Raw genomic sequence first — 576,716 nt, 5'->3', positions numbered from 1 at the left:
AGTGAACCTATTTCTTACCCAGTCACCCTCCCTCTTGGGGCAGATGCAATAAGATGTATTCCGTGGCATTTGATGATTTGTCATTAAAGTAATAGCTTGCAGCAAATTTGAGTATTATGTGCTTTTCATGCATACGCATTTCTTACCTGAAACAGTCTCAAATAAGAATTGATGAACTTATGTCAAACACATTAATTTTGTCATTTCCCTTATGAGACAGTATTTTTCAACTCTCACATTTATTATAAAGCTTAAAAGCCATACCATGGTATCTCTTCAACCTTACACCACCTCCATAGGTCACGTGAAGTCAGAGTGTTAGCACAAGTTCCTGTGCCTGACACACCGTGAGGCCAAACAAACCAGAATGTCTCATTTGGAGCAGAGAAAGGTTTCTTGCGGGGCCATGAAAGGGAATGGTGGCTCATGCCTTAAAAAACCCCAAGCTCTCCAAAGGGTTTCAGCAAAGCATTTTTAAAAGCCAGGTGAAGGGGCTTCCCTGGTGGCGCAGTGGTTGAGAGTCCGCCTGCCGATGCAGGGGACACGGGTTCATGCCCCGGTCCGGGAAGATCCCACATGCCGCGGAGTGGCTGGGCCCGTGAGCCATGGCTGCTGAGCCTGCGCGTCCGGAGCCTGTGCTCCGCAGCGGGAGAGGCCACAATAGTGAGAGGCCCGCGTACCGCAAAAAAAAAAAAAAAAAAAGCCAGGTGAGGGAAGGGGGTCTTAGGGTATGCGATCAGCTCATGCACAATTCTTTGATTGGCTGATGGCGAGGTAACAGGGTGGTGTCACAGGGGTTAACAATATCAGTCCTTAGGACCCAAGAGGCCTGGGGCTCTGTGCTCATGGTCATCAACTACTTAACATCTTTCATTTGGTGGGGGTGGGGGGGTTTCATATCTGTAAAACAACTCAGGAAATGAGCATCAAATACTGTTATCTAGGTCCTTCAGAGAGGAAATAAAGCAGAAGATATGGTGGAGGGCCTGTTCTGGGAAGGCCCCATAGGGTCCTGCTGCATTAGAAGAGAATATTTTCTACATATGCTAATGACATTTCATTATGTATCTATGCTGTGAGCTGTGTAAATTTTTGTGATGATAATGGTGAAAGTACAAAAACGTTATTTTTCTCTGTATAAAATAATTTTTATATGTTGAGAAACTAATTTATTTGAGTCCTTTCCCCACTTGTTTCTCTGTTAATAAGTACAGATAGTTTGTTACTCTTACGTAATATAGATCTGTTACACTTTTAAAGTTCTAAGACAGAAATTCTAATGCTATATTGTAGATGTTTTAAAATTTGTGTTTCTTCATAAATAATAGACAATTATTAAACATTGGAGAGAGATGACTATAAGAAAATTTTTTAAGATAAAGGATAATATTCTGTATTACAAATATTTGGACATTCTTAACAATTAATGTAGGTTCCCATACAGTCATAGGAAAATAAAATCTAGGTCCATTTCTTTTTGTATCCTTATCTTTATGCTGGGAAAATGTGTGTGGCATATAAAGTTTGCCAATTATTTTTAAAAGATGAATGAAGAAGATCTAGCAAACTTGAACATGGAATCAAAGAGATAGCTCAAATTAACACTTGACACAATGCCCAGGCCCTATGAGAGGCCCTGTGCAGAACATAACAGATGTATAAAACATGATCTCTGTTCACACTTCTAAAGTTCTATGATATAATATCCAAATATTTTAATTATTATTATTATTTTTTTTGGCCACACAGTACGGCATGTGGAATCTTAGTCCCCCATCCAGGGATTGAACCTATACCCTGTGCATTGGGAGCATGGAGTCTTAACCACTGGACTGCCAGGGAAGTCTCCCCAAATATTTTTAATTCATTTAGTAAACACTGAACAGTTAACATAGGCAAAAGATTATAATAACAACACAAATGGAAAGAAAACGAATCAGCTAATGTTTATTGAACACTTTGCACATTCCAGTCATTGTTCTAAACAATTAATTTGCCTTAAATTATTTACAGTGATCCTGAGGTAGTTGTGATTATTTACCCATCTTATGGATGAGTAAAAAAAAAGTAGTTTTTGCCCTCAATAAGTATGGAATCAAAGACAAGTTAAGTTCATAAATCCAAGGTATTGTTTTAACAAAATCTACCAATTATATTAGGTTAGTAATAAATACAATCTTATAAATTCCACAAGCAGCCTTGTCAGTTATTAAATAAATATTTATAATATTAAAAAGTTCTGTGTAGCTATCTAACATTTAAAACAATTCAGCTTATTTTTAGTGCACAAAATTTTATAAATTTAGCAACATTCCCAGGAGAAAATAAAATTAAACCCAGAAAAACGAAAGCCATTACCATATCTGTATAATTCATGGGATCAAAATTAATTTATCTCTGTGAGAACAGAAAAGAAATAAAATTAATATTATACAGAGTATAATTTATCCTAAGAATACTATGAAATATTTTCAGAAATAATGTTTAGATAGTGAGATGCCTTTTTTGTTTCTTACCGATAGTCAGAATAGAAGGCCCAAATAAGTTACTATTAAGGATGTTATTTTCTGTTAATGTTTAGTGTTACACCTTCTACAATCATAATTTAATTCATATATAAAACTGAATTGCAAAATTCTAAACATGGAGGAAAAATTTCTAATTTTCCTGTTAAAACTGAAAGAAAATGGAGAAAATATTTCTAGCATTACTGAGATTATAATAAAATAACATTAAAATGTTGAAAACACGTGGAAACAAATCTGTTCACACAATTTGCACAAACAGATTTCATTCACAATAAAATCAGTGTTAGCTATTATTTCTTAATTCATGTACCCATTCAAGGAATGGTTTAGGCCTTCCTGTATGTTAGATATAGTGCTGGCACTTTAAAAAGTGGAAATTTATGAATTCTATTTCTAATCATGTAAATAATTAGCTGAGACAATCAGAAAGTGCAGAATCAAGGAAATAACCTAAGACATAAAATCCTTTATTTGTTCATTATCTTTTCAGCATGGATTGTGGTTCCACTTCACAGAGATAAATGACAAAACGTAAAGTCACTTTCCTGCCACCGAAAAGCTTAAAAATCACAGTAAGAAGAAATTTTATCTAGCCTTGCATATAGCATCAAAGACCTAAGCCTATCTATGATTTTAAATATATGATCCTGCACTGGTAAATGTAATGAAATCATTACATTATGACTAAAGAATTTGAAAGAAAAAGTTTATCATTACTAGTTATAAAAGAAATAAAGCAATAACAACAGTTACCTTTTTTTTAAAGTCAAGCTTTTTTCCCTCTAACATTTTATTTATTTATTTATTTTATTTCTTGGCCACACTGCATGAAGGGACCTTAGTTCCCCAACCAGGAATCAAACCCACACCCCCTGCAGTGGAAGCACTAAGTCTTAACCACTGAACTGCCAGGGAAGTCCTTAATAGCAGTTATCTTTACCTGCCAACTGGTAGAGAATTGGGGATGCTTGAGCAACTGAAAATGTGCAGATACAGGCATCGTCATTAAAACTGCCACTGGAGGGCTTCCCTGGTGGCGCAGTGGTTGGGAGTCTGCCTGCCGATGCAGGGGACGCAGGTTCATGCCCTGGTCCGGGAGGATCCCACATGCCGCGGAGCGGCTGGGCCCGTGAGCCATGGCCGCTGAGCCTGCGCATCCGGAGCCTGTGCTCCGCAACGGGAGAGGCCACAACAGTGAGAGGCCTGCGTACGACAAAAAAAAAAAAAAAAAAAAAGAACAAGTTAAAAAAAAACTGCCACTGGACATATGATCTGCATTCCACTTCCAGGAATTGATCATGATGAAATAGATTAATAAGATTTCTTAAATAAAACAATGTTTATCATAAGACATTCACAATATCCACAGCCTGGAAGCAGTCAGTCACCTACTATAGGGAAACATTTAACTTAACTATCGCACTTTTCTAAGACAGAATCCATTAAAAAAATTTATTTACAGGGGAAAATATTAATGACACATTGCTGAGAGACAAAAGATGACCCCCAATGATATTTAGGTGCTATTGTGTAGAAAAATATATTAGTAAATAGGAAAGCTCTGAAAAGGCATATCTCAAAATGCCAGCAGTAGTTACCTTTTGTTGGATTATAATTGTTATTTTTACACTTTTATTTTTCTATGTTTTTCAAGTTTTCTGAAAACTTGATATTTAATATTTTCAATTTAATTTTTTTTAATGAGCAGAAAAATATAAAGTGAAAATCAAGCTGTCTTACACCACTCTAAGTTTACATGACAAAGACTGCTAGCAGTTCCCAGGGTCTGTTACATCTCTCTTTCTTAGTAGTAAAACCCTGTTTTTTTAGCTGGGCATTAAAACTCAGAATAAATATTTCATTTCCCAGTTTTCCTTGCAGCAAGTGGCCATGTGACTAAATTCTGGCTAATGAGATACAAATAGAAGTATTAGATGCAACTTCCAGGAAAATTCTGAGATCTTGTAAATCAATGTTAATAACCATTTAAGAAACCAGAAGAGATTTTGAATACAGGAGAAATTATTAAAAGAAAGTGGTTTAAAGTACAGAATTTTCTGTAACACAGATAGTTGGGGAATCTGAAAAGGTATTCATATTTGTTCATATAAAACAAAATTGCCAAATGTGCATTTCCTGTGCTGTTTCTTTTGTAAAATAAGGTCAGAGTCCTCCAATAGCATTTTGTTTATGACTAATATGAGATGATAGTACACTCCAACATTGTTATTTGATGGATACAATCTCAGGCCCATTTTGGGGGAATACAGAATCTGTACTGACAGTTCTTTCCCAACTCCTGACTGGACCACATAGGACAATGAGAGGAGTGCATGGAAATAATATGGATGCTTTCACTTGCAAATTACAGAGAAACTTACCCAAAGTGGTTTAATCAATAGAAACACATGTTATTCCATATAACAAAAGGTCTGGAAGTACCTGGTTCTGAGGTAGGTTATTTACCTCAACAACTCAACAGAGTCAGCACTCCAGCTCAAAATTCTGTGATCCTCTTGGCTTTTCCCTCATACTCTTGAGATTGTTGCAGAAGCTCCCAACATCAGGCACTCAGTGTACAAAGGCAGGAACGGAAACACTGCCCCAGAAACCCCACCAATACTTGCCTTTAAACTCCTCTGGCCAGGACACCCATGCTTAAAGGAATCATTGGCAAGTACGATGGAACTGTCTTGATTGGCTTAGGCAAAACTATACTCCTCCTTGGGGACTAGGGAGGGGCCTAAAAAGTATGTGGATGCCAAAAATCTTCTTTAAGTGTTATTGTATCAGCAATAAAATAAAGACAGGAAATCTAGCTGTGGGACTGGCAAGTACGCAGTCTTTCACACTGAATGCTGATAAAAAGAGCAGAGACAGGGTCACTAAAATTTCTCCCCAGTCCATGTAAATATTTTATATGTATAATTGCTAAAAAAAAAAAAGAAAAAGAAAAAGAAAAAATTTGTGGACTTCCTTCTAAGACAGAAAAATAGGAAAACACGCATGCGTGGACTAAATATATTACACAGTAGATGTAAATAAATTGTCATGTACTATATAAAATGTACTAGAGCATGATAGAAATTTAAAGATTGACAGTTATTCTATGAAAGTCTTGACTATTAACGGTACTCTTTCCATTTTAAGTAGAAGTTTTTGTAAATCCTTGCAATAAATTTGTACTTCCTCTGAATGTTGACGCTTCATTTCTTTTTCTGGAAAAGACAAATATCTCACACAAAATGTTCAGCTAAATGACATTTTTATGGGTGTTGTCCCTGCCAAGGTCTAAGTTTGTCTCTTCTAAGAGCAAGTAAAGAAGTAATGCAATGAGCTGTACTAGGCTGAACCTGCACTTTTCCAAGTGCTCAATTCCAGTAGAGACTTCAGTGCTTAGAACAGCTGCTCCAAGGGTTCTACAATAATAAGGACAAGGAGATCTACAAAAACAGTTAATGACCAATGTGTTATGAGATTTTTTCAACCAGTTATTAATGGACTGTTTTATGAAGATTCACTTAAAAGATTTTTTTAAGTCATAAACTCTATCTGAAAGATGTCTTAGAAATAATCGAATCAATCACCTCAATTTGCAAATGAATAAATTGAGGAGCACAAGTCTCAAAGATGTGTCAAGCCCACACTGTTTGCAAATGGAAGAGCTAACAAAAAAACCCCAAAACACTCCATTCTCCTGGTTACTAGTTCCGTCTTTTTTCCACTTTGGTCTGTTATCATTGTAGTAATTTTGTTTATTCACGTTAACAATGCCAACATTAAAGATCACAAAATGTAAACAGTGTTGCATTAAAATGAAGGATATCCTTTGTTTTCAGAGAGAAGCAACTATAAATAATGATCAGAAACAAGAAAATTTATATTTTAGATAGTAAGATTCCGCACCCAATTCCACTGGTGGGGGAAAATTCCCCCACCACCAAGCAATCCTCTGACACCAGCTGGGCATCCTACAATTCAACTCAATTTTGATACTACCTTCAAGTAGATAGAATGCTACCAGGACTTCCCTGGTGGTACAGTGTTTAAGCATCCACCTGCCAATGCAGGGGACATGGGTTCGAGTCCTGGTCCAGGAAGAGCCCACATGCTGCGGAGCGACTAAGCCCGTGCACTGCAGCTACTGAGCCTGCGCTCTAGAGCCTGTGAGCTACAACTACTGAGCCCACATGCCACAACTACTGAAGCCCGTGTGTCCTAGAGCCCATGCTTTGCAACAAGAGAAGCCACCGCAATGAGAAGCCAAAGCAACACAACAAGGGGTAGCCCCCACTGGCCACAACTAGAGAAAGCCAGCGTGCAGCAATGAAGACCCAACGCAGCCAAAAAAAAAAAAAAAGTAGATAGAATGTTACCTGGATCCCACAAGTTAAGGGCTTAGTCTCACAAGGTTGCCCTCCCCCACTTCTGCATGTTGTCACCTGTGCTTCTGATCCACTGGCAATAAATTGGAGCTTCCAATGACTCCCTCTTTGGGTTTGATTAATTTGCTAGAGTGACTCACAAAACTCAGGAAATATTTTCTTACTAGATGACCAGTTCATTTTAAGAAGATATAGCTCAGGAACAGCCAGATGGAAGAGATGCATAGGGCACAGTAATGGGAAAAGGGCACAGAGAATCCATGCCCTCTCTAGGCACACCACTCTCTCTGAATCTCCACATGTTCACCAACCCAGAAGCTCTCTGAACCTTGTCCTTTTGGGGTTTTATGGAGGCTTCATTACATAGGCATATTGATTAAATCCTCCCTATGGATATTAATGGTTACAGAGCAGTTTTAGCAGCAGCAAGCCTCATATCCTCCCAGAAAAGTTCAAAGGATGGAGGAAGGGAGAGGATTCTTGTGAGAAATTTGCAGAAGCCTTCCCTTCAGGCCCCATGGGCCAGCATGTGTCATATGCATGACCTGTAAAAGGCAAATATATGGGAGGTAGGCTCTGCCAATAAGGAAGGGGAAGGTAAGGAATAGCCTTAGAACAGGAAGAACTGTATCACTACCTATTGCTTCATAACATACAACTGCAACATTTAGTGGTTTAAAACCAGGTATTATTCATAAAGAATCTATGGGTCTCCTGACCTGTGCCAGGTTCAGCTGATCTTCGCTAGGTTCACTAATGCATTTGCAGGCCACTGGTAGGATAGCTTTTTAAAACTGGGAGTCCTGGATCAATGTACTTTGAAGAGTTTCTCCTTATTTTTCTTTTCCATTTTATCACTTGGTGCTAAAGCCGGATATTGACGTTGTGTTGCTCTGAGGTTTAGAATCCTGGTCCCTCATAGCACCAGTCCTGTGTGAAGTACGTGGGAGCCTATCTTTAGTTCCAGTGCCTGGCATTTAGTGGTAGGGTGGCTCTTTTTCTGGGTAGAACAAGCATGGATCTAGTTCACTGCTGAGTTGCTGATGCATGTCTGATAATGTTGGGTGTATGAAGAAGGGCTCTTCTAAGAGGTCTTGACATTGTTTGCTTAAAGAACTGAAACATGTGAATAAATTAAGGCTCAGAGTGGAGGCATACTATACTAATCAGAATGAACAGGTAGTACGTTCCCTATGAAATATATATTGTTAGAAAGAAAAACTAGCTCAATAAATGTACTGCATAATTTATTTATTTGTTATAGAATTTTTTACTCACTCTTCAGAACATTTTAGCTTCTATGTTTTAGAGCATAGTCATAATCACTTATTAGCATTACACCTTTATTCCTTAGTGGTCTCGGTCTTCAGTGGCCCTATTTGTATCAGATTGATGTAGTTTGGGTTAAGTTTTACTATTGGACGTGGAAATAATTTGGAGATAGAGGCATTGTCAAATTCCTGCACTGATGTTAACCTCCCTTCTTCAAAGATATGAGAAAGCTGAGACTAATTGAAAAAGTCAGAAAAAGACTAACTGAGTAGTCTAAGATTCAACAAACAAACTATGAGAGTATGAGATTAGACTCCAAAAACATCCTGTCTTTTGCAAACAATGCAAAAGAACAGCCTTTAGTGAACACATTTATCTTCATGGATATCCAATTCTACTTGTATTTACACTGTGGACACATACCTTAGTCTGGGGAGAAAAGAAAGGAAGAAGAGACTGTAGAGTTAATCTAACAGCCGAAGTAAGGAAAGTCTTAGAACTTCTATGATTTATTCATCAGGACTGAGGAAAAAGATGATCTACATTGGGAGAGGCAGCGTTTGGTGGGGGCAATGAAAGTGTTGTAGCCATAGGAAGGTGAGTCTTGGATACATGCTGTTCAGATTGGAAACTGTACTTTCTCAATGTAGTACCTGTCCTTAGTAACTACTTACCTACTTATGAATTTTAGTAAACAGAACCCAAGTAAAATATTTACATCCTTCATAGCCTCATATCACTATTATCATAATAAATTACCATTGAAAACACTCTCTTCAGAAGATACTCACTGTATTTTGAAGATAATAAGTATGTGAGAATCTGGATGAAAAGTTTTAGTTTTGAGGAAATCTTTTGACAAAAGAGAATTGATTCTTGATCATCGCTTCAGTGATGTGAAATAATCAGAGCTCTTGTATTTAGCCAAAAGGAAGAGAATTGTGCATCAAAATCATAGACTATAAGAACAGGAAGGGATCTTAAAAAATATCATGGCCCAACTCCCTTCTTTTAGTGGTAAGAAATTAGGCTCAGAGAGGAGTATAAAACACTCAGTGTCATACAGGAGCAGCTTCATGGATTGCAGTTTTTTCCTTTTTGTTTTCATTCATTAAAATATTAACCACTTTCTGTTGCCCAGTCTTGTCAGCTGACAGAGATGTAATTTTAAACAAATCCTGAGGAAAACATAAAGGAATCTTCACACATCTGTCCAGCCACACATCCCACCATTCCTCTACTTGATCAGCCTTACCAAATGTCTCCTCAGACACATCTGTTCTTTCAAACCTCTTTGTTTTTGCTCATGTTGCTGGTACTTTATAAAATAATTTATACTTTACAATAGCTAATACAAGTTCATGGTAGAAAATTCCAGAGATACAAAATGGCATATAGAATGAAAATTATGCCTTTCTTTTATCTGTGTCCCCATCACTCACTTCCCCTTCCCAGAAATAACCACTATATTTGTGCATTCCTATGAAGATATAAATATATAAATATTCCTATGGATATGTAAATATATATCCATGTGTAAATCTTTTGTCCCTACCAAATGTTAACAATGTTCTGCATGATATTCTGTATTTTATCTTTTTGAACTTAAATTTGTGTGCTTAATACTAAATTTGATACTAATTTTTTAGATTAATAAATTCTCTCTTTACCTGGGCTTTAGTATACTCAATTTATAACTCAACCTGGGTCCTCCCTTGAATTATATTCTATAATAAAATTACAAATATTTCACCTAGGCATTCAGAGCTTGTTTGCATGTAATCAGTAGCTTTATTTCATGGCACTCTCCATCTTACATTTTTTAAAACATCTTTATTGGAGTATAATTGCTTTACAATTAAAAACTCAATTTCCAGCAGCTTTAACACCTAGGGGGTTATTTTTCTTATAGAACAGAGATCCAGAAGTAGCAGTTACTCCCTTATTTTGGCAGCCGGTATATCTGGGAATCTCTTGCTTTTCCTCCTGATTGCAATATTATGGCTGCAGCTCCCACTAACATGTCCATGTATAGGGCAGGAAGAAGATAGCAAAGCTCACTGCATCTGTTTCCTGATAAAATCAGGAAAGTCAAAGAATATATACTTCTCAGCAGACATCCGTTCAAAACTGGCAGAAGTGTGTCATCTAGTCACAACTAGCCACAGGAAGGATGGAAAGTCAATATTTACTGGGTACCTTGTTGCCCCAGACATTAGTATGGTTCTGTTATTAAGGAAGAATTGAGGAATGAATAGTGGCTAGGTAAGTGACACTATCTGTAACTTATATGGCTAACAATGAACTCTAACGTGTCTGATTTTTGGCTCTAGGTATAGACAAATATAGGGGATACAGAAACTCAGAAAAAGTCAGGAGTGAGTCTATTTTTACCAAATGCTAAAGCTAACCAAAATAATCTCTCTCTGAAAAGGCCATATATTGTCATATATTTATAACTTCTGCTTCCACCTGGGAAACCACTTGCCACCTGAAAACCCAGCTGTATTCATGTACTTGGTTCTGGTTCACCATACAGTGAGGAAGATATTTTTAAAAATATATGATGTGTATAAATACTTCTAAAATGATGGGGGAAAGAAAAGAGAAAGTACATATAAAAGTTTTCTGGATTAAAGCCTCAAACTGTACCATATACTGATCTATTTAATCAAATTTTAACATTTCAATTTAATTTAATATTAATTTTTAATTAATTAGCTAATAATCTCTTTTCTGAGTTTGAGTGTTAATGGCAATGAAAAACACATTGGCTTCCTTTTTGATGTATTTTACCAGGAGTTTCTAATTAAGCAACTCTCTTATATGACTCATAAATAAAACATATACTTTCACACAGTCAAAAATGTCTGGAGGGACTTCTCTGGCTGTCCAGTGGTTAAGACTCTGTGCTTCCACTGTGGTCCAGGAACTAAGATCCCGTATGCCACATGGTGTGGCCAAAAAAAAAAAAAAAAAAAAAAAAAAAAAAAAAAAAAATCCAGAAGCTGCTTTTATATGATATATTTATGACAGATTTCAGTTGCTGTCATGACGCATGAATGATAATTATTATCATTTATTTGAAAGTTGACATTTTCTTTCTTCTTTTTGTGATGGGGTAGTTTAAGCTGAGATATTCAGCAACTGAGAATTTTGGTGTACTCTATATGAATGTTTAATATTTATATATTCTATTTATTTTCCTCAAAAGTGTTTCTTTCAACATAAAAAGTAATTTTGTGGATATATTTATTTAATACATGTTAAATAATTACATGTTAATATATAGTCAATTATAAGTATTTAAATGAATTTCCAAATAAACGTGTTTGTTGCTTAGGGAATTTTATCGAAAGCCTTGTATTTTTTTCTGTAAATAGTCCAGATAAACATTCATTATTGCCAACTTTTAGGGCTGGTTAATATAAAATAACAAGGGTAGAAATTTGTAACATTGATGTGAAAGAACATTGACAGGCATCAAATCATTTTTATGACATATAAGCATTGCATTTTAATTTCATTACTTAAGATAGTTTTTCGTTATTAGATTATGCTTGCTAAGGGGGAAAAATCGAACATTATTGTCAGAATGGCATAGATCATTTTCATCTAAATTAGTTGATTTCTGCAATATGTCCTGCCTGTAAAATGCACGAGGCATAATTCTTTTCTATCTTTGTTAACTAATTATTGCAAATAAGCTATAAATTCTCTTTCTTAAGAACAAGTAAACCCAGTCTTGACCCTACATCCCCTTAAGCTATGGCACCCCTCCATTTCTCTATTCCTGGCTACAGCAAACCCTATTGGAAGAGTGGTTTATACTTGTCCAATTTCCTTTCTTCCCTCTTTTTCTTAGAAACATTCTAATCAGGTCTTCATCCCCATTACTCTGTTGAAATCTTACTTGTAGGTCACACTGACTCTCATTTTACAAAATAAGTCAATTGTCAGTCTCCTGATCACTTGATCTTTCAAAAAGATTTGACGCTGTGCATCAATTCTTCTTTTTGAAACATTGATTCCATTGATTTCCAGGGAATCCATCTCTCCTGGATTTCCTCTTACCACACTGGCACATCTCTTCCAGTCTCTTGTGCTGTACCTTTTCTTCTTTCTGATCTCTAAATGTTGGGTTGCCCTAGAGTTTAGTCCGGGACCCCTTTTTCTTCTCTATTATAATGTCTTTCTAGGTAACCTCACCTAATCCCATGTTTTAATACCATATCACCTGTATCCTGGTAATGCCCAGATTTACACCGCTGGAGCTTTTCTTTTTTGATTTGAATATCCAAATTACCTACAAAGATATTTCCTTTTGAAATTAACATTTACAGTGAAGAACTCTTCATTTCCCTCCCAAACTTGGTTTCCAAGTGTTCCTATTTTAATAAATGGCACCATCATTCACTCAGTTACTCTGCCCATCTTTGATTCTTCCATTATTAGAACACACTCTTTGAACTCATCAGTAAATCCTGCAGCTTCTCTCTCAAAACACACCTCGGAACTCAGCCTTGCGGGCTTCCGGGAAGATGGCGGAAGAGTAAGACGTGGAGATCACTTTCCTCCCCACAGATACAACAGAAATACATCTACACGTGGAACAACTCCTACAGAACATCTACTGAACGCTGGCAGAAGACCTCAGACCTCCCAAAAGGCAAGAAACCCCCCATGTACCTGGGTAGGGCAAAAGAAAAAAGAATAAACAGAGACAAAAGGATAGGGACGGAACCTGCACCAGTGGGAGGGAGCTGTAAAGGAGGAAATGTTTCCACACACTAGGAAGCCACTTCACTGGCGGAGACTACGGGTGGCGGAGGGGAAAAGCTTCGGAGCCGCAGAGGAGAACACAGCAACAGGGTTGTGGGGGGCAAAGTGGAGAGATTCCCGCCCAGAGGATCGGTGCCGACCAGCACTCACCAGCCCGAGAGGTTTGTCTGCCCACCCGCCGGGGCGGGCGGGGTTGGGAGCTGAGCTCGGGCTTCGGTCGGAGCACAGGGAGAGGACTGGGGTTGGTGGCGCGAACACAGCCTGCAGGGGGTTAGTGCGCCATGGCTGGCCGGGAGGGAGTCCGGGGAAAAGTCTGCACCTGCCGAAGAGGCAAGAGACTTTTTCTTCCCTCTTAGTTTCCTGGTGCGTGAGGAGAGGGGATTAAGAACGCTGCTTAAAGGAGCTCCAGAGACGGGCGCGAGCTGCGGATAAAAGCGTGGAACCCAGAGACAGGCATGAGACGCTAAGGCTGCTGCTGCCGCCACCAAGAAGCCTGTGTGCAAGCACAGGTCACTATCCACACCCCCTTTCCGGGGAGCCTGTGCAGCCCGCCACTGCCAGGGTCCCGGGATCCAGGGACAACTTCCCCGGGAGAATGCACGGCGTGCCTCAGGCTGGTGCAACGTCACGCCGGAGTCTGCCACCACAGGCTCGCCCCGCATTCCGTGCCCCTCCCTCCCCCCGGCCTGAGTGAGCCAGAGCCCCCGAATCAGCGGCTCCTTTAACCCCATCCTGTCTGAGCGAAGAACAGACGCCCTCTGGCGACCTACGCGCAGAGGCGGGGCCAAATCCAAAGCTGAGCCGCTGGGAGCTGTGAGAACAAACAAGAGAAAGGGAAATCTCTCCCAGCAGCCTCAGAAGCAGCGGATTGAAGCTCTACAATCAATTTGATGTACCCTGCATCTGTGGAATACATGAATAGACAACGAATCATCCCAAATTAAGGAGGTGGACTTTGAGAGCAAGATTTATGATTTTTTCCCCTTTTCCTTTTTTTGTGAGTGTGTATGTGTATGCTTCTGTGTGAGATTTTGTCTGTAGAGCTTTGCTTCCACCATTTGCCCTAGGGCTATATCTGTCCGTTGTTTTTTTGTTTTTTTTTCTCTTAATAATTATTTTATTTTAATAACTTTATTATATTTTATCTTACTTTATTTTATTTTACTTTATCTTTTTTCCTTCGTTCCCTCCTTCCTTCCTTCCTTCCTTCCTTCCTCCCTCCCTCCCTACCTCCCTTCCTCCCTCCCTCCTTTCTTTCTTTCTTTCTTTCTTTCTACTTCTACTAATTCTTTCTTTCTACTTTTTCTCCCTTTTATTCTGAGCTGTGTGGATGAAAGGCTCTTGGTGCTCCACCCAGGCATTGGGGCTGTGTCTCTGAGGTGAGAGAGCCAACTTCAGGACACTGGTCCACAAGAGACCTCCCAGCTCCACATAATATCAAACGGTGAAAATCTCCCAGAGATCTCCATCTCAACACCAGCACCCAGCTTCACTCAACGACCAGCAAGCTACAGTGCTGAAAATCCTATGCCAAACAACTAGCAAGACAGGAACACACCCCATCCATTAGCAGAGAGGCTGCCTAAGATCATAATCAGTCCACAGACACCCCAAAACCCACAACCAGACGTGGACCTGCCCACCAGAAAGACAATATCCAGCCTCAACCACCAGAATACAGGCACTAGTCCCCTCCACCAGGAAGCCTACACAACCCACTGAACTAACCTTAGCCACTGGGGACAGACACCAAAAACAACAGGAACTACGAACCTGCAGCCTGCAAAAAGGAGACCCCAAACACAGTAAGATAAGCAAAATGAGAAGACAGAAAAACACACAGCAGATGAAGGAGCAAGATAAAAACCCACCAGACCTAACAAATGAAGAGGAAATAGGCAGTCTACCTGAAAAAGAATTCAGAATAACGATAGTAAAGATGATCCAAAATCTTGGAAACAGAATAGACAAAATGCAAGAAACATTTAACAAGGACCTAGAAGAACTAAAGATGAAACAAACAATGATCAACAACACAATAACTGAAATGAAAAATACTCTAGAAGGGATCAATAGCAGAATAACTGAGGCAGAAGAATGGATAAGTGACCTGCAAGATAAAATAGTGGAAATAACTACTGCAGAGCAGAATAAAGAAAAAAGAATGAAAAGAACTGAGGACAGTCTCAGAGACCTCTGGGGCAATATTAAATGCACCAACATTCGAATTATAGGGGTTTCAGAAGAAGAGAAAAAGAAAGGGACTGAGAAAATATTTGAAGAGATTCTAGTTGAAAACTTCCCTAATATGGGAAAGGAAACAGTAAATCAAGTCCAGGAAGCACAGAGAGTCCCATACAGGATAAATCCAAGGAGAAATATGCCAAGACACATAGTAATCAAAGGGTCAAAAATTAAACACAAAGAAAACATTAAAAGCAGCAAGGGAAAAACAACAAATAACACACAAGGGAATCCCCATAAGGTTAACAGCTGATGTTTCAGCAGAAACTCTGCAAGCCAGAAGGGACTGGCAGGACATATTTAAAGTGATGAAGGAGAAAAACCTGCAACCAAGATTACTCTACCCAGCAAGGATCTCATTCATATTTGATGGAGAAATTAAAACCTTTACAGACAAGCAAAAGCTGAGAGAGTTCAGCACCACCGAACCAGCTCTACAACAACTGCTAAAGGAACTTCTCTAGGCAAGAAACACAAGAGAAGAAAAAGACCTACAATAACGAACCCAAAACAATTAAGAAAATGGGAATAGGAACATACATATCAATAATTACCTTAAATGTAAATGGACTAAATGCTCCCACCAAAAGACACAGGTTAGCTGAATGGATAAAAAAACAAGACCCATATATTTGCTGTCTCCAAGAAACCCACTTTCAGACCTAGAGAAACATACAGACTGAAAGTAAGGGGATGGAAAAAGATATTTCATGCAAATGGAAACCAAAAGAAAGCTGGAGTAGCAATTCTCATATCACACAAAATAGACTTTAAGATAAAGATTATTAGAAGAGACAAAGAAGGACACTACATAATGATCAAGGGATCAATCCAAGTAGAAGATACAACAATTGTAAATATTTATGCACCCAACATAGGAGAACCTCAATACATAAGGCAAATACTAACAGCCATAAAAGAGGAAATCGACACTAACACATTCATAGTAGAGGACTTTAACCCCGCACTTTCACCAATGGACAGATCATCCAAATGAAAATAAATAAGGAAACACAATCTTTAAATGATACATTAAACAAGATGGACTTAATTTATATTTATAGGACATTCCATCCAAAAACAACAGAATACACATTTTTCTCAAGTGCTCATGGAACATTCTCCAGGATAGATCATACCTTGGGTCACAAATCAAGCCTTGGTAAATTTAAGAAACTTGAAATTGTATCAAGTATCTTTTCCAACCACAACGCTATGAGACTAGATGTCAACTACAGGAAAAGATCTGTAAAAAATACAAACACATGGAGGCTAAACAATACAGTACTTAATAATGAAGTGATCACTGAAGAAATCAAAGAGGAAATTAAAAAATAAGTAGAAACAAATGACAATAGAGACACGATGACCCAAAATCTATGGGATGCAGCAAAAGCACTTCTAAGAGGGAAGTTTATAGCAATACAATCCTACCATAAGAAACAGGAAACATCTCGAATAAACAACCTAACCTTCCATCTAAAGCAATTAGAGAAAGAAGAACAAAAAAACCCCAAAGTTAGCAGAAGGAAAGAATTCATAAAAATCACATCAGAAATAAATGAAAAAGAAATGAAGGAAACGATAGCAAAGATCAATAAAACTAAAAGCTGGTTCTTTGAGAAGATAAACAAAATTGATAAACCATTAGCCAGACTCATCAAGAAAAAAAGGGAGAAGACTCGAATCAATAGAATTAGAAATGAAAAAGGAGAAGTAACAACTGACACTGCAGAAATAAAAAAGATCATCAGAGATTGCTACAAGCAACTCTATGCCAATAAAATGGACAACATGGAAGAAATGGACAAATTCTTAGAAATGCACAACCTGCCAAGACTGAATCAGGAAGAAATAGAAAATCTGAACAGACCAATCGCAAGCACTGAAATTGAAACTGTGATTAAAAATCTTCCAACAAACAAAAGCCCAGGACCAGATGGCTGCACAATCGAATTCTATCAAACATTTAGAGAAGAGCTAACACCTATCCTTCTCAAACTCTTCCAAAATATAGCAGAGGGAGGAACACTCCTAAACTCATTCTACGAGGCCACCATCACCCTGATACGAAAACCAGGCAAGAAAGAAAACTACAGGCCAATATCACTGATGAATATAGATGCAAAAATCATCAACAAAATACTAGCAAACAGAATCTAACAGCACAATAAAAGGATCACACACCATGATCAAGTGGGGTTTATTCCAGGAATGCAAGGATTCTTCAATACACGCAAATCAATCAACATGATACACCATATTAACAAACTGAAGGAGAAAAACCATATGATCATCTCAATAGATGCAGAGAAAGCTTTCGACAAAATTCAACACCCATTTATGATAAAAACCCTGCAGAAAGTAGGCATAGAGGGAACTTACCTCAACATAATAAAGGCCATATATGACAAACACACAGCCAACATCATCCTCAATGGTGAAAAACTGAAAGCATTTCCACTAAGATCAGGAACAAGACAAGGTTGCCCACTCTCACCACTCTTATTCAACATAGTTTTAAAAGTTTTAGCCACAGCAATCAGAGAAGAAAATGAAATAAAAGGAATCCAAATCAGAAAAGTAGTAAAGCTCTCACTGTTTGCAGATGACATGATACTATACATAGAGAATCCTAAAGATGCTACCAGAAAACTACTAGAGCTAATCAATGAATTCGGTAAAGTAGCAGGATACAAAATTAATGCACAGAAATCTCTGGCATTCCTATATACTAATGATGAAAAATCTGAAAGTGAAATCAAGAAAACACTCCCATTTACCACTGCAACAAAACGAATAAAATATCTAGGAATAAACCTACCTAAGGAGACAAAAGACCTGTATGCAGAAAATTATGACACTGATGAAAGAAATTAAAGACGATACAAATAGATGGAGAGATATACCATGTTCTTGGATGGGAAGAATCAACATTGTGAAAATGACTCTACTACCCAAAGCAATCTACAGATTCAATGCAATCCCTATCAAACTACCACTGGCATTTTTCACAGAACTAGAACAAAAAATTTCACAATTTGTATGGAAACACAAAAGACCCCGAATAACCAAAGCAATCTTGAGAATGAAAAAGGGAGCTGGAGGAATCAGGCTCCCTGACTTCAGACTATACTACAAATCTACAGTAATCAAGACAGTATGGTACTGGCACAAAAACAGAAATATAGATCAATGTAACAGGATAGAAAGCCCAGAGATAAACCCACGCACATATCGTCACCTTATCTTTGATATAGGAGGCAGGAATGTACAGTGGAGAAAGGACAGCCTCTTCAATAATTGATTCTGGGGAAACTGGACAGGTACATGTAAAAGTATGAGAATAGATCATTCCCTAACACCATACACAAAAATAAGCTCTAAATGGACTAAAGACCTAAATGTAAGGACAGAAACTATCAAACTCTTAGAGGAAATCGTAGGCAGGACACTCTATGACATAAATCACAGCAAGATCCTTTTTGACCCACCTCCTAGAGAAATGAAAATAAAACCAAAAATAAACAAATGGGACCTAATGAAACTTCAAAGCTTTTGCACAGCAAAGGAAACCATAAACAAGACCAAAAGACAACCCTCAGAATGGGAGAAAATATTTTCAAATAAAGCAACTGACAAAGGATTAATCTCCAAAATTTATAAGCAGCTCATGCAGCTTAGTAACAAAAAAAAACAAACAACCCAATCCAAAAATGGGCAGAAGACCTAAATAGACATTTCTCCAAAGAAGGTATACAGACTGCCAACAAACACATGAAAGAATGCTCAACATCACTAATCATTAGAGAAATGCAAATCAAAACTACAATGAGATATCATCTCACACCAGTCAGAATGGTCATCATCAAAAAATCTAGAAAAAATAAATGCTGGAGAGGGTGTGAAGAAAAGGGAACCCTCTTGCACTGTTGGTGGGAATGTAAATTGATACAGCCACTGTGGAGAATAGTATAGAGGTTCCTTAAAAAACTACAAATAGAACTACCATATGACCCAACAATCCCACTACTGGGCATATACCCTGAGAAAACCATAAGTCAAAAAGAGTCATGTACCAAAATGTTCATTGCAGCTCTATTTACAATAGGCCGGAGATGGAAACAACCTAAGTGCCCATCTTCGGTTGAATGGATAAAGAAGATGTGGCACATATATACAATGGAATATTAGTCAGCCATAAAAAGAAACGAAGTTGAGCTATTTGTAATGAGGTGGATAGACCTAGAGTCTTTCATACAGAGTGAACTAAGTCAGAAAGAGAGAGACAAATACCGTATGCTAACACATATATATGGAATTTAAGAAAAAAAAATGTCATGAAGAACCTAGGGGTAAGACAGGAATAAAGACACAGACCTACTAGAGAATGGACTTTAGGATATGGGGAGGGGGAAGGGTAAGCTGTGACAAAGCGAGAGAGAGGCAATGGACATATATACACTACCAAACGTAAGGTAGATAGCTAGTGGGAAGCAGCCGCATAGCATAGGGAGATCAGCTCGGTGCTTTGTGATCACCTGGAGGGGTGGGATAGGGAGAGTGGGAGGGAGGGAGACACAAGAGGGAAGTGATATGGGAACATATGTATATATATAACTGATTCATTTTGTTGTAAAGCAGAAACTAACACACCATTGTAAAGCAACTATACTCCAATAAAGATGTTAAAAAAAAAAACCACACCTGGAATTTGATGATGTGGCAGCTCTTTCAACCACTATCATCTTTCTCCTAAAAAGTTGCAATAGCTTCCAAATTCTTCACTCTTGCCTCCTACAGTCTATTGTTCCCCCAACTGTCTAAGGAAATTTTCTGTATCATAAGATCTTGTGAGGTCATGGCGATTAATTCTCCAATTTTATACTATAATACTTAGTATAAAACCAGTCTGTTTTACACTTAGTGATGTCTTGTAAGTCCAAATGCTGTTCCTCCAGGTACTCGCATGGTTTCTTATTCACTCCCTTTAGCTTTTTGTTCAGACCTCTTCTCATCAGACAGACCTCTGATAATTGTAAATACAGCCTTTATTATTCTATCTCTTTACCCTGCTTGGAAGTTATTGTACTTCAAACTGATGAACATTACATCATACACATACTTGTTCATTTAGTGTTTCTCTTCCCTACTGGAATATACACTACATGAGGGCAGAAATTTTGCTTTATCTGTTCAGGCTTACTGAGTACCTAGACCAGCACTTGGCACATCCAGTCCATTTACTAGGCTTCCACATTATATAGGTTCATTAATAGTGCCAAAATCATTCCTGTAACCCACAGAATTATTTTTCTATTATTTTTCTCTTTGCAATTTTTTATTATGTTTGTCTACTACCCAGGATGATTCATCATCTCCATTTCTTTCAACAAAAGAAGGCATCATTGAAATTTTTGCCATTCTTCTCTATAACTAGCATGGAGAAAATGAGTCAATCTGAACAGATATTCTTTGTTCTGGAAGAGTCACAACTTTGATTATGTATTTCTGAAACAAGAGATATCCAAGAATGAAGAAAGGATAAAGCTGTGCTTTGAAGATGCTTCAATGGCTTCAGAGAAAACAATGTTATTACTGACTGCATCAGGCTTAGTTAACAAATTTAATAGTATTTTCCTTATATGAAAGTAAAAAAAACCCCATAAATTGTTAGAAATTAAATAATAAACCTGTATACAATTGTCAAAATAAAATATTTTAAAATTTGAAACAACAAATTGAATTTGCTTTTTGTATGTGACTTCTTCAAATTGGGTTTTATATTTGAGATTTCCATATGTAATCTTGATCAGGCCATTTAAAGACAATCTCATCCAACTCTTAGTCATCCCTGTAGACAGAACATACTGCTAACATAATAGTTAATAAAGTTTTTTTTTTTTTAGTTAATAAAGTTTTGAAAAGATATTTTGTAACTTACATATTGGTAATTGCTACTTTTAACAATTTGATTGGTATAAATCAAAACCATACAATTGGAATTATATCTAAAGAACCAAATAGACTTCTTGTTTTTCATGAATAATTATAATGTTAAAATTTCTTGTGACAAAGCAAATGGACTTCAAATCATACTGACTATTTTCATGTCAAATATAGTATACCAAAATAATCGTGGAACTCTGTTTTGCAGAATAGCACCTGCATGATGAGAATGGTCAGAGCTGTCACCCTGCAGTTAGCGTGAATGCTACTGAAAACTCACACAAACTATAAAATGCAGCATATACTTGAAGACAGAACTGTGCCCTCTGGGAGACTCCACCTGGCCTCCAGGCACATCACATTTCCATTGGTCCTACCATAGTTGTGCTTCTTGGACACCCAAGAAAGAAACTCCTCTAGCAGCTCATGGACTTCTGTCCATAAGAAACAGCTGACTAGAGATTGGTTTGAGATGGCAGAGTAGAAGGACGTGTGATCACTCCCTCTTATGAGAGCACTGGAACTAACTGCTGAACAACTAACTGCTGAACAATCATTGACAGGAAGACACTGGAACTCACCAAAAAAGATATCCCACATCCAAAGACAAAGGAACAGCCACAATGAGATGAGATGGTAGGATGGGTGCAGTCACAATAAAATCAAATCCCATAACTGCTGGGTGGCTGACTCACAAACTGGAGAACAACTATACCACAAAAGTCCACCTACTGGAATGAAGGTTCTAAGCCCCAAGTCAGGCTTCCCAACCTGGGAGTCTGGCAATGAGAGGAGGAATTCCCACAGAATCAGACTTTGAAGACTAGCAGGATTTGATTGCAGGACTTCAACAGGACTGGGGTAAACAGAGACTCCACTCTGTTAGGACACATACAAAGTAGTGTGAGCATCAGGACCCGGGGGAAGGAGAAGTGACCCCATAGGAGACTGAAACTGACCTACCTGCGAGTGTTGGAGGGTCTCCTTCAGAGGCAGTGTTGGCTGTGGGGACAAGGACACTGACAGCAGAAGTTCTGGGAAGTACTCCTTGGCATGAGCCCTCCCAGAGTCTGCCATTAGCTCCACCAAAGAGCCCGTAGCCTCCAGTGATGGGTTGCCTCAGACCAAACAACCAACAGGGAGGGAACTCAGCCCCACCTATTAGCAGACAAGGGGATTAAAGTTTGAGCTCTGCTCACCAGAGCAACACCCAGCTCTACCTACAAGTCCCTCCCATCAGGAAGCTTGCACAAGCCTCTTAGATAGCCTCATCCACCAGAGGGCAGACAGCAGAAGCAAGAAGAACTACAATCCTGCAGCCTGTGGAACGAAAACCACATTCACAGAAAGACAGACAAAATGAAAAGGCAGAGGACTATGTACTAGATGAAGGAACAAGATAAAACCCCAGAAAAACAACTAAACAAAGTGGAGATAGGCAACCTTCCAGAAAAAGAATTCAGAATAATGATAGTGAAGATGATCCAGGACCTCAGAAAAAGAATGGAGGCAAAGATCAAGAAGATGCAAGAAATGGTTAACAAAGACCTAGAAGAATTAAAGAACAAACAAACAGAGATGAACAATACAATAACTGAAATAAAAATACACTAGAAGAAATCAATAGCAGAATAACTGAGGCAGAAGAATGGATAAGTGACCTGGAAGACAGAATGGAGGAATTCATGGCTATGGGACAGAATAAAGTAAAAAGAATGAAAAGAAATGAAGGACAGCCTAAGAGACTACTGGGACAACATTAAACTCACCAACATTTACATTATAGGGGTCCCAGAAGGAGAAGAGAGAGAGAAAGGACCCAAGAAAATATTTGAAGAGATTATAGTCAAAAACTTCCCTAACATGGGAAAGGAAATAGCCACGCAAGTTCAGGAAGCACACAGAGTCCCAGGAAAGAGAAACCCAAGAAGAAACATGCCAAAGCACATAGTAATCAAATTGACAAAAAATAAAGACAAAAAAAAGTATTAAAAGCAACAAGGGGAAAATAACAAGCAACATACAAGGGAACTCCCATAAGGTGAACAGCTGATTTCTCAGCAGAAACTCTACAAACCAGAAGGGAGTGGCATGATATATTTAAAGTGATGAAATGGAAGAACCTACAATCAAGATGACTCTACCTGGCAAGGATCTCATTCAGATTGGACAGAGAAATCAAAAGCTTTACAGATAAGCAAAAACTAAGAGAATTCAGCACCACCAAACCATCTAAAGGAACAAATGCTAAAGGAACTTCTCTAAGTGGGAAACACAATAGAAGAAAAGGACGTGCAAAAAGAAACTCAAAACAATTAAGAAAATGATAATAGGAACATACATATTGATAATTACCTTAAATATGAATGGATTAAATGCTCCAACCAAAAGACACAGGCTTGCTGAATGGATACAAAAACAAAACCCACATACATGCTGTCTACAAGAGACCCACTTCAGACCTAGGGACAGACACATACAGACTGAAAGTGAGGGGATGGAAAAAGATATTCCATGCAAATGGAAATCAAGAAAGTTGGAGTAGCAGTACTCATATCAGATAAAATAGACTTTAAAATAATGTTACAAGAGACAAGGAAGGACACTACATAATGATCAAGGGTTGAATCCAAGAAGAAGATATGACAATTATAAATATATATGCACCCAATATTGGGACACCTCAATACACAAGGCAAATGCTAACAGCTATAAAAGAGAAAATTGACAGTAACACAGTAATAGTGGGGGACTTTAACACCTCACTTACACCAATGGACAGATCATCAAATTAATAAGGAAACAGAAGCTTTAAGTGACACAATAGAGCAGATAGATTTCATTGATATTTATATGACATTCCATCCGAAAACAGAAGATTACATTTTCTTCTCAAATGCACACAGAACATTACCCAGGATAGATCACATCTTGGGTCACAAATCAAGCCTCAGAAAATTTAAGAAAATCGAAATCATATCAAGCATCTTTTCTGATAGCAACATTATGAGATTGGAAATCAATTACAGGAAAAAAACTGTAAAAAACACAAATACATGGAGACTAAACACTGTACTACTAAATAACCAAGAGATCACTGAAGAAATCAAAGAAGAAATAAAAAAATACCTAGAGACAAATAACAACGAAAATGGACAACCCAAAACCTATGGGATGCAGCAAAAGCAGTTCTAAGAAGGAAGTTTATACCAATTCAATCACACCTGAAGAAACAAGAAAAATCTCAAATAAACAACCTAACCCTACACTTAAAACAGCTAGAGAAAGAAGAACAAAGAAAACCCAAAGTCATTAGAAGGAAAGAAATCATAAAGATAAGAGCAGAAATAAATGAAATAGAAATGAAGAAAACAATACCAAAGATCAATAAAACTAAAAGCTGGTTCTTTGAGAAGATAAACAAAATTGATAAACCCTTAGACAGACTCATCAAGAAAAAAAGTGAGAGGATGCAAATCAATAAAATTAGAAAAGAAAAAGGAGAAATTACAACTGACACTGCAGGAATACAAAGGATTATAAGAGACTACTACAAACAACTATATGCCAATAAAATAGACAACCACGAAGAAATGGACAAATTCTTGGAAAGGTACAATTTTCCAAGACTGAACCAGGAAGAATTAGAAAATCTAAACAAACCTAATACAAGTAATGAAATAGAAATGGTAATTTAATATCTTCCAACAAAGAAAAGTCAAGGACCAGATGGCTTCACAGGTGAATTCTATCAAACATTTAGAGAAGAGCTAACACTGATCCTTCTGAAACTCTTCCAAAAAATTGCAAAGAGAGAAACACTCCCAAATTCATTCTATGAAGCCACCATCACCCTAATACCCAAACCAGAAAAAGATATCTCACACACAAAAAATTACAGGCTAATATCACTGATGAACATAGATACAAAAATCCTGAACAAAATACTAGCAAACAGAATCCAACAGCACATTAAAAGGATCACACACCAGGATCAAGTGGGATTTATCCCAGTGATGCAAGGATTCTTCAATATACACAAATCAATCAATGTAATACACCACATTAACAAATTAAGGAATAAAAACTATATGATCACCTCAATAGATGCAGAAATGGATTTTGACAAAATTCAACACCAATTTATGATAAAAAGTCTCCAGAAAATAGGCATAGAGGGAACTTACCTCAATATAATAAAGGCCATATATGACAAACCAACAGCAAGCATCATACTCAATGGTGAAAAACTGAAAGTATTTCCAATAAGATCAGGAAAAAGAGAAGGATGTCGACTCTCACCACTCTTATTCAACATAGTTTTGGAAGTCCTAGCCACAGCAATCAGAGAAGAAAGAAAATTAAAGGAATAGAAATTGGAAAAGAAGAAGTAAAACTGTCACTGTTTGCCGATGACATGATGCTATACATGGAAAATCCTAAAGACGCCACCAGAAAACTACTAGAACTAATCAATGAATTTAGGAAGGTTGCAGGATACAAAATTAATGCACAGAAATCTCTGGCATTCCTATATACCAACAATGAAAAATCAGAAAGAGAAATTAAGGAAACACTCACGTTTACCATTGCAACAAAAAGAATAAAATACCTAGGAATAAACCTGCCTAAGGAGGTGAAAGACTTGTACTCAGAAAACTATAAAACACTTATGAAAGAAATCAAAGATGACATAAACAGATGGAGAAATATACCATGGTCTTGGATTGGAAGAATCAATATTGTGAAAATGACTATACTACCCAAAGCAATCTACAGGTTCAATGCAATCCCTATCAAATTACCAATAGCATTCTTCACAGAATTAGAACAAAAAATCTTACAATTCGTATGGAGACACAAAAGACCCTGAATAGCCAAAGCAATCTTGAGAAAGAAAAACTGAGTTGGAGGAATCAGGCTTCCTGACTTCAAACTACAGCACAAAGCTACAGTAATCAAGACAGTATAGTATTGGCACAAAAACAGAAATATAGATGAGTGGTACAGGGTAGAATGCCCCGAGATAACCCCATGCACATATAGGCATCTAATTTATGACAAAGGAGGCAAGAACATACAATGGAGAAAAGAGCCTCTTCAATAAGTGGTGCTGGGAAAACTGGATAGCTACATGTAAAATAATGAAATTAGAACACTACCCAACACCATATACAAAAATAAACTCCAAATGGATTAAGGACTTAAATGTAAGACCAGACATTATAAAACTGTTAGAGGAAAACTTAGGAAAAACACTCTTTGACATAAACCACACAGCAAGATCTTGTTTGACCCCACCTCCTTGATTAACAGAAATAAAAACAAAAATAAACAAATGGGACTTAAGTAAACTTAAAAGCTTTTGCACAGCAAAGGAAACCATAAAGAAGACAAAAGACAACCCTCCGGGGCTTCCCTGGTGGCGCAGTAGTTGAGAGTCTGCCTGCCGATGCAGGGGACGCGGGTTTGTGCCCCAGACCGGGAAAATCCCACATGCTGCAGAGCAGCTGGGCCCGTGAGCCATGGCCGCTGAGCCTGCGCGTCCGAGCCTGTGCTCTACAACGGGAAAGGCCACAACAATGAGAGGCCTGCGTACCAAAAAGAAGAAGAAGAAAAAAAAAGACAACCCTCCGAACGGGAGAAAATATTTGTAAATGAAACAATAGACAAAGGATTAATCTCCAAAATATACAAACAGCTCATGCAGCTAAATCTAAAAAAAAAAAAAAAACAATCCAGTTAAAAAATGGGTGGAAGACCTAAATAGACATTTCACCAAGGAAGACATACAGATGGCCAAGAGGCACATGAAAAGACGCTCAACATCACTAATTATTAGAGAAATGCAAATCAAAACTATAATGAGATATCACCTCACCCTGGTCAGAATGGTCATTATGAAAAAACCTGGAAACAATAAATGCTGGAAAGGGTGTGGTGAAAAGGGAACCCTCCTACACTGTCAGTGGGAATGTAAATTGATACAAACACTATGGAAAACAGTATGGAGCTTCCTTAAAAAACTAAAAGTAGAACTACCATATGACCCAGCAATCCCACTACTGGGCATATACCCTGAGAAAACCATAATTCAGAAAGAGACATGCACCACAATGTTCCTTGCAGCACTATTTACAACAGCCAGGACATGGAACCAACCTAAATGTCCACTGACAGATGAATGGATAAAAAAGATGTGGCACATATATACAATGGAATATTACTCAGCCATAAAATGAAATGAAATTGAGTTATTTGTAGTGAGGTGGATGGACCTAGAGTCTGTCATACAGAGTGAAGTAAGTCAAGAGAAAAATAAATACCTTATGCAAACGCATATATATGGAATGTAAAAAAAAAAATGGTACAATGCACCTAGTTTCAGGGCAGGAATAAAGACGTAGACATAGAGAATGGACTTGATGACATGGGGTGGGAGGGTGACGCTGGGGTGAAGTGAGAGTAGCATCGACATATATACACTACTGAATGTAAAATAGTTGGCTGGTGGGAAACAGCAGCATAGCGCAAGGAGATTGGCTCAGTGCTTTGTGATGACATACAGGGGTGGGATAGGGAGGATGGGAGGAAAGCTCAAGAGGGAGGGGATATGGGGATATGTGTATGCATATGGCTGATTTGCTTTGTTGTGCAACGGAAACTAACATGGTATTGTGAAGCAATTATAACTCCAATAAATATCTATTTACAAAATACAAAAAGAAATGGCTCCATGTTTTAAGAAAAATAAGAGCAATTAAGTTTCTTGGTAAAATTTGAAATATTCTTGTGTTCTAAATCAAGTCAGTGTGTATTGAAATACTAGAAATTAAATGTGAGTTGGAGGTAAAGAGGAAAAAGTTGACGGTATATTGTGTAGGCCAGTATGGTAACATCTCTCATAGTTAAAATGCACATATCTTTCAATCCAGCAATCCAGTTGTCAGCGTTGATGTTACCATTATACTTTTCCACATGTAAAATCACATGTACAAAATTCTTCCCTGCAGTATTTTTGTGAGGAAATCCAATGAGGGAAATGGTGCAGTCCTGGCTTGAATAAGGTAAACTGCTAACCAGAGACACAGAAAATGATTTTCCTGGGACAGCCTTTCAGATATACTTTATTGATTCCAATCTCAAGGTTTTTCAAAGACTCTGTAACCAACTGAAATTGTTTTCTCTAATGATCTATCCAGATGGTCCAAGGCAGAATACCCCAACTGGCCTCTGAGCACTGCCAGGTAGTCAGCAGCTTACCTAAGGATAGAAAAATACAGGTCACATATACACATTGTCAGCACATTTTTCTTCTTCCTTTTGCCTTTTTTTCTTTCCTCTTATATAATTCCTGTTGGCTTTTTTTTTCTTTCATTTTTAGATGAAATCAATCTATTGCTTGGTTTCCCCTGTATACGAGTAAAATAGCATGTTAGTGTTAAAATTACTGTATAGCTGATCTATTACTTGACACTGTAATACCAAAGGATTGGAAAGAAATTGTCTTTCAAAAGGGAACTGTTTGAATACACTATCAAATATCCATGTAATGTAATAGCATGTAGCTATAAATAAGAACAGGGTAATTCTATATGCATTAATCTGGGAAGTTTTCCAAGATATAAGCAATGTGCAGAATAGTACATGTAGTATACTATCATTTGAAGGGGTTAAGAGAACAAATAATTATATACTTTTAATATATGTGACATCTTTGGAAGGACAAACAAAAAACTATTAATGACAGTTGCTTTCTGGAAAGGGATACCAGGGGCTGAGAACAGTAGACTTATTTTTTACTGTATACTTTTTTGTAACTGATTAAGTGGGTTCTGCACTCAGATTCCGATGTGTGGAGGTTTTCCCACACCACCAATAAGCAATTCTGTGACACAAGTTGGGTGTCTACAATTCAACTCCATTCTGACAATATAAGGGCTCAGTTCCTCAAGATTGTGTTGTGTTCACACCCCAGTCCCCCACCCCAGTTCAGATGCCAATCACAAGCCCAGGTTATCACCTATGCTTCTGACCAATGGGGCTGCAGATTGAAGGTTCCCATGACCCCCTTCTTGGGTTGGTTTAATTTGCTAGAGTTTTCACAGAACTTGGATAAACATTTTACTCACTAGATTACTGGTTTATTATAAAAATATATAATTAAGGAACTGCTAGATGCAAGAGATACATAGGGAAAGATATGGGTAAGGGCACAGAGCTTCCATGCCCTCTCCAGGCATGCTACTCTCTCCAAATTTCCACGTGTTCACCAACCCTGAAGCACTCTGAACCCGTCCTTTTGAGGTTTTATGGAGGTTTCATTACATAAACATGATTGATTAAATTATCAGACATAGTCAATTGATTCAACCTCCAACCACTTTCCCTTCCCCAGAGGTTAGGGGGTAGGACTGAAAGTTCCAATTCTCCAATCACATAGTTGGGTCTCCTGGCAACCAGCCTCCATCCTTAAGTTACCTAAGGGCTTTCCAAAAGTGACCTCATTAACATAACACAAGACATCTATGTTGCTGTCATCACTTATTAGAAAATTCCAAGGGTTTTAGGAGCTCTGTGCCAGAAATGGGGATGAAGACCTATATATATATATATATATAAATGTATATATTATATATATAAATATATATATACTTACATATGTATGTATTTTTCTTATTATAAATCACAATAAAACACTTGTGAATTCAGTATTTTGTGAATCTATCAGCTGTTAGCTCTGGAATAGAATATTAAGTTTGTGTTTTGCTTGACAAACATTGATCTTCCCATATATTTATTGATATGCAAAATTAGAAAGTTGCTGGAAAAAGAGTGAAAAAAAGGTCACATGGGGCAAGCAACTTCCCAGAAGTAAAAACACAGAGAAATCTCTTTTGTTACCATTACCCCTGGACATGATATACTGAAGTAGCCCCTACTAAATATGGTGGGAGAAGGCAGAAAAGACTCACCAAACAGCAAGGGAAGTGGTCATTGGACTTGTGTGTGATTGGGCTTAATACCAGGCATTGGTTGTCATAAGACGTGACTGCATCCTGGTAAACATCATGGCCCAGGCTTGAAGTGCCCCTTGAATGAAACTGTGTCATGGGGTTTTGTAGGTATACATTAATTAAGGAGCAAGCAGGGTCAGACATATACTCAGGTCAATCAGCATCTCTTTCCCCTAATCTCTTCACTAGGCTCTGAAATGTCTAGGACCAATTCCCTCAAATCTATCACCACCCCTCACACCCCAAAATCTTTCACCTTCATGCTTATCTGAATATAAGGCATCACCACCCATCCATTGGCTCAGGCTATGATGAAACCCTGAAGTCGTTGTTGACTTTTCTCTATCCTTCATATCTCCTACTCAGTCCATTAGAAAAGTCTATTTTTCTACCATCCAACTGTATCTTAAATCCAACCACTTCTTATTACCTCCACTGCTACAACCCCAGACCAAGTCTCCATCAATCTCTACCAGGACAGGAAAGAAATCTTCCAACAAGCTATCCACCACACAGGAGCCTGAGGGAGCTTTTTAAAGTACATGTCAGATCATTTAGGTCCCAAACTAAAACCTTCCCATTGCACTTGGAATTAAATTCAGACTCCTTAAAACGGCTTCTAACTCTTTTTATATGCTAGAGCCTACGTACCTTTCTGGCTTCATTTCCTTACTCTCTGCTCCTTGTTCATCACCAAGCAATGTTGGCTTTTTTCCTCCTCAAAGCCTTCGCACTCAGTGTGCCCTCTGCTTGGACCATTCTTCCAACAGTCATCCTGGGGTTGTCTTCTCATCATTTCAGGTCACAACTCAAATATTGTTTCTTCAGAGATGCCTCCTCTATTCTTATTGCTAAAAAAAAATTGCTAAAAATCTTCTAGATCCCAGTCATGCTTTATCACATTAAATTATTTTAACTTCTTCACAGAATTTATCAGAGACTAAAATTATTTTGTTTTTTGTTCAGTGATTTCTGTTTGTCTCCTCCCAACTTGCATATAAGTTCCCGTGTCTGTCTATTACTGCCATATCCCAAAAGCTTCATAAAAGAGTCTGGCATATGGCAGCTTGTTCACCACTTGATGAACTAACAGTTTTGATATGGAACAATCAACATCTGGTAGCATTTGTGGAGATCACAATCACAAGCTTTAGAAGTGTAACTCTGAGCTCTAGATCTACTGAGAAACAAGTAGCTACAGAGTGACCACTCCCTCCACTCATCAGGGTCGAGGCACAGCTGCAGGGTCTGGATTCAGCATCCACACTTGGGCATATCTGAATTTCAGCCCTAGTTAAAAAAATAATTCTACTCAGGATTCATTCTTTAAACCAGAGGTCCCCAACTCCTGGGCTGCAGACTGGTATTTGTCAGTGGCCTGTTAGGAACTGGGCCGTACAGCAGGAGGTGACCAGTAAGTGAGCAAAGCTTCATCTGCTGCTCCCCATCGCTCGCATTACCACCTGAACCATCCCCATCTCCGCCCCCAGTCCGTGGAAAAATTGTCTTCTCCAAAACCAGTCCCTGGTGCCAAAAAGGTTGGGGACCACTGCTTAAGACTGAATGAGCCAGTGAGCCCTAGTCTGGCTCCCCTCTTTCCTTTTCTTTCTTCCTTTCTCTCTTTCCTTTCTTTCTTTTTCTTTCCTTTCTTCCCCTTCCTTCCTCTCTTTCTTCCTTTTTTTCTTTTTCATTGTTGTTGCTTAAAAGGAGTACACCAAGGGCTTCCCTGGTGGCGCAGTGGTTGAGAGTCCGCCTGCTGATCCAGGGTACGTGGGTTCGTGCCCTGTTCCGGGAGGATCCCACGTGCCGCGGAGCAGCTGGGCCCGCGGGCCATGGCCGCTGAGCCTGCGCGTCCGGAGCCTGTGCTCCGCAGCGGGAGGGGCCGCAGCGGTGAGAGGCCCACGTACCGAAAAAAAAAAAAAAAAAAAAAAAAAAGTAAAAAAATAAGAAGTACACCAAGAAAAAAGAAGAGAGTTTTCTTGATAGGGCTCAATCTATTTAACTGTAAATATTAGAATATACATAAGCTTTCCCAACATAATGCAATCACTTTTTAAGTGTACAGTTACATAATTTGGAGGATATTCACATGGTTGTGCAAACAATCTCCAGAACTCTTTGTATCTTGCAAAACTGAAATTCTGTACTCATTAAACTCCCATTCCATGTCTTATAGTCCTGGCAGTATGAATCTGTTCCTAGCTTTACTTATGAAATTTATCTGTAGCACTGATGTGATCTTACAAAGCGATCCATGACACTTTTCTCAACTTGTACATGCACTACAGCAAGAAGGCTAATCCTCAGAGTGTGAAACCTCCTGAGTAACTGTCTCAAAGCCTAAGTTCCATAACCCACTGGATGTTTTGACTTTTTTTTTTTGCGGTACGCGGGCTTCTCACTGCTGTGGCCTCTCCCGTTGCGGAGCACAGGCTCTGGACGCGCAGGCTCAGCGGCCATGGCTCACGGGCCCAGCCGCTCTGCGGCATGTGGGATCTTCCCAGACCGGGGCATGAACCCGTGTCCCCTGCATCGGCAGGCGGACTCTCAACCACTGCACCACCAGGGAAGCCCTGTTTTGACATTTAAATACTAGATACAGGCGTTTGACTAACTCCTTAAATATTCTGAATTATTTTTTCATTTCACAAATTTAATGAGGTCTACCATCACTAATAACAAGGCTATTGACTACAAGAATGTTGACTGTATTATTACTTATTATAGTCAACATTCTTAAGGAAACAAATTACTCAAAAATAGGTTAAATAAATTGTAGTTGCATCAAAGATTATTTGAAAGGTGTAATAACATGGAAATACGTTCATTATATACTGTTGAGTGGAAAAAATCTGGTTACCAAATATGTAGTTTGATCTCATTTTTAAAGAATAAAAATATGTATGTTTGAATATATGCATGTATGTGCATGTGCTGTATTTTATATAATATACACACATACCTTTACACACATATGTATACAGACATATAGCAGCATGGTAGAGCAATAGAGACACAGAGAAAATTAGAGGAGAAAAGAGAGGGAACTGTACCTCTACATTATTGACAGCTTAATTTCATGTATGGAGGAAAATGAACTAGAAAATAAAAACTGGAAGAAAACAAAATAATTATGATTGTCTTTGGGAAAAGACAATGTGGGTAATTTTTGCTATTTGCATTTTCTAGTTATTAATAATTATATACTTACATTACCTTTGTAATTTGTGTAGTGTTTTAAGTAAAAAAGTTTTATATCCAAATTTTCAGTGATTTTTAATAAGATATATCAACAAAATGATTATTTCACCTTTAGCCCACAAATATAACTCATGCCATATTTTCTATCATTATGAAATACATTTGGGCACAGTCAATAAATAATATCACCCAATAAAATAAATCTTGTATGGTTCACTTTAATTAAACATTACATGAAAATATGCTACTAAAAAGCAGACATTAAACACATCTCCTAAAATAATTCTTAAAACATCCTAAATCCAATACCAAGGATTTAGTTGACACAAGTTAACATTATACAACTATATGTAACACATGTTTCAAAATAACCAAATCACAGGAAATTTTAAAGTAAAAAGAATTCAGAGAAGTCTTCAGTTAAATGTTACATAGTATTCATTATTTCTGTCAGCCAATGTACCTAGGAAGCAGGATAATTGATAGTACCTTTGCTTTGTGTAGAATGGAGGCATATGGGTTTAAATACTTTTTAGTAGAGCACTATTGAAAGCAGAGTCAAAATTAAATCAGGAAAATGTGTTTTCTGTTTTAGTTTATTCTTGGGAGCTATTTTGACAAACATCAATTTCTCCTATTTTGTAAAATTCTTTTTCTCTACTGTATCTTAGCCCATGACTCAGGATTTTAAAAATGTCAGTATTCCCCCACATTTTCAGTGACAGTGTAGGTGCACAAACAGCTCTGATCTGGTGGACAGTTATGGAGAAGGCCGTGAAAGAGCAAGGGCACATCTGAGAGGATAAAAATCAATGACATTAATAATAATCACAGTTACAAGAGTTAGTGCAAAACTTTTATCAGATTATCAAAATTGTGGAATGGTGGACAGTCTACAGCTGGGAAACCTGATACCTGAGTTGTCACTCTAGATTTCTTAGTCATTTGTGTGAGCCTGAGCAAGTCAGAGGCTTTGGAAATCAGTTTCTTCAATTTAGAAATAAGTCTGGGCCAGGCTTATTAAAATTCCTTTCAGATTCACAGTTATATCACCCTAAGGTACATATACCTTTGGACACCTAACTACTATCAGGTACTGCTTTGGCAACATGAAAAATATCAGTTTCAATACTATATAAAACAATAAATGAACTACTAACCAAAATGTGGTACAATACAAACCACTGGAATATTGTTATCCCTGAACAGTTCTTATTTTCTTACATTAAGAAAATTTTAACCTCCTACTGATCTAAAATGCCATATTGTTTCTTTTTATTTATGTCACTAATTTTCTTGGTTATTATGAAACTTCATTTCTGAATAAAATTTTATTTTTTAGTATTATTATTTAAGTTTCTAGGGCAATTATTCTCAGTAATGTTTTAAAATATTCATTAAATTCCTATTTACTTTAAATGTCAGCATTCTTTAAGTGCTCAATACAGTTTACACAACTAGAAGTTTAATCTGAAAATCTATAGGCTTTTAGTGTCTTTCATTTGAATTAACATTCCCTCATAATAAAAACTTAATGAAAGTTAATGGTATTGATATCTGATAATTTTTTTTTTTTTTTTTTTTGCGGCACGCGGGCCTCTCACTGTCGCGGCCTCTCCCGTTGCAGAGCACAGGCTCCGGACGCACAGGCTCAGCGGCCACGGCCCACGGGCCCAGCCGCTCCGCGGCACGCGGGATCCTCCCGGACCGGGGCACGAACCCGTGTCCCCTGGATCGGCAGGCGGACTCTCAACCACTGCGCCACCAGGGAAGCCCGATATCTGATAATTTCTAAAGAAATATGGGGAAAGCATACACTTTAAATAGACAAATACATTCAGGAGAATATTACCTGGCTTGATTCTCCCCTTTGGATCTCAGAAAGTAAATAGCACTGTATTTTCATCCAGCTCTGAGAACTCAGCTTTATTTCTGCTATAGGCAAAGAGGTGATTTCATTCAACTAGACAATTCAATCAGCACAGCTTGCTGTAAACAGGAAATAATATATTATTTAGCGTAGCAAGATGAAAATCCCATTTGAGGGAAATGACTTGCTGGGTCTTTGCAAACACCTCAATTTCCCTTTTCATTGACCTCACAAGCAATGCTAAGGAATTAGTATTTAGATTTCTTTTTAGAAGGTCCCAAACGCAGGTCACCTCTATATTCTCTTTTGAGTGCTACAACCTAGACTGGTAAGGAAAGCAGAGATTTCTTCTTATATGCCAACCAAGTGAAATGTTAACTCATCATTATCAGCCTCATCCATGTTAACCTTCTCACAAACATGAGGTGGGGAAACAAACGGCTCAAGGTAGGAAGTAAGTGAAAACAATGAACATTTATTAAGTCTTTTCTTATGTGCCATATTCTTTATATTAATTAACTAACTTCAATTCTCACAACACAGAGGTGATAATAGTTAATCCACTATGCATGATAAATTAGAAGAAAATGTTCAGAATGCTTAAGTCAATATTTAATGTGAAATCTATGACACACACACTTAAGATCTCACATTCATAAAAGTAGCTGTACATTTTTCTATTTTTCCTTTTACTTCCCTGGAATTTGCAAATATCTTTTAAGCCCTGAATAGAATTCAATACAATAAATACTTAATCTTTTCTGTTTGGTACTGTGGGTGACACACAAATGAACTAAGGGAGGCCCTAAATCCCATACTGATACTGCTGGTAATTAGTTCAATTTCACGACAGATTCTCCTAGTTCCAGTAGTATAAAAAGGCTTCCAGTTTTATTTATGAAATTTTTAAATTTATCTGTAGCACTGATGTGATCTTACAAAGTGATCCACGACATCTTTCTTACCTTGCACATCCACTGCAGCAAGAAGGCTAATCCTCAGAATGTGAAACCTCCTGAGTAACTGTCTGAAAGCCTAAGTTCCATAACCCGCTGGGTGCTCTGACATTCTAATACTAGACACGGGCATTTGACTAACTCCATAAATACTATGAATTATTTTTTTCATTTTGAAGATCTAATGAGGTTAACTGTTTCTAATAACAAACAGCTATTTCTTAAAGGAAAGATAATCTCTGGGAAACAATATATGATTTTAGGATCTGAGAAGTAAAATGTGTTTTTAAGGTTGATATAATACAGAGGTCTTGACAGAATTTACAGTTCTCTGAGGTCACATGAGAGCATGAACATGAGCATCTGAATTCTAGAGGTAGAGAGACTTCATTAGCTCTAATCCCAGCTCAGTCACATGCTAAATGAGTGGCAAGTTCTTTGATTTCTCTGAGTCTCAGTATTTTTATCTGCAAAATGAAGCTAATAACACATACTCTGAATAGTTGTTGTAAAGATCAAAAATAATACTTGTAAAGATCTAGTAGAGAGGATACAACAGGTACTTCATAAATAGTAACTTTTTTCTCATCTATCATTGCATTGCATCATTGGCTGCAGTAGCATTTCAACTCTGAGAGCATATATTTGGTCTGTGATCAACTAGTTGACCAGTTCAAGTATGAGTCCGATTAATGAGGATATGCAGAGATCAAATAAATAGATTCTTTGGACATTTTCTACAAATTACCTTCCCATACAGCTGTCTTCTAAATATAAGGTAGATGACTCTGGATTAGCTAAGAGGACAAAAATTGCCATTATCATCTTTATGGCTTTAGTTTGGGAAATAAAAATAGTGATAATGACCTTGGACTCTTGTGGAATTTCCATAAGTAATGTATATAATTACCATGAAATGGACATCTTTTGATATCAATGAAATAGTAAAGTGAGATAGAATTTAGGAAGACACATTTCAGAGGTCTGCTCATTATAAAGTGCCTATGACTGTCACTTAAGCAAAAACAGATAAAGTATACTCATATTAAAACATATGGCAACATTCTTAAAGAAAATGCCTCAGTGATTGCATGATTCTACTGAACTACTGCCTCAGTTGACCAAAAGTCTAACTTGCACAGTGCAAATGCAACTACTTTGAGCTAAAGATTAGTTTAGAAGAAATAATATTTGCATACTCCCCAGTGACCATTCATTTTAAAACCCGAATCTAGAGGTGCAATCATTCGCAAAATCAATTATTTCATGATTATGGTACCTAAATGGTTTTCTTTTTATATTGGAGAATAAACATACTAATAACATGCACAGGTTAGGGAAAGTGATCATGGATCATCAGACTATACAAATGATCAGGACATGAAAAAGGGTTATGTATTTCAATGGTAAAAGCAATATGATTATTAGCTCTTCATTTGAAGCAGTTTATCTACAGTTCAAAAATGCTTTCAATGCTTTCACTGATTAAACTGTAAAGCATCTTTTTCATTGTCAGCAGAAGTGACCGGCATTTAATTATTAAAATAGACTCTTCTAACTATAAATAATTGAATTAATAGTTTTAAATTTAGTTTGGCTAAAATTGGTGAATTGATAAATAACTAAATAATGCAAGAATAAGAATTATCAAAACACTTTTGAGAACACAGTTCTGCTTGGAGGGCTCCATGGAGGAAGTGCCTCATTTTCAAGAAAGGGATGATGTTTCTTTTGTTTCCGTTCAATTCTTTCCTTCCTTTCTTTTTTTTCCTAAAGAGAAAATAGAAAACTATTTATATATAAATTTATATACAAATATGACCATTATTTTCAAATCACGTTTCTTGCTGAAGAACAAAATAATCATTATAAGGTATTTAAATGTCATTTGCTAGCTTAATTGGTTATAAAGTAATTAACAGCTAGGGAATATTGCTAATTTATGAGCATACTATCAATAGGTGTTAACGCACCACTTAATTTTTAAAATATTAAAAGTGATATTTAAAAATTATGTAAAATAGGAAAAAAAGACCTGTAATCCCATAATTCAAAGAGAATAATTATTAGAAGTTAGTGATGACTTTCTGAGAACAGAGTCTCAGAAATAAATTTACTGGGTGCAAAGGTTGAATATGTGATGGCAGCAGAGGATACTTCACAGTGTTTAAAAATATTTGAATATTGAGGTTCATGTTTCTTTGCTTGTTATTGAGCTTGAGTACGTTTTCATTTCTTTAGTGCTTTTGTGAAGTTTTTGCTCTGTTATTTGGCTCTTCTAACTGTATGGTTACTGGTGCTTGTAATTTTTAGCAATTTACATTTTCATATAATAAATATTATCCTTGCAGCATTTTATCTACATTATTTTTAGTCCTTAATTTTTTACCAAAAAATTAATAGTTCAACCACAGACAACTAAACTGTTTAAAGAGTAATATAGTCAAAATTTGTGTACCCACTACCTGCCTTTTGAAATAAAACATGACCAATACTTGTGCAGCCCTTGTACCCACTCCCTCACACCTGCTTTCTCTCCACCATCCAGAGATAACCATTACTGAATTTAGTGCTTATAGTTGCAGTGCATCCCTTAATACCTTTATCACACACACGTATTCATCCCCAAACAACAAATAATTTTGTTTTGCAGGTTTTTTGAGTTTTGCAGGTTTTTTGAGTTTATGCTAAAAGGTACCATGCTATATATTCTTTTGCATCTGTCTTTTATTTATGACCATATTTCTAAGATCCATCTATATGGAGCTGTAGCTCTAGTTCATTGATGCACAGAATTCCAGTATAACATATCACAGTTTACTAATCAATTTTGGTGTTGAAGACATGATGTTCTAATGTTTTTTCCACACAAAGACAATGCTGCTGTAAATATAACCCTGTTTGATTCCTTGTGCTTATAAGCCAAGATTTTCTCTCCAAGTATATGCCTAGGAGTGAAATTGCCAGTTTGTACGGTATGAATATGTTCGAATTTGCTGGACAATAATGATTTATTCTCCAAAGTTGTAGGAAATTACCCTCCAGCCGGCAAATATACTGATTTTTTATTATTAATATGCTGTATTCTATTGTTTGGCATTTTATATTTAATGTTTAAATCTTCTGAAGTTTGTATTGCAGTAAAGTAATTGTTCGAAGTGATTTTATGTCCAAATGTCACAAATAATCCCAATTGTTATTGCCTCACATCCATTAATTTGTGTTCCTTTATTATATAGTACATCCTTACAGGTAATAGGTTCTGAAGCTATTATTCTACTTGTACTATACTATAATTTGTGCTCATTCATTCAATGTTAAGCACTGAGATCTTACTCTGGGTCAAGCAGTATACAGGGAGCCATGCATGAAGTGATTATAAAATACAAACACACAGGTTACTGTTCCTGTCCCTTAGGGAACTTTCAAAATAAATGGTTAATAAACAAGTACATAAACAACAGATAATTCCAAATTGTGTGAAATTCTATGAAACATATAAATAAGCTGTTATGATTGATAAAAAATGAAAGGAAGTACTTACTTTCAAAGAAAAGTGGATTCAGGGAAAGTCACTTTGAGACGTGATGGGTAAGAGGAGCCACTGGTGATGTGCACTGAGGGGAGGGCACCCCACGCAGACAGAAGAGTGTGTGTGAGGACTCTGACAAGTGGGGAAAACTTGGGATGGGAGAGGAAGCCAGACAGCCAGTGTGAATAAAGCCTGGCGGGAGATGGGAGCGGGGTCCAGATGAGAATGACAAGGTATACGTGTAAGATCAGACGGGGCCTGGCAGGCCATGGTAACATTTAGAACACAGGTTTGAAAAAAAAAAAAAAAAAAAAAAGAGCTGTCAACAGGTGATTTGGAGAAGAAAGGCAGAATGCTGAGAGGTAAACCGGGGAACATGGCAGCAGAGGAGGAGACAGCTCAAGTGGAAGGGGAAATCGACTGTGCAGAATGCCCAGAGGTCTAGGAAACAGGGCAGAAAAGAATACATACCATAGTCTAGATGCTCTGGCAAAATCGTAACTCTCAAAGTTTAGTTTAGTTTGGTTTCAGAAAAGGGATAAGATGGGGGTTTACTGAGGATGAAAAGGATATGAAGAACTAAGGAAGTGTAAACAAACTTTCCAGAAGTTTAGCTATTAAAAAAGATGAGGATCATAGCTGGAGGGAAATGAAGAATTAAGAGAGTTTATTTTTATTAAGATTACTTATCCTGAGACTTGATGGGAATAATCCAGGAGGGTAGGAGAATGCAGATTCACAGGAGAGTGAAATGGTAAATTCATATTTCATTGCTTGATTGGTACAGTCCTGCTTCATATTATTTTGAAAATATTATCTTCCATCGTCTCACATTTTTATTATACCAGGTGAATTTTAGAACCATTTCGTTTCCCTGCTATACTCCCTTCCAAGAAATGACTGAGTATCTGAGGATTAATATGAAATCTAAACAATGATCTAGGAATACTTGAAATGTTAATAGCATTTGGCCTTTCATCCTGCAGCTTGGACTGTCTCTCCATTTCTTCAAGTTTCTGCTAAAACTATAAAGTTTAGTGGTTTCCTTGTATTCCAAAGAGCAGTGGTGTCACGGAACACTTGGACAACCCTGCCTCTGCAGGCTGAATGGCTTGGGAGGAGTGGTATTTTGGTAAGTTATTAGGTGTCTATGCTTCTTTCATCAGTACATAAATGGAATTGATAATATCACAAGAAGAATATGGTAATGTAAGGTTCCATTAACATGCAATTATTCACATACAACAGAAGGATTGAAGAGAGGTGTGAAATTTTCTTTTTGTCTTAACATTTTGCTCTTCGTAATGAGAATGTTTTCATCTTTGTTATTTCTAATAAACAGAGAACCTCCTTTCAGAATCCTAACTGAGAAAATAAAAGCTGTAATTGGACCACGGTCAATCATCTTATTACTTTAGAGAGAGGCAGGCCCTCTAGCTAGGTGAAAGAAAAGCAGTGACCATGCTGTGTCCTCAGAAACTGACTGAAAAAACCTCACTGTCCATTCCATTTAACATAGGGAGAGAGAGGAACTGGAAGCAACCTTGAGTTTGCTGGCAGGTGCTAAAAAGTTAGGGCAGAAAATAGGCAATTAATTATCAACCTTAATATCAATTTACATGAATCAATGTTATCTTGAGTAATAATTAAAAGAGGTTTCTTAAGTCCTCCTGTCTGTTGTTTGTTGGGGTCTGAATCTTTTGCTTATTTTCTTATTAAAGGTAACTATGAATTAATCTGGGAACCAGCTTGAAGAAGCATCTTACCTGATCTTTGGCTACAATTTTCACTTAAAACAGTGACCCATCAATTGCTCACTCCCCAAACTAGGTTGTACATCAAAATTTTGAGATGTTACTTTACATGAAAATTGAAGTAATTAGCTCTTCTGTATAGGGGTATTTTTCCATTCTCTCTGCAAACGAATTTCAATAAGAAATTGGTAAGATGGGGAACAGAGCTGTAACATGTTGTACATGGATTTTTTTTTTAGGTAGAGCTGTATTGTAGGGATATATTGTATACCAAAACAAGTTATTTTGTCTTAGGTCTTTGATGAGTTTTTATTTTCCAGAGGATTGATTAGAATGAGAAAGTGACTAACCACTGTAATGAAACATTGTGTACCTATGACTTAGTCACTAAGGAAATTTTATCTCAATTTCAAGACAATGTGAAAATAAAACTGAAAACTGAAACATTTACATTCAGTTACTACTCTAAAAGATACTAGCAGAATTAGCATACGTCTCCTTAATATAAGAAGATTTTTAATTTTTCTTAGAACAAAGCATTATTTAAGAGTTTAATCTAAGGAAATCATCATAGAACACTACTATCCTCATTCAAACGACTGAACCAATTTTGATCGCCTTATTACTGTTTATCTGCATGTATTTAGCATTATAGCAGTACTAAAGTCAACACATAAACAACAATAAATTCTGTTGGTATTTTTATTAGGATTGCATTAAATTTGTAAATTACTTCAGGGAAAACTGACATCTTTATAGCATCATTATAAGATTGTTTCTATACAAGGACAGTTTTGTTCTAATTTCTCAGGTATTCATTTGTGTCCTTCAGAAGTTTTCTCTATATTGGTATTGCACATTTCCTAAGTTTATTCCTAAGTGTTGCATCTTTTTATCCTATCTTTAAATAGCCTGCTTTGGGTCCTGTGTGTGTCTCTAGCTACTACTGATTCTAAAATTTTTGTGGAAAAAAACCCCCCAAGAATATTCAGAAATACATTGAATGAAGAGTTATGAAGGGAGATTAACCCAAACATATATGAAAATATATAAAGTCCTGACGATGAAACAGTGTTGTACTGGAGTATGTACAGTGAGATTGACCAATGGAACAGAAAGTTAAGAAATAAACAGACCTGAAAATATGGGAATGATCTAAGGTATCATATAATAAAGGCAGTACCTCAAATCAGTGGGTAAAAGTTGTGTTTTATGAAAGATGCATTTGGAAAAAATAAAGATGGAATCATATTTCCCATCATACACTAGGATAAATTCTAAGTGGAGCAAATGTTAAAATGTTAAATATAAAATCATAAAGTTATTAGAAGAAAAATGGGAGCTTTGACCCTAAGTTTTGGAGAAAGTCCTTTCAACTACACCTGAAAATCAGAAGCCATAAAAAAAGACTGACAGATTTGACACCTGAAAATAAAATAAAATTCTTCATGGAATAAAATGATATAAGACTTCCCTGGTGGCACAGTGGTTAAGAATCCACCTGCCAATGCAGAGGACACGGGTTTGAGCCCTGGTCCAGGAAGATTCCACATGCTGCAGAGCAACTAAGCCCATGTGCCACAACTACTGAGCCTGTTCTCTAGAACCCGTGAGCCAGAACTACTGAGCCCACGTGCCACAACTACTAAAGCCCATGCACCCTAGAGCCCATGCTTCACAACAAGAGAAGCCACTGCTATGAGAAGCCCACACATCACAATGAAGAGTAGCCCCTGCTTGCCGCAACTAGAGAAAGCCTGTGTGCACAGGCGAAGACCCAATACAGCCAAAAATAAATAATAAATAAATAAATTTACTAAAATAATGATATAAGCAAAGTTGAGAGACCAAAAATACAATGGGAAAAAATTTGTAACTCATATCAGAAATGGTAGGCTAATTTCCCTAGTAAATAAAAAAGCTTCTAGAAATCAGTAAGAAAAAGACCAACGAAAAAATGTTCAGTTTATGAATTGATACTTTACAGGAAAAATAATATAAATTATCCTCACACAAATGAAAGGATACTCAAGCTCAATCCTAACCAGAGAAATGCAAATAAAAAAATACTCTGGATGACATTTTTTTAACTTGCTGATAGACATGAATTCAAAAATCTTTGATAAGAAACCCTACTGGACCCTAAGGCCTGTGGAGAAATTTTGCACTTTTTGATTGCTGAACACGTGAATGTGTTAACTATTCACATAAAGTACTTATGCATCTGAAATGTATTACTTATTTACTTATTCAAAAATAAATGAATAAAATATATATTTATATTGATATTTTAAAATAGAAAACAGTATTTTGCTTGCCATCACTGAAAAGTAACTATAAACATAAGTACATTGAAACAAAGAATATAAAGTCCTGCTAGATATCATTTCTCCCAACGTTCATACTTGATTGCTTTCATTAAAAAACCACTTAAATAAGACCTTCTCCTCGAGGTCATCAGAAAGATCAAAAGAAAATAAAAAATGGAATAACTTTCTCATTAAATACAATTTTACTGTGTGTCAGGACCAAGTTCCACCTAAATTAACCTGGTATACCTTCAGTAATACACTTGTCAGTACACTTTTTTATAATTTTAGGTAGGAGAATCATTGCAAAGGATGAATGGGCATGACTGGTAAGTGACTAAATGTGGGGATGCAGGTAAGGAACATTATTATGACTAAAGTTTTAAGCCTGAGTGTTTTAAGGAATAGTAGAATCATTAATAGAAATGAGTAGATCAAATAAATTATGATATATGTAGGAGAGAATGAATTCAACAAGGTAGCTTCCAGGTAGAAATGGTCAGTAGGCATGGGACAAATAGAACTAGAATTAGGGACAGAAAAGTCAGAACAAGTACATTTAAAAGACACAGTGCATTAACAAATAACACCTACCAGCCATTTTTCATATTCATCAAGAGCTTGTTTCTCTTTAGCTTTTTTCTCAGCTCTTTTCAGTTCTTCTTTTCTTTTCTCATTTATTTTCTCTTTTTCCTTTTCCTTGAAAACAGCTTCCTTTTTTTCATTCCTATGTAGGATAGTCAAAACACTGGCAAGTTAAAGGAGAATATATAATAAAGATTCCCTAATGTGTCTTTGCAATAATGAGACTAAGTGCATTAGTAACATTCAAGTAAATGAATTTTAGAAAAGCCTAAAGTGTTACTAATTTAAGATCTATCAAAACATTTATTATTTTGGATTACCATTTTTCAATAGCAGTTACGTTATCTTTCCTTTTCTCAGCAACAGTTTCTTCCTCTTTCTGTTTCTTTGCTCTTTCATATTCTTTCTCTTTTTTACTTTTCTCTTTAAGATATTCCATCTTTTTCTCTTTCCATTTTTCTAAAGACTGAAAAAGTTCAGTTACTTTATTTAATGTGAATATAATAAAATAGTAAAACCACAGTTAATCATTAATTTTCAAATATTTTAAAAATAATTAAGATAGTCAAAACCATTGCATACTTGCAGTGCTTCTCTTTTTCTCACAGCATTTTCTTCTTCAGTTTTCTTCTTGGTTTTTTCCTCAAGCCTTTTTTTTGCAGCTACCTTCTTTGCTTCCTTTTCTTTCATGACTTTCCAGGCCTCAAATGATGCTAAGGCTTCTTCTCTCTTAGCAGCTCTTTTCTATTTTGGAAAAATAATAGACAGTAATATGTATACGTATAAATAGACAAATATAGATAGATATAGATATACATACATTCATTTTTTTAATTCCCTTCATATTCATCAAATTAGGTTTCAAAGCAATCTATTTAAAATAGATTTAGAGAAGTTAATTGATAAAGAATGTTATCTGAATTATTCACTGCATTTTAAAATGTCCTTTCTTAAACATTTATCAGATATTGATCTACTACCATGTATGGGAAGGAATTTTTTTTGGAAGTATACTGAACAAATGCTATGAAAATAAACTGTAAAAGGCTAATTGGTACTGCAAAGTGCTCATAATGCAATATTGCACTAAAAGAAAAATATCAGGAAAGTTACAGGCCAGAAAGGTAAAGTTATATACTTTACCTTTCTGGCCTGTAACTTTCCTGATATTTTAACTTTAACTTTACCTTTCTGGCCTGTCAGAGTAAGGTAAATTGGTCAAGTCACACAGTAAACTACAGATCTGTGCTTTAACCCTGAGTTTTGACTGACATCAGAGCATAAAATTCTTACTGCATAAACATATCCCAAGTGTTGAAAACATGTGCCAGATTAGAAAATATGTAGGTGAACATATAGCAAGTATGTTATTACTTTACTTACTTCAATCTAATCCCATAATATTCTATGTTTGCCTTATAAAATATTGCTTAGCATTAAATGATATAAAGCTTTATTATAGAGATAACATAATTTAGAAGTAAAAGTATGAGCTCCCTCACTGAGTTGTGAAGAGCAAATGAGGTGTCTGGCGCTGACTGTGGCAGATAATGCTGCAAAGGCAGTGCCAGTGTCCAGGCACGTCCCCTGCAGGGCTGCTCCACACAGTGCTGTGCGCTGGGGAAATATGTTTCTATCCATGGTAGTATTAAAAGCACAATGGGGGCTTCCCTGGTGGCGCAGTGGTTGAGAGTCCGCCTGCCGATGCAGGGGACGCGGGTTCGTGCCCCGGTCCAGGAAGATCCCACATGCCGCGGAGGGAGAGGCCACAACAGTGAGAGGCCCGCATACCGCAAAAAAAAAAAAAGCACAATGAAGGGTTGTTTTTATTTTCTTTTGTTTTTTTCAGGGATTTTACTTTAGAAGATAGGAGAGAACTGGACCATGTTGTAGGAAGGAGTTAGAGGCAGAAGGTGAAGTACAGGAGAGACTGAAATGAGAGCCCAGCTCCAGTCAGTGGGAAGGATAGGGGCAAATACTCAGGTAGAGGCTGGTCTTGAAGATACATACAAAACTCAAGATAGAAAAGGGGAAAACTGAAGGTTAATGTCTGATGACCCTTTATATTCCTGGCTAAGTTGTAATATCAAAGTCAATTTTTAATAATGAAATAGGTACATGGTCACAAGAAAAAATAAGTTCATAATCAGTAGTGCCAAAGCTATTGCTCACATATAAATAATAAAAATCTCTGTGTATCCATGTTTTCATGTAAAACAGTTATATTTATATCAAACTAAAAATGTATAAAGTACCAGAGAAATAAAATCAGAAATCAATTCTTTTATATACAATTTATTTCACCATTTAAAAATCAGTTGATTTAAAAATATTAAACATTCAGACTATTTTACTGACTTAAAAATCCAGAATATTTTTTACTTCTATATTCAGAATACCTGTTCATTTTGAATCCTTAAGTTTTCACTTTCGATTCTTTTAATTCTGTGCATTTCATGTAAATAAACATTTTTCTTTTCTAACCACTCCTGTGGGAACAAGAAAAAGGCTATATGATATTCAAAGTTTTGCAAATGAATTAGAATTCTTATTTCTGAAATATATGATTAAAACTTTAAAAAAGCAAAACATAAAACTTATAGATTTTATATGTACTAGTATCATTCTTTTTCTGATAATATTCTAATATGTAAAGATGAGCAAGAATTAAGAAAATCATGTGTATATATGATTTATATATGTGTAATATAATGTGTAATGTAATGACTACATATATTAACATTTTTCTCTGAAATTCACGTGGACAATTTTCCAAAGTGTACAATATTCTGTACAACAATTTTCCAAAGTGTACTATATTCTGTACAACTATATATACTAACATTTTTCTCGGAAATTCACATGGACAATTTTCCAAAGTGTACTATATTCTGTACAACAAATAAGACAAAAAAAAAAGACTTCTTTTTTGGAATTGTGAAAAAATTAGGACAGCTTTCTTCTATGTAAGTTTAACTCAAATACAGAAAGTCTTAGGAAAGAAAAAAAAAATTAAAACCCTTTTTGTTCATAACTATATAAACTTAAAGGAGAAAAAGTATAGAACATAGGTGTACCTCAACTACATTTTGCTTTTGCTGTATTTTTATCAATTGCCATGGCATATTCTCTTTCTTTAAAAACAACTAAGATCAGTTAAACAAAGCCTAGAAGGAGATAATTTAATATACATATAAAAAAAAAAAGCTTTGGATTGCTCAGGTATTATAAAGGAAATAAATTAAACATTAAATCATCATCTCTGACAGGGTCATTTTACTTCCTGATAAACAAACCTTATGTAAGTGATTAATTCTTCTAATTTTTTAAAATAATATTTTCCTTTTTACCTGATAAATAGCTGCCCTTATGTTATCTGCTCTGGCAGGTTTTGTACTCTGTTTCTGTGAGGGCTTTTGGTCCAAGACTCTCAAAGTCCCTAAATAGTGAGAAGTGGGAACTGTCAATGGAGTTCTCCTTAGAGAACCAGGTTTCCTTAAGAACTCAGAGGTCACTAATCTGAAAAGATCCAAATGAATCAAGATAAACTATTACAACTCCACTTGGTAGAGACAGATTCATTAGATTTTGCAAATACTATATTTGAAAACTACATTATAATTTAATAAATTATAATTACTTTGAAAATGATGTGTTCTTAGTATACAAAGACCCCTATTCAACCTAATTTAAATTTTATTACTTAAAGTTATATAGCTTCAATGCAATTTTTCTTTTAAGGTTTTGTAATTAAAACATTTTTAACAAACATGGACTCAAGTTACATGGGAAAAGACAATATTAATAAGTAGGTTTTAATAGTTTCTTATGTTATTTTGCTACATAAACCATCTTAAATATAAAGTTAGACTAGTAACCTCTATTTCAGGGTTGGTGGGAAAATCTGGCCCCCCATCTATTCTGGTATATAAAGTTTATTGCACCCTGGCTTTTTCATTTATTTGCATAATGCCAACAGTGTCTTCCCTGCTACAATAGCAGAACTGGGTAGTTACAACAGAGACCATATGGCCTACAAGACCTGACATATGTCCTAACTCACGAATTTACAGAAAATGTTTGCTGACCCCTGTTACATTTGACTAATGATAATTTAAAAGATTCAGAAGGTTTTGAATAGCATTTATGAATTCTTATCATTTTAATAAACCAACTTAGTCCATAGAACCTCTAAGTTTAAAGTACAATTTTTCATGTGTTGGACAAAGACATTTAATAGAGAAGGTGAATGCTGGACTTCAGCTTTATTACCACTGTATATCTTCTGTCTCAGGAAAAACAGGAGAAAGAAACTATATCCCAGGAGCAATGTAGAACATAGAGGATCCTTAATCAATTCCTTTTTATAAATGAATATATTCAACTAGGGGGATTTACCATGAAGTACCTACTTCATTCTTCTCATATGAAGAAAATTAAGTAACACCAAATGAAATTTACTGTACAGAAGTTAAACTAAAACTAGTTTTCTTGGAATGTAAACCCATAACTGATGGAAAATGATAACTTTATTACCTGCCAGATGCATTGGATGCTCTATTATTTGTTGACTTTTTATTCTTCATATTTCTATCTTGAATTATTTTCTATTAAATAGAAAAAGCCAAAGATGGATTACTCACTGTATCGATCAGTTAGACTTAGAGGCCAATCTTCCAGTAAATCGATGTTTTTTAAGCATCTACTATGTGTCAAGTATAGCTGGCACCAGGAACAAACAAGGATATTACATTTTAGGGAGGTTGACTGGCAATAAACACGTAAACTAATGTCACTCACGAAGGAGATAAACTAGGGTCCAGTGACAGTGACAGAGTGGAGTTGACGAGCCACAATAATGAATTTGGTCAGGGAAGGCCTCCCTGAAGGCTCGACATCAGAGCTCAGACAAATGATGAATAACAAAGGGCCACATGATGTTCTATGGAGAGCTTGATAATTTTGAGAAACCAAAAAAGGTGAAAGATGCTGAAGCACAGTGAATGGCAGGGAAAGCTGAGGAGTATAAGGTCCGGGAAGAATCGTATAAGATCTCCAGTGGTGAGGAGTCTGCTTTTTACTCCATGGGGAGAATCCAACAAAGAGACCTTAGAGGGGAATGATTAATCAGACTTCAGATCACTCAGTAGAGAGTAAGAATAAAGCCAAGGATTCATTCAAAAGAAATATGCTATAATCTTACTTGTTATATATAAATCACCTGTTCTAATTTAGAATTACCTCTGTTAAACATTTCTAAGACCTGTCTATAAATTCCAGAATACCCTTCTTCCTTTTAAGGAATAACTTTTCTACTTTACACGGACAGATGGGTGCTAACACTAAAGTGAGAGCAGATGTAAACACATCCCTAACTTGGCATTAGAGCTTTTTCCTAAGGAAACTGGTTAAGGACAATATACCTGGAATGTGGCTTAATGAACCTTCTCCATAAAATTTAATAAAAATTTAATACTCTGTTTATAAAAGTCCTTTTCAACCACAAGTTTTCAGCTGTTATCTTCCATAGTAATAAGTATACATAGCCACCAATTAACTGCAGAAGAAACTGCATAAAGAAAATTTAGGAGAAATAGGGCTTCCCTGGTGGCACAGTGGTTGAGAGCCCGCCTGCCGATGCAGGGAACACGGGTTCGTGTCCCGGTCCAGGAAGATCCCACATGCCATGGAGCGGCTAGGCCATGAGCCATGGCCACTGAGCCTGCGCGTCCGGAGCCTGTGCTCTGCAACGGGAGAGGCCACAACAGTGAGAGACCCGCATACCACACACACAAAAAAGAAAATTTAGGAGAAATAAAGACTAAAAATGCTCCCCATAAATTTTAACAGTATAGTACTCTGGTGCAACGTAGTGTAGGGACAAGTAATCCTACATATCACAAATCTGGTTCTCAAGGTAATAATAATAATATTCCTGATAATGATCCTGTCCATCCATTTAAATAAGTATGGATGCTAATAAACTTTTCTTAAAGATTTTCATTAAAATTTATAAAATATTTTAAAATGATATCCAAAGGAATATCCTTCACTAACTCAAAACCTTAGAAATTATTCCAGACAGCTGCATTTTTATAACATGAAGACCTACAGAAACATACCCACTTCTGGGTATGTATTTCTGAAACATTTAAAAATATATTATGATCATATACTTCTGTTAACTTTTAATGAAATGTTGGGTTTTATTATTTTCACTGCAAACCTTCCCTGAAGTTAAAATTCTATTGAATAAGAATCACTTGACAGTATAATACCATTATTTCCATGAATAATTCAGATGTACCTAACATGGAAGATAAAATATTTAAAAGTTCTATTTTGAATTTTAAGCTGTAGTATAGAAGGTACAATTTTATATAAATACCTTTGCAGACTCAGTGCATAAGATACTCTGAAGTTGAAAACAGTGGTGGATCATCAACTGTTAAGTTACCATTCATAATCAGTTCAGCTTTCTCCTTTTCTTCTTCAAGGTCATCAGTAGTCACTTGACTTTCCTTGGGTTTCTCAAGTGTAGTAACAAAGTCTATCAAAACTGAGTTCTCTTCATTTTCAACTGATTTCAAGGAATTATGGTTTTCAGTGCATTCTTCATTCTGATCTATTTTGTGACAGAGTAACAGAACTAAATCTCCCTTCTGAATTAATAAGGTGGATAACAGATTCATTTGCTTTCTGCTAAATGAAAACTGTCTATAATCTCTTTCTTGCCAAATAATAAATGGAGAAAACTATCATATTCAACTTGAATAAACTTTTTTCCCAAGTGAGCTACAAAAGAAAAAATGGCTACTAAATCTACTAAAGCATTTGACACACCTTAGAAAATGGAATAACAACCCTAAACCATAGACATGCCACAAGCCCTTGTTGGTGTATAAACCAAGTAAGTGAAATGGCAATATCTATTCTATTCAAAAGCCTGTGTTTCTTAGCTGGAGCAAGAGGCACAGATTTCTAAGATACTACAGTTACTAGCAATGCACTTATAATATTGTACAGGTGTAGAGAGGACCAAGAATCAATGCAGTTCTAGAAGAGGCCACCACACAGAGAATAAAGCCATCCTTTAGAGTTTTACTCCACTAAGATGCAGTGTTGCCTCTGATACCAAAAGGGCAGGAAAGGAAGGCCTAGTACTTACCCTCTCAGTGCTCAAGGGACAGGCTTAAGCTCTGGCATGGAGGATTCAGTTTTGCTTTTACAGAATTGCTTCTATTATTCTGATTCTACCACACCTTAGAATGTTCAACAGAAAATCAGTGCTTTCTGCGTTGATCACCAACTTTCAGTTCTACTAGGATCCACCTACTGGCCAACCTGTATCTTTACTGTCAAAGATTTAATTATGAGGCTTTCATTCCAGCCATTTCTGGGGAACTCATTTTATATCTAGGTAAGCTAGATATAATATCACTTTATAATTCCAGTTGTACATTCATATTTGGAGACTACTCATGATTCAAAGTATCATTAATGGATTCTTTAGAGCTGCTAATCATAGTACTCAGTGAAAAGAACAAGGACTTTGGAGCAAAAGATTCAAATTATGGCTCCATCACTGACCTCGGGTATGTTTCCCAATATCTTTGCACTTCAGTTTTTCTCATCCGTAATATGACAAAAGTTATACTACATAGTAAGCACTTAATAAATATAAGTTATACATCCCAGTCTTAAAAACAGCTATGCCTTTAGCTCTCATTAAGTTATATGTCATAAGACTAAGGAAAGAAACAATGTTAACTACTCATACTCACTTTAACTACTCATAGCACTTACTATGTGCTAACGATGGTTCTGTTCTACATGCTTTACATGTATTAAAACTAATTTAATTCTCACAACCACCCTACTCTTATTAAGCCCATTTTGAAGAGCAACATACAGGGCCAGAAAGGTTAGTTACTTTCTCATGTAGTTGTACCTAGATTCAAATCCAGCTCAGTCTCACTCTAAAAGTTCACCTAACCATTATGCTGACTATTGCAGCAACGCCTACATAATAATAGCTCACATTTAGTGAATACTCTACTTGTGCCAGGAATTGAGTTAGTGGCTAAAATGCATAGTATCACTTAATTTTCACAATAGCCTTATGAGATTGGTCTTATTATAACTTGGGGGATTGAGGCATTGACAGATGAAGTTCTGCATCTACAATCACATGGTTAATAAATTGTATTTTGGGGATTAAAACTCAGGCAAACACAAACATATATTGTTCCTATAACTGTGTAAAGTATTATTTCTTTTACAAATAGCATTCTAAGCAATACAGAGTTCATGAATAAAATAAGGTAGAATAATTTGATATAATCACCTGTGATGGAGGATTTTTCCCCAGATACTGGTGAAGAGGAATTTCCGAGACTTTCTTTAAGGGATGATGATGATAGACTTGTTAACCATGCAACCTGTTTAAAGAAAATGTATTTACTAGTAAGTTTAGTTCTCAAGATTTGTGGGGGGCAATAGGATTATTAAAACTACTTCATAACTCTGAAATCTGCATTATTAGTTTTCTGCTAAACACCAAAAGTAAGTCAAAGGAGGTTATAATATGCTTTACTTTCAAGCCTTTATATCTTTATCATCAATAGGTCACTAAGAGCTATTCCAGTTCTTTAACTGAAACCTCTATGTTTTCAAAACTCCTACTGCTCTAAAATCAAATCTCAGAAATATTTAAGGTAAATATTTGACATGTTTTTCTCTAAGTATATATTTTCCTATAAAGTATAAAGGAAATAGTAGGTAAAAACCCTTAGTTTCAAACAAATATTACTTGTTGACCAAATGAAAGCAATTTATAAAACCAAGTAGACAGTTACTTCCAAATATTTTAGATAAAAAACTACATAGATTTCATACACTTTAGTTTTCCTCAAAATTCCTATATCTGAATTAAAATAATTATTATATATGAAATGAAGTAATTATATTTGTGTATAAATTAAACATCTCTTTATAGAATAATACTCTAGTCTAAAGGTGATGATATTATAATGTAAGAAGTTTGATTTTGTTGCATAGATAATAAATTTTAATTTTCTTTCCCATAATATTTACAAAGAAAATTATATGTCAAAAGCAATAGAGAGAAACCATCTGGGCAGATGGCAGAAGGGCTCAAACACTGGAGTCTACCCTGAGAAGGGAAGATTTACCCAAGGAGACTTACAAGTTAGTAGCCTTTTTCCTGAGGAAATTCCCCCAACTGTGCAGCTTAGTAGAAGGCTGCAGCATTACTAAGCTGGCTTGAGGGGTCAGAAGATAGAGTTTAGGACTAGAAGATCAGGCAATAAATTTGGAGAAGAGCTGCAGAAGGCATGAACCCCAATATCTGCATATAAATCCACCTCAAACACTTGGATCATCTATGCATGGCATGGGAAAGACCTCAGAGGGTCCTGTAAAATCACAGTAGCTAGAAAGTGAAAAATCTAAGCAGAGATTTCAGTCAATGTCCATGGCAAGGGAGACAGAGCTGGGAATTTGTCTAGCCATAATATCTTTGTGCTAGAGCACATGTTCAGAGGAACATAACAGAATCCAGAATCTCTACAACATATCATTCATAATGTTCAGTAGTCAATCAAAATGTTAATAAGTAAAAAAAAAAATAGTGACACATACTCATGAAAACAAACACAACAAAAGCAGTCTATAGTAACCAAGCCAGAGATGACCCAGATGTTGCAATTAGCAAACAAGAACTTTAAAGTAGGGATTATAAATATGTTCAAGCACTTAGGAGGAGATATATACATAGTGGCTGAATAGATAGGGTACCTTATTATTAGATACAGAAAATACAAAAAATACCAATCGAAATTCTAGAGTTGAACACTACTAAAATTAAAAAAAAAAATCACTGATAGACTTAACAGCAGATCAGGAATGGTAGAAAAAGGCAGTGAACTTGAAGACAGAACAATACAACTTAATCTAAAAAAACAAAGGGAAAAAAGATTAAAGAAACATGAAAGAAATTTAGAGATCAGTGAGACATATCAAAAATTTCAATGCGCATGTAATTACAAACAAGAGGGAGGAAAATAAAACAGAAAAAAATTTTAACTTCCCATCTGCATGGAAAATATCAGTTTACAAATCCTGAAATCTTGACAAAACCCAAGCAGGATAAATATAAAGAAAACCACACCTAAGTACCTCATAGTCAAATTGTTGTAATTCAAAGAAAAAAGACTAAACCTTGAAAATAATTCTGAAAGCTGCCAGAAAAAAACAAAACATTGTATAATGAGGATAGCAAAATAAATTTTTGCTGATTTCGTAACAGAAATAATAGAGGCCAGGAACAATGGAAACCTATAAAGAGCTGGGGATAGGAGAAGGAAACTGTCAGCCAAGAAGTGTATATTCAACTAAGCCATCCTTCAAAAATGAAGATAAAGTGAATATGTTTTACATAAGAAAAGACTGAGAGAATCGATCACTGGCAAACCAAGAAATGCAAAAATAAGTTCTTAAGATTGAAGGGAAATAACACTAGAAGGTAATCTGGATCTATAGGAAGAAATGAAGATCCCTAGAAATGGTATATATATCTAAGAAAACTATAAATGTTTATTCTTTTCTTCTTTTAGTTCTTTAAAAGTCTAAGACAGGGCTTCCCTGGTGGTGCAGTGGTTGACAGTCTGCCTGCCGATGCAGGGGACACGGGTTCATGCCCCGGTCCGGGAAGATCCCACATGCCACGGAGCAGTTGGGCCTGTGAAACATGGCCACTTGAGCCTGCGCGTCCGGAGCCTGTGCTCCGCAACGGGAGAGGCCACAACAGTGAGAGGCCCGCGTACCACAAAAAAAAAAAAAAAAAAAAGTCTAAGAAAAAAAGTTTAAAAGGCTCTTTAAAGAAACGTTATAACTCTGTGTTGTGGAAATTATATCATATGTAGGTATAATATACATGACATCAACAGCATGATGGATGAGGGAGTATATGGAACTATACTGTTACAAGGTTTCTATTTTAAATGTGAAACAATACAGTGTCAACTGTATTGTGATCATTTATAGATGCATTTTGTAATCCATAAGACAACTACTAAAAATATAACGCAAATAGGTATAGTCAAAAGGCAACAGAGAAAACTAATGGAAAACTAAAACCTACGTGATTAACTCTGAATAAAAAGGCAAGAAAGAAGTTATAGAGGAACAACTTCAATTTTAAAAAAATAGATAAAATAAATAGAAAAAAAACAGCAACAAATTGGCCCTAAGTGTACTTACATTAAATGTATATGGACTGGATTTCCCTGGTGGCGCATTGGTTAAGAATCCACCTGCCAATGCAGGGGACACGGGTTCAAGCCCAGGTCTGGGAAGATCCCACATGCCATGGAGCAACTAAGCCCGTGAGCCACAACTACTGAGCCTGTGCTCTAGAGCCCGTGAGCCACAATTGCTGAGCCCGAGAGCCACAACTACTGAAGCCTGTGCACCTAGAGCCCGTGCTCCACGACAAGAGAAGCCATCATGATGAGAAGCCCGCACACCACAACAAAGGGTAGCCCCCTGCTTGCCATAACTACAGAAAGCCCGTGCAAGCAATGAAGACCCAATGCAGCCAAAAATAAAATAAATAAATTTATTAAAAAAAGTATATGGACTAAACACTCATAAATGGAATAATGGATTCATAAGTAGATCGCAATTAAAAAGCAGATTGTCAGACTTGATAAAAAAGTAATACCAAACTGCTATTACAAGAGTCATTTAAAGAAAAAGATTGTTTGAAAGGAAAATATGGAAAAAGTTATACCATGCAAATACTGAAATGTTGAAATGTCAGGCAAAACAAACTGCAAGATATGAAGCATTACCAGAGATACAAAAATTTCATAGGGCTAAATAGGGTCAAGAACTAATAATGATGAATGTGTATGTGTTTAATTACAGAGTCATGGAATGCTGACAGAACAAAAAGGAAGTACAGAGAAATTCACAAACATAATTGGAGATTTTAACACACTCTATTTAGTACATGGCAAATCAACTAGACAAAAATTCAGTAAGAAAGGAGAAGATCTGAATGACACTACCAACCATCTTGACCAAACTGAAATTACAGAACGTTATATCTAACACCTGCAGAACACACATTCTTTGTTAATACAAATGAAACCTTTCACACTTAGTCTGGGCCATAAAAAAAAAACCCAACAATTAAAAAAAATGTGAATTCATATAAAATATATTCTTTGATCATAATAAAATTAAATTATAAATTTATGCAAGAATATATCTAGAGAAGATCTAATATGTGGAAATAAAATCATTCACCATAAAATAACCATTTGGCCAAAAAAGAGATCACAAGGAAAATTAGAAAATGTATTTAAAGGAATGATAATGAAAATAAATGGCATCAAAAAAATTGTGCGCTGCTCTCTATTTACAATAGCCCGGAGATGGAAACAACCTAAGTGCCCATCATCGGATGAATGGATAAAGAAGATGTGGCACATATATACAATGGAATATTACTCAGCCATAAAAAGAAACGAAATTGAGCTATTTGTAATGAGGTGGATAGACCTAGAGTCTGTCATACAGAGTGAAGTAAGTCAGAAAGAAAAAGACAAATACCGTATGCTAACACATATATATGGAATTTAAGAAAAAAAAATGTCATGAAGAACCTAGGGGTAAGGCAGGAATAAAGACGCAGACCTCCTAGAGAACGGACTTGAGGTTATGGGGAGGGGGAAGGGTGAGCTGTGACAGGGCGAGAGAGAGTCATGGACATATACACACTAACAAACGTAGTAAGGTAGATAGCTAGTTGGAAGCAGCCGCATGGCACAGGGAGATTGGCTTGGTGCTTTGTGACAGCCTGGAGGGGTGGGATAGGGAGGGTGGGAGGGAGGGAGACGCAAGAGGGAAGAGATATGGGAACATATGTATATGTATAACTGATTCACTTTGTTATAAAGCAGACACTAACACACCATTGTAAAGCAATTACACCCCAATAAAGATGTTAAAAAAAAAAATTGAGTGCTGCTAATCAGTGCATTAGAGGAAAATTTATAGTTTTCAAAGGTTTTGATAGAAAGGATGAAAAGCTTAAAATGGATGGACACATTTTCTAACTTAAAGGTAAGCAAATTAAACCCAAAGAAAATAAAAGAAAGAAATAATAAAGAGTGAAAATCAATGAAATTGGAAACAAACAACAGAGAAAGCTAACAAAGCCAACACTGGTTCTTTTAACAGAGTTAAAGTTTTAACAGAACTGAGCAATGCCTATCAAAATTTAACAAGAGAGACAGAAAACACAAACTACATATTAGAAATGAAAGATGGAATGTCATGATAATTTTACTGTCATCAAAAGGATAAGGGAATATCACAACCAACTTTATAAATTCAACATCTCAGATAAAGTGGATAAATTTCTAAATAGACATAAATTACCAAACTGATGAGAAAATCTGGATACCAAATATTTATCCCCCCCCCAAAAAAAATCAAACTTAGTGTCAAAGACCTCTCCACAAAGAAAATTCTAGGCCCAGATAATTTCGCTGGTGAATTCTCTCAATTAAGGGGAAAATGATACTAAACTTTTGGTTTCATACCAAACAAACTTTTAGAAAATAAATGAGGAAGAGACATTCCCCAATTCATAGGATACTCACACCTGATAACAACATTATAAGGAAAAAATTATAGTCAACTTCCATAAATATTGATGTAGAAGTCTTAACAAAATATTAAAAAATCAAATCCCACACAAAAATAGTGTACTATGATGGACTAGATTTTATCCCAGGAATAATGAGTTAATTTAACATATAAACATAGATATGTATCATCATACACACGCACACACAAATGAAAGGTGGGAAGTGAGGTTGTATCGAGAAAGAAAATGTCACCCTTTCGATACCCAGCTGTGACATTTGCAGGAAGGTAAGGCAATAGGGAGAGAAGTGCAGTGTCATGTGAAAGCTTATACAAAGTTAAAGAGGCTTCAGCATAGTTGAATGTGGATGAAAATAGACTCTTCCGGAGCCAAAGATTATAGACGTAGGAGAGAGAAGGGTTGGACAAAAAATAAATGGGAAATCCCTGAAAATGTGGGCTTAAAGAAGATTCAGAGCATGGTCAGGAAAATTTTATAATGAGGAATAAGGAAAATTCAGGCTATTAAAAACAGAAGTATCTAAAATACCCAACAAAGATAATAGCTCTACAATATGGGTTATGTTATAGTCATTAAGGTGAACATAGTCTCAAGATCACCCAGCAACATGGAAACACGTCATGACCTAATGTTAAGAGATTAAACCAAAAAGCATGATACAAAACATTGTGAATGTTAAGATGACAAATATTATAAAAACAAGTATAGAAAAACAGCCCAAAAGTGGAGTAAGAATAATGAATATAGTTGTCATTAGGTGATGGGTTTATGGGTAGATATTTTTCAATTAAATTTTCTGTCATAATATATGTTACTTTAAAAAGTTTAGGAATACTTTTTTCTTTAATCAAGGGATATAGAATACATCACAAAGAGCAATTAAAGTTAGGTATCACTACCAGTTTGAATAGTGTTCCCTCAAAATTCATGTCTACCCCAAATCTCCGAATGTGATCTTATTTGAAAATAAGGTGTTTGCAGATGGAATTAGTTAAGATGAGAATCTACTGGAGTAGGGCAGACCCTAAATCAATGACTGGTGTCTTGTTTTAGACAAAAGTGAGGGAAGACACAGAGACCCAGGGAAGAAGACCATGGGTTGATGGAGGCAAGGACTGGAGTGACGCAGCTACAAGCCAAGGACCACCAAAGATTTCTGACAACCACCAGAAACTGGAAGAAGCAAAGAAGGATTCTTCCCTAGAGCCTTCAGAGGGAACATAGCCCTGTTCACACCCTGATATTGGATTTCTGACCTCCAGAACTGAGAGAACTTCTGTTGTTTGTGGCAATTTGTTACAGCAGCTACAGTGAACTAACACAATATCCACTTGACCAGATGATTTTATTAAACATAAAATAATTGTTTCGTTTTGATAACACCCTCTCTTCACCTGACTTTCAGAACAAATTAGGACATAGCACATTGAAGTCAGGCAGACTTATATCAAATTGCCAGCTTTTCTGGTAAAGCTAACCTGCAGGATAAGAGTGGAATCAGAGCCTACTGTGCTCATACTTCTGACCTGAATTGGAGAGATTCTTCTGTTTAGTTGTGATACAAAGGACTTCCTCTGTCTGCCTTTGTACCACCTCCCAGGGAGCAGATCTTTTCTCACATCAGTAACACAGAGGAGTCAGGAGAAGAAGAAAGAAGCTTAGCCAGTACTGTTTAGTTCCTTTTCTCTGATCTGCTCAAGCAGATTGTGGAGTAGGAATGTTCTTCCCATACTTATCCCTTCTGAAATGTGAGGTGGAACTTCTCTAACCATAGTGAAATGTAAAGACAGGCGGCCAAGTGTTCTTCCCTAATAACAATACACAGTAAACTCCTGATGAAGTCCTGAAGGATCACATCTACATCCCTTCTGGTATATCCCAAAAAATACAGGACTGTGCCGTGAACATTCAGTATACATTTGTTGAGTGATTAAAACCAAATGAATAAAATGACATTGGCCATAAATTATACAATTCAAAGATATGTAAATAAAAACTCTTGCAATTAAAGTGTTGCATAGATTCAAAAAGGCAAGTTTTTTTCACATTTTACTTTCTCTGAAATTGGATGCATCGTATGTTACAGTTTAGCAGTTTTCTTCTTTCTTAGCAGTACATAAAATAATGCTGTATTTTTGCTGTATCTTACAATTGAGTTTTAGATCCAATAAAATATATTTTTAAAAACTTAAAATTATTTCCTTATCAATTGCTGAAGGAATCATGTAACACATACACACATGCACGCTCACACACAAGTATTCTTTTTCTCATAATCAGATGCAAAAACCTGAATTAGAAACACAGTTTAGCAGTAGCGCTAACCTCAGGGTCAAGGTTTTCAGAGAATGCATTTTTCTCAGCTTCTGGTTGTCTGCCATTCAGCCTTGGGAGGAATGAAGGTGCATAATATGCCTCTAATTCTTCATGGAGGGCAGTGTCTTTGTCTTCTCCTAGCCTGTCTTTCTCCTCCCTGTGGCTGTGCTTTTTCAACATGCTCCTTGGCCGAGGTGAAGGCTTAAAGTGGTTGTCTGCTTCAAGGCTGCTGTTATTTTCTGCAGAAAAATACAATGTTTTAATGCATTAAATAAAATTTAATACACTAAAAAATACATTTTTAAAATGACTATGGCTTCTCCTACACCGCAGGTGTCACCACACTTCCCTCCTGTGCCCAAGCACCTTGGCTTTCTATCCTGGAGAGTCTAGAAGAAGCCCACACCCTTCTCTACACAGAACTCCAGAAAGTACAAGTAGGTGATAGTTCATAATCAAATAATTTTTTTTTAATGGCTGCCATCCTGGAAGTAACTAGTATACTTCACTTTTGTGAGTAAACTCATCAACTCTCATAGTATTAAAAAAAATTTTTTTTTAACAAACAAAACCAAACTGCTTCAGTTTCAGGCTTTATAAAATGAGGCAGTTCATCCATCAAAACCTTTATTGAGTATCTGCTGCCAGGCCCCATACACATCACTCACATTAATGGACCTCAGAATCAAGACACTGGCAATGGCCCTGTCCAAGGATTTTAGAGGTTGGGAAAGGAGCCGATTCTAAACAAACAAAATTATAAGACAAAGGTAAGTGCTGTTACAAGTATAAAGATGATGTCAGTACAGGGAGTAGAAGAGCCAAATATCCCTGGAAGGAGGAACAGACAACTGGATAACTTGTGAGCTGCTGTTCTCTGAGTCCATAAAACCTCTCCAGCAGTTATTAAAATTTCTCAGTTACTATTTCATCACTTCTAAGTTTAAAACAATAATCTAATGCTGGTATACTTCCAGCCCTCAAAACATGATAAGAAACATTTTCCATGAACTTTTCCCTAAATTTTACCTGTTATACATATCCATCTCTCCATTGTTCTACCAATGTATTCTTCTGATGAAACTTCAAAACTGAACTAATTAATACCTTTATCCTTTTTATCTATAAGTCGAGTTATAAATCCTGCTAGAAGATTCTACAACCATAGGTAATTGGAACCACTATAAATGTTTCATTACCAATTTTAGGTATGTCCTAAACTCTGGTCAAATGTCCAATCCAAAATCCAAGAGTCATCTTAGATTCCTCCCTCAAAATCCAAAGAATCACAATACCCTATCCATTCTACTTGCTAAATTTCTCTCTCATTTATCCCACTTTCTACATCCCCACTCTCAGTTCCTCATCCACTCTTGCCTAGATTACTGCCTCAGTGATATTTATAAAACACAAATCAGATCACATCACTCCTCTCCACAAAATTTTTCAATGGCTCCCCATCAGCCAGTCTTCCAGAATAAAAAGCTCATTGCCTCTGAACAATATAAAATGTTTCATGGTTTTGTCTCTGGCTACCTGTGCTGCCTCATCACTGACACACCCACTTAGTAATCTGTCCTGAAATGCTGGGCTCACTGTCCTTCTGCAGCTGTGCCACATGCCTCCTGCCACCAGAGCTTGCCACCCAAGCTCTCCCTCTGCCTAGGATGTCCACTTCCTGTTTCTCCTCCTGAAAAATGCTTGCCTGTCTTTGGAACCTCAGTTTAAGCAGAATATTGTATAATGCCTGGTTTTGAGTCATTTTTTTTATTGTGGTAATAACACTTAATAGGAGATCCACCCTCTTAACAAATTTTCAAGTGCATATTACAGTATTATTAACTAAAGGCACAATGCCAAAAGGCAGAGCTCTAAAACTTATTCATCTTGCATAACTGAAACTTTACATCTGTTGACTAGCAACTCCCATTTCTCTCTCCCTCCAGCCCCTCATAACCACCATTCTACCCACTCTCTGTATGGGGTTGCCTATTTCAGATATTTCATATTTGAATCTTGTTCTGACACTTATTAGCATTGTAAACGTACACGAATCAGATAACCGTCACACACTCCAGTTTTCCTATAGGTAGAATTAGCTAAGATTTGCTAAAGTTCTCATGGGACTTGAGTAAGATAATACATACAAAGCACACAACACAGTGCCTGACACATGGGAAGTGCTCAATGAATATCAATGATTGTATAGACATTTCCTGTTCTGGTTTGTCCAACACTCCTGTTTTCTTTTTGGGTAGCCTCTCCTCCTTTCTATCCATGTGATTCTGTGGGTTAATAAATATCTCCTCCATACCTCAGTGAGAATGATGGGCATGTGATGTAGCCCTCTCCTTCCTGTGCAGCTTATCACAGAAACTTCATTTCCCCTGACCACAGCAGGCAGTCAGGAGGTCAGGATTTTTCTACTTGGAGTTGGTGGATATGCCTTTAACGCCATGGAGCTGGAAGGATGTGATTTAGAGACCACTAGTGGCATTCTCTGCTGCCAAGTGAAGGGCTGTCTGAGACAAAGAAACCAAATGACAGAAAAATGGACCAAGGGATGGAATTAATGGGGCAGTGACAGTGCAGGAGGAGAGAATGAGAGGGTCAGGGAGGGAGGACAAAAGTAAAAAGAGAGAATCCTGATGATATAGAAATACTGATTCTCTACACTTAATCACATCTAAAGCAAGGACTTCTGACATCCATGCTCAACACAGCGATAAACTCTTTCCACTGATGTTTGAATTGGGTCATTTGCATCTGAGAGTCCTGACTACAGGTATTATTATTTGTCAGTTATAGCTATTGACACCAGCTCCTCTAGGAAGCCTTCCCTGATGCCCTCAGGTAAATTTAGATGCCCACTTTCCTGTGTTCTTACTATACCTTTTATACACCTTCCCACCAAATTGTAAAGTCTTTGCTATGGTCTGAATGTTTGTGTCTCCACCCAATTCTTATGTTGAAATCTTAACCCCAAAAGTGACGTATTAGGAGGTGAGGTCTTTGGAAGGTGATTAAGTCATGAGGGTAAAATCTTCATGAATGGGATTAATGCCCTTAAAATAATGCTCTACAAAGTTCCTTTGCCCTTTGCACCACATAAAGATACAATGAGAAGCCTGCAACCCGGAAGAGGGCCCTATCCAACCATGTGAGCCCTGTGATTTCAGACTTCCAGCCTCCAGAACTGTAAGAAATAGGTTTCTGTTGGTGATAATCTACCCAGTCTGTGGTATTCAGTTACAGCAGCCCGAACGGCCTAAGACAGTATTGGAGGATTGGTACTAAGTCTTTGTAATGCCACAGTGATAGCTACTATCACAGTGCTTGTAACAGTGAAACATATCGTACCCACAATAAATATGTGGGATAAATAAGATGATCTGCTTATGAACAAATGCTGAATAATAAAATGAATAGTAAAAGCATTTATAGAGTACTTAATTTATGCCAAGATTGCTCTAAGCACTTCAAATACATGAATTTAACTTAATTGCCTCAAACCCCTAGTGGTGGTTCAAATATTGTCTCCCTTTTACAGGTAAATAAAATGAGGAACAAAGAGCTCATGTGCCCATAGTCATAAACTCTAGTTTGTGGGATTAAAGCAGGAGCACCCAGACTCCAATGCTAATGTAGTCAAGGTTCTCCTGCTTTAAAGTTAAAATAAAAACAGCATAACCTGTAAAAATTACTTTCTACAATCACTACCAATGTGCCCACTACCTGATAAAAGTGAAAGAGTTTGATTATTGTACTAGTTACAGCAGACAAGCAAGAACAAAGGAAACTTTCAGGTTCTAATATTTTTAGAAAGCATTAAGTGATACTCAGCAATATCTCACCACATTAAAAATATTAAGTTCTAAACTCTATAAGAAAAAAAAGTCTAAAAATTTAGAGAAGAATAAAGCTAAGCTCATTAACCACTTTCCTTCTTTAATGAATGAATTATTCATTTAAACATTCAAATACTTAACGAATTCTACATGCCAGGCACTAACCAGCAGCCTCGTTTTTTCTTCAACTTGAATAACCTAGGAATAATGATTTTAATATATTTTATACCAAAATTCCACTTCCAGAAGCATCATCAAGTTTTCAGAAAGAAAAAAAAAATACATCTGTACATTATCAAAATGTTTTATTTTACAATCAAATGTAAATGATTACTTGTTTTGGTAATTTTTTTATCCTACATATACTGAATTGCAAATGGTTAATAATTGTTTAAAAATACAGTATTGCACATTTAGAATCCTGAGCTATCTTGTGGTCAAAATACAGTATTTCTCTAGTTATTTTAATTTGTCACAGGTTTTAAAAAAGATATTAAATGGGTGGATTATTGCTGATTATCTACCATAAAGTTCTAATTATGTACTTCTATCTATATCAGACTAATTTTTAGCTTCTATAACATGCTCACATTTTCTTATTAACCTAATGAAAAGCTTTTTAGAATCAGGACAAATAGGATAAACGTAATCCATAAAAATAGGTTTTTAAACTCAACTAAGACTAGGAAACACTGCATATTCTTTCTTGAAGATTCACCGTGCATATGTCTTTATTAACAGTTCCAAGAAGTTCATAAAGAAATTGGTTTAAAATTCCTATAACTCTGTGTTTTCCCCTCAATACCAATGAACAAACTGTGGAACATACTTTGGGAAATGGTGATGTAATGGATTATTCACTCTTTGATTACATTTCCCTTCTCTCCATTTTTGATTTTACTCAGTACACTGGGAAGGTACATTTTAGCAAGTTAATTGTGTTTCATTAGGCCTTGTGCTTACACTTTTGTAGAAGTTTATAGTTTGAGACAAACTTCAGTAGATTCTTAAAACAATTCTGTAGGAAAGGAGAGCAGGTTTCCTCCCCCTCCTCATGAAGACAGTGAGGCTTACCCTACGGCTGAGGTCACACATAATTAACTTGCAGTAGCTTTTCCCCTAGTATCCCTGCTTGCTTTATCTTCTCCTCATTTGAAAGTGGATGGAATTGTGGGGGTGGAAAAAGGAGTGTCTGAAATATAGCTTTGCCTAAGGTTACCAGTGCTATTATGTAAAGTATGAAATACTTACCAGTACCATATTTAATGATGATATGAAGGAAAGAGGTTTTTGTGAAGGTTAGCATCAACTACTATTTTTTCTATAGAACATAAAAAGACTGGAAGACTCCAAATCCTTAAACTTCTATGCCCTTGTTTCTGCGTGACAGCCCAGGGGATGTCACAGCAGTTGGTGCCTGCTTCACTCCATCTCTGCTGCACTATGCACAGAGCTCAGTAGAACTGTGAAGAAACTACTGTAATCACACCAGGAACATCCCCACAGAAAATTGAGTTTTAGTGGATTTTCCTGAGGAACAGAGAAACCAAATGGAGATTCTCTTTTCTTAAGGAAAATCTGGAGGCTTAAACAATGACAGCAACAACACCTGCCCCCACCACCCCCTTCAAATATACAAATGCCAAACAAATATTCTGGCAAATGGCTGTATGGAAATGATTATTGTTTTAAGGACTAGCCCCAATGCTGCTATAACCCTGATGTCTGGAGTGTGAAATGGATTAGAAAGGATTCCATTGTAGTTCCACTGCTAAAAACAAAATTGGAGCTCACAGGCCTAAGCACGGTTGGACCCAGGAGCTTTGGAGCCACAGCTGTGGATAACTGAAGGTACTTTGGCCAGCTATCAGGCACTAGCAGAGATATAAAACTGAACGTACAACTGGACATCAGAATTATGGTTTTTCTCTACAGTTCTATTATTTTTATTTATATCTGTAAAATTGAAAGGTTAAGTCTGATTTTTTTTTTCTTAAATATCTACTAGCCACCATATGCAGTGGTTAAGAATCCGCCTGCCAATGTGGGGGACACGGGTTCAATCCCTGGTCTGGGAAGATCCCACATGCCACGGAGCAACTAAGCCCATGCACCACAACTACTGAGCCTGTGCTCTAAAGCCCGTGAACCACAGCTACTGAACCCATGCAGCACAACTACTGAAGCCCGCACGCCTAGAGCCCATGCTCCACAACAAGAGAAGCCACTGCAATGAGAAGCCTGTGCACTGCAACGAAAAGTAGCCCCTGCTCTCCACAACTAGAGAAAGCCTGTGAGCGGCAACGAAGACCCAACGCAGCCAAATATAAATAATAAATAAATAAATAAATAATTTAAAAAATCTATTAGCTACCATATAAAAGTATTTTGTGATTATCTTAAAATAAATTTTCAAGAAATGCAATTACAGTAACCTAACAAATTACCTGAAGATGCGCTTTTGATTAGAAGAATTCTAGGTTTCGTTTCCATTTTAATTTTCTCTTTTTCAACTTCTTGTTGTTTATTTTGAGATTCAGATAAGGGATTTACAATCATGCCTTTACCACCATCAGGTGCCATCTCATCATTTTTGACAGAGACTACTTGCTCATCTTTCCTCACATCATTGATTGATTTCTTGGTTTTCAAAAAAGACAGTTTTGGAGAATTCTTTTCTTCATCATCTGATATATGAAAATCATTAATCTTTTTCTTAACTGAATTTTCATCTACTGAGGTGTCAGAAAAATCACCTAAGGAAACTGAAAAACAGAAGAGAAAAAATATTTTCAATAGTGTATTTTAAAGTTTTAAAGATTACATCAATCAAAAAGATTACCTTAAAGACTGGAAATGAATTTACAACTGTGAATAGATTTGCAGCCCTAAAAAACAGCGAACTTTGGCAGGTTTTATTGGCATTAGTAAAATAAAAATTTCAGTTTCATTAATTTATTCAAAACATACTTATCGAGTATGAATAGTTTGTCAAGCCAAGCACTGTGCTTGCTCTGAGAAACCTCCTTCAAAATTTCTTCAAAGTAATAATCAGCCAGGGACATTTAAATTAGATTTTGGACTGTAAAGCTTTTCTTTTGTTTATCAAAAACTTCATAAAACCAACAATATTTGTAAATGGAAGAATTTGCTAATAATGTTTTTTCATAAAAATTTTGGAAATGCAATTCCATCCATACCACAGTATTAGATTTTACTATGAGAAGAATAATAAAGAATGCTTAACCGAACTATAAAGCAATGATTTAACTATTGTTCTGATTACTTTTACAGAGAACATTGAGAGTTATTCACTGAAAGTATAAAACACTGAATTTCAAGTTTAGAATTTTGTATGTTTATCCTGAAATGTAAAATATTAATATTTTACATAATCAAAAGAAACCAAATTAACCATACAATACTGATATATTGGGTTTTTTAAACTGATTCCCTTTCATAGCCAAAAAACCCTTGATTTATAAAAAGCATTATAAAAGTGATCCTAACGTGCACAAAGTTTAGTTCTATGGGCCCTAGTTATTACCTCATAGGGTTGACCTTAAAGATGAAATTGTTATCTCCAATATGGTTTACCACAAACAAGCAAATCTGCTGTCAGTTAAATTTTATTTTCATACATACATTCAGAAAAAAACCAAGGACAACCATACAACTTCTTTAAAATTAAGAGTGGCTTTTTATTCATTAAAAAGTTGGAGATCTAAAACCTGTGAATTCATAGGTATTATTTTAACATAGTGATTTTTTTGCAGGGTTGGGCTAAACCTAACTAAAGAAGCAAAAATAAGAGAAGTGGTTTACTTTCCCATGTTCTCACATACCAATCTCATCACTGTCAAAGTCATCTGAGTATTCAGAACTTCTTTGTCTGGCTGAGCGAGCTGTAATTGCTTTTATTAGTTCATCCTGAAATGAGATAACTGAAATCAATTTCTACCCAAATGTGGAGGTCTCATATATTGAATTAATTCTTTAAACAAATAATGCTTGATTAATAACTGCCTTAAAACTTAGGTTTCATTCATTTAACAGATATTCACTGAAAGCCTACCTTATGCCATGCACCCAACCCTTAAGACTCAATGCAGAACATCACAGACAATTCCTTTCCTCATGGACCTTTGGGTTAAATTAAAGAAGACAGACAACACCAAGCAAATGAATCGAAGGACTCAACTTAGGGTTCATTATAAATTGGCATTATGGAAGAAACTGGTATTCTTTATGATCTTTTGTTTCAGCGTATTGCTGTTAACAGATGTAATCAATACTGCAAATTTAGAGGCTGAGTTCAAAATTGTAGTGACTGGACAGAGAAAGCCTAAATGTTATAATGTTACACCGGGGGGGGGGGGAAACATTTTTTATATGAAAATGGCAATTAGAAACTGCTATTCAACTTTTAAAAGCTAATTTAACTTTTAATATACTAAGAATCTAGTATTGAGTTTAGTTTGGTAGTCTTAAAGACACAAAGAAGAGTTGGTAATACTGGAGCCCAAATACAATCATCTGAAAAATTTCAAAAGAAACATAGATTTACTCCAGCTTTACATAGGACTGTTGTATTGAATAGAAGCACTTTCAAGTCCAATATTCCCAATACAGTGTTTACCTTTTAAAATTATTCAAAATAAAAATACTTTACCTGGAAAGTAGTTCTTTTGGTGACTTTTGGACTCTTTGTATATGCCAAAGTTGTGCTAAAAACTTCATCAGACATCATCTAATTTTATAAAATGGCTAACAAATGATAGGGATAATTCAACCTCTGATGGTGGCTGAAATATATAAAAAACAAATCAGACTTTTTTGCATGCTTGAAAATTTCCATTACTACACTTAGTACTCCCTCCCTGCCCCCAAAGCCAAACAAAAACCAGAAAAGCATCATATGAACATTGAGCTATATCTTCACTTTTAAGTAGCAGAGTAATAAACAGAGTTTTTGTAAAGAAAAAGCAAATTCTACTATCAAACTTGTTTTCAGAAAAATAAAATTCAAACTGAAGTTATCCAAAAATATTTCTACAATTATTTTATTATCCTAAATAAGTTTTACAATTATTGCACTCATTTAAATAATGAGTGCAATAGGTTGTTGCCAATTAAAATAGAAACTTTTTCACCTCTCTTCCATTCAAAAAGTATAATATAGCCTACAAAACAGCCATACTTATTTAAAAGGCTACCAAGAAGACGACTGTCAGCATAAAGTACAGCAACATTCCCCAACCTTTTTGGCACCAGGGACCAGTTTCGTGGAAGACAATTTTTCCACAGATGGTGGGTGGGGGGAATTGTTCGGGCGGTAATGCAAGCGATGGGGAGCGACGGGGGGCGGCAGATGAAGCTTCGCTCACTCGCCCGCCGTTCACCCACTGCTGTGCGGTCCGGTTCCTGGTTCCTAACAGGGGTCTGCAGCCTGGGGTTGGGGACCCCTGAAGTACAGAAGTCCCCTACATACCAATGAGTTCCATTCCGAGATTGTGTTTGTAAATCCAATTTGTTCGTAAGTCCAACAAATTTAGCCTAGGTACCCAACAGTAGTACAGTACAACAACTAGCATATAGGCGCCGGCATCAGGTGAACAGGCAAGAAGAGTTACTGACTGGAGGAGGGAGAGGAGGTGGGAGATGGCAGAGTTGAAGGATTGTCAGCAATAGGAGACGGAGGGCAAGCTGCAATTTCACTCATGCCTGACGTTGATGGCACATGTTCTGCTTCCTGGCTGCATTCAATTCTATCTACCCTCTTGCTTCTGGGCATCCTGGGCTTGAAATAAAGATACTGAACTACTGTGCCCTATACAGTACTGTAAAGTACACAAAAGTACAACCACTTGTAGAGGACGCACACACGTGACAGTGTACACCATACACGTGAACTAACGTACGTGATTGGACGTGAGAACGCAGGTTCGAATCTTTTAAAGTTCGCAACTTGAAGGTTCATAGGTAGGGGAATTAGTGTACATAACTAAGAACATCACCATTTTTTTAAAAAAGTTTACATACAGTGCTGGGAAAGAAAAAGATCGTAAATAGTGATATTTTTCCAGCCACTCTTCCCTCTCACAAGTGTTGAAATACTATTAGATAAAACAAAAAGGGCTTCCCTGGTAGCGCAGTGGTTGAGAGTCCGTCTGCCGATGCAGGGGACACGGGTTCGTGCCCCGGTCCGGAAAGATCCCACATGCCGCGGAGCAGCTGGGCCCGTGAGCCATGGCCGCTGAGCCTGCGCGTCCGGAGCCTGTGCTCCGCAACGGGAGAGGCCACAACAGTGAGAGGTCCGCGTACCGAGGGAAAAAAAAAAAAAAAAAAAGGAAGCTTCTGCGATGGACTGCATTAAAATCTCTGTTAAATGGTCCTGTGGACGTTTCCAGTGTTCCAGGCAGAGGCTGCTCACCCTCCCCGCCGCCCTCAGCAGCGCGGGGCGGGGGACTGCTCCGGCCCGGCCAGATGGCCCCCTGTCCCTGCCCGCTCTGCCCCGTGTCGCCGACCAAGCACCCGTCGGTGCACAGCCGAGCGCCGCCTCCGCCCCGATTCTCCACAACCCCCAAGTCCCGCGGTCTGTACTCACTCTGCATTTCTGCGGATGTCTCCCCGCGACCGGAGGAACCAGCTGTTGGCCCCTCTCCTGGGCCTGCGCCTAGGCTGCTCTCTGAGACCAACTCTGCAGCGAGGGAGGAGGCGGTACTAAGAACGCAGGTGGGAAGCGGTTGCTAGGAAACAGCGTCTCCGGGAGGAAGTGACATACCGCGCCGCAGGTCTCTCGGGTACCTAACACCGCCCTACAGCCCGCCGTGTCACTGGTGCGACCGCCCAGACGAAGGAAATGACATCAGCCCTGTGGGTCTGGGGAGAAGGGTGCTTTATAGGCCGCCTGTGCTTCAGTCATTACCTAGGAGACAGGACCTGTCCAGCTCCCACCTGCGAGCTGAGAGCTGGCGCTTGTCAGTGGAGTTAGGATCTTCAGCCGCACAAAGCACATCCATCGTTCGTTTTGCCACAGTTGTTACAGACATTAAGTTCTGTGAATCGCAGGAGTGTACTAACGGACTAGTGCACTGACAGATGGGACAGAATAGCAAGACAGAGACGTTTGCAGGCTCAGGAGTCAAACTGCGCGTTTGAATCCTGGTGCACCTCCCTCTGTCCGTGTGACATCGTGCAAGTTAACGTCTGTACACCCCAGTTTCCTCTTCTGTAAAATAAATAAATAAAGATAATAATATTAATAGCCACCTTAATAGCGTTGCTGTCAGTACTCAATGAAATCATGCAGATGGAATACTTGGAAGAGTGCCTGGGATTGCATTCTGTCAATGTTAGATACTCTCTTTGTGCAACTCAGCCACAAAGGGCCTGGATAGAAGTCATCCCTTGTCGACACAGCTGAAAACCCATTCCAAGTGTTTCTTTAATGTAAAGTTCTCCGCTTTGTATATGTACTCAGTGGATAATCTGGCTAAAATCAAACCAGTCCACAAAATGATCTAATAGGCAGAGGACTGTGTGCTGATAAGGTAACCAAAATCAACACCACTTAATTAGGATAGGTAATCCTTAAACAAATACTTTTCTTTAAAGACTTTAAAATAACAAGGATTTCTACTTTTTTTTAATTTAAAAGAAGCTCAATCCTAAATTGTCTGAATGCAGTTATTATTCACTGACAAGTAATTAAACTTGTTCCCAGTATTTTTCCCCTGACTCTGAAATTTATTTTCACTTGTTCAACAATTATTTATAAACAAATCACATTGAGATATAAGTTTAATAAATCAATGTGTTGAAAAACCAAATGTGCATAACAAGAAATACGAAATTTAGTGTAAAAAAACAGCCTATGCTTTTAACAATATGTGCAGTGCAATTTTTTAAATACTACGTTCAGTTTATGCGCAACTTGTCCTTGTTTGAAAAACTCAGTTTGATCAACATTTGCTTAACTTTGATGTTTTCAAACATTTTTGGATGTCTGCATCAAAGATTTTTCATTCACCACATACTGTTAACTTTCTGACCCATATAAGTTATTAATCAACAAATATGATTCCATCATAGTACCTGTGTCCACAAGGAAAGGACAATGTCCACATTTTCCTTATATGTGAAGTACTAATTTGCTTATGTTGAAATAGTTATATTCATTCAAAATGCTCTGTTCATTTTTTCATCCATTTGGCTAATATAGTTTTCACTTAGATACGGCTTAAGAAAATAAAATTCAAAAAGATATTAATAAAAAGAGCTTTAAGGAAAGAGTCTATCTTTTTTTACAGAACCCACTAGATTTTATTTTTAACTTAATTCAAAATAATTAATACAGGATATAAAAGCTATGCCATACGTAGCTATAGTAAATAAGACAGTTAACCTGAACTAGTTAATTTCTCACAAGCCCTAAGGCACAATGTCTTTCCACTATTATGTTAAGCAGCAGAATATTATGCATTTTATTAATATTTTCAGGTAGCTTCAGTATAATAATGTTAATAATAACATTATATAAACCTGAATTAATAGCATGATGTTTTCTGATGTATAGTTTGCAATAAATAACTGTTGAATGAATGAATGAAATCAAGAATAAACAAATAGCATTTAAAGCTGAAAAATAATTTTTGAAACATTCCTATAAAAGCTCATGGATACTCAAGAAAATGAAAACACTCCAACACACAAAATTTCAGTAGCTTATGTAATATTTTCTCTATGTTTCACTTTTCTAATATGTATTTGACCACAGAAGTATTTGCCTAGCAAACTTTTTTGAGTTTACTACTCTTTTCATTTCCAAACTTTGCCTTCATTCATTCATTCAATAAGTAAGTATACCCATAACATTTTGGGTCAGATTTGGTGAGTTCCAAGGGTAAAGCAGACTACGTCCCTGCCTGGGGATCCTGTAGACTAGAGAGAGCTGGAAGGCTGGGTAAACACATAATGACTGTACGCTGTGAGAATTTCTCTATAGGAATACAAAGTAAGAAGCTCTGAAGAGAGAAAAATTCTTCCTGGAGGTTCTAAAGAGTTTTCCCAGAGAAAGTGAATTCAAGTTGATTAATGAATTTAGGAGATAAGGAGGGATTTTAAGCAGAGGAAATGGTCTATGAATATGGAGGCTAACACTGTTCTATCTGAGGGGCAAGGAGGGGAGTGAGAAGCTCCACTTCCAGATCAAGAAGCAAATGAAAAGTGACTCTTCTTCAAAATTTCCCTGCCTTCACAAGAACAGGCAAATTGTTAAGTCTTCTGACGGGCAGTTAGAGAAAATTGATCTTGTACTCACAGGCAGCACTGGTTGAAAACATACAGCACGTGTCTAACATCTTGAGAAGTATGCTACAAAAGCAAATCCCTCTGGGTGTCAATTGATAAAGATTATATTTGCATTAAACATTGAATGCCTGTGTTGGCAGAGGATAGGAGAAAGAGTCCAGATTCAAGTGCACTTACCAATCAATACCAGGGCCGATTTGTGGGAGAAGAACAGCAAGAAGCTTATAGAAGGTGAATATCAGAATCTTGAAGAAAGACAAACATGACGAACTACACTGGCCATCTTTAGTCAAATATAGCAGTATGTGTTTTGGGGCTGTTAAGCAGACATACATGAATACAGCAGGAGAAGCATGATTCCTCATAATTCGAACTCAGAAGCTGTAATTCAAACAAGTACCTACAGGGCGATTTTTTTCCCCATGTTAGTTTACAACTGCATTCAGCTAAGAGGTGCAAAGGTGACTTGGAGAGAAAGCACTTCCACTGCCTAAACAGGCTTGTGTTCTGTGCAGTAATCCTATGTGTCTTCTGAAAGCGAGAGGAAAGGAATTTCAGGCATGATGTACTTTTTCTGTAAAAAAACAAAACAAAACAAATCATTCCCAAAGGAAGTAGGACTTCGTGAATTGTTCCTGAGCTCAGCAATATTCTTGCATCTCCAGCTAAATGAAGAGACAGACTTAGGTTAATTTCCTAGGGTGACTAGAAATGAATGCCTTTAAGACTGTTGCAAGGCTTGCATCCTACTGGGTAAAACATACGGAGTTTTGCAAGCTACTAGGAGGAACGGGAGAACATACCAAAGACTGGGAGACTGACCTTAGGCCAGTGACCAAGAGATGAAAGCATTGGGGAAGGACTGGTCTTTTCGAGACTTATATGGGCCACAGTTGAAATGCTTCTCCATAAGGTGTTTGACCAAGAATGGTTAAGACACAAGTTTTCACCCCTCCTAGCAGAAACAGATTCCTCTCCTATGTACAAGGCCTTTCTTCACACCCACGTGTACCAAGGCCAGGCACGGACGTTTCAGTGAAGAGTAATATTAGGAAGGATGGAATACCCAGTGCAGTTAGAGGTCTGGTGATCTTCAGCTGAGCACTGCCAAGGGTGGTATGAAATGGCAAGTGAAACCGTTTGTGAAAACAATTCGTAGGAAGAGGCTTTGGGTTACCGGGTTAGACCTGTCTCTCTTCCACGGAGAGTAGGGCTTACTTACTGTCTATAGCAGAGAAAGTCTAGGTGCAGAGACCTTTCCTTAGGTGGATGATCAAATGGAAGTCAAGTGCATGGGGAGCCCTGTTAAAGGGACAGCCAAGCAAGATAAGAGGAGTCACTTGAAAAATGCACTCGTCTTAGGGTAGCTGGTACAAGCAACCACTGTGTGAAATCTGTATCCTGCGAGCCATGGGTAGTCGGATGCATGATAGATACCTGAAATTTCAAACATTGTATTGATTCACCACGTGAAACTCTTCGGTCACACCGGAAACAGGCTACTATTCGTCTGACAGCCTGCACTACAACAGTTTCCTCAGCTTAGTTTATAGCTGCCTTCAGGTAAGAGATGCAAGCCTGAGTTGGCTAGAAAGCATTTCCACTATTAAAAGGCCCGTATTCCGACCAGTAAATATTTTTGTCCTCTCAAACTGAGACGAAAGGAATTTCATTAATGGTGTACTGTCTCTGTCAAAGAGTCACCACCAGAGGAAGCAGGGTGTGAAAATGGTTGCAGAGTTCTGAAATACTCTTCGTCTTCAGCCGAATGACGAGAAGGGCTCAGCTTAGTTTCCTAGTGTGACGAGAGGCAAATGCCTTTAAGTTTGTATGAAAGACTGATGTCCTACTGGTAAAACATATGTGAGTATATCTAGCCACAAAGAGGATGGCTGAGAAGACACTAACCTCTGTGGAGACGCACTTTCGCACTTGGATAACGAGAGAAGAGCTGTAGGTGTAAGACATGCATCTGCTGCTTCTATGGCCTAAACTGAACACCCTCCTCCCTGTGGTATTTAACTGAGAATGAGAGGCAAAAGTGTACAACCAGCCAAAGAGAAGTAGCTTCCTTTCTGAAGCAGAAAGCCTTTCTGCAATGCTATGTGAAGGGCCTTGTGTTCCAGGTGGGTGAGAAAAAGGTAATGTTACAGAAGGAAAAAATCGCAGTGTGCATGGAGACCAAGCAGTGCCCAGGGGAGTTTTACCAATGGCAGCTTTCATTGCGAAAGTTGACAGTTTAGTGGAAGTATTTGAAAGGCCGAATCCTTAGTGTTACTTGGTTAGACCTGTCTCTCTTACACAGAGAGAAGGGCTTGCTTACTGGGTACTGCAGGGAAAGACTAGGTGCAGATACCTCTCCTTAGGTGGATGATCAAAAGAAATTCAAGTGCATGGGGAGCCCTGTTAAAGGGACAACCGGGCAAATTAAGAAGAAGCACTTTAAAAATGCATTCATCTCAGCGTACACGATAGACTCGTCTAGAGTGAAGGCTGTGTGAAATGTGTATCCTACGAGCTGTTCTCCAAAGGCCACGGGTGAGTCTGATGCATGCTAGATCTCAGAAACTTCACACATTGTATTCATTCACCTTTTGAAACTCTTCGCTCACTTCCAAATAAGGCTACAACCCCTCTGGCAGGCCTACACAATGACGGTTTCCTCACGTTAGTTTGTACCTGTAAGAGGGGCAAGGGTGAGTTGGCTAGAAAGCGTTTCCACTGCCTTAAAAGATCTGTATTCCAACCAGAAAACATTTTTGTCTTTTCAAATTGAGAAGAAGGGAAATACGGGCACTGTGTGCTGTCTCTGTCAAAGAGTCATCCACAGAGGGAGCAGTGTGTGAGAATGGTTGTAGAGTTCTGCAATACTCTTCATTTCAGCTGAATGACAAAAAGCACTCAGCTTAGTTTCCGAGGGTAACTACAGGCAAATGCATTTTACTTTTTTTGAAAGGCTGGTGTCCTACTGGTAAAATACATGTGCGTTTTCAAGCCAAAATAAGGATGGTTGAGAAGACACCAACCTCTGTGGAGATGGACTATCGTGCTTGGATCACGCTAGGAAAGCTGCAAGCATAGGGCTTTGGTCGCTGCTGCTTCTAGGGCCTAACCTGAAGACGCTCCTCCCGGTGGTATTTAACTGAGAATGGTAGGGAAAAACCTTCAACCTGCCACAAAGAAGTACCTTCCTTTCTGAAGCAGAAACTCTTTCTTCAACGCTATATGAAGGGCCTTCTCTTCCAGATGGCTGAGAAAAAGATAATATTACAAAAGGAGAAATTCACACTGTTCGTGGAATCCTGGTGATGCTCAGAGGAGTTCTGCCGAGGGTAGATTTCATTGTGAACGTTGACCGTTTGGTGGAAGCATTTGCAAGGGCCAAGTTTAATGTTGCCTGGTTAGACCTGTCTCTCGTACACGGAGAGTAGGACTTGCTTACTGGATACTTCAGGGAAAGTCTAGGGGCAGAGCCATCGCCTTAGTTGGAGGATCAAGTGCAAGGGGAGCACTGTTAAAGGGACAACGAGGCAAGATAAGAAGCAGCACTCGTCCCAGTGTAAAAGGTAGAAGCGTCTAGAGTGAAGACTGTGAAATGAGTATCCTACGAACTGCACTCCGGAGGCCAAGGGTGGGTCTGATGCAAGCGAGATTTCAGGAATTTCACACATTGTATCGATTTGGCTTTTGAAACTCTTGGGTCACTTTGGAATAAGGCTACAATTCCAGCTTGCATACACTCTATTGCAGAGAAAGTCTAGGGAGCAGCACTCTGTCCTTTGGGGGATGAACATGTGGAAGTCAAGTACCTGGGGAGCTCTGTTAACTCGACAGTCCAAGCAAGATGTGAAGAGCCACTTGAAAACTGCACTCATCTCCGTGTACCCGGTAGAAGCAACCGCACTGTGAAATTTGTATCCTGCGAACTGCTCTCCTTAGGTCATGGGTGATTCGGAGGTGTGCTCGCTTTTAGAAATTTCACACACTGTATTGATTCGGCATGTAAGACTCCTCAGTCACAATAACACAGGCTACTATTCGCCCGGCAAGCCGGCACTACGACGGTCTCCTCTTGTTAGTTTATAGCTGCCTTCAGGTAGGAGGTGCAAGCCTGAGTTTGCTAGACAGTGTTTCCTCTATGTAAAAAGGCCCGTTTCTGGAGCAGTAAACATTGTTGTCCTGTCACGTGGAGACGAACAGGATTTCGCTCACGGTGTACTGTCTCTGTCATGGAGTCCCCACCAGAGGAAGCTGGGTGGGTGGGTGAAAAGTTGCAGAGCTCTGAAATACACTTCGCCTTCAGCCGAAAGACGAGAAGCGCTCAGTTTACTTTCCTAGGGTGAGTAGAGGCGAATTCCTTTAGTTTGCATGAAAGGCTGGTATCCAACTGGTAAAATATATGTGAGATTTCCTAGCCAGAAGGAGGATGGTTGAGAAGACAACGACCTCAGTGGAGAGGGACTTTGTGCTTGGCCTCAAGCAAGGAGAGCTTCAGGTATAGGGCTTTGGTCGCTGCTGGTTTTATAGCTTAAGCTGAACACCCTCCTCCCTGTGGAATTTAACTGAGAATGACAGGAAAAAGCATTCCAGCTGCCAAGGAGAAGGACTTTTCTTCCTGAGGCAGAAAGCCTGTTTGCAATGCCATGGGAGGGGCCTTGCTTCCTGGTGGGTGAGAAAAAGGTAATGTTACAGAAGGAGAAATTGCCACTCTCTGTGGAGCCCTGGCGTTGCTCAGAGTTTTGCTGAGGGCAGCTTTCATTGGGAACGGTGACCACTGGTGGAATCATTTGAAAGGCTGAGTCTTTAGTGTTACCTGGGGAGACCTGTCTCTCTTACACAGAGAGTAGGGCTTGCTTCCTGGGGACTGCAGGGAATTCTACGTGCCGAGCCCTCTCCTTAGGTGGATGATCTAATGGAAGTCAAGTGCGCCGGGCACCCTTAAGGGCACAACCAGGCATATTAACAAGAGGCACTTGAAACCTGCACTCACCTCAGTGAGCACGGTAGCATCGCTGACAGTGAAGGATGTGTAAAATGTGTATCCTACGAGCTGCTCTCCGAAGGCCATGGGGGAGTCTGATGCATGCTACATCTCAGAATCTTCACACATTAGGTTGAATCGGCTTTGGAAACTCTTCGGTCTCTTTGAATAAGGCTAAAATTCCACTGGCAATGCTACATTACAACGGTTTCCTCACGTTACTTTGCACCTAGGACAGATGGTGAAAGCAAAGCTATACAGACAAAATCTCACACAGAAGCATATACATACACACTCACAAAAAGAGGAAAAGGGAAAAAAATAATCTATCTTGCTCCCAAAGTCCACCTCCTCAATTTGGAATGATTCGTTGTCTATTCAGGTATTCCACAGATGCAGGGTACATCAAGTTGATTGTGGAGCTTTAATCTGCTGCTTCTGAGGCTGCTGCGAGAAATTTCCCTTTCTCTTCTTTATTCACACAGCCCCCAGGGCTCAGCTTTGGATTTGGCCCCGCCTCTGCGTGTAGATCGCCTGAGGGCATCTGTTCTTCACTCAGACTGGACGGGGTTAATGGAGCCGCTGATTCGGGGGATCTGGCTCACTCAAGCTGCAGGGACAGAGGGGTACGGATGCGGGGCGAGCCTGCGGCGACAGAGGCCGGCGTGACGTTGCACCAGCCGGAGACGCATCGTGCATTCTCCAGGGGAAATTGTCCCTGGATCACGGGACCCTGGCAGTGGCGGGCTGCAGAAGCTCCTGGGAGGGGAGGTGGGGATAGTGACCTGTGCTCGCACACGGGCTTCTTGGTGGCTGCAGCAGAAGCTTTAGCGTCTAATGCCCGTCTCTGGGGTCCGCGCTGATAGTCGCGGCTTGCGCCCGTCTCTGGAGCTCCTCTAAGCGGTGCTCTTAATCCCCTCTTGTAGCGCACCAGGAAACAAAGAGGCAAGGATAAGCCTCTTGTCTCTTCGGCTGCTGCAGACTTTTCCCGGACTCCCTCCTGGCTAGCCTTGGCGCACTAACCCCTTCAGGCTGTGTTCACGCCACCAACCCCAGTGCTCTCCCTGGGGTGTAAGCTCCGAAGCCCAAGCCTCAGCTACTAGCCCACGCCAGTCCTGGCGGGTGAGCAGACAAGCCTATCGGGCTGGCGAGTGCTGGTCGGCACCTATCCTCTGTGTGGGAATCTCTCCGTTTTGCCCTCCGCACCCCTGTTGCTGTGCTCTCCTCCAGGGCTCTGAAGCTTCCCCCCTCCACCACCTGCAGTCTCTGCCCTCGAAGGGGCTTCTAGCGTGTGGAAACCTTTCCTCCTTCACAGCTCCCTCCGACTGGTGCAGGTCCCATCCCTATTCTTTTGTCTCTGTTTTTTCTTTTTTCTTTTGCCCTACCCAGGTACCTGGGGGAGTTCCTTGCCTTTTGGGAGGTCTGAGGTCTTATGCCAGCGTTCAGTGGGTGTTCTATAGGAGCAGTTCAACGTGTAGATGTATCTCTGAGGTATCCGTGGGGAGGAAGGTGATCTCCGTGTCCTACTCTTACACGATCTTCTCCTGTCTCTAATTTCTAATTTCTGGAAGGAGCAGATATCTGCCATCAGCAGATGGCATACATACACTGTTAGTAATCTTCACAACCATTTGAGCTGGCTAAACTGAGTCAGCAAGGTCAGAATTATTGAATGAATGAATGAATGAGTAAAAAGATCACTAGCTTTAACGTATCTGGGAAAGTAATAGTCTAACCAAGTTTCAATCCACAAGCATATATTTACAATTCTGAAAACTTCCACATAATTACAAATGGGACAATAGTAGTCAATTACTATTTGGATAAAGAACAGATACAAGTTAGCACAACGTACTTTACAAACGTACAATTAGACGGAAGAAAATAAGGTCACTTCTATATAGTTATTTCTATGTTTGTTTATTTCATGTTGGTCTCCTAACCTGACTGTAAACTCCCAGAAGGCAGGGACCACATCAATTTTGCCTACCGCTGTATTGCCAGCTCCAAGCAGTTTTTTGCATTCATGGTACAAGTAACTGACTATTTCTTTATTTCTAGTATAGTCATCCCCAGACATTTACATACAGAGATACATATTACTTTCTTATAAATTACTTTATTCTTTATTTAGAGCTAGGGCATTCCATTGGTTTTTTTTTTATTAATTAAGTAGAAAAGTAGATTGTATTTATCTATGAATTCCATTTGTGGATAGCAAAAGAGGTAGTAAAAAGTATTTGCTATAAAAAGGGAAAATGGAGTACGACGGGGTTGAGAGCCAGGGCTCTATATGGTGAATTCAGATTTCTGGAAGAATACGGTATTAAGTTTCGCTCACCTGTTTTGAAGGAACTTTGACAGCAATGAAACGGGTCCCAGGCATCTGCTATTCAACTGGGAGATAGTCTTTCCACCTGTTAATATATTTTTTGTTAGGCAAATTTTATGTTAGGCTGTCTCCCTGCATAGGATGAATGTGCTTTGAAAATGGAAATCATATCCCTCTATGGTAGGTCCCTCTTCTTTCTGCTTTGCATTTTGCTGCTCCACTTATTCAACCCCACCTTGTAATGACCTCTACTTCCCTTGTTCCTGTTCTCCCGTCTTGAAAACAGATAAAAGGCAACAAAACAATGCAACGGTCTCAACAAATATCAGGGATATCTAAAACCAGAGATGGCCAGAACTTCTGTATCCCTGATAGAACCTAGCCCACTGTTGACTACTAAGGTATCATATCATTAATACATGCGTGTTGACTGAAATAGTTTAAACTCAATTCTTCCACTTCATAATTTACTTTTAGTCCTTATACAAAACCTGATAATAAAATTCCTTAATGCTAGGAATCACAGTGAAAAATAATATATGAACTGACTTCTGTAAGATGAGTTAGAACTAAGGTTAATTCAGTGTATCTGAAGCAGAGAAAGTGAGGGCAATAGTGGCACAAGATGGGGCTAGAGAAGCAGAGAGGGTTCTAGACCACGCAGAGTCTTAAAGGCCAACAGTTTGTTTTCTATTCTCAAAACAATGTTTTTGAGCGATGTCTATGAGCAATGTTCCAACTTGCTTTTAAGGTTTCTAGTGTGCAGGATGGATTGGAAGGAAACAAGATATATGGACACTAGTTAGGACCTAGTTGCAACAGACAGGCAAGTTCAGTTTTAGGATGTTGAGGAAGAGTTGACAGCTTCGGGAGAAATTCAGGAGATAAACTGAAGCGGGCTTAATGGGGTATGAGATGGAGGAAAGGAAGGTCTTAGGGAATTAAAGGGTTTACTACACACATGTGCAAAGCCTCACGATTAATCATCTGAACGTACAGAGGTAGATCTCTCAAATGACACCGGTTAGGAAGCAACAGTACGCCCTTTATCATTCCAAGAGACAACACAAATCAGCTATCTCGATGGAAAATTCGGCGCTACCGGTGCGTTTTTTCACTCAAACTTAGTTCCAGTAACTAGTACGCACATTTTCTGTGCCTAAACAACACAGCTTGAGGAACTGAAGGGGATTCCATGTTGGCAATTAAGGAGTGTCCCCAACAATGACAGTCCCATCTTAAAAAGCAGTCCCTCTGCATTTTACCCGAGGAGCAATGGCCAGAGCCTCCCTTGTAAAACGATGGGGAGAAATCAGAACATCACACACTGTCCCTTTCAGCTACTGTGAACTGAGCCGCGAGACGACCAATACCCCCTAGCACAGTGCGGACGGGCCAGCGCGCGGGGGCAACTGTGACAGGAGACAGCACAAGAGACGAAGCCCAGGCCCAGGGGCTCTGGGCTCCACCGGCAACGCCCAGGGGCCAAGGCGTATTACCTTTCCGGGATGTGCTTTCCGCCCTTCCTCCTGGCCGACGAACGTCCGGAAAAGCCGCGACGCTGACCACAGCGCCCGCGGGCATGATGCCACTGGCTCACGTCACCCCCAACATACCGCCCACCCAACGCCAGGAGTGACAAAGTCGCCAACCCGCCGCCCCCGGTGCCAGCACAAGGCCACGAACCACAGGCGCCTAGGCACAAGCCCACGCAGCTCGCGGACCACCTTCTACTGCGCATGCGCCACCGCCCGTCGAGATGACGTCATCGCGCAGGCGGATTAACGCGCTTGATTAGTAAAGAGGATTCTGATGCCTGCAATTTCCCTCCTTAGCCGGAGGCTGGTAGCACACGTCCATTAGTTCGTGTGTGTACCCTTCAGAATTCCAATCATACGGGACATGGAAAGTTGTCCCACTCTCCCAGTATCTTGTGTGGTTCTTTCAGATATTTCCCAAGTGCTTACATTCACACTTGTATCTTGTTTGTAAGTATTTGTACCTAACAGATATCCTGTGTTTTATAGAAGAGCAGGCATACTATATACTACATACTATATACATAGTCTACAATGTGTCTTGGATAGTGACGCTGTTATCTTTCTAAAATATAAACTTGGCTGGATTGCCCTGTTGCTTAAACATCTTCACTTAGCACAGAATAAAGCCCAAGTTTTTAGCATAGCACTGAGAACTCTTCATAAACAAATATCAGTCTGTCTCTCCAACTGAATTATAAGTTCAAACTATGACTTACAAGGACCTACATCATCCACCTCCCTCCTTTGCCCTGCCAGCCTAGCCTCCCTGATCTCATCCTCTACTGCCCTGCCCTCACTCACTTTCCCCTGTCCAGCCACACTGGCTTCCTTACTATTCCTCAAACATGCCAAGCACAATCGTGCCTCAGGGACTTTGCACATACTATTCCTTCTGCTTCAGAACACACCCTCCCACCCCATCTCCACTCTCCCAGAACACACCCTCCCACCCCATCTCCACTCTCCCACATATCCAATGGCTTGTTTCTCACTTCAAGGCTCTGCTCAATCGACATCTTAATAGAGGGGGCTTCCCTGATCACCTACCACATTCCCTCGCCTCTTCACCTTCTTTTGTTATTCTCCAAAGCATTTACCACCACTTGACACTCCATATATTGACTTATTTATTCATCTCTCTCCCCCACGAGAATGTAAAGTACGCAAGGGCAAGAACTTTGTTCTCTTGCTACTTCCTACAACAGTGCCTTCAACTTAGCAGGTATTATACAAATATTGGCTGAAAATGAATGTATGAATTCTTTGCCCTTTCACACTACCCTCTAGTCACACCAGAGGCTGCCCCTCCAGAGCACAAGTTCAACCTGTGCCTTTTGTACCTGTTCCCAATACCTGGGCTGTCCTTTCCTCATTCCGGCAAAATCCTCTTCCTCCAAGCCCAGCTCAAACGCTGTCTCCTCAGTCAGGCCCTTCCTCAATTTCTCCTCTATATTCCTGCTGCACTTGATTCTTTTATCATAATTAACCCACTTATAGCCACTACATGTTTATCTTCCTAGATAACTGTAAGTTGCTACTGAACAAAGACTTCTACTCACCTCTGTATCCCCGTGCCCTAACAACAAACCTATAAGGCTCTCGGTGTTCACTGAAACAATTTATTTTCTGAGTCTCTACCAATTCTAGGGAGTGGACAGTATAGTCTCCTCCTCATTATCAGTGAGCCTGGCATCTGTGGGAGGGGCTTATAGCAGAGGAAGTCACCAATGGATCATAACTAAGGTCCTGAGACTGCCATGGCAGAGAGCATGGTGAAGTTAGCCCACTGCATGCAGACGACCCTCAGAGGAGTCAGCATATGCAATGGGCTACACTTGGTATAACATGTGAACAATCAAGGTTTACAAACGTGTTCTCATGCACTTGTAAGGATCTTCTAGCCCACGCAGAGCAGACAGAACACACACAAAGGAGCCCGGAGGAAGTGAGTAGGCCGGCAGCTGCACCCTAACATCTTAAGAGGTAACATTTCTGTGACTACAGTTTACACAAATCAGATCATTTGCTTCCTTTCTAGACACCCTGGTGATCACAGGACAGGCCAAGCCTCTCAAGTTTTAAAGCTAAAGTACAGGGTAGATCTGTGAATAGGGCTTAAGATATTTAAGAGCTAGTACCTGCATTAAGCAACCAGGTTATAGAATGAAAATTTATCTTGAACTTCCAGTCTCTCCCTCTCTCTCTCACCTCCTATCCCCTATCTTCCCACCTCCATCTCTATTCCTTCTCCCCTACTCCCTGTTTTAGGTATATACGTGCATCATTTTATGTATACACGGAATATTTACTGTCTGTTAGATTTACTTAATAAAGTGCACACTCCTCAGGCTAAATTTAGAAAGAGGACAAAATGAACACTTTCTCATGGGGGTCAGTGGTGTTCCAAAGACAAAAGATTCCTCAGTCTTAAAACCTGGCAAACACCATGTTCCTTCTGATAGTTAGATGCTACAGAAAGGCAAGTGGATCCCTGAAATTCACACGCCATTAAGACCTACTATCAACAGAGTAGATCTTAAAGCGGAAACAAGAAAACACCAGCCTTTTAAGTTCTTCCTGTCTGAAGATGAGAATAAGAGGTGGTAGCGTTCTTCCTCACGTGCACCCAAAGTGTAAAAGCAGCAAAAATATCTTAAATACATATGATGAGGAAGCCACTCTTCTGGTCCACTCGGTTTTGTTTTGCCTCTAGGGATCTGTCTCACTCCGAACCTTTGCTTTTTGTTTTCTCTTTTATATACGCTAAGAACCTGAGAGTCTTAACCTTTTCTTCCACCTCTCAACCAATAAATAGGACAAAAGAACATTTTTATGTTATGTATTTTCCATTCAAATTTTTAAAAGAGAGATAACTAAGCTAGTTCAGTTCATATTTCTCACAAAAATCACTTTCCAAACTAAATTGTTTGTGACCATAAACAGGAAAAACACCGTACTCTATTAGCACCAGTTGACATTTCCACCTTCATGTTACCAAACACAACAGGCCTAATGTCAGAACTATTAAAAATGTTAAAAATCCCCAACCCCACTCAAAAGGCATACCAAAGTTCAGGTAAAGGAAAAGGAAAAAACAAACAAACATGAAAACAACTCACCATTATCTTTACTTTCTTTCAGAAACCCATTAACAGCGCACTGGAAGTTAAAACTAGTGTCGTCATCTGGCACCTGATGCCCAATTGTACAAATTTTTAAATAAGGAATGGTTTCTGCTAAGTCCTATAAGGCAAAACCATGAAAATATGTATTATTTCCTTTTTAGGGAAAGAATAAAAAATTAATTAGAGGCAGAATATAAACCAGGAGAGTACATTAAACTTAGTATGTCAGTCATTCTGATAAGAGCCATTTTTTCCAAAGCTGCTTTAACCAGTAATTATCACTAGATTTTCCTTAAAACTGCAGAATGGACAGTTACTAGGCATGCAAAAGGAAAAGCAAATCTATGTGAATGAATGCACATGTAACTCAAAATGATATAAACAGTTCTACCTACATTTATGTTCTATCTTACATTTCAAGGGCCATAAAGCGGCTGTGATTTAAGTAGAATAGAGTCAGAAGAACTTGGATTCGAATTAGGAAATAGAGCCAATTTCAGGCATTGTTGAGAACTGGTATTCTTGGGGTGGGAGAAAGTAGACTATCCATAGAAGACAGAAAAGGATAAGTGAAAATTCTCTAGTTCTGAATTTAAATGGAAAGTAGCAGTATGAACCTATGACATATTTTAAAAATATTAAAAACAAATATACATATTTCCTAGCTCTGACCACTGAAAAAGTCTAGAAACAACTGATGTCATGTCAAAAGGACTCAGGAGTCCCTGGGAAGCTCCAACTGGCCAAAGATAGGGCCTCAGTTAGAATGATAACTGTAATGGAGTCCACGGTGATATGAATAAATAAATTTTACAAAACTGGTCACCACTGGAGGATATTTGTGAATCAACTCATTATTTTGAAAACTGTTAAATAAAAGAAGAGAATCATGCCTCTACAACTGGGCAACCAAATAGCTGATGAGGCGAGTCTTCTCAGAGAAATATACGCAGCTAATAAGTGAAGAACAACAGAATTCACCATTTTCTGAAGCCTCAACTGAATTAATGGATGTTGGTATGAATCATCAGTGACTGCTAATATCACAGAAAGAGACAATTATCTATGTCTCCATGGAAGAACACATCATCACCTATGACACTGTCTTGCCAAAACAAAACATGCAAGCTACATTCTGATCAACTACCAATTTACAGGAAATAAAAGGATTGAAGAATACGTTACCAGCACATGGAATGTAATCATCAAAATACACATGGGACAAATTACCTGGTTTCTTTAAAAATAAAATTCAAGGAGGAAAAAAAAGTGAGAGAGACATGGAGGGAGAACCTAGAGATTAAACAAGACTTCAGAGACCGAACAATCAACGGCAAAGGGTGGATCTTCTTCGGATCTAATTCAAAATTCTTAAAAACAATTTTTTATGACATTTAGGAGACAACTGCAAATTTGAGCACTCACTGGGTATTTAATATTAAAAAATGATATTAAGGAATAAAAGTCCTATATTTTAAATACACATTCCAAAATTATATAGGTGTAATTACATGTTGTCTCGGAGCTGCTTCAAGATAATATGGAATGGGGTGAAACAGGTGGGGGTATAGATAAAACATGACAGCCATCAGTTGGTAAATAATAAAGCTGGATGAGTTCATGGGTATACAAGGAACACTCACAGTATTTTTATACTTTTGTACATGTTTAAAATTTGTGATAATCGTTTAAAGACAAGACGACACTGCAGAAAAGAGTCTGGCAGTTTCTCAAGGGTTAAACGTAGACCTACCGTACGATCCAACAACTCTGCTACTACCTACACTGCACATCTAAAAGAACTGAAAGCAGGGATTTGAGCAAATATTTGTACACCAACGATCACAGCAGCATGATTCACAATAGCTACAAGGTGGAAACAACCCAAGTGTCAATCACCCGATGAATAACAAAATATGGTATATACACACAGTGGGATTCATTAAGCCAAAAAAGGAATGGCATTTCCTTACATGCTATAACATGGATGAACCTTGAAAACACTAGGTTTAGTGAAATAAGCCGGACATAGAAGGATAAATATTGTAGATTCCACTTACACGAGGTACCTAGGATAGGCAAATTCACACGGACAGAAAATAGAATCGAGGTTTCTAAGGGCCGGTAGGAGGGATAATGGGATTGTTCCTGTTTGATGGTTACAGAGTTTATGTTGAGGATGATGAAAAGGTTTTGGTTATAGACAGTGGTGATAGTTATACAACACTGTGACTGTATTTAATGCCACTGAACTGCATATTTATAAATGGTTAAAATAAATATGATTTATGTATATTTTACCACAATGAAAAAAAGAGGAACAACTGAGTTGAAATTTCAACTCTTCCTTGTCCGAGAGTCAGTTTCATCGTCCGTAATTGTAGTTGTCTATCCTCTGAGCTTAGTGCAGAGTAAGCACTCAGTAGGAGGTATCAGTACTACTTCCACTTCAACAGCAAAGGATTGTTGTGAAGATTCACAAAGTCAATGGATATGAAAGAACTTTCTAAAGGGCAAACCGCTGTACAAATATTAACAAACATTAGGTGTTACTGTCTCCCAAGGCCATGGAACAGGTCAGAAGAAGGGTAATTCTTTTGCACTGGTATGTCCTACATGGGCCAAGAGAATATATGGGTTTCTGTACTATATCAGAAGGTATTAGGAAAAGAAAGCATAAAACTTAGAGAACAACTGTCTTTTACCCCGATGCTTAAACACGCTCAGGCAACTGCTTAACATAAGTGCCAAAGACATAACGGACATACCTTTCTTTCCTTTTAGGCTACTACTACTCTTACTAAAAATTTACTGCATTTTCAAAATACAGAACATGGAAGCTTATAGCACTTCTTAAGCATATCTAGAGCCTACTGCCAAATACTATAGTTCAATTCATATCTTTAATCTCATTTTGAAACAGCAATTACAAATGTGTATTTAAGGAAACCACTAGCTTCCCTTTTGGAACCCATGAAAGAAGGCCAGGATTCACCTTAGCATAAGATGATAACTACTGAACTACTATGAATTATCAGAGTATCAGAAAGAAGGTCATTTTCAATTACGGGTTCCATTTACCTCTGGCTTATAATAGCGGCGGGTATATGTTAAGTCAATAATCAGCCCAAGTTCTTCGTTGTGTTCTTGGAGTTTGTTAAAAAAGATCCAAGGGGGAGAAACATTCTTCTGGAGCAAGATTCTTGTCAAATCTCTGTCGGAAAGAATAAAATAGAAAGAACATGCGTTTAAAATCCTTTATTATATTATCCATTTATTCAAACCCTGTGATGCTAACATATGAGATTCAAAGTAAAGTCTCTTCCTCTGGAGTTTACAAGCGGTATTACGATCCTTTCTTACAGAGAGATTAGACGGCAGAAAATAAGCTCACTTCTATATAGTTATTTCTATCTTTGTTTATTTCACGTTGGTCTCCTAACCTGACTGTAAACTCCCAGAAGGCAGGGACCACATCCATTTTGCCTACCGCTGTACTGCCAGCTCCAAGCAGAGTGCCTGTAAATAGACACATAAATAAATACGTCTTGAATATCTACCTATATGAAGGATGGCTTTCACTGCTAAATATTCTTTTATGTATTTGGCTTACTTATGTACTCTGTTCGATTGAGCTCTTTAGTTATTCAGGTGCCAGCAACACACTTTTCGTTTTAAATTAGTAGACTAGTTTTAGAGCAGTTTGAGATTCACAGCAAAACGGAGCAAAAAGTACACAGTTTCCACTTATACCCTCTCTCCTTCATCCCACACAGCCTTCCCCATTATCAACATGCCATACCAGTGTGCTTCCTTTGTGAGAATTCATGAACCAACACTGACACATCATTATCAATCCAAATGCATAGTTTATTGCATTCATGGTACAAGTAACTGACTATTTCTTTATTTCTAGTATAGTCATCTCCAGACATTTACATACAGAGATACATATTACTTTCTTATAAATTACTTTATCTTTATTTAGAGTTAGGGCATTCCATTGGTTTTTTTTATTAATTAAGTAGAAAAGTAGATTGTATTTATCTATGAATTCCATTTGTGGATAGCAAAAGGGGTAGTAAAAAGTATTTGCTATAAAAAGGGAAAATGGAGTACGACGGGGTTGAGAGCCAGGGCTCTATATGGTGAATTCAGATTTCTGGAAGAAATACGGTATTAAGTTTCGCTCACCTTTTTTAAAGGAACTTTGACAGCAATGAAACGCGTCCCAGGCATCCGCTGTCCAACTGGGAGATACTCTTTCCAACTATTAATATATTTTTTGTTAGGCAAATTTTATGGTAGGCTGTCTCCCTGCATAGGATGAATGCGCCTTGAAAATGGAAATCATATCCCTCTATGGTAGGTCCCTCTTCTTTCTGCTTTGCATTTTGCTGCTCCACTTATTCAACCCCACCTTGTAATAAGCTATACTTCCCTTGTTCCTGTTTTCCCGTCTTGAAAACAGATAAAAGGCAACAAAACAACGCAACGGTCTCAACAAATCAGGGATATCTAAAACCAGAGATGGCCAGAACTTCTGTATCCCTGATAGAACCTAGCCCACTGTTGACTACTAAGGCATCATTAATACATGCATGTTGACTGAAATAGTTTGAACTCAATTCCTCCCTTTCACAGTTTAGTTTTAGTCCTCATACAAAACCTGATAATAAAATTCCTTAATGCTAGGAATCACAGTGAAAAATAATATATGAACTGACTTCTGTAAGATGAGTTAGAACTAAGGTTAATTCAGTGTATCTGAAGCACAGAAAGTGAGGGCAATAGTGGCACAAGATGGGGCTAGAGAAGCAGAGAGGGTTCTAGACCACGCAGAGTCTTAAAGGCCAACAGTTTGTTTTCTACTCTCAAAACAATGCTTTTGAGCGATGTCTATGAGCAATGTTCCAACCTGCTTTTAAGGTTTCTTGTGTGCAGAATGGATTGGAAGGAAACAAGAAATATGGACACTACTTAGGACCTAATTGCAACACACAGGCAAGTTCAGTATTAGGATGTTGAGGGAGAGGTGATAGATTCAGAAGAAATTCAGGAGATAAACTGAAGCGGGCTTAATGGGGTATGAGATGGAGCAAAGTCTCCATGAGCAAAGTCTCACAATTAATCATCTGAACGTACATGAGCACACATGAGCAAAGTCTCACAATTAATCATCTGAACGTACAGAGGTAGATCTCTCAAATGACACCGGTTAGGAAGCAACAGTACGCCCTTTATCATGGCAAGAGACAATGCAAATCAACTGTCTCGATGGAAAATTCGGCAGTACCCGTGCGTTTCTTCACTCAAACTTAGTTCCAGGTCCTCTTACTCACATTTTCTGTGCCAAAACAACACAGCTTGAGGAATTGAAGGGGATTCCATGTTCGTAATTAAGAAGTGTCCCCAACACTGACAGTCCCATCTTAAAAAGCAGTCCCTCTGCATTTTACCCGAGAAGCCATGGCCAGAGCCTCCCTTGTAAAACGATGGGGAGAAATCAGAACATCACACACTGTCCCTTTCAGCTACTGTGAACTAAACCGCGAGACGACCAATACCCCCTAGCACAGCGCGGACGGGGCAGCCCGCGGGGGCAACAGTCACAGGAGACAGCACAGGAGACGAAGCCCAGGCCCAGGGGCTCTGGGCTCCACCGGCAACGCCCAGGGGCCAAGGCGTTATTACCTTTCCGGGATGTGCTTTCCGCCCTTCCTCCTGGCCGACGAACGTCCGGAAAAGCCACGACGCTGACCCCAGCGCCCACGGGCATGATGCCACTGGCTCATGTGACCCCCAAGGTGCCGCCCACCCAACGCCAAGAGTGCCAAAGTCGCCAGCCCGGCTCCCCCGGTGCCACCACAAGGCCCCGAAACACAAGCGCCTAGGCACAAGCCCACGCAGCTCGCGCACCTCCTTCTCCTGCGCATGCGCCACCGCCCGCCCAGATGACGTCCACACGCCCAGACGCTTCATTGGTAAAGAGGAGTATGACGCCTGCAATCCCCTCCTTAGCCGGAAGATGGTAGCAGAGGTCCACTAGTTCGTGGTGTGTGCACCCTTCAGAACTCCAATCACATGGGACATGGAAAGCTGTCCCACTCTCCCAGTACCTTGTGTGGTTCTTTCAGATATTTCCCAAGTGCTTTACATTCACACTTGTTGTATCTTGTATGTAAGTATTTCTACGTAATGGAGATCCTGTATTTTATACAAGAGCTGCATACCAGACATAGTCTACAATCTGTCTTGGATCGTGAGTTTCCCAGTCAATTTTTGCGTACATCCATCCCATTCTCTTTAATAGCTGCGTCACATTACATAATTTACACGGCCAGTCCGATACTGATGGACTTTTAGTTGTTTTCAGTTTGGGGGTATTCTGTTTGTTTGTTTTTGTCCTCTGTTATAGATAGGCTGCAGTGTGAACCTCTTTATACATGTGTATAGCTATATATAAATTTCTAGACATAGAATTTCTGGAATGAAAGAAATGCAAACTTAAAATATTGAAAGGTTTTCAATCAATCTAATCTGCCTAATCAACCTTCAAAAATACTCTATCAACTTACACTCCACTCACAGTGAAACATTTATTGGGTTTCTATTATGTGCCTGGTATCATGCTGGAGGTTGACAGTATGGATTTACATTTTAGACAATACCAAAATATGCTTGAGAGAGATAAGAGTGGAGCTCAGGTATAACATTTCCTCACAGTATCAGGCATAGGGATCGGTACCTGTTAGAAAAACTATGAATCCTGCCACAAGTGGAACAGCAAAGAACAGCATGTCCTACAGTAGGTCTGAAGGTATAATAGCATACTAAATTCCATTGTTATTTATAATAACAAATGTTTTTTGTTAGTTTTACTTTTCAGTTTCTAGTTTCTGAAAGTATCTTACATACACTGTTAGTAATCTTCACAACCATCTGAGCTGGGTAAACTGAGTCAGGAAGGTCAGAATTATTGAATGAATGAATGAATGAATGAGTAAAAAGATCACTAGCTTTAACGTATCTGGGACAGTCAATAGTCTAACCAAGTTTCAATCCACAAACATTTATTTACAATTCTGAAAACTTCCACATACTTACAAATGGGACAACAGTAGTCAATTACTACTTGGATAAAGAAAAGATACAAGTTAGCACAACCTAGTTTACAAACTTACAATTAGGCACATTCAATTTGGTGCTAAGTCATAAAATATTCTTTTGCAATTTATGAAAAATATCCAATGGGCATGTAATGGCCAAAAAGTACAAATGATACAAATATCTATAGACATGACAACGTATAAATTGTGACATAAATCTATCGGAAACTAGAAAATCTATGTTGGTCTTATAGTTCCAGCTTGCTAAAAGATACAGGCTTTGGGTGGGAACACAAAAAAGTCCAGACCTGGCCATAACGGGGTTTCCAGAAAGTATGCGAACTAGCAAAGAGTAGGCCTCTGGATGGGAGTGGGTCCAACATGAGATGAAACAATGCCTTAATGGGTATGTAGTATGCTGGGACGGAAAATCTAGGAGCAAGGGATATTTGGAGAATCAGACAGCGAAGTATTTGACACTAACAAAATCTACCAGTATCCCATAGGGCCTCAGGTACCATGCAAGGGTTTGAGGGATTCCAGTATTTAATTAAATCAAAATGTGACAATGGGAGGAATTAAGGACAGCCTCGGGGTAGACGAACTGGGGATGTTACACCAAGACATGTCTCAGTCAACCTGATGGGTTCAAAATGCTGGGACAAGACAATACCCTAACTGTAAGAATAAAGGTTTCGGTCAGGGTAGGGCCTCATGTTCCTAACTGCTGAAATAGAGCTCTTTAGTTTCTTCCTCCTACATGGAAGATTCTTTTAGAGGTTAAGATGATGCTGAGCCTGCAAGCTAAAGTTAAATGGCTGGAACTAGGGAGAGAAAATAAGTTACATAGGCTCAGAACCAGGAAAAGCCTAACTAAGGGTTTGCCTAACTAAACAGAATTGAAAGTTGGAACTGCATAGTTTAATAGGTAAACATTTTACTGATACCAAAATGTGTCTTACCACACTCCCCCCAATCTCACACCGCCCACCCTAACCTGCAGTGGCTACGGGTCCCTTGATTTCCATGGAAATATAGAGAAAAGAGACACTGATCTGGCTTGCAGGTATTTAGTAAGTTGTTAGCCTCACATCACATACTAGTATCACGTAAGTAGGCCATCTGAAGTAGGAAGCTTAGGGGAAAAACCTTGAAAAACACTTAAAAGCTTAAGCCACATCTCTATACTAACAACACCTTTCACCGTTTCTTCTCAGATAAGCATCATCCCCATCAGTGAAAAAACTCGTATCTCATAATAGGAAAAACAGGCCTAAAAATTAAATGTGTGTCTTTGGAGGTCCCATCTATGGGACATCTTCCTGGTACTAGAAAAGTCCCCAGAAAGATCAATCTTTGCACCCCTCCCTGAAAGCTTACCACCAAGGAAAATGACTAGATCCATAGATTTCCTCCCTCAAACCAGCTTACCTCACGTATAAATCATTAGCAACTCGGCCCTTACTCACATTATCACAGTCACAAGAGTGGTTAGGGAGCAAAGCACTAACCACGGGAACTGAAACAGAGGCAACCCAGGCCAAGTTGGGCTGATGGCAGATGTCTGCTCCTTACTCAAAGGTACATAATGTGACTCACTGCAATGCCTTTTTCACAGACCCCCTTTAAAGTTTCTCCACAAAATCCAACAGGTCAAGTTCGTTCATGATGCTTCAAGATAAACAATCGTCAAGAGAAAAACATGCAGTATGTCTTACAATGTTGGAGTCCTTAAAAATATGACAAGGAAATAACCATGTAGACAAAACCAGAGCATTTCAAAAAATCTGTATTCTACAAACATACCAGTGAATGCTATTAATAAGGTAATATGACATAAAACAAAATGAGAACTATATGTAAGACTGTTCCCTTTAGTGTACAGAATTCATGGCAATTGCTGCACTATCGAGCTACTTATATCTATGACTGTCTGTTCTGGTAATACAAAATGAGGCCAAAGTGTGTCAACTTGTTTCCCACAGAAACCACAAAATCTACATGAATCTCTTTACTCCTGTGCCCTTTCACCTTATCTGCTCCCAGTTCTCCACGAAATGTCCTCTTCCTTCTCTAATTATTCTCCTCTTCATTTTGCTAGGCCTTGCACCCAAGCATGCAAGACAGAGAATCCTAGAGGTCCAAGATTCTAGAGTGGCTGTTTGCAAGGGGCAGGAGATTAAAGTTAACTGCCACACTGTATATACTTCTGTGCAAAGAAAAAGGGACAGTATTCAGAATGTCTCTCACGTATAAAAGAGCTGGATGGCAGGATACCTGTGTGGCCCAAGGAACCAGAGGTAGCAAATTATGGGGAAAACGATTGCAACCAAAGGCTGGAAGAGGAAAGGTTTGCAACCAGCTCTGTCTCCTAGCTCTCTGGTATCTGCGTCCAACGGGCAGAGTCTATTTTGTGAAGCATCAAGCACTGAAAAGAAGACTCCTGCTGCTGCAAGTTGACAGGAAGTAACATCCATGAGGGTAAGAATGGCAAGATCAAGGCTTGTCCTAGAAACAATGCCCATAATAGAAAAAAAAAAAAAAGTAAGCAGAAGAGAAATGTAAGTCGCAAGTCCAACCCCTGGCCCAGCCTGGCCCAGCCCAAGGAAGGTAGGAGTCAAGGAGACGAAACTAAGAGAAGAGCCTTGGACCACAACACTCTCCACAAGGTACACTCAACAAACTTCACCCTACGCTTTAACCAAGTTACAAAAAGAGCTTCTTAATCCCTCCTTTGGCTCCTTAAAAGCTGCTATAAGTTCACTAATTAGACAGATACGATTTCAGAACAACTGTAATAGTTCAAACTAGATGGCTCTTGCCTTCCTAAGGATATTAATTACATAAGATATATATAGCTCTAAGTATACGATACATAAAATATAATACTGTGTAGGATACAGGTAACTGTTAGTAAATTATATTAATGAACGTCTGTAAGAAATGTTGCAATGATTTCCCTAATGTAAGAGCCTGGGGGAGGTAAATCTGTCTTCTAGGATTTCCTCCCCAGAGCTCAGAAATTTAGGTGTTGTTTTAGCTCTCCTACACTCTCTCCACCCAACCCCGCCCTCCTGTTGGGGATCGGACCTCCCTATTGGCTATCTCATACCTTGAAACTGCCTGCTTTGTGACATCATTCTCCTATATCATATAAGTGATCAGTGAGCGGGAACCAGTGACCTTTGTACTGGACACATGCGCCGTTCAGCTGCAGCCACTCAGACATCCTCTGCTGTTGCCTCCTCATCCTTTGTATCTGCAGTTGATGTTTTCTCTTCTTCTCTGACCATGTCAGGTAAGAAAAGAAACTTTTTAAAGTTTTTCGTTAGATTTATTTTGCCCCTAAATTTACTAGTAGATTCAAAATAGCATGGAATAATGAGGGAACGTATTGAACTAGAAGTCTGGAGACCTAATTTCAGTTTTGACTTTGGCATTTACTATCTGTGTGACTCTGGACAAATCATTGACTGTCTCACAAAGCCTGATTTTTTCCTTACCTGCTACGTTAGGATACTACATTGGTTGATCACTCTGATCCCTGTCTTTTCTAATATTGAGCCTTAAAGGGTACCCATGTAGAAAATGAAATCGGAGACTTCTCAAGAGTGTTTCAACAGAAACACAGAAAAGCCAGGTGGCATAGAAAACTAGCAATATATAGTAAGATGTTTCATCTCTAATGGTCTCCCTCCACTAGTATTTCGACTAGTTGAAAAGAGAAAATAGGGAGAGAGGATGGAGAGTACTGGGCTATATAGGGAGGCACAGAGTGAAACGTAAGGAAGTTTAGGATTGTTTTCATCAGCACAGGCCAACAGGAACCAAGACATAGGAAAAAATATAAGAACGAAGAGGGGAAGCATAGAGGAGCTCTCAAGAAAAACGTAGTTTGCAATGGAATGTTGATGGGAACCAAAGATTTTAAATTAAAGCACAAACAGCATAGAGTGAATTCTGCTCAGAGCAGGGCAAAACAAAGTTCATTGTAGCAAATCCTTATTTTAACAGACTAAGAGGAAAGTAAGGACAGAAGAGGGTATCACCAGGAAAGGCAGCTTACCAGAAAAGTCATACTCAGTGTTTTTTTTTGCTTTTATTGCCTCTCTGAATACAGTTGGCACTTGACAGTCTTGAATGTAAACATTTTAGAAATATGTCCTAGAAATCATGCTTCCTATATACAAGAAACCAAAGTGCTTATCTAGGGGTCTGCTTTTCAATGTTTTATTCTTCCTAATTTTTAAACTATGTAGACGTTTTACCAATTAAACACTTTAAATGATATCTTCGAGTTTGAATCAGAAGGACTATTTCCTTTGTGTGATATGTAGCTTCTAAGGCAAGGTTGCTTTTCATCTTTACAGTTCTTTCCTTCCTAACACAGAGAGCACATTGATCAACAGCCATCGTTCGTTTTTAGATCTTAGCTACCTAAGAAGAAAAAGAAACAGTCAAGCCCCACATCTGTAATTCCACATTGAGGGAATTCGCTGGCGGTCCAGTGGTTAGGACTCGGTGCTTTCACTGCCAGGGCCACGCGGCGCGACAAAAAAAAAAAAAAAAAAAAAAAAAAAATCCACATTTATCTAGAACAATATTGCGGAGTCCTTTCGATATTCTTACATTTGAAAATCTTTTTTAACTGGATTCTAGTGATGATGGTTTTTTTAGGTTTGGGGATGTCATCTTCTTGGATGTTGAAGATGATTATAATCTAAGTTCTAGGATAAATACAAAAACCTTCTTGATACTTTTTAAGCTTCCTTTCTGCTTATTATATATTTCTATTCTTTGAAACATATATTTCTACCAGGCTGAATACCTGTTACTTGCTGGGTAAAAATATGAATGAGCACAATAATGAAATTCTTTTACACTTATTATTTTGCTGTCTGCTTTGTACCAGTTTTCATTGAAATACTTGTCTGCATATATTGTGGCTACCTATACATTCACATTGATTGAATTTTGTTGCTCTTTAGGCATTTTTACTGATATATCTTCTCTGTCTGTATGTATTGGCTAGGAATTCATTCAAAATCACCTTCTATCGTGTTTTTGGGTTAACAGTATTCACTAAAATACAGTGGGCAAAATTCACTTTCATAACATTGCATGTATGGTACAGAATGTCATTTGTTAGTAAACTCATTATGCTCTGATACTTGCCACATACCCCAGTTTTCATAACTATGTATTTATTTTTCGTTATGTAATATGTTTTTCATGAATTTTCTTTGTCTTTCTAGAACTTATTGTATCTTCCTCCATATAAATCATACACAATATACCAGTTTATTCATGGATTAATTATTACTGCTATTATTATTGGTGGTGGTGTTATCACCACTTTACAGATGAGTAATCTGAAGTAATCAGATAACATTTTTCTTTCCAAAAGCACTTAAGAAATTCACTTTCGGGTAATCATTTTGAGGTAGGATGAGAAACCAGGCTTGAAGAGGGTAAAAATGACTCTTTAAATTTACCAGTTGGACTGAGCTATATGTGAACTCTAGGTAATAGCGTGGGAACTGCACAAGCAAAGTGAGACACTGAAGATCACAATGGTAATAGCTGTACTGTTTTCTAACGGACAAAAAAAACTGCCTATAGTGTAAGTTCTATTTCTCCTGCTTTCTGGCAGTATCGTGCTCAGAGTAGCGTCCTGGCAAGGAAGTCAGGATACTTAGGTTCTGAAACCTGGTAAGGATGCTAACATAATGAGAGAACTTGAACAAGTCAACCCGACCTCTCTGAGCCTCAGTTTCCTTCCTCATGAAATGAGACTGTGAAAATAGAAGTTCTCTAAGGACCTCCTAGTTCTAAAATGCTTCCAGTCTAGGAAACAGCATAGAAGTCAATACTAGTGCAGGCTGAAGGGAAAGATAGGGCAGGGAGAAGGTTGCTTCCAGCCTAGAGAACAATGTCTGAGCCATACCACTTGGGTCTTCTGCCCATCTGTGCCCAACATGGCAGCACAGGCAGTTAATACAGAAGAGTGTAAAACTGCTCAGTCCTTACAACCATCATAACGGTCTGATTTTTGGTTTCTCAGTAAGTATTGACATTAGAGGTGTCCTGATAGCAAGAACCTTAAGATAATGCTGTTCCTCAAACATAGTGAGAATTTATCAATCTCCCTGATGTTTTCATTACCCTCTTGTTCTTACAGAAAATTTCCAAAATCCATTTCTACTTGGAACTCTAAATTCTCCGCAGCACTCTCTTCCTGTGGTGAGCAATGCAACCTCCCTGACAGGAAGTGCCTGCAACTTCTCCAGAGTCTCTGCTCCTGCCGTCGGTTCGGCATCAGCTACCGGTAGGTACCTCCTTCCAGACACAGACACACGTGTAGTGCCTACCTTCACCAACAGTCTAGCATAACTACGTTATCTGGAGTTACTGACCAGAGCCAGATCTCCACTTCAGCTGCTTCCTATCCAGGTGTTCTTGACTGGGACATCACAGGAAGCACTGAAAAGAATTCTTCTTCACTTGGAGACTTTACTCTGGCCGTCACTGACCAGCACACAGCTGCTTCCTCCATGTTTATGGCAGCCCAGTATGATAAAACTGCAGACCCCAATAACATGGTCCCTCTATATCCAAAGGTCCCAACGTGATCAGAGCCAAAGACAACAGAGCCATTAAGGTGAATCAGGTGCGGGAAAAGCCAAGTGTCATAAAGGCTCCCTCTGATCAACCCAGAAAGAACAAACATAAAGCTTCTGAGCCTATCAATGCTGCTCCCAAGGCCAAAATCCAGCCAAAGAATCCAGAGTGCCTGATAGCGGGAGAAGTGGCTCTATGCAATGCTGCAGTCAGTGACAGGGCTCCTGTGAACACGGCCAAGGGTTCTAAAGGCAAACCTCAGAAAGCTGCATCCAGGAAGATCAGCAAAACGAAGAGCCACGGGCAGGAAAAGACCAAAAGGACCAGAGGAAGAAAGAAGGCTGAAGAGAATAAGCAGTCAGGGAGCAAAGTCAAGGCAGGAGAGAAGCCAACAATTCCCCAGACGAAGCGAAAGGAACACCAAACTGAGCCTATCCAAGAGAGCTTTAAAAAGCCTCGAACCGCCCTACACGTGCGCATGCTGGAGGCTGTGTGGGTTTTTCATGCACTGGGGGAGAAGAATGATAAGAGAACTGGGCTCTCCTCCTGTCGGGTCTTGGGAAATTCAAGCAACCCTAAAGACCCCCAGCCACCCCCAGCTATCCAGCCATGGCGGAATACCCCACGTGAGGGTAAGGGCCCTGAGAAAACTCAAGGCGAAGCCCAGAAACCAGACAGCAGTGCTGAAAAAGAGTGTCCCTCTCCATCCCAGTATGAGCTGCTGCCTCCTGGGAAGGTCAAGTTGATACCTCTGCCTTTTTCTGCCTGGGACAAGCCTCAAGCTCGACCTGCTCCTCGGAGGCCACAGTCTCCGGCCTCACATCGGCCTGCTGTTGCTGACCGTGCCCACGCTGCTCCTACTAACTCAGCTCAACCTGCTGCAGTCAGTTCTTCCCAGCCAGCTCCTGCCTCTTTGCCAGGTCCTGCCAAACCAGCTCAGCCAACTGTGACCAACCCAACCCAACTGGGTTGGACCGACCATACCCAGCCTAGTGTCCCTCCGTCTGCTGCTCCTAGGCCTGCACCCTACAAAACTTCATCATGCACTTCTCTCCAGCGGGAGCCTGTTCCCCCTGCTGCGACTAAGCACCAGTCCCCAGCCAAGCTCCAAACCCCATTTCTACTCCAAGACTTCAGCAAGAAACCAGTTCCATGGAGGGAACCCAATGTTCCTGAGCCAGTAACGTCAAAGCCCATCGAACTACAGCAGAGGCCCGAGCGGGAGGCCATGAAGAGGCGGGCCCAACAACAACGTGAGAATGCTGCCAAATACACCTCTTTGGGGAAAGTGCAATTTTTCATTGAGAGGCAAAAAGAAATGGAAATTGCTGACTACTACGGATATGTAAAGTAACAGCTGCTAGGATTGTTGGTGCCACCTTGGGGACCAGCTCTTCTTCCATATATAGATAAGACAGGCATAAATTTATTTATATTGGTATATTTTAAAACAATAAAACTGAATAAAAAAATGTAATAGAATTAATAGATGAGTAATAAACCTTTTGAATTCTGAGATGCTGCTAACTGCGGCGTGTTTTTTTGTTTTGTTTTGTTTTGTTTTTGATGGGGTTGGAATCAAAGTCTGCATGAGAAAGGAAGGATGGGAGAATGAAGGAAAGGGGTAAAAACTGAGGAAAGAGGAAGGAACTTGGCCCAGGGCTAGGAAGGCCAAAAGAGATTTATGGATTTATGAAAGGAAGCAGGAGTGAGGATGAAATGGCAGAAGTAAAAAGCAGGGTCAGAGGTCAGGGTTGAAAGAACCAAATTTGAGTAGAGCTGAAGATGACAGAAGGTGACTCTAGGTTTACTAGGAGAAATAGAAAAAGTCTCTTGGGGAGGTTGGCCTTAAGTCTCACAACCACCAGATAGGTATTTAAGAAAACAAGAGGTTCAGGACACATCTCTGAAAGGTTTGAGTTGCCTTATCCAGGCGTGATTATAGTGGGGGGATAGGGAAATCTACCAGAGAGGTGGCTAGGGCTCAGAGTTATCCTAGGGGCAGCTGACGACAGGGGCAGAGCCAAGGGAGCTGCTGCATCAGGAGGCCCACGAATAGGGCCTGGTATGTAAATCACCGTGTACTCAACACCTGAGCACCAGGGCAGCTAAGGCACTATTCAGTTAATCCTGGCAACGACAGGCAAGGCCAGTATTCCTGTGCCACTTCACTTAGAGAGGTGAATATAATCATCAAAATCTAGACGGGACAAATTACCTGGTTTCTTTAAAAATAAAATTCAAGGAGGATAAAAAAAAGTGAGAGACATGGAGGGAGAACCTAGAGATTAAATAAGACTTCAGAGACCTAACCATCAACGGCAAAGTGTGGACCTTATTTGGATCTAACTCAAAATTCTTAAAAACAATTTTTTATGACATTTAGGAGACAACTGCAAATTTGAGCACTCACTGGGTATTTACTATTAAAAAATGATATTAAGGAATAAAAGTCCTATATTTTAAAGATACGTACCAAAAATATATAGCTGGGGCTTCCCTGGTGGCGCAGTGGTTGAGAATCTGCCTGCCAATGCAGGGGACACGGGTTGGAGACCTGGTCTGGGAAGATCCCACATGCCGCGGAGCAACTAGGCCCGCGAGCCACAACTAGTGAGCCTGCGCGTCTAGAGCCTGTGCTCCACAACAAGAGAGGCCGCGATAGTGAGAGGCCCGCGCACCGCGATGAAGAGTGGCCCCAGCTTGCCGCCACTAGAGAAAGCCCTCGTACATAGACGATGATCCAACACAGAAAAAAAATTAATTAATTAAAAAAATATATATAGGTGTAATTACATGTTCTCTCGGAGCTGCTTCAAGATAATGTGGAATGGGGTGAAACAGGTGGGGGTATAGATAAAACATGACAGCCATCAGTTGGTAAATATTAAAGCTGGATGAGTTCATGGGTATACAAGGAACACTCACAGTATTTTTATACTTTTGTACATGTTTAAAATTTGTGATAATCGTTTAAAGACAAGACGACACTGCAGAAAACAGTTTGGCAGTTTCTCAAAGATTAAACGTAGAGCTACCGTATGATCCAACAACTCTGCTACTACCTACACTGCACATCTAAAAGAACTGAAAGCAGGGATTTGAGCAAATATTTGTACACCAACGATCACAGCAGCATGATTCACAATAGCTACAAGGTGGAAACAACCCAAGTGTCAATCACCCGATGAATAACAAAATATGGTATATACACACAGTGGGATTCATTAAGCCAAAAAAGGAATGGCATTTCATTACATGCTATAACACGGATGAACCTTGAAAACACTAGGTTTAGTGAAATAAGCCAGCCATAGAAGGATAAATATAGTAGATTCCACTTACACGTGGTACCTAGGATAGGCAAATTCATAGAGACAGAAAATAGAATAGAGGTTTCTAAGGGCCGGTGGGAGGGATAATGGGGTTGTTACTGTTTGATGGTTACAGAGTTTTTGTTGAGGATGATGGAAAGGTTTTGGTTATAGACAGTGGTGATAGTTACACAACACTGTGACTGTAGTTAGTGCCACTGAACTGCATATTTATAAATGGTTAAAATAAATATGATTTATGTATATTTTACTACAATGAAAAAAAGAGGAACAACTGAGTTGAAATTTCAATTCTTCCTTGTCCGAGAGTCAGTTTCATCGTCCGTAAAATTAGTAATTGTAGTTGTCTACCCTCTGAGCTTAGTGCAGAGTAAGCACTCAGTAGGAGGTATCAGTACTACTTCCACTTCAACAGCAAAGGATTGCTGTGAAGATTCACAAAGTCAATGGATATGAAAGAACTTTCTAAATGGCAAACCGCTGTACAAATATTAACAAACATTAGGTGTTACTGTCTCCCAAGGCCATGGAACAGGTCAGAAGAAGGGTAATTCTTTTGCACTGGTATGTCCTACATGGGCCAAGAGAATATATGGGTTTCTGTACTATATCAGAAGGTATTAGGAAAAGAAAGCATAAAACTTAGAGAACAACTGTCTTTTACCCCGATGCTTAAACATGCTCAGGCAACTGCTTAACATAAATGCCAAAGACATAACGGACATACCTTGCTTTCCTTTTAGGCTACTACTACTCTTACTAAAAATTTACTGCATTTTCAACATACAGAACATGGAAGCTTATAGCACTTCTTAAGCATATCTAGAGCCTACTGCCAAATATTACAGTTCAATTCATATCTTTAATCTCATTTTGAAACAGCAATTACAAATGTGTATTTAAGGAAACCACTAGCTTCCCTTTTGGAACCCATGAAAGAAGGCCAGGATTCACCTTAGCATAAGATGATAACTACTGAACTACTATGAATTATCAGAGTATCAGAAAGAAGGTCATTTTCAATTACGGGTTCCATTTACCTCTGGCTTATAATAGCGGCGAGTCAATGATCAGCCCAAGTTCTTCGTTGTGTTCTTGGAGTTTGTTAAAAAAGATCCAAGGGGGAGAAACATTCTTCTGGAGCAAGATTCTTGTCAAATCTCTGTCAGAAAGAATAAAATAGAAAGAACATGCATTTAAAATCCTTTATTATATTATCCATTTATTCAAACCCTGTGATGCTAACATATGAGATTCAAAGTAAAGTCTCTTTCTCTGGAGTTTACAAGTGGTATTACGATCCTTTCTTCCGGAGAGATTAGACGGCAGAAAATAAGCTCACTCCTATATAGTTATTTCTATCTTTGTTTATTTCACGTTGGTCTCCTAACCTGACTGTAAACTCCCAGAAAGCAGGGACCACATCAATTTTGCCTACTGCTGTATTGCCAGCTCCAAGCAGTTTTTTGCATTCATGGTACAAGTAACTGACTATTTCTTTATTTCTAGTATAGTCATCCTCAAACATTTACATACTGAGATACATATTACTTTCTTATAAATTACGTTATTCTTTATTTAGAGTTAGGGCATTCCATTGGTTTTTTTTAATTAATTAAGTAGAAAAGTAGGTTGTATTTATCTATGAATTCCATTTCTGGATAGCAAAAGAGGTAGTAGAAATTATTTGCTATAAAAAGGGAAAATGGAGTACGACGGGGTTGAGAGCCAGGGCTCTATACGGTGAATTCAGATTTCTCGAAGAATATGGTATTAACTTTTGCTTACCTTTTTTAAAGGAACTTTGACAGCAATGAAACGCGTCCCAGGCATCCGCTGTTCAACTGGGAGATAGTCTTCCCACCTGTTAATATATTTTTTGTTAGGCAAATTTTATGTTAGGCTGTCTCCCTGCATAGGATGAATGCGCCTTGAAAATGGAAATCATATCCCTCTATGGTAGGTCCCTCTTCTTTCTGCTTTGCATTTTGCTGCTCCACTTATTCAACCCCACCTAGTAATAACCTATACTTCCCTTGTTCCTGTTCTCCCATCTTGAAAACAGATAAAAGGCAACAAAACAATGCAACGGTCTCAACAAATCAGGGATATCTAAAACCAGAGATGGCCAGAACTTCTGTATCCCTGATAGAACCTAGCCCACTGTTGACTACTAAGGTATCATATCATTAATACATGCGTGTTCACTGAAATAGTTTACACTCAATTCTTCCACTTCATAATTTACTTTTAGTCCTCATACAAAACCTGAAAATAAAATTCCTTAATGCTAGGAATCACAGTGAAAAATAATATCTGAACTGACTTCTGTAAGATGAGTTAGAACTAAGGTTAATTCAGTGTATCTGAAGCACAGAAAGTGAGGGCAATAGTGGCACAAGATGGGGCTAGAGAAGCAGAGAGGATTCTAGACCACGCAGAGTCTTAAAGGCCAACAGTTTGTTTTCTACTCTCAAAACAATGCTTTTGAGCGATGTCTATGAGCAATGTTCCAACCTGCTTTTAAGGTTTCTTGTGTGCAGAATGGATTGGAAGGAAACAAGAAATATGGACACTACTTAGGACCTAATTGCAGCACACAGGCAAGTTCAGTATTAGGATGTTGAGGAAGAGGTGATAGATTCAGAAGAAATTCAGGAGATAAACTGAAGCGGGCTTAATGGGGTATGAGATGGAGGAAAGGAAGGTCTTAGGGAATTAAAGCGTTTACTGCACACATGAGCAAAGTCTCACAATTAATCATCTGAACGTACAGAGGTAGATCTCTCAAATGACACCGGTTAGGAAGCAACAGTACGCCCTTTATCATGGCAAGAGACAACGCAAATCAACTGTCTCGATGGAAAATTCGGCAGTACCCGTGCGTTTCTTCACTCAAACTTAGTTCCAGGTCCTCTTACATTTTCTGTGCCAAAACAACACAGCTTGAGGAATTGAAGGGGATTCCACTTTGGTAATTAAGAAGTGTCCCCAACACTGACAGTCCCATCTTAAAAAGCAGTCCCTCTGCATTTTACCCGAGGAGCAATGGCCAGAGCCTCCCTTTTAAAACGATGGGGAGAAATCAGAACATCACACACTGTCCCTTTCAGCTACTGTGAACCTAACCGCGAGACGACCAATACCCCCTAGCACAGCGCGGACGGGTCAGCCCGCGGGGGCAACAGTCACAGGAGACAGCACAGGAGACGAAGCCCAGGCCCAGGGGCTCTGGGCTCCACCGGCAACGCCCAGGGGCCAAGGCGTATTACCTTTCCGGGATGTGCTTTCCGCCCTTCCTCCTGGCCGACGAACGTCCGGAAAAGCCGCGACGCCGACCCCGGCGCCCACGGGCATGATGCCACTGGCTCATGTGACCCCCAAGGTGCCGCCCACCCAACGCCAAGAGTGCCAAAGTCGCCAGCCCGGCTCCCCCGGTGCCACCACAAGGCCCCGAAACACAAGCGCCTAGGCACAAGCCCACGCAGCTCGCGCACCTCCTTCTCCTGCGCATGCGCCACCGCCCGCCCAGATGACGTCCACACGCCCAAACGCTTCATTCATAAACAGGAGTATGACGCCTGCAATTCCCTCCTTAGCCGGAAGATGGTAGCAGAGGTCCACTAGTTCGTGGTGTGTGCACCCTTCAGAACTCCAATCACATGGGACATGGAAAGCTGTCCCACTCTCCCAGTATCTTGTGTGGTTCTTTCAGATATTTCCCAAGTGCTTTACATTCACACTTATTGTATCTTGTATGTAAGTATTTCTACGTAATGGAGATCCTGTATTTTATACAAGAGCTGCATACCAGACATAGTCTACAATCTGTCTTGGATCGTGAGTTTCCCAGTCAATTTTTGCGTACATCCATCCCATTCTCTTTAATAGCTGCGTCACATTACATAATTTACACGGCCAGTCCGATATTGATGGACTTTTAGTTGTTTTCAGTTTGGGGGTATTTTGTTTGTTTGTTTGTTTGTTTTTGTCCTCTGTTATAGATAGGCTGCAATGTGAGCCTCTTTATACATGTGTATAGCTATATGTAAATTTCTAGACATAGAATTTCTGGAATGAAAGAGATGCAAACTTAAAATATTGAAAGGTTTTCAATCAATCTAATCTGCCTAATCAACCTTCAAAAATATTCTATCAACTTATACTCCATTCACAGTGAAACATTTATTGGGTTTCTATTATGTGCCTGGTATCATGCTGGAGGTTGACAGTATGTATTTACCTTTTAGACAATTGCAAAAAATGCCTGAGAGAGGTAATAGTGGAGCTCAAGTAGAACATTTCCTCACAGTATCAGGCATAGGGATCTGTAACTGTTAGAAAAATTATGAATCCTGCCCCAAGTGGAACAGCAAAGGACAGCATGTACTACAGTAGGTCTGAGGGTATAATAGCATAGTAAATTCCATTGTTATTTATAATAACAAATGTTTTTTTTTAGTTTTACCTTTTAGTTTCTAATTTCTTTTGTTTTAACATCTTTATTGGAGTATAACTGCTGTACAACGGTGTGTTGGTTTCTGCTTTATAACAAAGTGAATCAGTTATACATATACATATGTTCCCATATCTCTTCCCTCTTGCGTCTCCCTCTCTCCCACCCTCCATATCACACCGTTCTAGGTAGTCACAAACCACTTAGCTGAACTGCCTGTGCTATGCGGCTACTTCCCAGTAGCTATCTGTTTTACGTTTGGTAGTTTATATATGTCCATGACACTCTCTCACTTTGTCACACCTTGTCCTTCCCCCTCTCCATATTCTCAAGTCTATGCTCTAGTAGGTATGTGTCTTTATTCCTGTCTTACCCCTAGGTTCTTCATGACCTTTTCTTTTTTTCTCTTAGATTCCATATATATGTTTTAGCATATGGTATTTGTCTTTCTCTTTCTGACTTACTTCACTCTGTATGACAGACTCTAGGTCTATCCACCTCATTACAAATAACTCACTTTCGTTTCTTTTTATGGCTGAGTAATATTCCATTGTATATATGTGCCACATCTTCCTTATCCATTCATCTGTTGATGGACACTTATGTTGCTTCCATGTCCTGGCTATTGTAAATAGAGCTTCAATGAACATTTTGGTACATGACTCTTTTTGAATTATGGGTTTCTCAGGGTATATGCCCAGTAGTGGGATTGCTGGGTCGTATGGTCTTTCTATTTGTAGTTTTTTAAGGAACCTCCATACTGTTCTCCATAGTGGCTGTATCAATTTACATTCCCACCAACAGTGCAAGAGGGTTCCCTTTTCTCCACAGCCTCTCCAGCATTTATTGTTTGTAGATATTTTGATGATGGCCATTCTGACCGGTGTGAGATGATATCTCATTGTAGTTTTGATTTGCATTTCTCTAATGATTAATGATGTTGAGCATTCTTTCATGTGTTTGTTGGCAATCTGTATATCTTCTTTGGAGAAATGTCTATTTAGCTCTTCTGCCCATTTTTGGATTGCGTTGTTTGTTTTTTTGCTATTGAGCTGCATGAGCTGCTTGTAAATTTTGCAGATGAATCCTTTGTCAGTTGCTTCATTTGCAAATATTTTCTCCCATTCTGAGGGTTGTCTTTTGGTCTTATTTATTGTTTCCTTTGCTCTGCAAAGCTTTGAAGTTTCATTAGGTCCCATTTGTTTATTTTTGTTTCCATTATTCTAGGAGGTGGGTCACAAAGGATCTTGCTGTGATTTATGTCATAGAGTGTTCTGCCTATGTTTTCCTCTGCGACTTTGATATTGTCTGGCCTTACATTTAGGTCTTTAATCCATTTTGAGTTTATTTTTGTGTATGGTGTTCGGGAGTGTTCTAATTTCATACTTTTACATGTACCTGTCCAGTTTTCCCAGCACCAATTATTGAAGAGGATGTCCTTTCTCCACTGTATATTCTTGCCTCCTTTATCAAAGGTAAGGTGACCATATGTGTGTGGCTTTATCTCTGGGCTTTCTATCCTGTTACATTGATCTATATTTCTGTTTTTGTGCCAGTACCATAGTGTCTTGATTACTGTGGCTTTGTAATATAGTCTGAAGTCAGGAAGCCTGATTCCTCAAGCCTCATTTTTCATTCTCAAGATTGCTTTGGCTATTTTGGGTCTTTTGTATTTCCATACAAATTGTGAAATTTTTTGTTCTAGTTCTGTGAAAAATGCCAGTGGTAGTTTGACAGGGATTGCATTGAATCTGTAGATTTCTTTGGGTAGTAGAGTCATTTTCACAATGTTGATTCTTCCAATCCATGAACATGGTATATCTCTCCATCTAACTGTATCATCTTTAATTTCTTTCATCAGTGTCTTATAATTTTCTGCATACAGGTCTTTTGTCTCCTTAGGTAGGTTTATTCCTAGATATTTTATTCTTTTTGTTGCAATGGTAAGTGGGAGTGTTTTCTTAATTTCACTTTCAAATTTCTCATCACTAGTGTATATGAATTCCAGAGATTTCTGTGCATTAATTTTGTATCCTACTACTTCACCAAATTCATTGATTAGCTTTAGTAGTTTTCTGGTAGCATCTTTAGGATTCTCTATGTATAGTATCATGTCATCTGCAAACAGTGACAGCTTTAATTCTTTTTTTCCGATTTGGATTCCTTTTATTTCTTTTCCTTCTCTGATTGCTGTGGCTAAAACTTCCAAAACTATGTTGAATAAGAGTGGTGAGAGTGAGCAACCTTGTCTTGTTCCTGATCTTAGTGGGAATGGTTTCACTTTTTCACCATTGAGGATGATGTTGCCTGTGGGTCTGTCATATATGGCCTTTATTATGTTGAGGAAAGTTCCTCTATGCCTACTTTCTGCAGGGTTTTTATCATAAATGGGTGTTGAACTTAGTCAAAAGCTTTCTCTGCATCTATTGAGATGATCATATGGTTTTTCTCCTTCAATTTGTTAATATGGTATATCATGTTGATTGATTTGCGTATATGGAAGAATCCTTGCATTCCTGGAATAAACCCCACTTGATCATGGTGTATGATCGTTTTAATGTGCTGTTGGATTCTGTTTGCTACTATTTTGTTGAGGATGTTTGCATCTATGTTCATCAGTGATATTGGCCTGTAGTTTTTTCTTTGTGACATCTTTGTCTGCTTTTGGTATCAGGGTGATGGTGGCCTCGTAGAATGAGTTTGGGAGTGTTCCTCCCTCTGCTATATTTTGGAAGAGTTTGAGAAGGATAGGTGTTAGCTCTTCTCTAAATGTTTGATAGAATTCGCCTGTGAAGCCATCTGGTCCTGGGCTTTTGTTTCTTGGAAGATTTTTTTTTTTGCAGTACGCAGGCCTCTCACTGCTGTGGCCTCTCTCGTTGCACAGCATAGGCTCCAGTGGCCATGGCTCACGGACACAGCCGCTCCACGGCATGCAGGATCCTCCCGGACAGGGACAAGAACCCTTGTCCCCTGCATCGGCAGGTGGACTCTCAACCACTGCGCCACCAGGGAATCCCTGTTGGAAGATTTTTAATCACACTTTCAATTTCAGCGTTTGTGATTGGTCTGTTCATATTTTCTATTTCTTCCTGGTTCAGTCTCGGCAGGTTGTGCATTTCTAAGAATTTGTCCATTTCTTCCACGTTGTCCATTTTATTGGCAAAGAGTTGCTTGTAGTAATCTCTCATGATCCTTTGTATTTCTGCAGTGTCAGTTGTTACTTCTCCTTTTTCATTTCTAATTCTATTGATTTGAGTCTTCTCCCTTTTTTTCTTGATGAGTCTGGCTAATGGTTTATCAATTTGGTTTATCGTCTCAAAGAACCAGCTTTTAGTTTTATTCATCTTTGCTATCATTTCCTTCATTTCTTTTCATTTATTTCTGATCTGATCTTTATGATTTCTTTCCTTCTGCTAACTTTGGGGTTTTTTGTTCTTCTTTCTCTAATTGCTTTAGGTGCAACGTTAGGCTGTTTATTTGAGATGCTTCCTGAACCTTCAGGTAGGATTGTACTGCTATAAACTTCCCTCTTAGAACTGCTTTTGCTGCATCCCATAGGTTTTGGGTCATTGTGTCTCCATTGTCATTTGTTTCTAGGTATTTTTTGATTTCCTCTTTGATTTCTTCAGTGATCACTTCGTTATTAAGTAGTGTATTGTTTAGCCTCCATGTGTTTGTATTTTTTACAGATCTTTTCCTGTAATTGATATCTAGTCTCATGGCATTGTGGTCGGAAAAGATACTTGATACAATTTCAATTTTCTTAAATTTACCAAGGCTAGATTTGTAACCCAAGATATGATCTATTCTGGAGAATGTTCCATCAGCACTTGAGAAAAATGTGTATTCTGTTGGTTTTGGATGGAATGTCCTATAAATTTCAATTAAGTCCATCTTGTTTAATGTATCATTTAACCCTTGTATTTCCTTATTTATTTCATTTTGGATGATCTGTCCATTGGTGAAAGTGGGGTGTTAAAGTCCCCTACTATGATTGTGTTACTGTTGATCTCCTCTTTTATGGCTGTTAGTATTTGCCTTATGTATTGAGGTGCTCCTATGTTGGGTGCATAAATATTTACAACTGTTATATCTTCTTCTTGGATCGATCCCTTGATCATTATGTAGTGTCCTTCTTTTCTCTTGTAATAGTTTTTATTTTAAAGTCTATTCTGTCTGATATGAGAATTGCTACACTAACTTTCTTCTGATTTCAATTTGCATGGAATATCTTTTTCTATCCCTTCACTTTCAGTCTGTATGTGTCGCTAGGTCTGAAATGGGTCTTTTGTAGGCAGGATATATACGGGTCTTGTTTTTGTATACATTCAGCCAGTCTGTGTCTTTTGGTGGGAGCATTTAATCCATTTAAGGTAATTATCGATATGTATGTTCCTATTCCCATTTTCTTAATTGTTTTGGGTTTGTTATTGTAGGTCTTTCCCTTCTCTTGTGTTTCTTGCCTAGAGAAGTTCCTTTAGCATTTGTTGTAAAGTAGGTTTAGTGGTGCTGAACTCTCTCAGCTTTTTTTTTTTTGTCGCTGCTTGCTTCTAGGGGCTCCGCTGAACCACCTCCCCCTGAGGTAGGTAACTGAGAATGAAAGGAAGAGCGCTCAACATGCCAAAGGGAAGTAGCTTCCTTTTTGAAGCAGAGAGCCTACCTGCAGTGCCAGGGGAAGGGCGTGAAAAATGGTGATGTTGCAGAAGGAAAAACTTGCACTTTGCGTGGAAGCCTGGCAGTGCTCAGGGGAGTGTTTACGAGGGCAGCTCTCAGGGCGAACGTTGACCGTTTACTGGAAGCGTTTGGAAGGCGGAGGCTTTAGTGTTACCTGTTTAGACCGGTTCCTCTTCCATGAGGAGTAGCGCTTGCTTCCTGGGTACTGCAGGCAGAGTCTAGTGGCAGAGCCCTTTCCTTAAGGTGGAGGATCAAGTGGAAGTCAAGTGCGTGGTGAGCCCTGTTAAAGCGACCGCCGTGCAAATTAAGAAGGGGCATGCCCTTGAAACATGCCCTCGTGTCAGCGCACATGGTGGATTCATCTAGAGTGAAGGCTGTGTGAAACATGTGTCGCCCTAGCTTCTCTCTGTAGACCATGGGTGAGTCCCATGTGTGCCAGACCTCAGAAATGTCACCCATTGTATCGATTCGGCTTTTCAAACTCCTTGGTCTCTTTTGGAATAAGGCTACAGTCCCTCTGGAAGGCCTACGCCGCAACAGTTTCCGCACGTTAATTTACAGCTGCCTTCAGGTAAGGGAGCCAACGGTGAGTTGCCTGGAAAGCGTTGCCACTGCCTAAACTGATCCGTATTCCGGCCAGAAACACTTTCGTCTTGTCAAACTGAGGCAAAAGGAATTCCGCCTATGTTGTACTCTCTGGCCAAGAGTACACACCAGAGGGCGCAGTGTGTTAGAATGGTTGCAGAGCTCTGCCTTAATCCTCTTCCTCTTCAGCCGAATGATGAGAAGCGCTCAGCTTAGTATCCTAGTGTGACTAGAGTCGATTGCCTTTAAGTTTGTTTGAGAGGCTGGTGTCCTACTGCTACAACATACATGCGTTTTCCCAGGCACAAGGAGGCTGGTTTAGAGGACATCGACCTCCGTGGAGATGGACATTCGCACTTGGATCACGCGAGGAGTGTTTTCAGCATAGGGCTTTGGTCGCTGCTGCTTCTAGGACCTGAAGTGAACACCCTCCGCCTCGTGGTATTGAACTGAGAAAAATGAGGAAATAGCCTTCAACCTGCCCAAAGGGAAGGAGCTTAGTTTTTGCAGCAGATAGCCTTTCTTCGATGACATGTGAAGGGCTTTCTGTACCTGCCAGCTGAGAAAAAGGTATTATTATTACAGAAGGAGAAATTCGCACTCTTCCTGGATCCCTGGGGTTGCTCAGAGTAGTTTTGCCAAGGGCAGCTTTAATTGCAAACGTGGACCGCTGAGTATAAGAGTATGGAAGCAAGAGACTTTAGTGTTACCTGCTGATACCCGTCTGTCCTACCCGACACTACGGCTTGCATACACTCTATTGCAGAGAAGGTCTATGGAGCAGCACTCTGTCCTTTGGGGGATGAACATGTGGAAGTCAAGTACGGGGGCGCTCTGTTAACTCGACAGTCCAAGCAAGATGTGAAGAGCCACTTGAAAACTGCACTCATCTCCGTGTACCCGGTAGAAGCAACCGCTCTGTGAAATTTGCATCCTGCGAGCTGCTCTCCTTAGGTCATGGGTGATTCGGAGGCGTGCTCGCTTTTAGAAATTTCACACACTGTATTGATTCGGCATGTGAGACTCCTCAGTCACAACAACACAGGCTACTATTCGCCCGGCAAGCCGGCACTACGACGGTCTCCTCTCATTAGTTTATAGCTGCCTTCAGGTAGGAGGTGCAAGCCTGAGTTTGCTAGACAGTGTTTCCTCTATGTAAAAAGGCCCGTTTCTGGAGCAGTAAACATTGTTGTCCTGTCACGTGGAGACGAACAGGATTTCGCTCACGGTGTACTGTCTCTGTCATGGAGTCCCCACCAGAGGAAGCTGGGTGGGTGGGTGAAAAGTTGCAGAGCTCTGAAATACACTTCGCCTTCAGCCGAAAGACGAGAAGCGCTCAGTTTACTTTCCTAGGGTGAGTAGAGGCGAATTCCTTTAGTTTGCATGAAAGGCTGGTATCCAACTGGTAAAATATATGTGAGATTTCCTAGCCAGAAGGAGGACGGTTGAGAAGACCACGGCCTCAGTGGAGAGGGACTTTGTGCTTGGCCTCAAGCAAGGAGAGCTTCAAGTATAGGGCTTTGGTAGCTGCTGGTTTTATAGCTTAAGCTGAACACCCTCCTCCCTGTGGAAGTTAACTGAGAAGGACAGGAAAAAGCATTCCAGCTGCCAAGGAGAAGGACTTTTCTTCCTGAGGCAGAAAGCCTGTTTGCAATGCCATGGGAGGGGCCTTGCTTCCTGGTGGGTGAGAAAAAGGTAATGTTACAGAAGGAGAAATTGCCACTCTCTGTGGAGCCCTGGCGTTGCTCAGAGTTTTGCTGAGGGCAGCTTTCATTGGGAACGGTGACCACTGGTGGAATCATTTGAAAGGCCGAGTCTTTAGTGTTACCTGGAGAGACCTGTCTCTCTTACACAGAGAGTAGGGCTTGCTTCCTGGGGACTGCAGGGAATTCTACGTGCCGAGCCCTCTCCTTAGGTGGATGATCTAATGGAAGTCAAGTGCGCCGGGCGCCCTTAAGGGCACAACCAAGCATATTAACAAGAGGCACTTGAAACCTGCACTCACCTCAGTGAGCACAGTTAGCATGGCCGACAGTGAAGGATGTGTAAAATGTGTATCCTACGAGCTGCTCTCTGAAGGCCATGGGGGAGTCTGACGCATGCTACGTCTCAGAATCTTCACACATTGGGTTGAATCGGCTTTGGAATCTCTTCATTCACTTTGAATAAGGCTACAGTTCCACTGGCAATGCTACATTACAACGGTTTCCTCACGTTACTTTATACCTGCCTTCAAGAAAGTGAGGCAAAGGTGAGTGGGCTAGTTTGGACCCATGGAATGGGTAGCACGCAGTATTGCTTTAAAGGGTCTGCATTTGCTCACCCATCCTCACCAATCCCCTCAGCCCCAAGTGTCCAGCTTTATGTCTCATCCAGCTGTGGGTGTAGATGTGGTCAATCCAGGGTGCATCACAGCCCCTGAATGAATGTTGTAAGAATTTCTCTCTCTTTCGCTCTGTTTGTGTTTTGTTTTTGAAATTTATTTTTATAATGGGGTTTAGCTGATTTTCACTTCTGTGTTTATGCTGCTCTACACACACTTGATTCACTTACAATGAGATATCAATCCATAGCCTTCAAGATTCTTTGTAGTCAGTTATATTCTTCTGCGGTGAAGAGGGGGTGTTGAGTCCAGTTAATTGAGCAGGGCGTACGTCTTGTCTATCAAGTATTTGGTTTATGGAACGGTATTCGTGCTAATTTCAAACTCTGGTTTTATGCATCACCCCACCTCACCTTTCCCCTTAAGCAGGCATAAGTGTGTTTTCTAAATGTGTGACTCTCTTCTGCTTTGTAATTTAGTTCATGTGTAGCCATGTTTACATTCCCTCTATAAGTGATATGATATGTTTCCTTTTCTGTGTGACTTATTTCACTTAGAATCATCGTACCAAAATCCACTCATTATGCTGCTACTAGCCTTATGACTGATTTCATGTGTGAGTGATATTCCATTGTACATATGTACCATAACCTCTTTATTCATTTTTCTCTTTCCTGGGATATTTAAGGTGTACCGAAGTCGGGGTTCTTGTAAACAGAGCAGCCCTAAACTTTAGGGTGGCTTTGTCTTGTTGATTTTTACTTTTCCCAGGATATACACCCATGAGTGGAAGGGCCTTATGCTCTAGCTGTGTTATTTAGATATTTTAGGAAATACCATACACTTCTCCAGAGTGGCTGTTGGCAATTTACATCCCGTGCATCAGCGTAACAAGACTCCCTGTTCTCTGTGGCCTGTCCTGCCTTTCTGGTTTTTACACTTTTTTTGGACGGCCCTTTTCACCAAGGGAAGTGAGACTTCTTTGTAGTGCGGATTTGTGTTGCCAGCTTGCTTGGTTGGCCAAAAAGGGCCTATGCTTTAGGATAAAACGCATACGCCCTTTTTGGCCAACTGCATCATTGTCGAAGTTCTGCCGCTTTTCATGTGCTTTAAAGGCGACTCCAGTCTACCTCTTGAAATCTGTTTTCTGCAATTCTGCCTTGCTTTCAAATCCTCTTTGTTGCCTTACCTCAATATATTTTTGGAAGATTGTTGTTCTTTATAACTCTGCAGGTTTGTGAATTGCAGTGCCCCTGAGCTCCATTTTTCATCTCTTTTTTGTGAGCTGGCCGCAAACCCGCAGGATTGCTTCAGGCCCTATTGTGGTTCCGGGGTTGGGGGTAGGCTGAGATTTTGGTTAATTCTTCTTCTTGATGGGAAATTAGAGTGACATGTTCCTGTCCAAACACCTACAGATAGTCTCTCATTGGTTACCCCTCTTCCCTTTCATCCTCCGCACAAATTGCAAACTGTGCGAAACAAGAGGTTAAAGGCTCTGACTCTCTAAGTGGGGAGATTGTTAGTAAAGCAGCTGGAATTCCGAACCCGAGCACCAGGAAATGAAAAATGAGGTGTGCTTTAGAAACCTTTCCCGATCACATGATGTCCCATCCTTTGGGTTTCCCATGCATGTTTTAGCTGTAGGAAGAGTCCCTTAAACCTGGAGAGTTGGGACCCATGGAATGGGTAGCATGCAGTATTGCTTCAAAAGGTCTGCATTTGCTCACCCAACCTCACCAATCCTCTCAGCCCCAGTGTCCGACCGTATGTCTCATCCAGCTGTGGGTGTAGATGTGGTCAATCCAGGTTGCCTCACAGCCCCTGAACGAATTTTGTAAGAATTTCTCTCTCTTTCACTGTCTTTGTGTTTTGTTTTTGAAATTTATTTTTATAATGGGATTCAGCTGACTTTCACTGCTGTGTTTATGCTGCTTTACACACACTTGATTCACTTACAGAGACATATCAATACATGTTTTATGCATCACCCCACCTCACCTTTCCCCTTAAGCAGGCATAAGTATGTTTTCTATATGTGTGACTCTGTTCTATTTTGTAATTCAGTTCATGTGTAGCTATGTTTACATGCCACAACTACTGAAGCCACAATTACTGAGCCTGCGTGCGGTAACTGCTGAAGCCCACGTGCCTAGAGCCCGTGTTCCGCAACAAGAGAAGCCACCACAAGGAGAAGCCCGCGCACTGCAACGAAGAGTAACCCCCGCTCGCCTCAACTAGAGAAAGCCCACATGCAGCAGTGAAGAACCCCCTCAAAAAAATAAATAAATAAAAATAATAAAAAGAGTATATATATGTATATGTATAACTGATTCACTTTGCTGTACACCTGAAACTAATACAATATTGTAAATTAATTATACTCCAATAAAAATTAATTTAAAAAAAGACATTTCAATTTCAATCTGGTGTCGCATTACCCAACCACAGTCTTTATAGGATCTACATTAATATTTTAAATACATCTCATAATTATCCTATGAATAGTAACAATGCATATGTTAAAAGTGCTTAATTGTTAAACAGACCAGAATTTTTGTTATCCTATCTATCCTATCCTAATTTATGTATCCTTTAATATACCAGGAACTTCAAAAAAATTGAAGTAGCTTGGGTCACTCTGCACCTTTGAGAGGCTCTGATTCTTGGAAATGGCATGCAGCTGCTAAGAAGAGAAGCAAGTAAACTAATTTCTGGGGCCTGCCATAATGGAAAAAGGTAACAAAGGACTTCCATGGTCTGAGAAGGGACCCTGGGACTCGTCAGTAAAAAAGTCCTTATGAAGGTCCCTGGTATTATTTAAACACTACATGACAAATGTACTTCTGCTTGAATTATCATAATATTAAAAAAAAATTTTTTCCTTGATATGTCCAGATAATCAGAACATCAATTCTGCCTTGACATTAGGACATAGAATATAGTCTTGATCTCAGATCAGCTGGGTGCTGAGAGGTATAACAAAAAGTACTAAGTCCCTCTTATAGGAGCCTACCTATAACTTGGTTCTTACATGTAAAAATACTGGCAATACAAAGCAGAGACTAACTGATAAGTACCACATGTCACCTGGTCAGCAAGAACTGAGGGCTGGAGTTCATGGAGAAGAGAGCCTCTGGTCAGAAAGAAAGCTGCAGATGAGGCAGAATCTAATCTAAGCTGGACCTTTTCACTTTTGAGTGTGTGTTTGTTCCCCTGGACCAGATATTCTTGTGCATTTTTGGAAAAAGCCAAAAGGAAGAATTGCAATGGAAAAGACTGAAGAGTCTAAAGAAGGAGGGGATAATTGAATAAGAATTGTCCAAGAGGCTGAAAATAGGTAGAAATATAAGCCTTTCTTTGAGGTTGAAGGAGGCGAGACTAGATATAAAGAAACATAGATGTTTAGGGTAGGAGAGTAGAGTGGATAAGGAAACCTCTATCAGGTAAGCAGGAAATGTCCCCTTGATGGAAAGATTCAGGGAAGAGTAGGCAATGTGAGAAGAAAGAAAATTCATGCAAGTTTCCAAGATAAATGCGTGAATGGATCAAGAAGAGGTGAATAAAGGACTACTTAGTCATAGGGTGGAGCTACCCAATGAGCTGCGTGAACTTTTCAGTTTGGATGGCTCTGCTCCATCAGCTCCTCCAGCATCACTCATCCCCCACTAGAACCTGGGCAGTGAGTGATTTGTAGATGGTGAGCAATGCCACTGATGCTGTGAGAGAAAGAGGCTGGCCTTCAAATTATTTTCCTTTGCCTTCACTACTTGGTTCTTATATTTTTAGGGTGGAGACATGGGCTTGCGAGAGGGCTTGCCTTCTCTGTGCCAGCCTGGCCATATCTAGGCTTTGCAGAACCTAGAGAGGGCTCAGTAAGTGTGATCATTTTTATCTGCACTTTTTATAAGAGATATTTTGTAAGTAGCTTATGGCTATGATCATCTCTTCCACCAGGTAAAATACAATTCGTCTTTCTCACTTCCATTATGTCAGTATGGTTTAAAAAGTAAAACTGTGCCCTAAATTCAGAACTGCTGACAAAGGAGTTACATTTAAATCTATTACTCAGGGAAAATACCTATTGGTTCCTCGTAGAGAGCGTATTATAGTGCTGAATTAAGATAGAAATCCCTAATATTCTCTCTGACTCTTAATCAAGATTCAATTAACAGGAAAAAAGTTGAAACGTAAAGCAACAGCACTATAGCGGACACGCATTGCCTTCCCCTCCAGACTTAATTGACACGTCGCATAATTTACCCTTATTTACCCTTTAAGATGGCCCTTAATAATTCACCTGCAGGAGAGCGCCCCTGGTGCTATGTTTATGCACTGCATGATCTAGATGCACAGAATTTTTTAGCAGAAGAGAAACAGATTTATCCGTTCTCTGTGACTCAGGCAACCTACTCTGAGTTGTCCGTTTACATCTCAGACTTTTGCGTCCTGACCTTTGCATCTGAGGCCTGACTACCAAAGTAGCCCCCACCAGTGGGCATTCCTTTCTGCAGTTAGAAGAATCTGCAATTATATGAAAAGACATATTTTCCTGTCAATTGACTCAAATGCATAAAAAATACAGTCACCCAGATGACTACAGATGCCAAGTCACAAATCTGATTACATTCTGAGTGAAGTGGAGCATTATTTAGGCATAAAATCCAAACAACCAAGACCAGTCCTATCTCTTCCATCAATAAGTAGAGAACCGTCGCTGGAAATTTCACCTGGAGCACTTGCTAGCATCCTCGAGCAAAGAGTGATGTGATTTATATGTTCAGTCCTAACTAATGCCACAATTACTTGAAATATGGTATGCTTCCACACAGCTATATGTTTATAACTAGTATTTTCCCTTAACAAAGATATATAGTTCATCCTACGTAACTCAGTTGAAAGTTAGGCTTAGAATAAATTCGTTCTACAAATGGAATTTTAAGTAAGAGTAAAAGCATTGTGAAACAAAAACGAAGCACAAGGAGATTCCTGTACCAATGGAATAAAATTTAATAAAGGCAAGTGTGCACAACACACAGGAAAAGAAAAGCAGACAGTACAAACACAGACCAGAATGGCTCGGCAAGGCCCGCACAGAGCCTACACAGACCTGCAGACGTGAACTGCTCAGATAACTCTGGGACCCACCTTATGCACACAGAGCGATGGCCCTTGAGTAGCAGAGAGCAAGGCAGAGTTGCTCAGATTCATTTCTCCCACTTCTGAGGAGGTAGAGGAAGGGAAACTGCTCTAAAATCCTCCTTTGAACTTTCCCTCAATCTAAAGTCCAAATTCTCAGCTTTAGAAACTTTAACTGTGACATTTTACATGACAACCCAGGACACATGCACATACACGTAGAGATGATGTCTTCTATTCTATTCTATGCTATTTCATTCTTTCTAAATTTTGATGAAGAGACCTGTTATGGGTTTAATTGTGTCCCCTTGACAACCCAATTTCATGTGTTGAAGTCCTAAACACTATACCTCAGAGGGTGACCATATTTGGAGATGGTGTCTTTACAGAGGTAACCAAGTTAAAATAAGGTCATTAGGGTGAGCTCTAACCCAATATGACTGGTGTCCTTATAAAAATGGGAAATTCGGACACAGAAACATGCACAGAGGGAAGATGATATGAAGAGACATAGGGAGAAGATGGGCCAAGGAGAAAGGCCTGGAACAGATTCTCCCCTCACAGCCCTCAGAAGGAACCAACCCTGCCAACACCTTGATTTGGGGCTTCTAGCCTGCAGAACTGTGAAACAATTTCTGCTGCTTAAGCAGCCCAGTCTATGGTGTTTTGTTATATGATAGCCAGCAAATTAATACAACACACTAAATTGATTTCATGACCCGTTAATGGGCCTTGAAGAGCAGTTTGGGAAAAATGAATTTGGTCCTACTGCCCTCTCCAGCATCTTCTGTCCATCTTGAACACTTGCAGTGACAGAGAACTCACTACCTCCCAAGGTGGGGCTTTTTATCTCTGATTGTCTCTGGCACAGCTAAAGTATAACTCCTGTAACTTTGCCCTACAGCTCAACTGCCGTCCTTTGGAATCATATAGAGAAGTCAAATTCCTCCTCAACGTGACAGTTTTTCAACCCAACACTTGTATTCTGGGGCTATTATATTTGTCCCAACTGTCTCCTATAAACTCTCTGTTTTCTTTCAAATTATTTTCTCTCAGTCCCTTGAATAGATATAGCCTTTTTGCTGACATGTCCTGCAAAGTGGGATTGTCTGCCCTTCCTCTGTAGATGACTAAACCCAGCTTGTGCTAAAGGCCCAGATCATCCTCACTTATACAAACCATTTTCTGATCCAAACAATGCAGAGCAATCTCTTCCTTCTCAAAACATGTAACACATTGTGCTAAATAGTAATTAAGACTGGCCCATAATTATTAGTGCTTAGGAAAACTTTTCATGTAATATAGAAAGCTTGATGAAGTGGCTGCTTCAAGTATCAGATCCTGGTTGACAAGCCTGAATCAGCATCTTGGCAACTACCTTCTAACCTCTTTCCTTTGTTCAAACCAGTTTTTCCAAGGGTCTCTTCTAGCCAGCCTCCTCTTGAGGTAAGCAGAAGTTCTGAATCAACAGGCTAGGAAAGAATCCAGAGATTCGGGGGAATTCCCTGGCGGTCCAGTGGTAAGGACTCGGAGCTTTCACTGTGGGCCTGGGTTCAATCCCTGGTCAGAGGAAATAAGATCCTGCAAGCCACGCAGCCACAACCAAACAAACAGGCAAAAATAACAAATAAATAAAGAATCCACAGATTCTTGTAAATCGGAAAGTAGGCTGCTGACAATTTTGTAGTTCCTCAAAAACTTCTCATCTCTTATCCCCTCTCTGTCTTTATTCCACATACTACCTCGTATGATCTCTGCCACTTTTGTGGTTGTAAACACCCGGAGACTCTGGTGATTCTCTCATAGACTTCTCTAGCTCAGATCTCTTATTTGAGCTGTAATTCACCTGTCCAATAACTGATCTCACAGATTCCTCAAACCCCATGGTCCAAAGCAGAACCCATCATCTTCCTTCTCTTTCCAATATTTCCCACCTCAAGGAATGCTCTCATCCATTCGCCCACGCTAGAAACATGGATATCACTATAACTCCTCCCCCACAGCCCATCAGGCATAACTATTGGGGATTCCACCTTCTTAACATTTCTCAGATTAACCCTTTTTCATTTGAAACTCTGGCCACTGCCTACATTCAACCTCTCAGCCTGTCACCAAGGTTACTGTATCAACCTCAGTTGGTCTCCCTGCTTCCACCTCCCTCTGTGCAATTCATTCTTCCCCTGCAGTTTGAGTGATATTTTCCAAATGTCAGTTAATTACATCATTTTTCTACCAGTCAGGGACCAGCCAGGAAACCAGCTACCCTGAAAAGCAGATGTAATTTCATACGGAAAACTGATTACACAGGTGACGAAATAGCTTAGAAATCAAAGAAATGATGGAGAGGCAATCCAGAGTAGTAACGGCAGAAGAAAGAGCCACTGCCACCAAAAGTAGGGAGGGACAAAGGGAAATAGTGTTTTACTGGACCCCAGAGTCTGGGGTCACCCAGCGGAAGTGGGAACTACATCCACCCTGTGCAAAGAGAGAAGAGGCCACGGGGCAGATAGAGTTGCAGCCGGAAATGCTGCCTGAAGTGGAAAGAGTCGGGGAGAAACACCCTAATTTCTGCCTTCCCACCACCATCCAGTTTCCTAACAGTACCGCCCTTTCACTAAACCCAGCCAGAAGCCAGCAGATACTGGGGTCTGGGAAATGCAGCCTGCAGAGACCAGACAGGGCAGTGCGAGGGAAGGGCCATGTGAGGATCTGGGGCACTCAGGACCAGCCCTGGATGACCTCCCTTCTAGAAACGTAACAGTTCCTCCCTAAATCCTCAGCACAAAGTGCAACTCCTTGCTGTGGAAGGCAAGGTCGTGTACTCTTGCTCTGGCTCCAGCTTATCTCTCTAAGGCTGCCTTTTACCAGGTGCCTACATGCCTGCCTGTTTTACCAACCCTGCCTTACCCTCACACTCAACTCAGTGCTCCCAGCTGTCTACCCGCAGCTTTCTGAATGTGCTAAACCCACTCACCACCAAGCCTTTACACATGCTACTCCCTAGAACAAGAACCCACTCCTTCCTTACCTTCTCAGGCCCAGCTCCTGTTCCAACGCCTGGAAGCCTCCCAGAGCCTCCCATCTCACACTCTCTCTGTCTGGCTGGTGCCCTTTCTTTGTTTCTGTGGCACCCTGGGCTCAGCTCGCACAGCATTGTCCTTTGGTTACTGAAAGTGTCAGCTTTCTGGGCTTCTTAATTAGAATGTAACCTCCTTAAAGGTAGAGAAAATACCTCCCTCTCTTCCTTCTCAATGCAAAGCATAGTGCCTAGTATATTTAGCAAATACTTGGTGAGTAAATAAATAAATTTGGTCTTAAGAGATGTTATACTTCACTTAGGATAGGAGGGCCAGTTCTACTCAAAAGTTATGATTTCATTTTTCAACCACAAGGTTTATTTTTAAAATTCACTCCAGGTATTTTTGATGCTGGGAAAGATTTCCTTTCTGGAGACCAGGGACTCCCTCCAGAAATTTTTGAAATATGACTTTAAAACGGAAAAATCACCTGAAAATAGGAGAGACGAAAGCTAAAATGTAAGCAGCATTTCAATGTCTTCCAAACTATTTAAGGGTATCTTTTTTCAACAAATAATACTTTATGTAACAAATAATAGTTTTGTTACAAAGTGTAGTAGAGCAGTAGTTCTCAAAGAAAACAATTTTTACTTGAAAGAACAGTTGATAAACAAACAGACGGGTATTTGGCAGGCATTTCCTCAAATATAAATAAGGTAAGCTGCTCACTACAAGGAAAATGTTGGATAGTACTTGTCGCCAATGATAAAATGTAAGGTTTCAAGCAAAACTTTTGAAAACTAGTATTTGCCACTAGGAGCTTGACCACTTCCCATTTAAAAACTTTTCTGATGACATTCATGGTCAGAAAAATGATTTCAGAACAAATTACCACAAACTTAGTGGCTTAAAACAACACAATTTTTTTATCTTACTATAGTCATGTTGGCTAGAAATTTGATACAATTCTCTCTAGGCTAAAGTCAATGTGTCAGCAGGGCTGTCTGAAGGCTCTAGGGGAAAATCAGTTTCCTTGCTTTTTCTAGCTTCTAGAGACTGCCCATTTTCCTTGGTTCTTGGCCTATTTCTCCATTTTCAACACCAGCAACATAGCATCTCTCTGACCTCTGCTTCTGTCATCACATCTTTTTCCTGTGACCCTCTCAGCTTCTCACTTTTAAAGACCCTTACGATTACATTGCATCCGCCTGGATTATCCCAGTTGATTCCCTATGTTAAGCTCCACCAATATGCAAACCTCATTTCTTCTGCCACCTTAATTCCCCTTTGCCATGTAACCTATCATATTCAGCTACTCTGGGGATTAGGATGTGGACATCTTTGTGGGACCATTAAACTGCCTGCAACAGGTGGTGATATTAACAAATGTGATTTTTAAAAATATCTTTTTAAGTGATTGTGTCAACATTTGGAAGATATGCATAATTTGGTGAACCTACATTTTCAAAATGACAAGTGTTTAATGTTCAAAATCATGCATGGGCAGAAGAGCCATTCAAAGTTTATGATGAATGGATTTAATGTTACATACTACAACAATTTCAGATTCCAGATTGCAACTAACCTTTTAGAAACTACTATTTGTTGAATTTTGAAGTACTATCAAGGAAGAATACACAATTATCTGAAAAAGCTATTAAAATACTCCTCCTTTCCAATCATGTATCCATGTAAACCCATACTTTCTTCATATAATTCAACCAAACAACAATGTATTGCAACAGATTGAATGCAGAAGCACATAAGAGAATCTAGCTGTCTTTTTTTTTTTTTCAATTTTCGGCAGCGTTGGGTCTTCATTGCTGCGTGCAGGCTTTCTCTAGTTGCAGCAAGTGGAGTCTCCTTCTCACTGCAGTGGCTTCTCTTGTTGTGGAGCATGGGCTCTAGGTGCACAGGCTTCAGCAGTTGTGGCACATGGGCTCAGTAGTTGTGGCTCGCAGGCTCAGTAATTGTGGCACACAGGCTTAGTTGCTCCACAGCATGGGGGATATTCCTGAACCAGGAATCGAACCCATGTCCCCTGCACTGGCTGGCGGATTCTTAACCACTGTGCCACCAGGGAAGTCCCCAGAATCTAGCTGTTTACAAAGCCAAACTTCAAAGCAGTTTACAAGGCAGCCAAAAATAAAAATAAATCAATGAAAGCAGTTTACAAAAATGTAGAAGAGTGACATTCTTCTCACTAATTTTTTAGTTTTTTTCATGAAAATATGCTATCCATGTTAACAGGTAATAGGTGTATTACTGTTACTTTTGAATGGATTAATAAGTTTAAATGTTTTTCAGTTTAATATCTTAGATGATTTATTTTGATAGACATAACTCACATAAACAAAAGCTTTTTGAGGTTCTCAAAATTTTTAAGAATGGAGAGGAGTTCTGAGAGGAAAATGTCTGAGGACTGATGCACTAGAGTAACAATTCTTCCAATGAGACAGATGTGATTTTAAATGTGATCTTTAAATGTGTACTGTTTATTGGAGAGTTTGCCCACCCCTCAGCCTGGGCATATATCTGGAAAAAACTGTAATTTGAAAAGATACATACACTCCAATGTTCATAGCAGCACTATTTACAAGACATGGAAGTGACGAAAGACATGGAAGTGACCAAAATGTCCATCAAAAAATGAATGAATAAAGAAGATGTGGTATATATATACACAATGGAATACTACTCAGCCATAAAAAAAGAATGAAATAATGCCATTTGCAGCAACTGGATGGACTTGGAAGACGTTATGTTAAGTGAAATAAGTCAGAAAAAGACAAGTACCATATTATATCACTTATATGTGGAATCTAAAATATGACACAAATGAACTTATCTATGGAACAGAAACAGACTCACAGACATAGAGAACAGATTTGTGGTTGCCAAGGTGGAAGAGAGATGGATTGGGAGTTTAGGGTTAGCAGATACAAACTATTATATATAAGATGGATAAACAACAAGGTCCTACTGTATTGCACAGGGAACTGTATTTAATATCCTGTGATAAACCGTAATGGAAAAAACATGAAAAAGAATATTTATATGTATAACTGAATCACTTTGCTGTACAGCAGAAATTGACACAACATTGTAAATCAACTATACTTCGATAAAATAAAAATTTTTTAAAGAAGTCCCACTTTTAAATGGTGATCATGTATGCAAGTGACACACTCATCAACCACAGCTTCATATATACTTTTTATTTAGTGCCTATCTTGTGCCAGGGAATCTGATAGGTACTTTATATTTCTCATCTGTTAAGTAGAAGATCAACCACAGAGAGCATTATTAAACACCAAAACAGGTCACCAAGGAAGAATTTGTGGAATTTCCTCTCATTCTGGAGGCCTCCAAATATAGACTAGTTTCCCATTCTTCTCTGATGGCCCAGTGTGCTTTTACGATGAGGGTGCTTAGTAATCTTAGTTGTTACTGTTTTTTTTGCAGATCTGTCAGAAAAAAATGTCCAGGGTAAACTAAACGATGACTCAAGTGCCCCTGCAACAATATGATTGAAAACTCTACGGCTGTCTCCACATCATAATAACATAATGGATCAGTACAGTGAAACTATCAAGATGTAGTACAGACAATATTTTAGCAGGATTTTTCATTTTCAATAGGTTTCTTAATATCAGATATGTAAACCCTAAGTGACTTTACCAAGACCCTATGGTATTTTAGTAATACATTTGCACAGATAAGGAGGTAGAACTCAATTCCTTGTCCTCCATAGCAAACACTGGGCTCCTTTCTTATTGTCTATGTCACCAAGTAGCTACACAGTCTTGGGACAGTTCCTTAACCTCTCACAGCCCCAGATTCCTCATCTACCTCTTGGGTATAGGGATGCCTATCCATGAAGGTTGTTTTTGAGGCTCAAGTCCAACAATAATGCATATGAAAGGGCTCTTGACAAACTAAGTTGTCTTATGCAAATGACAGAGCCAAGAAGGAATGTGATACAGTCACTTTATTTCTCCCTTCCATCTTCATCATCCCTACCAGGTTTCAGGTGGGTGGGAAGATTAATGGTTGGACATGTTAACTGTGAGATGCCTTTTTATATCCAAAAGATCAAGGAGGTAGTCAAATGTGAGAGTCTGAAATTCATTGGGAGAAATTTGGGTGGATATAAATTCGGGATCATCTGTATTTATATGGCATTTAAATCTAAGTTGAGAATGAATGATGTTATCAAGATAATGAGAATGGATAGAGAAGGATTTCAAGGAGTGAGACAGGAGACTTTAAAATCAAGAATCTGAGGAAGAACCAGCAAGAAAGACTGAGAAGTGGTAAACAGTGAAGAGTAAGGAAAACCTGCAGATTGTTGTGATCTGAAAGTGAAGTGAAAAGCTGTATCAGGGTGGTCAACCATGTCAAATGCTGCTGATAGGTAAAGTCAGATGTGGACTAAGAACTGACACTTGGATTTAGCAAAAGGAAAGTCAATTAGTAACCTTGACAAGACCACGGAGGTGGTAGGGGCAAAAAAAGCCCAGATGAACTGAATTCAAGAAATCATACGAGGAAAGGAGCTGGAGACACAGCAACTATTGACTTCTGAGGAGCTCTGCTGGAAAGGGAAACAGAAACATAGAGGAAGAAGGAGAATATGGGGTTGGGAAGTTTTGCTTTCTGAGGCTGTTTTGCTTTTCTTATGGAGATGTTTATAAGATGTTTATAGACACTCACTGTGATGCTATCTATTTACAGGCAAATATACAAAGAGCCAAGGCAGGACATGGGTGTGTTTTACTCTTGATTTCTCTTTTTGAGAGCATGATGAGCTACTGTACAATAAAAGGAAAAAGACCAAGTCTTACAAAGAAACTGATGCCCTGTCCCCAGTACACAGCCAAGAAGCAGATCTTAATTGGCGTCAGACTTTGCGCACAAATGAACCCAAATGGATTCAACTTTACTGAACTATGTATCGTTTATTTTGTTACTGAAATAAGTGTATCAGGCAACTGGAAATCCATGAATTGATTTAAATATTATGCAAAAGATGGAGCTATTACTATGGGCACATTTTTATGATTTGAAAATCACATTTCAGCATTTTCCTTATGTCAGGGGCTATGACAGGGCAGTGTTGATGAACACATTCAGACCCAATCATCGAGAAAAAGACTTGGAACTGCAAATTTCTCTTGTAAAAGATGTCTTCTTAGGTCCACACTAAGTTCAAAGTTATTAAATAATGGCAGTTGGGTTTGGGAGTTTTTTGGCCTACGATTTGTTTTTAACGTTTTACTATGAAAAATTTCATAATATGCAAAAGTAGAATAGATAATGACCCTCCCCACCATATACTCAGGACCCAGCTTCAAAATTACTAATGGCTAAGCTTATTTCATCTATATCCTAACTCACCTTTCTCTCCTCAAGCACTGGACTGTTTTGAAGCAAATCCCAGACACCATATTACATCTATAATTACTTCAGTGTGAGTGTCTAAAAGAGGAGAAGGACTCTTTAAAAAAAAACCCATATAACTATATTATCATTTTCACACCTAAAACTTAGTTTCTTAACTCCCATCAAATATTATTCAGCGTTCATATTTCCTCAAATGTACCATAAATGTCTTCTTACATGTAGATTGTTTGAATCAAGATCCCAACAAGGTCTACAAATGGACACATCATTTTTGAAAGGGACCAATAGACAGTTTTGCAAATTACCAGAAGCTCTTTAGTGTTACGGTATACAGTATAAAATCAGTATTGAATGAAATGGGAACAGTGTATTTTTAAATATAATTCTATAAGGTGTAAGGAATCTTTCCAAATACTGAAAGGCATTTTCTCAAGCAAAATTAAAACTAGAACTATGATTTGGGTCTGCCAATTACAAATACATTCACAATTGATATGAAGTTTTCCATTGAAAATACAAAATCTTATTTAAATAAATATATACTTCTGTTGGTTGATTTGGCTTTGTGCAGTGAACTATAGCCCATCTATTCTTCCAACCGTACTAACATAGCCAGTTTAAACATTCTTCAGCTCAGTCCAGTCCTCAGAAACTAGTATTCTCTTACCCTCCAAAAAGAACCAAAACAAAGCAAAAACAATAGTAGTAATTACATGTTAGACATTTTTACATATATAAATTATGACTGATTCTGGTGTTGGGGGAATTTGGCTGGAGTAAAATATGGACCATGTGACTACAACACATAAAATATTAAAAGTTAAGCAAATAACTACCTTGAACAAAATTACACTAACTTTCTGCTTTTAATGTCACCATCATAGAGTGTGAGAACCAAAAGGAACCTTGGAGCTCCAGCCCTCTTCCGTTAGAGGTGAGGCAACTGAGGCTGAATGACTCGCCTGGGGTCCAACAGCAGGAAAGTTAGGTCACTCGACTACCAGACCGATCCTTTGCCCTGCTGCTGTGTCACACTACGTCCCAAATTGCCAGATTATTTCTGATTCAGAGCTACTTCTTTTCTGTTAAAAGTCTGCCCTCACTCCTTGTTGGAGCAAGACTCGGGAGAACTGCTTTGAAATTGTCATTTGTGTTTATTTTCCTTTCCACAGTCATTTCAGAGAATGTTGGCAACTGTTTTAATGGTTTGATTTTGTTTCACTATTTAATGTGAACTTTATTTAACTATATAATCCCATTCATTATTTAGCTCTTACAATTTTTATGAGATCCTTCTGTCCAAGATGGAATAGGATCCTAGTGTAGTTTTCAAAGCTTGGTAAATATTTATTCTCTAAAAATTACATTAATGTTTATCTTTTAAAACAGTCAGCTGTCATATTTATAGTCTGCACAAAGGTACAGCATAATACTTATAATTTTCACTTCACAGCAAAGATTCATTACCAACAAAGTACAAAAAATATTTTGAAAAGGAACACCACATAACCTGTTATAATAGCTCCCCCTAGCGAACGTTCCCACGATTATTTTCTGAACACCCTTGAGGGCTATTTTAACACTTGTTACATAGTTTCTTAGAAATTTTCTTTCTATCATACGTAAAACAAAAGTTTTTTCAAATGATTTTTTCATTTCCACATACACTCAAAAGAATTAACCCTATTAGCAGATGGCTTTCAACTAGAAAAGAGTAGTGTTATTTTTTCATTCAACTTGAAACAGGAAAAATGAAAAAGAAGAATGCACAGAATATAATTGATGATAACAACTGTGATTTACTGATGATTCACTATGTGCTATGGATTTTGCTCATCACTTACATGAGTTATTTAATGCAGTCTTTGTATTACTTTATGCTGTGAATAGTATTACTACTCTCATTTTACAGATGAAGAAACTTAAGTCTTTGGCCAAAGAACATAGAGCCAGCACATGAGAGCTGAAATTGGAATTCAGGTAGACTAACATCATGGTCCATGGGCCAAGCAACTACTCTATTCTGCTGACACAGTCACAGAGTAATTTATGTGTCAAATGTGGTCTTTCTCACAATAGCAAACGTGTTCACCAGATTACTTCATTATTTATCCATTCTACTTTGCTTATATCACAGAAGGCTCAAAGTCTTCCTGCCCCAGGGTTGTAATTCCCCTCTAGATGTTATGCATCGGAGTCTACAACTGCCACCTAGATAAGAAGTAGTATTAATTAATTCCAGGGCTGGGGCAGAAAAGATACAAGATGATCCCAAAACAGCTTGTTATGTCAGAAAGTAAGGAAGTCCTCCAAATAAAAACAAAAAGGATAGGATAGGACAGGAGCATGTCACAAGGACCCAGGTGCTACCTTGAGACTTCTTGCCAAATCTGGGACAATTTGAGCACCAAAATGATTCATTTTAAACCATTGAAAAATTAAGAATTCATGAGTTCATACTAAGAGACAGGTAAATAGATAGGCAGGCAGATAGAAAAAGGAAGGGCTCTGGTTGACAGGGGAATGTGAGGGCAGACTGGTACATGTGGAGGGAGTGCAGGAGTTTAAAATGATCATTTTGCCATCATGGTAGTAAGATTAAATAGGCAAGAAACATCAATAGATTCCAAATCTAAGGAGAAATTTTGATGAGGAACATGATACTTGCATGATTTTAAAGTATCTTCTCACTTATCTTTATTAGTTGCAAGGAAGGAAAATTAAAATAGTAATTATACAATGGAAAAATAAGATAACGCCATGATCTGGTGATCAAATGTACAGCACTAATGGACGAAAGTTTCACATATTGAGGTACGGGGAAGTCATTCTGGCTTATACATGATTTAACTTGAACTTTATCCTAACTAAAACCTCCTGTTTGTAGCCTATCAAACATATATTGTACATCTGCTTTAATCATTAAAGAAAAGTGTGCACTGACCAGAAGTAAAGGATGCCCATGCTAAAAATAAAGATTAAATGCCTCCCTTCCCAGGATGCCAATGCTAGTACTCCTTCAATGATGACACTCCCTTCCCAGGTACCAAAGCCACACTAACTTGCTGTGTACATGTTGATCTGTTTTTATTTGTTTGTTTGTTTTTTGTTGTTTGAAACTTGAAGGAATGTATCCCTGAGCTGTTTAATGTTCTTTGTTCTGACAAGATGTAAAACAGAGCAGAAAACCATATTTCTCTGGAGCAGTTCCTCAGAGAGGCTGTTTCCCAGGCTATAGTCCTCGGTTTGGCTCAAATAATACTCTTTTCTATTCCTATTATAGATTGTTTATTGATTATTTTCATTGACATCGCAGTGGGGAACAGCTGGGCATCATGTGCCTCCAGATAGGAGACCCTCAGAACATATCAAGTGTGTAGGATTCCAGTCAGGAATGCATAACCTGAGTTCAACCACAGGGAAGAAAAAGACAAAATGATGAATGTTCTGCTCTTGTAAATGGGGAGAGTATATTCTTTCAAACAGTCAAAATCACAAAAGACAAAGAAAGGCTGTGGAAACAACTGGATTAAAGAGGCTTGAGAGACATGACAACTAAATGCAATACCTGTTTCTAGACTTCATTCTGTGGGGGGGCAGGGCACGAATGCTGTACAGCAGTGGTCCCCAACTTTTTGGGCACCAGGGACCCATTTCATGGAAGACAATTTTTCCACTGACCAGGGGATGGACTGCACTAATGCAACCAATAGGGAGCAGCAGATGAAGCTTTGCTCGCTGGGCTACTGCTGGTCTCCTGCTGTGCAGCCTGGTTTCTAACAGGCCCCAGGCCGCTACCGGTCTGCAGCCAGGGGGATGGGGACCCCTGCTCTAAAGGGCATGAAAGGGTCAATACCAAAAATGGAAAATGGAGTTATGCCCAGAGGAAGAGGAATGGGCAACAAGTTAGAAGAAAATATTATAAATACTTTGACCATCCAGGAGAGGGCAGACAGCAGAAGCAAGAAGAACTACAATCCTGCAGCTTGTGGAACAAAAACCACATTCACAGAAAGATAGACAAGATGAAATGGCAGAGGACTATGTGCCAGATGAAGGAACAAGATAAAGTCCCAGAAAAACAACTAAATGAAGTGGAGATAGGCAACCTTCCAGAAAAAGAATTCGGAATAATGATAGTGAAGATGATCCAGGACCTTGGAAAAAGGATGGAGGCAAAGATCGAGAAGATGCAGGAAATATTTAACAGACCTAGAAGAATTAAAGAACAAAAGAGATGAACAATACAATAACTGAAATGAAAACTACACTAGAAGGAATCAATAGCAGACTAACTGAGGCAGAAGAACGGATAAGTGACCTGGAAGACAGAATGGTGGAATTCACTGCTGCAGAAAAGAAGAAAAAAGAATGAAAAGAAATGAAGACAACCTAAGATACCTCTGGTACAACATTAAACGCAACAACATTTGCATTATAGGGGTCCCAGAAGGAGAAGAGAGAGAGAAAGGGCCAGAGAAAATATTTGCAGAGATTACAGTCAAAAACTTCCATAACATGGGAAAGGAAATAGCCACCCAAGTCCAGGAAGCTCAGTGAGTCCCACACAGGAAAAGCCCAAGGAGAAACACACCAAGGCACATAGTAATCAAATTGGCAAAAATTAAAGACAGAGAAAAATTATTGAAAGCAGTAAGGGAAAAATGAAAAATAACACACAAGGGAACTCCCATAAGGTTAACAGCTGATTTCTCAGCAGAAACTCTAGAAGCCAGAAGCGGGGTGGAATGATATACTTAAAGTGATGAAAGGGAAGAGCCTACAACCAAGATTAGCTGGCAAGGATCTCATTCAGATTCGATGGAGAAATCAAAAGCTTTACAGACAAGCAAAAGCTAAGAGAATTCAGCACCACCAAACCAGGTCTACAACAAATGCTAAAGGAACTTCTCTAAGTGGGAAACACAAGAGAAGAAAAGGACCTACAAAAACAAACCCAAAACACTTAAGAAAATGGTCATAGGAACATACATATCGATAATTACCTTAAACGTGAATGGATTAAATGCTCCAACCAAAAGACACAGGCTTGTTGAATGGATAAAAAAAACAAGACCCATCTATATGCTGTCTAAAGAGACCCACTTCAGACCTAGGGACACATACAGACTGAAAGTGAGGGGATGGAAAAAGATATTCCATGCAAATGGAAAACAAAAGAAAGCTGGAGTAGCTATACTCATATCAGATAAAATAGACTTTAAAATAAGGAATGTTACAAGAGATGAGGAAGGACACTACATAATGATCAAAGGATCAATCCAAGAAGAAGATATAACAATTATCAATATATATGCACCCAACATAGGAGCACCGCAATATATAAGGCAACTGCTAACAGCTGTAAAAGAATAAATCAACAGTAACACAATAATAGTGGAGGACTTTAACACCCCACTTACACCAATGGACAGATCATCCAAAATTAAAATAAATAAGGAAAAAGAAGCTTTAAATGACACAATAGACCAGATAGATTTAATTGATATTTATAGGACATTCCATCCAAAAACAGCGGTTTACACTTTCTTCTCAAGTGCGCACGGAACATTCTCCAGGATAGATCAAATCTTGGGTCACAAATCAAGCCTCAGTAAATTTAAGAAAATTGAAAACATATCAAGCATCTTTTCTGACCACAACTCTATGAGATTAGAAATGACTTCCCAGGAAAAAACGTAAAAAACACAAACACATGGAGGCTAAACACTACATTACTAAATAACCAAGAGATCAATTAAGAAATCAAAGGGAAATGAAAAATACCTAGAGACAAATGACAATGAAAACACAACAATCCAAAACCTATGGGATGCAGCAAAAGCAGTTCTAAGAGGGAAGTTTATAGCAATACAATCCTACCTCAAGAAACAATAAAAATCTCAAATAAACAATCTAAACTTACACCTAAAGGAACAAGAGAAAGAAGAACAAACAAAACCTAAAGTTAGCAGAAGGAAAGAAATCATAAAGATCAGACCAGAAATAAATGAAATAGAAACAAAGAAAACAATAACAAAAATCAATAAAGCTAAAAGCTGGTTTTTTGAGAAGATAAAGAAAATTGATAAACCATTAGCAAGACTCATCAAGAAAAAGAGGGAGAGGACTCAAATCAATAAAATTAGAAATGAAAAAGGAGAAGTTACAACGGACACTGCAGAAATACAAAGCATCTTAAGAGACTACTACCAGCAACTCTACGCCAATAAAATGGACAACCTGGAAGAAATGGACTAATTCTTAGAAAGGTATAATGTTCCAAGACTGAACCAGGAGGAAATAGAAAATATGAACAGATCAATCACAGGTAATGAAATTGAAACTGTGATTTAAAATCTTCCAACAAACAAAAGTCCAGGACCAGATGGCTTCACAGGTGAATTCTATCAAACATTTAGAGAAGAGCTAACATCCATCCTTCTCAAACTCTTCCAAAAAATTGCAGAGAAAGAAACACTCCCAAACTCATTCTATGAGGCCACCATCACCCTGATACCAAAACCAGACAAAGATACTACAAAAAAAGAAAATTACAGACTAATATCACTGATGAATATAGATGCAAAAATCCTCAACAAAATACTAGCAAACAGAATCCGACAACACATTAAAAGGATCATACACCATGATCAATTGGGATTTATCCCAGGGATGCAAGGATTCTTCAGTATACACAAATCAATCAATGTGATACACCATATTAACAAATTGAAGAATAAAAACCATATGATCATCTCAATAGATGCAGAAAAAGCTTTTGACAAAATTTAACACCCATTTATGATAAAACCTCTCCAGAAAGTGGGCATAGAGGGAACCTACCTCAACGTAACAAAGGCCATATACGACAAACCCACAGCAAACATCATTCTCAATGGTGAAAAACTGAAAGCATTTCCTCTAAGATCAGGAACAAGACAAGGATGTCCACTCTCACCACTATTATTCAACATAGTTTTGGAAGTCCTAGCCATGGCAATCAGAGAAGAAAAAGAAAAGGAATATAAATTGGAAAAGAAGAAGTAAAGCTGTCACTTTTTGCAGATGACATGATACTATACATAAAGAATCCTAAAGATGCCACAAGAAAGCTACTAGAGCTAATCAATGAATTTGGTAAAGTTGCAGGATACAAAATTAATGCACAGAAATCTCTCATTCCTATACACTAATGATGAAAAATCTGAAAGAGAAATTAAGAAACACTCCCATTTACCATTGCAACAAAAAGAATAAAATACCTAGGAATGGGGCTTCCCTGGTGGCACAGTGGTTGAGAGTCTGCCTGCTGATGCAGGGGAAACAGATTTGTGTCCCGGTCCGGGAAGATCCCACATGCCGCGGAGCGGCTGGGCCCGTGAGCCATGGCCGCTGAGCCTGCACGTCCGGAGCCTGTGCTCCACAACGGGAGAGGCCACAACAGTGAGAGGCCCACGTACTGCAAAAAAAATAAAAAATAAAAATAACCTAGGAATAAACCTTCCTAGGGAGACAAAAGACCTGTATGCAGAAAACTATAAGACACTGATGAAAGAAATTGAAGATGATACCAACAGATGGAGAGATATACCATGTTCTTGGATTGGAAGAGTCAATATTGTGAAGATGACTGTACTACCCAAAGCAATCTACAGATTCAATGCAATCCCTATCAAATTACCAATGGCACTTTTTATGGAACTAGAACAAAAAAATCTTAATATTTGTATGGAGACACAAAAGACCCCGAATAGCCAAAGCAGTCTTTATGGCAAGAAACAGAGCTGGAGGAATCCAACTCCCTGACTTCAGACTATACTACAAAGCTACAGTAATCAAGACAATATGGTACTGGCACAAAAACAGAAACATAGATCAATGGAACAAGATAGAAAGCCCAGAGGTAAACCCACGCACCTATGGTCAACTAATCTATGACAAAGGAGGCAAGGATATACAATGAAGAAAAGACAGTCTCTTCAACAAGTGGTGCTGGGAAAACTGGACAGCTACATGTAAAAGAATGAAATTAGAACACTCCCTAACACCATACACAAAAATAAAAAAATGGATTAGAGACATAAATGTAAGACCGGACACTATAAAACACTTAGAGGAAAACATAGGAAGAACTCTTAGACATAAATCACAGAAAGATCTTTTTTGATCCACCTCCTAGAGTAATGGAAATAAAAACAAAATAAACAAATGGGACCTAATGAAACTTCAAAGCTTTTGCACAGCAAAGGAAACCATAAACAAGACAAAAAGACAATCCTCAGAATGGGAGAAAATATTTGCAAATGAATTAACAGACAAAGGATTAATCTCCAAAATATATAAACAGCTCATGCAGCTCAATATTTAAAAAGACAAACAACCCAATCCAAAAATGGGCAGAAGACCTAAATAGACATTTCTCCAAAGAAGACATACAGATGGCCAAGAAGCACATGAAAAGCTGCTCAACATCACTAATTATTAGAGAAATGCAAATCAAAACTACAATGAGGTATCACCTCACACCAGTTACAATGGGCTTCATCAGAAAAATCTACAAAAAATAGATGCCAGAGAGGGTGTGGAGAAAAGGGAACCCTCTTGCACTGTTGGTGGGAATGTAAACTGATACAGCCACTATGGAGAACAGTATGGAGGTTCCTTAAGAAACTAAAAATAGAAGTACAATAGGATCCAGCAATCCCACTACTGGGTATATACCCAGAGAAAACCACGATTCAAAAAGACACATGCACCCCAATGTTCATTGAAGCACTATTTACAATAGCCAGGTCATGGAAGCAACCTAAATGCCCATCAACAGACGAATGGATAAAGAAAATGTGGTACATATATACAATGGAATATTACTCAGCCATAAAAAGGAATGAAATTGGGTCATTTGTTGAGATGTGGATAGATCTAGAGACTGTCATATAGAGTGAAGTAAGTCAGAAAGAGAAAAACAAATATCGTATATTAACGCATATATGTGGAACCTAGAAAAATGGTACAGATGAACTGGTTTGCAGGGCAGAAATTGAGACACAGATGTAAAGAATAAACATATGGACACCAAGTGGGGAAAGCCATGGGGGTGGGGAGGGATGGTGTGATGAATTGGGCTATTGGGATTGACATGTATACACTGATGTGTATAAAATTGATGACTAATAAGAACCTGCTGTATAAAAAAATTAATAAAATATTAAAAAAAAGAACTTTTCCCACTACTGGGCATATATCCTGAGAAAACCATAATTCAAAAAGAGTCATGTACCAAAATGTTCATTGCAGCTCTATTTACAATAGCCCAGAGATGGAAACAACCTAAGTGCCCATCATCAGATGAATGGATAAAGAAGATGTGGCACATATATACAATGGAATATTACTCAGCCATAAAAAGAAACGAAATTGAGCTATTTGTAATGAGGTGGATGGACCTAGAGTCTGTCATACAGAGTGAAGTAAGTCAGAAAGAGAAAGACAAATACCATATGCTAACACATATATATGGAATTTAAGAAAAAAAATGTCATGAAGAACCTAGGGGTAAGACAGGAATAAAGACACAGACCTACTAGAGAATGGACTTTAGGATATGGGGAGGGGGAAGGGTAAGCTGTGACAAAGTGAGAGAGTGGCATGGACATATATACACTACCAAACGTAAAATAGATAGCTAGTGGGAAGCAGCTGCATAGCACAGGGAGATCAGCTCTGTGCTTTGTGACCACCTAGAGGGGTGGGATAGGGAGGGTGGGAGGGAGGGAGACGCAAGAGGGAAGAGATATGGGAACATATGTATATGTATAACTGATTCACTTTGTTATAAAGCAGAAACTAACACACCATTGTAAAGCAATTATACTCCAATAAAGATGTGAAAATAATAATAATAATAAAATAAAAAAAACCTTTGACCAGAAAATGGTGTATGTTCACAGACGTATGTCAGATTGGAAGGAAATATCCTATACATGTACAGGACCAACTGTGATCTCTTGTGCCTAGTACTTACCAGTGAGCTCAAAGATAGGTGCCCTGATTTGAAGTAATGCTTGGAGAAGGCCTATTTTGGCAGGTGCTATTTTACATGAGAAAGTGAAACATGAATAATGAGTCAAATCCATTTCACCTTCCTTCACAAATCAAGGTTTTTTTAAACTTGTATGTCCTCCAAGCATCATGTAGCCTAAACAATAAGATGTTTTCCTGAGTTGTTGTCCAGGAAATTGAAGTCAGCTAAGTCTAGTTCAAGCTGACCTGGCTAAGACTGAGTAGGACCACTGATCCTACACTGGGCATGCACCAGTGTCCACTTGGTGACTTTTTGACGTCAGAGGGTTGAAAACTCCACCCTTAGATTGTGCTAAGCACCTCCATTTTGAACATGCTGAGGCCTGTAGCTTATCTACAGCTGTGCAAAACTACGATTACCACACCTTTTTCCAATCACCTTACACCATGCTTCCCATGCTCCCCACACCTCAGACCACCCTGCTTCTTTATTATTCATACCATAAATACCCCGAGCCCCTTGCCTAAGGGAGATAGATCTCACACTAGTTCTATCATCTCCTCTCATGGCTGCCTTGTAAATAAACCCTCTCTTTGCTGCAAATCTCAGTGTCTCAGAGTTTTGGTTTGTTGCGTGCCAGGTAAAACGAACCCGGTAACAAGGATTTACTCAACGGTCACGGCTGTGTTAGACACTGTCAGTTTCCAGATAGCATCTACTCTCCAGGAGCTGATTGTCTAGGCGGGAGAGAAAGACACAAAGATATACCCTAAAGTAATTTTTGACAGTGGTGTGTCCCAAGACAGAAATGGGATGAGGCCCTCTACTCTGCAGAGTTGTACAGTTAGGCCACATGGAGGTGAAGCTTCTGTATTGAGATGAGTATTGAAGGATGAATGAAGACTTCACCGCTCAGGAACAGAGGAGTATGATCAACTCAGCCTTCTGCACCCGAGATTCATAAAGGTAAGAATATATATATATTCTTGGGGTTGTCATGTGGGAAGCTGGTGGCAGATGTGAAGGGTATGACAAGCAGAGGGAAAAGTTCATTCTATGTAGCAGTTTGAAGCAGCAGGGCACCATGCTTCTCAAAGGAGTGTCTGGGAGTATACCAAGAGGTCTGAGAAGCCCCTGATAAAATGGCATATCTTCAAGGACACTTTAATACATTTTTATATTCAAACAAATATATGTAATAGGTTAGCAAGTACATAAGGAGTTTTTAAGATAAACCACAGAAATATTTAAAAATCTCACTACTTTAGGTACTTCAAAGTTGGTCTGCCACCATCCCTGGTAGATGGCATTTCTTTCCTTTGCCCTTACAGGCAAGTCCCTGATCATTAGCAAAGCCAGGGGAGATATGTCATTAGGTGGGCGTGGTTGGTACTTGGGTAATTTGTGCCCGTCTTTTTTTTAAATATCAACACAGCATTTTAATATTATGTTGCATATATTTCTATTGCATTTCTTCCATTTCTTTTATGCTTATAAGGCCTTTCATGCAGCTATCAGAGATGTAGCTGCTACCAACCCTCCCAAATCAGTCCCCAGCAAGATTTTTCCTGCCCAGTGTCATTCAAACCAATAGAACGAGACTGAGTTTGCTTCAGAAGCAAAGGAAAGCTTTACGCTTTGATCAGAGAATGGAGAGGTACGAGCTCTGGCTCTAGAGCACTGGCTCTCCCAGACAGGCTGTGGGCGGGGTTGCTTTATAGGATCTCATCTGCAGGGAGACGGCAGAGTTCTCATGGGGCTGGCCCAGCTGCACAGCTCACACTCCAGATCATGCAGTGCTGGGGACAGCATCTCTGCACACAACCTACTGCCACCATCTTGAACTGAGGGTAGCGCACAGTGAGCTTCTGCTTGGGACCCACCAAGAGCACCTGTTTCACACGAGGAACTCTCGTCTGAAGTGCTGGGTGCAAGCCTTCTGCATGTGGCCCCCTGTGAGCCAGGGAAACTAGACTAAGCACACACACAAAAAGGTCCGACTTTATTACCCAGATTCTATTCTTATTTCTTGGGAATTGTCAGTGGGCTTTGCCGATGACAAACTCCTCCTCTGTCCTTTGTCCTGCTCCTCATTCTTGAGAGGCGCCGAGGGGTACAGATTCTGTAACTGCTTCCTGCTGACTTGGGGCGTTGTCATAACCCTGGGCGAAGAAGCAGAGCAGCTCCCCAGTTGCCTGTAGATGTGCCTCAGCCCTGACTCTTTGCATCCCCGAGCAACCACTGTTTGGAGTTTTATAAACTCTAATCCTTTCGAGACAAAGGACATCAGACAATTTAGCATGCATGGCCCAAATATTAGCAAGAGAGCAATGGTCACATGTCAAATTTTTCCTAAAAATGAAGATATCTAGGTCTTTTGCCTGTAAGCACAAGTGTGCCCTGATGTTGAGGCTCATTGCCGGGCCCTGAGTATCCCTGGTCACACTTCTGTTGTTTTTCAGTAGAGAAGCTTCAGGCTAGAGAGAGGTTCATGCAAGTAGTCAGGGGTGTCCGTTGACCCAGGTTGTCTCTCCGGAGGTTGAAGCTCAGGAGCCCTCTTCATTCGAGTGTGTTGTCCCCACAGAGTGATCCCTGCAACTTCAGGGAGGAATGGGTGGTTAAGCTCACTGAGTTGCATTCCCCACCTGGTCTCTTGGCCAGAAGAGGTGAAGGGCCAGGTGCGAGAAGCTCCTGGTCACCGTATTTCCTGAGAGCTTTTATGGTTTCTCCAACTGGAGAGCACACTTGAGTTGTTCCATTTCAAGGGGATATGAGATCCTTCTTTCAGGCCTGGGGAATGGGTTTACATACAAAAGGTCAAATGCACCTAACTTTAACTTATCCCTTGGGGCTAATTGCATGCGGGAGCAAGGGAATCAGAAGCAGCTTAATCCAATTTTCTTGCGAGTTTCCTGACAAACTTTAAAGGCCTGGTTGGATTTCTCTACTTTTCCTGATGATTGGGGTCTCCAGGCTGAGTGCAAGATCCGTTTTAATTCTCAACAGTAAGCTACCTCTTTCCTTCCAAATAGCCCCTGTGCCTGTAGGCTGGCATATGCCTACCGGGATTAGGCTTCGTGCCTCTATGACTTGGGTCTGGGAGGTCACTGCATATCTCACTAGCCTTTTTCCTTCTCTCATTAAACTGTTCCCGTCCTTGAACCCTTCCTCGTCTGCATTTGAGACTTCCTAGGTAGGGGTGATTGGTCTAGATCGTGTCTATGGTTTCTATACAATCACACTCTGGGGGCCCCATTTCAGCAGGTAGCAGGGTGGACAGATTTAGCGTGTGACAGTTTTTTATTGTAGCCAGTGGGTTGTCTAAAAGCATAGCCTGAACTTTAATCAACCTTCTGGGGGATAGCCACTCTGTTTCCTTAGAACTTACTAAAGCCTGAACCTGGTGTGGAGTCCATATAGTGATTGGCTGACCAAACGTTAACTTTACAGCCTCCTTTAGCAGGGTTGTAGTAGATATTTCTGCCATAGGCAAGGAGGCCATCCCTTAGTAGTTTGATCTAATTGTTTAGAGAAACAAGCAACCACCTGAGTAAAGGGTCCCAGTTTTTGAGTTAATACCCCAAGGATGAGTCCCCTTCCTTCGTGAATATAAAAGTTAAAGGGTTTAGCTAAATCTAGGAGGTCCAGAGCAGGGGACTGAAATAATTGCTCTTTCAATTCTTGAAAGGCCCCTCCGCATTCTGAATTCCATTCAAAACAATCATCATCCTTTCCTTTCAACTTTTCATATAGAGGCCTTGTTATTAAACCATAGTTCAGGATCTAGACATAGCGAAACCCAGCCATCCCCAGGAAACTCCTAAGCTGGCTTCTAGTTTTAGGAGGGACAAGCCCCAAAATGACTTCTTTCCTTTCCTGGGGTAGGTTTCTCTGACCTTCTGTGAGAATGAAACCTAGGTAGGTCACCCTAGTTTGTGATATTTGAGCCTTTTTCTTGGACACCGTATATTCTTTATCAGCTAGGTGGTTCAGAGTGGTTACAGTGTTTTTTCAGAGGACTCCTTAGTAGGGCTGGTGATCAGAATGTTGTCTACATACTGGAGGAGGGTTTTCTCCTCCAGATGTAGATCTTTTAGATCCTTAGCTAAAGTTTCCCTGAAGATGGTGGGGGAATTTTTGAACTCTTAGGGCAGGACTGTCCAGCAGTATTGTTTTTTTTTGTTTGTTTGGGTCCTGCCACTCAAAAGCAAAATTTTTTGTGACTCTGGGGCTAATAGAATACAGAAGAAGACAGCTTTTAAATCTGATACAGAATACCAAGTCCTGGTAGATGGTAGAGTGGCCAGAAGAGTATAGGGATTAGGGACCGCTGGATGAATATCCTCAATGGCTTCATTGACTGCCCTCAGGTCCTGTACCATCCAGTATTCCCCATTGGGTTTCTTTACAGGAAGAATGGGGGGATACAGTAAGTCCCCTATATACGAACCTTCAAGTTGCGAACTTTCAAAGATGCGAACTTGCCCCTGTATGCCAGCTGCTGTACTGTACTACTGTACTTTTCAAGGTACTTTACTGTAAGATTAAAAATATTTCTTTACTTTTTTGTGTTTGTTTTTATGTATTATTTGTGTGAAAAGTATTATAAACCTATTACTGTACAGTACTATATAGCCAATTATTTTAGTTGTGTACGTAGGCTAAACTTCGTTGGACTTACGAACAAATTGGACTTACGAATGCACTCTCATATGGAACTCGTTCGTTCATAGGGGACTTACTGTATTCCAGGCTAACTGGCATAGTCTAACAAGGCCCTGGTCAGTTAGGTCCTGTATAATAGGGGCAATGCCCAACAGGGCCTCCTGATGAAGAGGGTAATGTTTTCTACTGGCCAAGTATGTCTGGGTTTTAGATGGACTATCACAGGACAGGTTCCTACAGCTCGTCCCACCCGTCCCTGGGCCCAGCCCTCAGGATTTACTCCAGGGAGATCAACTTGCTCTGTCCTGGGAGGTGTGTCCTCAGACATTAACATTATCATCTTTGGTCTTTGTCTAAGGGGACTCCAATCTCCAGTTTGTCTCCCATTAAGTAGATAGTAGCCCCCAATTTATGTAAGATATCTCTTCCTAGGGGTACAGGGCATTCAGGGACATGCAAGAAGGGGTGGGTGAGTGTGTGCTTGTCGAATTTACATTCTAGTGGCTCTGTAAGTGCCCAATCTTGGGCCTTCTCTGATACCCCCATAACTTTACAACTCTTATGACCAAGGTTTGCCTGATCTGGTGTTCAGAACCAAGTAAATGACGCTGGTGTTGACTAAAAATTCAATAGGCTTTCCCCCTATGTCCAATGTCATCTGAGACTCAGAGTTCAATTGAAGTGGCAGCTTAGGAGCTCCCTGGCCCCATTATTCTTCATCTATTTGGACCATCTGCCTTCAAGGATAGTGGCCAGGATCTGCCATTTCCACCCCTCTTGGGGGACAGCAAGGGCATTCTCTCTTCTAGTGTCCCTCGTGTTTATATATGGCGCACTGATTGGGTCCTAGTTTCCTTGGCTTACTATCCTATACTGTGTCACTTGACAAGTGCCCCACATAAACTGCCTGCACTCAAGCTCTGGTCTCAGGCTCTGCATCTGGCAGGAGCCAGTCTGAGACTCCTTTCAACACTCGATGTTACAGAGAAGAAGACTGAGACCTGCCTGATGTTTTCATTTATTTGTGAAGAGCTACTCTTTCTGAGTACTCATAGAATTTCTTCCTCATTGTTTAAAAATTCTATCAGAATACATTCAGGTATTCTTTTTTCTAATAATTTGCCCAGGGCTTCCCTGGTGGTGCAGTGGTTGAGAGTCTGCCTGCCGATGCAGGGGCCGCGGGTTCTTGCCCTGGTCCGGGAAGATCCCACGTGCCGCGGAGCGGCTGGGCGCGTGAGCAGTGGCCGCTGAGCCTGTGCGTCCAGAGCCTGTGCTCCGCCGCAGGAGAGGCCACAGCAGTGAGAGGCCCGCGTACCGCAAAAAAAAAAAAATAATAATAATAATTTGCCCAGTACATGGTACTTGCCCTTAATTTTCAGATTGAAATCTTTCTTTGGATCAAGAAGCTCATCTTCTATAATAACTATAAATGCAGTATAGCCTTTTTTCATCTTCTTTGATTACTGTTCTGCCATGATTCTGTCACCCCTTTCCGAAATTCTTCTTACGAACAAATTGGATCTCTTCCAGTTGTGCCACATGTAGCTTTCATAATTTTCATCATTTTGCCCTTTTCTTCTGAGTTCTGGACAACCTCTCAAGTTTGCCTTCTGCTTAACTAACTAGATTTTCAGAAGTTGTTAGCCCCACAACTAACTAGCCCTTTGGGGTGACTATACTGCTCAGGTACTCTGCTCACTCCCATAAGTGGATATAGATAACATGCCATACACTTTTGTACTTAGTGACTTGCTTTGCCCAAGTGGAATTCTCTTCAGTGCCCAGGTCTTTGCTTGGTGTAGTCAAGCACCCTGTGAGCCTCTGGTCCTACCGGAAGGGTTCAAATACTACTGTTAGAAAAGAGTGAGTGGCAGGGAGATCAGCTCAGTGCTTTGTGACCGCCTGGAGGGGTGAGATAGGGAGGGTGGGAGGGAGGGAGATGCAAGAGGGAAGAGATATGGGAACATATGTATATGTATAACTGATTCACTTTGTTATAAAGCAGAAACTAACACACCATTGTAAAGCAATTATACTCCAATAAAGATGTAAAAAAAAAAAAAGAAAGAAAAGAGTGAGTGGTAAGTCCAAGCTGAGCGCCTACCCCTCAAGTTCCCACGGGTGGCTCTCATTTCCAGGCCTGGGGGCTAATGGTACTTAACTCACAATATTGTGAACGTTATAAAAATAATGTACATAAAAATGCTTTCGGGGCTTCCCTGGTGGCGCAGTGGTTGGGAGTCCGCCTGCCGATGCAGGGGACGCGGGTTCGTGCCCCGGTCCGGGAGGATCCCACGTGCCGCGGAGCGGCTGGGCCCCGTGAGCCATGGCCGCTGGGCCTGCGCGTCTGGAGCCTGTGCTCCGCGGCGGGAGAGGCCACAGCAGTGAGAGGCCCGCGTACCGCAAAAAAAAAAAAAAAAAAAGCGTTGTAAACATGAAAATGCCCTTCAATCTAGAACCGTCCAGTGGTGAAACCATGAAGGCATTCCAGTTATGGAGCTTTATGTAAAAACATCGTCATCTCCCCTTATTGATTTGGGGAGTGGGCAGATTGATTAGCTGAGAGAACTGGGAGCATCAGCCCCTTTTCCACATATTTTTCTGAATGTCTTGCTCCTTTGTAAGGACTTGTCCTGAGGATACCTGCTGCTTTTAATCTACCCAGCACTCTTTTTCCCTTTTTACTAGTACTGGCACTCAAATGTCCCTTTCTAGATGCAGGTTCTCCTCATTATTAGTGGGCATGGTACATTACTAGTGGGGCTAATACCATAGCCATTCCAAGAGTAGGCATTTGACTCAACTGAAGCCAATAAATGTGAATCTCTTTTTGCTGGGGTTGGTGACCGGTAGAATGTTAGCCTGGAGCTATTCATGGCCAACTTTGCCACCAATGGAAGGAACCTATCAGAGAATGGGATCAAAGCAAAAAAGAGCAGAATTAAGACATATCAAGAGACAGATTTCTGTCTGAGCACCTGGATCCTGCAGCATCTGAGCATGGCCTACCCTGCACCTTTAATTCCTAAACCTCCCCTTTTTGGCTAAGCTTATTTGAGTTGATATTCTCTCATTTACAACAAAAGACCACTAAAAATAAAAGCTACATATAAATTTGGTCCTTCATTGAGATTACATTTGCAGTGTGCCATGTAAAGAAAAGAGGGACTGAAAGTTTAAGTTTCAAGCTCTTCCACTTATCAGTTGAGTTGACATTGTGCTACGGTCTGAATGTCCTTATTTCCCCCAAATTCATATGTTGAAACCTAACCCCCAAGGAGAGATATATTGCCTGTTATTCTGTCATGAAAATTGATGTCAGTTGACTATTCTCTTATTTTTTAATTTTTATTTTATATTGGAGTATAGTTGATTAACAATGTTGTGTTTTAGGTGTACACCAGTTATACATATACATATTCTTTTTCAAATTCTTTTCCATTTAGGTTTTTACAGAATATTGAGCAGAGTTCCCTGTGCTACACAGTAAATCCTTGTTGGTTATCTATTTTAAACATAGCAGTATGTACACATCAATCCCAACTTCCCAATCTATCCCTTCCCCCACCCTTCCCCCCTGGTAACCATAAGTTCATTCTCTAAGTCTGTGAGTCTGTTTCTGTTTTGTAAGTAAGTTCGTCTGTATCAATTTTTTTATATTCCACATATAAGTGATATCATGTGATATTTGTCTTTCTCTGACTGGCTTACTTCACTTAGTATGATAATTTCCAGGTCTATCCATGTTGCTGCAAATCGCATTATTTCATTCGTTTTATGGCTAATATTCCATTGTATATATGTACCACATCTTCTTTATCCATTCATCTGTTGATGGACATTTAGGTTGCTTACATGTTCTGGCTACTGTAAATAGTGCTGCAATGAACATTGGGTTGCATATGTCTTTTCAAATGATGGTTTTCTCTGGATATATTCCCAGGAGTGGGATTGCTGGATCATATGGCAGCTCTATTTTTAGTTTTTTAAGGAACCTCCATACTGTACTCCATCATGGCTGTGCCAATTTACATTCCCACCAACAGTGCAAGAGGGTTCCCTTCCTCCACACCCTCTTCAGCATTTATTGTTTGTAAACTTTTTTTGATGGCCACTCTGACTGCTGTGAGGTGGTATCTCATTGTAGTTTTGGTTTGCATTTCTCTAATAATTAGTGATATTGAGCATCTTTTCATGTGTTTGTTGGCCATCTGTATGTCTTCTTTGGAGAAATGTCTGTTTAGGTCTTCTGCCCATTTTTTGGTTGGGTTGTTTGTTTTTTTGATATTGAGCCCCATGAACTGTTTGTAAATTTTGGAGATTAATCCCTTGTCGGTCACATCATTTGCACATATTTTCTCCCATTTTGTGGGTTGTCTTTTTGTATAGTTTATTGTTTTGTTAGGTTTTTTTCTGTGAAAAAAATTTTTGAGTTTAATTAGGTCCCATTTGTTTATTTTTGTTTTTATTTCCATTACTGTAGGAGACAGATCGAAAAAGATATTGCAGGCTTTCCTTGGTGGTGAAATGGTTAAGAATCTGTTTATCAATGCAGAGGACATGGGTTCGATCCCTGGTCCAGGAAGATCCCACATGCCATGGAGCAACTAAGCCCAGGCAAAACTACTGAGCCTGTGCTCTAGAGCCTGTGTGCTGCAACTACTGAAGCTTGTGTGTCACAACTACTGAAGCCCGTGCACCTACAGCCCATGCTCCACAACAAGAGAAGCCATCACAATGAGAAGCTCGCGCACTGCAATGAAAAGTAGCCCCCGTTTGCTCGCCGCAGCTAGAGGAAGCCATTGTGCAGCAATGAAGACCCAATGCAGCCAAAAAATTAATTAATTAATTAACAAATAAATAAATTAATAAATAAAAAGTATTTTAAAAAATAAAATAAAATAAATTTTAAACAAAAGAAAAAGATATTGCTTCAATTTATGTCAAAGAGTGCTCTTCCTACATTTTCCTCTAAGAGTTTTACAGTATCCAGTTTTACATTAAGGTCTTAAATCAATTTTGAGTTTATTTTTGTGTATGGTGTTAAAGAATGTTCTAATTTCTTTTTTTTTTTTTTACATGTAGCTGTCCAGTTTTCCCAGCACCATTTATTGAGGAGACTGTCTTTTCTCCATTGTACTTGCCTCCTTTGTTGTAGATTAATTGACCATACGTGTATGGGTTTATTTCTGAGCTTTCTATCCTGTTCTATTGATCTATATTCGTTTTTATGCCAGTACCATACTGTTTTGTGCCAGTACCATACTGTTTTGTGCCAGTACCATACTGCTTTGTAGTATAGTCTGAAGCCAGGGAGCCTGATTCCTCCAGCTCTGTTTTTCTTTCTCAAGATTGCTTTGGCTATTTGGGGTCTTTTTTGTCTCCATACAAATTTTAAGATTTTTTGTTCTAGTTCTGTGAAAAATGCCATTGGTAATTTGATAGTGATTGCATTGAATCTGTAGATTGCCTTGGGTGGTATAGACATTTTGACCATATTAATTCTTCCAATCCAAGAACATGGTATATCTTTCCATCTGTTTGTGTCATCTTCAATTTCATTCATCAGTATCTTATAGTTTTTGGAGTACAGGTCTTTTGCCTCCTTAGGTAGGTTTATTACTAGATATTTTATTCTTTTTAATGTGATGGTAAATGAGATTGTTTCTTTAATTTCTCTTTCTGATCTTTCATCATTAGTGTATAGAAATGCAACAGATCTCTGTATTTATTTGCATCCTGCAACTTTACCATATTCATTGATGAGCTCTAGTATTTTTCTGGTAGCATCGTTATGATTTTCTATGTATAGTATCATGTCATCTGCAAACAGTGACAGTTTTACTTCTTCTTTTCCAGTTTATATTCCTTTTACTTCTCTGATTGCCATGGCTAGGACTTCCAAAACTATGTTGAATAATAGTGGTGAGAGTGGACATCCTTGTCTTGTTCCTGATCTTAGAGGAAATGCTTTCAGCTTTTCACCATTGAGTATGATGTTAGCTGTAGGTTTGTCATATATGGCCTTTATTATGTTGAGGTATGTTCCCTCTATGCCCACTTTCTGGAGAGTTCTTGTTATAAATGGGTTTTGAATTTTGTCAAAAGATTTTTCTGCATCTATTGAGAGGATGATATGGTTTTTATTCTTCAATTTGTTGATGTGGTATATCACACTTATTTGTGGAAATTGAAAACTCCTTGCATCCCTGGGATAAATCCCAATTGATCATGGTGTATGAGCCTTTTAATGTATTGTTGGGTTCAGTTTGCTAGTATTTTGTTGAGGAATTTTGCATCTACGTTCATCAGTGGTATTGGCCTGTAATTTTTGTTTTTGTGGTATCTTTGTCTGGTTTCGATATCAGGGTGATGTTGGTCTCACAAAATGAGTTTGGGAGTGTTCCTTCCTCTGCAATTTTTTGGAATAGTTTCAGAAGGACAGGTGTTAGCTCTTCTCTAAATGTCTGATAGAATTCGCCTGTGAAGCCAACTGGTCCTAGACTTTTGTTTGTTGGGAGTTTCTTTTTTTTTTTTTGCAGTACGCGGGTCTCTCACTGTTGTGGCCTCTCCCATTGTGGAGCACAGGCTCCGCACGCGCAGGCTTGGCAGCCATAGTGCACGGGCCCAGCCACTCCGCAGCATGTGGGATCTTCCCGGACCGGGGCATGAACCCGTGTCCCCTGCATTGGCAGGCGGCCTCTCAACCACTGCGCCACCAGGGAAGCCCTGTTGGGAGTTTCTTAATCACAGTTTCAATTTCGGTACTTGTGATTGGTCTGTTCATATTTTCTATTTCTTCCTGGTTCTGTGTTGGGAGGTTGTACCTTTCTAAGAATTTATCCATTTCTTCTAGGTTGTCCATTTTATTGGCATATAGTAATTCATAGTAGTCTCTTATGATCTTTTGTATTTCTGTTGTACTGATTGTTACTTCTCCTTTTTCATTTCTAATTTTATTGATTTGCCTTCTCGCTTTTTTTCTTGACAAGTATGGCTAAAAGTTTATCAATTTTGTTTATATTTTTGAAGAAACAGCTTTTAGTTTCATTGATCTTTTCTGTTGCTTTTTAAATCTCTATTTCATTTATTTCTGCTCTGATCATTATAATTTCTTTCCTTCTACTAACTTTGGATTTTGTTTGTTCTTCTTTATCTAGTTGCTGTAGGTGTAAAGTTAGGTTGTTTATTTGAGATTTTTCTTGTTTCCTGAGGTAATATTGTATTGCTATAAACTTCCCTCTTAGAACCACTTTTGCTGTGTCCTGTAGGTTTTGGATCATTGTGCTTTTGCTTTCATTTGTCTCTAGGTATCTTTTCTAAAATAAATTTATTTATTTATGGCAGTGTTGGGTCTTCACTGCTGCGTGTGGACTTTCTCTAGTTGTGGCGAGCGGGGACTACTCTTCATTGAGGTGCACGGGCTTCTCACTGCAGTGGCTTCTCTTGTTGAGGAGCACAGGCTCTAGGTGTGTGGGCTTCAGTAGTTGTGGCATGTGGGCTCAGTAGTTGTGGCTTTTAGGGCTCTAGAGCACAGGCTTAGTTGTTGTGGTGCACAGGCTTAGTTGCTCCATGGCATGTGAGATCTTCCCAGACCAGGGATCGAACCCGTGTCCCCTGCTTTGGCAGGCAGATTCTTAACCACTGTGCCACCTGGGAAGTCTCTCTAGGTTTTTTTTAATTTCCTCTTTGACTTCTTCAGTGATCAATTGTTTGTTTAGCAGCATATTGTTTGTATGTTTTTTTTCTTGTATTTGATTTCTAATCTCATAGCATTGTGGTCAGAAAAGATGCTTGATATGATTTCAATTTTCTTAAATTTACTGAAGCTCGCTTTGTGGTCCAGCATGTGATCCTGGAGAATGTTCCTTGTGTACTTTAGAAAAATGTGTATTCTGCTGCTTTTGGATGGAATACTCTATAAATATCAATTAAGTCCTTATGATCTAATGTGTCACTTAAAGCCTGTGTTTCCTTATTGATTGGATGATCTGTCCACTGATGAAATGGGGTGTTAAAGTCCCCCACTATTATTGTATTGCTGTTGATTTCCCTTTTTATGGCTGTTAGCATTTGCCTTATATATTGAGGTGCCCCTATGTTGGGTGTATATATATTTACAATTGTTATATATTCTTCTTGGATCAGTACTTTATGTAGTGTCCTTTGTCTCTTGTAACAGTCTTTATTTTAAAGTTTATTTTATCTGATATGAGTATTGCTACTCCAGCTTTCTTTTGATTTCCATTTGCATGGAATACATTTTTCTATCCCCTTACTTTCTTTCTTTTTTTTTTTGTGGTATACAGGTCTCTCACTATTGTGGCCTCTCCCGTTATGGAGCAACAGGCTCCGGACGGGCAGGCTCAGTGGCTATGGCTCACGGGTGCAGCTGCACCACCGCATGTGGGATCTTTCTGGACCAGGGCACAAACCCATGTCCCCTGCATCGGCAGGCAGACTCTCAACTACTGCGTCACCAGGAAAGCCCTATCCCCTCACTTTCAGTCTTGTGTGTGTCCCTAGGTCTGAAGTGGGTTTCTTGTAGACAACATATATATGTTTTTGTATCCATTCAGCCAGTCTATGTCTTTTGGTTGGAGCAGTTAATCCATTTATGTTTAAGTTAATTATCAATATGTATGTTCTTATTGCCATTTTGTTAATTATTTTGGATTTGTTTTTGTAGGTGTTTTTCTTCCCTTCCTCTTTTGTTCTCTTCTCTTGTGATTTGGTAACTAACTTTAGTGTTCTGTTTGGATTTCTTTTTTTGTGTGTGTATCTATTGTAGGTTTTCGGTTTGCGGTTACCATGAAGTTTTGATATAGCAGTCTATATATAAACAAGATTGTTTTAAGATGCTGGTCTTTTAATTTCAAATGCATTTCCCATATCCTACAATTGTGCTCTCCTCTTCTCACAATTTGCTGGTTTTGATATCATATTGATGATCAGATGATTTCCTACCTTTACTTTATGTTTGCTTTTACTGGTGAGCTCTTCCATTTGTAATTTTCTTGTTTATAGTTGTGACCTTTTCTTTTCCCCCTAGAGAAGCTTCTCTAGCATTTGTTGCAAAGCTGGTCTGGTGGTCCTGAATTCCCTTAGCTTTTTCTTGTTTGTAAAACTTTTGATTTCTCCGAATTTGAATGAGAGCCTTGCTTATGGGAGTTCCCTGTATGTTATTTGTTGCTTTTCCTTTGTTGCTTTTAATATTTTTTCTTTGTCTTTAATTTTTGTCAATTTGATTACTACATGTCTCGGCATGTTCCTCCTTGGGTTTATTCTTCCTGGGACTATCTGCTTCCTGGACTTGGGTGGCTGTTTCCTTTCCCATGTTAGGGAAGTTTTCAGCTATTATCTCTTCAAATATTTTCTCAGGTTCTTTCTCTCTTCTCCTTCTGGGACCCCTATAATGCAAATGTTGGTGCATTTAATCTTGTCCCCAGAGATCTCTTAAACTGTCCTAATTTCTTTTCATTCTTTTTTCTTCTGTTCTGTGCAGTGATTTCCACAATTCTGTCTTCCAGGTCACTTATCCATTCGTCTGCCTCATTTATTCTGCTATTGATTCCTCCTAGTATATTTTTCATTTCAGTTATTGTATTGTTCATCTCTGTTTCTTTGTTCTTTACTTCTTCTAGGTCTTTGTTAAAACATTTCTTGTATCTTCTCCACCTGTGCCTCTATTCTTTTTCTGAGATCTTCTTTACTATCATTACTCTGATTCTTTTTCAGGTAGATTGCCTATCTCCACTTCACTTAGTTGTTCTTCTGGGGTTTTATCTTGTTTCTTCATCTGGGACATATTCCTCTGCCTCATTTTTTCTAAATTCCTGTGATTGTGGTTTCCATTCCACAGGCTGCAGGATTGTAGTTCTTCTTGCTTCTGCAGTCTGCCCCCTGGTGGATTGGGCTATCTGAGAGGTTTGTGCAGGCTTCCTGGTGGGAGGGACTAGTACCTGCTCACTGGTGGGTGGAGCTGGGTCTTGTCCCTCTGGTGGACAAGGCCATGTCAGGAGGTGTTTATTGGGCAGCTGTTGACTCGGGAAGACTTTAAGCAGCCTGTCTGCTGGTGGGTGGGGCTGTTTCTTTGTTTTATACCAGCCTGAATGAACAAAGACACTCTGCATAAGTCACGTCTGAGCCTTATTCATTATCTTTAAAATAGAATAAGATCCTACTTACTTCACAGGTCTGTTTTATATATCAAATGTGAAATCTATATGCAAGTCCTCTGGGAGTTATAAAGCATTCTGGAAAAGTAAGTTATAATGTCCAATTGTGTTATTTTGGCTTATTCCAAGGAGAGATATATTGGCTATTCTTTTGTCATGATAATTGATGTCCATTTACTGTTCTTCAAAATAATTTTATTTTACCCTTTTAGCTAAAAAAATTTAGGTAATCTTTAATTCTTCTTCATTCCCCCCCTGATGTTTCTAACTAAAATATCAGGAAAGCTTTATCAAAAAGTGTCCTGAAAAAATGGTACAATATCTGGGGAGTGGCAGGGTAGTGGGTAGGGGTATAGATGCAAGAAAATTGGCTGTGACTTGATAATTATTAAAGCTGGATAACTACATGGATGTTCATTTATTCTATTTTCTCCACCTTCATATATGCTGGAAATTTTCCATATAAAAATGGAAAAGTTCCCTGTAACTCTAAGGTAACAAACACCTGTCTGAGAAGACTTGTTAATTGCAGCTCTTTAATTCTATAATATATATTCAAATGTCAGGTCTAGTTTTAATAGATAAAATCACATGACTCAACTTACAGAAATATAATGGTGATAGATAATCCAGAAAAATACCCTAGCTAGAGCTAACAAAGAGGAAAGCAGGGCTTAACAATGGTGATGATGATGATAAGAATTTATCACAAATATAAACAGCATCATCACCATTATCACTACAGCTAAAATCCCAACAACTTAGTAGACACTGCTCTTTGAATTGCTTTATGCTCTTTACAGTGTTTAATGTACCTATGTCCTTATTGGGAAAAAAAAAAAAAGAAACCTGTGGAAAATAAAAGGTGAAAAAAAGTGAAAGAACATTCTTAAAAACTATCAGGACTTCCCTGAAACCAAAAGATCATACCCCGCATTCCAAAAGGTCTACATTCGAACTCTGCCACGTGGATGACCATCTAGCCTGATTAGTAGGGTGCAAGTCACTATGTAAACTAAAGGTCATGTGAGGAAATGTGAAAGCTCTGGGATTTGGAGCTAAAAGTAATGGATTGAAATAGCTCAACTATTTACTGGCTCTTGTTTTTGGGCAATTCATCTAACCTCACTGAAACTTATTCATCTTTAAAATGGAAATGATAGTAATCTCCACCTATGGGGATGCCAAATATGGCATGTGGAGGTGAAAGAGCTTTGTAAACTGTAGCAGTCTGACTTTTTATTGACAGTTGTTGTTGCTATTATTATAAGAATATTTTCATGGTAAAATGTTTCAAAGTCATGTAATACTTATATTCAGAACGTTTTTCTTAAAACTTACACAAATTCCTCCTGTTAATATTAAAGTCCACTCTTCTTAGTGACAATAAATGTGTCCATTCAACATCACTCATAGAGCATCCTATCCAAAACCATAGATCCAGTCATGCTTATGCTGGAAGGGAACCTGCCAATCAGTCCAGCCTTCTCATTTCACACATGAGGAAACTAATGTCCATAGTGATGAATCATTGGTCGAGATGATACAGCTGGTAGGGTGAGAGCCTGAACTGAAATCTAAGTCTCTGGACTCAAGATCAAGGTCCACAACATTCTACTATCTTAAAAAGAAGAAAAAAATACTGGAATCAAGAGTAATCAAGACACCCTATCTCTGTTATTGTTTATCAGAGTGCAATAATCTTGTGCATTCCTTGGAATACAAGTTCTTCAAGATGTTAATATATGTTATAAATAAAAGGGTTCCAGAGTTAAATTTATAAAATATTAGACAATTTGATATTAAGCAGGATTGTTTACAGAGACTTCTCAAAGATTTGTACCAATATACTATTAGATTATAATCTGAGAGACAGCAGAATTTCCCCAAAATATCTGATCATAGAACCCTTATTTTAGTACACAGACTCCAGAGCCAGATAGCCTTTGTTCAAACTATGTCTCTGGTAACTGTGCCACCTTCGACAAATTACTTAATCATTTTGTGCCTTAGTTTCTGAATGTGAAAATTTGAAATAATAAAGGCAGCTATTTCATGGGTTTTTTGGAAGATTCAAAGAGTTAACAAATGTGAAATATTTGGAACAGTACTTGGCTCCTAGTAAACACTAGAAAAGTGTTTGCTATTGTTATATTATTGCTGTTGTTGTATTGCTAGTGGTATTCCAATGATTATTTTAGACAACTACACATTAACATCTGATCTAGGTCAGATGCAGCAACTTGAGAAACTGCTTTAGGTCAGTGGTTACCAAACATGATGGGTCTTCAGAGGACAGATTCCCAGCCTTCCCACCTGAGATTCCAATGCAATTGATTGTGATGGGGTCAAAGAATTTGCACTAATTTTATAAGCACCTCAGATGATTCTGATGCTCAATCAGGTTTGGGGTCCACTAATCATAACAATGCTTTCTTTACACTCCTCTCTTAAGGCCTGTATTTCAAAACTCTAGGAAATGTTTTCCCCTCAGCTTGTGTGAACTTTGGAGATTTAAGGGGAGACAAAAGAGACAGACTATAAACCCAGCATGTCTAGTGGATTTGTCTGTCATGCCACTGAGCCAACCTCTCTCTTAACAAGCCACTTAGGTGTTGTAGTGGTTTAAAGCAGCTAATGCAGAAATGTGGGTGAGGCCTTCCAAAAGAGTTAGCCTCTCATGGTACAGAGCAGCAAAGAGAAGGGGAAAAAATAGATAGATGCCTTTCACTGTTTGAGGATATGAGCAATTTCCCTGCAGTGCCTGTTATGACATTTTGCAATTCCAACAGCAACAAGTGATAGTGACTGTTTCCCCAGACCTTCACCCACAGAATGAACTGTCAAACCTTTGTATTTTTGCCTATCAATGTGAAATGTGGTATGTCAGTATAGTTTTAATTTGCATGTTCTCTTCATAGGTTTAGGGACCTTTGTATTTATTTTTCTGTAAAATATACAGCTTTTCATTACAGGTATGCCCCGCTTTCCAAAAGTTGGCTTTAGGCCTCTTCAGTTTATGGAAAGGCCTACATTAATACTTGTTTTCACTAACCGAAAGAAATCTGAAGAGGATTTTCCCTTTCACACACACACACAAAGGCAGAAAGCAAAACTAATGTTCAGCATTTGATTTGCAGCCAGTGATTATAGAGGCAGAGCACACCCCTAGCAGCGAGAGCAGCACCACCATGCTCTTTCCCTGGTAACGACACTCAGCATCAGCCGCCATAGCTTTGAACTGTGTCCGAGAGTATCTGTGCTTTATCTCAATTTATTTTATGCATCTGTTAGCAAGATGTGTCCTAAGGTAATTGCTTCTTTGCTTTACATTATTTTGGTTTACTTATAAAAGATTTCATTGAAAAAAAGTTTCATAGGAATGCTCTACTTTTGGATATCGGGGTGTATTTCCTTTGTCAAGAGTGTAAGCTGTTCCACCTAAGTTCATAAACCACTGAAAGAGTTACAGAAATAAAACAAAGGGCACCCATTTCCAGGATCAGGTGTCCTTATTGTTGCTAAAGAAGCCACAAGGCACCAAGGAGACCATGTAGCCATTCCTAACTGAAGTAGACCAGGCTGTTACCTGATTCACTCTGAGAACAACAACAAGCTTCTCCTCATCAGTTACACCAAAACATCGTGTTAAATCCCCTTGTGTGGAGAACTAGGAGATTTGGTCTCCACTTTTAGGGAGTCTATGTTATCTTTCTCCATGTGTCCACAAAGCAAAATGTCTAGATGCTTCAAGAAAATTGCTTTCACACCTTTATGCTATTCTAATATAAACCAAATATGGCTATTTAACATGTTGTAAAAATTAAATTGATTGTGGTCTTTAGATACTGAATTGATTAAAATTACTCTAATTCAAAAATATTATGTATCTGCTAACCATAATATAGTTATATAAGGTTTGAAAAGAATTACCCTTTTTTAAATTCTATTTTGTCATTATTTTGCTAATTACATTGCCCCCCAAAATTAGTACTTAGTGGTTAAATGTTATGGAGGAGTATATGTCACTTAAAGCGTAACTGGAATTGAACCCGCTATGGGAGAAGACACTGGCTTCAGGTAATATGAAATTACTCTATTGTCTTTGGAGCTTACTAACTAGAAGGTACTTGAAAGTTATTATACTGATTATAATACCATAAATAACTGTAAAATAATGGAGTTTTTCCCTGAGTAAAAGCATATTTTTTCTCTTTTATTCCTAATGCACGGGTAAGCAGAAAGGACACTTTCATCCAGCTACTCCATGTGGGCTCTCATCCAATAAAAGGGACACAGACACTAAATAATAATCATACAAAACACTAAATATATCATTTCCCATTAGCACAGCACACATCCTATTCCTGGTAGTGGAAATTAGGCCATGCTTATGTGAGAGCTCTATAATGAGAGCATAAAAATTAATACACAGCTCTAAGATGAGTTTCAAGTTTCCAAGAATCAATCTAATTCTCTTTTTAATATGATAACTGGTAGAAAAAGCTAGACTTTTGGTAAAAGAAGAAGAAAGAATAGTGTGATGTTAATTTTATGTGTCAACTTGGCTAGTCCATGGTACCCAGATATTCTAGATGTTTCTGTGAAGGTATTTTTTAGATTACATTAACATTTAAATCAGACTTTGATTAAAGCAGATTATTCTCCTGTAATGCAGGTGGGCCTCATCCAGTTAGTTGAAGGCCTTAATGAAAAAGACTGACCTTCCCCAAATAAGGAATTCTACCAGCAAACTACTTTGGGACTTGAACTACTGCATCAATTCTTCCCCAGGGCTCCAGCCTGCTGGCCAAGCCTGCAACTTTTGAACTTGCTAACTCCCACAATTACATGAGCCAACTCTTTAGTTAATCTCTCTCTCTTTTCCTCTCTCTGTATCTGCACATCTATATCTATCTTACTGGCTCTCTTTCTCTGGAGAACCCTGACTAATACAAATAGTAGGGGGTTGCAAGTAACATTTGGAAGTAGGAATGTGGGAGAGAGTAAAGAAGGAGCCTAAGAAGGAAGAGATGACTCACTAAGCAGCTTAAGTATCTGTAATGAGTTGGGCAACCACACAGACCAGCTGAGGCACCTCCTGGCTGTGACACATGCTTTATACTCAGAACAAACCACTCACTTACCATACAGCCAGCACACTTTAAGAGGGAGCTCAGGGTGACTCAGCCCTGTTTACAACAGAGGTTTGAACCCTCCCATATTGTTCCTGCTTTATTTCTTGCATGTATTCAATTTCAGGGGAGGAAAAATAATTTTCCCTCTACCCTTCTAGGTTCTTGGCTGAGACCTTTCTCTAGTAAAAAGATTAATAGAAGAAAAACTAATGACTATGTATGGCAGCTCCACAAAGGTATGAAATTCAAAGGAGTGACCAGGGCAGGAAGCTTTTACGCCTTTTAGACAAAGAAACAATACATTTGTGAAGAATTAACAAGACAAAGGAGTTTGAGCTGGGGTAGTAAAATGGTGAAGAGGTAACAAAATTTGTTATATAAGCCTTCTTGGCCCTGAATTTCCTATCTGTTTCACCCTCTTGGTACCTTTCATGTGGAAGATTTATTTCCTTCTTTTAGGGAGACCAAGAAGGCTCAGAGGGTCCTTCCTGCACTGGCTGTTTCTCAGCACTTTTTAATTCAAAATAATCAATATATCATAGTGACATGTTTTGGGGTGACATTCTGAACCCCTACACAAGTCAGATCTGGTTCCATCCCTGCCTGTCACTTCATCTCTCATCATCACCAACATCCTTACTACCTGATGATAGAATTGGTTTCTTCAGCTTCACCCTTGGCAATCTTCCATGGATGTGATGTGACATGTCTCCTCTAGCTTTATCCATTTGTGACATTTCTCCAAACAGGTCCCAATCTCTAGCCCCATCCCTAGGATGTTGACCATTTATTAAGGAGAGACTCATACCTGCTCACTTAATCTTAGCAGCAGAGTCTTTCTTCATTTTAGGCTGGTGAGGCCCTCTCAGTCCTGGGCTCTCATTTTTTTTTTTTTTAAATAATATGTGTAGAGGGACTTCCCTGGAGGTCCAGTGGTTAAGACTCCGTGTTTCCAATGCAGGGTGTGTGGGTTCAATCCCTGGTCAGGGAACAAAGATCCTCCCACATGCCATGCAGTGTGGCCAAAAGATAAAAATAAATAAATAAAAATATGTGTAGAGACTTTTATAAAGGAAATAAAGATATTACTTGTAGACAGCTAAACCAACAAGAGGATATTAATAAAATACAACTTACTAGATAGTTCACTAAAGTATTTATATGTGTATAAAACTAACAGTATAACAGAGATGACTATAGTTTATCCCCATTTTATGGATGATAATACTGAGGCTCAGAGTTTTCTCCAAGAGATTTGCTCACAGCTGGGTCTAATTCTGTACTGGGTATCATATTCCAGAGCTGAGATTCTTAACCACTACTGAAAACTGTTTCCTAAGACTCTATGGAAGGATAGGATACAAAAACAAACAACTCCAGTTGAGTTGAAGGGAATTTGACATTCCTATGAATCTTTATGAATGATTCATGGAAGATGTGTTTCATTGTTCAGAATGTATAAGATATTTATGAGTAACTGAGAAGACCAGAAAAGCAAAAGTGAGCACTTCCCTACAAGGAACTGTAATGGTTAAGTCTGATAAATGTGCTCAGAGTCATGTGATGGTTACATGATTCACATGATTTAGTGCAATTACTTCCCAAAGTAGGTTCTCAGGAACAGTAATCCTGAGAGATTCCCCTTTCCAACAGGATTCTCTGGCTAAATACAGTTCGAAAATGTTTAATATTCTTGGATATTCACCATGCACTTCAGCATGCAACTGATTTTAAGAAGTGATAAGGATAGATATGTCTCTGTTAGCCCAACATATCCCAAATTTATGTAATCATGGAACACTTTTATAACATTTGTTAACAACCTTTAGGATTCATGTCCTTGAAACACATTTTGGAAAATGTTATTTTATAATAATGAAGGAAACAAAAGTAACACTTATTGAGCACTGTTACTCATGTTATGTAATCCTCATAACAACCCCATGGCTGGTATTACTGGACTTTGGCCACTCATTTCTGTTTGAGATTTCATTAAACAATCCTAAAATTCTCAACTCAGGTAATACCTTCACCACTTGAGTGTTACACATAGCACTATAAATAGCTGTTTATGAAAATATTTAACTACAGTTCTGGTCATTGAATTATCAAAAGGTTTGGAGACTCAAGGCAATTCAAATAAATTTTACAATGTCTTCAAACAAAGCTAAAGAACAACAACAACAAGTGGAAGACTCAGCCTTGAGGCTGATGTTGATGACTTTTCTGGGTCATAACAAGTAGATATTTTTTCTTTATTTTATAGAGAACCTTTGGCTCTCTCATTCTAACAACCCCACATTAACATTTTCTCCCCTTGAAGCTTCTGCTCTCTCTTCTTTCCTTCAAAATCAAATTTCTGAAAAAAATAATCTCCACTCCCTGTCCTCATTTGTTATCTTTTCTTCTCAACTCACTGTAGCCTGGCTTCTGCTCTGAAACTCCAATAAATTCACCCTGACGAAAGTCACCCATAATCTCCTAAGGCAATTTTATAGACATTTTAAAACTTTTTAATGTGAGAAATTTCAAACATAAATAAAACAGACCAACTACTACAATATACTATTTGTCCCATGTACCCATCCCCCAGTTTCAACAATTATCAGTTCATGGTCAAGCATGCTTCATCTATACTACCGTTTCCTATCCTCTTATAGTATTTTGAAGCAAATCCCAGAAATTGTCATATCATCCTTTAACTATGTCAGTATCTATTTCTAAACTATTTTAAAAATACTTTCAGAAAGGCATAACCAAACATTAATGGCCCTTTTCTGTTTCTTCTCTCACTCAGCCTCACTGCATCATTTGATAATACTGACATTCGCTTTCTTCTTGAAACTTCCTCCTTTATTTTCCTTGTCAGTTCTTTCTCCTGATGTTGTTTAATTTCTCCTGATGTCCCTCCTCCCTTGCTAGCAACTCCTCCTCTGCCACTGTCACTTCTTTTTCTCTGCCCAACTTTTAACCCTCCCCCCCTCCCATACTTACTGTCCTGGGCTATCTTATCTTTTTTTAACTCTGTACTAGGACTTCTCAAACTTAACGTGCATACAAATCACCAGGGGCTCTGTTAAAATGCATATTCTAGTCCAATAGGTCCTGTGTAGAGACTGAGATCCTGCATTTCAACAAGCTTTCAGGTTACAGCTTTGATGCTGATTGTATTAGTTATCTATTGCTGTATATAAATTATTCCAAAATGTAGGAGCTTAACACAGCAAATGTATTATTTCACATAATTTCTTAAAGGTCAGGAAACCTGGGAGCTGGATTGTTCTGGCTCAGGATCTCTTGTGAGGCTGTAGACAAAATGCTGGCAAGGGCTGTAGTCATCTGAAGTTCAAGTGGGGGATCATCTGATTCAAGTATAGCTCACCCATGTGACTGTTGGAAGGAGTTCCTAATTATTGGGTTATTTCATTGTCCTCAGGACTTGGCAGTTGACTTCCCACAGAGCCAGTGATTCAGGAGAGCAAAAGAAAACCACAGTGTCCTTTATGACCCAGCCTCAGAAGTCGCACTGTCATTTATACGACATCCTGCTAGTTATACAAGTCAGCCTTTTTCAATGTGGGAGGAGACCACAAAAGGTCATGAATACCTGGAGGTGGGGACCATCTTGGATGCTGGCTTTCACACTGGTCCATGGGCCATGCTCAGAAGAGCAAGACTTTACACAATATCCTTGGAGGATTTTGTTGTTGTTACTCCCATAGCATCAGATTTCACTTATATATGAATAAGCCCTAAATGTTTTTATCACCCTCATTTTTATTCCTGAGTTCCATACCTATATATCTAACTGCCAAATGGAACATATACTGCCATCTGAGAAGTATCTCAAAACTCAGCATGCTACAAAATGAACTAATTTCTGCTGTCACATATGCTCCTCCTTCTAAGTTCTCATCCTCTCAGGATGGGATATAGTATCAGTACCTACACAGGTGTTCAAGGAAAGAATGTGAGAATCAATGACTCCTTCTGTGTCACTTTCATATATCTAATCTGTTCCCAAGTCCTGCATTTTTGCCTTCTAAATATCACCCTTCCTCACCAACCTTATTGTTCTTGCCTTAGAAACAGACCAATTGACCTTAAAACAACTTCCCTTAATCTAATTCAACAAATATTCAAATTCTTGACATAGTCACCTAAAATTTATTTGAAGCATTCCATATGTGATAGGCAAATATCAACCCCTTTTAAGTATTTTCCCATACTTTCTGTGGTCTTACTTTCTATTTCACCTACTATTTAACCTTAAGAATTTTTTAAAAATATGTTTGCCTAAGGACATTTCCAATGAATGACATTCTTCTACTATGATTTTATATCATATTAATGCATTTTATATGCAATATGATGTTAATCTCATTCTGAATATGAAACCAAGTCCCCCTAAAACTGAGTTACTCTGCAGAGTTTATGATTAACCTCTCTATCCAAAACATTATTCCCTTTCTTGTACGACACCTGTTCCCCTTAAGATTGAGATGCATCAAAGAAAAGGGGGGATTGAATCCACATACAAGCCCCTGTGTACCTGTCTTTTGAAGTAAAAGACTTTTGCTTTAGCCTCCCAGGCCTCTGAATCTCAGAAGTCTGCTGCAAGAGTTAATGATTAGGAAATGTGAAGATGGAAAAAGAAAGAATACTTGTTGGGCCAGGAAACTGGTGATAATTTAGACTATAAACCAGCCACATAGCAGAGTCACTAAACTCCCAGTTCCCTGAAATATATATATATATATATATATATATAACATATACATAAATATAATATATATAATATATATAAAGGTCTGACTCACATTCCTAAGTCATTTTTACAGGAACCAGACTACTACCAGATTAAAACTGCTGACCATAAACATGTAGACCACAGATAGTTTGAAACCAGAAGATTGGTGGTGCTTGGAACTTCACCTTGATGCCAACCAATCCAAGAATTGGTTGTGTGAGCATGAGCTGCTCACACACCCTGCAGCTCCCCTCCCTCACACTGCCAATCAGGAAATACTGGTATGATAAACAGTTCACAGTTGCTTGCTTCTTAGTTTTTGCTACGGATTAAGCTGTTTTAAGGGTTAAGAATTATAATATACATGTAATTAAAAGCTACTAGAAATAATAAGGGAAATATTTCAATGTTCAAGGAAAGCAGGATGTATGTTTTTAGAAGAATGGAAATGCATTTGTTGTGGGAAAAAAGGGTGATTTTATCCTAGAGTTGGTTGTTTCTTCATAGAAAAATAAGGAACAAACTAATATGGATATAGAAATTGATGGTAGGTTTGTGGAAAAGAAACCTTGAGAAAAGGGTTTTGTGCATGATGAAGACTGACTAAGATTAGATTGAATTTAAGTAAATTTTGTTATTAAAAGTAAACCGGGACTTCCCTGGCAGTCCAATGATTAAGACTCCACCCTTCCACTGCAGGGGGTGTGGGTTCGATCCCTGGTTGGGGAACTCAGATCCTACATGCCACAGGAGGCGCGGCCAAAAAAAAAAAGTAAACTCCTACAAGACTGGGGTTTGGTTTTCTCTCTCTCTGCTGGGAAAACAAAGTATTCTTGGAATGCCCCTTCTGATAACAGAATATGTGAGTTCCTTTACCTTTAAGTGATCTGTATTTGCTTTTGCCATTTTTTTCTGATTGTGCCTATTTGTGCTCACAAAATGGATTTATTTCATAAATTAGCACATGCTCAATGTGCATTCCTAATTATTTCAGCCTAATATTCTGAAAGTAAGAGTAAAAAATTATTATGGATATATCCAATGCAAGTTCACTGTACTCTACTTCATTTTTCATACTATGTAAATCGTAAAGTGATAATGCTAGATTTTAAAATATTTATCAATATAAACAACATCTTTTAACCTAGCTTTTAAACAAAGATCTTTAAAAAATAAAAGTAATAGAGCTCATTTTTTAAAATAAATTTATTTATTTATTTATTTATTTTTGGCTGCGTTGGGTCTTCATTGCTGCACATGGGCTTTTTCTAATTGCAGCAAGTGGGGACCTACTCTTTGTTGCAGTGCGTGGGCTTCTCATTGCAGTGGCTTCTCTTGTTGTGGAGCACGGGCTCTAGGGGCATGGGCTTCAGTAGTTGTGGCATGCAGGCTCAGCAGTTGCAGCTTGCAGGCTCCAGAGAGCAGGCTCAGTAGTTGTGGCACACAGGCTTAGGTGCTCCATGGCATGTGGGATCTTCCCAGACCAGGGCTCGAACCCGTGTCCCCTGCATTGGCAGGCAGATTCTTAACCCCTGTGCCACTAGGGAAGTCTACAGCTCATTTTTTAATTTGAAAAATACTTATAAGTTTTTAAAAATCAGCTGTAATTAGAGCCAGATTATGAACATTAGAAGCTCTAATGTTGAAAAAATTGCTTGTCAACTCTCAGCATAATTCTTTTTTAATCACAAAACTCAAAACTTACATATATGTTGGTATTGAATAGGTTATTTCTAGATTTTTCTGAAACTCTAATTTGAAGCTGAACTTTTCTCTCTCCTTCTCTGTCTCTCTGTTTTTGTTTATGTGTTCTCTTTTGCTGCTGTCTTAGTTGCAGTTTTCATTTACGTATTGCAAAATCTATCATTTTCCTGGCCCCACTCTTTCACTTAACAAATACATATTGAGCATGTGATATGAGCCAGGTGTTGTATTAGGTGTTAAGAATACAATGGTGAGCAGAAGAAAAACAGTACCTGTGCTCCTGAAGTTTATAGTCAGGCATGGGGGTTAGTTGTTTAAAAAAATGATCTGTAAATAGAGAATTTCATACTGTGATCAGTGCCTTGAAGAGGCAAGCTAGGGTGGAGTGAGAGTTGATCTCCCTAATTTAACTGGCCAGAAGTCTGTTCTCTCGTGAGGAGACATTTTTGAGCAGAGATCTTAATCCTATGAAGGAGTTAACCAGGCAAAGGGAGGAACTGAGAGCAGTGCAGCCAAAAGGAACCATATTTGGGAAAGCCCGAAGGCATGAAGGAGCTTGCTGTACTAAATGATAAGAAAGGAGGCTGGTGTGGTTGGAGAACAATGAGGAAGGAGAGCTGGAAAGGCAGGTGAGGCAGGATCATGCACAGCTTTTATGTCTCCAGAAGCATCTTGGTCTTTAACTTCAATTAACCATTGAGAAACCACTGAAAGAGTTTAAGTAAGGGAATGACAATATTTGTGTTTTTAAAATATGTATTGGGCTTCAGTGTCATACATGAGTTCGACAGGAGCAAGAAAGAAGCAGAGGGACTGTTGAAGCCAAAGTCGACCAGATGAAGTTAGCACAGGCTAGGATGGTAGCCCTGAAAGGAAGGTGTGGGACACTTGCTGCATTTTCAGGAGGTATAGTAACACTGGAGGGTGACTGACTGCATATGGAGGTAATGAGGAGGAGGGAGGTGTCAAAGCATAGAGTCATAGTGTGGTCAACTGGAGAACAGAATCTGGCAAAGAGTCTATGTATGTAAATATAGCAATTATTTGAGTGTCAAATATTTGTGAAGCATTTTCTCAAATTTTTTACAACTTTGAAATGTAGGTATCTTCTCTATTTCTTAAGAGAAGAAACTAAGGCTTAGGAATTTTTGTGCTATCTAGTATGGTAGCCACTAGCCACATGTGGCTATTTGTTTTTAAATTAAATAGGACTAAAAATCAAGTTCTTCATTCATACTAGTCCCACTGCAAGTGCTCAATAAGCATATGTGATTAGTAGCTACTCTATTTGACAGTGCCAAATTATAGAACATTTCCGTTATTGCAGAAGTGCCATTGGACAACCTAATCTAAGTTACCCTACCTGATCCCACTGCTGGTAAGTCATGGAGTGGTGTTTGAGAGCAGATTTGTTTGACTGCAAATCCTGCTCTTTCTACCAGCAGGAGAATGGACAACAAGAATCTGCTTGATTCTGAGCTAAATGTGTCCTAGACAAGGACTCACTGAGGATGGCCTGACCTGGCCAGAATCGACCCAAGAATGCAGATGGATGAGCCTTAAGGGGCCAAGCAGGTTGCTCTGGTTGAAATAGAAACTGATGTTGTAGGAGACAAGCAATGACTAATTCATTGACTTAGTCATCATATAGTTCATAGTCCACTTTTGAGTGTGAAAGGGAGCACTACTAATAATTACACCAGACAACAGGCAAAAAGCAGGATTGTGCTGAGCATACTGGGTCACCCTGCTAATCAAGCCCCATGTGTGGTATAAGTACACAAAATTCATTTTAAATTTACCTTAATGTTTTGCAGTTTTTATGTAATTATTCTTTTAGAATAAAGGCTGTAAGAAAATTGAAAACATATCAGTCCTTCATTGTTCAACAAACAATGTAACTTTATAAGTTAAAGGTATAACAAGTCTTTTTTATACCATTTTTATATCATATACCCCAAAAAAGTTCCTTCATAAAGTGACCAAGAAAATGTGCCCCTGATAAATGATGTTAAAATGAGAAGGAAACACAATTATGAACTTTACTCAGCAATACCACTTGCTGGCTGAGTGTTTTTGGATAACACACTCAACTTTTCAGTGCATCAGTTTCCTCATCTGTAAAATTAATTTCCTATTGCTGCATAACAAATTACCCTAAAACTTAGATGCAGTTTAACTGGGCAGACCTGAGGCTCAGGGTCTCTCATGAGGTTGCAGTCAAGGTGTTAGCTGCTGCAGTCATCTCAAGCTTGGCTGGGCTGGAGGATCTCCTTCAACCAGGAGCCTTCAGTTCTTCCCTCCCTGAGCCTCTCAGTACAGTTACTCCTGACATGGCAGCTGGCTTCCCCCAGAACAAATGATCCAAGAGAAAAACAGAGGGAGCCACCAAGATAGAAGCCACTGTGGCTTTTATAATCCAATCTTGGAAGTGATAAATACGACTTCTGCCATCTACCTTTGGTCACACAGACCAACTGGCACAATGTGGAAAGGAACCATATGTGTGTGAATACCAAGAGGCAAGGATGGGGGCCACCTTGGTGGATGGCTACCACAGGTGCAAATTGTTTTGTTTGGGCTTTTGTTTCACCTCAAAAGTATAACAAAAGCAGGGGAATTACCAAATAGTTGACAAGAGGATTCTAGGTAAAGATTTGCATTAAGAACAAAGAGTCCTGGGGACTTCCCTGGTGGCACAGTGGATAAGACTCCATGCTCCCAATGCAGGGGGCCTGGGTTTGATCCCTGGTCAGGGAACTAGATCCCACATGTATGCTGCAACTAAGAGTTTGCAACCGCAACTAAGGAGCAGGTGAGCCGCAGCTAAGGATCCCTGGAGCCACAAATAAGGAGCCCACGTGCTGCAACTAAGGAGCCCGCAAGCCACAACTAAGACCCGATGCAAACAAATAAATAAATAAATATTAAAAAAAGAAAAAGAGAAAAAGAACAAAGAGTCCTAATGAATTACATTGAGCTTTGAAATCCTAGAGAAAGAAGACATTACATGAGAACAAACTGCCCATGCCACTCAATTATGAATCATACTTTGAGGAACCATTTGGGGATGCAAGAATGAAAGAAGAGGTAAAGCAATATGTACTACTTGGACACATTCCATTTAGCTGAAAAGTTGACAAAACTCAATACTCCAGAAGAGATTTATTGAAGGCTGGACATGTCTCCTTTTGAGGTGCCTCCTTTTGTGTGAACACCACACAGAGAATCGCAAAACTGAACAGGATCCAGAAGATAATCTAGTGCTAGTCCAACCCCATGCCTACAGACCGAGTTTATGAGGCTATTTCAAGTTACATAACTGGTTTATAGCAGAGGCAGGAGGAGAACATCATCTCCTAATTCCCAGCCCAGAGTTTACACACCTCTTACCAACAGGGCAAACTTGACCCACTTACTTTCTGTTGCATCACTGTCTGTATCTATAAAATGGAGATAATATTAAAACCTATCTTGTTAAGGCTGTTCTGAGGATAAAAATAGTCAAGTCATATAAGTTAACATTTTAAAAAATGATACTTCTTATTATATTATCCACCATTGCAAATGCAAAAAAAGAGCAAACAAGGTCCTTCTTTAACAAGGAAGTATATGACTTGGCTTCTTTCTTTACTTTTTTTTAAAATTTTATAGTTGATTTAGAATGTTGTATTAGTTTCAGATGTACAGCAAAGCGATTCAGTTATACATATACATATGTTAATTCTTTTTCAGATTCTTTACCCATATAGGCTATTGCAGATTATTGAGTAGAGTTCCCTGTGCTATACAGTAGGTCCTTGTTGGTCATCTATTTTATATATAGTGGTGTGTGTATGTTAATCCCAAGCTCCTAATTTATTCCTCCCTGCCCAAGTTTCTCCTTTGGTAACCGTGCATTTGTTTTCGAAATCTGTGAGTTTGTTTCTGTTTTGTAAATAAGTTCATTTGTATTATTTTTTAAAATTAGATTCCACAAATGAGTGATATTATATGACATTTGTTTTTCTCTATCTGACTTCTTCCCTTAGTATGATAATCTCTAGGTCCATCCATGTTGCTGCAAATGGCATTATTTCATTCTTTTTTATGGCTGAGTGATATTCCATTGTATATGTGTACCACACCTTCTTTATCCATTCCTCTGTCAATGGACATTTAGGTTGCTTCCATGTCTTGGCTATTGTAGTAGAGCTGCAATGAATATTGGAGTTGCATGTATCTTTATGAACTATGGTTTTCTCCCAATATATGCCCAGTAGTGGGATTGCTGGGTAATATGGTAGTTCTATTTTTAGTTTTTTAAGGAACCTCCATACTGTTCTCCATAGTGGTTGTACCAATTTACATTCCCGCCAACAGTGTAGGAGGGTTCCCTTTTCTCCACACCCTCTCCAGCATTTATTTTTTGTGGCCTGGCTTATTTCTAAGCCTGGTATTTGCTCCTCTGTAGGGACAGCTGAGCAAGGACCTTACCTGGGTCAGTCACGTCGAGTGGAGGCTTAAGAAGAGGGTTAGGTCAAGCCAGAAAAGCAAGTTCAATGCAAGTCTCCAGTTGAAAGGAGACAAAGAGAATATCAGGGGGCATCCTGGGAGATGAAGAGAAGAGAAGCAGATTCAAGTGGGCAAATACAAGATCGATTTTTATTTGTCCCTGAGGTGGGGTATTACTCTCTGGGATGGTTGTTGCATGTTCCTCATTCATGCTTTTGTGGGAAAGCCAGGTTTTAAAATTTTTTTAATGTTTATTCTATTTGAATTCTTTTTATTTTTACATAAATAAATGTTATGTGGCAAGATATTGATTTTAATTTTGAGTCATGATTTGAAAAAGTGATTTCTGATTTTGCCTATATGACTTTCTGGAAACAGCAAAAGTACAAAGATGGTAAAAGTGATTGTCAGAGGTTAGTGGAGAGAGAGGCATGAATTGTCAGAGCACAGAGGATTTTTAGAACAGTGAAATTATTCTGTATGTTATAATTGTGGGTATGTGGTGTTATACATTTGTTCAAATTTGTAGAATGTACATCAAGAGTGAACCCTAATCTAAGCTATGAACTTTGGACGATAATGATCTGTCAATGTGGGTTCATTGATTGCAACCACTCTGATGTGGGATGTTGATTGTGGGGGAGGCTGGGGGAGGGGTGGACAAGGGGTATATGAAAACTCTCTGTACTTTCTGCTCAATTTTATTGTGCTTCAAAGATGCTCTAAAAAATTAGGTTTATTTTTAAGTGATTTTTCTCCTTTTAAGGTTTTATAAATTTTTTCAAAAATACAAAAGTAGAAAGAATAGAATGAACGCATCAAGCCAGCTTCAGTAATTACCAACACACAGCCAATCTTGTTTAATCTATACACCCATTCATTTCCCTCCACTCACTCCACTGGGTTATTTTGAAACAAATCCCAGACATCAAACCATCTCATCAAGCCAGGTTAATTACAAGGAGCTGAGAAAGACTTAACCAAACATAGCAGAGACTCACTGTAACATAAAATTTCAAAAGTCCTCACCATTTTCCTCATTATGCAATAATAGCTAAAAATGGAAATTTCAGAATAACTTCATATTCAGTCATGTAAGCTAATCATGTGAATTAGTTTGACATGAATTATTTTCTTATATTTTGCCTTTTTAAAAATTAAAGTATACAGTTGATTTACAATATTATATTATTTTCAAGTATACAGCATAGTGACTCAATATTTTTATAGATTATACTCCATTATAACTTATTACAAAACAATGGCTATAATTCCCTGTGCTATACAGTGTATTCTTGTTGTTTATCTATGTTAGATAGTAATTTGTATATGTTAATACCAAAGTCTGAATTTGTCCCTCCTTTCTTCCCTTTCTGCTTTGGTAACCACAAGTTTGTTTTCTGTATCTGTGAGTGTTCTTCTGTTTTGCATATACATTCATTTGTATTATTATTTATTATTATATTTTATTATTATTTTTTAGATTCCACATATAAGTGTTACCATACAGTATTTGACTTATTTCACTAAGCATAATATTCCTTAGGTCCATCGACATCACTGCAAACGGCAGAATTTTACTCTTTTTTTTTTTTTTTACAGCTGAGTACTATTCCATTATATATATATATATACACACCACATCTTCTTTATCCATTCACCTGTTGATGGGCACTTGGGTTGCTTCCATGTCTTGGCTATTACAAAGAGTGTCACTATGAACATTGGGGTGCATGTATCTTTTTGAATTAGTGTTTTTGTTTTCTTCCAGTATATATCCAGGAGTGGAATTGCTGAATCATATGGTAGTTCTACTCTTAGTTTGAAACCTCCATACTGTTTCCACAGTGGCTGTACCAATTAACATTCCCACCAACAGTGTACAAGGGTTCCCTTTTCTCCACACCATCACCAACATTTGTTATTTTGTAGGCTTTTTGACAATAGCCATTCTGACAGGTATGAGGTGATATCTCATTTTTTTGATTTGCATTTTTCTAATAATTAGTGATGTTGAACTGAGCATCATGTGCCTATTAGCCATCCATATGTCTTCTTCAGAAAAATGTCTATACAGGTCTTCTGCCCATTTTTTGATTGAGTTTGATTTTTTTGGTTTTGGTTGTTTTTTTTTATATTGAGTTGTATGAGTTATTTATAGATTTTGGAAATTAATCCCTTATTGGTCATATCATTTGCAAATATTTTCTCTCATCCAGTAGGTTTTTTTTTTTGTCAATCATTTCCTTCGCTGTGCAAAATATTTTAAGTTTAATTAAGTCCTTTTTGTTTATTTTTGCTTTATTTATTTCTTTTGCCTTAGGAGACAGATCCAAAAAAAAATATTGATACAACTTATGTCAAGGAGTGTTCTACCTATATTCTCTTCTAGGAGTTTTATGGTTTCAGGTCTTACATTTAGGTCTTTAAACCATTTTGAGTTTATTTTTGTATATGATGTGAGGGAGTGTTCTAATTTCATTCTTTTACATGTAGCTATCCAGTTTTCCCAGCAGTACTTGTTGAAGAAACTCTTTTCTCCATTGTATATTCTTGCCTTCTTTGTCATAGATTAATTGACCATAAGTGCGTGGGTTTACTTCTGGTCTCTCTATTATGTTTCATTTATCTACTTGACTGTTTTTCTGCCAGTGCTTTATTTACTTATTTTTTTATTTAACACCTTTACTGGAGTATAACTGCTTTACAATATTGTGTTAGTTTCTGCTGTATAACAAAGTGAATCAGCTATATATATACATATATCCCCATATCCCCTCCCTCTTGCATCTCCCTCCAACCCTCCCTATCCCACCTCACTAGGTGGCCACAAAGCACTGAGCTGATCTCCCTGTGCTATGCAGCTGCTTCCCACTAGCTATCTGTTTTACATTTGGTAGTGTATATATGTAATGCTACTCTCTCTCACTTCGTCCCAGCTTACCCTTCCCTCTCCCTATGTCCTCAAGTCCATTCTCTACGTCTGTGTCTTTATTCCCGTCCTGCCCGTAGGTTTATCAGAACCATTTTTTTCTTTTTCTTTTTTTTTTTTAGATTCCATATATATGTGTTAGCATATGGTATTTGTTTTTATTTGTTTTTCTCTTTCTGACTTACTTCACTCTGTATGACAGATTCTGGGTCCATCCACCTCACTACAAATAACTCAATTTCATTTCTTTTTATGGCTGAGTAATATTCCATTGTATATATGTGCCACATCTTCTTTATACATTCATCTAATGATGGACACCTAGGTTGGTTCCATGTCCTGGTTATTGTAAATAGTGCTTCAATGAACATTGTGGGACATGACTCTTTTTGAATTATGGGTTTCTCAGGGTATATGCCCAGTAGTGGAATTTCTGGGTCATATGGTAGTTCTATTTTTAGTTTTTTAAGGAATCTCCATACTGTTCTCCATAGTGGCTGTATCAATTTACATTCCCACCAACAGTGCAAGAGGGTTCCCTTTTCTCCACACCCTCTCCAGCATTTATTGTTTATAGATTTTTTAATGATGGCCATTCTGACCGGTGTGAGGTGATACATCATTGTAGTTTTGATTTGCATTTCTCTAATGATTAGTGATGTTGAGCATCCTTTCATGTGTTTGTTGCCAGTCTATATATCTTCTTTGGAGAAATGTGTATTTGGGTCTTCTGCCCATTTTTGGATTGGGTTGTTTATTTTTTTGATATTGAGCTGCATGAGCTGCTTGTATATTTTGGAGATTAGTCTTTGTCAGTTGTTTTGTTTGCAAGTCTTTTCTCCCATTCTGAGGGTTGTCTTTTCATCTTGTTTATGGTTTCCTTTGCTGTGCAAAAGCTTTTAAGTTTCATTAGGTATCATTTGTTTATTTTTTTTATTTCCATTTCTCTAGGAGGTGGGTCAAAAAAGGATCTTTCTGTGATTTATGTCAAAGAGTGTTCTTCCTATGTTTCCCTCTAAGAGTTTTATAGTGTTTGGCCTTACATTTAGGTCTTTAATCCATTTTGAGTTTATTTTTGTATATGATGTGAGGGAGTGTTCTAATTTCATTCTTTTACATGTAGCTATCCGGTTTTCCCAGCAGTACTTGTTGAAGAAACTCTTTTCTCCATTGTATATTCTTGCCTTCTTTGTCATAGATTAGCTGACCATAAGTGCATGGGTTTATTTCTGGGCTCTCTATTATGTTTCATTTATCTACTTGTCTGTTTTTGTTTCAGTACTTTAGATTTCTTTCTTTTATGTCTAAAATTTTTGGATAGTTCTTCCCTAAATCCACAGTATCTCCATCTTTCCCAACCTCCAAATTTAATTTTTTCTATACTCTCAAAACAAAATCTCTCTGTAAAAATTGGGAAATGTCATGACCATAGTAATGACAAAGTGAATAATTTACAAAAATTCTAAAAAAGAAAAAAACTCTATAAAATAGTGTCTTCTTATGACCCTTAAATATGTTTTAAGAAGTAAGTAAAACCCATGCTTTTATTATCATATTTTCTTTGGTACCAGGATGTCTCTTTATGGGCAGGGTTCTCATTTATCACTTAAGTAAGCTATTATGAGGCACAGCTTGGCCAAAAGTCCTAGAATGCTGAAGTCAGTGACCCGAGCTTCCTGAGGGACTAGTTAAGTAACTTCATATGATATGCCTAGAAACGCTAACAACAATATTACTTGATAAATCAGGGCAGGGCTGGAGATCCTCTTTTTGATAAGTATTACTGTAGGTCATATTGCAATAAGGATCTCCATTTAAATATGGTGTATTTAATACCATGTTTATCTCTACTATCTACCAAGACTCACTAAAGCTAGAGTAAGGAAATTTAAAAGATATGAAGCCAGAAGAATAAAGAAAAATGGAGATAAGAAAAAGAAAAGAAAGAGGAAATGAGAAAAAAGCAGGTAAAATGTCAACATTTTGGAAACTAGAAGGTAGACAGATGAATAATAACTGATGTATAAAGCTGAACTTGAATTGTTACCAGGAGAAAAGCCAATAAAAAGTAAGGTATTTCCTACTACAGTGCACCTCCTCCTCTTACTGCTGCCACTGAAAAGTTGTGGAAGCACCAGGCCCACCTGCAGGTGGATGTTAGGAGCAGGGCTAAAAACTGGAGGATTGACTGAAATTTGATATAAGGAACAAATATACTAATTATAAAGAGTTCAAGATACCCATGCACATCCTATGTAGCCAGGCTAGTTCCTCACTCTGGCAGAAGACAGTTGATTCGCTTGGGACCATGCAGTCCATGGAGCTAGAGACATTGTAACAGAGAAGAGCAAACCTGACTCCATATTGAATCTATTCCTTTAGCTCTAACCTTTGTGCTCTGTTGCCTATGCTTAGTCAGCTAGCTCTGCACCTCTGTAAAAGACTGTTGCCTGTAGCCTGAAATGTACATAAAAGCCCTTTCTCAAGGCTCTGCCTCCCATGCTTGACCCTTAAAAGTATAACACTTTAAAGCTAAAAAGTTGCAGAATAGAAAATTTGAGGTTTACAGGAACACGGTGACCAGACCTACCTGGGCAGCTGCAAGAATAAAGGATTATCACATCTGCTCTGTGCAACAACCAGCCACACCCCCTTACCTTTTAGTATAAAAGGAGGCTGAATTCTAACATGGATAAGATTGTTCTTTGGGACACTAGTCAACCATCTTTGCAGTCTACTCGCTTTTCAAATAAAGTTGCTCTTCCTTGCCCCAACATTTGTGTTTCAATTTATTGACCTGTCATGCAGCGAGCAGTATGAGCTGGGATTCAGTAACAACATTACATACAGCTGAAAGTGGTGGTACGGGACTGAATTGAAGGCAAGTATAGAAACCTACATTCTCAAAAGTGAGACTTCTAAATCTACACCTGTCCACCACTAACCTCCATACGGCTTCTAAAACATGAGTGATAAATCCATAGGCAGAAGACCGGAGAATTTCTCTCTGAAGAAACTGACTAAATCAAGAAAAAAAGAGAAAAATAATATTGATATTCAGGGGCCTCCACTTGATCATGAAGTGATGAAGACCACCAGTTGGCAAGGCCTATAATACACAGGAATTCCTAGCAGCTTTTTAGGGGTCCTGTTGCTGGCTGCAGAGCTCCAGACAATTGCTCTCTGATTGTCCCTGAGATTTCTTAAACTGCTCTCGTCTGTTTAAATCATCCAGAGGAAATTCTGGTGTGCACGACTGAGAATCATGAAAATTACCATACAATGAAAAATAGAATGCTACCCAGACATTAAAATTATGAAGTTCACTGATGTGTCCTCATATACAAAGAGTTCCAAGGTATATTGTTAAACAACAAAAAAGAAAAGATGCAGAACAATGTGCAGTATTCAAAATAAATAAATATAAGAAGGGCCCTTAGGGTCACTGAAATATATTAACTTGATAGAATGCTGAAATATCGCCATATATGGGTAGTCAGATCGTCATTGTGGAAAGAACAAAACCTTAATATAAAGCAGACCTATGTTCAAACCCTAGTTTTGGCAGTGAATGACCATTAGGTCTTTGACAAATCTCTATCCTTACCTTCTCTGAACCTCAGTTTAGAAACATGTAAAATAATGGCAATATCTGGTGCCATCATTGTAAAAATTTAAAAAGATTGTGGTAAAGCTCTGAGTATAGTGCCTGGCCACTTTCAGGCTCTTAATAAGTGGTACCCACTTACCTAGTGATGCTCCCCCCTAGCTTACCACGTGGATGGGAAACCCTAAACCCTGCTTTGGTTCACATCGTGGGGTGTCCGAGGGAAGTGGAGGAAGGCTGGAACAGACAACGGACTGGTTGTCTATCCTGCATTAAAGCAGAGTGTGGATCATTGGCAATTACACTTTGGGCTGAGGAATCTTAGCATTATGAGAAAAGAAACTTGGCTGGCATCCCTTTTCTCCCATTTCCCTCATCCCCAAGGTCTGGCTCTAGAAATGGACACCCTAACCAGTGGAGTGGGTAGGCATGTGTGACTGGGAGAATGAGGACTGAATAGCTAAGCCATCAAGGCTTGAGGTTGTGAGAGGCTAGGTGCCACTTAGGATGGCAATGTAGTGGATACACTGGGAAACCAGCAAGGAGTAGGCACCACCAAACCCCTCCCAGCCCCGTCACAGGTGTAGCACTGCCACATCAAGCCAACTGTTTGAGGCTCTACTTCACAGAGAGGTAGAATTAGGAGGAAAAATTCCTGTGAAATCCAGGCCTTAAAAGTTGTGCTTGGGAAAATGCTTTATACTATTAAGCGAAGGGGAAAAAAAAAAAAAGACTAAAATGCAGCGTGTGGAGATGCTTGTGTGTGTGTATGTGTGTATATGGCCATCCCTCAGTATCCCTGGGGGATGGATTCCAAGACCCTCTGTGGATACCAAAGTCCACAGAAGCTCAAATTCCTTCTATAGGATGATGTAGTATTTGCGTATAACCTATGCACATCCTCCTGTATACTTTAAATCATCTCTAGATTTCTTATAATATGTAGTATGATGTAAATGCTATATAAATAGTTGTCAGGCATGCAGCAAATTCAAGTTTTGCTTTTTGGAACTTTCTGGAATTTTAAAAAATATTTTCAATCGACGGTTGTTGGAATCTGTGTATATAAAACCTGCAGATAAGGAGAACTGACTGTGTGTGTGTGTTTGTGTCTGTAACTAAAGAAGACTAGAAGGGACTATACCAAAACGTCAGCAATAATTTACAGTTTAAAGGAAGATTTCAGAGAAATCCAAATCCTGGAAAAACAATATAACCATTTTAAAGGGTAAGAGTTAATAAACAAACCAACCCAAACCTCATATAATTCACTTCAGTTTTGGCCAGAAAAAAAAAAAATCAAAGTGATCATCCTATCAACATGAAATAAATAATCCTTAGGCTGTTAGTGTTCTTTTCATCTCCTTGCTCTAGAGGCATGCTGATTTGTGGGCTTTGGTTCTTTGTTTAGATAATGATCTTTAAGATTGTTTCTGGGTGTGGCCGAAGAAGCCAGCAGGGTAGTGAAAGCTGGAACTCCACAGCCCTGCAATTCTTATTTTAGTTTCTCCTTTGCACAGAAACCTGATACTCTGGGTTCAGTCTTTTCCTTTGAGTTGCAGGGCTCAAGTAGAAGAAAACAAAGAAATCTTTTCCTGATTAACATATTGAAATACACTTGGAGAAGTTAGGCTGTCATTATCTGCTTTTAACTTCCTCCTGGAAAGAGATACTGTTCGTGCTTAAGGATATTTCAGAGCAGCAAATAATTTTCAGTGTTATAAGCAGCATGTGGAAACAGGAATAACATCTTTAAGCGGTAACATCCTACTAGCTATAATTAAAATAACACTCCTTGAGCAAAATATAAAATAAAACGACACTCTTTTTGTGGGAGTTCCCTGGTGGTCCAGTGGTTAGGACTCAGTGCTTTCACTGCTGTGGTTCCGGGTTCAATCCCTGGTAGGGGAACTAAAATCCCACAAGTTATGCTGCATGTCCAAACAAAAACAAAAACAACCTCTTTTTTCCTTGCCCAGCTGAGCCAATGGTTTTCAATAACTGGAATGCCTGAATAAAACTGCTAATTAGAATGATAACAAGTCTTAAAAACTAATGTAAGTAGAAAGTATTTCTTGTTTTATAAATTTCACGTCAACCCTATGAGGTTTATAGTATCATTTGTTCAGTTTTACAGATGAGGAAACAGGCTTATGGAGATTAAATAGCTTGCCTAAAGCTATTCACATGTCAGGAAGTAAAAGAGCCAGAATGACAAATTAGGGCAGCCTGCCTGGGAAGCCCAGGCTCTTACCCAATGGATGACATGGCCTTGCTACAGCCAACCACCCAAAACGGCTTAAAGTGTCAGGTCACCTCTCCTTCCCAACTCTCAGTCTCCCAATCCCCTCCCTCCACTGTCTCCACTACTGCCTACTACACACTGACACTGATTTGCCAGGGCAAATCTAGAACTATTGAAAAGTTTGACTCTCCTGAGGTCAGAAGGACTGAGGTCAGAAAGAATGTGTACTTTAGAACAAGATTTTAAACAAGCCAGGAAGAACTTGCTCTTTAAAGTAATACCATAAATAAATCATTTCCAAGGCAATAGTTGTGTTTGTGTGTTTTTTTGTGTGTGTGCATGCATGCATATGCATGTTTATTTGGGCAAATTTGGATTTCTTTTTTTTTAAATTAATTATTTTTCTCTGTGTTGGGTCTTCTTTGCTGCCCGTGGGCTTTGTCTAGTTGCAGTAAGTGGGGGCTACTCTTTGTTGAAGTGCGCAGGCTCTAGAGCATAGGCTCAGTAGTTGTGGCACCTGGACTTAGCTGCTCTGTGGTATGGGGGATCTTCGTGGACCAGGGATCAAACCCATGTCCCCTGCATTGGCAGGTGGATTCTTAACCACTGCGCCACCAGGGAAGTCCCAAATTTGGATTTCTTTTTTTTTTTTTTTGTGCTGTACGCAGGCCTCTCACTGTTGTGGCCTCTCCCGTTGCGGAGCACAGGCTCCAGACGCGCAGGCTCAGCGGCCATGGCACATGGGCCCCGCTCTGTGGCATGTGGGATCCTCCTGGACCGGGGCACGAACCCGTGTCCCCTGTGGACTCTCAACCACTGCGCCACCAGGGAAAACCCAAATTTGGATTTCTTGATAATCAGTTCGGATGTGTAGGTAGAACACACTCCTACAAAATACATTTCAGAATTGAGCAGTCAGGAAACATAGAATGAAAACAAGATTAAAGAACCATATTGGATTTATTATGAAATAGAGGTCATTTTATTTAAAAAGAGTAAGTAGATACTGAGGAACCCAACTGCGTATATGGAGGGCCAACTATAAATTATGCTTGGATTTTGACTCTGTGGAGGGTGGGCGTCCCTAACTCCTGCGTTGTTCAAGGAGCAACTACATTTGCCTTTTATTAATCAGTGTTGGGGTTTGCACATATTTTATATATTAAAGGAAATAGCATCTGAGAGTATTTTCAGCTCCATCAGGGCAGACATCAATGCAGGTCTGTTTCACAGACAAAACTATAATTCAAAACATTCATTCACCCCTATGATGATGAGCATCTTTTCATGTGCCTATTGGCCATCTGTATGTCTTCTTTGGGGAAATGTCTATTTAGATCATCTGCCCATTTTTTGATTGGGTTGTTTGTTTTTTTTTTCTATTGAGTTGAATGAGCTGTATTTTGGAAATTAAGTCCTGTCCGTTGCATCATTTGCAAATATTTTCTCCCAGTCTGTAGGTTGTCTTTTCATTTTGTTTATGGTTTCCTTTGCTATACAGAAGCTTGTAAGTGTGATTAGGTCCCCTTTGTTTATTTTTGCTTTTATTTGTATTTCCTTGGGAGACTGACCTAATAAAACATTCGTTCAATTTATGTCAGAGAATGTTTTGCCTATGTTCTCTTCTAGGAGCTTTATGGTGTTATGTCTTATATTTAAGTCTTTAAGCCATTTTGAGTTTATTTTTGTGTATGGTGTGAGGGTGTGCTCTAACTTCATTGGTTTACATGTGGCTGTTCAACTTTTCCAACACCACTTGTTGAAGAGACTGTCTTTTCCCTTTTGTTGAAGATTAATTGTCCATAGGTGTGTGGGTTTAATTCTGGGCTCTCTATTCTGTTCCATTGATCCATATGTCTGTTTTTGTGCTGATATATGCTGTTTTGATTACTGTAGCTTTGTAGTATTATCTGAAGTCTGGGAGGGTTATTCCTCCTGCTTTCTTCCTTCTTTTTCCTAAGGATTGCTTTGGCAATTCTGAGTCTTTTATGGTTCCATATAAATTTTAGGATTATTTGTTCTAGTTCTGTGAAAAATGCCATGGGTAATTTGATAAGGATCACATTAAATCTGTAGATTGCTTTGGGTAGTATGGCCATTCTAACAATATTAATTCTTCCAATCCAAGAGCATGGGAATATATCTTTTTACATTAATGTTTTTATTTTCTTCAGATATATACCCAGGAGTGGAATTGCTGGATCTTATGGTAGTTCTATTTTTAGTTTTTTGAGGACACTCCATACTGTTTCCACAGTGCCTACACCAATTTATATTCCTACCAACAGTTACAAGGGTTCCCTCTTCTCCACATCCTTGTCAACATTTGTTATTTGAGGTCTTTTTGATGATAGCCATCTGACAGGTGTGAAGTGATATATCACTGTGGTTTTGATTTGCATTTCTGTGATAATTACTGATGTTGAGCACATTTTCATGTGTCTGCTGGCCATTTATATGTCTTCTTTGGAAAAATGTCTACTCAGGTCTTCTGCCCATTTTTTAATCAGGTTTTCTTTTATATATATTGAGCTGTATGAGCTGTTTATATATTTTGGATATGAATCCCTTATTGGTCATAACATTTGCAAATATTTTCTCCCATTCAGTAAGTTGTCTTTTCATTTTGTCAGTGGTTTCCATTGCTGTGCAAAAGCTTTTAAGTTTAATTAGGTCCCATTTGTTTATTTTTGCTTTTGTTTCTTTTGCCTTAGGAAACAGATCGAAAAAATATCGCTATGGTTTATGGCAAAGAGTGCTCTGCCAATGTTTTCTTCTAGGATTATGATTTCCAGTCTCACATTTAGATTTTTAATCCATCTTGAGTTTATTTTTATGTATAGTGTGAGAAAATGTTCTAACATTACATGTAGCTGTCCAGTTTTCCCAGCACCACTTATTGAAGAGACTGTCTTTTCTCCATTGTATATTCTTGCCTCCTTTGTCATAGATTAATTGACCATGAGTGTATGCGTGTATTTCTGGGCTCTCTATTATGTTCCATTAATCTATGTGCCTGTTTCTGTGCTAGTACCATACTGTTTTGATGACTGTAGTGTTGTAGTATAGTCTGAAGTCTGGGAGCATTACACCTCCGGCTCTGTTCTTTTTCTCAAGGTTGTTTTGGCTATTTGGGTTTTTTTTTTTTTTTTCAGTTTCCATAAAAAATTTTAAATTATTTGTTCTAGTTCTGTGAAAAATGCTATTGGTATTTTAATAGGGATTGCATTGACTGTAGATTGCCTTGGATAGTATGACCACTTTAACAATATTAATCAATATTAATTCTTCCAATCAATGAACATGGTATATTTTTCCATTTGCTTATGTCATCTTCAATTTCTTTCATCAGTGCCTTATAGTTTCTTAGGTACAGGTCTTTTACCTCCTTAGGAAAGTTTATTCCTAGGTATTTTATTCTATTTGATGCAGTTGTAAATGGGATAATTTTCTTAATTTCTCTTTCTGGTAGTTCATTGCAAATGTGTAGACATGCAACGGATTCCTCTTTATTAATTTTGTATCCTGCAACTTTACCGAATTCATTGATAAGCTCAAGTAGCTTTTATTAGCATCTTCAGAATTGTCTATGTAAAATATCAGGTCATCTGCAAACAGTGACAGTTTTACTTCTGCCTTTCCAATTTGGATTCCTTTTATTTATTTTTTTCTTTTCTGATGTCTATGGCTAGGACTTCCAATACTGTGTTGAATAAAAATGGCAAGGAAGGACATCTTGTCTTATTCCTGATCTTAGATGAAATGCTTTCAGCTTTTCACTGTTGAGTATGTTGTTAGCTGCAGCTTATCATATATGGCCTGTATTGTGTTGAGATATATTCTCTCTATACTCACTTTGTGGAGAATTTTTATCATATATGGATGTTGAATGTTGTCAGAAGCTTTTTCTGCATCTATTGAGATGATCATATGATTGTTATTCTTTAATTTGTTAATGTGATGTATCACATTGATTGATTTGTGGATATTTAATCATCCTTGAATCCCTGGGATAAATCCCACTTGATCATGGTGTATGATCCTTTTAATGTATGGTTGAATTCAGTTTGCTGATACTTTATTGAGGATTTTTGCATCTATGTTCATCACTGATATTGGCCTATGATTTTCTTTTTTGTGTGATACCTTTGTCTGATTTTAGTATCCCAGTGATGCTGGCCTTGTGAAATGAGTTTGGAAGTGTTCCTTCCTCTGCAATTTTTTGGAATAGTTTGGGAAGGATAAGTGTTAATTCTTCTCCAATTGTTTGGTAGAAATCACCTGTGACACCATCTGGTCCTGGACTTTGGTTCATCAGGAGTTTTTTAAAACTACTGATTCAATTTCATTACTGGTAACTGGGCTGTTCATATTTTATATTTCTTCCTGGTTCAGTCTTGGGAGTTTGTACACTTTTAGGAATTTGTCCATTTCTAAGTTGTCCACTTTATTGGCATAGAGTAGTTCATAGTAGTCTCTTATGATCTTTTGTATTTCTGTGGTATCGGTGTAACTTCTTTTTCATGTCTGATTTTATTGACTTGGATCCTCTCTCTTTTGTTTCTTGATGAGTCTGGCTAAAGGTTTATCAATTTTGTTTATCTTTTCAAAGAACCAGCTCTTAGTTTCATTGATCTTTTCTGTTGATTTTTTAGTCTCTATTTCATTTGTTTCTGCTCTGACCTTTATGATTTCTTTCCTTCTACTAACTTTGGGCTTTGTTCTCCTTTTTCTAGTTCCTTTAGGTGTAAAGTTAGGTTGTTTATTTGAGATTTTTCTTGTTTCCTGAAGTCAGCTTGTACTGCTCTAAACTTCCCTCTTAGAATTGCTTTTTCTGTGTCACGTAGCTTTTGCATCATTGTGTTTTCAGTTTCATTTGTCTCCAGGTATTTATTTACTTCCTTTTTGATTTTTTCAGTGATCCATTGGTTGTTTAGTGGCATATTGTTTAGCTTTCATGTGTTTGTATTTTCTGAACTTTTTCTTCTAATTGATTTCTGGTCTCATAGTGTTGTGGTTGGAAAAAATGCTTGATATGATTTCAAGTTTCTTAAATTTACTGAGGTTTGTTTTGTGGCATAGCATGTATAGCATGTGATCTATCCTGGTGAATGATCCATGTGCACTTGAGAAGAATGTATATTCTGCTGCTTTTGGATGGAATGTTCTATATATATATATCTATCTATTAATCCATTTGGCCTAATGTGTCATTTAAGACCAGTGTATTCTTATTGATTTTCTGTCTGGGTGATCTGTCCATTGATGTAAGTTGGGTTATTATTATTAACACACTACTATTATTGTGTTACTGTCAGTTTCTCCCTTTATGTCTGTTAATATTTGCTTTGTGTATTTAGGTGTTTCTATGTTGGGTGCATATGTATTTACAATTGTTATATCTTCTTCTTGGATTGATCCCTTGATTATATCATTATGTAATGTCACACTTTTTCTCTTGTAATGGTCTTAAAGTCTATTTTGTCTGATTCAAGTATTGCTACCCTGGCTTTCTTTTGATTTCCATTTGCATTGAATACCTTTTTCCATCCCTTCACTTTCAGTCTGTGTGTGTCTTTAGATTTAAAGTGAGTCTCTGATAAGCAGCATATATACAGGCCTTGTTTTTGTATCCATTCAGTCACTCTATGTCTTTTGGTTGGAACATTTAGTCTATTTACACTGAAAGTACCTATTGATACATATGTTCTTATTGCTATTTTGTTAATTGTTTGGGGGTTGTTTTTGTAGTTCGTTTTTGTTCCCTTTTTCTTCTGTTCTTGTATGATTTGATGACTATCTTTAGTGTTATGCCTGGATTCTTTTCTTGTTTTTGTGTGTGTATCTATTATTGATTTTTGGCTTGTGTTTACCATGAGATTTATACACAGATATAAAAAAATCACAGATATTTATATCTATCTGTCTATCTATCCATCTAGCTATCTATCTACATATGTATGATTTTTATAACAATCATATCTATATATAGCTCTGTGATTTTTTTAAGTTGATAAACTTTTAATTTCAAACGCATTTTATGAAAACTGTGTTTATACTCTCCTCTCCTCACAATTACTGTTTTTGACAATATATTTTACATCTAATTGTTTTGTGTATCCCTTATCTGCTTATCCTGGATATAGATGATTTTACTACTTTTGTCTGCTAACCTTCCTACTACCTTTGTATGTGGTTGATTTTCTAACTTTACTGTATATTTGCCTTTACTGATGAGCTTTTTCATTTGTAATTTTCATGTTTCTCATGGCCTTTACTTTTTGCTTAGAGAAATCCCTTTAACATTGCTCATAAACTCATTTGGTGGTGCCAAACTCTTTTAGATTTCATTTGTTTGTTGCTCTCTCCATGAAATCTGAACAACAGACTTGCTGTGTAGAATATTCTTTGTTGTAGGTTTTTCTCTTCCATCACTTTATGTATATTGTGACACTCCCTTCTGGACTTCAGAGTTTCTGCTGAAAAGTCAGCTAATAGCCTTGTGGGAATTCCTTTTTATACAACTTACTGCTTCTCCTTGTTGTTTTTAATAGTCTCTCTTCATCTTTAATTTTTGCCATTTTAGTTGCAATGTATCTTGGCATGTTCCTCTTTGGGTTGATCCTGTATGGGACTCTGTACTTTCTGAACTTGGAAATCTGTTTCCTTTCCCAGGTTTGGGAAGTTTTCAGCCCTTATGTCTAATATGTTCTCTGCCCCTTTCTCTCTTTCTTCTGGGACTCTTATAATGTGAATGTTAGTATGCTTGATGTTGTCGCAGAGTTCTCTTAAACTGTCCTCATTTGTTTTTATTCTTTTTTCGTTTTTCTGTTCACCTTCAGTGATTTCCACTGTCTTCCAGCTTGCGGATCCATTCCTCTGTATCATTTAATCTACTGTTGATTGCTTCTAGTGTATTTTTCATTTCAATTACTGTATTCTTCATCTCTGTTTGGTTCTTCTTTATATTTTCCAACTATTTGTTTAAAACTTCTAACTTCTTGCTCTGTGTATCCTCTGGAGTTCTTTGATCATCTTTACCCTGAACTCTTTCTTGGGTAGATTGTCTATCTCCACTTCACTTAGTTCCCTTCATTTGGAATATTCCTTTGTTGACTCATTTTGCCTAACTTACTGTTATTTTCTTTTCTATATATGCGGTAGGTTGGTTACATTGTCCTGCCTTGGAGAAGTGGCCTTTTGTAGGAGATGTCCTGTGCATCTCAGCAGTGCACTGCCCTCTGGTCATCAGAGTTATATGTTATAGGTGCCCCCTCTTTGGGCTGTGTGGATCCTTCTGTTGTGGTGGACTGACAATTGTGTTTGGTTTGGTAGGCTTGGTTGGCCCCTGGTCTGGTTGGTTGCCAGGGCATGCCTCATGTGGAGCCTTCCAGCTGCTGGCTGATGTGCCAATTTGGGGTCCAGGAGATCCCAGGGCTGGTGTCTGCCCACCAGAATGTAAAATCAGACCTGCGTCTAGTGCCAGCCCACTGGCAGAGCCAGGTCCTGGGGTCTGGTTGCAGGGCCCAGGGGTCCCAGAGCTGGTGTTGGACCACTGATGGGGGGTGTCAGCTCCTGATGCAGCTGGCTGTAGGGTCCAGGGTATCCTGAAACTTGTTTTGGCTTTCTTGTAGGTGGGGTCAGGGCCCAGCCAGTCCCGGGGCAGGTGTTGGCCTGCTGACTGGTGGGCTGGGTCTGTGGGCTGTGGAGCTGTTGTTGTCCTGGAGCTGGTGCCTGCCTGCTGGTGGGTTAGGCTGGTCCCAAGGCTAGGCATGCTTCATGGTGGTTGGGGCTTGGTATTTTGGGGTTGATACCTGCCCACTGGTGGATGGAGCTGGGTCATAGGGTTTCTGGCTGCAGGGCCCTAGGGGTCCGGAGTCTAGTGCCTGCACACTAGTGTGTGGGACCAGGTCCTGGACTCTCTGGTGGGCAGGGCTGTGCCCAGGGGAAGCTGTGGGCTGAGGGAGTTTTAAGGCAGGCTCTCTTCTGGTGGATGGGGCTGTGTGCCTGCCCAGTTAGTTGCTTGGCCTGAGGTGCCCCAGTACTGGTGCCTACAGGTGGTAGGCAGGGGAGTGGGGCTGGGTCCCAAGGTCAGTACGCTAAAGGGAGGATTCCAGAATGGTGCTTGCCAGCCCCAGTGTCCATGTGGTAGAACAAACTCCCAATAATGGCTTCTACCAGTGTCTGTGTCCCCAGGTTAAGCTCCAGTTGCCTCCTGCTGCTCTTAGAGACTCACCAAGATTAGCATGTAGGTCTGACCCAGGCTGTTATCAAATTACTGCTTCTGCCCTGGGTCCCAGAGCATGAGATTTTGTGCGTGCCCTTAAGAGTGGAGTTTCTATGTCCCACAGCCCTCTGGATCTTTCAAAAGTAAGCCCCGCTGGCCTTCAAAGCCAAGCGTTCTGAGGTTCATCTTCTTGGCGCAGGACCCTTGGGCTCGGTAACCTGATGTGGAGTTAGACCCATCACTCCTTAGAAGGAACCTCTGCAGTTGTAGTCATTCTCCTGTTTGTGGGTCACCCACCTGGCAGTATGGGACTTGACTATACCTCAACTCTGCCCATCCCACTTGTCTTGGGGTTCCTTCTTTTTTTTTTTTTTTTTTTTGCAGTACGCGGGCCTCTCACTGCTGTGGCCTCTCCCGTTGCGGAGCACAGGCTCCGGATGCGCAGGCTCAGCGGCCATGGCTCACGGGCCCAGCCACTCCGCGGCATGTGGGATCTTCCCGGACCGGGGCACGAACCCGTGTCCCCTGCATCGGCAGGCGGACTCTCAACCACTGCGCCACCAGGGAAGCCCTGGGGTTCCTTCTTTATATCTTTAGTTGTAGACAGTCTTTTCTGGCAGGTTCCAATCTTCTTCATTGATGATTGTTCTGTGAATAGTTGTAATTTTGCTGTGCCCATGAGAAGAGGTGCACTTAGGGTCTTTCTATGCTGCCATCTTGGCTGATCCTCTGCAATCACATTTCTTTCTGATTAGATTTTTAAAATAGTTTTATAGATAAGGAAAAGGGTCTGAAATTAGTATAGTATATAGAGAGTGAGAAAGTGGGTAACCCAGTAGACAATTAGGTTACCTCAAGACTTAAACCGGATGCTTAAAACTAAAAACGAAAGGCTCTGGAGGGACTTCAAATAGTTATTTACTTGATTTAAATAAATTCGAAAATGTCAGAAATGACCATAATTTTCAATTAGATAGATTTAGCCAGTGAATACTCAAATTCACTATGAAACCAGACAGCTGCAAGTCACCCAGATTCAAATTACAGCACAAATAAAATTTCATTCTATGTTAGCTGCATCTCCATGCTCCTTTGCCTGGGGAATGTGGGCGTCCTTGCACATAGCATCAGAGTACTCAGGAAATGTGGTTTATAAATATCTCCAGGTGAGTTCAAATGGAACAGCCTCTCAGATGCACCATTTTGCACCATTTCTCATTTTGTACCATGAATTACTGGGTTGTATTAATTTGAATTGCCAACTCCAAAAAAAATGACCTGGGGGCTTCCCTGGTGGCGCAGTGGTTGAGAGTCTGCCTGCCGATGCAGGGGACACGGGTTTGTGCCCCGGTCCGGGAAGATCCCACATGCCTCAGAGCGGCTAGGCCTGTGAGCCATGGCCGCTGAGCCTGCGCGTCCGGAGCCTGTGCTCCACAACGGGAGAGGCCACAACAGTGAGAGGCCCGCGTACAGCAAAAAAAAAAACAACCAAAAAAAAAAAAAAAAAAAAAAAAGACCTGAATTCATAGTCTGGTATAGTTGCCAGATAAAATACAGGATGCCTAGTTAAATTTCAATTTCAGATAAACAGTGAATATTTATTTTTAGTATAAGTATGTTCCAAATACTGCATGGGACATACTTATACTAAAAAAAAATTATTTTTTAACTGAAATTCAAATGGGCATCCTTTATTTTTATTTGCTAAATCTGGCCACCCTACCTTCTGCGCATAATAAAAACATAAAATTTCCCTTTAACCACTGCTCCCGTATCCATTCATGGGTGAGGGGAGGAGAGAATACTAGTTTAAGAGGTGATGGAAAATATTTACTATTTGTCCTGGCTTTGAGCAGAGAGAAAAGAAATAGAGAAGGAAAAAAGTAAAGAATACCTACATGACTGACAGTTTTGCCACATTAGGACAGTCAGCTATTTTCTAATATTAACTAAAATCTGCTCAAAGAAGACTATTGGGCCCTTCAGAAACTTCAACTTCCCTGCAATGGTTGAGAAGAACAAAAATGAGAAAAGGCAGCAGGAGACCATGGAATGGATAAGATGTTAGGATTTTCTGAGAGGCTGAGCCTGCAAGGTGGACACAGTGTAAGGAGACAGCTGACACAGGTTAAGACGTTGGCTTTCAAAGTTTCATCCCGTGGAATATATTGCAGAGTGAGAAAGGGCTTGATGTTTCTTAACTGCTGAAATGGAATAATGGCTTCCCCCCACCCCCTTAACTTTTTTTTATATAAACTCTGGAACAGACTGACAGAGTTCAAATCTCAGCTCCATTACTTAACCATGTAGTTTTGGGTGAGTTACATAACACTTCTCTATATTTTATTTGGGGATAGTAGACCTTCAGAGTGTGGAAAATTCAGTAAGTATATAAAAGACACGTAACAGAGCCTGGTATGCAATGAGGATTAAATAATTGCACAGAAACTCTGGATTCTCAAATGCATCCTGTAGAGTAGTGTGAAGGAACTTGGATTTTTAGGGTCCTAGTAGTCTTGATTTGACTACCAGCTCTATGACTTCAGACAAATTATGTAAGCTTCCTAAGTCAGTTTCCTCATTAGTGAGAAGAGGTATAATAACAGTACTTCAATCATATAGTTATTGAGAATTTCAACTGAAATAATGCATGCTATTATTAAAAGCTCATAAATGTTAGCTACTGTTTTTGTTGAATGTTTTTCTTGTTTGGCTTCCATATTGCTGTAACATTCTGATTCTCTTCTTACCTCTCCGTCCTTTCTTTGCTTGTTGTTGTCTTGGATTCTTTCTCTTTGCCCTGCCTCACTCAATCAACATTTTGCATGTATTCTCTGAGGGAGTCTTTCCAGTCTCTCTGCTCCAGCCCACACCTATATGCTGTCAATTCCTAAGTCTTTTATCTTCAATCTTTTTCCCTCCACTTATACCACACTCATATACAATTTCTACTACCCTAATGTTTTACTTCAGAGTATTACTATCATCTCAAAATGTGCATGTCCAAAATAAAATTCTCAGTTCCCACCCACCACTAATTTCCATTGGGATTAGGGAGGAAGTAGCAGCTTTTTCCAATTTCCCTGTTTTTGGTGAACATGACCATTCTCTTGTCGTCCCCAATGTCAAGACCTTGTAGTCATCCTTGACACATCCATTCCTATCATCCTTCATATCCAGTCAATCACCAAAGCACTAAGCAACCTCCCAAATACCAGGAAAAGAGAAGTAAAAATCCTTGAAAAACAAAAACAAAACTAACTTACAAAGACACATCTTATAGGAAAACAAAATTAGTTATTATTTAAAATTACCCTCCTGCTCCATACACACACTTCCAACCACCCTTCCCAGGAGGATGAATATTGGTTGGTAATTGAAATATCTTTTGCTTGTCATCTTCAGGATAAATGCTTTTGCATATTTGAAATAGTAGGAGTAGGAAGGACAACTGAGACAGCTGGGACAGAGCTAAGTTGTACTGTATGAAAAGGAGGAGAGATGAGGGGGTCAAGAAGGTGATGATGGGGAGGTAGAGACGCTGCAAGGGAAGGCTAAGGAGACCACTTCAGCAGCACGTAGCTGAAGATGAACTGCAGGAGAAAACAGAAGTAGTGCTGACAAACTCTTCCATTAAGCGTGGGACCTGGTTTGGTCCCGGCTGTACCACTGTGATGGTTAATTTTATGTGTCAGCTTGACTGGGATAAGGAATGCCCAGACAGCTGGTAAAACATTATTTCTTGGTGTGTTTGTGAGGGTGTTTCCAGAAGAGATTAGCATTTGAATCTGTAGACTGAGTAAAGGTTGCCCTCACCAATGTGGGTAGCATCATTCAATCCTTTGAAGGCCTAATAGAAAGAAGTAGTGGAGGACGAGTGAATTTGTTCTCTTGCTTGAGCTAGGGCATCCATCTTCTCCTACCCTTGGACATCCACACTCCTGGTTCTTGGGCCTTCAGACTCAGATGGGGATTTACACCATTGGCTTCCCTGGTTCTCAGGCCTTTGGGTTTGTACTGGAACTACATCACCCAGCTTCCCTAAGCTTCCAGCTTGCAGACAGCAAATAGACAGTAGGACTTCTCTATCAGACAAAATTCACTTACATTGCCATGAACAAGAACCATATGCATGGTTATCAGTTTTCCACAGATTAACTTTCATCCCTACAGAGTTGTAAAATAGCCTAATTAGATCAAAGGCAATTGCTATAGACTGAATGTTTGTGTCCCCCCCCACCACCCAACAAATTCAAATACTGAACCCCTACCTCCCATGTGATGGTATTAGGCAGTGGGGCCTTTGGGAGGTAATTAGGATGAGATGAGGGTGAAGTCTTTATGAATTGGATTAGTGACATTACAAGAGTCATGTGAGAGCTGGTTTTCTCTCTCTGCTCTCTATTATGTGAGAATACAAGAAGTCAGCAGTCTACAACATGAAAGAGGGCCCTCACAAGAACTCAACCATGCTGGCACCCTGATCTTGGATGTCCAGCCTCTAAAACTACAAGAAGTAAACTTCTGTTGTTTATAAGTCACCTGGTCTATGGTATTTTTGTCATGGCGGCCTGATCTAAGACAACAAAGGTGCATCCCTCTTTAGTATCAGATAATCCTCAGCAGGACTGCTAGGTAATGCCTAACGCCTACTGCAAGGACAGCCAGGGACCCTTTTGCTCATTACTGAAGCTTTGTCAATTTTTCCTGACATTGCTATATTAACAATTTTCTTGGTGTTTTGAAGCACTTATAAACCTCTTTTCTAGTATATGTCAATGATTGCATAGTTTTGAGTAATTTCTTTAATCTATATTTATGCAGAGTGATACTATTCATGCATTCTCTTGACTGGATTGCCAAATGACAAGGTTGTCTAAATTTGCTCCGCAAGTAAGCTAATTGAAAGTCTTGCCTTATAAAAAACTCAGTGTCCTTGCACTGGATTTTTAAATCAATAAAATGTTTTCATTGCACCACTAATTCCTCCTCAAACATACTGGAAATAACTTGGCAGAACCAGTTAGTAAGTCATTTTGGCATTTGTTCCCTGAACACAGCAGTACAGTATTTACCGTCTGAGTGGTATGTTGCTGAAGCCAGGTTTGTTGAGAAAAAAACACACACTGCAGTATTAGGTCCTTCTTAAGCATATTAGGTTAACAACCTCTTCTGGTCCACCCAAAGATACTCTAATCGATTTCCTGCTTTAGGCTCTTCCCAACTTCCTGGGGGGCACAGTGAAGGCCACAGCCCCTTCCCACTCCCATACATCAACCCATACCAGTTAAATGCAGAAAATGCATCAGATACTAAATGATCAAGGCACAAATTATTGTTGTTAAGAAGATGGATGAGATTGATTTATGTCCATGATAATTTAGGATATTAATATTAATTCGGGGAGCAAATCAATTAAATCTCTTAATATATGATAAATATATTTTTTCTAAATCAAACTGTGAGAAAAGAGGAGCAACAGACAATAGGCATTACTAGAAATACATCTAATTTTAAAAGCCTTTTGTAATATGCGGGAATAAAATAGATTCACTACTGAAATAATCTTTTTTTTTTTTTTTTTTGGGGGGTGGGGTACGCGGGCCTCTCACTGTTGTGGCCTCTCCCGTCGCAGAGCACAGGCTCTGGACGCGCAGGCTCAGCAGCCATGGCTCACAGGCCTAGCCGCTCTGAGGCATGTGGGATCTTCCCGGACCGGGGCACGAACCTGTGTCCTCTGCATCGGCAGGTGGACTCTCAACCCCTGCGCCACCAGGGAAGCCCTGAAATAATCTTTTATGCATGCTTGCTGACGATATTTTCCAAACCAAAAATCAGGCTTCATAAAGTCTAGCAAAATGTATCTTTTGTTTTTGTTTTTTGCTATGAGAATATAAAGACATGGGAAAGTTTTGTAGATTTTTTAAAACCATTGTCATACATGGTTATATATTTAATAAATACACTTACTGAAAAAAATACATATAATTGGGACGATCTGGAAAAATCCAAGATGTGTAATCTTCCTGACCAACAATAGTCAATCTTTAAAGTGCTGTATTTCATTGACTCAATTAAACCATCATCTAAAAATCTCACCATTATTTTATGTACTGCTAAGAAAAATAAAATGGCCAATTAAAATATAAAACAATGTTTTCTTATTACTTATTATTCTTATCAACTGTAAGACACACTATGATTTCAGAGAGGTTAAAATGTAAATTAAAAAGGGTGTCTTAGAAGAGATATGGTATTTGATATGGCTTCAACAGACATGAATCGTTTAGCTTTTATTTCTCTGATCAGTAAGGCTTTTTTCACAAAGAGATCTTATGGCTATTATTGCGTCTTATAAGGAAATGATTCCATTGTAAAAGTATAAGTATACAAGAGTTTGTAAAATAAAACATAAGTGGGAAAGGTGAGCTATGGCAACGGTGGCACCCAGTGGCTGGCGCCCTCACAGTGATGGTGCAAGCTGTGGTGGTCTGTGCCAGTGGGTCTAGCAATGTGTGCCCTAGTTGGCTGGTATGGGTATGGCTTTGACTATGGTCCTTGCTGCTGCTGGGCATCCTTTGTTTCTGCCAGTTTTCTATGCTGGGTCCTCCAGCTTTCCAAAGAGTTCTGTGAGCTTCTTATTAACCTTTCAATAAATTCTTTGCCTAAGTCAGCCAGACTTGCATCTAAGGACCTTGACTGATACTTCTGGATTTCAGCCATTTGTTGAACAGAGATAATTGATATAATTTGAAGCAAATCAGTGATTTACTCTTCTAAGGACAGTTACCAATCTCTTCCACTTCTCTAAATGACCATCTCCAAAAAAGATATAAATCCAGCTATATTCAACATTTAAAAAATAGTTGAATCATGCAGTATCAAAAGCACACATACACTCATTCTTTTAGAATATAACTTACAAAGTCCTAGAAGGAATAGGGACTTCCCTGGTGGTGCAGTGGTTAAGAAACCACCTGCCAATGCAGGGGACACGGGTTCAAGCCCTGGTCTGGGAAGATCCCACATGCCGCAGAGCAGCTAAGCCCAACTAAGTCCACAACTACTGAGCCTGTGCTCTAGAGCCCAGAAGCCACAACTACTGAGTCTGCATGCCTAGAGACTGTGCTCTGCAACAAGAGAAGCCACCGCAATGAGAAGCCCACACACCGCAACGAAGAGTAGCCCCCGCTCACCGCAACTAGAGAAAGCCCGCACGCAGCAAAAAAGACCCAATGCAGCCAAAAATAAATAAATAAATAAATAAGGAATATACTACCTATTTTACAAAGGAATTAAATCACCAAAATATAATTTGCTCAGATTTACTATGATTCAGTGGAGAAGCTAGAAATGGAAGGAATTCTGCAGTCATCATAAATATGCAAACTACATGGTAGTAAATTGATTCTAGTTCTTACTACTGCTGAAGGATAAAGCAAAAATTAATTAATTTGATAGGCTGATGATTTCTTTGCAATTATTTGCAAAGTTTCCCTACCTCATTTCATAATTTCTATGCACTTTACCAAAGCAATGTCAGCATGTCCCTTTTTCTTCAAAGTCTTCTGGGGTGTTGCAGCTTTAGTGAGTTTAGAAGCTGAATATTGCTCTCCTTGAGACATGCAGCTTTTAATAATATATTGATAAATGGTAATAATAGGTAACACCTGTATAGTGCTTCATTAGGCCCAAGCATTGTTCTAAGTACTTCACGTATATTAACCAATTCAATCTTCATAAGAATTCTGGGAGGAAAACAGTATCTCCCTTATCCTCATTTTTTTTTTTTTTTTTGCGGTACGCGGGCCTCCCACTGCCACGGCGCTCCGCGGCATGCGGGACCCTCCCGTACCGGGGCACGAACCCACATCCCTCCCCCGCATCGGCAGGCAGACCCGCAACCACTGCGCCACCAGGGAAGCCCACCTTTATCCTCATTTTATGCATGAGGACACTGAGGCACAGAGGGGTTAAGTTACCTGACTGGTGACACGGGCCAGTAGGTGGCAGAGCTGGGACTTGAATTCAGGCAGGTTTGCTGATGAATTCCTGTGCTTAATTGTTATAACAAGTTGTCTTCTCTTAGAATTTACTTGTTTTTGCTACTACTTACTTGCAGTACATAGTGAACCTGACAGAATTTAAAATACAAAAAACCTGGGTTTTAATTCCAAATTTCCTTGGCAAACCTGGGTAGTTTACAGGCTGAACCTCATATTTTTTTCCATGTAAAATAAGAATAGGGCTTCCCTGGTGGCGCAGTGGTTGAGAGTCCGCCTTCCGATGCAGGGGACACGGGTTCGTGCCCCGGTCCGGGAGGATCCCACATGTCGCGGAGCGGCTGGGCCCGTGAGCCATGGCCGCTGAGCCTGTGCGTCCGGAGCCTGTGCTCTGCAATGGGAGAGGCCACAGCAGTGAGAGGCCCACGTACCGCAAAAAAAAAAAAAAAAAAAAAAAAAAAAGAATAATAATATTTGTCTTGCCTACTTCATAGGTTGTTGACTAGAATAAATAAAATCATGTGAAAATGCTTTTTAAAGTGTTACATAAAGAGTTATTACTTAAACTTTGGGCACGTCAGTTAGGATGTACCTTCAGCTGTGTGTGATCAAATGTTCTATAAATTTAATTGGGTCACACCTAGAAGATGGCGGAGCTATGACTTGAAACCAGGGTCGCCCGTATATAAAACCGTGCTTCTTACTATATCACTGTACTTGCTCCTCTGATAGTCAGATGTAATTGATGGTACACTGTTGTTTTCCTGTGCAGTTTCATTGAAAATAAGAATGTAAACATAAATTGTCCTTCAATAATTTACCACAAAATGTTTCTCTGGTTGGCCTAAATCATAACTTTCTATCTCTGACTTACAGATGGAACTGGACGGAGGGCAACAGAGGAAGATAGGTCAAGCGACAAAAACTATAATGCGGGTGTCCAAGCAACCAGAAACGCTTGGCTGAGGAAGATTTCTTCTTTCCCTGGCAGGCTGGGGACATTCCAGTTGAGCGCCTTTGAGCCTCTGATGTGGAAAGCAGCTCAAATCCCCACACAAGAGGGGAATGTTTATCACTCTGGGAACATTTTGAGGGTACTCAGGGAAGAGGGTGATAAGGGGTCTCTCCATCTCATAAGCTTACTACTTCGGGCAAGGTCCCTCCATCTTTGGGCAAAAGCGGAGGTAAAAAAAAAAATCTAATAAAAATCATATAAATAGGACTTTCTCTTTCCTCTTTAGCAAATGCCTTGCTAAGAGTTACAAATCATTTCAATATCACTAAAGTAGAAAATCTATAAATCAACCAAGAAATGTTGGCCGAGTGTCTCCTGTGATTAGCCTATGCATGTGCTTTGAGTTTACATGGTGCCCTTTAGCAGATTAAATTCTTTTTTTTTTTTTTAATTATTTATTTATTTATGGCTGTGTTGGCTCTTCATTTCTGTGCGAGGCTTTCTCCAGTTGCGGCAAGTGGGGGCCACTTCTCATCGCGGTGCGCGGGCCTCTCACTATCGCGGCCTCTCTTGTTGCGGAGCACAGGCTCCAGACGCGCAGGCTCAGTAATTATGGCTCACGGGGCTAGTTGCTGCACGGTATGTGGGATCTTCCCAGACCAGGGCTCGAACCCGTGTCCCCTGCATTGGCAGGCAGATTCTCAACCACTGCGCCACCAGGGAAGCCCTAGCAGATTAAATTCTTATAAACCTAACAGGTGAGGCCTTAGAAACCATTACGTGCCAGATTTTGTGTCATCGAACATAAATGTAATAAACTTTGAGAACGTAAGCTCTCTGAATGAAGAAAAATGAAAGATAAAAATGAAAAAGAAAAGAAGACGTTAAAAAAGTTTGAGACTATAGGGCTCAGTAAGGCCAGTTCTGGTTGACTATATCATAATATACCTTAAGTAAACTGCACCAGTCATTACTGTAACCCCGTTTTAATACATCTTAAAATCAATCTTTCTCCTTTTCACATAAAGTGAAAACAAAGACACGTGAGTACCTTTCTAAGACTAATATAGACCTTTTTAGTTAAAAAAAATACAAATACTATATATCTTTCCCTGGTTATGCTATACCTCTGCCATTCATTCATTCCTTCGTTCATTTTTTCAACAAAAGTGTTGACTGTATGAGAGTGGGGACCAGCCCTGTGGCAAGGGATTGGGCTGTGAAGATGAATAAACAGTGGTTCCGTCTGTCTGGGTTCAGTGTAATCACTCAACGAGTGGCAATAACTATAATGAAGGCAGAAAGAAATGACCATTTCCACTGAAATACAGAGCTTAAAGAAGGGTGAGATAAAGTAGTAAACCACTCTAGTCTGGCAGTCTCTGCCCTGGTCCCACATTTCCTGGGTCAGGGAATACTATTTCGCGTGGCGTACATTCCTGTCCTCTGTTGTTCCCTCCTGCCACTTTTCTCATTACCACTTTTTCTCCTGCAGCAAAGGGCGGAGAAAGTCAATGGAGCTATTGGGTTTACTAGGGGAAGGGGAAGGAGGAAATCATTCAGGTGCAATGCTAGGTCCCCTTTTCTTGAGGCATGGGAGAAAGGAAGGTCTGGGTTCTGATAGAGAGAGGCTTTAGTTGCAGAATCGTGTGTAAGCTGGAAGGGACCACAGAGGCCATCCTCCTTACTATCCACTTCATAGTTGGGGACATTGAGGCTTAATGACTTATCCAAGGCCACACCCAGTTAGTGGCATTGGTGGAACTAGGACTCAGGTGGGAAACTCCACCACTGCCTTCAGCAGTCTCTTCAACCTTATGTTCCTGACCATCAGGCAGTGTTTCATCTCTGGTCCTCCAAAGAAATGAAGAACAATTGATTAAACTAGTCACCCCATAGTCTTCTGTTCCTTAAGGAAAACCGCACCATGACTGTGACTCAAAGGACTTATTTGCATATCTTTTGTCATTTTTGTTACTCTTCCCATAAGACTGACTGATTCTTCTCTCTATCCCTTTGATAATATGGTGACCTAATCTGAGCTCAGAGCTTTAAAGATTTGTTTGATGAAGTAAAATAATGTCTTTGTGCTCTGCTTTTCAATGCCTCCTACTTTGACTTTCTGTTTTTGCTTGTTATTCAATTTTCGGAACAACCTTACTTATTTTCAGGGTGTCAGTAATGACCTGAAGAAATTTCTATTGTTGATTTATTTCTATAAGGGTGCTTTCCTGAACGTTGTCCTGTTTGTATGATGGCCTGTCTCCTCCCCCCGCCTCCCATTTGTCAGCTTGTCAGTAATGACCAGGTGGTACATACATGTCAAGAAAACTAATCACCTTCTAACAGGATTTGGAACGGAATTAATGCGGATCTTGTGCCCTTCCTGTTCCAACTTTAGCAGCCCAAGGTCTATGACTGCTTAGAGATTAGCTGGTTGGCAACTGCATCCCCTGGCACCTCAGGGTCTTGGTTCTCTCTTCAGGCCCTAGGCAGTGAATTTTGAGAGATTCAATACTCGAGTTCCTTGGAGACAGAGTTTGGGTATGTGGTTGAAACTGGCCAACCCGGGACGCCCAGTGAGGCAAAGGCATCTCCTATTTTGCAAGCGATGCCACTGGGTCACAATGCCGCGAAGTCATCGAGTTCTTCCCGCCAGACAAGTTTCTGCTTCTGGTCGCCTCTGAACCTCCGACACTCCGCGGTGTATCAAGCTGCGGCGGCCGCGGAGCCGTTCGAAGGGGTAGTGCTGAGTGCTGTCAGTATTGACCAGGCGTCTTCGAGTAGTTCTTTCAGCCCAGTTGCTCCGTGACGAGTCCACAAGTTCTCACGCCTCACTTCTAAGCAAGCTGCTCATCCCTCCTCCACCTCCCTGCTCCTCACCTTTGTTCCAGCCCGCACATTTTCTCAGCGCCGCCACCTGTGTGCTCGCAGAGACCCGGGCGGAGCCTCGGTCCGGACCCATGACGTCACCCCTCCGCGATGGAGGCGGGGCTGTGGGAACCGCAGTGCAGCGCAGAGGGGCGGGGTGGGGCGGGGCTTGCGGCGCGTGACCTGGCTGCGGGAGGCAGCAACCCGGAGAAAGGTGTAGGGGGGCCGGGACCTGCCGACTCCTGAGTCTGGGGGCGGGGCGGGGAGTGGCAGGGCCCGGGCGGCCGGAGCCCGGTGAAGCGCTAAAACGGGTCACGCTTCCTCCTTCCCTCCCCGTCCTTTCTTCTCCTCCCACCTGGGCCTCTGCGTGGGGACGCGCACCTGGCAACCAGCGGCCGCGCTCCGCCGCGCCCCCACCTTCTCCGCTCGGGCCGGGCGCCCCGAGCCTGCCCCGCACTCCGAGCTCGCCCCCGGCTCCCGCTCCTCTTCTCTCTACCGGCCCCGCGCTCGCAGGGGGCGGCCTCGAGCGCTCGCTCGTTGATGCCGTTTTGGGGGTGACCCGGCGCGGCAGGAGGCGGCGGCGGCGCCTCCACGGTGGGGGCGTGTTAGTGGCCGTGGCTTTGCGGGACGTCGGGTGTGTAGCTGCGGGGTGGCAGGGCGGCCAGCCGGCGAGACCGCGCGTGCAGCTCGGGTTTCGGGACGCTGGAGGAGAGCGCCACGGCCGCGCGGGAGCGGGACATGTGGGAGCTCAGGCACCGGGGAGGCTGCCCCGGCCCTGTGGGAGCGGTGGCGCCGCCACCCCGCGAGGGAGAGGCGGCCGGCGGCGACCACGAAACCGAGAGCACCAGTGACAAAGTAAGTAGAGCCGCGAGAGGCGCACACCCGCGCCCCGGCTGGGTCCTGGCTGGGGCCGGGACACCTGGGAGGGAGGGTGGGGCCCCACTGAATGTCAGGTGAAGTTGCGGGCTGCGCCGCCCTCCCGGCCTGGCTTTGTTTCCTTCTCCCTCAAGTGGGACCCGGACTCCAGCGATGGTGCGTTTCCCAGTATGACCTCGACTGCTGCCAGGGTAGCTGGATGATTCAACTTGACTCTAATTTAGTTTCTGCCCATTCCAGTCCCCCTTCCCGGGATCTGGGGCCGACGCTAGAATCGGGATGGAACCTGCCACCCTGAGAGCTGCAGCTTTCTAGTAGCTGCCACTTCACACCTCTTCTCGGGAGAGGAACACAGTAAGAACTAAACTTAAGTCATGCACCTTCGCTTCTAACATGTCATTGGATCCTGACGCTGGAGGCTTGGCTTCTCGCGCTCCCCCATCAGCACTTTCGTTTCCTCTATCCTTTTTCAGTATAATAGATTTTGGACGTTTGAGAGGCTCCTACACGTGACCCAGTTGTGACCCTCCACGGCCGACAGTGCAGCAGTAGATTTCATTTTACCTGACACGTTAATTCATGAGGACTTTTAAAATTCCCATTTCTGTAGATTGCCTTTGTAAGCAGATGTAATGCCACTATTCTTTTTAAAGGTAGAAGAAAGTCAAAGTGCAGCTTATTTGGTAATAAGTTTAGGAAATTGGGCCAGGCAATAGATTGTTTTATGAAATCTTCTGTTTATAAAATTCCATTTTATCTTAGAAACTCAAAGCACTTAAGCTATTCCTAGAAGCATTCTTTTTTGGAAGCAGGTATTGCAGTTTGAATTACAGAAGTGAAGTAGATTGCTCAAGGTCAAGTCAGTGGCCTTTTGGAACTAGAAACTGTTTCCTGATTCCCTTTTTTCTGGTTTGCACTGTTGCTGAGACTCACTCACTCATCAGAACTCAGAAGTTCTGATTTGGGGGAGGTTCCACCTGGAACTTGCTGTTGATGAACTTGAGGTCACCCCTTATAAAGCTCTGGCAGGAACATATCCCACAATATCATGAAATAATAAATTTAACAGTGATTTTAGGCATGAAACTTTAGAATCAATGGGAAGACAGATCCTATTTTTCCCCCTACCCTTGATAGGCAGGTGGAATACAATGAGTCTGTGATAGAACATATGTATCAAGGAATTATACAAAGTGTAACAGTTTCTAGCTTCTGAAGGTTGATGTTACAAAGCTAAAAAGAGTGGGCAAAGAATAGTTTTTGTGAAAACTGCCTTGGAAACTAGAACAAAAATACAATTAATTAGGTTGGGGTTTGTTTTGTTTTAGCACTGATACAGTTTAGAATCAAGGAAATACCAGCTTCCCCATGTTCACTTCCTTAACTGGAACAAGCTTTTAATAAGAAAAAACATGTTCAAGGAAGCCATCCATAAAATAACTTTTGAATTAATTAGTTTCTTAACACCCTAATATATTTAAAATGGAAACTACTTCTCTGGTTTGATTTGACTCATTAGAACTGTTGTCTCTAGCTATCTGTGAGTGGGTTACCTCACTGCATATTTATTTATTTATTTATAGATGCCACACTATTGGTTTTCATTAATACATACCCAGCGGGATTTTTTTCCTGAGAGTAGGTGTTGCCATGTGTAACCTGTTCTGTTAAGATTTCTTAGACAAGGATGAGCATTTTCTAAACCATATCTAAAATATTGCATACTTTTAGAGTTTATTGCAAGGAACTTTTGACTTGGCAAGCTTTGTGTCACTGAACTCTATCCTCTGTATGTCCTTTCTTATCAGGGTGTATATTTGAATGCACCTGTATTTCCAGGTCAAGGACCATTATAAAATCAGTTTGCACATCGGAGGCTGGTTAATATTTGGTCCATTGAAATTCTTTTAAGTGCCTTCTCCATTCAAGTTGCAGTAAAGGCAAAACTCTTATGGAATTAATGAAAGAAGTGCAGGAAGTGTGTTATATTCTGCTGTTATGGTATACTCCTGTGCCATTTTGTAGTCTTTTCTTATAACGGCATTATTAACATGACCTTCTCATTGTTTAGGACCTGGAGACATACTGAGAGAAAGTTCTGTGGTCCAGAGAATTGCTTAGAGGATATTCTCACTAGTATTTAGAAATGAGGAAGGGGCAGAGAACATGGAATTTAGCAAAAGATCTTTTATATTTTTATAATACTCATTCATTTAATTTCCCTCTCAATTTCTTTCTTTATTTTTATTTATGGCTGCATTGGGTCTTCGTTGCTGTGCACAGGCTTTCTCTAGTTGCGGCAAGTGGGGGCTACTCTTCGTTGTGGTGCACGAGGTTCTCATTGCAGTGGCTTCTTTTGTTGCGGAGCACGGGCTCTAGGCGCGTGGGCTTCAGTAGTTGCAGCACACGGGCTCAGTAGTTGTGGTACACGGGCTTAGTTGCTCTGTGGCATGTGGGGTCTTCCCGGACCAGGGCTCGAACCCGTGTCCCCTGCATTGGCAGACGGATTCTTAACCACTGTGCCATCAGGGAAGTCCCAGCAAAAGATCTTAAGAGAAGCCACGTTTTAGGCCGAGGAATGTGAGATGTAAAATATTGGTAGTAATTGTAGGAAGTGCCGGTGGAAGGGAGTACAGGATAGCAGCTAGAGAGGACTTGGAGGATCAAGTGAAAATATCCTTTTTCAAAGAAGGGAAGATAGGTATTCATATAAAGAAGTCAGTGGACTTCTGGTGGTGCAGTGGTTAAGAATCTGCCTGCCGATGCAGGGGATACGGGTTCAAGCCCTGGTCCGGGAAGAACCCACATGCCCCAGAGCATCTAAGCCCGCGCGCCACAACTATTGAGCCTGCGCTCTACAGCCTGCAAGCCACAACTACTGAAGCCTGCGTGCTGCAACTACTGAAGCCCACGTGTCTAGAGCCTGTGCCCCACAACATAGGCAAGCCACCGCAATGAGAAGCTCGTGCACCTCAACTAGAGAAGGCCCGTGTGCAGCAAAGAAGACCCAACGCAGCCAAAGATAAAGAAAGAAAGAAAGAGAGAGAGGGAGGGAGGGAGAAAGAAAGAGAGGAAGGGAGGGAGAGAGGGAGGAAGAAAGGAGGAAGGAAGGAAGGAAGGAAGGAAGGAGGAAAGAAGTGGGAGTGCAGATGCTGATATGAGGGTGGGCAGTCCCTAGGAAAAAGAAAGTAGACATGGTGTGGAGAGTACAGGTGGTTGGAGTATTCAAGGAAAGGAAAGAAGGAATCGAGGTTAGATACAGAAACATTTTGAAAAGCAGAAGAGGAGAGATCAGTGTTTGATGCTTTAAATTTTCCCAGTGAAGTAGGGTCTGAGAAACACAGAGCTTCAAGAGATCTTAGAAACAATTTAGTTCAACCATACATATATACATATATATGTGTGTGAGTGTGTATATATATGTGTGTGTGTGTGTGTGTATTTTTAAATAATAAACTTGCCCTAGACTGTGTTTGTTATTGCCCGAAATGACCTTAAATGGGTAGCAGAGCTGGAACTAGAGCTCATCTCTGACTGGGACACCTTTGGAATGTCATTTTAGAGAGTGTGATGTAAGATGACCAAGAGGCAACTGGCAGAATTATCAAACTCAGTGAAGCTTCAGTTGAACTAAAATAACACAAATTTGTTATGTATTGAATTAGCATGGTTCTTAACTCAGTAGCAGTAGTAGTCATAATAGTTGATGCTTGTAGAGTGATTTAGAGAAAACAGTAATTTCACATCTTTCTTTTTTTGTTCCTCAGCTATATGGGTTAGGAATATTTCCCATTTAATAACTGAGAATAAGAAAGGCACTGGGAGTGATTGTGGTCGGGAATGCCAGGACAAGGATGCCAGAGAGGAGTGAGTGAGCCAGGGGGGCCAGGATTGAACAGAGTTAGGGTAGGCAAAAGTGGACGGAAGCTCAAAGAGGGCTGTTGAAGCCCTGTATGGATTGAGAGAGATTGAGCAATTGAAGTGAAGCTAAGACCTAACTGACTGGACCGGAAGTGGGAGAGAAGGGGGTGCACAGGGAATCCGTGGCCAGTACAGGGAGCACAGGTGGAATAGTGCACTGGTCAGACGAGGAGCCCATGTACTCATATGTGGGGATGCTACTCTGATACAGATTTGGGTTTGCGAAGTTGAGGGTGAAACAGTCTGGAGGTCAATTAACTTCTGTCCTTCCTCATTTGAGATGGGTGTAGTTTCTTTCAAAAATATTCTAATATTTAAAAAATAAATTTTTAATTTTGGAACTTGTATTTCCATAAATTCTTCACTTTGGTACACTTCACTGTGAGTTGTCTTGGTGTCACTTGAAGGTGTACTAAACATTTTCTATATTTTTTCCATCTAAATATAGGCCATTAATAAAATATGAATATGTAGATCTAGATGTCCAGAATAAAATGTAAGTTGGTATTCCCCAATTGTTCATCAATTGTTAGTCACTGTTATCACCCAAATAAGTTTCCATGTTGTCATTTGCAGCATATTCATTTTATTTAACAACAGTTTTTGAATGCTGGCTCCCCAGATATCACCAACCCACCAGCTGATAAGACAAAGTTGAGTTTATTGCTTCCTGTGGTGAGGAAAAACACCACCTCAATACTAAGCTTTGGCAGAGCTTGGAGGGGGAAAGGCAAGGTTGGATTTTATTGAGAATTGGAAGTTTGGTTTAAGGCAGGTCTTTCAATGCAGGGTCTTGATCAGGACTGGGTAAGGATCACAATGTAACAGTTTGGGATTGGTGGCAATTGCCAGGCAAGGATTTTGAGGCAAGGGATCAAAGAGTTTTAGGAGGAAACTTGTTCGTTGGTGCTTCCTATTAAAGGATTGATGTTTTTCAGAAGTTCTTGTGATGAACAGTTAGCTCCAGAGCAAGCATCTGGGAATAGTAAAGCTATGGTAATGAAGATGATTGGATTCTAAAGTCATGTTCATGGAGGCAGTAAGCTTTGTGGGGTGAAGGCATGTAGTTTCTTTCTCACATCTTTAAAATACATGGAAACAATGAAGAGACTGAGAGAAAATGCTGAAATGAGTAGTATAACCTACCATTCTTTCAAGTAAGACCTGTTTAGCTTCAAGATTTTTAAAAGGCCCCCTCCTTTTAGGCACAGAGCTCTGTGTCATTTGAGGGTTTCCTTTTGCTTGTTTGCAATTTTAATGCTGTACTAGGTACAGCATGGGATCAGTGTAAACCTCAAGGGACCTATAGTGGAGAAGCTGACGCTGATTGACTCACTTTTTATGGGACCAGGTGTAAATGGGGTGGAAATTGTGATTGATTTAGTACGTTATCCTTTGTTTCATTCTAAACTGCTGCTTACCTTCATTAGTTTAGAGACTTTGGAGCCATCATCTTGAATGGTCTGGAATCCCATGCCCTTGTTCTTCCTGCTTTCCATTCTCCAGTATTGAGAAGCACCTCAGTCCTCTTTCCTTGTCCGCTGGCTCCTGCGCACTCTTCAGGAGTCACCATAGCTACAAGTGACAAACACTAAAGTGACCATACTTACACTGTGCAGTTGGACATGTGCAACACTGATGAGTTCATCACTGCAGTAAAGATGATGAACAAACCCTGTCACCACTAAAAGTCTGCTCCTGCCCTTCTGTAATTCCCCTTCTACACCTTGATAACCACTGATCTGCTTTTTGGCACTATAGATGAGTATGTATTTTCTAGAATGTTATATAAGTGGAATTCTAAACATACGTGTACGCATATACGCATATGCATATGTATGTATACATATACGTACTATATGTACATTTTGTCTGGCTTCTTTTATTTGTTTATTTTTAATTTATTTTTTGGCTGCATTGGGTCTTCATTGCTGTGCGCAGGCTTTCTCTAGTTGCAGTGAGCAGGGGCTACTCTTCATTGCAGTGCGGGGGCTTCTCATTGCGGTGGCTTCTCTTGTTGCGGAGCACGAGCTCTAGGCGCATGGGCTTCAGTAGTTGTGGCTTGTGGGCTCAGTAGTGTGACTCGTGAGCTCTAGAGCACAGGCTCAGTAGTTGTGGTGCACGGGCTTTGCTGCTCCGTGGCATGTGGGATCTTCCCGGACCAGGGCTCGAACCTGTGTCCCCCGCGTTGGCAGGCGGATTCTTAACCACTGCCCCACCAGGTAAGTCCATGTCTGGCTTCTTTTTACTGAGCATAATTTTGAAATTCATCCATATTGTTGCATACTTCAATAGTTCATTTTTGTTGCCGAGTAGTATTCCACTGTATGGATGTAGCCCAATTCGTTTTTTTCAACATTTGAGTTGTTTCCAGTTTGGAGCTATTACAAATATAGCTGCCATGAACATTGTGTACAGTCTTTGTGTGGATATATACTTTCATTTATTTGGGGCAGATACCTAGGAATGAAATGACTATGTCATAGGGTGGATGTATTACTTAACTTTTTAAGAAACTGCCAAACTGCTTTCCAAAGTGGTTGTACCATTTCACACTTCCACCAGCAGTGTGTGAGAGGTCCAGTTTCAACACATCTTCTCTGAGACTTGGTATGTTCAGTTTTAAATTTTAGCTATGCTAGAAGATGTGTCATAGTATCTTACTGCGGTTTTGATTTGCATTTCCCTAGTAACTAAGATGTTGAACATTTCTTCATATGCTAATTTGCCATCTGTGTATTGCCTTTGGTGAGATGTCTGTTCAAATATTTCGCCCATGTATTTTAATTGAGTTGATTGTTTCCTTATTGAATTTTGAGAATTCTTTATGTGTTCTGGACACAAGACCTTTATTTGACATGTGATTTGCAAATATCTTTTCCCAGTCTATAGCTGTTTTTTCATTCTCTTAACACTGTCTTTTTTTTTTTTAATAATGATTTTGGAAATCTTCTAGGATTTACTATTTATTTATTTTTAAAATTTTATTTACTTATTTTTGGCTGTGTTGGGTCTTCATTGCTGCATGCGGGCTTTCTCTAGTTGCAGAGAGCGGGGGGCTACTCTTCGTTGCAGTGCACGGGCTTCTCATTGCGGTGGCTTCTCTTGTTGTGGAGCACGGGCTCTAGGCGTGCAGGCTTCAATAGTTGTGGCTCGCGGGCTCTAGAGCACAGGCTCAGTAGTTGTGGCACACGGGCCTAGTTGGTCTGCAGCATGTGGGATCTTCCCGGACCAGGGCTTGAACCCGTGTCCCCCGTGTTGGCAGGTGGATTCTTAACCACTGTGCCACCAGGGAAGCCCAACACTTTCTTTTGAAAAGCAGAAAATTTTAATTTTGAAGTACTTTTATTTATCAGTTTTTCTTATATAAATCATACTTGTTGTCATATTTAAGAAATCTTTGCCTAACCCTAGGTCCCAAAGATTTTATGGAATTTTTATATCTTCATGTAAATGTCTATGATTTGTTTTGCATTAATTTTTGTAAATGGTGTGAAGTACAGATCAAAGTTTTTTCTTCTTCCTTCCTTCCTTTCACATATGGATATTTAATTATTCCAGCATCATGTATTGAATTTACCTTTCAACTTTGTTGAAATCAGTTGGCCATAGAAATGTGGATTTATTTCTGGACTCTGTCTTCTGTTCCATTGACATTTTTTTTTCTTTTATGCCAGTACCGCAGTAACAACTTTATAATAACTTTTGAAAACAGGTAGTGTAAGTCCTTCAGTTTTAGTTCTTTTCCCCAGGTGGTTTTCGCTCTTCTAGGTCCTTTGCATTTTCATATAAATTTTAGAATCAGTCTGTACATTTCCACACACAAAAAAAGCCTAATGAGATGATTGCGGTTGCATTGAATTTGTAGATCACTTTGGAGGAAAATTGTCATTTTAATTTCCTTTCTGCATCCTGGCTACATTGCTTAGAGCTGTGTAAACTTGGGCACTTTACTTAACCTTTCTGAGCCTAAATTTTTTCAGTTACAAAAAGGATGTGATTACTTATCTGTAAGGTAATGTGAGGTATAAATAAATCAATATTTGTAAAGTACTTTTGCTCTTATTTTCTAAGTACATTTCACTGTAGGAATTAGATTTACAGGGTAATAAAGAAAATTTAATTTTTTCAACTTTCATCCACCATTTACCAGAAATACTTTCATCATCATTTTACATTTGGAAAAGAGTAGTCTTTCATAGTCAGAAGCCCTCATTTTATGTAAGTGCTACTGAGCTCCCAAGCAAGGTGACTTGGCCAAAATTACTCACCTAGCAAGAACAGTTGAGAACTATTTTAATCTTAAATGTTAGCATGAGCTGACAGACTCAGTTCATTCAACACATATTTACATAGTGCCTAATAAATGCCAGCCACTGCGCAAGGTCGTCTGCCAGCCTCTTGTGAGTCAAAAGTGAGGCCAATAGTATTTCTTCTCACAAAGCTTATGAACTACTGGGGAGGGTTGTGGCACATCACCATTATTGCCAAGTGGACTTTGAGGTGGTGTGCTGAAAGTCCAATGGCTTTATTTTTTAAGGAAACCAAGGGCTGAGTTTCTTTAGGGTTAAGTGTTTTGCCTTTTGTCATAGTGCTAGTTAGAGGTGGAATCAGTACTGTCAGCCCTCATATCCGTGGGTTGCAAATCCGTGGATTCAACCAACTGTGGATCAAGATATTTGAAAAAAAAAAAAAATCCTAGACGGTTCCAACAAGCAAAACTTGAATTTTCTGCATACTCACAACTGTTTACATTGTACTTACAACTATTTACATTGTATTGGGTTTTATAAGTAATCTAGAGATGATTTAAAGTGTATGAGAGGATTGTGTAGGTTATATTCTCTGATTTTTGTATCTGAGGGTGTCCAGGAACTATTCCCCACCCCCCTTCCCCTACTCCCACCAGGTACTGAGTGATCACTGTACTTGCAACTCCTGACTCCTAGTCTGGTGCTCTTTCTGCAACCTGGTCATGTGCCCTTATGGAGCCATTTCCATTAGTCACTGTCTCGACTACCACTCACACTAAGTCTGCAACGCTCTGGGTTACTGAAGGTGAAAAAAAAGAGAGCAAAGCAAAGAAAAAAATGTGATGTGTTCCATCATTCTAGATGTCAAAAACCTGCTGGCACATCCGACTAACAGCAGGTTCCCTGATGTTTTCAGGAGATGTCCTGTCTGGTGGTTTACTAGTCAACATCTCTCTTTGTTTAAGTTGCTGTGGGGCCAACTGACTCAGTGTCACAGTGGAAATGTGACATTTGTTTCATTTGTCATTTTTGGTATAATGTCACATTTAATTTTATAATTGTTTAGTAAGAAAGTTGTAGTTAGTAAACAAAAGTTTATTATTGCTTTATGAAAACTGATAATACAGCCTCAAGGCTAACATTTTATTTGTTAAGCCACTTAATGAGGAATTGGATTCGATAGTAATAATAGCTTACTATTTCATTGACTTAACTGAGTCCTTGGCATTATATTAAATGTTTCCATTTTATGGATAAAGGATCAGTTAGAAGGGGTGATGAAATTTGCCAAAACCTTGGTGCTAATAAAGCCTGAGTTTGGTTTGAGATTCCTAAACGTTTTGAATCCCTAGGCGCTTTCATTCCTAGTATCACTTCTGGCCCAAGATTCTGCTCAATGCTCCTTCTGCCTGTATTCACCTCCTGTGAATATTCTCTTCCCTCTGACCCAGTTCAGTCCCCTTCCCCCAATTCCCCCCTCAGTAAACCACTCTCCCAAAGCATTTGTGTGTGTAGCACTCTTTAATGAAGGTTGCTGCTAGGGGTGGGTATAGGAGACGGGAGGACATAGGAGTGGAGGCTGTTCCTTACAGCAGAATGAACAACTTCAAAACTGAGCATGAGGCAACTCTTTTCTTAAAATTCCTTAGCCACTCTATCCCTGGAGGTTCTACAGTGACCATCTGTGTGTAACGGCCCCAGCATACACACATAGTTCTTGTCCATGCACTCTTAGAAGTCAGTTTGGGTTTTAAATAACTTTATAAAAAATCACACCACCAGAGCAAATGCTTTTGATCATAGTTTACCTATAAGTAAAACAGCAATGATAGTGTCTGTTTGACGTGTTTCATTAGGATTGTCTCCTTTTTTGAAAAAACATATTTTTTTTTCTGTACCTTATATCCTTGTAGTTATTTACTTTATACACAGTAATTGGTACCTTTTATCCCCTACCCCTATCACGCCTGTCTCCCCTTCCCTCTCCCCCCTGGTAACCAGTAGTCTGTTCTCTATATCTGTGAGTCTGTTTCTGTTTTGTTAGCTTCGTGTTTTTTGTTTTGTTTTGTTTTTGTTTGTTTGTTTTAGAGTCCGCAGGTAATTGATAAGATGCACTGTTTGTCTTTCTCTGTTTGACTTATTTCACTAAGCATAATACACTCCAGGTCCACCCACGTTGTTACAAATGGCAAAATTTATTCTTTTTATGGTTGACTAGCATTCCATTGTATATATATATATACACCACATCTTCTTTATCCATTCATTGGTTGATGACACCTAGCTTGCTTCCATATGTTGGCTATTGTAAATAATGCTGCTTTGAACATTGGGGTGCATGTATCTTTTTTAATTAGTGTTTTTGATTTTTTCAGATATATACCCAGAAGTGGAATTGCTGGATCATATGGTAGTTCTATTTTTAGTTTTTTCAGAAACCTCTGTACTGTTTCCACAGTGCCTACACCGATTTACAATCCCACCAACAGTGCACAGAGTTCCTTTTTCTCCATATCCTTGACAACATTTGTTATTTGTGGTCTTTTTGACGATAGTCATTCTGACAGGTGTGAGATGATATATCATTGTGGTTTTGATTTGCATTTCTATGATAATTAGTAATGTTGAGCACCTTTTCATGTGCCTTTTGGCCATTCCTATCTCTTCTTTGGAAAAATATCTATACAGGTCTTCTGCCTATTTTTTGATTGAGTTGTTTAGATTTTTTGATATTGAGTTGTATGAGCTGTTTATATATTTTGGATATTAATCCCTTATCAGTCACAACATTTGCATATATTTTCTCTCATTCAGTAGGTTGTCTTTTTGTTTTGTTGATGGTTTTCACTGCTGTGCAAAAGTCTTTAAGTTTAATTAGGTCTCATTTATTTATTTTTGCTTTTATTTCCTTGCTTTAGGAAACTGATCCAAAAAAATACTGCTACAATTTATGTCAAAGAGTGTTCTGCCAGTGTTTTCTTATAGGATTTTTATGATTTCCAGTCTTACATTTAGGTCTTTAATCCATTTTGAGTTTATTTTTGTATATGGTATGAGAAAATGTTATAATTGCACTCTTTCACATGTAGCTGCCCAGTTTCCAGCACCAGTTATTGAAGAGACTGTTTTTTCTCCATTGTATATTCTTGCCTCCTTTGTCATAGATTAATTGACCATAAGTGCCTGGGTTTACTTCTAGGCTCTCTATTCTGTTCCATTGATCTATGTGTCTGTTCTTGTGCCAGTACTATACTGTTTTGATGACTGTGGCTTTGTAGTATAGTATGAAGTCAGGGAATGTGATGCTTCCAGCTCCATTCTTCTTTCTCAAGATTGTTTTGACTATTTGGGGTCTTTTGTGATTCCATACAAATTTTAAAATTATTTGTTCTACTTTTGTGAAAAATGCCATTGGTATTTTGTTAGGGATTGCATTGAATCTGTAGATTGCCTTGGGTAGTATGGTCATTTTAACAATATTAGTCTTCCAAATTCATGAACATGGTATATCTTTCCATCTGTTTGTGTCGTCTTCAATTTCTTTCACCAGTGTCTTATGGTTTCCTGAGTACAGGTCTTTTATTTCCTTAGGAAAGTTTATTCCTAGGTATTTTATTCTTTTTGATGTGATTGTAAATGGGATAGTTTCCTCAATTTCTCTTTCTGGTAGTTCACTGTTAGTGTACAGAAATGCAATAGGTTTTTGTATATTAATTTTGTATTCTCCAACTTTATCATCATTGATGAGCCCTAGTAGTTTTTTAGTGGCATCCTTAGGGTTTTCTGTGTATAATATGTCAACTGCAAACAGTAACAGTTTTACTTCTTCCTTTCCAGTTTGGATTCCTTTTATTTCTTTTTCTTGTTTGATTGCTATGGCTAGGACTTCCAATACTGTGTTGAATAAAAGTGGCAAGAGTGGGCATCCTCACCCTGTTCCTGATCTTAGAGGAAACGCTTTCAGCTTTTCACTGTTAGGTATGATGTTAGCTGTGGGCTTATCATATATGGCCTGTATTATGTTGAGGTATGCTCCCTGTATACTTACTTTGTTGACAGTTTTTGTCATAAATGGGTGTTTTACATAAAAATTTTTGTCAAAAACTTTTTCTGCATCTATTGAGACAATCATATGATTTTTATTATTCAGTCTATTAATTTGTTGTTGTATCATGTTGATTGATTTGTGGATATTGAAAAATCCTTGCATCTGAGACAGATCCCACTTGATCATGGTGTATGATCTTTTAAATATATTGTTGGATTCAGTTTGCTAATATTTTGTTTAGGATTTCTGCATCTATGTTTATCAGTGATATTGACCTGTAATTTTCATTTTTTGTGATATCTTTCTCTGGATTTGGTATCAGGGTGATGCTGGTACCATAGAATGAGTTTGGAAGCATTCCTTCCTCTGCAAATTTTTGGAATAGTTTGAGAAAAATAGATGGTAACTCTTCCCTAAATGTTTGGTTAGAATTCACTTGTGAAGCCATCTGGTCCTGGACATTTTTGTTGGAGTTTTTTTCAAATAAATTTATTTATTTATTTATTTATTTTTGGATGCATTGATTTCTTCAGTGAGCCATTGGTTGTTTAGTAGCATATTGTTTAGCCTTTTGTGTTTAGCCACGTGTTTGTGGTTTTTTGCATTTTTTTCTTGTAATTGAAATAGTGTTGTAGTCAGAAATGATGCTTGATATGATTTCAGTTTCCTTAAATTTATCAAGGCTTGTTTTGTGCCCTAACATGTGCAGCTTGTGATCTATCCTGGAGAATGTATTCTACGTGCACTTGAAAAGAATGTGTATTCTGCTGCTTTTGGATGGTATGTTCTATATATATCTATTAAATCCATTTGGCTTAATGTGTCATTTAAGGCCAGTGTTTCCTTATTGACTTTCTGTCTGAATGATCTGTCCATTAATATAAGTGGGGTGTTAAGGTCCCCTACTATTTTTGTGTTACTGTCAATTTCTCCCTTTATGTCTGTTAATATTTGCCTTATTTATTTAGGTGTTCCTATGTTGGGTGCATATGTATTTGCAATTGTTATATCTTCTTGAATTGATCACTTGATAATATCATTATGTAATATTCTTTGTCTCTTATAACAGTCTTTGTCTTAAAGTCTATTTTTGTCTGATATAATTATTACTTCCCTGGCTTTCTTTTGATTTCCATTTGCATGGAATACCTTTTTCCATCTCCTCACTTTTAGTCTTGTGTGTGTCTTTAGATCTGAAGTGAGTCTCTTATAGGCAGCATATATACAGGCCTTGTTTTTATATGCATTCTGTCACTTTGTGACTTTTGATTGGAGCATTTGGTCCATTTACATTGAAAGTAGTTATTGATATGTATGTTCTTGGTGCCATTTTTTAAATTGTTTTTGCAGTTCTTTTTTGTTCCTTTCTTCTTTTGTTGTCTCTTATGATTTGATGATTATCTTTAGTGTTATGTTTGGATTATTTCCTCTTTCTTTTGTGTGTGTCTATTTTTGATTTTTGGTTTCTAGTTATCATCAGGTTTATACATAGCAATCTGTATACATACATGATTGTCTTAAGTTGCGGATTTCTTAATTTCAAATACATTTTAACAACAGTGCATTTGTTCTCACCAACCCTTACAATGACTGTTTTCAACATTATATTTTACATCTTTTTGTTTTGTGTATTCCTTGACTCCTTATTACAGACATAGATGATTTTACTAGTTTTGTCTTTTAGCCTTCCTACTAGCTTTGTATGTAGTTGATTTACTACCTTTACTATATATTTGCCTTTACCAATGAGCTTTTTCCTTTGTAGTTTTCATGTTTCTAGTTGTGGCCTTTTCTTTTTCTCTTAGAGAAGTCCTTGTGACTTTTCTTGTAAAGATGATTTGGTGGTGTTGAACTCTTCTAGCTTTTGCTTGTCTGCAAAACTTTTCATCTCTTCATCAAATCTGAATGAAAGCCTTCCCAGGTAGAGTATTCCTGGTGCTAGGTTTTCCCCTTTCAACACTTTAAGTATATCGTGCCACTCCCTTCTGGCCTGCAGAGTTTGTGCTGAAAAGTCAGTTGATAAACTTATGGGAGTTCCTTTTTATATAACTTGTTGATTTTTACCTTGCTGCTTTTAATATTCTCTCTTTATCTTTAATTTTTGCCATTTTAATTATGATGTGTCTTGGTGTGTTCCTCTTTGGGTTGATCCTGTATGGGATGCCCTGTGCTTCCTGGACCTGTATGTTTGCTTCCTATTCCAGGTTAGGGAACTTTTCAGCTATTATGTCTGCCAATATGTTCTCTGCCCCTTTCTATTTCTCTTCTCCTTCTGGGACCTCTGTGATGCAAATATTAGTATGCCTGATGTTGAAGTGGAGCTCTCTTAAACTGTTCTCATTTCTTTTTGTTTGTTTTTCTTTTTTCTGTTCAGCTTCAGTGGTATCCACTATTCTGTCTTCCAGTTCACTGATCTGTTCCCTTGTATCATTTAATCTACTGTTGATTCCTTCTAGTGTATTTTTCATTACAGTTATTGTGTTCTTCATCTCTTTTTGGTTCTCCTTTATATCTTCTAACTCTTTGTTATGAACTTCTAACTTCTCACTCATCCATTCTTCTTCCAAGTTCTTTGATAGTCTTATGATCATTACCCTGAACTCTTTCTTGGGTAGATTGCCTATCTCCACTTCACTTAGCCTTCTTCCAGGGTTTTATCTTGTTTCTTCATTTGGAACATGTTCCTCTGTTGCCTCATTTTGCCTAATTTGCTGTTATTATTTCTATGTATCTGGTAGACTGGTTACATTTGACCTTGGAGAAGTGGCTCTTTGTAGGAGATGTCCTATCAGCACATTCCCCTCTGATCATCAGAGCTATATACTATAAGCATGCCCCCTATGTGGACTGCATGGCACCTTCTCTCATGGAGGGCTGTCTAATGGGGGTGGTCTGGTTGGCATGGCTGGCCCCTCGTCCAGTTGGTTGCTGGACCCTGCCATGTGCACAGGCTGCCAGCTGCTGTTTGGCAGGGCTGGGTCACAAGGTCACTGGGTGCAGAACCCCAGGGGGTCCCAGGGCTAGTGCTGGCTCACTGATGAGCAGAGCGAGATTCTGGGGTGGGAGGTTGTGGGGCCTAGGCATCAGAACTGGTGTCAGACTGCTATTGGGTGGGACTGGTTCCTGACATAGCTGGTGTGGAACCCAGGGTGTCCAGAAGCTTGTGTCAGCCCCCTGGTTAGTGGGGCCAGATCCAGGAGTGACTGGCTGAGGGGTGTCTCAGAGCTGGTGTTGTCCTGCTGGTGGGTGTGGCTGGCTTGTCCTGAGGCTAGAGGTGGCTCACTGGTGGGCAGGGCCTAAACCCATAGCATTTGGGGGCCAGTGCCTGCTCACTGGTGTGTGGAGCTGGGTTCCAGGGTCTCTGGCTGTAGGGCCATGGGGGTTCTGAGTCTAGTGCCTGGGCACCGGTGTATGGCGCCAGGTCCTGGGCCCTCTGGTGGACAGGGATGTGTCCAGGGGTGGCTGTGGGCTCAGAGGGGCTGCAAGTAACATGCTCAGCTACTTACTAGGCTTGACGTATCCCAGTACTGGTGCCTGTAGGCTGGTGGTTGGGGGTGGGGTGGGGTGGCAGACGGGGTCCCAAGGCTAGTAAGCTAGAAGGAGAATTCCAGATGGACATTTGCCAGCATCCAGCATCACTCGACAGCATCAGAATTCTAGATGGACACTTCTACATGGTAGAAGGAGCTCCCCAAGATGGCTGCCACCAGTGTCTGTTTCCCTGGGGCAAACTCCAGTTGTCTCCTGCCTGTACTTGAGACTTGCCAACATTAGCAGATGGATCTGATCCAGGCTCCCTTCAAATTACTGCCTCTGTCCTGGGTCCCAGAGTGTGAGAAGTTTTCTGTGCACTCTTTAAGAATGGAGTTTCTATTTCCCACAGCCTCTGGGTCTCCCAAAAGTAAGTCCATCGGCCTTCAAAGCCAAGTGTTCTGAGGGCTTGTTTTCCCCGTGTAAAATCCCCAGGCTGGGGAGCCTAATGTGTGGGGCTCAGACCCTTCACTCCTAGGGGAGAACCTCTGCAATTGTAATTATTCTTCTGTTTGTGGGTTGCCCACCTAGTGGTATGGCTCTTGACTATACCACAACACTGCCCCTCCTACCCATCTCCTGTGGTTCCTTCTTTGGATCTTTAGTTGTAGAAGATCTTTTCTGGTAGATTCTATCACTCTCATCAGTAGTTGTTCTGTTAATAGTTGTAAAGTTGGTGTGCCCATGAAAGGAGGTGAGCTCAAGGTTTTTGTACTCCACCGTCTTGGCCGTGATTGTCTCTTGAGGGTCTAATAAAATGATGGAAGTTTAAACACTTAAAAAAACTATATATGTGTGTGTGTGTATATATATATATATTCATACATATATATGTGTGTGTATATCTATATATCTACATATCTATACCTATCTATCGATTGATACAGAGCAGGGCCCTGTGGGGCTCTTGGGCACAAAGACTTTCTGAGTCCCCCATTTCTTTGATTACAGGAAATAGCCTTCATTCAGCCTCCATGACTTTCCCTGAGTTCCAGTGAGCAGATTCAAGCAGTTGTTAATTAGGGAAGGGAAGGGATGTGAGACAAGAGAGAAACAGTCAAGAGACACAATAGTGCAGGCTTGGGGCAAGGTCCTGGTTCCCCATCAACGGATACACACAACCATACCTTTGAGCTGTTTTGCAGATACTGAAATCCCCTCCAGGTGGGAAGTGCTAACAAGTAATGATGGTATGCTTCCCACAAGCATGTAGACCCCAGACCAGTTGGAACCTGAAGGTTGATGATGCTGACTCCTACTTAGCTCACTGCCAACCAACCAATCAGAAGAATGTCCACAAGCTGATCACACCCCATTACTGTAAAACTTCTCACTACCCTCTCCAAGTTGGGACACACGGTTTTGAGGGCATTAGCCTGCTGTGGCCCCCTTTGCCTGGCAAAGCAATAAAGCTATTCTTTTCTACTTCACCCAAAACTCTGTCTCCAAGATTTAACTCGGTGTCGGGGTACAGAGGCCGGATTTGGCTTCAATTTTGGTGTGCAGCGTGGGACTGACTTAGGGACAGTCCCAGGTCGGGGTGGGGGGTCCCTTGGCTTGATTGGATGCTCCGAGGTTTTCTCCATGCCAGCCTCTTTCAAGAGAGCAGAAGGTTGGAGAATTCCTTTAGAGGCCAGATCGCCTGGGACTCTTGCCTGGAAAGGCCAAGCCCCAGATTATCCTGTCCGCCATCCTGGCAGCTGGAACTCCAAGGCGGGAGTAGGGCAGAAGAGGGACCACCCTAGCAGCTGCCAAGGCCATCTCTGCCTTGAGGACATTCCTCTCTTCCTCCCCCCTCACTGCCCTGGACTTCCTACTCCAAGGAATTGTTTTGGGGAAGCAGAAAAGTAGCGTTTGGGATGTTACGACACCTCTGCCAGTGTTTTGGTAAGCCCCCTCAGCTTGCATGCTGAGGCCACTTGGTTTGGTCTGTTTGGCGAACCTCTGGTTCCCGTTTGGGGATTTTTCCATTAGGAAGATCCAAGGCCACCGGGTTAGTGGGAGTTGGAAGCCAGTTTGAGCCTTGGGCTGTTTGTTTCTTTTTGTGTGTGTGTGGCTTCTGTTTGGCGGCGAGGATTCTGGTTTTGCTTTCCATTTTGTGTGCGAGGCTGTTTAATTTGACTCAACATGGGAAGCGCTTCTTTTTGTATTCCATCTGATAGCCCCCCGGGAAAATGTTGGCAGATTGGTCGACCTATAACTATGAATCTATGACTAAAAAGAATAAGGTTCTATTGTAATTCTGTTTGGCCAAAGTATATTCTTAAAAGTGAGGAGAGGTGGCCTTTGCATGGTGGCCTAAATTATTATACTATTCTTCAGGTAGAATTGTTTTGTCACAGGAATGGAAAGGCTGGGAATTCTCTCCACTCCATCTGGGCTAGCCACTCTGGGCTCCCTGAGAGCCACCTCCGGGTTTGTTCTCTTTCAAGAACTGACCCAATCTATTTGCAAGCCTTTCTCTGGGAATGGAAGTGGAATTTTTAAACTATACCTCCTCTGATATTCTGTCTGTGTGGCCGTAGTTTATCTGTTGTTTGTGTTTTTGTGGATATTGTTTTGGGGTAAGCCACTCAGGCTTGCACAGGATGGGAAAATTCTACCCAATCATTGCAAGCCATTTTGAGTTCTCAGTCTGGGAGTGGAAATGGAATCTTTGGGCTACACCTTGTCTGATCTTTTGTTTGTGGGACCGTGTTTGTTGTTTGTATGTATGTGTGTCAGTACTTATATTGACTGGTCGAGATGTCTTTGCTAAATAACAGGGCTCACATGAGACAATACCAGGGAATCCTTCCCTGTAGTGTCAGGCTTTGCCTGTGGCAGAATGCTGGTTGGGATTTTCCCTTTGGGACAAGCCTTGTTATGGGTAACCAGAGTTCTGTTCCATCTTGTAACCGCCCCCCGCCCCCCAGGGTATTGTTACAAAACTTCGAGAGACCACTGTGCCCAGACCCTCAGGAATACTTATCTTATCTAGACTATCTATCTGTAGAAAAAAAAAAAAAAAGATGGGGGGCAGAGGGGGGAAGCCTTTTTAAAATCAAGCGGAAAAACTGAGATTCTGGTTGTCTTTATGTAAAAGTTAACTTGTAAATGAGCTCTATTTAATTCACTTAAAATTGAGCACTTACAAATTAAATCTAAATGTGTAGAAAATGGCCAAGATAAATTTTGGGACCACATGATCTGGGGATTATTCAGTACTAACTGATATTTGCTATTGAAGGTGGCTTAAGCTTGTTGGTTTGATTAATATAGACATTTCTTTAGAGTTATCAATGTTAAGTAATGCAAGTGAGATAAGAGCTTTTGGGTAAAACTCTTTAGGAATAATTGTTTTAGGAATGTGTACTTAAGAATAATCTTTTCAGCTGCTTGGTAGCTTAATAATTTAGAGTTAAGTTAAATGATGGAAGTTTATTGAATAGGTAGATCATTTCCAAATAAAATATTAAGATACTGAAACATTAATTAGTGAATGTTGGCTTCCCTTGGCAGAGAGGAGACTAAAGGTATTTAGGAATCTAAAGGTATTTGGTGCCACCCTGGGATATTCTCCATAAGAAAGCACATGTTTTGAGAATTGTGCACGGTCAGGATTTTCTAAGATTGGATTATTAAATCTAGTTAGGTAGATGGATTTTGTTGGGAGTGGGCTAGAGCAAGACCAGATTCAGATTCGGTTTCTCCCTTCAAAGTTTTCTTAGAATACTGCTTTTGACGACAACTCGTGAGTTTCTTTGCCTTTAAGTGATCTATATTTGCTTTTGAAGTCTCTTCACTTTGGTTAAATGAAATAAGTATTGTGTGACAGATTCTAAAAGTTCTTTCAACCTCCAACTAACGTTAAGATGCTTTAGAAGGCCGAGGCATCTCAGAGAGAAATATTTAATTAGTATGTTAAATTACATGGCATTCCTAAAAATCTAGTATGTCCTTGTGAAATGTTATCAGTCGTAATTCTAGTTATTTAAAAATGTTGCACGTTACAGCAATAACTAAGTTTCTTTTTGTCAATCCCATTGTGATCAAATGTTTAACCATGACTTTTTAAGTCTATGATTTGTAGACAGTTATTATTTTGTATTTAGATAAATCTCAGGTTGTACTGGGAAACTGGGTAAGAAATTAAAAAAAAAAATCCTAAGGGAAAGCTTGATGGTTTCATAAAAAGTTAACAAGAGGATTGGTTACTAAATGAACTGGTGAATATGGTTATAATTTTTATGGGTTTTGTCTGAAATGTTACTGGCTTTGATCTGTGTTTTCCAGATATAGGAAAAAAACTTCCCCTCAAGTTGGTTATGATTTGCAACAATTTGGTAAATTACACCTCTGTGAGTAAAATTGAGATATTTTTCTTTTCCCTCTGCCTGTTCCCTTCAAAAATTGGAGACTCTTGGGTTCTGAGCAGCCTTATCAGGCGAATGAGAAAAACTGTCTCCTGGCATGTGCAGAAATCTTGATATTTTGGGGACCTCTAAAAGAGAGAAATCAACCTAGGCAAAATCTGATGGCAGGCCTTTGATATGGCTTTCTTGGCCTTGAGAGGCCTTTTGGAAATTTAGTCTGAGACTTCTTCTGAGGAATTACACCAGAGTCAATGTGGAAGAACCTATGTGGTCAATGGACCAATCTTATTTTAGAAACAAATTAGTCTTGGCTATACTTGATGAACATGGGGGCAATTTTAGAAAAAAATTATGTTTCACTGAATATTAAATTCTAGTTTTGTTAATTAATGTCTGTGCTTACCAAGACTTACTTCCCAGATAGTTCCTTGTGGTTATGTTATATTGTTCCAAAATTTAATTAAATTGTCAGAAGAACACTCTAAGTTTGTTTCTGAAGCCTAACTTTGTAATCAGTCTTTGGATAAAGATCAGATGCTCCATGATCTAGGAGATTAACACCAGGAGATTAACACCAGGTTATGTTCATTCAAATTTAAAGGGTCACTTATGTTGGGGACAATTAAACCCATACTAGGGATAACCAGACTAGTAACACTAGGAAACTGGGCTGGGTGCCTTATGGATAATGCCAATATATAATTTCCCTTAAAGATGAGGATTGGTACAGAACAGACTAAGTCAGAAGACCTGGGATATACTGGGCTGCACCTAATGGAAGTTCTTAACTTATATTCTGAATTATGACCTTACTAATCTGCTAGCTATATTGTTTTTTATATTGCCTGTTTTGCAAAATTGTTGTTTCTTGCATTACCAAATGTGTGACTGAGCCTCTGATAAAATGATGATGTATAGTTCCATATGAGATCAATGATTGTAATAGTGTAACTAGATATGGGAAGAAGCAACAAGAGGGAATAGTTTCCTGGACCATAAGAGACTAGTAAGACAGGTGGCCCAGAGACTTTTGGTTACTAGTAAGGCCTAGTCCAGTAAGTAAGAGCACATTGAGTGGCCTATCAGCAAAATCTTTGCCAGACCTGGCAATGAGCATTCCTAGCACTGTGGGACAAAATGGTCATGAAATGCCCCCCAAACCATGGTCAAGTTTATGATCCTGAAGGGGCTCTGCCAACTGCAAATTGCCATCTGCCTCTGCAAGGATTAGGCCAATGGCCACTGTGGCCACTGACCTTCAACACCCCCTGAAAGGAATTCAGGGTGGAGATCAGGAATGAGTCACTCTGCTCTGAGAAAAACTGGCAGAACAGGGCTTTAGATAGTTAGATATTTTCAGAAGATTTTATGAGCCCAAATTCTTGCATCTTCTCATATCTAGAAAAGCACTGAAATCATTAACGGTGACATCTGCTTTGGCCATTAAGAAGAGAAATGCAATTGGAAGTCAAAATGGAGGAGCTGTTGGTTCAGACATATGGATGTGATTTCAGACATGTTCCTGTATTGCTGAGAGCTTGAATTTTCTGAGCTGTGTCAGACCTAGGGGATGGCACCAGCCAATCTCAAAACAGTGTCCACTGGTAACTGCAACCTTATGGTTTCAAGGTATCCCCTTGTAACTATTAAACTTTTTAGACAATAAAATTGCTTTAGATCAGATATTAACAACAAAAGAGGAGACATATTTAATGGCCAATGGCTCCTGTTATATATATCTGAATACCATATCAGAAGTTAAAACCTAGTTAGATAAAATTAGACAACTGGCTACCTGGCTACAAGTCTCCCTTAAAGAGCCAGGTCCAGACTGGGTTTCAGGCTTAAATTCCCAGGGGATTGAGACCTTAATCATACTAAACTCAGATCCAGGACTTGGAACTCAGTAATATTTCCAACTCGGTGTCCCAAATTGAGGCAGGACTATGCCCCATTTCAGCTGGAAGTAGTCAGAGCGGTTGTCACCCTATTCCCTAAAAGATTCAGGGAAAGTTAAAAAAGGGAGATTAAAACCAAGTCCCCTGAAACCAAGTTCCTCTGCTGAGTTTATGATTAATGTCTCTATCCAAAACAGTTATTCCCTTCCTTGTCCAACATCTGTTCTCGAGATTGAGGAATATCAAAGAAAAGGGGGGATTGATACTGAGCAGGGCCCTGTGGGGCTCTTGGGCACAAAGACTTTCTGTGTCCCCCCATTTCTCTGATTGCAGAAAATAGCCTTCATTCAGCCTCCATGACCTTCTCTGAGTTCCAATGGGCAGATTCAAGCAGTTGTTAATTAGGGAATGGAGGGGATGTGAGACAAGGGAGAAACAGTCAAGAGAAACAATAGTGCAGCCTTGGGGCAGGGTCCTGGTTCCCCATCAATGGATACACACAACAGTATCTTGAGCTGTTTTGCAGATACTGAAACCCCCTCCAGGTGGGAAGAGTTAACAATTAATGACGGTATGCTTCCCACAAGCACGTAGACCCCAGACCAGTTGGAACCTTAAGGTTGATGATGCTGACTTCTACTTACCACATCAACCAACCAATCAGAAGAATGTCCACAAGCTGATCACACCCCATTACTGTAAAACTTCTCACTACCCTCTCCAAGTTGGGACACATGGGTTTTGAGGGCATTAGCCCACTGTGGCCCCCTTTGCCTGGCAAAGCAATAAAGCTATTCTTTTCTACTTCACCCAGAACTGTCTGAGATTTAACTCAGGGTCGGGGTACAGAGGCTGGATTCGGCTTCTCTATCTATCTATCTATCTAAAATGCTATGCCAGTGTAAGACATTTCTCTTGTTGTTGATGCTTTGATTGTAATCAAATAAAAAAAGAGACTATGTACAGTTGATCAGAATCTATGTGGCATTAACACCATATTCTTTGTTAAGTAGAAAAACAATGAATGTTTGATTCTGTGGAAAATTTCTGATTTAGATAATATAAGAGTTTCTTTTTGTGTCTTTTGTTTAAATTAATCCTTTATATTGATAGACTTTAGCAAAGATAATCAAACTTTCCTAACTAGGATGTACAACAGTGCTTGGATATTCAAGGTAAGTTAATAGTTATTTTTTTGTTTTAAGTTATGTAAATGAGAGTTGGCACACTGAGCAATAAATAAATGCATTGGCAAGCATGTGCTTTTTCTTCCTTTTATTTTGCAAAGTGATTTTCTTTTTTCTTTAATTTCAGGAAACAGATATTGATGACAGATACGGAGATTTGGATTCCAGAACAGATTCTGATATTCCAGAAATTCCACCATCCTCAGATAGAACCCCTGAGATCCTCAAGAAAGCTCTATCTGGTTTGTCTTCAAGGTATGGTTGGTTGAAGATGAATCTAATGGGTACACAAAATAAACTGTGAGGTTATCCTGGACCATGTCCAATGTAATAAATTTCACTTTTGGTGAGTTTTAGAGCTATGAGAGGAGGCTTTACACTTTTTCACCATATATGAGCACAGTATTAGAGGCTTGATGTACATCCTTTCGTTCATCCTTAAAATCTTGTTAAGTGTGAGAAAACCAAGTCTGAGAGGTTAACTGGTGAAGGTTACAGAGCTAGCAAGTTGTGGACCTGGCATTTCTGCCCTTGTCTGACAGGTTTCTGAAGCCAGTGACCCATTTACCAAATCAGGTTGCCTTTTCTGGTATTGGAACATCTAAAAAAGAAAATTCTATATTCTCTGTTCCCTGTTTTTCAAATGCCAGATGGAAATAGGTATTTTTTTTCCTTTTAACAGAGTTTAAAATCATTGTCCAAAACTCTACAACCCTTTACCACTTTATATTTGTGCTATACTTTTAAATGTTTAATAACCACCCAATTTCAGCTAATTTTATATTGCCCTTCATTGTATTCTTTGTAATATGAATTATAAAATTTATAAAAGCAAAATAAATACAATATCCAGATTAACATATGAAACCTGAAATATTGGTACAGAACACTCTTTTTTCAAGTTTTTAATACTGTTACACACAGTAAGAGGTCCATTTTACACCATGCCCCAAGAGACACACAAATGTATATTTTAACTGCTGTAAAAATGTTATAAAGCAATTCTTGCCATTGCTATGTGTGATGCTCTCTGATTTCTTTTATTTTTGATAGCTGTTCTATGTTATTGAACAAAAATACGCTGGATTACTAAATTGATTTTACTACCCATGGGTCATAAATTGGAGTTTGAAAAATACTGATTTAGTCATATCTAGTGAATATAATGTGAGCTTTTCTGATTTTTAATTTCCTAGAGGATGATCATAGTAGAATAAATTGGTTCAAAACAAAGTTTTCATATTTTTTAGCCAATAGATATATAGTTTTTTGCTGTCCATTATTAAAAGCATGGTTATCATTTTAGTAGTTCTTGTTCCCAGTTGTTTTCATGACCTAGTTCACAGATGTACCTTTTTTTAAAAATCTCACCTGGTCTTTCTCAGATCTGGATTTTTTTTCATATTGATGTTATATAAGAATAATGCTGGATTCCTTTGTGTCACTCATAACAAGATTTTCCTTAATAATTTTTTTTTCCTGGCATAAAGCAACAATGGCAAGTAGTAGTAGCTGGTATTTATTGAGCATGTATATTTGCTAGGTGCTGCTCCAAGCACTTTATATGTGTTGACTAATTTATTCTCACAACAACCCTGTAACTGTATAAATGGAGAAACTGAAGCACAGAAATGTTTTGTATCAAGGGTCGTGTAGCTAGCAAGTGATAGAGCCACATTCTGAACCTAGGCATTGTGCTCTATTTATGAAAGAATTGGTTTTAACAGCAGATAATATATGACTAGTTTCAATCTTTTCGAGAAACTTCTCTGTAAAGATTAAATGTTTTAAAATCTACATTTTACACATTTTAGCCTCTTTTTAATACCCCAAATAGTCTGCCTTACAAAGATTTAGAAATTGTAGATGCATAGGATTAAAAATACTAATTATATAAGGAATGTACATGGTTTGTCGAAGAAAACCCTATAATCCTCCTACCAAGACATTAATATTTAAAATACTGTGATGTTTATCTTTGAAACTTTTTTGTTTTTTACATTGTGTGCATGTGTGTGCCTGTGTGTGTAATGTAAAAATAGCACTGTACTGTTTTCTGCCTTGTTATTTTCATTTTCATTCCATGGTATTAGGAACAACATCCTGAAATATGTGTAAATATTTTAATGACTGTATGATATATTTCTTTGTAGAGCTATAGTTCAACTTACTTAACTTAAACAGCAACTGCTAGACATTTAGCCAATTTCTAAATTTTCACAAAACCAACTCTGCTTTAAATATATTTCTTTATAGCTAACTTTTATTTAGAATCAATAATTATTTTCTTAGTATAAAACTTTAAAAGTGAAATTCCTTGGTCAAAATTTATGTTCATTTTTTAAGGCTCTAATATATAATGCCAGAAAGAGCATAAGCCATTGAAATTGGAAAGAGCGTGAAAGGTCTTCAGTCACTTGGCAGTTGTCCCAGTCTGTTTCTTGACCCGTGTATGGGTCTGTGGAAATGAATATTCATTAGCTAGTGAAGTCTGGCTGTCTCCTTTAGTAAAGAGCTTCTTCAGCAATGAGTCTAACTTAGTAGTTCTCTCTGGAAGGGGCAATGCCTTGGATTTTGTACCTTCCCCCAACCAGTGAACATTTGGCAGTGTCTGGAGACATTTTAGGTTGTCACAATAAGAGATGGTGCTGCTGGGGCTTCCCTGGTAGCGCAGTGGTTGAGAGTCCGCCTGCCGATGCAGGGGACACGGGTTCGTGCCCCAGTCCGGGAAGATCCCACATGCCGTGGAGCGGCTGGGCCCATGAGCCATGGCCGCTGAGCCTGTGCGTCCGGAGCCTGTGCTCCACAACGGGAGAGGCCACAGCAGTGAGAGGCCCGCATACTGCAAAAAAAAAAAAAAGAGATGGTGCTGCTGGCACTTAGTAGGTAGAGGCCAGGGAAGATCCTACAGTACACAGAACAACTCTTCACAACAAAGAATGATCTGGCTCAAATGTTACTAGTGAAGGTTGAGAAACCGTGGAAATACCCAGGCATAGTCTTGCTGGTGCTCTTGTACTCTATAATGCCATCTTCTTTGTCCCTGGGAACCTGCACACATCCCGTTAACTTCCTTCTAAGGCTGGTAGATAGACTTTCTCAAAACCCCTGCTCTTTGCTAGATGGCCCACCAAGTTCTTGTTTGTTCTTGAAGAGTGCTTCTGTGCCCTAACTCTTGGCTCAGGTGAACTGCCTTGCCAACCTAGGTCTTTCTCATTATGCTTGTACCACTAGGAAAATTTTTTTAAAAATTTTATTACTTTTGGGACTTCCCCAGCGGTCCAGTGGTTAAAACTCCGCATTTCCACTGCAAGGGGCATGGGTTCGATCCCTGGTCGAGGAACTAGGATCCCACATGCTGTGTGGCATGGCCAAAAAAAAAAAGCCAATAAATTTTTATTACTTTTTTTGTTTTTGCGGTACGCAGGCCTCTCACTGTTGTGGCCTCTCCTGTCGCGGAGCACAGGCTCCGGACGCGCAGGCTCAGCGGCCAGGGCTCACGGGCCCAGCCGCTCCGCGGCATGTGGGATCTTCCAGGACCAGGGCACAAACCCGTGTCCCCTGCATCGGCAGGCGGACTATCAACCACTGCGCCACCAGGGAAGCCCAAATTTTTATTACTTTTGAAATAAAAACCCCTTAAGAGTTGTAGTAACAGTAAGACATTGTGCATCACATAACTGATTTGAGCAATAAATGTGTAACCACTTTAGATAATCACTTTAAAGGATGCTGCTTAATTATATACTTTTTAGAAATTTCATTTCTAGCTCATATAGGTCCTGGAAACATGAGACTTGAATGGATTTCTCTACTGATTCTGAGTTCCTTTACCTAAAACAATCTGTGAGGTGATGACTTGGACTCAAAATTAAGGCTTACTCTAATGTGATCATGGTGGCATGGTAAAGGAAATCAAGAATTTTGAATTCGGAACCAGACTTTCCTCTGGATTTTAGTTACAATGGTACATATTCTTTTACATATCAGTGCTCTGTTTTGAACTCAGTGCTTCTCCCCTGAGAGATAACTTTGGGTTACTGTATCAATGGATATATATATTAAGTTTAAGTGTGTGCTTTTATGTGCTTAACTTTGTGTTAGGTATTCTTGGGAGATTTGGGGAGTCATTTAAATTAAAATAAGGCAATTAAGTCTTGTTGGGGAGGGGAATTTTTCTGCCTGGAGTAACATCTGTATAATAAAAGAGAGTAGGTCTTTGTTTAAATCTCTGGTTCTCAGAAGCTACCGTTCTCTGCTGGTCAGAGCCACCCCTTTAACATTAGAGGTACACTTGGCCCTTTCAACTCCCACCAGAGTCTGATTTCTGACACTTGGGTAGTGTCCTCTTCTCTAGAAGAGGTTCTCAGTAATTCTGAGTCTGAGAATCAGTTATGAAGGAGGGCTAAGTACATTTCTGAGGTTCGTGCAAGGAAGACAGGATTATTATCAGGAGACTGGCTTATGGTCTTTTATTTACCTCTGACTAGCTGTGCGACCTAGCCCAGTTTCCTAATCCATTCATTCATCCTCAAAGAGTTCGTTCTATTAAGTCAAATAGAACCTTTCAGCTGTAGCATTTTTGATTCTGCATTCATTTCAGTTCAGCCCCAAAGCTTACAGTCTCATGAAAAATGTATGAGTCTACATACTTATAACAGTAGAGGGAAATAAAGTTGGGTAAGTACAATTTGACCACCATGTGAAAAACCTTGGAAACTATATAAAAGAGTTTGGACTTACTGTTGGCATTTTAGGTCTTGTGTGGACATGATCAAAGGGATATTTGAGGAAGAGTAGTTAGGGGTATCTAGGCTATATAGGAGAGTGATTGAAAGCAGGGAGTGTAATCAGTATTCGATAAATGGATGAAATCAGCTAATATTTCTGTTACAGAGAGGAGAACGAGGGCTTGTGCTTAGAATACAGTGCATATATGCTACTATACGTTGGGTCAAAATCTCTTGTGATATAATTTAAATGTTAGCATTTGAATTAGTAGAAATCAGAAAATTATTTAAAAACTTTACTGTGAGTATAATGTAAAATGAGTGTAGAATGAATAAACTCAGAGGGCAGCAGTTTTAGATTCAGAAAGCATCATGCTTCTATAGGTGTTGTTAGAACGATCTGAGGTGTTTCATACAGTGGCTGCTGACATTTCTTATGACGTAGCCACATAAAGAGTGAAAATATTTGTAAGGTACACTGGGGGTGAAGTGTGAGGCTCCTGCAGTGATGGAGGGCAGGCAGATGGGCTCCCCAGGCTCTTACTGACAGCAGAGGGTCGAGGAGGTCAATTCTCAGTCTACCGGGGACCAGCCAGGTGTGCCTCAGGGAAGCTGTGCTCTAAGCACCAGCAGAGGCCCAAGGAGAAGAGAATACTTTTCTACGAAAGGCTCTGTCCTCGCAGGAAAGCAGGCAGCACACGCTGAGCAACAGAAAGAACTGACCTTCAGTCTGGCCTTGCCCTCAATGACGGACCTCCCCACACCTTCCTCATTTCCTTGAAATCATGGTGCTTTCCAGTTTCAGTTCCGCATTTTCCTTTCTTTACTTTTTCTCACTGCAAGGCCGTGCTCTCTGTTCTACACCACCTTAAAATCCGTACTCTTTTTATCCACCACACAGAAGGACAGACACCCTTTGGGAGGGCTGTGCACCTGGCCCCTCCTTCCCACCTGAGTGGCCCCGGGCGGACACGTGCGCACACCTGCGTTGGCCACCTCACCTCCCAGCCTCGCGATTCATCCTGTTCACATGGAGCAAAAACTAGTTCTTTTCTTCGGCTAACAGGATTTTTACATTTCCTTTAGCTCTCAGTGAGTGAGCGAATGCTATTGGTTTGTTTGGTTGGTTTGCGTTGTTGTTATTGTATAAGGTAAAGTATAGGGGATTCCTAAAATATAATTAAGGGAAACCTGTAAGTCTGGCAACTCATTACTGTAACAACACACAGAAATTTAAGAACACGTTAATGCTAACTCTACAAATATTTCCTTTTTAGGTGGAAAAACTGGTGGATTCGTGGAATCCTTACTCTAACTATGATTTCATTGTTTTTCCTGATCATCTATATGGGATCCTTTATGCTGATGCTTCTTGTAAGTGTTTGCCCAAGTGTCTCTTGCTTTGTTTTTCAGCACTGATATTGAAGTAAATTTGAGCATGTCATGAAAAAGAAGGTGGTTCAAGACTTGACAGCAACAAATTTAGTTCCTTTAAGCATCTTCTGGTTCATGAAATGACCTGGACTAATCTTTTCCATTTGCAAATTGGCCATTCAGTGTGTATCAAGTATACGTGATATTCAGTAGATACACAACTTTGTGTCAGACATTGCACCAAGCATTAGGTAGAACAGAAATACACGACTTCAACGTATATGACTGTTAGCTAGATCCCTGACTTCAGGGGACTCATTCTAATGGCAGAGACATGTAAGTAACCATATGAATAAATGGTGTAGTAAATGAGTGGAATAAACCCCATGATAGATCTTGTTGGAAGAGCACAGCAAAAAAATGACCTCATCCAGTGTGAGAGAGAGATGAGGGAAGACTTCCAGAGGAGGTGATGTGAAAGCTGAGTCATAAAGAAGCACTGGATGGGGGAGGGCATTCCAAGTTGGGGATATCAGGGGCAGGGGTGTAGTAAGGAGAGATTGTGGTCCGTTGGGGGGTTTGTGAGTTATACATGTGGAGAGTGTCTAGGGATGAGACTAGAGAGGCAAGCAAAAGCCATTCTGGGAGTTGGATTTTGTTGTATATGGGAAGCCCAACAAGTTATGAAGTCAGACACATTTTTTCAGCTTTTTAATTCATTCATTTAACACATGCTTCAGGATGCCTGCTACATGCCAGGCAGTTCTGGGGAATGATGCAGTCATGCTGAGAAAAATGCACCTGTGTCTGCCCTCATGGAGCTTACTGTCTACATATTAAAGAACTGATCAGATATGTAATCATAAACTGCAGTAAGCATTTGAAAACAAGAATTGGATGCTATGAGAGCAAAGGGGGGGAGCCAGGAGACTTTCCAGACTTTATCCAGTGCCCAGCATCTGCACTGCGGTCTTGAAAGTTGAGTAGGATTCACTGGGGTGAAGGGAGACCTTGGAGGAAGGATTTTGCTTTTTGCGGTACGCGGGCCTCTCACTGTTGTGGCCTCTCCCGTTGCGGAGCACTGGCTCCGGATGCGCAGGCTCAGCGGCCATGGCTCATGGGCCCAGCCACTCCGCGGCATGTGGGATCTTCCCGGACCGGGGCATGAACCCATGTCCCCTGCATTGGCAGGCGGACTCTCAACCACTGCGCCACCAGGGAAGCCCCTGGAGGAAGGATTTTCACAGCAAACGATTCCCTGTGTATAAAAGCCTTTATATCTAAAGAAGTATGAAACACTTGAAGCCCAAAGTGATAGAAGTAAGAAGGAGAAATACATTCATGACAAACATCACGCATTTCCTGGGTGCTGAACATGGTTTAGCAGTGAACAGCGAGGGCCTGCTCTCGGGGATATGTACAGTGTCCCTCCTTTTTATTATTTGTCTTCATCCATCGCAATTGTATTTATGATGTTTATGTTAAGGGAACATGAATGGATATACACACACTTGGTGCTCAATTGATACTACCTTTATGTGTTTTAAGGTATTATTTACATTCACAACCCTGACTAGGTCATTTATATTTTGAGAAGTACATTTTGTACCTAGCTTGCATTTGCCTTATAATATCAGCACTCAAAAATGACGAATTCAAGAGAGTTTTATTAAAAACTTACTTCTAGCAAATGATAGTTACTATTTTAAGATGGAACTCATACTCATATTCCTTAAAATAAAAGGAGTTTTTTTCCCTCCAACCTTCTATTTATAGTGCTTTAATTGTTGCAGTCACAGCTTGGAATCACACTTTCTAAGTGATGGAGTTGCTAAAGCGTATTTTGATTTAAAGGTAGATGTGAACATATAAAAGATATGAGGTTCCCCCACCCCTTCCTGGAACTCCTATAATAACTGTTTTAATTCACATTATTTAACTTATTTTTAAATAGTGCATTAGTTTTTTTCCCATTGTGAGAGTTATAAAAGTATATTGAAATTACTTTGGAAAAGAGATAATTTAAAAAAAAATCACCCCAACCCTATCATCAACCACCACAACTCAATTAATACTGCCATTTGATGTATTTCCTTTCATCTTTTTTTTCTTTTAAAAACCATGATTGTAATTATAGTGTGACTAAAATTTTGTATCCTTTTTAAACTAAATATTGAATGTTTTGTGTTGCTCCACGGTCTTTATAGCCATCAACTTTAATACCTTCATCTACTCAATGAAATGTAGTACATCATAAGTTATTTAGAGCAGCGTGTTATTTTTAGACATTCAGGTTATAGTCTGGTTTTTATTTATTGTGAATAACATTATCCTAAACATATTAGAATATAAAGCTTTTTCATATGCAGGATTATTTTCTTCAAATAGATTCCTAGAGTGAAAATAGGCACTTTTATTTGGATAACACATAGTTCCAGCTCAACATATCTAAATCTGAACTTCTGTTCTATCGCCAGCCATTCTGCATAACTCTATCTACTTTTCCAAGCCTTCCCTGGTGTTGTCCTGCGTTTCCCTCTCTCCCTTAGCTCCCCAGTTTCCTCAAGCACCAAATCCAGTCAGTTCTACCTCCTTGATGTCTCTCATTCCTTATACTCCACCCTCTTCTGGCACTTATCCATACTCATCTGGATGGTGGTATCTTGCCTGCCTTACTGTCTCTTCTCTTGCTGCTTCTCCAGTCAGTTCTTTCTACCTCTGTTATCCCCAGAAATTCACGTCTGATCACGTCCTTTCATGATCGGCACCAACTCCTTTGTGCAGCCTTTCATGCTGTTTCCTGTGGTGCTGTGACCAGACTCATCTCTCTCTACTTCTCACACCAGCTTTGTGTTCCAGCAGCTCTGGACTACTTGTAGTTCCCTTAACATCCTCCTCCTCTCCTATGTACATGACTCTGTACATCCTTCTCCTTCACCCCAACTGGGCCCATCCCCACCCTTACCACAGGTTTTTTGTCTGCCTGTGCTTATATCCATGTGGCTGTTTCCATGTAGCTGGTAAGCTATAAGTGACAACATATACATGGATGTGTGTGATATTAAAAATTCTTTTTTTCTTCTTTCAGTGAAACACCATATATAGTGCTAATGGTTGCTCTTGAACAAATGTATTCATAGAAGTAGCATCAGTTCATTTGATATTCTAAAAGCCCTTGGTTCTATAAATAACATGACTTTGCCATTTTATCTTAACATCTAGCATTGTCCCCATTCTCGGATTATTATTGTTAAAAAAATGACTTGATGTTATACACAAAGGCTATTTGAAGGACAGTATTTAAATTTCCTCTTGTGTTTATAATATAACACATTTATGAGTTTTTCTTAAAAGAACTATTTGTAATAGTTAGGCATAATATTTTCTTACTGTATGGCTGAGGGGACACAACTACTTCTTTTAAGTATGTCATTGGACATGTACTAGGTATAGTGGGAAAAAATAGCTTAAGAATATCCTGGGTAGTAGGATTGGGAAAGCTGGTTTGTGGCGATCTCAAAAAGAAATCCCAAAGTATATTCTTTGGCAGACTTTGGTTAGCTCTTTCTGTAAAGGACCAGATTGTTGTATTTTAGGCTTTAAGGAGCCACATATGTGTCTGTCATATAATCTTTGTTTTTTATTTTTAACTCTTTAAAAATATAAAATCCAGGGTCTTCCCTGGTGGCGCAGTGGTTGAGAGTCCGCCTGCCGATGCAGGGGACACGGGTTCGTGCCCCGGTCCGGGAAGATCCCACATGCCGCAGAGTGGCTGGGCCCATGAGCCATGGCCGTTGAGCCTGTGCGTCCGGAGCCTGTGCTCCGCAACGGAAGAGGTCACAACAGTGAGAGGCCCGCGTACCGCAAAAAAAAAAAAAAAAAAAAAAAAAAAATATATATATATATATATATATATATAAAATCCATTCTTAACTCCAGGGTTGTACAAAAACAAGCCCTTGGGTATATTCTCTAGAGGTTGAAAAAGTCTGCTATATTCACAAAGCTGTTAGTTTACGGTGATGAGTGTTCAGCTTGCCATTTGCTCTTTGAGTCTTGGAATTGTCTTAAGCCAAACACTGGATATGATGCTACAGTCTCAGAAATTACCTTTATCCAGATTGGTGGATTTAGCAGTTTGAAGGACAGCTACATAGACCATCAAAAAGGGATTCTTGAATATAAACCCATTTACTAGGCATGTGTATTGGACACTATTAAGAGAGAACCGCATGGACTCACTTGACTGGCCAGTGGGGCTGCAGATGTAGAAGGCTGCTTATAATTTGTCAAGGAAGCACTGCTTGGGTTGATCAGAGATGTGTGTAGCTGGCTATGGGAGAGTTGGCATGGAGGGAAGAATGAAAAGCTCATGCCCAAACCCCTGGGTGACTGGGTAAAGATATTTTAGCCATTTGTCCTGATAGTATCTTTATCCTTGGCAAGAATACCAGGTTGAATGGTTAAAAATATATACAAGCAAACTTTCACTTATGATCATTTTCCTAGGATAACTCAAGAAACAAATGGACAGAAAGACCATCCATCTTGAGATGGACAACCACAAGAAATGAAGCAGTAATTAGGGATAAAGCCTAGTCAGCTGTGATCCCAATCAGACTACACCCCTCAAACTCTAAACTACAATGCCACCTCCTACCCCGGGAAGGATCTCTCAAACTTTTTGAATAAAACATTGTTTTGCTTGCCTCTTTGGGATATCACTTGAATATTGAATTTTTGCTGCTGATATTTAGACTAACTAAAAGTGGGTAGGCTGAAGATTTTTAAAATACATGTGACAACAAGCTACTTATTAAATAACTAACCATAAATGTAAATATTGAGAAATGTATGTTAATGTTTTCTCTTGGTTTCAGGTTCTAGGCATCCAAGTGAAATGCTTCCATGAAATTATCACTATAGGTTACAGAGTCTATCGTTCTTATGACCTACCTTGGTTTAGAACACTAAGCTGGTAAGTGACTTAAAACTGTTTCAGATATGAAAATCTGATTCTTTTCTGAAGTTTGTAAGGAAGCATCCTGATCAATCAGTATCTACATGGTTGACCTTATAGATTGATTTTAAATAAATATAAAAAAGAATGAAATTGAATTTTGAAAGAAGGAAATTACCTTTAACTCTCCCATTTCAACACAACTATTTTCATATCTCATCTTTCACTCTTTGTAGAGATACCTGATTTAAATTGAATATAAACATTATTCTTGTGCCCTTTTTAAAAACCTCAGCATTATATTCGACACATTTTTATATCCTTTATAATTACAATTTTAACAGAAGGTTTCATTTTGTAAAATGTTATGAATATGTGTAATCTTTTGCCTTATTTCCCCTCAGTTGATATGAGACCACACACAAAATTTGATATTTCTACAAAGACTTGAAGATGAGATATGAAAATAGTTTGGGGTTTTTTTGTTTTGTTTTGTCTTTTTTTTTTTTTTTTTTTTTGAGTGATCAGTGGTTTATTCAGAACGGGAAAGCCCAAGCTGAATGTTTGTCTCCCTCCTCCCCTCCCATCCACCCCTGCAGGCTGGCCCACCTTCTCCAAAGCCCCCATAGGCCCCAGGATGCCGTTGGGGGGTGGGGGGCAGGGCAGTGAGAGGAGGGATGACCTCACCTTTGCTGCTTCTGGTTTGGTCTCCTCCAGGCCCTGGGCCCTGTGACATGCAACAAGGAGGGTAGTCAGAGGGATGAGGAAGACTCTGGGGTCAGTGCGTAAGGCACCCTGCTAAATATTTCAGGGCAGTTACCAGCCTCTGAAATATTGTATATGTACAGATGCATGTAAAATTAGTAAATAAAAATCACCAAATAATTTTAATATTTAAAGCTTTATATATTTTTAAAACTTTCTAGGTTTCTTAGTTATCAGGACCTTGACCATGAAACATGATAATATGATAGTTCATAATTAACCTAACAGGCCATGTCTTTGAATATAGTTGTTTGATTAGTATCAGCCAGAGGGGCCAGTGTCTTATTATAACAAACGTATCACTTTTTGGGTTTACAGTAGTCAAAAACAGTTTCTTGGTTTTGTTAACACTTAATTTTTCCTTCTGGAAAGTTTCTTCATGAGTGGCAGTGTGTACAGGGAGTGTTAGGTAGATTAAGTAGTCGGAGAGTAATTAAAAGCTAAACTGTGCAGGATTGATTTTAAGTGTAGGGGGAAGAAAAAGGTAGGTCAAGATGGGCTCCAGTGATTGTAGAGGCTTCTTGGAGAAGGTGAGAGAGAAACTGTTACTTGAAATAAAGACAGGCTTTGGCTAGAGAAGAGTGTTCTGGGTTGGGGAAGCAGCATCCATCAGGTTTCAGATGTGGGACAGAGGAGGCATGTGCCACAGATGGTGAGATCTTCCTGGCCCTCCTGAGCAGAAGGTGTATATTTATTAGGAAGTAGTGGCCAAAAAGTTGGATTGGTGGCTGGAGTAGGCTTTGACAGCCTTACAGAGGCGACACAGACAGTTTCCATTGTAGGAGAGAGAAAAATGGTAATACAGCTGATAAAAATTAAAATACTTCCCTTTGGGAACAGTGGGGTATAATTCCATTCATGAGAACCAGAGGGAAACCACCCCTTTCGTCTTCTACTGCCCTCCTGGCTGCCTAGGACTCTGCCCTTCTAAGGAGGATTCCGGGAGGAACCCTAAGGCAGTGTTTCTCAGCCTTTTTTTCTGGCTCACACATGCTCCCATCAGCAAAATCTCATGGGTTCAACTTCTCCCCGGGGACAAAGATATACCAGAACTGGGAGAAGGGATAGGCCATTTATCAAGTTTTTAAAGTTTTTCCAGAGATTTTTACCCGCTGCTAGCTCCGTTCCCCACAGCTACCCTTTTTGAGTCACTGCTCAACTAGAGTGCATCTGGAGCATTGAGAAGAGGGGGCAAGACCCCAGTATGTGCAGGGCAGGAGGGTGAGGTTAGAGGTCAAATTACCTCTACCTTCTTTTCCTGTTGATCTTCCCTAGGGCAGGTGGGAATTTGGCTTAGGATCTTTACAAAGCATTAGACCTGTGAGTAGCTGGGAGTGAATTTTCATTATAAACTTAATGCTGTGTGTGTGTGTGTCTGAGAGTGTATGAGAGTGAGTGTATGTCTAGTATTTTCTACAATGTTTCCTAATTATCTGTTTCTGGCATTTAGATATTGAGCTAAATAAAGGCATGAACTATTCAGTAAGTTTTTATTGACTGATAAGTTTGAAATTAAGTTTAAAACAGGAAAAAAAGCATTTTGGTGGAATATATCATGAACTGGTCTTCTCGACTTGGTTCTGAACTTTTTGTCATCATCAAACTGTAGAAAATAGTTTTGTTGAGTTTGAGGGGGAAAAAATTCAAATCTAAAGAAGCTAATTGTTTTAAAATTATAGGTACTTTCTACTGTGTGTAAACTACTTTTTCTATGGAGAGACTGTAGCTGATTATTTTGCTACATTTGTTCAAAGAGAAGAGCAACTTCAGTTCCTCATTCGCTACCACAGATTTATATCATTTGCCCTCTATCTGGCAGGTAAGTTAAGGAAAAGTCTTTATTGATATGTAGCCAATATATGTTACATGCTTATTTTTATTTAAATTTATAACATCCTTTATTTGTTACATTTTAATCCAGCTTCTCTTTGTAAAAAGTCTCATATATAAAGCTATTTCTTTCATCACAGTCTTAAGCAGTAGTCACTCCCTAATGGTGGTTTAAAAAAAAGTACTTGCTTAATAGTCACTCCATATATTTGAAAATTTTCTTCACAAATTATAGTAAAGGCACTTTTAAATATATGGGTTATTTACCAAGTATAATTTACAAAGAAACTTTCACATATGTATTGCTTTATTTGTTCCTAGGAAATAGAGTTTTCATATAGAATTATTCGGGGTACTTAGTTTTCCTGACATGGTTTATTATATGTTCATTTATATATATATATATATAAAATATACATATTTGTTTATAGTAGGCTATGCCACATGTTTTTATGATTTTAGATTAAGAATCAGATAGTTAGGATAACATTAGAATTAATAGATTTGTTTTCCATTAAAGTTTACCAATCATAAAAGAAATTTCTAAGAAATTGATTTAGATATGTACCGTTTAAAAATCAGATTGCCAGTATGAATCCTGGTTCCACCCTTTACTAGCTGAATAAACCTTGGGAAATTTAATTAATTTACCTGTGCCTCAGTTTCTTTGTCAAGCACTTAGAACAGTACCTGGTACTATTTAAGTATTTATCATTATCATTATTTCCACTTTTAAAGGAGGAAATGAAATTTATTTGTGAGTTTTCACTTTAGCTTTTAATAGTTACTGTTTTAGCTCTTAGGAGTTTCTCATAAATAAATTCTTCTCCAGTTAATACAATTCTGGAAACTGAATACAATATGGATGACTTCCATTTCTCATTAAACAAAAAATATACAGAATATGTGGGGAAGAATGTCCAGTCCTTTAAAAGTATGTCATTTATATTCAGTAATTATGATCTTTTTCATGGTGTTCAATTTTAATAAACATCCCTGCAGATCTTGGTCTCTATTTTATTTCTGATTCTAGGAAGCCAGAGAATGAAATACAATCTGAAATGATAATGGTAATTTTCAGAGAATCATTTTTGGGGCAGGGGAACCTACATTTTCCAAAGAAATTGCCTGTTTTACATTCAGGTTTTTCGTTAAGTCCAGTTTTCTCAGTCCATTACTTAATTTTTTAAAATTGATATGTCTAACATACATTCTTGGAAATAGATATTGAATGTAGGTATCTTCATTCTTGGAAATAGATATTGAAAAGTATTTTTGTTCTTTCAAGGGCAAAAGAAGTTATTCATTCTAAGGTAGCTATTTCATTTTAAATTCTAATCAGTTTAGAAGAATCATGATTATTAGAGAGATTAATTATGACTGCTAACAGCTAAAATTTTGGAGAATAATATGCTTGACTCTGATTTTACATTCATTAAACATCATCTGTGACATTTTTTTTCATGGTAGAAAGAAATTTTGCATAGTTTCTCTTATCAAACAAACACGTTTGATTCATTTTGTTAAATGTAAGGTAAATTCTGGGATGGATTCTTTACTATTACAGGAGAGAAGCATACTGTACCTTCTTAGTCTATATTTTTACAGGCAAGACTTCTTATTAGCAAGAAAAGTGTCTGTAATAACAATAACTTTATTTCATATATAATTCTTATAATTACTTAATAGTAAAATTGTGATTAATTAAAATATAAATCATTAACATATGTGCATTAGTTAAAAAATCTGATATGTCAAAAGAATCTGATAATGTTATTGTTAATGTAAACAATAACCCTGCACCCCAACACTTGCAGATTGTTTTCATTTTTCTAAGTAATATGCCTATTTCTTAATTTATTTAGACATTATCTATTGACTTCCTGTAATAACCTCTGTCTCTTCTCCATACTCAGTTTTTTATTGTCATTATTTATATTATTAAATAGGTACCTAAAATATCACTTTCTATAGAGCCAGATAGTATCTTTGATTACATTTCCATTCTTTTACGATTTTTCGCTTTTCCTGCCCTTAATAGCTGCTCTTTACCTTTTCTTTTCCACCTTCATAAATTTCTGTGTAGGAATCCTTAATTTTCCTTTTGAGTCTGTCCCACGTCTGTTGGTCATTTTTTCAGATGTTCACAGAAATCAGAGAGTTCATTAGTTCCCGTTTTTCCTGGTGACCTTTATCCCAGGGACGTCTGGGCTCCTGTTCCTGTTTGGACTGGCTGCTTGTAGGCCTGCTGTCAGCTGTCCCCTCATGATTTGGCTTTTCATGTGTCTTCCAATTTCTAGGATAACACCCTCATTCTGCTGCAGCATAGCCTCTAATAGTTTCCTATGAAATGTGCTTAGAAGGTAAATATTTTATGTTCATACATTTCTAATAATATCTTTGTTCTGCTCTCACAATTGACTGCTTTGGCTAGGGTTCCACTTACTAGTAGTAGACTTGTACTTAGTCCTCTAGTTTAGAAGCCCAAGCCTTAACCTTGCCTTCCAGTGAGCCTTTTCTGTTCAGTTTTCTCTAGAAAATACTTCTACTTGTCCCTGATTTCTCAGATCTGCTGAAAGTCATCCAGTCGGTTTTCCAGCTTCCAAACTTTGTAGCCATTTTTCTTCTTTTTTCCTTGACATTTCTTCAATTCTCTTTGCTCTGTAGGTTTTTGCCTTAATTTCTTTTAACATGATTTAGTGGGCTACCAGGACGGAAGAGAAAGAAATGTAATACATGAACAATCAACCATTTAAAAACAGAAATCCTTGATTAGTATTTTATTTTTCCCTTGGCTTAAAACAACAACTAATTTTTTTCTCCTGGTCCTGTGGATTGACTGGGCTTCACTGGGCAGTTCTAACTTAAGACCTCCCCTACAGTTGCAGTCAGATGGCGGTAGTGCTGGTCATGTGTGTCCTAAGTGGGCTAGACGTCCAAGGTGGCTCACTCTCACGGGCACGGTTAGTTCTGGCTGGTGACCCGTAGTGCTGGCTGGTGACCCGGGCACCCGAGTGTGGGCTCTCCATGGGGCTTGGCTCTCTCAGCACCCTGAGTTCTGAATAGGGAGGGCACCAAAAGCCAAGCATCTCAAGAGTCCTTACCTAGGATGTTTTGTTTTGTTTTGTTTTGTTTTTGCGGTACACGGGCCTCTCACTGTTGTGGCCTCTCCCATTGCGGAGCACAGGCTCCGGACGCGCAGGCTCAGCGGCCATGGCTTATGGGCCCAGCCACTCCACGGTATGTGGGATCTTCCCGGGCCGGGGCACGAATCCGTGTCCCCTGCATCAGCAGGCGGACTCTCAACCACTGCGCCACCAGGGAAGCCCCCTAGGATGGTTTTTTAAAACTAGTTTTTAAAAATGAAAACATAATACGTTCCCACAGTAAAAATTCGGGCTGAAAAGGAGTATTCCATGATATCTCCCTCCCCGCTCAGAGCCTTACTTACTCTTTCCAGGGGCTTCCTACCACTATTCAGACATTATCTGAGTATTCAAGCTTATATGTTTATATCCTCCTTCCCTCATTTTTGTACACAAATGAGAGCAGACCATCCTGTACCTGTTTTTTCCCACTTAATGTAGCTTATTTGTGGTTTTATATTGGCACATCTAAACTTATCTCACTTTTTCCGTATCTGCAGTTACATCTGATGTGCATACAGCAAAATTTGATGGGTAGCATGTCAGAAAATAAGGCAACTACTATTTCCTTGCTTTGCATTTGCTCTAACTTATACTTGAAAATAACTTCTCAATTGAGAGGGTAAAGACAATATAATTTATTTTCTTTCTTGTTTCTTTTTATAACATTGTATACATGATAGCCTCCCAACCAACCCTTTTCAGTCATTGTTTCTTCATTCCCTAAAATTTCTGACTCTACTTTTATAAAACAAAATCAGTATTTCTTCTTTTTTCTAACTGATTTCCACCATGGACATAGCTTACCACTTGCTCTTTTATAGAATCATGGAAGCTTATTGAAAATCATCAGTGTTGTTCCTTCAACAAACATTTGAGTGCCTTCCAAGTGCCAGTACTGTACATGGTGTTGAGGATACCAAGGGAAATAGGCTGGTAGCGTGCCTTCCAGGGTATTGCAACTGCTGAGACACATGTCCCCTAGTTCATTGCTGGAATGTGAACAAGGACCTCTAAGAGCATAAAGAAGGGGAAGGAGGGCCTTGCTTTGCGGGGGTGGGAAGGCCATAGAACACCTTGAAGAAGAGATGACAGGTGTCGTGAGAAGCAAAGAACAATCAGGTGTTTGCCAGGTGGACAGAAGGAAAGGGCATTCCAGGAGGAGGGAACAGCTGTACAGTCTTGAGAACGAGAGAGGGTGGCGTGTTCAGGACCAGTGAGAGGCAGTGCAGGTTGCAGAGGTAAGCAGGAGCCCCGTCTTGAGAAGCTTTGTGTATTCTGGGAAGAGTTTGGGCTTTATCCCAGGAAAACTACTGGAGGATTTTAAGCTAAGAGATGATATAACCAGATCTGTAATTAAATGAAGGATGAGTTGGATAACGTTAATAGAGTGACAAGATAGGAACCTGTTGCTCTAATTCATACTAAATATAATGTAGGCTTGGCCTGAGGTTTATATTTAATAGTAAGAGGGTTATAAATTTTAAAAAATTATGGGACTTCCCTGGCGGTCCAGTGGTTAAGACTCCGAGCTCCCACTGCAGGGCGCGGGTGTTCATTCCCTGGTTGGGGAACTAAGATCCCACATGCTGCGTGGCACAGCCAAAAAATTAAAAAAAAAAAAACCTAAAATACTGTGGGCTGATCTTAGAAACCAACTGCTATTTATGATAGTCTATGAAAAATTGCTTTTGTATCCCAAATTATTGGCTTGAAATGTACTTTTTGTTGAGATAATTATGTATTTCCATGTAGTTTTAAGAAATAATAGAGAGTCCTTTATGCACTTTGCCTAGTTTCCACTAATGGTAATATTTTGAAAAATTACAGTGTAAGATAACACCAGGATATTGACATTATTACAGTCTTACAGAAGTATTTTTAAAGCAAAACTTTTTTTTGTTTTAAAGTATAGTTGATTTACAATGTTGTGTTAGTTTCTGGTGTACATCAAAGTGATTCATATATAAATTCTTTTTCATGTTCTTTTCCATTTTGGTTTGTTATAGGGTATTGAATATAGTTCCCTGTGTTATACAGTTGGCCCTTGTTGTTTATCTATTTTATATATATTTTATAGATTGCATCTGCTAACCCCCAAATCCTAATTTATCCCTTCCCCACCCCTTTTCCTCTTTGGTAACTGTAAGTTTGTTTTTTATGTCTGTGAGTCTGTTTCTGTAAAACACAACTTTGTAGTAAGCTAGGAGCTACTGGGATAAGAGATGAAACTTCCAATATAAATTATTCATAGTATTCTATATCTGTTATCATTTTACACGTGTCCTAAATATGGTCCTATTAAATGACCATAAGCACTCACTTTATGTTTCTCTTGTTTTTTTAATTTCCAGTGCCTAGCACAGGGTCTGGCATTTAGGTTCCCAATACACATTTACTAGATGAATGATCAGAGGCTGAGAACATGCACATCCACACACAGTGCTTTTTAGAGAGATTTTTTTTCAGCATCAGTGTTTTGGTTGCTGGGTCTTGAGGCCTTACTGGTGATTCTTGAAATGATTAGCAACATTCATGAGCTTAGTCTAGCAAATGAAGGTAGACTTTAAAACAGGAGTAAGGAAATAGAAAGTGTGCTCTGTTGAGAGATTTGTACCTTTCTCTCAAATTATGCTGATAAAAATCTCTGGAATTCTTCTCGTTAAACAGCATTCCAAGGGTCCTGCCCAAATTTTAGTTCTGCAGTGGTCAAATGACTTTTATAGGTCTTAGCAGATTTAAAAACCAGAGACAACACAAGCTCTTTCATTGACGTTGAATTTTATTAAAATAAAATGTATGTATATCCAGGTCTGACCCACTCACCAAGGCCCACCACATTAAATGACGTGTTTAATATTATACCAGATGACTCACTGACTAGGACCTGGAAATCATCCTGACACTTAGATAATTTTGTTGTAAAATGAATTTGAGTGATAGCAAAAAGAAAATTATAGGAACAACGTTTTCTCTAGAGTCTGGATATATTTTAAAAAGATCTTGGGGCCTTGGATTTGGGGCTCTTTAGAAACCAGAGCAACTATGTGATTACATGTCTAGTAATGATGGGTGAATAAGCTTAAGATGTTGGACCCTTAATATCATCACCTTAAGATCTCTTTATCCAACCAGTGATAGGCATATTAAAGGCGTATTAAGTTTAGTGGTTTGGTTGTTTTGTTTTGTTTTGTTTTTGCTTGTATTTGTGCATGGCTAACTGTTTTGACTTCTTTTTAAAAACCCTTAAGGGTAAGTTATAACTTGAATATAATACTTTGAATTCAAGAAAAATCAATGGACTTATAAGATTAAATTATAGCTAAAATTAATGCATGATTAAGAATGTTTTTCCAAATATCCTGAATATGTTTTATCTCAAAGGATGGTGATGAAATCTTTGAAAGATGTCACAAACAACTGTTCATAAAGGACTGTATCTTCAAAACCACTTACAGTTTTTAAATTCAGATGATTAGAATCTATACACATATCAGTCTTGTTCTATACCTTAAACTCAACGTGCAGATTAAGAGAAAACTTTTCTCTATCTTAGCCAATATAATGGTTGGTTTGTGTGAATTTCTACAGTGCACGTTCAAACTTTTTTAAAACAACTCAGTTGTATTCTAGTGGCTGAATATGGGCACACATAATGCAGTGTGCTTCTGAATTTGTTGAACATGATGTTTGAAATGTTTTGGAGTTAGATTAGTTAGGGAAGTGTAATGAAAAATACAGCCATGTGAAAGTAAAGGATGAGTCAGTAAGCTCCAGTATTTAATCCTGGGTCCATCTTTGTTTTTTGAGTTAAGGACTGCATGTGTTTACTGAATTGGTTAATCACCAATAAGAAATTTTAAAAATAACTTGATTATTTCTTTATATTTTCCTGTCTCTTCAACTAGATTATGAGCTCCTTGAGTGGAATGACTATCTTATCCATTTTTTTGTATCTTGTGTCTAGTGCTCCATAAATATTTTTTGATTGTCCATTTTTTCGGAAATTTCCTCTATCCCATCTTTTGGACTTTTCAGTGTCTTTTTTTTTCCCTTCACTTCTCCTGACTGCTTTAGAAATCTCATTCTTTTTTGTTCTTTTTGAATATAATTGTCTGTAATCTGTTGGGTAACTGGCTCTCCCTAACCACCTGGGAACTCCTTGATACTGGGCAACAGGATATACACATCTTTGCATGGACAGCACAGTGCTGTTTATATAAATGGTGATCAGTAAGTGTAACTAAACATAATTATATATCAAGAACTGTATGTTAGGAAACTTTTTCAATGAATACTTTTGTTTACAATACTGTAACAAATCCTATGATTTTAATTGGAAATATAACCGTACAAATGTTCTTTGTTAATTGGGGAAAAAGTAAAACTATGGATCTAAATGTATAAAGTTATGCTTTCCATAGATTTATTGAAATATAGCATGTATGTATTTTTACACGGTTAAACATAAAATATACACATAGATGGTTGTGAATGAAAAAGTAAACTTATGTTTCTTTTTTGGATTCTTTTTCTTTGAAAATAATATTTAACCTTAGATATGCTAGGAAAACACTTTACATCCTCCTCTTCCACATTCAGAGAACTGTATTATTTTAATGTATCTAGGAGTCAGATAATTATATCCTTTATTAGAGCACCCTAAACAGCTGCATTGCTACTGGTTGATTTAACAGTGAAATTGGATCAGGTAAAAGTGAGTTGCCAAGACTGTCCTGGATAAAAATCATCATTAGGAAAGTACTGAATAAGTCTGCTGGTAATTTTATTTGAAGAAGTGCTTAAGGGTGAATGGTATTATATAATTTCAAGAAAGAGACCAACCAAACGTGTTGTACTAGTATTTGTGAAGAGGTAATTCATAGTTAATGATGTTGAGAGGTTCCCGAGGCTGTGCAGGGAGAGCCAGAGAGGTCCGTTTGGACAGAAGGGGAGGGTCCAGAGGCATCTGTCTTGCCTCTGCTTTGCTTTTACCCTATTAGCCTCTGAACCAAGTCCAATCTACCTTTAACCATGGACCAATGGCATAAAGCAGCATAGAAATTTCATTATTCCTTAAGCAAAAAAATAAATCTACCTGCTATTGGAGAGAAATTTAAAAGCAATGATTTTTAAAGAGGTCTTTTATGCTACTGGTGATTTCAGTGCCATGAATTCCATGTTTTAATCTCCCCCTGCCCCACCTTGCTTTCTTTCTTTTTCTCAAGAAAGTGACATATGGCTGTCAGTTTGCCTCTACTCAGAGAATGTTTCCATATTTCTTTTGCAGTTCAATCAGTTAGATTCTATAGGTGACAAATAGGAGGTGAGGTAGGATCTGGGAGCCAGTGTGCATTCTCTTCCTTTATCATTATCCTTTACACTGACATTACAAATCGGTCATCAAAAAATAGCTGCCGGCAGCTGCTGTTTGATTCTTTGCTCTGGTCAGAGTAGTATCAACCTTGCTTACTCCAGTGGGTAGAATTGCCTTGGTAAGTATAACTTAGATATACAAAGTCTAGTACTTTATTTCATATGGGATAGATTAGGTGACAGTTCGTTTTCTATCTTAGAAAACTCTCTAAAGATATTGCAGAATAGAATGCATGAGTAGCTGTTTAGCTGAAATTAAACTTGGCTTATGCATTTCCAGTATCTACTTCTGTAAAAAAATAATTATCTTTAAAACTTCACAGATATATTGGGCAAAAAGTGCTTCATATTGCCTCCCATTACTTAGTATATAACTATTAGATTTCATTTCATTAGGTAGAATTTTTATTTAGTAAAATTTTATGGTAATAAATTTGTAGGATATAAACAGAAACACAAATACTGTTTGTACATCATGAAATTATTAAGAGTATTATGTTTTACTGTAATTATTATAACATGGGTCTGAGAAATTTCAAATCACTCTTAACCTGAATCTTGCTGATGATAGTTTATGGAACCACAAGACTCTTGAGAGTCATTAGGATCTAAGGGTTTAACTCTTTTCTAGCGCTGTGATCCCCAGTAAATTAATGAAGTCCTTTGTGTATTTTTCTTCATCTGTAAATTGGAGATGATAATGGGTACTTACATCATAGGAAGGTTGGAAGGGTTAAATGAGTTAATGCTTCTCAAATGCTTATACAAGAGCCTGGAACATAGTAAGTGTTCAGTAGATGTCAGCTGCCATAATAATTATTATTAATTTTTATATTATATAGAGATTGAAACATTCTACACAGACATTTGATGGATTGACTAGCAAATAAATTTTAGTGAACTGAAATTCAGGATCTGTTTTTCCATGTCCACACATTAGCAAGGGACTAATTCACTTAATTAATGTAGAAGATGTTTATTGAATTTATGCCATGGACTATATTAGGCATTTTGAAGAATACAGGGTCATTTCCCTCTAGAAGCTTTTACTTAAAATGCTTAATAGAAGAGCAGGAGAGCGTATGAGTGAGTAGCTAAAGCATAGCTAGATGTGGTATAGAAATTTGGCTTATATGAGCTCAGTGAATCTTAAACTTTGTAACAAATTATACAATAAGCCATGTTTTTTGTTCTTGAACAGGTTTCTGCATGTTTGTGCTGAGCTTGGTGAAGAAACATTATCGTCTGCAGTTTTATATGGTGTGTATTAACCATTATTCTGTAGTCACTGTATGTAATAAAAACCTTTACCTTTATTTTTTTCTGTGGTGAGAAGATATAATCTAATCTTCTAGTTGCCTAAATGTGAGGGATATTTGAATTTTGGATTACTATTATATATAAAAAGTTGAAGTTGAAAATTTTTTGAGGATTTAAAAATTTTAACTGTTTCCAAAGTTTTCCTAAAAACTTCTTCTTTGAATATTTTCAAAGGCTATAAAATTAAATTCAAGTATTTGGGTTCCCTAAATTTGTAGAAATTTGAGGTGTTTCCACAGTCTCCTGGACAGTTAGTAAGTCTTGGAAACATCTACCATCTTTTTGTATGGAAAGTAGCTATGTTTACTTGCCCTTAGCCTGGGCATAAGGGGAACAGAGCTTACATTTTCTTGGCAGCTATAGTTAGTTATACAGTCACATGATTCTTCGTGGCCAAAGATACTTCATTCAGTGTATCATTGAACAGTGTTCAGTGTTTTATGAAGTTTATCATTGTACATGATGACCTTCTCTTATTTCCTTAAAAGGTAGCTAATTATAAGACTGTAAAACGCAAAATGTAGTATTTAGATCTGTGAATTCATGTATTAGTAAGGCTTGTTTTGGATTTGGGGTATATTTCCTATTTTTCATGCTGTGCTTTTTCCCATTAAGACATCCTGCTGAGCACCATAGCTGGGAAATTGTAGTATTTCTTACATTTCTAATTTCTGGGGGTCTTGAGAGGAAAGAGTAGAATTCTCAGTGAAAATCTAGAAACCATCAAGACAATTAGAAATACTAGAATCTGCTATGAAAATATAAATGGTTCCTACTGGAAAAAATCATTTATGCATTTGGAAGCAATCAGGGTAGAAGAGAATTGGATTGTATAAGCAGATGAAAATTAAAAAAAAAAGCCCAACCAATATAATATATTTTTTGCTGAAATGGAAAATAGGTTTATTTTGAATAAATCAAAATCCTAAGAATTTTGAAAAGTCATAACTTCCAATAAAAATTATGAGACTAGTACATAGAAATGTTAGCGCTTTTTGTTCACAATTTGCTTATACTAATGATGCTAAAAGTGGTTAAAGTGGCCATCTCTCAGGCTAGATGGAATTGATGAAACACAGAGGACTTTGAAATTTGAAATGGAGTACTGTCATTGCACAGAGCTGTGAAGATCAACTTTCAAGTATGAAAAGATTGAGTTTAAGGGCAATTGATCCCTGCTGGTTTGAATCATTTGAAGTTAGAAATAACTCTTTATTGGAAAATGGTACCATAGTGAACTCAGAGAAAAATCGTTTTTAGCACTTCTAATAACTAGAGAATGCAGCCAGAGTAGAGTTTTAGCTCCTATCTAAATGCCATAGCAACAGCATAAACTTCTCATTATCATTTTAATCTCATGATTCAAGATTATGTTTTTTTCAATATGTCTTTTTTAAACTTAGTAGTGTATCTCAATATTATTAGCATTCGATTTGTGTATAAATTAAGGTTACTTTGTTAAATGTGTTCATGGTTTTCAGATCTCAGTAGGCACTAAAATTAATATAATTTACTAACGGCATTTATTTTGTATGACCTTATCTTATGAAATGTGACCAACAGTCATGCTAGAAATTTGTGTTTCAGAATTGCTTCGTGGGCTGCACTGATCCGTTGTGTTCACTAATTGTTGTATTGTTGTGCTATTAACAGTTCGCATGGACTCATGTCACTTTACTGATAACAGTTACTCAGTCACATCTTGTCATCCAAAATCTGTTTGAAGGCATGATATGGTAAGGGGACAGTATTATGCTGCTTTATATTTAAGTCATAGCACTTTTAAAGCTCTTTTACATTCGACAATGTCTTACAGATTTCTACTAAAATGTACTATTTGTTGTTGCTCTATTCCATTAAAATAGCTTACTGAGTTTTGCTTACTGTTTGACAACTGAAGACAAATGCTTTGTTAACAACTGGAAAGCTTCCTTATTCAGGTTTCAAATAAAATGCAGGAAGTCCTCATAAAAGCACCAAACAATTAATTACATTTTCAGGTGTTACTACACCTTAGTATGACTTTTTTTAAAAAAACAAAGAATTGTGTTTAAAAAGAGTGTATTGTTTATGTGGGATGCAAAAAAAGAAAAAAGGGAAAGTTTGCTTTTCGGCAAACAATGTGAAAGTTGGGTAAGTTCTACTCTGCCTTTATAATAGGAGTTGGTGTCCAGATTTCGGGTATTTGGAGTTACTTGCTATATAAGCAGTGGGTTGCAGATTCAGAAAGCATTTTTATCAGTTAAAAATTAACTTAAATTATAACAATTATTATAAATTAAAAATAAGAGTGGAGAAAAACTTAAGATTTTAAGAAATCTGACTATATTTTCTCCACATTCTTTTAAAATACAGTAATTAAAATCTTCTATAATTGATGGGTTTATTCAAGATAAATTTGTTCCCTTGACAGGTTTGTGTTTTTTTAACCAAGATATGTATGTGTGTGTAAACAATTGGAATCATTTTAAGATTGTCTTCCATATACAAACTTTTAGTTGATGGGAGGCAGTTACTGAAATTAGTAGGTTCTGTACAGTTAGTAGGGTTTTAATGCAACTACAGGCTAAGATAGTATTAAAATAATTTTTCCTGAAGGAGTTTGTATTAAGAGCTTGGTGTAAGTTTATCAGATTATACTGTCTGAACAATTGACTCATTTCTCTTTTGAAAGGCTGTTTTTAAAAAATTATACCATTGTAACTTGTTCCTGTCAGCTGAAAAAAATGCACAACGTGAACGTTGTGAGTTAAGTTTTATTTGGAGCCAAATGAGGACTATAGCCTGGGAGAACAGCCTCTCAGATAGCTCTGAGGACCTGCTGCGAAGAGGTCGGAGGGGAGGTCAGTAATACTTGGTTTTAGTGAAGGGGGCACGTGCCAGCAAGCACACATTTTGGCAGAAGGTTGCTGCTGGTCATGGGGAGCAGATGCCTCCGTTAATGATTTTAGTGCTTTTCTAGATATGAGAAGATGTAAGAAATGGGGCTCATAAAATCTTCTCCTAAAAAATATCTAACTCTCTGAAGGACTGTTCTGCCAGTGTTTCCCAGAGCACACAAGTGCCTCATTCCTGATCTCAGTGCTGAACTCCTTTCAGGGTGTGTTGGAGGTCAGCGACTGCAGTGGCTAGTGACCTAATCCTTGTAGAGCCAGATGGCGAGTGACAGTTTTTAGTTGGCATTCCTCATAAAACTGAAATTTGAAAGTCCATAGCTATAGAAATTGATTGTTTAATTTTAAAGTTAAGTTGATTATTTAATATTTTCATTAGCAATATTCTTCTCGTATGTTTATAGATTTTGCTCTGCTTAATTGCTAACTGGGCAAATTTGGTTGGTATTTATTGTGTCTGTTAATTAATCTTTTAGTACGTGCTGTGTTCTGGGCTAGGCTGCAATGTAATCCAAAGGATTATTGCATTGGTTCATTATGAGTCATAAGCTGTAGAAATAGTTGCCACTTAATCATACGGACTTTTTTTTTTTTTAAGGTTCCTTGTTCCAATATCAAGTGTTATTTGCAATGACATAACTGCTTACCTTTTTGGATTTTTTTTTGGAAGAACTCCATTAATTAAGGTAATGGAAAAATACCACAAGCAAACCCTGACCATAACTTAAAAGATTAGCCACTGGAGAAATTCCCAGCCATTTGGTGCTGTTGCACATTTTTGATTTCTGAGGTGCTTTGATTTTCCTTAGTTGCCCTCAGCAGCCACAGTGCAGAGGCAGTGATCTGTATTTCCCAATGATTCCGTCTGGTTCTTCATCAGATACTCTCTTGGCTCCTTGGTCATTTCCCCTCTCTCGTGAAGGCTCATGTCATCTTTTTGCTGTTTTCTTTCCCTTGGCTGTTGTGCGGTTCTTTATTCTGCTTCCCAACAACCCTCTAAACAGGCCTGTCCTTGACTCTGCTTTCCTCTCAAGCCATCTCATTTGTCTCCTCCTTCACCAGATTGTTTGAAAGTGTATATTATACCATTGTCACATACTCATGTCCATTTGAAAGACTTTTATACCCAAATTTGTTTTAAGAAAAAATTTGAGGTCCTACAATAAAACACTGATGAATGATGCAAGTGATAAGGAAAAGTGAAGATAAGGGACAGGAAAGTACACATGAGGGGACCATGTAGTTTTGCCTTAGATTTGGTTCTGTTTATAGTCAGTGGAGGCAAAGAAGAAAATGAAGTAATTTATACAGTTCCCATCTTGGGAAAGAAAGAAAGAAACCAACTCCTCATGGAAAAACAGACCTTTTTCTAGAACTGATTTCTTTTAAAAATAAAAATAAAAAAGCTTTTCACGCTGGGGCTACATAGAGGATTCACTCAGTTCAGATATTGGGCAAAGTCTTTTATAACATTCTGACAAATGCATTAATTGGCTATTTTGATGTAATCACATGAAGGCATTTATGGAGGGACTGAGACAATTGTTGAGATAGAAAACCTGTTTTGTTCAGAGTGATGTAAGGATAGTTTATCATTCCTAGAGGAGTGCGTGGATGGCCTGTCCTTCAAAAACACCTTCCTTAAATTCTTCCCCACTTAGGAGTCCAGCACACAGCATTAAGCTGAGCTGTGGGGATACTGGCCAGTAAGCTATATACATTTTTAAAGTCTCTAAAGCTTATTTCAGCACAAGAGCAAGTGGTGAAGTAGTCAAGGATTTTATACCAGCTGAGAAGTTGTTGGCTTAGGAGCCCTCAGAGGCTGTAGAAGAATCTCACTGTCTGATTTTGAACATCAATTTCTAGTGAATTACCAGGCTGGATTAGTTGTATAATATACGCAGATGTAATTAAGCAAGTTAACCCCTAAATCAGTATGATATGGGGGGCTTCCCTGGTGGCGCAGTGGTTGAGAGTCCGCCTGCCGATGCAGGGGACACGGGTTCGTGCCCTGGTCCGGGAAGATCCCACATGCCGCGGAGTGGCTAGGTCCATGAGCCATGGCTGCTGAGCCTGTGCATCCAGAGCCTGTGCTCCGCAACGGGAGAGGCCACAACAGTGAGAGGCCCACGTACCACAAAAAGAAAAAAATTAAAATAAAAAAATATATATATATATGATATGGGTCAATTTAATTCGATGAGCTATCTTTAAAATAATCAGCAGGCACTTCTGAATTTGAGTCAACTCCTACTTCATGACAATAATATTGAATTATCCTAGGAGACATTGTATATCAGTCACTTCTCTATGGCGGAATTGTTGTCAGATTGGTCAAGAAAGCCTTGGTACTTTATAAACTTCAGGACAAGCGCTCATGTAGTTTAGCATATCACCCATTTCTATCTCAGAAACTTCCCTCCGATATTTATTTGGCTTCTGTTCCCATTGATCCATTGAAAGGAACATCACAGAGGCCGTCAGTGATCTCCTGACGATCATAGCCCTGTACTGAGTCCTTATCTTACAGAGCACCTCAGCCAGTTAGCACTGTCTACTCCTAAATCTTTTTCTCCTGCCCCTGCTTCACCAAGTTCTAGACTTTCCTCCAGATTTCTCTCCCTGAATGCTCCATGGACTAATAAACAATAGCCGGAATTTGAAACAAACAGTATTCTCAGAAGCCCAATATGTTTCTTCATGGAGAAAGACATATATAGTGACTAAAGGAGGGAGGATATGTGCATACTTGTGAGGCAAATACTGTACCTAGGGCTGTGGAGCTTTTTGCCATTTCAGAAAGAGGACTGTTGTAAGCTTGGCATTTGGGAATATATGAAAATCTGGGGTGCTGCAGAATCCATGTTTTGTTATACTCATTCTATTTTTGATCAGTAGTAGGTCAACACAGACCGTGTATACTTAGAATGAATGAATATGTCTCATCCTTATTACATTATTCTGGGGGTTTATATAAGCATGAACATTATGGGACAATTATTTCAGCATAGAGTTTATAGTCCTTTGAGTGAAAAAAGCAAATTGAGGCTATTTACAGAAACAAACATATTCACAGTATGTAGGATGTCTGAAGGCCTAATATGTGTTCGACTCTACTAGAGAGATTTGCACAAATAAATCACCATCATGGACTGAAGGAAAAAGGGTTGCAAAGCCTTTCCAATATGAAAAAAAGAAGGAGAGAGGTACAAGGTATTATGGGAATTTATTGAACATATGTATCTGTGTGTTTTGTGAGTGCAGTAACTCTTTCTAATTCTATTTGGCCTTTTTCAGTTGTCTCCTAAAAAGACTTGGGAAGGATTCATTGGCGGTTTCTTTTCCACAGTCATCTTTGGATTCATTGTGAGTTTCACTAGGATTTTTATTTTATTTATATTTTGAAAAGTGGTAGCAAGTTTATTAGTCTATTCTGAACCTAAAAGAATTAAATCAGAAAATGCTAATAATGTATTAACTGAAGCCCACTAGACGGAATCCACAGGCATACCTCAGAGATATTGCAGCTTCAGTTCCAGGCCACCACAATAAAGCGAGTATTGCTATAACGCAAGTCACGTGAATGTTTTGGTTTCCCAATGCATATAAAAGTTACAGTTACATTATACTGTAGTCTATTAAGTGTGTACTAGATTAAGTCTAAAAAAAACAGTGTATATGCCTTAATTTTAAATACTTTATGGCTAAAAAATGCTAAGTATCATCTGTGCCTTCGTTGAGTCATAATCTTTTTGCTGGCGGGGGGTCTTGCCCAGATGTTGATGCTGCTGACTGATCAGGGTGGTGGTTGCTGAAGGTGGGTGGCTGAGGCAGTCTCTTGAATAAGACAGCAAGGAGGTCTGCCACATCGATCGTCTCTTCTTTCATGAAGGATTTCTCTGTAGCATGCAAGGCTGTTTGATAGCACTTTACCCTGCTCAGTAGAACTTCTTTCAGAATTGGAGTCAACCCTCTCAAACTCTGCAACTGCTTTACCAACTACGTTTATGTAATATTCTAAATCCTTTGTTGTCATTTCAAGTCTTCACAGCATCTTCACCAGGAATAGAGTTCATCTCAAGAAACCACTTTGTTTACTCATTCATAAGTAATTCCTCATCCGTGAACGTTTTATAATGAGATTGCAGCAATTCATTCCCCTCTTCAGGCTCCACTTCTAATTCTTTTGCTATTTTACCACATCTGTAGTTACTTCCTCCACTGAAGTCTTGCAGTTGGAAGAATGGTGCCATTAGACTTGTTTGAGGCAGGGTTGCCATAGACCTTCAATTTGTGAAAAACACAGTACCTGTGAAGCACAATAAAGTGAGTGCAATAAAATGAGGTATGCCTGCATTCTATAGCCCAGTAACTCTCATCCTGGCCTCATAACAGAACCACCTGGGGAGCTTACACAACACCTATGTCCCAGCCCTCTTCCAGGTCAATTAACTCCCTCAGCTGATTCTCATATAAAGCTAGGCTTGAGACCTGCCGTTGTGTTTTGGTAGTTTCTAACAGCTGTTCTGCCTTGTGGGTGCACAGGTGCTGGGACGGGTGGTGGCTTTGAATAAAAGCAGAGAATGCAAATGATATTGAAGAGTTCTGTCTCTTTAACACGTGCCAGCTGCTTGGCCTAGTGGGTGCTTACTGCTGTGAGTCCAGTTTACAGAAAAAGCTTGTTAAAAATAATTGATGTTTACTTTTAGCTATGAATAATGGATATTGTTAATGTTTTAAAAATTAGTGTACAGTTATGGAATTTATGTTTTTATTCAAAGGTGTCTTGTGAGAAATCAAAAAAGGTACAGAAAAATGGCTGGATATAAGATAAATATACCAAAAAAAATTACTGTCAGGAAGTTTAATTTTTTAAGAGTCTTGTCCCTAACAGTTCTAGAATATATTCTATAGCCAAATATAGAGTGACTAATAACAACATGGAGCTTTGAGAGGGAGCAAATATACGAATAAATGGAAATGGGCCAGGCTGGAGGGGAAAACCACCATAATTCCTGTTTATCAGTGTAGTTCATTCTCAATGAAAATTGCGATAGAATTAAAAAAATTATTCCAGTGTTTATTTGTTAGAATATCAATGAGGTAATAACTGATGAACAGAATAATGAAAAGGGATCTGGTCCTGTCCAATGATTATACATTACGAAGAAGGGATTATTAAGTTAAATACTACTACAAGAATCTAGTATCATTAAAGACAATTTAGAAATACTACAAGAACAGCCATATCATTGGAAGAAAATAAAGAGCTATCCTATAAGAATGTAATGCATGATGAAATAAGGAGGAGGGAGCTTATATATTTTTTAATAAGTAATTTTGAGGAAACTGGTTGTTTGGAAGCAAAATCAACTTATATCCATTTCTAGTGTCATATTTGCACTTCTATCAACCATTTTTGAGCAGTATAATGGTGTGAATGTCTGTAAAAGAAAGAAAATGAACTATTGTATAGCAATTTAAATTTGTAATAAGATATTTTGTTTTTATGTATCTTCTTCCATGGCTGAGGACAGCTAGTTTTAAAAATTGCAGTGATGTGTCCAGGGAAAGAATAATTTAGTCAACATTGTCTGGATTGGTTAAGAACAATGGTGTTTTTCACCTGTGCTGTTTTCTTAGTAATTTTGAATCACTGTTTATTTTTTTAATTGATGAAATTAATATAACCTTTATGCAAGAAACTTTAGTCCTGTACTCTCCCATACCTTTATAATTGTTAGCTTCTGCTGACATTAAATGTGTTCTTAAAAAAAGTAAAACCTTGCTATAATTCTTGTCTAAATGTTCAAATCGGCTTCTTTTTCTAACTTTCCCCTTCCCTCTTTCCCTATACTGAGATTATAATCATACGGATTTCCAAAAAGTTTTGTTTTCTAATGGCTTTTTAAAGTTTTTTATTCCATCAGTTATGGTCAGTTAACTTTGAAAATACATGGCAGGATGTGAATGCGAGGAAAATTTGGCATTCTGTTTCTGGCCTTTCTGACACATAACATATATACGTTTAAAAAATTTTATATATATACACACACGCACACACACACACACACACACATACACATACATATATTTTCATGCAATGTTTTACAAACGCTTGCTTTGCTATTTAGGCCGCTTACGTGTTATCCAAATACCAGTACTTTGTCTGCCCAGTGGAATACCGAAGTGATGTAAACTCCTTCGTTACAGAATGTGAACCCTCAGAACTTTTCCAGCTTCAGAGTTATTCACTTCCTCCCTTTTTGAAGGCATTGTTGAGACGGGTAAGATAAACATGGTGGGGATCCTCCCTCCCAAAAATTAAGCTTCATTTATTGCAAGAGATGGATTTCTGCAGAATTTTTAACTCTGTAATACAGATCACTGTCTGCTTGACATCAATCATATATTCTATCCCCTTGTGATTTCCCTTTTTTGTATATAAAGTGAATATTACTGTCACAAACCAGTTGTCTGTTAGAAACTTACTTGCCTAATGGTTTGAATACTGGTGGTAATTTATCTTGAAAACATTTTTAAATGTCTCTTAGATTTCTACAAATCAAATGAGTTATAATGAGTTTCACATGTAACTGGTATAAATTGACTCAATTTAAAACTTAATTAAAATTCACCAGCTCAAAAATTACTTGATTTTTAGGGGACTTTTACTAGTACAGAAAGCTGCTGTTTCTAAAAATCACTTTCCCTTCCAAAAACACTGCTGCCATTTAAAGGTAACCTTGAAGGATGTTGACATGCTGTCCAGTAGATCCCTGCTGATCTATGCTACCAGGACTAGTGGGTGGTTGGTTAAAGTGGGGAATCAAATAATTGTGTGTGTGTACACATGAATGCATCTGAAACATTTATTATTTATTTATTTATTTGGCCGTGCTACACAGCTTGCGGGATCTTAGTTCCCTGACCAGGAATTGAACCCTGGGCTCTGGCAGTGAAAGCACCAAGTCCTAATCATTGGACCTCCAGGGAATTCCCTGAAATATTTAACTTTTAACTAAAGTTACTTTTTAAGAAGAAGGTTAACCAACAAATTATTTCTCTACTTGAGGGCTCAATACATTGATTCCAAGAATTTTTTCAGTGTCCAAGCCATCTATTATCTGCTGTAAAACTCTTTGATACTGCTAATCTTTGATTGGGGCAAGGCCGTTCCTTTGCGAACAGGTCCAAAGATTGGAGTTCTTAGTGATCTTTCTTAAACCACACCCATTATGCACTCTCTACAATTTGTAGTTTCAGTTTATTTAAAGTGGAATAAGAACTAAGAATTTACAAAATAATTTGGCTGCAGAATTCTTCTCAACTTTTCATAATTGTCTTGCTGATGTTAATTTTGGTAGAAAATAAAGCATTTTATTTTCAGGTGTTTCCACAGCATTTAACTTAATTTTAAGAGAAAGACCAACTTTCCCATCATTTGTCATATAAAATTAAAGTGAAATAAAATACAAGTACAAAATACATTATATAATTACAAAAACAAAGTGCTACTGGTAAAAAACAATGTCAGAAATTAACTGATTCTTGGTAAGCCTATGACCCAAGTGATGTAGAAGTTTCTAGACAAATTAGAAAAGTAGCCTATCAGATTTTAGCACACCAGGCGCTTTCAGTACGCTTACATAGGGAATAGGGAGTGCTGGCTGAATAAGCAGAGTGGTAACGAGAGCTTACACATTTATTTTTTCCTATGATCTTGAAAGTTTGTGAAATTAACAAAAATATGGCATGTGCTTTGACTTAGTGTTTATATATAATGGCTCTGAGTTTAGGTGGCATGCTCGAATACATTTTTCATGCAGTTAGCCCCAACCCCTCTCCTTTTTCTTCCCTCTTTAGGAAACAATAAGCTTGTATCCTTTCCAGATACACAGCATTGCTCTTTCCACATTTGCATCTTTGATTGGCCCATTCGGAGGATTCTTTGCCAGCGGATTCAAAAGAGCTTTCAAAATCAAGGTGTGTGTTTTAGATTCTTTGTTACAGTGTTACAGAATATAATTAGAGAATGTAATATAGTTGGAATTTGGTTCTCTTTTGGTCTCCCGCATTAAGCCCCTGGGCAAAAACTTTTCCACCCTATTTGTGTCAGCCTCACAGAGTATATATTCTTTCTTGTTAGGTTTTGGTCATGCCGTGTTAATACATTTTAAAGTGGTATATCACCCTTTTTTCTAGAAATGGCATGTGTCACTTGATGCTGGGACAGACACAGAATCTTGGTCCTTCAAGTGTTCATCCAAGAATCCAGCTATGAATTGTCTAAGTTTAGTGTCCTGTCACAGTCTCAAGTGAAGGGAAGTGCAAGAGTGCCTTTGGATATGTAACTCTCCATTCTGCTGGACCAGGGGTCAGCAAACTCTTTCTGTAAAGGGCCAAATCATACGCTAATAGCAGCAATATCGCAAACTACTCAGTTCTGAAGTCTTCCACCATAGTGTGAGAGCCCCATGGACAATACATCAATGAGTGAGTGTGGCTGGGTTCTAATAAAACTTTACTTACAAGAAACAGGAAGCGGGCTGGAATTGGTCTGTGGGACATAGTTGCTGATCCCTGTTCCAGATACTTAAAATTAGCCCTATGTTTTGTTTACCTTAAATTCTCGTAAAGTGAGATATATTTGGCCTATTATCTCAACTCTCCTCACATGGCTTCACTAAGTTAAGACTGAATGTGTGCCATTGGGAGTTAGAGAGTGTCTACTGAAGGTGGGGTGCTCAGGGCAAGCTTCTCTGAGGAGGTGGCGTTTAAGCAGGGATACCAGGAAAGGAAGAGAATGAGTCCTGCAGAGAAATTGAAGGAAGGGAGTTCCAGCAAGTGCAAAGGAGTAGAGGAGATCAGCTGCTGGAAGGGGAAGAGGAACACTGTGGCCATGGTAGGGAGTAGGTGGTCAGACTACAGAGAGTGGTGGCCAGATCCCAGAGGCCAGAGAAATAAATATGCGAACTCAGCGAGCACTTGCAATGGGGAAGATACTACCTTAGGTGGAATGCAATATGCAAAAGTGTACAAGATGTTGTCCCTGTTCTCATGATGCTCACCACCGACTAGGGGAGATAATACACATCCACAAAGAATCGTAGCAATAGCTATGCAAGACGAGAAGCCTGTAAAGGCTGCAAACAGCAAAGTGGGATGGAGTTACCACGGCTCTATTGTGCTTGGGTTAGTAGGGAAGAGAAGGAAGGAAATGTGTTGGCAAAAATTAACCAAAGAGTTTTTCAACAGTTGTTTTAAACAGAGAAATGTTATGTTTAGAATGGTCTTTAATGGTCTCCAATCCAAGGTTTCTTGGTGAATGGTGAGGTTTCTTTTCATGTCTGAAATGAAGGTAGAATCGCTGTTGCATTTTAGAGGTTTTTAGGCTGCTTGAGTAAACGAGGACAATTAGTCATTTACATTTCCTGGGCCCTGACACGTGTAGATGGATCTATACAGGGTCAATCTGCAGAGGCTTACTAACCATTCCCTTAATTTGGCCATTTAATGGACTAACATGTCCCAAATGAACTATCTATTTTGATTTCCTTTTTACCCCAACACATAAAAAAAAAATATTTATCACAGTAGTAAAATATTTATTTCAGAGTAAGAACCATTAGGATAAACATGAGCTAGAACCAGTTGTATATCTGTCAACAACACTAAAATAGCTCCCCAAATAGTTTCTGATTAAACAGAAGAGCCAGCTATAAGATTAGATTAGTAATAGCTGATAGCATTTTTGATTTAGAAAAAGTTTTATTAACTAAAAAAAGTTAGTGCTAGATTTAATTAATATTTAATTAGTGTTATTTGAAAGCTGTGTGTCAATTCAATAGTCATTCTAACATAGGCACATATTCCAACATGCAGTTTTAATCTGTTGGACATGTTCTAATAAGTTTGTATTTAGTGGGAAAATCCAATAGTAAAGTATTTTCCTTCAAGTCCATGATGTCAAGGAGACATTTACAGGTAGGAATTTTAGAGCAGGTGATTTTTTTGAAAAGTTACTAATATGTTTGTTTTTTTCTGAAGGATTTTGCAAACACCATTCCTGGACATGGAGGGATAATGGACAGATTTGATTGTCAGTATTTGATGGCAACTTTTGTGCATGTGTACATCACAAGTTTTATAAGGTACTTCTAGATTTTTAAAAAATGTTTTATTAGATGATTTCTTGGAGTTCTCATTTCGATAGGCATTAGTTTGAATTCGTTACTTTTTTTGTCATTGGTAATCTATAATAGCGAAGGGAACGGTGGCTCCTGGAACCGTGTCACACTGTAGCCTTGGGCAGTATGATTAAATTATAATTATTTCCCTTACATTTGAACAAGTTAAAAAAATAGTATATGTCATAGTCTAATAGGGCTGAGTTAAGATTCAGTTAGAGTGGGTGAATGGTACTAGATTTGGAACAGCAGGAGATTTAATTTCTCAACTGTGGACATTGTGGTGACAGTGAACCCTAAGAGTTACTTAAAAAGGAGGAGGACATAATGATTCATCCAGTCCACCAGTTATTGCTTGAGTGCCTGTTATGTGTTGGGGCATGTTCTGGGCATGGATATAGCAGAGAACAAAACAAACCAAGTTCCTGTCCTCAGGGCTTATTTTCTTCCTGGGGAGTTGGAGGGAGAAGGGGCAGAAGTGGAGAACAAACAAATGTAGCTTGTCTGGTGGTTATAAGAGCCATGGAGAAAAACAGAGCAGTCCGCAGGATTATGGGTGTGTATGTGGTGGGGGTGGGGGGTGGAGAGGCGGGGAGGGGTAGGTGGAGGGTGTTGCTGTTTTATATGGGGTGCTTTATTCTCATTACTTAACTTTAATGTTTTGGATCTGCCCTGAAATGCCAGTTTGAGGTGTGAAAGCTAACCACATCAACCACATGTTTACTTTATATGCCATGGCCTCTACTGGTGTCTGAGCCTAGAAAACCTGTATTTCCTTTAGAGTTATGTGGATTGAAACTCATATTTATAGGTCTCTAAATATGCATTTTAAATATATACCCATAGTAGTGTGAGCATTTTTGTATTAACTTTTATTTTCCTTGAGCCGTCTTGTTAGGAGTTTATCTATTTCATTAATCTTTTCAAAGAATCAAATTCTGACTTCACCTTTCTCTGTTGTGTATTTGTTTTCTATTTCATTGATGTCTACTCTCATCTTTCATTCCTTTATCTTTTTTAAAAACTGTATTGCCGTATAGCTGATTTACAATGCTGTGCTAGTTTCAGGTGTAGAGCAAAGTGATTCAGTTTTACAAATATTCATTCTTTTTCAGACTATTTACCCATATAGGTTATTATAGAATATTGAGTAGAGTTCCCTGTGCTATACAGTAGGTCCTTGTTGGTTATCTATTTTATATATAGTAGTGTGTGTATGTTAATCACAAGCTCCTAATTTATCGGCCCCCCCCGCCATGTTTCGCCTTTGGTAACCATAAGTTTGTTTTCGAAATCTGTGAGTCTGTTTCTGTTTTGTAAATAAGTTCATTTGTAAAAATTAGATTCCATATATGAGTGATATCATATGGTATTTGTCCTTGTCTGACTTACTTCACTTACTTTACTTAGTATGATAATCTCTAGGTCCATCCGTGTTGCTGCAAATGGCATTATTTTGTTCTTTTTTATGGCTGAGTAATATTCCATTGTATATATGTACATCTTCTTTATCTACTCCTCTGTCAATGAACATGTAGGTTACTTCCATGTCTTGGCTATTGTACCATAGTGCTGCAGTGAATATTGGGGTTGCATGTATCTTTTTGAATTATGGTTTTCTCTGAATATATGCCCAGGAGTTGGATTGCTGGATCATATGGTAGTTCTATTTTTAATTTTTTAAGGAACCTCTGTAGTGTTCTCCACAGTGGGTTTACCAATTTACATTCCCACCAACAGTGTAGGAGGGTTCCCTTTTCTCCACACCCTCTTTAGCATTTATTGTTTGTGGACTTCTTGATGATGGGCATTCTGACTGGTGTGAGGTGATACTTCATTGTAGTTTTTTAATTTTTTAATTTTATTTTTTTATACAGTAGGTTCTTATTAGTTATCCATTTTATACATATTAGTGTATACATGTCAATCCCAATCACTCCATTCATCGCACCACCACCACCACCACCCCACCAGTTTCCCCCCTTGGTGTCCATACGTTTGTTCTCTACATCTGTGTCTCTGTTTCTGCCCTGCAAACCGGTTCATCTGTACCATTTTTCTAGGTTCCACATATATGCATTAATATACGGTATTTGCTTTTCTCTTTCTGACTTACTTCACTCTGTATGACAGTCTCTAGATCCATCCACGTCTCTACAAATGACCCAGTTTTGTTCCTTTTTCTGGCTGTACCTCACTGTAGTTTTGATTTGCATTTCTCTGATAATTAATGATGTTGAGCATCTTTCCATGTGCTTCTTGGCCATCTGTATGTCTTCTTTGGAGAAATGTCTATTTAGATCTTCTGCCCATTTTTTGACTGGGTTGTGTTTTTTTGACATAGAGCTGCATGAGTTGTTTGTATATTTTGGAGATTAATCCCTTGTTAGTCTCTTCATTTGCAAATATTTTCTCCCATTCTGTGGGATGTCTTTTCGTTTTGTTTGTGGTTTCCTTTTTCTGTGGAAAAGCTTTTAAGTTTAATTAGGTCTCATTTGTTTATTTATTTTTGTTTTTATTTTCATTACTCTAGGAGGTGGATCCCAAAAGATACTGCTGCAATTTATGTCAAAGAGTGTTCTCCCTATGTTTTCCGCTCAGAGTTTTATAGTGTTCGGCCTTATATTTAGGTCTTTGATCCATTTTGAGTTTATTTTTGTGTATGTATAGTGTTAGAGAATGTTCTAATTTCATTCTTTTACATGTAGCTTTCCAGTTTTCCCAGCACCACTTATTGAAGAGACTGTCTTTTCTCCATTGTATATTCTTGCCTCCTTTGTCACAGATTAATTGACCATAGGTGTGTGGGTTTACTTCTGGGCTTTCTATCCTGTTCCATTGATCTATATTTCTGGTTTTGCATCCTTTATCTTTCTTTAGGTTCAATTTTCTGTTCCTTCTCAAGCTTCTTGAGATAAAGCTTAGATTACTGATTTTCAGCTTTCTTGTGTAATATATTTATCTAACATTATATATTTCCTCTTAACTACTGCTTTTTGAGTGCTCTTTTTAAGTACTTTCAAGTATTCTCATCCCACATGTTATATGTGTAGTTTCATTTTTCAGATACAAATATTTTCTGATTTCCAGTTCTATATCTTCTTTGACATGGGATTATTTAGAAGTATATTAGAAGTATATTGATTTGCTTCCAAAGAAATGGAGATTTTCTCATTCTCCTTCCTTTTTTGATTTTTGCTTTAATTCCACTGTGGTCAGAAAACATACTCTTTATTACTTCAGTATTAATATTTGTCATGACTTCCTTTGTGCCCAGGCACATTGTCTACTCAGATATACATTGTATGTACACATGAATCAAATATGCATTGTGCAGTTTCAGGATTAGTGTTGTAAGTCAACTGGGTGAAGTTTAGCTAAATCTTCTGTACTGAATTTTTTGGTTTGTTTTTCCATCTGCTTGTTCTGTATCAGTTACGAAGAGAGCTTTGTCAGAATCTCCCAGTTTTTGCTTTATATACGTTGAGGTTGTATTAGGTGTCCACACATTTAGAACTCGTGTCTCACTGTTGAATCACTCTTAGTATCATTCTATAATGCCCATCTTTATATACTACTTGTTTAAAGCTTATTTTGTTGAATATAAGTATAGCTACATCAGCCTTCTTCTTAATTGTGTTTGCATAATATTTCTTTGTCTATCCTTTTATTTTTTGTGTGCCTTTTTCCTTATATTTAAAGTGTGTTTCACTCTTTTCTTCTCACAAGGATTTTCTTTTTTTTATAACCCAGCTGACAATCTTTGTCTTTTTAATTGGAGTATTTAATCCATTTGCATATGATTTATTTACTGATATATTTGAGTATTAGTAATTAGTGGCTTTAAATCCTTAGAACTCTTTATCTGCAGAAGATGGCAGCTTTTAGAGCATTAACTCATACTTTTTTTTTTTTTTTTGATCTGCTGTTCTCTCAGTAGGGAAAAGTTGTGCTGAGCCATGTTGTCCTCCATTTGAAAGTACACATTTAGACGATTAGAAATACAGTGCTAGAGCCAGTGTGCAACTAGCTGGAAGCCCCTGCTGACAATTTTGCATTTAGCTGAAGTTGCTAGAATAGCATTCCTTTTCTCTGTGGGCCCTACTCTGGGTTTATGTTAGGAAGTTGCTGAATCTTTTGAAGAAACGTAAGGCAAGTTGTGTCCTGACTTGAGTAGACTGTAGCTGCGAGAGACATATGGCTTCAGTTTCTGGCAAATGAGTTGAGCCACGTGTACAAAGGTGACCCATGGGACAGCTAATCCGTGCTATTGTGCAATAAGTCATAAATTTAATTACCCATGTAGATGTCTTTCTCAGAATTCTGTGCCATTCTCCATCTTGCTTTTTCTCATTGGATTTCCCTAATCCCTCTCCACAAAAAGTAAGCCCACTCTGCTTTTCCTATTCAAGTGGATTGTAGAAATTGCAAAGAACAATACATCTACATCACAGTCTGAATTAGGTTCATTCTGAATTTAACAAAATAGCACTTTAGCAGTGTAAGTGCAGAAACACAAGTGATCTCCAGCTTATAAATGGGTTGAGTTCTAGTGTGCAAAGGTAGGAAATTGCAATCCCCTTACTGTCATGGTGTCTCTGGAGGGTGGGAATCCTGGTTGGGGTCTTTTCTGACCCAGAGTGCACCATCAGAAGGTGCAGAGAGAAGGGCTGGCATGGGGATGTTGGAGGAGCTTCCCCAGAAGGAGCCGCCCAGGGAGAGGCCCCTGCACAGGCTGGTATGATACCTGTTGGAGAGCAGTGTCACTGCCCAGTGGATACTTTACTTAACACTGCCTGGGCTTATTTCCTCCCCAGTGGGGATGCTGGGCAAGACGGGCAGGGCTCTCCACCTGCTAAAGGAGATCCGCTTTTATTTTGTTTCCTATATTGGGGTTTACCTAAGACCTTCTTTGAAAAAAGGCTGTTGTTCCCATTGTAGATCCCAGGTGGGGGCTTCAGGGCTGGGCTCGGGAAGTGTTCCCCGATGGTATTTCTTCAACAGGGTACCTTCCCTGTCTGACATTTCTTTGAAGCTAAAGACTTAAATTATGTCTTCATGTTCTCTTTTGGTTTATCCTCATCAGGAATGGTCCTTTTTTTTACAGAATGGTTTCCGTGTCTTGTCCAATCTCAGGATTTGCCTTTTCGCAGATTTTTGTGGAACTTAGATCTGCACTCCCTAAATTGCCTCGTGTTCCTGTCTTCTGTGTTTGCACATTCTTCCCACATCTAGACTGTATGCCTCTCAATGCAGATAGTTCTAGGGTTTTTTTTTTCTCCCTTTGACACTAACGTTGGGCATTAAAGTGGGCTCTGATCAAGAGCTGTTCCGATTCTGTAAAGATTGATCCTCTGCACTTAAATGCATGGTTTATTTTAAATTACAAGTATATGCTTCCTTTAGCTCTCTTAAAATAATAGTGTGAACTTTGTCTTTTCTGCTCTGTTATCAGGGGTCCAAATCCCAGCAAAGTGCTACAGCAGTTGTTGGTGCTTCAACCAGAACAGCAGTTAAATATATACAAAACGCTGAAGACTCATCTCATTGAGAAGGGAATCCTACAGCCCACCTTGAAGGTATAACTGGATCTGGAGAGGGAAGGACTGACAGTAAAGAATTCTACAGGAAAGCACCGATGACATTTTGTAATTGTACAGAAAAGTGTCGAAAATGCAATAGATTGAAGTTTTACAGACATGAATGTTTCTTCTCTGAAATTACTGTGAATATTTAACACTTACTTGATCTAAGTTATGAAATAAGTAGCAAATGCCAGGCAAAATATCCTGTACTTTTTCTAAGTGTATTTTCTGATGTTAACTTCCTTCCCATTACTTGCTAGGTTTCATCACTTAAAAGACTTGTGTTTTAAAGAGTCACAACACTATGAGTAAATTGAGGCTGTCTTGAGATTGCACCTGGCAAAGTGCCCTTTGCACAAATATTTACTTTTGTAGTCGGAGTGGCTCTTCATTTCAGCAAAATGTTTTATGTAAGGCACGATAGGAAGTTAGTTCTCCTCTACTTCCTCCTCTTTCAGTCTGAAGTATTTTCTGAAGGGCTGAGTTGGATCCAAAAAAGAAAGACTGTCCACTTTTCAAAGAAGTAAGTAATCATTTGCCAGCGAAAAACATTCCACTTTTAGGTGAGTTTGAAATTCAAGAGAGAGGCTGAAATTTCTACCATTATTGGTTTGCCAGAAAGAGCAGACATCAGACTCTACTTTGATCGAATTGTCTGGAAAAACATAACCTTCTCAAAAACTTTCAAGAGAAACACAGGAGAATTCTGCTATGAAGAACATATGTTCCCATCCTCCACCCATGATCACAACAGACAGTAGCTCAGGAGGCAGCACTGGATGATGACACATGCATAGCCCACCTCTTGGTTGAGTTCTCCACTTTTGTTTCCCTGTGAACTGGTTTCCATAAGTTCTGTAGCCACGAGCATCAGTACATAGGGTAGTGAGTAGGGGTGGTGAATGAGGCAGAGAAGGGGGTGCTCAGCTGAGCCAGAGTGACCCGTCCCTGGATGCGGCTCAGCACACCTGGGTCCTAGGCACCTACCTCTTGGTTCCCGTGAAGCCCACTGGACCCTCACCTGGGAAGAAGCGAGATCTGCCTGGAAACCCATTCCCAGACTAACTCCATGGTAGCAGCTAATTTTTATCACATTCTTCTTTCACATCATGTCAGAAAATCTGAGGCCATCAGCTGATTTTTTTTTTTTCTTTCAACAATGAAAATCAAGCAGAAGTGATTCCCACCAAGAACAAAAAGCACACGAATGCCAAACCTTTCCTTTGGGGGACTGGACACTGTAACCAGATGAGAATAAATTTCTTCTCAGTGGATGTAAATAAGCTATTGTTGCTGTGTGCTCTCTACAGCTGTATTTATTCTATTGTACAGTCAGCACTGAAACCTTCAAAAATTGCCTAGTGCTCCTTGGCTAAATGTTCAGAGGAAAAATAGATATATTTTAAAGAATGTTTTGCTATGAAAAGAGTAAATATTTTTGTTTAAATCAGAAACAAATTTTAATTCTTTTATATTTCTGTTCTATTACTCAAAAAAAAAAATTGCAGATATGCCTGGGTTCCACAGATGTCATCTATAACTAGCAGCCTCATCATGTGTACTACAGGATTATGGTGGATATAGTTAAAGTCAGTCCCAAGAGTCTCATTTCTTGGCGTGGCATGCACTCAGTCAATTCATCGCCACTGGATGTGTGCAGTCAGCATTATTTCACACTATTCCATAAAAATTTAGAATTGGCATTGGAGGTATTATTACAGAAGGAAGTGATTATTTTTAAAATCAGGCTACCTTTAAGTTAATTTTCAACATTGCTCATTTTTACTTGCTGCATTAAAAGCTCCAAATGTAGATCATAAAAGAATTTACTTACCAAAATTTAAAAAATAAAATTAAAATTTTGTAATAGGAACTTATGTTGAAAACATGGTGAATTGCACCGTAAGAACTTGGAGATATGCAGTTCCCTCTGCATTTTTCTTTAAAGTGATGAGTGAGGCACTGCAAAACAGAATTATGAGCACATTACTGAATGCGTATTATAAAATCAATATTATGGTAAACAAAATATGAAGCTAGAAATATTTGGGGTCACAGTAATAGCTATCCTCAAATACATTTAGAGTTGGATGTATATTATTCTATATGTAAAAAAGTAAATTCTTAATTTTAACAACACTCTAAAGGTTGACGTTTTTAGTGTACTTTTATAGCATGTATATTAAAATAGAATATATTTTATCAAGAATATACTTTAGGGCTTCCCTGGTGGCGCAGTGGTTGAGAGTCCGCCTGCCGATGCAGGGGACACGGGTTCGTGCCCCGGTCCGGGAAGATCCCACATGCCGCGGAGCGGCTGGGCCCGTGAGCCATGGCCGCTGAGCCTGCGCGTCTGGAGCCTGTGCTCCGCAACGGAAGAGGCCACAACAGTGAGAGGCCCGTGTACCGCAAAAAAAAAAAGAAAAAAAGGAAATAAAAAAATACTTTAGCTAAGATTGCCATAAAACCCTGACTTTGATCATTTTTATATTTGCACTCTGAAGAGGGTTTATATTCCAGTGTAGCAATGTGATGGCAGAAAAATGAAAGACTAGGAACTTCCTTTACAGTAATGGCTAATTGTTCCAAATTTGCTGTTTGGAGAGGTACTCTAATGGTACTAACTGCTTAGTACAAATGTTTCCTCAGTGCTTTTCCCCTTGTGGTGGGTATACATTTTACTGTCTGAGAATAAAAAGACCACACCCACACACACGCACACACCACCGTTTTATTCTCTTTTATAGTATCTCTTCATTTGTAATTTGGTTTGAACAAAGATGGTACCACCTTGTTCAGGGGAAAAGAAAAAGTGGAAACAGTGTATACTGTATATGGGTGGGAGATAGCTTTTGATATGTGTTAATCAGTTCGCTGAACCTTTTACTGAAACTGAGATAGGAAAATAAAACAAACAAATCACATTTTGACTCTGTTGTGCCATTTTCTCTTTGGAGAGGAAACATTCATTCAACTAGTGTTTACAAAATGACAAATACAGAAATACTGTATGCTGTGTATATTTCATCACCGATACCTACAGTGACATCTTCAGGGCTGGGAATAAATAAGTTCTGGTGATCACTGAACATGTGTGTTTGTCTAGAGGTGATGTCCTCTTAATTGAAAGAGCACCGAATTTCTAGGGTACTTTTTAGTTTATAATTACGTATTTATTTTTGTGAATCTTTGATCCAGTCACCACTAGAGCTTTAAGCTACTTGGACAGTGAGAGGCGTCTGTTTTGATGGCCACTGTGTTCTGGCTCAATGCCGGCAACTCCCTAGGCCCTCAAGCTTCTGAACAAATGAAAGGTTTGGGGTCTGAAGACCCAACTGTGTACATTCCCATTTGTGTCTCTTGGACAGCCCCTCCACACTCATCCCAGTTTTCAATTTTGTGTGGTTCTAAGACAGGCTTCATTATTCTTAGTTCCTAGGGTTGTTTTAAGGGTTAAGTGAAAACTCATATGAATGTGCCTTTGTGTTCAACATAGAGGAGTTGATCCTGAGTTCCTTCCTTCTTCCTATCTGCTCCTTTCCTGTTGTCCGTCTCCACTGGGAAGAGACAGTTTGATAGGACCGAACAGAAAGGTAAGCACGTCTCTGGTCACATCTGATTTAGGTAGTGTTAATGTAAGTGTTCCTTGAATGGACACCATCATTCTGACCTCCATGGAGGAGCTGTCTGTCCTGCAGAAAGTCCACAGCCAGATCTTGCCACTGGCTCCTGAAACTTAAGAGCTTACAATTCACTCCTTGGGCGGAGGGGGGCTCTATTTGGGAATCTGCATGTAGTGGCTGCAAATAAAAGCAGATCTAGACAATTTAACCAAAATCAAAAGCCTGTCCTACCTTAATTCCATTGTCTTCCTGCACAGAAGGGGAGAAGGTTTTAGAATCATCAGATAACAAGGAGAGTCATTTAGTAAGGGCCGATAAACGGAATGTTATCTGTTGATGGCAAATTGAGTTTCCAAAATGAGCTGAGAGAATACAGTCTGGTCCTCTAATGTGTACAACGGACATGGGCGGTAAAGCAGCCTTGTTTCCCAGAGAGAGAAAATCATTGAGGGACAGCCTGCCCAAAGATGTCCTCTTGGGGAGAGAATGAAATGTCAAACTGCTCTGTCAAACTTATAGGACGACAGGTTATGGATTTGGGGTTTAAGCTCTTAGACTCTCCTTTTCCACTGTGTGTCCAGCTTGAGTTTAATGGATCCAGGTGGTTTTCAAGAAGGTTCATTGTCAAACTTCAGACAGGACCTAGAAAAGTGATAAGTTTGGAGAACATTCTTGAGTAATAAGTATATTTTTGATCAGTTTTAATAAATCTCAAAACTTTGTGAAGGAACCAGAAGCTTCAGCTAGTACAGGTAAGATAGACACATTTGAATCATTAGCAATTCTGTTTTTTTTAATAGCTTTATTGAGATATAGTTTATGTACCATAACACTGTGCAACTATTACCACCTCTGATTTGAGAATATTTCCATCACTCCAAAAAATTCCCTGATGCCCATTTGCAGTTAATTGTCACTCCAACCCCCAGCTTTAGGCAACCACTGATTTGCTTTCTGTCTCTATAAATTTGCCTTTTCTGGACATTGCGTGTAAATAGAATCATACACTATGTAGTGTTCTGTGTCTGGCATATTTTTGCATGTATCAGTACTTTGTTCTTTTTTATTAATACCGTATTTTGATGACCCATTTTCCTGTTGATTATTTGGGTTATTTCCAATTTTTGGTTCTTATGAGAAATGCTGCTGTAAATACTTGTGGACAATGTCGTGTGGGCATGTCTGCATTTCTGTCAGATTTCTAGGGTGGAATTCCTGGGTCGTATAGTAAGTTTATGTTTAACTTTTAAAGAAATGGCCAAACTGTCCAAAGTGGCTATACAATCTTACATTCCTACTGCAGTGTACAAGGTTCCAGTTTCCTTACATCCTCACCAAAACTCAGCTTTGTCTTTTTAAAGATAGCCTTTCTAGCTGGTGTCCAAGGTGGTTTTAGTTTGCATTTCCCCAATGGCTATTGGTATTGAGCATCTTTTCATGTGCCACTTGTATACCTTCTTTGATAAAATGTTCATATCTTTGCACATTTTTACATTTGATGTTTTTTCTTAAGTTGTAAGACATTGTTATATATCCTGGATATAAATCCCTTATCAGATATATGACAACAAATATTTTCTCCAAGGCTGTGGCTTTTTTCTTTTTTCCTTCATTCTTAAGACAATTTAGAGCAGTTTAAGGTTCATGGGGAAACTGGGGGGAAGGTACAGAGATTGCCCATATACCCTCTGCTCTGCCCCACCTCCAGCCCTGCCTACCACATGCAGAGCCTCTCCCACTGTCAGTATCCCCAACCAGAATGGTACGTTTGTTACAACTGATAAACCTACAGTGACACATCAAAGTCACCCAAAGTGCATAGTTCACATTATGGCTCATTCTTGGTAGTGTACATTCTTTGGATTTGGAGAAATGTATGACATGTACCCATCACTATCGTTCCATACAGAGGATTTTCACTGCCCTAAAAATCCTCTGTGCTTCCCCTATTCATTCCTCCTACACACCCCCAACCCCTGATCTTTTTACCGTCTCCATTGTTTTGCCTTTTCCAGAATGTCATACAGTTAGAATCATACAGTATGCAGCCTTTTCAGATTGGCTTCTTTCACTTAGTAATATGCATTTAAGATTCTTCCATGTCTTTTCATGGCTTTAACTCATTTCTTTTTAGTGCTAAATGATATTCCATTGTCTGGATGTACCATAGTTATTTACCCATTCACCTACTGAAGGAATCTTGCTTGCTTCCAAGTTTTGGCAAAAATGAATAACGCTGCTGTCAACATCAGTGTGCAGGTTTTATTTATTTATTTATTTATTTTTGCGGTACGCGTGTTTCTCACTGTTTTGGCCTCTCCCGTTGCGGAGCACAGGCTCCGGACGCGCAGGCTCAGCGGCCATGGCTCACGGCCCAGCCGCTCCGCGGCATGTGGGATCTTCCCGGACCAGGGCACGAACCCGTGTCCCCTGCATCGGCAGGCAGACTCTTGACCACTGCGCCACCAGGGAAGACCAGTGTGCAGGTTTTTTGACGGACATAATTTTTCAACTCCTTTGGGTAAATACCAAGAATTGTGGGTTCAGTTTTGTCAGAAACCACCAAACTGTCTTCCAAAGTGGCTGTACCATTTTGCATTCTCACCATCAATGAATGAGAGTTCCTATTGTTCCACACCCTTGTCAGCATTTGGTTCTGTCAGTGTTCTGGATTTTGGTCATTTTATACATAATGTAATGTTTTAACTTGCATTTCCCTGATGACATATGGTGTGGAGCATCTTTTCATATGCTTATTTGCTATCCGTATATCTTCTTTGGTGAGGTGTCTGTTAATGTCTTCAGCCCATTTTAAAATCAGGTTATTTTCTTACTGTTGAGTTTTAAGTGTTCATGGTATATTTTAGATAACAGTCCTTCATCACATTTGTCTTTTGCAAATATTTTCTACTAATCTGTGGCTTGTCTTCTCCTTCTCTTGACAGTATGTTTTGCAGGACAAAAGTTTTTACTTTTAATGAAGTCTGCTTTACCAATTCTTTCTTTCATGGATTGTGCCTTTGATGTTGTAACCATGATGTACCAACAATTTTAATGTTGTAAATCACTGCCATACCCAAGGTTATCTAGGTTTTCTGTTAAATTCTAGTTTTGTAATTTTGCATTTTACATTTAGGTTTATGAACCATCTTGAGTTAATTTTTCTAAAAGGTGTAAGGTCTGTGACTAGATTCATTTTTTTGCATGTGGATGACCAGTTGTTCCAGTACCATTTGTTAAAAGACTATCTTTGCTCCATTGTGTAGGCTTTGTTCCTTTGTCAAAGATCTGTTGACTGTATTTATGTGCTTCCATTTCTGGGCTCTGTATTCTGTTCCATCGATCTATTTCTCTGTTCTTTCACCAATACCACACTGTCTTGATGATTGTAGCTTTATGGTAAGTCTTGAGGTCAGGTAGTGTCGGTCCTCTAAGTTAGTTTTCCTACAGTATTGTCCTGGTATTCTAGGTCTTTTGCCTCTCCATATGAACTTTTTTTTTAATTTATTTTTTATTTTATTTTTTTATTTTTTTTGCGGTACGCGGGCCTCTCACTGTTGTGGCCTCTCCCGTTGCAGAGCACAGGCTCCGGATGCGCAGGCTCAGCGGCCATGGCTCACGGGCCCAGCCGCTCCGCGGCATGTGGGATCTTCCCGGACCGGGGCACGAACCCGTATCCCCTGCATCGGCAGGCAGACTCTCAACCACTGCGCCACCAGGGAAGCCCTCCATATGAACTTTAGAATCAGTTCACTGATAGCCACAAAATAACTTGGGATTTTGATTGGGATTGCATTGAATCTACAGATCAAGTAGGGAAGAAGTGATATCTTGACAATATTGAGTTTTCCTATCCATGAACATGGAATATCTCTCTCCATTTATTTATTCTTTGATTTCATACACAGACACACCTCATTTTATTGCACTTTGCAGATTTTGTGTTTTTTTTTTTTTTTTACAGATTGAGGTTTAGTGACAGCCCTGCATTGAGCAAGGGTTGGAGCTATTGGAGCTATTTTTCCAACAGCATTTGTTCACTTGGAGTCTCTGTATCACAAATTGGTAATTCTCGTGATATTTTAAACTTTTTCATTATTATATTTGTTATAAATATCAAACTAATGGATGAGGAGTTGCTTCTTATGGATGAGAAGTGGTTCCTTGAGATAGAATCTACTCCCGGTGAAGATGTGAAGACACAAAGGATTTAGAATGTTACATAAAGCGATTCATAAAGCAGCAGCAGGGTGTGAGAGGACTGACTCTAATTTTGAAAGAAATTCTACTAAGGGTAAAGTGCTATCAAACAGCATTGCATGCTACAGAGAAATCGATTATGAAAGGAAAAGTCAATCAATGGGGCAAAATCATCATTATTTTAAGAAATTGCCTCAGCCACCCCAACCTCAGCAACCACCACCCTGATCAGTCAGCAGCATCAACACTGAGGCAAGATCCTCCAGCAGCAAAAAGATTGCAGCTCACTGAAGGCTCAGGTGATGGTTAGCATTTTTAGCAATAAACTAGTTTTCTTTTGGCTGCACAGCATGCAGGATCTTAGTTCCCCAAACAGGGATCAAACCCCCTGTGGTGGAAGTGCAGTCTTAAGCACTGGACTGCCAGAGAAGTCCCTATACCTAAGTATTTTATTTTGGGGGTTGCTAATGTAAATGGAATTGTATTTTTAATTTCAAATTTCACTTGTTCATTGCTGGTATATAGGAAAGTGATTGACTGTTTTATACTACCCTTATAATCTGCAAACTTCCTATAATTGCTTATTAGTTCTAGGAGTTTTTGATCAATTTTTTGGGGGGTTTTCTACATACGATCCTGTCATCTGCCAACAAAAACAGTCATGTTCCCTGCTGTATACTTATTTCTTTTTTGTGTCTTATTGCATTAGGTAGAACTTCCAGTATGATGTTGAGGAGCAGTGAAAGGAGACATCCTTGCTTTGTAGCTGATTTTAGTGATAAAGCTTTGAGTTTCTCACCATTGAGTACAATGTTAGCTGTAGTATTTTTAAAGACAGCCTTTATCAAGTTGAGGTGGTTCTCCTTCTATTCCTATTTTACTGAGAGTTTTTTTTTTTTATCATGAATGAGTTGGATTTTGTCAAATGCTTTTTTATTTTTGCATATGATATGATCATGTGATTTTTCTTTTTCAGCTAAATGATGTGATGGATTACATTAATTGATTTTCAAATGGTGAACCAGTCTTGAACACTTGAAATAAATCTCACTTGGTTATGGTACATAATTCTTTTTATACATTGTTGGATTTGATTTGCTAATATTTTGTTGAGGATTTTGCACCTATGTTCATGAGAGATTGGTCTGTAGTTTTCTTATAATGTCTTTGTCTGGTTTTGGTACTAGGGTAATGCTAGCCTCATAGAATGAGTTAGGAAGTATTCCCTCTGCTTCTGTCCTCTGAATAAGATTGTAGAGAATTGGTGTAATTTCTCCTTGTTTGGTAGAATTCACCAGTGAACCCACCTGGGCCTGTTGTTTTCTGTTTTAGAAGGTTATTATTTCTTTGATAGATATACGCCTATTCAGACAATTTCTTCTTGTGTGAGCTTTGGCAATTTGTGCCTTTCAAGGAATTGGTCCATTTCATCTAGGTTATCAAATTTGTGGGCATAGAGTTGTTCACAGTGTTGCTTTATTATCTTTTTAATTTCACAGGATCTGCAGTGATGGCCTCTATTTCTTTTCTAATATCAGTAATTGGTGTCTTCCCTCCTTCTTCCTCTCTTTCTCCTTTTTTTCTTTTAAGGTAGACTGGCTAGAGGCTTATTGATTTTTATTGGTATTTTCAAAGAGCCACATTTTGGTTTCACTGATTTTTTGGTATTGATTTCCTATTTTCAATTTCACTAATTTCTGATCTAATTCATATCATTTCTCTTCTTCTGCTTACTTTGGATTTAATTTGCTCTTCTTTTCCTGGTTTCCTAAGGTGAAACCTTAGGTTATTGATTTTGTCTTTTCTAATACATGCATTCAATGGTATAAATCTCCCTCTATGCACTACTTTCACTTACAAATTTTGGTAAGTTGCGTTTTCATTTAGCTCAAAATATTTTAAAATTTCTTTTGAGATTTCTTCTTTGGCTGATGTGTTATTTAGAAGTGTGGTGTTTAATCTCCATATATTTGGGGATTTCTAGTTTAATTCCTTTGTGGTCTGAGAGCGGACATTATATGATTTCATTCCTTTTAAATTAAGATGTATTTTATGGCCCAGAATGTGGTCTATTTTGGTGAATTGCATGGGAGCTTGAGAAGAATGTGTATTCTGCTGTTGTTGGGTGTATATGGGTGTCAATTTTATCCAGTTGATTGATGGTGCTGTTGAGTTCAACTATGTCTGTACTGAATTTCTGTCTGCTGCCTCTGTCCATTTCTGATAGTGAGGTGTTGAGGTCTCCAACTATGATAGTGTATCCATCTGTTTCTCCTTGAAGTTCTATCTCATCATTCCCAGGGTGCTAGTGCAGGCTGTTGCTGTCAGCTACTTTCTTAACAGATACCTTCTTGAGAGTATATTCAAAAGTGGCCTGTCTCTAAATCAAAGAAACATTTTAAAGAGGGCTTGTAGGTGACCGAGAAAGGAGTGAGGGTTGGTTGGTGCTGTTCCCTGAGAATAAAAACCAGTTGGACGCATTGCTGGAGTGAATGTAAAACAGTTTGATGGTTCTTCAACATGCTAAAGATTTACCATATGATCCAGCAATTCCAGTCTTTGGTATATACCCAAGAGAAATGAAAATGCCCATCCACACAAAAACCTGTACATGAATGTTTACAACAGCATTACCTACAATAGTAAGAAAGTAGAAGCAAACTAAATGTCCATCAAGTGGGAAATGGATAAATAAAATGTGGTATATCCACACAATGGACTAAAGTACTTGGCAATACAAAGGAAGGAAGTTCTGATACATGCTACAATATGAATGAATCTCCAAAATACTATGTTCACTGAAATGAGATAGTTCCTAAAGACCACATATTACACAATTCCATTACACAAAATGTCCAGAATAGGCAAATCTATAGACAGAGGGTAGATTAGTGGCGCCAGGGGGTGGGGAAAGAGAGAATGCGGAGTGACGGCAAAAGGTGTGAGGTTTCCTTTGGTGTGATGAAAATGTTCTGAAATTAGACGATGGTGATAGTTGCACAACTGTAAAGATACTAAACCCATTAAGTTGCATACTTTGATGAATTTTACAGTATGTTAATTATATCTCAATATAGTTGTTTAAAAATCTGACTAGAGAATCTGTAATGGTAGGATCTACAGAGGAAGGTGTTTCGGGTCTGGGGAGGGGTGGGAAAGGGATGCCAGTTGACTCTGCCACTGGGGACCCCACAGCTTGTTCAGTCTCCCATCCTTGCTATCTGATGGGCAGCGCTGAGGGATGGGTGGCTCAATACTGCAGGGTGGTCAGGGAAGGCTTCCCTTAGAAGGTGACCATTGAGACATGACTGAAACGGGTGAGGGGTTGGGGGAGCAGAGCACAGCTGGGTTAGGAGCCACAAGGCAGAGGTTACGGTGGGGCGGGGGGGGGGGGCGGGTGCGGGCGCAGGCGTGGCAAGTATTCGAGCAGACTAGCAGAGTGAAAGAGGGGAGGAGGTGAGGAGACCTGCAGGGTTTTAAGCAGGGACTGACAGGATCAGGTATCTTAGTGGGCTTGCCTGGCTGCTGAGTTGAGAATGGACCATAGCGGCAAAGGCAGAGGTAGAAAAATATTCACTTTGCTGTACAGCAGAAACTAACACAACATTGTCAATCAACTATACTCCAATAAAGACTAATAAAAAAAAGAAGCCCACAGCCAGCCCCAAACTAAGGATGAATTCACTCACACTTTATGTCAGCAAATGCAAAGTCTGGGTTGGAGTATCCACATTTAAAAGGAGGAAGATGCAAATTAATGCTATGACACCAACACAAAACAAAGGCAGGCAGGTAAGAAGGCAGGAAAGTATTCACACATGACCAAGAACCCAGTCTGGAGGGAAAACAACCCTAAAAGAAGAGAATTTTCTGGAAAGCCTTTGTATTATGTAACTTACTGAAAACATATATGAATTCAATAAAGGATCAAAGATGAGATGATATAAAAATACAATGATATGAAAATGAAGATCACAGAGCTAAGAAAACCAGTTGTGATGACAGTGTCCTTCTTACTGAATTAGACACGGTGAGAAATGTAATAGACTTGCTGAAAATTCAGTTACAGATACTATACCTACATGAAGGCAAGCCCCTGGTTTATAGGCTAGACAGTTCTTGAACAGGGTAGTTATGTCATTTTTATATTATCCTCAAGGCTCAGTGTAATATGTATCATCAAGGACATGTAAATTGCTACCTTAAGAGAAGGGAAAATAAATCTACGTGGGTGGATCCAAACTTGAGCCACAAGCATACTCGATAACATTGCTGGAGTATGTCTGTGTTCCTTCCTCTTAGCAGAATCAGCCCGCAGGGCCAGACTGTAATGATCCTTAAGTTTACAGCAGGCTCCTTAGGTTGACCTTTGCTCCCTGGTTTATTTCTGTCTAAATCAGTTTGCAAAGGAGTGTCTGGCTTTTATGAACAGAAAGTGTTTTTAGGATATAACTTTTGTTTGAAATGGACAGCAGTGCTTCAGAGCAAGATCAAGAAGGATTTGTTTTCCTTTAATGGTCCTCTGTTCTGGAATGCAGCTTGCAACTTTCCTTTGTCTTTGTTGAGCAGGAAGTGTAATACTGCAGTTGAAGGCCAAGGTTGAAGTTCCAACCCTTTATCTTCATGATAAAGCAGGGCAGGATGGTAGGGAAATGATATCCTAAGTACATTTTCATTGTAGTCCCCACTCCTACAAAAAAAAAAAAAAAAACACCTGGAAGCTGTTTCTAAAGATCATTGGCCTGAGAGTCGGAAGTTTAGGGGTAGAGCAGGGAGTTAAACTTAACAAGCAACAGGGCTTTGGGAATGTCAAAACATCTGAGTCCCTTTCCTCTTGTGCTAAATGAGGGTTTGGGCGGCATGATTTCCCAGGGCTCTTTCCAGGCTAACATTCTGCCTGCTGTGTACCTGACTGAAGACAAACTCCCCATCAGTGGATTTAAATATTTAGGCTTTAGGAAATGTTCTAGTGCACCACTTCATGTTCATATTTCTAAATTAATGCTACAATATATTGAGAACATCTGGTCAAGCACTACATGTCCTACATATATTACCTGATTTAATCTTTGTAACAACTGTCTGGAGGCAGGTATCATAATACAAAATTTACTTATGAGGAAGCTCAGATGTGGAGAAGTGGCCTAATATCACACAGTAAGTGGTAGAACGAGAACTTAAATCCCAGACTGACTCTTGGTCATCAATCTCCTGATCAGTGCACCATATTAGGTAGAACAGTATCCAATATCAAAGGATTACAGTTTTTTTTTTTACATTACCAAAAATTTGGAGTCTTGACTAGAAGAATGTTACTATAAAAAGACCTTCTTAGAAACTCCAGCACTTCAGAGATGCACTCTTGGTCCCTGTGTGCTTTGGGCTGGGGAGGCAGTATTCCAGCAGATGGCCATGGCCCCAGTGGCGAGCCCAGTGAGGCAGGGCCTGGTCTTGCACTTGGCAGGTTTCAACAGGAGCCCCGCTGAAAGCCCTGGGTCTATGATTAGGAACACTGTTCCCAGATGAGATTCAGACCTGCCGCTTTACAATTTAGGGATCATCTCACGTATCTTCTCCTTGGACCACTGCTTCTCAAAGTCTGGGAGTCCCAGACCCCTGGGAGTCCTGAAGACCCTTTCATGGGGTCTACAAGATGAAGACTATTTTCATAATAATATTGAAATGTTGTTTGCCTTTTTCACTGCATTGATATTTGTACAGAACTCAGGTGCAACAGCAACAGTGAGTAAAACTGCTGGAATCCAAGCATGAAATCAGGCAGTGGCACCAAACTACTACTAGTCATCATCAAGCACTCCCAGTAGAAAGAAGGCTCTGTTTCGCTTAAGCATGTCCTTGGAGAAGCAGTAAAATTACTACTTTTATTAAACCTTGAACCTTAAGTTATGTGACACAAAATGAGAGGTACCCACAAGGCGTCTGCATCCTTAAGTACAATGTTTGTCTCGAAGTACTTGTGCAATTGAGTTGCGGCTGGCCTGCTGCTTTTCTCACAGCACATCTTTTCGCCCTCAAAGAACAGCTGACAAACCACGGTTCTTTGACAGAAATATTCTTGAAATTAACAGAGTGAGACTATTGCTTCAAAGAAAACAGCAAACAGTGACTGGTGCCAATGAAAAAATGTTAGGTTTTAAGCAAAAATTCTAATTTTGAAAAACCTGTGATATCCACAACTGTTTGACTTAGAATTTTCTGAGACTGCTGGAGATATTCTGATATTATGTATGATGTGATTTTTTTGATGTATTACAGAATAAAACGTCTTGGAAGATGTACACACACTGTAGTAGTAGTAATGATGTAGTGCTAAATGGCCAATGGGTGCTATAAAATTACATATTGGTGGGGCTTCCCTGGTGGCGCAGTGGTTGAGAGTCCGCCTGCCGATGCAGGGGACGCGGGTTCGTGCCCCGGTCCGGGAAGATGCCACATGCCGCTGAGCGGCTGGGCCCGTGAGCCATGGCCGCTGAGCCTGCGCGTCCGGAGCCTGTGCTCCGCAACGGGAGAGGCCACAACAGTGAGAGGCCCGCGTACCGGAAAAAAAAAAAAAAAAAAAAAAAAAATTACATATTGGTAAAAGATAGATTCAATGTACCAGACAGACTAATGGAGTTTAAAGTAGTAGAGTATAAAAAGTTCACTGATGTAGTTTCAAATGCCACATAGTGATCAATCTTTAAGAAACTGAAAGCTATTCAGAAACAATGACCTGCATAAGGTATTAAAATATCCTTCTCCCCGCCCCCTTTAACCACATACCTGTGTGAGACTGGATTTTCCTCATATGCTTCAACCAAAACGAAGAATCACAAGAGACTGAATGTAGGAGCAGATATGAGAATCCACCTGTGTTCAATTAAGCCAGACATAAAAGAGATTTGCAAAATCGTAAAACCATTCCACTCTCTTCACTAATATTTTTTGTTTATTTGGAAAAGTTTTTTTCATATAAACACGTAATTGATGTTATTGCATAATAGTTTCATCATTGCTACTTCTAAATAAATTATTTTTAAGATCTCAGTTTTGATCTCTAATACAATGACTACTTATAGATGCAGCCCCTATAAACAAAAATGGTTGAAGGCCTCAAGTTTTTAAGGATCAAAAGGTCTTAAGACCAGAAAGTTGAAAAAGCATTACTTTAGTCTCATCCCATTCTCAGGGTCAGTGTTGACACAGGAAACCTGGTGCACCAAGAGGGATCACATGAGGGGCTTCGGAAGTCCACAAGCTGGGGAGAGCTGCAGGCTCCATCTCTGAATTACTGTGCCAGGGCTCTCCCAACACCATGCTATCTCTGAGTGTGGTAGCTTGGTTTGGTGCCATTTCTAGCAAAGTCAACAGGAACAATAAATAAATAAAAAGGAGCTTTGCAATGGGTGGGAGAAAATGAGAATATTGATAAGACAAAAAAGACTAAGCTAGTGCTAAGCCAATTCCTTTGGACTGCTTCTTCAACACTCCAAAAGGGCCAAAATGAGGGCTGAAGAGGAAATTTTATTAAAGATGAGAAGCAAATGGCAGAAAAGGGACTCACTGAAGATCATTTGCACATTTAAACCCTGAAAAGAATTTTTGCAAGCCCGTATTTGATAGCAACTCTTCTTGAGGTCATTAGAATTATGAGTAGTATTGCATTAAAACAATGAGAACTGCCCTTGGTTTTCTCTCTTACCACTGAGTTATTTTTGAAGAAATATCTACTGTCATAGAAGTTGTTAGCATTCTCTATCTTCTGCCTCTAAAGTGGAGTTGCACTGGGGTGGAATTTGTAATAAGCACAATATCCTCAAATGTGGAACTCTGCTGATCATACTTAAAATGAACTGGGAATTTTGTTAGTATCTTTAGAAAGAAGAAAAATCACTAAAGCACCCTAAATAAACTTAAAAATTGTTTTCTACATTCTCCTGTTCTGGGAAGTCAATTTTCAAACCAAATAAGTGAGTAACTATAAAAACGGATGTAAGTTGCTAACACTCTCAAAGACTGAAATGGCAAATTATCTAGCTAATGACAGTGGGGCACTGTGCTTCCAGAAAGGGGGGGCAGGACACCAGAGTATTCCTGATGTGAATATGGCAGGGGCGGGAAATAGACAGTTAGATGTATAATTTATTACTGCTTACTTTCCACAATATGATGGGTAGAGAATAGGCTCAGGGAAAAGGAGCCCAAACCATGCGATGCAGTCCTTTTCCACAGGTCCATTCAAGTCTGAGGGTCGTGTCTCCCAGAAGCCACTTGCCTCTCCCTGCGGCTGTGCACACAGCCCCAGGAGTCCAGCACAACTGGGAAGCTCAGGATACAGAAAGCCTGGTTTTTAAAGATGGATCGCACTAGAACTGGAACCAGACCCTAGCAGCCAACAACTCTGCAAGCAGAGACTTTAAGCAGGCACTTCTGAAAGATATATTCACAACTAGAAAAGAACTACACAAAGTTTTATTAGACCTCAGTTTTGTTTTGTTTGTTTTTCCTCCCCTGAAGAGCTGGCTTAAAAACTTTCCTTTTTCTTTTCTTTTTTTTTGGGAGGGGGGTGAGAAGGGGTGGTGGTAGATAGTAGGTATTTATTTGAAATGAAAAAAAAAAGTATCTGGACTATTGCATTTAATCATGTATTGTAATTGTGTTACTCTACCTTTTTGCATCAGAGACAGATATACAATGAACATTCAGTTATCACAGATTGCACACTAGATAGTAATTCTTCAGGCCTTTTACATAACCACCAAAGAACAGATATTGGATTCTGCAATATAGTACAAAAGTCCACAATCAATCCAGTCTTAGCCAGTATCTTCAATTTACTTCTGTTGCTGTACAAATAATTGGCCATTACTAGGGCTTACAAGTTAATAACAGGACAAAAAAATATACATTGCACTGACACAAAAAGTCAGCTGTGTTAATAGTCATGCAACAAGTAACCAAACTTGCTGAAATTAAAAATACTTTCTAAAAACAGTTTTAATGGCATAAATATTTTATACACAGTTCATTTACCAAAACAAAATGTATTTAAATGATACACAGGAAAAATAAGTTTCTACCAACTTTATACATAAGAAAGTGCAAAATAACTTATCTAGAGTGTTTTGCTATCATTCAGATGGATGGCTGCTAGGGGCAGCTATTCTTCTCTTCAAAAGCATGACATTACAGTTGCACAATACACACGAATGTTAGAGGACATGGATGGATGGATGGATGGACAAACTACAAAGATCAGGCAGAAGCCCTGTGAGGTACTCTCAGAGAAAGAATATGGACCACACAAAGGTGGATGTACATGCTGAGAATATATGTTGGTAAACAAATTTACATGGAACAAAGAAGGACATTCAGAGGAACGATTAGTTTACGTGAGTGTACTTGTATGTGTGAGTGATTTGTGATTTCTACATTAAAAGCAAAAAGAAAAGAAACCCACTGAACAAAACAGTTGCCCACAGCACCAGCTGCCAGAGGAAATACTATCATGAGGGTTTTGGTTTCCACCTTCTAGTTATGGAAGTTGTGTTGGAAAGTTTAAAAGTGTTCATCCCATATAACTTCATATCACATAGAGGAATAACCTTTAAATAGCTACATACAGACATTCATATATTCAAGTCTTTAAAGAACATCTCTGCCATTGGGTTTGGGGTAAACATGGTTTGTGGACACAAGGAGGACGCCTCTTTTAAAAAGTGTAGAATAACACTGCTACAACTCATCTCTAGGGCCGGACAGGGGCAAAGCCCATGATTATGTGAGAGCACAAGTCCTGCAACTGTTGAACATCCAGCATTATTTATTAGAATTGAAGAAAGAAGGTGAGGGGGGAAGAGGAAGGTGGGGAGGAGTGAGACACAGAAAGGAAAACAGAACACAACTTTTCTTCAAGTTAAAGTATTAATGCCAATAATCCTTTTATTAACAAGTATATTTGAACTTTTAGAAATGGAAGTGTTTTAATCAATTTTGATATGTAATCATAAATAGACTGTAGGCTAAAACCTAGGTAAATAAAGGTTTAAATTTAGTAAGCATAAGGCACTAAAGCAGCCTTTATATTTTCTCTTGGAGACCTAGTTATCAGGAAGAACAAATTTGTTCTTAAGCTGGTTTCAGCCCATTAGGTACAAGATTACTATTGTACCAATGCCTATTTTTGAATGCATGTGCATATATGTGCATTTTAGTGCATAAGTGTGCCTGTCACCAGGGCCTAAAGATGAAAAATCGGGAAAGCCAAAGCCGCTGTCCTTCATATGATAACTCCATGAGGTGTGAAGGCCTCTCCTTCCTTTCTTGGGCCATAAATGCTTCTACATTTTCCAAATCACAGGGCTTTTAGAATTGTTCATAATATTATCACTAAATATCTGAAAATGTTAAAATCTAGATTAATTGTTTCATTTGTTTTATATATATATATTTATATATGTACATAACACACATTTAAAAAAATCCCACCACCAAAGCTTTTTTTCTGTAAACTAATCTCTTAGCCCCCACCAGCTTTAGTCTCCCTGGATTTGTGTGTTCTGTATCCAACTAGAACAAATTAAATAACTAAATATTAAAATACTGTAATTATATTCATAGCAAAAACAAAAAAATAGACATTGATACAGTATAAATCTCACTGTTTTCAGGTAGATGGCATTAAATGGTAAAGGTTAATTATAAGCAGTTCTGACATGATTCGGTTTTACAACAAGGTTTATATGTTAATTCTGTACACTTCTTTTTTTAACCCTTTTTTGAAAATAAGCTATAGTAGAACATTAGTGTCACCAAAGACACATACCTCTTATGTTCTATGCAGGAGAAGTTAAAGTGGGTTACATGCAAATATGTTTCCATTAGCTGAGGCAGGGCTGTTTCCTGCACTGCGTCGATTGCCCGACCACCGCTATGTAGTGCTAAGAGGGGACGCTATGACCAAAGGGCAGTCCAAAGAGAAGTTTACAAGGGGCCTTATGACATTAGAACAACACTGAGGTGGTGCGTAGCCACGTGTGAGATGTAGCCACGTATGACATGCCCAAAGATTTCCAGGGTATCTCATGACCAGACTCTTATTCTCCCACACTGTTTCCTAAAGAAGGTCCACATGACACTGTTTTGGTTACTAGCTTAGGTTAAGTGGAGATACTGCGGGCAACTTGAAAGAAATGACATCAGGCACATGGGCTGGGTTTGAAAGGGGGGGGGGCGGAAAGACCACAGATAACGTCTTTGAGGATTAAAAAATAAAACATATTTATAATTAATTGGTAAGCAATGTCAGACAAACCATACGTATTTCATTGAGTTAGTGGTTTAGTTTGAAGTCTCATGTTACAGGCAGTTAAGTCCTTATTTAGAAAAAAGGCCTTTGTACCTATTTACAATATACACAGTTACTTGCAAAGAAGTCAGATTTACAACTATTTTCTAAAAGCCTTTTTTTTTTTTTTTTTTTTTGTAGTCGTTGGTTTTTCCAAATAAGGATGAGGAGCTCTACAAAAATGAGACGCAAGAAAAGGGCAGTTAATACATGAGGATTTTCTCTTGGAGACAGCTATTGTTAAGGGAGAATCGGATATTGAAATGTTGCTCCTAGGAACCACCTTGTATTCTTCTTGTGCTGTTCACCTGAATAGTGTCTGCCCCATGACTGTACTCTACACCCGTTTATTCAATGTTCCCTTTGAATCCCACACTTCAAACACGTGGTATGAAGAGATGTGTAAACGGAGACTGTTTTGATGCCTTCCGAGCTGCGAGTTGTGACAGGGGAATAGGGAAGGGGGTCTACAGACCATGGTCTCCAATCGGCTTGTTGAATCTTCAGCAATTTCGAGGCCCATCTTCTGAACCTCTCTCATGCTGTAAATTGTAATAACAGTTCTGACAAACACGTACCGGGGATGAGATTTTCAAGCGTTTGATTTCTGACTGAAATCGGCTGCACCTAAAGGAAAGGCAAAATGAGGTAGTTATGGGTCTTCTCCATGTTTGATCACTGGGCTCAGAAACACGAATTTAAAATCTGAATGGACAGCTTGCGGTATAACACCCAAGACTGTACGGGGCCAGAAGAATGCCCAGAGCCATACTGGTTTGGGTCATGTGGTTTGACCAAGGACCAAAATGAGTGCTGTATTATTTGTGTCATTCTATGAAAAAAAGTAACATTAAACCAAGGCAAGCCATTTATTTGACTGCAGAGAATTTAAAAAAAAAAAAAAAAGATTTTTCTACAGGATGAAGCCAAGGAAGTGAACATCTATGAGGCTACTCTTCCTGTGCAGGATGGAAATGCATTCTTCCTCATGCCCTATAAACTTGGGCAGTATGCCAATGTCTTTACTTGGAGCCTTTTTTCTCTTGGCAAGAGAGGACTTACCACCCATTTCAAAAGACACTTTGGTCACTATCAACTTCCTTTGGGCTTTTAAACACTTTGGTTCACTCCTCAGTCATTTCTTAAACAGGTAGTTTGGCTTTTCTGTCTGGCCCAAATTTTCTCATTTTCTGTTTATCTTGACAGAATTCCCTGAAGTGGACTATACTTAGCGATGTCAGAGTCCTTCATAGAAAGCACTCCTATTCCCAGCCTAAGGCAGGGTATGACCTTGGGTGTGGCACTTCATCACTTTGACCTTGGCTCTTCATAAGACTGAAACAGTTTTATTTCTTCCATTAGACCAGTAAAAGTAGCCAGAGAATACATGAAGTGCAAGCAGCCTAGGGGGTTTAAAGAACTGGACTTTGAGGAGACCCTCAAGAATGAAGGCTGGCAAGCTCCCTCAGCAACAGAAGGGCACAAAGATCACGGTAGAGCTACGCCCTCCTGGACAGCATTCCTTCTGTGCCTGCTCTGTCATAATCAATCACTTGTTTGGTTTGTTTTTCAAATAAAGCCTCCCTCCCACATTTGAGAGCAATAGCTAATTTAAAGAATTACCTACATTTAAACAGTACTTTACAAATTAAACTCTATAAAGAACAGATGTGTGCCAGCATGCAAATGGAGGTGCTGACTATCAGAAATTATTAGATTGGGGACTTCCCTGGTGGCACAGTGGTTAAGACTCTGTGCTCCCGAAGCAGGGGGCCCTGGTTCAATCCCTGGTCAAGGAACTAGATCCCATATGCATGCTGCAACTAGGAGCTTGCATGCCACAACTAAGGAGGTGGTGAGCTGCAACTAAGGAGCCCACGTGCTGCAACTAAGGAGCCTGCCTGCCACAATTAAGACCCGGTGCAATCAAATAACTAACTAACTAAATAAACATTAAAAAAAAAAAAGAAATTATCAGATCACTAGGCTTTACAGAGTGGGTGTCTCAAAGCACAGGACCACAAGACAGAATCCTCTGCCAGCCTCATAGAAATTCCTATAAGAAACGGCTGGCAGCAACATTCTGCTGCTTCATCTTGAATAAGACTTCCCAGGAGAAAAGGAAGACATTAGTCTGAAAAAAATTAATAATTATAATAACACTTCTTACTGAACACCTATATCACCAGATTTTGCACCTGGTGCTTTACAAAACTCATACACGATTTCATTTAATTCTCTCAACACCTCTATTGGGCAGGTGTAATTATCCACATTTTACAGATGAAGAAACTGAAGCTCAGAGAGGTTAGTAACGTGCCTGAGATGGCACAATGGACAGCAGCCCAGGGAGCATTTGTCAGTGTAAACCCAAGGCGACCCCCTTTCCAATAAGCCAATGCCCCTCAATAACTAACTCAGAAGCAATGATATAATTTGCGTTTTCTGTGAAAGCATCTCTCTAGTAAGGCAATATAAGCATTAGAGGGTACTGCCCATGGGATCTTTTCTGTTGTCTGCCATGGAAAGGACTGTACATGCATATGTGGGACCCCAGGGTATAACAGAGAAGGTATCCAAATCAATGGTGATGGGACAGCTGACTCTTCATACTGGGGAAATATAAGTGATCCCCACCGCATGTCATACTCTCAAATAAATTCCAAATGGATTTGGACCTAAAGACCTCAACATGAAAAACAAAACTTTGAGGACTTCCCTGGTGGCGCAGTGGTTAAGGATCTGCCTGCCAATGCGGGGGACATGGGTTCGAGCCCTGGTCCGGGAAGATCCCACATGCTGTAGGGCAACTAAGCCAGTGTGCGCCACAACTACTGAGCCTGTGCTCTAGCGCCCGAGAGCCACAACTACTGAGCAGCCCGAGTGCCACAACTACTGAACCCTGCGTGCCTCGAGCCGGTGCTCTGCAACAAAAGAAGCCACCGCAATTAGAAGCCCGCGAACCGCAACAAAGAGTAGCCCCAGCTTGCCACAACTACAGAAAGCCCGTGCATAGCAACGAAGACCCAATGCAGCCAAGAATAAATTTAAAAAATAATAATAAAAAAATAAAAATAAATACCAGGTGCTTTGCACATATTAGCCAAAAAAAAGAAAAAAGAAAAAACTTTGAAACTTTTAAAAGAAAATAAATAAGGCTATCTTTATGACCACAGGACAGGGAAAGATTTTTTAAGACCAAAAAACAGCAAAAGTCATAAAAAGCAATACATGCTACTACATCAAAATTAAAAACTTGTGTGACAGAAAAAACATACATAAAGTTAAAACACAAGCCACAGACTGGCAAAAGGTATCTGCAAGACATGTGAAAGACAAAGGATTAGAGCCCAGAATACATAAAACAACTCCTCAAGTAGGGGGAAAAAAATCGAAGAGCAAACGCAAAAGGAAACTGGGCCAAGTTACCCAAGAGGAAACTCAAACTGGCAATAAGCATATGAAAAGATGTTCAACCTCAGAAGCACTGCAAGTTAAAACAACAAAGCACTACTGGCTATCAGATTGGCAAAAGTGGAAAAGTTTGGCAATACCAGGTGTGAATAAGAACAGGGAGAATTTGCATATCCTGCTGGCGGTGGAGTAAACTAGCACTACTGTTCTGGAGAGTATTTTGAATAACTAGTTAAGCTCACGAGTATGTCTACCATCTTCAAGTCCGTTCTGTGGTATCTCCTCTAGGGAAACTCTGGCTTGTGTATTAAGAGGGCATTTATACGGGTGTGCATTGCAGCATTGTTTGTAGTACTGATAAAATGAAAGAAAATCCTTTAACAGTCCATCAAAAGGGAAGGAGATAAATACTGATATATTCATACAAAAAAATATGACAGCAGTTAAGATGAAATTATTAGAATAATAGTTATTTATGTGAATGAATTTCAAAAACAATGTTGAGTAAAAAAAAAAGTTACGGAGGGGTACAGACAGTATGCTACATTTATGTAAAACTGAAAACACAATAAACAATAATATAGTGTTATCTATGAACACAACGTATGCACTCAAAGTAAAAACACATGGAGAAGAGGGTGTGATGGGTGAGGGTGAAGAGAGGACCTAAAATGAATCTGTACTGTTTTATATGCAAATGTGATCAAATGTTAGCACCTTCCCAGCCTGAGTCACGGGTGGCCATGTGTTTGTGATGATTACCTCTGTATTTTCCAATGTGACAAATATTTCACAATGGCAGTAAAAAAGAACAAGGAGGAAGTGAAGGCTGGTTTAGACAGACACAGCGTATGGGCATAACGCATATCCTCAGAGCTTAACCCACAGACACTCAGGAAGCTTGTATCTCATCTTACTTCTGGCAGAAGAGCTGACCGCAGTTCCTGCAATGGTGCCGTCTTTCCGTGAGAGAAAACCGAACGGAGCACCCCGAACAGCTGTCCCCTCCTTCGTCCTTCACCCAGTGGTCAGCGGCGGAACGGCCCGGCTGGTCACTCACAGACCAGCTGAAAACCCGGCCTCGACTATCGCCCACGAGGATCCTACTGTGGTCCCTGCAGGAGACACGACGCAGAGTCACCGCATGGAAGGCCCCGGCCCCCGGCCCCGCCATGCGGCCGGAGAGCTTCCGGTGACGCCAGTTCCCAGGGGGCGTGTGCGCTGGGGAGGGGGTCGTGCGTGCAAAGGGACAAAAATGGGACTGAGCCCGAATGTACGCTTCCGTTTCAGCTCCCCTGGAATCGAACCGTGCCGTACCTTTGAAGAACACAGAAGGTGAAGTTTTCGTTTTTGTTTTATTTTTTTTTGAAGGCAAAGCTTTTTGGTTTTTGACATTCGGAAGTGAAATCCACACACCGGCAGGTTTCTTCTTCTGATTCGTCTGTTGGAGCCACACATGATGATGCAGATGAAACCTGTGCTCCCAGAGACTGCCTGAGTGTGTGCGCCCAGGCTGAGCAAATGGCCCCGTGGGGAAGAGTGGCCGGAAGAGCTTGGACACTTACTTGGAGACGCCCAGGGCAGTGATCTCGGCCGGGTGTGCGTTGTCCTTCCGGTCAAAGGCCGTGTGCATAGTCAGCTTACTCCTGAACACCAGCTGCCGTTCCCACCGGTACCCTGGGGTGGAAAAGTGCGACGTGTGACTGACAAAGTGAGGGGAGCCAGCGTTTGTTAGGTGCACCCTAACCCGCTGCCCTCAAACGTCAGGGTGCTGCAACACACAGCTCCGGCAGCCTCTCTGTTCTTGGCAGCTGCTGCCTCAGTTAGAGGCACAGAAGTCTGGCTTGACACTGACCATGGACCAGTTCAGGCCTTCACAAAGACACACACGGAGAAGGGGAAATCCTCAGTGCAAGAAGACACAATTTCTCCGGTTGAGGACCCTGCCCCAACTCTATCATAGGCAAAGTTACCCGTGAATACAATTTTATCTATTTATCTATAATCAACAGCTTGCCCATTTTCAAAGGCTTTCATAATCTGTGAATGAACTAAGTTTTGGTCTGAGGTGTTATTCTTTAAAAAATGCCCAACGTATTGCAAACACCATGGTAGGAGAGACTGCCCAAGGGCCTTTAAGTCTGCCTTACACAAGAAGAAACTTGAGGCCCTCTTTGTGGGGGGTCTTTGTCACAGGAATGGGGCAAGGGAGAGCTACAGCTCACTGCCTCCGTCCACCAACCCTCGCGCCACCCACAAGAGGTGAGAAACAGACACCAGGCTTCAAGTTACCGGGCTTCAATCTGCTGAAATTCCGCGCTTCAGCGGGATTGGGGTGGGGGTGATTAAGGGGAGCCTGCAGGTGAGGTCTGGTCTGGCCCTCTGAATAGTTCACAAATACGAAGCCGTCTTTCTCATCGAGGCTGAGCTGGTCGGACCAGCGCCTGGAGTCATCGGAGCCACTGTCATTACACCAGGTGGCTGTGGCTCGGCAGGAGGCCGCCCGGGGCCTGTGGCTGGTGCTGCTGGGCTGGCTGGGAGTGTCCCCGGGGTCCTGGATGACGCTCTGCTCATCTGCTTCGGAGTCGCTGCTGTCCTCTTCCTGGGCTTCTGGCCCTGGGTATTGCGGTGGGAGAATTAGAGAACACACACACATTAGAGTTAGACCCAGTGTTGTCCCGTTGGTATTTTTCCTCTACTAGTTAAGACACAAGAGACATACTATTTTAAGCTCAATATTACAGTAAGAGAAAATAAATTGCCAGAATTTCCAGCTAGGTACAGATATCAAAACGGTAGAATTCCGGAGTTCACAGAATGCTTCTGGCCAAAATCCTTAGCTTGGCATTCATTCTTTCACAATCTGGCCCAAACCTGCCTTTGTGGATTCTCACTACCTGCCTCACATTTCTACCACAGTTCAGCTGGATGGTGCCAACTCTGCTCTCCACGCAGCCTGGCTGCTCCTCTGTAGAGCTAATTTTGCACACTCGGGTTGGCCCTACCTAGACTCACCTTCCCAATCTCTGTGTGTTCCGATGTTACCTATCTTTGAAAGCACAGCTTAAATACTTCTTTCTCTAAAATCTTACCTGGTTCCTGCAACAGAAAGTAACTCTCTCTTCTGGACTCCTTTAACAGCTGTATGGCTCTCACATATTTAAAATTTTCACCCCAAACTATTACTTTCCGTCATTCTTTCTACAACACAGTGGTCAGTTGGAGAGAAGGGGTCCCAAGCACAGTGCCTTCCATACAGCAGTCAATATAAATGACAACATAGATGAACGAACTGTGGATGTAAGCTTTAATTTAGAGTTTTGTTCTTCCTCCTCTTTCCATTGTTACTGTGCATTTCTTCATCTCAATTCCCTTGCAGTAAAGTCTACTGCAGGGAAAATTTATGGGAAATAAATATATGTAACTGGAAAAAAGGAGAGCAAGAACAAGTGAGCAAGCACCAGCCCACTACAAATATTTTTTAGCAAGACAAATACTTAATTTGGCTTATGATCATGAAAGTCTTCAAACAGCAGTCTTTGAAGCAGCTTTGATTTCCAGAGAACCATTAGCTTATCTTCCCTTTCACCCAGGCCACTGTCCTCAAGTCCCACCACTTCGACACCGTCCCAAGTCATTCCTTCCTGTGGGCTGCTCTCCCCTCTGCCGCTTCTGCCAAACTTCGTCCACAGTGTGAAACATAAGGAAGACGAAGACATACAAATGTCTCTCCTCCCCAAATCCAACCCCTTCTTCTATCTCTCTTATTCATCTTTCGCTGTTATCTACTTAACACGCTTTGTTAAAAGGAAGGGAAGGGACCCACTTCTCACTGGACCACACAATCCAATGTCTGACACACAATAGCTATTAACCCCCAAATACTAACTGAATTGAACTGAATTTTTAGGTCCCCAAATGCCCAGATGACTTTCTCAGTGGAGCTACATTTGACTATGGAAATTTACATGCATTAAAGTAATACAAGCTTTAAAATGTTCTGTCCACCGGTTCTGGCAAAGAAAGTAAAGACTACTTTCAGCTTACAAGGGCAGGGGATTTGTGTCTCTCTGATAATGAGCCTTTTTCCTTAACAACTCCCTCACATCGTCAAATTCACGCTGAATTCCCAGTGTACAAAAATTAACCATGGAGAGACGATTTAGAGGTTGAACTTAAAAAAAAAAACCCTGTTCCTTTCTATGAAGTGTCTTACACCAACTGTTCTAAATTGATGAGGGGTAACTTCTCTGGAATTCAGTAACCCAAAGCACATCTTAGCCTGATTCTCTGGCATTGTTTCCAAACATTCTGCATAAATATAATCTATCTTTATATTTCACGGGAAAATTTTAAAGTGCTTCACAAATAACAGATGGCAGAATACAGATCACCAAGCTTCTGTCTGATGAATGTTCTTCTTGAGCAGGTCCAGGGCGTGGACCCTGGTCTGCCTCTGTGAATAGTTTACAAACACGATACTGCCCTGTCACTCATAGGGAGCTAGCTGTTCAAGTGAAGGGTGAGACAGATGTGGGACTGAGGTGTGGCCCTCTGACTCATCCAACACTGTGCCCTCTGGATCTGCTTTGTATTTTTCAGAACTGAAAGCCCAAGCCTCTGGTATTCCAGGAAGCTTGTAACTGTATTTATTATGGGATGTGGAAGCCGACCACAAAGACACTACCACAAGGGTTGCTGCCTGGTGAACCACACAGAACTTTGCATGCCTGCTCAGCTGGCTTACTAGGCAGTGATCCTGCTTCTGACAGCAACGCCCAGCCTCAGGCTCTTGCTTATCTTGGTTGATGTAAGTTTACGCATAATGACTTAAAAAAAAAGAAACATGAAAACTATTGAAAAACTTTTTAGAAAGTATTAAATACCTATTTGTGCTTCTGGACAGTCTTCCTGCATTTCTAGGACTTCAACAGTCTCAGGAGCTGGTGTTTCAGGAACTTGCAAAAATTCCATTCTCCAAAACTGAATTTAAGTAAGTATGGAAATGAAAAACAGTTGAACTGATTACAGAAACAATTTACCAGTTACTGGATGAAGATTGGTTCGAAGGGTTAAACAGATAACTTAATTCCTATTATTGTGTATAGTTAATTTCTCTGTATCTTGAAAAATGTGGCAGGGACTGCTTACAAATAAACAGTTCTCCCCAAACCGTGTTCCATGAGATATGAGTGGGTGTTTCATGGTCGACAGAAAAGGACTGGGGTCAAAGAGATTTCAAAAACATAGTTCAACTAAGTACACGTCTTTGGTTCTGACAAAGAACCTTGCATATACTAACATATACTCTAGATCTCCAAGAAGGCATACAGGAAGCAGGATCCCCAGACATATTTGGCTACGGAGCTCTTCACGATGCCCCACAGATGGGGTAACGTGGAATGCTGCTCTGCAGACTTTAGGGTGTGCCTGCTGTCTGAGGTGCAGGGTGTGGCGTGGGATTGGCCGATGGCCTCATCGTTGCTCAGCATGTGACTGTGATTACAAGGGCAGCAGCCAGCTGCTCTCTGCTTTTATAGAGTGCAATTAATGAAGAAAGACACAAAGAAAAATCTCCCGAGAGAAAAACCCAAATATTAGAACAGGCTACAAAGGTAAATACTCTGTGGATTTCATTTTCGGTAGAGGCCCAAGGCATGAAAACTAAGAAAAGGATAAAGTATCTAGGATTCAGGTGAAATCATACAGGATCCTAGACAGGGAATGAATGGATGACCTGAGGCCCCTGGAAGCATTTTCTAGCTCAGTGATCCTCTGTAGAGGAGACACAGTCCCCGTTTTCCCTAAGAAGCCGTTTGACAAGCTAAAAAGCCAATACTTATGTAAGTGACATTTTTAGCAATCCCGAGGTGACATGGAAATCGTGTTTAAGTGATCTGCTTGTGTCAAGCTGTCAAGTGGTTAGCGGCACTAATAGATCTACTTAATGGGAAGAAAAGAAGCTGAGTCACTGATGTTCTCTGCGTCTGATAACCCAATGGACAATGTTTCTTTGCATCTGAGTGAGAGTTTGCTGAGCAATACGACAACCTCCAGGTGTCCTTCAACTGTGGACAGCTTCAGAAGTTTCAGGTGAACCACGGCAGCAAATACTCTAATGCGTTTCCTCACGGCCGACTTACCCGGACCACACCGTCTGAGTGTCCTGTGACTATGACATTCTGTGTGTCCCACTCGTTCATCTCCGACACGCAGCAGCAGATGATCTGCTGGCTCCTGCCTGTGAATGTGTTCACACTCACGACAGGGTTCCCATTGATGCTCCACACATGGATGTACGTGCCAGCGCAGGACACAATGTCCCCCTGAGAAGGTGAAGAGAAACTTCACTCACTCCAGATTACATTCTAATTTCAGAAGCAAACTGAATCCTTGGCTTTGCTCTTTGGAACCCTCTCAGTCCTCTGACTAGTGACTGGGGAATTTCTGAGGTAGACAGGAATCCAGTGCTTGCTGACTTAAAAAACAGAGGCCTCTTTAAGAATCTAAGGTTGCATGGAGGCTGCGGCTGAGGTGCTCTCGCGTGGAGATGGGGCAGGAGCCCTTCCACGCTCCCAGCCTATGCCCCGACGCAGTGCTGAGCCCCGCTTCATTCCAAGTCAAAGCTACCTGTAATCTGAGGGTTGATGAACTGCTCTTTTTCCTCCCAGTATTTACAAAATCTATTTATACCTTCCACTGAGAGGTAGGAATCCACTTAGTTTTATCAAATGAGCCAAATCACCAAAACCATAGGGTAGAAGAGAAATCTGTCAGTCCATGTACAGCTGTAACTCTCTCCAATAAGTGCAAAGATGAAATCCTGGTAACACCGTAACACCCTATTAAAAAATTTGTTATTCACAATAAGAGTGGGGGAATGAGGAAAAAAAGAAGAAAACTAGTATATAGGTCATTTCTTGGCAAACTGAATAAACCCTAAGAACTCTCTCAGCTGATAGCTCAGGTTTTCATGAGTTCTAAAGATGGGAAAAAAACTAACCTTTTCCTTCAAATTCTACCAGGTTGGGGGGAATACAACCTGGTGAGAATACTATCCACTACTGTTAAAGGAAATAAGACACTTCCTGAAGCATCTACGCTGTGTCAGTTAGTGTGGTGGACCCTTTAGACATCCCAAAACTTATTCACCATCTCATGCGGCCTCCCTTACCCCTGAGACAGCCTGACTGGCCTGATGCTAGGTAGTGACTTCAGAAATGATTCGGTGAGTTTCAGTACATGTAGTAGGCACATGAGAACCTACAGAAATTGGCAGATGGTCATCAAAAGCAGAGGGAAGTTAGACACTGAACAGCAGTGCTAACACAAGAAAGAAGGTAAAGGGGAGGCAGGGGTGGCATGATAAGGCGGCCTGGGGCTTTTCCAAACCACTGTCTGTGCTGGTCTTGCTACTGTTTTCTCCCCCCGCCCCCACCCCACCCCCCTCCTCCCTCTGCCCTTAGTCTACCAAGGTGGCAAGAAGCAAACCAAAACCCAAACAAAAATAATACTTAGCAAAGCACTGCTGTGTCTACCTCTGTATCAGCCCTGAACCACCTCTGACAATCCGTGTCAGCAGCTGAATTTTAATCAATGGCCTCAGTCTCTGCAGGAGACAGGAGAGAGCCACTCCACGGTGCACTATGCAAGACCTTCTGCAATTACTCCAGGGTGCCTCCATTAGAGCAAACCCTGTGCTTATGAGGGCTGAGAGTAAGAAGAAGAATCAAGGGCAGCTGCAATGTAGCTTACGCCCAAAGTGCAGAATGAAGTAAAGTAGGCTTGACAATGGCTGAAAAAACATAACAAACAGAAATCTTTTCATGAGTTATGAAGAGATTACAAAAGCATCTTAAAAGGGAAAAATCAAACACATCCATAGTGTCCGCAGCAACTACTGCAATCCAATGGGTGTATGCTGGCTCAAATAACAACTAACGATAAATAAAATTGTCAGCATTTGAGTTAAGAACAACCCCAAAACAGAGTGCTTGAAATAGTACAATTAAGCATTTGACTCAGAGCAACACAGCGGGGATCAGAGTGGTTCCGTTGCACTGACATTTCCATAAACCTCTTACGTGCACTCGTAGGACCAACCCAAGGTGCTGTTCTAAAGACATTTTAAGCCTTTCAAATATACCAGAAGCAAATTTGACTCTTTTTCCCCACACGCTCCCACTCATTCCCAACTCTGATTACTCTTATTATTATGAGACATTCCAAGTGCCATTAACTAGAACTGAGTTAACTTCCCTTTTCCTTTGAATGACTACAAGGTATCTGACTAAAAGCATAGTACTTAGCATCTTCTGGTAGAAATTAAAGATGTAGCCTCCCTCAAAAGGAAAGCTGCCTGTGGGTGATGATACGACATGGCTAGAACTACTCTGCGTCATGTAGGATGATCCCAGGCAGGGCTAAGGGGAAGAGTTGGAATGGATATTTAGAGCTAAGAAGTGATGAGGCTGTGGGGGAGCTGGTTGATTTGCAAGACTGATCTGCCTATGTGATCATCTGTCCCTTGGACACAGAGACCTCAGTCTCTCAAAACCTATCATTAGCATCCCCTGTTTACCAATACGACTTGCAATGACTATCCTCCCCTCCCTGCTCAGTCTGCATGGGGGGTTTCTACACCAGTGCATTTATTTTCTTCTGATTCACTGTATTTTTGAAAAAAGATAATTTCTTTGATAACTTTGGAATCTGTTTAGAAAACAGTTTTACAAGAATTTTTCTCTTGTTTGGGTACCCAAATGTTATTCTTTTCACTTTATATAATAATTACTTTGAGTATACTTCATAAAACTTCAACAATTTTGACAAATCCCACAAATTCCTCACCTTAAAAAAAAGCGTATTCTAGAATGTTTAATTTTGTAATAAATCTTGCTCTTTAAAGTATGTTGCAGTGACTGGATTTGAAGACAAAATTGCTCTCTGGGGTACAAACTTTAATATCCATTCGCTTTTGCAAACAACATCTAAAACAAGTGGCTTTTATAAAATGCATGCCTATCAACTTAGAAAACAGAGTCATTTTTTATTTATGTAGGCCAGAGCTATTTGTCTTCCTACATATAAACCAAGTGGCCAATTTACTACTTACTGTTAATTCATTGATACAGAGAGCAGAAACGGGAGCCCGATGGCCTCGGAGCTGGGTTAGGAACGACAGTTTGTTCAGATCCCAAATGATGCAGGTTCGGTCACGGGACCCGCTGACGATGATGTGATAGGCTAATGATGCGGTGGCACAGGTGACAGTATCAGTGTGGCCAAGTAAGGCCTAAAAGGAGAACAGACAAAACCAGGCTGACCACAGTGGCAGTGCTCCTCACGGGACTCCAGGAGAGCCGGACGCGCTGGGAGCTGACAGGTGCACGTACTGGGAGGGGGTGCCTTGCATAGCAGTATCTGGAAGGTCTTCATTCTCTTCTTGCCACTGTCCCTGCCTCATCCCACCAGGGGGAAGGGAGAAGTCTGGAGGACTCTGGAGGCTCTAATCTCCATTTTTATATTACTTCTCTCCTGGACTCGGGCCAGTACCTTAGAAGGAAAGGAGAATGGCAACTGCAACCCAGCTGGGGTTTCTTCATACCTTTTACACATGGAGATGTATCGATTATGGCCCCCAAATTCAGAATTTAAACTCAGAATCTATTCTTTTGTGCCATCAACTCCTCTAAGTCCATTCTAAGGAACTACAATTGGATGGATTTTTAAAAATCCTAGTGCATGGGTGTAGTACGTGGTCCCAGAAAGATACAGGAAAATGCAGTCCTGATGTGTCTGCTGAGCGTCTGTTACTGAACTGGAGACACCTGGACATCTCCTGTGCCTGAGAGGGACCCCTTCTTCAAACTAGAATAAAAGCTTCTCTTTTGCTGGAATATGAAGAGAAACAGGATCCAGGGAAATGGCAACGTGGGAAAATAAACATTTTGAAGGAAAAGATTCAGATTACTGTTACGAATTCCTGAGTATTTACTATTTACTTAATGAGCTGGCTTAAAATTTTGGTGATGCAGACACCCTTACTGTATACTTAGCAAACGCCAGAAGGCTGTTTTAAGTAAGAAGTACTTTCTACTGAGGGGTTACAGGCACACTAGCTTTGAAGTCCATTTTCTAAACTGAAAACACTGGAAGCAGGAGCGTTTGGATCAGCAAACTGCACTGTCAGCCTTTTACCTGTTCACGTCGAGACCGTGTCTCTTATGGGCTTCCCTTTTTTTTTTTTTTAAATCTTTTTTGTCTTTTTTTGCGGTACGCGGGCCTCTCACTGTTGTGGCCTCTCCCGCTGCGGAGCACAGGCTCCAGATGCACAGGTCCACGTACCGCAAAAAAAAAAAAAGAAAGCTTGGGGCTTCCCTGGTGGCAGAGTGGTTGGGAATCCGCCTGTCAATGCAGGGCACACGGGTTTGGGCCCTGGCCTGGGAAGATCCCACATGCCGCAGAGCTGCTAAGCCCGTGTGCCACAACTACTGAGCCTGCGCTCTAGAGCCCACGTGCCACAACTACTGAGCCCACGTGCCACAACTACTGAGCCCACGTGTCACAACTACTGAGCCCTCGCACCACAACTACTGAGGCCCGCGCACCACAACTACTGAGGCCCGCGCACCTAGGGCCCGTGCTACACAACAAGAGAGGCCACCGCAGTGAAAGGCCCACACACCGCAACAAAGAGTAGCCCCCGCTCAATGCAACTAGAGAAAGCCTGAGTGCAGTGGCAAAGACCCAATGCAGCCATACATACATACATACATACGTACATACATACATAAGTAGAAACCTTTATGGTAAATTCACATATCAAATATTAAAAGATGATGGCTTAATTATAAAAGGATTCTTGCTTTGATTAAAAATTTATAATAGTACATAACAAGTGATCAAAAATATTTGTTAATAATATCATCAGTGTTTCTTCTGAATACATTCATGAGTTTGTCAGGTTCTTAAGCATTACGATAAATGAAGAAACAGAAAAACAAAAGAATCAAAGATTGAATGGTCTAGATGAATGAAAATCATCCAAAAGAAGTTATTATCAATCAATAGCAAATATAACTTGGTTTGCAAAAATTTAACCTACATATAACTTCTGAGAAACATTTATATTACTTAAATATATTAAAAAAATATCACCTAAAGACAACTTACTTCAGATTTTTAAAAAGGACAGCTTGGATCATTTTCAGAAATAGTATCTTCTGATTTCATTTCCTTTCTAAATTATTTATTTATTTATGCAGTATGCGGGCCTCTCACCATTGTGGCCTCTCCCGTTGTGGAGCACAGGCTCCAGACGCGCAGGCTCAGTGGCCATGGCTCACGGGCCCAGCCTCTCCGCGGCATGCGGGATCCTCCCGGACCGGGGCACGAACCCGCGTCCCCTGCATCGGCAGGCAGACTCAACTACTGCACCACTAGGGAAGCCCCATTTCCTTTTTTTAAGACCCACTTCTAGCAAAAGAACATACAGTGTTTGCTTTTGTCCATTTATGTCTAAATCACCTTGGAATTAACGACAGTTTTCAGTTTCTCTAGAGTGTGGGCAGCTGGGATGGACTGTTACCTGTTTGAGAGTGAGGGTCTTAGCCTTTTCTTTTGAGGCACCCATCTCCCACACACACACGACCGTGCTTGTTCCACCTGTGATGACCAGCTTGGGGTTGGGGCAGATTGCACAGAGAATCTGGGCCCACTCTGACAAACATTCATAAACTGTCACTACCTGTGAAATAGAACAGATGTGAGACACGCATGCCATTAAGCACTACAAACTCCTGAGACAGAACGAGCATACCAAGCAAAGGAGAACCTCTATGTAGGTCCCCCCCAGGCAAATAGCTGCGCATGTGCTGGGCTGGCTTCAGCTTAGCAACACTTTACTGAAACTCTACTCTGAACTCCTCCCTACAGCCTCCCAACTATAGTTGCTGTTAAAAACCATAATAAGAACTTTGCTCATAATGGGGGTCTCCAGTTTCTCCAGTCTGGGAAAATGACGTTCAGATTGTGTGATGCTCTGTGAGATGCAGGGGGTGATCTGGTGAAAGGATGCGTCTGCTGGAGCCAGGTAGAATGTAAAAGGAAAGCATGAGTGCTGCTGTTCATGAGAGCGTGACTAAATAGAACTGTTACTGACTTGCACAGACTATGCCCCTCGTGCGTTCAGGAGAGGACTGTCAAGGGCAAACAGAGGGCACCAAAGGATCACTACATGCTGCCTCTCCAAGAGATGCTTATGGGACTCAAAACAGTAGCTGCTGCTTCTTGGGGGAAGGGGGGCAGGTATTCTGCCAGCCATTTAAGAGTAATGAAATGATTAGAGGGCCGGATGGTGACTCAAAAGGAAGCTCTTCTGGTTGGCAGAAATATTAAATACCTGGTTGGCTAGGACCTCCTGGAAGAATTCTTTGAGTGGGGGGAAATTGCTAGCCCCTAGTACACAACCTTCCAAGAGAGGCTTTTCTGCAGGAAACATGACTTGTCCACTAGCTCCTTTATCCTGATCTGATGCAGTGAAGCTCTCCTTTCCTCTGGGCTGTGGAGAAACAGCTGAGAAGCCCTTGGCCTGAGCTCTCCCCATCCCCATTTAAGCAGGATATCCAGACCACGGAAGAGCAACATTAAATGAGCGAGCCAAGAAACAATGCAAACCTTGTCTGACTCATAGGTTCCTAGCCTGCAGCTGAGGTCTGCGTAGCCCCATGCAAAAGTTTTGTTCCAGGTTGGTGGGATGAGAACCTTATTCTGTTCTACTGCAAGAATGCCTTTGTCTGTGCAGACGATTTGTCCCACAGGCTCTTTGAGTTCTATAAAAAACAATCAACACATTAGAACAAGGACAGGGAAAACTAACTTCATTATCCCATAGGGGATGGTAAAGGGATCTCAAATATTCATACAAATGAAGCATCTTGACACCTACATTAATAAAAAATGACCTTAGAAGTAAGTAGGGCTTGCGTTTTGAGTCTTCTGCAGACCTGCTGGGCGGACATCGACCCTGACTGGTGTCTCCAGTCTGCCTGTTTCTGGACACTTGCTTGGGTTTGGTTCCCAGCCATCAGGCCCGCCTTCTTGATCTTCAGGACTGCCAGAGTGATGTGGGATGCTCCCCAGAATGCTGTACAGACCATCAATCAACCTAGGCCTTCAGGACCTCCCAGCCTGAAGCTTCTTGAAGGAAGGCTGTGACGTTCCCCAAGAAGCCCGACTCTGCCAGAGGACTCTGCCGACTGACCACACCAGTGTTCCACAACCATCTCTGGGCAGTGGCTGGAGCTGGCATGGGGCAGAGTCTCTGGAATGAGACAAATGGCAGAGAGCTTGTAGCCAATCCAATTAACCAGACTTTGATGCTCCAAGTTTTGGATTTAAGTGACAACTTCAAGACTCTGTAAACCAGTTTTTCATTCTAAGTGAAACGGAGAAGAACCCTGTGGTCCTTGCCCCCCATGTCCTCTGCCTGCCTTTTGTCTGTGGAAAAACTTTAGCCAAAGAATAAGTTTAATCAGAGAAGTGAGAAAATACAGAAGCAAAGGAAAACAGTCAAAGGAAACCAAATAATAATAGTCTAGTCATTAAGCATAGTCAAGGACCTTTAGTTCCTCCTCAAGGGCTCTAGATAATGTTCTGAGCCGTGTCCTGTGAGCTGTCTTGTAGATACTGAAACCCACACCCAGTGGAAGAAGTTAACTACACGATGACCAGACTGTAGCCATGACGTAAGCTGCCAAAATTCTGAGAACTGGCCCCAAGGAAACGGGAACAAACCAACCTTGGAACTGAACTGATTAACTGTACTTAAAACAATCAAGATGATGCTGGTCAGACCACTGCACAAGCAATTTCAAGATGACTGTCAGAGCTGACTGTGCTATTTCTGCATGTAGTCCCCTCCCTCCATCTACAAAAGCTCTTGCCCACTGGTTGTCAGTGCCGGGGTTGGGGGGTTGCCTTTGGACAGGAGTCCCCCCCGCGTCCCCACAGTTGCTGGCATCCAAAATAAAGTAAACTTCCCTTTCCACCAACCTTGCCTCTTTATTGGCTTTTGAGAGGCGAGCAGCTGGACCCCACTTTCGGTTACACAAGGGAAAAAAAATCTACTTGGAAAAGTAATTTAAGATAACTTAAGATAACATTAGATAAAAGACAGAGGCTTTTAGTTGGCATATTAAAAGCGTAGTCTTCTTACTGCTCTAAATTGGTGGAACGTGTGTAAATGAAGATGACAGAAGTTTTTCTACATGTAGAATATAAAGTTGAACTATAAGGTTTGGTATATTAGAGTTTTTACTATCCTACCAGAGAGGAGAAACTTGTTGGGTTCTTTTTGATGCAAAATCCAATAGGCCCAAAGAAGAAAACAGAAAAGGAAAAAGAGAATCTAACAAGTATTTGGTGATTTACCACTTATTACAAATTATGCTATGGTTGAGAAGCAAATTTATTATTCCTAAACTAGGATTATTAAATATTCCCACAGAATCATGAATCAAAAGCTTATTTCCTGCCATTTTACCTTTTACAGGTGTTAGAGAAGGCCTCAAGTTGTCTAGATGATGAAAAAAGATCTTGTCACTGGTAGATCCTGGTGGGACCAAGATCCCTGCATTGTCTCCGTTGAGTCGACTCCTGACTCGCTTCGGTGGATGAGGTTTTTTAAATAACTGGTATGAGAGATAATGACACATTTTATACCGAAGCTAACATTTATTAAGCCCTTTTATATGCCAAGTATTTTGTTGTTATTTCACTTAAGCTTCACAACAACCATTAGGTATCACATTATCACATTTGACACTGGAGGAAAGAAATTTAAAAAGGCTCAGAAGGTTGCCAGAGACCTCATGCCGCAGTCAGTGGGGACAGGACTCCTACACAAAACCTTGGGTTACCAGCATGCTCTATGCTACACTGAGCTCATAAGAATTTTTCAAAAGGAAATTAATCTCCTCAAATGATAGTAGGTTGACAACTATTTTCCAGTGATGTTTAAAAATTAACCAATTTCTTAGAACGCGATACCATTCTGTGCCACTGAGGGCAGGCAGCCATTCTCTCTAACCGGGTTACTTCTGGCTCCAACATGGGCTTTCTGTATGTGACATCATTTCTGTATCGTTTAGGTGCTACTAATTTGCTGACAGTGTGAGCATTGTTGTCTTCTTTTTACTTTGCAATGTTGTAAAGGAAAAAAAGAAAAGAAGATCTTTGGCATTTCTGTTCAGTATTTCTAAAGAACTGAAAAGTCTTAATATACATTTAAGATAACTGTTCTTAAAATACCATAGATCGGGCTTCCCTGGTGGCGCAGTGGTTGAGAGTCCGCCTGCCGATGCAGGGGACAGGGGTTCGTGCCCCGGTCTGGGAAGATCCCACACGCCGCGGAGCGGCTAGGCCCATGAGCCATGGCTGCTGGGCCTGCGTGCCTGGAGCCTGTGCTCTGCAATGGGAGAGGCCGCAGCAGTGAGAGGCCCGCGTACCGCAAAAAAAAAAAAAAGAAAAAAAAATACCATAGATCATCAAAATAGGCAGACTCTTTTTTGATGGACAACTGATATTTGAAGAAGTTATCTGTAAAACCTTAGATGAAATGAGATTTAAGATGACTACAACACCATCACACTCTGTGAATTTGACATTCTGGATTTCCAGGAGAAGTAATAGAAAAAAATGCTTTGTATAGAGAAAGATATACATTTTAGGCTCCCAAAACTTTAAACATATAACTCCCATTTTATCTACATACAGGGCTTAGGATCAGGGTTCTGCTATTTCTCATAAATGATAATAATGAGATAAGACTCTGAAGTTCTATAAAAAGACTCACATACTTTAAAGCATGTTCATGAAAGAACATTTACCGAAGAACTTTACAAGGACCTGAGGACAGAGCAGGCCAGGCTAGCGTATATAAGGATATATCAATATGGTGATCACAAAGCTTAGCTGTTTCTAGGATGGTTACACTTGGAAGTACTCTCTATTAGTTCCTGTAATGTCCTACAAATATGTTAGTATCCTAACTCTTCTATCTCCCAGACTATTTGTCTCTTAAACTCAAAAGTGGAACAAAAATCCTGCAACAGTGCATGTGTCTAGATTTTTTTGTTCAGAGTATTTGTTTCCCAGAAGGTATGAAACACGGTTCCCGCACTTGTAACCCTCAAAAAATGGCTAAGGTTCTTCTGCTATGATTAGAGTTTATCAACAAGCATTTCACTTTAAAAGTAAACATGGTTCCTGCATTGGGGAATCAGATTACACTGTAAGTGGTACAGTTACAGGGTGTCCCGCTGTCTATCATGGCTTTTCCACGAACAAAGACTTGCCATTGTTCTGTGTTTCCAACTGTCAACCCCGGAAACCTCAAAGTTGGTTAACCTAAGAAAAGGGATTCCAGGAGAGATGTCTGAAGCAGGAACAAAGAAGGGTAGCCAGGGCCAAAATGCAGAGGCCAGGGCACTAGGGAAAAGGTGGTGGTCTAAACGGGCGGCAGAGCTAGCCTTCTCCACTGTGCTGCAGTTTCTTCTGGTGCACCCTGCCCTCCTGGTGTGCCTGAGACAATGAGGATGGAGGAAGGGACGAACTCCCTTAACAGAGGTTCGCTCATTGCCCAAGGTGAGAGATCTACAGCATCTGGGTGCTGAGAGGGTCTGGGTCTTCCTCGCCAGGTTCCAGATAGTGGTTGGAGCAGCTGGTGCAGGGCCGGGCCTAGGCGTTACCATGGTGTGCACTCTCACACCCCAGCACCTGTCAGACCTACACCAATAATCAAATCCAAACCGCTCCTATCTGTCTGTTCCCTGAACCACTGTGAGAGCTTCCTGCTCCTCATCTGGCTCCCCTACAGCATGTGCATGTGTAAGATTGTGACCAGAGGGATCTCTAAAGTCTAAATATGACTTTATATGACAATGCTTAAAGTCAGCATTGGTTTTTTACTGGCCGTGGGATGAAACCCCATCTCTGTGTATCCTGTGGCCTCCAAGGCCACATCTGCTTCCCTGACCATGCTCTTCCCGTCTTCCTGCCAGGAATTGTGTGGGTAAGCACTAGCCTGTGAGGAAAACTGCTCTTTGACCAGCAAAGTTTCTGTTTATCTAGACTGTAAAAGGGAGGACAAAGTAATAATCTAGGGACCTACTGAAACTATTGGGTGATATTTATGGTTCTTAATTAAAAACTCTGTCTAAACTTAATTATTATATGGTCATCTACCATCTATAGAAATATTACAGAGCTTAAAAAAATGTAACAGAAAATATCAGTGATAAGGAAAAAACATCCATACCTGTTTAGGGATCTGACCAAAGTTATTAATGAACCCTATGGTGGCTGTCTCCTTTAGTGGGTCATTTATGTTGTAGATATCCACTTGACCCTCGTAAAAAAGATGATGGAAGACATTTACAGCTTCTACTGCAGCAGGACCTTGCTGTTTATAGCCGAAGATTAAGTCAATCCACTCATGCAGATGGGCACTCACATAGTCACATTCCAAAGCCTGTAATTTCAAAACACAGGTTCAGTCGCTGGCTGGCTTTTATTACTTCCTTAGAAAATAAAAGAATTCATCAGTGGTCTATAGGAACCAGAATAACTAAAATTCATACGAACAACATTAGTAACTTAAACACATGGGGGATACATTGCTCAAGGTCTTCTCTTTGTACTGTGGTCAGTGACCCAGTGAGATCTCAGTTCAACTGTAGAGCGTACTGCCATTACCTCACGGTGCACTCGGATGAATTCTCGTGGGTCCCCTTTTGCCCAGGGTGGAAGGATAACATCTCCAAGCTTGGTGCCATTTTGTTTACAACCTGTGTAATTGGATATATTAAAAAGAAAATAAAAGAATGAGAAAAATAGTAAAGTAACAGAGAAATAGTGGGTTAGTTTCATTACCAGGACTATAAAATTTTACCACAGAAAGGACCCTCAGAGATATCTACTCTGGTATTTCCCCAAGACGACTCCTCCGAGCACTCCCTCAGAGAAATTAACTGAGTGTCAGCAAAACTGAGGGGCTCCCGCTGTCAAATGACTTCAGGGAATGCTGAGCTATGCAAGCTTAAACATGTTTCTTTCCTGCAAGACTCCTTGGAGGCACTGCTCTTCTCTAGGAAGGACATTAGATACAACATTTCTGAAACTTAATTGAGGACAGGAATGAAACATTTTATGGGTCTACTGTTTTGAGTTTGGAAAAACTGCTCAAATCAATTTTTAAGCCCCTTAAGACCACTCATTTGTAAGACCATTAGCAATTTCTCAAAAACTGTTCATTTAGGCTTTTCCAGAATGCTTTAAGCTTGGTGAGTCAATAGCAGTTACCTAGTACTGAATTTCTTGTCTGGTCTGCCATTCACATGGAAGAGGTTATTGAAAGGATATCTAACTCCTCAGCCATTTTCAGTCTGAATGCTCTCTTGGCTTAAGGGAAAATAAAAGTACCACAGTCTCCTAGAAATATTTGCAATACATGTGTTCACTCATATTTCTGATTCTTAAATTCTTGAGAGAGCTCTGTAGAACCCACATGTATTTTGCTGTAAGGATTCTCATTAATAAAATAAAATAAAATCTGAAACAATATAACTTTTGGCTGTTATATCATTTAACAGAAAAAAAATTGGGGGAAGACTATGTGGCTACGGGGGGAGTTTTAATAATTTATAACAAAGTAATATTTATTCCACGTAAACTGTTATTTTAAGTCATAGCCAGATAATCTCTAAAATATTAAAGAAACCGTTTGCTATGAAATCTATTGACAACAAAACACATTAAATGGGACTGGCATCTGAGGAAATAGGTTTTTTCCTTCTTTTCGAAATAACATCAAAAAGTTAATTTTAGCTTACAGAGTTTTCCTAGGCACAAATCAGACGGTCACTGTAAAAAAATGACTCTATAAATAATGTTGACTCATTAGCTTAATGGCAGATGGTTAGATAAAAAGCTGAATTATAAATTTTCATAGGGAAGTATAATTGTTCACATTTTAGAACACAAAAGGCAGTTTCCAAGTAAGGGCCAGTAAAAATATTTCCTTTAGAAATAATCTTGTTTTCATCATTGCAATTTGATGGCTTCTTTACAATGTGATATAAGTGAGAGATACAAAAATCAGTTTATTGTTTAAAGGAATGTCTTGACTTAGTTGGAAAAATTACCATATAACTTAAAAAAAAATAAAACAATCAAGTTATTACAGCCCCTCCCCTCTCTCTCAGGCCCTTACCCCACCTTCCTTGAAATGCCCTCTAGGCCTACAAGAATAAGAAGCAAGTAATAATTTTTTTTGATAAAAAGAAGCAAGTAATAATCCCCAGGCTACCTGAGATATAATCTACTTTTCAAAATTTTGCTCATAATCCCTAAATACTGTGTGATATAAGTTTATTTTACCAGCACTATCTATAATTTAAAAATGTCATTTAAAGGGAACAGTCTGTAGAAAAGTCTTGGTCTGATTCTGCTACTCTGCAGTTCCCCTCCATGTATATCCAAGGGTACAAAGATAAGAAGACCAGACAAAAAAACCTAATTGCTCCAGAGCCAGGGGAAAAAACCTAAGTGCTTTCTTTTATATCATTTACCATCTTTTCTGGGTGGAGAGATCAACAGTGTTTTGTTTGATTTTCTTTATATTGAGGTAAAGTTCACATAACATAAAATCAACCTTTTTTTTTTTTTTCCTGTATGCGGGCCTCTCACTGTTGTGGCCTCTCCCGTTGTGGAGCACAGGCTCCGGATGCGCAAGCTCAGCGGCCACGGCTCACGGCCCCAGCCGCTCTGCGGCATGTGGGATCTTCCCCAGGGAAGCCCAAAATCAACCATTTTAAAGTGAACAATTCAGTGGCATTTCGTACGTTCACAATATTGTGCAACTACCATTTCTATCTAGTCCTAAAACATTTTCATCACATCAAAAAGAAATCTTAGGGCTTCCCTGGTGGCGCAGTGGTTGAGGGTCCGCCTGCCGATGCAGGGGACAGGGGTTTGTGCCCCAGTCCGGGAAGATCCCACATGCCGCGGAGCAGCTGGGCCCGTGAGCCATGGCCGCTGGGCCTGTGCGTCCGGAGCCTGTGCTCCGCAATGGGAGAGGCCGCAACAGTGAGAGGCCCGCGTACCACAAAAAAAAAAAAAAGAAATCTTAAAAGAATCAAACAGTTGTTCCCCATTCCTCCCCACCCCTGCTCCCATTCCCTGGTAACCACCAATCTGTGTTCTGTCTCTCTAGATTTACCTATTCTGGACATTCCATGTAAGTGGAAATCATACATTATGTGACCTTTTGTGTCTGGCTTCTTTTACTTGGTGCAATGTTTTTGAGGTTCATCCATGTTGTAGCATTTATCATTATTTCATACCATTTTATGGCTGAATAATATTCCATTATATGTATATTCCACAATTTGTTTATCCATTGATAGGTATGTGGGCTGTTTCTGCCATCTGGCTATTCTGAATAATGCTGCAATGAATGTGCATGTACAGGTCTTTGTTTAAGTCCCTGTTTTCAGTTCTTCTGGACAGTTCTTGGAGTGGATTTGCTTGGTCATATGGCAATTCAACATTTCCTACCAAACTGCTTCCCACAGTGCCAAACCATTTTACATTCTGACAAGAAACATACAAAGGTTCTACTTTCTCCATATCCTCACTAGCCCTTGTCATCTTCTGTTTGTGTGCTTTTTTTTCATCACAGCCACCCTAGTGAATGTGAAGTGGTACCTCACTGTGGTTTTGACATGCATTTCCTTAATGACTAATGATCTTTTCGTATGCTTATTGGCCATTTGTATAACTTCTTTTGAGAAATGGCTATTCAGGTCTTTTGCCCTTTTGCTTAACCTATTGCTGTTAAGTTGTAAGAGTTCTTTATATTCTGAATATTAGACCCTTATAAGATACATCATTTGCAAATATTTTCTCGCATTCTGTAGGTTTTCTTCATAATGCCCTTGGATGCAGAAGTTTTAAATTTTGATAAAGTCCAATTTATCTTTTTTTGTTGCTTTTGCTTATGCTGTTGATCCAAATCCAAGATCATGAGGATTTACCCCTATGTTTTCTTTTGAGTTTTATAGCTTTAGCTCTTACATGCAAATAGTGTTTTTTAACATGTGTGATTTCAAGGAGGGAAGATGAAGGTGAGCATGACAAACATACATGACCTTTCTTTTATTTACTTATTTAAAAATAGATGATTTGGTTGGGTTTGTAAGTAGTCTGGCTAGAACATTTCTGCGACATAGATTATTATAACGGACTGTTTCTGGAATATTGAGGGTATCTCTTTCTTTCTGCACCTCTCCGTTATCTGTCTCTTTGAAAGTGATGTCCTTAGGGAAGAAAGTAGCATTCTCCAAAGGTGAATTATAAGTGAACATAATAAAACACTAACGTGCATTCATATTCAAATGCTGTGCACACATTTGTTGTTTTTCCCTGTTCACCATCTACTCTATTTCTTTGAGGAACTGCCACTCCCTTCGACTCTAAGTGTTAGAACTTGATGTCTTTAGCTGCTCAAGGGTGAGCTCCAGGCCCAATCAGAGGTAATGAGACTCAGTTTCAGGCCTTTTGCTGGGGTTATTGAGAGTCTTACTGCCTTTCCTATTGCACCTAGACCTACAATTTCACAAGGTTCAAGCTGCTGATGAACAATTAAATAAATAAAAATTATATTACAAAGAAAAAACACTCAAATATATTGGATATGAATATTCCTTGAATTTTCCATTAATGAATTTTATGAGGTAGTATAGTAATGGTTTATATGTTGAACTCTTAAATACAGTATGATACAGAGCATGAAAAAAGTATGAAAACAGAACAATATCTGGCACTAATATTCTAAAGTGAAACAACGGAATTTTGATATGTCGTAAAAATAAATATTCAGAAACATAGATCAGCAAACTGTCTTCCAAGAAACTGTAGCCAAGGTCAAATCTACTTCCTGAAACTGCTGGACAATATAAAGAGAGAAGAGTACCGAGGAAATTTCTCTCCTTTTTATAAGTGTTGATTTGGTTCTGTTTTTCTAGAAAATAGTACCCTAACAGGATGAAGAAAGGGATTTACCTAAAGTTATTCTGAAATTCTAACTTTAAATTTTATTAGCATGTAAGCTGAGAATGCTTCAGGCAATACAAAAGATTTAAACAATACATGAAAAATATGGATATGCCACTCTTGGCTGTGAGTTTCAATCATATTAATTTTCAAACAAAATTTCACCTCACCTTTGTTTTCACTGAAATAAATAATGATATTCTGACCATTAGATGTAATTTGTTAATTCTTAATTTTTCTCCAAACTATAGGTTTGAAACAGCTTATTTGGGGGCATAAATCTATTTTCCTTTGTTATATTTACTCTCATACACCCAGTTGTAATTAGCAGCAGCTAAACTCACAAGGAAATAGAAACCAAGCAGGAACCTGCAAGGCCTTCCCAAGAACAATACTCCCTTGCCCCCCAACATGTCCCCTGCCTCTTGTTTGCAGAAAAGCTTTAGCCTCCTAGGCCTACCCCAAGTTCCAAAGAGTAAATTTAATCAGAGAAGTAAGAAAATGCAGAAACAAAGGAAAACACTCAAGCAAGACAAAATAATATTAGTTTAGCCATAGAGCAAAGTCAAGGATCTTTAGTTCCTCCTCAAGGGCTACAGACAATATCCTGAGCCATGTCCTTGAGCTGTTTTGCAGATACTAAAACCCCTACCAGGTGGACAAAGTTAACTACACCAGCACACAGACCCCAGACCAGTTGGAACCAGAAGGTTGATGACTGATATTCCCGAAACATCACCCTGTTACCCTCACTGTCAACCAATCGTAGACTTGTGCACAAGCTGAATGCATATCATGTGACCCTCTCCCTCACACTTTTTAAAAACCCTCCTCTGAAAGCCATCACTGGGAAGTTCAGGCCTTTTCAGCATGAGCTGCCCATTCTCCTTGCTTGGCCCTGCAATAAGTGCTGTCCTTTCCCTTCACCATGACCAACCCAGTGTCAGTAGATTGGCTTTGCTGCATGTTGGGTGAGTGGATCCAAGTTTGGTCTGGAAACAAAATCTTTTCTTGTCAGTGTGTACTACAGACAATCGTCAGAAAACTGACTTATTTCTGTTGGTCTTTTCCTGGCTAACGATCCTAAGATAGTGCCATAGTGCTACATACCTAGATCAAAGTTGTTGGAATTGAACAGGAATTCTGGTAAGTAAAAAAATTCTGGGATAAGTTCCTTTACATCTGCCATGTTGTGCTTTGATGCTGAATACCAGGCCTCGCGTACACTGTGAAACATCCGGTCAGCCAGGTCAAAATGGCCTCCCTGTGGGCAGAACGAGAAGGCACCTTTCTGTTAGAGAACCACTCCCACCTCACAGCTTCCAAGTTCAAGGGCTTGAAACCCAAGTAAATATGTTTGATGACAACTCAATTTCCCATCATCCTATGTTAAATACACAAAATTTTAAATAATCACAGAAAGAAAATTAATCTAATTCTTTTCGGGGTACTCCTTACCAAGGGTGCTCTTGCTCTGTATCAAAGTGAAATCCAAGTACAAAGACTTTAAAAAGTCATTAAAAAAAAAGATCAGTTTTTAGAGAGGGCAAGACTATAAGGAAATTGAGGAGTTCCTCCATTGTTTGATAATGCTCTCCTAAAAAAAAAAGATTCTAATGTAGCCATCTACAGTTGGAAATATTCAGTTTATATATGTATTTGACTAATTTTATAAATTAACATGACATTCAGGTTCTCACACCAATGAGAATTAAGTGGAGAACTCGGAAGGTGATCAAAAAGTTATAGATTGATAAAACAAATTTAAATAGAAAAGGGATTTCTTTTGCTTACACAGCCTCACAGATAACACCACTCCCTTCCTCAGTCCAACTCCCTATGCTGCGTTTGAGTGAATACAGTGTGTTTGTCTTTACAATGACGTTCACTGTGTAAAAATGCTGAAGTCCATACAATGGCCACCAAGGCCTACCACCATCTGGCCCCTGCTACCTCTCTGACCTCATCCCCTATTGCTTTCCCCTGCAGTCACTCTGCTCCAGACATACTGGCTTCCTTGCTGTTCCTCAAGCATCTCAGGGATATGCCTGACTCAGGGCCCCTCATAGGCCGTTCTCTCTGCCTGGAACATACTTTCTCCAGATATCTGCACCAGTAACTCCCTCACCTCCTTCAAGTTTCTGTTCAGATATCACCTTTTCAAGGAGACCTACTCTGACCATCATGTCCTCCTCCACCTCCCATTCCTGTACTTCCCATTCCGCTTCCCTGACCTACATTTTTCTGATAGCACTTATCACATTCTGAAACATTTTACAATATACTTATTTTGTTTGTCTGTCTCCCTCAACTAAAATATATAAATTCCATAAGGCAGGACTTTTGTCTTTATTCACTGATATCTCTAAGCACCTAGACCAGTGCCTGGAATACAGTAAGTATTCAACAAATATTTGCTGAATAAATGAAAGAGAATGTGGAGAAAGGCAATTATAATACAGAAGACAGCAAATGAGCTAGACAGTATTACTCTTTTTTAAATGTTTGTTGAATTCAACCAGTTAAGGCTGAATTCCATATACCTGGCTGGAAAGCATATGTTACTTGCTTATTTGACTAAAGGACCCTGGCACTTGTTTAGTGTAAACAAATTCTAGTTTATTTATCAATTTTGGTCCAGTGAAATTCCACTTTCACTATGTTTTGACTACTTTTGTGACTAAAAACTTCACAGGGCTTCTTGTCAGGCAAGGTAACAACATTAAAGAAAAAAGCAACAATCTTAAATAAAAGGCTTGAATAAAATGCAAAAATTCTAAACTTAAGAGTTTTACCTGTAGCCTTAGGAATATCTGTGTGAAGGGCTCCATCCTTACTAGGTACGAAGCCACAATCATTGCAGATGAATAGTGTGTCCCATAGTGGTAGGCTGGAGTTTCTCCTTGCCAAGAAAATTAAAGCATAATTGAAAATGAAAGAGTAATATGAAAAATAAAATTTGCATTCATCAATAGACTTGAAAATGCTAACGTATGTGATAACTGTGACACTAAGTGCAATTAGCACTGGCATTTGCAGCATGAAAACTTTATGATGACACTGCAACCTCTCACTTATATGTTTGGCAGTTATCCAGTTTAGTATAATTCTGTGCCTTTCCCCCAAACTGAGCACATCTAGCAATTCATGTTTTGAGGCTAACTGTAACAGGTAATCCTTAATAGCAAACCATCTTTGACTAAAGCAAGATAATGAGCAACTTTTTATTAGGTTCTAGCTTTGCAACAGTATAAATTTCTCTAAATTGTTGTCTTCGAATATTATGCAATTTTTATTACATAGTCTCCTTGCAGGAAAAAGAAAGGATTCCACACAGGGAATATAGTTAGGCTTAGTTTTTTTCTCTTTTGTTTGTTTTGCCTGTTTGAAGGGGATACATGATAAACATTAAACATAAAAAAACATAAGTAGGTAAACTGTAGTATTTTAGAAGGTAATCAACTATAATTTTTTAATGCAAAAGGTTTCTAAAAAGTGCCTCAATAAAATTAAAAGAACCTATAATGGAAAACAATCTGAAAAAACTGAATGACTGAATCACTTTGCTGTACACCTGAAACACTGTAAATCAACTATACTTCAATAAAAAAAATTAAAAGAGTCAATAAAGGAAAGTTTAGTTTCTGGCCTAAATACGATTAGAGATAATGGCATATTATGATGGGAAATTTCTACCCTAGACAAAGCAGACATACTTTGCTTTCTGCCAGTACCTGACAAGCTACCTAAAAAATGCCTTCTAAGCATGGCCATCAGTTGGCATGCAAAACCTCATTCTTCTACTCTGATAGTTGTGTATTAAGTGTGCATACGCAACATATATAGATATAATGATATATAAGCAATCTGGGGAAAGATGGAAGGGCATCAGACCGCTAAATAATGGCTTACTTTTGAAACTTGGGTACAAAGTCCCATGACAGGAAAAGTTACTTACCATTAGGATCTTCCCAGTCTTTATATCGCTTCTTATACTGAGCTAATCGTTCATCTGTCTGTGCTCCCATTGGCTTAGCCAGGTTTCTAAATGTCTTGGGATTAGTAAGATCTACCTCCTAAAATACAAAACGAAACCCAATTCCAAATTACTATACATCCTCTATTCTCATCAAGGTAGACACAGTGGCTATAGCAATGATGATCTGTAAATGTGCTAGTATCTATGGGGTCACACCAGCAGAACTGGACTCCAAGACAATGCCATGCACCTACTGGTTATCCATATTTTATGGACAGGCACATGGCAGTTTGTTAATTGGTTTGGCTTGAAGACAACTGTTTTGGAAATTAAGTGTTCACAGAGGAAGGCACTCAGGATCCAGGTTTGGAGATGAGGAATAAGAGGGAAAACTGTTCCCAGTCTTGGCAAGGGCACAGCAGGAGACTGTGGACACAAAAGCTCCAATTCATCTTTATCCTCTGTCACCCACATAACTGGAGGATCAAATCTCCTTTTTGTTCTCTTCCCCTCTCCCCCATTTCACTCCAACTTCACTTCTGAGCATTTTCTTCCTAGAGGTGAAAGGGAAGTGAAATAAACTAGAGCACTCAGTAATTTGTTCACCTCCAAAAGACAACATCATACCAGATCAAGTGACTCCAAATGAGATGGTTTCTTTCAGTCTACCAGAGATTATTTTAAAAGCTCATTTCTAGCTGACCTAATTCATGTATTTAAAAGGAAACCAAAATTTACCTCCTGAGGGTTTTAAAAGTAGAAATTTGAAGTACATACCCATGGGATACGTAATTTGTGTCATTTCTATAGGGCATCATGGCCCACCAATTTTGCCAACTTATATTTTAAAAGTCTTGAACAGGAGAAACTGATCCACATTACCAATATAAGTCAAGTTAGTATTTGTCCTCTGAAAATCTACATGTAAAATACCTCATTCATACTTTTTTTGGTTATTTCAACAAAGATTAAAAGTATTTACTAAGAACCGGGCATTGCTCTAGAGCAGCGGTCCCCAACCTTTTTGGCACCAGGGACCGTTTTCATGGAAGACAATTTTTCCAAGGCCCGGTGGGGGGGAGGATGGTTTTGGGATGATTCAAGCGCATTACATTTATTGTGCACTTTACTTCTATTATTATTACATCAGCTCCACCTCAGATCATCAGGCATCAGATCCTGGGGGCTGGGGACCCCTTCTCTAGAGGTTGGAACTTAAGAGCTACATAAGATAGTCTTTGTTTTTAAGGACCTCATAGTTGAGTACGGTCAGACAAAAATCATGACTACAACATGCTGTAAAAGAAAGCAGCATGATACAGCTACAAGGCAGTGTGGGAACAGAGGAAGAAGGAAGAGGACAGAAGGCTCCCCGGAGGTATACTGGAGTGTGTCCTGCAGGATGAAATACAGCTAGCCAGAGGAACCTGTCAGCGGGAGAGAAGATGGGCATGGGCATGGGGAGAAGTGCAGGCAGGGAGAGCAGCACAGGCAGAGCTGCTGAGAGAGAACGGGGTAGCCCAGGACAGCGGTTCTCGAAGCACAGGAGGGAGATCTACGTATCAGCTACTTTGTGAAGGGTGCTATACCGAGGTTTTAAAATTCTCTCCAAATTGTGATGATGATTTATGCAATAATTTAAAACTGAGGAATGACTCAATTAGATTTGTTCCTGCTGGCTGCAGTGTAGAGGACAGTGACATCCTCCAGTGGATACAAATTTATTAGCACTTTAGGAAATTCAATAGATATCATGAATCCAAGAAGTTCATCAAGTATCCAAACTTTGTACAAGTCTAAGCTAAAGCTCTTCTCATCTTCTTGGGAGTAAGTCCCCTTTGAGAACTTAAACTATAAAGCATATAAATCATTTCAGCCACTGCATTATCTTTTAATTACTTTCGAGAATGTGTTCCACTTTCACAAAATGATTTGAAATTTACCTCTGAGTCGTAATCTGCAAGGATCCAGGGGAAGACAGGATACTGCATGAGGTCATTATATGATCTGCCAGCCAAAGTGTTCAAGTGCATCAAATACTGAAAGTTGCTGATTTCACCTCTCTTGGGAAAGATAAATAGATTCATTTTAAAGCAATCAAATATTTCTGCTACATTCAATTTTAAAAATTTATATGCAAAATGAGGTAAAGGATAATTTCTTGCAGATTTCAGAATAAAGCATTTTTTTCCCTTAAAAACAAAAACAAAACTTTTTTTCTATGGTATATATTTTATAAATTATTAAAGTACTTTTAACTGTATGACTTATACTTTCTAGCTACAAATTACGAAGGAAGCTTACATTTTCATTGAACTTACCTCCCATCTCTGAGTCACAGACTTCTCTCCAACCAGAGTGCTAAGCAACCCAGATCTAAAAATGATAAATAATAAATTGTAGGCAACATAACTTTAAAAATATGTGTAATTACAAAGCTGAAAATTTTAAGTCAATGGTCCACGAATTTTTCAAACTATGGAGGACAACCTATTAGTGGGTCATGAAATCAGTTTAGGGGGTTGTGAACAGCATTTTGAATTATGAAATAACAGAATCAAATTGAAGAAAATAGAAAACATTGGAAGGCACTACATGCAGGAAGGAAAAATCTCTTCTGTGAATTTTATTGTACTATTTGTAACTAAGTTTGTGTGAGTTGGGATGCAATGTAGTATTTTTTTTTTTTTTTTTTGCGTTACGCGGGCCTCTCACTGTTGTGGCCCCTCCCATCGCAGAGCACAGGCTCCAGACGCACAGGCCCAGTGGCCATGGCCCACGGGCCCAGCCGCTCCGTGGCACGTGGGATCCTCCCGGACCGGGGCACGAACCCATGTCCCCTGCATTGGCAGGCGGATTCTCAACCACTGCACCACCAGGGAAGCCCACAATGTAGTATTTTTTACCGTGGGTTACAGAAAATGAGTTTGAAAAACATTGATCTAGTTCAACTTTCTAACCTTCACAATAATTTCTATATAAACTGATCTAAAGACATTAAATTGCAATAACTGATAAGAGTATACAATATTTTGTACATAGTAGGTGCACAGTACATTTCCTAAAAGAGGTGTTGAAAAAGTGAATGAAAATATAAATATTTTATGACAGGAAAGTCACTGCTGTTCAGAAAATTATAGAACATTTTCTATAGCAGATTTTCTAGAATGCTATAAAACCTTAAGGTTATAATATTGATAATTATTAATCTGAAGATTGTGAGTTGACCACTGAACAAGTAGGAAAGCACTTAACTATATATTTTATTGTCTGAAAGGAAATTAAGAGATTTGTAAACCTTAGTTCATAAACATATCTAGGTCAAAGGTACAGATACCACTTTTCACTTCCAGATAAATTCTTCCCTTCAGGCAAATTGAATGCACAGGGTACTCTACCTGGAAAAAGAGCTATGATCATTCCTCAACATTGTAGGAAAGGGAACAATTGAAAAGAAGATTAAAGCTGGGAATGAATTTCTGCTTCTTGTCTTTGAGTTTTCAATAGTTCTTCAAGAACTGCCAACTCAGCACAGACAGTAGTAAGAACAATGAAATAGCAAGCTGAAGATTATCTAGGCAAGCAAAAGTACTAGCAATTTGCTTACAACTAGAAAAAAGGCTTAGTATGCTTTAAGGGAGCCTTTCACTTCCTACATTTATCTTAACAGCAACACAAACGATTAGGAATAGAACAGGTTTCTAAGGTTAACAAAAGCATATAAGCAGCATTTGTAAATCTCAGCTAAAGAAAAATAAAAGCAGTAAGTTAAAGAGAAATACACAAATTAATATATTTAGACACATATAGATTGAAATAAAATTTTATTTACAAATTACAGAATCCCCAGAAGTTTTAAGTTATTTTCTTGCATGTTGTAATAATTAATTTGTAGCCCCAAAGCACTGCTTCTTTTTCTTTTGAATTTTATTTTTTTATACAGCAGGTTCTTATTAGTTATCTATTTTATACATATTAGAGTATATATGTCCATCCCAATCTCCCAATTCATCCCACCCACCCCGGCTCTGCCCTCTTGGTGTCCATACATTTGTTCTCTACATCTGTGTCTCTATTTCTGCTTTGCAAACTGGTTCATCTGTACCATTTTTCTAGATTCTACATATATGCGTTAATATACAATATTTGTTTTTCACTTTAGTTTGCTTCCATGTCTTAGCTATTGAAAACAGTGTGGCAATGAACACTGGGTGCATGTGTCTTTTTGAATTAAGGTTTCCTCTAGGTATATGCCCAGTAGTGGGACTGCTGGGTCATATGGTAGTTCTATTTTCAGGAACCTCCATAGTGGCTGTATCAATTTACATTCCCACCAACAGTGCAAGAGGGTTCCCTTTTCTCCACACCCTCTGCAGTTTTTCTTGTTTGTAGATTTTCTGATGATGCCCATTCTAACTGGTGTGAGGTGATACCTCACTGTAGTTTTCATCTGCATTTCTTTAATAATTAGTGATGTTGAGCAGCTTTTCATTTGTCTGTTAGCCATCTGTATGTCTTCTTTGGAGAAATGTCTATTTAGGTCTTCTGCCCAATTTTTTGATTAGGTTGTTTGTTTTTTTAATATTGAGCTGCATGAGCGGCTTATATATTTTGGAGATTAATCTTTTGTCTGCTGATTTGTTTGCAAATATTTTCTCCCATTCTAAGCGTTGTCTTTTCATCTTGTTTACAGTTTCTGTTACTGTACAAAAGCTTTTAAGTTTCACTAGGTCCCATTTGTTTATTTTTATTTCCATTACTCTAGGAGGTGGGTCAAAAAAGATCTTGCTGTGATTTATGTCAAAGAGTGTTGTTATTCCTATGCTTTCCTCTATGAGTTTAATAGTGTCTGGTCTTACATTTAGGTCTTTAATCCACTTTGAGTTTATTTTTGTGTATGGTGATAGGGACTGTTCTAATTTCATTCTTTTACATGTAGTCCAGTTTCCCCAGCACCACTTATTGAAGAGGCTGTCTTTTCTCCATTATATATTCTTGCCTCTTTTATCAAAGATAAGGTGACTGTATGTGCATGGTTTTATCTCTGGGCTTTCTATCCTGTTCCATTGATCTATATTTCTGTTTTTGTGCCAGTACCGTACTGTCTTGATTACTGTGGCTTTGTAGTATCCTCTGAGGTCAGGGAGCCTGATTCCTCCAGCTCCATTTTGCTTTCTCAAGATTGCTTTGGCTATTCAGGGCCTTTGTGTTTCCATACAAATTGTGAATTTTTTTGTTCTAGTTCTGTGAAAAATGCCATTGGTAGCTTGATAGGGATTGCATTGAATTTGCAGATTGCTTTGGGTAGTATAGTTATTTTCACAATGTTGATTCTTCCAATCCAAGAACATGGTGTATCTCTACATCTGTTGGTGTCATCTTTGATTTCTTTCATCAGTGTCTTACAGTTTTCTGAGTACAGGTCTTTTACCTCCTTAGGTAGGTTTATTCCTAGGTATTTTATTCTTTTTGTTGCAGTGGTGAATGGGATTGTTTCCTTAATTTCCCCTTCTGATCTTTTGTTGTTAAGTGTATAGGAATGCAAGAGATTTCTGTGTATTAATTTTGTATCCTGCAACTTTTACCAAATTCATTGATTAGCTCTAGCAATTTTCTGGTGGCATCTTTAGGATTCTCTATGTATAGTATCATGTCATCTGCAAACAGTGACAGTTTTACTTCTTCTTTTCCAATTTGTATTCCTCTAATTTCTTTTTCTTCTCTTATTGCCATGGCTAGGACTTCCAAAACAATGTTGAATAACAGTGGTGAGAGTGGACATCCTTGTCTTGTTCCTGATCTTAGAGGAAATGCTTTCAGTTTTTCACCATTGAGAATGATGTTTGCTGTGGGTTTGTCGTATATGGCCTTTGTTACGTTGAGGTAGGTTCCCTCTATGCCCACTTTCTGGAGAGGTTTTATCATAAATGAGTGTTGAATTTTGTCAAAAGCTTTTTCTATGTCTATTGAGATGATTATATGGTTTTTATTCTTCAATTTGTTAATACAGTGTATCAAATTGATTGATTTGCATATATTGAAGAATTCTCGCATCCCTGGGATAAATCCCACTTGATCATGGTGTATGATCCTTTTAATGTGCTGATGGATTCTGTTTGCTAGAATTCTGTTAAGGATTTTTGCATCTATATTCATCAGGGATATTGGTCTATAATTTTTTTTTTTTGTAGTATCTCTGTCTGGTTTTGGTATCAGGGTGATGGTGGCCTTGTAGAATGAGTTTGGGAGTGTTCCTTCCTCTGCAATTTTTTTTGAAGAGTTTAAGAAGGATGGGTGTTAGCTCTTCTCTAAATATTTGACAGAATTCACCTGTGAAGCCATCTGGTCCTGGACTTTTGTTTGTTGGAAGATTTTAAATCACAGTTTCAATTTCATTACTTGTGATTGGTCTGTTCATATTTTCTATTTCTTCCTGGTTCAGTCTCGGAAGGTTATACCTTTCTAAGAATTTGTCCATTTCTTCCAGGTTGTCCATTTTATTGGCATAGAGCTGCTTGCAGTAGTCTCTTATGATTCTTTGTATTTCTGCGGTGTCCATTGTAACTTTTCCTTTTTCATTTCTAAGTTTATTGATTTGAGTCCTCTCCCTCTTTTTCCTGATGAGTCTGGCTAAAGGTTTATCAATTTTGTTTATCTTCTCAAAGGACCAGCTTTTAGTTTTATTGATCTTTGCTACTGTTTTCTTTGTTTCTATTTCATTTATTTCTGCTCTGATCTTTATGATTTCTTTCCTTCTCCTAACTTTGGGTTTAATTTGTTCTTCTTTCTCTAGTTGCTTCAGGTGTAAGGTTAGATTGTTTATTTGAGATATTTCTTGTTTCTTTAGGTAGGACTGTATTGCTATAAACTTCTGTCTTAGAACTGCTTTTGCGGCATCCCATAGGTTTTGGATCATCGTGTTTTTGTTGTCAGTGGACTCCAGGTATTTTTTGATTTCCTCTTTGATTTCTTCAGTGATCTCTTGGTTATTTAGTAATGTATTGTTTAGCCTCCATGTGTCTGTGTTATGTTTTTTCCCTGTAATTTATTTCTAATCTCATAGCATTGTGGTCGGAAAAAATGCTTGATATGATTTCAATTTTCTTAAATTTACCAAGGCTTGATTTGTGACCCAAGATTTGATCTATCCTGGAGAATGTTCCATGTGCACTTGAGAAGAAAGTGTAATCTGCTGTTTTTGGATGGAATGTCCTATAAATATCAATTAAATCCATCTGGTCTCTTGTGTCTTTTAAAGCTTGTGTTTCCTTATTAATCTTCTGTCTGGATGATCTGTCCATTGGTGTAGTTGAGGTGTTAAAGTCCCCCACTATTATTGTGTTACTGTCAATTTCCTCTTTTATAGCTTTTAGCATTTGCCTTATGTATTGAGGTACTCCTATGCTGGGTGCATATATATTTATAATTGTTACATCTTCTTCATGGATTTATCCCTTGATCATTATGTAGTATCCTTCCTTGTCTCTTGTAACATTATTTTAAAGTGTATTTTATCTGATATGAGTATTGCTACTCCAGCTTTCTTTTGATTTCCATTTGCATGGAATATCTTTTTCCATTCCCTCACTTTCAGTCTGTATGTGTCCCTAGGTCTGAAGTGGGTCTCTTGTAGACAGCATATATATGGGTCTTGCTTTTGTATCCATTCAGCGAGCCTGTGTCTTTTGGTTAGAGCATTTAATCCATTCACATTTAAGGTTATTATCAATATGTATGTTCCTATTATCATTTTCTTAATTGTTTTGGGTTTGTTTGTAGGTCCTTTTCTTCTCTTGTTTTTCCCACTTAGAGAAGTCCCTTTAGCATTTGTTGTAGAGCTGGTTTGGTGGTGCTGAATTCTCTTAGCTTTGCTTGTCTGTAAAGCTTTTGATTTCTCCATTGAATCAGAATGAGTTCCTTGCTGGGTAGAGTAATCTTGGTTGTAGGTTCTTCCCTTTCATCACTTTAAATATATTGTGCCACTCCCTTGTGGCTTGTAGAGTTTCTGCTGAGAAATCAGCTGTTAACCTTATGGGAGTTCCCTTGTATGTTACTTGTCATTTTTCCCTTGTTGCTTTTAATAATTTTTGTCTTTAATTTTTGTCAATTTGATTACTATGTGTCTTGGTGTTCTCCTTGGGTTTATCCTGCCTGGGACTCTCTGTGCTTCCTAGATTTGCTATTTTCTTGCCCAAGTTCGGGAAGTTTTTGACTATAACCTCTTCAAATATTTTCTTGGTTCCTTTCTCTCTCTCTTCTTCTGGGACACCTATAATGCAAATGTTGATGCATTTAATGTTGTCCCAGAGGTCTCTTAGGCTGTCTTTATTTCTTTTCATTCTTTTCCCTTTATTCTGTTCCCCGGCAGTGAATTCCACCATTCTGTCTTCCAGGTCACTTACCCATTCTTCTGCCTCAGTTATTCTGCTATTGATTCCTTCTAGTATATTTTTCATTTCAGTTATTGTATTGTTCATCTCTGTTTGTCTGTTCTTTAATTCTTTTAGGTGTTTGTTCTTCAATTCTTCTAGGTCTTTGTTAAACATTTCTTGCGTCTTCTCGATCTTTGCTGCCATTCTTTTTCCGAGGTCCTGGATCATCTTCGCTATCATTATTCTGAATTCTTTTTCTGGAAGGTTGCCTAGGTCCACTTCATTTAGTTGTTTTTCTGGGGTTTTGTCTTGTTCCTTCATGTGGCACATAGTCCTTTGCCTTTTCATTTTGTCTATCTTTCTGTGAATGTGGCTTTCTTTCCACAGGCTGCAGGATTGTAGTTCTTCTTGCTTCTGCTGTCTACTGCTTCTTTTCTAATGGATTATAAAGGGCTACCAGTTCCTGAGTACCCGAAAATGAAGCTAGGTATACAGATTCTTGAAATGGCTTTATCATCCAAAAGACTTCCTAAGATTAAAAGCAGCTGAAAAGAGCACAAAGGAACCACTGATAGGTTTGAACACACAAAAACAGAAGTTTATTTTTAAATGTAAGAAAAAAAAATTAAGAGAAAATTTGGCAATTTGTAACAAATATGACAAGCAAAGGGATAATATGCTATTACCAAAAAATCTCATGCACATTGATAATAAGGATTCAGAGGAAATGTTAACTAGACTTACTGAGGTGGTCATTTCACAATATATACAAAATTGAATTATTATATTGTTCACCTAAAACTAATGTAATGTCAATTATATCTGGGAAAAAAAAAAAAACTACAAAAAAACCCAAACCGCCACCACCACCAATAAAGAACTCAGTGGAAAAAAATGGGCAAAAGTTACAGATAACTCATAAATGATAATTTTAAATGGCTAACAAATATATACAGAGCTCAAGATTTCTAATATGAAAAGAAATGCACATTTAAAAACAAAGCATCTTTAAACATCGGTAAAAGTGAAAAAGTAAATATAAAAAGCTGGTATCTATTGAGATAAGCTAACTTATCCACTATCGGTGGAATATAGATGTGTATAATTTTTATAGAAATCTAGTTGGTTTTGCATATTAAGAGTCTTAAAATTCATACTATTTTACTATGGGAATTTTATCCTAAAAAAATAATGAGGTATCACATTTCCATTATTATAACAGGGAAACCTGATAAAGATGAAATATCCAAGAACAAGCGAATGCTTTATACATATGATGAAGGGCTAGTAAATAAAGGCAAAGTTTCTAAAGAATTTTTTTAAAACCAGGAGGCAATATTTACATATAAGACTGAATAAAAGACGCAGAATAAAAATCTGTGTTTTTAGTATGGACTCAGTTGTGCACATAGGAATATATGCATGCTTAAAAGATTAAAGGGAATTGATCAAAATGTGATCAATTTGACACTGATCTGACATGAGCCATCATGCATACATTTTCTTTTTTTTTTTTCTAGTTTTCAGTAGTTAAAATTTTTTGCAAACCCCTGGGGGTTGGGGTGGGGTGGCAGAACACTCATTAAAAATATTAAATAGTACTGTCCAGATAGAAATGATCCAACTGCAGTATTAAACTATAATGTGCAAGAAGCAAGCAACCTACCCCTGCTCCACGCTTGTGTTTGGTCGTTGCCCAGACACAGACTCTGAACTGTCAGTTAGAGATGGCACTACAGCCAAAAACCTGGAAAATTTAAAAACAGTATAAAATTGGAAATGATGTTTCAGTCAGGATCTAATGGGAACTTACAAAAGCATGATTCATTTAGATCTTAATTGCTGCATTTACCCCACCACTACTCAGTAAATGGCAGGCAAAGGGAATATACAATAATTAGAACATTCTTTAACAAAAAAGGGTAGGATGATGGCTTCCAAAGCCAAATATAAAGATCCATAGCAAAATCTGTCATTTTGGATTTTTACATATGCTGCCACATTACTTGAAGAAAAGCCCTGACACACTGAATCACAGGAATTAACTCAACTTAATGATGTCCTAAAGAGTGATTAAAAGCTAAATATTCACATGACAGTCAGTAGTGCTAACAGCTAAACAAATGGTAGGACAGAGACATCTCTAACAAATGAAAATATATACATGATAAGAACCTTTATGTGACACTACTATAATTATTTTCAGAGTTGCTCATAATGTCAACATACATTTTTTAAGAGCAAAAAAGAATTGTGGGAAAATTCTTGGAATGAATGTGGACCTTGAACTTGGCATATACACAGACACTTCTCATATAAAGACAATCTCATCTCCTTGCCACAGGTTCTAGTTGGGAAGAGCAGATAATTTATTAACACCGAAAGCAATATCACCTTTAGAAATTCATAAGATAGGTAACTAAAATTTCAGTCATTTACTTAGCTCTTCCCAATCAACATCCACAGGCACTTTATTTGAAGAAACTCCCTCATTTCCCTCGTGCTCACAGGTAGTATTACTGTACTGCAATGATAAGCAATGTTGCTTGGTATTAGTTATTCCTCACTTGAAATACAAAACTTCTCTAATAGAGGGATTGCCAGGATCTACACTACTCTTCAAAGAATAAGAGGGCTCTCCTATTATATTATGATAAGTTCATAAAAGCCTTACTATTCACATGCCAACAGAAGTATTTTGAAGCACATGGAAATATACTATTTTTCTTTTATAAGATAAAATTTAAACACAGTTTACCAAAAATGAAATATGGTTAGATTACATCATCTGCTTTACTTGGCTATGCTACTTTTTCAAGGATGAAGGTATCCAACTTCTCTTCCAAAGTCAGCAAAGTTTCATATGAATACAAATTCTAAGGAAACTCAGGCTCTGCATTCAATAGCAAGGTATGACACTGTCTTCATTTTGGTAAATATGAAAGAAGCCTATTTTGAATCTGAAGTATTATTTTTTTAAGCTCCAGTTTCATCATCCTTTTACACTGAGAGACATGGGACTTTATCACTAAGGTGGCTTTTGATGATATCTACTACAAGTTACCAGAAAGAAAAATGTGATTTCAAAATAGAATAGCATCAGAAGAATCACATTTCAAGAGGCTGGCAAAAATGAAACAAACATTTTCTTCAAAGAAGTTAATTCATGGATTTAACAGATTTTTAAAAAACTAGCTGAACTGGCAATGCTTTACCTCCCATTTCTTCCCATGACAGCATTATGAAGTATTTCTAATAAACAATACCTTTGATAGACTTTGTTTCTAATTCCTTTTTGAAAAGCAAGGAGGTAATTCCGTCCATCTCCAGAGAAAACTTCCACAGCAATAGGCTGAAATGATCAGAGAGAAAAACATTAAGAAAAAACACAAATAGGGTTATATATTAACTTTTCCACTATGAATTTCTATAATGCTGAAGAAATTAACTTGTTGACTGAAGAACATTTTTAGAGTCATGAATTCCCAGCAAATTAAATTACACAATAAACAGTGCCAGTTTATTCTGCTCAATTTGTTTCTAAAAACGTTAACAGAATAATGGTAAAATAATTATAAAATTTTGTAAATTTATAGTGAGAATGCAATTTTTATATACAAAGAAAATTATAATATAAATTTGGATAGCTATAGGGAAAGATGGATAACAACATATCACTCAAAGTTTGAGGTTTTTTTTTTTTATTAAGAAGGGGGATGTATTGTAAAGTTATGCACCCATGTGACATGAGCTTGTCTATCATACAACCAAATCTAATACTCTAAGGAATAATGTGGATCCTATCATGTATACATCCTCTAAGTAAAGGAACCTGACAAAACATTTATTACTACTAAATCAACCCACCTGTAGGAGATACCTCCTTTTATGAACTTCCTTGATATCTTCATAGGCAAAAATGCTGCATGTTCTCTTGAGTTGACTGGGGCCTTGCCTGGCTCCTCTAGGGATAATTGGCTCATGCATACTATAGGCAGCCCAGAGAAAGGAGATAATAAAAACACAGCAAGAGATAAATTCACTGTTCAATAAAGAGTGTGTTATTTTCAACATGTGAAGAGAAGCAGGAATCGATATATCTGAATATTTAGTTCAAAAAAGACATACCTTTAAGAGAATAATTTGGTAGCTATTCAGTACACCAGAAACCCCCTTTGATGAATATAACTTTAAAAAAATACTATTCATGCTGTCAGGGCTTATTTTTCAGGCACAGCTGGCAAGTGCCAAGGCCTATATTCTTTTAGGCGGGCCAAGAAAATGTTTTAATTTCTTTTAAAATCAAGAGAAAAAACAACTTTTTTTTGTTGTTGTTGTGGTACGCGGGCCTCTCACTGCTGTGGCCTCTCCCGCTGCGGAGCAACAGGCTCCGGACGCGCAGGCTCAGCGGCCATGGCTCACGGGCGCAGCTGCTCCGCGGCACATGGGATCCTCCCGGACCGGGGCACGAACCCACGTCCCCTGAATCGGCAGGCGGACTCTCAACCACTGCGCCACCAGGGAAGCCCAAAAAACTGAATTTTTAGGTAGAAGAAAATGTTTAAATATATAATATGAATATATTCATCTTTAAACCAACACAGTCAGAAAAACATCATTTTAGGTATCTTTATATGTAGGAAGAGGACCGTAAAAGTCATAATGTGGCCCTGACTGCTACTGAAAGTAATTATTTGAAATATCTCCTAGCAATGAAGATGACCATGTCCACATTCACAGTGCATGTTAGGTGTTCAAAATGTTAAAGGAAGAGAAGAGCATGTTGATTTTCTAAGCTTTAAGCTTTTTCATCTTCCTTTGGGCTTTGTCTGTCTCTGGGTTTTCCATTACCCACTATCACGTCCATCATAGGGCTGGCAGAAGAAAAGGAAGATGGATAAACTCAGTTAATTCCTGCCTGTGCTTCAGTCACACTGCTTCTAGGGTACTCAGAGGACATGGATACTTTTACATTTGTTAGAGTATTATATAACTGCCTGTATGTTCTCTACAACTGTGTTCGCACTGAAATTTGAAAAAAAGAACAATTTACAAATTCATAATAACTTTATAAATATATAGATTATAATACAAGGAACTTGTATTATATCTAGTGCTATTAATGCATAGCAATAAATTTTATTTAGTTTTCGTTTTGATAAATAAGGTAAATTTGTCTCTTATAGCCTTGAAATAACTATTACTCTGGTGAATATTTAATGATGGATGCACAAAAACTGAGAGATAACATTACTTGAAACACAATTTTTGCATTAAAAAAAACTATGTAGGACTTTCCTCGTGGCACAGTGGTTAAGAATCCGTGTGCCAAGCAGGGGACGCAGTTTTGAGCCCTGGTCTGGGAAGATCCCACATGCTGCAGAGCAACTAAGCCCGTGTGCTACAACTACTGAGCCTGCGCTCTAGAGCCTGTGAGCCACAACTACTGAGCCTGCGTGCCACAACTACTGAAGCCGGCGCACCTAGAGCCCATGCTCCGCAACAAGAGAAGCCACTGCAGTGAGAAGCCTGCGCACCACAACGAAGAGTAGCCCCCGCTCGCCGCAACTAGAGAAAGCCTGTGCGCAGCAATGAAGACCCAATGCAGCCAAAAAAAAAAGGAAAAAAGCAAACAAACCCATGTAGATGTATTGCTTTCTAAAGATAGCTGTACTTTGTATCTCTTCATTCACTTACTTTGGAGGTAAGGTTTCAATATCTCTTATTTCCCTGGTTGCTGTCATTGTAAATCCGTCAATCACATAAAAATGCTCTTTACCAAAAAGAAGTAGCCCTTCACTGGTATCTAGGCCCTGGACTCGAGCACAGCGGTACATGTGTTGGATCTAAAAAGAAAACCATAAACATTCATTAATATAGTTTTTAAAAATCAGGTAATTTCTGTTTTTGATATAAATGAAGCAAAATGTCTTTAAACATGGATTTAATGGGCAAACAAGATTTTATGAAGATGTCACTCTGTGATGGCATCCCCTGAGCTAAGCATATTAACCAGAGTTTAAGCATATTAAAAAGAATAGCTAAGATTGCAGTCTGAGTTGCAGCTGACTTTAGTAAAAGGAAACAACCATTACTCATATCCATCCACCCAATCCACTTATCCTAATATTCACTGAGTACTAACTCCGTGCTAGGCACATGTGTACTAGGCTCTACAGTCAATGAACAAGTTAGAAAAGGAAGGAGACAGACACAAACTTTGCAGGAAAGAGAATTGAGGCATACATGCGAGGAGATTAGGATTGTGCCCTGGGCCAGGCAGGATGATACAGAGTGAAAAAGGTATGCAGAGCCTGACAATCCTGAGTGAATTCCCAGTTCTGTTGTTTAACTATAGATTTGGTCAAATTTCTTAATGTTTCTGGGCTTCTGTGTCTTCATATAAGTTTCAAATATACTTCATTGGTTTGTCATGAGAGTTAGTGAGACAATGTACATAATCATGTTAGGAATTGTTGGCTGTCTTCTCTTCCACATAGCTTACTTTCCTCTTTTTCCATAACAACCCCTGGAACTGGAGTTGTGGAATTTGTCTCTATTTGCTCTCCACTGGAGTCTGCCTGCCTGGCAGCCTGTTGTGCCATTGTAAAAAGCCAAACTTGGCAGAAGTTGCATTTTCCTCATAGAAGGAAGGACTTGCTAAATCTCTCAACGTTAGCAGTGTTTTCTTTCCAACAGGCAGGATCTAGTCCTTAGTAAAAATTCTTTCTTGCACTCAGTTCAACACGAATCAAGGAAAAAAAATCAGCAATTAAATCAGAGTCAAACAAATGTCAAATAAATGTCAGTCTAAATACACCTCCTTCACTATTCAAACTTAAAGCAATTAGAGCAAAAACTGTACTCATGAGTTTAAAAAGTTAAAAAAATGACAGCATCAGAAAATAGATTTTCTAAAATATGCAAATATAAGTTAATTTTCATCACCACATCTGAACTACTTCAATAAAAAAAACTTAGAATGCTACAAGAGAAAAACTGACATACTTTTAAAATAACTCTATTGTAATAATACACACAGAAAAAAATGTTTATTTCATAAGTGCATAGCTTGATGAATTTTCAAATGCTTAAAATATGATGCAACCAGCATCCAGATCAAGAAACAGAACATTCCCAAGACCCTAGAAGCCTCTCTTGTACTTCCTTCAGATCTAATGGACTTTTATAGTTACATACTTTTTTCTTTTTATGTTTTCATTTAAGATTAATCAGGCCATATATTTGAACAGAATTTAAAAAATTAAACCCTAATTTCTAGTTACTATTTCTTAGTGGATAAGATTTCAAGTGTTATACCAAGATCTAATATAATAGGCAAAACAACCTTTAAAAAGGTGATACTCACTATACATTCAATTCATTCATTCCTTTACTCATTTATCCCTTTATTTATTCAACCAATCACTCCTTCATTCAAGGTTTACTGAGTTTCTATCAGGTGAGTGAAACTGTGTAAAGCACTGGGACAGAAATAAGAAACAGTGCCTGCCTCAAAAGAGCTCACTATCTAGGTGAAGAGACAGACACAGGAACAAATAATAATAACATGATAAAATGAGTGATATATATAAGGTGCTATAAAAGCATAGAGGAGGGTGTCTAACTAAGCCTGAGCTGGCAAGACAGTGAAGGAAAGCTTCCTCTGTGTGAGCATTAAAGACATCCAGATAAATGATGTTGCATCAAATGGGAGTTACTAGGACAGAGGTTATGCAAGTGATGGAAAGAGGGGCATTTAGGCAGAGAACACAATGAGTAAAGCGCAGAGTAAAGAAATATCATGGATGTACCGAACTGCAAGGACAAAATGCAAGGGACAAAATGCAGGGGGCTCAGGCTACATGGCAGAGTCAGTAAAGTGAGCCTGGAGGGGTCGCAGGGTATAAGAGGCTGAGAGAAACAGGAAGGCAAAGCAGTCTTTTGTGAATGAAGCAAAGCAGGGGTTAAGTACAAGGCTGGGGATGATGGGCTAGTTGAAGTTGCTTGTGTGGTTACTGGAATTACAGAGGTATAGGAAAAAATACAGGGCCAAATTACCGAATGGGTTGTGTACATGGGTTTGAAACGAGAATTATGGCAAGAGTTGCAGCCTAATGAAGGGTTTAGAGGAAGACAGTGAACTAGGTGTCAACTGTTAATACTATATCTGATGCAACTTCTTGCTGTTCAGCGTGTTCAGAGAGGTCAGAAAACCCTACAGATGAAAGACGCAGAGTGTTGAACCCAAAAGGGCACCTAATATACTGATTTCACTGCAGAGGCTAAAATACTTACCTTTGGCTGCCAGATAAATACCCTTCAACTAGTCTTGTAAAATGGAAACAAACCACTTAATACAATCCCTCCTTTTCAGAAGTAAGGTACCTTTTCTCCCTCTTCTAATAGGCGCAGCAGGGTGGCGTTGTCCGTCTTCTCCTCCTCTTCTATAGAGCTACCCTCAGCAATCTGGTCTTGTAGCTGCTCCTGGGTCTCCTCATCTCCTCCATCAGGTGCAGATCGAGACCGTTTTAGAGGCGGCTTGACCAGTCCTGCAGGGTAAGAGCCAAGAGGGTCATGTGGTCTTGCTGGGGTCATTTGAGAGCCGTTTAGTCTCATGTAGTCCCTCCTCTACATTTCCAATTTGAGATAGTTCTGAAAGGTATGGGGAGGCAGCACAATTCAGTGGTCAACAGCACAGGCTCTGGAGTTAAACAGCTGCATGACCCTGGAGTATTATTTGTCCCCTCTGAACCTCAGTTTCTCATCTATAAAACCGGGACAAGAATACTATCTATCATGGATACCAGGAGGATTGTTGGAGGACTAAATGAGGTAATTCATGTAAAGTGTTTAGTATCATGCATAATAAATAGTAAATTCTCAGTAAGTGTCAGATGATGATGATAAACAGAGGTCTTATCATAATTAATGGTAAAAGTGGTGGTGCTAATGGGCAGGTGTCATTGAGGGGATATCCTCAATAAATGATCAGTCATTATCAGAAACAAAAATTAGGACAGCAAGTTATAAACATGATTATAAGAGATTCCACCTACTTGGAGGGCCCATGAGGACTACTTCAAGACTCATATTACAAGTGGCAGTATGGTCATTCATACATGAATGAATTTGATTAAATCATCAGGTCATAAAGAATAAGAAAACAATTCTTTTAAAAATATAGGGCCAGACAATTTAATGTTATCATTTTACTGCCTACATTTTGATAATTTTATTGATAATCACAGATGAAATTAAAATCAGCTGATGAAAGTAACCACTGATAACCCAGAGTATGGGAAGCACTCAAAATAAACTCTAAATCTCACATTTAATTTCATATTCTTTAGTTCTGTACCAAAAAAAGTAATGTTGTATCTACCAACGATAGTTACACTAAGAATTTTGGATAAACATAAATCAGCCTGTTAGAATCCTAGCCTTTGAACACAAGTTATCAGAGGTTCTGCTCTGCCTTGGGAAGAACCTCATTTTCACATGTGAAAGAGTATAATAAATAAACAAGAAAGATCAAGTCTTGCTGAGAATATCCACAAGGCGAAAAGCTTCCAGCTGCTTTATTTTTAGTTTGACGAATCAAAACCTCCAACTCTATGTCTAGCATAGCATCTTGCATATCATAGTAGTGACACCAAAATTTGTGGTTTTAGCTCAATTAGACATTAGGAAAATGAGGCCAAGAGAAGTTAAATGCCAATGACCCAAACACAAGACATCACAAACTCTGTGAATTATACACCTTGGTTATAGCCAGGAAATACAACTTTGGACCCATCTCAATAACTTTGCTGATGCAGTGTCAAGAAATGATAAGGCTGAAAACTTTGTTCAACTAATAAAAGTTTCAGTGATTCTATGAAAATGTTAGATGGATTATGAAATCTTTAGTAATTCATAGTTATCACAGGAGAGAACAGGTATAATGTAATAGGAGAAACCGATCACAACAGCAGATAAATTTTTTTGTTGACATGGTCATATACTGTTAGTTTTTTATCAATGAGATCTGAAAATAATTTTTAATTTAGAGTTCTTAATTTATATTCTAGGGTTTTATCTATAGACTACGCCAAGACTTTTGAATTTATGATAAATCAGAGGCTTAAAAAATTAAAACAATGTACTGATTTACTTATTGAATATTGACTGAATTCCCATTTTGTGCCAGGCATGTGCCAAAATCTATAGAGTAAGAGGAGAAATAATCTCTGCCTCTGAGAAACTTATAATTTAGGAAAACATAAATCAGTGAAAGAAATCACTGAAACTGCTATAAAAGATATGAGCAAAGTGCTACTGGAGGACAGCGGAGTTGGAAAAGCCTTCAGAGGAGGACAGTTTGACCAGTATCTTCAAGACTGGGTAGGTCCAGATCACAAAGAAGCTGTAGCAAGAGGGCAGGGGGCACACATATGCAGAAGTACAAATCAAAAAGTCCATGGCCATTTTAGTCCAATTCATCACCATATGCATGTCTTTCTAGGCTCATAAAGTATAGCTTTGGAATAATCTGTCTTAGCTCATTAGAAGAAAGACCATTATTTCTTACTGTTAGCCAACATGCACTAATGATACATTTAGTGGTTGTTTTAGTTTTATATATATTTATTTAGTTTTCAGGGCCTTAACTTAAATATCAGGCACCACTGAGAATTCTGCCAGATACAGTGAAAAAAAATTATCAAGCCAACAGGCACATTACATTCATCTGTAGGCAATAAAGAAGAGACAGTCTCTTTAGTTCTGATATAGAAATCAATCTTTAAGAAGGATGTGATAGTAAAATATGTACGGATACTTTTAGGTTGACCCTACTGTTTATAGTTGCTAATATTTTCATATAGATTCAAGTAAAAGGAATGCTCCCAAATGGTTTTTAATTAAAATCAGAGAGGAAGGCTGACCTTTGACTTTAGCAATAGTGTCTTCACCATGCTCTGGTTCTTGTTGAGTAGCTTCACCTTCCGAACTCTCTACGATGGCATCTTGGACAATGGTTGGGTTGCCAGAGGCTAGTCGCTTGTAGTATTCTTTACTGTCATAACTTACAGCTCTTCTGTATCGAGCAGGTTTCTAAGAAACAACAAAAGGAAAGGACTCAGATAATTTATCTTCAAGAATTAATAGACTGTATTTATACAGGGTAAATCCACAGTCTTTTGGGTTAAGTTTCTCTATTTTTAAATTGCACTGATTTAAAAAATATATATATAAAACAACAATATTAGAAGTTTTGTTCCTCCCGAAAAAAGAAACACATCATCTTTAGCCAAATGTTTCCATGTTAGTATAGTACAGCCTTACTGATGCATCAGTACAGTAGAGAGAATGCCCAGTGTCGGAGAGTATCAAGTTGCAAGGGGATGTCTAGTTTCTGAGGAGCCTGAAACCTTGCTTCCACCCCAAGTAAATAGGCCTAAAGGGCCATCCATTCAGTTGGAATTACCTGTGTGAGTGTTTACTTCAGATATTTGGAGGTAGGGACCCAGAACTGCCCTGTTCCCATATTCCCATGTCTCTCTGGAACTCTGGAAATGGCCCAAACCTTCAGAGAGTCCTGACCCAATATGGAATCGACCGACTTCAGGCCAGATGACACTGTTTGGTTGGCCTGCCACTCCGAGCTGGTATGTCTAATTTGCTAAAACATCCTGTTGTTTGTGTGTAAAAGAATGTGATCCATAAACTTACTAACTAAATGAGTATATCAAGAACATATAAGTCCATTTTGAAGAAGAAATTAATTATGTAGAAACATTAGAAAAGATTTACCTTTTTGGTGTATGATACAAGAGCATTTCCTTTTCAGAATAATTTTTATCCTAAAAACAGGTTCTCCAATTGACCCAAAGTTTTTTTTTCTTAAAACAATAGTTAATGAAAAATTAAGGTCTAAAATTTCCTACAAAAATGTAAAACCATAGGGAAAAATTTATATGTATACACGTTGATCATAATGAGACCCAGACTTTAAATTAACAATTAAGAAAACGACAGGGTTTGAAACATGCTTAAAGACCTTCCCTTTCTAAACATTATCTTACCTTTCTTTTCCTATGAATGTCTAATTGAAAGTATTCTATCAGCCTAACTCTTCGACTCAGGTAGTTATATGTATTGTCTACAATAATGCTTATTTTAAGCAAGACCTTTTTAAAAAAATGATTTTCAACTAAAGTAGAAAACAAGTGTCCAACAGGAATATTTAGACTAAAATACTGAACCAATTTTGAGATGAAAAGATGCCTAACTCAAGCCACCATTACCCTTCTTTTAACTTCAGGTATAAAGTTAGAGAATGAAGAGAGCTGCAAGCTACCTTGATGAATGATATGCAGCAAATGGAAACTGAAATACATAACACAGGAAAGTACTGAAATGCTATTTAAAAAAATTACAGTTATGGAAGGAAGGATCTGATGAACCAACTAATAATACTGCAATATTTTTGAAATGAAAGCAGGGTAGTAAATTTTGTACTATAACAATTCTCTACATGAGATCTAACAATTATCTTCAACTCATAACTGTTCATTTTTAAAAAGATGAAAGCATAGTTAGTGATGGGCAAGACAATGAATTAACAGATGTGGGACAACATCTTGGTTACTGACTTCATACCTGACTTAAACTTGGAACTATAAGCATTTTCCCTTAAATATTTTGAGGTATATTTCTGTGACATTTCTGAACTGCATTTTTTTTTTTTTTACTTTATTATGTACTGAATCCTTCTGGAAAAAGAAAACAATTATATAAATTTAAATTAATTAAAATAAATTAAAATTGTATTTTAAAAAGTGGTCATATATGCTTAGTTTCCATTTAGTTCCTTCTGATTGAAAAAGTAATTTTAAAAGAGAATACACCTGCATTCTCAAAATATATACTGTTTAATATCTAGAAGAATAAAATGAGTAATTGAAAAAAAAAGTTGGTAGTGTCAGGCTGCCCATTACTAACATGCCTTGGGACTTGTTAGTTTAAGTGTGAAGCAGTACACATTTCATGGTGAGAGCAGTGAATACTCAGCCTGTTAGTGAGCAACATACAGACCCTACAAAGCTAATCAGAACAAAGCAAGAGAGACGAGGACATCTCTCAGCATGAATGAAATTCACTTTTCAACTCTAAGGAACTTATAGAAACAACAAATCGAAAGTCAACCCTTTAGGTTAGTCTAGTCTACCATGCACTAAAATAAAACAAAATAAAACAAAACAAAATAACACAAAGGAAAAAAAAACAAAACTGCAAGTATTTTGCATTCTTTTATGGTATTTTGTGTTTTACCTTTTGAGGAATGATATCATCGGGTGTCTCAGGCTGTTTACTTGGGATCTCAGACTGAAAACAGGGTATTAAGTATAGACACATCAGAAAAAAATAACAAAGAACAACACAAAAATAAAATATTCTTGAGACTGTATGGAATATGGAAGATACACTCACACAAAATTAATATGATATCCTAAGCTGCTTGAAATAATCACTTAGCATCTTGTGATTATTTTCTCACTTATCCAAAGTAGTTTTAAAGTAAAAGAAACTACACTAAAATTCTCAAGGCTACTGAACAGGACAAACTTAAAAATCACAGAGACAAAACTTCACCACAGGCTGCCAGTGTCATGGATGATTTACAGGCAACTCTTTATATGGCTTCAAAGGAAAAAACAGAAAACCGGATAATAGAACCTAGCGCTAGCTATCACCTTCCACCTACCTTTTACTGTGTTTATCCCTAGATCTGTTTTGTAACAGAAGCAACTGGTTTAAACTATTATCTGCAATATCCCATACCACAGAAATCACTAAGTGCTTGTTAGTGAAAAAACACCTTCCCCTAAAAGCCCAAGGACCTATTTCCTTTGCTACCTTCACAGCTATGACCTCAGAAAGGCTGAAAGCAGAAGGAAGCCTGGATCATCACCTTCCAAACCAAAAGTTTTTGTAAAAATTACTTTCTAAAGAATTACGTAGTTACTCTATATTTTATTCTCAATAAAATCTCGACTAACAAGAAGGCAGTATCTGTTGAGCTGGAGTGTGTGACTTGTGCGTGTAAACACACAGACAGTAACACATCCAAGAATCATTCCAATTTTTCTTCCTTTTCACAGTTTGTATCTGGAGATGACTTCTAGTACCTTTCCCTAGAGTAAATATGAGCAAGCAAAATGCTTTTACAGATGTTTGCTTCCCCTGGCAAAACAAACATTGAACTACTGGGCATACTTTCAAATACTTAATATGGTTTTAATAAACCTCTCTCCTTAAAAGCAAACTTTTAAAAGCATACCTTATGTTGAAGGATAATCTTGAAAATATACATCTATGTTCTCAATCTTGGTAAAGATTTGGGTTACATGAGTATTACTACACATTTGTTAAAACTCACTGAACGGTACACTTAGAATTTATATATTTCAATATATTAAAATTTATGTCAATAAAAAAGAATTATGAACAAATGTTGAACTCTATTGATATGCATGGGGAAGTATTTAGGGGTGAAGGGTACTGACTCTGCAACTCATTTTGAAATTAATAAAAAAACAAGGTGGATCACTGGATAGATATGTGATAAACCAATATAGCAAAATGACCAATTACTATTGTCAAACCCAATTCTGATGTCCACTATATATCCCCAACCAGAATGTGGGCAGGGTCTGACATGTACACAATTGTATTTTCCCTGCAGCACAGGGCACAGTGCTAGTTTAATACATATTTGCTCACTGAACCACTTACTGACTGAGGATCTTATTTTACTAAAAGGTACAACATTCATTAGCGAAGATATATGTTACACTAATAATTTTAGTATTATCATAGCGCTCTTTAAACTTTTATAACTGAATTATTATTATAATTATGTTTATATAGAAACCTAAATTTTTCAAAGTCAGAATTTGTAGAAAATAATTTTATATTCCCTTTACTTCCAATTTTTCTATATTGCTGGCAATGGAATTTCTTGAATAAGTTGCTTAGTTCCTATGAGTCCTGTGATATCTATATATTATATAAAAATATATGTGGAGGCACCCACATGAGACTCCCTTAATTAGAAAAGGAACTTCAGGTAAGTCATTTACCCTTCTGCCCCAAGCAGTCCAACCCAACATTAACAGGAAACGGTGAGGTCTTTGCCCCAATGATATTTGCAAAGAATAGTCAATTTGTTTGAGATTATTATTCTGTGATTATTATTCTGTGAAAATAAGGGGATTACAGAACTAAAACCTGGTTTTAGTACTTAAATATAACTTCTTAAATGGCAAGATATGGAATTTTAGTCTCATTCCTTAGGATTCAGAGTAATTAGACAACTGCTTAAAAACAACCATATTTTGTATTTTCATCATATCCCAGGCTCACATCTTAATATTTATAACTAATACTACCACTTAAAATACAGAATTACAGTGCAATTCAGTATAGCTATTTTAGTTTTGAAAATGGTCCCCTAAGGAAAGTCCCTGTGCAAAGGGGATAAATTATTTTTTTGTGAGATAGGAGAATTTTCCACATGTACATAACTTTTCTCAGGACAAAAAAAATATTGTTGTTCTCATTAAAACAATTTTAGTTGATAAACTTTCAAGGCTTTTAAGTCGGTGGCAAATGAAACACTCATATATGTTCTACATTCTATAAATAAACAACTAATTTAAAAATAAAATTCAAAACTAATAATAAAGGGTAAGCTATTTTTTAATACAGTATGTAGCATTATCCAGGTTTAAGAAATAAAACTTTAATAACTAAAGAAATAATCACTTGATTCTAACACATCAAAGATTTTAAAACAAGAAATAACTTTTAAATCATCACTCTATTTCTTAGTTCAATTAAGAGGCCTAAAGATTTAAATTTTACTTAAAACAATAATTGTTCTTCATAAATAAAGCAAAGATCAAATCATTTGTCCTTACTCCTGGCAAAGCCTGTTTTACCTATCAAAAGGCCTTAAAAGCAATTTTCAGTTTGTACCTGTTATACCTGAAATACCTGTAACGTCGCAAAAAGTACTGCCTATATATTTTATAAACATGGGTGCAAGGAGGGCAACACGTTTATGGGAGCTGAAAGGGAAGACGTGACTGATCTCTAACTCTGGGAGGCAATATTTAATACAGCTCAGACCACAGGAGGATTTATGGTGAAATTAATGAAGCATATACCTCAACAGCCGTCACTTCCCATGGGCTCCTTTCAAAGTCCTGGAAGTGGGGCCCTAGTAATTTTGTATTCATAATTTTGTACTCTTTTTCTTATAGTGCCTCCCCAAGTTATATAAACTTCACACCCCATAAAATTTGACTCTAGCCCTTTTTAGTGGAAAAATAATTAGGAAAATTCTATAAGCATGCTGAATGGGAAGCAATGGATAAACTCTAACTTAGGAAGAAAGAGTGCTGGTAAGTCCATTCACTCAACATTAAGCTCTAGATATTCTTTAGCATTAGAGAGACAAAACCTAGTATTGGGTTGGCCAAAAAGTTCGTGTAGGTTTTTCCATAAGACATTACGGAAAAACCCACACGAGCTTTTTGGCCAACCCAATATGTGGTTCTGTCTGGAAGAAATTCACTGTCCACTGACAACTTCTCAAAACCACCAAAGATTGGAATCCTTTTTCAAGAGTGAGGAACGTCTGAGGAACTGTCAATCTATAGTCATTATATCTTGCTCCAGTACTTAGCATGACCTAGAAGGTGTTCCTTAATTTTCTAGGCTTCTATTTATCATCTGTGGAATTGGGATAATAATATAATTATACTTCAGAGGGCTGTCATGAGACATACAGGAAACTGCAAGTGACCGCTCTGCAGACTATCAAGGCTCACTGTGCTTCGTTAAATATCTGCTCTCCTTTTTTGATTTCACAACAGAAGTTAGTGGGATAGCAGCTGCTCTACTTTTTGGAATTTTCTTTGCTGTTGATATTGCCAGACTGCATATTCCATAAGAAAAAAAGTGGACATTTAATGGGGTTTCAAATTTACAAAAGAGTTTGAACGAGCAACACCAAAATCATTATTCATTCAGAAAACTTCATCATAGCAGATTAACCTTGACTTGTGCATGAACTTAAGCAGCAGCATGAATTCTACAATCTGTAATCATCTCCCCTTCCCACCTGCTTTTTCCTTTTTTGTAAACGTATCTCTAACATTTCTTGACTGCCTTGTATTTCCCAATATGTAACCCATCTGGTTTAAAAAAAAAAAAAAGTTCCGTATGGTTCATACTTATTTCTGAGACTGTCTGTTTAGATTTCACAGACTGATGAACTCCTTGGCTTAGGTAAAATGCTAATGATATTAAGGTTGTAAGTGTGGACTCTGAATAGGTTATTTTGTTTTTATCTGATACAGAACTTCAAATATACTTTTGTAAAACAAATGACACTGTTATAAAGAAGGAAAGGTGTAGACACAATAAAAAAAAATACTATGGTTATGTAACTCAAAAAGTATATGCCTCAGTTATATAGAAATAGTGAATGGTCACGTATTTAGGAGAGCACATCTTCTATTTTCCTATCCCTGAATGGATTCAATTTGAATGAGTGTTGACTCAGTAAGAAATATTTTATCAAATTGCTACAGGCTTAAACTCTTATTCAATTATTTATTTGGGGAAAATGGATGAAGAATAGCGATTATATTGCTAGTCTGATCTGACAAATGTAGGTGCTATTAAAAGGCTGCAAAAATATGGGTGGATTTTTTTTTCTACATAGTGTGCTAGTATTAGAAATTACAGTGCTTTAAATTAAAATTTATCAAGTATGGCATTCTTTTTTTATTTTATTTTTATTATTTTTTAAAAGTATTGAATTTGTTCTTCTGTTTTAAAATTTTACTTTATTTTTTATTTATTTATTTTTGGTTGCATTGGGTGTTTGTTGCTGCACACGGGCTTTCTCTAGTTGTGGCGAGCGGGGGCTACTCTTCGTTGTGGTGCATGGGCTTCTCATTGTGGTGGCTTCTCTTGCTGAGGAGCACGGGCTCTAGGCACACAGGCTTCAGTAGTTGTGGCTCGCAAGCTCTAGGGCCCAGGCTCAGTAGTTGTGGCACACGGGCTTAGCTGCTCTGCGGCATGTGGGATCTTTCCGGACCAAGGATCAAACACATGTCCCCTGCATTGGCAGGCAGATTCTTAACCACTGTGCCATCAGGGAAGTCCCGATATGTTTTGGGTTTTTGGCCACAAGCCATGTGTGATCTTAGCTCTTTGACCAGGGAGCCAATCCACGCCCCCTGCATTGGAAAGCGAAGTCTTAACCAGGGAAGTCCCCCAAGTACGGCATTCTTGACAGAACGGAATAATTTTGAGAAAAGTAAACTTCAGGGAGCTATCTTAAAAAAAAAAAGACTTAAATAACTATATATTAGCAGGTCTAAGGCCTATATTCTAAGTAGCATCAGGACAAATGTATAGTCAATTAGCACAAGATAAATGGAGCCAGGGTTTTGGTTGGGAAAAAAAGAGACACTGGAACAATGCAAGTTGTCTCATGTTATATGATCTGAACTACTTACTAGAAGACACATGTGTCAAGTCTTCTTTATAAATCTTAGTTTCTTCAATTGTTGAGAGAATCATATTAAAGTCAAGTATGTGAAAGTACTTAAACCATGAAGGGTTTCTCTTCCAAATTTGCAGTGACTTTATTGGGGAAGACTGTATTTTCCCGAACACAAAAACATGATTCCTAGATCATGATTATTTCAGACAAAATTTTTATGGTCAGTGCAAAAATCTGAATGAAGGCTTTAGGAAGGGCAACCTGTCTGAATAAAAGGGAACTTGAGGGGCAAATGTTGTTCGTTTTATACCCGTGGAGCCAGTGATGAAGCTTCTCAATATAAATGGGAAGATCTATACACTCAGGCTATCATTATTCTTTAACTGTGCTCTGTATTTCTTCAAAGAATATTGCTTAGTGGCAATGTTTATTTTATTAACACTCACTTATATAGTGCCAGACACTATTCTAAGTACTTTATTAATTTTAATTAATTTAATCCTCCCAATAGCTTCTAAGATGGAACTGTTATTTTCTCCATTTTAGGCATAAAGAAAGCAGAAGCTGAAGAGGTTAACGTGGCCGGTACAAGGTCACCAGCTAGTGAAGGGGCAGAGGCAGGTTTCAAACCTGGCAGCTGGCTCCAGGGTCTAAGATCCAAACCACTTCACTGTGAAGGCTCCCTGCTGCACCTTTTCATTCCACCGCCAGCACCCTGGCATTATCAACTTATTATAGTTCATCAAATCTTCTAAATTAGGTGTTTTTCGTAATTAACCAAATAAGGGAAAACGCTTACAAAAAAGAAGAAAGACATGGAAGCGTCACTACAAACGCTGAATTCTGCGCACTCACCGCCACATTTGTCTCTTGTTCCGTTTCCGGCACGTAAGGGTAATGGGTGTAAAACATATCATTCCGCACCATTTTCTTCCTCATTCTGCAGGGCCCTTCCGTCATCTCCAACATCCATTTGTCGAGATGGGAACCAATAGGGGGGCCCCAGAGCCCCCGCTCCCGCAGCAGCTCGTACTCGATTTGGCACCACTCCTCCGTCACGTACTTCAGGGCATTTTGCTGACGCTAACAAGAGGGAGTCCAGGTTGGTTTTCAAGCAAAAGCACAGGCAACAATGAACAGTCTACAAGTACCTTGAAACCAAGTTATTCTTTGGAAACAAAAACCAATCCAGGTAATTTCAGGCAATATTATAAAAGTAAAGTTACATTTATTTATGGTTAAAGTAAGCTGCCGATCTTGTGAGAAGGTGGGGTTTTAGTGATGGCCCGATTATTTTAGCACCAAGTATACAATACATGGAAGATCCCTACAGGGTAGCGTGTGCAGTACACCTGACCAGAGTGCTGAAGGAACTTGTAGCTCAGGGACAGGGACGATGGTAATATTACTTATGAAAATACATGGAAATGGTTTGTCCAGTGTGAGTTAATAAAGACAGTAATTTAAGGATGAAACCCCTTCCCCACCCCCAATTGTAAAACAGTTACTAGAACATGAATAAAAGAAAATCTAGAAAGCCACATCAAGAAATATTGCCAACACACTAGATTCCTGGTAATCACCGTAACATTTCCAATAATTTTAGGTAAAGAATATACACATGCATCTCTGATAGGGAACTTAACATTCATATAAAAATTAAAGGAAAACCATTGTTACTTGGCCCTGGTATAGATCCAAACCACCTTACTTAAATGGAAATTTATGACTTGGAATAACTTCTTTCTATTTGTCAAATGTCAAAATGTGTAACATTTCAACAGTAGATGCTTAAAACTAAGCACCTAATGATTAGATGCTTATCTAATAATTCATGGAATATAAGTATACAATTTAAGAATAAAGATCCCTTTATACTGTACAACTAACACTAATGATTATTGAAGGAGTAATCTTGATATTATAATGATACCATCATAGTACTTATGTGTTCCTGGCAGGAGGAAATCCCCTGTAACAACTAAGTATCTAGTATCATGCCCATAAAATATTAGCAGCTTATCATTCAGAAATCTTTAATAAGATATAACTCAGCTGCCATGGAAATAAAATATTTCGAATAAGTTGTTGAGTAACTATGAATTCATCAAGAGGATTTCACTGAAAATATTTCTTACTGACAAAATCACCAAGCACTTGTAATAAAAAATACCTTTATCTTTTAATTTTTTAGAATTTTAGAGACTTCTTAGAGATTTTGATGCACATTTTCATGGTCTCCTTGTTAAGTATGAAAGAAAGGGATCTTTCCAATATTTTAATTTTTATTAAGAACAGACACATGCAATATGTTGGTAGTGAATGTCATTAGGATTCAGCTGTGCTGATCTCCAGTCTGTCACTTTTTAATGCAGTTTGCCTGTAGGAAGTTCCAGTCTTTCTATGTTAAAACCAATGGCCAAAGTAGCTGCTGGCAGGGATAATCAAAAACATTATCTGGGCTTCCCTGTGGCGCAGTGGTTGAGAGTCCGCCTGCCGATGCAGGGGACACGGGTTCGTGCCCCGGTCCGGGAAGATCCCACATGCTGCGGAGTGGCTACGCCCGTGAGCCATGGCCATTGAGCCTGCACGTCCGGAGCCTGTGCTCCGCAACGGGAGAGGCCACAACATGAGAGGCATGCGTACCGCAAAAAAAACAAAACAAAACATTATCTCATGATAAATTCAGTTCAGCAACTTATTCTTAAAAGCAGGAGGAAGATACCAAGGGAAACAATCTTTTCTCACTCAAAGAATGCAAAACAAACCATTATTATGATTATGATTCTTACCTCCTGATATTCCTTATATTGTGTGTCTACTAAGTCACGAACAACCGCGATGTGTGTAAACATCCACTGAGAAATCTCCTAACAATGAGTGGAAAAAGTCTTAATATTTCATGATTTCCTGGAAAAAAATGTTAACTAGCCTTGAAATAATGCCCCCAAGTTAGTTAAAATTCTATTAAAGGCATCACAACAACACCCAAAAAACCCCACAGAAAACTCTGAAAGATTAATTATATAATGAATCTGATAGAGGCTTATGTGATGGACACAGATCCATATACCCCCCATCCCCCAGTGCCCCTTTCAAGGAAGGGCTCACTGCTACAACTTCTGGGAGCGCTGTCAGTATTTCAGGGATCTCCTCAGCTGCAGAGAGCTGTGGGCACCCCACAATCACTGGCTGATTTGGAGGCAAGCAGGCTCAGCCATTTCAGCTCAGTAAAGGTCAACTCTGACAGGTCATTTTGGTACCAAAGCTCCACCTGGGTCACAGCTGGGTCTGTCGCCAGACCTGCATTGTAGCCTGACATTTCCCTGTGACCAATCCTGCTTCCTTCTTCTCCCATCCACAAATATCAAGGGCACCCCTAATAAACATCCTGCACACTAAACTCCCTCTCAGAGTGTGCTTCCTGGGGAACCCAACCTGACACATGGAATGACTCATACACATGGTTTCTCCCAGGCCCTTTTCACAGCTGCCACTAATATTCTGCGATGGCAAAGACAGTATGATGAGGAAGAAATTAATGCTGGAGGTAGATGAGTTAAAAAAAAAAAATCAATCTCAGGCATGTACAACAAAATTATAAAAAATAAAAAGCTATTTTGTCTGCTGTTGCTTTAAAATTTATATAACTATTAATAAAATGGAAGGTTTGGGAGAGCTGAGAAAAAATTATCCATAGTCTATCATATATCAATATCTGAATCTCATCTTATGTCCAGTTATGCAATGGATGTAAATACACAACACTCATAGTGCAATTTTATAATAAAATGGGAGAAGGCTCCACAACCTGAGTTATTTCTCTCTTCTGTCTAAAGCAAAAATGCAGAAAAGTTCCATTTCAAATCATATGCTTGCATGTATTGGAAGTGTATTATATAAAACACTACAACTAAACCTTGAATTACAAATTTCTAATCATATCATTAATAAAACGAAACAATGTACCTGGGTGGAAAGACTGTGTTTATGAAGCCCACTTTCCTTTCGATTCCTTCTCGATCCCGTTAACTTGGAAAGACCAAAACCACTGCTGACACGGGACAATTTGGATTGTGTGGTGGGCACTAAAGCTTCTCCTCGACTTATGCATTTCTTTTCATGGGCTACAAAATTAAAATTAGAGTATTTTACAGTTTCTCCATGTATTTATTAGCCTTACTTTTAATACTTTGGCATAATAGTTACAAACCACAATTCTGTAGTTATCAAAAGCAGCTTATGTTACAGATGCAGACACTCTCAGATATTATATTTACTTATCTTGTATAAGGATAGCTGCATGACATTTATTGTACTAGTTGAACTCACATTTGCTTGAAACCTCATAGCTCTGCAGTAATATGCAAATTTATTTTAACTGTAATCAGTTTCTATGTTAATAACAATTCACAGTCCCCTACCTAAAATCTTTGGTGTTGTGTATACTTTGGAATTTAGAATTTTAAGAAAGTGATACACTGGCTTCCCTGGTGGCGCAGTGGTTGATAGTCTGCCTGCCGATGCAGGGGACACGGGTTCGTGCCCCGGTCCGGGAAGATCCCACATGCTGCGGAGCGGCTGGGCCCGTGAGCCATGGCCACTGAGCCTGCACGTCCGGAGCCTGTGCTCCGCAACGGGAGAGGCCACAATGGTGAGAGGCCCACATACCGCAAAAAAAAAAAAAAAAAAAAAAAAAAAAAAAAAAAAATGGTGATACAGTACATGTACTGTATCACCCTAGACCACCAGAAGGTCTAAGGTAACAAACAATAATTAATAATATAATAATTAATATTTCTGCAGCAAAATGTATTAATATTAATGCCTAGTAGGATAAACAAAGATAGGTTAGGTTTTGCTACCAAGTGAGTTTTGGCATCAAATTAATAATAACACCTTGGGTTTTCAGGGCTTTTTGAATTTCAGAATTATAGATAAGGGATGTAGACTCATAACCAAGATGGTGACCATACTAAAGTTGTGAGCAATGTATTATTTACCAAGCTCATAGATGCCTGATGTATAACACATATAAAAAAAAAAATTTTTTTTTTTAATTAAAAGAGGGCTTCCCTGGTGGCGCAGTGGTTGAGCCTGCTGATGCGGGGGACATGAGTTCGTGCCCCGGTCTGGGAAGATCCCACATACTGCGGAGTGGCTGGGCCCATGAGCCATGGCTGCTGAGCATGCGCGTCCAGAGCCTGTGCTCCACAACGGGAGAGGCCACAACAGTGAGAGGCCCGCGTACCGCAAAAAAAAAAAAACAAACAAAAACAAAATAAAATTAAAAGAAAAATCTAAGAAGAAAAGCCTAATCTCAGCATAATCATTCTAGAATGGGCTATACTGTATTGATTTTCATTTCTATTGTCATCATAATATCTTTCGGGGAAAGTTTTAATTTCATATCCAAAGTGCACCCATATATGATAGTTGTATGTAAGTCCCTTTGTCACATGATATCTGTAAACTGTCTTACCTAGATGATTCTGCCAACATTTCAAACCGGCTTCTTCAATGAGCGGCTTTGCTATAGCTATGTCCACATGGCCTCTTTCATTCACTGGTAGAGTGACTTTGAAAAGCTCCTCCAAGGTTTGTTTCTTACTATGAATCAATTCAGTCCAAACTCTGTTGACAGCTTTTATGAGAAGCTGACGCCCTAGGAAATAAAAAACAGCAACTGATCAAAAAGAATATAAAGGTAGTTAGTATTTTTTTTCTTTTTTATTGAAGAATTTCAACTTAGATGTATAGTACTTAATTGTCCAAAAAATGCTTCATATCATAGCCAGTTCAGTAAAAAAGGATTATTCAGGGCTTCCCTGGTGGCGCAGTGGTTGAGAGTCCGCCTGCCGATGCAGGGGACATGGGTTCATGCCCCGGTCCGGGAAGATCCCACATGCCGCGGAGCGGCTGGGCCCGTGAGCCATGGCTGCTGAGCCTGCGCGTCCGGAGCCTGTGCTTCGCAACGTGAGAGGCCCGCGTACCGCAAAAACAAACAAACAAACCAAAAAAAAAAAACAAAACAACAAAAAAAGGATTATTCAGATAACCAAAAATGCGATTGGCTACTTGGAAAACTTAAAAAAAACCCCAAAAAACTTTATATCAAGCAAAAAGACTACATATTTATTTATAAAACTGGAAATTACATATATATTTCATTGTCTAGCTTCTTCTATAAAAGAAAAGAACTTATTCTCCACTTAAAAGTAAATTTTAGATCTAAATATTTAAGGTATATTCACAAATAAGTTAATTGTTCTTGATGATTTTGCAAAAGGAAAGAAATAGTAAACAAATATTTTTAGAGCTTTTACTATTAAATTCCATCTTGCTTTGGACTCCTTGCTAATTTGTCCGACTCCTGCTCTAGGCCAGTCCATCTTTAGCAAGCATCAAAATCACCTGGGAGGTTGTTCAAACAGATTGCTGGTCTTCATCCCCCAGAGTATCTGAGTACTGAGTACTCAGTAGATCTGAATGGGGCCAGAGAATCTGCTTTTCTAACTAGTTCCCAAATGATGTCAATGTTACTAGTCTGAGCACCTCACTTTGAGAACCAGTGTTCTAGACTGTTAGTTCCTTGGGGGGTGAAAACAATCACTGTGTCCTTAGTGTCTGGGGTTTAAGAAATTTTAGTGAAAGAACAGAGAACAAATTAATGCTTAAATGAATGAAAGAATGAGTGCTGGACCTACAAAGGATAAAATCATATGCAAAACTACCACACTAAATATTGCTGGAGAGACAAACACTTCTGTAATTATCTAATCTTTTCAACTGAACAACGTTGGAAATTAGAAATCAATCCACCCAAAGACTCTCATATGCACGATAATTACAAAATCAGTGGGAAAACTAGATTTAAAAAAGGGAGAAAGAATAAAAATGGTAGTACTGACAATCTGTCTCAAGCAATATTTGCCTCTACTGTGATTGGCCTAATACTATCAATAGCCAGCTCTCTTAATAGTAAGCGCCAAGTTAGTATCATATTTGCACTACTGCTTGTGCAAATGTAAGTATCACCAAGTTTCCTGGTGTTACTATAAAATGTGGAGGGTGAGCAATATCAGGGGTTTACTCATCCTGGCATAAGGAGATGTACAGCTAGCACGTTGGTATATGCTGGCGGGCATATTGGTATATGTTTAGGTATGCCCTATGGAGAGATTGGTTGTCAATGTTGGCGGTTTCTGAAGTCGGATTTTTTGGTTATATCTTAGAAATGAGTGGAGAGAAAAGGGGGAAAAAATTGAGATAACTACCTTCACTAATATCTTGGCTGTAACCACCATCTGGTTCAATGTCCGAGGGGATCATAATGTGCCATGTAGTCATGCGGGCTTCTGCTTCCAGTCCAAACCCATCCACATTGCTGAAAAATTCCAGTCAGTTTAAACTATATGAAGGAAATTACTGCAGCTGTAAACTGTGATGACTAAGTACTACTCTGCAGACACAAGTAAACGCTGGCTCTGTCACAGAGCTCCATAAGTGGCAGACATTTGGCAGATGCACAGAACAGAACTTATAGTTTATCATGAAAATGCCATTTTTAAGCAATGATGTCACAAATCCACTCGACTGAATGTAATTAAACTAAATTACAGCATTAAGAGGAGAATCGTACTATTTAAGACACTTTTTTATCACTATTAACATTTTTACCTAAAAATTACGAAAAGTTCATTTAAGAACATTCTCCTCCTATGACTGTGCCCCCTTTCCCATATCTTATCTCACCACTCTTTGCTCCAGCAGCAGTGAAATACCTGCAGTTTCCTACATGTGCCATATTCTTTTTGCCCTCTGGGCAATCGCATAGATGACTCTTTCTTCCCACATCACTCTTCCCCATTCTCGTTGGAGGATTAACTTCATCCTCAACCAGGTTCAAGCTGTAACTCAGCAGGTGTCTCTCCCAGGCTAGGGGCACCTGTTATGTGTTCCCAAAGCACCGTGCTTGTAGCAAGAGCACATTGCTTAGTTATGGATCCTCCCTCGTAGACTGCATGCTCCAAGACCTGCCACAGGGTCTGTCTCATTCACATTTCATCCCAGTCCCTAATCCAATGCCTAGCCCCCAGCAGACACCAAAGAAATACCTTGCAAAGCAATCAGTGGCAAAATACTAATTTTACCCATTTAACATATATTGCATTTATTTATTGCATTCTTATATTTTTACCCCTCTTAACCTCCAACAGTGTGTATCTAATTTACTTGAAAAGCAAACTCTTATTTAAAAATTATATATGTGACATGTGATTAACAAAAAATTTAAAGATACAGAAAATTAAAGCAAAAATATACTCATTATTTCACTGCAGAAATTCAACCCTTGTCTTTTACCTTCTCATGAAGTTTTAAGTAAAACCGAGATTAAAGAAAAAAGAAATGTTATAATCAGAAAAGTAGAACAAAGAGTTCTGGTAGAAAAATATCAAAGACAAATTCAAACTGAACCTAAAAGAGTTACCTTCCAACATGCAGGTTAATGAGGCAGTGAGCCAGACAGCTAATGAATTCTTGGTCATGGTTCCCAGGGCCCAGGATCAAGTTCCTGTTTACAGTCAGGACCCTGAGTGAATCAAGGAGAGCTACTTGCTGCGGGACTGTTTTGTGTGCCCGGGAGAACTGGTACAATATGGTCCTATTGAGGCAGTGATAAACCGCATCCAGTGACAATCCCTGGGATCTTCTTTTTGACTAAAGATATGAGAGATACTTTAATAAAATGGACAAAAAAAGTCTGCTTATCATTCACACATGAACATTTATTAGGTTTATTATGTATCAGACACCATGCTAAGTACTGGGGTGCTAAGATAAAAAATACAAAGCTCTTGCTATTATGAGGTTCAGAACCCACGAGACACATAAATGTAATGAGATGAGTGCTGTGTGTATATACATCTGTGTTCAGAGCAGCCTCCCTCAGAACACGGGCAAGTGCCATCTGGGTAGAGACTCCTACCCCACAAGTTTTGTAAGGGTGATCAATCGCTACTCAAAATTACTAAAAAAAAAAAAAATTACCTAAAATGTTAGTAAAGAACTTCTGACGTTGTTTCATCTCACGTGAGAACTTTTCTCTTTGGCTTAAATACAAATTTATTCTTAAAAAATTCTTGGGTGACATGTGTGTGTCTAATAACATGACAACAGTATTTCCTACTTTCTACATCGTGTGTTGAATAAGATTTATCACTTGTGCCAAACCGGAAAAGGTACCACAAACACACACTAATATGACATCTTCAAAGGAACAAGGACTACAGTGAACTTTGTAAAGATTCAATTACAAGAAGAGAATACTCCTCTAATATCAACTCTTCATGCTCTGTTAAATCTTGACACACTGATGCATCATACTATGAAAATCTATCAAATCGTATTAACTTAAGGTCTTTAAACCAACAGGAAGCTGTCCAGCTATGTGGTTAGCAATGAGCAATGCCAGTGGGGAAGGCAGTGGGAGCCCACAGCCTGAGAGAATGAGGAAGCTTTACATACTGGACACACTGGCACTGGGCCACGGGTAAGGGGGGGAATGGTTACAGACCTACGTTTTATTCACTTCTAATAAGCTGAACTTTACATTAAAATGTCAACATTCATTATCTTACTAGTTACACTTATTTCCAACAATTTTGACACCCGAGGCAAAGTTTTTCAATAGGAAAACATGTACTCTACAACTAATGTGACAATGGATTACCTGTGCAATTAGTTGAATTATAAAATCTATAAGAAGTTTAGATTCTTTGTTGAACATGCCTTGCCAAAGCTTGTCCACCACACGTTGTGTGAAATAAAACACATTGTTCACCAATACTTGGTAGCTCCCTCCACTGGTAATAGGCAGAGATGCATCTTCCCCTAAATTCCAGCAGGAAAAAAATGTCTTAAGAAAATTGATGTCCACCAGCCTAAGACCAGACCCTCCAACAAATCAGGCTAAGGCAAGATGAGTACATCTACTACCGTTAGAAATAAGACCATTAGCTCTTATGTACTACTTTAAGCAAAATGATGTTCATGGCCAGAAGTCATGATAAATGTTGGAAGAAATAATTTCTGCAGGATAAAAGTGTTATGGATGGAGACTGAAGTTTCTTACTGACTTAAGACAGTCTGTGATAAGCAAACAGTTCGTCAACTGTCAGTGACACATAGCCTCCCTTTGAGAGAAAAATTAAGTCAGTTTATTAGTTGTAAATTGATTCTGTCTAACTCCTAAAGGGCAAAACAAATCATCAAACAGAACTTTAAGCACAATGAAGTAATGGAGGCAAAAGAGAGGTCCAAAAGAACTGTAAAACACAGAGTACCATCAGTGGTGGTGGTGCCATGGGGTACCTCTCACCCCTTCCATGATTCCCATCAGCACTGTTTCTCTTCTACAAGCTGCCCCGGTGGCTTCAGTGTGCTCGCTGTGTACATACTGCCTCAACACTAATCCTCCTGGCTCCTCCTCCAACAGAATGCCCCCTTTAAGCCCCTCCCTCCTTTCTAGAAATTAGGAGCCTTAACTGACTGTAATTATTATTCCCACCTAACTCTAAATCACTACACAATGCAAAACTCTTCGTTTTGTGTCTTTATGTAGTAAGACTGATGTTACTTAAGATTCTCAAGCGATAAGAACAAATACAAAAGTCTGACTTGACACCACAGTTTGAGAGTTGCATGTTATGACAACACTAAAGATTTTCTTGGCAAACTTACTTTGTTAAAAAAAAATGATAATGTAATAGCATGGAGGTTCTATGATTTATATAATTACCAGAAATTCAAGTAGCAAATATGCTAAATCATTACTTTTCCTTCTTTAAATTTTGTCATTGTTTTACATATAAATGTTAGCTCCACTGTAAATGTATCAAGTTTTGTAGTTTTATTGTAACTAGAGACATACAGGAAAAACATTTTAATGTGCTTTGAATTTACATCCTGAAAGCCATTCTAAAGAATAACATAGATACCTATAACTGAATAATTCCACTAATAGGTATAGTTTCTGAGGGTGCTGGTAATGCATTTCTGAGTGCTCTTATACAGGCATGTTGCCTGGGTGGTAATTCAGAGTGCTACATTTGTAACTTATTTGTAAGTATATCACAGTAATTTTTAAAAGTATTAGCTAATTCATAAAAATATACTGTTCACATAATATGGTTTTAAAAACATTTTTTCTCTTTCCTTGTCCTCTTCCTGCCACCTCTGAGCATATGAACGTGGACAAGCAGCTTAAGTACTCCCTGTTGTTGATCCTTTATCCCAGGTTCAAAGGAAGGAGATAGATGGGCCTTTTCCTCATTATAGGAAAATACCAATAAGGGGAAAATGCACAGAAAAGAAGGAAAAAGATGAAGTTAAAAAAGTGGTATACTTGGGGTTTAGATAGAGAAGGGAAGTGATTATAGGTACTTTTAACAGAGTGAAAATAAAACATGATATTACCCAATAAAACATCAGCTGCAAGCAAATGGTCCATCACACTATCCAAAATATAAGTCTGAAATTCTTTTTGCTGAGTTCTTGTCGATCTTTCAGGGGAAGCCTAATCAATAAAATTTAGAATTAGAAACAGAACCCAGTAAACAAAGGTAAGGCTCATCAACCATAGTTATATTAAAAAAAACTACTGGTAAGTAGTAGAATATGTCACAAGAGATGGTATATATGCTTATACTCTCTTATTTTTCTGACCATAGATTAAAAAACAAATAGAAGCAAAGGTGAAACAATACCTTCTTTTGAATCCTTTCCTCCAAAAGCAGTATTCTAAACATTTTAAGTATTTAATAAATATTTGATATCTATTATCCATCTACCTCACTTCCAAAAGAGATCTGGCAGTTTCTAATGAGATACAGATAAAATAAATCATAAAGCCATTTAAACAAACACAAAAGCTCAGGAGTCTAGTAACCAAGAAGGTAAAGTCAATGGGGAGGCAAGTATTTATATCAAAAAAATCAATTAAGCACACAATTTTGCTTTGAGCTTCCTAGGGTCAAGAAGGAGAAAAAATAATAATATGACTTACAAAGCCTTTAATTATCTATAAAAAAGGAAGCATACTATATAGTCAGCAAAGATGTTTTCCTAAGATTGTTCTGAGAAGAATGTTCCCTGTGGGTTTTTATAAAGAGGACAATGAACAGCCCTGTAGGTTGTACCTTTGATAATGGTTTTATACAGTACAAAGACGATTTTTAAAATTATCTTGAATAAAAGTTTAGGGCACAAAGTTAAACTATAGTTCTCTGATGGCAGTTCTTTTGGTAATTAGGGTGGTATGATCCAGGTGCATAACTTTCAAGTCTCTAGCCTGAGAGGTGGTAAAGCACTGGGAACACAGGGATGAAAGATAGGAAAGATCTTTTTGTCATTCTTCTCAAATGCCAGTCATGTTAGCTGGCTTTGGATAGGAGCTGGATATTGAACGATTCAATAAACTGACATAAATTTGTTTCTTAAAAAGAGATCTGGATGTTGTAGTTACAAGCAGAGTACTGATGCTTTGCAAGTGAAGTTAAAGAATCTATTTCTTCTCGCACAGACAGGTCCAGGACTATGTTTATGACCATGCCGCAAAAGTGGGCTATAGAACACTGTTCTGCTTTATGCATTTAAAGTTAAAATCTGTTCCACTGGGGAAAAACCCACTTCTTTCTATTCTGATTTTCAAAGTGGTGCTGGTGAAGATTTTAAAAAAGCAGTTAAAATTGGAATCCTATATTCAGATCAAAGATATTATTCTAAGGATTCAAAAACCAACCAAAGTTGTAATGAACGTTTCTCTGTTTTTCTGATAAAACATATTTTGTTTTAAAATGAAAAACATGGGCCTAGCAACAGTTAAAAGAATATTAGTTCTTAGGAGTTTGGTTTGGCATTAGAATAATTTGGGAAAAAGTGAAGGTCATGACATGTTGTTTATAATCTTTTTTTAGAAAATTTATTTATTGATTTATTTTTGACTGCGTTGGGTCTTCATTGCTGCGCATGGGCTTTCTCTAGTTATGGTGTGCGGGCTTCTAATTGCAGTGGCTTCTCTTGTTGCGGAGCACGGGCTCTAGGTGTGCATGCTTCAGTAGTTGTGGCACACAGGCTCAGTAGTTATGGCACACAGGCTCAGTAGTTGTGGCTTGTGGGCTCTAGAGAGCAGGCTCAGTAGTTGTGGCACACAGGCTCAGTAGTTGTGGCTCGTGGGCCCTAGAGCACAGGCTCAGTAGTTGTGGCTAGCAGGCTCTAGAGCGCAGGCTCAGTAGTTGTGGTGCACAGGCTTAGCTGCTCCGCGGCATGTGGGATCTTCCCGGACCAGGGCTCGAACCCGTGTCCCCTGCATTGACAGACGGATTCTTAATGACTGAGACACCAAGGAAGTCCCTGTTTATAATCTTAATACATTTTCCTGTGTAGAACAGACTAATACAATGGTCAGCAGAAGAGTTGGGGCCAAGGCCTGCCTATTCCTCATGCTGACAGTACATCAAGACCCCACCCCTGTTAACGGAAGGAAAGCGAGGACCTTCAAGTGGTTAAGTGACAAGACAGATTGATAGGTCTGAGGACTACCCTGCAATCAGATAAGAGACCATTTTCAAACAGCTTGAGTGATCAAAATTTACGAAGGAGTAAGGCTCTCCACTCACAGGAGGATTTAAATACCCCTGAGGATGGCAATACTCATTCAGGATTATAATCAACTCAATGTGGCTAATGGGATAAGTAATAATGAGTAGGGTTTACAAAATCTTAATTAGACAAAGTTTTGGAGTATGTAAAACAGGGAACATAGAACATAGAGAAGTAGTTTGATCTGTCAACAATAGTTATTTTTACTTAATTAGAAAGTATTCTTTTGTATTCTATAAGGATTTAAGGCTGGCTCAGTCACCAACAGGCATATTTAATCCTCTGATTCCTCTCACTGAAACTGTTTCATGAATGATCATGACCCAGAATTAACTCTGTTATTGGCTCTAACTGCCAAGTTCAAATGTTCTTGCTGATACTCATAGTAGCCTAACTTTTAACGGACTTAAGACTTTATGAGTGCATGCATAGTTTTCTTGGGTGTTTTTTTCTTTTTTTAAAACAATTCACTGGACTACAATTATGTAACTACACAGTGCTTAGTTTTATGTACCTTATCTCATTGTGCACAATATCCTTTTGAAGTAGATACTATCATCTCCACTTTAGAAATAAGGTAATTGAGGCTTTGAGAGGTCAAGTCACTTGGTCAAGTCACAACTAGGTTTCAAACGTCAGTTTCTTTGACGCCAAAGTTCAGCACTTCACCTGCCATTCCATACTCTTCCAGCCCTACTAAAAATCTCCATACTGAAGTTAACAAATGCACAACAAGAGCAATTCAGCCACAAGCTCTCCATTTTTTTAGATAAACCTGGTTGGCCCACCAGACAACCAGGATGAATTCAGGGTCGAAGGAAGAGAGGGTGAGCCCTATGCTCTGCTCTGCCTGTGAGATCTGTCTTCCCAGAGAAGACAGTGAAGCCAGTCAACAACACGAGTCTTCAAAGACTCAAAGCGTCCTTTTTGAGGCCTGGGAACACCATGCAGAGTCGTCGTGGGCACATGTGCTGCCCGTGGCTGAGAGCCCTCTGGCTCTGCGGGGGAGGCCTTTAGTGCTCCGTAACAGGAAAAGCCTTCAAGGAAGAGGGGTTTGCGCTCTGTCCTTCTGACTGCAGAAGCCTGACTGGCTTCTCTTCTCTCAGTTATTTCATAGCACTCTCTTTGCCCACTTTTGCCACTTCTTTTGGTTTGTTTATTGCTCTGCAGGGGACGCTGCACTCTGATGGGAACGGGGAGGTCTTTTAGAAGATGGCGGGAGCAGAAAGCAGCGAACTCCTCAGACAGGCACACACTCCAAATCAGCCTCCTTTGTTTCATCATATTTCTTTCCTTCAGGTATATACAAGTACTTTTTGATCTGTTCTCAGGTACTTTCCTTCCGTGGCCACATGCAGCAAATTCATTTGGCCTTTCATTAGATGCCTGGTGGTGACAGCAGAGGACGCTGGTGATTGTATAAGCCACCACAGGCCATTTGATTTTTGAGCAGGTCTTACGTGCCAGGCACTGTGTTATGAATCTTATATGTATTACCTTACTTAATTCTCACAACAGTCCTCAGAGACAGGTTCTATTTTTATGCTATCTTAAAGATGGGCAAACTGTAAGGGGTGAAGAGAACTAAGCTGGGCCAAGGTTACACAGCTATAAGCAGCACATGTTTAATTTCTCAAAATAGTTTTGCTGGGTGATTTATATATATTTAACTGTCACAAAAATCATGCAGGGGAGATAGTATATAACATCATTCTCTAGAGGATGAATTTAGCTCAGTGAGAATAAAATGTTTACATAATAAACCACAGGGCCAGAATTCAAACCAGGTCCTTCAATGACACCACACTGCTTCCCTTGTATTTGGCCTGACTCACACTCAAGCCAGTCTATATGAATGGGAAGCTTTTATTTTTATAGACTGCTAATAAAGATAACTTCACACATTCTTTTATAGATACAATCAAGTAGACACTCTTACGATGACATCCCAACAATCATAAGACTGAAAATGGCCTGGCTTGAGCATATCAGCCCAAAAATCAGTTGGTTCAAACACCTTCCTTCACGTAGGTAAATGGTAAATATATAGGATAGTTCTTCTGTTGACTTTCTTCAGAGATAGACTTCATAATTGTAACATTCAGAATCATATGCTTGTAATTTATTATTTTACACCATGGGAAGACATGGAATGCAACAGCATTTCCACTAAATATTTTTTGTATGTGTATTCTGTGTTTGTGTATTAGATTTGAAGTTCCTCAAAGCACTGATTTTTAAAAGCAAATTTATCTCTTTCTTATTAGATGGTATCATATCTTCCTGTTTGGGAACTGCCAGGGATATAGTTATAGTTAAATAATTCAAAAAAACTTAAAGAACACACCAAGGCACTGAGCTAACTTTGTGAGAGACAAAAGGACACATGAAAGTTGGTCCCTAACTTTAAAGAGTTGATAATCTATTTGGGAAATTCAATCTTGACACTCCCTGGTTCTTCCTAAAATACTACCACCCCTGACTCCCTAATGCAATCAGATAAAATTCCACTTCAGGGCAAGTTAGTGTCCACAATAATGAGAATGTTATCTCAAGGTTAATACATGTCATATCAAACTTTCCTTACTGAAAAATACAGAAAACCAAAATAAAAGACAATTATACAATTTACCCGTTGCTAGTTAATTAGCTATTAGGATTCCTATAAGACTGTTATTACTGAATACATACACTTACCCCATTTCCTCTACATATGTGTATTTTATTTTTTGGCTCAGTTATGCTTTCTTACACACACCTATTCTTAACTTTATCCTGTTATTTTCTGAAAACCATTTTATTTTGCACAGAATGCTTCAAATTCTTACCCCATGCACTAAAACACTAGCCATCTCTCTTCTTAAAGTTTCCAAAGAGGACAAGCTCCACCAGGCAGGCTTTTAAATTCTACCAGATGAATTCTTGATGAAATCAATTATTTTTCTGCCAATATTGAACACTGTGGTCCCGGTTAACACGCTTTGCATAGGACTTCCCTGGTGGCGCAGTGGTTAAGAATCTGCCTGCCGATGCAGGGGACACGGGTTTGAGCCCTGGTCCAGGAAGATCCCACATGCCGCAGAGCAGCTAAGCCTGTGCGCCACAACTACTGAGCCTGCGCTCTATCTAGAGCCCGTGAGCCACAACTACTGAGCCCGAGTGCTGCAACTACTGAAGCCCACGTGCCTAGAGCCCGTGCTCTGCAGCAAGAGAAGCCACTGCAATGAGAAGCCCGCTCACCACAACGAAGAGTAGCCCCCGCTCGCCGCAACTAGAGAAAGCCCGCACGCAGCAACGAAGACCCAAAGCGGCCAAAGATATATAAATAAATAATAAATAAATTAAAAAATGCTTTAAAGTGCTTAGCGTGACTGGTACCTAAATTACACTGATTTCTTTTAATTGATCAAACAGGTATATTCACATGAATAAGATAAAACATTTGCTGGGATTTTAAGGTTTCAAATAAAAAGTTAACTGTTTTCGCCACTAGAGGGAGCAGAGAAAGTGCAGGTTCAGTTGTCAAACTGCTGAGGGCGGCATGTGGAAAGCTCCTCACAGAGAGAAGCAGTTAGTCTTTTACACTGATTGAATCTTTCATAAAACATTATTTTCAGAGCTCTGGCATGTACTGCTTGACCCTATTTATATGAATTGGCCAAAAGAATGAATGTATAGGCAACTAATTATATATTAGATCCCCTTCAATGATCTTCTATTTTTTCTTGAGATTTTTCTAGGTGAACATTTGGTTTTCAGGGATGGTCAATTTCTAGAGCCAGCAGTGTGACCACTTTAGGGTTTGTTTTCTGATGCATCAGCTAGTTCTTATCACTTATCAGGAGAATTAGCAAGTGCAATGGACTAAATGTTTGTGTCCCCCCGCAAAATTCATAAATTAAGCCCTAACCCTCAATGTGATGATATTAGAGAGGTGGAGCTTTCTGGAGGTAATTAGGTTTAGATGAGGTCATGGGGAGTCCACATGAGGGGATTCATGCCCTTATAAGAAGAGGAATAACCACCTGAGGTCTTTCTCTGCCATGTGAGAGCAAGGCAGCCATCTGCAAGCCAGGAAGAGGGCCCTCACCACAACCTGACCAAGCTGGCATCCTGACGTCAGACTTCTCAGTCTCCAGAACTGTGAGAAATGACTGTCTGCTACTGAAGCCACCCAGTCTATGGTATTTTGTTATAGGAGCCTGAGCTCAGATACCAAACAACCTACAAGTTTGCTGCCTTGGGGAAAATTCAGTAAGTGCATATTGAGCACCTATTATGTGCAATGCACCACACCTTAAGCCCCACAGGACACTAAAAGCAAAAATACCGGAAGTGATAAATAAGAGGGACTGAAGTAGGAAGTTATAAGCTAAGGAGACAATGCTGCTGTAAATGACTAGGGAAGGAGCTGTAACACTAAGGTCCATGGGCCAAATTCAGCCTATAGTTGTTACTGTACATAAAGTTGTACTGGAACACGGCCACGCTCACTCATTTATGTATTGTCTGTGGCTGCTTTCTCATTAATGGCAGAGTGAAGTAGTTGTGAGAGACTGTACAGCCCACAAAGCTGAAAATATTTACTATTTGGCCCTTTACAGAAAACGTTTGTCAATTCCCGGTCTATCCAGGGGAAGGGTGATAAAGGACTAAATTAAGGACATACCAAGAGGAATAGAAAGAAGAGAAACAAATTGATAGGGTGTATATTAGCACATTTGTGATAAAAAATTCCCATAGCTCATGATATGTTCTGCCTTTACAACCCAAAAGAATTAGAAATCTGAAAGGTATGTGGCATAAAACTTGCTTGGTTATTAACGCTCTCATTATAAAAACAAATTGAAAGAGATGTAAATGCATTTCTTTGTCTTTACCTCCAACAAAAGATCAATTAGTGGAGTCTGCTTGCTGGCAGGGGTAAGACAGAGGTTGTCTATTATTAAGACCCGCATGAAGTCAAAAACGAACTTTTTAGCAGGGTGATTGGTCAGGTATGTCTTGACACCCACGTTGCAGTACTCTGATTGGCTTCTGTTCATCCCTGTGTCTGCTGCAAAGGCTTTAAACTCTTCTGCTGGAGATCCAACTTCATCATCAAGATCAGTCACCTAGTAAAATCAAGTGGAAATATATCCTAGTCACATTCGATTTCATTTGATATTTTTACTTCCACCAAATTGTAGCAGCAACAGTATTTTTGTTCAGTGTTTCCCTCCTATTAAGCTATTCAGTGCATTACATCGTTCACTTTGCTTTACTTATTTTCTCTTTTCAGGGTGGTAATCGGGCACCATATGTCACGATTACTCAACACATGCTCTTTCTAATATTAAACTACTCACTGGCCACTAACCATATAACTGCTTTATGTTGAATTTTATCTCTATTGTGGATAACTGAACTTGAAATAAATGAAATAATAAAATGAGAATGACTATATTTGCTTATTTAAAACATACCTACTGAGAAGTCAAGTGTTATAGACTTTCAGATAAAGATCTGGCATAATGATTGCACCCAAGGGCTGACCCATTTTTGTAGGTTAAAAAAAAAAAAAAAACCCAAATAAGTAAGCAATACAAAACTAGTACCAAGTTTGAGCCAACAGAAAAAGAAAGAAGGATTAGAAGACAGATTACAAGATGCCGACAAGGAAAATACATCGAAATATTACTAAAATCTTTTTTTACCAAAAATGTGGATTCTAAAATTATAAACAAGCCATGGTGTTAAGGTTATGTGCTATACTTGCTTTTTTCCTAAAAATCGCCATAATTTTAGAACGAGTATTTCACCATTATACATGAAGAAAAATTAGTATGAAGAAGATACCTTATTCCAGCCTCTTGAGTAAGTGGTAGAAGTAAGACAAAACATCATGAAATTCTGAAGTTCTATGGAAGAACAACTGTCTTTTGGGTTCGTTTTAAAGGACAAAAGAAGTATTTATACTACGTATGATTACAGTCTAATAACTTTCTCTTTAGTGCAAAATATGAAAAATAACCGTTGAACAAAATAGAAAAAGTTGAACAGAAGGGACAAACACACATGTCATTTCTTATAAAGACAATCAATCCTGTAATTAATTTGCAAAGACTAAATGCAGGAGATGCCTAATTCCTGAGATAAATGAAGTGGAAATAAATTTGGTCTGACTAGAGTTCTGTAACCTGATTTCACAACTATACAGCTATCATTAAATATAAGAAGAAATGGATCAACAACTGCATGAAGATGGAATTCACTAATGAGGGACTTACAAGAATATGGTAAATGAAAACAGGAAGTAGAATTCACTGTTATTTCAAGGGAAAGCAGAAGGAGCATGTGGGGAGCCAGATACCAGATAATGATGTAAGAGATGAAGCAGAAAGTTATGAAACTGTAACTTGGTGAGAAGCTTAAAAGATTGGCCAAAAAAATCTGCTAACCATTGGAGCAGACTAATTCCAGTTTTGATATTTTCCTCCCCCTTTCCTACCATCTCTGAGTAAGGGCGAATGTTGAAGGGGAAGACCGTGGCTGCTAATGCACACAGGAAGTCGGGGCTCATCCACATGGAGGCCAGGTCTGGGACATTGTGATACAAGTATCTAAAGAACTGCATCAGGGTCACAGGATATTCCCGGAGCCAAGATCCCTCTTCTTCTGACTGCCAAGGCTGTCATGGGGACAAGAGAGGAAACAACATGTTAGAAAAACTGACACTACTAAAAGTTACTCACTACTCTTCTAAAAACGGATAAATTGATGGTCCAGAACTCTTGTAAACCACACACAGGAGCAAACACACAGGCCAACAAATCTAGAAATAAGCTAAAACAAAGGTGATACCCCTAGAAACTGACAGGATATTTTTCTATTCATTTCAGTACTCACAGCTCAGTAACTAGAGTCAATGGTTTTGATTATTCATCGTTATCAACATGAGTATGGCTGGAGCCAGTAGTGGCTCTATTCCCATCAAAGTTGCCCCATCCTCCATCACGCCAGAGAGTTAGGATTAAGATAAAAATGGGGAAGTTGGGCTTCCCTGGTGGCGCAGTGGTTGAGAGTCCGCCTGCCGATGCAGGGGACACGGGTTCGTGCCCCGGTCCGGGAAGATCCCACATGCCGCGGAGCAGCTGGGCCTGTGAGCCATGGCCGCTGAGCCTGCGCGTCCGGAGCCTGTGCTCCGCAACGGGAGAGGCCACAACAGTGAGAGGCCCACGTACCGAAAAAAAAAAAAAAAAAAAAAAAAATGAGGAAGTTACTTGACCTTTCTGAGCCTCCTACTGTCATATAAAAAATGAGAACAGTGCTCTTAACCATTATGCAACTGTGATATTGTGATTCATAATAAGAAATATATATTTAGTCTTTGTTCCATTTCAGGCACAGAGATCCTAAAACCCTTGGCATTTCCTAAGTGATAAAAGAGCCATAAATGTGTCTTTTTGTTAATCCTAACAAGCTGCTTTCCACCACACTTGAGTTTATGTTGATGGGCTGTCTTGCCAGGGGAACCAACCATGGCACTAGAAGGCTGGAAGTTAACCGAACCTGTTCCCCACAGCCCCCAGGGACGAAGAGGGGCTGGAGACCAGGCTCAGTCACCAGTGACCAATGATTTAATTAATCATGCCTGTGTAATCAAGGTGCCATAAAAATAAAAAACATGGGGTTCAGAAAGCTTCTGGACTGATGAACACGTGGAGGTGCTGGGAGAGTAGCAGGACGGAGAGGGCATGGAGGCTCCGTGTCCCTTCCCACCTTGCCCTATGCACCTCTTCCAGCTGGTTGTTCCTGAGATACGTCCTTTTATAATAAACTGGTAATCTAGGAGGTAAAATGTTTTCCTCAGTCACGGGAACCTGAAATTTATAACTGGTGAGTCAGAAACACAGGTAACAACCTGGACTTGTGACTGGCATTTGAAGTGGGGCAGGGTTGGTGGGGGGGAGGGGTATCTTGTGAGACTGAGCCCTCAACCTGTGGTACCCGATGCTACCTCCCAGTAGATAGTGTCAGAACTGAATTGAACTGTTGAACACCCAGCTGGTGTGGTGAAACCTTCCACATACTTGGTGACCAGAAGTGTCAGAAGTAAAGTAGCGTTGTAGTAGAATATTGAATAAAGTAGACACATAGGAGTTGTTTTTCCTTAAAAGCCTTACAACAATAACAGTGATGATGATGATAAAAGAGTAACAAAAAAAGAATATATTTCAACAATGCTTATCTTCTGATACTTCCCCAGAGAGTGGCTTCTTTTTCAGCTTAGATTTTTATAATTGTTTATGAATAAAAACCAAAACAAGAATCCCAAAGCATTCTAAATTAACACATTTAATAGTAACATTCTTTTCTTAGATGGCATAAGAATAGTTTTGACTAAAATCAGATTTATCAGGTACTTGTAATCCAAAGAGTCTGGTTAATAATTCGTCTTACAATGTGATCCTAAATCGTGTAAACAAATTAAATCATTATTCACGGTATTCCTGTAAGAAAGGTAGGAACATACATTTTGTCATTTACTCTTTCAATTTTTCATATCTAAGTTAGAAATAATTAGAATAGAAAACATAAAAACAAATACAAAATAAAACTTGCACTGATAACATTTTAAATCTCTAAATGAGAGTGATTTTAAAAGTTCAAACAACACATTGCAATGACATTCAGTACAATATATATTCGTTATATACACTTATACATTGAAATATGTATTTTATAGCGCTAACAGCATCAGTTAACACTTATGAAGTGCTTACTCTACACCAGGCACTCTTGTAAGTGCTTTGTGTATATACTAACTCATACATCCTCACAAGAGTCCTAAGAGATAAATTCTATTATTACCAGCATTTTATACATAAGGAAACTGACGCACATGAGGTTAGTATGTCTGAAGTACCAGAGTAGGGATTCTGAACCTAGCTCCCGAGCTCAGGATCTTAACAACTGCATGGTCTTTCCTTACACTAAAGATAACAAAACACAGAGGCTGAGGTTCCAGAGACCACATAGTAAATAAAGAGTTATGACAGCAAAGGATTCTTCTATTTTAAAAAATATCACAGGCAGGAAGAACTACCGACAGGTATCAGTATCTCAGGAACTTACTGAATTCAGCATGCTGCGGAGCATCCCCAATAATAAAAAAGCAGCTTCTGTGCATACGTTATGGATAGAAGAGACCACAGTTCCACTGGAGGCAGGCACTCCAAAGATAAATGTCCAAATGGAATCTAAATCAAACTGCAGAGGTGAAAGTGAATAAAGATTAGCCGTTGCCAATTTTTTTCAGTAGAGACCCTCAAAAGTTCTAATATTCTAAAATTTCTTTGAAATTAATTAGTTTTTTCCAAAGTGAGCAATGACAAAGAGATAGAGACCTAGCACTCCTCCCTCCTATATTTTAAAACTCATTTTTACATTTACAAGGCAAAGTGAATATTATGTATCATCCCGTCTTAGATCTATGTTAAAAACATAATTTTCTTTTTTTTCCCTAAGGAAAACAAACAAAAATAAAATACTTGCTAATTAGCTAGGCGATGAAATTAAAGAACTGATGGTCTTAAGCAGGCTCTTTTTAAAAAGCACATTGAACTTACTCTTTCCCCCACTCTCAGCAATGTTCTAATTCACTTTTAGGTTACATACAGATGAAGATTTGATGAAATAAAAATCAGTTTGAGGAGATTTATTCATAGTAGTTTTATATAACACTTTATGACTATGGTGTCATGCTTATTTTGAAAATTACATAACCAACCAAACTCTGCTAAGCATGAATCTGTACTGTGACTTAATGTATGGGTACAGACTCAGCGTTTTCATTTAAAAGGTTTTGTCAATGACTAGAGTTGATTTGAATAGCATTTTGGCATTATTATGGAAGTATAACTGAGTTTAAAACTAAATTCCTATGTCTTTGCAGTGCCACAAACATGAACTATATAGAAATATCCATGACGGTCTCAGATTAGAAATCAGGTAAAGCCTTACTGTTTTCCTAACGTGGACATTATCTATCATTGAGAATTTAAAAACATTTTTCTAATCAGACTTGTACTAAGAATCCTTTCATACCCACCCAATTTATGGTATGTACACTACTCCATTTTTAATTCTACAGAAATTATATTTCTAGATAAAATCATGTTACTCAAAAGAATTCTTTTGATCACCATTAAAATATCATCCAAAGTCTTCACGCATATATAATCATATAGAGTAACCATAAAGAGAAAAAGACCAAATAGGTACAAAGGACTTCTTTTTGGGAAAATTGTCTATGGTACTTTCCGATTTTTATGTTCCAAATCAAATCCCAAACGTGAGAAAGGGATGGAACCAGTTGATTTTAGTGTGATTAACCCATCACCCTGCGGTGACTTTCTAACAAATGTAATTACACTTACACCCTACTAGATAATTCCTACCTGGCAACCCTGCTTACATCGGCTGCTGATGACAGGCACACTGACCTGCAGGTTCTCAGGCAGCTCACTAACTGGCTGCTGCAGAAACAATGCCATGAGGAGAAAATAGAGGGCAGGGACATTAGTGTGTTTAGGAAGGAATGACTGAAGAACTGGAAAACCAGGAAAATGACAAGCATCCCGGTTAATCTCCCTGACAGTCGATCTCCCACCAGCACTCCTGCCCACGTTGAATCCTAAGAGAAGAGGAAACAACGATAAGGACAAAATTAATAATCGATTACCATGCTACATTAACAAAGAAAGGAGTAATTCAGCATATGTGACATTTCCATCCAGAACATTCACATTAATATAAGTAATTAACTATTCAACTGTTGAATTAATCTTTCAGTCAAAAGTTTTACTTTACTATCTCTTTGACTTTGGCAAGCCTGTCTATTAGGATACATGTCTCAAAACACAGCTGAGGCAGTCAGATACAAGAGGTAGTATAAATTCTACTCATTAAAAGAATGACCTCCAAAGAGCTCTAACATTTCCCTAAGAAGAAAGTAATATTCAAAACAGCCAGAATTTAAGATGCTACAAAAAAATGTAACTTAAAAATATAGTTAATATATTTCATTTGTCCTGAAAATCATGATAAACTAATTACCTTAAATGATCTATGAATCAAGAGACAAGACAAAATGAATATGCAAAATAATCTTTCCTCACAACATGATCTGTAACTCTGCTGGAAAGCTGTCTGGCAGTGGGATAGCAAGTCTGAACCCACTGTCACTGTGGTTATCTGAACATCCAAAATCTGTTCTAGAACCACAGCTCTACCAGGAGATGATCACTGCTTATTAATGTGGCTTACAGCACCAGCCTTTCTATCAATCCTGTTTCCTCCTTTATATAACTAACTAACTAACTTTGGGAAACAACTCAAACATCTAGTTGTTTTTGTTTTTTTTTGCGGTACGCAGGCCTCTCCCATTGCTGAGCACAGGCTCCGGACGCGCAGGCTTAGAGGCCATGGCTCACAGGCCCAGCTGCTCTGCGGCATGTGGGATCTTCCTGGACCGGGGCACGAACCTGTGTCCCCTGCATCGGCAGGCGGACTCTCAACCAGTGCGCCACCAGGGAAGCCCTCAAACATCTAGTTCTTTTGCCACCCCAAACCTAGTACAGTGCTCAGTACAGAAGAAATGTTGGCTAGAGATTCAATGGAAAACTTCTGCAAACAGCAAGATGAAAGATTGACTTTTACTCTGAAACAATTTTTATTTCAAATGAATATTCACATTTTTTTCCAAGTTCTTTTTTCTATGATGAAGTAAGCACATACTTGTTACTACTTAAAATAATGAAAGAGAAATTTGTATCTAGGTGGCTTTTTAAACAGTTCATCCAAATCAATTGCTCAGTGTGATATGAATTAATCTTCTAAAGCATGCTCTTCTAATTAACAAAAAATTGGACAGCAAATTACCAACCTCTTTCATGTATCATCTCATTTCTTAGACAATGGGCATGTAAGAAACTGCTATTATCCTTTTTATAATGTAGAAAATATGCGATTTGTTCTAAGTCATAAAGTTAATGAGTGGTGGCACCAGGACTTGAAGCCTGTAAAGCTAAACTGTCTCCGTTGGCCTTCTCAACGACATTGTCACATTTCTGAAAAACTGGCTGCATTAGGATGCTGGGTGATTTTTGTTTGTAGTAAATTCTAAATGAAATCATGAATATAAAAAAGTCTGAGCCTTAAGAAATCAAAAAACATAAAGTGGTATTTTATACATTAAGTAGGAAAAGAAATTTTGATCAAATTATATGTCCTAAATGAAAACCAATACTAGCATTAATTTTCCTTTCCAAATTTTCACACTCTATTTCCACCCCATAATTGATATTAAAGAATATCTAATATGTTATTAGCAATTAAGCATTCATTTAGATTCAAGTTACAGCTACATGGAAGGTATTTTTATAAAGAAAAATCTGACAAAAAACTAAGAAATATGAATAAAATATTCAAAAACTTTAGGTTGTTCATCATATCAAAGAGAAACAGAATCAAATGAGATGATATATCTATATATATGTAGATATAGATATACATCCGTATATATACACAAGTATGTATGTATCAGATATTCAGGGAAAGTTATATTAAATTTAATCAAATTTAAATTAAACTTAAATACCTAGATTTCTCTTTTAGAACCAAAGCAGCATATGCAATATACAAGCAGGTATCAATGAAGCACAAATAAATTCTAAGACATGAAGTCAGGTAGGTCAGATAAGTTAAAAGCACCTTTTCCTGATATTACTGAAGTGATGTAGGACAGAAAAAAGGACAGAACTGACTGTCAGAAGACAGATACTCAGACATATTACTGTCTGACACAGGAAGCTTATGTATTTAACAGTATTATTTTCCTAATTAGAGAGAAATTAATTCTTAATGTATACTCATTAGGTTTATTTCCTATAATATATAACTTATATACCATAAAGTACATACACCCGTATCTGGAATCCTGAAGGCAAGTGAGATGACATATGTTAAATAATTTTGCAAACTGCAAAGTCCTAGGTGAAACTTAGGTATTATTTTGGCCTTCAGTGAGAAGCAGTGCTGTCAATTAGCATTTAAAACTCTTACATTCTCTGAACTCACACTGAATTGTGCCTTTCACTGTTTATTCTCTTAGTAGCTACTAGCTACTATTAAGGTCAAAAAGCTAAATTTCTTGCTACGAAACTGTTTATGACACTTGTTGGCTATATCTTTCTCCCAGAGTCAATGCAAAACAGCAATCTATTTTTCAGATCATAAAGTCTCTATAATGATAATAATTTAAAATGCATTTTTTTTTTTTTTTTTTTTTGCCGTACGCGGGCCTCTCACTGTTGTGGCCTCTCCCGTTGCAGAGCACAGGCTCCGGATGCGCAGGCTCAGCGGCCATGGCTCACAGGTCCAGCCGCTCCGCGGCATGTGGGATCTTCCCGGACCGGGGCACGAACTCGTGTCCCCTGCATTGGCAGGCAGACAGACTCTCAACCACTGTGCCACCAGGGAAGCCCTAAAATGCATATTTTAAAGCAGACAATTTTCTTGAGAAATCATTTCACAGTGAATTTCTTTCTTCATCACAAAGTTCCTTGAGACGTTTTTCACATGTGAAATAACAATAAAATAATCCTATGGTGTAAGCTCTATCTTCCTACCATTTGCTTTAACATTTGACAAAGTAGTGCAGGTTGCACCTAGGTATTGATACTTGAACATTTTTTTTTTTAACAGATAAATTACATATTAAATTCTGATACCTAATTTTTCCACCTGACAGGGTAAATAGTTATTCTTAATGCTTATTGCAGAATACAATTATATATGATTTTAAACTGTAATGTTATAAAGACAAATATATTTTTTAAATACTTTAAGAACTGAATGACTATAATTTTCAATAAAAACATTATCTTAAATATATATTTTCCAAAATAAGATCATTAATATGAACAGAAATATATACCAGTTCAAATAAATCTAACACAGGAAACTGTAATTTTCTAATATTGTTTAAATGCTCAGTTCCGTGTTGAAAACAGCATAGAACCAGTAAGCAGAGAATAAGGAGCTTTGGCTGAAACTTCAATGAGCTTAAATATTTGTGTGGCAATATAACATAACTATTAAAAGCATGGGTTTTGGATTGAGCGACCTGGATTCAGATTTTTTTTTTTTTTTTTTTTTTTGAGGTACACGGGCCTCTCACTGTTGTGGCCTCTCCTGTTGCGGAGCACAGGCTCCGGACGCGCAGGCTCAGCAGCCATGGCTCATGGGCCCAGCCGCTCCGGAGCATGTGGGATCTTCCCGGATCGGGGAACGAACCTGTGTCCCCTGCATCGGCAGGCGGACTCTCAACCACTGCGCCACCAGGGAAGCCCTGGATTCAGATTTTGACACTTCTTACCTGACAAGTGACTTCACCCCTATGCCTTGACTTTCTCATCTGTAAAATGGGTATTTATATATCATAGTGTTACTGTGAAAATGAAATAAGTTATTGTGAAACTGAAAAGTGTTTGTAACTGGTACAGAATAGATGCTCAAAATATTATTATTAATTCAGTTCTGATAATTTGCAAATTATTTATAGATCAGAAAGAGGACTATACAACAAAAAGAAATCATAAGAAATTTACTTGAGTTTTCACATCTTAATATCCTGTCTCTGACTTCAGTTTGATTTGCAATTAAAAAAGCCAAATTTGAAACTTTTTATTCTTTTTACTCTATCATTAATCAAAATTCATGACTCAATGGTTGTTAGACAAACTGAAGAGTATAAGCTTATATAAGATTTAAAAACAAAACACAAAACAGCTTATTTCAAAGCAGCCGACTGTAGAAGTCCCATACCTAATACAGTCCCGATCTTATTGGTTAAGACGGAATCTGTCTGTTCCAGCCACCCTCCACCACTGAGTCCTTCCTTGAACTTGATGAGAATAGACTGATTACTCAGTAGGACGACAAGAATCCTCATGGCTGCCGTAACTGTGGTGGAATGCAAGTGTTCTTCCATAAACATCATAATCCAGTCAAAACCCAGCGTCCTGACCAGCTCTTCGCAAGCTCTATTCAAAGATAGATGGATTAAACAAAACAAACATTAATTTAAAGGATTATGATTTCAAATTAAAAAAAATAAGACTAGTTTCATTCTTGAGATACAATAAATTTCAGGGTTTAAAAAAAATCTATTAAAAGTCAGTGGCAAATCTTTCTTTTGTCTACCATGAATTAACTAGTAGTAGCAACTATTACCATCAATGCTCAAAAGATTTTACTTACTGCAAATTAATGCTTGTCTTTTCTTTAGATGTGTAAACCAGTTTTAGTAAGATATCTAGAAGTCTGTTCCTCAAAAGTATAAGATTGGCAGATACAAGACCTCCAAACTCTTCTTCAGTTCCTACAATGAAAATAAATACATTAAATTGCCCTAGCTGATAAACTAGGATAAAATATCCAACACTGTTCTAGGAAATCTCACTGAAACACACCTTTCAGAAAACATTTTCTCTAGGAGTACTTTCCACTCAAGTGAACAAGAAAAAGGGTCCAACATTTCTCTTTAGAATCCTGAAAACTGTTCATTTACTTATGAAATTATCTAAACAAGTGATAATAAAGACTGTGAACCCTTTTTTATATTAATATTCCCTTCTCCTACCAACAGGGGTAAAGTAATCAAACGAGGATCACACGAACAAAAATAACAATGCAAACCCTTAATTTCTAGTCTTTTTGAAGGACTTAAATGGTTAAAATTTCCAGATTTAAAAATGAAAAGAGGAAGCATAAATTATTCAATAATTATAATACATAAAGTAAAGTGAGAATTAAATAGCACAGACAAGAGGGAAAGGCACACAAATGCACAGGAGAACTTGGGGAAGAAAGGAAGGAAGACATAAAGCTTACGGTTCTCAATGGATAGTACTGGAAGCACAAGGGACTGGGATCAATGGCCTAGTGTTGCAGGCCCAGCTCTGCCACTAAGAGCTCGGGGTTAGTAAATCACAATCCACATGCTTTCTTTCCTTTATTCTATAATTGAAGCTCAGGCTAAAGTTTAATGACCATGGTTATATGCTTTTACTTGTTTGGGCAAGGGACTATTTTTACTTTTAAATAGTATCTTTTAAAATGCTAACTTAGTGCCTTAATCATTGAGAAGGGTGCTTTAAGCTTACCAAGGGGAACTCAAGATTCCCTCCCAGGCTAACAGGCATAGGACTGGTAATTTACAAATTGCCTTGTGACAAATGGAATGGACAACCTAAATTGACAAATGAATTACTTCCTTTCAATAAAATGACAATCCACATAGAAATTAAGAATTCTCCTTAGTTTTTATGCCTATTTTTTTCACTGTCAGTTATGTCCCGCTAATTTTCAAATACAGTTTAAAACAATTAACTCTGAAAGAAATTTCCAGGTTAACTTCTTTCCATTCGAACTGATGCTTTACTCCACATTGCACTGTGCTTTCATGCAATTTATTTTATTTTGCATTAATTATTATATCACCGTTCACCATTATTCAAGCCATTTTTTTGGCAGGTGTATCCTGAAGACTATGTAAGCTACATGAAAGAAAAAATTATGGTTTTAATTTTTTGGAACATCCTGTTATACTTAAGACGGTCCAGTCCACACAATTAAACAATCAAGGTCATATACTAACAAGACCAGCAATATGTTCCTGACTTTCTCTATTCTTTCAAATGGCAATAAATTGATGAGGAGACTAGTCTAATCAACTTGGCAGATCAAGATAAAATTTTCCTAATTTATACATCCCTGCTACTGTGCTCTTGTCAAAAAAAGTTTACAGCACTAGTTGTAGTTATTGAATTCAATGGCCAGCAAGAAATATGGAGACTAGAGAAATATTTTTCCCATATCTTTTTTTTTATACTTGAAATAAACATGTTATACAGTTCCAAAGATTTTAAAAGGACTTTCCTTTTTTTTTTTGGCCGCATGGCACAGCATGTAGGATCTTAGTTCCCTGACCAGGGATCGAACCCGATCCCCCTGCAGTGGAAGTGTGGAGTGTTAACCACTGGACTGCTAGGAAAGTCCCAGGACTTCCCTTTTTAATTCCTATTTACTTGGCTTATATTAATTCAGAACTTAGAAATAATCTTTGTATAAGGTAGAATAGTGCAGTGGTTTAGAATGTTAGTATTCAGGATGGCTTAGAATGTTGGACTACCTGAGTTCAAATGCAGTAGTATGATCTCAGGTAAGTTTCTCTTAAACCTTCTGGGCCTCAGTGTCCTCACTTTTTGTAAAACTGTGATAACAACAGGACCAATTTCATAGGACTGTTATAAGATTATACAGAGCACTTAACAGTGCCTGGCAAATATTAAGCACTAAATAAGTGTTATCCATTGATTTGATCTATATGCTTCTCACCCACTGCTAATTTGCTTCACCAAAGAAATATCAACATTCTTCCAAATGGTAGGAAGTAAGTGGTTACTGGCCTTATATTCTGCTCTATGATTAGTAGAAGTCAGCCTCTCAAATCTCTGTTTCACCTTTGAAAAACATAATTACACCACTTTCTCTTCTTATTCATGAAGCACCAGAGAGGCTGTGCTCTGATTGATATAGCCAACGTGGAAGAGAACTCCCAGATGGATAGGGTCATAAGAGTTTTAAAGGAAATCATTTATGTGACATAATTTGGGAATAATGTAACAGGATAATAATGTAAATAATGCTGAACAAATATAAAATATTGTGAATTTAATTACAGGTTAATCTAAAGGTCCTTTTGATGTTTTCCAAGCAAATCTCCTGCTCTAGAATACACAACTGGAAAAATACATTCTAACAAGAGAAAAATATGCTTCAAGGGAGGAAAGTTTTTTTTTCAAAAAAAAAAGTGGTTGTCATGGGCCCAGGAACTACAACTTAAGAAAATTTTATTCTACACTTACATAAAGTGAGTCTAGTAAAATGTTCTTTCCCTCAATGACTATTAAATATTTAACAGGGAAATAAAAATAACTGCAATATAGATACAATTCACTTTAGCAAGAATCGATGTTTCTGAAGAGTTTTACATAAATTAAAAAAAAATGTTCAAAAATTAACTGGAAGAGTTTATTATTTAAAGGAACATTGCTATAAATCCTGTAAAAATAAGAAAGATTTTATTTTTAAAGTAAATTCACACCCTATTCAATTTGTAGGTAATTCTGTACTTCTGCATATTGTAGAGCCTTGGTCTAAGACAAATACATCTGTGAAAGACCAAAAAAAGTAATGTAAGGAGAAAAGTAATATAACAATGTCACATATAATTCAGGTCTAACTTGTGTCAGAAGAAAACAGGGTATAGTAATTAGGTTCCAAGCTCCAGAACTGACTCACCAGTGTCAGGCTTCTCTTCATGGTTTATTTCCATAACTACAAATTTCTCACAAACTGCGAAGGTTGGTAAAGTAGAAGAAATAAACTGGCCAAACCTTTAAATACAAGAAAAAAGAGGTTATAGATTTTATTTTTTCTCTCTCCGAAACAAACAATACTAAGAAACAAAAAGCAAAGAAATGGAAACCAAAATAGTACTTCTTATTTTAACTAATCTTTTACAGATCTCACATGATTGTATTTCATTTGCTTCCCCTCGAACTGTTGCAATTAACATTATATGTTATAATGTTTTAAAATACGTATAGGGAAAAATACACTTCATCAGAAATATGAGTCCTTTAATGCACTAATCTAAATTTCAAAAACCAAATGGTATGATCCAAATTAAAATGTCTTAACATTATTTATATGGATCTACTGTAGCCTAGTAGTCAAGTACTTGGGTTTTGGAAACACAGGTAAGATCAAAATCCTAGCTCTATCAGTTTTTAATCATGTTACTTGGGGCAAGTAGCTTAACCTCTCTGGGCTTTCTTAATTTGTAATGCAGAGAAAAATAAAAGCCTTGATAGGTTTCAGTGATAATTTCAGCAAAGTGGTCATCATAACACGAGGATAAGACCTAAATAAATATTGTTAATAATAATGACAAGCTCCAAAATAATTTTTAAACTCCAGTTTTAAATCTGTCACCAAGTTAAAAAAAAATGCTTTCAAGATAACTGTATATAAAATGAGTGATTTATGTGCTACATCAATTAGAGATTAGTTTACTGGGAATACTCTAGCAATAATGTGTGATTTCACCTGTAATACCTGAGCAATTACATGACAAGCAGTGATTAAGTCTAATTTAAGCAGTTATCTACTTGGAAAATATCTTAGGTAGTTTTTTTCCTTCCATTTTCAGTCAAGATGAGAATTATCATGTGCCTATTAGAACAGTTCTACATACACTCCATAAATATGTCTTAAGCCATATTTCACACTGGCAGCAAAATAATACTCATATAAAAGGTCTGAATATACAACAATAAAATACCACCATCAGTTTGGGTGATAGAGAACAAATACAAAAGACATGGCATGTCCACTTTGGGTGTACGTGCATGTGTATATGTGCTTCTGCACGTACATCTGAGAAGTAGCAAGGCTTGGGGAAGAGGGCTGTGGACCAAGAATTCCTACACTGAACGTTTTTATGTCCAGGACAATCAGCCTCACTGGGCTAATTTTAACAACTTTTCTCACCAGAATTCTATTATTCGCTAGTGACAACAACTGGCTTTGCAAGATACATTCATGTTTTCCACGCCTTACAAATATCTTGAATAGTATTACTTTTACACGTGTTACCTAGGCATAGGAACCAATTATGTTCATCTCAATCATCTTAACCTCGTTGGTACTTTTAGTTAACAAACAAACAAATACAGAAGTTTTCACTACCTGAGCAGATCATTGCTGTTGGGAAAACCTTGCAGTAAGAAGCTCAGCACATTACTAATAGCAGCAATTGTAGGCTGGGATAAAGACATATCTCGAAGAGTCAGTAGTAGCTTTGGGATTAGCTGGAATTCCCTCATTAACTTGGCATTCTTTGAAGCTTCACTATAAGAGAAGGAAGATTTTATACACTGTACTAGTATCTCTTCTATAACTGAACAGCTAACAATTTAGGTATCAACTAATACCTGGACTCTGTGAGCAATTCAATGAAGTGTTCAAATAAGGAAAGATGAAGTTCATACGGTGCATGGAGCCAGACCTATAATAAAATAAAGACCAGTGGTATATTTAGGGTTAAAAATACCCCAAGTTCCAATCCAATAAGCGCAAATGCAGCACATATAACTTATTTCACTTAATTAATTGAATATAACCACTTCATTAGTTTTTATTTATTGTAGCCCTTTAAAACTGCCTGTATATAGGACTTCTGGTTCTGTTCATAAAGAGATAATTGCTGTGGAAATTACCCTCCTAGAGTAAACAACTAGAAAGGCAAGATCTATAGAAAATTTCTCTGGAATCAATGACTGAATACTATTAGTGAATACTGAATACAATATACTGAATAGAATGAATATGGAATACAAAAACTGAATGACAGGAATCTTGTGTGGGTCCAAAACTGGAAATAACCACTGCAAACTGGCACAGCAAACAATTCCTAAAACTCACAAAGGGCTGAAACTACTTTGCACTCCCACCAACCAGTATAGAGACTTCAAAATACATGGGAAGGTTGGGTAGAGGTCTCAGAAGTGTAATACCTTAGTAGGGGGGCTAAATTACCACTAAAGATTAATCAAAGTCCACCCTAACAAAGCTTAAAAGCATGCCTCAAAAGAATCAAGATAACTGCAATACTAGAGCAAAGTTTAATACTCTTTAAAATAATAAAACAAAATTTAGCATTCAACAATGTAAAATTCAGCATCCAATCAAGTTCCCAAGAATGCAAAAAAAAAGGGAAACTATGAGCCATAAGTAGGAGAAAAAAACCCAATCATTATAAATAGGCCCAGAAATGACAGAGATGATAGAATTATTGAGATCTTTAAAAAGCTATTAAATATGCTCCATAAGCTAAAGAATGTAACAAAAAATATGAAAATGATGAGGAGAGATATAGAAGATAACCAAGATCCAAAATGAACTTCTACAGATGAGAAATAAAATATTCAAAATGAAAAACAGGGGCTTCCCTGGTGGCGCAGTGGTTGAGAGTCCGCCTGCTGATGCAGGGGACACGGGTTCGTGACCCGGTCCGGGAAGATCCCACATGCCGCGGAGCGGCTAGGCCCATGAGCCATGGCCGCTGAGCCTGCGCGTCTGGAGCCTGTGCTCCGCAACGGGAGAGGCCACAACAGTGAGAGGCCCGCGTACCGCAAAAAAACAAACAAACAAAAAAAAGAAAAACATACTGGATGGGACTAACAGAGGATTAGACACTGCAGGAAAAATGTTCGGTAAACTCAAAGACATAACAACAGAAACTATTCAAAATGAAGCATGAGAAAAAAATACTGAAAATAAATGACTAGACAGAGTATTAGTGACTTGTGGGACAACAGCCAGGAACCTAAGATACATGTTAACTGCAGTCCAAAAAAGGTGTGTGTGAGTGGTGGCGCTGGAGGGGTGCGGGTGTCGACCAGGGAAAACAGCTGAAGAAATGATGGCTAAAAAATTTCCCATTTGATAAAAATGAGAAACTCACCAACTTAAAAAAGTCAACAAAGCCCAGGCAGAAGAAACATAAAGACAAGGGAATAACTGACAATTTTAAAGTATGAAAAGAATAAAAATCATCAACTAGAATTCTATTCTATGCAAAAATATCCTTCAAAAAAGAAGGAAAAATACTTATTCAGATGGGACAATTTATCACCAGTAAACATGCACTACAAGAAATGTTACAGCAAGTTTTTCAGGCAGACATATCATTCCATTACAAGATGGAAGTCTGGATCTACACAAAGGAATAAAAAATGCCATAAATACTGTTTGCTGCATATACTATGTGGGCAACTATAAAAATTTTTTAATGCCTTTAAAAGATAATCGACTATTTAAAGCAAAAATAATACAAATATTCTGGGGATTATAAACATATAGAAGTAAAATGTATGACAACAATGGCACAAAGGACAGGAAGGGAGAAATGGAAGGGTACCATCGCAAGGTTTTTACACTATAGGTGAAGTGGTATAATGTACTTTGAAGACAGACTGAATTGTTACACATGTATATTGCAAATTCTAGAACAACCATTAAAAAAGAAAATGCTTGGATGCTATTACAATTATTTTACTTATATTGTCAAAGAGCTGTTCTAAAAATAGGGTAAATTAAGTATTTATTGACCACTACAGTTTGGGGTTATTAGGAATGCCATATGAAGCCACAAAGGGAGCAGAGTACTATAAAATGAAGCCAAAATTTGTCAAGCAACTAAATTTCTGATGTTTATATGCTGAATTTCAGTCAGAAATCTGAAACTAAAGATAATGTGTCAATTACCACATGTATACAAAGCTAGGCTTATTAAGTAGGTCCCTTAGTACTCTCATAATCCTCTCTGCATACCTTTACCTCTGTGCTTTCACAAAATTTTTATTGTCTATTTGCTTTTCTCTTCTAATGCACTAAATGCCTTGAGGCATGGACTCTACCTTTTATTTTCACATCCTTAGCACCTAATACAGTGCTTGGCTCAAACATATTCAATAATTATTTTCTAACAGAATGAGAGGTCTGTGTATCAGAACTTTGCATATCAGGCTGAGAAATGTGTATTTTATTGTGTAGGAAAGAAAAAGCACTGCAAGTTTTTTAATAAGTTATATGATTATATCTCAGAAAGAATGAGGTTAAAAAAATATAAGGTAGATTGAGGAAAGGGAGAAAGAACTGATCATTATTTTAGTAAGAATAGAATTGATTAGGGCTTGGATTAGGATGTAGCAGGAGAAAGAGAAAACACAGACTACATGAAATGTGGAAGCAGAATCTATATGACTTAATATGGGCTGTTTATAAACAGTGAGGAAGGAGGAAGCTGATTTTTCAACTTCAAGTCTCAGTGAATGGGGGAATGGTGGTGCTATTAATAGAAACAGAAGTTAAAAGGAAGCTCTAACTTGGGGAAGGATGTTAAGTTCGGCGTAGGTGTTGCTGGGATATAAAAATGGAAATGTTGAGGAAGAAGTTAGAAATAAGCCTGGAGTTCAGATATCAAGCTAAAGATTTAGGTTTGTGAGTCACCTCTGTAGAAATGAGGCTGTGGGACTGGGTGAGAATCTAAAGGAAAGAAAACAACAAATAAAGGAAAGGATAAAGCAGCAAAGGTGGACACTTTTATACAAAGTAATGAAAAGTCTATAACCAGAAAATTATGGGGAAAGTAGTGAGCAAGATATATGAACCAGGAGAGTGATGCCTAAAAGCTAGTGAAAGAACTAGGAGATGCAAGAAGAGGGAAATGGACTGCATCAGATGCTGCTGAGAGCTAGGGGTACTGAGAACTGAGTAGATGCCATGGATTTTTATTTAGAAGAGGGCTGCTAATAAGCTTTCAAATAAAGTTTCAGAAAAGCAATTCGGGCACATAGTCTGTTTATTGGAGATTTAAAATAACTGACAAGATCGAGCTTATAAGAGTTACAAAGAAGAAGAGTGAGGGCCAGACATCACAGCAAACACCAAGTGCTAGGCACCATTCTGGGTGGTAGGGATACAAAGATGAAGATAGACATGATCTCTGCATTCATAAAGCCTTCAGCCTCACAGGGGGAGATTTTATACAGTGATGAGTATGCAAAGTGCTGTGAACAAGAAATGAAATGGAGAAAGGATATGCAAGATTAAGTGATGCCTTGAGAGGACAGAGTGGAAGCTGTTATGGTAATAAGACAGTAGAAATAAAAATTTTGCTATTTTGGCGAAAAGAATATTTTCCTATACAGCTACTAGTAACCAAAATTTCAGATCTAGCTCCTATTTATTGAGGAAAAGTTACTATCAAAATTTTTTGGTGAAAATATGTTTGCCTCTACTGTAATGCCAGTGGCAACAGCAAACTGGCTATAGTTAGGCATATGCATTGCACCATTTCACTTCTATACTACTTGTAAAATGGAATATCTTTGGGAAGAAGGAACCCAATCACTACCTTACTTTGTATATTTTACATTAACATGAGCATCATAAAATTTTAGAACATAAACACATCTTAGAGACAAAACTGTTCAATAGTTAACTCTATCAATATACAGAATAAGAAATCAGTTCCTTGATTATATATTACCAGTTAGTGTTTATATACATACTTCAAAATCACAAAGTAGATCCTGGAAAGCAGTTGAATTTGGAATAATGGAGGTCTCGTGTCCACTGTCAACAGTTCCCACCAAGGAAAAAGTTAGATGGAGAATGTGGCTGTTAAGAAGGGAACGTTTCTTCTTAAGCAGCATTGCCAGCAACTAAAAGAAAGCAACACCAAATGCCTGTCGGTCCATCATCATATACACATATACGCACACACACATACACACACACAAACACACATTGGAGAACACTAAGTAAAGCAATTCCTGAGACTTCTATGCTGGTTTCTAAATTTTTACTATGACAACGCAACATCAGAGAAAATCTGAAAAGCAGGGTAATCCCATCATCCTCTTATTAAAATATCCACTTTTACATAAACTATTCACACAGAAATATTTAAATTGTTGCCAACATGTGTATACAATTTTTTACTCTTGTTCTCTACATAACATTTTATCCAAAGGATTTTTTTTCTTTTGCAACCTAGTTTCCATAATTATAATTTTAAAAGGTTGAATGATATGTGAGATGGTTATAGTATTATTAGTCATTCTCATACTACTGGAACGTTTAGATTATTCCTATTTTTTCATGATAAACAATGCTGCAATTATCATTTTGAAAGTTTTGCAAAACAAAACATCAAATTAAAAAAAAAAACCATCAAATTAGGTAATTAAATCTACAGAAAACACTACAGTAAACAGCTTATCTACTACCAGTGAACTACTGGCTAAAGTTAAGAGAAGAAGGCATTTGTACTTCATCTACACTAGAGGAATTTAATCTTGCTCCAAATACTTGTTCCTCTTCTTATAAGTAACTTTCTGCCTAAACCTAGTAGAGATTGTAAATACATGAACACAACATATTTTTTAATCCCACATGCGTTTTCAGGACTAGTAATGGCACACAGTGGCTCTCACATGCCCTAGGTAAGTAAGGGGGCGGGGCGAGTAAAAGATGACTGGGTGTGGAGGGGAGAGACGAGGGTAACGAGGAGAACTCTGGATCTATTAACAACTTGGCAGTCTCTAGAGCAGGTGGTTATATGACCCTATTTAATTTAATTCCTGTTTCCACAGAAAAAAATAACTCCAAACTAACAACTTATATTCTCACTCGAAATATGTTAGTTTTAATTAAAACTACCAACTTCTAAAGTTTACTTGGACAATACTATTCTTCCAGAGTTTGAAACTACATGAACTACAATGAAAATTAGAAGATTTTTAATGCAAAGTAAAGTGAAGACCAAGCTTTATGGTTACAAACCTGGTAGCCCTTGATTCTTTCCATCTCTTTGCTGGCTAGTGGGTTACTCTTGACCACACAAACCAGGGCTTTGACTGCTGCATATAGCCCTTCCACATCAGAAGCCATGGCCACCAGGCCCAGGATGGCTGCAGCTCCACCAATGTACTGCAAAGTAGTGGCAACAGGCTTAGGAACAAATGTTCTTACTCCTGATTAAAAGACAGTGAAAAATAATTAAAATAAATTCCCAACTGTAAACAAGAACTGAATAAATCATCTTAAGAAATATTTAATTTATTATAAATTATACCTAAAACCAAAATACCCTTCTATCCTAAAATAAAAATTCTAGGGCTTCCCTGGTGGTGCAGTGGTTGAGAGTTTGCCTGCTAATGCAGGGGACATGGGTTCAAGCCCTGGTCTGGGAAGATCCCACATGCCGTGGAGCAACTAGGCCCGTGAGTCACAACTACTGAGCCTGCGCGTCTGGAGCCTGTGCTCCGCAACAAGAGAGGCCGCGATAGTGAGAGGCCTGCGCACCGTGATGAAGAGTGGCCCCCGCTTGCTGCAACTAGAGAAAGCCCTCGCACAGATACGACCCAACACAGCCAAATAAATAAATTAATTAATAAACACCTACACCCAACATCAAAAGAAAAAAATTCTAAAAAAAAAAAATTCAGGGCTTCCCTGGTGGCGCAGTGGTTGAGAGTCTGCCTGCCGAGGCAGGAGACACGGGTTCGTGCCCCGGTCCGGGAAGATCCCACATGCCGCAGAATGGCTGGGCCCGTGAGCCATGGCCGCTGAGCCTGCGCGTCCGGAGCCTGTGCTCCGCAACAGGAGAGGCCACAACAGTGAGAGGCCCGCGTACCACAAAAAAAAAAAAAAAAATTCAAGGTAGAATTTGGGAGAAGGCAATAAATGCTGATATATATACTTTCAGAGAAGAGTTGGGAGTAAAGGAGCGAATAGAGAAGAGCGGGTTTGAGAGCAAGCACAAGTGTTTCTACTCTATAGCTTTGGGCATGTAAAGACTCAGAAGTACAGAGGCCTTGGGAATATATTTCTGAAGTAAGGGAGAATGCCTTACTAGGTACTGCTGGAGAATAAACTTGGGGAGAGCAAAAGCACTTCATCTCTGTGAATTGGGGAATGGGATGGAGAAGCCACCCTGGCAAGGATGAAGTATTCCCTATAGAAAAGCCAAACAGAGCGCATTCCTGACCACTGCTCAAAGCTTCTCTTAGTTATGTAATCTGAGTAACAGTACATCAGTGACCCTGAAGAGCATAAATATGTGGAAACACAGTACTGGAACTAACTTTGTCAATTAAAAAAAAAATTCACATCTACATTCCTAACCTTGTTTTTTTTTTTTTTTTGCGGTATGCAGACCTCTCACTGCTGTTGCCTCTCTCATTGCGGAGCACAGGCTCCGGACGCGCAGGCTCAGCGGCCATGGCTCACAGGCCTAACCGCTCCGCGGCATATGGGATCTTCCCGGACCGGGTCACGAACCCGCGTCCCCTGCATCGGCAGGCGGACTCTCAACCGCTGCGCCACCAGGGAAGCCCCCTAACCTTGTTTTTTAAAAAAGACATTGAATGTCATTTGACTACCAATCAAGATTGAGTTTTTAAAAAATAAAGCTAATATGCATTTTATATTTCTGTGTGCTCTCTAGTATCCACAGTACTTTCATATATTATGGCACTGGATTTTGAAAGCTACCTTCTAAGGTAATTAGGGCCAGTATTACTAGTTTGTAGATAAGAAAATTGACATCCATGGAGCTCAATGTCTGGCTTAAATCCACACAGTGACAGAACAGGGGTTAGAACCTAAATCTCTGAACTCTTCATTCACTGCTCTTTCTACTATACCACAGTGCTGCTGTATTTTTGCAAAGGACATAGAGCAGTGCTCATTAAATATTTGCTGAATCGAAAAAAGAAAAACTACCATGTGCCTTAGCATAAAGGAAACTTTTATCAATGCAACATAGCCAAAAAAGAAAAACAAAGTTAAGAGATGTGCACATTGCTGGGACAATAATAATCACCTGATAAACATGTAGGATGCTGACCAGCACAACACTTTTTATTTTAAAAGGAACCAATATTCTGTACTGATTTGTACATTAAAATACATAATTGCTAGCTCTGAATTTTAGATGGCATTATTGGGTTATGCCTCAAAATTCTACCTAACCAAAACAATCAATTCTTTCTATGCAGACATTGGGTAAGAGGCTCTGCAGCTCTGACTTTTATTATAGTTGGATCCACAGTGCTCATATTCTGAAGCTATTTCTAGCTCATTTCCAAATAAAAAGCACCATGAGTGTCACCACTGCAGCACCAAACCATGTAACAATAGCAATCATCAGTTATTTCCAAGTCTTTACATCTGTCCCTAAGTGTAGTGTGATCTTTACCTTGAAATTATGTAGACGTATACAGTCAGTGCTCATCAGTGTTGACAAAAGAGGGGAAAAGTTAATGGAATTTTATAAAAGATTATAATTTTTAAAGTTGACTGGAGTTTGGGATTGACATTAATCTCTAAATATTGTAAGAACATTACAGGTCAGCACTATCGAATATGAACTTAAAACACCACACTCAAGTGAAGAAAGTGAACGCAGATTTGAAGGCAAATAAGTCTGAAAGACAAAGGCAATCTGACTCACCCAAGTATCCAATCAGAGTAGCCCCAACTGTCCGTGCTGGTCCATTAAGATGCCCTGCTGAGTTGTGTATCAACTTCACAGGAGTGGCATTCTCATGGGAGGAAATGCCTAACTGAAGAATAGGAAAGGGAAAAATGTAACTATACAGGAACAGTCTGAACATTTTGACTGGGAAAGAAAAAAGAACATGATGGGGAACATATCTTTTCTCTCTCCATAACAGAATATTAAAAACATGAGTATTCATTTTTTAAAAAATGTGCAAATACTTCCAAAGGTGTGGAAACTCAGAGGTACCTGAGTAGACTCAGTTAAATACAGTCTACTGAGAGAAAGATGGTGAGGGGGTCTTGGAAAACAGCCTCAGGGGTCCTTCTGAATGAGACTGTTGTGGTTTAAAGGTTCTTATCACTCGCTGCCTCACAGTATTTCTGATTAGTGAATATAATACTTGCCTTACTCCATAGCCAAGTAAATGTCACATAGATTATCCAAAAGTTTATGGATAAAACATGCCCTGTACACAAAATAAATGTTAAATTTTGCACATACATACACAGTGTGCTTTTAAAGCAAATACAAGGCATAGACTTAATTCTGTTGTTACCGGTAGAATAAATTTATGTAGTTAATATTCCTTAGAAGATTTTTTATATATATATATATATATATATATATATATATATATATATTTTCACAGGCAAACCTCTGCAAAAGAGCTTGTCAATACTTACTATTCCCAAATCCTTTCCCTTCCAGCCTCTTGATTTCCTTCCCCTTAGCTTTGCCTCCTCTAATCAGCCAAAACGTCTTGTCAAGCTCACTGATGACTTCCACCTTCCTAAACCCGATGGCCAGCCTTCATCTTTCTGACTGCTCTAACACATCTGCCACAGTGAATAAGACTTCTACAACACCAGATTCTCCTAGTTTTTCTCCATTCTTGCCGGCTCCATAGTCTTTTCTGCTGGTTCTTCATCATCTTCCCAACGCTGTCACACTGGAATATCCCAGGTCTCCATCTGTAAACCTTTCCTCATCTCCATCTCCATCTCCTCTTTGGTAAGTGTACCTAGTCTTGTGGCCTTACCACCACCTAATGAACACCCGTGGCATTCGAACCTCTCCCCTGAACTCAGATTCATATTTCCAATGATGTCCCCCGCTAAGATGTCTAATATGTTTCTCAAACTTTTGCAAAACTTAATTCTCAGTACCTCCTCCACCCCCCAACTACTCTTCCTATCGTTTTCTCCATATCAGAAAAAGTGACTCTACTTTTGCCTCACCTACCCCGCAGGCCTTCTCTTGTTTTGTTTAGCCACACCTGCCTCTGTGGCAGGCATGCACTTTCCTCAGGGCCTTAGCACTTGTATTTCTGGAATGCAAACCCCACCTGCCCATACATGCATCTTATTCTCCATATTCTCATGCTTTGCTGCCTCATCTGTTTCAAAGGCTGCTCCAATTTCACCTTCTCAGTGAGGCTTCCTCTGACCATCCTACTTAAAACTGTAAGCTTCTTTCTCTCACCTTTCCTGCTTTATTTTTCCACATAGCACTCTTCATTTTCTAACATACTCTATGATCAGGTTATTTCCTTAGCTATTATTGTATGCCTCTTCCACTAGAATGTAAGAACCTTAATAAAGGCAGGGATTTTCTCTTTATCTACTGCTATGTCATGAACAAAATGGTGCCCGGCATTTAGTAGGTTATCCAGAAAAAAATTACAGCCTTAAAAATAGCAATTGTTGCCTTTAGTTTCCTAAAGTTCGATTTCTTAATTGCCAATAAAAATATAAGAATTAATATAAACTATGCACTTGAATTCTCACTCTTCCAAATTAAACTATATATCTAAATATGTTTTGGCTTAAATTCAAAGGCAAATAAACCAAAACAATGTATGAAAGGCATTGTTTTTAGCAAGCACTCATACTTGTGTGGTGCCCAGAAGGAAGCTCTGCAACATCTTTCCAGTGAGAATCAGCAGCAGCCCACTGGGGAATCAATCTGCTTACCTGTTTAGCGATGGCTTTGCTGTCCAACTTGTTGTACACTTTCCGGATTCTTGCCACTGTTAGGGCGGACACAGACAGTGCATAAAGGCCAAATGACACCTTTTCCTCTGGCACTAACGACACAGGAGACGGGACCACACCTTCGGATTTTGCATCTTTACCTTCAAAAGAAGAATAATCCTTTTCAAAATCGTCAGTTTTTCTCCTGATCCTAACACAACTTTTTAATTCTTATTATCATTTTTAAATGGGTAGCCTTGAAAATCTTTTAAAGTGGAACAAGGGAGCTAAATTTAAAAACTGTTTTATTTAATTTCCAGCTCTTCATTTATTTCTTTAATTAGAAAATAAGGAAAAGCATCCAGTCATAAAGCTTTACATCCTAAGTTTTACTCTTCAAATATACTTAATATACAGCATAATGTAAAGGAAGAGGAAGAGTTTTAACTGTTACCAAACAAATCACAAAACACTTCCCCTTGGTTCCAAGGAACAAGGGAATGAAAATGAGTGGAATGTCTATGAGCTTTGTAGCACTAGGTCTCCTTCCCAATGAGAGCCCTCATATATGCCTCTCTTTATTCTTCCAGACAACATGGCAAAGTAGTTTTAAAGCGAGATGGTTTAAGTTTGAACCTCTGCTTTATCACTTAAAAGCTGTGTGACCTGTACATCGCTGTACCTCAGTTTCCTCATCTGTAAAATGGGGATGCAAACAACAGCCCCTAAGTCCCAGTGTTTTGAGGTGATGAATAAATACTTGTGAAGGGCTCAGAGTAGCTATGTCCTTCATGCATATTAACTTATTCAGCACACATTAAGTGCTCAGTCAGTGTTAGCTATTATCAGACACTCTGAATCAAGAACCTGAGTGAAAGAGAAATTACTTAGAAATTACTATTACCATTTACAACATATTTGTCCCAACTCTTCTGAGAACTTTGGCAGAATGAGAACAAGGGAATGGAAGACATCATTTGGAAAGAGTACTACAAAGGAACTGTAGCTTAACATCAACTCTCTGATTCTAAATTCCTTTTGGGAGAATGGATAACAGGAGTGGACTGCAGGAATAAAGACACGAGGAAAATTGATGTTAACTGGTCTAACCTAAAGAATACACGTGTGTATTTTCTAGACCCATCTTTCTTTCCTTTAACCAGAGTAGATATACTTTAAACTGCTTCATGTAATAGGAGAAATGACAGAGAGAAGAAGACTGGGGTTAGACTGTTAGAAAGTATATACCCACATCTTGAAGCCAACAAGAGAAACTGGAAAACTAGTGACTAGGCATGAAGACAAGAAACAAGAAAGCATAGGATGACCAGTGGAGGAGAGCATTTTGAATAGGAGTGAGTGGTCAATAGTATCATGCTGAAGAAAAGTGGAGGAGAAGGCCCTTTTTTTTGATAAATGTAATGTATAACCTAATCTACACATATGCACTTATTCATGCATCTATACCACAGGAGGTAAGTTTTATACAACTATATGAACAAAGAATATGTTACTCACATGGCATACATACGGCCTGAAAGCTTCCAACATAATTTGGTCCTAGTTCATAAATGGTAGTAACATTTGAAGGAGGTAAAACTTCTTCTAGAAAGTGCGTGGGTCCCAAGCGCCAAACCAACGAAGCGATTTGGCGTTGGGCGGGTGGAGTACCAATGTATGCATAGACTGTGCTAACCACCGGCGGATTGGCAGAGCCTGAGCCCCCGGGAGTACTGTGAACATAATGCAGCTGTAAAGAAAATGAAAGCAAATGTGTGAAATTCAACCCCAAAACACTTTCACCAGGAAAATAACCACTTTTTGTGTATATTTTCATTATCCCAAGGCCATGCAACTTTATGAATGTACAAAAGCTGTTGAGCAGAGAAACGTAAGGGCAGGCCAAGATTCTAGAACCCGAACAGCAAGTTGGAAATTTGTATCCAACTCTGTAATACAGATTAATACAGATAAACTATCTAACGCTAGAAGGGCAACAGTCAAATATAGGGATTCTGTTACTATCTGGTTGGTTTGCATACCAAATTAACGATGCTGCTATGAAATTTTCAGGTTGATATAAAAACAGCTTTCCAACTATGATATTCAGGCAGTCTTGAAATTAGTTATGATACCTTCAGTATGAGTCTGTTAAATAAAATTATTCATGCAAAGTGTTTTATAATGCGTGAAGGGTTATAAAAGTATTAGAAAAATAGTCTATGTTATAATTTATACACACACGGTTTAATCTCAGTGAAAAATATATTCTCAGATTTGAAATTACACTGACAAGATGCTTAAATTATCATTCAATTCATTACAATAAATAGATAATTAGAGCGTAAGAGGTTAGGAAATCAAGTTGCTTCTTGCGGTACAGGCAGCCTTCATCGCTTGACAGAATGAGTAACATTCCCATAGATTGTTTTGTCATAACACTGTCCTAGCTTCAGATCATATTTATTATTCCATATATCAAAGAACAACTCCTTGTGATGTTAATAGTATGAGTATGAAGACCAACGTTTGACGTAAAGTTGGTTTCACAGGACTGTGACTTCTCACAGGCACAGTAATGATGATGTAAATATGTTAATAATAAATCTCCTACGTCTCAATTCTAGAAGTTGAGGACATTTTTACTTTCAATGATACTAAAAATAATGAAGGAGCAACCTACTAAAGAATCTACAAGCCCATTTCAAACACAATCCTGTATACAAAGAAAATAAATGACTATTCCCAGAGTTCATTTTAGGGTTTATCATACTGAAACACAATGTCACAATAAAATATCATTAAGGAAGGAAATGTATTCAAAAAGGCTGCCCATTTCACTGCTTTTAAAACTTCAATTCACACAAAAGGTAGACCTTTGCTGCTTCTTTTAAGTGATATCACTATAAAAATGGATACCATCTTTTAGAAGTTAAAGAATTTTAAGAGCTTGCTAGCTCAATTCGGTAGAAAGTAACTAGTAGCATTCATCCTGATTCACAAAAAGAACTTCTGATTCTTTACTGGTTGCTTTAATTCTGTTGCCTCTCCTCTGAATACTGTAGTATAGCTATCTAGAGTAATATTTATACATTCATTTATTCAACAAACAATAAGGGAACACCTTATTACTATTATTATCAGGGACTAATCTGGGTGATCTGAAAACAAGGATGAATAAAAACAGTTCCAGCTCTAAAGGAGCACAGAATCTACTGGACTGCATACAGTAATAACAATGAAGTGACAAAATACTGTGTTCATCATTTATTTAATTTAGGCATCCATCTGGTTTCCAACCATCCAACTGGTTTCTCTCTGGTGAAAAAGCACTTAACAATCTGGCTCAAGCACTGACATATTCGCTAACATCTTTAGTACCCTGTAACCCCTCCTTTCGAGTCTTTTCTAATCAAGTGACTTGAATTAACCAGCCACATGACTCTCACATATTGTTTAAATGGGTACTGAAGGTCAACTTAAAATTAAGACAGCAATTTAAAACAATACCCCTGCAAACACACATACAGGCAAACACACCCACCCCTAAACTGTCTTATAAAAGCAGGTTGAGATTTATAAGCACAAGTACGCTCACCTTCACGGTGCTAACAAGCTGTCCATCAATGTAGAGGGCTGCAGTGCTGTTCTTCAGCATCCCTCTGCTCATCACCAGAACCAGATGATGCCACTGTCCCTCAATGATCAGTTCTCCACAGCGGAAGCGAGCGCAGCATGGCAGAATCTCATAAAAAGAGGATTCTTCACTAAAATCATCAACTAAAATGAAGAGGGGAAAGAAATTAAAAACTTAACATCATCCTCATTCTAACAATTATTCACATCTAGACTTTGACTCTATGTTAAAATAATATGATGATGATGTAAATGAAAATACCCTATTCATTCAATAACTACCTAAAACCTGGGATATATTGTGCTTTGTTCTGTTCAAGATACATATAGTTATAATCAAATAAAGTTATAATAACTAATGAAATAAAAAATAAATAAAATAGACAGTAAAATAAAGTTACAATAGACAACAACAAAAAGAGATTAGTTGATTATTACCTGTCATGGTCTGTTATAAAAGGTCTTTTAAAATCCTAGTTTGAGATGAATTTGATTATAGCACTGGTTAGACAAACAACAAAGAAAATCAAAAATTTTATTCTTACTTTATGCTCTCTATGATACAAGGGGGCAACTATCTGCTTTTAGTTTGTGGTTGTACCGCTCTGACCCTTGTCTAACAATAGCTGGTAGTAAGGAGGTGATTTATGGAGTGGAAAGGTATTTTTTTGGTCCAAGTTTCCTGTTTTACCTGACAACTCTGGTGATTTGCTAACATTTGCAATCACTATTGACTCTAATCTGGCTTGTCTCTGCTACCCTGTATGTTGTCAAATCATGCCAGGAAATAATGGGTTAAGTATTAACTTAATGTTAAGATAGTTAAAAATTAATTTATCTTTAATAAGAATTCAAGAGAAGGTGGGACAGCAGCAGAAATCCAGATGTTAAAAATTAATTCCTTCCCCCTTTTTTTTAAAAAGAGCTAATCTTAACCATGTATCTTAAAGCAGACCCACCAGTTTTCAGTACAAGCACATATAATATACTGAAAGTTAAAAGTTTAAATTATTTGAAGAAAGAATCACAAAAATATTCTACTTCTGGAATCTTAAAATATTTGCATATACTGAAATGTCAAGATTATTATTATTTTTAAATTAATTAATTAATTTTTGGCTGCATTGGGTCTTCGTTGCTGTGCTCGGGCTTCCTCTAGTAGTGGTGAGCGGGGGCTACTCTTCGTTGCGGTGTGTGGGCTTCTCATTGCAGTGGCTTCTCTTGTTGCAAAGCACGGGCTCTAGGCACATGGGCTTCAGTAGTTGTGGCACACGGGCTCAGCAGTTGTGGCTCATGGGTTCTAGAGCACAGGCTCAGTAGTTGTGGTGCATGGGCTTAGTTGCTCCACGGCATGTGGGATCTTCCTGGATCAGGGATCGAACCCATGTCCCCTGAACTGGCAGGTGGATTCTTAACCACTGTGCCACCAGGGAAGTCCCCCAAGATTATATTTTTAAATGACAATTCAGAAGATACATCTACTGATGAGTTAAGACCACTACAAAGACAGCATCTTATCCATAGGTGACCTAATTAGGAAGAGACTTGAATAAACTAGGCAAAAAGCAGGGTCAAATAGCTTTGAAAGGTCTAGTGTTATGGACCAAGGGATGTGAATGAAAAGATAAAAGGTTATGGGTGAAACCAAGAACTGTTCCCTCTCCCTTCCCCAGTTATTAGACTTAATCTTCTTGAGAACTATAGAAGATATTACTTATGAAAATTTTCTGAGGGCTTCACATTCTGACTCAGGCTTAAACTAAGATATACCCAGCATTCAGTGGTGTGTCAGGATATTTGGTAAGCCAACTGGTTTCTGACAGCTTTTAGTTACCTAGGCATCTTAATGGACTATAGCTGTTCAGAGGACAGATGCTTGTAATAGTAGCATCGTTTGTATTACTAAGGTATATGTTACTATAATTTCTAGTTATATATAGACTATCGTAGTCTTGAAAATTACATTTAGTGAAAATGATATAGTTAGAAAACATTTTTTATTGAAATATCCCTAGATCTAATCCTAACTTTTCCATTAAATTCTATCTTCTTTCCAAATTCTCCATTATTATTCACTTTTCTCATTATTTCCCTTTCAAGTCATCTGTGTTTTTCTTCCTTTATTTTTCCTTCTTCTCATTCATTCATTTATACTTTTATATAATATTTGTGGGCCTAATATATGCTAGGCACTATTTTCGGTGGCAGGGCCTAGATTACAAAGATAGTAACATTGTGTGTGGGAACTTAAGAGTTCTAGTAAGGTAGACAGACAAAAACAAAACAAAGAATTAAAATCTATGAAATCCAGATAAGTGATAAAGAATATTAAACAAAGGCTATGACAGTGGACATAGGGAGGAAAGGAAGATTCAAGAAATGTTAAGGAGGCATAATAAAGTAAGACTTAGTAGAAGGGGTGGTATTTTCAAGGATGACTTGAGGTTTCTAGATGGGATAACAGCTAGTGAGGGTGTCATTTACCAAGACAGGAAAATAGAAGGAGATACAGATTTTATGAACAAATATTACAGTTTGAAGTTTTTCAGGAGGACTGTTCATATTAAGATATTTAACATGCAGTTGAAAATATGAGGACAAAGCCTGGGACACAGACATACTAAAATTTTTTAACTTCAGAGTCCCTGAGGGTAAAAAGACCTAATGCTAAAAGAAATTGATGTTTTCTCATGAAGAACAGGTTGAGTACAAAGACTAAACATAAGAGCTTGAAGAATACTAATTTTAAGGGGAAGATGGAAGAGAAAGCTGTTGAAAGAAATTGCAAGAGAGGTCAGAGAAATAGTGAAAGAACAAGGAATGGGTATCTCAAATTGAAGACTGCAGATAGTTTTAATTAGGAAGAAAACATCAATAGGATCAAATGCCACAGAAGGGGCAAATAAAGTATCCACTAGGATTTTAAAGCACTTACTGTATTGATGCCTAACTCTGTGCTGATTGTGATGAAGAATCCTAAGTAAGACAAAAAGCCTTACAATCAAACTGAGGAGCTAACATTCATATTCAATTAATATGTGAATACCAACCACAGGGGAAGCAATATGTGCTATTATTTTATTTAGTCAGTTAAAAGACAAAAATCAGATGATAAAAAAGAGGTATATATATATATATATATATATATATACACACACACATACACAAATGCTTATATTCGGAGCAAAGAAAATTCAGTGAACTGAGATTTCTATTTTATGTTACTCATATCATTTAGGAAGGTATTCACGAATGCCTTGAGTTTGAAGTTCTATTGCATAGTAACATTAACATTATGGCACATTGGAGGGAATTAGTGAATTAGGATTATTAAATGGACTGTATTAAGTCTTGAAGGTAAGTGATGAATAAAGTAATTAAAATGTTATTGTGTCTAGCACAGAGTGGCACATATGGTAGGCAGGTGCTCAATGAATATTCATTAGTTAAGCAGAATTCACAGCCAATGAAAATCCTTACTAAAATATATTAAACAAGCATCCTGCATTCCTAGCAAAAGCTGTGATTTCCTGGCAAGTAGAGATGAATCCTTATTTTAGGAACTCTCTCCACTGTTTTCTATCTAAGTCTCTTTTGAAAGTGAAGGTGCCTTAAAATTTCACTGGTAAACAATATTCAAGATTTTATACAACCTGTTCTTTTCTGTAATAATTTAAATTAGAAAAGAATTACCAGCTGGACCTTAAAACCAACCATTAAAATGAAGTTTGCTCAGCCATAAAAAGAAATGAAATTAAGCTCTTTGTAATGAGGTGGATAGACCTAGAGTCTGTCATACAGAGTGAAGTAAGTCAGAAAGAGAAAGACAAATACCGTATGCTAACACATATATATGGAATTTAAGAAAAAAAAAGTCATGAAGAACCTAGGGGTAAGACAGGAATAAAGACACAGACCTACTAGAGAATGGACTTGAGGATATGGGGAGGGGGAAGGGTAAGCTGTGACAAAGCGAAAGAGAGGCATGGACATATATACACTACCAAAACGTAAGGTAGATAGCTAGTGGGAAGCAACCGCATAGCACAGGGAGATCAGCTCGGTGCTTTGTGAACGCCTGGAGGGGTGGGATAGGGAGGGTGGGAGGGAGGGAGATGCAAGAGGGAAGAGATATGGGAACATATGTATATGTATAACTGATTCACTTCGTTATAAAGCAGAAACTAACACACCATTGTAAAGCAATTATACTCCAATAAAGATGTATAAAACAAAATTAAAAAAAAAATAAAATGAAGTTTGCTACTTTTAATAGTCACAAGAAGCAAAAAGAAAAAGACAGATACTGACCATAGTTTTGGAGTAGTTCCTCTTTGGTGGAGACAATCAGCGATCGGTCTTTTGCTGATAGAACTATGGCAAGGCACACATAATGCTGCTCGGAAGAATTCGCTCGGCGAACAATAGTAAGAAGTCTGACAGGGTGGTTATTTGGAGGAGAACTGAAATGTTCAATGCAAAACCAGCTGGAGTAGCTTAAGCCAGATGGAGGAGGGAAGAATCTTTCACCTAAAGTGAAAATAGAAAAGTAACAATGAAAGAGTTTGTGTTGACTCATATTTATATTTTAAAAAGATGCCAAGAAAAGCAAAATCTCTAAATAAAATATAATCTACTGGGGGAAAGAAAAATCTCATAAGCAGATAAAGTAATATTTACCGGAACCAATGCCACTGACCACGGCCCCATCAGTAAGACTTGTTGTGACGGCATTGTTTGTAGGGGCATTATGAGGGGCCAAACTGGGCAGAAACAGGCAGCTGTTAAAGAAAAGAAAATGCACATATTAGAGAACAACTGTTTTCTTCTCTTATTACTATGTACTTACCACAGTGGAATAAACTACCATTATTTAAGGGTAACCAGAGATAAGAGATCATGGAATAAGTTTGGATGCCTAACAAAGTCTTTCCTTTCTTTCAACTGTGAGTACCAAAAGATATATTTAAAAAATCTCCATTTTAAAAAATTTAAATTAAAAAAGATCATAGTATAATTTGCACATGGTAAAATGCACCAAAGTATAACCTTGTTCAAGACATTGGAAATTTTTCATCACCGCAGAAAAATTCCCCTGTGCCCCTTTCTAGTGAGTCACTCTCCTCTGTTACACTGTCCTGATTAGTTTTGCCCAGTCCCAAATATGTTTTAATTCATTGTTCGATACTAACCCACGACAACGTTCTTAAAATACAATTTATAGTTTTAGATCAATGTAGAAGAATCCCACAAACAACCAGTATAGACATAGGTCTTCTCTCTTAGCGTTTATGTCCATTTTGAGGACAACAGACTTTATAAATATACTCTTCTAGATTCGCTGTAGATTTTTTTTAAATGATTAATATACTTTATTATAGACAGACTTTATAAATATACTCTTCTAGATTCGCTATAGATTCTTTTTTTTAAATGGTTAATATACTTTATTATAGAGCTTTTTTTAACTTATTTTTTATAAGCAGAGGAGAATCTCTCTCTCTTTTTGTTTTTCGCCATGCGGCTTATGGGATCTCAGTTCCCCAACCACGGGTTGAACCCGGGCGAAGGCAGTGAAAGCCCAGAATCTTAACCACTAGGCCACCAGGGAACTCCCTAGATTCTTTGTTACTTCTGCTGTTTAAGTTTTTCTGCCACTTCAAAGTATTTATTCATTTAATGTGATAGTAACTGAATACTTATAATGTATAAAATACTAATATTTATAATGTATAAGATACTAAGTTAGGTAATTTGAGAGAAAAAAGGACAAAACCTAGCCAAAGAGCTTTTACTCTAATTTTAATTTGCATATTATCTGTAACTTTATTGTACTAAATCAGAAGTTGACAAACATTTTCTAGAGTGGGCCAGAGTATAAATATTTTATGCTTTGCAGACCAGATAGCCTCCATCATGACTTTGCAGTCTAGCATGAAAGCAGCCATAGATAACACATATACATAAATGAATGTGGCTGTGTTACCATGAAACTTTACAAAAAGAGAAAAAAAGAGAATTTACAAAAACAGATTTGGACTGTGCACCTTAGATTGCTGACTCTTATACCATATCAATTTATTTAGTATAATAAACAATTAAGAACAATTAAATCCAAAAATCTTAACATGCTCAAGGAACTCAATCATTTGAAAATATATAGCATATACTAAATTTTAATCAAGTAGATTTAAAACCAAAGATCTATTTCTCAAAGGCAAGACTGAGGCATGAAATATAATATAGCTTGGCTACCTGGCAAATTTCTTACCCAAACCCTTCAAGGGATGTGTCAAATTCAACAAAAGTCGGAGTAACTGATGACCCATGAAGTCTGATGTCATGTGGGGTTGTCATGGAGACCAAGCACTTCACCCTGGTCAGGGGTACAGTACTTCCTTCTGCAGATTTCACTAGGCTCTTGCTTATGCGGTAATGGTGATCTTCATGTAAGCTGAAGACACTATCAGAACCCAGACCTTCCATAGATGTGATCATACTACCTGTAAGTCAAAGAAAATCTCTTGAGAAAAATATCATATAGATTTCTAAAATAGTGACTTTAACAAGGCTGATTAATTTTAAATACACTCTTCAGTTTCAATATATACAATAATTTTATTTTTAAACTCCAAAGCTATTATACAGTTGTGTTTTTTTTTTTTTTTTTTTTTGCGTACACGGGCCTCTCACTGTTGTGGCCTCTCCCATTGCGGAGCACAGGCTCCGGACGCGCAGGGTCAGTGGCCATGGCTCACGGGCCCAGCCGCTCCACGGCATGTGGGATCCTCCCGGACCGGGGCACGAACCCAAGTCCCCTGCATCGGCAGGCGGACTCTCAACCACTGCGCCACCAGGGATGCCCTCTCCCCATTTTTAATTCTTTCCATATAGCTATTAAAATTAGACACGTGATCACAAAAATACTTGAATTTTAAATTTCCTATATGCATGCAAATGGTAACACTTTTAAGAACAAAAAAATAAAATTTAAACAAGCTATTCTATTCTTTCAGGAATACATTATAAATGTAATGGAGAAAATATTCCCTCTCAAGATAAACCACATGAATTTAATTATTTCCCTCTTAAGTGTGCTAAGCAGTCAGGCAACCATAAAAATATTTCAATATTCTTAGAGAAAGGAACTATTTTTTGTCAATTCTAAGGAACTGCGTAAAGTACAAAAACAACAACAACAAAAATATATACATGCAGGGGATGCATATTAATTGATAAGAAAAATTGAAATACTGTTTTCCAATAAAACTGTGTTGGAACTCAAAAGGTCTTAGTGTTTCCAAAACACAGTATTCACTTATCACTGATAATAAATTGTAGGAGGAAATATTGAGGTTGAAATAATGGTTGAAGGCTGTTTAATCTCTTTGATTCTCACCTGAAAAAAAAAAAAGCTTGAACTAAATGATTACTATGTGCTTGAACAACAGGCATTCTACTCTTCTAGGTTCCATTCTTTCCTGCTTCACTAGTAACGGTTATTTCAATCCATTAACACAAATGCCTTAACTATGGCTAACAACAAGACAAAACAAATTGTAAAGTTAAAACCCACCAAACTATAGAATTAACACTGGGAGGAAATCCAGGGCATCTGAGCTCTCTATTGAGAGTACTCTTTCCCCACAGCTCTTGAGTGGATGGAATCTGACGCTCCTCCATGGTCTATGCCGGATGGGTAGGCAGTGCCTACATTCTAACACACCCCTCTCCATCATCCTTGCATCAGCCTAATGCAAAAACTTCTCTTCCTTGGAGGTTCTGCATCAGCAATCCTATGACACACCTCTCTATGAAACTGCCACCTACTAATGCTGGCATTTCATTCTCACCTCTTCCTTGTACTAATTCTTACCAGTGCACTGGGGGATCTCAAGGTCCACATGAACAACCTATCTAACACCTCCCTTCTATGATCACCTTTCCTCCAATAAGCTTTACCTCTACTTTACTCCAGAGCCAAATTTTGGGCACAGTCCTTTTCTTTGCTTTTTCTCACCGCTCCAATTTTGATTGCCATTACCCTACCTCATTCCTCCAGTTTACCCATTCTTTTTCTCTCACTACATTTGCTTTTTAGCCTAGCCATTCTTCTCCAGCCCAGTGATCTATTCCTTTTCTCCCAGCCTATCACTAGCTGCTTGACTTTACTTCTTCCCCTATCTATCCTATACTCCTTGGTGTTTCTCTTTGACTACTTTTATTAGTATTTTAAATTTCCTGTCCTCCATGTCCTCCTGCACCAACTGTCCTGCAAAGCCACAGCCTGTGAATAGTCCAGTCAACCACTCTAGTTCAGGCAGCAAAGGCTAACTGAGAAAGGTAAAGAAATTACAGATCTTCTGAGAAAGAGGTATTCCCCCTTCCAAGCCAAGGGTTATTCTGCACATAGTTCTCACCTCCTCTGGATCTTGCTTGTATCACTGATTCCTTTGCCACCCCCATCTGCCCGCTTCTCCAGTCAAACAATGAGATCTTACGTTTTTCTATTTAAATAACAACAAATGAAAAACAACAACAAACCCTTCCCTTTCTTTTTTTTTACAGTCGAACTTCTTGAAATAATTTTCTTCCCTTACATGATTTTCATTTATAAGATAAACCAAAAAAGGGAACTTCAAAGGTCAACTTACTTCTCATCTCTGGCTCATAACTCAGTGAACTTGGTTTGTGGACCCTATATTGTTTTAGCAGTTTTTTGTCCCAGGCACCACAATTTAATGGACTTGCCAAACGTAAAAACTCCCTGAAGAAGAGACAAAGCAAAGTTATTCCTTGATTGGGAACATTATATAATTCATAAACTAAACACACAAAAAATGTGACTTAATGAATTATAACAGACTAATTAAAAATACTAAAGCAATCTGAACAGTTACTATAATATACAATGCTAATTTTATGTTTTAATTCATCAAGCAGTGAAAAGAGCACCAAGTATTGTGAAAAGTTACAAAGGAAACCTGAGGAGCATGTTCTCCTGGAATGTGATGGGCAGAAATATAGTGAATTGTCAAGGGGTTACAAAAATAGAAGCCCTTTATATCCAGTCATTTACAGCATCATGTAAAAGGAAAAAAATAAAAAAAAGAATACTTCTCTGAATTTTCAATTACCTACAGCAGAAAAAACAAATATTTAAAGGTCAGGTACCCTTTGCCAGTTTTTCACATAGAGTGTGATATACAATTAGCTCATAATCTATGGCTTGCCAGCAGCTAGGTGCCTATACCATCATGTGACCTTTGCATTCATCTAATTCATTCACTGTGAAAACTGAGCATGTCCAAATGGTTGGTTTCCACTGCTTCCTCTGTTTACCTAAGTAGCCGGTACAAGTTATTTAGTAAAATACAAGCATTAGGTATGAGATAGTCTCTTTTTCTCATTCAGTCTCTCTACTTTTAAAGTAGCAGATCATCAAAAAGGATCATGGGAAAATCTCCATGCTGTTTTCAAAACTTTAGGTCTCTGAATACATTCATAATGTGACAAAGTGAGCAGAGACTGTGTCATTCATCTTCATATTACTAAGGCCTGGCACACTGCCCTGTACAATACTGTTTAACAAATGTTAACCACAGAGGTTTTTCTTAGCTTGGAGTCAGTTAAAAAATATAAATTACAAATAGAGTCCAACCATTCTTAAGAAAGTTCCAAAAGTTTTATGAAAAAGGAGTACTTTAACAGCAGAAAAAAATTATTTTATTTATTTAAAAATATATATATTTATTTATTTATTTACACTGGGCCTTAGTTGTAGTAGGCGGGTTCCTCAGTTGCAGCTGAAAGTAACAAGATATATGAGAGTATTTTTTTTAAGGAAGGACAAGATGATTTAAACATTAAATCTGTTTGGCTAGGTAATTTCAAGGAAAGTTTTTTTTTTTTAATGTTGTTTTATCCCTAAAACACAGAGCACTGTTTCTCTTATATTAAAAAAGGTTATTCAAATATACCTATTTCTCGAATGGCTAAACTGTGCAAGGTATATCCACACCATGGACTACAACTCAGCAATAGAAAGAAACAAACTCTTGATACATAACAATCTAGATGCATCTCAAAGGCGCTATAACGAGTGAAAAAAGCTAATCACAAAAGGTCATATACTGTATGATTCAATTTACATAACATTTTCAAAGTGACAAAATTACGGAGATGGAGAACAGAGTTGTTTCTAGGGGTTAGAGATGGCGGGGGTTAGGGAAGTGGCTATGATAATAAAGAGGGAGCACTGGGGAGATCTTTGTGACATCTTAATTGCGTGATGGCACATCAATCTGACACAAGTGATAAATAACAGGGGAACTGTAGCATACGTGGATACATTGTACCAATGTCCGTTTCTTGGCTTTGATACTGTCCTGTAGTTACATAAGATGTAACCACTGGGGGAAACTGGATGCTGGGGACACAGAATCTCTCTGATCTACCTTTACAACTTCCTCTGAATCTCTAATTATTTTAAAATTTAAAAAGTGTTTCTTAAAAGAGTTCGTCCACATAAAATGTTCTTATCTATAAAGTAGATGCAAGTCATACAAATATAACATGACTCCATTTTTAAAGGGAAGTGAGAGTTTGCTGGATTCAAGCAGAAGAAATGACCAATGGACAAAAACATCCTGTTTACTAATAACTAGATTGATCTGTTTCTAAGTGCGATATTTTGGGCATTTTGCCCATTTTCGTGGTGTTTTGGTTTTGCCCACAGATAACTGAATATATGTTTATTAAAGCAAGACTCTTGACTATAAAGACTCTAGAAACGGCCATTACTAATGGTGGCTTATTTGAATGTGAAGAAGAGAACATACTGACCTCAGCACCATGGGCTCCAGAGCCTGAGAGGCTAATCGTTCAAACATCCGCTGGAGGGGCGGGTGCAGTGAGTGGTCCTCATCAGCCAGCGCAGCACTGCACCGCTGCAGCAGTCGCGCATGGAGACCAGCTTCACACATGACTTGCTGGTTTCTTTCTGTGTGCACCAGTGATTGTAAAATATTTGCCACGGCAAGTTGAAGGTCCAAAGCATGCTGGAGTTAACAAAGAAATTCATGCCACCAGGGCATTCTTAATAAGATAGGTGATAGTTCTCTCCTTTTAAGAGTTGAAGCACACCTTTAATTTTAATATGAGGTCTCTACATGCTTCAAATTACATTCAGATGAATTAAGTAGCTGACTTAGAGGGACACAGCAACTCCAGAACAGGGCCAGGGAAATATTTCTGGTCTTCATTCTGTTAGAAGCATACCTAGCTCAACTCCATTTTCTTCCAAGTCTTTCATATTACATGACTATATGTAACTAATAATATTTTTATTTTTATAGAAATAGTGGGTATAAAGTAAATATTTTTCATGGTAAGTAAATAACCAGTTTAAAGAATGACCTATTGTTAACATTTGTTACACTTTAGGCCTTCGAAACCATACAACATTTTAAACAAAACTAGTCACCCAAACTCCAGTTCACCCAAACTCCTGAGTGTTACAAATGAAAATACATAAATAGCCTCAAAATGGTACCTTCAGTCATTTTTCTTCCTGTATTATTTATTAACAACTTCCACTGCTGAGCAGGATTTACAAGGAGAAAGGGAATTATTTTAGTACCAGAAGTAACTGCATTTTAACAAATGAGTTGTATTCTAAAACATACGTATCTACTACTCATTAGGAAAGTTAAGACTCAAACACGAAAATCCTGTTTTTTTCCTTTACCTACTTCAGTATGTGACACAGAAAGGTTCCATGTTACCTTCTTGGTCCCACTCCCTTGCTCATGCAGTCACACCTTCCACTCATTAAAGACGGGAAGGAACCAATCTATCCAAGCTTACTTCTGGTTGTGTCACTGACCCAACAGAGGCCAGGAGGTCCAGCATAGAAAGCATGGCTCCAGGATGGATGATGACAGCATCAGAACTCTGGAGAGATGAAGTTGCCACATGTAGTTTCAGGTCAGCAACATTTTTAGGAGGGTAGACAGGGGGAGTTGAAACAGAATGATATGCATGCCTATGAAAAGAAAGAAGGGTAATTGGGTATTTAATTCAATCACATTCTCTGTTCATTTTCTTCATCTTCTACTACCTTTCTCCACTGAGTAAAAAAAAAGCCTTATAATTAGGGGTTGGGTAACAAAACACCTTAACGTTGGGAAATTAAAAAACAATATATTATCAATTCTTGAGTCACATATAGACAACTTATCAAGTCTTTTAGGCTCTTATATGTTTTTATCACTTACTATTTGGAGTGTTTCATTAAAGAATGGCACATGATGACTAGTTAATATTACTCTATGGTGTATTTGAAAGTTCTAAAAGAGTAGATCCTAGAAGTTCTCATCACAAGGAAGAAACCATTTTTTCCTTGAATCTATGTAAGGTGATGGATGTTAACTAAACCTACTGTAGTAATCATTTTGCAACACATGTAAGCCAAGTCATTATGATGTACACCTTAAACGTTATACAGTGCAGTATATCAATTATATCTCAGTAAAACTGAAAAAAAGAAAAACAAAAAGAATAACATACATGACAGCAGATATAAAGAATAGGTGAAATTACAGTGAGTCAAAGCTCTAAGAAAGATGATATTTCTGATAATTTGTGATGAGAGTACAAGTTATATTAAGTGCCTCAGTGAGAGTGTTTTCTTTGAAATTTCCTATGTGTTTTTAACCTTTCCTTAAACCATGGGTAATATAATCAAGAACAAACAAGATCAAAGCGGCCTACTTTATAACTGGTTCAACTGAGTCAGAGTTGGCTCAGAATGCTGGCCACATGTCAATAAATGTATTAAGAATCAAGGGAGTTCTCCTTTAGCTTATTTGGAACTACATTCATGCTCTTTTGCATTATCCTCCCTACCACTGAGAATATTCACAATTTTTAAAAACTTGGGATATTTTACGTAACAAGCTTCCATGAGTTAGAAAGCCTAGCCATGCCCTTGAATGCACAACATTTCTTCTCATCAATGATCTCCACCGTCTATTTCATACTCTTCTTCTGCAATTCATGAGTTTTGCACATTTTGTATCTTGGCACAAGGAAACAGATGCTTGTGGGTTCAGCCTATGGGAGCTCTTTGTTCCAATGAATTGGTTTCAGCATAATTTGTCTAATGTTGAGCTCTGTCACTGACAGCAGCGCAGTTTCAGCTCTCTGGCACAAGAGCAGCTTGGGAAACAGATGCTTTAAGTCACTGATTTAGTAGCAAAGAATTGGCACTGCCTTTTTTTTTTTTTTTTTTTAAGTACCATTCTCTTTTTAACAGAGATTCTAGGAAAGTATTCAGCTTCACTTAAAAAAAAGAAAAAAAAACACACATGTGCGCTACTGTTTAAAGTCAGCATATCCTCCACCTACTCTTTTCCACTCCCTGTTTTTTTTTTCTGTTTTTGTTCAGAAAGATTTAATTTCTAAACTTACTACAATAGTTTTCTAAATGTTTATTAACAACAGGTATCCTCCTCCCATGTTTCTCCCTTTATTCTTTAAAATATTTTGACCTAACTAGAAAAAAAAAAAGATTCCTAATTCCTCTATTGTGTAATAGGAACTTCAAACCATTAAGAAATTTCATAAAAATTGTTTTCATTACACATAAAAACTAATGCAATTTTGAGAAAAAACATCAATTCTAATTGTATATTCTAGTTACAGGCCTTCCAAAATTATTTCTTAGTTGCCTGATTTAATATACATTTGAACTTAAATTACTGATATGTATAGCTAGGAAGAAGTCCTTTATGTCTTTGGAAACTGAACTCTACTAATATGTAACTATTAAAGTAGTAAACTTTTAAATCTTATATAGAAAAATATTCTAATGTAGGAATTACATTATTCTTCTCAAACTAGTAAAATACTGCAAACATTGTAGAAATCTAAAGTATGGTATTTATTAAGTAAAATTAGGTCTATTTTAACAGCCATTATATAACATTAATTCTTACTAAGTCACTTAGGTATTACCACTTTTTACATTTAGAGACTGTGGTAAGCTTATTAAATTGGTAACTACCAACCAAGACCTAACCATTTGCAAAGACAGGATAAAATGACATTGCAAAATTTAGTTAATTTTTATGTTGCAGTTACTTTTAAAGCTTAAAGAAATCGCTACTTAATATTTCAATCTAAATTCTCATATATACTTAAGACTTATCTACCTCTTTTGGGAATATATACTGAAATATTTAAATTCTGAATTTGCTTTGCCTTAATTATCAAGCGTGTATAGGCACTAAGTAATGGACACCATGTTCGAAAGATAACTAGTACTCGCCACCTATTTTGCAATTGCAGATATGTTCTGAGAGTCTTGATTACTATTTTGTATTTTGTTTTCACCTCCTCTGACTGTGACTGAATATTGTTCAGCATAATTCTGTTCCATTATTCCTTCTGAATAATGAAAAAAATTTTGAATTTTAGTTTTCCAAAATAAGGTTTCCTAGTTCTTCTTCCTCCGAGTCTTCAAATAGAGAAGAATCTCCAAGATTTTACTTGCCAGACAAGTATCACAAGTTGAAATTTCCTTAGTACCTTAATCTCCACAAGCCATAAAACTAACACAATGTTGGTTTTTCCTTTTGCAAACAAAACAAGACAAAACATGTTTTGCCACAAGAAAAAAGATGCCCATAAGCTGATGTAATTTGAGATGTTCTTGAGATATTCTAACTTCAAAAATTACTATACTGTGAAGTAAAAAAAGTTTTTATTAGCTTATGATTCTTATCACTGAGCAAAATGTATGTAACCTGACCAGAATGGCAAGCTACACTGACCTTATTATTAGCATGAACAGCACTGGGAGCTTCCTTGGGGTAACATCAACTTGTAAGCCTGATTAGAATTCCCATGGATAAGATACACTCAACTACAACTGCTGATTCAGTGACAGTTTCCCCTTAGGTCAAAGACAGGACATCCTTATATGTAGCTATGTTGCAAAAGATGAAAAAATGTTTTTGATCGAAGGCCTTAAATAACTACCATATAGAATAAAATGCTGTTTTCCCTTTGTCAAACTACTATTTAAATAAATAATAGGTTCTAATAGATTTTTAAATATTTGTCCCCTTAATCTGTGAATCCCTATTGAAAGTATTGTAATTTTTGGTTAATACTTAATGAATTTAAACACAGCAATTTTTAAGCCTTTACCATGTATGATAGAATCATAAATATGATTTTTTTAATGATTAAAACTATTTAGTAATTGAAACTATTTTTCTAACATCCAGTAGTTCTCTGGGATAGTAAGCACACATGAATCTTGCAACACAAAGTATACCTTTTACCTTATTCATTTTAGCAACAGAAAAATATACTAGGGCAACTCAAATTGATTTCATAATATCTTGAATCAAGAACTGCTCTTACAAAAACAAAAAAGAAACAGTAGTTTTTAAATACAAATACATTGAACAATACTAAATTGATTTACTAGAAGAAAATGAGCTGTAAGCCCCAGTGTAAATTTAAAAGAAAAGGAAAATATAAGCCCATATACCTAATGAATATAACTCTTAAAATATATTGAAATACCAAATTTATAACAAATACTTCAAATTTAGTACTAAATTAACCACAACTGTGTTCAAGTTTCAAAATCTGAACAACAGAAATAAAATTAAACAACAACATAGCAGAACCTCAGGATTCATTTTTAAAAAGCCATAGTGGGAGAGAATTAATACAAGACTTAAGGACTTGCACTTGCTTATGAGGAAAACAGGGGCAGGAAGAGTATTTGGTGCCAAGTGCACAGACTATGATCATTTTAAGTACAGGTCGCAAATGGAATCTCAAATGGATCTTAATTGTACTCTTGTCAATCAACTGCTGGTTCTTTATAGTCATAAGCATTATATATGAGGTAGACTACATCAGTTTAGAAAGAGATTTACACACAACTGATGAAAACAGGAGCTAGGGGAGATTTTTTTTATTCACTTTTTCAAAGGTTAGCCTGCATCACATTTCAACTGGTTGAACCCGATTGAGAAAATACACATTTCCTCAGCCAGTGCTGGGATGTTCATTTTGAAGTAATACTAAAAGCCGAAGAATGATCCCAAGCACATTTAAAGTGAAAAGAAAAGGGAGAAAAGTATTCTAGTTAAAGAGTAGAGGCATTACATCCTCATTTCTAAATTAATTTTAATAAAATACATGCTGGCTCTAAAATGCATATTTTAGTCCAAATAATAGAGTTGGATGACAAAATGCTACATGTCCTTCATATCTTCATAGCATCAACACATTTTACTCTCATAAATACACTCAGCAGAAGCTGACAGTTTTAAAAAACAAAAACAAAGATATCAAATAGAAAGAAAATAATTAAAGTTACAAAGCACAAAATCCACATTAATATATAACTGAACACAGAAGAAAAAAACCCACACAAGTAAAGATTGACTTCTGTTATTAGATCAGTACCTTTTCCTGGACAAAGCTGGTGTACCCCAAGGAGAGGGGAGAGAAGACTCACTTGTCAGGCAAGGAGGGATCTGTTCTGCACGACTACAGACAACAAAACAGGGTGGTTTAGAAAGGTTAGAACAGGACACAGTTGGTTGGCAGTTGGTTAGTTTCACAAGAAATACCAGTAAAAGTTTAATAGGGAACATCCTCCATACTCAGCGGGAACAAGGAACAAGACTACAACACATGCACTGAGGGAAACAGAAAAGCATGCTTAAGGCAGATGCTTATTCATTAATGTTAACATGTAACATATTTGAAAACAGAGTACTATAGGCCTTGTTTCTTGAGGAAGCAAACTAAAAAGGTATACTAACTAGGATAAGTTAGAAAACAAGGGAAAAGAGGTTGAATCTAAATACACAAAATTTAATTTTAAAAAACACCTTATTCCCTCAACACTACACTCTCCCATGGTTTCTATAAGTTAACAATATATATCCATTTTTATTTTCAAGGCAGGGAAAATCTGAAAACCTTTTTTACATTACCTGTGTTTTCTATCTGAATACTAAGGCCAAAGAAATAATAAGAAACAAGAAACATCTCAGTAGGTATTTCAAAGTAGATAATTTTATAGTTAAGGATATAAAAGCTTTTAGCTCTACCCAATAGAGTTACTTGCTTTATTTATGGGGCCATTATAGAAACGATTCACTTGTTTTATGAAGTAAAACTATGGTAATGGTTAAAAGTGATAATGCTTGGGGCAAATTAGCAGCATGATCAGCATGATCACTCTCACATTATTTTCAAAGTGAGAGCTTAATTGAAAACACACTTTAAGAACTGAAAATAAGTGATTTAGGTAAAGCAGACTTATGATCTTAGAACCCTGGATTTTCCACATCATAGATTTTATCACAATATGTTATTGTTTATTCATGTGTTTGTATTTAAGGTAAAGGATGGATATAACCAAAGTAGCCTTGTGCTGAGTTGCACCCTCAATGCCTAGCATGATGGCATGCGATAGGTATTTGTTAAGTACTTATTTAATGAAGGAATGAGTAAATTAATCTGATGGACTCTTGAACTATCAATGTCTCCCAGGGAGATATATCATTTTTTGAGGATTATAAAATGTTAGGAATGATTATGAATGTTGAGACTATATCATCTGTCTGAAAATACATGTAATCATAACTATGTTCTATTGATAACTAATATCAGTAAGTCTGGATGTACCTAACGTTCTTGAGAATAAAGAGGAAAAAGAAAACATAGGAAACACCACCATGAAAAGTAAACTTCAGGGACTTCCCTGGTGGCGCAGTGGTTAAGAATCTGCCTGCCAATGCAGGGGATATGGGTTTGATCCCTGGTCTGGGAAGATCCCATATGCTGTGGAACAACTAAGCCCATATGCCACAACTAGTGGGCCTGTGCTCTAGAGTCCACGCACCACAACTACGAAGCCTGCGCACCCTACAGCCCGTGCGCTGCAACTACTGAGCCTGCGTGCTGCAACTACTGAAGCCCGTGTGCCTAGAGCCGGTGCTTCACAAGAAGAGAAGCCACCACAATGAGAAGCCCACGCACCGCAACGAAGAGTAGCCCCCGCTCGCCGCAAATAGAGAAAGCCCCCGCGTAGCAACTGAGACCCAACATGGGGGGAAAAAAAAGTAAACTTCATTGAAACTGCTCCGTTAACTGCATAGAGAGCTTAACTCTAACCTGGTTTTACAAATAATACACAGATGTCCATGCTGAAAAGCTTAAGATCAGAGCAATAGTAATATTCACAAATAAAGTGATAAGTAAATGAGAGAGAAGATTCATTTGTTTTCATTTTCTTTCAGATTAAATTATAATTTAAGCCTTAATGTTGAAGTCATACATAGTATATACCCTTTAATTCAGAGCACAGAGCAGAGCCATACCTGTCAAAAGAATCTGTGGCTACTTTGTAGAGATAAATAAAGAGTTTACTGCAGTGCCGTAGAGTGGGTGACACTGAATCCATCAAGATTACATCTTCCTCTAAAAGTCTCTGAAATGGCTGTGTATTTGAGGGGAAGACATTCATGGGGCTTATTTTTCTTAGGTCTGAGAAACAGCCAAGAAATCGAACGGCATCTGCCAACTTCTCATACTGAATCTCTGTTTTGAAGAAATGAGAGTTGGCCGGCTCATAGCGCATTGCTGCAGTCAATGTGCAGAACACAGTGTGGAGAAGTTCAAACACTTGATTCTGGTTCACTTTCTCCCAGCCATTCTTGGGTGGTGAGCTCAAAGATCTTTCCATAGCAACAAGCAAGGACGTAATGTACACAAATCCTCCAACTTTCCTAAAAACTGTTCTTGAACGATGGCTTTCTCGAAGGACTGACAGGAGGGCCTACAGGGGACAAAGAAACAACACAAACAAACACAAACTTATAATTCAAATTAAAGAAAAATAACTGTACATGAATGTCAAAGGGGAATGCCATTCTGTGAACATCTGATATGACTATTTTTGTCATTTACCGAATAAGCAGTCTTATGAAGCATGCCAAATATTTTGCTGATTAAAAAGTGCCATATTAAAAGCAGAAGATCGTTTTAGAAAACACTATCGCATATTGCTTTTGACAGAATAATGGATATATCCAAATCCTGGCCGAAATACTTTTCCTATATAGTTGATGAATAATGACATCAATGAATTCAGTGATTTTTACAAAGTAATTTTATTAAATAAGTAAAATACATATTCAAGTATAATTTTACACAATCATGAAAACTTACAACTGTGTGTATACAAAATGATTTATTCTAGAAAGGATCAGAGAGATGATCAGGGAAGCCAAGAGCTGAAGTATTCCGATTCATATAAAATGACCATATCCCGATGCTTTGGAAAGAGCAGTCACTTCAGAGGAGTTATTAGACATTCTCTCTTGCAAAGTGAACTGCGGCCTGAGGGCTGAAAGCATGCTCTTTCCCAGAATAGCTGTTAAGGCCAAACAGGTAAAACAATCTTTTATAACTATAAGTTATTTTCTGAAGTGTCATACTTTTAACATAGTTTATTATTAAAAATAACACATTATAAAATTACTTAACATTTTATGGGGCACTTACTATGTATTAGGTATTTCTTTAAGTGCTTTAATACATTAGCTTATTTAATTCTCTCAATAATCCTATGCATTGGAACTATTATTATCCGCACTTTAGAGATGAAAAATTGAGGCCCCACGTGGTTAAATAATTTGCCAAAGGCTTATACAATGGCAAAGATAGGATTTAAATCCAGGCAGTCTGATTCCCCTACTCATGCACTTAACCATGAAGCTATACTGCCCCAAACAGCAATTCGAAATCTGTTTGCAGATACACAGGCTCCTTTTCCCTGTTTCAGCAACTGAAACACCATGAGAACTTAATTTTGCTTAAGATACAATTTACAATCTTCCCAGTCATTACATTTGAAAAGGCCATTTTATTAAAATATCTCATACATTTCTAATAGTATTTGCAAAAGGGAAAAGCTAAATATTCATATATATAATTACCTTTTTCAAATATACTATTGATACTTTAGAAATTATGAGATTCCACTGTACATACCTATACCTTATTATTTTAAAAGACAGAAAATGTACAATCTGTATATGTAAATAAAATTTAGAAATACAGTGTATTTCTTCCATTATTCTGCAGTTAGTTTCGTTTCCGTATCTTCTCAAATTTAATAAACTGTACTCATAATATCAACTCCTATTTACAACAAGACTTCATAAATTTTTGTTATTTTTAAGCATCTTATAACCTAGCCTGAAGGTTAAATGCAAGGGCTAGAGTTAGAACGCTTGGGTGGAAATTTTGACCCCAACATTAAAAATCATTTCACTGTGGTCAGTTGCTTAACCTTTCTGTGCCAGAGTTTCCTCTTATGTAAAATCTAGACAATAATAAGAACTTACTTTACAGGAAATACATGTAAAACCCTTAGCAAAGTGCCTGGCATAAAAACCCATAACCATCATCATCTTCAAAAACACACTGGGGAAAAACTGGACATGTATTATTTTATATATGAGGAAGCACGAGTTAGGAGTCAAAGTAATATGTACAAAATTGTATCGCTGGTCAGAATTATGATAGGGGTCAGAAAAACAGTGCTTATTAATCCTTAGTCCAAAAGTACTCTATGTTGTGTGTTTCTGGATAAGTTCACCTCCTACTGCCTCAAAACTGGTTACTCTGTTGGCACTGTGACATTATCACAGCATAATCTCGGTATCTGAAAATTTCAGATACCATGAATAACTTAATATCCTGCTTAAATCAATAATTAATGATAATGTAGCAAATGCCAAAGTTACAAGGAGATATAGATGCGAGGTGGTTAATTAGGCAAAATCATCAGCTACATATTCACTCCATTTGCATAAATCTAATGCTTACAATTCAAATTTGTACATTGGCAGAATTATAAAATACTACATATTACAAATTAAACTACATAGGTCTGTGGTTGTCTCAACTGAATGGAGACAGTGAAAAGCAATTCTGAATGAAGCAAAAATGGAAACTGAAACTGGAATCCCAAATCCTCCTCGCTTTCCAACACTACTTCATGCCCTCAAAGCAGTGGAATGCTGGAGCCAGCTCATACTGGTCTGGAGAGCCAACAGTTTTATTTTTGGAATTCTGCATACCAGTTGTTAAAAACATAACCATAATTAAAAATTAAGTTCTATAAATTTAAAACTAAATTAATTATTGCAAAAACAAAAGTGGTAAATACTCAAAACTGTACTTCTTAGTTATTTTCTATATTTTATTATTATTTGTGCCCTTGAGATATTATACAATGGGGTGCTACTGTATACCTCTTCCCAAGCCACATTCAGTAACACATTAGCTGCCTGAAACAGGTCACAGTGGGAGTATTGACACCATGGAAATCAGTAAATGCAGCAATATCAGGACCCCCTCCTGTCTTCCTCCTGTCTCAGAGTCAGTTACCACCATTTACCAGAACAACACTGTTTCAAAATTACAGGTCAGTTAATTGCCTCTTGTTGGCTTTATCTACCAATATTTTACAAATCCAATTACAAAGGTACCAAGAAAGGAGGAAAATGTATGTTTAAAAAGCTGGCAACCTTAATGACTTTTGAAGGCACTTGTTTTTACCCCACAATCCCCTCAAATATACAAATGTTCCTCAATATTGATATGCATGTGGATGTCTTCCTTGTCTAAGAGATAAATTGTGGTCAGATTATTCTTGCTTTTAAGTTAAAATGCACACTCAAAACTGTCATTATGGGAATTCCCTGGCGGTCCAGTGGTTAGGACTCCTGGCTTTCACTGTCAGGGCCTGGGTTGAATCCCTGGTCGGGGAACTAAGATCCCACAAGCCATGCAGCCAGGCCAGAAAAAAAAAAATTGTCATTATGCTCAAAACAGGGTGAAACATACAACAGCATAAAGAAAAACACACAAATTTCTCATTATTGATGAGAAATTAACTGAATAAAGCAAAAATAAAGCAAAAATACATGATTCTAGAAGGGAGCTATACTTCCTGTCATGTGTGTGCCAGGAACAGGGTGAGGGTCCCAGGAGAGGAAGTCAGAGGGAAAAGAGATAGCTGTCATCCCCAGGGCCCTTGGAGGTCAGGTTAGAGACACTGGCTTTTCTTCAATTATTATTTTGACATAATTTTAGACTTGATGAAAAATTGCAAGAATAGTTCATAATAGTTTTAAGTCATTTAAAAACAGCCACAGATTTTAGTAGTAAAAATCATACCAACACACTTATCAAACTTACTCTTAGGATGTCAGTCTTCAGCTGCAGTTCTGTTGGTGGGGCTGAGTGCATCAACCCCAGGAGCGTGCCCATGTCATCATCCCCATTTGGAGAAAGCACCAACTGCTGGATCATCATCAGGGCATGCTGCCGACATTGTGGGTACCTTACTATATTATGTGCACATCTTGCACCTCCAAATTCTCGAAAAATTCCTTGGAGGAAGGAGAAAAAAGAACAATATGGGCTAACTTAAAACATTCTAAGCCAAATGAATTAAAACCTGATCTTTTTGTAGAAAGAATAACTCTGAAGAATGCACATAAAATCCACCCAGCTATTTCACTTTTCAAATTACAATAGAAAAATCTCCTTTTAAATTTACAATTACAATACAATACAAAACTGTGGGTTGTCAGCAAAGGCATATACAAATTTTCGTAGATTTCCTTTATGCAAGAATACCCTGGGGCTTCCCTCGTAGCGCAGTGGTTAAGAATCTGCAACTAAGCCCACGCGCCACAGCTACTGAAGCCCGTGTGCCTAGAGCCTGTGCTCTGCAACAAGAGAAGCCCACACACCTCAATGAAGAGTAGCCCCCGCTCACTGAAACCAGAGAAAAGCCAGAGCGCAGCAACGAAGACCCAATGCAGTCAAAAATAAAATAAATAAATTTGAAAATAAAAGAAAAGGAGAGAGAGGGAGCAACTGTAAAAAAAGGAAAAAAAGAAAAAAAGCATGTCCTGGTATGATCAACATGTCCAACTTCTCCAAATCCAGACTATTCGGAAATTTCATAGGTAGATACCAAAGAGGCCAATATTTTTATGTAGAGGCTTTACTGAACAATACTTGAAATCAGTTTAGTAAAAGGCTTTTAGGGGCTTCCCTGGTGGTGCAGTGGTTGAGAGTCCGCCTGCCGGTGCAGGGGACATGAGTTCGTGCCCCGGTCCGGGAGGATCCCGCATGCTGCGGAGCGGCTGGGCCCGTGAGCCATGGCCGCTGAGCCTCCGCGCTGCAACGGGAGAGGCCACAACAGTGAGAGGCCCGCGTACCGCAAAGGTAAAAAAAAAAAAAAAAAAAAAAAAAAGGCTTTTAGATGAACAATATTCCAAATAAATGAGGTTTAAACTGAACAAGGCTTCTAAAACAGTAGCAAGAAAACAATGGAATAAATTATTCTGCAATGAGAAAAATTACAAGGAACCAAACTTTATTAGTTAGTAGAGCACACAAACAAAAAGAAGACAAACGCTATAAACAGAAAGCATTAGGCACTGCTCTGTCCCAAAGGCTTTACGTAGATTGATTTATTTAATCCTCACCCCCTACTACACAGATGAACATATGAGACACACAGAAGTTGAGTAACTTCTCAAGAAGTTGAGTGGCCAAGGTCAGCCATACGGCTAGCAAACAGCCAGCAGGATTTATGCCTATATAGGCGCGTTCTATAGCCTGTGCTTTTGACCATGAATGATACTATTCTTATGTCAAATACCATCTTTTGAGTATATAAAAAAAATGGACCAAGTGATCTAAATCATCAATTAGTATTTCCTCCAAAGTAACTGTTCTATCCTTTATACTTTCAGAGTACCTTGTATATGCCACTATTGTAATAGTTTGTATCAAACCGTCTTAATATTATTTGCTTATATATTTGGTCCCCCGTTAATTTGATTTCTTTTTTTTTTTTTTTTTACATCTTTATTGGAGTATAATTGCTTTACAATGGTATGTTAGTTTCTGCTTTATTTCCTTCTGGTCTGTGTTTCAAAAAGTGTTTCCTGAAGGAATAAATGTCAAGTATATTTTGTGGAAGTGGCCACTGTTCTCTCTATTTAGTGACTTTCTATTTGCTAACTTCATAAGAATTCTATAACCTTGAAGTGAGTGTAAGTCATGTGCCTGAGATTTAGCACATGGAAGGCCAGGTTTATTTACTTCCTGGTGGTCAAGTAGTGCCCATTAGACAATCATAATAGCTAATAATTTTTGAATACTTACTATGAGTGAAATACTATTTTAAGTGCTTGAGATCACACAGCTAATAACATCTTTCTTAAGAAGGAAAAGACAGTCAATAAGAAAAGAACTTTGTGAAAATGTCTGGCATGCTGGGAGATGGATTAAGCGACATTTGGTCTTATAGGGTCAACTCTTCAGTGGAATTGTTCAGTCTCTTCCTATGTAACTCTAGATCATGTCATAAAAAGCTAATTTGCGAAATAAATTGTTAGTACATCCTCATTACATTTCTATTTCAGCTAACTAAATTTAGTTAGTGGAAATAAGGAGATTATGATACCACAGACAAAATGTTAGTATCATACCCATTAAATTTTATCACACTTATTGTTTGTATTACCTTCTAAATTCATTCAACTCTGTACTGGCATTTACCAAAACTGTACTTAAATAATTACTTATACAATTATGTGTTTACATCTTTCTTCATCAGGTTGTAATTCCTTTGGGGCAAGAATTATCCTTTTTTGTGGGGCTGCCTTGGGTCTTCGTTGCTGCGCGTGGGCCTTCTCTAGTTGCGGTGAGCGGGGGCTACTCTTCGTTGTGGTGCGCGGGCTTCTCATCGAGGTGGCTTCTCTTGTTGTGGAGCATGGGCTCTAGGCGCGTGGGCTTCAGTAATTGCCGCACGTGGGCTCAGTAGTTGCAGAACTAGGCCCTAGAGCGCACAGGCTTCAGTAGTTGTGGTGTGTGGGCTCAGTAGTTGCAGTGCGCGGGCTCTAGAACACAGGCTCAGTGGTTGTGGCGCGCGGGCTTAGTTGCTCCGTGGCATGTGGGATCTTCCCAGACCAGGGATCGAACCCGTGTCCCCTGCATTGGATTCTTAACCACTGTACCACCAGGGAAGTCCAAGAATTATCTCTGCATTTTGAACGCCTAGCATGGTGTCTAGGACACATGATATATTTTATATGTTGCATGTTGGGCTCCTCCGCATTCAGGCAAATAGGCATGCATTTGTGTGTTTGCTAGTTCATTTATTTGTTCATTAACTCATTCATTTCTAGCTTGCCATAACACTTAAAATACAATTCAAGTTCCTCAGCATGGCCTAAAAAAGCTCTATATGATCTGGGCTCAGCCTACTCATCTGAACTCACCTCCTCATCACTTATTCCTTTCAAGTTGTATTGACATTGGTGCCTGGGAGGTTTCTGACATTGGCTGAAATTTTAAGTAAACTTTTTCAAAAGCAAGTGTGATATTTTATGAATACAGTTGGACCGTTTATTAATGACAGGTAGAAAAAGAATGAAGAAAAGTTGAGATTAAAGATAAACAAAAGATTTACTGAATCCATTTTTACCTGGGAGAGGCAAGTTTTATTCTTTTCAGTATTTCCCTAAGGTTGTAACATTATAATACTCTGACTTGAATTACTAAATAATTAAGAGAATCACCATGTTTTGGAAAATATTTAAATAAGCAAAGTTATTTGATGAAGAGTCTGTACTATATAAGTAAAAAAACAGAAAAAGAATACTTCAAACACAAGGCATACAATAAAATATAAGAATATATTTTGAAGTAATAATAATGTTATATATTTTGCCATTCATAAACTTAGGAAGGTCAAAAGTATTGCATTTCTAGAGATATGATAGTGCCATCACTGAATCAGTGGTTTTTCCTCTAAGAGACAGGAGCATTTCAGAAGCAAGAATCATTACAGAAGACAGACCAGAGGTAATATCCTCCCAAAGCATTTGCTAGAAAATTTTCTAATTACCTGCATTTGTGTTTGATCCTTGAAGAAGCACTGTCAAGGTCTCCATGACCAACAAAGCCAGGTGTTTTTGGTCTTCAAATGAACTATTATTTCTTGAGTCCCCTAGGAAAAAAGAATTAAAGGTCCAAATCACAGAAGTTATAAGCTTACTTTTTTCTGGATTTAGCATTTTTTAAATAATTTTAAAAATAATTCCTATCACTTTTACCATCAACACAACTTACATAATACAGCCTTTAAAAACGATACACATGTCTACCAACTACCAAAAGTGAAGTCAAAATCAATGTTCATAGATTTCATTTTGGTGTGGCTAGAAAGCTAGAGCTACCTAACAAATATTAAAAAGGAAAATGCCAATCAAAGTAAAATGTATCCTTCTCACAGGTGCTTTCCTAATCAAGGAGGTCAACAGAAGAATGCTAGATTTTAATGCACCAAAGAGAATGAAGAGTTTATGAATAGTGCTGTCTATTCAACTTGCATTAATTCATTCAACATGTTTAATACTAAGTGCCAGATACTACTATGCTTTAAACAGATTTATCAGGAAGGACGAAAAACATCAAATTTAAGGTACCTAATGATAATACATATGTGTATATATAATATCACTAAAAAGATATATTTATTTGCTCTCTATAATTAATAAAAACATTTCAAGGCACCTAAACATCCCAACTGTTTCTAGAAGCATTTTTTTTTCCCTCTTAGAAACAAAGTAGTAGACATTGGTCACGTGGATCATAAATGTTTTCCTCAGTTTTTACCTTAAATTCTCTTCCACCACGACATACTTCTGTACCCCCCAACCCCCTGCCTTTCCCCAATTCCCTAACAGAGGTTGAATGAACAAGTTAACCTGTGGGAAACATTCACAAGGATCTCATAATAAAGCACATTATTAAGTAATTCAAATCAATAACAAAATGACAGGCAAAACATGAACAAAACACCCTGCTCAAACCCCTTTGTCAAATAAAAATAAAATTATGGAAAGTGCTTTACCTTGTTCATGTAGTGCCTGAGTTGGATCCTTCAAGAGGGCAGCATATTTGTGCAAAAGGTTTACCATGACCTCCAGAAGGCCCACCTCCCTGAACACGTCTTTAAATATGTAGTCATGTCGTGTAAACTTAAGAAGTGTTTTCATTGCAATAATGCTACAGTGGTAAGAAGAGCTAGATTTTAAGAGAATGCTAACACTAATAAGTTCTTTACAAGGGATATAATTTAAGCTAAAAACGACAAACTCCAGCATCTCGAAGTATTTGTTTTGTACTTCTGGGAGTTTAGAAATCTTTTCTGCAAACTGTGACAGTGTGTGCTGTGACTCTAGGATGAAATAATTGGCATTGTCAGCCATGTAAATATTTGTGATGGCATCAAGAATGATGTGGGCAAGGAAGTTGGTTTTTGCTTTTAAAAATGCATTCTGAAGAACTGCAAAGGCCTGGACGTTTCTCACACTGTGACCTAAAATAGAAAACAAGAACACAAAAGTCAGTGCTATGTGATATTTTCAACATGGCAAACAAGTCTATTTATTTATTTTTAAAATATGGAATTTAATAAATTTATTTATTTTTGGCTGCATTGGGTCTTTGTTGCTACACGCAGGCTTTCTCCAGCTGCGGCGAGTGGGGGCTACTCTTCGTTGTGATGTGCTGCCTTCTCATTGCGGTGACTTCTCTTGTTGTGGAGCATGGGCTCTAGGCACGCGGGCTTCAGTAGCTGTGGCACACGGGCTCAGCAGTTGTGGCTCGCGGGCTCTAGAGCACAAGCTCAATAGTTGTGGCGCATGGGCTCAGTTGCTCTGAGGCATGTGGGATCTTCCTGGACCAGGGCTTGAACCCCTGTCCCCTGCATTGGCAGGCAGATTCTTTTTTTCTTTTTTTGGTAAGCAAAATAATATCTTTATTAATTTAATTTTTAACACCTTTATTGGAGTATAATAGCTTTACAATTGTGTGTTAGTTTCTGCTTTATAACAACGTGAATCAGTTATACATATACATATGTCCCCATATCTCTTCCCTCTTGCATCTCCCTCCCTCCTACCCTCCCTATCCCACTGCTCTAGGTGGTCACAAAGCACCAAGCTGATCTCCCTGGCAGGCAGATTCTTAACCACTGTGCCACCAGGGAAGTCCCAAAAGAAGTCTATTTAAACAGATTATGAATTGTAACATCTACCAACTATTTACTAAGAATACATCCTGTTTTCACAAAAGGTCTTCTTTGTCTTCAACAGGTTCAGTCATTTAATTAAAAATAAATAACACTAATTAAGCTTTTAATGCAGCATTATGAATATTCTGATTCCAGAATAGTATATATTGAAACATCAGACTGTTTTAGGAAAAATAAAGCAAATTATACAGGTCTAGGCTTCAGAGTTTGGAAATGTGCAGGAGTGTTACTTTTTATTATCTGTAAGATTGACCTTGACTATAAGAACATTTACCTCTCAATGTGAAAAGACTTTCAGGCTGAAGAGGTAACAGGCATGAGAACAGCAAAAATGGCAGCAGGAAAACAGGAGGGGAAAAAAATTCTCTAAGTTCCAGTTTTACATTTTTAATTATAACATTAGAACTTTCATGAAATTTTAATTCGGAAATTTATTTTGTTTTCAAGCTGGAAGTGCAATTTGTTTACATACACATTTGTTAAAGCAATTTATGGCCAGCTACTAGCTATATTTATAAATATCTGATTTTCAAACACACCAACTAGAAAAAACAAAAATCTGTATATAATAGCTCCTGTGAGGCAAATTAGTGACAATCATTATAAAGAAATTAACATAGGAAATATGTGAGGCAAATGAAAACAAGCGTTTGTCTATAAAAACTGTCCCCAGGTTCACAACCATTAGGAATATAAAGCATTTGCAAGAGTGACCAAACAGTTAACACAGAGCCTTACAGAATCAGCTGCATTTTAGAAATAGGATAAACACAGAACGAGGAAAAATATAAAATGGGTTAGAAAGACTGCTCAGAAATTCTGGTTTGGACATTATCTGAAAAATGCAAAGATTTAAAAAAATCTTCAGTCTATACGTGACTTTAAATTTGTTTGTTTATAACATACAAACTTATTCCATGTGTGCCAAATATCAAATCCTTACTTCCAGTTCCTTATTAATGTGATGCTTGCTCTTTTTGAGTACATCTTTACTTTTTATTACCTGCAGGTAGTCAAAAACCAAGCTTTGATAGACTGATGAACATACAAATGTACAAGTCTGACTACGTGTGATTAATAAGGTTAAAGAATAACTCTAATCAATATTTTGCATCTTTGGGCTATATGACAATATCATTTCTCACCATAAAGAAAGGAGTTAGAAAGAGCTGAACTTAGGGTAATGTGGGAAAATTTAGATTTTTCCGAGTTTAATTTTCGTGATCTGGTTTTAAGTGATGTCACTGACAAAACATAAGGCATGGGGCTTCCCTGGTGGCGCAGTGGTTGAGAGTCCACCTGCCGATGCAGGGGACACAGGTTCGTGCCCCAGTCCGGGAAGATCCCACATGCCACGGAGCGGCTGGGCCCGTGAGCCATGGCCGCTGAGCCTGTGCGTCCGGAGCCTGTGCTCCGCAACGGGAGAGGCCACAACAGTGAGAGGACCGCGTACCGCCAAAAAAAAAAAAAAAATGGATAAGGCATATTAACCACCAACCCCAAAGAGCTGAACTGAACACAATATGTAAAAATACACACAATTAAAAGTCAAATGTAAAATGTGGTAATCCTCGCATATAAAGATAACAGTAGAAATGCAGTGGTCAGAGGAATTTTGGCTCTTTGTAATTTCTTTTTACTTACAGAAGTAAGTAATGAATCTGCTCTGATTCATTACTTACTCCTTAATCCCCCTTTTTATCCAATTCATCTAGGGGCCATTAGCAAGTAGTTAAAGTAGGTTGATCAGAGTAAATGACCAAGGAACATCAAGACTAACTGGTCTCCAAGACCAGCTTCAAGAGCAGAGCATTTTAACCAATGCAATCAGTCTTATAGTAACATGTAAAATTCAATCATTCCTGTGACTAATCCAGAAAAAGATTCTGTAATATTATTTCCAAATTTAGTACACCTTATATACAATGAAACTAAACAGAATCTAATAATTTGGCTTTCTATCAGGAAAAACGATCTAAAGGAATGTCAGAACTCTAATTCCAAAATTAGTGGCATACACATTTGAAGTGTTGATGGTATCAGGAGTAATTATTCAGGACTGTCATAGCCATTAAATTCCTACAATATTTAATTGGGAAGGGAGCATAATTAAATCTAAAAGATAATTAAAAGATTGCTCTATATGAGACAGGAATATCCCCTAAATATTGACACATAAATACTCTAATATTTTAACTAAACAGATATATCCTGTATAAGTTTCAAAATTTGCATTAACTGACTAAAATCTGTTTAGCACACAAATAACTAAAATAAGAGTAAAGTAAGGAAATCATTCTAACAGATGACAATCACCATCTCATTACTCTCAAGTCTATATAAGCAGAAACAAAAGAAACTAATTATTCTAAGGTTTAGAAGAACAAGTGTATATACAACAAAGAATAGAGCTTTCCTATTTTCAGAATCTAATGTAAAAGTGAACGCTTGAAAAAAGAGCTTATATGACACAAGCATAAGCAAAATGTAAAATGAAGTAAGAATAAAGGTCTGAATAAAGAAATGCAAGCATTCATTCAGTAAACACACACTGAATATTATTTTTCAGATTCCAAGTCACCAGAGTTAGATTCCATGCAACACTGCAGAGGACGGCTCTGAGGAGTAGAGATGAATAGAAAGGTGAACAGTTACAAAGACACCTATGGTAATCCAGGTGAGTGATCTGTACAGCCTCAACTAAGGTAGTGGCAGTAGGGCTGTTACCAGAAGGGAGGAAATTAATAAACGTTTAGGAAGTATAAGACAGAAAGTAACGAATGAATTACACATGTGAGTGACCAATCAGAATGACAGCTGGCTATAGACAATCCTCAGGGTTATACTCCTGCAAGCCAGCTGAACATCAGCCCTGGCCACATTGGCATCCAATATAAAGTGAACCAGAATAGATAAAAAGCTCTCAAAAGTAAACCCATGGGGCTTCCCTGGTGGCGCAGTGGTTGAGAGTCCGCCTGCCGATACGGGGACACGGGTTCGTTCCCCGGTCCGGGAAGATCCCACATGCCGCGGAGCGGCTAGGCCCGTGAGCCATGGCCGCTGAGCCTGCGCGTCTGGAGCCTGCGCTCCGCAACGGGAGAGGCCACAACCGTGAGAGGCCCGCGTACCGCAAAAAAATAAAAAAAGTAAACCCATGATGAACAATGCAAGGCACTTTGGTTACTAGCGTGAACAAAAATACGAGAAAGGAAAAAATACATTATCCTTTTATATTGGTTAATGTGTTATGAGAATTAATGTGTTACAAGACAATGTTTGTAAAGGTGAAGCCACAGAAAAGTTCTGAAAAAGACAGGTATGGTCTTTTTTTATGAAGAGATATATTCTCTATTAAACATGTATTAAAAGAACTCGCTGTGTTTAGGGAACAAATTTGGAAGCTATGAATTACAGAGTACAACCTTGCAAAGATGTTTCTAGCATAGTTAAGGTAAAAAACCACCATGGCGTTGTTATTAAACAGAAGGACTGCTACATTTTTCTTTAATTTCCTTCTTTAGAAAAATCTATCTGCTGGTGAGGATACAAAGTTTTATAAAAAGCATTTTCTATATAATATAGAAACGGGAGTCATTTTCAAGCTTTAACATACACACACAGATACATTTACCAGCTTCACTAATAACTCAGTCTACTTTTTCTTTTAAATTTTATATTTCTATACTGTTTCACTTGACCTAAAATCAGCAGTAAAAATAAGGTAGGTAAACTGTATCTATGTATAGAGCAATATAAGGCAGATATATTCATGTTTTCTCTTTTAAATGTAATTATCAATGAATGGGTAAAAATTTCTTGGTAACAGGAATTTTCTTTTCATAGATAATGAAAGGGAAACCAGTGACGTCAAAGAAAATATTCCCCAAAGTACTGCTAAGAAATAACTGACAAAAAGTATGATAGTGTCAAATATATCAGAATATACACAGCTCCAACTTATAAATAATCCAGACCAAAGAGTTAAAATCTGTAAAGGACTATCACTGCCTCATTCTATCAATGTTTAATAAACATGGCCTCATCACAGCTGGATTTCCTCATCTCCATTCCTGTGCAATAGTCCATTATCTCTTCTATAAACTACAACAAGCAATCCAAAATGAAATTACAAAAACAATTTTATTCACAACAGTATCAAAAAGAATAAAATATTTAAGAATAAATTTAACAAAAGAATTTAAAGTTCTATACAATGGACACTATAAAACATTGCTGAGAGAAAATACTAGGACCCAAATAAGGGATAGTTGTATGCTCATGAATTGAAGGACTCAATACTGTTAAGCTGTCAAGTCTCTCCAAACTGATCTATAGATTCAATGTACTCCCAACGAATATCTCTACAGGCTTTTTTTTTTCGTTTTCAATAATTGACAAATTATTAAATTCATATGGAAGTTCAAAGGACCTAGAATAGCCAAAATAATTTTGAAAAGGAAGAACAAAATTGGACAACTTAAATGACTCTATTTCAAGACTTTAAAGATATAGCAATCAAGACCATATAGTATTGGCTTAAGGACAGACACATTAATGGAGCAGAACTGAGACAGAGTTCCAAATGTATCGTTAAATAATCTTTTTCAATAAACAGTCCTAGCACGTGTGCATATCCGTATCGGGAAAACAAACAAACAAACCTTACTTCCTACCATATACAAAAATTAACTTGAAAGGTATCATAGACCTTAGTGTAAGAGTTAAAATATGAAACTCCTAGAAGAAATCAGGAGATCTCAGTGAATTTGGGTTAGGATTTCTTCAGTATGAGGCAAAACCCACAAAATATTTTAAAAGTGATAAATTGGACTTCATCAAAATTAAAAACTTGTGATCTTCAAAGATATTACCAAGAAAAGGCACAACAAGACTAAGAGAACATACTTACAAAATGTATGTATCTTATAAAGGACTTATCCAGAATATCTGAAGAACTCTTAAAATTCCAGTAAAACAAACAATCCTATCAAAAATTAGACACAGAGATCTGAACCAAAGTAGAGACACAGACAGCAAATAAGAACATAAAAAGATGCTTGAAATATTTTAGAAAAAGGCAAATTATATTTTAAAAAAGATACTATTACATACTTGAATATCTAAAATTAAGACTAATAACACCAAGTGTTTCTGAGGATGTAAAGCAAACTTTCATACATAGCTGATGTGAATGAAAAATGGGACAGCCACTTTAGAAAACAGTTTGGCAGTTTCTCATAAAGTTAAACATACATCTACCATATGAATCAGTAATTCCACTGCTTGGTATCACCCCAAAGAAATGAAAACATATGTCCACACAAAGACTTGTTTTATACGAAAGTTTCTGGTACATTTATTCATGACAGTTAAATAAACACCATCAACTGCTGAATGGATAAACAAATTGCAGGATATCTAAACAATGAAATACTATCCAGAATTAAAAAGGAACTTCAGATATATGCAATAACATGGATAAATGTTGAAAATGAACAAAGCCAGATACAAGAAACTACATAATTTATGAGTCTAGTTTATGAAATTCTAGAAAGGGCAAAACCAAAGCAGATCCGTGGTTACCAGGGCAAGGGGATAATGAGGGGGGCACTGAATACAAAAAGGAACAAGGAAACGTTTAGAAGGATGGTAATATTCCATATCATGATTATGGTGGTGACAGCACAACCACATATATTTACCTAAACTCATCAAACTCAACACTTAAAATGTATACATTTTAATATATACAAATTATACCTCAATACTGCTGACAAAAAATAAAATATATTCCACATTCCCTTTATGTGGAATAGAACTATCTACTTTAGCCTGTATAATAACTCTACAAAGTAGGTCATGGGAAAGAGATAATTTTAAGTTATAAATGAAACTTAAAATGATCTAGCTTGACCCATTCATTTTATAGAATATTACATCAATGTTTCTGAAGAAGAAATTGATATCTAGAAAGGTTACGTCACTCATGATTACCTGAATTCTGACTCTTAGGGCAACGTCCTTTCTAGCTAACCTTGTTTTCATAAACATGTCACTGAATTCTCAAAATAACCCCCAGAGGTGCTAGGTTATGTATGTATCATCCTTGTTATGGATCAGGCAGACATATGAAGAAGGTTAATTTAGATGCATTAATTATCTCATTATAGTAGTGTAATTTCAAAATTATACTCTGTAACTAAATATTATGTCAGTGTTACAAGCAGATTGAGTAACCAAATGAAACAATGAAATCTAAAATAGGATATATATTGCTGAGCTATTTTTAGTTTGAACTCATAGAAAGAGTTAATTGTAGAATACTCAAGCTAGAGTCTACGAATTAGAAGAGTTAATTTAATATTGTTCCTTAATATTAAATAAAATGAAGCCTTGAACTGCTCAGTAAGATATTCCTAGGTTTTGCTTATTTAAAAAGTTCTGTATAACCTATACACTGACAGTACATCTTATGGAAGTTTGACAACTTCAATCTAAGTTGTGACTTTTCAATATAATTTTCTCCAGTAAATTAAATTTAGGATTTTCTAGTATATCTATTTATTCTGACTTAAAAATTTATAACTGCTAGCTTCTATGTCATAAAATACATAGATAATGTACTGTGAAATTTAAATAACCAGACATACTGATATTTTTTGGCTAGTTAAATTTTACATGCAAGTATCATAATTGTATTGAATACTTAGTATGTAACAATAATGTGAAAGGAACTATTAGAGGCCTGTGGGCTCAGATTCTTTCAGAATGGTTATTATGCATTTAAAAAGTGAAAATAAACAATAAAACTAGCTTGCACTCTTACATAATTAAATGTTATTAATTATACAATAAATTTTCTTAGTAAAAGATCACTAGATGAAGAACCAAAGTTAGGAAATCTGAACTATAAAAATTATTCTCTGACCCGAAAATATGTAATGTAACTTCTCTGTACCTAGGTTTGCTTAAATAAAATATAAGCATGTACACCTGTGTTTTCTATATACCTCTTACATAAAGACAGGTATAGAGATCAGAGTGTGAATCAAGTTCCATCCACATAAATTGGAAATGTGTGAGTGTCAACATTAGACAGAGGCATGTTTGGATTATTAAATCGTTTGAACATTAAAATGAAATACTAAAATATAAATCTTACTGCTTTAAAAAATATTTTCATATTATATTCAAGTATTTGATCTGCTAAAGACTGTCACTCAAGAAATTATACCACAGAAAGCACCAACTTTAATGAAAAACAGCATATTACTTTTCTATAAATAACATAAATGAAGAGCAATCAAAATCTGACTAATTCATTCTTTCTCTATTTCTTTGAGTGGCTCAGAATGGGGGGAAAAAAAAAAGACTCACCTTTGCCTGCAGGCTGAGGTACTGCAAATCCAGGCAATAAAAAGGGTGCCCCTGTGGTAATACCAGCTGGTTTTAGTTCACTGACACCATATGTTGTTAGGGAAGTTATCAGATTAACCAGATCTTTCAAGGCATCTTTGGATTCTGCCTCTTTTGCTTGTTCCAATCTAGGAAAAGTATGATTTAGCAAATATATTTTCTCTTGTGTTGTATTTTCAAATTTAATAAAGAAAATTTCAATTTTATATGCAATACATAAATGTATAGAGTACTACAAGAAGTTTCTTCTTACATTTTTTTCCTATATGAAAACATACTATTTTTATAAATCCACAAATTTTATTATAAGATATGATGGTGCATTTGAAAGAAATTATACCAATAGTCGGGACACCTGATAAATGCTGATTTTGCCACTAACAGTATTATTTTAGGTAAATCACTAATCTTTGGTATAGAAAGTCTCTATAATATAAAAGGATTAGATTAAATATCCTTAAGGCTCTAAGGTTATAAAAGTTTCACTGTTTATAACCAAAAACCTTATCTACCATTTCTTTCCTAAGAAATTTTCTCTGTTAATTTTTTTTTTAACATCTTTACTGGAGTATAATTGCTTTCCTCTGTTAATTTTAAAAAGTGAATTCCTTGGGAAGATTTGTAAGACTTTACCTGTATTTCATTAATTAATTCAAATACTCGCATTAGAATACATTTAAATAAACTTCTGAGAGTCTCTAACAATTTTTGAAAAGTCTTAATTCCTTTAAGGTTGTCTTTTTTTAATGTGAAAAGTTTTAATAATATTTTCATACCATACACAGAATGTTGTAACCTGTTTCTTTCATTAACTAGTGTTATGCACATGCCTCTCCGTGTTAGTATAAACTCGCAATAGATATGTTTTTAATGGCTATAGAGAGCCAACCGTAGATTTGGGGAGTGGACGGTGGGACAGCTAGTAGATACCAGAATTCAGGAGCACTAACATGCATAAAACTTTGTGTGCCTTAGAATTATATCTTTAGGATCAATAAACATAAGTGAAATTATTTTGTAAATGAGTGTAAGGCTCTTGAATTCTCAAAGGACTGCATCAATTAGTAATGTGAATTAGTTATTTCATAAACTTTCATATGTCCTCGTTTGGAAATTAGGATATATATGCAAGATTATATTCTTGGGGGTTGCCTAGTATTAAGTAATGGCAATGAGGTCAAACTGGTGTTAGAAATAAAGTTTACAAAATAGTGCTGGTTTACAGTAAATCAAATGATTTAAAAATAATTAATGGCCCAGGAACAACTATCAAGACAAGAGTATCTTCTTCCTAATAAACTTGTAACCAGCCATTTTCCCAGTATATACATGGAACATTTGGGATGAAAAAGAAGGCTAGTGAAACATTTTTAGACTGACATTTGTTTTATATATATATTTGTAATGTCTCATTCAATCTACAAAATTACTCTTGTTATTAACTACATTAATAGTAACACTGGAGTTACTGGTAAGGAAAATCAAAAATATAATTAAGCAAGAAGAGTTTACACTTCAGGAAGATGTTAATTAGTTCATTCAAACTCTTCTCCCTCAGCTACTAAAGAAGAGCAGATTTCTTCTTCACATCTAACTATTGACTCCACGTTTGCAGCCTACATTTTCCAAATTAACTCTAAATTCGTACTTTGAACTCTCTTGACAGAACAGGAATAAAAAGAAGTGATTAAAGCTAAGAGGATAAAGTATACATTAAATAAGTGATTGGTTGATTTCTTCTTCCCTATAAGCCCAAACTACATTGTTTCCTTTGATGAAAAGACTAAGTAGAAATTTAAAATATATTCTTAAATTATGGGGTTTTACCTAAGCAAGAGATCACAAAGGAAACTGTATCCTTGCCATATCCGAAAATCATCCAAAAGAGTTTGGGAAACATCACTGGAATCTTTGAGGAAACAAGAAAGTCCAGCAAACATTTCAACAATTTCTAGGGGAGACAGGTCATCTGATTGCTGCATATTCTGAACACACGTAGATAAACATTCTTTTTCTGTAAAAATAAAGAACTGAATAAGTATATATATGTATAATTTGTCAACTGCTTAAGAAAATTTCCTTCATTCTTAACTGGTGTTTAATAAAACATTAAATTTTAGTGTATCTATAAAATATTGTAAGATAAATGTTACACATTCTAAAAGCCAATGTAAGATTCAAATTGACTGAGGAAGCTCTACCTCTAAGTAGTAAACAAAGAGTAATACAGGAAGTGTTAAAAATTAGTTGACATTTATTACAGTTTTTACATCATATTTAGATGTTTTACTATTCAACAAAATGACTGCCTGCTGACATGACATTTTTGATTTTTATGAATATAGTAAAAAGTGGAAAAAATAAAAAAACTATCTTCTAAGTTTAAGAAGAAAAATCTACTAATTAGTTAAAAGTTATAATTAGAGTGAATATAGACTACTGACATACAAAAATACTTAAGGAAATAAAATTTTAAAAATTATGTTTGTACTATATATTTACTACTTTAAAACACAGTTATACCCCATAATAACTTTTGGGATTGGAGGTGTTTCAAAGAAGACATTCCTCTCTTACATTTAATGAAATTTATTTGTCTTAAGAAACCCAGTGTCACGTAACAAAAGCTAACAAGATTTAACATAACAACGGAGGCAAGAAACAATGAATGACTCACTGACCTCAGGTAAGTGAATAGTTGTACTAAAAATTATTTTGAAAGATTTTTCAGTTTATGTGTATCTATATCTGTATCTATATATAGAGAGAGATATATATACACATCTATATATATATACGTAAATGGACTATTTGAGATGCTACAACTGTCTCCTATTTCTCCTAATTAGACATTTTAAGGGATAGTTGACACATATTTATATATGAGTTAAACAGAATGGACAATTTCTCCTCAGTGCTGATAAAGAATCTACCTAATTTTATTTATGCTGCATTGGACAGGTTGTCTACTTATGAAATATCTTCAGAAAGACTTTAACTATAGTTTCTCAAAAGAACTTTTTATTCAGCAAAAAAGGAGGGAAGAATAGGCTGTGACATAGAACTTACATTATATTACAATTGACCATTTACATAACAAAGCAGTTATTTTAACTCTTGTAGATATCCATCATTTGGAACATGAGAATTTCTTATACCTGAAATGCCTCACAAATAAAAAATAAATTTTTTTCTCCTGGTAAATATACTTTTAATTTAAAATAGAATCTTTGGGGCTTCCCCGGTGGCGCAGTGGTTGAGAGTCCGCCTGCCGATGCAGGGGACACGCGTTCGTGCCTTGGTCCGGGAAGATCCCACATGACGCGGAGCGGCCGGAGCCTGTGCTCCGTGGCGGGAGGGGCCGCGGCAGTGAGAGGCCCGCGTACCGCAAAAAAAAAAAACAAAAAAAACAAAAAAACAAAAAAAATCCTAAAATAGAATCTTTGGAGAATTGAGAGATAAAAACAAATTTCCCATCATATGAGGAGAGAAAAGTGGAGGAAATTCAGAGCACCTAAAATGAATACATTACGAGATATTCACCGTGAATATACTTCACCACATTGACACTGAGACCATGTCGGGATATGGTCATAAGGACTTCTCCGGCACTCTTCCTCCAAGGCAGGTTATAGGGAGGGCACCAAGAGGTTATTGCACTGAATAAAAGCTGGAGATCGTCTTTTTGAGCCAGCTCCTCGGCCGGAGAAACAAAACTGCAGAGTTTCACTAAGATCTAAAGAACAAACAAAATAAGTACATAAATAAATGAATGGTTGGGGAAAGGGAGGAGCTAGAAAAGGACTAGATCTGATTATTAAAAACTCTGAAAGTTCAGGGTTAGTACTGAGCGATATCATTAAAGCCATAATGATGAGTGCTCTAACTTAGGCAACATTAAAAAAGACACCTACAATTTAGAAGTGTGTTATGGTAAAACAGTTAATCACCTCTACTTTTATCAGCTTATTTTTTAAAAAAAAATGTTCTATGTTTACCATCCTCTCTTTACCATGGTATTTTTTTTTTTTTTGCATTGCTTCACCCTACCATGAAACGGAATAAATCAAAGGTTAACTTTCAAGATCAGCACTCTAGTTTTCTATCGATAATTTGGTTCCTTAACTCTTAGTTTGTCATAAGTGAAATGTAATTTTCTTCTCTAAAAGGAACAGCTTTAGGGAGACAAGAAAGTAGAAATAGGTTTTTTAAAAGTAAAAGTATTCTCAAATTGTTCCAACTTCTATAAAAGTAGAAGGGGATATCAGAACTAAAAAATCATCTTAATTCAGAAGTATCAGTTATGTCTAGTAGCCAAAAATCTTCTAAAGCATGATTCAACACTTCTTAAACCCTGGAATGAGAACTTATTCCTTACCTATGGTTTGCAAAATACACACTGCACAAGTGTTTACAGCCCTAAGGGCCTGCTACTTGGGGAATGCAGCTATGGTTTCTGCCCTCAATGGACCTTTTTCTTCTAATCTCGATTTGGTGTCAGAAAAAGTTAATTTTTCTTCTCTGTGCTAAATTTTCTCATCTAAATATTTTTTAAACTTTATAAAATAAATAAAATAAAATTGGAGTATTTTAATATTTGTGCGGAAACTACTAAACAGAAAAAAGTATTTAAAGTATGTTTTGTCCGAGAATGCTAGGTCTTCCTTTTCCTATTTCCTTCAATGCAAAATTTTACTTAAATACAAGAATTTCTAATTCATAGCCGCCAAATACCAGGGAAAAAAATTAAGAATTCAGAGAAACAACAAAATATTTATAAAATCTGTAAGTGCAGGCAATCCCCCCCACCAAAAAAATGTCTGGAGACACTGTTGGATACCAAATTTCCATTCATACGTGTAACATGTGTATCTTTTTCCATATGTGTTAAATGCAACAAAAAAGATATATGAAAAAAAGATAATCAATTGCAGCAAAAAAAAAAAAAGCTCAGAAGAGTGTATTGTTGATTATACTTTTTGTTGGTTTTCACACTACCCTTATGTGATTAGAGGGACAGATGTCATTTCTCTAATCTGTAACATAAAAACAAACCTGAAAATAAAATACTTTTTTCCAAATCAAATCTTTGTCCTCAAAAATAAGCTAGATATAATTCCTTGATGTTGACTCTTAAGATAACTAGTTCTTAATCTTCAAAGGCAAAAGGCTTCTTAAAATAATCTAGTATAATCCTTTCATTTTACAGAAGAGAAAACTGAAGAGTCTACTCATTCCTCTTCGGCCCCTACACTAACCACTTCTATTTGTAGGGACTCTGTTATAAAGTCCAGCCAACTGTGGCAGAGCAGTAATTGGCCACATCAATGCAAATGCAAAGCAAAAAAAAAAAAAAAAGCCTACATGAAGCAGTACCAACTGCTAAGGTCCCAGGAAACCATCTGTCACAAAATATAAACATAGGGATTTCATCTATCATAAACACTATGTGTTCTGAAAACATTTAATAAGTTGTGCCCATTGTTTTTCTAGACAAAATGATGAAAACAATGTCCAGCCTGCAATGAGGAACTAAAAAAGGTAAGTGAGACACTAAAGGAGTACTGGACTAGGTGGTGGGAGAGCTGGGCTCTAATCACTGCCACGCACCTGCTGTGGATCGGTTTCCATAACTGTAAATGAAGCGTTTCATTTAAATTTTCTTTTGAGTTCCTTTTGGCCTTTAACATTCAATGATTCCAATATGCTAAAGTGAATCTCACATTTAGTTCAAAGTCAGCACCCAGTGTTTTCAGATATAGAAAAAATTAAGTTTTAGGAAAAAAATCTCTGCTACTTATTTAGTGTTAAATATATAAAATTCAGCTTCCTCACTTTGTGTCTAAGTGAGATGATGGATGTTCACTAAACACTGTGGTCCTCATTTCATGATGTATGTAAGTCTAATCACCATGCTGCACACCTTAAACTTCAACAGTGCTGTAAGTCAATTATAGCTCAATAAAAGTGGAAGAAAAAAAATTCAGCTTCCATTTATTGCCTAAGGTATTAATTAGTTCTACAGAAGGGATTTATTGAAACAGGGCTCTAGTCTGATTACCAAAGACTAACCCACTCCATTCATCAATGTCTTAAAATAGCTTTAATTCCTATGTGATTTACTCTTTTATTTATTCCCACTGCTCTTCTCATCCAATCTAATTGAGGGGTTAGATAAACCTCAAGTCTAATCCCATTTCTGCCATCCACTCACATCATCATTTTTGAGGAAAACAGAAGCTCTGAAGTCATGGATTGTCTTGTAAATTAACACGAGATAAGGGATGCTAAACACCAGCACAAAAGTATCTAATAAATCAAGTGTTGAATAAATATTTTTTGAATTAGTATTTTATTGATAATCTTGTCTTTTCCTTTCTAAACCATCTTGGTCTCCCTCTTCCCGATCTTCATTGCTAGACCTCAACAAAGCCTGGAGCATTCCTGGAGCAACAACCCCAGTTACACCAGGTGTCATCAACATGGGTCCCCAACTCTACCACACCTACTGCAGATCCACTGTCGTCTCTGTTCTCTCTTCCTACTCTCACAGATTATGGCGCTGGTGGTGGCAACAGCAGGAATCACATTTATTTATTAAAAAATAAATATTTTTATTTCATGTCTACTATGTCTGAAGCAGAGAACCATAGCTTTGGTTATTATTCATTTAATCTTTCCCAAAATCCTTGGCATCTTATTTCAGAAAACGGGACTCAAACAGGTGTTGGTTTTTTAAATTGAGGCATAAAAACACATAACAAAATTTAACCATCTTAAATCATATGCAAATATAGAGTTCAGTAGTGTTAACTACATGCACATTATTGTGCAACACATCTCTAGAACATTTTCCTCTTGCAAAACTGAATCTCTGTAACACGGAACAACAACTTTCTTTTCCCCACCTCCCAGCCCCTGGCAACCAACACTCTACGTTTAAAAGTTTGACCACTTTACTTATAAATGGAACCATGCAGTATTTATCGTCTTGTGTCAAACATGTATTTTTACATGGACAGATTATATTCTAAATGTTTGTAGTTTGTTTGTTTTGAAAATTTTCTCCCAAGAAAGGATATCAAAATGATGATAATATCTCCAGGCTAGCTAACAAAGGTATACTTAATCTGCTAATGCTATTAAAAGAAGAGTGGCAACAGTGGGAAAGAAGGGCTTTATAGGCAGGGAGCAGAGGAGGTGGCAGCAGCCACTAAAATAAACTGTCTTTTCTAAGCTAAATATTTATAGGCTAAGGACTTCCTATATATAGACAGCAACAAAACAGAATTTCTTGACATTAGAAGAAATATTATGCAAAACTTAATTATATTGTCAATAAAAGTTTTCCTTGCTTAGTTCATTTTAGAGATGTTTTTGCTATATCAAAGGTAACCTCTGTTCAGAGAAACAAATTTGTTAATCCCTCATCTAAATATTCTTCAAAAGAAATGTGACAGATGAGATAAAGTGAACTTATAATAAACAGCATGAAATACTATAGAAAATGGAATAGGCAGGACATCTATTTAAGGAGTGTACCTGTTACACTTTAAATAGAGTGGTATAGATGGCCAGGCAAATAGCACCTTCCATACCTGTACAAAAACTTTCTGGAGTAGTCCACGACGTTCTGCTAGAGGTAGCTCATTCTGTGCACCTCCAACTGCCTCAGGCACATGTGGAAGGTCAAAAAACAGATATAAACATTTAACCAGGGTGGAAGGCACTGACATCGTTGTCATGCAGTCCACGGTTTTCTGGAAAACAAACCGATAAATAAGTGAATAGACAGATAGACAGATAGACATAACTGTACTTGGTGTAGCTAAGTAAGCTCAAATTTTAAGCCAGAAAATTATATATCAAAATAACTTTTTAAATGCCTGAAAAAAAATTTAAATGACTCCATGCTGACAAATACGTATTTCCTATTTGGACAAATTTGCTGTAACCAAATATTGAGAAGTTTGTTATTTAGTAAGGTATTTATTAGGTTGACTATTAAGAGGCAGCATGTTACAAAGAACATAAACTTAAGGATTTAGAAAAGATTTTAACCATGAACTTATTAGGCAAACTAATTTTGTTAGACCTCACCTTTCTCTCCTATAAAATGGATATAATAGTACATATCGCTTAGGGTTAATATGAGGGTTATATAACAAATGCAAAGATACACTGAGTACTAAACTATATATTAGTAGTTGCTTTACTATCACTTTTATTTTTATTGTAGATTCTTAGGGTTAGAAGGGCACTTGAAGGATATAGCCATCACTGACACAAAAAAATTTCTACATTATTTTCAAAGATTACTAAAGGAAGAAATTTTAGACATTCTTATGGTGAACATTTCAGCACTGTTAAGAAATATGCTATAATAATTATAAAAATCTTTCCATGGTACAGTTTGGAACAGAAAGTTCTTCCATGCTGGAGATCAACAGGTTAGCATCATCTGTTGATCTGTTTATTAATTTTGACATTAAACATTTCCTGAATGCCTAGGGTATGTCAGTCAGTGTGTTGGGAGCTCGGCATGCAATGATGAAGGATCCCTGCCCTTCAGAAGACTGTAGTCTAGAGCAGAAGCAGGTTTGTTAATAACTATGATTTAATCTCTTATGTGTAACAATGGTAGTACATTCAGGCTAATATAAAAGGGAATGATCACCATTGGCAGGAGTAGAATGGAAAAGTGTCGGAATTAAAACAAGAGGGGAAAGATCACCTGGAAGATACACAGGAGTTTAGGCCACATGGTACAGAATGTTTCAGGAACCTGAGTCCAAAACTGCTGACTCCTGAAAAGCCACAATAATAATGTCTAATCTTTAATGAGTGTTTATTATATAACAGGCATAAAGCTAAGCACTTTAAATACATGCTCTCACCTATTTCTCAAGTCATCCCTACAAGGTAGATTTTATTACTATATGCTCCTTACTTAACAAAGGGAGCAACTGAGGCTCATCACTTATATACCCTGTCTGGGGATAGAGAGCGGGTTAAGTGGCCCATGGTTTATACATGCTCAATGACCTATGCGTGTGGTCTCCCATTTTACTTTTACTTTTATTTTGCTGGGATTGGAGACCCAATGAAGTGTTACAAAGGAGTTATAGAATCAGATTTTAGACAATTAGCTGGTGATAGTATAGACCATAGATTAAAGAGCAGGAAGGCGAGAGCAATTAGGGAACTAGTACCGAAAACTGTAAGAACGGCCGGGCTTGAACTAATGCAGTAGCCGGGTGACAGGGAGGAGAGGGCGCCTAAGGAACAATCCTTTCCAAGATCTGGCCCCTTTCTACATATCTACTATCATTTCCCTCTTCTAATACTCAAAAGCTCTCTGCAGTTCTCATCTACCATTTATTGTTTCTAGACACCCCATGTCTCCATCTGACTCTCAATTTAAACGTCTGTTCATGCCTGAAACTTTCTTTAATTCCTCATCTTTCTTCCTACCCTCACCTACAAAATTTACAACTCCATTTCTATTTTCATAGTACTACATATAGCCCATTATTGCATTTTATGGTATTATCTTCATCCACTTCATCTCTGTCATCTACATGTTGATTCAGGACCATGTTTTTGTCATCTCTATCTCACTACTGCCAACAGAAGATAGCATGCAAACAAGAAAGTCAGCTCAAAACATAACACTGGGGCTTCCCTGGTGGTGCAGTGGTTGAGAGTCTGCCTGCCGATGCAGGGGACACAGGTTTGTGCCCTGGTCCAGGAAGATCCCACATGCCGCGGAGCGGCTGGGCCCGTAAGCCATGGCCGCTGAGCCTGCACGTCCGGGGCCTGTGCTCCGCAACGGGAGAAGCCACAACAGTGAGAGGCCCGCGTACCGCAAAAAAAACCCACAGAAAAACATAACACTGAATTTTCTTTTTAAAATGTCTTTTTCCAGTTAGACTATTACCAGCTATCCCTTCATATTAAGCAAAATGATATGATTTTTCATTTTCATCTTATAACGGATAGATTAAAAGTACAACTGGGTATCCAAACCGGTAATCGGCAACATTTGTAATTTTTTTAAGTGATTCTTTTCTCCTGATTCTTTTCTCCTGATTCTTTTCTTATGCTTTTAAATTGGTCTATCTATTTGTGCACATTTAAGTTAATACACATTTACTGATTTTCTACCATGTTCTAGGTGTTATGGTATGACACAGTCTATGCTCACAAGAGAGAAAGAAAAATAGTGCATCTACAGAAAACATGAATAAAACTTAGAAATATTCCAATTAAACACTATTATTTTATGTATTATTCTAAGCCAAACCAAACTTTGGTACAGTAACGTAGAGGCATTTATAGTTACCATCGATAGCAAGTAGAATTGGTATTTTGATAGTCACTTGATATGGCCATAGATACATGAAAACAATGGTCTACTTTAGGACTATCTGAAGGTTACTTAGTACTTAGGGTGAATAAACATTTCCATTTGCCCAGGACTGAGGGGTTTCCTGGGATGTGGGCCTTCTATGCCAAAACTCAGATAGTCCCAGGTAAATCAGTACAAGTTGGTCTTATTCGTTTTCTGATTTAAAAAACAAAACGTAACACAATATTGTAAATCAACTATACTCCAATATAAAATAAAAATTTAAAATATAATAAAATAAATAAAAAACAAAACGAAACAAAAACCCAGCAAATTAAAAAGGAAACAGGCCATTCCAAAGAAAAAAAATTCTAGTGCTGCTTACTTTAGGCTAGTAACTGGTTTCAGGATATGGTTACTAAGAAATGTGCACTGTTTCTCCTGTGGCCTGTCACAGTAGTATGATTGGTGTCACATTTACTTTTGTAAATTCCATGAGGTATTTGAAAGCCCATAGTAATTTAGACAATAGTCATTCTCAAGATTCGTGTGGACTTTGAAGGTAATTATACTCTGGATTTTAGAAGGCTGAATAAACTTCCTTCATCCCCAAGACATCACAGGTCACAAATCGGGTATTCAAACAGCACATAAATGACTACATGCCATATGTATCATGACAGATGCTTAAACCTGATTTAAAGGGAAAAAAAAGCAATCTCCAGAAAAAATCAAGTAGGAAGGAAATATGTATTATCCTGAAAATGACAATATTTCCTTATTTTGCATAAAAGTTAGAAAAATTTTAAAGTATTTTCCATGTCACTTATTCCTTATTAGCTAAGTGACCTTAGATGAATCTTAGATGACTCTTCCAAGTCAAAGTTTCCCTAACATGGGTTACAGAAATGCAGTTCCTGGGCTACTTCCCTCCAGCCACAGGTAGCCCATCTTTTTGCCCAGTGTGCTGTACAAATGGTACCATGCTCTATGTGTGCTATGATGTGACAAAGATGGAAAACACTGTTCTAATTTAAGCATTTCCTCATGTGTAAAATGGAAACATTAACCTCCTTATAGAGATGTTGTGAGAAGCATGAAATAATGTGTAAGAAGAATTAGAAGAATACACAGGTTATCATAAAATCTTATTTGGATATGATGATAAATTTAATTTCACAAAATCCCAAGAGGATAAAAAGACGCTTCAAACATGAAAGCCAAGAACTTACCTGACCAGAGGATGCTAACAAATTAATTGTTGTCAGAAGCATCCAACCTCTACTGGCTTCTTCACTCTGATTGATTTCCAAGAATTGGACTATGGCCCGACTTGCAGCCTCTATAAAACCAAAGGAAAGTCATTAGGTGGAGAGAAATCACGTACAAAATATGTTAAAGAGAGCAATGTTTTAATGGTATATGTAGATGTCATCATATCAATACAGAAATGTAAAAGTCAACCTATATATTTTAGGAAAAGGTACGTCACAAACTAGTCAAAAAGAGTCATGGAACAGGGGAAATTTGAGTTAAACCTGCCTGTAAAACAAGTCTCTCTAGAAACAGGGAGGGAGGGATGGAAACAGAGAGATTAGGCACACTGTATTAAAACAAAAGTGTGGCTAGAGGAATGATCAAGAGGAACAACTGTAATAACATAGGGTTCACATTCTAGAAGAGCATATGCTGAGAATTAGAGTCTAATATCAATAGTAGTGACAGAAAATGCCTACTTACGAAGGAAGGTAAGCTAAGGGCTGTCTGTATTTGACTCTTTGGGCAAGAGGGAGCAAATGTAGTTTCTTGAGCAAAGTAGATGTTGAAAGGATTATTTTAAGACTATTAATTTAGAGTGATGTGTATGACAAACTTTAAGGGCAAAGAGATTGATGGGGGAAACAAATTAAGAGGTTGGCTCAGTGATACACACAAGGGGTGACCTGAACAGCTGACATTAGGAAGAGATAAACAGTGAGGGAGTCATTCATAGAACTGTAGTGTTGGAAGACTCTTTGAAAGTCAGCTTAGTTGATTATGTTTTTAAGGATAAGGGAAAATGGATAAATCCTTAACCATGCATTTAATTTTATCAGCACAGAGTTCATCAATTTTTACATTGTAATAGTAGATGAATTAAAGTCAGAAAATAAGTCCAATCTGTTCACTGTAAACCAACATGTTAAGTTACTAAACGTATACTTAACACACGTCATAAAGACACAGGATGTAGAATAGAATTTAGGTTACTTTAGAGGTATTCTTTCCTTTAAGACATTTAAGACAATCAAGATAAAAGTGTTTTATTCAATAATTGAATGATACAAAACTTACACATGATACTGTGCCGGACATATTTCATCTTTATATACTTCCATTTGAAAGAACATGTTAAAGGAAAATTTTTTAAGATACCTTATTTTTACTGCGTCTTAACTGTACAACAAGCACTGTTTTTTTTTTTTTTGCGGTACGTGGGCCTCTCACTGTTGTGGCGTCTCCCGTTGCGGAGCACAGGCTCCGGACGCGCAGGCTCAGCGGCCATGGCTCACGGGCCTAGCTGCTCCACGGCATGTGGGATCTTCCTGGACCGGGGCACGATCCCACGTCTCCTGCATCGGCAGGTGGACTCTCAACCCACTGCGCCACCAGGGAAGCCCAACAAACACTGTTTTAAGTGCTTGCAGATTCAACTCATTTAATCTTTATGTAGAACCCTGTAAGTTATTTTCTATTCTTAGACCCCTTATTATAATATAAATTGAGAAATGGAGAGGATAAGTAATTTGCCTAGAATCAGGGACAGAACTTATATTCAAATCCAGCCTGCTTAGCCTGTAAAAGATAGTGATAAAAAAATTTTACTGGAAAAGAGAAGTCAACAGAACCCTGGCTTACTTCGGGTATTCAGTATCTGGTAAATGTTGAAATTACTGTATTCATGCTCACTGATTTTACAGTCTCTTGCCCCTCTCTAGAAAACAAACACCGTGGGAGCAGACTTTGTCAGCCTTGTTCAGAGCTGATCCCCAGTACGGAGCACATCACTGGCAATAAGTGGGCACTCAATAAACATCTGTTAAATGAGTGAATAAATCAACCCAGGGAGATCAAAGAAGGACACATTGAATTCAACTTCTCAAGAACATCAGGAGGTTTGCATTTATTATGGGTAACAGAGATTCCTGAAAGTTTTGAAAGGGGAGTAATACAAAGAAAGCAATGTTCAAGGCTGATTAAATAGAGAAAGAAGAAAACAAATAAAAGAATGCCATTGAGAAACCATCTTTAGCAACCATGGTTTAAGATCATTGGCAAAAACTAACCTGCAAATTTTTCCTGCAAGCCTACAATGGACCCCAGCCATTTGCTATATAACACGAGCAGTCTTTCCTTGATAGTAATTAAACGCTCATGTAAGGAAAACAGCTCCTTACCAGTTGGCTAAAATTCTTAATCAAAGGCTGACATGCTATGTTTTCATTTCCTAGGCTTCTTCGTAACCAGGCGACTTTGGTTTGAAATTGTGCATTTCCAATTTCGTAACTCAACATCTTAAAAAAAAACACCTGCAGTCTTCAAATTGCTTTATTTTACAATTACACAAATGTAATGAAATTCTATTTCATTAAAAAAAGAAACATTGATTGGTAAATCAACTGATCAATACCACCTATGTCTCTCACAGAGGGAAAAAAATATTTTGAAGAACTAAGCCTACTTTAAAAGATAAACAAATTTATCTCCCTGGTAGAGAATCTAGAAACCTACAGATAAGACACATTTTGAGTGACTCCAGATTCCACCCATAGTACTTAACACTATTAACATTAAAAGATGTTTGGACAAATATGTTTTTTCACTGCTATTCAACAAGTTGCCAATTATGAACAATGAATGCCAATGGTTATTTTGAGAACCAAAACACCAAAAATGTACTCTTGGTTTGAAACAGTTCCATATATCTATCTGATAAATGGCATTTACAAAAGTGTGTGGTTTCTTTCGTTTTGGTTGACAATGAACATTAAGATATTCCTCAAGATAAGAAAAGACAATGTATTTTCAAAAATGTCCTATTTGTTATTAAACATTACAACAGTTCAGTAGATTGCTGAGCTGATTAAATGAGATAATACGTATGAAAATAAACCTTGAAAAGGATCAAGACAGTATAATTATTAATGGTGTCCCTTTAACAATTTTACCAACTTAATAATAACAACTGCTCTTTTTGAGAAGAAGATAGAGACTTCAGTTACATCAGCAATAATGTATAATTATGTTATCTGGCTTTGAATTACAGGTGCACACAAAGAAGTCTTGACAATAGTTGTGGCTGAATAATACAGGAGAGATTGGAAACTCTCATTGATAAAATAGACTATCTTTACATATCAAACATATTCAGAAGAACTATTTTACTTTCACCTACTAATTTCAGTAGGTTGCCATACAAAACAACTTGATGGGATCTCCGAGTTTTCATTTTAAATAAATCAAGAAGCTCATTGTAAAAGTATGTAACATTTAGTGCTATCTTTAAAAACTTATGTAGACAACATATTAAACCTCCATAAACCACAGAATTTCTTAAAACTTTGAAAAACGCTCCTAGTCAAAAAATAGAGCATTATGATCTTTTATTTTCACCAATTTTTAACAAATTTAAAGACTGATTTAACTTAAGATTATAATAAAAAGAACATATTAATATCAGCCCATCTTGAGAGTTGCCAATCATTTTGATTTAAGCTTTAGCTTTCATGCTGCATTACAGTACACATAGTTAGGCCAAAAAATGCAGAAATGAAGTTAGTAGAGCTCATTATTAGATTAAATAAGAATATGTAGACGGTTTTAAAGGAAATGTTAAGTTCCCAGTCTACACTGAGAGAGTGTAAGTAAATTCAATTAGACTGCATTCAGAACAACCAGAACACAAAACGTGTTAATAATAAGTGTAATACAATATTTTTTCCTTTTGCAAAGTCCATTTAAAGCATAGTCATTTTCAAACTTATGCTTCAGGATGATAATGTGAGACACATCAATAGTACTATTACACTTTTTTCATTAACAAAGAAACCAAGCCCTAAACGCCCATTCCCACCCCTCCCTTCCAAAAAAAACCACTTCCACGTTAGTGAGAAAAATAGTATTAGGACTCATAGCTTCCATGCTTCTTTCAATTTGATAATACATCATCACACCTTGGGAATGAAATTACCTGAAGGTGTTGTGGCTTTGAAATCCTTGGAGGACAGCGGGGCACACTGTTTTTCTGTTTAAAAAGAAAGGCTGGGTTGTCTAACTGGGGATTCACTACATTATACTAATCCCACCACAAGATGCTGCACCAGGTGCCAACTGTGGTCAGCATCATTTGGCTTCTCTATCACTGGGTCGCTGCCCAGTGGGCATTACAGCACTGGGCTTAACAGTGGTACCTAGCATGCAGCAAAGTCATTAACAATAAACTGAAGATACTATTTTTACACAGGTGGGAATTTTCTCTTTCAATGATGTAAAATCGACCATGTGACTGACCTTAGAATTAAACAGACTGCATGGCTGAACTTAACAAATAACTAGAAGAGATAGGGAAAAGTCTTAAGCCATGTCCTGTACACAATATGGCTACAAAATTATATATTTTTTCAAATTAGTTGAAAGTCACTATAGATTTTTAACAAAACCACAGGGAGGCTATAACCAAGAGAATTAAGAGAGACAGAGAGAAGAGGACTACTGTATTACAAATCAGCCCATGTACCCACTTTGCACATTGACCTACCTAAAATTTTCCATTTTTACTAACTTCTGATGGATAGATTTAAACAATATAATTGCCAATAAGCATGGTTCCTACTGAGATATCTACAATGAATGTTAGAAGTGATCTGGTAAAAAGACTTGATATGTGAATGGTGATTAGGTAACAAACAAAGTAAGTATTTCACACCGAATTCAGAGGAGCTCTGGAAAAATAATCTTTCTCTGATGCACAACAGATAGAGCGAATTTTCAAAAGAATAATAGAGGACTCATTCCACCTGCTTCTTTTTGGAGAAAAATTATGTTCATGTAAATCATAACAAAAATTACTTTCAATGAAAACTTCCTATAAAATAAAAGGTTATGTGAGGTATTGAAAGCAGCCAAACTCATAGAAGCAGAAAGTGGAACGGTGGTTGCCAAAGGCTGAGAGGAGGAAGAAATGGAAAGTTGCTGATAAATGTGTATAAAGTTACAGTTGTGTAATATGAAAAAGTTCTAGAGATCTACTGTACAACATTGTACTTACAATTTACTGTACTGTACATGTAAAAGTTTGTTAAGAGGGCAGATCTAATGTTAGTGTTTTTACCACAATAGAAATCAATTGATCAATCGGAAAACTAGAATGGGATATGCAAGAAGAAAGATGATTCAGGATGTACCTAGATCCTCAACATCTAGAATTTTTTACTAGAAAAATCAAAATATCAAAAAATCTCCATGAAAGTACTTTTGATAACAGCACTGATCAAAAGAAACTTCCAATGTTCAAAACTAAAAATGAAAGAAGAGAACAAGGATTCCAAAGGCCAGAGTTCTTCAAGGCTGACAGAGGAGACACTCCAAAACTATGCTTTTCTCTCTTAAACATCAGTAAGCTGGCTTTTCTAACACTCTTCTAACTCTTAAAGCATAATGGGGTAGGGGGGAGCACAGAGAAATCCTATGTCAAAATCAGTAAAAAATTTTTTGAGCACCTAATCTGTGACAAGCATTCTTTTACAGGGGTGAACACAAGAGACAATAACATTAAATAAGTAAATAAACAAGGTACTTTCAGATGACACCAAACCTCTAAAGGAAGTATTTAAGGTGACTGAATAAATACTCACTGGTGTGGAGATACAGGATAAAAGATCTATATTTGAGATAGGGTGATTTGGAAAGGTTTCTCTTGTGGAGGTAAAACTTACACAAAATTGAATTGAATCTCACTGGATTCTGAAGTTAACGAATTTCAAAAGTTTAAAACTAAAACTTACATGGAATCACATGATATGAAAAAATGTATCTTAAAATACCTGGCAAACAGTATGTCACCAATGGAAGAAGGAAGGGCACAAGGGGCTCCCTCTATGTTTGCAACTTCCTGTGAGTCCATAAATATTTCAAAATAGAAAGTTTAAAAAAAAAAAAACTTATGTAACTATTATTGTAATTAACAATGAGACATCTCCTCCATTTAAGATACTCTTCATTATTTCCCTATGGATATAAAACTGTAAAGAGATTTAGGAAAACAAATCTCCAATGTAGAAAAATGTTTTTCTACAAACATGCAGATTAGGTATTCATAAAGACAGCAACAGTGAACAGAGTATAAATAAGCTTTGGAATTTTTTTTTCTAATCTAGGGCTGTCACTCAAAAAAGAAAATGCAATGACAGGAGTCAACATGTGACAAAGAAATTTCCCTTCATACTACCTATTTAAAATAGCTAAAAAGGCATAAAACACAGAAATCTTATATTTAAGACAAACTTTTCACTTGTATAGGAACAACTGAAATCAATAAAGATAAAAAAAGGATGCAATCCCATTCTGGTGGAGAAGGGAAAAGACAGGAAGTTTACCTTAAACTATCTTGACCATCTCTCACCAGACTTGCTTCAAGGACTACAAATATAATTAAAACTGCCTCATTTTAAAATCCATACATCAATTCATATAATGTACAGCTTCTGATTAAGAGATTTTGTCCTCAATCTAAAAATACTTTAATGGCTGTTGCTCCAAAGACTCCATAATGGGTCCCCCGTTAAAGATGGAAGGTTGAGCACATGCATTTATCTCTTCTCTGTCCTGAAACCTCACTGCTATAAACTGAATTGTGCCCCCCCAGAATTCATATTTGAAGCCTTAGTTCCTAATGTGATGGTATTTGGAGATGGAGCCTTTGGGAGGTAATTGGGTTTAGATGAGGTCATGAGGGTGTGCCCCTCATAATGGGATTAATGCCCTTATAAGAAGAGACACCAGAGAGCTCTCTCTCCTGGAGGTGAGGACACATTGAGAAGGTGCCATCTGCAAGCCAGGAAGAGAGATCTCACCAGAAACCAATCATGCTGGCACCATGCTCTTAGAATTTCAGCCTCTAGAATTGTGAAAAAAAATTCCTGTTTTATACTGGTCTATGATATTTTTGTTATGGCAGTCCAAGCAGACTCATACACCCACTAAAATTGTTGTTTAAGGATTTTTTTTAAAAAATCATAAACCCATAAGTACAAAGAAAATAGGAAAGGTGAAAACAACAACGTTTTGGATACTAAAACAGCAGAGAAATTAGTGGGAACTGATTTAGCAGACTCTAGAATCTTAAAGCAAGTACAAGGAAAACACAAAAAAGCAGCTAACTACAAGACAACCTCCAAGAGGCTCAGGAATTGGTGGCACTAAGTACCTTTAGAAGCAGAAGTAAATGTGGGACTGTACACAGAAGGACTGGTGAAGTCTGTGTAAGAGCAGCTAGACCCCCAGATCCCCACTACTGTGTGGGTAGTAGACTAGAGATTTATTCACTAAAAAGAAAAACAGAGGATGTTTGGATTGGGGTGGAGGGGGGACAATGACATTAAACCAGGCACAGTTGTGGGCTCATCATGAAGATAAAATAGAAGCTTATGTATTGATACTAAATGTTGAGGGTCCTCAGACACTGGCTTCTAAAATGTTCAGAGTCAGACATATACTGTCTAAGTAAACACTGGACATTCCTCTCTGGGGACTCTGTCTAGCTCAAGGGAAAGATGGTCAACAGAATGGCTCAGCAAAATGACCCTAGGCTGAGGCCCAGGCAAGCTCCAGCCACAATTACAAAGCTACCCAGCAACTTTCCAAGATTCCATTCTTATACAGCAGTAGAGGGCCAAGGATGAGACACGGGAGGACATTCTCCAATATAAAAGAGACAAAAATAAAGTAACAAAAAAGACTACCTGAAAGAAACAGACTGTGGAGGAAGATAAAAATCTGAAAAGAAATTTTAAAAAAAGAAAAGAAAAAGAAACCTCAGAGAGTTAAGAGAAGCCATGAAAGGAAAGCAAAAGACATCAATAAAAAAGAAAAAAAAATCTCTTAGAAATTAAAAGTATCGTGTCACAAATGGGGGGAAAAAAAAAAACCCATGGAAGGAATATATGGTAAAACCAAAAAGCTCTCCTAGCAAAGAGAGTAAAAAAGCAAAGACAGAAAATAAGAGAGGAAAGATAAGAAAATGAGAGGGACAGTCTTAGGGGTACACGTGGTAAGAAAGAGAAAACAGAGGGGAGGATATTATTATATAAACAATTCACAAACCTTTCTCAAAATTAAAGGATATGAATTTCCAGACTAAACAGGTCCAGTGAGTACTCAGCATAATGAATAAAAATAGGTCCACTCCAAGGCATGTTATCATGAAATTTTAGAAGAGGAGGGCCAACAAGAGGATTCTAAATGCTTTTATAAAACACACACACAAACACACACAATACAGGCCACAGAGAAAGAATGGAGAATTTAGGTAGCTTCAGACTTCTTACTAGGAGTATAGGAATCTAAAATATGATGGAGAAATTATTTTTAAATTCTGAAATAAAATGATTTCCAATCTAGGACCTTATATCCACCGAAAGGAGGATAAATGTAATGCGAGCTGAGAGATTTTCCAAAATAACCTTGGGAGTTCAACCTAGGCTGCCTGGAGAAGGACCCACTGACCATGTTCCCAGAGGTGCTGCACCCAAGCTTAATTTTCTATGACACGCGTAGCTTCCACTCCCTGTGGGAGGGCCTGTAGCTTCCCCTGAGCCCCCAAGTCTCCTGGAACTAAACAGTTAGCATTCTCAAACAACTCCTAGAAACATCCAATAAGAACTCAGATTCAGTACTCAAACGGCGTAGATCACAAACGGTGTTTCTTCACCATTATGATTGCATTCATGCTCTGGGTGGGGAATATCCCAAGCACACTTCTGTGAGATAACGAGGGTGATGGATCTGTGCCTTCTTTTCTCTTGTTGAAGCCTGGTTCTACAAGTTCCCCTTTCTGCAATAAAGCCATCCTGTATGATGTGATAAAGTTTGTTCTAAGCCCCGTATACCTGAAAGCTTGTCACCTTCCATGGTTAAGGGGAAGGAACTCATTTTATATAGCAAGAGTCAAAGGAATTTTCACTCACAGATTTCTAATTTTTTTTTTTTTTGGTGATACGCGGGCCTCTCACTGTTGTGGCCTCTCCCGTTGCGGAGCACAGGCTCCAGACGCGCAGGCTCAGTGGCCATGGCTCACAGACCCAGCCACTCCGCGGCATGTGGGATCTTCCCGGACCGGGGCACGAACCCATGTCCCCTGCATCGGCAGGTGGACTCTCAACCACTGCACCACCAGGGAAGCCCTCACTCACAGATTTCTAAAAACAAATACAAAATCCAAAAACCAAAATAATAACTGCCCTGCATCCTTTTTCAGGAGGCTGCTGGAAAAAATATTTTACCAAAAATGAGGAAGTTAATTTGAGAAAAAAGATGACATGAGATTTTGGAAACAGAGACTCTATCCCAAAGAAGTGGAAAAACATCCCAGGATGAACTGAGTGAAGATGAAAAAGTGACAGTTGTCCAGCTGGCCTAGAGAGCAACTACTACAGATTAAAGCAGAACAGAAGGTTCTGGAAGAGCTATTTGCAAGAAGATGAAACTGACAGAATATCTGATGTCTTCAATGATATTGGAGGAAATTCAGAAAAACAGAGGAGTAGGGGAAGAATGCATAATGAAAATGTAGAAAACTAGTTTTTTTAAAAAAAGGCAATTATTAACTCTGATTGATAAAGGGGGAGAAGTTTTCAAGAAAGAAAGAGTAATCAGAGTATATCATATGGCTCATCTTTGTATAATGTTTTCAGTCACAATAATATAATGAATACTGATCTAATCAAATTATGATAGAATGATATGGGGATATAGAAGTGAGAATCTGTGGGATAGTGGTGAGCTTAAAAGTCTCACTTCTCTTGTGGTAAGCCTGGAGATGGTATCTAAATATGAAAAATCAAGGGCACACAGTATAAGCACATTAGTTAGAGACACAGAGGTAAATATCAAAAAAAGTTAAGAGACATAAAAAGTCAGTGTATCTTAGGAGTGCAAAATGAGGATGAACCAGGATGATGGAAGGGAGATACTGTTTTTAATAAACCTATAAACTATTTGACCCTTAAAACCATGCACCTATATACTTTTAAAACTAGAAGTAAAAACTAAATTAAAAAATAGGATTATAGGGCTTCCCTGGTGGCGCAGGGGTTGAGAGTCTGCCTGCTGATGCAGGGGACACGGGTTCGTGCCTGGGTCCGGGAAAATCCCACATGCCGCGGAGCGGCTGGGCCCGTGAGCCATGGCCGCTGAGCCTGCGCGTCCGGAGCCTGTGCTCCGCAACGGGAGAGGCCACAACAGTGAGAGGCCCACGTACCGCAAAAAAAAAAAAAAGTATTATATAACAAAGGCATTACCGTTACAATTGGAAAGATAATAATTCAATGGGTGGAAACGATAAGTGATTTTTCAAAGAGACACTAGAAACAAAACTTAAATTATTGATTTCTTGGTCTAATGCTTCAGTAGGAAAGCTATCACTCAACCACTAAAAACCAAAGCAACAAGATAAAAATTAAGATAAAATCCTTCAAACATATTGCTAATTTAGAAAATGAGTAATGGTAATTAAAATCAAAAAATTTTATTTTAATCTTGATTAAATGGGATGATACTTTATGAAGTTTAAAATTACCTAATTATGAATAAGAATAGTTATTCAGGCAGCATTTATAAAAGGCCTACTGTGTAAAGCACTGTGGTAAATAAAGACTGTAGGTTATACAAAGACTCATAAATAGTTTATGGTCTAATAGAAAGATAAAGATACATATATAAACACCACTCGTGAAGCTGAGTAGTTAAGAAGAGAAAACTTTTCCTTTGATTAAGGAAATCAAGAAACATTCTATCTAGGAAGTGTGACTTAATCCAAGCTGAGAAGATTTAGATGTACTAAGACGGGGGGAGATGCTCCTTCCTGAATGAAGCATCACAAGGATAGAAAAAAGAGCACAGAAATGTCTGGGACTATAAGTAACTCATGATTTGGTTGAAATATAGAAAAAGGAAACAAGAAATTAAAAAGGGTATGCAAAAATGGTGGGTATATATATGTATTTCCAGGTCCTGAGTTTGTGTTGAATGTCATGCTAGGAATTTGGATTTTGTTCAGAAGGAAACAGAGTGCTGTTAAAAGGGTTAGGTCAGGGGTGGTAGTGGTCCAAGGAAAGTAGCCTTGGGTAGAACTACTCCACTTGAGAGTAAAAGGTGCTGACAGTAAGAATATGACAGTAAGAATGGGAATGGGGACTGGTACTGAAATCCATGTGCTTAAAATCAGGTCAATTTTTTGTTAGATTTCGACACCACTTTTACCAAACTGTCCATTCAAATAAATCAGTTTTTGCTGGTTTCTGTAAAAATACCTGTGGATTTGTTTGATGCTCTCCTTCGAATTTCTGTCACCATCAGTCGTGAGACTTGTGTTGTGAACTGCAGAAGATCAGAAAATTTTTCTGTCATTGTATTTGGCGGAGCATTTCCAAAAACCTGTGATGAGAAAAACAATTTTAATACAGCATTGTCAACTTTTTTCTTTCATTATGTGCTTTTCAAAGTGTGGTATGACTTGAAAATCAAATAAAAGAAAGTATGCTTGCATAGTTACTTCGATCTGAATAAGTTTAAAACATATCTCTTTCAATAAATGCCATCTAACCACATTTTCTTATACATGTAAAATAATTTGTTGAATGAATAATTAAATAAACAAAATCTAAAAGCCAAAGACCAGTTATCTATAAAATTTAAATCAAACTTACTAATAAACTTTAGAAAATATAATGTAAATATATTTTCTAAAGTTTATATTTAGAAAATAAATATAAACTTCTAAAGTTTATAAATAAATATAAACTTTATATAAACTTTATATTTATAAATAAATATAAAGTTATAAAAAATATAAACTTCTAAAGTTTATATTTAGAAAATATAATGGTAAAAGCAGGGACTTATCTAATGCTAAGTCCTGGGCTGAATACAGAATTTACTAAACTCATCTTATACCTCAGAATTTCTGAATTCTAACCATAATAATTCCCAAAACAAGACTTAATGAAAAGACTAGAATAAAAATGAATGAAAGGGTCATGAAATACACTTGTCTTTACAAAAATCTACACTAGATGAACTTTAGAATAAATCATTCTTAAACTGGCATAGGTTCAGCAAAGAGAATGAAAAAACTAAAACCTGGACAGACTGTCATAGGAAAAGAAATAGTATATTATAATAGCTATATAACTGGATGCATCCTGGAATATTGTTTTAAAAATGTTTTTTATAGTGGGACATCCCTGGTGGCACAGTGGATAAGACTCCATGCTCCCAATGCAGGTGGCCTGGGCTCGATCCCTCGTCAGGGAACTAGATCCCACATACATGCCGCAACTAAGAGTTCACATGGGGCAACTAAGGAGCCAGCAAGCCGCACTTAAGAAGTCTGCCTGCCACAACTAAGGAGCCGGTGAGCTGCAACTAAGGAGCCCACCTGCTGCAACTAAGACCCAGCGCAACCAAATAAATATTTTTTTTTAAAAAATGTTCTTTATAGCTAAAAGAGAATTCTGTGTCTCCTAAAACTATTATGATAGCCCTCTACTGTAATATTAACTAAACAATATTTTATATTCTTGTTATCTGTTCAAATGTCACTGCAAAGGGAGGAAACGTATCTTACCCGTCATTGTGTTCCTTGCCAAGCTAGCACCCTGCCTTTTACAGGGATGTTCCCTGAATATGGCTGTTTGTTTGTATGCTGCCTGCCCCCACAACCAAATTCTAGAAAATGTTTAGGTAGCATGCAAGGACACAAATTATAATATGAGAATATAAACAAAAAGTAAGAACAAAACCAATCAAATAATAAAACCAAGGCTAGGGAGGTAGACTGGGGAAAAAAAGTCTATATTTGCCATATTTAGTCATGAATTTTGGCTCAAACATACAGGAGAGAAAACCTCATGAACTACATGGTTCTCAATGTCCTTAGGTAAGGAAAACATATATTTAACGAAGTACCTCTATTCTTCATACCATAATGTAAAGATTTTCTTCCAAGGATCCTATTAAAAGGATACAACTTATAATATCCTTGTAATAGGAATGTTTCTTACATTCTTACAATAGACAACATGTTTCTTACAATCACCCTCAAATTGAGCTGAAAGTATCAAACAAATGATAAATCAGTTCTACAGGTTATACTTTTAGCCAGGTAGTCTGTTCTTTAACTTGACACACAATTTTAAATTATCTCAAAGAATAAACAAACTGTTCTTTTCAGGAACTCCTCAATAAATTGTTTTTCTGCTGAGATTTTGATAAATGTTATGTGCTTACAGTTAACCTATGTCGCCTGCTAAATACCCATAGTCTTTAATAAACAAATTGGAGATAGATTAGAAATTGAGAAGCCTCAATTTTAAATTTGAGCATACTTTCAAGGAGGAGAGATTTTACCCGTCACTCTCTCTTGAAGTTTTTATTAAATAATTTGTGTCTTAGAAAAATAAAAAGAATGGCCAATTTATTGACCAAATTTATCTCACAGACTTAAAAAGTATGCCCAGTAAGCACAGCCCTGTAAGACTACATTAATATCAAACCAAAGCAATTTGGTTACTAAAATCAACCTCGCTTGAAGTTCACAGTTGATTATGACAAAGTTTATTCATTCCTTTCTTTCCTCCTTTTTTAATTTTTTGGTCCATATAAAAATAACATATTGCAACTCAAAGTGCATCTTTTAAAATAAACCATCAACTATCTTTATCAAATAAAATATCTACACCATTTGGTTTCTAGTGAGGAAGGACACATGCTTGAATAGCCATTCTACTTCCACCCAGAGATGAGTATGTAACTGCCTAATGAAGGTGTTTACAAAGCAATTGTATATTTTGCTCAGGCAATTATTAAGCCTTTTGACAAACTGATTTAAAGTAGATAAGTATTCCTATTATTCAGAATATACTGATGTATATTTTGCTCCTAAGAATTATTAAGCACTATGTTATCCTAAGAGTAAGACAACTTCATAAAATAAATAGCTCTTTTCTTAGCATAAACATATGGTTATTCAAGCAGTCTTCACGCTGGGTGGATAATACACTGTTAAAAATGCAACTAACTTTTCATACAAATCCTGATATTTACAGCTTTATTTTCATAAGGAAATTTTTTTCAAAAGCTGTGTTGCTTGAATTGACCAAGCCAAATGTTACAGAAAAAGGACCATGTCCTACTTGCTAATCTGAAATGAACTACTGCTTCTTTAACGTAAACAATCTTTAATCTAGTGATCCAACACTACTGATTGATTCACTCTTTCATTTATTCACTCATAAATATTTACTGGTCTACTATATATGCCAGGCAATATTTGGAACCTTGAATACAAAAGTAAATAAAGAACTGTGAATACAAAGGCAAATAAAGCAAATATAATTCCAGTTTTCACGGAATGTACATTTTAGCACAGGAGACAAAAGTTAAGCTATTTTAAAAATGAAAATTATGTTGGATAGTGATGCATTATAAAGGAAGTAAACAGGGTAACTGAAAGGGAATGCCTGGAGTGAGAAAAGGTTATCAGAAACGCTCTCTGAGATGACACTGACCCAGAAGGATGATACTGAATAATGAAAAAAGGTCACAATTCAAACAGCCAAGGAACGAGGGTTCCGGGCAGTGAGAAGAACTGTGCTAAGACCGTGGGCAAGAGATTGGGAGCTTGAGAGATCAAAAGGCGTGGGTGAAGCTGGAGTGTTTCCAATGAGAGGGGAAATGCAGCAAGAAAAGGCTGGAGAAGTACAGGGACTAAAACATGTATCTGGCATTTTAGATAATACTGAATGTGTAAGCCAGTAAAGAAAAGAGATTTTTTGGTGACTGACTTCAACAATTAAATCTAAAAATATTAGGTATGTATTCACCACCTTCCACAAATAGTGGGAAATAGTGCTTCAATCATGCATGTAAATGTGCACCACAGAGGATGGAGCACAGAGCTGGGATTCACCTTCCCACCCACAGGGACTCTGGTCAAAATTTTCTGGTTCTTAGTTCCCTCATCTGTTAAAGGGGAGAGTTGAGCAAGAGAACTGGTCGGTAATACACTCAACTCAGAGGGATGATTCTATAATAGACATGTGACATTCATTACCCAGATGAAAAAAACAGTGCTGAGGAACAAAAAGCCTTTTAGCAAACTTAATAAAAATAACAACAATTATCATATAATGAGGCTTTACAGTGTGCCTAGCACTATTCAAATACTTGACATAATGTCATTCGAATCTCATGAAATCCTACACATTACTCCCATTTTTCAGAAAAAGAAATTAAGGGTTAGAGAAGGTAGATGCCAGGAGGTGGTGGAGACAGAATTCAAAACTAGGTCTGATTCCAAGCTGTGCTCTTAGTCACCCAGTAATATACTGCCTGAATTAAACTTTGCAGGAAACCTATCACTATACCTTTGCACAGTGTTCACCTTGCAAGGGAATTAGCACAGCTCAACTTGTTTTTAGAAGGGTCATTTTAAATATCCACCTAAATAAATTTCAGAAAATTTCCTGGCTGCTCCTCAACTAAAATATTTTTGGTATACTCAGGGGGAACAAATGAATGGTGTTGTATAATGGCATGCAGGAAGCAGCGGCTCAATATATATTTGTTACCAAATGAAGCTATTCGGTAAAATTTTATTAAATATTAGTAAAAGAGAGGTAGGAATTTTTACAAAGTTTTCTAAAATGGTGTCTTTTCCCCCCTAAATATACGTAATATCTAAAATTAAGTTACAGAGTATATGAATAATTTGATATATCTAACAGATTTTGAAAATTGACAGTGAAGATGTAATTGCATTTACCAATTAATATAAATCATTACATTAACACTTACAGTCTTCTTGTTCTAAGGACCACGAACTTGCAGGAGAAGAAAATGAGAAGGTGTATCTCAGTCCCTCTCTCTCCTTCTAGGGTACGCCCGCCTCAAGAGAACATGTACTCTCATCTGCTCTGAGTGTGGCTTGCCCACTTTTGCCAATGACTGGGTAAGTAAGCTTAACCATATCAAGGGTGAAACTAGGAAGTCCTTTGTTGCACAGACCTAAGCTCCATTCTCCAATATTGGTACTATGCAATAAGTAACAAAGCTGTATATTTGTAAACATAAGCCTCATATATGTAAATAGTTCATTTGTCTGACCCTTGATCTATCTCGCATTTGGTTCTGAACTTGAGTATCCTTCCTCTAAAGCCAACAATTTAAAAAGTAAAGGTTACTTGTGAGGGATAAAAAAAAGAGACATTGGGGGCTTCCCTGGTGACGCAGTGGTTGAGAGTCCGCCTGCCGATGCAGGGGACACATGCCGCGGAGCTGTTGGGCCCGTGAGCCATGGCCGCTGAGGCTGCGCGTCCGGAGCCTGTGCTCCGCAACGGGAGAGGCCACAACAGTGAGAGGCCTGCGTACCGCAAAAAAAAAAAAAAAAAAGAGACATTGGATTCAACTTAGATGTTTCTTGAATATAAATCAGAAGCAAATTCAAAAACAAGAGGAGTCTCTAAAAGAAGATCCAGTTAGTAAAGATTATATTTTAACATACACAATTTAGTATGATAACATAAACCAAGGTAATTAACAATGGCAGTTAACTTTTAGATGACTAAAATGCTATTCATTTTTTAATACGTTTAAATGAAGTATTTTTTTTCTGTAAGCTTTTGTTCTTGGGACTAAAGGTTAATTATTTTTAAGAATGCTGATTAAATATTATCCAGCTATTCTCAGACCTCACCATAATCTTTCAGTTTGAGAGAACTGGTGAGAAGGAGGATACCAGCAGTGCCCTTGCAGGACTGTGATGAAGAGCACAGGAGGCAGCTGAAGAACCCAGCATGAGTCCTGGCCCAGAAAAAGGGGCTTAACACATGCCATTTCTCAACCTCGTGTCTCTTAAAGGCAAAAATCACACACTGAAATAACAGTATGGAGCACACTTTAAAAACGATTCTGTAGATGGATATCCATGTCTAACTGTAATATGGTTTATTTGCCATTTGGCATGAATCAAACAAAGTCTCAAAAATCAACAGTACAGTTCATTTTTGGCAATCGTGGCAGGATGTCTGGAGCCATACTGAGCTATTCATTCATCTAAGCTATTTCTTACTAGTGTAGAACGTTCAAGTATAAATTGTCAAACATTAAATAAATATGGTTATCTATATCAAAATTTAATGGATGTGATGTCTTATCTAAGGATAATTTTAGTTTGTTAATGATAGGCCAATGAATATAATTTATATATTTTTTAAATTGGTCACAATAGTACAGAAATAACTTTCTTTTCATTAGTTAAAAGTTGATAAAGGAAAAGAACCTGAAAAAGAATAAATATATGTATATATGTATAAAAATATATATATATAACTGAATCACTTTGCTGTACACCTGAAACTAACACAACATTGTAAATCAACTATACTTCAATAAAAAAGTTAATTAATTAAAAAAAAATGCTAACCATCATCTGACAATGCAGGGTTGCCACAAACCTTTAATTTGTAAAAACTGCAATAAAGCGAAGCACAATAAAACAGAAAAAAAAAGTTGAATGAAACTTTATGATATTTAAACCACTCATTGTATTAGAGGTTTAGGCAATGCATATGTATATGCTTTTAATCAGCCAACTAAAAACTTCTGACTTGAAAGAATAGAGACTCATGGCAACACAGAACACAACAGAACTAAGACAGTCTAAGCAATAGAGAATAATCACTAAAGCAACTTAAATCTTCTTAAAAAAAAAAAACCCCAAAAACCTCAAGTATTTGTTTGAGTCTTCTAGTCTAAGACTCACTTGAATTGACTGTGGAAGCTTAACTGATGAAATACATGGGACACATATGCAGGATATTAGTTATTAATCTATATTAATAGCTGAGAATAACAATTGTCCTAACTACTCTTAACATTATCATCACCTTTTCAGTGTTTATGAATCTGAGAGAAGGAAATTATCTCAAACTACTTAATAGCTAATAGTACATTGTGACATTGAAGTAAAACAAAAACATTAAAATAAAAAACAACCAACTTCCCAGGACTGGTTGCAATAAAAATTAATGACTGTTACCTCAACAGGGCTTGAAAAAATAGCTTGTCCATAATCAGTTCTCTCCCAATTTCAAAACAGCTGTCTTAAACCTTTCCCTACCTCTCCTCATATTCCTACCCTATCATCCCCTCCCCTCCCTCACTCTCAGCCTTTTTATCTCATAGATTAAAAAATGAACATCCTCTGCTCTGTTCCTATGGTATCCCACCCAATTCCACGAGTGATATGTGAATTAGTCTCTCTAACTATGCTCTGTCCCTCTACTCCTGCCCTTCTTGCTTTACCAGCCCAGCAAAACCTCAGTCCCAATATAACGCATCTATCCGTCTTTTCTACTTCTACACACACGCTGCTTTGTAACTGAATGAGAAAAATCACACACGCCTGCATGGATAATATCCAGTACAAATTTACTATCTCCAACCTTCACTGAGCCCTCAAAACTCTTTAAGCCCTTTATTGTCCCTTTCAACTATCCTTCTTGATTCCCTTTCATTAATATTCCAAACCATCACCATTCCCTAAAGTCTCCTACTCGACCTGCTTACTCCAGACTCTTAACAGACCACATCTTCTGTTGATAACTATAAGAAACTGAGGTCATCAAGCAAGATCTTATTCAACTTTCCACTACCTTCACTACAAATCCGTGCTCACACCCAACAAGACATGCTCTCCTGCAGCATGCGGTGTCTCTTGTTCAAGGCTCACTCACCCACCTGTAATTTGACTCTATGCTCAATTTCACTGTCTTAAAAATTTCCAATTTCCCCCTCTGCTGGTTTCTTTCCTTCTCTTCATGAGCATGCCTGGATCTCTCCCATTTTTAAAAACAAAGTAAAACACCAGAAATATACAAACACAAACCCCCTATTGCCAAATTCACCTCCATCAATCTCTTTTGTCCCCTCTTCTTTCATATTTCTACAAGCTGAGTCCATACTGTCTCTTCTCATCTCCCATTCACTGCTCAACTCACTGCTTTCTCGTGCTTCCATTCTAGTAACTTTCAAACTGGCAAATCTCATGTACATTTTTCAGTCTCCATCTTACTGGGTCTCTCTAATGTACAGGATGGTGTTGACTGCTCTCCTCCTTCTTGCAACTTTTATCTCTTGAGTTCCATAACCAGCCTCTCCTGATTCTTTTTGTACTGCTACTGACCCATTCCTGTTCTGTATCCTTTATGGGTTCCCCTTCTTTCACTAAACATTCATATTCTCCATGGTTCATCCTTAGCATACTACTCATGGGGCAGTAGGAGGCACGAGTAATGTCTTATCCCCTTCCAGGGTTCCAACTACCACATCTCTGCAGTAGTCCCCACAGTCCCTCACCTGAGCTTTCTAATTGCCTACTGAATACCTCCACTTGGGAAGTTCACAAATATCAACAGTTTGGACTCAATGCCCCAGACTGAATCTGTCCCCTATATCTCTCCTTCTCAGCTACTAGGAAAAATATCCACCCAGTTTCCCAAATGAGAAACCTAAGAGACAGCCTTGCTTTGGTCCCTTCTCCTTTCTTATTCTATTGCTTAGAATACTTCATTGGCTCTGCGCACCTCGGAGAAAAAGTATTAGCACTTAATATGATATAAAACCTGTCATGATGTGCCTATTAAACTTAACAGTACCCTTCCTCGACATAATATCAACTTCTTGGACCACTTATAGATGCTAGCACACATCAAAATGTTTGTAGCCTTTACCTTGATTCATGCTTTAACTTCTTACTCTAATTACCTTCTTGGTTAATTTAGCCCAGTTAGTTCCAAGCTGGCTAATGCATATCTTTTAAGGACTCAAGAATCACATCCCATTCTCAAGGGAGACGCCCCTTCCCTGATCCCCACAGACTTTCCGATAACTTTCTTCTCAGGGGTGCCATAATACTCTGCTGTGTCTCTAATACTACATTTCTTTGTTATTCCATTATCTGTTTATGTGTTTATCTCTTCTCCAACAGAAATACATGTTTATCTTCCTCATGACACTTCTGATTTATAAAACTGGACTATCTTATCTCAGAACTCCAATGTATAGCACAATGTCTATTTGTTTGACACATATTTACTGAATCAGTAATGCACAATAACAGAATAAATGAAGAGATAAGCAAACAAATAAACATAGAATATGTAGAGTCTATCCCTCCTCTCTGTTGTCTAATTAGCCTTTGGCTTGGTGTGAGTAACACATAAACTAGATGTATTTCAGCATATATTCAATATGAAATTATTTCAGCATAGTTTATAATCTTTGCTTCACCTTGTAATGTCTTTATTTTTAATGCCATAACAACAGTAACAATAATAGACACAAGTTCCCTAGGACAAGCATTTGTTAAGTGCTTTAAGTACATTATCTTACTTAATCTTCATACCAACCCCACAAGGTAGATATTCTTATTTAACAGCCCAGAAACTGAAGGTGACTGCTCCTCCCAAGTGCAGTACACACCTGGAGGTCTAACCCTTAGAGAGGAACAACCAAGAACACTGATAGGTGCAAACTGGAGATTAAGTGAAAGTCAATCTACTGAATATGAAACATCAGTCTTGTTCCTCAACTTAGCTTTAAGAAAACACTAGCAAGTATATATGCTCCAGGCAGGAGACTGGAAAACACCCCTTCCTGGAATATCAACATATCCTAGGTTAACGAATCTCTGCATTTTATCCAGCCAGATCATCTTACCACTGGAAAAGTCTAACCCCTGCACACGTACTTTCCAATTAGTGTTTCAATACCTCATTCCTAAATATCAGTGTATAGACAATTATCACCAGACATCTGGAGACTACTCTAATATGAAAGAAAATAATATAAACAAAGAAAAAACAGTAATCTGAAGCAAATAACAATGAAAGAAGCATAAGAAAATTTGAAAAAGCTTTAATATTTTCAGAGGGATGAGGAGATATTACAGAATTTTAAATTAATGAAGAAGAATTCAAGGACGTTAAAAATATGACAGCATAAGGTTAATCCAAAAGAGTTAATATTTGATTGACAGAGCTGCAGAAAAGGGGAAGAATATTAACAAAGAAATATTTCAAAATATTTTCCCAGAATTGAAAAGTACAAGTTTGCAGATTAAGAAGGTTCATCATGAAGCCTCAATAAAATTTCAAAATATTGAGAAGAAGAACCTAGAAAATTTCAGACAGAAAGACTAACAGACACAGAGAACAAACAATAAAGAGATCAAGTGAGACTTTGGGAGGGAGACAATGAGTCACAGATGCAGGGGAAAGAGAAAGACATGGGAGGGGAGAAACAAGGAAAGAGAACTGGGGGGTCGGTGGGGAGAGACAGAGACCAAGAGAGGGGAACAGAGAGAGGAGAGAGAGATGGGGAAGAGAGACACAGGAAAAGACAGGCAGAGATGGGGAGAAAGAGACAGAAACAGGAAGGGAAGGAGAGAAAGATAGGGGAAGGACAGAGATAGGTCTAAGGAGAGAAAAAGAGAGATGGGGGAGAAAAAGAAAGAGACATGAGGAAAGACAGAAATTGAGACAGTTATGTTACAAAGTCTGAGGAAAACAAGTTCTATAAGAGTGGCAAAATAGTGGTGGTTTGCTATAAGGTTCATCTATGAATAATATTTACAGCAGGGTCAGTAGACTGTAAGCACTGAATCTTATTTAAACAAATGGGATTATTGTATGGGAAGGACAAGAGGAGGGTAGCATGTATGAGTGAATGTATGTGTGTGCATACTTTGGAGGCATGGGGAGTTTAAAAAAAAAGCTAATTCTCCTATTTCTCAGTAAGAAGTCAATTAAAACTGAACAACCACGACAGCAGTATAAGTATTGTTTGTTATGTAAAAGCTGAAATAGCTAAAAGTGGCAGCAACAATTAGCAGTGGAGAGCAGCAGGGCCCTATAAGCCTGCGGAAGTACTTGACTTTTTAAACTATGTACATATACATCTTTGATAAAAATTTTTAAAATCCCCATTAAGATTGCTACATGTGGGACTTCCCTGGTGGTCCAGTGGCTAAGACTCCAGGCTCCCAATGCAGGGGGCCCAGGTTCGATCCCTGGTCTGGGAACTAGATCCCACATGCCGCAACTAAGAGTCTGCATGCCACAGCGAAGATCCTGCATGCTGCAACGAAGATCCTGCATGCTGCAACTAAGACCCGGCGCAGCCAAATAAATAAGTATTTAAAAAAAAAAAAAAAAAAAAAAAAAAAAGATTGCTACATGTGATCAACTTGACAAAATACATTAAAACATTAGCTCTATTTTGACTCTCTAGACCCTATAACTATCCTCTTACAAGTTCTTTTACAGAAAATCCACCAAACAACAAAATAAACTGAGATGATTCTTCAAAGTGTAAAAAGGACTTGGGCGACTGCACCATTTGATGCCATAAATCATCACTTCAAAAGGTAATGGAAATAACATAAGTGGTAATTTATAACCTATCCCTCTTCCAAGTATCAACCATTAGAGGAACATTTTACAAAATGCTCGCAATCTTCCTTTTATCTGCTAGAACTAAGAGGAGTTCATTCTGACCAGATCTCACATCAAATCACCTTATAGCAAATTGAAAGGAAGGAATCAGCTTCTTAAAAATTCATTCATTCTATCATTTTTTTTTCCCCATCTGTGACTTATTATAACCTCAAGACTCCTGCAGTACCACCCCATCACAAAAGGCATGTGCTTGGCAACCTGGACTCACCCTGTTAAACACTGGCAGCATCATGTACAGTTTCTCTTCTTGTTCCTTCTGAGTCATGTGCCGGGGAGGATGGCACAACTCCGTGAAGAGTCGGCGGAGGTGCATCAGTCCTAAGGCGTTGTCTTGCGGGCTGCACTCCTCCTGCCTCGGCCGCCCCATGATCCTCTTCACCATATTCATCTTGGCTGGTTGGTGATAAACACTTCTAATTCTGTAAGAAGATGTTCATACAGTCAAAATGTCATTGTCTTGACCAGGTCAAGCATGCACGGAGCTCATTAAAAGCCAGAAAAACAAAAAAATTCTGCCTAAAATATTTTTTCTACTTTTTTGAACAGAAAAGGTAGAGAGGCAAAGCTAATTTTGATAAATCTCCCTAAATGACAAGTTACAAATTATGCCACTCAGTGTTCCTTACCGGCTTTGCCACAATTTGTATAAAATGTAAAACATTAAATGTAAAAAATTAATTGTTGCTGGATGAGCAACAAACATTTCCAAGTTAGTCATAACAAAGTTCAACAAATAAAGGGATCATAAATCTTATAATTAATGTGTTGCTTAATAGTTGACTATATGGAAAAAGAATAAAAGCACAGAAAATTCACCCTCACTTCAAAACATCCAAACAAGTGAAAAAAACAAAAATCCCCACAAAGTTTTCTGTTTTCAATTATTTAACTTTTTTTGTAGATGAAGGATTACACTTGGGATAGTCCTCACTGAAGACTTGTAGTTTGAAAAATGCAAATTAAATGAAATGATACCCTCAAATATATTATAAATCATAAGAAAAAAGTGAAAATTGTCATATAACTTAAGACTGTTTTTTCAAACTACAGTTTGAAACCCTTTGGCAGGTCATGTTAATTCATTTAATAGATCATGACAAGCAATTAAAAAAAAGAAGTAAAATATAATATTGTAAATCAACTATATACCTCAATAAAAATATTTTTAATGAAATAGAAGATATTGGAATACATGTAGTAAGGGTAATTATTATTTCATGAAACTTATTTTAGGTAAGGGTGTATTCATGTGTATTGAATCACAATGTAAAATGTATGTATCCCTGGCTAGAACTGCAGTTAAGAAATAAGTAAACCAATCACTGGGTTAGAACATACACCAGAATCAATAACGCTAAGCTTTCAGAAAGCATCATCAGCCCTTTTCAACCACCATGAACTGTGCCTGCCAGCAATTAGCTAATTTCAGACACAAAAACAGGATATCTTACAAAAAGAATCAGGAAGGCTGGGAGGACACTATGGGATATACTGAACTTGAGTAAAAGGCAATTTTGCTTTCTAACCTGTAGAAAAGCAGGAGTAATCTGAAGATTAATTTTTAATTTTGCCACATAAGCCAGCATGGCATTTCTTAAGAAATGAGAGACCACTGCAGAGCTAGACGTTTATTTACTAAACATCTATTGATTTTTTTAAACCATTAAGAAGAACTAGCATCTTAAATATGCTTGCCCTTGAGAATTTTGAGTGGATTCCGTGTTTGCCTGCGGGCGCATGTTTATGCATTCTAGCTTGACTGCAACAGGAGGCCACCTGCGACTCATCACAGGTGAGAAGCAGGAAAACACCCTGCCAAAGGCTGGTCTGCACCAAGGGACCTCTGTGCAAAGAGCACTCAATACTGCTAAGGTGTCCAGTAGTGGGGAAGAGTGCTCAGACCACAGGCACAGGGCCGAGGAGACTCTCTGAACTACAATATGACAAGTGAAAGTCAGTCCGGTTCAAACTTGTTCAACATATTTCATTCTCGGAAAAATGTGTTAAGTTCCCCAAGTATACATTATAAAGATTTCAACAAATACATTCAAAGAGCCTACTATATGCTGGTATTTTTCGTCCTGGAAACCCCCAGGACAAATATAAAATTTGAAGTTAACTATAAAACTTGCATAAATTAGCTAACACTTCAGATTATACATAGATCTGCTCTTTTTCCTTAACCCATAGCTTCAGTTCATAATCTAAAGCTTGTGGATAGGATTTACAGGATTCATGATCCCCTAACACTTCAAAAAACATTTTAAATAGATCTCCAGCTTTCAAAGGGGTCTAGGTCATTAAAAAGCCAAGCATCAATCCTTATTTATAGAGTCAAAGCACTTTCAGACCATTCCCTTTGGTCCTCATTCCAACTTAAGCAAGGGGACTGAGGAAGGGATTAATTCTACCTTTTTGTGAGGCCTTAAGACAAGAACAATTTGCTCAAAATCTCACAATGAAAAAGAACTGAATGAGAATCCAGGACTCCCACCTACTGGTTCAGCCCTTCCTGCTTACTTATATTCATGTGCCTATTTTAAATTACAAAATTTTTGGCAACTGTGACTCTAGAATATTTATTTAGCTAGCATCAAGTTGCAGTTAGAATGCAAAAGAAATGTTTGACTTTTCTGAAGATACACTAATCAATTATCAGTAAACACACACACATAATCACACAAAGACATTCGCTAGATGTAAATCAAGCTATCGTACCACCATTATTTTATATTTGTCGGATACAAAGGGATATATTGGGTTCGCCAAAAAGTTTGTTTGGGTTTTTCCGTAAGACGGTATGGAAAAACCTGAACGAACTTTTTGGCCAACCCAATATATCAATCAGCTAAATGGATTTACTGGTATTTCTCGATTACTCAGATAATCTCAGTAATGGGGAAAAAAATTCAGATTCCTCCTTTTCTCCTAATTTACCAAGAAACACTTAAGCATATCAGATTGCTGACTCATTGCTTTGTCTGCACTTCAATGTCTGTAACTTAAAGTATAATTCAGACCAAGAACTATCATGTTTAAAGTACCCTTCAGCAGTGAAAGAGCAGAAAAGAATGGGTACTTCTTGGTGAAATCTGTACCAACACGTCCATATAAGATAGGTAACTTCAGGTGAAAGTCTCTTAATTCCCTTGAATCTTGGGTTTTTCTCACCTGTAAAATCTTTCCTCATAGGCTTTTTGTAACGCATACATAAAATAACATCATTTATATAAAGTGCCAAACACATTAATTATGTTCAACAGTTTTTATACTTCTTCCTTCAGCTTGATCATGAAACATTTAGTTTCTTTTCGTTTACATTTTTCGTTATTTAAGCAAGTAAGGCAAAGGAAAGAGTGTGGGCTCTTACAGTACTATGTTTTAGAGACTTACAAAGTGATAAATAAAAAATTAAGGGAAAATTTATTTCTTAGATACTCAATAAGAGGTTTCTAAAGCAATACAGAAGAGATAGGCAAAATTTAATAATACTGAGGACAAATCATAGAAGGATTATTTTGGGGGGTAATGTTATCAGGGATTTTCAAAATATTTACAAAGATTATTATGCATAAGAACTAGTTTTCTAATGCAAACTCTATTTTGTTTCACAAGAGAAAAGTGTTTGTACTGCCAACAGGGGGTTATTTAAATAGCAATGAGATAATTATTGCAATGAGCCCAGACAGTAGTTCTTATTCTAATCTCTTGTGTTAAAGCTTAAAAATCCTCTGGAAATGCCTGAAAAACTGTTTAAGTCCTTTAAACAGTCTGCCATTATTTAAATTATAGAACAAGTAAATAGCCTAAATTTGTAAACATATATTTGCCAAGTAACTAATGGCCTTTGAGTAGCTCAGCTAAAAACTTAAAATAGCTTTTCTAAGTAACTCCTTAATTCCACGAGAAGAAATAAATAGCTCACAGGACTCAGGGAAAATCTTATAGTTTCATCAAATAATTATACATAATTCCTCAGGTTTTTAATTTTTTCTTAAACTTTCTGGGGAAAAAGATCCTATTTATTTTCTTACATTGTGAAGAGCAAAGGCAAAACTTCTTACACTTTTTTTTTTTTTTTTTGCGGTACACGGGCCTCTCACTGTTGTGGCCTCTCCCGTTGCGGAGCACAGGCTGCGGACGCGCAGGCTCAGTGGCCATGGCTCACGGGCCCAGCCGGTCCACGGCATGTGGGATCTTCCCAGACCGGGGCACTCCCGGACCGGGGCACGAACCCGTGTCCCCTGCATCGGCAGGCGTACTCTCAACCACTGCGCCACCAGGGAAGCCCTTCTTACACTTTTGAAGAATGAAAGCAGAACTCTGAGAGGCTCCCAAAAAACTGTGTATATAACCCAGCAATCTAACCCATACATTGAAAAAGAACTACTAATACAGTCCTGAATTAGAATTTAAAATTTCTACCTGCTGAAACATTGTTTTTGCCTTTCAAGAACAGTCATATCAGATTTTAGCCCCACCTATGAGACATGACAAGATCAGCCATCTCATTTCTATGGCAAAATACAATTACTTAAGACCTATTCCCAACATCCTTCACCCTTCTGACCCCATCGGTGAACTCATCATCCTACACATATACTGAACTGGACAATTTCTCAAAACATCTTTTCCATTGTGCTTAATCTTCTCTTCTCACAGATGAAAGGATATTGCTTCCATTTAAGGACACTTCATTTAGATATGATTTCCAATCATGGGTAGCCACTACTGACATCTCTCTGACACCTTTCTCAAACCCCTCCTTCTAGGGCCCTTGCTGCTGTTTTGGGAGCCCCAAAGGCACATTTACCCCAATAGTTACATGACAGTTATCTGATATGATTAAAATAGTACAATTAAATTATATTATGGGATAAACTTTTGTAGGCTGACCAGAAATTCTCCAGTATTCTCTGAAAGTGTATCTTTATAAGAAAATGTGTTCAAAATTTTGTATGAAAGACCTGTAAAAGAATTTTTGTAGCATGATGCTTCTGTTAAGTTGTGACTGCTTTCTACTGACACATTTTGCATTATACCTGTATCTCCACTAACCTCTAGCTCAAGTCATTCAGCTCTGTGAATGTATCAGTATCCTCAGTGGATGGATGGCACACAGCAGGGAGACTAACCTCAGGAGTGAAGTGCATATAAGTAGGCCTAGAACTTTCAGGGCCATATCCTAGACCTAACAGCACTAGGAATTTCTCTATTTCTGAAATTTCAAGTTTTGAAATCTTACTGTGAGATCTTAATTTTCAATCCACCTGCCTTTCCCACTTCCTAAATCTGTGGTCTTCACTGGAATCGCTTATTCCTCTTAACTTTTCCCAGTTCTACTCCTCAGATGATGTTCAGTCTCTTCAATACATTAACAACTGTACCTTCAGTTCTCCTGTACTCCTGCCTATACATATTTCCAACTAGTACCCATGCCTGGATGAATTCAACCACACAATTTCTCCACGTCTAATTTTGGGTTGCTGGATACTGTGGAGAAAATTCTACAATTCTGCAGACCTCTTACAACATAAAGTTTGATTTTTCTAAAATTATTATTTTCATAAATAAAAATAATTCCAAATGGATTAAAGATCTAAATGTAAACAAACAGTAAAACACTGGAAGCAAATATAAAAGGAAACACTTATAATTTAGGGTAAATTCTTCTTAAAAGGAAAAAAAGACAGATTTATAGCTAAAAATACCACAAAGTTAAAAGACAAGCAACAAAAAACACAAAAATAATAGCAACCTTATAACAAAGCATTAATAACGAGATTATCCATGGAACTCTTAAAATCAACAACACAATAACAAAATAAAAATTTAATAGAAATAGACTATCCCCCGTAAAAATACTATACACATGAAATGCAACACAATGCACATATAAAAAGGCACTTAAAAATCTCTAATAATCAGAGAAATGCAAATAAAAACAAGTACAACTATTTGCTCAATTTGGCAAAAAATTGATAGGACTTACAAAATATATACATAGTAAGAATAGAAAAAATTGAAATGTACACACCTTGTTGAATTAGCAGCCTTTTTAAGGGCAATCTCATAGTATCAACATACCTACTCTTTCATCTAGTGATACCTCTTCCAGGAAGCTGTCCTAGAGCAATACTCACAGTACAAGACAGTTTACTGCATTATATGTTATTATAATTGTTTACAATAACAAAAAATCAGAAATAGCCTAGTCCTTTAATAGATGAATAGGCAACTCATGGTACACCTGTATTATGGAATAGTACAATTCTTAAAAGTTAGGAGGAAAAAAGAAGTTAAATTTTTAAAAATCAGGATTTCAGCACCAAAATGTAAGGAGATTAGAAGTCATCATTCCTGTACTTACACAAGAAACAGCTGAATAAACTGGAAACCAAGGATTTTTCTGGAACCCTCAGGGAACTGAGGTTGCAGGGCAAACTAATCCCTGAAATCTGGAGAGACAAGCAAATCCAGAAATTCACAGATGAAATATGCTTATCTATTAACAGTAGGCTAGCATGAGAGGGAGAAACTCCTGGGGGCCACAGCCTTCAGGCTCTCACCACAACTTTCCTGGGTTGCACTTCTAGGAACCCCACCAGATTCTTTCTCACAGAGATGTGGGAAAGATCCCCTCCTCCTGGCTCTGGCAAGAGGGAAGGGAAGCACAATCACTTTGAAATGTTCCCAGAGGATACTCTATAACAAAGGCTGACTTTCCAGAGTAAAAGACTATCTTAGCCTTGTCTCACCTGAGGGAAGGGCATCTCTCCACCCCACCTCTTCCTCCCCCGCTCCCCACCAACCTTCCAGTCTCACCTACGGGGGCTGAGGGAAGAAACAGCCCTGGAGAAATACTTGTGAAGGTCACAGCCCAAGAGTTACAGGCCCACTAAAACAATGAGATTTAATCACAGGATTATAAAACAGTTCCCCTCTTCCACACTTTACAACCACCAACTGTGCTCTAAGAAAGAATCAAAAGGAAATGCAAGAAATCAAAAGCACTGTAACAATTATGAAGAATGCTTTGATGAGCTCAGTAGTAGACGATATGGCCAAGGAAAGAATCAGTGAGCCTGAAGATAAATCAGCTTCCAGAAGAAGAGAAAAGGGAGGAGTGGCATATTTGAAGTAATAATGTCTAAGTACTTTGCAAAATTAATGACAGACACCAAACCACCGATACAGAAAGCTCAGAGAATATCAAGATTAAATACCTAAAAGAGTACATTTAAGCATATCATATTCAAACTATAGAAGGTCAAAGATAAGGAGAGACTCTTGAAAGGGACTGGGGTGAGGGGGTGGGAGGAGGAGGAAAACCTTACCTATAAAAGGACAAGGACTAATATTATAGTGGACTTCTCATCCAAAACGTTCAAGCAAGAAAAGAATGAAAGGAAATATTGAATATTCAAAATGTTGGAAGAAAAATCCGCCAGCCTAGAATTCTATATCCAATGAAATTATCAGGGACCTCCCTGGTGGTCCAGTGGTAAAAAAAATCTGCCTTACAATGCAGGGGACGCGGGTTCGATCCCTTGTCGGGGAACTGGGATCCCACGTGCCACGGGGCAACCTCAGCCCACACGCCACAACTATTGAGCTCACGCACCTCAACTAGTGAGCCCACGCACCTCAATTAGTGAGCCCACATGCCCTGGAGCCTGCGTGCCACAACTAGAGAGAAGGCTGTGTGCCCCAACGAAAGATCCCGCATGCCTCAACAAAGATCTCACGTGCCACAACTAAGACTTGATGCAGCCTAAAATAAATAAATAAATAAATAAAACATAAATCTTAAAAAAAAAAAAAAAAGGTGAAGAAAGAATAAAGAATTTCTCAGACACTCAAAAAATGTGAAAGTATTGTGAGGTGACATGCCATACCAGAAATATTAATAGCTGTTTGGGGAGAAAAAAATGATATAGGTCAGAAAATTGTACAGGCATACTGTGTTTTATTACGCTTCACAAATTGAGGTTTGTTTTTTCTTTGTTTTGTTTTGTTTTGTTTTTACCAATTGAAGGTTTGTGGCAACCCTGTGTTGTTAGATGATGGTCTTTTAGGAGTAAAAGATTATTTTACTCTTTTAGGAGTAAAAGTAAATTAAGGTATGTATACTTTTTTAGACAGAATGTTATTGCACACTCAATATACTACAGTATAGTGTAAACATAAATATTATATGCATTGGGGAACCAAAAAATTGGTGGGACTTGCTTTATTGAGGTGGTCTGGAATATCTCCAGGGTATGTCTCTATCTACATAATAAAGAGAAGGGTGTCAGAGAAGGAATAAATGAAGGTAAAATAAAATTGTTTTATTATCCTTAACTGATCTAAAAGATTGTTTTTAAAGTAATAATAGTGATAATACATTGGGTGCTTAAAGTTTCTGAATTAGTAAGATGAATAACAGCAATGTCATAGGGAACTGGGAATACTTTTATAAGATACCCATACCATACCTCAGTAATAAAGTGTTATTTGAAGGTAGATGAATATTAGTAAAAAAAAATGTTCACTCTAGGGCAACCACTAAATTTTTTTAAAAAAAGTTTAATTGATACACAGAGAGAGGAGATAAAAGGAAAACATGTAAAATGCTCAGTTAAAACCAGAGAAGACAGAAGGGGAGTAGGAAGAACCAAATAACAAATGCAACAAATACGAAAGTTTTAAACAAGACAGATATTAATCCAACTATATCAAAACTCACTTTAAATGTGACTGGACTAAATGCACCAATTAAAAGACAGAAGGTCAGAGTGAATTAAAAAACACATCTCAACTATATAGTGTCTATAAGAAAGCCGCTTTAACTAATCAGATAGACTGAAAGTAAAGAGATGGAGAAAGGTAAACCATGCTAACTCCAGTCAAAAGAAAGCTGGAGTAACTATATTAATTTTAGACAACAGTCTTTACAACAAGGAAAACTATCGGAGATAGTTAGAGGTATTACATACTGACAAAAGGGTCAATTCTCTAAGAAGACTTAACAATCCTTAACATGTATAAGCCTAACATGAAAATCCCACATGTGGCAAGCACTGATAGAACTGAAGGAAGAAAAAAACAAATCCACTTTGGAGTTGGGGACTTCAACAGCCCTCATACAATAACTGATAGATCAAGTGTGCAGGAAATCAATACAGTTTACTGAACAGTACTATCAACCAACCAGAACTATAGTTGATATTTTCAGAACACTCCATCCAACAACAGCAGAACTCACATTCTTCTCAAACTCACATGGAACATTCACCAAGACAGATCACAGGGACTTCCCTGGTGGCATGGTGGTTAAGATTCTGCCTGCCAATGCAGGGTACACGGGTTCCATCCCTGGTCCGGGAAGATCTCACATGCAGTGGAGCAACTAAGCCCGTGTGCCACAACTACGGAGCCTGCGCTCTAGAGCCCATGAGCCACAACTACTGAAGCCCACATGCCTTAAGCCCGTGCTCCGCGACAAGAGATGCCACCCACCGCAATGAGAAGCCCACGCACCGCAATGAAGAGTAACCCCCACTCGCCGCAACTAGAGAAAGCCTGAGCACAGCAATGAAGACCCAACGCAGCCAAAAATAAATTTAAAAAAAGACAGATCACATACTGAGCTGTAAACACACCTTAACAAATTCAAAAGAATAGAAATCATACCAAATATGCTATCAGATTACAGTGGAATTGAACAGAAAATCAGTAACAAAAGACAGCTGGAAACCCCCCAAATATTTGGAAATTAAACAACATGCATCTAAATAACATGAGACAAAGAAGTGTCAAAAGAAATTTTTAAACATTTTAAACTGCATAAAACTATAACTTATCAAAATGCATAAAATGCAGTGAAAGCTGTTCTTAGAGGAAAATTTGTAGCACTAAAAACATATACTACAAAAGATATAAAAAATAGCCTAACCTTCCACCTTAGGAAACTAGAAAAATATGAGCGATTTAAGCTTAAAGGAAGCAAAAGAAAAGAAATAAATGAGGGCAACAAATCAATTAAATTGAAAACGAGCAAAACAGAGAAAATCAAAAAAACCAAAGCCTGGTTCTTTGAAACGATGGATAAAATTAGTCTCAGTCTCACTACCATATGACCGGTGCCCCTGTCTTGAGTGCATCTTCCCTACAGCTCCTCAGTTTTCTTCTGAAAAACAAAGCAGATATACCATTTCTCTGATTGAAAACCTCTGCTGATTCTCTATTGCCTAAGAATAAACTGAAGCATCTTAATCTAATATCTAAATTCTTAGACATTCTGGCCCCATTTATATTTCTAGCCCCCTCTCTCACTAAGCCACCTTCTTTGCTCTAAATTCTGCTCCACTGAAAGTATCTCCCAGCCTTGTTGGTTTCTTTAGCCCTCTGTGTGTTTGTGTATGGTGTTCTCTCTGCCAAGGAAGGCCCCTCTTCCACTTTTCCTAGCAGCTAAGCTCTCAGTCCGCCTTCTCAGAGAAGTCTTTCCCAAACCTCCAGGCAGAATTTGTTGTTTTATCCTACCATGGTACTTTAATAGTCTGGCATAAAATATTCATTAAGAGAGACAGTATAGTATAGTGGTTACAGAGGCTTTGCAACTAATTGCCTGGATTCAAATCCTAGCTGCACCATTTACCAGCTGCGTAACTTCAGCAGGTCAGTCACCATCCTTGTGTATCAGATTCCTCAAGTGTAAGAAGAGAGTAACTATCAGAACCTAGGCCAGAGTGGCGGTGTAGTGTAATTCACCAAATGCGGTACTACACAGAAAACGCTTTAGGGTAATGTCTGGCACTGGTGCTCAGTAAGCGACAGCTATTCTTACTGCTATTCTACTGTAACAAACATATACCAATTAGTGGTTATTTACTCCCACTAATTTATCATGTCTTCAGTGGTGGGAACCAAATCTTATTTAACTTTGTATCCCTAGTTCATAGTAGGTGGTGGGTAAATAAATGTTAAAAGGCTTACATATGGTCATACACCTACTATATGGTAGCATCATATTTTATGTACACACATTCTGAATTCCGGATGTGCTACTTTTACTATTCCTCACAAAAAATTACATATTACACATAAAAATTTTAAAAAGTTATGTCCTAGTTTTCGTCGTATAGAAAGTCTTCACAGTTCATAAACGTCGAAGTTCTTAAACATCTCCAGGAAAAAAGTACATTGACAACCATTTGTTCTTAGTTGAAAAGTTACCAAGTTGCTTAAATAAAGAGCATTTCTTTCTGCTTAATTATCAGTATCTCTCATTAAATTACGAATTCCCTAAAAGCAGGCTATGCTCTCCAAATGCTTAACAACTAGCTGAGGATTTAGTACAGAGTAGAAATGAACAAATGAATGTAGCAACAATTCCCATAGCTTTAAGGGAAAGTACAACTTTCAAGGCTCTTCATTACCTGGCCCCTGGATCTAACCCTCCTCTTTATTCCACCCACGCTTTGTCTCCTGCACGTCTCCCTGATGTGCCTTCACAGTTCTGTGCCTTCATATACCCTTCCTGGGGTGGGAGTGGTAGGCCTTCCCCCTGCAATTCTACATTTAGCTAATTACTAATCATCCTGCAAATCTCAGCTCAACTGTCCCCTCTTCTAGAAAGCATTCCCTAATCTCTCAGTTTAATAAAGTTGCTCCCTTCTTTTCCCATACAATCCTGGGCATATTTTTATTATAGCATTTCTCACCTTGTTATGTAACTGTTATTTTGTTTACCTTTTTCCAACACTAGACAAATAAGATTATGGAAGGCAAAGATCATGTCCTATGCAACTTCTTCCCTCAGTGTCTAACACAGTGCCTGGCAAAAAAGATACAAGCAATACATGATTAACAAATGAGTAAAAAGTGATCAATAAAAGTTTAGACAATGAATGAATTAGAGGCAGCTCAAGCCAAAAATAAGTTAAGGTTAATTTAAAACAGGCCAAAGAGAAAGAATTTTCTCTAAATTCCTTATCTGTTTATTTTAAAACAAAGAAGGCTTAGATGACTACTTTCTTCTTTATGGTTTGTTTAAATTCAGTTTTATTACTTGAAAAAGTAATAAACCATTACCATATGACTATTTTTATTGGGAGGTGTTAAGTACTCCATAGGAATAAAAGTATTCAGAGAAAACTGGTATAAATTTGGAAAGTAAGAACTATGAATGTGAATGCAGGGGCAGAAGCAGAAAAAAAAAATCACTATTAATAGTTAGGGTTGGTTGGTAAGCAGAGGATGACAAAACAAAAGGCAATAAGTGGAATCCTCCACAGGGAATTGGTGCATCAACAACAAAGGAATATCAAAAAGAAGAGGTCAGCTCCCCAGTATTGATAACAAATCATCACGGAATGAGCTGGAATATATGCTGCGGTCTGAAAGCAATGAAAGGAAAATGACAAATGCAAAAGATTATGCAGAATTATATTAGTAAAACCTCACAAATGAAAGAAAAAAGTAATAAAAGAATGATATCAACAAAAATAATAATGGTAATGAGGGTTTAAAACTGTGAGTTCCTATACTTTTATTTTTATAAAAACATCAACATTTATACATTCAGATAAATTTTGCCCCACCCATTAGTTATCTTAGAAGGTTATATTCACATAATGATGCTGACGTGGTTCAAAATACTTTTAAAAATTCCTCTTTAAAGATTGCTTTCAAGGCATTTTATAAGCTATATCTAAAACTTAGTGTCATCATGTATCATGTTTTACCAAAAGTGGAATTACCCAGCTTGCTCATTTGCCTTAGTTTCCAAACTTCCCCCAAGTAACTTCTGCAGATTACTAAATATCAAATCCTTTCAAAAAGACTGAAAATTCACCACTAATATTCAAAAGAATGCATTGCAGACTCTGAAGCTGATTATGGGGAAAAAATTCTAAATAGTTTCTGAGCAATGCCATTGTTGAAATTTCTTAAGTGTCTGCTTACTATATGCAAGTTGCTGTGGGAGTACCAACTCCAGTTTTTAACCACCTCCATGGAGTGGCTGTACTTTTTCTAAAATTCCAAACAGATCAGTATATAACTTTCCTTAAAAATGACACAATCGGGGGCTTCCCTGGTGGCGCAGTCATTAAGAATCCGCCTGCCAATGCAGGGGACACGGGTTTGAGCCCTGGTCCGGGAAGATTCCACATGCCACGGAGCAACTAAGCCCGTGCGCCACAACTACTGAGCCTGCGCTCTAGAGCCCGCGAGCCGCAAGTACTATGCCCGTGCGCCACAACTACTGAAGCCCGCATGCCTAGAGCCCATGCTCCGCAGCAAGAGAAGCCACCACGGTGAGAAGCCCGCGCACCGCAAGGAAGAGTAGCCTCCGCTCGCCGCAACTAGAGAAAGCCCGCGCACAGCAACGAAGACCCAACGCAGCCAAAAATAAATAAATAAATTTATTAAAAAAGAAAAAAGACACAATCGCCTACAATGAGGTAGAGTCAAAACCCTTTGCAAGGTATAAAAGGCTCCTCAAAATCTGTTGTCCATCTAATTTTGAAGCTCCATCTTCTGCAATATCCCTCCTCTCAGCTTCGGCTCACACCACATCACCTAAGTTCTGTTCCCTGAACAGGCCATGCAATTTCAAACCCTTGTTGCTTTTCCCACATGGTCTTTCCTCTTCTGGAAATGGCCTACTCAGATTTTTTTACTGCCTGGCAATCTATCATGAATAGTTCAGGACCTTATTTAATTCCAAAACAATTTAAACCTAACTCTGCAGTAGCAACTTGATCACTGATTCAAAGAAATATTTATCAAGGCACTCCCCATCCCACCTGAATCTCTCTCTGCTCCAGCCACGTAGCTCTGCTTTCAGTAGCTTATATTCACCATGTCCTTGCCACCAAAGCAATTAAGACATTAATTTGAAAAGCAAAACTTTTAAAATATTTAGAAGAAAATGTTGGAAAATATCTTTATAATCTCAGGGTGAGGAAGAATGTCTTAAAAAAAAGAACCACACACACACAACCTTATCAAAACTAAAAACTTCTGTACATGAAAAATTAACAGAAAACACAAGCCACAAATTGGGAATGAAATATTTGCAACACCTATAAATAACAAAAAAGCATTAGATCCAAAATATGTAAAGAACAGCTACAAATCAATGAGAGAAAGGCAAACCATCCAATACAATAATGGACAAAAGACAAGCATTTCACAAAAAAAGGAAAATGAATGACCACAAATATACCAAAGGCTGCATAACCTCATCAGTAAATAAAGGAAATGGAAATCAATACACAATTTTCTGTCTGCTCTTTGTTCCTTGTTGTACGGATGTTTGTTCATTTACCCTGTATGTCTGATGCACCCCAAATCCACAAATACTCATTCTCATCCCCTAGAAAAACATGCACTTAATATCCACATCAAGCCTCTCCACAAGGGTTATGCTAACAGTCAACAGCCAATAACCTAGTCTGACCCCGTATAAGGGTATTTCTCAACCTACCCCAGGTACAGTAAAAACATCCTAGGATTTATGGAGGGTATTTCCAGTGAACAGAAAGCTTTTCCATCATTCCTTGAAAATGAACCTAGTGTGAGGTCAGTGACGTGTGTTTTTTATAATCAACTTTTTGGTATTTGCCACAGTACCTGAAACACTTTAGATAATTAATAAATGTATTATGGATGGCTGGGTGAATAGTTGGATGGATGGAGTGAGGCAGGAAATCTTCCTACTGACACCTTATTTGTTAACTTTTCCAGAAACTCCTCTATCATAATTATTTTAAATACTCTTTATTCACTTAATAGAGGTATATGAATGAAAACAATTAGGAAACTTATGGAATCTTTAAAGAACATACTTTAAAATATCAAAGGTGGTACTGATATAAATCTTAAGGACAAAAAAATTATGTGTTACCAGATATAACCCTTTGCTAATCAGTGTTATTGCTTCCTTATAATTTTGGCATTAGATCTTCTACAAATGAAACACAAAAATGTCTCATGGCTAAGGGGTACAGGTGCATTCTCACTAAAGGGGTTGAAGGATGGGGGTTGAAGACTGAAGAGGCTGAAAAGAAAGGAGGGGAGAAAAGAATAAGAAAGCTATGTTTCTCTATTCTTCCACCGGAGCAAAACATAAGAATGATTACCACAAATAGCCATGTCCCAATTATATCATTTCACTGTTGTTCACATGTAGCCTATTTTAAAAAATGCCTTTGGGGAAGAATGAGAGGAAAAATGCTATTCTTATCAGTTTGTTATTTAATAGATTTTATAAATCTATCTGAAATATTAACAATAATATTTAAAATATACTGTCTGTTATTCTTGGGAAGTAAGTTACTAAAGTGAATAATCCTGCATAGTACAACCCAGTTTACCATATTTTTCTTATAGTAGTCTCATCTTCCTCTTAGAAGGAATGCCATGTAATAAAATACATAAAATACTACCTTGAATGAACTGACCCCCTGACACTGGGGAGATGGCTATTTCCTAGGTTTGTTTATTTATTTTAAACATTCTATAATAAAGCCAAACTCTCATTATTTGGGGGAACAATTTAAAAAAGCCCTGATTTTTCTTTCAGGACTGAAGGATCAAGCACATTAGCTATTCTTCTCATTCTGCTCCTTTTATATTTCACAATTAACATCTCAACTAGAGCTGAGGGACAAGGGTAAAGACCTTACAACTAAAATCTCCTAGTTTTGATATCTGCTAGCAGGTTTAGCACTGGAGGTTAAAATTAAATACATCACCTAGTTATCTTATCTCAAATGTCTGGGCTTTTGAATCCAAAAGCCTAAACAGAAGAGTTGCTTAAACAGAAAATATAAGCTATAAGAAATAAAATTTTCAATAAATAAAGGGTACAGAGTTTCATGTTTCTAACCGCCTTCCACCTACAAAGCACATACAACATTCTAAAAATTACAATTGGTTTTAAGCAAAATTTACTAGGTAGGGAACAGCAGCAGGCAAAGACTTGAGATTCAAGAAAAGATAGATTATTTTTCATATTTATTTTTCTTTTTGAAATTACATTCAGGAAAGTTATCCTGTGGTCAAAAGTGAGTCATCCCAAGACATTTTCATTTATGCATACATTTATGTTCCTAGTAGAACATATATTAATTCATTCAAAAGTACTGAGAGCTACACCAACTTTGATTACTTGAAATATTTGGACCTGTTTTTCAAAGTAACTATTCCTACAATGAAACTTGCTATTATATATCCAGGTTTTAAAAAAATTTCACTTATTTTTAATTTTTGAATGATTAAAAATTTTTTATACCATTTAATATACTCTTGAACTTCAGATAACAACTCATTTAATTTCAAATCGATTGTTCCTAAAAAGCAAAATTTAACACTTTAAACAAAATGAGAAAAAAAGAGACCCATGAAACAATTATATTTAATTATATTTTTAAGTGGATTTTGAATTGGAATACAATAATATTTAAAGAAATTGATCAAGAATTTCCAATACATATGTTTCAAGGATCATAACAGTTACTAGTTAGATTGTTAAACATAACATAAATGTCTTTAAGGAAGATAAGAGGTAACAGTGAAACTTGCTGAAACTTCATGAAGCTTGAAAATTAAATCATATAATTTTAAATTTCAAAGACAGTCCTCTACCAAACCATGGTAATAAAACCAGTGGCTGACTGACATAAGAACAAACAAACCAAAGTACAGATGAGAGAGCTCAGAAACAGATCCTCATATGTATTGGGAACCTAATACGTGATAAAGGTCACAGGAAAAGGGTGTGATTGTTATGTAGATGGTATTGGGAAAGTGACAAACTCTTAGAATAAAATATATTAGACTCACACCTACAGCCACACACAAAGGTGGGTAAAACTACAAAGTTAAGAGAAGAAAATATATAAGGATATCTTTATGAATCATGCAAAAATTTCTTAAGCATAAGTTCAGAGCTGCATGTCATAAGCAAAAATAAAATGAATGTGATTACATCAAAATTAAATACTTTGGCTCAGTAAAGAACATTGTGAACCAAGCAAAAAGAGAGATAACACAATGGGAGAAGATATTTGAAATGTCTAAAACTGAAGGGATTATAACTTAGAATTTACAAGGAATTCCCAAATCAACAAGAAAAATATAGCAATCCCAATTTAAAAGGATATGAACAAGCAAAATGGAAGGCTATCAAACGTAACAAGAGATATTTTAATTTACTTGGTAATCAAAGAAATGCAGACTAAAATAAGGAAAGGCCGCTTTATACCTACTAGATTAGCAACAAGCAGAAAGCTGGAAAATGCCCTGTGTTCTTGGAGATGTGGACAGGACCCACATATATGACTGACGGAAAACAGACAGAGGATCTAAAGGGCAGTGTGTATTACTCAGTATTGCATTCTGCTCCTCAGCATATATCCCAAAGAAATTCTTAAGGGTGAGAACTTGTAAATGTATGTATACTGAACTGTTATTTGTGGTGACTGGGGACTTGTAGGCTATTTGGAGGTCCATATCACTGCCCATCACTAACAAACTGAGTAAGTAAAACCAGGTTGATGTACAATCATTCATATTCATTTAAAAGTATATATTTCACATGAATGCATCTTAAAAACATAATGATGAGTGAAAGGAACTAAGAAATAGGATGAAATATATATTACATACCAGTTCTTGAATATTAGATATACATACACACAAAACAAGTATTTTTCAAGAACACATATGAATGAAAGACAATACCAAATGCTTCAGAAGGGTTGTGCCTGTCCCTCACTAAATGTGCAGCTCTTTAAAGGAAATAATTAATTACCTTCCAGTACTTTTGAATTTAGTTAAACTAAGCCCAACAAATCACTGTTTTATATAAGAACTATGTATTTATATTAGACAACTAAAATTACTTAAATAACAACTTTTTCATTTCTTGAATGACTCTCAATGAAACCATATTTAAATCAGATACAAGTAGGGTTTTTTCCTAAAGCCATTTCCTCAATATAGCCTTTTTATTCCTCTGACATTAAAAAATTTCCTTTGGGCTTCCCTGGCGGCGCAGTGGTTGAGAGCCCGCCTGCCGATGCAGGGGACACGGGTTCGTGCCCCGGTCCGGGAGGATCCCACATGCCGCGGAGCGGCTGGGCCTGTGAGCCATGGCCGCTGGGCCTGCGCATCCAGAGCCTGTGCTCCGCGACGGGAGAGGCCACAACAGTGAGAGGCCCGCGTAGCGCAAAAAAAAAAAAAAAAATTCCTTAAAGGAAATTTTATCTGCTCCATAAGCAACAAGAAAAAAACTGGTATCTGTAGGAATATTTGGCTAAAAGTTTCCTGGTTTTTGTTTGTTTTGTTTTGTTTTGTTTTAACATTCGTGACTGTTAGAATGGTATAAACAAAATAAAGTCTGGATCGACTCGTCCATCCTCTTGGGGAGGAGGGAATAACTCTCTTGGTTGGCCAGTGATGATAACTTGCCACCTATCATAAGCTATAAGGAAACAGGACCTGACTCAGAGAGGGAAGAGCCAAATCAGTCAACTTCCCTCAGATCCAGAAAGATTTCCACTATCGGAGAAAAAAAGGGGAAATAAAACTGGGTTCTTTATTATGTCAAAATAAATTGTGCAGTTTTTAAAAACAAAATAAATCTGAGCTTCTTCCAATCCTCAGAGAAGCCTACCCATGGTTTTCGTCAACAGGAAATCACATTGGGAATACCAAGATGGTACTGTAATATTCAGTAACTTAGATATGGCTTTAATAAAAGAAAGCAATTTTCAATTAGTATTTTGGAGTCATTACAACTTTGGCATAATCTGCCATTCTTTCTATGGAATTATGGTTGAGGATGATGACTTCTGCACTATAATATTCTGAATCAAGAGTAAAGCGTAAAATGTCAGCCACTGTTGCTCTAGGTGGATCCTTGGGATACAGTGGTGAATACCAACAACTAGCAAATGTAACATTTACCATTGGTTATGAAATGACAACTCTTTTAGGATATCTGATTTCATGGAGCTTAGAGTCCATGGTGTGATATAGGTGTTGCATATACCATGGAAGTATAAGACACTAGGAGAAAGAAAGCACAGCAGGGAAACCTAATCTATCTGCAGAGTAGCCGGGCTGTGGGGAGGAAGAGTATCAGGGAAGATTAAGCACATTTTTTGAAGATTTTTAACAGCAGAAGAAAACAAATAGACTTCACTGCCCATCCACAGGCTATTCTAGACAATCAGGTTTTTGCAGCTTTGTTTTCTGTATGTTAACGCTTCACGCACAAACTTTTCTATACATGATTTGTAATCAGTTTTTCCAAGTGGAAAACACCAGCCGTTCCGCCCTTGAATCATTTTAAGAGTCTACAGGGACAGCATCAGCAATTAGCAGCCAGGGCTGGAGTTAATTCCTAAGGAACTCTTGTTTCCTGCTTCTGTGTCAGTTTTTGTCTAGGAAATACAGAGTTACCCAAGTACAATGCTAGTTATTTTTACAGAAATGTATTCATTTATTCCCTACCACAAGTGGTACAATGCCGACTTTATTAGATTAAGAAACTGAAGTTCAGAGAGGTGAAAGCAACTTGCCAAAAAATCCAATAACTAGCATTACGTGAAATTTGAATTCAAGAAAGGTAACCTGAAGACCAGTGCTCTTCCTATTAACTGGAAGCTGTCTCTTTGTCTTTATGAAATAATTTTATTTAGGAAAGCAACTGTGATTTTATTTTCTAACTATTCCTAGCAATGATAGTACTATTTGTTCTTCTCTAAAAACATTTGGACAAAATTAACCCAAGTATTTTTGTCCCCAAGAAGTTAACAAAAAAAACACACAAAACCCATGTTTACTCTGTGTATCTCCCACCAAGGGTGTAACCAGACTAGCAACAGGAAATATGATTCATGAGTAATATCTTGGCTGAGAGTTCTTAGTATCTCGACACACATCTGACAGATCAAGGGAATATTATATACACCTAACTATATTTTCTTTTCCTTTGAATTTTCTGTTCTCTCTCTTTTTTAAAATATTTATTTTACTTATTTATTTATTTATTTTTTGGCTGCGTCGGGTCTTCGTTCCGGCACACAGAATCTCTGTTGCGGAGCGTGGGCTTCTCTCTAGTTGTGCCGCACAGGTTCCAGGTCGCATGGGCTCTGTAGTTGTGGCGTCTGGGCTCCACAGCGTGTGGGCTCTGTAGTTTGCAGCATGCGGGCTCTCTAGTAGAGGCGCGCGGGCTCAGCAGTTGTGGTAAACGGGCTTAGTCGCCCTGTGGCATGTGGGATCTTAGTTCCCCAACCAGGGATGGAACCCACATCCCATACATCGCGGAAGGATTCTTTACCACTTGGACCACTAGCAAAGTCCCCCCTGTTCTCTTTGGTTCAAGTCTTTCCCAATCCTCACACCATGCACTCAAACACATAGCCCCAAATATAGAACAACAGTCAGAAACAGTAAGGAAATAATTTCTTGGCAGAATTCATTGAAGAAAAATTACAAATAAAAATATATTACCAGCCATTAAATATAACAATGTATTATGTATGTACTTTAACATGTTCTGAGCAATTTTTTCCATTAAAGAAAAATAATATGAGATAATAACCTTAGAAAAAATTTACTCCAACATCGACAGAAACTATTCATCTTATTCTTCTATGAATAAAATAATATACTTTTATATTATCCTTATAAAATGATTGCTTTTGATGTAAAGAGAAATTCAGGTTTCATGGAATATTTTCCCTGCATATTCACTATAAATGTAAATGTCAACTATTTCAGCCTCTACTGTTCCTTACCTTGGTCTTAGGCAAAGCTAAGTGGTGTGGTGGATCCAGCTCATACTAGCTCGTGAAAGCTGATGGCCAAATTTTCAGAAATTGTAGAGAGCCAGTTGTCAAACCTTAATAGCCTGAAACTAGCCATGGGGATAACATTTATATCAAAGAAATCAACAAACACTAAAAATGGGGGTTCCTTGGGGTCTTTTCCTGAATAGCCAGTTGTTAAACATTTATCAGCACACTACTGTGCTTAGGCCTCACTAGCACTTTAAAAGCTTAATTTTATTTACTTCATTATGTCTCTTCTTTTTCTCTTTAAGCTCTGACTCTGCCTTTCTATTTAATTTTTTCCCAAAGCCTACCGTTGAAAATATTTAGACTTAACCTCAGAGAGTTACAAGATTATGACTAAGGATCTAAATTAAAAATATTATTTCACCAAAATACTCTCATAGGAAATGTTTCCCTGAATCCTTATCTGATTGACCTGATTTAGCATACTCTGCTACTTTAAAGGCAAAGTCTATTCCTTGTGAGGTTGCTAAGACTAAATTTTTATTCTGATATAAATATTATGCTTGAAGCTTATGCATATGTTCCTCATAAAACATAAATGTATATAATATCAATACTAAAATTTCTACAGTTTTTTGTCCAAGAAAGTAATAAATTATACAGTGTTGAACATCACAGGCCTTTTGCATTAAGTATGAATCCATATTAAACCAAAAAGAAGAGGATAAAGTCTATTAGTCTTCTACTGAAGAAATGAAGCAAGAGGTTATAACTTCTGTAAAGGCATTGAGAACTGAATTAGGCAGAATGTTTACATTATAGAAGCTGTAAAGCAAAGAGCAGGGTTTCCACAGACTCATGTGCAAATAGGTTCTTGCTGCCACTTAGGTTCAGCCAATCAAACCCACTTGCCCAAATTCTGAAAGGCAGAAGTGAAGGACTCTGGATGACATTTACATTTTTAAGCTACAGAGATTTCAGTAGTAATTACCCTCCTGTTTGCTTGAGAGGCAGGGTGTGACACATACATTTGGCTGCCCACAATAATGTGTGTATTCTAGAGCAGGGGTTAGCAAACTTTTTTTTTTAAGGGCTAGATAATAAATATTTTGCCATGTGTTTTCTGTTGCCATCGTAGTGTGAAAGCAACCATAGACAACAGGTAAATTAAAAACTATGGCTGTGTTCTAATAAAACTTTATGTATGGATACTGAAATTTGAATTTCATAAAATTTTTAGGTGCCACAAAACATTCAACCCTTGTGTACTGTTGGTGGGAATGTAAGCTGGTATAGCCACTATGGAAACAGTATGGAGGTTCCTCAAAAAATTTAAAATAAAGCTACCATATGATCCAGCAATTCCATTCCTGGGTATTTATCTGAAGAAAATTAAAACACTAACTAAACGCTAACACTAACTAAACACTAACACCAGCTAACACTAACTAAAGATATATGTACCCCCATGTTCACTGCAGCATTATATACAACAACCAAGATATGGAAACAACCAAAATGTCCACTGACAAATGAAGGGATGAAGAAAATGTGTATATATACACAATGAAATATTATTCAGCCATTAAAAAAAAAGAAGGAAATCTTGCCATTTGTGACAACATGGGTGGGCCTTAAGGGCATATGCTAAGTGAAATAAGTCAGACAGAGAAAGACAAATGCCATATGATCTCACTTATATGTGGAATCTAAAAAAAAAAAAACCAAGCTCATGGGTACAGAGAACAGATTGGTGGCTGCCAGAGGTGGGCCGGTGGGGGAGGGAATGGGCAAATGGGTAAACGGAGTCAAAAGATACAAACTTCCAGTTATAAAATGATTAAGTCATGAGGATGTAATGAACAGCATGGCAACTATAGTTAATAATACTGTATTATGTATTTGAAAGTTGCTAAGGAAGTAAATCTTTAAAGTTCTCATCATAAGAAAAAAAATAAAACTATGCATGGTGATAGATGTTAACTAGACTTTTTGTAATGGTAATATATACAAATACTTAATCATTCTGTAACCTAAAACTAATAAAATGTTGGATGTCAATTATACCTCAATAATAATTTTTTTTAAACCCTATTATTCTTCTTTTGATTTTTTCAACCATTTAAAAATGCAAAGTCATTCTTAACTGGAGGGACACACATATATTGTTGAAGCCAGATTTTGCCTGTTGGCCATAGTTTGCTAACCCTTGCAACCGTATCCTGATCCATAGAGAAAGTAGCAGCTCCCCTGAAGGCCCAGCTCTGTGGTATAGCACTAGGAGATGTTTATAAAAGGTCAACCATGAGCCTAAAATCTGTTTCTTCAGCCCTTTCTATCCCTTCATAAACCACGAATACCCTGTAATAAGTATCTTTCTGCTTAAACAGGCTAGAATGGATTCTGTTCTCTGCAACTAAATCCTGACTGATTCATACTGCTACTATATATTCTTTAATATCAAGTATCCAGTGTTTCAATGTTCAATTACTTTATAAATGTCATTTTTTATAGTTATTTTATATGAATCAGGATCAAAATAGGGACCAATTATTGCTATTGGGTGATGATGTCCTTTAAGCCTCTCAGTGTGGGATTCCCCAGTTTGTACAGGGTACATACTGCTGCCTACTGGAAGACCTGTGTGTTCATTTATTAAGCAACCACCATGTTCCAGGTAGTGTTCTAGGTCCTCAGAATACAGAGGGGGAATATAGGCATAGTAATAAGTATGTGTCCCTTGGGAGCTCAGATTCTAGTGAAGGAGGGAAAAAAATAAACCAATATATAAGTCTAATGGTAATGGCTATGAAGAAAAACTAAGTAAGCTTTGAAAACAGAACATTCCCAGGTTGCTTGTTTGAGTCTGCACAGTCAAGGAATGCTTTTCTAAGGAGTTAACACCAGAACAGAAACTTGAATGAATGAGAGAGTAATCCATAAGGATTTCTAGGGGAAGAATTTTCCAGGCTGAGGGACAAGCAAAATCAAAGGCTGGATGGAAGAACGTGCTTAGCATGGTTGGATAACTGTAATGAAGCCAGTAAGGCTAAAGCAGAGAGAGAGGGGGAAAGTGTTAAGCTGTTGATTGTCTGCACTGTGATTCAGTGTTTACTTCTCTTCAGCCACTTTGAATCAACTGATACCAAGGCAACAGCTCTGTACACTGTCTCCTCCACTCTGCTCTGTCTTCCCACTGTTTTCTGCATAAAAAGTACATGTGTCTTTTCTTGCAGCCTCACCAAGCATGCCACTCTATAGCCCCTATGCCACCTACTTTGGGAGAGCTCTGTGCCACGTTTAAGATGTTTGCACACTTCCTCAATTTGCTCTAAAGTTTACAGGTCTTCTTGCAGTCTGAGGATTGGGATTGTGGCTTTCTACTCATTTCACTAAAGTTAAAAGATTTCTTCCCTAGTCTTCATCCTTTTAGTTATGGGCAGAACTTAAATTTCTCAGTTCCTACATTTTCTACTTCAGTCAACAGATTTTCCTATTTGAAAATGTGAGAAATTATAAACCACTGAGATCTATAAACTGATAACTCTTGTTCAAAAAAAATTAGCACAAAATTAATTTTAAATATATACTAAAGTATCTAAATGGAATATAAAATTGTGAACTATAGTAAATTTCTACTATGATACTTATATTCAAGCTAAGAAATGATAAAAGGCAAATAAATGGGTATCAATATCCAAATGAATATGCAGTGAAAAGAGAATAAGTAAACGCTGAAACAACAGAATATAAGTTAAGTAAATATAGCATTATTACTTTCAAGAACATAAGCTCCGGTTATGTTAATAAAAGCTTACTTTGGTTTCTGATTTAAATAATCATCAAAATGTCTTGTACTTACCATAAATCGATTTGCATAAAAAGTATTCTTCTGAATCATCTAAAGGTACTTTAAAAATGTCAGCTCTTTTAAACGGGTAAACATCTTCCTCAATCTCAGTTATTCGACTTAATAGACAAATCCTTTCTTCATAAATGCAAAGTTTAGGTTAGCTCTTACTAAGTTATTAAAAACATTGAATTAGTGAGTTCAAGTGATTATAAACAGTACAAAATTTTGTATGTGTTAACTTTTATTTCCTTGTTCATTTCTAACACTTTTTACATCCAGGTACTCTGCTAAGTGTTAGTAACAGAAAGATAAACAGACCATGTTCTACCCTCTAGGGTCTCACAGTTAAGTTAAAGATACAGAAGTAATGTGATAACTACTATAACAAACAATAAGTAAACAAGATGCTATGAGAACACAAAGGAACAAGCATTTGACGATCAACAGAGAAAATGACATTTGAACTTTGTTTTGGAAACTGAATAGGCGTTCATTCAGCTGACAGATAGGCCCGACCTTATTTCTGGCAAACAGACCATATGTATACTGAAGAGAAGGCACAAGACATGCTGCTGTGTCTTTCTAGTAGGTTAGCAGAGCTGGAACACAGGGTGAACATGGCGAAAAGCTGGAGATAAGGTTTGCATAGAATAGGTAGACATGGGCAGATCAAAAAAGGCCTTTCATACTAGGATAACAATAAATGCCCATTAAGCAGGAGAGCAATATATTTCTAAGCATAGTGTGAAGTGTGAGATGAATATTTTAATTATCCCTCAGTGATAAAATCAGTGGCAGTGGAGGTAGGGGTGAGGAGCAATGGTATGGGAAAATGTCACCAATACAGGATTAACAATCTGGGAATGAGATGTCTTTCGGGATCAAACAGAACAGACAAAGAAGAATAAGATTTCTAGCCTGAGGTACTGGAAGAATGGTAGTGTCATCGACTAAGTAAGGAAACAGAGTAAAGGAATAAGAACTAATAGGAGGGCTTCCCTGGTGGCGCAGTGGTTGAGAGTCCGCCTGCCGATGCAGGGTACACGGGTTCGTGATCCGGTCCGAGAAGATCCCACATGCCGCGGAGCGGCTGGGCCCGTGAGCCAGGGCCGCTGGGCCTGCGTTCCACAACAGGAGAGGCCACAACAGTGAGAGGCCCGCGTACACCCCCCCCCCCAAAAAAAAAAAGAACTAATAGGACAGATAAAAATAGAGACAAATTTAGCTATGGTGAAATAAAAGAGCCATGAGAAAATGTAAAGCAAAATAAAAACCCAGGATGTGGACTCAGGAGAGAAAAAAGCAGATATATACCTAAATAACACATCTAAAACAAGAGGTAATATACCAAATAATAAGCAGAGATCTTCAATTTAAATGACTGTAATGTTATTTTCTATTTTACAAATAGAAAAAACTATAAGCATATTTGTAAAACTTTTTTTTAAAAAAGCATTTCTATCTATTGAAAAAGATTTTCTGAAACTTAATATATATCTGGGGTTAAAATAAATACTGCAAAGAAGAAGATACAGTAAAAGTAAGTATCCCACCACTGGGCCCTAGTTGGCCTTCCCAGAATCGATTACTGTTTTCATTTCTTGAATATCTTTGCAAAGCTATGTTACATGTGTATAAGCATAAAGATAGATAGATATTATATGTATGCTTATTTAAATAGCCTATTAAAAATAAACAATATGTGAAGATACATTTGTATTTCCTAAACATGGTATTATATCAAGCAAATTTATAATGACAGCACTAAAAATCTAGTCAATTAAAAAAGGCATTTCTACTCACAAGTAATGTGCAATCTTAATTTGCTAATAAACTTAATGGTAGTAAAGATTAAAAACAAAACCCCACTAAATTCTCTTCCCATACACTGATCTTTAGGGGATTCCTTGGATAACAGGTTCTGAATGTGTGAGCACAATAAGGCCCATTTCCCTGACGGTATTTTTAACTCAAGACTTGAAATCTGGGCTCCAACTGGAAAGAGGGGCGGGGAAAGATTATGAATTAGTCTCTAATTCAGAATATTTTACTCGACATGGCTAGCCCAGGTCCACTAATTATGTTATACATGAGGGATTTTCAACCTGGCTGGACCTTATACATGAGGGATTTTCAACCTGGTTGAAAATCTGATTCAAATCTGATTCAACCTGATTCAATCAGAATCAAGTAAGGGCCCTGAAAAAAGATTCTGATGCCCAGGACCCACCCCATTCAAATCAAAATCTCTGGGGCTGGAGCCCAGGCATTGCTTTCACAGCTTCCCCAGTTGATTCTAACATGCACCCAGGGTTGAGAACAGAAACGTAAGATCAGATTTTATGGAAGGCACCCTTAACCTTTTTATCTTGTTACTAAATAATGTTCTAGTGTGGGAAATGTACTTTTAAAACACTTGGGCAGGGCTTCCCTGGTGGCACAGTGGTTAAGAATCTGCCTGTCAATGCAGGGGACACGAGTTCAAGCCCTGGTCCGGGAAGATCCCACATGCCGCGGAGCAACTAAGCCCGTGTACCACAACTACTGAGCCTGTGCTCTAGAGCCCGCGAGCCACAACTACTGAAGCCCACGTGCCACAACTACTGAAGCCCGCGCACCTAGAGCCCGTGCTCCACGGCAAGAGAAGCCACCGCGATGAGAAGCCCACGCACCACAATGAAGAGTAGCCCCCGCTCGCCGCAACTAGAGAAAGCCCGCGCGCAGCAACAGAGACCCAACTCAACCAATAAATAAATAATAAAAATGTAAAAAATTAGAAAAAAAAAACTCTTGGGCAAAGGTGGTTCTAAATCATCAGTGTTCCTCATATTGGACAAAGTGACATGGGAAATCTCACAGTGCAGCACTCAGTAGAGCATCACCTCACATTCTCTGGACAAGCCCAACAGCCCAGTACAAACCTGCTCCGAGTAACTGCATTATGGAAGAAACAGGATCAAATGGTGGAAATGCTTTTAAATCTCCCTGATTTACAAAGAAGTTTCACACTTAGAGACAACCAAACTTATATTAAAATTTAACAACCAAACAGCCAGAGACAATTACTACTGCTTGACTGCAAAAATTCAGAAGTGAAGTGAACAAATTAGACCCCCAAGAAGTTGCATACTCAACATCTCTTTTATAGGGATTCTAACCTAGGGGACACGGAAGAGCTTAAGCCTGTGATGTCCAATATGGTGGTCACTAGCCATACTTTGTAACAGGTACCTCCTATAAAAAAAGCATATATAAACAGTAGCACTTCCCACCCACGGACATAACCTTTCAATCATCACATCAAAACAAGTAGGACTATGATTAGTACCAAATGTTCTCCTACCTCTTTGATGTTGTCATGGTCCTGGGGCTTCACTGCTTTTTCAGAAGAGCATAACTAATCGTAAACCATAACCAGAAAGATACACCTCCTTTGCTTTATTCACCATCTCCAATTTCATTAGCTGGTGGTACATCCAAGATTCTTTGCCTTCCCTTTAACCCCACACCCCTGCTTTGTGGCAATGGGAATCAAAACAAAATACTACTAATGGAAAGCTAATTCTGCATCCCACAGAAAAAACAAACAGAAACAACAACTTTCCAATAGCAACTGTAGAATGCTGTTCCTTAGAAGAACTCCAAGGCATGAGCATAAACCCAAGATTTAATGCCTGATTTGTCATCGGGAACTTCACAAAATAAAGACAATGATCTCCCAGATGGACTCCCATTATGGATAAACAATCTGGGTTTGAAACTGAAAAAATGAACAAACACACATAAAAAGACTGTATGTCATGGTGTGATGGCGGTCTATTCAGTCACACTCAATTTATAGGAAAAAAGTCAACTGCTTGATTTTTAAATCTAGCAGCTCTCACTCTGATTCTCTGTTCTTAATACATCCCTGAAAAAAACAACCTCCCTGCAATATCTCATCATATCTTAAGTAAGTCAAATAAAAATTACTGAAATTTGGGTATGTACTTTATCTGGGAAGACAAGATTCCTCTAAGCAAAAGACCTCACATAGGGCTTCCCTGGTGGCGCAGTGATTGAGAATCCGTCTGCCGATGCAGGGGACACGGGTTCGTGCCCGGGTCTGGGAAGATCCCACATGCCGCGGAGCGGCTGGGCCCGTGAGCCATGGCCGCTGAACCTGCGCGTCCGGAGCCTGTGCTCTGCAATGGGAGAGGCCACAACAGTGAGAGGCCCGCGTACCGCAAAAAAAAAAAAAAAGACCTCACATGAACATGAATATAAGTAGAAGGCAAAAAAGAGTCACAGTGTAAGACAAGACCAAAATCTGTCTTACCATAAATTATATAGGCCTGATGTGTGAACTATAAGGTCTGCGTTCATTAAAATTCCATAATTCAAATATTATTAAACTAAGTATTTAAAAAAATCAATAAACCAGCAGGTTCTTATCAAGTTAAATATATTGATCATGTAGCTGGCAATCCTGTTCTTAGACATTTACCATAGAACAGGGGTTGGAAAATTATGGCCATGTGCCATACCTGTTTTGTAAATCAAGTATTATTGGAACACAGCCACATCCATTCTTTTTTGTATTGTGTATGGCGGTTTTCATCCTACAAGAGCATAGCAGCTGCAACAGAGATCATATGGCCTAAAATACAGCCTATCTAGTCCTTTACAGAAAAAGTTTGCTGATCTGTATAACTTATGATCATATAAAACTTATACACAAAAGTTTACAGCAGCTCTATTCATTAAGGCCAGAAAAATGGAAACAACCCAAATGTCCTTCAACCAGTTAATGGATATACAAACTGTGGCACACACGTAACTCAACAGTAAAAGTGAATAAACTTGATACACACAATAACTTGAATGATTCTCAAAGGCATTATGCTGACTGAAAGAAAACAGTCTCAAAAGGTTACACACTGCATGATTCCATTTATATGGTATTTTTAAAAAGAGAAAACTTTATTGATGAAGACATATTAGTGGTTGCCAGGGGCTAGAGGTGGAGAGAAAGTGTATAAACAGATAGGACAAGGAAGTTTTAGGGGTGGTAAAAGTGTTCTATGTCTGTATTGTGGTAGAGGTTACACTAATCTGTGTATCAAAGTTCATAGAGCTGTACTCCAAAGAAAGATAAATTTCACTGTGTAATAATTAGAAAAATAAAAATTTTATAAAACAGTATGTTAGGTTAAAGAAAAACAATAAACTAATAAGGAAACAGACTCCAAAAATTCAGGCCAAAGAATGAGAGTTTACCAAGAAAGATCAGATCAGCAAGTGTGGTCTAGGTCGCTATACTCTTGGGTTTTATTCCTGGTTTTTATCATTGAATCACTATAAAGCATTACATCACAGAGAAATACTCTCTGTGATTTTTGTGCACACAGTTTGACAGGTGATATCTGAGGATGAACATAAAACCCTCAATGCAATACTTCCCCTGTCAAATATGACATATCACATGAAGAAATACTGCAATCCAAGTTATCTCAGAATACCCCCACTGTGCTCTCCAGATTAGCCATAAATGTACAGGTATGTTTTATATCATAGTTGTCAGCCCTTTTTCCACACTCATCATCTCCAAGCTGTCTAGAAAATCTGACATCTTATTCCATACACACATCGAAAGATTCTACCATATATGTTTTAGTTCTGTACAAGGTCTCTAACTTTCTTTTCGGCAGCCAGACCTGCAGACTGCCCATGAGCAGTGTGTAAACTAACTGCCAACCACATTTAATCAAAAGATAAATGTGGCAAATACAAAATAATTTTCAGAGAAAACAGAGGTATGGGAATTAGTTCTTTCACAGACTCAATAATAAAAACAACTTTTAAATTAGTTATATATTTTGTAAATCCAATAAAATAGATTAAAAAAAATCAAACATGAAAAACTAGAAGATTAAGATCCTTGTACCAGTAAGAACATTCAAATTGATTGCTTCCATTGTGTATAATTAACAGACCATGTCTCAAGTTAAAATCTGGAAGACAAAGGACTCAGGAATGACCACTAATTGTAAATCATTTACATCGACATCAAAGAGAAGAAAAATTTTTCATCTTGACAGAAAACACATCCAAAAGTCTCTAGCTTTTTGCGGTGACTTTAAAATGTCAACAAATTCTTAGATACCTTCAAAAAGAGGAGCCTATCTCCCTTCCTCCTGAATGGGGACTCCTAACAAACAGGATGCTGGGAGTTAACACTATGCAACTTCCAAGACTAGGTCATTAGAATGAATTCAAATCCTAGCTCTGCCATTTACATTAATTCCTCTTTCAGGTCTATTGTCAGGATCAGAGATAATGTGCGTTAAGCTGTTTACGTGATGCCAGAACATTAAAAGCTTAACATATAGCTTCTAACAACCATTTACATATAGTTCTCAAAGGCTCCTGGAAGGTGTGTATTATCAAAAGTTAAAGATGAAAAATGTTTATTATGTTGTTAAATGAATGAAAGTCACAAATTGCTGAAATCAAATGAAACTACAAACAGCATAAGACTTTAGAAAAAAAATCTTGCTTTCTATTAGGTTGGGTTATGTAAAATGCGATTTTTGTTAGGTCAGAAACAGTAGACTACCAGCAATTTTATATGGTTAAACCTAATGGTAGTTACACAAAGAAAATACAGGTAGGCATAGAAATATTATGGAAGAGGCATTTTCTTATTACCAAAAACTGAAATAAATTTGTATCTCACAAGTTATGGCATAAGAAAAACTGAAGCCAAGATTGCTATATAATGAACTAGTCAGTCTTTTTTTCACAGCCATTTTAATGTCAGTTGTTAACCCAGCCTATTCTGAGATCAAACAAAAGTTAACTATATTTGTATATAGTTATAGCAGTCTCTATCAGAAATATCACTAGGAGGCATTGAAAGTGAGGGAAATAATGGCTTACAGAAATGCATTAAGAACAATTAATTCAAAGATTTTTAGATTATAGTGAAATATAAAACATGTTTTTCAACAAGCAAGAGACTACTCTCTCCAAATCAGACAAAAGATGGGTCTTATAAAAGTTCGGAAAATAATTGGAAAAACAGCACCTTGAAACAAAAACACAAATTCCCATTCATTTAATTAACATTCACTGAAAGCCAGATGCTGGATGTTGCCATGGAGGTAAACACAGAGAAAACACTGATAGTTAAAATATGTTCATGGAAAAAAGGAGAAAATACTGCTCATTATGAGCTCCTTTTAATTTATCATTTTAAATTGCAAATATTCTGACAATTAAATTCAATAGTAATGGAATTATTTCTAAAGATCATATATCTTATGCTTAAAATCCAATTTATTTATGACAGCTACGTTCTTGGCACTCATTTAATATTCAAAACAACCCTGTAAGTACTGTTATTATCCTCATTTTAAAGAAGAGGAAACTGAGGCATAGAGAGGTTAAGTAAGCAGCCCAAGGTCACAAGACCAGTAAATGGTAGAGCCTAGATTTAATCAGGCTGTCTGGCTCCAGAGTTAGTACTCTTAATGACTTTATTATGCTACCTCTCATATTCAACTTCATTAGGTTACCGCTCAGATTCAACTTTATTAGCATGGATCCAAAGGCAGCTGACTTTCTGATACCAACTCTGACAAGCAAGGCAGAGGAATGAATTAAAATAAACTATTATTCTCAGGCACAGTATTTAAAAATCTCTGACTCATTAATCTGTTAATAGCTTTTCACTGCACAAACTGGCAAATTATTTGTCAGAGTGGGTAACAAATCTGAACCAAAGAGCACTCACATGGACAAAGACAAATATCTACTGGTTCATGAACCTAAGTATGATGACCCTGATTTAGACACATACAGATGGAATAGATCAAACAACCAAAAGAAACAAAAAGAAAATTTTAGGTATAGAATACACGCACAAAGGCTCAAAGATGATCCAGAAGTCATATTTTGGGGAGTGAACGTTCGAGAAGTTGTTTGATCATTACAATGTTCTGCTATGGACTGGCAAACTACAGCTCATGGGCCAAATTTGGCCCACAGCCTGTTTTTGTAAATAAAGTTTTATTGCAACAGAACTATTTTCAGATGTATTGTCTAAAGCTGCTTTTGTTGGAACAGCAGAGTTGAACAGCTGCAACAGGGACTGTATGGCCCACAAAGCCTAATATATTTACATTGTGGCCTTTTACAGAAAAAGTTTGCTGACCTCTTGTGTTATACTCAACAAATCAAGTAGAAAACAAATGTAAAAAACATGATCAGTTCTTAAAAAACTGATTCTTACTTTACATAAGCATTAATTAATATCAAATGCATTCTATGGCTAGAGACTTGCAGTTGAAGGGCTACCAAATTTCATCAAATCCAAGTTACCATCAATTATAAGACTACTGTTATTTTACGTACCACCAAGAAAAAACACTGCCAATTTTAAAAAAAACATAACTTCCTATTATATCTACTGTAAGATGATTCTAGTTTCAAAATTCTGCAAATGAGATAAAAGTGCATCTTAGAATTGATGAAATACAGTACATCATTCTACAATGATTTAAATTCGTAAACGAAAGGTAATAAGGTTGTAATAAATCTACTAAACGGGATTTCTTATCACAGGGTACTTGAAGGCACAAGGAGTTTCTCTGTAATACTGTGCCAACACCTATAAGTACCGAGAAATATTAATAAAGAACAAAGGACTAAGGTTTTGCAGGCTGTCCCACATGTAGGGCACTAGATAAGGAGGTCTACTGTAAGCCCCACTGTACAATGCATGTTGGTCTTTCCAAAACATTGGTAGCTGTATTGGGTACATTTAGGTGACAGAAGACTGAAATAACACATAAGGAATACATGTTTTCCTTTTGATATTAAACACATGATCACTTATTTCAAAGCAAAGGGACACCTCTAGAGAATTTTCCATAGCAGAGCATACATGAAGAGAGTTTGAGTCACTGCTTTTACTTGGAAGGAGGGAGGGAGAGAAAGGGAAGAGACAAAGAGAGCAGGAAGGAGGGAGGGAGGAAAAGGATGAATTAGAAGCAGACCTCATAGATTCAAATTTAACACTTTATTTTTGCCTTCAAAGTATTAGATTATCCAATTTTATATCTGACAACGAACAATTTAATATGCAGTTGAGAACTCTATGTTAATAATTACAAAGCTTTAATACGTAAGAGTGAAAATTTTTATAATACTGTTTTAATTCATTCTCATACTCATTAGATTTCATATTTCAAAACAAACCTTTAGGGCTTCCCTGGTGATGCAGTGGTTGAGAGTCCGCCTGCCGATGCAGGGGACATGGGTTAGTGCCCCGGTCTGGGAAGATCCCACATGCCGCAGAGCGGCTGGGCCCGTGAGCCAAGGCCGCTGAGCCTGTGCGTCCAGAGACTGTGCTCCGCAACGGGAGAGGCCACAACAGTGAGAGGCCCGCGTACCGCAAAAAAAAAAAAAAAAAAAAAAAACACCTTTATCTTAGTATCTCATTATTTAAGAGATAATCTTCTTTGAAGGCAGCAGAGTTATGACAGTCTAAGAAAAGCAGGACAAAAACAGTGTATGAACATTTAGCAAAGAACTGTTTTCAGATATTTAAGAAACTATGCTACACACCCATATATTTATGTGTTACATGTCTATATCTACCTTTCTCTCTAACACTGCATGAGAACAGGGGGAATGGCATTAAATATAACACCTGTTTCAGAGCGGCTCACCTGCTCACAGACACACATATAAACAAATTAAAAGCAAGGAAAGGGAAAATAAAGAATATTGAGTATTTACTATATACCAGACACTGTCCTAGGCGCTTTGGATAAATTAATTCATTTAATCTTCAAAATAACTCTCCTCTTACTTCCTTTAGCAGATAAGGAAACAGAGGCTCAGAGAGGTAAAATTCCAAAGTCATACAGCTAGTAAGTGGCTTAGTTATTCATTCAACAAGTGGCTGGGTGGAGCTTTAAACTTTTTTCTCATATACTACACTACTGTCAGATTGAAGGAAAGAAAGCATATGTATCTTCAATATATATTAGATAGAAATAAACCAAATTTTCTGTGCTGTAGTTTTGTCTTTTGTTGTTTCACACAATAAAGCAAGAATGTTGCCCACACATGCAAATTCTAAAAGCTGGAGTTCCTAGGGCATTTCCTCCCTAGAAAGGATCTCAACCATTCCACAACTTTAAATACCATCTGTATATCTCCTCTTAAACCTCTGAGCTCCAGGACTGCATAACTGTCTGCCACCTGACATGTCCACCAAATGACTTGCAGACATCACAAAATTAACATTGTCAAAAAAATAAACCCAATTTTCCTTCTCACTAAGCTCCAATCTCATTTAAGGATATTACCATTCACTGGTCTGCTGAAGCCAAAAACCTGAGTATTGTCCATACTTTCCTTCTCCCTCACACTCCATGTTAAGTCCCACTGGTTCTACCTACAAACTAGACCTCAAACCCATCCTCTTCTCTCCCATCACTCTAGAACAAACCTCCATCATTGTTCATGTGGACTACTATCAATATAATGACCTCCTTACCATTTTCCCACTTCCCCTCTCTTCTCTTTTTTTGCAGGCAAAAAATCTTTCTTTGGGGGGCGAGGGGGTTAGCATAAATCATAACTTCAAAATCCTTCAATGGTTTTCAATATGCTGAATAAAATCCATATTGCTTATCATGGACTCTTAAACTAGATAATATGATCCCTTTCTACCCCTCAAACTTCATTCCACTTTCCCCCCAGTGGACATCTCCAGGCATCCTTTCAACTCCTCATATACCAACTGTTCACACTGCAGGGCGTTAAAGCTCCTGGCAAGGATAACTCCTTCAGTTTTCAGCTTCAAGGTCACTTCCCCTGACAATCTTTTTCTAACAATGTGGAAGTATCTGTCTTCCCACAGTCCTCTGTCACTTTGCTTTATTTCCTCCATAGATATCTATTTATCTATTATCTGATCTCCAACAGACGAACTCCAAGTGGAAAAAATATGTCTATTCTATTCACCAGTACATATCCAGCACCTAATAAAATGCCTGGCACATATTAGGGACTCCAATTTTTCTTGAATGAGCAAGTTATATATATTAGTCTAAAAAGACTAATTTTTGTACAATTAACTTAAACTGTTTTAAGCTAGAAGTTCAAAAGATTATCATTTTCTCTTAAAATGATGTAAATATGGCTCACAGATAGAGATGTTTGATTTTTTGAAGACCTACAATAAGCCTTAAAGCAGTGAATACTGTGTCACATTCATTTTACAGACAATACAAAACTTAGATGACTTTCTTATTTTATTTCCAGAATCTAAGTGAAAAAGCTACAATAAAAATATGAATATTTAGAAAATTAGCTCATTTAAATAACTGTATTTATGTGCAATCTAGTTATCATCACAAATAAGTAAAATATTAAATGGGAAAAGAATTTGAAAAAGAATAGATACATGTATATGTATAACTGAATCACTCTGCTGTACACCTGAAACTAACACAACATTTTTAATCAACTATACTCCAACATAAAATAAAAAGTTTAAAAAAATAAAATATTTTAAAGGCATACATTTAAAATTTATTTCCATTTGAACAAATGCATTTCAAAAGGAGGGAACATGACCTATTTTGGTCACGTCCAAGGGAGAATCATAAATTACTGTTCCACTCTGTGGTGGTTAGTTGTAAAATATAGCCACAAATTCTTTGATACTCCTCCTTTCAAAGGTTGAGTCTCAAAAAAAAAAAAAAAAGGTTGAGTCTCTTCTTAATTGTGAGTTAAATTTAGTGACAGAACAGAATGTAATGGCAGTGACTGTGTGATCATGTTATAAAAGGCACTGTGACTTCCTCCTTGTTATCTCTCTTGGATCACCTGCGTTGTAGGAAGCTGACTTCCGTGTCATGAGGATACCCAAGCAGCCCTATGGAGAGGGCCTGACCAACATCTTGATGACTACAGCCTCATGAGAGATTCCAACCCAGAACGACCCAGCTAAACCAATCCTGAATGGCTGACCTACAGAAACTATAAGATAATGAATGCTTGTTTATTTTTTTTAAGCTTTAGGGTAACATATCATAGCGATAGGTAACATTCATTCATTCATTCATTTATTCAATAAATATCAATCTGTGCCTATTATGTCCCAGTCACCAGGCCCCAAAGATACAGAGAACAAATAAGACACTATATGTATCACAGAGGGGATGAAATTAAAAAGGCTGGTAATAAGGTAAAAGTGCTTTTAATTAAAAGGTAACTAACAAGACTCTACTAGTATACCCAGCACATAATACCAGATTTCAAAAGAAGAGAGAGGAAGATAAGAAGTTGTTGCAGGAGGCAAGAATGGTTATGGGTATAAATATCTACACGTAAGGGGTGAGGAAAGCACAAGAGACAACACCTGAAGGCACTGGACATAAAAGCTCCAACTGGGTAAAGAAATGTGTGATATACCATACTCTGGGCTTTATCTAAAGGCAGTAGGGAGGCATTGAGAATTTCCAAAAGGAGAGTAAGAAAATTAGATTTGCATTCTACAAAGAGGACTCGGGCTGCAGTATGGAAAAGGGCTCCAAAGGAGCGCTTTCTAGTGAAGACAGTTAAGAGGAAATTGCAGGGACTTCCCTGGTGGTCCCGTGGCTGAGACTCCACGCTCCCAATGAAAGGGGCCCGGGCTCAATCCCTGGTCAGGGAACTAGATCCCACGTGCATGTCGCAACTAAAGATCCCGTGTGCCGCAGCTAAGACCCGGCGCAGCCAAATAAATAAATAAATATTTTTAAAATTATTTAAAAAAGAGGAGATTGCAGCCATTCAGTTTAGGCAGGATGATGGCACTGAAAAATGTTAGCAACAAGAAAAAGTAGTAGGTGAAATCAATAGACATTAAAAAGGTACAAAAACAGAACTTTGGGATTATATTTGAAAGTAAATGTCATCAACATCTCAAAGCTCTAAAAAAGGAAAATTACAGTACTATAAAAAATATTTTGAACAAATAAAAGAAAAATCTTAATTGGTATATATTGTATACCTTCTAAATTAATAAAAATCACCAGTACATTCTAAAAATGGAAATGAATTTTAAAATTATGACTGTCCAAAAAAAAGGAGGTATAAAGTCAATATGATGAAAGTGTAGGTGGTTCTGCATCATTCTAATTCACGTAACCTAAAATTTTAAGTCATTTATAACTGATAAGCCCAACTCTATATTTCTAACATTTTTTTATTGCTGATATCAAGTACAGTTTTATTTTTTCCCCTTTTAAGATAAAAGGACTAAAAGGATATGGCATTACCTCTCCTTGAGTATGTGAGTCAGGTATGTCAGAATACAGCTCACTGTTCTTATTTGGCTCAAGAGTTCTATTTAGTTTTTCTAAGGCTGGACTCAAATTCTTCAGGACTTCAGTGCCCACAAATTTTCAACTTAGGAACTGGCTCAAAGCTATAAAGTAAGCTCCTCTAGGACAGAGATGATGACTTCAAAATTTTTCTATCCCTCACTGCATCTGGACCATAGTAGAAATTCAAAAATTATTTAGTGAATGGATTTGCCCTAAACTGTATACTAGCAGTCTGTTTGTACACACATACACACACACACACACACACACACACACACATGCACACAACTACTAAAATATTTACTGATGAAATGATGTTTGGGATTTCTTTCAAAATAATTCAGGGGTAGAATAAGTGTATGAGGATACAGATAGAACAAGACTGGCCATTATACAACTTCTAAAAAATTGTGAGACCTATTAGAAAAAAGTGAAAGTAATCAATTGAGTTATTGAGGAGGGGTATCTTTTTAATGTATGGGACAGAATTAATTACTTTATAACAAACTTTAAAGAGGTTAAATTTACTTTCTTAGAGGCTTTTGCTTTTAATTTATTGCCCAGTATTCTTGTTACAAAATATTTTTACTTCATGGTTCTAAATCCCAAATAATTTATTTAAGAACTATAGTTAAAATATTGGGGGGAATATTCTTTTAAGGGAAGGGGATACAAACCTACTCTGAAAAAAACTGATGAAAATAAAATTTGTATATCAACAGAGAAGGAAAATAACAGCTGATGTTCAAGTTTTCTAATCTTTGTTGCAGTCTGAAAGGACCAAAATTAAGTTGGATATTTGTAACATAAAAAAAAAAAAAGTCTAGGGCTTCCCTGGTGGCGCAGTGGTTGAGAGTCCGCCTGCCGATGCAGGGAACACGGGTTTGTGCCCCGGTCCGGGAAGATCCCACATGCCGCGGAGCGGCTATGCCCGTGAGCCATGGCCGCTGAGCCAGCACGTCCGGAGCCTGTGCTCCGCAACGGGAGAGACCACAACAGAGAGAGGCCCGCGTGCCGGGGAAAAAAAAAAAAAAAAAAAAAAAAAGCCTAATAAACAGTTATTTGGTTCTGGCTTAATAATTAAGAGTCATTACGAGTTCCTTATTGAAAATGTCCCTTACAAAATGCCAATATTTTCTTTTATGAAATTCCTGAAGAGTTTCATTAAGTAGATTACTTCCAGAACTAAAATAAAAGTGACATTTAACATGAAATTAAAGGATAACTTAATAGATTATGTGAATAATTGGTCTTTCCCATTCTTTTTATTCTTTCTGTGAGCAAATACAATTAACGTTTCATATTTTGTCTTTATGCTTTTCCTTCTAATTTCCAAAGAAAGTGCAATATCAGTTAAATAACCCCAAATTTGCTTGCTTTAATATTAATTTTCCTGGTAACCTAACTCCAGCAGAACTCATTATAAAGTTGATATTTACAGTTCTTTTTGGAGTACTATCAATTAAATGAAACTATTAAGTGCAAAATTTAAAGATATATTAGAAACCTTTTAAAAGGCACACAAGAATGATAAGTCAGTTAAAAATAAAACATTTGATATAGTAATCAAAACAACATTGTTCTGGCATAAGTATGGACATATAGACCAATGGAATAGAACAGAGAGCCCCAAAATAAACTCTCACATATATGCCCATTTGATTTTCAACAAGGGGGCCAAGACCATTCAACAGGGAAAGGACTTAAAAAAAAAAAAAAAAAAAAAAAAAGTGATGGGAAAACTGGTAATCCACATGCAAAAAAAATTAAGTTGGACTCTTACCTTACACCACATACAAAAATAAACTTAAAATGGACCACAGACCTAATCTGAAAACTAAAACTATAAAATTCTTACAAGAAAACATAAGAGCACTTTTTCATGACCTTGGATTTAGCAATTGTTTCTTAAATGACACCAAAACCACAGGCATCAAAAGGAAAAACAAATAAATTTGACTTCATCAAAGTTAAAAACTTTGTGCATCAAATGGCACTATCTAAAGAGTGAAAAGACAATCCACAGAAAGGAGAAATATCTGCAACTCACATCTCTGACTAGGGTTTAATATCCAGAATATATAAAGAACATCAAAAAGACAACCTAATTCGGGCTCCGCAACGGGAGAGACCACAACAGAGAGAGGCCCGCGTGCCGGAAAAAAAAAAAAAAAGACAACCCAATTAAAAAATAGGACTTAAACAGGCATTTTACCAAAGAAGGTATACAGTCAATAAGCACATGAAAAAATGCTCAAAATCATTAGTTAGCAAGAAAATGCCCATCAAAACCACAATGAGATACTACTTCACATCCACTAGGATGGCTATTGTAAAAAAATAACAAGTTTTGGCAAAGATGTGGAGAAATTAGAATCCTTATGTAGTGCTGGTGATAATGTAAAATGGTGCAGCCACCATGGAAAACAGTATGGCAGTTCCTCAAAAAATTAACCACAGAGTTACCACATGACCCAACAATCCCACTCCTAGGGTGTGTGTGTGTGTGTGTGTGTGTGTGTGTGTGTGTGTGTGTGTGTGTGTGTGTGTGTGTGTGTGTGTGTGTGTGTGTGTGTGTGTGTGTGTGTGTGTAGAACTGAAAGCAGAGACTCTAACAGGTACTTGTGAGCCAACGTTCATAGCAGCAGATTTCACAATAGCAAAAGGTGGGAATAACCAAAGTGCTGTCAATAGATTAATGAATAAACAAAATGTGGTATATACATACAGTGGAAGATTACTGAGTCATAAAAAGGAATAAGGTTCTGATATATGCTACAACATGGATTGAACCTTGAAAACATACTAAGTGAAATAAGTCAGACACAAAAAGAAGGACAAATTTTGTATGATCACACTTATATAAAATATCTAGAATATGGACATTCATAGAGACAGAAATAGAGGTTACCAGGGGCCAAGAGAAAGGAGAATGGGGAATTATTGCCTAATAGATACAGAGTTTCTGTTTGGGATGATGAAAAAGCTCTGGAAATAGATAGTGGTGATGGTTAGACAACATTTGGAATATACATAATATCACTAAATTGTACACTTAAAAGTGGTTAAAATGGTAAATTTTAGGTTATGTATTTTACCAGAATTTTTTTAAATTAAAGCATTTAAGATTCAATATTATTCGTGAAACACAAAATTTAATTACACCTAAGCCTATTACAACAAAAATTTCAGATCAAGAAAAACTGATGCAGTACTACCTTCAAGATATATAGCCAACATTAATATCAAGCATCCAACTCCACTGGCCATACTAAAAAAGAAGCTTATAAATTAACCCAAAGAAACACATTCTTGTTTTTATAGAAAGAACTTGGCATTCAAGACAAGCTAAACTCAGAAATACTGCATGGAAATAAAAGCTAAGTTCATTGCAGGCTTGAAGTCTTTAGTTGTCTATTTTCACTTTGTTTCTATTTACACATGGACAACTCTCTCTTTAAACTTGGTTAAAAATGGGACTCCCAAGAAAAAATATGTGCATGTAAATTTTTAATAATCAAAACTATATAATTTCTTGGTAGTAGAAACTTTTTTTTTTAAGATTTAATTTTACTTATTTTTGGCTGCGTTGGGTCTTTGTTGCTCCATGTGGGCTTTCTCTAGTTGTGGCGAGGGGGGGCTGCTCTGCACTGCGGTGCGCAGGCTTCTCATTGTGGTGGCTTCTCTTATTGCAGAGCACAGGCTCTAGGTGTGCAGGCTTCAGTAGTTGTGGCACGCAGGCTCAGCAGTTGTGGTGCACGGACTTAGATGCTCCGCGGCATGTGGGATCTTCCCAGACCAGGGCTTGGACCCATGTCCCCTGCACTGGCAGGCGGATTCTTAACCACTGCACCACCAGGGAAGTCCAGTAGTAGAAACTTTAAGTGTGCAAACCTCAATTAACAGAAACTAGGAGAAAAGGTCTTACATGCTTTTGGCAAGCAGCACAAAAGCAATCACTTAACATGCTATTTTCTAATAAGGAATGCTACTATTTTCCAAAAACTAATAAAGAATTTGTTTCATAATAAAGTAAATCTTGAAATTCCATTTGATGTTCCTAATTCACAAAAGTAGAGCCTGTCATATATTTAGGGGTAGATATTAATCATAAAAATGTTTTAATATGTTGGATAGGATAAAAAGACCACCTTTTTGTGGACAAGCTGTAATTTTAGAAGAGGGATGAAAAACATCACAAACTAATGCAAAACAGAAAGACAAAAAGGACAAGTCAAGAAATGCAAAATACAAGCAAAAGATAACATTTAGTCCATAGAGGCAAGTTCACAGAAATGGGCAGAGGAAAAACAGTGAATACAGACATATGCAGCAACATTCCCCTGTGATTATTATCAGTCCTCTTCATCCACTTCTTGCCAGAAAGCCTTCTGTCTTGCCATGCTCACTACCATTGTTATCCTCAGTGAAAAAAAGAAACCAAATGTGGACTTTACTTATGCAAATTATTTACAGTCATTAGATGAAGAATTTACTGATTTTCCTTCCTGCCTCTGTTAAAGTATTTTTAAAAGAACAGTGATATTCTCAGAATATGATTACTTGCAAGTGACTATTTGGCTTCTATCTGAGAAGATAAAGCTATTCTAAAACTCTAAAGCTGTAATTCAACTGGGTTTTGATGTATCAAGAATGTTGTGCCAAATAGGATACAGGCCCTTAAACTAAAATGAAATGAAGAATCCCAGAGCTTTTGTGATCTCCAGGCATTCTCTGACACTAATCATTGCCTCTCGATAAACTGAAAATGAATATACTGAATTAATAAAACAATTTCCATGGAGGCTATCAAATGAAAACAATATAATTTCAGTTTAAAATAACTGCAGTACAAAGAAAATTCCATTAAGCAAGTTAGAATTTTTGAGTGTTTTCTGTGTTATGTTTAGATTCTAGTAGCAAATTTCTGTAGGTTATCTTCTTAGATACACTGATAAAAGATATTTGCTGGTTCTACTCTAATAACATTGAACCACGAAAAACATAAATACACTATATATGTAAATATATATGTACACAGTAAACAGTGTTTACTTTGACCTGAAATAAGAGATATAACTTTAAATGCATCGATCAAGCGGACCTCTCTTGAGTTACTCCACTGATCCATGGCAACATTACTACTCTCTGACTTATTATCTTTCTCAACTTTTTTCTATACAGTTCAGATCTGTGGAGATGGTGGAGGTACAGAAGCCTGAAAGAGGTCAGGTCTGGTGTCAAGATCATTGAAAAGAGGCCAGAGAGCTTGGGAGGCCAGTTGGCCAAAGCCTACTAAGCTAGTCCAAACTTTCCTCTTTACAAAGATAATTCACAATAACTGAAAACCTATAAATCTAGATCATTTGGCCCAGTAGCTTTAAAAGCTATACTGAAGCTATATGATAGGTATATATAAGTGTTCATTATATGGATGTTTAAAATCTTCTGTAATAAAAAGTTAAAAGTAAAATAAATATATTGGCATATTCTATGTATGAAATACCAGATTATTATTATTATGGTTCGGGCTTTAAAATGTAAAATTGTGAGTCAGTGAGAAACAGGGCACAGAGAATTATCTCTGTTTCTCTGGTATAGATTACTACCTCATTCCTTCACTGTGAAATACACCAAATTCATTATGTTTTCTAACTAAAACTCAAAAATGCCAGGGCAATAGAAGAAATCAATTATAAATTTGACTATATAAAATTTGTTTTTAATCTTTGAATGGCAAAAAAACACCATAAGCAAAGTCGAAAGACAAATGAAAACACCGGGAGATATATTTCCAAATATACATTACAGGTAAAGAACTAATATCCCTAATATACGAAGACCTTAATAACTGAAGGAAAAAAAGACCAAAAATCTTAGCAAAAAATGGAAAAAGACATGTATAAATGTCCCCATATATCTATATATGGCTCTTACAGATCTGAAAGATATAAACTCAACTCACAGGAAAAATACACATTAAAACTATACTGAGATACTATTTCTTTGCCCTTCAGATTGGCAAAACTCAAAGGCTTGACAATATACTCTCTTGGTAAGGCTGTGGAAAAATAGGCAGTCTCATATACATTGCTGGTGGGAATGCAAAACAGTACAACAGCAGTGAAAGGGAATTTGGTGACATCTAGTAAAACTACATACATATCCATTTTACCCTTTGACCCAATAAACCCGCTCCTATATTAATCCTGAAGATACACCTCCAACAACAGAAAAAGACATATGCACAAGGTTATTCACTGCAGCACTCTAAAGTTGCAAAATATTACCTGGATAGCCAAACACAGAAGACAGGATGAATAAACTGGCAAACATACACAGAAGAATGATGGCAATCTCTATGAATTGATATGGAGTGATTTCCAGGGTATATTTTTCAGTGAAAATCACTACGTGCCCAAGTACTTATATAGACAGTATGCTACCTTTTGTGTTAGAAAAAAGTGAAATAAGAAAACATAGAGCTTCCCTGGTGGTGCAGTGGTTAAGAATCTGCCTGCCAATGCAGGGGACACGGGTTCGAGCCCTGGTCCGGGAAGATCCCACATGCTGTGGAGCAACAAAGCCCGTGTGCCACAACTACTGAGCCTGCATGCCTAGAGCCCGTGCTCCACAACGAAGAGTAGCCCCCGCTCGCCGCAACTAGAGAAAGCCCGCGTGCAGCAACAAAGTCCCAATGCAGCCAAAAATAAATAAGTAAAATAAATTTATTAAAAAAAAAACCATATCTGCTCATCATTACCAAAAGAAAAATCAGAAGGATAAACAAGAAACCAATGAATGTTTTACCTACAAAAATGGAGTGTTGCTTTTGTTTTGTTTTTGTAGTGGTATAGATGAAACAATTCTGAAATTATTTTAGGTGATACTCATTTAGAGCAAATGCGTAAGAATGTTGGTACTGTTAGGAGCCCATGTTCTCACTACAGAACAAGGGAGAATTGGAGAAATCAGTGTGAATTCATATTCTAAAATATACATCCAGGTTCAAACATACATCCATGAGCATATGCATGCAAATGTGTATATACATACGTACGTGTGTACGTATAAAGACATATTTTCTAGCTCTGTCCCCTCACAGGGCTCAGAAGTAAATACATCAAGTAGCTATGTACATACTGTGTGTCCAGATCTTGGTTCCTACTGTCATTCCCCATTCCCCACTCAAAGGGGCCAGGGCTTCTAGGAGAAATGACTGACTCTAGGCTAGGCAGAGAAGATAAACAATGAGTTGTCTTATAAATGATGAAAATAATGAAGTGATTAAGAAAAAGTGATGGGGGCATGAAAAACGAAAGGAGGCAGCATGAAAAGAAGAGGGTCCCACTGGTGAGATCTGAGAAAATTTGAAGGCCAAAATATTTAAGGACAGTAATGAATTATTAATCATCAGGGAAAAAATAGGAATCCATGAGTTTAATAATATATATAGAAAAATAAAAGGGCTCTTATTACAGTAGGATGCTGAGTAATGACTGGTAAAAGTAGGAGTTCTGGAGTTAGAAAAAACCATTTTAGAACCATGGTTCAAGCAAGCTATCATCAATGGATCCTACATATAGTGGATGACATTTTGATGAAGAGTGGGTTTAATTGTCTTAAAGTATCTCCTCACGGATTGCTTATTAGTTGTAAGGGAGGAGAGTAACACAGTGGAGAAATCAGACAATGAAACAGGTGGTCAAATTTTATATCACAAATAAACAGCAGATGGACATTGAAAGAATACACATATATGCATATGTATTTATAAATATATACACAGAAACATTCATTTACAAAGTGAATAATAAAGCATTTGAGGACAAATGGTTAGCAATAGGTGAATCTGGAGTGAGGGTACATCGATGTTCTTTATATTATTTTTGTAACTTTTCTGTAAGTTTGAAATTATTTCCCCCTAAAATCATTATGTTCAAAATCTAACATATTATTTTTCTCCCTAAATTCTATTTTTTTAAATTAAACTTTATTTATTTATTTTTGGCTGAGTTGGGTCTTTGTTGCTGGGTGCCGTCTTTCTCTAGTTGCCGCGAGCGGGGGCTACTCTTGTTGCGGTGCACGGGCTTCTCATTGTGGTGGCTTCTCTTGTTGCAGAGCACAGGCTCTAGGCGCATGGGTTTCAGCAGTTGTGGCACGTGGGCTCTAGAGCACAGGCTCAGTAGTTGTGGCGCACGGGCTTAGCTGCTCGGCGTTACGTGGGATCTTCCCAGACCAGGGATCGAACCTGTGTCCCCTGAATTGGCAGGCCAATTCTCAACCACTGCGCCACCAGGGAAGTCCACTAAATTCTATTTTTTCTTCTATAATTTCTACATAGCGGAACAGGACCACTGTCAACCAGTCATCCAGCTAGAAACTTGGCAGTTAACCTAGATTACCCAAGGGTTTCAATTCATTTCCTTCCTTTCTTTCAACTCCCAAACCCAAAGGGACATATCCTAAGGGACTATCTTGTATATCTGTCCTGTTTTCTCCAATCATACCAAACTGGTTCAGGTCCTAATCATTTAGCATTTCTCCTCTGATTTACTGTTACAATCTACTAATGATCACCCTTTCTCCAGCCTTGGCTCTAAATCTCTCTAACCACCGCTACAGAGTGCCCTTTCCCACATGAAACCTGATCATGTCAGTCTCTATATTTCTCAACTGGTACTGAACATCGGCAGGAAAGAATGCACTGGGTCAACTTAAAAATCCCAATATTGATAAAATACACTGCTTTGGATCTTGAGATCCAAATAAGCAAAAATGATTGCCCAGAGCCTTAAGAGCTAGTCTAACATAATTGTAAACTTAGTCATGAAACAACTGCAAGAGCCATCTTGGACCCAATCCTAAAGCAATTGCAATATATTCAGTGCCCGTTTTACACAAATAACATGAGATGGGACCTCTGGAAAAAGAGGTCATTAAAAGGAAAGAATGGAAAGAAAAGGTAGGGAATAGAAGGGAGGAAGGGTCAAGTATTGAAAAGTGAGCAGGGAAAAATAGAGAAGGTAACAGAAAGAAAGGGAAAAGAAAAAAAAATCTATTCTCTAGGATTTCAGGATAAAACATAGATCTGTCTCATGGTAAGATGTCAACCTTTTGAGAATTAACTAGCCCTCTTAATTGTTACTAATGGAACAATTTCTTTATAAAATTCTATGTTCTTTATGAACAGTTGACATTTTATCAGAAGTTACTTGAGAACAGTAGTATTCATAATCAAAGTATATTCTACAAGCACTGAAAAGTATAAGCAGTTCAAGGAATCAATATAGACCCATATACTATATAAAACTATATACATATATAATATATATGCATATATTATATACAAAAGCTATGAAATATATATTTGTATCTCAATTCTAGGATCCCACTTTTATACCCATATTGTAGATTTTAGATATCAGTAATAGATTCAAATAATTTTCATGTGGCACTTTAAGCCTCACAATAAAGATAAATAAAACATTTTATTTTATAAATATAAAATTTCTTTATATTTTGTACTAAGAATATAAAAAAAAGATAGCAAATATATATTAAAGAGTTCATTAAACAATTTAGTTCCTCAGGGCAAAAATCTTACTTCTTATAGCTTTTTTCCAGTTTATAGAAATTATCATCCTCTTTTCCTAGAACTGAACGTTTTTATGAAACTGTACTTTTAGGCAGTGAAAACAAAATCAAAAGGAAGAAAACTAAATATAAGTACTGAAGATTAAATAAGTCTTGGCATGGTCTGCTCTCCCCACAAAAATTTTGTTTTCATCACCATATTTACTCTTTCAGTAACAAGTAACATTTGTCCTTCAAACTTTAATTTAAAAATCTTGGGACTTCCCGGGAGATCCAGTGGTTGAGAATCCGCGCTTCCGGACTTCCTTGGTGGCGCAGTGGTTGCGCGTCCGCCTGCCGATGCAGGGGACACGGGTTCGTGCCCCGGACCGGGAAGATCCCACATGCCGCGGAGCGGCTGGGCCCGTGAGCCATGGCCGCTGAGCCTGCGCGTCCGGAGCCTGTGCTCCGCAACGGGAGAGGCCACAACAGTGAGAGGACCGCGTACTGGGAAAAAAAAAAAAAAAAGAATCCGAGCTTTCGATGCAGAGGGCGTGGGTTCGATCCCTGGTCGGGGAACTATGATCCCACAGGCCGTGCGGTGCGGTGAAAAAAATAATAATAAAAAAATTTTTTAATAAAAATCTTAACTGTTTGTGCATGCGTGTGGAGGGGGTGGGATGGTGGGGGGAGAGAGAGACAGACAGAGAAGTAATACCAAAGGTCAATTCAGTTGACAGATGGTCTCTTTTGCTTGGATTTCTATAGGTCTAAGCATGTAAATATACTGTCCAATAGTACAGTAAAAACTTTTATATGCCACAAAGTTGTTTAATTTACTCTCCATACATATTGCTTAAAGAATTAAATGACAGTTGGGGCTTCCCTGGTGGCGCAGTGGTTGAGAGTCCACCTGCCAATGCTGGGGACACGGGTTCGTGCCCTGGTCCGGGAAGATCCCACATGCCGCAGAGCGGCTGGGCCCGTGAGCCATGGCCGCTGGGCCCGTGAGCCATGGCCGCTGAGCCTGCGCATCCAGAGCCTGTGCTCCGCAACGGGAGAGGCCACAACAGTGAGAGGCTCGCGTATTTCCTTCAACCAACTCTGGCCGAAAAAGGAAGCCCTTTTTCCAGAACGCCCACTTAGATACAGCAAAGCACAGGATAATCTACTGATGTCAGAGGAAGGTAAAAAATTTTTAAAAGATTTTTTTTAATTATAAAAGATTTAAAAAATAAAACAAATAGTAACTGCTCTCATAAAGTATGAATTCTGATTGGTTCAGAGGTAACTACAAAAATTCACTCATCTGGGGTTTTTTGGACTAGGCAATGATACAGTTAAGAAAGAGCTAGGGATACCATAAGGAGAAAAACAGCTTCCTACAAAACATGTGGTTAAGACCAAATATAAAAGAACCAACTGAAAGGTCAAAAAGTATGTGGAAGGAAACAAGGAAAGGAAGGGAAGGAAGATGGAAGGAAGAGAGAACAGACTATGACAAATAATTTCAGCTATCTGGAAGAGGAAGGAACCAAAATATCCTAATCTGTATTTAAAGACCCAAAATGATTATGTAAAAAATTAAAAAGCAAACAATTAAATCAACTTAAATTAAAAGGACCTGTACTTCCTTCCCTATACATTTTTTTTTTTTTTTTTTTTTGCGGTACGCGGGCCTCTCACTGTTGTGGCCTCTCCCGTTGTGGAGCACAGGTGCCGGACGCGCAGGCTCAGCGGCCATGGCTTACGGGCCCAACCGCTCCGCGGCATGTGGGATCTTCCCGGACCGGGGCACGAACCCGTGTCCCCTGCATCGGCAGGCGGACTCTCAACCACTGCGCCACCAGGGAAGCCCCCCTATACATTTTGAAATCAAATAATTCTTTAACTCACCTTCTGCTTCAGCATATAGACATATTCACGACAATCCTTCATTCAGTCAAGAGATACTGAATCTTTACTTTCAAAATATGATTCTGGGGCTTCCCTGGTGGCGCAGTGGTTGAGAGTCCGCCTGCCGATGCAGGGGACATGGGTTCGTGCCCCGGTATGGGAAGATCCCACATGCTGTGGAGCGGCTGGGCCCGTGAGCCATGGCCGCTGAGCCTGCGCGTCCGGAGCCTGTACTCCGCAATGGGAGAGGCCACAACAGTGAGAGGCCCACGTACAGCAAAAAAAACAAAAAAACAAAAAAAAACAAAATATGATTCTGGGTTAGGCTTTTTAAAGCTCCTCCCCGACTACACACAAAGAAGATAATAAAACAGCTTTAGAGCTTATATTTCAGAATCCCCCTCCCCCATTCCCTTTCCTTCTATATCATGTATGTTGTATAACACTTTCCATTTACAAGCTCTTAGGAGAGCAGCGGTCTTCTTTGTTTTCATTTATATAAAGCACACACACAACAAAAATGTCCTCAGGCGAAGATAGAGCTGATGTTTGACCAAATTAGGAGCAAATGTACCTGAGCCAGAAACTTCCTCCTAAATTCCCTATTTCCCCCAACTTAGGCATAGATCCTATTTCTAAACGGAGGAGTTTAGCTTTCTTAGGATGCTATGAAGCAGCCACAGTCATCTCACAACCAGATTAATATACTTAAAGATACCTTTTAGTAGAGGTCTTCATAAAACTGAGGTGCAAGGGACATTCCTACCACTGGGAACACAAGACCCAAAGGATATATCCTTTGTAAGACTAGGAAAAAAACAGGCACAACTTCTCCCACTCTTTTTCCCCAGGTCAAAACAAAACAAAACAAAACAAAAACCAGAACAGAGTGGCTAACAGTTAAAGTTTAAAAAGAAAATGAAAATGAAAAGCTGACATCCTAGTGTTTCCAATTTTTTTAAAAAACTGTTGTTAGTGACTACAAAATCTCTCCTCAGACCTACAGCAAAAACAGCACACTTACCTGCTCCATTCCCTTTTTCTCCCCCCTTTTAAGTCAATAATTTTGGTGATGGCTCTAAACTCATAACCTTTTATGTAAACTCTATTCTACTTTTCAAAAATAAAGTCTATATGCTAATAAAATATGTAATCAATCAACTGAATACTAAGGGTTATATATTATCATTAACATGACATCATTTTGCTTATATTCTATCCTTCAAAAACATAAGTAAAAATGACTTAAGGCCGATGCTTGTAACAAGAAATGGCAGCTAACATGAATTTAGCTTTTACTTACTATGTGCCAGACACAATATTAAGCACTTTACAAGCATTATCTCATTTAACTCTTATGAACGTCCATTAAATACTATCAATAAACCCATCTAACAGATGAGGACATAAGAAATTAAGAAATTTATACTAGGGCAAACAGCTGTACGCAATGACACCAAGATTTAAACCAGGAAGTATGACTAAGTTTGGAAACTGAACCTTAATACATATTACACACTGCAGTTATCCCCTCTTATATCTACTTTTAATATTTTATACAGTTTTTTAACATATTGTCAATAAAGACTGATGCATAATTTGACCTCAAAACAAGAGCCAAATAAGTGATATTCAGGATCAAAATCAACTCAATGATATAGTCATAGAAACGGTAAGCTCTAGACAATAAACCAAAAGTCTAAGGAAAAAAAAAAGAAAAAAGTTTCACAACATGGGTTAAAGTATGATTAAAATGATTCATATTTTTAAGTCGCAAACTTTAAGTATTATTTCTTAAAATAAAGAAAAATTGCATTAAATTTTTAAATCTCAATTCTCCAATTTGTAGTGCTACTTTACTTTTCAACTTATTTTTTCTGATTATAAAAACCTTTTAAATCTTGTAATTTAAGCTTCACATTAAGTACATCTGCACTTTTTATACTGCACTGAGTTCCCTTCTTTGAACTTTTTAAACTCTCTTAATATATGTTTCTAGAAAGAATACATTCTACAGACTTTCATTTGTGGGTAATAGTTTTCTAAATGACAAAAAATGCTATACTATTTTTCTCATATATAGTCTAAAGCCCAAAATCTAGTCATAAATCTATTCCTAGAAGTTTTCAAACAAGGGAGTAAATTATAAACAAAACTCTTAGCTCAATATCCTCGTAATGCAAAATACTAAGAGTTTAAGTTTAAAACTTCCTCTTTGCCATATCAATGCAACATTGCTTTTTTTCTACGAAAAACCATTACCATTTGTTCAACTATAAGAATGAATTCCCCAGTCCACTCTATGTGTGTCAAAAGGAAGTTTTAAATCAAAAATTTTGTATGGTTTCTATTAAACTACATTCCCCTAACAAGTATAAAGGGATATCACATAGAAATTCTATTGAATTCATACTCATTTAATTTCTGTACAGTATGAGAGAACTTTGAGTTCCAAACCTACTGAGATTTAAAAATAAGTCTCATCATTTCTAATAATAACTAAACTAAAATGTATGATATATATTTATAGTAATTCACAAATAATTATAATTTTAAAACTCCTTATAAAATTCAGTCATGTAATCAGATGCTTTAGAAGTACATGCTCAATCTACCCTAAAGGAGTTAAGACAATCTTTTCTCAATGAATTTGAGATTTTCTTAGACTAAATTTACTAAAACACTGTTATTCCATGTGCTAAACACACACACACACACACACACACACACACACACACACACACACACACACCCATTAGATTAACTTATATAGATAATGCCAACTAGGTCAAATCTTGCTTCCAGAAACACAACTATACCGCCTTCCAAAACAAAGATTACAAAAATGAATCCATAACACTTTCCAATTATCTTTCCATCAATACAAATATTGAGAACTACTAGCTGGTAAATGAAGTATACATGATTGTGCCACTATATTCTGTAAAAGTAACTGTAATTGGGCATTTCCCTTAGCCAATTTGGTATACTAAATATCTTCACAAATGTCTGATAATTTCTCACACTTTATAACTTAGTTGTAGAAAGTGACCACAGAAAAGCTGATAAAATTAAAGTACTCAATAACCTACGACCCTTGCTCTTAACTATTTTAGGGAAACGAGGGTAGGCCTTTGGATATTTTATGAGAAATACCAGGTTTTACTCAGCAAAGTGAAAATTCAGGTACCACTTGAAGAATTCTACATAGGATTAAAAAAATAACAAATTTGATGAAATGGAACAAAATTAACTCCTCTTTGCTTTAAAAAAAAAGGAAATGATAAGAGATTTTTCCTTTTTTTAAGGGTGAGGGGGTACTTTCTGATTACAAAGCTATATGGCACAAAAGTGATAAACTTCTGCTTAGAGTTTAAGACTAAAGCTTCCTGAATATTAAATAATTTATATATTTTTCCACTTAGCATATTTTCTTCTTTCTTCATTCTTATAGTCTACGTAGGGAGCTTCAAAATGGCTTCCAATAACCTCCCCTCCTGGGATACACATCCCTGTGTAAGTGTGTACTGGACCTCTCCTTAAGTGTGGACTGGACATAATGACTCACTCCTAGTGAATGGAATAGGGAAAAAGTGATGGGTTGCCACTTCCAAGACTACACTACAAAAACCAAAGGCTCACACAGCAAGGACTAGTAGGTTGCTGGCAAACAGCCAACATGAGGAACTGGGGCCTTCGGCCCGACAACCAGTGAGGAACTAAGTACTGCCAACAAGCATGTGCGTGAACTGCAGGCAGATCCCCCTCTAGGATTTTCAGATGAGACCAGCCCTGGCGGACGTGTCAAAGGTAGCTTTGCAAGAGACCCTGAGCCAGAGGACCCAGCAAACGGCACCCAGATTCTTGACCACAAGAACTGTGAGATAATGTTTGTTGTTTTAAGTCACTAACTTTTGGGGTAATCTGTTATGTAGTGCTATGGCTTGAACTGTGTCCTGCTCAAAATTCATATGTTGAAGTCCTAACCCCCAGCACCTCAGAATGTGACCTTATTTGGAGACATGACCTTTACAGGGGTAATCAAGTTAAACTGAGCTCATTAGGGTGGGCCCTAATCCAATATGACTGGTATCCTTATAAAAAGGAGAAATTTGAACAAAGAGACAGACACACATAAAGGGAAGACAATGCGAAGAGCTATGGAGAAAACGTGGCCATCCATAGGTCAAGGAAAGAGGCCTGGAACAGATCCTTCGCTCATAGATCTCAGAAGCAACCAATCCTGCTGACACTTTGATTTCAGACTTCTAGCCTCCAGACTGTGAGACAATAAATTTCTGCTGTTTAAGCCATTCAGTTTGTGGTAATTTGTTGTGACAACCTTAACAAATTAATACATGTAGCAAAAAGAACTAATACATACACTGAATTCAAAATGACTTTTATTGGCAATACCAAAATTAGCCTCAATGCAGGACTCAAGTAGATGGACAAAGCTTCTAAGTCTTTATACTGAAAAAAGACATAAGGTTGTATCAGAAAATCTTAGACCACAGATTTTTTTTTTTAAGTTAGCTGGGACTCCTGCAATCATATAATGTCATTGACTCATTTCAAAAATTGACGCTGCTGCTGCTGATGCGCCAGGAATTGTTTTGAACACTTAACATATATTAATTCCTCACAAGAACCCTCTGGGGCACCACTATCATCAATTCCATTTTTAAGATGAAGAAACTGGTGTCCAGGAGTTAAGGACACAGCTGATAAGGAGCCAGGATTTAGTAAACCGAGCTACACAGAGAATAAGTGATTTATCCAAAATCATAGTTAGTAGTTGAGGTGGGACTAAGCCTAATGGTCCTTTCTTCTACCTTCAAATCTTTTCTCGAAAAAGGCAAATAGAAAGGCTTTTCTTTTACTTGCTGTATTCAATCTTTGTAACACTGCTACCTTAGAAGTATATATTTGACTATCTACCTGCCCTCCTCCTCTACCTACATAGTTACTCATTTTCTTCCACTCCCTGAAACCTAAAACACTACCTTTCAATTCCTAATACTTTTCTTGCATCTAGGTTAATCATTTTTATATACTAGAACACAAGATTTCACTTCCACACAGTTTGGAAAAACAGCTTTAGCTTAACATTTAGAAAAACACCTTTAGCTTAACAAATACACCTGGAAGGAGTAATACTATATTACTGGTCATCTGCATTTTACTAGGAGTAAGTCAGATCCTTTTCAGAGAACAGGTCTTGAAACAAAGATGGCAAGACAGCCACTGCAAACTTGTGCAGGGAATCAGAGTTTTTTTCTGGAATATTTGGGATTAGGTACTTAAGAGTAAGCCTTTCTCTGGGAGTCTGAATTAGAAGATATAAATCATGGGCAGTGGTGGCGACCACGCTTCCCATGACAAAGAATGGAAACATGGAGAAAGCCAAAGAGAGTGAGACATGCACAGGAGAGGCATGCCACTGAGAGCTTGAGAGAGACCTGACTACATTTGATTCCTGGGTTCTCCTTGCACAGCCCAGCTGCATTTCTGCCCTGGATCCTTTGGTGTGCCCAAAAGGCTGATAACTTCCCCTTTCTGCTTAAGCTAATTTGAACTGAGTCACATGCAATCAATAGAGAACTAACATGGTCAAAAAGATACCCTCTCTACAGCTCAAGAACATTATCGAATGACTAGTAATTCAAAAAAAAAAAAGAGGAGAACAGAGCACTCCATGTAGTACCATGGCTACAAACAAAAGAACTGATTAACAGAAGCCAAGGTTTAAACAGCTATTTGGAAGACTTTCCAGACATTGGTGGAACAGGAAAAAGAAGTTGCAATTACAAAAGATTATACCCTCTATCTTCCATTTGGGATTTTTTAGTTCTTCTAGTTAAAAAAATCCCATCATCTATATACTTGCTAGGGGTGTGTAAATTATTACAACCACTTTAGAGATAAATTTGGAAATATCTAGAAAAGTTGAAAGTGCAGATTTCATACAACCCAGCAATCTTACTACTAGGTGGCTACTATGGACTGAACTGTGTTCCCCCAAAATTCATATGTTGAAGCCTTAACCCTCAACATGACTGTATCTGGAGATAGGGTCTTTAGTAGGCTATTAAGGTTAAATGAGGTCATAGGAGTGGGGCCCTAAACTGATATGATAAGAAGAGGTAAAGGGAGATCTCCCTCTCTTTCTCCTTTTCTTTGCCTTGTGAGGACAAAGCTAGACGGTGACCATCTACAGGTCAGAAGAGAGCTTGCACCAGAATCCAACCACACTGACACCCTGATCTTGGACTTCTGGCCTCTAGAATTGTTGAGAAAATAAATTTCTGTTGTTTAAAAATAAATAAACTTTTCAGTAACAATAGAGCAAAGTAAAATACTAAAACTCAGGCAACTAAGTAGCCATAGTACTCTCAAGTGCCTCACAACATAGTTCATTATTCAAACTAGTCACTCAAAGTTACTATAATACAATAAAGAGTTCCAAAGCCTGTGCTTACAACTAGATTTTTCCAGGAAAAAAAGGAAAAACTTTAATAACATGATTTTATTCTACGTAGGTGTCTACAATAAAAGTATGATGCTTTAAAGCCAGAACTGAAACTGAAATATATTCCAATATATCTTTTTTTTTTTTTTTTTTTTGGTGCAAAAAACTAAAAGCCATCCAGGAAAGGAGGTTTGTCTAGTTTACCCAGTCATCAGTGGTAAAGAAGGATTAAAACCCAGCCTTTCTGAGTCACAGTTCAGTTACAATGCAACGAGGCAGCAAAGATTATCATGATTCTGTTTCTGGCTTCTTGTTCAACAGACAAAACAATCCTAAAACTGACCTGATTCTATGTTCTGGGCTGGCATGAACCTGCGTAGAAACAATAGGAGTGGCAGGCACTTTCTTCCTGAAGCAGACGTGGAGAAGTATTATACCTGTGATGAAAGAAAAAAAAAAGAAAGCCCAGTTTATTTTCAGAATGTTTTTTATGAGTTGTTCATTTCCTACTAATTCTCTCTTTACCTCCTTATTTCTTGCCAATGGCTTCATACTGGAACACAAGACAACACTTTATTTAAGATAGATAAAATCTGCTATTCAAACTTCAAAGGAGAATATAGAGTCATTCAAAGCTGATCTCTACAGACCATCTGGTTCAGCTTTTTTATTTTACTGGTGAGGAAGCCGAGACCAGGAATAGTTATGCAAAGAATCAACGACAACACAGTTATTTAGTGGCAGAGCCAGGTTCAGAACCTAATTCTTCCCACTCTAGTCCAGTATTCATCTGTACATCATAGATCACAATGTCTCTTTTTGGAGAACCAAATATGAGCAAAAAAGAAAAAAAAATCATGTTATTTCTCTAGGAGTAGTTGAAGATAAATGTGGTATAGAGCTGAATCGATATGTTCTAAGTTAAAATAAAAAATAGGGCTCCCCTGGTGGCGCAGTGGCTGGGAGTCCGCCTGCCGATGCAGGAGACGCGGGTTCATGCCCCGGTCTGGGAGGATCCCGCATGCTGTGGAGCGGCTGGGCCCGTGGGCCATGGCCGCTGGGCCTGCGCATCCGGAGCCTGTGCTCTGCCATGGGAGAGGCTGCAGCAGTGAGAGGCCGCGTACCGGAAGAAAAAAAAAAAAAAAAAAAACAACAGTGCTTCCTCACTCAATGGTTATAATCCAACCTCGAGTTATTTAGCATGTCTCATATAGGATATTTAACTATTTCTTTTATTTACCATTCAATATTCCAAAATGAAAACACCAGCACACGAATGATGAGATATAGGTTCTGGTCTTTCTTAACTTTGCTCTTAACAAGTTCTATGCCCTTAATCAATTACTTCTTTGGTTCCAAAGCTCCTTTATTCAAAAATGAGGAGCTTGGGGACTTCCCTGGTGGCACAGTGGTTAAGAATCCACCTGCCAATGCAGGGGCCATGAGTTCGATCTCTAGTCCAGGAAGATCCCACATGCCATGGAGCAACTAAGACTGTGTGCCACAACTACTGAGCCTGTGCTCTAGAGCCCACAAGCCACAACTACTGAAGCCCATGCACCTAGAGCCTGTGCTCCGCAGCAAGAGAAGCCACCTTAATGAGAAGCCCACGCACTGCAACCAAGAGTAGCCCCCACTTGCTGCAACCTGAGAAAGCCCGTGTGCAGCAATGAAGACCCAATGCAGCCAAAAATTAATAAATAATTTTTTTTTTAAAAAATGAGGAGCTTGGATTAATCCCCATGGGCTTTCTAAGTCTAAAAAGTTATGCCTAAGAATAGATTCATCTTTTAACGACATTCTGCTTTTCTGATCAACTATTTGTTTTTGTCATGTTTGTTAATCTCTGTAATCATGTCAGTACAATAGTTCAAACATCAATATTTGTTTTTGTCATGTTTGTTAATCTGATCAACTGATCAACTATTTGTTCTTGTCATATGTTTGTTAATCTCTGTGATATTAGTACAATAGTTCGAACATCAATAATATTGCCCTCAAATATACAGTTAGTTCTTATTCAATAACCTAGTTTTGCTGTCTATCTCACTACTTATGAAAAAGTATTTTTAAAAATCTACCTCTGGTGGTCTTCCCTGGTGGCGCAGTGGTTAAGAGTCCGCCTGCCGATGCAGAGGACACGGGTTCGTGCCCCGGTCAGGTAAGATCCCACATGCCGCGGAGCGGCTGGGCCCATGAGCCATGGCCGCTGAGCCTGCACGTCCGGAACCTGTGCTCCGCAACGGTAGAGACCACAACAGTGAGAGGCCCGCGTACCGGAAAAAAAAAAAAAAAAAAAAAAAAAAAGACTAGCTGATCATGGTTTGTGCCCCGGTCCGGGAAGATCCCACATGCCGTGGAGCGGCTGGGCCCGTGAGCCATGGCCACTGAGCCTGCGCGTCCGGAGCCTGTGCTCCGCAACGGGAGAGACCACAACAGTGAGAGGCCCGCATATCTCAAAAAAAAAAAAAAATTAGTTACAAATGATTACTGTTTTGGCCTTTCTCACCTTCTGAGATGACCCACACTCTGTCTGTGGAGTGTGTTTCTCTCTAAATAAATCCACTTCTTAAAAAAAAAAAAAAATCTACCTCTGGGACTTCCCTGGTGGTGCAGTGGTTAAGAATCCGCCTGCCAATGCAGGGGACACAGGTTCGAGCCCTGGTCCGGGAAGATCCCACATGCCACAGGGCAACTAAGGCTGTGCGCCACAGCTACTGAGCCTGCGCTCTAGAGCCCACAAGCCACAACAACTGAGTCCACGTGCCACAACTACTGAAGCCCGTGCACCTAGAGCCTGTGCTCTGCAACAAGAGAAGCCACTGCAATGAAAAGCCTGCGTGCTGCAACGAAGAGTAGTCTTAGCTCGCCACAACTAGAGAAAGCCCATGCACAGCAACGAAGATCAAATGCAGCCAAAACTATAAATAAATAAGTTTATTTAAAAAAGAAATCTACCTCTTAGGTGGTTTCTAAGAAAAATTCTGAACTATTTTCCCAAATCATTCATTCAGTTATTCAGCCAAGTTGTTATTGAGTGGCTTGTCAGATGGCAGACACATGCTTAATGAGATATAAGATTTTAAAACAAGATCCCTCTAGTGAAATTCTGAGTGATGTTTGGGATTCAACTGGCAGTGAGAAAGTAGGCAGAAATGATGACATGTCTCCTAAATCGTAACATCAGAATATACCTGCACTGTTTTTTTAATATATTAACTACCAACTTACGTAAAACATGTTGGTTGTCACCCAACACGAGAACCTAAATGTAAGTTGCTGGTAATGTTTTACTGATTTGCTCTTCCCTGTCCTATACGCCACCTCTCTCATCTTCAGTCCTCTGTAATTGCTATCCTATGTTTTGTGTTTATCATTCCTCTGATTTTTAGAAAGCATATCACATATGTACATATCCTTCAACAACACTTTCATTGTTTTTCATTCAATATTATGTTTTCAAGATGTATTCATGATACATATGCAACTAAATGTTGCATATAGTTGTAGTCCATTCATTTCAGGGCAGAATAACTCTACATTGTGTAAATACACCATGACTGAATTATTCATTCTCTTTATGATAGCACCTTATTTTCTCCCCAGGTTTTGTTTCGTTTTGCTATTATGAACATTACTGTTATGAAAGTTCTCATACACATCTGTTCCACATGTGCCAACGTTTCTCTTAAGTACTTGCCTAGGAGTTGAGGAATATATGTGTTTTCAATTTTTTCGTGAGGTCGCCAATTTTTCTTTTTCCCAAAGTGTGTTTAGCAATGTATAATCTCATCAGCACCAGGTAGTTCATATTGATCTACATGCTCTCCAACATTTAGTAATGCCAACTTCTTAATTTGGGGGTGTAAAACCATCTAACTGTAGTCTTAATTTGCATTTTTCTGTTGATTAATGATACTGAGCATTTCTTCAGGTTTACTGGCTAACTCATGTTTCCTCTTTTATGAAATGCCTCTTTATTTCTATTGGCCACTTCCTCCTTAGTTTTTTGCCCTTTACTTATTATTTCATAGAAATTATATATGTATTTTGGATGCTGATTATTTGGTTTTATCCATTTTGAATTACCAGGTACAGCCAAGTATTGAGATAAAGAAGCAGAAAGAGCAGAAAGCCAGACAGAACTGGAAACAGCAAGCTAGAATACCAATGCTTTTCTCAACCCATTTTTGTATTTTATTACAATCTACAGATGTCTTAAAGTACCAGAAATTTAAAATGGTGTATTACTGATCCTGTTTTGTAATCTTTTAATATAAATTTAGCCAAGGGCAAATGCTTTGATATGATTTCAGTGCATTCTAATTACAATATGCAATATAATATAATTTCAGGTACCCATTTTATACAAATCAAAATTTAAATCACATTTTAGACAGAGTTACATTTTGACTCTGACATTTTAAGTGTTTTTATTTCATGCTTTGGTTTGCTCCAATTTAGAATAAGTTAGCTTTATTGTCAAAACGTTGAGTATGAATGTATATGTACATAGGTATAAAAACTGAATTTCAAAACTAAATTATATAAACAAGAACAAGAGACCTGCATTCCAGGCTTGGCTAGACAATTAGCTGTACCTCCTTGGCCTAACTATGTCTTTAAGTTGGTTTTCTTATACCTAACATGAAAATTGTGCTGGTAAATTCTAAGGACCTTTGAATCATACACTTTGAAGATCAATGAGAAAAAAATTTTTTTCCAGATATCCCCAAAAGAGTTTTAGGAATCTCTTCCCGAGTGTTAAGTAAACTGGAGAGAGTAACAAAAAGCTAAATATCTGAAAAACAAAAGTTAACAAGCAGGGCTATAGCCCTCCTATGGCTTCTCAGGACTCTTGGCAGATCACCTGATGAACAGCATCACACAGAAAAAAAAAATTGGAAGCCACATAAAATCCGAGATCACTCTACAATGCTGGCGTTGACTCCTATGTACGCAATCAGAAAAGACCTTCCAGAACCACACTCACCCACTTACCTGAATCTGTACCCTTCTACTGTGCTTAAACTTTCTGAAACCACATCAAAGTCTAACTCTTTCACTTTAATACTAGATGTTATGTCCCTACTATTCAAGGAAATTGCTCTAGTAAGTCCCACTTCTCTTTCCTTTGTCATCAATTTCTTAATTTTGCCCTCCCAATAAAAGCAGAACCACTGGTGTGTGTGTGTGTGTGTGTGTGTGTATTTCCAATCATTAGAAAATAAACAACATCAGCAGCAAAGCTTTTGACCCCACACACCCCTCTAGATTATGGCCAATTTCTTTGATTCCCTCTTCAGTGAGAAGTCAGAAAAGAGTTGTCCTTACGGTCTTCAAGTATTCTTCAGTTCGAACTGAACATACTCCAATTAGACTTTTGATCCCGAACACAGCACTGAAACTCCAAAGTCACCAGTTACTTACATATATATTGTAAAATCCAAAAGCCAGTCAGATCTCATCTTTCTTGCCCTATCTGCAGCAATCGGCATGACTCATCAAGCCCTGATACACTTTCTTTACCTGGCTTCCAGAACAAAGACTCTCCTAGTTTCTCCTGGTTTCATCCTATCTCACTGGCCACTCCTCAGCTTCCTTTACTTATTTCTCCTTTTCTCCATGATCGCTGAAGTTCAAGTTCCGACTCTTCTTTCTAACCCATCAGCAAATACTACTGGCTCTATATACAAAATATATCCAGAATCTGACTACTTCTCATCATCTACGTAGAAACTGTAGTAGTAACTATCATCTCTCACTAGGATTTTTTTCCATAGTTTAGTAACTGGCCTCCCAACTTCTACCCTTGCCCTATTTCAGCCCTTTTTCATCAAAGCAGCCACAGTGATCCTGATAATCTTACATAAATCATATAATGTAACATCTGTGCCCAAAATCTCCCAATGGCTTCTCATCTCATAAACGCCAAAATCTTTAAAACGGCAAAATAGAACCTACATAATTTAGCCCCCATTACCTCTGACCTCATTTCCTACTGACCTCCTTGCTATTCCTTATACAGGCTAGGCATACTTCTGCCTCAGAGCCTTTACACTTACTGTTCTCTCTGCCTCAAAGCTATTCTGAGATGATTATCTCCACCTGCCTCACTCCCTTGCTATCTTCAGATCTTTGCTCAAATGTCTGAGTTAACTCTTTCCTATTCGGTCTATTTCAAACTGTAACTATTCTGCTCCAAGCATCCCTAACACACTTCCCTGATTTATTTATCTCCAATGTTACTAATATTCGTTTATTTCACTTCTACTCCTGTTTGTGTATTTCCTCCCCCAAACACATAAAATCCACAAGGGCAAGAGCTTTGTTTTGTTTCCTGCTACATCTTCAATGCTTAGGAAGGGGTCCAGCACATAGTAGGCATTCAATAAACATTTTTTGAATGAAGAAATGAATAGTTACACTCTTAGGGCTAAATATGACAATCTTTCTGAGTTTACAAAAGAAAATAAATAATCAGGAGACAATAGCTAGATTCTTGATGTAAAAGAATCATTCTAATATTTCTTCAATAGTTAAGTGATAACAACAATAACTCAAAGACTTCAGTAGATGTTGTAGCCAATACTTCCATAAACTTTAAGTAACCACTATAATAAATGGTTCCCCGCCCCCCAACCCCCGCCAGATTAGGTTTTAGTCTCTGGCTGTCCACAGGGTGACATTTATTTCCCATCTGTTATCATATTCAACAATGGTTAGTTTGCAGAGCCGCAACACACATAGGAAAATATTATTAAAATGTTCATTCCAAACTTGTTCCAGATAAATAACTGAGCTCTTTATAAATAAAGAAAGTCTAAAAATAAAGGACAGATATTTTTAAGTGTTTTAACTATTTTGTTTGGAAATAGTTTCAAACTTACAGAAAAGTTGCAAATATAAGAATACAAGAATCACCCTTATACTCAAAGTCACCAATTGTTAACGTTACCTTCTTTATTTTGTCATTTGTGCTCATAAACTTTCTTTCCCTTCACACAGACACACTTGAGCTGTCTTTTTTTTCCCTAAAGCAACTGAGGATAAATTATGTATATCATGGTTCTTTGAGCCTTTGCTTCAATGTGTATTTCCTTAGAGATATTCTCTTTCATAACCACAGTACAGTTATTGTCAGTAATTTGAACATTGCTACAATATTTGTATTTAAGATCAGTACTCCAACTGAAATTTCAATTAATCCAATGATAATCATTTTATAGTATTTTTCTCCCCACCCAGTATAGGATCCAGTCCAGGGTCAGGTATTGCAGTTCATTCAATACCTAGGCTTATCTTTCTTAAGCCTCCCATAATTTGAAACACTTCCACAGCCTTTATCTTTTATGACATTGTTTTCTGTTTTGTTTTGTTTTAAGAGTACAGCCTCCTCCCCTTTTTATTAAGTAGAACGTTCCTCATGTGGGGTTTGTCTATTGTTTCCTCCAGATTCAGGTTATGTAGTCTTGGCCAGAATACTACACAGATGACGATATATCCCCTCAGGGCATCATATCTAGATTCACGTAGTACCCATGTTGTTGTTGGATTTCACCAATGCATAATCCCTATTTTATACCTTGCAAATAATACACAGGTGGTGGGGAGACACTTTAACTCTATGGAAATACCCTGCTCCTCATCAATATTTCCCCCCTAGATTCTGTTATGATTCTTGCCCTGCCTAATAAGAGCTGCAAAATGATGATTTTCCAACTCTAGAATTCAGAATTCTACTGTAAGCATGAGAGCTCTCTTCTTTATTTGTCCATTTATTTACTAGTTTATTATCTTATGGGTAATGGATTCCTATTTTTAATGGTTCATAATTCATTACTAATCTGATGACTAGACCAGTAGGACCTCCAACAGGCTTGTGACATGCTCCCATATTTTTCAAAAACATTTTATTTTCTAGCATTAAAAAAAGGTACAGATTCACCTGGTATATACCCTTGCAATCAGCCATTCCTCTGAGGAACTCCAGTTCCTTTGTGTTGGGAATACTATTAGAGATCGAGATTGGGGGGTTGGTGTGCCCACTGCTCTTTGCCTTTTACTTGGACAGAACTACTAGGAAATACATGCATTCATATACACATATGCATATAAATATATATGTGTGTTCATACATACATATGCATGTGCATATGCGCATACATACTGGTTTCAAAAATAATAAATTTAAGCTGATACCTTCAATTCCAATCCATCCCCACAGGATTCATTTTTCCCTTCTCCCAATGCATATTTGTATGTCCCTCCTTCCTCAGGTCCTAGCTTCAACAACCTGAAAACATTTACTCAATCCATAATACACCTAAAAATGACCCAGAGTTGCTTTGTCCATATCACTACAAAAAATAAACTCTAGAGGAAACAGTTCAGGATTTGTTTGCAATCCCTCTCTCTTACCGCTACCCAGGATGAGGGTAAACAGTCAAATATTATGTTAAAAAATTACTTAGAGTCACTCTTTCTTCCCCTTCAATGTAAGTATAGTACTAATTTATGGTACAATCAGGTTCATTTGTTCTGGTGGTTTAGGACTTTCCCCATTCCCATCTTTATTTTCAATATGGAAGATAATATGCTTTGAAAACTCAAAACTATATAAAAAGGTATATAGCCTTAAGAAGTGTCATTCTCTCCCATAAATCTTTGTTCCCTACTGCCCCTTCTTTTTGTAAAGTTAAGCAGATATGAGTGCATTTTACCACCCCCCCCTGCCATTTTTTCACGAAAGATAGCAAACTAATATGTGTGTTTACACTAACCAGCTCAATCGAGACTGGAGGAAGCTCTTCCCAAATTAATTTATAAGACTAGCAACACCTTAATACCAAAACCAGACAGAAACATTAAGAGAAAAGAAGACTAGAAATCCAATATCCTTTCTGAACACAGATGCAAAAAATTTTAACAGAATATTAGCAATATATAAAAGGGATATTATTACATCATGACCAACTGAAATTCTGGAAATATAAGGCTGGTTCAACATTCAAAAATTAATCAATATAATTCACCATATCAACAGAATAAAGAAAAGCCCATACGATGATTTCAATAGATGCAAAAATAGCATTTGACAAAATTCAACATTCATTCATGATTTAAAAAACTCTTAGTAAACAAGGAATACAACAGAACTTAAGCTGATAAATGGCATCTTTAAAACAAATACAGGGACTTCCCTGGTGGCACACTGGTTAAGAATCTGCCTGCCAATACAGGGGACACAGTTTCGAGCCCTGGTCCGGGAAGATCCCACATGCCACAGCGTAACTAAGCCCGTGCGACACAACTACTGAGCCTGCACTCTAGGGCCTGCATGTCACAACTACTGAACCCGCACGCTCCAACTACTGAAGCCCACGCACCTAGAGCCTGTGCTCCACAACAAGAGAAGCCACTGCAATGAGGAGCCCATGCCCCGCCACAAAGAGTAGCCCCCACTCACCCCAACTAGAGAAAGCCACGTGCAGCAAAGACCCAACACAGCCAAAAACAAAAATAAATAAATAAATAAAACAAATACAGCTAACATCATACATAATGGCGAAGGACTGAATGTTTTCTGTCTTTAACATTATACTGGAAATACTAGCCAGTGCTATATGGTATGAAAAAGAAATAAAAGGTATACATTACTATGGAAGAAATAAGACTGTCGTTATTCCAGGCAACATGACTGTCTATATAGACAGAAAATCCCAAAGAATCTACAAAAAACAACAACAAAAAGCCTACTAGATATAATAAGGGAATTTAACAAGGTTGTAGTATACAAAGTCCAATATATAAAGATCAATCATGTTTCCACATATCAACAATGAAACACTTGGAAATTACATATTTATATTGGGTTGGCCAAAAAGTTTGTTTGGGTTTCTCCATTAAGATGTTATGGAAGAACCTGAATGAACTTTTTGGCCAATCCACTACATTGCCATTTATAATACCACCACCAAACCATGAAATTCTTAAGGATAAATCTAACAAACTATATGCAAGATTTGTATTTTGAAAACCATAAAACACTGATGAGATAAATCAAAGATGATGTGAGTAAATGAAGAGATATCCCATATTCACGGACTGGGAGACTCAACATAGTTAAATTATCACTCCTCTCCAAAATTTATCTACAGATTCAATGCAACCCCAATCAAAACTCAGGTAGATTTTTTTTTTTTTTTTTTGGAAACCATCAGAATGATTCTAAAATTTACATAGAAAAGCCAGGAAACTAGAATAGCCAAAACAATTTCAAAACAAAACAAAACTGGAGTACTCATATTACATGATACCAAGATTTATTATTATAAAGCCACAGTAATCAAGACAGTGCAGTACTGGTGAAAGGACAGAAACCTAAATCAATGGAAAAGAATGATTTCAGAAACAGAGATAGACATACATGGTCAAATGACTTTTGACAAAGATGTCAAGCAACTGAATGGAGAACAGAAAAGCTTTTCACCAGTGCTAGAACAATTGGACATCCACGTACAAAAATCCAAAACAAAACAAAAAAAACTCAATCAACCCATACATCACATTACATCCAACCTTTAACTCAAAATGGATCACAGACCTAAATGTAAAACCTTAAACTTATCAAACTTCTAGAATAAAACGGTGCTAGGGCTTCCCTGGTGGCGCAGTGGTTGAGAGCCCGCCTGCTGATGCAGGGGACATGGGTTCGTGCCCCCGTCCAGGGGGATCCCACATGCCGCGGAGCGGCTGGGCCCGTGAGCCATGGCCACTGGGCCTGCACGTCCGGAGCCTGTGCTCCACAGGAGGAGAGGCCACAGCAGTGAGAGGCCCACATACCACAAAAAAAAAAAAAAAAAAGGTGCTAAATCAGTGACTTTGGGTTAGGCAAAAAGTTCTATGGGATATAAAGCACAAACCGTAAAAGATAAAACTGAGAAACTGGATTTCAACAAAATTAACTTCTGCTGGGGCTTCCCTGGTGGCGCAGTGGTTGAGAGTCTGCCTGCTGATGCAGGGAACACGGGTTCGTGCCCCGGTCCAGGAAGATCCCACATGCCGCAGAGTGGCTGGGCCCATGAGCCATGGCTGCTGAGCCTGCACGTCCGGAGCCTGTGCTCCGCAACGGGAGAGGCCACAACAGTGAGAGGCCCGTGTACCGCAAAAAAAAAAATTAACTTCTGCTCTTCAAAAGACACTGTTTTAAAAATGAAGCCACTATTTTAAAAATGGGAGAAAGTATTTGTAAAACAAATACCAGCTAAAAGACCGGTATTTCCAAAATATATAAAGAACTCTTATAACTCAATAATAATAAAATAAGCAGCCTTATTTTATTTATTTTTTGGCCGCATCTTGTGGCTTGTGGGATCTTAGTTCCCCAACCATGGATTGAACCCACGCCCTCGGCAGTGAAAGTGCGGAGTCCTAACCACTGGACCACCAGGGAATTCCCAAGAAGCCTAATTTTCAAAAGAGCAAAAGATGTCAATACTTCTAAAATAAACCAGATGTAGATGGTAAACAAGCAGATGAAAGGATGTAAATATCCTTACTCATGAAAAGCAAATTAAAACCATTTTTAATAATGCTGCTATGAAAATCAGCTTTTTTGCAGACATATCCTTTCAGTTCTCTTGGATATATACCTAGGAATGGAATTTACAGCTCATAAGGAATAAGTTTAACTGTGTAAGAAGCTAACCAACTATTTGCTAAAGTGGCTATACCATTTTACCAGCAATGTATGAGAGGAAACTTCTAGTTGCTCCACATCCTCATCAATCTTAACACTGTGAGACTTGATTCTTGGACATGCTAGTGGGTGTATAGTAGTATCTTCATGTTTGTTTGTTGTTTTTAATATATCTTCATTGGAGTATAATTGCTTTACAATACTGCGTTAGTTTCTGTTGTACAACAAACTGAATCAGCCATATGCTTACATATATCCCCATATCCCCTCCCTCTTGAGCTTCCCTCCCACCCTCCCAATCCCACCCCTCTAGGTTGTCGCAGATCACCAAGCTGATCTCCCTGTGCTATAATGCTGCTTCACACTAGCTATCTATTTTACATTTGGTAGTGTATATATGTCGATGTTACTCTCACTTCAACCCAGCTTTCCCCTCCCCTCACCATGTCCTCAAGTCCATTCTCTACATCTACGTCTTATTCCTGCCCTGCACTAGGTTCATCAGTACCATTTTTTTTTAGATTCCGTATATATGTGTTAGCATACAGTATTTGTTTTTCTCTTTATGACTTACTTCACTCTGTATGACAGTCTCTATGTCCATCCACCTCACTACAAATAACTCAATTTCGTTTCTTTTTATGGCGAGTAATATTCCATTGTGTATATGTGCCACATCTTCTTTATCCATTCATCTGTCGATGGACATTTAGGTTGCTTCCATGTCCCGGCTATTGTAAATAGGGCTGCAATGAACACTGTGGTACATGACTCTTTTTGAATTATGTTTTGCTCAGGGTATATGCCCAGTAGTGGGATTGCTGGGTCATATGGTAGCCCTATTTTTAGTTTTTTAAGGAACCTCCATACTGTTCTCCATAGTGGTTGTATCAATTTACATTCCCACCAACAGTGCAGGATTCCCTTTTCACCACACCCTATCCAGCATTAATTGTTTCTAGATTTTTTGATAATGGCCATTCTGACCAGTGTGAGGTGATACCTCCTTGTAGTTTTGATTTGCATTTCTCTAATTAGTGATGTTGAGCAGCTTTTCATGTGCCACTTGGCCACCTGTATGTCTTCTTTGGTGAAATGTCTATTTAGGTCTTCTACCCATTTTTTGATTGGGTTGTTTTTTTGATATTGAGCTCCATGAGCTGTTTGTATATTTTGGACATTAATCCTTTGTCCATTGTTTCATTTACAAATATTTTCTCCCATTCTGAGGGCTGTCTTTTCTTCTTGTTTATGGTTTCCTTTGCTGTGCAAAAGCTTTTACGTTTAATTAGGTCCCATTTGTTTATTTTTGTTTTTATTTTCATTACCCTAGGAAGTAGGTCAAAAAAGATCTTGCTGTGGTTTATGTCAAAGAGTGTTTTCCTCCAAGAGTTTTATACTGTATGGTCTTACATTTAGGTCTTTAATCCATTTTATTTTTGTGTATGGTGTTAGGGAGTGTTGTAGTTTCATTCTTTTACATGTAGCTGTCCAGTTTTCCCAGCACCACTTATTGAAGAGGCTTTCTTTTCTCCATTGTACGTTCTTGCCTCCTTTGTTGTAAATTAGGTGACTATATGTGTGTGGGTTATCTCCGGGCTTTCTATCCTGTATCATTGATCTATATTTCTCTTTTTTATGCCAGTATCATACTGTCGTGATTACTGTAGCTTTGTAGTATAGTTTGAAGTCAGGGAGCCCGATTCCTCCAGCTCCGTTTTTATTTCTCAAGATTGCTTTGGCTATTCGGGGTCTTTTGTGTGTCCATGTGAACTGTAAATTTTTTTGTTCTAATTCTGTGAAGAATGCCATTACTAGTTTGATAGGGATTGCACTGAATCTGTAGATTGCTTTGGGTAGTATAGTCATTTTCACAATACTGATTCTTCCAATCCAAGAACATGGTATACTTCTCCATCTGTTTATGTCATACTTGATTCCTTTCATCAGTGTTTCATAGTTTTCTGAGTACAAGTCTTTTGCCTCCTTAGGCAGGTTTATTCCTAGGTATTTTATTCTTTTTGCTGCAATGGTAAATAGGATTGTTTCCTTAATTTCTCTTTCCGATTTTTCGTTGTTAGTGTATAGGAATGCCAGAGATTTCTGTACATTAATTTTGTACCCTGCAACCCTACCAAATTCACTGATTAGTTCTAGTAGTTTTCTGGTGGCATCCTTAGGATTTTCTATGTATATTATCATGACAATTGCAAACACTGACAGTTTTACTTCTTTTCCACTTTTTATTCCTTTTATTTCTTTTTTTCCTCTGATTGCCGCAGCTAGGTCTTCCAAAACTGTGTTGAATAAGAGTGGCAAGAATGGACGTTCTTGTCTTGTTCCTGATCTTAGCAGAAATGCTTTCAGTTTTTTACCACTGAGTATGATGTCTGCTGTGTGTTTGTCAAATATGGCCTTTATTATGTTGAGGTAGGTTCCCTCTATGCCCATTTTCTGGAGAGTTTTTATCATAAATGGGTGTTGAATTTTGTCAAAAGCTTTTTCTGCATCTATTGAGATGATCATATAGTTTTTATTCCTTAATTTGTTAATATGGTGTATCACACTGATTGATTTGCATATATTGAAGAATCCTTGCAACCCTGGGATAAATCCCACTTGATCATGATGTATGATCCTTTTAATATGTTGTTGGATTCTGTTTGCTAGTATTTTGTTCAGGATTTTTGCATCTATGTTTATCAGTGATGCTGGTCTACAATTTTCTTTTTTTGTGATATCTTTTTCTGGTTTTGATATCAGGGTGATGGTGGCTTTGAGGATGAATTTGGGAGTGTTCCTCCCTCTGTAATTTTTTGGAAGAGTTTGAGAAGGATGGGTGTTAGCTCTTCTCTAGATGTTTGATAGAATTCACCTGTGAAGCCACCTGGTCCTGGACTTTTGTTTGTTGAAGGATTTTTATTTACAGTTTCAATTTCATTACTTGTGATACGTCTGTTTATATTTTCTAATTCTTCCTGGTTCAGTCTTAGAAAATTGTACCTTTCCAAGAATTTGCCCATTTCTTCGTGGTTGTCCGTTTTATTGGCATATAGTTGTTTGTAGTAGTTTCCTATAATCCTTTGTATTTCTGCAGTGTCAGTTGTGATTTCTCCTTTTTCATTTCTAATTTTATTGATTTGCATCCTCTCCCTTCTTTTCTTGATGAGGCTGGCTAAGGGTTTATCAATTTTGTTTACCTTCTCAAAGAACCAGCTTTTAGTTTTATTGATCTTTGCTATTGTTTTCTTTGTTTCTATTTCACTTATTTTTGTTCTGATCTTTATGATTTCCTTCCTTCTACTCACTTTGCGTTTTCTTTATTCTTTCTCTAGTTGCTTTAGGTGTAGGGTTAGATTATTTATTTGAGATTTTTCTTGTTTCTTGAGGTGAAATTGAATTGCTATAAACTTCCCTCTTAGAACTGCTTTTGCTTCATCCCATAGGCTTTGGGTCCTCGTGTTTTCGTTGTCATTTGTTTCTATGTATTTTTTTTATTTCTTCTTTGATTTCTTTAGTGATCTCTTGGTTATTTAGTAGTGCACTGATTAGCCTCCATGTGTTTGTGTTTTTTACTGTTTTTTTCCTGATATTGGCTTCCGATCTCATAGCGTTGTGGTCAGAAAAGATGCTTAATGTGATTTCAATTTTCTCAAATTTTCTGAGGCTTGATTTGTGACCCAAGATGTGATCTATCCTGGAGAATGTTCCATGTGCACTTGAGAAGAAAGTGTATTCTGCTACTTTCGGGTGGAATGTTCTATAAATATCCATTGAATCTATCTGATCTATCGTATCATTTTAAGTTTGTGTTTCCTTATTTGTTTTCTGTTTGGATGATCTGTTCATTGGTGTAAGTGAAGTGTTAAAATCCTCTACTATTATTGCGTCACTGTTGATTTCTCCTTTCATGACTGTTAGCATCTGCCTTATTTATTTAGATGCTCCTATGTTGGGTGCATAAACATTTATAATTGTTATATCTTCTTCTTGGATTGATCCCTTGATTGTTACGTAGTGTCCTTCCTTATCTCTTGTTACAGTCTTTATTTTAAAGTCTATTTTATCTGATATGAGTATTGCTACTACAGCTTTCTTTTTTTTTTTGGCTGTACGCAGGCCTCTCACCGTTGTGGCCTCTCCCATTGCAGAGCACAAGCTCCGGACGTGCAGGCTCAGCTGCCATGGCTCACGGGCCCAGCCGCTCCACGGCATGTGGGATCTTCCCAGACCTGGGCACGAACCTGTGTCCCCTGCATTGGCAGGCGGACTCTCAACCACTGCGCCACCAGGGAAGCCCCCAGCTTTCTTTTGATTTCCATTTGCATGGAATATCTTTTTCCATCCCCTCACTTTCAGTCTGTATGTGTCCCTAGGTCTGAAGTGGGTCTCTTGTAGACAGCATATATACGGGTCTTGTTTTTGCATCCATTCAGCCAGTCTGTGTCATTTGGTTGGAGCATTTACTCCATTTATATTTAAGGTAATTATTGATATGTATGTTCCTATTACCATTTTCTTAATTGTTTTGGGTTTGTTTTTGTGGGTCTTTTTCTTCTCTTGTGTTTCCCGCCCAGAGAAGTTTCTTTAGCATTTATTGTAAAGCTGGTTTGGTGGTGCTGAATTCTCTTAGCTTTTATTTGTCTGAAAAGCTCGATTTCTCCATCAAATCTGAATGAGATCCTTGCTGGGTAGAGTAATCTTGGTTGTAGCTTTTTCTCTTTCATCACTTTAAGTATATCCTGCCACTCCCTTCTGGCCTGCAGAGTTTCCGCTGAAAAATCAGCTGATAACCTTATGGGAATTCCTTTGTATGTTATTTGTTGTTTTTCGCTTGCTACTTTTAGTATTTTTTCTTCGAATTTAATTTTTGTTAGTTTGATTAATATGTGTCTTGGTGTGTTTTCCTAGGGTTTATCCTGTATGGGACTCTCTGTGCTTCCTGGACTTGGGTGACTATTTCCTTTCCCATGTTAGGGAAGTTTTCCATTTCCTTGATGATTAGTGATGTTGAGCATCCTTCTATGTACTTATATCTTTCTATGTGGTACGTATTGGCCATTCATATACCCACAGTGAAATGTCTGTTGAAATCCTTGGCCCATTTTTTGACACAGTTCTTTGTCTTATTATTAAATTATGAGAGTTCTTAAGATATTGCGGTTCAAATGCTTTGCCGGATATATGTTTTGCAAATATTTTTCCCAGTCTTTGGCTAACCTTTTCATTTTTTTAATGGTACAGAATGTTCATTTAGAAAAAATTCATTGAGCTGTACACCTACAGTTTCTTCATTTTTATTTATGTATATACTCAAAGGAATAGGTTTATTTAAAAAGAGAAAGAAGGAGCTAGATAATGGATGGTTCCTTGAAAGGTGACAAAATCATCAACTAGTAGTCTGAAGATGATACAAAATGGTCTTCAAATACTAAAACCTAGAAAATATATCCATATACTTTAAGAGCCCTTCATAGCATAGGTCCGGGTCCTATCAGATGCCCAGGCATGAAAACTAAAATTAGCAAAGGAAAATAATGTGTTGAAGGCCTCTCTTCTGCAATTCCTTATTGCAATTTGACCTCTGAATTCTAGGCATTTCAGATTAGGATATATTATACCTTTTGTCAATTACAGTTTGTTTTGTTTTGTTTTGTTTTTGTGGTACGTGCGCCTCTCACTGCTGTGGCCTCTCCCGTTGCAGAGCACAGGCTCCGGACGCGCAGGCTCAGCGGCCATGGCTCACGGGCCCAGCCGCTCCGCGGCATGTGGGATCCTCCCGGACCAGGGCACGAACCCGTGTCCCCTGCATCGGCAGGCAGACTCTCAACCACTGCGCCACCAGGGAAGCCCTCAATTACAGTTTTAAGTGGAAACTTTATGTTGATGAGAAAAGCAAAGAGATTCAACTTTAGTGTAATTACATAAAAAACTAATTCATGCAATGCCTTTCAAAAAGCATCTGATTGTCAAATACATATGCTAAAAAAAATTTAAAACATTACATATATACTTAAAATAGATAAGCAACAAAGATTTACTGTATAGCACAGGGAACTATATTCAATATCTTATAATAACAAATAATTGAAAACCTGAAATATGTATATATATATATATATATATACACACAGGTGAGTCTCTTTGCTGTACACCTGAAACTAACACAATATTGTAAATCAACTGTACTTCAATTTAAACAAAAATTTCATATGCTTTTGTTGGCAGCACAGATAGCTTTATATGTAAGTACTATTTTTTAGTCCTTAATCATCCCAAAATTCTCTCTCCTAACATTATAAGAAACAAAAATCATATGTTGGCATTTTTCATATTAATAAAAATACATGCTTAGTAGAATATGAAATGTCAAGTAGAACACATTTTTTGAAGCGAAACAATAATACTGCTCTCCACCCCAACACCAACTCTTCTTTTTCCCTAACCCATGCCCCAAATATAGTCTTTAACAGTCTTTAGACATTTTCTCTGCTCAAATGAGTATATATAGGTACACACACACGCCATCACAAATACAGGATATATGACATTTTAAAATTCTATTAACCAAAATTTTTTAAATGAGGCTTTTATGACTGAGGAACTGTAAAACATGAAATCAAAAGGGGAAAAGATTTGAGTCAAGTAAGACAAAAATAGGTTAAAATTTAACACAGCCATTGGATGTGACTTGAAATCTTGCTTAAGTTTTGGGAACTTACAGAATATATTATTATTTCTGTTGTAGACACTTCTTAAGAGTAGCTAGAGTGCCTACAATCCTTCCCTTTTCTGTGCCATGATCAATGGCCTTAAAGAAAAAGATCAGAGATAAAACTAATAGGGAGATTTAGGGAATGGCTATTTGAATGAACCTCTCACAACAGAACCACAGTAAAAAGATTCCTCACCAGAACCCTGCCATTGCCAATCAATGCAAACAAATCAAAATATAAAGCCTGTTAATAATTGGGTGGACAAGATGACTGTCATCATAGATCAAGTCATACTTCCTCTCTAGCCAGCCTAGTCCTTGCTCAGTGGTTTCATGAAAATAACCACAAGCAGCTGGCAGGAGAAGCAGTTATGCAAGGGATCAATTACATTGACTCACTAAGACTGACCTCACTGCCTCTACTATTGAGAAGCCAATTGCCTGAGTCCCCCACAGGCACTACCTCTTAGCAGGCATCAAGCCCCTTGGATTACAGAAATGGTGACGGCGATCCTTGCTGTAAGAGTCACCAATTCTGAATTTGCCTCTGCCAGCACCACTATGCAGGATTAACTGAATGCTTCTTATAAATCACATGGCGTCTGATCCAGGAATTCACTTCAAATGGCAAAGGGTAGATGCACATGCCCTGATTAATCTTACCAAATACTCTTATTCAGACACAGGTGTCCCCACAGTAGGAAGCAATGATTATAGAAGCTTGATGTAAGAATTACTGCCAGAGCTAAAAACTTCTGAATTTTGGGTGCTGTCCTGCAGGATACAAAATGGGCTCGGAACCATCTACCAAAATATGCTGTCTCCCATCTCCAGAATATACTGGATGTGGGAACCAAACAGTAATAGTGGAGTGGTGTCTTTTCTGCTCTCAAAGTTTTGCTTTTTATCTTATGAACTCTGGAATCTGCTGACCTAGAAGTTTTAGTACCAAAAAAAAAAAAAAAAAAATACTTCTACCAGGAGACAGAATAACTGTTTTACTCCACTGAAAGCTGAGCTTATCATGTTCAGTTTGATTTCTTCATGACAGTAGAAAAACAAGCAAAAATGAAGGCTACAGGATGGGTTAAAAATGACTGTCCATGACTATCAAGGGGAAGAGAGGTTGCTACTCTACCTTTGGGGGCTAGGAAGACCATGAGAAGAACTCAGGGGAATCCACTGGAGTAAGTTCTGGTAGTACTATGCAGTGTTAAGGTTAGTGGAAGCCTATCACAACACCATACAGTCAGAGCTACAAGGAGCTCAAACGCTTTCAGGAATGAAGGACTGGGTCAGGTTGTGAGAAAAAGAACCCTGATAAGCCGAGATGCTAGCAGAAGGTATGAAATCTGAAGTGAAACAGGTCAGGGTGTGTGCACTAATACAATATTAAGGATTGTAGCCACGATTAGTTTCCATACTAGTCACTGGTAGATGGTAAGTACCCCCGTCTTTCCCTTTAAATACATTTTCTTTTTATTTCCTTTCTCCCAATCATGAAGATGGCAAGTTAGCAGGAATTAAATTTACGTTGTAAAATATCAAGATAGAATCACAGTGGAACCAGGGGCAGCATGATATCATTCCGAATCAGTAGCCCTATGGTACTGCCTCTGAATATGGCACTTCAGCTTGCATTTAGATTTTCTCCCACTGGAAAAGTTGCCTCCATGGATGGGATATAGCAGGGTTATCTCAACATTTATACAAGTGGGGAGGGAAGTGAGTGGAAAGAAGAGAAGGGAAGGAAAAGGGGTAGTTAAACTACTAATGGGTGAGATCTTCTAAACGTCCCCTAGGAGGGCTGCCTGGCTTTCCATTTCTCTTTCTGTGGGGATGGTCCCCACCACACAGGGGCAGACTCCTGGGGTTATGACTGCACATCATAACCGTGGGTCCTCTGGCTCTAGGAGACAGATCCCTGAGCTGAAAAGGGCTAATCTAATAATTTCTTGTTGGAATATAAAAATTGAAAAGCCAAGGCAGAGAATAAATCTTTACAGTGAAGTCACATTAATGGCAGGGGTCTGGAAAGAAGGTATAAAAACTCCTGCTGATGAGCTCCCAAGAGCTGCTCTGGTTTCTTCTGTTCAAGCCCCACTCATTCCATTCATCAATTTCCAGTATGGGTTCCAAAAATGCCTTTTGGTCCCCCTTAAGCTGGTGAGTATCAGCTGACTGAAACCCCAAAATGCTACTGACTTCTTCTAGGAAGTAAAAAGGTATGCAAGGTTCTCATTTTAACGTCAAATTATCACAGTCATACATTTTCCTTGCTTCCTCTTAGCCCGCTCAAAAACTAAACTAACAGTGTACTTTTGCCTTCAGAATTGTGACATTAGAACTCTCATGCCTAACGTGCTTTTTCATATCCTCCTATTTTGCAAGAAAGCACATTTACCCCAAAGCTTCAGTCTGTTCATTTTAGCACCAGTTCCGTGTTAAGACATTACTCTGAAATGTCAGCAGTTCTCTGCATCTCGTGATCCCATACTAGTGCCAACAAAGCAAAGTGAATGATTACTGATTAACAATGGAAATGAATTCTGTCCTTAAAAGACAATAGTATATTAAAAAAATTTCAAGTCTAGTCTGTTTGTGCTCTCCATGTGCCTTGCTTCTCCGGTCACTTATAACCTAGATATAGACTTCTGACAAGGGATGCTTAAGCAGTTTCAGCCCTAATCTTCAATTCTGGATCAAGTCACTATTAACATTAATTCACCCAGCCTTTACATCCCAGATTAGATTACTAGGGTTCCTAGCTTGTTCTGATACCCACTGCGTTCTACTCTTACCCTCTCTGCTGTTCTAGCCCTGTTTATACCTCAGTTATTGTAATTAGGCCTCTGTTCTAACACTTCTGGAGATTCCTAGTCTGGTCCCTGCCTGGTGTCTTCCTAGTACTGGGACGCCTACTTTCGATTATCAGTCCCAATCCCAAGGACTGGTATCAGGCCATTATCTAGAGTCCAGTACCCAGACAGAATTCTCTGGCAGCCAATCATATAAATATATGTATAAATTTATGAACTCACTCATTAATTTCTCTCTCTCTCTCTCAATTCTATGTGCTTCTTCACCTTGAATTCCCATTAGCAATAGATTGTGCAGATTGTTCTCTGCCTGTTCTATCCCTGACATGGGCTACCAAAGAGAACTTTTTCTCAAACACCTGTAGTTTAGGTGAGATTGGCTCTAACATGCAGCAAACTTTCAAATGTGGACTCATTCTAGTCTGTCCTGTATAACAGTAAGCTCGGCCCTACTCTAAAACTTGGCCATGCTCTGTCATATCACAAATACAATAAAACTCTATCAAATCTTGAGATATGGTAAAAGTATACAAACGTAACATAATTTAGAAACAAAACAAACAAATGAGAAATTTTTTCTAAATGGTAGGAATTGGAAACTTTGTAATACAGTGATATTAAAATAACATCATATGAATCCTGGACATTTACATGCCAAAATTTTTTTTTAAATCATCAGATTATAATTTCTAAAACTAGAGAAAAAAAAAATCACATTTTATAACTATATTCTATTATAGCATACAGAAATGACCATTTCATTCCCAAGAGTTCAAGCAGAAATTTCTTGACACAAAACAAATAAGGTACATCAAAACAATAAAGTATATACATCTAATCATATAAATTAGTATCTCTTTTGATCAATGCTGAATTCTTCTTTATGAAACATGATTAAATTTCTAATTCCATCTATTGCCAAAAAATGGGATTCCCATTATTTTCTCCAAAGTCTAGCTTTGTTATTAATAGTATATCCTCATTAAAGGTGTTTCCCCTCCTGGCTTTCTCTACCTTGATTCCTAACTAAAGATCAAGTTACAAATGGAATCATTATGGACATAATAAAAAACTGCAAAATAGCCCAAGATTCAAGGAAAAAGGTGTGTGTATTTACCTCAGGCCTCTTACAAGCCAAGAGGGCTGCAGTAAGAACAAGTACAACGGATAATAAGGAACTCCAAATACTGTGGCTAGAAAGGAAAGCCAATAAAACCTCAAAGCAGATGTCGTTACCACATTATTTAATAATTATCTGTTCATAAACTAAACTAGTTTACTAGCTCTTTGAATGGAGAAATAGTATCTTATCATCTTATTATTTTCAGAACCCAAAGTAGACAGTTAATATTCTCTTGTTGAATGAAAAAAAAACAAAAAAAATCAAGGATTCAGATGGCTAGTAAAACAGTGTCAAATGTACTCATCTTACAGTGTAACAAAGCCACTGTGGAATGACAACTGCCAGGCAGGACCTTACTCGAAGAAAACCAAGTATAATGTGAGTCCTAAGTCCCATTTCCCCAAAACACTCCATACTAGTCGATAAACACAAGGCAAAATGTAGCTCACATGATGGATTAATTTCATCTGCTTTTAACTATTCACCAGGTAATTATTTCCCTCTATTCTAACTTAATATTACTATAACACTTTCCTCAAACACTATGTTTAATATTTATCTTTTAAAAATTCACCTTACTACTTGTTTACATTGGCAGGACTTCTCTATTTCAGTCATCTGGCCAATTTATCTTCTAAATTGCTGTTCATAGACATTTTCTAGTGATTTGAAGTCCCAAGAGGAAAATAATAATGAAATTTAGTTTTAACTGTAACTCCAATAAGCTATAGCATTTTTTACTAGTCACTCTGCCATCTTTAAACTTTTTTTAAATAAAAACAGGACTTTCTTATTGATCTCTTAATGATAACTGATGACAAAATGCAAGTCTAACTCAAAACCTGTGCATAGTACTTAACTCTGCTACTTAGAAAAATGAGATAAAAAAAATTTAATACAAATCAGTGTCACCATTACGTTAATCATGTAAGAGCATTTCTAAACTTTAACAAAACACAAGAAAGCACATCCAGGTGTGATTACTATCTATAATGTATGCTTGCTTAATGTTAAATAACAGGACCAAATTAACAATTAGGTCCTGAAATGCAACCAGTCTTCTTCCATTAAAATAGCACTCACTGGCTTCCCTGGGGGCGCAGTGGTTGAGAGTCCGCCTGCCGATGCAGGAGACACGGGTTCGTGCCCCGGTCTGGGAAGATCCCACATGCCGCAGAGCGGCTGGGCCCGTGAGCCATGGCCGCTGAGCCTGCGCGTCCGGAGCCTGTGCTCCGCAACGGGAGAGGCCACAACAGTGAGAGGCCCACGTACCGCGAAAAAAAAAAAAAAAAATAGCACTCACTGAACAGAACTTCACTGGACTGGAATGATGCTTTGTTGGATGACATTAGGATATGCAAAACAACTATTAAATTCTGCACTAAAGTGGGCATCAACAAGCAGAGTAGCAAGAAGAAAGGTTAGAATATGGGGATCCTTTTAAAGATCTCTTAATGCCGGCAAACAGCAGTCAAAAAATGGCTCATTTCTGATGAATGCATTAGGCTGAGAAAAATCAGAGTTCATGAAAATCCATAAAGAGAAAAAAGAATAAGCTTTCTAAGAAAGACACAATACCCCCAGCTACGAATAGACATCACTAGTATTATCATCTCAGAAAGGCTATTCAGCACATTTTCCCCCTGCCCTCTCCCAACTACACAAGTGCATGTTGGTGCAATGGTGGCCTTAATGCCTTTTCCACAGCTGCCATGTCGTGTCAGGATTCCCCATATCCTCCTTAAAGTATAAACACCTATGCCAACGCCTGTGGTGGTTATGTAACCTAACTCAAGTGGGGAATCACTGAACTTATTTACTCTGGTGATTCAGATTTAAATCTAGGTCTCTGTGGAAAAGGAGGCAAAGAATACAAATGCATGTTATGACACCATTTTTCATTAATATTTATTGTATAACTGAAGCAAACTCAACATTTTCTGCTCTTTTATAAGTTTGACGAAGAAACGAGCTTTCGGAAATGCTCCAGGTTTGACTAGGTATAGGTCAGCATCTGCTAGACTGAATGACCTGGGCAGAACAAGTCCCTTTTACAGGGAACTCTTTATTTTCTCTCTCTCTCCCTGTTCCCCCCTCATGGTGTTTCCACTCACCCACACTGTCCTTTCCCTTCCTTCTCCAGCCTTTGCTTTAAGCCCACCACCAATAGCTACCTCTTAGCAATGCTGAAGTTCACAATGTCAAGATAATTTTTTCAATGCTACTTCACTCCGAGATAATAAAAATACTTTAAACAGTGGTCAGACTTCAGAAATAATAAAACAGCAACAAATCAGTTTTCATCTTGACCAAAGAGGTAACTCATCTAATTTATTTCTGGACTTAGCAAATGAAATGAAATACATAAAGCATGTCTGTCATCAATCCAACAGATCAAGTTATCTTTAAAAAGAATACATGCTAGGGAAGTCATATTTAGTACAATTTTCATGGTGACCTAGTTGTAAAATGCTTCAGGAGCAAAGCTAAGGTTTTCATGTTAAAAATATGTTTTCTTCTAAATGTTTTACTTTATCCTTATTCCTTTTCTTCATTACTTAAATAATAAATTCAGACTAATTTTTTCCCAAGAGACCTCATCTGATTCATTGATGGTGAAATCGATTAATTTTATAATTTTCTGTAATTCTGATATAAGTAAATCTCACAGTTTTCACCAAGGAATTTCTACCAATCCACCTGATATTCAGATCAAACCTCATCTTAGGGTTACCCTAAGCATTTCAACTAAAAGTAATCTTTCTACTCTCTAAGTATCCATAGAACTTCTGTACCCCTCAGACAGACTAATCACATACTGTTCAATTATTTATGCATCCATCTTATCTCCATTATATTATAAAGTTATTGAGAGCAGGACTATCCATGTCTTAAAACATCCATGTATCTACCAGAGTACTCAGGACAGCACACAATAAAACATTTAATAAATAATTAGGAAAAGAGTATAGAATTATTAATATACATTATAGCATCATTTGAGAATCTACTTACAGTGTATTATCATTTTGGGAAATAAGAAGTAGGCTCCCAGAGCAAGTTGAATATAATAAAATTATTAGGCAATCAATCGACAATGATATTTCTAAAAATAACTGAGTTTATTTTTATTTCATACTTGTTTACTTAACTGTGGCATTTATCATCTAAATCACTGTGTTTTAATGAGCAGTGTGCCACAGGAAAAGAACTTGGGCTTTAGAGTCAGAGAAACCCAGGCTTTAATCAAGAAGAACTGATTATGAATTTACTGAGGGATTTCTAGGACAAAGAGAATAAGGAAACATAAAAAAACATATTATCATTCTTTCACTTGATAATGAAGTCTTAGAATTCCTAGGAGTGACAGTAAACATTTATTTTCTTAAGACTTACAGCCATTTGCGTAGTTACCTGTTGCCCTTTTCACAGAAAATTAAGGGAAGGAACAGACCCTTGGTCTGCTGGCCCATGGAAACAAAGTATAGAATCTAACCTCTTCACTCTCTGGGGAGAACAAAAATATCAACATTCTTGTATTTGTCAACATTTTTCAAGGCTAGCAAGATCACTGTGCTTTTAGTAATAAAGTATATAAATCAGTATTGTACTATAGTCATGTAAGATATTACCACTGGTCAAGAGTGATAGGTGAAGGGTACATGGGACTCTACTATTTTCGCAACTTACTGTGAGTTTATAATTTCTTCAAAATTTAAAAAATATATCAGTAAGGTAATGCAGTTTGAACAAATGTTAGGGAAATTAAAACAAGTAAGCTGCTTTTCTAAACTCAAACACTCAAAATGTACTAAGAAATCTGGATATTTTGAGAAGATACTTGTGGGATTCTTTTTAAAGTGTTGAGTCCTATATATGTACAATAATTAATCACCTCCTAAGTTATATAATTTATAAGCAAAATTTTACTTACATGCTTTTTTTTAGTGGATGCTTTACTTAGGGGAAGGCAATAAACCTAAAAGATTCTGTGCAGATAAACTAGTTGTCCCCCCTAAAGAAAAAATACAAAATAATTTTGGTATGACTTTCTAATATTAGATAATGACTGTGTACCAGATTCCTACTTTTCTTAGGCTAATATTAAATTAATTGGCCTCCGTGAAGTCCATACTGGCTGGAGAACAGAGGGACACAACTAGGAAGAAACATTATACAGGAAGAGGAAGCTGGGCCTGGCAGATTCATCAAGTGTTGAAGATATACCTATCAAAGGTATGTCAAAGGGCTTCCCTGGTGGCGCAGTGGTTGAGAGTCCGCCTGCCGATGCAGGGGATGCGGGTTCGTGCCCCGGTCCGGGAAGATCCCACATGCCGCGGAGCGCCTGGGCCCGTGAGCCACGGCCGCTGAGCCTGCGCATCCGGAGCCTGTGCTCCGCAACGGGAGAGGTCTCAGCAGTGAGTAGGCCCGCGTACCGCAAAAAAAAAAATGGAGGGAAAATGACTCATATCACTAAAAAACATTACTTTAAATATTCTTCCTCAAGTCTTTACAGCTTCTGCAGATGCAATACTTAGCATCTCCCAATGTCCTTCTCCTGCAGGTTCAAACACATGCAGGTACTGGGGAATCAGACTGAACGAGGAAGGCTGAGATGCAAGGAGGGAGGGATTCGCAGTTACCGTTAACAATTCTAGGCTTAAGATGATAAACTAGATGTTCCAGTGTTGAGCGTGTCTGTGCTGGAGCCTGACATTTCTACAAACTCAGTGGTGAGCACAAAACCCCAAAACTCTGCATCCATACAGTCGAATAATACAGCAGCTATGACTGCCTGTTCAACCAAATGAAACACTACAAAATATCGGCTTTATTGCTATACTAGACTTTTCTCACTCTGCAGCGCTTCTGCTTCAGTTGTTTATAGAAGTGATATTCTAGACGTTGTGTCTTGTTTATTAAATAATCAGTGTCTTGTTTATTAAAGATTCAGGGGCCCAGTAATAAAGTAACCTCAAAAATTCCCATTAAAGAAAGGAAAACAGAAGTGTGAATGAACAAAAACATTGTGCAATGAATCCTATTTAGCTTGGAGAGAAATTATCTACATTTCTTTATTATTACATTTGTTTAGAATGAATGAATGAGTGAATTTCCTAAGTATTTGGCATTTCTTGAGCATGCAGTTAAAGGAAGGCCATAGGGAAACATGTTAAGGGATTTGCCCATGGTAAACATGTTAAGGGATTTGCCCAAGGGAAGCAGAGGAAAGAGTGAGCAGAGGCTGGCACATGGATGTCCACTCAGTCATTCATCAAGTATTTATTGAGCACCTATTATGCACAGCTCATTGCCCCAGCACTAAATGTACAGCGGTCAGCAAAACAGACAGAATCCACGTCCACATGAGCAATACTCTTGGGTATCTCCTACCCAGTTTTTAATGATTAACACCATTTTCAGCAACATAATTCCACAAGCATTCATCCAATGAAACAGGAATTCAGAGGTTTAAAAGAAAAATCTAGGACCTCCAACTGTACAATAAGAAACTCAAAGAAACATCCTTTAAGTGCTATTGCCTTCATATTGAGATCATGACCAATGACCAGGCCAAAAATTATTTAGCAATGTCTGTCATAAACTTCCTACGCTGGTTCAAATACTATTGAAAGTAAGAATTAATAAGTCAAAAACATTAAAGGAGACCACTAGACATATAACAAACAGCTAAAGTTTTAATAACTGACAATACTAAGTGTCAACAAGGGTGTAGAGCAACTGAAATTTTCTTACGTTGCTTCAGATAAGAATGCAAAACAGTAGTCATTTTGGAAAACAGTTTGGCAGTTCAATACCAATATTGATAAATATACACTTTTCATAGGACCCAGTAACCCCACTCCTAGGTACAACTCAAGAAAACTGAAAACATTTGTCGTACACACAGACCTGTACATAACTTTTTACAGCAGCTTTATTTATAATCGTCCAAAACGGAGAACTCAAATGTCCAACTCATGAACGGATGAACAAATCGTGGTACCTCAATATAATGGAATGCTACTCAACAATACAAAGGAACAAATTTAGTGGCGTGCTAGGGCTGACTGGTACAGCTTATGAAAGCCCACTGTTAATTTTCAGGAGTTTTGCAAGCTGATTTAGGTAGCTTAACACGGGCCATGATGAGAGTATACACACTGCAATAATTAACAGATGCTATCAATCAGGGATTGTTTTTTCTTTTCTGGAGAGCAGGCTGTTACAATGTTTATCAGCACACCATTTAAAAAACTACTGATACATGCAACAACTTAATGAATATCAAAAGTATTATGATATATATATGGAATCTAAAAGAAAAAATGGTTCTGAAGAAACTAGGGGCCAGACAGGAATAAAGACACAGACGTGGAGAGTGGACTTGAGGATACGGGGAGGGGGAAGGGTAAGCTGGGATGAAGTGAGAGAGTGGCATGGACATATATACACTACCAAATATAAAATAGATAGCTAGTGGGAAGCAGCCACATAGCACAGGGAGATCAGCTTGGCGCTTTGTGACCACCTAGAGGGGTGGGAGAGGGAGGGTGAGAGGGAGACGCAAGAGGGACGGGATATGGGGATATGTGTATATGTATGGCTGATTCACTTTGTTATATATAGCAGAAGCTAACACACAATTGTAGAGCAATTATACTCCCATAAAGATGTTGGAAAAAAAAAAAAGGATTACGATAAATGAAAGAAGACACCAAAGACTACATACTGTACGATTTCATTTATGTGATATTATAAAAGACAACAGGGACATTAATTTGATTAACAGTTGCCAAGGCCTGGAGGTAGAGGGAACAGATTCGCTACAGAGGGGCATGAGAGAACTTTTTGGAGTGATAGAAATGTTTCATATGTTGATTGTGGTGGTGATCAGCCAATTGTATACATCTGCCAAAACTTTTACCACATGTAAATTATACCCAGTAAACCTGACTACAAAAAAATTATAGAGTAGAAGTCATTTATCTCTTAATTCTTTTATGGATGACAAATGCATCACACATACAAAGAGGGAACTGGAACTTAGTGGAAATAGATAACTCACATAAAGAGAAAATGGTAGAAAAAAAAAAGTGAACTTGTAATCACAGGAAGTAAAAAAACAGGGTCGGGATAATCCTGCCAAGAATAATGTAGAAATGGCCCTACTTTGAGTGTCATTCCAGATTAGTATCATTAAGAGAGGTTAGTATCACTAAGGTCTCTTCCTACTCAGAGTCAGTGGCTCAAAAATCCCGTGATATTTTGTGTTATGACAATGTCAGATCCACTTTTCAACTACAACGAAACATCAATTACTCATTTTAACATCAAGCAAATGCTGTCATTGACTTAGAGCCAAGTGCAGCCTTGTTGTTAGGAGTGCTGGCTCTGACTTTAGACAGTCTGTGCTCAAATGCTGGCCCGCCAGTGGCTATGACTTTGAACAAGCTTCTCTCGATATCTATTTCCCCATCTGTAAAATGGGATTAACATTTTCCTGAGGTTTCAATAAGAATGCATGAAAAATGACTTCTATGTGCTAAACTGTCAATAACAAACATTTCTTATGTATAATTGGAAGTGAAAGATATAAATTATCAAATCTAATCCTAAGAATTTTAATTTTCCTAACATAGGAGATTTATTCTTTAATTATATATCCAGTGGTTCATAATTCTTTGCATACATAGCCAGATCTTTTTGAGAATGTGTTGACTCCATGGACCCTTTCCCCAGAAGAAAATGCAAATATATGCTACATTCATATGATTCCCAAGGATTCAAGGACCCTCTGAAGCTCATGCATGAAATTAAAAATGCCTGATGTAAACTCTTAAAATTACAAAGTTGAGCAGTGGATTTTAAGAATTGTCAAAGTAGAGAATCCAACTAATATTGAAACAGCACACTGTCATTTACTTTTTTAAAAAAACTTTTCTTTTCCAACTAAGACCAGAACATGTTTCTAATTCATATCTCCTTTCTACAGAAATTTTAAATTAGAAGCATAACATTTTTTACATGAATCAATTTCAACTCACAAAAAGACACTAGTAGTAGAAACCTATATTTCTACCAGCCAGAGAATGAATGGTTCATAGTGTAACATGCACCACTGATGCTCAAATATCATAGGAAGGGTTCCCAAGTCAGTCTAATGCAGTATGTATTTTTAAATATCAAAAAAAACTGATTCCTATGCTTAGCGTCCCATGTTAAAGTTTTATTTTTCTTTTCAAGCGAGATTTATATTTTCCTAGACGTACGCACTACTAGCACATCTAGTTTATTTATTTTTTTAATCAAACATATTTTTGGTTGTTTTATGTTGTTTATTTGTTACCCCGTCTGATGGTGGAAACTGTTCCAAACCTGCTATCAAATAATTCCAACCTGGAAATATGCTGCTATCTCAAAGCAAAAGGTTTTGTTTTTCTTTAATTGTTTCGTTTTCATACTACAATAACCACTTGGCACTGACCAACTCATGCCCATCACTGAACAAAAAATAGTTTTTCGCATGCAGTAGCACCATTTTCCCACAGGAAACAACGATTTTTAAGGCACTGGAAGTCGAGGCAAGGGTTCACATACATAGTAAACATCCTTTCAATCGGTTTTATCTGATTATTTCAGTGAAAGGAAAACCTAACACCGTAGATCTCGGAATTCAATGGTAAAAATCAATGAAACGCTGCACCTGAGGATCACACACTGGCCAGGTCTGCCGAATGGCTTTTGGTCGGAAAGGTCACATCTGCTGTTTAAATCCCACAGTAACCGTGAATGTTCGCGATGCCACCACATCCCCCGTACAAGAGAAAAAAAGGGCAAACACACTCCGCGAGAGCATCTCTGGTTGCTTCCACAAACGAAGGTTTCCAGCACAGGGCGTGGGGGTGGGGGGAAGAGCAGGGCTCGGGAATAAGCCAGGAGAGGCCCGCAGTCAGCGGAGACAGCGCCCGAGGGATGGAGGCCTCGCTCGACGGCGCCCGGGGGCGGGGGGCTCCGGAAGCCGAGACCCCGCGGGGTCTGGCTGAGGGACCCGGACCGGACCCCGGTTCCTGTATCGCCAAGTTACGCCCCCACTGCTTACAGGAGGTAGCGTCCAGCCCCCTCCTCCCCCACCCCCCGAACTACCCCAGCATCGCTCCCCACCGACCGCAGCCCTTGACCCCAACCCCGACCCGTCCGCTACGGCGCCCTCTCCAGGCCGCGGTGGAGGACATAGGCCAGGCCGCCAGCCCTGGAGACGGCGGCGGTGGCTCTGGGGCAGCGCTGTCCCGGGGGAGGACGGCAGCTGGGCCGCGGCCTGTCCCCAGGGGCAGCAGGCGCAGGGCCGCGAGTGGGCAGCGCCTCCGCCCCTTACGAACAAAGCGGCCGCGGCGCGCCGGGCGCAGGGCTGGGGGTGGGAGGCGGCGGGCAGGGGGCACTACTCACCGGAGGGCGGGTGGGCGCAGGCTGGCCTGACCCGGAGCGGGACCGGGGCGGGCCGGGCTCCGCGCCGCAGGCGCGCTGGCGACGGGGAGGGGGCGGCGGGCGCGGCGTCCACGGTGGGGCCCGGGAGCCCCGCTGAGGGGGACGAGGCTTCGGGCCGGGATCGATGCTGCGGCCGTGGGGTGCGGGAGCCGGTCAGCCGAGGCGTGCAGCGGCGCTAGGCGGCCAGGGTAGCGACGCCGCCGCCTCTGCCTTCTCCTGCCCCTCTCCCTGCTCCCCTGCGTCCTCCTCCTCGCTGGGTCCCCGCCGCCGCCGCCGCCTCAGCCTCGGCGCTTCTCGGGCTTCTCTTCTCCATCAAGGCCGGGCCGCCCCGCAGGGACCATCCCGGAAAGTGAGGGGCTGTTGCCGTTTCCCGCAGCTGTTGGTGGCCATCTTTAATCCTCCTCCTCCTCCTCCTCCTCCGGCTTTCTCCACCTCCCGCTGGCTGCCTGACTGACTGACTCTGGATCCTCCTCTTTCCCTTCCTGCCCCTCCTACTGAGCCGGCCGCAGAAATTGCAGACGCTCTTCCTCTTAACCCTTCTGTCTTTCCTTCCTCTTTCCTTACTTCCCTTCCCTCTGCTTCCCGCTTTTACCCTTCTCTTACTAGCTGGCTTCGCCCGCTCTTGCAGGCAGCGGGCTCCGATTCTCTTAGCCTGAGTTTGGCCCCCCTTTTCACTCTTGTCCCTCTCTCCCTTCCCTTCCAAGAGGTACACACCCCAGCTTCCTTCCTTTCCCCCGTCCTGCTCTCAGCTGCTCCCGTTTCCCTCTCCCAATCCCAGCCCCTCTCCCGCGGTTCTCACCCTCCTCTGTCCCAATTAGTCCAAAGACTCAGCTAAGAAAGGACAGCTGGGTTCTGCTCTCCTTAACCCTACACCCATTTGCTGGATGCTGTCAGGCAGCGATGGAAGAACGGGAGGCTGGGTTAATTTTACACAAGCTGGAGTACAAAAGGACTGCCCACGCTAGCTGTTCTACTACGCAGCTTTGAAACTCCTGGATGGTGTCGTGTTTGGCTCCGGCCCAATAAAGGACCGAGGCATTGAAGAGCCCAGTCTCGGTTGCCTTCCCTCAGTGACCTTGAGCTGGTCACCTTAAGATTTTAGGGTTTTTTTTTTCCCCTTTCCTGTAAAGGGCATTACTTATACCTTTGCAGTCCTAACAAACAAGTGTTTAGACCCAATTAGCACGCTTTGGTAAAGCTAGAGATGCTAGTGATCATCAGTTTGCCCCTCTGTTGTTTGTTGCTAATCAACCCAGTGGACAGTTTGGGGCATACTGTAGTTCTGGCAATGGAGGCAAGCTGAGCCAGCAATTGTGAGTGGACTCCCTTAAGCAGGCTTAGAGTGGGGAAGTGGTAATATCATCGTTCTAATGACAAACTTGTTTTTCCTAACACAGCAATCTACAGAAGCTTGTGAATTTCCTCTACTAAAGATGAAGCAAGCTGGACTTGCTGTTTGCTTCTTTTCAGCCACTTGGCCTTTGGCAAGTTGGACCCATTTGTAAGGATTCACTCACAGATTACTTCAAGATCCAGCATTGCTGACAAATACAGGGGATATTATATGTGAGCACTTTGGGAAGGGTCAGAGTGGCTATCAAAAAAAAGCACCTTGCCCTTGAAGAATAAGATGAGTAGACGTGTTCAAAGGTTATTCCCTTCCATAGGCCAATTATAGAGAGAAATGTTTTAAAATGTAGTTTTATATTCTACTTCAAAGTGAGTAATTTTTTTAAGTTCAAATGTAAAATTTTGTTATAAATATGTGTTTCAAGCTGTTTGAAAAGGATATGTCAAAACAAACCTAAAAATATGTTTTAATAAAAAACATTGGTATACTGTGGGAGGCAGGGAGGTGGGGTTCTAATCTTTTTCTTTGATCCTCACAAAGTAACCTGTACCTAGTTCGGTTCCAGATTTCAGTTGCCATCTTTCAATACCAGTAATTCTTCTATTTGAAATCAACAACCTGTATCAACATCTAAAACTCTTTTAAACCCAAATAAAGTCTTTGAGACGGCTTTGTATAATACATTTTAGAATAAATTATTAAAAACAAAGCACCTGGGCTTCCCTGGTGGCGCAGTGGTTGGGGGTCCGCCTTCCGATGCGGGGGGCGCGGGTTCGTGGCTCGGTCTGGGGGGATCCCGCGTGCCGCGGAGCGGCTGGGTCTGCGTCGGGGGTGGGGGGGACGCAGCGGTGAGAGGCCCGCGTGCCGCAAAAAAATTAAAAAAATAAAGTAAAAACAAAGCACCTACATGGTGTAAGGCTGTGTGTGTGTGTGTGTGTGTGTGTGTCTACATGTGTGTTTTCTTTCTGGCCTTTAGGTGTTTATTCTTTATTTAGATTTTGTGTTTCTCCAGTTTATTACTAGACAAAATTACCACAAAATTCTTGATTCTTAAGTATTTCCTTATAAAAGTGAATATTTTCAGAGAAAATAAAATGGATAACATGAACACAGAGTAAGAAAATGAGTTGACTTAAACACTGTGGGCAGCATGGGTTTTAAAAGGATTTTCAGTTAAATATGAGGTTTCAGGAAACTTATTATGATTTTATTTACACCGAAGAAAGAAGAGTTCTACATTTTTAAAGTCATTAACACTTTAATTAGAAACGTTTTTCTTTTGAAGAAAATACACTGCAATGAAGTGCATGGATAGATCAGTATGCAAATGCAGCCCTTTCTTGTTAATGTCTTACAAACTAAAAATCTCACATAGTTTCTTCAGTGATATAAATATTGACAGGGGTGTGATAGGGAGGGTATTGGGGATATATGTATGCATATAGCTGATTCACTTTGTTGTACAGCAGAAAGTAACAACATTGTAAAGCAATTATACTCCAATAAAGATGTGTAAAAATAAACTAAATATTGACAAAAAGATAAAATATTAAAAAAGTGATAAAAATGTAGCAAGCTTTTTCTGTTTTTACTGAAGCCATGTAAACATAAGCACTGTAATAATGGACAGTACCCAGAAAAATCAGACCCTGCATATTCACTTTTTTGCAGCTCTGCTTCAGATCTGTCATCATTACAGCCCTTACCTTCTTTAGTCTTTGTTGCTGGCTAAGTGTAGTTTCTCTGTCATCTTAGGGTTCGGGGATAAAAATAAAGGTCAGATCAGGTTCTCCAGCAACATGGTTATTGTTTCATACGTATTCACTCTCAGATAAACTCAAGGTCCTCTATAAAACAAAGAATTGTGTTAAACTCGGGTAAACCCTTTGTGCAGAGGCCAGATGGAAAAGGATTGAGACATGTGCAACAAACTCCTCTGGGAATAGAGGAGCAAACACGAAGGGCTATTTCTAAGCAGAGTCTGGTCCCGAAATTACAATTCATGAATAAAATGACTGTGGAGAATAACGATCAAGAGAATATCTGTGACAATAAACAAAACCCATATTTGTTTTTAACATGATTGAGAATTCTATGAACATGAATAAGCAAAGCATAACTTTGGCTCATGAAGAATATTGAAATGTAAGTGGAAGAAAATAAAAAATAGTAGAAAATAACAAATTTGGAAAATTGTTAGGATAAATAATATGTATTGACAATTTGTTATTTAAACAATTATTTTCTTTACATTTACATTTAACACTAAGAATTTAAAGTTAAACAGGTAGAATTATCTCACAGATAAACATAAGTAAGTTATAGAATTTTTAAGATATTTATCACCAGGATACAGAATGCTAAATTATGCTGGAACACAAAGATTAAAAGGAATTGAAACTTCAATCAACGTATTTTTAAATTACATAACTATTATTTTTGAAATATGTGTCCATTTTCCCAAGCTATTAGGTACAACAATAGAAATGCCATATTGTTTTCCCTTGCTTGACAGAGCCAAATGGAAAATAAACAGGGCAAGCAAATGAAAGTCTCTGGGGATCATGGGAATTGAATGACTATAAAAAACATACTCCAGACAAGAATATAGTCTTGGATAAATATTCAGTTTTATTCTCATAATCTCTGTTCTTTTAGAAAAGACAGTTAATAATATTTCTGCTCCACCTCTTCCTCTTTAGATGGACTGTCTAAAATATCAAGTGAATAATGACAAGCCATATTTATCTGCACTGGTTGAAATTTAGTATCATTCTTCACTCCTCAATTTAGAGAACTCCATATAATTAACTGATGAGCTGTCCTCCAGACAGTGCCATTTAGAGTCATTACTGCACTCTAATTGGGGAGAAATGCTTTTAGAAAGTTCTAATTAGAGACTTTTTTTGTTCTTCTTATACATACATTCAAAAGAGGTACTGTTTTGTGGGGGTTTTGTCGGGGTGGGGGTGGGGGGAGGTTAGGTTGTAGCTTGGTGTATTGTTTTTGTATTTTTACTTAAGTAAGTGATACAAGGTAAAGCTTCTTCAGATTTTGAAGAGTAAATGACCACATGAGGAAACTGAATACTAACAATTTTGCTTTTGCTCATCATAATGATCATGATTATAATAGAAACGGATTTTTGAACAATTCATTATTAATGATTTGTATTTCTACTTAAAGTTTGAAGGTTCTCTTAACTTTCAATTCCTTATATCAATATTTCTTTATAGAGAGTTCAGACTTTTAAAACAGTACCTTGACAATGTTTTTACAAGTTAAATATAGTAGTCTGCAGACTAGATTTATTAAACTCATTTTAAAAATTTGGCAAAAAATTCAAATGGCTTATTATAGGTCACTTAGTGTATATTTGGGGGTACTCTGAATAAAACCAAGATCTCCCGACTCACTCTCAAGTTCAAAAACTTCAGAGTTGAAAGGATTAATCCTACAGGTGAGAAACTGAAGCCCAATGAAACTTTTAACTATGCCACATTAAATATAATTTAAACTTTATTTCCAGAAGTACTGTTCAACATTGACCTTTCTCAGAAATAAAGCCAAGGAACAAAGTAAAATAAACTGGGTTTTCCTGTTGTTTACAAAAATGAGAACAATTTTTAAAAAATAAAAAGAATTTAAGAAAGTTCAAGTTGACTAAAAAAAAAAAGTGTGAATTATTTTTTAATCTGGACCAGCCCCATTCTATAATATTTATTTTTAGATCAAAAAGTGTAAAGTTGACTCTCAAAAATACTGTGTAATTTAATAGGTTGAGTCTAAATTCTAAGAGTCTAAAGGACTCAGGAGAGAGAAAGAAAACAACAAAAACACCTCTATTACCTAAATAAAGTAAAACAGTGCCATCTGCTGACCAGAATGAAAAAAGTAGTTGGTCTTTGACTCATCTTTGAGAAAATAAAGGAGTTCAAGCAATAGATATTAATTTATTCTACGTCTTTTCTTTTTTCTTAATTTTTTTTTTTTTTGGCTGCATTGGGTCTTTGTTGCTGCATGCGGGATTTCTCTAGTTGCAGTGGGAAGGGGCTACCCTTCCTTGCAGTGTGCGGGCTTCTCTTTGAGGAGCATGGGTTCCAGGCTCACAGGCTTCAGTAGTTACAGCAGGTGGGCTCAGTAGTTGCGGCACGTGGGCCCTAGAACGTGCGGGTTTCAGTAGTTGCGGAGCGTGGGCTCTAGGGCTCCTGGGCTTCAGTAGTTGTGGCGTGTGGGCTTAGTTGCTCCGCGGCATGTGGGATCTTCCCGGACCAGGGATCAAACCCATGTCCCCTGCCCTGGCAGGCAGATTCTTAACCACTGCACCACCAGGGAAGTCCCTCCACACGTCTTTGAATCATGCTAAAAAGTACTATGCTGGTGATGTAAAATTAATCAGCCTCCTATACGGAAATTTCAGATTATATTCTGTACTAGCTTGTGATTGTTAGTATTATTCAAAATCCAGCCAACAGTTAAATCTGATCATATCAGTAAATGTGGCCATTTGGCTAAAACCACATTTAGTTTTATGGATAAAATGCAAATGAGTACATGAAGTTATTAACCTGTAATTTTGAATTTGATAAATTTTATATAAAGATTTTTGTTTCTAAATGTATAATCACTCTAAAAATAATTTGGAAAATAGAAAAATTTAAAGTTTGATTCTTGACCTAAGTATTTCACTTTGCAAATATGTGAGGGACTGCTAGGCCATAAACTTGATTGCCTGCAGGAGATATAAATAAGATCTAGTATATGCCCTCATTTAGTTCACCATCTAGTGAAGGAGACAGAGGTAAACCTGAAATTATAATGTCTTAAGAACTATAGCAGAGCATATACAGGATGGTACAGAAATACCTCATTCTACGCTAGTGAGACACACAAATCATTATCAACAATTCATATAAACTGAAATATAATAAGCATTTGTTCTTGTCATCAACTGCTATAACTAATCCTCTGACTTGTGCAAGAACTTTATTTTAAAACTTTCTCCCCGCATGGTGTTTTTGTTCTATTGCTTTACTCCGAAACCTCAAAAGGCTAACACATCCTTAACACTTCAATTTCTCTCGTTTCTTGCATCAAGTCTACTGCCAGATACAATTTTACTCCCTAAGTATCTCTTAAACATTAACCTTCTTTCTATTTTCTCTGGCACTATCCTAGGCTCACTATCACAACTGCAATAACCTCTTATCTGATCTACCCACATTCACTTGGATCCCTTCCAATCCATTGTTCCCACTTAAAAATTTCAGTGCCTCTCAGGACCTGGCATGGTTGGTTCACCAACCACCTCTCTAGCATCAGCTCACACCATGATTTCTTGCAATTTCTCTGCTGCTGTCACCCTGGCCTGCTTTCAGTTCCTATGTCTTGGCATGCTCCCTCTGCCACAGCTATTCCCTGTCACTCTGCTCTTTACTACCTTAAATAAGCCTTCACTGAACTACCTAAGTCACAAAATTCCACCATTAAACATTTTCATAGAACCACTCAGCTTCCTTCATACCACTCATCATAGATGCAGCTTTGTAGTTTTATATGTTATTAAGTGACTTATGTCTGTAAATTCAATGAGGACAATGACTGTGTCTGTTTTGGCTCTTTATTGTTCCAAACTTATCAACATTTTTCATTACAAAAATTTTCCAATTCATATAGAAAAGTTTTGAATCAAGCAATTAAGAACTATCATAACTCAATAAAGTATACTAATAAAAAGGATGAATAAAATAAGCTGGATTATTGATGATTCCAAATGTACACTATTTTCTTTTATTGAAACACTAATTTAGTTTATTATTTTCTCCTGCTTCTTTCCTATATGTCACAATAAGACTAGAAAACATATTTGTTTTCTTTAAGATTTGCCTACTGAGTCTAGTTATCTTAATCAGAATGCTTGCTAATTTGGGGGTGTACTATCTTCAAGACATTATTATATTGGGGGAGGAACTACAAATAAAGTTAAACATGGACCTACTATTTTCTAGATCTTCTCCATCATTGAAATGTTTTGTGCTTCCTCTTTTGTTCTTTCTTATCTCCTGACACTTCTGCTATCATTATGTGCCTTTAAAAATCAAGTTCCTTTTTTACTGTACTTTTGAAATTTCCAGCAAGTGGGATGGGAATAGAGGGACACAACAACAAACAAATCAACCAAAACACAACCTACAGCTTCTTTGTTTTATTTTTAAAATTTTCTCAGTAGCTTGGGTTTTCAGATAGAACCAATCACTAATAAATAGATTTCTATTTTCTTACCTTGTCAAGAAATTAAATCATTCTGAATTTAAATTGAGGTTATATAAAATCAGTTGAGGTTATATGGCATCAATCGATGCAATAACAAATACTAGTTTTTCTTTAAATAAACCAAATTTAATTTAATAATATACTGATGGCTAATTTTATGTATCAACTTGACTGAACCATGAGGTGCCCAGATATTTGGGTAAACATGTTTGATGTGTCTGTGAGAGTGTTTCTGGATGAGGTTAACATCTGAATTGGTAGACTGAGTAAAGCAGATTGCCCTCACCAATGTAGGTGGGCCTCATCCAATCTGTAGAAGACCTTAATAAAATAAAAAGGCAGAGTAAGGGAGAATTTGCTCTCTGTGTGACTGTCTTCAAACTGGGACATTGGTCTTCTCCTCCTTTGGACTGGAACTTATACCATTGACTCTCCTGGATCTCCAGCTTGCTGACTAAAGCTCTTGGGACTTCTGAGCCTCCATAACTGTGTGAATCAATCCCTTATATTGGATCTCTTCATTTTATCTATATATATAATATTATATATATTATATTATATATATTATTATATATATTATATTATATATAATATATATAATATATAATATATATTATATATTATATTATTATATATATTATATTATATATAATATATATATTATATATATATCTCCAACTGGTTTTGTTTGTATTGGTCTGGAGGACGCAGACTAATCATGTACCATGACATTAAAGAACGACTATAGGTACCTGGATTTTACACTATTTAAACATAGTTATGTTGATTGATTTTGGTTTTAAATTCCATTCAATTTCATCTTGCATATCCATCAGTTTATAAAATAAGATTGAATACACACACACACACACACACACACACAATCCTTGGTCCTTTAATTCCAAGTCTCTTCATTGTTCAAATGTGGGGGAATATCTCCCAACCTCTTTTCTTTTCCCTCCAAATTTTGCAAAGCGGTGGCCTATTTATACTCAATTTCTCCACTCAAATCCCTAATAGTCATCAATTGCCTGACTTTAACACTCTGTTGAAACTACTCTCACCAAAATCACTAATGATCTCCTAGTGCAACATCAAATGATTTCCATTTTAAACTATAGGTTCTCTATCCTTATTTTGGAAATGCTGATATTGGTTTGGCCAAAAAGTGCCTTCGATTTTTAAGTAAAAATAAAAGACACATTTTTCATTTTTACCAAGAGCTTTATTGAACAACGTATTCACCATTTTGTTCCACTACCTTCTACCATTTTTCAGGCAACTTCATAATTCCATCTTCCCAAAACTTTTTATCTTTTGAGCAAAGAACTGTTCCAGGTGCCTTTTACAGTCTTCCAGGGAATTGAAATTTTTTCCATTAAGAGAATTTTGTAAAGACCTAAATAAATGGAAATCCGAAGGTGCAATATCTGGTGAATATGGTGGTTGAATGAGAACTTCCCAGCCAAGCTGTAACAGTTTTTATCTGGTCATCAAAGAAACATGTGGTCTTGCGTTAACCTGATGGAAGATTATGCATTTTCTGTTGACTAATTCTGGATGCTTTTTGTCAAGTGCTGCTTTCAGTTGGGCTAACTGGGAGCAGTACCTGTTGGAATTAATCATTTGGTTTTCTGGAAGGAGCTCATAATAGAGGACTCCCTTCCAATCCCACCATATACATGACATCAGCTTCTTTGGATGAAGACCGGCCTTTGGTGTGGTTGGTGGTTCATTTCACTTGCCCCACAATCTCTTCCATTCCACATAAATGTACAGTATCCACTTTTCATCACCCATCACAATTTGTTATAAAAACAGAATGTTTTCATTATGTTTAAGTATAGAATCACATGAGGAAATATGGTCAAGAAGGTTTTTCTTGCTTAACTATGTGGAACCCAAACATCAAATCGATTAACATAACCAAGCTGGTGCAAATGATTTTCAATGCTTGATTTGGCTATTTTGAGTATGTTGGCTGTCTCCCGAGTGGTATAACGTTGATTGTTCTCAATTAATGTCTCGATTTGATCGCTATCAGCTTCAACTGGTGTACCCGACTGTGGAGCATTGTCCAGTGAGAAATCTCCAACACGAAATTTTGCAAACCACTTTTGACACATTCGATCAGTCACAGCACCTTCTCCATACACTGTACAAATCTTTTTTCGCGTTTCAGTTGCGTTTTTACCTTTCTTGAAATAAAGCATAATATGCCGAAAATGTTGCTTTTTTCTTCCATCTTCAATATTAAAATGGCTACACAAAAATTCACGAATTTTGATAAGTCTCTTTTTAAATGCCACCTGTTATGGCAGCTGTCACGTACAATCTAACAAAATTGTCTCAAGTGAAGTTAAAGACAACTAGATGCTATTAGAGCCATCTTATGGAAAAAAAATCAAATGAACCCTTTGACCAACCCAATACTTTCTCTCCCTGATAGTTTCTTTAGTTTATGTGACACTGCTTCTGGATTCCTCTCAAATTCTCTACCCATTCTTTCTGTTTCCTTTACCAAATCTATTTCTTCTGCCTGATCCTTACAGTTATTGCTTTCCAAGTTGACACTGTCATTCCACTTGTCCTGTCAGTAATTCTTCTGAATTCATTTCTATACACTGATTACATAACTTGATATCCCCAACCTAGACCATTCCCCATACTTTTAGTCTCATATCCAATTACTTGTTAGATACTTTGTATTCAATCTCTAAAACTGAAATTATTATCTTCCCCTAAACCTGTTTCTATTCCTATTTCCTATATTTCAGTTGTAGTAGTCTTCATTTGTTTGTTTGTTTTGTTTTTTGCGGTACACGGGCCTCTCACTGTTGTGGCCTCTCCCATTGCGGAGCACAGGCTCCGGACGCGCAGGCTCAGCGGCCATGGCTCACGGGCCCAGCTGCTCCGCGGCATGCAGGATCTTCCCGGACCGGGGCACGAACCCGTGTCCCCTGCTTTGGCAGGCGGACTCTCAATCACTGCACCACCAGGGAAGCCCAGTAGTCTTCATTTGACCTTTTTTTTTTTGAATGAATGAAAATGCCAGCATAGTGGGGCAATCTCTGTGACATATGGAGGGTGTAGTAAATTGCATTATTGTTTACTCTTTTGCTGTTGATCCCTGGTGGACAGTTGTACTTTCCTGCCTTAATGACAGCAGATTTGACCATGAGACTTGCTCTGGCTAGTAAAATGCAAGCATAATGACTGTGTCACTTCCCAGCAGATACTTAAGAGCCAGAACACACTTTGCCATGCTCTTTTTGCCCTATACCAGGACAATCAACAATATTCTAGATGCTTCATCAGCTCAGGTGCTGGCATGAAGGTGACGCCATAGTCGCATGACTGAAAATAAAACCTGAAGATTACAGTCACTGAAATTTGGGGGTCATTTGTTAACATAATAAATCCTAGCCTATACTGACTAATCTAGGACTGGAGAAGTTTTACCCAAATAATTTTACAGTTATCCATGTAATTAATAATGTACAAAGGCAACAGAAAGATGTTCTCAGATATGCAAGTCCTATCAGACATCTTTATATGATTTTTAAGAATGAATACCTTAAATATTTCTCCAACAACTGAAATATGAGAGCCAATGAGAATGAGGGTTTGAAATGACTGTCTGAAACCAATGAAACTAGGTAAAAGAGTGATATCTGGAAAAAAGGGTTGCAAATCTGCTTACAAACTGAATGCAAATATCATAAATAATTCTTAAAAAGGAGATATAAAATATTCATATAGTAACACTTTGGATCTAAATTCCATATTGTATTAGCAAAACTGATAAGGAAAAGAGAAAAATTTACAAAATTCACTGTATCAAATAGAATTAGAAATATATCATTTTACTCTGAACTTTGAATATTAAGTAAGGTTAAATAATTATGTTAAAATTCTTAAAGATAGTTTAGTAGAAACTTGTAGTTAAGATGGAAAAATAAAGATATTTTTATTTCATACCCCTCCTTGATACCTACTAATTGTTAAAAAATAAATTAAAAAAAATGCAGAAGGGGAAAAAAAAAATCTCTCATTTTCAATGAAATAAGGAATGATACAACCCTAAATTACAAAACAGGAAGCAGGTTTACCAAGCAATGAAGTGAAATGCGGGAAGAGGCTGAGTGCTGAGAATCAAAGCATGCCTTCTCTAGCCTTGAGCAGGACACAGATTTCTCACCAAGAAAGAGGAACAATCCTGAAAAACTGTGATCTGAATAGCAAGATCTGGGCCTGGAGGAGCCTCGGGAAAAGTGGAATGTCTAGTTTGATGGGGAAATGGAACTAGAGAAGACACCAGGCTGGCATGCCATCTTTACAGCCTCCAGCCTGTTGGCGATTGCTAGAGCTAAAGCAGAATGAGGAAAGGAAGAAAGGAGCCAGAAATTTCATATCACTCCCCACCCCTAAACAGATTTTTGCCAATAACTCATTGATGAGTACTCTGTGTCATGGCAGCCACTAGCTCTAAGGAAGGCAGGGAAAACACACAACTATTACAGTTTCTGTGGTACAGACAGGCAATGGAGAAGGTAAGTGAGTCTGCAATTTTTGCCACTACAAAAAAAAAAAAAAAATCAGGATGGCAACTGGAAAAAAAAAAAAGAAACAAAAAGAGAAAGAGAAGATAAATGAACTATGAGAGAGAGAGAATACAGTGCAAGATAAATTACGTAATAAATAGACTGAAAGTTAAAATATGCATTTCCTCATAGTCTCTGTAGTGGGCTGAAGATTGTCACCCCCAAATTCATGTCTACACAGAACTTCAGAATGTGATCTTATTAGGGAATAAGTCTCTGCAGATGTAATTAGTTAAGACAAGGTCATGCTGGATTAGAGTGGGCCCTAAATCAAATGGCTGATATCCTTATAATAAGGGAAGAGGACAAGCAGAGACACAGATAGGAAAGAAGGTCATGTATTAGTGGAGGCAGAGACTGGAGTGATTATCTACAAGCCAAAGAATACCAAGAATTTCAGGGAGCCACCAGAAGGTAGGAGGAGGCTAGGAAGGATCCTTTTCTAGATCCTTCAGAAAGAGCATAGCCCTGCTGCCACCTTGTTTTCAGCTTTTTAGCCTCTGAACTATGAATCAATAAATTCCTGTTTTTTCAAGCCATCCAGTATGTGACTTTGTTATGGAAGCCCCAGGAAACGAATACAGTCTCCAAGAAATTACATACAGCATGAGTGTGGTAGACAGACTCTAGGGTGGCCTTCATGATTTCTGCCTCTTGGTGTTTATACCCTTGTGTTAGTTCCTCTCACTGAGTGAAGGTAGGACCTATGATGCTTCTAACCAATTGAATTCAGTAAATGGATAGGATGTATATGATTATTATATGTGATTACATTACATCACATTGTAATCCAACCTGTTAGGAGACTCTGTCTTGCTGGCTTTGAAGAAGTAAGCTATCATGCTGTGAGCTCCATGCCATATGGAGAGAGCCACAAGCAAGGAGGTAAGGTTACAACAGCAAGAAAATGGGACTCTCAGTCTGGCAGCCTGCAAGGAACTAAATTCTGTAAACAACCAAATTGAGTTGGAAAGCAGATCCATCTCCAGTCAAGCCTCAGATGAGACAGCAGCCCCAACTGACAAAATGATTGCAGCCTTGTGAGACTTTCAAGCACAGGACCCAACTAAGCTGTGCTCAGACACCTGATGCACAGAAACTGTGAGATAACAAGTATGTGATGCTTTAAGCCACTAAGTTTTTGGTAATATTGTTATGCAGCAATAGATAACTAGTACAACACTCTGTAGAACTTGGAGAATCAATAGTTCAAAATAATAATTTAATGCATGAGAGGAGGAAATATTGAGATGGAATATCTCAGAAAATAAACTAAATAGGTAAAAACTACATTAGACAAATACAGACCAGAGGGCAGACAGCAGAAGCAAGAAGAACTATAATCCTGCAGCCTGTGGAATGAAAACCACATTCACAGAAAGATAGAAAAAATGAAAAGGCAGAGGGCTATGTACCAGATGAAGGAACAAGATAAAACCCCAGAAAAACAATGAAATGAAGTGGAAATAGGCAACCTTCCAGAAAAAGAATTCAGAATAATGATAGTGAAGATGATCCAAGACCTTGGAAAAAAGATGGAGGCAAAGATCAAGAAGATGCAAGAAATGGTTAACAAAGACTTAGAAGAATTAAAGAATAAACAAACATAGATGAAAACAATACAATAACTGAAATGAAAACTACACTAGAAGGAATCAATAGCAGAATAACCGAGGCAGAAGAACGGATAAGTGACCTGGAAGACAGAATGGTGGAATTCACTGCTGGGGAACAGAATAAAGAGAAAAGAACGAAAAGAAATGAAGACAGCCTAAGAGACCTCTGGGACAACACTAAACACACCAACATTTGCATTATAAGGGTCCCAGAAGGCAAAGAGACAAAGGACCCAAGAAAATATTTGAAGAGAATATAGTTGAAAACTTCCCTAACATGGGAAAAGAAATAGCCACACAAGTCTAGGAAGCACAGAGTCCCAGGCAGGATAAACCCAAGGAGAAACACACCAAGACACATAGTAATCAAATTGACAAAAACTAAAGACAAAGAAAAATTATTAAAAGCAACAAGGGAAAAATGACAAATAACAAACAAGGGAACTCCCATAAGGTTAACAGCCGATTTCTCAGCAGAAGCTCTACAAGCCAGAAGGGAGTGACACGATATATTTAAAGTGATAAAAGGGAAGAAACTACAACCAAGATTACTCTACCTGGCAAGGATCTCATTCAGATATGACAGAGAAATAAAAAGCTTAACAGACAAGCAAAAGCTAAGAGAATTCAGCACCACCAAACCAGTTTTACAACAAATGCTAATGGAACTTCTCTAAGTGGGAAAAACAAGAGAAGAAAAGGACCTACAAAAACAAACCCCAAAAAATTAAGAAAATGGTCATAGGAACATACATATCGATAATTACCTTAAATGTGAATGGATTAAATGCTTCAACCAAAAGACACAGTCTTGCTGAATAGATACAAAAACAAGACCTATATATGCTGTCTACAAGATACCCACTTCAGACCTAGGGACACATACAGACTGAAAATGAGGGGATGGAAAAAGATATTCCATGCAAATGGAAATCAAAAGAAAGCTGGAGTAGCAATACTCATATCAGATAAAATAGACTTTAAAATAAAGAATGTTACAAGAGACAAGGAAGGACACTACATAATGATCAAGGGATCAATCCAAGAAGGAGATATAACAACTATAAATATATATGCACACAACATAGGAGCACCTCAATACATAAGACAACTGCTAACAGCTTATAAAAGAGGAAATCGACAGTAACACACTAATAGTGGGGGACTTTAACACCTCACTTACACCAATGGACAGATCATCCAGACAGAAAATTAATAAGGAAACACAAGCTTTAAATGACAAAATAGACCAGATAGATTTAATTGATATTTATAGGACATTCCATCCAAAAACCGCAGATTACACTTTCTTCTCAAGTGCACACAGAACATTCTCCAGGATAGATCACATCTTGGGTCACAAATCAAGCGTCAGTAAATTTAAGAAATTTGAAATCATATCAAGCATCTTTTCTGACCACAATGCTATGAGATTACAAATAAATTACGGGGAAAAAAACCCATAAAAAACACAAACACATGGAGGCTAAACAATACGTTACTAAACAACCAAAAGATCACTGAAGAAATCAAAGAAGACATCAAAAAATACCTAGAGACAAATGACGACAAAAACATGATGATCCAAAACCTATGGGAGGGACTTCCCTGGTGGTGCAGTGGTTAAGAATCTGCCTGCCAATGCAGGGGACACGGGTTCGAGCCCTGGTCTGTGAAGATTCCACATGCTGCGGAGCAGCTAAGCCCATGTGCCACAACTACTGAGCCCATGTGCCACAACTACTGAAGCCTGCACGCCTAGAGCCTGTGCTCCGAAACAAGAGACGCCACCGTAATGAGAAGCCTGTGCACCACAGCAAAGAGTAGCCCCTGCTTGCTGCAACTAGAGAAGGACCACGCAGCAATGAAGACCCAACGCAGTCAAAAGAAAAGAATAAATAAATAAGCAAATTTTTTTTAAAAAAAATACCAAAAAATCTCTGAAACCTATGGGATGCAGCAAAAGCAGTTCTAAGAGGGAAGTTTATAGCAATACAATCCTACCTCAAGAAACAAGAAAAATCTCAAATAAACAATCTAACCTTACACCTAAAAGAACTAGAGAAAGATGAACAAACAAAACCCAAAGTTAGTAGAAGGAAAGAAATCATAAAGTTCAGAGCAGAAATGAATGAAATAGAAGCAAAGAAAACAATAGCAAAGATCAATAAAACTAAAAGCTGGTTCTTTGAGAAGATAAACAAAATTGATAAACCTTTAGCCAGACTCATCAAGAAAAAGACGGAGAGAACACAAATCAGTAAAATTAGAAATGAAAAAGGAGACGTTACAATGGACACTGCAGAAATACAAAGCATCATAAGAGACTACTAAAAAGTGACACTATGCCAATAAAATGGGCAACCTGGAAGAAACTGGCAAATTCTCAGAAAGGTATAACCTTCCAAGACTGAACCAGGAAGAAATAGAATATATGAACAGACCAGTCACAAGTAATGAAATTGAAACTGTGATTAAAAATCTTCCAACAAACAAAAGCCCAGGACCAGATGGCTTCACAGACGAATTCTATCAAACATTTAGAGCAGAGCTAACACCCACCCTTCTCAAACTCTTCCAAAAAATTTCAGAGGAAGGAACACTCCCAAACTCATTCTACGAGGCCACCATCACCCTGATACCAAAACCAGACAAAGATACTACAAAAAAAGAAAATTACAGACCAATATCCCTGATGAATATAGATGCAAAAATCCTCAACAAAATACTAGCAAACAGAATCCGACAACACATTAAAAGGATCATACACCATGATCAAGTGGGATTTATCCCAGGGATGCAAGGATTCTTCAATATATGCAAATAAATCAATGTGATATACCATATTAACAAATTGAAGAATAAAAACCATATGATCATCCCAATAGAGGCAGAAAAAGCTTTTGACAAAATTCAACACCCATTTATGATAAAAACTCTACAGAAGGTCTTCCCTGGTGGCGCAGTGGTTGAGAGTCTGCCTGCTGATGCAGGGGACACGGGTTCGTGCCCCGGTCTGGGAAGATCCCACATGCTGCGGAGCAGCTGGGCCCGTGAGCCATGACCACTGAGCCTGCGCGTCCAGAGTCCGTGCTCCACAATGGGAGAGGCCACAACAGTGAGAAGCCCATGTACCGAGAAAAAAAAAACAAACAAAAAACTCTCCAGAAAGTGGGCATAGAGGGAACCTACCTCAACATAACAAAGGCCATATATGACAAACCCATAGCAAACATCATTCTCAATGGCGAAAAACTGAAAGCATTTCCTCTAAGATCAGGAACAAGACAAGGATGTCCATTCTCACCACTGTTATTCAACATAGTTTTGGAAGTCCTAGCCATGGCAATCAGAGAAGAAAAAGAAATAAAAAGAATACAAATTGGAAAAGAAGTAAAACTGCCACTGTTTGCAGATGACATGATCCTATACATAGAGGCTCCTAAAGATGCCACCAGAAAACTACTAGAGCTAATCAATGAATCTGGTAAAGTTGCAGGCTACAAAATTAATGTACAGAAATCTCTTGCATTCCTATACACTAACAATGAAAGATCAGAAAGAGAAATTAAGGAAGAAATCTCATTCACCATTGCAACAAAAAGAAGAACATACCTAATAATAAACCTACTTAAGGAGGTAAAAAAAAGAAAAGAAAAGAAAAATACAGTAAAGAAAAGAATAAAACTTGACTGAATATACAATCTCAAGAAATCACATAATGCAAAATGAAAAAGTATAGCAATATAATAACAATTAGATTTGGTATGAAGAAAAGAAAATACCATATAGGCATAAAGAAGAAAATAGATTTGAGGAAGAAATTTGAGGAAGAAATAGAAATTGAGAAAGAAAATAGAACAAATGAAGTTAAATAAATAAGAAAAAAAGAATTAGATGATATTTACAAGGATTTAATAGTTCCTCTTTCTTTCTTTTTTTGTTACTTTTTATTTGTCTAGATTTATTGCACTATGATCAGAGAATACGGTCCTCTGTCTTTCAGAAATTTTTATAAATTTTTTTTCACTTAATGTACAGTCCAATTTTATAGATGTTCTTCAGCACTGAAAAATGACAATATATGTTTGTAGGGTACAAATCAATCTTCTAATATTTTGTATATTTTAAATTCTTTTTTCTCTACTCTAAATTAAATCTTCTCATTTATATTTCTGCCAATTTCTTCTTTTATTCAAATAGCTTTTACCTAAAATACTATAATACACATGTAAATAATATTTTGTAAAGAATCATGGGTTAAAAGAGGAAATGAAACTTGCAATTATATACTAGTTAGATAGTAACAACAACACTACCCATATCAAAATATGGGTTGAACCCAAAGCTGTTCTCAGAGAAAAATGCATAGTGTTTGATGTATTTACTCTTAAACAAGAAAAGAAATAAAGGAAGGAAGAAAGATAATAAGGAAAGAGGGAAGGAGTGAAGAAAGGAAGAAAGGAAAGAAAGAAAAAAAGGAAAGAAGGAAGAAAATGAAATATATCTAAGAACAAATAAAAGTAACAATAGACAACTATATAGGGAAATGGAATGAATAAAGATAATCAGAAATTAGTAAGTTAGAAAATAGTAAGACTATTAGAAATAATTAGGTTTAGGAAACAGAAACCATTCTACTTTCAATAGAAATTTAATACAGTAAATTTGGTACTTACAACATAATTGGTACGTCAGGAGAATCAGTCTTTTGTCTGGGTATTCAGGGATTAATGAAAAAAGATTGCTGAACTGCACTGCCAGTGTCAACTTTGCATCTCAAGAAGATGGAGGTTTAGGAGGCTACAACTGCAGTGATTGAATTCAAAGACAATAGCAGACTTTATACAGGAATCAGGAATCTCGGTTCATAAGCTACCCCTGCTACCATTGCTGTTTCTTCTTTGCTCTTCACCACTGGGCTTTGTTCTTGAAGAAAAACTCAATGTCTCTATGATTGGGACAGGCTGCAGCTGCAGCTAGATTAGATGGGACCTAATTTTTACCCAGAACCCTGACTCAAATAGATCTAGAAAATGTGGTTTTCAGATGCTACAGTGTAGAATGCAACGTTTGGAACAGGCTGGAATGGATGCTGCATACCAGTTACATATAACTACCACAGTAGCTACTATTTCCTGAGCAGCAACATCAGGCACTGTTTTAGGCATTGTACATGTCTTAATTGATATGATCTACACAATATCCCTATAAGTTTGGTACAACTATTAACCTCTAGTTTACAGGCAAGAACAATGCATATAGAGATCAAGTAACTTACTCCAAGTCTTATGGTAAAGGGCTGAGTCAGGATACAAATACAGTAAATCTCTGACTCTAGAAGTTGTACTCTGAACTGTGACATACAACACTTGTTTTCTGTTCTTTCTTTTATAAAGATGAATAAAAATTTAGAACTTTCATCAAAGTTAATAGAGAAAAAAAACTAGGAAACTGAATGCATACCATTAGCAATTAGTGATTCTACCACTGAGCAAAGGAGATGACAAATGCTCCATCATGGTACCAATGGTACGTACCTTGATGGTATTAAATTTGTCAATCTTAATGAAATAGATATTTCTGAGAAACTATAATAGTCCAAAACGGATGCAAAAATGAATTTGGAAACCTGATTGTATCAATAGCCATGGTGAAAAGCAGCCACTCCCCAAAAAAGTATAAGACTGAGTTTAATAAACCACTACTGTAAAATCCTCAAGGAACAGAGAATTCTATATCATGCCTTTTATAAAATTTCTGAGCTACATTATCAGGTATAATGAAAATGTCACATTGTTTACCTGTAGTTTAACTTAACCACAATGAAAATAAGCACATTATTTCAGGGCCGCTATTACAGAGGAAAAATCACCATTGTCAGGTAAACATAATTCCCTTCGTTCTTTTCCCCCTTCCCCTCCCCTCCTTGGCACAGCATTTACCTTCAAAGGGCTTAAGCATAGTCATAATACGGTGGTGTGAGCGGCCTCCAGCTCTTGGCTTGGCCTCTGCCAGGTGGTTCAATTCCCAGTTATAGCAGTCTCTCATTGTCATCTGCTGGGTCCTGGTTGGCCTTATCTGGTTTCCTGTCACGTAATTCTAGTACTGTCTTCGGCTTAATTCCCTCTCTCATCCGTGAGACCTCTCCAGTCTTCACAGCATTCAAACTACCAAGGAAGAAAAACATTTGGCTGCTCTCTCATTCCTTCTTAGGATGTAAAGGGCTCTCTTAGGATGTAAAGGGCATCTTCTTAGGATGTTAAGTGAGTCTGTCTCACTTCGGGCCTCCTAGACATTGGGCAGAGGTCTTACCTAGCTATCTCATACTATGTAGGGCTGAGGAACTCTTTTGTGCTTAGTGTCTTTCAGGTGCAACCAGACCTGAAGCTTTGTTTGTTCTTTTTCATATTCCTTTAAATGCATATGTAATTGTTTATTTTAGAATTTTCTTATTTCTTGAGGTAGGCCTCTATTGTTATGAATTTCCTTCTTAGAGCTACTTTTGCTGCCTCCCACAGATTTTGGACAGTTGTGTTTCCATTTTCATTAGTCTCAAGGTATTTTAAAATTTACTCTTTGATATCTTCATCAACCCAATAACAATACATTGATTGATTAGTAGCATGTTGCTTAGTCTCCACGTGTCTGTGTTTTTTCCAGTTTTCTTCTTGTAGTTGATTTCTGGTTAATACCATTGTGGTTGGAAAAGATGCTTGATATGATTTCAGTCTTTTTAAATTTATTGAGACTAGTTTTGTAGTCTAACATGTAATCTGTCCTAGAGCATGTTCCATGTGCACTTGAGAAGAATGTGTATTCTGCTGTTTTTAGGTGGAGAGTTCTGTATATATCTATTAAATCTATCCAACTCTAATGTGTTGTTTAAAGCCAGTGTTTCCATATTGATTTTCTGTCTGGGTAATCTATCCATTGATGTAAATGCGGTATTAAAATCCCCTACTATTGGGACTTACCTGGTGGTGCAGTGGATAGGACTCTGCCTCCCAATGCAGGGGGCCTGGGTTTGATCCCTGGTCAGGGAACTAGATCCCACATGCATGCCGCAACTGAGTTCAGATGCCATAACTAAGGAGACTGTCTCCTGCAACCAAAGAGCTCACATGTTGCAACTAAGAGCCAGAGCAACCAAAATAAATACATAAATAAATATTTTAAAAAAGGAACCAATATATACGAAGTTTTAAATATTGAAAAAAAATTCCCTACCATTATTGTGTTGCAGTCCCCTATTTCTGTTACTATTTGCTTTGCACAGTTGGGTGCTCCTATGTTGGGTGCATAAATGTTTACAATTGTTATATCCTTTTGTTGGATTGACCCCTTTATCATTATGTAATGTCCTTCTTTGTCTTTTGTTACAGTCCTTGTTTTAAGGTCTATTTTGTGTGATCTGCATGTTGCTACTCAGCTTTCTTTTCTTTTCCATGTGCATGGAATATATTTTTCCATCCTTTCACTTTCAGTCTATGTGTGTCTTTAGATCTGAGGTGAGTCTCTTGTATGCGACGTACAGATGGGTCTTATTTTTTTTTAATCCATTCAATTATCCTATGTCTTTTTTGTGTGTGTGTGGTACACGGGCCTCTCACTGCTGTGGCCTCTCCCGTTGAGGAGTACAGGCTCTGGACGCGCAGGCCCAGCGGCCATGGCCCACGGGCCCAGCTGCTCCACTGCACATAGGATCCTCCCGGACCGGGGCACGAACCCGCATCCCCTGCATCGGCAGGCGGAGTCTCAACCACTACGCCACCAGGAAAGCCCTATCCTATGTCTTTTGATTGAAGCATTCAGTCCATTTATTGATACATTTAAAGTAATTATTGATAGGTATGTACTATTGCCATTTTGTTTTTTTTTAAATTTTATTTATTTATTAAAATTTTTATTGGCATATAGTTGATTTTGTTAATTGTTTTCTGATTCTTTTTGTACTTCTCTGTTTCTGTCTTCTTCTCTTGTTTTTTTCTCTTGTGTTCTGATGTGTTCCTTTAGTGTTTTGTTTAGATTCTTTTTATTTTTTGTGTGCCCATTGGAGTTTTTTGGTTATCATGAGGTTCATATATACCGACCTGCAAATATAGCCATCTATTTTAAGCTGATAGTCATGTAATTTCAAATACATTCTAAAAGCACTACATTTTCAGTCCTTCTACCCAATTTTATGTTTTTGTGGTCATATTTTACATATTTTCATTTTGTGTATACCTTACTTATTGTAGTTATAATTGATTGTTGTACTGCTTTTGTCTTTTAACTTTCATACTAGCTTTCTAAGTGATTGATTCACTGTCTGCCCTTATATTTGTCTTTGCCAGTGAGATTCTTTTGTTTCATATGTTTTTGTATTCCTAGTTGTGGCCTTTCCTTTTCTGCTTAAAGAAGACTCTCTAAGAAGCCGCCTGCCAATGCAGGGGACATGGGTTTGAGCCCTGGTCTTGGAATATCCCACATGCCGTGGAGCAACTAAGCCTGTGTGCCACAACTACTGAGCCTGCGTTCTAGAGCCCACGAGCCGCAACTACTGAGCCCACGTGCCACAGCTACTGAAGCCCGCACACCTAGAGCCTGTGCTCTGCAACAAGAGAAGCCACTGCAATGAGAAGCCTGCACACTGCCACAAAGAGTAGCCCCTGATCACTGCAACTAGAGAAAGCCCGCATGCAGCAATGAAGACCCAAGGCAGCCAAAAAAAAAAAAATATATACTCTAACATTTCTTGTAAGGCTCGTTTAGTGGTGATTAACTCCTTTAGTTTTTGCTTATCTGGGAAACTCTTTATCTCTCCTTCAATTCTGAATGGTAACTTTGTTAGATGGAGTATTATAGGTTGTAAGTTTTTTCCTTTCAGCACATTAAATATATCATGCCACTCCATTCTGACCTGTAAAGTTTCTGCTGAGATATCAGCTGATAGTCTTATGGGGTTTCCCTTGTATACGATTAGTTGTTTTTGTCTTGCTGCCTCTAAGAGTCTCTCTTTATCTTTAACTTTTGCCATTGTAATTATAATATGTCTTGGTGTGGATATCTTTGGGTCCATCTTGTTTGGTACTCTCTGCACTTCCTAGACCTGGATGTCTGGTTATTTTTTCCTCCAAATGAGGGAAGGTTTTATTTCTTCATATAAGTTCTGTGACTTTTTCTCTTCCTCTTCTCCTACTGGAACCCTTACAATATGAATGTTAGTATACTTGATGTCATCTCAGAGGTCCCTTAAGCTCTCCTCACTTACAAAAATTCTTTCTTTTTGCTATTCTGATTGGGTGATTTCCACTATTCTATCTTCCAGATTGCTTGTCCATTCTTCTGTATGATCTAAAATGCTGTTGATTCTCTGTAGTGTATTTTTTAATTAAGTCACAGTATTTTTCAACGCTGGTTGGTTCTCTCTTACATTTTCTAAGTCTTTGTTGACATTCTCACTGAGTTCCTCCATTCTTCTCCTGAGTTTGTTAAACATCCTTATGACCTTTTCTTTGGATTTAGTTTCCATGAATTAGGTGAAAAAATTACTTCTACTGGTCTTGAAAAAGTGGCCTTCTGTGGGAGACTGCTTTGTAGAGACTATGTAGACTGCTTTGGCAGATTGATTGGAGCTAGAAGTGTGGTTTGGGGGCAGTCCCTGGGGAGTGCCACACTGAGGCAACATTGGCAGGATGGCTGGTGCTGGCATGGGCCTGGAACAGTCCTGGTGGGAAGTCAAACAATGGTGCTCACTGGCACCTTTTACCCTGGAGAGAGCTCCAGCAGTTCCCTGCCCATTTGGCAGAAAACTTAGGGTTAGTAAATGCATTTCCTTCCTGCATTTCTAGGTGCCCTTTTAACTGCTTGGTTTTTTTTTTTTTTTTTTTGCTGTGTCCCAGGTTGGCGAGTCTGCTCCCAGCTTCTGTCCAACACAGGGGGAATCAAGACGGCAAACGGCTGAAATGCTCCAACGAGAGGGTAAAGGAAGTGAGGGAAAGGAAGTTCCCACCTGTGCACAGCTCCTACACCCTGGGGCTGGAAGAAGGCAGACCTTGGTTGTAAAGTGCTGTAGCCGCCAGCAGGGCTGGGCCCTGGGCAAGCTTGCAAGAATGCAGGCCAGGCAAGGGCACAGGAGCTAGGCATTCCTGACCAGCACATGCCCTGCCATGCTCCTCGGAGGGATAGCTGGGAAAGGGGGACTGGTAACTCCGCCATCAGCCACCGGTCACCTCTTGTCCACATACAAAGCAACACCCAACCAGCACTGCGGGACGGCCCTGCTCACAGCTGAAGGTTCCGGGCCACGGGAGTTTATTGATGTTATGGCCCCAGCCTAGGTTCCTCAATGCAAGCCACACCTGGAGCCTGGGGGTTTCTTGCTGGGGCAGGGGGTGTTTATGCCTACCACCCCCCAGGCTCACACCTCAAAGAGGATCACAGGGAAATCCACGTGGATGCGGGGTGGGGTGGGGGGCGGGTGGTGGATCCAGCTTCACGATGCCCTGAGGAATCAGGTTCTCATGCACTTGCCTCTGCTTGGCCTGCTTCTGCCCGTTCTTGGTGACGACTGTCTCCTCATAGAGCTCGTGAGCCAGATCCCCATCCTCGTCCTAGAACATGGAGCCACAGCACTCCATGATAGATACGAAGGGGGGCATGACTCAGCCTTGCGGTCACATCAAAGCTTGCTCAGTAACAGAGCCTCCAGGCCGCCGCCCTCCGCCGCCAAGGCGAAGGGCCGCAGGCCCCGAGCTTTCGAGCCGTGGGTGCCCATGTCAGGGCCGCCGGCGCACGGCAGGCCCCGCGGCAGCTTCGCTCTCACAGGGCCTATGCTCGTAGGTGCCGCCGCCTCCGCCACCTTCCACAGGCTCCCAAAAAGTTTTTTTAACAATCGAGAATAATATTTAAAATAGAGATTTACATCCACTGTCATTATTCATGAATATCACATGAGGTGTATATTTTCCCTTGATACACTGGTTAATGATCAGCAAGCCATTTTATCACTAAGTATCTAGAACATGAAGACAAATTCTATAACTCTTCATCAATGTTTGAAGTTATACTCAATCCAGAACTTTATAAAACTTTGCTAAAAATTAATAAAAACATTGAGAGCCTCCTTTAGCATTTCTTATATAATTGCAAAGGCAACAAGCAGTTGTTCACGCTGTTACAGTAAAATGCCTGAAAGAATCCACCAAACCAACAGGCACTCCTTTTACATAAAGAATTATCAGGAGATGCAGAGTGAACATTGCTGAAGATATGAAAAAAGTTACTACAAATTACACTGTAAAGGAGGACATGATATATAGTAAAATACCAATACTTCTCCAAAGTTTAAGCTTGTGGCATTTGCTAGGTTCTATTTCAATAATTAAATCTACAAAAAAGTTCTACTTTTTGTGTAAGTCACCAGGTAACTTTATCCATAAATCCTTTAATATGTACCACCAAAAAATAAGGATTTGTTTCTGACATAAAGACACTGTTAACGTCATATTAAGTTCAATTAACATATTTTCTTCATATCATTTAATATGTAGTCCACATTTAAGTTTCTCCAATTGCATAAAAAATGTCTTTTTTTCATGGATGATTTATTTGATTCAGGAAGCACACGAGGTTCACAGTTATTATCACACTTATTATATTATTTGCTCTATTTTAATCTAGAACAGTCTCACCTCCATTTTTCCCCTTGCCATTGATTTATTGGAGAAACTGGGTCATTTGTCTCAGGTCTTGAGGAATGATTAATATTCTGCATTTGTCTGCTTATTTCCTGTGGTATTGCTTCCTTATGGTATTGTTTAACTTGTCTCTATCTCCTATATTTCTTAAATTAGAAGTTCGTTTGAAAGCTTTGATTAGATTTAGACTGAATTTGTTGACAAGACTACTTATGCTGTTTACTCCATATTGCATCATACTTAAAGGCTCATAGTAAGTGGCTGACCAACTTTTAGTGATGCTTAAGTTGGATCATTGGTTTTGGTGGTGGCAAGTTGATCCTTCCATTTTTAAGGTCTGTCAGAAAAAACTGATAGTTTTTTCTCTTAATGGTTTTTTCCCATTCTACCATTTCTTTTACATTTACTTTCTGCAATTTTCCTCTAAGTAACTTTCCTTCATCAACTAGGGCTATTTTAAATAAATTACACAGGACTGATGAGATAAAAGCTTATTTCTTTCTCTATAATTGTCATTTTCAAAATAAAAAGTCAGTGCTCTAACTACCTCTAATGATTTCTGATGAGTTCTTGTTAATTTTTGTTTTTGCTCTCTCGTTCTCTTTTGGAATATCATTATGACTCATACATTTTTATACAATTATTTTCAGTGAATTGAAATGATTATTTTTATGCTCAGATTATTCCGTCTTTGGCCAAGCTGGCTCTTATGTCCTTTTGACATAACCCTATTATAGTTTGGTGGTTTCTTTGATTTTTGGCACAAGATATCTAAGGCTCATCTTATAAATTTCCTGAACTGAACCTGAATCTGGCCATTTCTGTAAGGACCCCTAGTTTTTTTTTTTATTGGTGAATGATATTTAGAGCTCACAACCTGACACTACGTGTGGTCACTGATTTTAGACCTTTTCAGTAGACAGAGCTAACTTCTTATCATAGAAATATTTAAACATAGCTAAAAGTCGAGAGAGTAGCATAAGAAATCCCTCTTGTGCCATCATCCAACTTCAGCAGATATCAATATTTTGCTCACTTGGTTTTATCTATTTCCAACACTTTCTATAAAAAGCCCTTGAACATCTATGATAGAAAAATGAGCAAGGGACAAGAAGTAGAACTCCATAACTGAGGAACCACAAATGGAAATCAAAAATAAACAAATAGGACTACATCAAACTATAAAGCTTTTGCACAGTGAAGGAAACCCTTAACAAAATGAAAAGGCAACCTACTGAATGTGAGAAGATATTGGCAAATGGTATAGACAATAAAGGATTAATATCCAAATTATATGAATAACTCATACAACTCAATATCAAAAACCCCAAACAATCTGGTTAAAAAATGGGCCAAGAATCTGAATAGATATTTCTCCAAAGAAGACATTCAGATGCCCTGCAGACACATGAAAAGATGTTCAACATCACTAATCATCAGGGAAATGCAACTCAAAACCACAATGAGATATTGCTGCATATCTGTCAGAATGGCTATCATCAAAGAGACAACAAATAACAAGTGTTGGCGAGAATGTGGAGAAAAGGCAACCCTCATGCACTGTTGGTGGGAATGTAAATTGGAGCAGCCCCTATGGAAAATTGTGGGAGGGTCCTCAAAAATTTAAAAATAGAACTACCATATGATCTAGCAATTCCAGTTCTGCGTAGTTACCCAAAGAAAACAAGAATACTAGTTTGAAAAGATATATTCACCTTTATATTCAGTGCAGCACTGCTTACAATAGCCAAGATATGGGAGTAACCTAAGTGTCCATCAACAGATATGGTATATGTATGTACACACAATGGAATATTACTCAACTGTAAAAAAGAATGAAATCTTGCCATTTAGGACAACATGAATGGACCTAGAAGGTATTATGCTAAGTGAAATAAGTCAGACAGAGAAAGACAAATACCATATGGTTTCACTTATATATGGAATCTAAACAATAAAGCAAATGAACAAACAAAACAAAACAGAAACAGAGTTACAGATACAGAGAGCAAACTGGTGGTTGCCAGAGGGGAGGGGGGGTGCAGGTTTGGGTGAAAGGGATTAAGAGGTACAAACTTACAGTTGTAAAATAAATAAGTCACAGGGATGCAATACATAGCATAAGGAATATAGTCAATAATACTGTAATAATTTTGTATGATGACAGATGGTTATTAGACATTATGGTGATCACTTTGCAATGTATTTAAATGTTGAATCACTATGTTGTATACCTGAAAGTAACATAATATTGTACATCAACTATACTTCAAAAAAAGAAAGAAAGATAAATTACCATATGGAAAATTATAGGCTCTGTATTTTATGGATTTATTGAAAACATTAACATATTTACCATTTATACATTTTAATCTAATTTGCTTTTGTAATTCTTAATGTGAGATTAAGGGATAAGGAGATTTGGAGGAAGATGTGATTGGTATTGAAATCAGATATCCATGTAGCAGGACTTTCCTGGTGGTCCAGTGGTAAAGAGTCCACCTTACAATACAGCGGACACAGGTTCGATCCCTGGTCAGGGAACTAAGATCCCACATGCTGTGGGGCAATTAAGCCTGCACGCCACAACTACTGAGCTCGCGTGCCTCAACTAGAGAGCTTGAGTGCTGCAAACTACAGAGTCCATGTGCTCTGGAACCCGCTCACCACAACTACAGAGCCCACGCACCCTGGAGCCTGTGCGCCACAACCAGAGAGACAAAACCTGCACACCACAATAAGAGAGAAGCCCGTGCCTCAACGAAAAGCCCATGTGCCACAACGAAAGATCCTGCATGCCTCAACAAAGATCTGGCGTGCCACAACTAAGGCCTGATGCAGCCAAAAATAAATAAAAAATAAATCTTTAAAAACATATTCAGCATTAAAAAGAAAAGATATCAGTGTGGCATTTGTGCTTTGATTTTTCTAACATACAGAGGGGAAAATTCTCAAGGAATGAGACTTGTCATGAGAAGGCTTCAAACTTGATTACCATATGCACAAAACAACCACATTGTTTTGCCTAATCTGCATGAAACCTCCCACAGTAATAATATGAGCCACTTAACTGAAATAGCGTGTTATATTTTTGGCAAGGAAACAGCAAGACAAAAAAAAAAAAACAAACAAAGCAATTAGAATACGAATTAAGATATAGAAAAGTCATTTGAAAAAATAGCTGTTAACACTTCTCAATTTCAGTAGCAATTCTGCCTCTGAGGCAATATAAATCATGTATTAGACTTTCAGCCTCCTCAATAAATTCTTTATCGTCACCACAAATTTAGAACATATAAAAATATCAGCACCATTATCCCGTGTTAACCAGCATAGCTTGGTTCAGCTCTCACAACTGTAGTTCTGTAAAAGCAGATTTAGAGAATCACCAGAACAAATTAGCAATGTTGTTTAATAGAAGACATTATTAAGGTATAAAATATATTTTGTTAGGGAATAGTTACTTATAATTGGCAAACAATAATTTGTTTGCAGGCTTTCAATTTTGGATAGTCCAATTTGTCTAAAATCATCTTTCTTTAGTATTTCCTTTTGTCAATTTCATTTTCCTTATTCTATTATTTAGTCTTAACATAGCATTATCTCTGATTTGTTCCAGTGTTATTAAATGTCTACAATTTGCTAGGTGCTGGATAGGAAAAGGAAGGGATAAGAAGATAAGCTATTTTTCTACATTTGTAACATAAATACAGAAAAATTGCTAAAATGTAAGTAGTGCTTTTAGAAATAATGTAAGTGACTAATAATTTAGAAATAATCCATCAACATTTTTCTAGTTCATTAGATCTGTAATTTTAATGTAAATGTTTAGAATTTATTCTCATCATAATGTAAAAGCATGTTCTTTTATCTATAGAAAAAGTATCACAAATTATTTATTATATTTTAAGACAAAGTGTGTGACAGTTGAATAAAAAAAAGTTTATTAACTTTTTAAATTAAATCAAAATTATAATTCAAATGAACTTTGGAAAACACTAACTCGTTTGATTGGTTATTTTAATCGAGCCTCTACAATAACCATTGCACTTTAATATTCAAAATTGACAGTCATTCTCTCATGTCACACAGTAGTATAAGTACAGAGACTATTCCTCAATACCTTCTGCAGAAACTATGACCCTACTAATGCGAAAGGGCAAGGCTGTTGATGACCAGACAGCAGGTAGCAGGGAGTCAGGCTGCCTTCTTTTTGAATGCTACCTCTCTTCTGACTATTGTATTGTGTTCCATGGTGTGGGAGGAGGTCAGCGGGAGGACGTAACTGCCGGTTGACCTGTGAACTGGACCTGGGCAGTGGAAGTCTGCCTACCGTTCCCACAGTGGGAGCCGTTTTCAAGGATGCAGCCTTGAGAGAGCAATGTGTTGCCAAGATCTTCTGGACAGAATATGTGACTGAACCCCGTTAAGGCCTCTATAAAAACTCAAGATTCTGGCGGGCAGGTGCGAAGATGTACTGGTCTAGCAGCCGCCCAAGATAAGCCTCGTATGTAATTCCCTAGCTTATTAAGCTCGCCACCTACCTGGCACGGCTGCGGCTTTCTTCGGTTTCTCCCCTACCTCCGTGAACAGGGGCCACTTTCAGATTTCACCTGGGAAACTCCTGAGGGTGCCAACCAACAACGGAAGGGTCTGTTTCATTCTTTTTTGTTGTTGTTGGGGGTAGGAGTTTATTAATTAATTTATTTTTTGCTGTGTTGGGTCTTCGTTTCTGTGTGAGGGCTTTCTCTAGTTGCGGTGAGCGGGGGCCACTCTTCATCGCGGTGCACGGGCCTCTTAACTATCGCGGCCTCTCTTGTTGAGGAGCACAGGCTCCAGATTCGCAGGCTCAGTAGTTGTGGCTCACGGGCCCAGTTGCTCCGCGTTATGTGTGATCTTCCCAGACCAGGGCTCGAACCCGTGTCCCCTGCATTGGCAGGCAGATTCTCAACCACTGTGCCACCAGGGAAGCCCTGTCTCATTCTTCTGTCTCTCCTTGCCCTATGTGTTTTGGGCCAGTTTCGAATTTCATCCGGGAGAAGTCCTGAGCTTGTGAACCAACATATGGTAAGACAGTTTTGTTCTATTTTGTTTCAGTTTTTAAGCTGAAATGTTTACCCTAGAGTATAAAATTGGAAGGTGGGAGTTTTAACTTTAAATGTTTGTTCTCCTATGGTCCATGGAAGAGTGATGAAACCTTTTTCTGACCCATTCTCATCTTCATTCCCAATTTGCTCTCCTCTCACTGTCCCCTGCCCTCAGTCCCCTCATCAAGTACTCCCTGGGGAGACTCCAACTCTCTCCATGTGCCAGGAGAATCTTAAGGGGGTCTTGGCCCCAGAGCTTTTCATGCCTCTTATCAGCTCCCCTGTAGCAGATTTCAGCTGCCAAGGGCCTTACTTCTGCTTTGAGACTCCTGGTCTGAAGGGGTAGGAGGGAGGCTGCTCTGCAGAGCTGCAGTGAGTTGGGGGATGTCTGACTTTGTTTCAGGCTCTCCACCAACAATAACTGAGGCTCTTTTCTTCCAGAATTTATCTAAGTACAAATATACTTTACATACCTTAGTTTTCTTCCAAAAACCAATCTATTCTTAATGTGAAGAATATTAATACAACACTAATACACACCCATTAATACAACACTCATGTTAAGCTTCATGAAGTTGTAGTGTTCAAGTAATTAACAAGGAAGCCATTAGACCAAGATGTCTCTAATGCCTGGGCTGCCTATGTAAACAAACAAAAGCCTAAGCCAGAGTCAATTTCTGCAGATGCCTCAAGGTCAAGAAATGGAAACCTGAGAACAACCAATCACAAAGAGCCAACTAGGCTTTCCCAGATAAGGCAGGGTTTAAGCTACAGCCAATCAAATAATTTCCTTGCATTGTTTCTTAATCTGCTCTCTAAAAGCCTTTTCCTGGCTCCTGTTGGGGAGGGCACCTAATCATTTTCAGTTTGGTGCTGCCTGATTTGAATCACTGTATGCTCAAAGAAACTTTTCAAGAGTTTAATTTACCTTAGTTTATCTTTTAACTATAGTATGTTATTATTTTTAATAGTGTGCAATTATTATTGTGTTAAAGGAACACAGAGGTGATGGATTATTTATGTTGGTATTTAATAGTGTTGGATTGGGTC

At 38.2% G+C, this 576,716-nt stretch overlaps 7 protein-coding genes and 1 pseudogene across 21 annotated transcripts; 3 read left to right on the top strand and 5 right to left on the bottom strand.

Moving 5' to 3' along the window:
- Positions 1-33,580: 33,580 nt before the first annotated feature.
- Positions 33,581-73,811, bottom strand: LOC101269598 (microtubule-associated protein 9). Its single transcript, XM_049708839.1, is given in 16 exon segments — positions 33,581-37,974; positions 44,394-44,526; positions 44,705-44,850; positions 44,967-45,128; positions 46,784-46,873; positions 47,735-47,903; positions 48,921-48,991; positions 50,773-50,811; positions 50,813-51,009; positions 52,732-52,825; positions 60,415-60,644; positions 66,701-67,018; positions 68,099-68,183; positions 68,926-70,530; positions 70,861-71,484; positions 72,351-73,811. Coding segments are annotated over 14 exon segments (1,935 nt in total). The 5' UTR covers positions 69,004-70,530; positions 70,861-71,484; positions 72,351-73,811; the 3' UTR covers positions 33,581-37,851.
- A 191-nt stretch (positions 73,812-74,002) lies between these two features.
- On the bottom strand, positions 74,003-91,709 carry LOC125964183 (RNA/RNP complex-1-interacting phosphatase-like). Of its 6 annotated transcripts, none has more exons than XM_049708845.1 (6): positions 91,239-91,708; positions 88,626-88,758; positions 85,539-85,662; positions 80,888-80,963; positions 78,556-78,775; positions 74,003-74,139 (listed from the first exon to the last, which is right to left on the bottom strand). In XM_049708845.1, exons 1-5 carry the CDS (start codon positions 91,478-91,480, stop codon positions 78,760-78,762), a joined length of 591 nt encoding a protein of 196 aa, XP_049564802.1. In that variant the 5' UTR covers positions 91,481-91,708; the 3' UTR covers positions 74,003-74,139; positions 78,556-78,759. The 6 variants fall into 6 exon arrangements, with proteins under 6 accessions (XP_049564802.1, XP_049564801.1, XP_049564800.1 ...); XM_049708844.1 differs by having other exon boundaries at positions 74,021-74,139; positions 76,753-78,775; XM_049708843.1 differs by having other exon boundaries at positions 74,031-74,139; positions 76,592-78,775.
- Positions 91,710-92,600: 891 nt separating this feature from the next.
- Positions 92,601-106,138, bottom strand: LOC125964184 (RNA/RNP complex-1-interacting phosphatase-like). Its single transcript, XM_049708846.1, has 4 exons — positions 105,882-106,138; positions 104,398-104,473; positions 103,650-103,771; positions 92,601-94,383 (listed from the first exon to the last, which is right to left on the bottom strand). Exons 1-3 carry the CDS (start codon positions 106,121-106,123, stop codon positions 103,715-103,717), a joined length of 375 nt encoding a protein of 124 aa, XP_049564803.1. The 5' UTR covers positions 106,124-106,138; the 3' UTR covers positions 92,601-94,383; positions 103,650-103,714.
- LOC101283401 (uncharacterized protein C2orf78-like) lies at positions 95,852-100,628 on the top strand. Its single transcript, XM_049709428.1, has 3 exons — positions 95,852-95,951; positions 98,835-98,981; positions 99,274-100,628. Exons 1-3 carry the CDS (start codon positions 95,852-95,854, stop codon positions 100,626-100,628), a joined length of 1,602 nt encoding a protein of 533 aa, XP_049565385.1.
- A 91,817-nt stretch (positions 106,139-197,955) lies between the features above and the next one.
- On the top strand, positions 197,956-267,153 carry CDS1 (CDP-diacylglycerol synthase 1). Of its 5 annotated transcripts, none has more exons than XM_033416020.2 (14): positions 198,722-198,857; positions 218,907-218,971; positions 222,199-222,326; positions 228,079-228,175; positions 233,056-233,153; positions 235,580-235,719; positions 245,454-245,512; positions 247,226-247,308; positions 249,065-249,152; positions 251,764-251,832; positions 254,601-254,753; positions 256,333-256,452; positions 258,517-258,620; positions 264,112-267,153. In XM_033416020.2, exons 2-14 carry the CDS (start codon positions 218,939-218,941, stop codon positions 264,239-264,241), a joined length of 1,302 nt encoding a protein of 433 aa, XP_033271911.1. In that variant the 5' UTR covers positions 198,722-198,857; positions 218,907-218,938; the 3' UTR covers positions 264,242-267,153. The 5 variants fall into 5 exon arrangements, with proteins under 5 accessions (XP_004285477.1, XP_033271911.1, XP_049565072.1 ...); XM_049709113.1 differs by lacking the exon at positions 198,722-198,857 and adding an exon at positions 201,997-205,021; XM_049709114.1 differs by lacking the exon at positions 198,722-198,857 and adding an exon at positions 211,841-211,880.
- A 13,365-nt stretch (positions 267,154-280,518) lies between these two features.
- Positions 280,519-545,151, bottom strand: WDFY3 (WD repeat and FYVE domain containing 3). 6 transcript variants are annotated; one of them, XM_049709048.1, is made up of 68 exons: positions 545,013-545,151; positions 513,551-513,644; positions 463,604-463,691; positions 457,442-457,652; positions 445,966-446,089; positions 434,632-434,741; positions 430,647-430,808; positions 426,592-426,784; positions 424,876-425,062; positions 423,010-423,176; positions 414,448-414,915; positions 413,440-413,541; positions 409,704-409,897; positions 405,812-406,269; positions 403,884-403,967; positions 399,255-399,432; positions 398,232-398,446; positions 396,041-396,153; positions 393,658-393,889; positions 392,067-392,167; positions 391,698-391,916; positions 387,349-387,530; positions 385,269-385,500; positions 383,751-383,911; positions 381,727-381,838; positions 379,053-379,243; positions 377,777-377,929; positions 373,634-373,707; positions 373,389-373,550; positions 371,937-372,031; positions 368,832-368,952; positions 368,397-368,614; positions 363,968-364,203; positions 362,643-362,777; positions 360,016-360,195; positions 358,406-358,639; positions 351,342-351,441; positions 349,597-349,757; positions 348,355-348,584; positions 347,141-347,250; positions 345,346-345,528; positions 343,833-343,990; positions 342,656-342,733; positions 340,719-340,946; positions 334,610-334,663; positions 332,221-332,389; positions 329,681-329,844; positions 326,990-327,138; positions 325,160-325,280; positions 324,559-324,644; positions 322,959-323,039; positions 315,242-315,296; positions 314,864-314,983; positions 312,900-313,017; positions 311,737-311,843; positions 310,052-310,205; positions 304,583-304,674; positions 304,146-304,358; positions 301,371-301,518; positions 299,504-299,658; positions 298,416-298,574; positions 295,941-296,120; positions 292,969-293,151; positions 291,712-291,808; positions 289,118-289,441; positions 288,391-288,502; positions 287,743-287,940; positions 280,519-284,038 (listed from the first exon to the last, which is right to left on the bottom strand). In XM_049709048.1, the coding sequence occupies exons 4-68, from the start codon at positions 457,619-457,621 to the stop codon at positions 283,915-283,917; spliced, it is 10,584 nt and encodes a 3,527-aa protein (XP_049565005.1). In that variant the 5' UTR covers positions 457,622-457,652; positions 463,604-463,691; positions 513,551-513,644; positions 545,013-545,151; the 3' UTR covers positions 280,519-283,914. The 6 variants fall into 6 exon arrangements, with proteins under 6 accessions (XP_049565005.1, XP_033271902.1, XP_049565006.1 ...); XM_033416011.2 differs by lacking the exon at positions 463,604-463,691 and having other exon boundaries at positions 545,013-545,145; XM_049709049.1 differs by lacking the exon at positions 463,604-463,691 and having other exon boundaries at positions 364,013-364,203; positions 545,013-545,145.
- A 24-nt stretch (positions 545,152-545,175) lies between these two features.
- On the top strand, positions 545,176-547,083 carry LOC101279699 (ubiquitin carboxyl-terminal hydrolase 31-like). The gene has a single exon (XM_033416018.2). The coding sequence runs from the start codon at positions 545,176-545,178 to the stop codon at positions 545,503-545,505; it is 330 nt and encodes a 109-aa protein (XP_033271909.1). The 3' UTR covers positions 545,506-547,083.
- Positions 547,084-569,300: 22,217 nt separating this feature from the next.
- On the bottom strand, positions 569,301-569,700 carry LOC101278953 (tumor suppressor candidate 2-like; annotated as a pseudogene).
- Positions 569,701-576,716: the final 7,016 nt, after the last annotated feature.

This window comes from Orcinus orca, chromosome 4 (assembly GCF_937001465.1).
Source record: "Orcinus orca chromosome 4, mOrcOrc1.1, whole genome shotgun sequence".
Taxonomy (NCBI): Eukaryota; Metazoa; Chordata; class Mammalia; order Artiodactyla; family Delphinidae; genus Orcinus; species Orcinus orca.
Note: the sequence above shows the minus strand (reverse complement) of the source record. Positions and strands in the feature narration are given on the sequence as shown.

Excerpts from the sequence above, each read along its gene's own strand:
- LOC125964183 (XM_049708840.1), bottom strand. The coding sequence starts at position 91,480 with ATGCGCAGGAGAAGGAGGTGCGCGAGCTGCGTGGGCTTGTGCCTAGGC. Across the intron at positions 88,759-91,238 it reads GGAAAGCACATCCCGGAAAG|AGATTTGACAAGAATCTTGC; the intron begins GTAATAACGCCT and ends TCTTTCCGACAG. Across the intron at positions 80,128-80,887 it reads TCAAAGTTCCTTCAAAACAG|ATATCTGCTCCTTCCAGAAA; the intron begins GTGAGCGAAACT and ends TGCTGATGGCAG.
- LOC101283401 (XM_049709428.1), top strand. The coding sequence starts at position 95,852 with ATGCGCCGTTCAGCTGCAGCCACTCAGACATCCTCTGCTGTTGCCTCC. Across the intron at positions 95,952-98,834 it reads TTCTTCTCTGACCATGTCAG|AAAATTTCCAAAATCCATTT; the intron begins GTAAGAAAAGAA and ends TTGTTCTTACAG. Across the intron at positions 98,982-99,273 it reads CGGTTCGGCATCAGCTACCG|GTCCCAACGTGATCAGAGCC; the intron begins GTAGGTACCTCC and ends CTATATCCAAAG.
- LOC125964184 (XM_049708846.1), bottom strand. The coding sequence starts at position 106,123 with ATGCGCAGGAGAAGGAGGTGCGCGAGCTGCGTGGGCTTGTGCCTAGGC. Across the intron at positions 104,474-105,881 it reads GGAAAGCACATCCCGGAAAG|GTGGGAAGACTATCTCCCAG; the intron begins GTAATACGCCTT and ends ATATATTAACAG. Across the intron at positions 103,772-104,397 it reads TCAAAGTTCCTTTAAAAAAG|AGATTTGACAAGAATCTTGC; the intron begins GTAAGCAAAAGT and ends TCTTTCTGACAG.
- CDS1 (XM_049709113.1), top strand. The coding sequence starts at position 204,943 with ATGTGGGATCTTCCCGGACCAGGGCTCGAACCTGTGTCCCCCGCGTTG. Across the intron at positions 228,176-233,055 it reads CCTTTATGCTGATGCTTCTT|GTTCTAGGCATCCAAGTGAA; the intron begins GTAAGTGTTTGC and ends TCTTGGTTTCAG. Across the intron at positions 254,754-256,332 it reads TGAAGGCATTGTTGAGACGG|GAAACAATAAGCTTGTATCC; the intron begins GTAAGATAAACA and ends TTCCCTCTTTAG.
- WDFY3 (XM_049709048.1), bottom strand. The coding sequence starts at position 457,621 with ATGAATATGGTGAAGAGGATCATGGGGCGGCCGAGGCAGGAGGAGTGC. Across the intron at positions 324,645-325,159 it reads AAAGGAGGTATCTCCTACAG|CCTATTGCTGTGGAAGTTTT; the intron begins GTGGGTTGATTT and ends TGATCATTTCAG. Across the intron at positions 289,442-291,711 it reads CTGTCCAGAAGCACAAATAG|GGCCAGAAGCCCAGGAAGAG; the intron begins GTATTTAATACT and ends CGCAATACCCAG.
- LOC101279699 (XM_033416018.2), top strand. The coding sequence starts at position 545,176 with ATGCTGCGGCCGTGGGGTGCGGGAGCCGGTCAGCCGAGGCGTGCAGCG.